This window comes from Desmodus rotundus, chromosome 1 (genome assembly GCF_022682495.2).
Source record: "Desmodus rotundus isolate HL8 chromosome 1, HLdesRot8A.1, whole genome shotgun sequence".
Classification (NCBI taxonomy): domain Eukaryota; kingdom Metazoa; phylum Chordata; class Mammalia; order Chiroptera; family Phyllostomidae; genus Desmodus; species Desmodus rotundus.
This window is the reverse complement of record NC_071387.1, coordinates 85,868,405-86,445,120: the sequence shown is the minus strand read 5'-3', so window position 1 is coordinate 86,445,120 and position 576,716 is coordinate 85,868,405. Positions and strand designations below refer to the sequence as shown.

Sequence of the window (576,716 nt, the reverse complement as noted above, 5' to 3'; positions counted from 1 at the left end):
CCTTGTACCCTATCACACAACCTCTTCAGAACTTATGATCAGCTATTTTGCTCTCTTATCATTTCCCTTGCTGTGTTTGAGTCCAACGATCTACAGAATCACTTTCTCGTCATCAAGGGACTCAAAGAGAGGACAGGACTATGACTGCTATGAAGTGCACTATCTTCTATGACACACTTTCCTCGACCGGCGGCCGTCATCTACCTATAGCCCTAGCCCTAAGCCTACATGTAACATTAGCCCAAACCATCATCCTAACCCTAACCCTACTCTTATCCCTAACCCTACCCCTCACCCTAACCCGAACCCAATCCCCAAACCGAACCCTAACCCTATCCCTAACCCTAATAATAAAGCTAATCCTAACCATATCCCGTATGCTAGCCCTAACCCTAACTCTATCTTGAAACAGAAGTCGTCTCATATATCGGAGCTGTGGGTGTTGTTCTAACCAAAATGCTCCTGAAATCATTTTCCATCAGGAGTGAATGAGCTGGGGCATAGCAGTATCTGAACGTTTCAGGACAGTGAGCTGCGAGTGTGGGGTTTTCGCCCCTCTATTTTCTCCTTGAAAAACTCACAGTCCGACGATTTCCTGCAAGAACTGACTAGTATGTCTTGTGGATAAAACTGTTACTCGAACGTACATATGCACATGAAGCTCACAGTCCATAGAGTCTATGCGGCTGAATTTCCTTCTCAGAGAACAGCAAGGATTTCATGGAAAGCTGCCACACGACTAGGGAATCAGGATGTTTCACACAAGTGCCTTATTGGAAAAATTCATGTCCAGCGGGAAACACTAGGTCAATGGACTCGTTTCTGTAGAGTGCGAAATGTATGGGGTGCCGATATAACAGACCGATTTGGCCAATCATTCCAATTTGTTTTCCGTATGATCACCTAGGCGGTAACTTTGCTAGGCAAAGAGTTCAGGGATCACGTTCCCCCAGACAAAGGAATGAACAGGAGCACAGGCCTGTGCCAACTAGGAACTAGAGTAAGCCTGGCTACCACTGTTTTCGCCAAATTGTGCGTGCTGGGAGGAAAGCGTATGCGGACGTTGGAAGGCCGCTAGGCCATGCTACGTGACTTGGACTCCAAGTCTCTGAAGATCTAAGGGAATATGAATCTCAGAGTAGCCTGTGGGGCTCCCAGGGGAAGATAATTCGTCCGTAAAGATTTGTTTGCGCCTCAAAATCACTCGGGAATCAACGAATTTCGTAGGAAGCGGGTTTTTTTCCAAAGCCGTCTCAGTGTTCAACGTCTTCTCAATGGTCTCATCTCAGTCGTAGATGTGATGGGAGAAGAAGACTGTAGCCTAAGAAACCATGGAGACTATACTACGTCCCTCGGACTCCACCCGTTCGTGAAGCGTTCAAGGAGGAAGGAGCGAAAAGTACCGCATGGGCCTACCAGGGCATTCATTCCACTCTGACAATACAAAAGTGCAGAGTTTGCGCTCCCCTGCATCATCCAGGGATTATATCAAGTCGTGCGAAAAGTGTTCTCAACAAAAGCCATCCACACTATTTGACGTGTTATCAACGTTCTCATTGCAGTAGGAGATGAAAGCAGTGGTGTCTCACACAGTACGTACTCTTGTCAGCATCCTGTCCAAGTACCTTGCTGCAATATAGGATCTCTGGCTCGTGTCATAGCCCAAGAGCTCCGGAAATGATTTCCCGTCAGCAAAGGAGGGAATGCTGGCATAGCACTTTGTGATCCTTGCAGGGGAAGGAGCTTCCACAGTCGAGTTTTCTCCTAGGTACTTTTTCCATCAGAAAAGCGTAGCCCCAGGAAGAAGAGAAGCAACAGCCTACTACCTCACTTTGACCACACAGTGTTTTCAACGTAGCAACGCATGTGCAGCTAGCAGTCCCCTTACTCTACTCGAGTGACTTTCTCTCACACAGCACAGGAGTGAACGGTTTGAAAGCTGCCAAGTTACTCGGGAATGAACATGTTCCTGGGAAGTGTGGCTTTAAGCAAAAACGCAGCACTAGATCAATGTGCTCATATCAGTTGAATTGGAAATGAGCGCCTTCTACCATATCTCATACCCTCTTCAGAACTTATGATCAGCTATTTTGCTCTGTTATCAATTACCTTGCTGGGTTTGAGTGCAAGGATCTACAGAATCGCTTTCTCGTCATCAACGGACTCAATGAAAGCACAGGACTATGACAGCTATGAAATACACTATCTTCTAGGACACACTTTCCTCTAACTGCGGCCCTCATCGAGCTTTAGCCCTAGACCTACCCTACCTGTAACATTAACCCACACCAGAACCCTAACCCTATCGCTAACCCAATTCCTAAACCTAACCCTAACCATAACCCTATCCCTAAACCTAAGCGTAACCCTAACCCTAACCCTAACCCTATCCCTAACACTAACCCTAACCCTAACCCTAACCCTAACCCTATCCCTATCCCTAACCCTAAACCTAACCCTAACCCTATCCCTATCCTTCACCTTAACGCTAACCCTAATAAGAAAGCTATTCCTTACCATAATCCTAATGCTAGCCCTAACCCTAACACTATCTTTAAACAGAACGTGTCTGATATATCAGAGCTGTGGGTTGTGTCCTAACCAAAATGCTACTGAAATCATTTTCCATCAGTAGTGAATGAACAGGAGCATAGCAGCATCTGAACTTTGCAGGACAATGAGCTGCGAGTGTGGGCTTTTCGCCGCTCTATTTATTCCAGCAAAATAGCAGAGTCCGAAGATTTCCTGCAGCTACTGACTACTATGTCTTGTGGACAGAACTGTTTCTTGAACATAGATATGCACATGAAGCTCACAGTCCACTGACTGTTTTCGACTGAATTTCCTTGTGCTCGAACAGCGAGGAATTCATGCAAAGCTTCCAAACAACTGGGGAATCAGGCTGTTTCATACAAGGGCCTTATTAGCGAATTTCATCTCCAGCGGGTAACACTAGGTCGATGGACTCGTTTCAGTAGAGTGCGAAATGTATGGGGTGCTGAGAGAACCCACCGATTTAGAACGTCATTTCACAGGGTTTTCTGTATGGCCATCCTGGCTGTAACTTTGCTAGCCAGAGAGTTCCGGAATCACGTTCCCCAAAACCATGGAGTGAACGGAAGCACAGGCCTGTGCCAACTAGGAACTAGAGTAAGCCTGGCTACCACTGTTTTCGCCAAATTGTGCGTGCTGGGAGGAAAGCGTATCCGGACGTTGGAAGGCCGCTAGGCCATGCTACGTGACTTGGACTCCAAGTCTCTGAAGATCTAAGGGAATATGAATCTCAGAGTAGCCTGTGGGGCTCCCAGGGGAAGATAATTCGTCCGTGAAGATTTGTTTGCGCCTCAAAATCACTCGGGAATCAACGAATTTCGTAGGAAGCGGGTTTTTTTCCAAAGCCGTCTCAGTGTTCAACGTCTTCTCAATGGTCTCATCTCAGTCGTAGATGTGATGGGGAAGAAGACTGTAGCCTAAGAAACCATGGAGACTATACTACGTCCCTCGGACTCCACCCGTTCGTGAAGCGTTCAAGGAGGAAGGAGCGAAAAGTACCGCATGGGCCTACCAGGGCATTCATTCCACTCTGACAATACAGCAGTGAAGAGTTTGCGCTCCCCTGCATCATCCAGGGATTATATCAAGTCGTGCGAAAAGTGTTCTCAACAAAAGCCATCCACACTATTTGACGTGTTATCAACGTTCTCATTGCAGTAGGAGATGAAAGCAGTGGTGTCTCACACAGTACGTACTCTTGTCAGCATCCTGTCCAAGTACCTTGCTGCAATATAGGATCTCTGGCTCGTGTCATAGCCCAAGAGCTCCGGAAATGATTTCCTGTCAGCAAAGGAGGGAATGCTGGCATAGCACTTTGTGATCCTTGCAGGGGAAGGAGCTTCCACAGTCGAGTTTTCTCCTAGGTACTTTTTCCATCAGAAAAGCGTAGCCCCAGGAAGAAGAGAAGCAACAGCCTACTACCTCACTTTGACCACACAGTGTTTTCAACGTAGCAACGCATGTGCAGCTAGCAGTCCCCTTACTCTACTCGAGTGACTTTCTCTCACACAGCACAGGAGTGAACGGTTTGAAAGCTGCCAAGTTACTCGGGAATGAACATGTTCCTGGGAAGTGTGGCTTTAAGCAAAAACGCAGCACTAGATCAATGTGCTCATATCAGTTGAATTGGAAATGAGCGCCTTCTACCATATCTCATACCCTCTTCAGAACTTATCATCAGCTATTTTGCTCTGTTATCAATTACCTTGCTGGGTTTGAGTGCAAGGATCTACAGAATCGCTTTCTCGTCCTCAACGGACTCAATGAAAGCACAGGACTATGACAGCTATGAAATACACTATCTTCTAGGACACACTTTCCTCTAACTGCGGCCCTCATCGAGCTTTAGCCCTAGACCTACCCTACCTGTAACATTAACCCACACCCGAACCCTAACCCTATCGCTAACCCAATTCCTAAACCTAACCCTAACCATAACCCTATCCCTAAACCTAAGCCTAACCCTAACCCTAACCCTAACCCTATCCCTAACACTAACCCTAACCCTAACCCTAACCCTAACCCTATCCCTATCCCTAACCCTAAACCTAACCCTAACCCTATCCCTATCCTTAACCTTAACGCTAACCCTAATAAGAAAGCTATTCCTTACCATAATCCTAATGCTAGCCCTAACCCTAACACTATCTTTAAACAGAACGTGTCTGATATATCAGAGCTGTGGGTTGTGTCCTAACCAAAATGCTACTGAAATCATTTTCCATCAGTAGTGAATGAACAGGAGCATAGCAGCATCTGAACTTTTCAGGACAATGAGCTGCGAGTGTGGGCTTTTCGCCGCTCTATTTATTCCAGCAAAATAGCAGAGTCCGAAGATTTCCTGCAGCTACTGACTACTATGTCTTGTGGACAGAACTGTTTCTCGAACATAGATATGCACATGAAGCTCACAGTCCACTGACTCTTTTCGACTGAATTTCCTTCTGCTCGAACATCGAGGAATTCATGCAAAGCTTCCAAACAACTGGGGAATCAGGCTGTTTCATACAAGGGCCTTATTAGCGAATTTCATCTCCAGCGGGTAACACTAGGTCGATGGACTCGTTTCAGTAGAGTGCGAAATGTATGGGGTGCTGAGAGAACCCACCGATTTAGAACGTCATTTCACAGGGTTTTCTGTATGGCCATCCTGGCTGTAACTTTGCTAGCCAGAGAGTTCCGGAATCACGTTCCCCAAAACCAATGAGTGAACGGAAGCACAGGCCTGTGCCAACTAGGAACTAGAGTAAGCCTGGCTACCACTGTTTTCGCCAAATTGTGCGTGCTGGGAGGAAAGCGTATCCGGACGTTGGAAGGCCGCTAGGCCATGCTACGTGACTTGGACTCCAAGTCTCTGAAGATCTAAGGGAATATGAATCTCAGAGTAGCCTGTGGGGCTCCCAGGGGAAGATAATTCGTCCGTGAAGATTTGTTTGCGCCTCAAAATCACTCGGGAATCAACGAATTTCGTAGGAAGCGGGTTTTTTTCCAAAGCCGTCTCAGTGTTCAACGTCTTCTCAATGTTCTCATCTCAGTCGTAGATGTGATGGGAGAAGAAGACTGTAGCCTAAGAAACCATGGAGACTATACTACGTCCCTCGGACTCCACCCGTTCGTGAAGCGTTCAAGGAGGAAGGAGCGAAAAGTACCGCATGGGCCTACCAGGGCATTCATTCCACTCTGACAATACAGCAGTGAAGAGTTTGCGCTCCCCTGCATCATCCAGGGATTATATCAAGTCGTGCGAAAAGTGTTCTCAACAAAAGCCATCCACACTATTTGACGTGTTATCAACGTTCTCATTGCAGTAGGAGATGAAAGCAGTGGTGTCTCACACAGTACGTACTCTTGTCAGCATCCTGTCCAAGTACCTTGCTGCAATATAGGATCTCTGGCTCGTGTCATAGCCCAAGAGCTCCGGAAATGATTTCCCGTCAGCAAAGGAGGGAATGCTGGCATAGCACTTTGTGATCCTTGCAGGGGAAGGAGCTTCCACAGTCGAGTTTTCTCCTAGGTACTTTTTCCATCAGAAAAGCGTAGCCCCAGGAAGAAGAGAAGCAACAGCCTACTACCTCACTTTGACCACACAGTGTTTTCAACGTAGCAACGCATGTGCAGCTAGCAGTCCCCTTACTCGACTCGAGTGACTTTCTCTCACACAGCACAGGAGTGAACGGTTTGAAAGCTGCCAAGTTACTCGGGAATGAACATGTTCCTGGGAAGTGTGGCTTTAAGCAAAAACGCAGCACTAGATCAATGTGCTCATATCAGTTGAATTGGAAATGAGCGCCTTCTACCATATCTCATACCCTCTTCAGAACTTATCATCAGCTATTTTGCTCTGTTATCAATTACCTTGCTGGGTTTGAGTGCAAGGATCTACAGAATCGCTTTCTCGTCATCAACGGACTCAATGAAAGCACAGGACTATGACAGCTATGAAATACACTATCTTCTAGGACACACTTTCCTCTAACTGCGGCCCTCATCGAGCTTTAGCCCTAGACCTACCCTACCTGTAACATTAACCCACACCCGAACCCTAACCCTATCGCTAACCCAATTCCTAAACCTAACCCTAACCATAACCCTATCCCTAAACCTAAGCGTAACCCTAACCCTAACCCTAACCCTATCCCTAACACTAACCCTAACCCTAACCCTAACCCTAACCCTATCCCTATCCCTAACCCTAAACCTAACCCTAACCCTATCCCTATCCTTAACCTTAACGCTAACCCTAATAAGAAAGCTATTCCTTACCATAATCCTAATGCTAGCCCTAACCCTAACACTATCTTTAAACAGAACGTGTCTGATATATCAGAGCTGTGGGTTGTGTCCTAACCAAAATGCTACTGAAATCATTTTCCATCAGTAGTGAATGAACAGGAGCATAGCAGCATCTGAACTTTGCAGGACAATGAGCTGCGAGTGTGGGCTTTTCGCCGCTCTATTTATTCCAGCAAAATAGCAGAGTCCGAAGATTTCCTGCAGCTACGGACTACTATGTCTTGTGGACAGAACTGTTTCTCGAACATAGATATGCACATGAAGCTCACAGTCCACTGACTCTTTTCGACTGAATTTCCTTGTGCTCGAACATCGAGGAATTCATGCAAAGCTTCCAAACAACTGGGGAATCAGGCTGTTTCATACAAGGGCCTTATTAGCGAATTTCATCTCCAGCGGGTAACACTAGGTCGATGGACTCGTTTCAGTAGAGTGCGAAATGTATGGGGTGCTGAGAGAACCCACCGATTTAGAACGTCATTTCACAGGGTTTTCTGTATGGCCATCCTGGCTGTAACTTTGCTAGCCAGAGAGTTCCGGAATCACGTTCCCCAAAACCATGGAATGAACGGAAGCACAGGCCTGTGCCAACTAGGAACTAGAGTAAGCCTGGCTACCACTGTTTTCGCCAAATTGTGCGTGCTGGGAGGAAAGCGTATCCGGACGTTGGAAGGCCGCTAGGCCATGCTACGTGACTTGGACTCCAAGTCTCTGAAGATCTAAGGGAATATGAATCTCAGAGTAGCCTGTGGGGCTCCCAGGGGAAGATAATTCGTCCGTGAAGATTTGTTTGCGCCTCAAAATCACTCGGGAATCAACGAATTTCGTAGGAAGCGGGTTTTTTTCCAAAGCCGTCTCAGTGTTCAACGTCTTCTCAATGGTCTCATCTCAGTCGTAGATGTGATGGGAGAAGAAGACTGTAGCCTAAGAAACCATGGAGACTATACTACGTCCCTCGGACTCCACCCGTTCGTGAAGCGTTCAAGGAGGAAGGAGCGAAAAGTACCGCATGGGCCTACCAGGGCATTCATTCCACTCTGACAATACAGCAGTGAAGAGTTTGCGCTCCCCTGCATCATCCAGGGATTATATCAAGTCGTGCGAAAAGTGTTCTCAACAAAAGCCATCCACACTATTTGACGTGTTATCAACGTTCTCATTGCAGTAGGAGATGAAAGCAGTGGTGTCTCACACAGTACGTACTCTTGTCAGCATCCTGTCCAAGTACCTTGCTGCAATATAGGATCTCTGGCTCGTGTCATAGCCCAAGAGCTCCGGAAATGATTTCCTGTCAGCAAAGGAGGGAATGCTGGCATAGCACTTTGTGATCCTTGCAGGGGAAGGAGCTTCCACAGTCGAGTTTTCTCCTAGGTACTTTTTCCATCAGAAAAGCGTAGCCCCAGGAAGAAGAGAAGCAACAGCCTACTACCTCACTTTGACCACACAGTGTTTTCAACGTAGCAACGCATGTGCAGCTAGCAGTCCCCTTACTCTACTCGAGTGACTTTCTCTCACACAGCACAGGAGTGAACGGTTTGAAAGCTGCCAAGTTACTCGGGAATGAACATGTTCCTGGGAAGTGTGGCTTTAAGCAAAAACGCAGCACTAGATCAATGTGCTCATATCAGTTGAATTGGAAATGAGCGCCTTCTACCATATCTCATACCCTCTTCAGAACTTATGATTGCTATTTTGCTCTGTTATCAATTACCTTGCTGGGTTTGAGTGCAAGGATCTACAGAATCGCTTTCTCGTCATCAACGGACTCAATGAAAGCACAGGACTATGACAGCTACTATGAAATACACTATCTTCTAGGACACACTTTCCTCTAACTGCGGCCCTCATCGAGCTTTAGCCCTAGACCTACCCTACCTGTAACATTAACCCACACCCGAACCCTAACCCTATCGCTAACCCTATTCCTAAACCTAACCCTAACCATAACCCTATCCCTAAACCTAAGCGTAACCCTAACCCTAACCCTAACCCTATCCCTAACACTAACCCTAACCCTAACCCTAACCCTATCCCTATCCCTATCCCTAACCCTAAACCTAACCCTAACCCTATCCCTATCCTTAACCCTAACGCTAACCCTAATAAGAAAGCTATTCCTTACCATAATCCTAATGCTAGCCCTAACCCTAACACTATCTTTAAACAGAACGTGTCTGATATATCAGAGCTGTGGGTTGTGTCCTAACCAAAATGCTACTGATATCATTTTGCATCAGTAGTGAATGAACAGGAGCATAGCAGCATCTGAACTTTGCAGGACAATGAGTTGCGAGTGTGGCCTTTTCGCCGCTCTATTTATTCCAGCAAAATAGCAGAGTCCGAAGATTTCCTGCAGCTACTGACTACTATGTCTTGTGGACAGAACTGTTTCTTGAACATAGATATGCACATGAAGCTCACAGTCCACTGACTCTTTTCGACTGAATTTCCTTGTGCTCGAACATCGAGGAATTCATGCAAAGCTTCCAAACAACTGGGGAATCAGGCTGTTTCATACAAGGGCCTTATTAGCGAATTTCATCTCCAGCGGGTAACACTAGGTCGATGGACTCGTTTCAGTAGAGTGCAAAATGTATGGGGTGCCGATAGAACCCACCGATTTAGAACGTCATTTCACAGGGTTTTCTGTATGGCCATCCTGGCTGTAACTTTGCTAGCCAGAGAGTTCCGGAATCACGTTCCCCAAAACCAATGAGTGAACGGAAGCACAGGCCTGTGCCAACTAGGAACTAGAGTAAGCCTGGCTACCACTGTTTTCGCCAAATTGTGCGTGCTGGGAGGAAAGCGTATCCGGACGTTGGAAGGCCGCTAGGCCATGCTACGTGACTTGGACTCCAAGTGTCTGAAGATCTAAGGGAATATGAATCTCAGAGTAGCCTGTGGGGCTCCCAGGGGAAGATAATACGTCCGTGAAGATTTGTTTGCGCCTCAGAATCACTCGGGAATCAACGAATTTCATAGGAAGCGGGTTTTTTTCCAAAGCCGTCTCAGTGTTCAACGTCTTCTCAATGTTCTCATCTCAGTCGTAGATGTGATGGGAGAAGAAGACTGTAGCCTAAGAAACCATGGAGACTATACTACGTCCCTCGGACTCCACCCGTTCGTGAAGCGTTCGAGGAGGAAGGAGCGAAAAGTACCGCATGGGCCTACCAGGGCATTCATTCCACTCTGACAATACAGCAGTGAAGAGTTTGCGCTCCCCTGCATCATCCAGGGACTATATCAAGTCGTGCGAAAAGTGTTCTCAACAAAAGCCATCCACACTATTTGACGTGTTATCAACGTTCTCATTGCAGTAGGAGATGAAAGCAGTGGTGTCTCACACAGTACGTACTCTTGTCAGCATCCTGTCCAAGTACCTTGCTGCAATATAGGATCTCTGGCTCGTGTCATAGCCCAAGAGCTCCGGAAATGATTTCCCGTCAGCAAAGGAGGGAATGCTGGCATAGCACTTTGTGATCCTTGCAGGGGAAGGAGCTTCCACAGTCGAGTTTTCTCCTAGGTATTTTTTCGATCAGAAAAGCGTAGCCCCAGGAAGAAGAGAAGCAACAGCCTACTACCTCACTTTGACCACACAGTGTTTTCAACGTAGCAACGCATGTGCAGCTAGCAGTCCCCTTACTCTACTCCAGTGACTTTCTCTCACACAGCACAGGAGTGAACGGTTTGAAAGCTGCCAAGTTACTCGGGAATGAACATGTTCCTGGGAAGTGTGGCTTTAAGCAAAAACGCAGCACTAGATCAATGTGCTCTTATCAGTTGAATTGGAAATGAGTGCCTTCTACCATATCTCATACCCTCTTCAGAACTTATCATCAGCTATTTTGCTCTGTTATCAATTACCTTGCTGGGTTTGAGTGCAAGGATCTACAGAATCGCTTTCTCGTCATCAACGGACTCAATGAAAGCACAGGACTATGACAGCTATGAAATACACTATCTTCTAGGACACACTTTCCTCTAACTGCGGCCCTCATCGAGCTTTAGCCCTAGACCTACCCTACCTGTAACATTAACCCACACCCGAACCCTAACCCTATCGCTAACCCTATTCCTAAACCTAACCCTAACCATAACCCTATCCCTAAACCTAAGCGTAACCCTAACCCTAACCCTAACCCTATCTCTAACCCTAACCCTAACCCTAACCCTAACCCTACCCCTATCCCTATCCCTAACCCTAAACCTAACCCTAACCCTATCCCTATCCTTAACCTTAACGCTAACCCTAATAAGAAAGCTATTCCTTACCATAATCCTAATGCTAGCCCTAACCCTAACACTATCTTTAAACAGAACGTGTCTGATATATCAGAGCTGTGGGTTGTGTCCTAACCAAAATGCTACTGAAATCATTTTCCATCAGTAGTGAATGAACAGGAGCAGAGCAGCATCTGAACTTTGCAGGACAATGAGCTGCGAGTGTGGGTTTTTCGCCGCTCTATTTATTCCAGCAAAATAGCAGAGTCCGAAGATTTCCTGCAGCTACTGACTACCATGTCTTGTGGACAGAACTGTTTCTCGAACATAGATATGCACATGAAGCTCACAGTCCACTGACTCTTTTCGACTGAATTTCCTTGTGCTCGAACAGCGAGGAATTCATGCAAAGCTTCCAAACAACTGGGGAATCAGGCTGTTTCATACAAGGGCCTTATTAGCGAATTTCATCTCCAGCGGGTAACACTAGGTCGATGGACTCGTTTCAGTAGAGTGCGAAATGTATGGGGTGCCGATAGAACCCACCGATTTAGAACGTCATTTCACAGGGTTTTCTGTATGGCCATCCTGGCTGTAACTTTGCTAGCCAGAGAGTTCCGGAATCAAGTTCCCCAAAACCATGGAGTGAACGGAAGCACAGGCCTGTGCCAACTAGGAACTAGAGTAAGCCTGGCTACCACTGTTTTCGCCCAATTGTGCGTGCTGGGAGGAAAGCGTATCCGGACGTTGGAAGGCCGCTAGGCCATGCTACGTGACTTGGACTCCAAGTCTCTGAAGATCTAAGGGAATATGAATCTCAGAGTAGCCTGTGGGGCTCCCAGGGGAAGATAATACGTCCGTGAAGATTTGTTTGCGCCTCAAAATCACTCGGGAATCAACGAATTTCGTAGGAAGCGGGTTTTTTTCCAAAGCCGTCTCAGTGTTCAACGTCTTCTCAATGGTCTCATCTCAGTCGTAGATGTGATGGGAGAAGAAGACTGTAGCCTAAGAAACCATGGAGACTATACTACGTCCCTCGGACTCCACCCGTTCGTGAAGCGTTCAAGGAGGAAGGAGCGAAAAGTACCGCATGGGCCTACCAGGGCATTCATTCCACTCTGACAATACAGCAGTGAAGAGTTTGCGCTCCCCTGCATCATCCAGGGATTATATCAAGTCGTGCGAAAAGTGTTCTCAACAAAAGCCATCCACACTATTTGACGTGTTATCAACGTTCTCATTGCAGTAGGAGATGAAAGCAGTGGTGTCTCACACAGTACGTACTCTTGTCAGCATCCTGTCCAAGTACCTTGCTGCAATATAGGATCTCTGGCTCGTGTCATAGCCCAAGAGCTCCGGAAATGATTTCCCGTCAGCAAAGGAGGGAATGCTGGCATAGCACTTTGTGATCCTTGCAGGGGAAGGAGCTTCCACAGTCGAGTTTTCTCCTAGGTACTTTTTCCATCAGAAAAGCGTAGCCCCAGGAAGAAGAGAAGCAACAGCCTACTACCTCACTTTGACCACACAGTGTTTTCAACGTAGCAACGCATGTGCAGCTAGCAGTCCCCTTACTCTACTCGAGTGACTTTCTCTCACACAGCACAGGAGTGAACGGTTTGAAAGCTGCCAAGTTACTCGGGAATGAACATGTTCCTGGGAAGTGTGGCTTTAAGCAAAAACGCAGCACTAGATCAATGTGCTCATATCAGTTGAATTGGAAATGAGCGCCTTCTACCATATCTCATACCCTCTTCAGAACTTATGATTGCTATTTTGCTCTGTTATCAATTACCTTGCTGGGTTTGAGTGCAAGGATCTACAGAATCGCTTTCTCGTCATCAACGGACTCAATGAAAGCACAGGACTATGACAGCTACTATGAAATACACTATCTTCTAGGACACACTTTCCTCTAACTGCGGCCCTCATCGAGCTTTAGCCCTAGACCTACCCTACCTGTAACATTAACCCACACCCGAACCCTAACCCTATCGCTAACCCTATTCCTAAACCTAACCCTAACCATAACCCTATCCCTAAACCTAAGCGTAACCCTAACCCTAACCCTAACCCTATCCCTAACACTAACCCTAACCCTAACCCTAACCCTAACCCTATCCCTATCCCTATCCCTAACCCTAAACCTAACCCTAACCCTATCCCTATCCTTAACCCTAACGCTAACCCTAATAAGAAAGCTATTCCTTACCATAATCCTAATGCTAGCCCTAACCCTAACACTATCTTTAAACAGAACGTGTCTGATATATCAGAGCTGTGGGTTGTGTCCTAACCAAAATGCTACTGATATCATTTTGCATCAGTAGTGAATGAACAGGAGCATAGCAGCATCTGAACTTTGCAGGACAATGAGTTGCGAGTGTGGCCTTTTCGCCGCTCTATTTATTCCAGCAAAATAGCAGAGTCCGAAGATTTCCTGCAGCTACTGACTACTATGTCTTGTGGACAGAACTGTTTCTCGAACATAGATATGCACATGAAGCTCACAGTCCACTGACTCTTTTCGACTGAATTTCCTTCTGCTAGAATAGCGAGGAATTCATGCAAAGCTTCCAAACAACTGGGGAATCAGGCTGTTTCATACAAGGGCCTTATTAGCGAATTTCATCTCCAGCGGGTAACACTAGGTCGATGGACTCGTTTCAGTAGAGTGCAAAATGTATGGGGTGCCGATAGAACCCACCGATTTAGAACGTCATTTCACAGGGTTTTCTGTATGGCCATCCTGGCTGTAACTTTGCTAGCCAGAGAGTTCCGGAATCACGTTCCCCAAAACCAATGAGTGAACGGAAGCACAGGCCTGTGCCAACTAGGAAGTAGAGTAAGCCTGGCTACCACTGTTTTCGCCCAATTGTGCGTGCTGGGAGGAAAGCGTATCCGGACGTTGGAAGGCCGCTAGGCCATGCTACGTGACTTGGACTCCAAGTGTCTGAAGATCTAAGGGAATATGAATCTCAGAGTAGCCTGTGGGGCTCCCAGGGGAAGATAATACGTCCGTGAAGATTTGTTTGCGCCTCAGAATCACTCGGGAATCAACGAATTTCATAGGAAGCGGGTTTTTTTCCAAAGCCGTCTCAGTGTTCAACGTCTTCTCAATGTTCTCATCTCAGTCGTAGATGTGATGGGAGAAGAAGACTGTAGCCTAAGAAACCATGGAGACTATACTACGTCCCTCGGACTCCACCCGTTCGTGAAGCGTTCAAGGAGGAAGGAGCGAAAAGTACCGCATGGGCCTACCAGGGCATTCATTCCACTCTGACAATACAGCAGTGAAGAGTTTGCGCTCCCTGCATCATCCAGGGACTATATCAAGTCGTGCGAAAAGTGTTCTCAACAAAAGCCATCCACACTATTTGACGTGTTATCAACGTTCTCATTGCAGTAGGAGATGAAAGCAGTGGTGTCTCACACAGTACGTACTCTTGTCAGCATCCTGTCCAAGTACCTTGCTGCAATATAGGATCTCTGGCTCGTGTCATAGCCCAAGAGCTCCGGAAATGATTTCCCGTCAGCAAAGGAGGGAATGCTGGCATAGCACTTTGTGATCCTTGCAGGGGAAGGAGCTTCCACAGTCGAGTTTTCTCCTAGGTACTTTTTCCATCAGAAAAGCGTAGCCCCAGGAAGAAGAGAAGCAACAGCCTACTACCTCACTTTGACCACACAGTGTTTTCAACGTAGCAACGCATGTGCAGCTAGCAGTCCCCTTACTCTACTCCAGTGACTTTCTCTCACACAGCACAGGAGTGAACGGTTTGAAAGCTGCCAAGTTACTCGGGAATGAACATGTTCCTGGGAAGTGTGGCTTTAAGCAAAAACGCAGCACTAGATCAATGTGCTCATATCAGTTGAATTGGAAATGAGTGCCTTCTACCATATCTCATACCCTCTTCAGAACTTATCATCAGCTATTTTGCTCTGTTATCAATTACCTTGCTGGGTTTGAGTGCAAGGATCTACAGAATCGCTTTCTCGTCATCAACGGACTCAATGAAAGCACAGGACTATGACAGCTATGAAATACACTATCTTCTAGGACACACTTTCCTCTAACTGCGGCCCTCATCGAGCTTTAGCCCTAGACCTACCCTACCTGTAACATTAACCCACACCCGAACCCTAACCCTATCGCTAACCCTATTCCTAAACCTAACCCTAACCATAACCCTATCCCTAAACCTAAGCCTAACCCTAACCCTAACCCTAACCCTATCCCTAACCCTAACCCTAACCCTAACCCTAACCCTACCCCTATCCCTATCCCTAACCCTAACCCTAACCCTAACCCTATCCCTATCCTTAACCTTAACGCTAACCCTAATAAGAAAGCTATTCCTTACCATAATCCTAATGCTAGCCCTAACCCTAACACTATCTTTAAACAGAACGTGTCTGATATATCAGAGCTGTGGGTTGTGTCCTAACCAAAATGCTACTGAAATCATTTTCCATCAGTAGTGAATGAACAGGAGCAGAGCAGCATCTGAACTTTGCAGGACAATGAGCTGCGAGTGTGGGCTTTTCGCCGCTCTATTTATTCCAGCAAAATAGCAGAGTCCGAAGATTTCCTGCAGCTACTGACTACCATGTCTTGTGGACAGAACTGTTTCTCGAACATAGATATGCACATGAAGCTCACAGTCCACTGACTCTTTTCGACTGAATTTCCTTCTGCTCGAACAGCGAGGAATTCATGCAAAGCTTCCAAACAACTGGGGAATCAGGCTGTTTCATACAAGGGCCTTATTAGCGAATTTCATCTCCAGCGGGTAACACTAGGTCGATGGACTCGTTTCAGTAGAGTGCGAAATGTATGGGGTGCCGATAGAACCCACCGATTTAGAACGTCATTTCACAGGGTTTTCTGTATGGCCATCCTGGCTGTAACTTTGCTAGCCAGAGAGTTCCGGAATCACGTTCCCCAAAACCATGGAGTGAACGGAAGCACAGGCCTGTGCCAACTAGGAACTAGAGTAAGCCTGGCTACCACTGTTTTCGCCCAATTGTGCGTGCTGGGAGGAAAGCGTATCCGGACGTTGGAAGGCCGCTAGGCCATGCTACGTGACTTGGACTCCAAGTCTCTGAAGATCTAAGGGAATATGAATCTCAGAGTAGCCTGTGGGGCTCCCAGGGGAAGATAATACGTCCGTGAAGATTTGTTTGCGCCTCAAAATCACTCGGGAATCAACGAATTTCGTAGGAAGCGGGTTTTTTTCCAAAGCCGTCTCAGTGTTCAACGTCTTCTCAATGGTCTCATCTCAGTCGTAGATGTGATGGGAGAAGAAGACTGTAGCCTAAGAAACCATGGAGACTATACTACGTCCCTCGGACTCCACCCGTTCGTGAAGCATTCAAGGAGGAAGGAGCGAAAAGTACCGCATGGGCCTACCAGGGCATTCATTCCACTCTGACAATACAGCAGTGAAGAGTTTGCGCTCCCCTGCATCATCCAGGGATTATATCAAGTCGTGCGAAAAGTGTTCTCAACAAAAGCCATCCACACTATTTGACGTGTTATCAACGTTCTCATTGCAGTAGGAGATGAAAGCAGTGGTGTCTCACACAGTACGTACTCTTGTCAGCATCCTGTCCAAGTACCTTGCTGCAATATAGGATCTCTGGCTCGTGTCATAGCCCAAGAGCTCCGGAAATGATTTCCCGTCAGCAAAGGAGGGAATGCTGGCATAGCACTTTGTGATCCTTGCAGGGGAAGGAGCTTCCACAGTCGAGTTTTCTCCTAGGTACTTTTTCCATCAGAAAAGCGTAGCCCCAGGAAGAAGAGAAGCAACAGCCTACTACCTCACTTTGACCACACAGTGTTTTCAACGTAGCAACGCATGTGCAGCTAGCAGTCCCCTTACTCTACTCCAGTGACTTTCTCTCACACAGCACAGGAGTGAACGGTTTGAAAGCTGCCAAGTTACTCGGGAATGAACATGTTCCTGGGAAGTCTGGCTTTAAGCAAAAACGCAGCACTAGATCAATGTGCTCATATCAGTTGATTTGGAAATGAGTGCCTTCTACCATATCTCATACCCTCTTCAGAACTTATCATCAGCTATTTTGCTCTGTTATCAATTACCTTGCTGGGTTTGAGTGCAAGGATCTACAGAATCGCTTTCTCGTCATCAACGGACTCAATGAAAGCACAGGACTATGACAGCTATGAAATACACTATCTTCTAGGACACACTTTCCTCTAACTGCGGCCCTCATCGAGCTTTAGCCCTAAACCTACCCTACCTGTAACATTAACCCACACGCGAACCCTAACCCTATCGCTAACCCTATTCCTAAACCTAACCCTAACCATAACCCTATCCCTAAACCTAAGCCTAATCCTAACCCTAACCCGAACCCTATCCCTAACCCTAACCCTAACCCAAACCCTAACCCTATCCCTATCCCTAACCCTAACCCTAACCCTAACCCTAACCCTATCCCTATCCTTAACCCTAACGCTAACCCTAATAAGAAAGCTATTCCTTACCATAATCCTAATGCTAGCCCTAACCCTAACCCTATCTTTAAACAGAACGTGTCTGATATATCAGAGCTGTGGGTTGTGTCCTAACCAAAATGCTACTGAAATCATTTTCCATCAGTAGTGAATGAACAGGAGCATAGCAGCATCTGAACTTTGCAGGACAATGAGCTGCGAGTGTGGGCTTTTCGCCGTTCTATTTATTCCAGCAAAATAGCAGAGTCCGAAGATTTCCTGCAGCTACTGACTACTATGTCTTGTGGACAGAACTGTTTCTCGAACATAGATATGCACATGAAGCTGACAGTCCACTGACTCTTTTCGACTGAATTTCCTTCTGCTCGAACAGCGAGGAATTCATGCAAAGCTTCCAAACAACTGGGGAATCAGGCTGTTTCATACAAGGGCCTTATTAGCGAATTTCATCTCCAGCGGGTAACACTAGGTCGATGGACTCGTTTCAGTAGAGTGCGAAATGTATGGGGTGCCGATAGAACCCACCGATTTAGAACGTCATTTCACAGGGTTTTCTGTATGGCCATCCTGGCGGTAACTTTGCTAGCCAGAGAGTTCGGAATCACGTTCCCCAAAACCATGGAGTGAACGGAAGCACAGGCCTGTGCCAACTAGGAACTAGAGTAAGCCTGGCTACCACTGTTTTCGCCAAATTGTGCGTGCTGGGAGGAAAGCGTATCCGGACGTTGGAAGGACGCTAGGCCATGCTACGTGACTTGGACTCCAAGTCTCTGAAGATCTAAGGGAATATGAATCTCAGAGTAGCCTGTGGGGCTCACAGGGGAAGATAATACGTCCGTGAAGATTTGTTTGCTCCTCAAAATCACTCGGGAATCAACGAATTTCGTAGGAAGCTGGTTTTTTTTCCAAAGCCGTGTCAGTGTTCAACGTCTTCTCAATGTTCTCATCTCAGTCGTAGATGTGATGGGAGAAGAAGACTGTAGCCTAAGAAACCATGGAGACTATACTACGTCCCTCGGACTCCACCCGTTCGTGAAGCGTTCAAGGAGGAAGGAGCGAAAAGTACCGCATGGGCCTACCAGGGCATTCATTCCACTCTGACAATACAGCAGTGAAGAGTTTGCGCTCCCCTGCATCATCCAGGGATTATATCAAGTCGTGCGAAAAGTGTTCTCAACAAAAGCCATCCACACTATTTGACGTGTTATCAACGTTCTCATTGCAGTAGGAGATGAAAGCAGTGGTGTCTCACACAGTACGTACTCTTGTCAGCATCCTGTCCAAGTACCTTGCTGCAATATAGGATCTCTGGCTCCTGTCATAGCCCAAGATCTCCGGAAATGATTTTCCGTCAGCAAAGGAGGGAATGCTGGCATAGCACTTTGTGATCCTTGCAGGGGAAGGAGCTTCCACAGTCGAGTTTTCTCCTAGGTACTTTTTCCATCAGAAAAGCGTAGCCCCAGGAAGAAGAGAAGCAACAGCCTACTACCTCACTTTGACCACACAGTGTTTTCAACGTAGCAACGCATGTGCAGCTAGCAGTCCCCTTACTCTACTCGAGTGACTTTCTCTCACACAGCACAGGAGTGAACGGTTTGAAAGCTGCCAAGTTACTCGGGAATGAACATGTTCCTGGGAAGTGTGGCTTTAAGCAAAAACGCAGCACTAGATCAATGTGCTCATATCAGTTGAATTGGAAATGAGTGCCTTCTACCATATCTCATACCCTCTTCAGAACTTATCACCAGCTATTTTGCTCTGTTATCAATTACCTTGCTGGGTTTGAGTGCAAGGATCTACAGAATCGCTTTCTCGTCATCAACGGACTCAGTGAAAGCACGGGACTATGACAGCTATGAAATACACTATCTTCTAGAACACACTTTCCTCTAACTGCGGCCCTCATCGAGCTTTAGCCCTAGACCTACCCTACCTGTAACATTAACCCACACCCGAACCCTAACCCTATCGCTAACCCTATTCCTAAACCTAACCCTAACCATAACCCTATCCCTAAACCTAAGCCTAACCCTAACCCTAACCCTAACCCTATCCCTAACCCTAACCCTAGTCCAAACCCTAACCCTATCCCTATCCCTAACCCTAACCCTAACCCTAACCCTATCCTTATCCTTAACCCTAACGCTAACCCTAATAAGAAAGCTATTCCTTACCATAATCCTAATGCTAGCCCTAACCCTAACACCATCTTTAAACAGAACGTGTCTGATATATCAGAGCTGTGGGTTGTGTCCTAACCAAAATGCTACTGAAATCATTTTCCATCAGTAGTGAATGAACAGGAGCATAGCAGCATCTGAACTTTGCAGGACAATGAGCTGCGAGTGTGGGCTTTTCGCCGCTCTATTTATTCCAGCAAAATAGCAGAGTCCGAAGATTTGCTGCAGCTACTGACTACTATGTCTTGTGGACAGAACTGTTTCTCGAACATAGATATGCACATGAAGCTCACAGTCCACTGACTCTTTTCGACTGAATTTCCATCTGCTAGAACAGCGAGGAATTCATGCAAAGCTTCCAAACAACTGGGGAATCAGGCTGTTTCATACAAGGTCCTTAGTAGCGAATTTCATCTCCAGCGGGTAACACTAGGTCGATGGACTCGTTTCAGTAGAGTGCGAAATGTATGGGGTGCCGATAGAACCCACCGATTTAGAACGTCATTTCACAGGGTTTTCTGTATGGCCATCCTGGCGGTAACTTTGCTAGCCAGAGAGTTCCGGAATCACGTTCCCCAAAACCAATGAGTGAACGGAAGCACAGGCCTGTGCCAACTAGGAACTAGAGTAAGCCTGGCTACCACTGTTTTCGCCAAATTGTGCGTGCTGGGAGGAAAGCGTATCCGGACGTTGGAAGGCCGCTAGGCCATGCTACGTGACTTGGACTCCAAGTCTCTGAAGATCTAAGGGAATATGAATCTCAGAGTAGCCTGTGGGGCTCCCAGGGGAAGATAATACGTCCGTGAAGATTTGTTTGCGCCTCAAAATCACTCGGGAATCAACGAATTTCGTAGGAAGCTGGTTTTTTTTCCAAAGCCGTCTCAGTGTTCAACGTCTTCTCCATGTTCTCATCTCAGTCGTAGATGTGATGGGAGAAGAAGACTGTAGCCTAAGAAACCATGGAGACTATACTACATCCCTCAGACTCCACCCGTTCGTGAAGCGTTCAAGGAGGAAGGAGTGAAAAGTACCGCATGGGCCTACCAGGGCATTCATTCCACTCTGACAATACAGCAGTGAAGAGTTTGCGCTCCCCTGCATCATCCAGGGATTATATCAAGTCGTGCGAAAAGTGTTCTCAACAAAAGCCATCCACACTATTTGACGTGTTATCAACGTTCTCATTGCAGTAGGAGATGAAAGCAGTGGTGTCTCACACAGTACGTACTCTTGTCAGCATCCTGTCCAAGTACCTTGCTGCAATATAGGATCTCTGGCTCGTGTCATAGCCCAAGAGCTCCGGAAATGATTTCCCGTCAGCAAAGGAGGGAATGCTGGCATAGCACTTTGTGATCCTTGCAGGGGAAGGAGCTTCCACAGTCGAGTTTTCTCCTAGGTACTTTTTCCATCAGAAAAGCGTAGCCCCAGGAAGAAGAGAAGCAACAGCCTACTACCTCACTTTGACCACACAGTGTTTTCAACGTAGCAACGCATGTGCAGCTAGCAGTCCCCTTACTCTACTCGAGTGACTTTCTCTCACACAGCACAGGAGTGAACGGTTTGAAAGCTGCCAAGTTACTCGGGAATGAACATGTTCCTGGGAAGTGTGGCTTTAAGCAAAAACGCAGCACTAGATCAATGTGCTCATATCAGTTGAATTGGAAATGAGTGCCTTCTACCATATCTCATACCCTCTTCAGAACTTATGATCAGCTATTTTGCTCTGTTATCAATTACCTTGCTGGGTTTGAGTGCAAGGATCTACAGAATCGCTTTCTCGTCATCAACGGACTCAATGAAAGCACAGGACTATGACAGCTATGAAATACACTATCTTCTAGGACACACTTTCCTCTAACTGCGGCCCTCATCGAGCTTTAGCCCTAGACCTACCCTACCTGTAACATTAACCCACACCCGAACCCTAACCCTACCGCTAACCCTATTCCTAAACCTAACCCTAACCATAACCCTATCCCTAAACCTAAGCCTAACCCTAACCCTAACCCTAACCCTATACCTATCCCTAACCCTAACCCTAACCCAAACCCTAACCCTATCCCTATCCCTAACCCTAACCCTATCCCTAACCCTAACCCTAACCCTAACCCTAACCCTATCCCTATCCCTAACCCACACCCGAACCCTAACCCTATCGCTAACCCTATTCCTAAACCTAACCCTAACCCTAACCCTATCCCTCTACCTAAGCCTAATCCTAACCCTAACCCTAAACCTATCCCTAACCCTAACCCTAACCCTAACCCTAGCCCTATCCCTATCCCTAACCCTAACCCTAACCCTAACCCTATCCCTATCCTTAACCCTAACCCTAACCCTATCCCTAAACCTAAGCCTAACCCTAACCCTAAGCCTAACCCTATCCCTAACCCTAACCTTAACTCTAACCCTAACCCTATCCCTATCCCTAACCCTAACCCTAACCCTAACTCTATCCCTAAACCTAAGCCTAACCCTAATCCTAACCCTATCCCTAAACCTAACCCTAACCCTATCCCTAACCCTATCCCTAACCCTAACCCTAACCCTAACCCTATCCCTAACCCTAACCCTAACCCTAACCGTAACCCTATCCCTAACCCTATCCCTAACCCTAACCCTAACCCTAACCCTATCCCTATCCCTAACCCTATTCCTAACCCTATCCCTAACCCTAACCCTAATCCTAACCCTATCCCTGTCCCTAACCCTAACCCTAACCCTATCCTTAACCCTAACGCTAACCCTAATAAGAAAGCTAATCCTTACCATAATCCTAATGCTAGCCCTAACCCTAACACTATGTTTAAAAAGAAGGTGTCTGATATATCAGAGCTGTGGTTTGTGTCCTAACCAAAATGCTACTGAAATCATTTTCCATCAGTAGTGAATGAACAGGAGCATAGCAGCATCTGAACTTTGCAGGACAATGAGCTGCGAGTGTGGGCTTTTTGCCGCTGTATTTATTCCAGCAAAATAGCAGAGTCCGAAGATTTCCTGCAGCTACTGACACTATGTCTTGTGGACAGAACTGTTTCTCGAACATAGATATGCACATGAAGCTCACAGTCCACTGACTCTTTTCAACTGAAAGTGCTGATTGGTTTACAGGTAAGTCTTTTAAAGGAAAAGCCCCATGGAATAGAATGTTGAAGATGTTACTTCATTTCTTTGGTGACCAAACAATATGTTAGAATTCTGGTAACCCGGCACCATATTTCTGAGACTGGCCCCTCTTAACTTACTTGAGTGAAGAGAGTTGAGAGAGCTGTATGTTTTCCCATCATCTCCAGAATTTGTTACTTTGGCATTTGGAAATCCTATACTAAAACCATTTCACTTACTATAGACATTGGCTCTATCCTCTTCTTTAAGGTCTGAGGTCAGCCAGCAGTGTGGAGCCTGGGGTCAGTTATGGCAGCCGAGGGCAGACCAACCGAGGTAACACCATGGCTGTGATCCCACGTGGGAATCTTACCACTCCCTGCCACTTTTCCTGCTCCTGTGTGTGTTGGAGTGGATGAAACTGCAAACAATTGTTCACACCATTCGTTAATGATTCTTATCTGTGGTTTCAGTTAAAAACTATTTTTAAGAACTTTTGTTTATATACTTGTTTTTTTCTGCTTGACAAGTTTCAAGAAGCTTATAAAATTTAAACCTTTGCCCAAAGAATTAATAATTAGTTTCATTAGCCTTTTCTACGTATCCCAATTGTATTTATTTGTGCTCTGATATATATTCTATTTATTCTTCTACATGAATTGTTTGTTATTTTCTCTGGTTTCTTCGAGAATAATTTGAAATGGGTTTTTCATATTTTCTCCCGTTGAGGTAGTCCTGAAATGTATAAATTTTCTTCTATAAATGTTTTTTCTGTGTCTGAGATTTAGTTCAGTTGTTTTTCTGTGTTCATGTGTTTCAAAGTAGATTCTGTGTTTTTTGTTAGTATCTTTAATTTATTGCTTTAAAAATGTTGGTTAATCTTCAATTACTTGTGTTGTTTCTATTTTATTTTCTTGATACTTGATATCAAGTTCTTACAATTGGGGTCAGATAATATGGTAGATATAATTTTATATTTTTAAATTTATTGGGACTTGATTTGACGCCAAGTACAAGATTTGTCTTAGAAAATGTTCCACATAGTCAAAAATATGAATAAAATGTAGTTTTTCTTTAAATGGTCTATAAAGTTATTCAATATCAATCTGGTACAATGTTGGAGATAAGGTCATTAGTATCACTTTAAATATTTTTTATCCTCAACTGAAAATATATTTTTCACTGATTTTAGAGAGTAATGAAGTGAAACAGAGGAAGGTGCAGAAAGTGAGAGACAGAGACACAGAAAGAGAAAAAGAGAGAGAGTTGAAGAGAAATATTGATATGACAGAGAAACATTAATCAGTTGTCGTTCCTGTGTACCTTGAGTGGGGATCAAACCTGCAACATAGGTAGGTATATGCCCGGAACAATTGAACTCACAATCTTTTAGTGTAACACTTAAACCAATCAGGCCACCAGGCCAAGGAAAATTCTAAAATGGCTAACAATACAGAATTTAAAAAATAAGAACTGTACTTGAACAGCAATAAAAAAAAGTGAAAAAAGTAAAAACAAAATAACATTACTTTAAATAAACAACTCATGGAGCTTCCGGCCAAGATGGAGGCGTAGCTAGACATACTATGCCTCCTCCCACAACCAAAAGAAGGACAACAACAATTTAAAAATGAAAAACAACCAGAACTGACAGAAAATTGAACTGTTTGGAAGTCCTACAACCAAGGAGGTAAAGAAGAAACATTCATCCAGATCTGTAGGAGGGGTGGAGACAGGCAGCCGGGGCAGAGATGACTCGCAGCAAGGTGGGGGCTGGTGGACCCAGCGAGGTGGCAGATTGTGGAATGGGGCAAACCAGGCTGCACCTGGCAGACCCCACAAGGTGGTGGCTGGCAGACCTTGCAGCCCCACATTCACACATAGATAAACTGGGAGGAACAGCAGGGGAGCGAAGCAGACGGCACAACCCAGGGCTCCAGCTCCAGGAAATAAGGCCTCAAACCTCTGATTGAGAACACCCATGGGGGTTAAGGTGGCATCAGGAGAGACTCCCAGCCTCACAGGGGAGTTCGTTGGAGAGACCCACAGGGGCTTAGAGCATGCACAGGCCCACCAACTCAGGAATCAGCAACAGAGGGGCCCAATTTGATTGTGGGTGGTGGAGGAAGTGACTGGAGTCCAGCAGAGAGTGGAGTGGGTGCCATTGCTCCCTCTCGGCCCCTCCCCCACATACAGCATCACAGCCCAGCTACCAGCATTACCCTGCCCCAAGGAACACCTAATGCTCCACCCCTTTACGTAACGGGCGTGTCAAGCCAAAAAAAAAAAAAATGGCCAAAATGACAGAACACTTCAAAGCTCCAGAAACAATTCAACTAAGCAACGAACAGATAGCCAACCTATCAGATGCACAGTTCAAAACACTGGTAATCAGGAAGCTCAAAGAATTGGTTGAATTTGATCACAAATTAGATGAAAAAATGAAGGCTATGCTAAGAGAAACAAAGGAAAATGTACAGGGAACCAATAGTGATGCGAAGAAAACTGGGACTCAAATCAACGGTGTGGACCAGAAGGAAGAAAGAAACATCCAACCAGAAAAGAATGAAGAAACAAGAATTCGGAAAAATGAGGAGAGGCTTAGGAACCTCCAGGACATCTTGAAACATTCCAACATCCGAATTATAGAGGTGCCAGAAGGAGAAGAGGAAGAACAAAAAATTGAAAACTTATTTGAACAAATAATGAAGGAGAACTTCCCCAGTCTGGCAAAGGAAATAGACTTCCAGGAAGTCCAGGAAGCTCAGAGAGTCCCAAAGAAGCTGGACCCAAGGAGGAACACACCAGAGCACATCATAATTACATTACCCAAGATTACACAGAAGGAGAGAATCTTAGAAGCAGCAAGAGAAAAGGAGACAGTTACCTATGAAGGAGTTCCCATAAGACTGTTAGCTGATCTCTCCAAAGAGACCTTACAGGCAAGAAGGGGCTGGCAAGAAGTATTCCAAGTCATGAAAGGCAAGGACCTACATCCAAGATTACTATATCCAGCAAAGCTATCATTTAGAATGGAAGGGCAGATAAATGCTTCAGAGATAAGGTCAGGTTAAAAGGCGTTCATCATCACCAAGCCCTTATAATATGAAATGTTAAAGGGATTTATCTTAGAAAAGGAAGATAAAAAATATGAACAGTAAAAATGACAGCAAACTCACAGTTATTAATGACCACACCTAAAACAAAAACAAAAGCAAACTAGGCAAACAACTAGAACAGGAACAGAACCATAGAGATGGAGATGACATGGAGGGTTATCAATAGAGGAGTGGGAGGGGTAGAGGGGAGGGAAAGGTACAGAGAATAAGTAGCATAAATGGTAGGTAGAAAATAGGGGGAGGGGCTGAATGGATAGAAAACATGACCCACACATATGCTACCTACAAGAGACCCATCTTAGGACAAAAGACTTAAACAGACTGAAAGTGAAGGGCTGGAAACAAATTTTCCAAGCAAACGGACAGGAAAAAAAAGCAGGGGTAGCAATACTCATATCAGACAAAATAGACTTCCAAAGAAGGGACATAAAGAGAGACCCAAAAGGTCACTTCATAATACTCAAAGGAAGAATCCAACAAGAAGACATAAACATTGTAAATATATATGCACCCAACATAGGAGCACCCAAATACATATGAAAATCTTGGAGGACTTCAAGAAAGATATTGACAGCAACACAATTATAGTAGGGGACTTTAACACCCCACTATCAAAAATGGACAGGTCTTCCAAACAAAATATCAACAAAGATATTGTGTCACTTAACAATACCCTAGAGGAAATGGACTTAACTGATTTATACAGAGCTTTTCATCCCAAAGAAGCAAAATTCACATTCTTTTCAAGTGTCCATGGAACTTTTTCAAACATAGACCACACGATAGGACATAAAGCAAGCCTCAACAAATTCAAGAAAATTGAAATCATATCAAGCATTTTCTCTGACCACAAGGGTCTGAAACTAGAAACCAACCCCAAGGGTAAAAACCCAAAACACTCAAAATCATGGAGACTGAGTAGCATGCTATTAAACAATGAATGGGTCAAGAACGAGATTAGGGAAGAAATCAAAAACTTCCTGGAAACAAATGAAAACGAACTCACAACAACCCAAAACCTATGGGACACAGCAAAGGCAGTCCTGAGAGGGAAGTTCATAGTGATACAGGTCTACCTTAAGAAGATAGAAACAGTTCAAACAAACAACCTAACCCTACGCCTACAAGAACTGGAGGAACAACAACAGAGACAGCCCAGAGCAAGCAGAAGGAAGGAAATAACCAAGATCAGAGCAGAGTTAAATGACATAGAGACTAAAAGCACAATTCTAAGGATCAATGAATCCAGGAGCTGGTTCTTTGAAAAGATAAACAAAATCGACAAGCCTTTAAGTAGGCTCATCAAGAAGAAAAGAGAGAGGATCCAAATAAACAGAATTAGAAATGAAAGAGGAGAGATTACAACTGATACCACAGAAATACAAAGGATCGTAAGAAATTACTATGAAGAACTGTATGCTAAGAAATTTGAAAACCTAGATGAAATGGACACATTTCTAGAAAAATATAATCTTCCAAAACTGAATGAAGAAGAAGCAGAAAACCTGAACAGACCAATAACAGCAGACGAAATTGAAGCAGTCATCAAAAAACTCCCATCACACAAAAGCCCTGGACCAGATGGTTTCACAGGAGATTTCTACAAAGCATTTAAGGAAAAGCTAACCCCTATCCTTCACAGACTATTCGAAAAAAATCCAAACTGATGGAAGACTCTCAAACTCTTTTTATGAAGCCAGCATCATCCTAATCACAAAACCAGATAAAGACACAACGAAGAAAGAAAACTTCAGGCCAATATCGCTGATGAACATAGACGCTAAAATTCTCAACAAAATATTAGCAAACCGCATCCAGCAATAAATTAAAAAGATCATCCACCATGACCAAGTGGGATTCATCCCAGGGATGCAAGGATGGTACAATATTCGAAAATCAATAAACATAATACATCACATCAACAACAGCAAAGACAAAAATCACATGACCATATTAAAGATGCGGAAAAAGCGTTCGATAAGATACAGCACCCATTTCTGATAAAAACACTCAGCAAAGTGGGAATAAAGGGAGCAGTCCTCCACATAATTAAGGCCATATATGAGAGACCTACAGCCAACATCACACTCAATGGACAAAAACTTAGAGCTTTCCCACTAAGATCAGGAACAAGACAAGGATGCCCTCTCTCACCACTCCTATTCAACATAGTATTGGAAGTCCTAGCCACAGCAATCAGACAAGAAAAGGAAATAAAAAACATCCAAATTGGAAAGGAGGAAATGAAACTGTCACTGTTTGCAGATGACATGATAGTGTACATGGAAAACCCTATAGACTCCACCAAAAAACTACTCGACCTAATAAATGAATTTGGCAAAACAGCTGGATACAGAGTCAATACCCAGAAATCAAAGGCATTCCTGTACACCAGCAACGAAACTGCAGAAACAGAAATCAGAAAAAAAATCCCATTTGATATAGCAACAAGAAAAATCAAGTACCTAGCAATAAACCTAGCCAAGGAGGTAAAAGACCTGTACTCAGAAAACTACACAACACTGAAGAAAGAAATTAAGGAAGACACAAACAAATGGAAGCATGTACCATGTTCATGGATTGGAAGAATTAACATCATCAAAATGGCCATACCACCCAAAGCAATTTATAGATTCAATGCAATCCCTATTAGAGTACCCATGACATATTTCACAGATATAGAACAAACATTTCAGAAATTCATATGGAACCATAAACGACCCCGAATAGCTGCAGCAATTTTGAGAAAGAAGAACAAAGCAGGAGGGATCACAATACCTGATATCAAACTGTATTACAAGGCCACGGTAATCAAAACAGCCTGGTAGTGGCATAAAAACAGGCACATAGGCCAATGGAACAGAACAGAGAGCCCAGAAATAAACTCAAGTCTATATGGTCAATTAATATTTGACAAAGGAGGCAGGAGCATAAAATGGAGCAAAACCAGCCTCTTCAACAGATGGTGTTGGGAGATCTGGACAGCTACGTGCAAAAATATGAAACTCGATCACCAACTTACGCCATACACAAAAATAAACTCAAGATGGATAAAAGACTTAAATATAAGTTGTAACACCATAAAAGTCCTCGAGGAAAACATTGTCAGGAAAATCTCAGACATTCCACGCAGCAACATCCTCACAGACACATCCCCTAAAGCAAGGGACATAAAGGAAGGAATAAACAAATGGGACCTCATCAAAACAAAAAGCTTCTTCATGGCTAAAGAAAACAGCACCAAATTACAAAGAGAACCAACAGTATGGGAAAACCTATTTGCCAGTGATACCTCAGACAAGGGCCTGATCTCCAAAATATATAAAGAACTCACATGACTCCACTCCAGGAAGACAAAGAACCCAATTAAAAAATGGGCAAAGGACTTGAACAGACACTTCTGCAAGGAAGACATACAGAGGGCCCAGACACATATGAAAAGATGCTCAGCATCACTAGCCATCACAGAGATGCAAATTAAAACCACAATGAGGTATCATCTCACACCAGTCAGAGTGGCCAACATAAACAAATCCACAAACAAATGTTGGAGAGGATGCGGAGAAAAGGGAACCCTCGTGCACTGTTGGTGGGAATGCAGACTGGTGAGGCCACTGTGGAAAATAATATGGAATTTCCTCAGAAAACTAAAAATGGAACTACCCTTTGACCCAGCAATTCCGCTGCTAGGATTATACCCTAAGAACACTGAAACACCAATCCAAAAGAACCTGTGCACCCCAATGTTCATAGCAGCACAATTTAGTATAGCCAAGTACTGGAAGCAACCTAAGTGCCCATCAGCAAATGAGTGGATCCAAATACTATGGTATATTTACACAATGGAATTCTATGTAGCAGAGAGAAAGAAGGAGCTTATACCCTTTGCAACAGCATGGATGAAACTGGAGAGCATTATGCTAAGTGAAATAAGCCAGGCGGTGAGGGACAAATACCATATGATCTCACCTTTAACTGGAACATAATCAATAGAAGAAAAAAGCAAACAAAATATAACCAGAGACATTTAAGAACAATCTAACAATAGCTGGGGGGTGGGGGCGGGGACAGTGGGTAGAGGGGATTACAGGAACTACTATAAAGGACACATGGACAAAACCAATGGGGAGGGTGGAGGTGGGGGAGGGAGGTGGGTTCACCTGGGGTGGGGTGGAGGGATGGGGAGAAAAGGCATACAACTGTAATTGAATAACAATAAAAATTAAAAAAAAAAAGATTTTGAATCTAATAAAATAAAGATTAAACAATCTGAAAAAAAAAAAGAAAACAGGGGGAGGGTAAGAATAGTGTAGGAAATATAGAAGCCAAAGAACTTATAAGTATGACCCATGGACATGAACTATAGGGGGGGAATGTGGTAGGGAGGGGGTGGGCAGGATGGAGTGGAGTGAAGGGGAGGAAATGGGACAACTGTAATAGCATAATCAATAAATATATTTTAAAAAGTTAAATAAACAACTCATACCACATTTAAGTTTGATGGGAAACATTAGGTGATTTCACTTGATGTGGTGGGCACAACACAATATACATATGCGTTATTATAGCATCATACAATATTTCTAACTTTAATAACTAATGACACACTAATACATTTCATTAAAAATGTTAAACAATTATCTTTTGAGATAAGTGTTTCTTAATCACGTTCTTTTTTAAAATTTTCATTGTCTTATTTATCATTATTCATTTTTTAAAGGCTTGGGAATAAGTTTAATAAGTAACACAGTTCACTTTTGTTTACAGGCATACATATTTTCATAGAAAAATTATACTCCAAAGGCTATGGATACTTTATTTCTATCAACTTTTTTTATTATTGTTCAAGCACAGTTTTCTGACTTCCCCCCCATGACTCCCCAATACCCCAGACCTCTTCACCTCCTTCCCCTGTTTCCATACCCCTTTACGAATGAGAATATAATCAACAAGTCCTCCATTTTAACTTTTCATCCCTTATCAGTGGACGGTTCAAGTTTGAATGTGAAATTCTCTGCCTCACCAGTGCTTCACATCTCCCAATGGTATATCAGTTAAGCACAAGGAGAGTAAAAAAAAGTACCCTGATAATAGGAAATAGGGTGTTCTCATCAGGGTGCTCTCATCAGTCTTTTCACACCTAACTGTGTGGAGCTCACTTCATAAATTCTGGCCATAAGTTCTCTGTATGGCACAGGTCAGTGATGGTAAATGTGAGGGTGAAGGGCAGCATGGTTAGCCCAACTGCTTCAGTGGGAAAGAAAAGAAGAGATCACACCTTCAGAGTGGCTCAGACTAAGTGCAGGGTTATGCCAGGCCCTTCTCACATACACTTATATGCTCTTTGCAAAGACATCTTCTGTAGACATGTGATGAGTTTATTATGGATACAAAATCAATTAATCTTGTAGATGGTCGTGTGACCCATCTTTCGGGTCACCATTTGTAAATGCATTCAGATGCACAGAAGACTATGAGGATACCATCTGTGATGTATAAAAAAGAGACCTCAATGATGTCTAAGGTGACTGACCCTTTGACTAAAACAAAAGCCCAGGATTGTGTCCACTTGTTTCACTGAGTTATGCTAAGTGAATCACTGCATGCCTGGAGGTAGCAGGTGTATCATATGCACTCTTGAAAGAGGAATTAACCCAAATTTATCCCAAATATTTGAGTTGGCCTAGAGCTCCATTGCCACTTTCAGAGATCCCTAATTTGGCCACACATATAGGACAAGAAACAGGACCCCATGGATGACATCTGAGAATACATGACAGGTTGCTTTCAATGTGCATTTCCAGACTCAGAATGTCAACAGGCCTGTGAAGAAATAGACTGACGGCTTTCCAAGTGTGAGTAGAAATACATGGACTTGCACAGCGACAGCAGGTCCAATTGGATCTTCTGGAGAACTAGACACCAGAGAAGTAACCTGCCATGGCTGGTGTTATGCTAGGTTAATTTCCTAATATCTCCTTTTCATATAAGCACATTAAAGTCCATGGCAATGAGGGGATATTCCCAACACACAATCTGGAGGTGGGCCGAGTCACTTGTTGTTGAGAAGGTGCCCGGTGTTCACACAGTAAAATGTTGCAACTGAAATCTTGAATGGTATTGAGTGCCATATAGGTGATTAGATAGCTAGTCATGTAAACAATAGTTCCACACAGAAACTCACTACTATAGACAATTCTGGTGGACCCTGGAGGTGAGAACCCTCCTTAGAGACAAGCGATTGTCATTTTCACACTCAGTGAACTAGGGAGGGATCTATTGTAAACAACATCACCATGAACCACTAAAGAATTAGCACCTTGAGCTCAACCCCAAAACTGACAGGCTTTCAGAACATGTGTGGAGGGGCAGATGGACACAAGGTTAAAAAGATTGAGTTTTAAATATATAATTTGAGTTTAATGGCTGGGGGAGAATTATGCAATAACGGTTGTCAAGGAATTTTTTAGATGTATTGATAGTTTGTAATAAAAGCATTGCACCAAAAATCCACAACAAAACCAGCGTTTTCTAAGCTGTTTTTTCCTTGTTTTGTCCACATCCTGGAAATTACCTAGCAACACAATCATTGTTAACAGCATGAGGAATTCATGTTTGTCATGAGAAATTTGTTTTGTTATTCAGAACTTAGAGAGGGCACCTACTGTTTGGGGCTTATAGTGCTATGAGACAACCTGTGTGGCTTGGGGCTTGGCAACAATTATTGAGGAAATAAAGGACAACACACCACATGGAGATGAAAAAGTTTTGCTGAAAAAATTTTCATGTGATAGGAACACCTACCAGCTTTGGTCTTGCTTTAACACAAGATGTGTATTCCAGCATCCTACAGCTTTGCAGTCACTATGGACTTGCACCCCCTTTCCCATCACACAAACTCAACTACATGTAGGTGGAAATGAGGATGCCTTTCTCATTGTTAATCTCAGCTTTTGGTAACTTCACATCATGTCCACTAGAGCCTAAAATGTCTTCTTATTGATGGATAATATTTGTAGTGTTAAAGTCTCATTTTCCTTTGTGTATATTTTCAGAAACGCTTTTCTCTAGTCCGGTAGAAAGGTGGATGAGGAGAATTTTTCTAGGATCATCACAGTTTCTGCATAATGTCACTGTATGGGAAGGCAGCTGAATTGTCTTGTACCCTGTCTTCACATTGACAGTTCGGAGGCTCTTGTAGCACCATTGCACGCAGAGTACAGAGTCTTTGAAAACCAGAACTATGGTGCCAGAGGGCTGCTTCTGTGCAAGGATGTTTGAATTCCAGAATAAGAACCAGAGAAATATGTGGAGGAGTTTTTATTTACTGTGTATTGAATTTCTTCCCCCGAGTGACAGAAAAAAATGTAAGTAAGAACTTCCTTCAAACGCCGCTCCAGTTGACACAAGAAAAAAGCAAACAAAATATAACCAGAGACATTGAAATTAAGAACAATATAACAATAGCCAGAGGGGAGTGGGGAGGGGATAGTGGGGAGAGGGGTCTATAGGAGCTACTATAAAGGACACGTGGACAAAATCAAGGGGGAGGGTAGAGATGGGGGAGGGAGGTGGGACTGGCTGGGGTGGGGTGGAGGGATGGGAAGAAAATGCAGACAATTGTAACTGAATAAAAAATTTTTTTTAAATGTTTTATCGTCTCACTGCATAGCCTGTGTATCCTGGACAGAATTCTTGACCATGTCATGTCCTAAAGAACCCCCAAAACAAGAACAATAAAGAAGAAAAAGGGAAATGTTGCTGCTAAAAACGATTGTATCCTATAGGAAAAATAAAAGGGAAGAAAATGACGAAAGCTGCAGAGAAACATCATTTCTTTGGTTTCTTTTGTTTAACAGAAATGACAAAAGGATCTGAAACTTGTGCCAAAAACATCTGTATTGCCCCGTCTGCTCTGCTCTGCTCTGCACCTTGGGTGCTGTCTTCCTGCAATCACGTGTGAAATAAATACCAAAAGACACAACTATCAGAAGAAATAAGAATCCAGCTCTATATCCTTTACCCCATGCTGCCACACAGATGGAAATATTTCAAAAGTCTATCTAGAGATTGTTCTACATGCAGCTTTGACACAGTCTTTTGCAACTTGTAGCAAACTCTAGAGCAACTGTGATCAACTAGCTACAAGTGGATTCAACATTGTTTAATTAGAATGATAGCCACTCACACTCCCCATTATCTCTCTTGCCCAGGTCTTCCCTCATAATTGTAGTTTTAATAACATCTCCTTTATTTATTCTATGGCACATAATTTAAGATACTTTTTCTTTTCTATCTCAAATACTTTACTTCAAGATACAGGCAGCTATCCAAACATTTTCTCTGTCTGCTGATGGCTGTTATCTAAACACAAAAAATTAACTACTGTGGCACACATTCTGTTTCTAATTCAGCAATTTCATAGAGTGAAGTTCCCTCCCTAGGGTTTATTTTACTTCCCAGAAGCATATCACACATAGTGGAAGTTATACTCACATTCAGTTAAGGAATACAGATAAGAATCATATAGATTAAAAATTTCCCCTCTATATTTGAGGCTGAAAGAGAAGAGGTCTTGATCCTGTTGATGTTACCCTTCTTAAATATGGAGACACAAAAAACAGTGACAGTATTTCACCTTCCAAGCAAAGCACTGTTTACATTTTGGATCCAAATGAGAGAGCTCAGAGAAACTGCCTCAATATAAGTATAAACTAGCCTCATAATAATAAAATATAAATCAGTATATAAATAAACACTATATATAAATCGCTATATATGAAAAACAATTAAAAATAAACTTTGCAACCTGGGGACATTTTCTCACTACAAACACAAAATATGGCCAATAAGTGAGGTAGTAGGGTTAACAGAATAGACAATATGGAGGGGTGGATTCAGGACGGTGTCTACCCTGTACCAAGGATGATTCCTAGTTTGCTGATAAGCACACGCCAAAATATTGCACAGTGCCCCACTATAATACAGATTTCTATCTCCAAGTGGCAGATGAGTGATCATTCTCAACACACACTTGAGAAATACAAATGCATGTTTCTATTACCCAAAGGAGGTAATAAACTCTGAGGGGACTGGAAGACCTCCATGAGTCCACAATACCTGGGTTTCTGCGAGGATTTGTACTGCTCTCACTTAGGGGTAGCTGTGGCTGATCAGAAGTGATTAGCCTGAGAAGCCCAGTGTGGGATACAAGGGAAATGCCTCCTCTTCTCAAAGGTGGCAGAATTGTAGGAATTGACCTTGGAGATTTCTGACTTCAAGTCACTGATGACAATTAATCTCAAGAGTTCCAGGGTTAGGTTTTTTTATTTTGAAAGACAATATATTTTGGGGTATAGATATTTTACCTCAGGTTTTGGTGTTTGAATTCCAGAACAAGAACCAGAGAAACATGTGGAGGAGTTTTTATTTATTGTGTATTGAATTTATAGAAATGATATGGCACAATGAATCAATAAATGTTTCAAGTGTACAATATTATTACACATTATTGATCTACTTTATTGTGTTTTCATTATCCAAAGTCAAGTCTTTCTATCAATACTTATTTTTCCCTATTCTACCCTTCCCTTCTTTGATCATCGTACATTTCTCTTTGTCTATGAGGATTTTTCTTTCTTTTTTTTTTTTGTTATTTCTGAAGAGCTTTCAAACTCATCTCTTCTGACATCTGTCAGTCTCAATTTAGTTTCCATGATTCTGTTGTATTTTGTTTGTTTGTCTATTTTGTTCATTATATTATACTTATAAATGAATCCATGTGGTCTTTTTCTTTTGCTGTCTTATTTCAATTAACATAATACACCCTACACCCATCAATGCCACTACAAAAGATATCTTTTTTTTTATGGTCAAGGAGTACCGAGTTGTGTAAATTTCTTCATGAACTGATTTTTAAAAAGACTTTTAGTTACTTATTTTTAGAAAGGGAGAAGGGAAAGAAAAAGAGAAAGGGAGAAACATCAATGTGTGGCTGCCTCTCACGAGTTCCCCATCAGTGTCGTGGTCAGCAACCCAGGCATGTGTCCTGACTGGGAATTGAGCCAGCAACCCTTTGGTTCCCAGGGTGGTGCTCAAACCACTGAACCTCACCAGCCAAGGCCTCATACACTATTTTTGGCAATGTTAATTACTGCAAGAACCATAGAAAACTCTAGGTAGTTTCTTCAAAATATTAAAAATTAAATTGCTTAATGACCCAGCATTCCCACTTCTGAAATTGTATCTGAAGAAACTGGAAACATTAATTAGAAAAAATATATTCACCCCTGATACATATATATCTGATTACAATAACTAAGATCATTGGGGAAGTAAAGAGGGCCAATAGGATAAGTTTGCAAGATAATGTTGTGCAGTCTAGGACTAGATTGTCCAAGAAGCTGAGAGCTTCTAGAGCCAGTGGGGAAAAAAGAGCACTGCTTCTCTCTAACTGGGAGGTTCTGGGGCTTGCTGGAATTCTCTGGCTCCTGTGGTGGGGCTCTGTCTTGTGCTTTCAGGCTGTTTTTCCAGAAGGAGGCCTGAATGATTGTTCTGAAGCTGCCTGAATTTCCCAATGGATCGCATTTTTTAAGGGTAGAAACTCAGGGCAAAGCTGATGGTCAGGCTGACCTGGCAGACAGTAATAGGTTTATTATTTCGGTATTCTGCAGGGAACAGGCTCTGAGGCAGAAGGCTGCCATTCTTCCAGAATTTGTAGTTTTTGTATATTATGTTGTTTTTATTTTGTAAGCTAACCCTGTAGAAACAAGACAACTATTGAAACAAACAGGGAAAAGATTGGACAACACAGGTATTAGAGTTTAGCCTTAATTGATGGGTTAAGTGATTAAACCTGTGACTCAAAGGGCTTCAGTATCAGCTTTTGAAAAGAGACCTTTGCCTCTAAAGTTTTTGCCTCTGGAGAGTGGCAGTGGGCAGCAGAATGCAAAATATTGTTCAGTAACATCCCTCTTTATTGCAATGAGATTTACATTAGCCAAGATTTGTAGGCAGGCTTAGAAACCATCAATATATGAATGGGAAAAAAAGCCTGAAAAATTATTTTTAAGCTATGCTCCTTCAATTATTTGCCTTACAATTTTGGGGTTTCCCAGAAAACACAGTTTGTGGTAATAGCAATTATGTAAGAATTTTCCTTTTTTATGTAGGTGATTTTAGTTCCCTATAATTCTGGCCATTATTATCTTAGTAATATTTCTAAAACTCAGTACTTTAAAATAAAACTATTGTTATTTAACCATTTTATTCCACATTTAACTCTCAAAACAGCCCTCTGAGATAAGTGCTTTTTAAAATCACATTATTAGAGAAGAAAGGGGCAAAATGCAACTTCTGTATTCTGTGGCAGTTTCAAGATTCTAACGTGAAATTTTACACCACGTTATCCCTCAATATCTTTTTTAAACTGTAGCAGAAAAACTCAGAGTGCAGAAAATGTGGGTGAAATAGGGGTGTTCCTCTCAGGGATCTCATAATGTTTTGTATAACTGTCTTTGTAGAACTGAACTTTAGAGACTCTGGCCTCCCAAACTGGGTGGCAAAGGCTGGTAATGAGGAATTTGTGTGTGAAGGGCACAAGAACAAAGCCATCAGCTGCACTGAAAAGGATAAAAACAGTCCATGCCATTAGATAGGCTTGGACAGATTCCAGACTTTGACTAAGACATCCTCAATCACAATGCAAGGCTTTTCTTTCCAGCACATGGTCTGTGGTAACATGAGGCCATTTCCTAAAGTCAAAACTTAATCACATTGTTAAATATTCCTGTGATCCACCGTTCTGGGCAGTGTTGGGAAAAACCCTCCAGATGCATAGAAGGCTCCAAAAATACCACTTGTGCTACATGGAGAGCAAAACCATATGATGCCTATTTACTCTACATTTCTACTAAAACTGAAGCTCCAGAATTGTGTGCAATTTTTCCATGACTTACTCTGTGTCACAGAAAGTGCCTGCAGCTAGCATAAAGAATTATATATATAATAATTATACATAAAGAATTATATATAATCCTATATGTAGAATTATATATAAAGAGTTATATATAATTCTACATATAGGATTATATATAAAAAGAATTGTATATATTTGAATAAATAAACTCCATGAAACATTGAACCAAATACCTTAGTTAGTCTGGGGCTTCTCTACAGGCCCCAGAGATTTTAATCTGGCCACAATAGGGACAAATTAATGACAATATCATATATAATTTCTTAACAGACTGCTTTCCAGGTGCTTTTCCAAAGTCAGAATAGCCACAGGCAAGTGAGGAAAAAGGCAGATAACTTCTCATGAGAAATTATAAAGTTATAAATTTGAAGAACCACAGTATTTCCATCAGTATATTATACACAACAAAGCACCAGATATGCACTTGTCATGGCTGATACTGTTAATCCCACTAAAAATTATACAAATTTTATTTAACTACTCACTATCAGAGAGGCAAATTGAGGCTCAAAGGGATGATGAATGTTCCCAGGATAGAAGCCAAAGGTAGACAGGGTCATCTTGAGCTGTGGAGAAAGCCAGTAATCACCTCGTGTAAAGTTGGTCCACAATATACTACATGGTATTAAATGCCACACCGTTGAACAGCTAGGTAATCATGTACATGGCTGTTCAACATTGAATGGTTACTGCCACAGATACATGGGACACCTGTTTCTAATGCCTCCTGGATGGCCCTTAAGGTGCAAGTTTCATTCACAGATAAGCTGGTGTTATCTTCACACTAAGTAAGTAGAAAACAGACATAATGCAGGCAACATCCTAAGAACCATCAAAAAGATCATGGTATGAAGATCACCCAGGAACTTTGAGTTCTTATGGACATGGGTGGAGGAATGGAGATTTTTAACATAAAAATATTCTGAGCTATAAACGTACAATTTCTGTTTTTTGGTTTGAAAAAATGCATACAGTTATTTCCTTCAGGGCATTCTGTTAGGTGAGGAACAACAGATCTTCATGTAGTAATACTCTGTCTTAAGAGCATTGACCCAGTGAGTCTGCAAGAAACACCCTGAGTATAAAGACTAGAATACAGAAGCTTATGGATTTGAATAGCTGCTCAATCTCCTTCAAGTCATAACTGACAAACCTCTAAAACACATCTCTCCACATTCCCTCTAAGCTACTAAGGTGTAATCTGCCCCTGACATGAAGCAAAATGATCTGCAACATGTCATCATTTTCCAATTTGGAGACTGTGCAAAAAAAAAAAAGAAAGAAAGAAAGAAAACTCATTATAATAACTTTTAAAATTATTTTTTTCATTTTTAACATTTTTATTTATTTTTTAAACATTTTTATTGCTCAAATGCACTTTTCTGCCTTCCCACTCACAACTCCCCACCTCCTTCCCCTGTTTCCAACCCCCATTGTTATTGTCCATGTGTCCTTTATAAATGCTCCTGTAAACCCTTCACCCTTTTCCTCCATTATCCCCTCCCCTCACCCCACTGGCCCCTGTCTGCCTGTTCTCAATTTCAATGTCTTTGGTTATCTTTTGCTTCCTTGTTCATTTTGTTAATTAGGTTCCTATTAAAGGTGAGATCATATGATATTTTTCTTTCACTGCCTGGCTCATTTCACTTAGCATAATGCTCTCCGGTTCCACCCATGCTCTCGTTATTTCTTTCTGCTACATAGAATTCCATTGTGTCATGTACCATAGCTTTTGATCCACTCATTTACTGATGGGCACTTAGGTTGCTTCCAGAACTTGGCTATTGTAAATTGTGCTGCTATGAACATTGGGCTGCGTGGGTTCTTTTGGACTGGTGTTAAGGATTGTGATTGTTTTTCCTTTGGCAGTAAGTTTTCATACCCTCATTATGAACATTATAGATTTAGCAAAGGGGTAATTTCTAAATTACAAATTGTCCAATGAATTGATAATTCATTTGGTGAGATAGTCCACTACAGGGAAATAATTTGGGCCAATAACACAGGAATAGACAACCTTTATGTGGCCAATTAATATCTGGTAAATCCTTATAGTATCAATGAAACAAAGGGATATGAAGGAGCACTGAGAGAGCATGAACAATCTGACATGAGGTAGGTTTAAAACTAAAAGAATAATTATGCCTGCTTTTCAGGTCAAGTCCCCATCAGGGGGTGTGTGAGAGGCCACCACACATTGATGTTTCTCTCCCTCTCTTCCTCCCTTCCCCTCTAAAATAAAAGAAATAAAACCTTAAAAAAAAACAACTCAGGACCAGATGCACATTCTGGCCAGACGGTGGTGTAGGTAGAAACCCTTCACTTCTGCACACAAGCAAAAGTAGGATAACAACCAATCTAACATCAATAAACAACCAGAAGTACCAGAAAATCAAACTGCATGGAAATCCAACAACCAGTAAATTAAAGAAACAGTCAACCAGGCCAACCAGACCTGTAAGATGGATGGACAGAGACAACACAAAGTGAGGCTTTGGATTGCATGGGCATGGCTGGCTGAGACAAACCATGGTGAGGTGAAGGACGATGTGAGAGGGACTGGCTAATATGAAACTGAGACTCAGAGCTGACTGGAGTATTTTGGGGTTTGCCATGGTAGGAGAAACTCTCAGGCTCACAGGAGGGTTTGTTGGAAAGTGGGCTACAGCTGAGCAGGTGACTCATAGTTCCTCTCAGGCGCCTCCCCCACAGGGAGGAGGGGCAGAAACATGCAGCCTCAGTGGGTGGTAGTCACAGGAAAGCTTTGGCTGCACTACCGGGGCAAGTGGGGTGGCAGCAGGAGGAGCAGGTGAAGCGGCGACTGGTGGAGCTGGTGGTCCCACCTTTGTGTGTGGATAAACTGGGAGGAAAACCTGGGGAGCAAGACAGTCCGCGCAAACTGGGGTTCCAAAGTGGGGAAATAAATGCTCAAAACCTCTGACTGAAAAAACCTGTGCATGTTGTGTTGGCAGGAAAACTCCCAGACTCACAGGAGGGTCCATTGGAGAGACGCACAGGGTCCTAGAGAGTACACAAAACCACCCACACAGGAATCAGCATCAGAAGGGCGAAATTTGCTTGTGGGTAGAGAAGGAAGTGACTGAAAGCACCTGAGTCAGGCAAGCAGCATTGGTCCCTCTTGGACTCCTCCCCAACATACAGGCCCACCGTGGCAAATAACTAAGGCTTCACCCCTTAGTACATAACAGATGTGCAGAGGCAAAAACAATATGACACAAATGAAAGAACAGATCAAAGCTCCAGAAGAAGTACAACTAAGCGATGACGAGATAAGCCAACCTATCAGATGCACAGATCAGAACAGTGGTAGTCAGGATGCTCACACAAATGGTTGAGTATGGTCACAAAATAGAAGAAGTGAAGTCTATGAAAAGCAAAATAAAGGAAAATGTACAGGGAACCAACAGTGACAGGAAGGAATCCAGGACTCATATCCATGATTTGGAACAAAAGGGAGAAATAAACATTCAACCAGAACAGAATGAAGAAACAAGAATTCAAAAAAATGAGGAGAGACTTACCAACCTCCAGGAGAATTTTAAACATTCCAACATCATAGGGGTACCAGAAGGAGAAGAAGAAGAGCAAGACATTGAACACTTATCTGGAAACATAATGAAGACCTTCCCTAATCTGGCAAAGGAAATATTCTTCCAGGAAGTCCAGGAAGCTCAGAGAGTCCCAAGGAAGCTGGACCCAAGGAAGCACACACCAAGGCACATCATAATTACGCTAACCAAGACGAAATATAAGGAGAAAATCTTAAAACCAGCAAGAGAAAAGGAGACAGTTTCCTATGAAGCAGTTCCCATAAAACTATCAAGCTGATTTCTCAAAAGAAACCACATGGGCAAGAAGCGGCTGGAAAGAAGTATTCCAAGTCATGAAAGTCAAGGACCTACATCCAAGATTACTCTATCCAGCAAAGCTATCATTTAGAAAGGAAGGGCAGATAAAGTGCTTCCCAGACAAGGTCAAGTTAAAGCAGTCCATCATCACCAACCTTATTATATGAAATGTTAAAGGGACTTATCTAAGAAAAAGAAGAAGATCAAAAATATGCACAGTAAAATGATGAACTTACAACTAGCAACAACCAAATCTAAAAAAAAAAAAAAAAAGCAACAAAAATAACTAGGGAAACATCTAGAACAGGAATAGGTTCACAGAAATGGAAATCATATTGAAGGTTATCAGTAGGGAGTGTGTGGGGGGCAGGATGGGGGGAAATTTACAGGGAAGAAGAAGCATAAATGATAGGTACAAAATAGACAGGGGGAGGTTAAGAATAGTATAGGAAAAGGAGAAGCCAAAGAACTTATATGTATGACCCATGGACATGAACTATAGGGGGGGAATGTGGTAGGGAGGGGGTGGGCAGGATGGAGTGGAGTGAAGGGGAGGAAATGGGACAACTATAATAACATAATCAATAAAATATATATAAAAACTGAAAAGGAAAATCTCAAAGGATGCCACAGGTTTAAAAATTCATGAAAGAACATTATAAACGATTACATGCGAACACATTTGACAATCTCGATAAAATGGAGTTTCCTCGATAGCATAGAACCTCCCAAGTCTCATCCAGAAAGAAAGAGCAAAAGTCTGTAGAACAATTCCCAGCAGTGAAAGTGAATCTGGAATGAAAACTCTGAAAAAAAAAAAAAACCCAACCCAGAACCAGATGGCTTCTAGGTGAAGTCTGCTAAATATTTAAATAGTAATTAGTATGTTTTCTCTTCAAAATGTTTTAAAAATCATAGAATAACACTGGAGAGAGTGTATGAGGGCATTTTCACAGTGGCTTTGGGTATAAAGTAGTGAGAAGGTACTAGGACTTGTTTTGGGGGAATCCTTCCATAAATCTTCTCTATCACTGTGCTTTAATCCCCAATATCCCATGTTCTCTCTGTACCCTGGGATCACTTCCTTGCATGGCATGTGCGTGTGGACCAAGTTAATAGCCAGATGGCAATTTGATCCTATTCTCATCCTGTCTGGGCAAAGAATTCACACACAAAAAAATGGGAACAGGTGAATGTGTAAGTGATCACCAGAGGCTTTGATGAGAAATAATTTAGAGTCTCTCAGAGAAATGTGATGCCTCTGGGGGAGGTAGGAAGGCCAGCCAACTTTGCCATCCCTCACGCTTTATCCTCTATTCCCTCAGTGACAGTGTGTCCATAAGTTGACTATTCAGAGTGGCCCATGATCACATCCACATGGTTGGAAAAGGAAAATAATGAAATTTGCCAATATATCTGATAAGGGTTTGATATTCAAAATTTATAAAGAATGTAGAATATCAACACCAAAACACAAGCAATCTAATTTAAAAAGTAGAAAAAGAACCTGAATAGACACTTCTGCAAAGAGTGCATAAAAGGTTAATAGGCTTATGAAAAGATTCTCAGTGTCATTAATCATTAGAGAAATGCAAACTAAAGCTGTTATATTAAAAGTCAAATGCCTGGAGTTTTGAAGTGTTTTTTTTGTTTTGGGGTTTTTTTTTAGGCAATAAATCTTACACAGTGATTCACGTAGAAAACCGTTAACAAAAGCCTTTTTAAAAAATGTTGTGTTTATTTACTTTTAGAAAGAGGGGAAGGGAGGGAGAGAGAAAGGGAGAGCAACATAAATGTGAGACTAACATTGATGATTCGCCTCTTAGGTGCTCCCAAAATCGGACATTGCATGCAACCCAGGCATGTGCTAGTGACATTTCAGATCACAGGCTGATGCTCAATCCACTGAGCAACATTGGCTAGGGCAATAAAAACCTTTATAAATATTTATGACATCAAGAGTTTTAAAATAATGGCAGTTAAGGCCATTATTTATAATTAATTCATTAATGTATAGTATTATACATGAAAATTACTGCTCTTTAAAAATTTCAGTCCACATTTATTATCACAAGGACATTTTAAGTCCATTTTAATCTCAGTCTTTCAGATAAAAACACAAAAGGGAAGTTTTGTACATTAAAAGGACCACCTACCTATCTTTGGCAGTTCCAAAATTTTAGACTTGGAACTATGTACATTTTTAGCTCTTTGTGTCCTCTATTATTGTAGAAAAAAATATAAGGAGAGTTTGGATAAGCCTGGAAAAAGAAATGGGCTTTCTTGCCAGTGGTTCTGACCAGGTTTTATACAAGTGACTCCATGGAACTTGACTTTACAGGGTCTGGGCACCTGTCCTTTTATGAAACAAACCAATGATGGTGAAGGTAATGGTGATGGACACCAGAGCAGGGCCAGCACCTGAAGTGAGATCAAAGAGAAGAAGACACAAGTTAAAATGGACTTGGAGCAAATCTCAGATTCTGCCATGCCTTCCTTACCCACAAAGTAAGGCTTTCGAATTAAACTTATGTTCTGTAGAAACATAATATTTTCCTTCTGAACACAAAAGTCAGTCCCTTTGTATATGGTCCTGTGATCCATCCTGATCCATTCTTCTAGTCACCATTTGAAAAATGCAACCAGATTCAACAAAGGCTATGAAAATACCATAGGTAACCTATGGCAGAGATTTCAAGTAATGTCTTCTACAACTCTCCTACTAAAACTAGTTAATAGATTTTTGTCTGCATCCTTCACTAGTGTTGCAAGTTGTCTCAGAATGTGTCTGCATTCGCAAGAGTAGAATATAAAGTTTTCTGAATGAAGTGTATTCAAAATCATGTACAGAACCTGAGTGGGCATTGGGATTTTGGCTGCCTGCATGAATGCGTAATCCGGCTATCCCAAAACACAAACCAGGACCCCATAAATGGCATCACAAGCTCTTTCAAGTTTGCTTTTCATGTACTTTTTAAACTCTTAATGGCCACAGATAAATGAGAAAATAAGTAAGTGGAAATTTTTATGGAAAGTAGAAATTCATGAACTATAACAACCACAGCTGGGCCAGCTGCATTTTCTGCAGGAAGAAACATCTGGAGAAAACCTGCCATGACTCATCCATTTAAGCCATCTAAAATTACACAAGATTTATTTTATACCACCCCCTTTTCAGAGATGCAAACCGCATCTCATACATTTGAGGGGTTAATCCCATGACATAAACTAAATGTTAGCAGAGTCACCTTGAGGCAAGGGGATCACCAGTGCCCACTTTCTGAAAAGCAGGTCTGGAATGTATTGTTTGTTGTTATGTCAGGAAAGTGAGCAGGTCATGTAAATGATGGTTGGACATAGGAAGCCTGGTATCATACAACACATTGTCTCAATAAGTTCACTCAGAAATGGGGCTGTGGATAGAGAGCCATATGAAATATTTATATATATTATAGCTATAGCTGATTCCAAACTGAATAGGCTGTAGCTGTCACAATGTCACTATCTCTCTCTGATTTTAGCTACTTTATTGCTAACAGTCTGACTGTGAATTTATCATTCTTTTAAATGGAAATCACTCCTGTGTTCTAGTCTTCAAATATCTTTTTCTATTGGTCATTGATGAGCACTTGTTTTAATGAAACTTTGAGGCACATATAAAGTGGTTTTCCAGCAAAACAGATTTCTGCCAACTGAGTCATCATACAGATTCTTTGTTGGAATGTGTTACTTATTTTTGTGAAATCATTAAGTATTTGCCACTTTTAAAATTTGGAATCTTAAGAAATTCCAGAGATGATGGTGGGGAGGTAGTTGGGAGCAGAGCCCTGTTCTCTCTATACGCAGCTCAAACATCTAGCCAATCTTCTGATGAACAGAGTGAGCAGCTAACAGAATCCCAGCGTTTATGAAGTTTGAGGCCAAAAATTGTGGAGGACACTGAAATCAGATGGTGAGGAGATTGCACTGGGATGGTATGATCCCTGGGATATGCACAGGGATGTAGCCCACAGAGCCCACCCAGTGGGGCACCTGCCCACAGGATACAGGGAGGAGAAATAGATCACCAGCTCCCTCCCCTATCAGAGCAGAGAGGGTAACCCAGCAGCAGGACAGACTTGGATGCGGGAACTCACTGGGGGTGGGGGGGGGGGGATAGAGACAAAGTGGAAGACACACAAAGGCGGTATACATCTGCTGGGACTGTGGACGCCAGCACCAGAGAAATTCAGGTGACATCTGGAGAAGGGAGGAGTTGGTCTGTGTCAGACCCTGACTCAGATAGTCTCCGGAATGGTTGGAAAGTTGGGCTGTGTGAAAAGCCAAGCACTTGTTAAGAACAGTGGGCAGCTGCTTGTAAAGAACTCTCGAGCAGCAACTGGCTTGCCCCGAGAGTGATTTTCAGTGCATGCACCCAGAGACTGAGTGGCTAAGTGGAACTATGTGCCCGAGATTGTCCCGCTTCGTATACTCTGAGGCTGAGTGGCTGAATGGAACAGCATGCCCAAGATTGACTCACGCTATGAGCCCATAAATTGAGTCGCTGATTTGAGCCTGGAAGCTCACAGATGACCAGGGCTGGAGGCTGGGCAACTCTGAATATAGTGGCCCAGACCTGGTCCCCACCCTCACAAAACAATAGGAAGGGAGTAAAGGGAAGTGGCCAGCCCCCCTCTTCCTGTGGCATCTATGAAGACCAGCAGAACTCACTGAAGAGGTTTAAAGTCAGCAGGAGGCTTATTTTTTTTCATTCCTTTCTTTTTCTCTCCGCTTTTTTTCCTTTTATCCATTTTTTCCCTTTTTTCTTCCCCCAATGGAGACAATAAAATGTGAAGTTACAAAGGGTCCAGAGACAGATCCAAAGGGAGAGCACAAGGCTAACCCCCAAAATTGAGAAACTGAGACAAATGTTACTTTACCATCCCATGGAGCTGGCCTTTTATTGTTTATGTGTATTATTCCATAATGCCAGAGAGATTACCTAAATTATAGAAACACTTAAAATAAACAACCTAACCCTATACCTATAAGAGCTTGAGGAACAACAAAAAACACAGTCTGGAACAAGTAGAGGGAATGAAATAACCAAGATCACAGCACAGTTAAATGACATAGAGAATAAAAGCCCAATTCTAAGGATCAATAAATCCAGGAGCTGGTTCTTTGAAAAGATAAGCAAAATCAATAAGCCTTTAAGCAGGCTCATTGAGAAAAAAAGAGAGAGCACCCAGATAAACACAATCAGAAATGAAGGAGCAGAGATTACAACAGATACCACATAAGTACAAAGGATTGTAAGAAGTCACTATGAAGAGCTGTATGCCAAGAAAACTGAAAACCTGGTGGAAATGGACAAATTTCTAGAAAATTATAATCTTCTAAAACTGAATGAAGAAGAAGCAGAGTCTGAACAGACCAATAACAGCTGAATGAATTGAAGCAGTAATCAAAACACTCCCAACAAATAAAAGCACTGGACCAGATGGTGTCACAGGGGAATTCTACAAAGCATTTAAGGAAGAGCTAACCCCTATACTTCACAGATTATTCCAAAAAATCCAGGAAAATGGAAGATTCCCAAACTCATTTTATGAAGCCAGAATCATCCTAAACCCAAAGCCAGATAAAGACACAACAAAGAAAGAAAACTTCAGGCCAATATCACTGATGAACATAGATGCTAAAATCCTCAACAAAATATTGGCAAACCACATCCAGCAATACATTAAAAAGATCATACACCATAACCAAGTGGGATTCATCCCAGGGATGCAAGGATGATACAATATTGGCAAATCAATAAACATAATACACCACATAAACAAAACAAAAGACAAAAATCACATAATCATATCAATAGATGCTGAAAAGCATCTGTTAAGGTACAGCACCCATTTCTGATAAAAACACTCAGCAAAGTGGGAATGGAGGGAGCAGTCCTCAACATAATAAAGGCCATATATGAGAGACCTACAGCCAACATCATACTCAATGGACAAAAACTTAGAGCTTTCCCACCAAGATCAGGAACAAAACAAGGATGCCCATTCTCACCACCCTATTCAACATATTATTGGAAGTCCTAGCCACAGCAGTCAGACAAGAAAAAGAAATAAAAGACATCCAAATTGGAAAGGAGGAAATGAAACTGTCACTGTTTGCAGATGACATGATAGTGTACATAGAAAATCCTATAGATTCCACCAAAAAACTACTCAACCTAATAAATGAATTTGGCAAAACAGCCAGATAAAAAGTCAATACTCAGAAATCAAAGGCATTCTCTGTATACCAACAATGAAACATCAGAAACAGAAATCAGGGGAAAAATCCCATTTGATATAGCAACAAGAAAAATAAAGTACCTAGGAATAAACCTAACCAAGGAGTTAAAGATTGTTACTCAGAAAATTACGCAACACTGAGGAAAGAAATTAAGGAAGACACAAACAAATGAAAGCATGTGCTATGCTCATGGATTGGAAGAATTAACATCATCAAAATGGCCACATACTACCCAAAGCGTTTTATAGATTCAATGCAATCTCTATCAAAGTAACCATGACATATTTCACAGATACAGAACAAACATTTCAGAAATTTATATGGAACTATAAACAACCCTGAATAGCTGCAGCAATTTTGAGAAAGAAGAACAAAGCAGGAGGGATCACAATACCTGATATCAAACTGTATTACAAGGCCAGTGTAATCAAAACAGCCTGGTACTGGCAAAAAAAAAAAAAACAGGCATATAGACCAATGGAACAAATCAGGGAGCCCAGAAATAAACCCAAGTCTTTATGGTCAATTAATATTTGGCAAAGGGGGCAGAAACATAAAATGGAGCAAAAATAGCCTCTTCAACAAATGGCGTTGGGAGGTCTGGACAGCTACATGCAAAAAAATGAAATTCGATTACCAACTTACACCATACACAAGGTGGATAAAAGACTGAAATATAAGTCATAGCACCATAAACGTCCTAGAGGAAAACATTGGCAGGAAAATCTCAGATATTCCACGCAGCAACATGTTCAGAGATATGTCCCCTAAAGCACGGGACATAAAGGAAAGAATAAATAAATGGGACCTCATCAAATTAAAAAGCTTCTGCATGCCTAAAGAAAGCAGCATTAAAATAAAAAGAGAACCAACTGTACTGGAAAACATGTTTGCCAATAATACATTGGACAAGGGTTTGATCTGCAAAATATAAAGAACTTACATGACTCCAATCCAGGAAGACAAACAACCCAATTAAAAAATGGGCAAAAGACTGGAACAGACACTTCTCCAAGGAGGACATGCAGAGAGGGCCCAGGGGCATATGAAAAGATACTCAGTTTCACTAGCCATCAGAGAGATGCAAATTAAAACCACAATGAGATACCACCTCACACTGGTCAGAATGGTCATCATAAAGAAATCAACAAGTGATGGCGAGGATGCAGAGAAAAGGGAACCTTAGTGCACTGTTGGTGGGAATGCAGACTGGTGAGGCCACTGTGGAAAACAGTATGGAATTGTCTCACAAAACGAAAAAAGGCCTTTTGATCAAGCAATTCCACTGTTGGGATTATACCTTAAGAGCCCTGAAACAACATCCAAAAGAACCTATGCATCCCAATGTTCATAGCAGCACAATTTACAATAGTCAAGTACTGGAAGCAACCTAAGTGCCCATCAGCAAATGAGTGGATCAAGAAACTATGCTACATTTACACAATGGAATTCTACACAGCAGGGAGAAAGAAGGAGCTCCTACCCTTTAGGACAGCATGGATGGAACTGGAGAGCATTATGCTAAGTGAAATAAGCCAGGCAGTGAGGGAAAAATACCATATGATCTCACCTTTAACTGGAACATAATCAACAAAAGAAAAAAGCAAATAAAATAGAACCAGAGACATTGAAATTAAGAACAATCTATAATAGCCAGAGGGGAGGGAGGAGGGAACTGTGGGGATAAGGGTTTTCAGGAACTACTATAAAGGACACATGGAGAAAACTAAAGGGGAGGGTGGAAGCAAGAGAGGGAGGTTGGTTTGGCTGGGGTGGGGGGACAGCCGGGGAGAAAATGCAGACAACTGTAACTGAACAAAAATAAAGTAATTTTTAAAAAAGTAAATAAAATGCATCTAAATAAAAAGAAAGAAAACTATCAGCTTTTGTAGATGACATGATACTCCATACAGAATTTCCTTTTTTCTTCTTTTTTTCTTTTTTTAATTGTTCAAGTACAGTTGTCTCCATTTCCCCCTACCACTCCCCCAAACCCAGGCATCCACACCTCCTGCCCTCAATCCTACACCACTACAGTTTTGTCCATGTGTACTTTTTATACGTTCCTGATAACATTTCCCCAATTCGCTCCAATTACCTCCTCCCACCTCCCCTCTGGTTACTGTCAGTTCATTCTTAATTTCAATGTCTCTGGTTATATTTTGCTTCTTTGTTGGTTTTCGTGATAGGTTCTACTTATAGGTGAGATCATATCATATTTGTTTTTCACCACCTGGCTTATTTCACTTAGCATTATTCACTCCATTTCCATCTATGCTGTTTCAAAGGGTAAGAGCTCTTTATTTCTTTCTGCTGCATAGTATTCCGTCATGTAAATGTACCTTAGTTTTTTAATCCATTCATTTACTGATGGGCACTTAGTTTACTTCCGGCACTTGGCTTTGTTAATTGTGCTGTTATGAACATTGGGTGCATAGGTTCTTTAGAAATCATGTTTCAGTTTTCTTAGGGTATAATCCCATCAGTGGAATTGCTGGGTCAAAAGGCAGTTCCATTTATAGTTTTCTGAGGAAATTCCATACTGTTTTCCACAGAGGCTGAACCAGTCTGCATTCCCAACAGTGCACCTGGGTTTCCTTTTCTCCACATCCTCTCCAACACGTGTTTGTTGATTCATTTGTGATGTCCATTCTCAGTGGTGAGAAGAGGTATCTCATTGTGGTTTTCATTTGCATCTCTCTGATGGCTAGTGATGCTGAGCATTTTTTTCATATGTTCTGGGACCTCTGTAGGTCTTCCTTGGAGAAGTGTCTGTTCAAGTCATTTGCCCATTTTTTAATTGGGTTGTTTGTCTTCCTATAGTGGAGTCATGAGAGTTCCTCATATATTTTGCAGGTCAAACCCTTGTCCATTGTATCATTGGCAATATGTTTTCCTATACAGTTGGTTCTCTTTTCATTTTAATGCTCTTCTCTTTATAGTGCAGAAACTTTTTACTTTGATGAGATCCCATTTGTTTATTCTTTCCTTTATGTCCCTTGCTCTAGAGGACATATCGGTGAAAATATTGCTGCATGGAATATCTGAGATTTTCTGGCCTATGTTTTCCTCTAGGACTTTCATGGTGTCAGGACTTACATTTCAGTCTTTTATCCACCTTGAATTTATTTTTTGTATGGTGTAAGTAGTTGATCGAGGGTTTTTTCTTTTTTTTTTCATGTAGCTTTCTAGCTCTCTGGCCAGTGGGGTGTTAGTTCTGTCCATGCATGGTTGTCCCATGAAGGAGGAGCTGCTGTTACTCTACTTCACAGCTAATGAAACTGAGGCTCAAAGAGGTGGTCACTTCCTTGTTCCTGCCTCAGAGTCCCTGTGAACAGAACATGCTGGTGCCTTGGGGTCTGAGCAGGCCTAGGCATGGCTACCCCATACTGCAGCTGGTTACTGTTATACTCACATAACCCACACCTGACTGTTCACAAGCAACTGGAAATCCAGATTGTTGAATGTTGGCATCATTCACCCAAAAAGCACTTGCCCATCACCAGGCATATGGGACTAACTCCCGCCCTGGGGTCAGTGATGGCTCCTAGAAAGGCCAGGGAAAGGGCCCTGAGAGTGATCGGGAGGCCCCTGGTGAGCAAGAGGGGAGTTGGCGGGTGAGAAGAGGGGCTGAGGAGCTTTTGTGTCCCTGTATGTCCTGTGCTGAGAGTGTCTCTGTGGGCTTTGGCGGGAAAGTTCTTGGGCACCCAATCTCTTATTCTGAGGACATCTGTCCTGTGAGCCTCATGACAGTTCCAGTCTGAGGTTCATTATTTCCTGCATTCAGGAGAATGCCAGCAAAGGTCGTGGTGGAATAACTGAGCATTTAGATTTGGGGTGTCACCCTGCTCTGTACTGACTATAGGGACCTGGCGGGCACTCCACCTTCCCAGGGTCCAGGTGAGATCAGCCCTTGGCAGGGTCTCATCCTCCAGGCCTGCCAGCCCTGACATGTGTCCTCAGGCAGGGTCTGTCCCTGCCTTTGTTGTCCTGATTTGCCTATGAAGTGTCTGCTTCTCAGCTTGTTTCCAGTGTAGCCTGAACCATGTGTCCTCACATTTCAAACTGTCCTGGACAGACTGGCATTTGCATCCAAGGTTCCCCGTTCCCAAATACTGAAATTAAGTGAGGGTCCATGGGAAAGTAACCACTGGGGAGTGTCCCAGGCTGGGTGTGGGCCAGCCAGCTGTGTTCCAGCAGAAGGACACAGAGACTGGTGGAGGACACATGTGCATCTAGTGCACACATGCAGATACACAAAAATTAGCATGCACGTGCAGTGTTGTGTCAAGGTCACTTGCCCCTTATGAGCTGTGTGACTAAGGATGTCCTTCCTGTCTGTAAAATTGGGGTGCCATGAAGATGAAGGCACCCAGCCTATGTGAGGGTGACAGAGACCTCAACCCAGCCCCCTCCTCACATGGTCACTTTGAGCAGGCAGCTTCATCCCGTGGTATGTCTGGAACAGGCTCCAGAGGTGTAGCATCACTCCTGGTCAGGAGGGACACAGCCCCATTGCCCGCCACCCTCCCCCCATTGGCCTCAGCAGCTGGGGATAAACATTACCTTGGGGGAAAGCATGAATGTGGTATCTTGGGCCCGGGAGGATGTGCATTTAGACAGCCCATATTTGTAAACAGGAGCCTTTGAAAGTGGCCTGGCTCCTGCCCCTCTCCATCTCTGAGAGGTGGAAATGGAGCAGGGATGAGAGCAAGGCTGGAAGATGTCAAGGGCTCCTCCTGGCACCCTGAGCTGAGGGAGGCAGGCCTGTGCAAGGTCCTGGCCCAGGAGGCGGGCTCCGAAGCTGCAGCTCTGCCATTCCTAGGCTCAGGACAGCCCAAACATGCCTACTGCCAGGGAGCTCAGCCTGCCTGGGGCAATGGGTTCTCTCTGGGAGCTGGTGGCTGCCCACCAGCCACCCCTACCAGAGGACCATTACACAGCAGTGGGGTGGGCCCAGGGCTCTTCACTTCTGTCAGGTACTTTCAGGAACCACAGCTCCCACCAGGTAGGTGCACATAGTGGGAATTAAAGGAAGGCTGCCACCCCAGAAGAAAGAGGCCTGTCCTAAGTGGAGGTATTGTGCCATCACCCCTATTTAAAGACAGGAGATGAGATGCTGCTAGTGTCACACAGGACTGCCAGATCAAGTATGGTAACAGGCCAAGTACCATGAGGTGGGTACCTGTGTAGGTATGTGTACCACCTTACGCAGTCCCCCAACAAGACTTGACATGGCCAAGGCCTCATGGCAAGGAGCATCTGGCCCTTGAAGGCCCTGAATCCCAGGAACAAAGTAGATGCCCCCATGAGGGAGTCACTGAGTTATGCCCATAGCATTCTGAAATGTCTTGCAATCATCAGCAGAAAAGGTGAGGCAGCCAGCTGGCTTGGAGGAACCACCTTTTACCATGGGGAAAGAAAAGTAAGGCGTCCTGTGAATAACAATAAAAAATTAAAATAAAAAAAAAAGTAAGGCGTCCTGATTCACTGGTGTCCTGCTTGTTTGTACATCCATCTCTCCCTGGGGTGTGGTGTGGCTGACTCTACTTGTCATCTACAGACCTCTATGCCCAGCAAAGCCCTTGTCTCCAACAGAGATGGCTGCAAACCCAAAGGTCACCAGTTCGGTTCCAGGTCAGGGCACATGCTTGGGTTACAGCTGGGTCGCTCATTAGGGGTGTGTAAGAAACAACTGATTGATATTTCTCTGTCACACTTATGTGTCTCTCCTTCTCTTTCTCCTTCCCTTCCCCTCTCTCTAAAAGTAAATAAATAAAATCTAAAGAAAAAAGCTCTTTTGTTTTGAGGGTACTGTAATTTTTTTCTGATACCCACAGCTGATCTCAGTCCTATTTTTCATGTGTTACAATTGTCATTAATAAATAGGTTTTTTTTAAGTACAGAAATACAGCAGATTTAAACATTTCCCTTTGTCCTCTCAATCCTATTTTGAAAAAAGTAAGCCCAATGTTTCACTGGCCAGCTTAAGTCCCTCGGAAGTCTTCTTTAGAAATCCTCACTCCTGATGCCACTTCCTCCTCTCTCCTCACCCTCCCCATTGCCCTTCTCTTTGTTTCTTGGACTTCTGTTTACCTCAGGGCCTTTGTATTTTGCCCACCTGCCCTCAGGCCTTCTTGTGGCAAGCTCCTTCTTGTTACCTGACTGCAGACCACCTGTCTGCAGTGGCCCCAGGCACCCTATACCATGTGCCCTGGGTCAGCATCTGAAAGCACAGTTCTTGGTTGTGTGGAAATGATGGATGCCTGAAACCTTAGTGGGCAAGTGGTTTGTGGTATGGTGAAGAGCAGTTTCTGGCAGTCTAGTTTGGGTATTTCCTTCCTCTTCCAAAGGTCACCTGCTAGCTAAGGCCTGTTCAGGGAGCCAGCTGGGCCAATGGCCCAACCCCAGGCTCTGTGGAAGCCCTGTGGGCAGGCCATAGCTTCTCCTTAGTGAATCAGGTCTGAAAGCTTCACACCTACCCCAGGTGCTCAGCAAACAGTTGTTGAGTGACAAGTAGGAACTATGCACACCCAGCCATCTCTGCCTGTCTGCCTCCCCTGTCCAGGGCCAAAGCCTCTTTTTTCTCCAAGTCTGGGGGCTGCCTTCTCTAGGAGGCCCTAGATGCCCCTGAAGGTTTTGGCTTTCTCTCTGTAACCCAAGGTCTTTTCCTGCCCCCACCTTGGGACTCATCCCCCACTGAGGCTCACTGAGGCTCAAGGGGCTATCTACTTTGGGATCCACAGCTTCCAGGGTGCTTTCTATCCCTGTTGTCAGGGTCTATCTGAAGGCCGTAAGTTATGACCATGATCCCATGGGTTATGACCAAATGGCCCAGGCTGGGGCCTTGATGCATCCTATCTCAGTATGGGGTGTTGTGCCCATTCTACAGGTGGAGAAACAGAAGATCCCAGAGCTGAGGTTGAACACAGGTCTCCTGAGTCACCCACTCTCCCAAGATGAGTGCTGAGAGCCACCTTGAGGTCATGGTGAGGCCCATAGGAGCACTTGGCTACCTGAGGACTTTCCTTTTTTCCCTGGAGAAGTGTGGTGCACCTCAGACCCCAGGAAAACAGCGCTCCAGGGACCTGCGGTGGGTAGGGGCTTCAGGCACAGGTGTGGATCCTGAGGCAGGAAGGGGACAGCAGTAGGCACTCAGGCCTACAGGACACCATAGGGTCCTATCCAAAGGGGCGTCCTTGTCTCCCTTCTGGTTGGGCCAGCATCAGAACCACTGAGTGGCATGGCTTGCAAGCCCACCCCTTGCATTTCTGCCCAGGTCCCAGGGAGGCTGGTGAGGCTGGTCTGGGGACCTCACTATAAGCCCTGAGGTGGGAATTTGGGTCAAATCCTGGATTTGATTGAGGGACCCCACCTCTGAGCAGATTCAGCCTACAGCATGTGTGCCCTCTGCTGCAAGAAGTTGGGACTGTACCACAAAGACACCATGCTCAATTGTTTTACTGGCATAAACCCATGAGGGGAAGAATCCTGAAAAGAGATACTGTCTAGGGTCAGCTGACATCGTTTTCATGTTGGTTGGGTTCCTGATGACCTGATGATTAATGAGCAAATTCAGTCCAGCAGATGGGCAAGCACTGCTCTCACCCAGTAAAGGCTGTGTTATGGAAAAACAGGGCCCTGGAGGACCTTATTTGCTCAGAACACTGCAGGGCGGCCAGGTAGGTGATCAGGGCAGTTCCATTCTCACTGACCCTGTGCTCTGGCTGCTGCCACAGGTTGTATTGCCTGGTTTCTGCTTCTCAGTCTGAAAACACTGGTTTCAACAGCCTCTTCTTTCAAGTTCCCTAATATTCTGCATGATGGAATGACCTCTGGTTTCCGTCCTTGCTTTTAGCTAAGGCCAATGGAAAGAATTTGGGAGCTGAGATATTCTATCTGTTTCCACAGCTGCTAACTCCAGTTTCAGGGAGTGGGTGTAGGCTGACCCCAGGGGCTCAGGGGCTGAGCCACTAGGCCTCTGGCCACATATTCAAGGCAGGTCCAAGAGCAAGAACCTGTGTGTGACACTCTGGTCTGTCAATGGGACCCGCTGCTTGTAGAGCTCATGGAGGTTGCAGAAGCTGCAGGCTCAGGAGCAGCTCCCCCAAATGCCACTTACCCTGTCCTTAGCTCCAATAGTACCTGGGCTGGCAGACCTGGTGCTGGGCAGAGCCCAGGGCTCTGCAGTCAGGGCTCATTAAAGGCATCTCACCAGTTGATGAAAACCCATCCAGTGCAAAGGGGCACTTGTCAAATGGATGGCAGGTCTGCCTGTGAGCACAGGAAGGACAGAAAGTATTTCACACAGTACCAGCAAGTCTGGGCTCTTTTGCTCTGGAGGGTGTCAATTTTCCAGCTCCTTTTCCAAGCTATGCACCTTGTCTGTATTCATGGTGAGTTATTTCCTCTGTCCTGGCAGGAGACTTCCTGATCCCTCTCCTGCAGAAAGTATTAGAGAGAGAGGGAGTTAGAGTGAGATGGAGGGAGAGTGGGAGGAGGTGGGGGGACAAACAGGGGGAAAGGGATGGGGGCAGGGAGAGACAGAGTGAGGGGGAGGAATAGAGAGAGAGACAGAGACAGAGAGAAAGAGTGAGGGGATAGAAACATGGAAACACAGGTTAAGTCTCTGTTGGAATGCTCTGACTCAGTAGTTCCCCATGATGTGAAGATGTGAATTTATGTCTCACCTGACACCTTCTCAGTAAGATGCGAGCAGATGGCTTCACACTCCAGGAAGTGAATTCTGTGTCCCTGAAAATGCCTGTCATTCCCAGTTTGTACAGCTTTGCCTGTGCTACTCCCTCTGCCTACAATGTCCCTCCAAAATGTACAGTTAAGCAACAATTAAGTCCTACTTGACACCTATAAAATAATTAAAATTTTAATGTGCTAAAACCAATGTTACTAATATTTTGGAAAGGTTAAGAAGTAGTTCAGTTGCTAGTCATACAGGTCTTCAATTTCACTTTCATACTCTTGTCTAGACTCCCTCACAGTAAATCAGGGCCTGTCTTTGTGCACAATAAATTACAGCAAGGTGATAGTGTGGGACTTCTGAAGCTGAGTCATGTACCACATTGCAGCTTCTGCATTTTTTTGCTCTGGGAAGCCAGCCACCATGTCATGAGGAGAGTCCTGTGTGGGGAGGAGCTAAGGTCTCCAGCCAGTGGCTGGTGCCAGCTGATCCCCAGCCCCAGTCAGGTTTTCAGATGAGACTACAGCCCCAGATGATGTCTGACCTTATCTTTATAAGAGACCTCCCACCCAGAGCCACCCTGCAGAGTCACTATTCAATTCTTGGCCCACAGAAACTGTTAGAGACATTAAATGATTTCCTTTTAAAGCCACTAAGTTTTAGGGTAAGTTGTTTCACAGTGATAGATAACTGAAACAGTGAATATACTGTTCAAGAGGCCAAACTCTGCTGTGGTATCAGAAAAACCCCAGCATCTTGGTGGCTATCACACTAAGGTTTATTTCTCTCCCATGCATGTCTGATGTGGGCACGGGGTGCTCCCTGCTTGTTATCCAAGTGGTATCCTGGGACCCAGAGTATTTCAATCCAGTAGCAGGTCACTTCCTGTCACATTCAGGGGATGAGAAATGGTCATGTACTCATACACAGACATACGGAGCCAAGAAAGTAACTGGGTAAACTTTGAGTATTTTTTTCTGCCATAGAAATCAAAAGAAGTATAAATGGGTACTAGTTATTTCTTAAAAAATAACTCCAGATCTAAAGACATTCATTTTGAAGTATGATTCACAATGTTCACTTCCTGTGGAATAAACAAATACCTTCTTTTGTTTTAAACCTGAGAGTATCCAAACTTCTACACTTGCTACAAGACAGACACTTGCAAACAAAGCAACTCTTCTTCACAAACATTTGATAATATGTATCAAAAGCCTAAATTATCTATTTTTTTCTGACCCAAATAAATGTGCTTGTGAGAATCTAAAGACACATTCTCTAATATGATAAACCTTTACATATATTTCACCATAGTGTTATATGAAGTTATGAAATACTCTAGGCAACTTACATATAGACTATGGCACCTCCATGACAGAATATCACATGACCAATATAAGCAGTGCTTGCAGCAGAGCACCTCACAGCTGATGCTACAGTGTCATGGGGAAAAGGTTGCAAAATTAAATGAATGCAATGATGAAAACCACTTGCATAGAAAAGAAACACTGAAGTCCTAACCATGATCTCCTCTGGGTGATGGGATGAAGTTGTCCTCCTTTATACCTTTGCTGACTTGACAAGCTTTCTCCAGTGGGCACAAGTCACATTTGTAAGCCTGCTGGCTTCTTCATCCATTTATTTTTTAAATAATAAAATAAAATGCTTTCTTTAGAAAACTTGCCTCAGTCAAGTACAGTTCTGTGTGTATAACTTCATACATTATTTTACACCAATACACAGGAGGAAAAAGAAGAGTCTTAAAAAGAGATGCTGGTGTTTTTGATCCTTAATCATAGGCAAATATACTGACTTCACTGTCCTTTCTAAGTTGACAGGTCCCCAGTACTAATGGAATCTTCCCCAGGAGTGGAGGTGGGTGGGGTTGCAGCCTGGTAAGGAAAGAGGATGCTTTGGAGAGCGCCCAGATGCTGGTCTTGTGTTCACAGGACTGAGTGGGACCAAGGGCTCCTGGGTGTTGCCATTCAGGTCTGAATGGCAGTCAGGACTAAGGCTGGGGTCATTTCCCACCTCATTGTCCCGTGATGCCACCCAACTCACCCCACATGATACCAATGACCCTTCAGGTGACCACATCCCCCTTGACACTCACATTCCCCAAGGCGTTCACATCCTCCATGATTGCCACATCCCCCATGATCCCACAACCCTCAGGATACCCACATCTCTTATGATGCCAAACTCTCCCATGATACTCACATCCCCCATGATGCCTACATTTCCCATGAACCTCACAGCCCCCATGATCCCCATTGTCTCTCATGATGCCCACATTCCACATGATGCCCATATCTCCCCTGATCTCTACATCACCCATGAAGTTCCCATTTCTTATGATGCTCACATCCTTCTTGATGACCAGATCCCCCATGATGCCCACATTCCCCATAATGCCCACATCCCTCACAATGCCCATAGCCCATATATGTACACAGCACTTAGGATGCCAAATTCCCCATAATGACCACATCCTTTATGATGCTCACATCCCTCATGATGTCCATATCCCATGATGCACATATCTTTCATCATGATAAACTCCCCCATAATGTCCATATCCACCATAATGTCACAGCTCCTACATGCTGTTGGCACGATGGTGATACTGAGAATGCTCCCAATGGTGGCTCCTACTCTCATCTCCTACTGTGTACCCTACTCTGTCAGGCACCCCACAGAGAAGTCCTACCCAGCAGGGAAGCCCCAAGTATTGAGGCCTACGGAGTGATAAAACCGACTGGATCTTTTTTTTTTTTAATTAAACATTTTCTTTTATTGTTCTTCAATTACACTTGCCCGCATTTTCTCCCCACCCCTCCACCCCACCCCCTTGGTTTTGTCCATGTGTCCTTCATAGTAGTTCCTGAAAACCCCTCTCCCCACTATTACCTCCCCACTCCCCTCTTGTTATTGTTACATTGCTCTTAACTTCAATGTCTCTGGTTATATCTTGTTTGCTTTTTTCTTTTGTTGATTATGTTCCAGTTAAAGGTGAGATCATATGGTATTTGTCCCTCACTGCCTGGTTTATTTCACTTAGCACAATGCTCTCCAGTTCCATACATGCTGTTGCAAAGGGTATAAGCTCCTTCTTTCTCTCTGCTGCGTAGAATTCCACTGTGTAAATGTACCACAGTTTTTTGATCCACTCATTTGCTGATGGGCACTTAGGTTGCTGCCAGCACTTGGCTATTGAAAATTGTGCTGCTATGAACATTGGGGTGCATAGGTTCCTTTCAATTGGTGATTCAGGGTACTTAGAGTATAATCCCAGCAGCGGAATTGCTGAGTCAAAGGGCAGTTCCATTTTTAGTTTTCTGAGGAAATTCCATACTGTTTTCCACAGTGGCCTCACCAGTCTGCATTCCCACCAACAATGTACTAGGGTTCCCTTTTCCCCACATCCTCTCCAACATTTGTTTGTGGATTTGTTTATCTTGGCCACTCTGACCGATATAACATGGTACCTCGTTGTGGTTTTAATTGGCATCTCTCTGAGTGCTAGTGATGCTGAGCATCTTTTCACATATGTCTGGGCCCTCTGTATGTCTTCCTTGGAGAAGTGTCTGTTCAAGTCCTTTGCCCATTTTTTAATTGGGTTGTTTGTCTTCCTGGAGTGTAGTCATGTGAGTTCTTTATATATTTTGGGGATCAGACCCTTGTCTGAGGTATCATTGGCAAATATGTTTTCCCATACAGTTGGTTCTCTTTGCATTTTAATGCTGTTTTCTTTAGCCATGCAGAAGCTTTTTAATTTGATGAGGTCCCATTTATTTATTCTTTCCTTTATGTCCCTTGCTTTAGTTTGATATAGCAACAAGAAAAATAAAGTACCTAGGAATAAACCTAACCAAGGAAGTAAAAGACCTGTTCTCAGAAAACTACACAACACTGAAGAAAGAAATTAAGGAAGACACAAACAAATGGAAGCATGTACTGTGCTCATGGATTGGAAGAATTAACATCATCAAAATGGCCATATAACCCAAAGCGATTTATACATTCAATGCAATCCCTATTCAAGTACCAAAGACATATTTCACAGATGTAGGACAAACACTTCAGAAATTTTTATGGAACCATAAATGACCCCGAATAGCTGCAGCAATTTTGAGAAAGAAGAACAAAGCAGGAGAGATCACAATACCTGATATCAAACTGTATTACAAGGCCACTGTAATCAAAACAGCCTGGTACTGGCATAAAAACAGGCACATAGACCAATGGAACACAACAGAGAGCCCAGAAAGAAACCCAAGTCTCTATGGTCAATTAATATTTGACAAAGGAAGCAGGAGCACAAAATGGAACAAAAATAGCCTCTTCAACAAATGGTGTTGGGAGATCTGGACAGCTATATGCAAAAAAAATGAAACTTGATCGCCAACTTACAACATCCACAAAAATAAATTTGTGGATGGTGTAAGGTGGATAAAAGACTTAATATAAGTCATAACACCTTAAAAGTCCTAGAGGAAAACATTGGCAGGAATGTCTCAGACATTCCACACAGCACCATCCTGACTGGATCTTTAAAATGAATATGATCACCTGGGTGGCGTAGCTCAGTGGATTGAGCACAAGCTCTGAACCAAATGATCACTGGTTTGATTCCCAGTCAGGGCACATGCCTGCATTGCAGCGAGGACACCAGTAGGGGATAACACAGTAGGGGAGGCAACCACACATTATGTTTCCCTCCCTCTTTTTCTCCTTCCCTTCCCCTCTCTCTAAAAATAAATAATAAAATCTTCTTTAAAAAATGAACATAATCGGTTGGCAAGTCTATGTGAGGAAATATGGCTTATAGGTGGAGTTTTCCCACTCTCCCCAATTGAGGGAACCCTATGGAAAACTTCTATGGTTATAATAAAACTCTATGGTTCTAACTTCCCCTTCCCTTAACTTCTTTTTCTCTTTTATAAATACCCCTCCATGTTGGCATGCAGGCCAGCATGTGCAAGCTTGTCCTGTCTCCATGCACTAAGTTTCATACCTTTCTTTTTCTCCCAAATAAATCCTTTTTGTTGATGAAACACCTAGTTGAAAATATTTTTCAGTCATCAGGAGCACCCTGGATCCAGAGTGGGGTTGGAACTGGGTAGAGGGTGCCAGGACCCATTCACACCAATGCTGGTCTCTGCTTTGTGGCTGCATGGCCTTAGGTATGGTCTCATTTTCTGAACCCCATGGAAAGAACCTGTGTCAGAGCCACCTCCCCAGGACTGGGTGCTGAGGACGGAACACCTGTAGTCCTGTGGGGGGTATTAGCCTCCATGTATCCCTTACAACAAGCCAATCAATCATTGCTGTTATCTTATTTATATATGAGGAAACTGAGGCCCAGAGGGTGATTGAGCTCAGGTGTTGAGGGCCTCCCAATGCTCTCACCTGATGACTGTGAGGGGGTCATTCCTGTTGTTGTGGGTGGTCCCCAGCTCCATGCTGGACAAGCCAGGCTCATGAAGACAGGAACACAAGACTGGGCTCAGCCTTGACCACAATCAATGCCATCATCAGACCTCAGAGTGCAGAGAGGTTTGGTATGGACCATTGGCAGCCAGAGTCACTGTGCCAGGCTGTGGGTGGTGGCTATTGCCTCCCAGGGAGGAGGAGGAGGGGGTGGTGTTGGAGGAGGTGGAGGTGGTGGCTGAGGTAGTGGCTGATTTCCCAGAAAAAAGAGTGAGGACCATTGCATTAGTAGTGGGAGCTGTGGAAGCCTGAGTAGGAGGAGAAGAGGGTGATGGCCATAGTGTGCTCAATGTCCCCTGAAACATTGGGCCTTGGCTCAGGGCCTGGGGGAAACCAGGGCCTGCAAGACTGAGAGACAAATTACTCATGATGTAATGTGACTACTAAGAGTAGAGGAACCCAGCCCTGCAGGCACCACGTGATTTCCCATCTAGTTCCATTGCACAGATGAAACCTGAGAGTGGAGGCAGGCTTCCCTCAGGATCACACAGCCAGGAAGGAGGTCCTTGTAACACAGAACACAGCTCTCAGCCTATCACTTCATTACCCCACTGATGGGAGAGAGAAAAAGCAAGAGATGGAGGGAGAGAAGGAGGAAGGAAGGCAAGAGAGAGGGAAAGGGAGAAAGAGAGAGAAGGAAAGAGAGGGTGGGAGAGAGAGGAGGAAAAAACTCAGGGAGTGAGGGGATGAGACTCCCTCATTGCCTGCCTCAGTCTCACATGCATCATCTAGTTACCCCTTAAAGTTGCTGCCCAACATCTTCCAACTTTTCTGAGGTACATGGAGGTCCCAAGCTCCTCCAGAGAGCATAGCCTTACAATAACTGCTTGAGGGTGCGTGTGCAATGTGCTTCTGACCCCAGTGATATGAGGGACTCCTGCAGGTGGTCCTATGACTAGATTTGTTTTCTTGACCTAGGTTCCACCCCCTGGCTCCACCTCACAAGGTTAGGCATGGATCCTAACAGCTACCCTCACTCCTTTGGGCTCCCTGCTACCCTGGCTGTGGTGAGGGACAGGAAGCAATTACAGACTCTTGGTCTGCTTGTGGTATCACCCTTGGCCCCAGGTACCCAAAAGACATTAGGACTGAGGACTGAGAATTTCTTTTCTCTTAAAAATTCCAGCCTTATTTGAAAATGGCAGCATTTCTTTTCTGCCTTGTTTCTTATGTTTTCCAGAAATTGCTTAAAAAAACATTAGATGACCTTTTTTCCTCCTTCCCTCCACCCTGGGCTTAGGCCCAGTCCAGCCAGAGTGGGGAAAGGCAACTCACTCAGCTGGAGATGGCTTCCAGGAGCAATGCAAGCCTGTGATCATGGAAACATAAGGCAAATGAGATGTTCACCTTCCCACTGATGTCAGGGCCTCAGAAAAAACAATTAAGGAAGCAGGAATGGGGTTTTAAGGCAACATGGCAAGTGTAGCACCACATATGTGTCTCTTTCTGTGGTCTGGCAGCCTGACCAAGGAGATGGTGACCAGAGCAATGGCAGCACTCACCAAATCCTCAGAAGTCATCCTTGGGGACAGCTGTCAGAGCTGGTTTATAATTTAAATGCATCCACTCATTAAGAATGGATGGGAGAGGGGTTTACAGGAGCTACTATAAAGGACACATGGACAAAATCAAGGGGGAGGATAGAGGTTGGGGAGGGAGGTGGGATTGGCTGGGGTGGGGTGGAAGGACGGGGAGAAAATGCAGACAACTGTAATTGAATAACAATAAATTTTTTTTAAAAAAGAATGGATGGGGTTTCACATAACAGAAACAGGGTTTTTCCCTCCCTCCCATCACTAGATTAGACCTGAGCAGCTGCTGACTTGCTTAGAAGCTTGACATTATCTAAGTAGTATCTTAGGGATGCTATCTCCTCAGGGTTGCTGCCTCTTCATCACGATGATACATTTGCCACAGCTCCAGACATATTGTCTGTGCAAGCCAGGAGAAATAAGGAGGAGCCCACTAGCCATATCAGCTCCTCTTTATCTTGGAAGCAAAGTCTAGAGTTTTCTCAGCAGTTCCAGTCAAGATGGTGGCATAGCTAAACACAGATTGCCTCCTTGCACAACCACATCAAAATTATAACTAAAATATAAAACAACCATCATTCAGGACCATCTGACAACTATCGAATTACGGAAACCACATCCACCCAGACTGGTAGGAGGGGCAGAGATGCAGAATAGGCTGGTCCCACATCCACGTGTGTTGGATAAAAATTCAGGACAGATATCTGAGGAGCAAGGAATCCCAGCTTCACACCAGGCCCCCCAGCCCAGGGTTCCAATGCCAGGAAGATGAGTCCCCATAACTTATGGCTGCAAAAACCAGTGGGAACTGAGTTGGTGGAAAAAACTTCTGGACTTCCAAGCAGTTCTTAAAGAACCCACACAAGGACTTAATCAGGCTCATTCTCTCTGAGCTCCAGCACCAGGGAAGCAGTTCAAAAGTCAGCAGTCACATACAGGGGGGAACTGAAGTGTCTGGCACCAAGGTGGGAGCTGCGGAACAGTTTTCTCCCACACAGAAAGGTGGGCAGAAGCCAATGTCCTTTTTCTGAACCCTCTTCCCATACAGCCACAGAGCCGAAAAGCAGAAGTCATATCTGAGACTCTATCAACTTGGCTCACACTGTTTGTCCTGCCCTGGAGATTGCCTGAGACTCTTTCCCACTTAACTTATGGGCCTATCCAAGCTGTTAACAGACTTTTCCATATGAATGGCTGGTTTTGGCTCATGCTTACAACTTCCTAAGTCCTATCAAACAAGCAACAGCCAGCCTCAGTGAGCCCCCAACCACTGTACCTCTTGCTAAGTAGCCCCAGGCCCGGCAATAGCAGCAACAGCTTAAATTCACAGCTTAGCTCCTCCTGGGAATCTCCAAACCCATAATAAGCAGCAGTCATCTCAAGATTGTTTTATAGCACATGCAGGGTGGCCCCAGGCAGAACACAGATGTGGGCTGACCTTGGCCTGCACCACCCAGGAAACCCCAGAGCCTGAGCACCCAGTGGACAGCTACAGATCACATTGGAACACCACCACCCTGCCCCTGCACAGCTTATCCTCCACAGAGGGTGGACATTGGTGGTCAGTGTGCACAGCTAGTCCTTGCAGCTGATTGGCCTGGGTAAATTCCTCCACTGACCTGCCAACAGAAATCAAAGCCCAACTATAAAAGTATGTTGTGTACACAGCCCACACAAAGGGCAGACCTTGAGTACCCAGCTTGGGTAATAGGGGAGACTGGGCCACTGGACCATATAGGACACCTACTACATTAGGCCACACGACCAAGACAGGGAATCATAGTAGCTCTACCTAATACATAGAAACAAATGCAGGGAAGCTGCCAAAACAAGGAGACAAAGAAACATGGCCCAAATGAAAGAACAGATCAAAACTCCAGAAAAAAGAACTAAACAAAATAGAGATAAGCAATCTATCAGATGTGCAGTTCAAAACATTTGTTTTAAGGAGGCTCAAGGAACTTAGTGAGGACCTCTACAACATAAAAAGGGTCCAGTCAGAAATGAACGATACAACTAATTGAAATAAAGAACAATTTACAGGGAAACAGTAGAGTGGATGAAGCTGAGAATCAGATCAATGATTTGGAACATAAGGAAGCAAAAAACAACCAATCAGAATAGCAAGAAGAAAAAAGAAGCCAAAAAATGAAGATAGTGTAAGCAGCCTCTGGGACAGTTTCAAGCATTCCATCATTTGGCATCATAGGGGATCCAGAAAGAGAAGAGAAAGAGCAAGAAATTGGAAATCTATTTGAAAAAATAATGAAATAAAACTTCCCTAATTTGGTAACGGAAATAGACATGCAAGTCCAGGAAGCATAGAAAGTCCCAAACAAGATGGATGCAAAGTGGCCCACTCCAAGACACATAATAATTAAAATGCCAAAGCTTAAAGATGAAGAGAGAATCTTAAAAGCAGCAAGAGAAAAGCAGTTAGTTACCTCCAGGAGTATTCCATAAGACTGTCAGCTGATTTCTCAAAAGAAACTTTGCAGGCTAGAAGAGATTGACAAGAAATATTCAAAGTCATGAAAAGCAGAGTCCTACAGCCAAGATTGCTCTACCCAGCAAAGCTATCATTTAGAATCAAAGGGCAGATAAAGAGCTTCCCAGACAAAACAAACAAACAAACAAACACACACAAAAAACCCACTAAAGGAGTTCATTATCACCCATCCATTATTATATGAAACATAAAAGGAACTTATTTTTTTAAAAGATCACAACCAAGAACAATAAAACAGCAATAAATGCATAGCTATCAACAAATAAATATTTTTAAATGAACTAAGAAAACAAGAAGAACAGAGACAGAATCGTGGATACAGAGAGCATTTTGATGGTTGCCAGATGGGAGGGGTTGTGGGAGAATGGGTGAAGAAACGAGGGGATTAAGAAGCACACATTGGTAGTCACAGAATAGCCAGTGGGATGTAAAATATGGTGTAGGAAATGGAGTAACCAAAGAACTTATATGTATGGCCCATGAACATGAACTATGGTGTGGGGATCGCCTGAGGGAACAAGGGGTGTTAGGTGGAGGGGTGTAAAGGTGAAAAAGTTGGGACAATTATTTTAGCATAGTCAATAAAATAAAATGAATGAGGTTGACAATGCAGAATTTTCTCAGCAGCCTTTGGGTCTTTGGGTCTTTGGGTCTTAGGGCCACACCTAGCTGTGAGGGAGGCTAAGAAATATGGAACAGAATTGGCCAATCTTGACCTGTGACTTGTTCTGACTATGTTGTCCCCTAGGCCAGAAATTGCCACCCAATATCCATTCTTTCCTTCTTGATTTTTAATAACTGGACCACCAAGTTTTATCTGCATTACCTGCCTCCCCCCCCCCCAAAGACTACATCTCCCTCTTCCTTCTATAGCCAGGTGTGCCCACAAGAACTGGATTCTGTCCAGTGGGATGTAAATGAAATGACGTGAATAGCAATTGTGTCAAGGAGCATGAAATGCCATCTAATGACAAGGTGGAAACTGCATGTGGAGGAAGCAGAGCCACAGGAGGCAAGGACATGGACTCAGAAGCTCTGGTGGAGGGCAGGCCCCACACTAGTTGAACAACTTTTCTGTTGTTTAAGTTATCTCACTTGGGGACCTTGAAACTGACATTTGTCAACTTAAAAGTAAAAAGGTCCTTTAAAGTGAGAGGCAAACAAGTATTTGAGATTAATAAGAATTGCTATTTGAGAATCACTAATTCAGGCAGAAGCACAAATAGGTTAGGTTCAAAGGCTAGGGGTATTTATGAGAAGGGGAAGGAGAACAATTACATCAACAGAAGGAAGGCATTTCTATTGGCGCAAATAACATAACATAGTAATGTTTTTAATTTTTAGTCTAGCAGCCATAATAACCACTCTCTTGTTATATTTGCACACACACAACCCATCCAAAGATTATTTTGCCCTTCTTTAACATTCTTAAGGAGTAAGACATGCAGATCAGGGTCCATTTTGAAAAAATATTTGTTTATTTTTAATTATAATTTTAAGGATGTTTTATTGATTATGCTATTAAATTTGTCCCATTTTTCTCCCCTTTATACCCCTCTGCCCTGCACTGCCCCTCCCACCAACACTCTCCAACTCCCCTATATTCATGTCCATGGGTCGTACATATAACTTCTTTGGCTTCTCCATTTTCCATACTATTCTCCCCCTATTTGGTATTTACCATTTATGCTTCTTATTTCCTGTACCTTTCCCCTTATATGCCCCTCCCCTTCCCTGCTAATAACCCTCCATGTGATCTCCATTTCTGTGATTCTGTTCCTGTTCTAGTTGTTTCCTTAGTTTGTTTTTGTTTTTGTTTGAGTTCAGTTGTTGATAGTTGTGAGTTTGTTATCATTTTACTGTTTACAGTTTTGATCATCTTCTTTGTCTTAGACAATTCCCGTTAATATTTCATATAATACAAACTTGGTCATGATGAACTCTTTTAACTTGACCTTATCTGGGAAGCACTTTATCTGCCCTTCCATTCTAAATGATAGCTTTCCTGGATAGAGTAATCTTGGATGTAGGTCCTTGCCTTTCATGACCTTGGATACTTCCTTCCAGCCTCTTCTTGCCTGCAAGGTTTCTTTTGAGAAATAAGTTGATAGTCTTATGGGAACTCCTTTGTAGGTAACTGTCTCCTTTTCTCTTGCTCCTTTTAAGATTCTCTCCTTATTTTTAATCCTGGGTGATGTAATTACGATGTCCCTTGGTATGTGCTTCATTGGGTCCAATTCCTTTTGGACTCTCTGAGCTTCCTGGACTTCCTGGAAGTCTATTTGTTTTGCCAGATTGGGGAAGTGCTGTATTATTTTTCTTTAACTGAGTTTTCCGTTTCCTACTCTTCCTCTTCTCTTTCTGGCACCCATATGATGCAGATGTTGGAACGTTTACAGTTGTCCTGGAGGTTCCCAAGCCTCTCTTTATTGTTTTGAATTCTTGTTTCTTCATTCTGTTCTGGTTGAATGTTTATTACTTCCTTCTGCTCCAAATTGTTGATTTGAGTCGCGGTCTCCTTCCCCTCATTGTTTGTTCCCTTTATATCACTGTTCATAGCCATTACTTTTTCCTCCATTTTGTGACCATACTCAAATATTTCTGTGAGCAATCTAATTACCAGTGTTTTGAACTCTGTATCTGATAGGTTGGCTATCTCTTCATCACTTAGTTCTATTTTTGGAGCTGTGATCTGTTCTTTTATTGATTGATTGATTTTGTTATTGTTGTTCAATTACATTTGTCTGCATTTTCTCTGCACCCCTCCACCCAACCCCAGCCAAACCCACCTGCCCATCCCGCTTCCACCCTCCCCCTTGGTTTTGTCCATGTGTCCTTTATAGTAGTTCCTGAAAACCCCTCTCCCCACTATTACCTCCCCATTCCTCTCTGGCTACAGTTATATTGTTCTTAACTTCAATGTCTCTGGTTCTATCTTGTTTGCTTTTTTCTTTTGATGATTATGTTCCAGTTAAAGGTGAAATCATGTGGTATTTGTCCTACACTGCCTGGCTTATTTCACTTAGCATAATGCTCTTCAGTTCCATCCATGCCGTTGCAAAGGGTATAAGCTCCTTCTTTCTCTCTGCTGTGTAGAATTCCACTGTGTAAATGTAGCATAGTTTCTTGATCCACTCATTTGCTGATGGGCACTTAGGTTGCTGCCAGCACTTGGCTATTGAAAATTGTGCTGCTATGAACATTGGGGTGCATAGGTTCCTTTCGATTGGTGATTCGGGGTACTTAGGGTATAATCCCAGCAGTGTAATTGCTGCGTCAAAAGGCAGTTCCATTTTTAGTTTTCTGAGGAAATTCCATACTGTTTTCCAGAGTGGACGCCTCAGTCTGCATTCTCACCAACATTGTACTAGGGTTCCCTTTTCTCCCCGTCCTCTCCAACATTTGTTTGTTGATTTGTTTGTTGGCCACTCTGACTGGTGTGAGATGGTAACTCATTGTGGTTTTCATTTGCATCTCTCTGATGGCTAGTGATGCTGAGCATCTTTTCATATGTGTCTGGGCCCTCTGTATGTCTTCCTTGGAGAAGTGTCTGTTCAAGTCCTTTGCCCACTTTTTAATTGGGTTGTTTGTCTTCCTGGAGTGGAGTCGTGTGAGTTCTGAATATATTTTGGAGATCAGACACTTGTCTGAGGTATCATTGGCAAATATGTTTTCCCATACTGTTGGTTCTCTTTTTACTTTAATGCTGTTTTCTTTAGCCATGTAGAAGCTTTTTATTTTGATGAGGTCCCACTTGTTTACTCTTTCCTTTATGTCCCTTGCTTTAGGGGATGTGTCTGTGAGGATGTTGCTGCGTGAAATGTCTGAGATTTTCCTGCCAATGTTTTCCTCTAGCACTTTTATGGTGTTACAACTTATATTTAAGTCATTTATCCACCTTGAATTTATTTTTGTGTATGGTGTAAGTTGGTGATCAAGTTTCATTTTTCTGCACGTAGCTGTCCAGATCTCCCAACACCATTTGTTGAAGAGGCTATTTTTGTTCCATTTTATGCTCCTGCCTCCTTCGTCAAATATTAACTGACCATAGAGACTTCAGTTTATTTCTGGGCTCTCTGTTCTGTTCCATTGGTCTATGTGCCTGTTTTTATGCCAGTACCAGGCTGTTTTGATTACCGTGGCCTCGTAATACAGTTTGATATCAGGTATTGTGATCCCTCCTGCTTTGTTCTTCTTTCTCAAAATTGCTGCAGCTATTCGGGGTCGTTTATTGTTCCATATAAATTTCTGAAATGTTTGTTCTATATCTGTGAAATATGTCATGGGTATTTTAATAAGGATTGCATTGAATCTAGAAATCACTTTGGGTAGTATGGCCATTTTGGTGATGTTAATTCTTCCAATCCATGAGCACGGTACATGCTTCCATTTGTTTCTGTCTTCCTTCATTTCTTTCTTCAATGTTGTGTAGTTGTCTGAGTACAGGTCTTTTACCTCCTTGGTTAGGTTTATTCCTGGGTACTTTATTTTCCTTGTTGCTATATCAAATGGGATTTTTTCCCCTGATTTCTGTTTCTGATGTTTCATTGTTGGTATACAGAAATGCCTTTGATTTCTGAGTATTGACTTTATATCCAGCTGTTTTGCCAAATTCATTTATTAGGTCGAGTAGTTTTTTGGTGGAGACTATAGGATTTTCCATGTACACTATGAAACTGTCATCTGCAAAAAATGACAGTTTGGTTTCCTCCTTTCTAATTTGGATGTCTTTTATTTCTTTTTCTTGTCTGATTGCTGTGTCTGGGACTTCCAATACTATGTTGAATAGGAGTGGTGAGAGAGGGCATCCTTGTCTTGTTCCTGATCTTAGTGGGAAAGCTCTAAGTTTTTGTCCATTGAGTGTGATGTTGTCTGTAGGTCTCTCATATATAGCCTTTACTGTGTTGAGGAATGCTCCCTCCATTCCCACTTTGCTGAGTGTTTTTTATCATAAATGCATGCTGTACCTTAACAAATGCTTTTTCTGCATCTATTGATATGTTCATGTGGTTTTTGTCTTTGCTTTTGTTTATGTGGTGTATTATGTTTATTGATTTGCGAACAATGTACCATCCTTGCATCCCTGGGATGAATCCCACTTGGTCATGGTGTATGATCTTTTTAACGTATTGCTGGATGCGGTTTGCCAATATTTTGTTGAGGATTTTAGCGTCTATGTTCATCAGCGATATTGGCCTGAAGTTTTCTTTCTTCTTTGTGTCTTTATCTGTTTTTGTGATTAGGATGATGTTGGCTTCATAAAAGGAGTTTAGGAGTCTTCCTTCCATCTTCTTGAATTTTTTGAAATAATCTGTGGAGGATGGGGGTTGGCTCTTTCTTAAATGCTCTGTAGAATTATCCTGTGAAACCACCTGGTCCAGGGCTTTCCTGTGTTGGAAGCTTATTGATTACTGTTTCAAGTTCATCAGGTGTTATTGGTCTCTTCAGGCTTTCTGCTTCTTCTTCATTGAGTTTTGGAAGGTTATATTTTTCTAGAAATTTGTCCATTCTATCTAGGTTTTCACATTTCTTGGCATATAGTTCTTCATAGTAATTTCTTAAAATCCTTTGTATTTCAGTGGTATCCATTGCAGTCTCTCCTCTTTCATTTCTGATTGTGTCTATTTGGGTCCTGACTCTTTTTCTTGATGGGCCTGCTTAAGGGCTTATTGATTTTGTTTATCCTTTCAAAGAACCAGTTCCTGGTTCATTGATCTTTAAAATTGTGCTTTTAGTCTCTACATCATTTAATTCTGCTCTGCTCTTGGTTACCTCCTTCCTCGTACTTGCTCTGGGTTGTTTTTGCTGTTGTTCCTTGAGTTCTTGTAGGTGTACTGTTAGGTTGTTTATTTGAGCTGTTTCTATTCTTTTTAGGTAGGCCTGTATCACTATGAACTTCCCTTTCAGGACTGCCTTTCCTGTGTCCCATAAGTTTTGGATTGTTGTGAGTTCATTTTCGTTTCTTTCCAGAAACTTTTTGATTTCTTCCCTAATCTCATTCTTTTTTAAAAAATATATTTATCGATTATGCTATTACAGTTGTCCCATTTCCGCCCCTTCACTCCACTCCATCCTGCACACCCCCTCCCTCCCACATTCCTGCTCCTATAGTTCATGTCCATTGGTCATACATATATGTTCTTCGGCTTCTGCGTTTCCTATACTATTCTTAATCTCCCCCTGTCTGTTTTCTACCTACCATTTATGCTACCTATTCTCTGTACCTTTCCCCCCTCTCTCTCCCTCCCACTCCCCCTTCCCTTCCATTCTAAATGATAGCTTTGCTGGATACAGTAATCTTGGATGTAGGTCCTTGCCTTTCATGACGTGGAATACTTCTTGCCAGCCCCTTCTTGCCTGTAAGGTCTCTTTTGAGAAATCAGCTAACAGTCTTATGGGAACTCCTTTGTAGGTAACTGTCTCCTTTTCTCTTGCTGCTTCTAAGATTCTCTTCTTCTATTTCATCTTATGTAATGTAATTATGATGTGCCTTGGTGTGTTCCTCCTGGGGTCCAGCTTCTTTGGGACTCTCTGAGCTTCCTGGACTTCCTGGAAGTCTATTTCCTTTGCCAGACTGGGGAAGTTCTCCTTCATTATTTGTTCAAATAAGTTTTCAATTTTTTGTTCTTCCTCTTCTCCTTCTGGCACCCCTATAATTCGGATGTTGGAACGTTTCAGGATGTCCTGGAGGTTCCTAAGCCTCTCCTCATTTTTCCAAATTCTTGTTTCTTCATTCTTTTCTGGTTGGATGTTTCTTTCTTCCTTCTGGTCCACACCGTTAATTTGAGTCCCAGTATCCTTCGCATCACATTGGTTCCCTGTAGATTTTCCTTTGTTTCTCTTAGCATAGCCTCCATATTTTCATCTAAAATGTCCTGTCTGCCCCAGCTGCCTGTCTCCACCCATCCTACCAGTCTGGATGAATGTTTCTTCTTCATTCTGTGCGGTTCGATTTTCTGTCAGTTCTGGTTGTTTTTTGTTTTAAACTGTTGTTGTCCTTCTTTTGGTTGTGCCAGGAGGTGCAGTCTGTCTGGCTACGCCTCCATCTTGGCCAGAAGCCCGACTAAAATCACCATGCCTTTTTTATTACTATAGTTTTGCAGCATAGTTTGAGTTTGAGGAGCATGATACCTCTCACTTTGCTCTTTCTCAAGACTGTTTTGTCTATTTGAGGTCTTTGTGGTTCCATGTAGATTTTAGAATTATTTGTTCTAGTTCTAAGAAGAATACCATTGGTATTGTGATAGGGGTTGCATTGAATTTGTAAATTGCTTTGGGTAGTATGAATATTTTAACAACATTAATCCTTCTAATCTATGAGCCAGGTACTTTATATACTGTGTCACATATGGCAAGTATGACTACAAGTGACACAAACTTCAAAGTACCAGTTGTCTAAGCAAGAAAGATGTTTCTTTCTTACCACACAGAGGACACCTGAGCCAAGCATAACAGGGCTGTTGTAGCAGTTCTATGCAGTCAGAAGCCCAGGTTCCTCCTATCCTTCTGCTCTGCCATACTCAGCACATAGCCTTCACCTAGTGGTCTAAGATAGCTGCATTATTTCCAGCATCACACTTGCATCCCACAGTGGAAGGAGGAAGAGAAAAAGAAGGGTGTATCCTATACTCTTAAGACCCTTCTTAGAAGTTCCTGGACATATTCACTCACATCTATGGCCAGAACTTATCCACATGGCCATATCTAGATGTGAGGGAAGTAGGGAGATGGACTTCCTAGTTCAGGCACCCATGTTCCCAACTAAAGTTCAGGGTGATGGAGGAAGAAGAGAATGGACAGTGGAGGGGCACTTAGCCATCTCTGTTACACATGACTAATTCTAATAAGTTCTATAATTTAAATCTTATTTATATATTTTTGTTAAGTAACCTGATCACACAATGTAAAATTCAAAATGACATGTGGTGAAACCTGTATCCCCCTCTCCTGCCCCCACGGGGGAGCAAAGATCTCCAGGTCTGGAGTTCTCAAAGTAGGTCCTTGGACTAGCCTAGCATCATAGGGAATTTTCAAAAAAGCAGATTTCTAGGCCCTTGCCTCTGTGTGGGGATGAAGCCAGGAATCATGTTTCAGCCATCCCATCATGGGGTTTCTAAGTCAGCTCAAGTCTCAAGGCACCAGGCCCCCTGCTTCAGTCGAAGCACTACTGACAGCTCATTCTTTTTTGCTGCTGCTTCACTGAGTGACACTCAGGACCACAGACAACTCCCCTCTTAACAGATTTATTGGGACATAATCACACCATCATATCTCACCACATAAAATGGATACCACTTAAGTATACTCACACTTGTGCGTCTGTCCCCATAATCAGTTCTGGGACACTTTGATCATTCTTTTTTATTTTAATTTAATTTTCGAATAGTCATATTTAAGGGCCTCAAACATTTTATGAAGGCCTTCTCCATGCCTGCCCCCAGCCACTTAGTGGTCCTCACATCCGGGCCACCACTGCATTTCTTTCTCTAACCTCTTGTTGGTAAGCAGTGAGTTGGGCACAGATGTGCTCTCTACCCACACACATGGGTGAGGGCAGGCTGCACTCTCACAGTCTTGTACTTTGCACATTTTCCCTACCTCTTCTGTGTGGTGATAGGGCCCATCCGGCCAGCCCCTAGAGGTCTCAGGGGCTCTGTGGGTGACAGACTCACACACAGCAGAAGCAGGACCAGTGAGGCTTTGGACATCCCCCTCCCAGAGTTTCTTCAGTCAGTGGTCAGCTCTGGACTGCCAGCTAGGTGGGGGATAATGACATCCCCTCTCCCATGCTTCCATTCCCCAAATCCAGAAGCCAGGCTGGGCTCCTGGGAGCCCTGACCTGCACTCCACAATGGCACTGATCTGTTAACTCTGTCCCACTGTGAGACTGTGAGCTCTCTGGGGCTCAGGAGGGGTCTGTGTGAGACATGTCCTCATAAATGTTTGTCCCTGCAGCCATACCAATAACTCTGGACCTCAGGCACTTACTGCACTTTCTGGAGCCTCAGTTTCCTCTTATGTAGGATGTGGGCAGTAATATTCACCTCACATTGAGCAGGACACATTGAGAGACAGCCATGGCATTAGGGAAGCAGAAATGTTTTCCTCTCCTCCCTTCTCAGAAGAGGAAAAGTAGCTTTGAACACAATTTAACAATCCAAGCTCTCAGAACCAGATTAAGCCTCACAGCCCATTTTTCTCCCATGCTGTGATAGCTGCCAGCAGGGGGCGCAGCACACCGGGGCTGAAAAAAGCCCTGCCCTCCAAGGCACTGAGCCAGGACAGGGCTCAGGACTTGGCCAGAGGAGTGCAGAAAATTTAGTTAAAGATTTTCTTGGGCACAGGCAACCAGGAGAAAAAGAGACTTCATCAAAATTAAACATTTTTATGCAATGAAGGGCACTACCAAGGGAGTGCAAAGACCACCATAAAATAGGAGAAAATATTTGCAAATCATAGTTCTGACCAGGGTCTATTAACTAGAATATATAGAGAACCCCTGAAACTCAATACCAAATGGAAAACAACTTGATTAAAAAATGGGCAAAGGACTTGAATAGATATTTCTCTCAAAAAGATATGCAAAAGACCAATAAACACATAAACGTAATGCAAATCAAAACCACCTCACACCCATTAAGGTGGTTAGAATTGCAAACATTGAAAATAAATGCTGGCAAGCATGTGGAGAAACGGGACTCCTCCTGCACTGCTGTTGGTGTATAAAATGCTGCAGCTGCTGTGAGAGACAGTTTAGTTGTTCCTCAAATGGTTAACAGAGACCTTGGGGCCCACCAATGCCACATATATACAAAAATGTGCACATGAATGTTCATAGCAGCCAAAAAGTGGAAACAACTCAAATGTCCATCAACAGGGGATGGATAAAGAAATTATGGGCTATCTATACAATAGAGTGGTATTCAGCCATAGAAGGAATGAAGCTCTGACACACTCTACAGAGTGTATGAACTGGAAAACATTATGTGAGTGAAAGAAGCCAGACACAAAAGCCACATAGTGTATGATTCTATTTATATGAAATGTCCTGAATAGACAATTACAGAGACAAAAGAAGGACTAGTGGTTGTCAGGATCTGGGGGAGGTGGTAGGAAGTGGAGAGTGACTGCTTGATAAGGCCTTCCCCTGCCCCACTTCCCCAAACTGTATTAAATCAAGAAGCAATGATGGTAAATCTCTAGGAGATAGTCAGTTTGGGGTATTCTGCCCTTGAAAACATGGCATTTGATTTCCAGACACATGCCAGAGTGTACTAAACAAGTGAGAGGCTAAAACCCTAAACTGGCCTTCTTCTGCCTTTCCCCAGCCTGTGGTCTGTCTTTGTGTCCACTGTGGCATCATTCACTTTTGCCTGTCACTCTCTGAGCCCTTCTGTAGACAGCAATTGCAAAATTCGAGTAACTCCATTAGGAGCTGCCAGTCCTGTGTCAGATCCAAGAACATGCTTGTCTAAAGCAGCAGGCAAGCCCTCTTATGTTGAGTTTTGTTAGCACCTGTGTCCTGTGCCGGGTCTTCTGACTAATAATGAGAACTGGGCCAAGGATGGAGTGGAGCAAGAGCAACACCACCAGCCTCAAATAGGTTCATTTACACCCAAACTGTCCAGGGCCCTGTGTTTGTAGTTGTAGTTGTAGTTGTCAGTTTTATGTTGTTAGGTACAAGTCCTTGTATTTTCAGCATTATGTCTGTATTCTAGTCCAACGGCTAAAGCTTCTTGAATCTTCAAAGGATGGCCGAGATCGCTCAGATACTTTTCAAGGAACTTGGGCAAGTCACTGCTGTGGATATTTCTTAAATAACCTCTGTCTTCCATATGGTAGTGCCTGTTTTTCTGGTCTTCAAGCTGAACCATAAAGTTTCTAAATTCTGTTTCATCTTTGAAGTTGAAGCAGCAGGTTGTGGTAGTTGAGGGCCATTAGCTCCATGGGAATATGGTCTCTAGACTTCAGCCAGGAAAGCCAGGTTTTCTTTTGAAAAGATGAGAACGTGCTGGACTTAGTGGAGGTGCCTGCAAAAGTCTGTGACTATACTAACAACCACTGGATTGTATGCTTTTAAAATGGGAATTTTATGGTATGTGAATTATGTCTCAACTTTTAAAAAAGACTTTGTTGGTTAGTGTGAAAACATTGTGCTCATGTTCTTGAAGTGTTGGCCCTGCAGCACCCCTTTCACCTAGCTTCCCGCCACCAGAACATTGTTAAACATTTCTGCCCTGTTTCCAGACATTTTCAGCTTTCTGTTGAATTCATGTTCTTGTTCATTTCTCCCTGTGACTCTTTCTCTGGTCAGGGGTACAGAATGGACAGGGTAGGAAACTGCAATGTAGCAGTCAGGAGAGTGTCTGCAAGGAGGCAGCACAGCTGGGGGACTGGGCTGTGCAACCTAGGGCTGGCAGTATTCACTGTCCATTGGACCCTGCTGTGTGATCCCAGGGCAGTGACACCAGAGGAGAGTTGGGTCTTCAGCAGGACCAGTCTGGGCATCTTGAAGGCTTTGTGCTCACAGAAGGCAGCCCTCAGGCCCTGGAGCAGGGCTAACTCTAAACAACTCCCAAGTTGCCCTTGGAGTAGATTAATTTATTCAGGTAATAAGTAAACACTTTCCCTGGCCCTGATCTTAAGGCTAAGACTTGTAAGACTTCGCTTGATGGGGTGGGTCCCTGAAAGGAGGAGGTAGGTTCATTGCCCAGCCCATTCAGCTCAGACCAGCTCAGGCCCCGGAAGAGTGCAGGAGTGCTGGAACTAGAGGGGCAGGGTCCCTTAGCTAAGACCTGATTGTTGAGCAGGGAAGAGGCAGATACGTTGAGGAGGAGGAGAAGGAGGAGGAAGAGGATGACAACAATGATGATGGTGATTTCAGGTGACAGGCCGCTGTGGGCTGGGAAATGTACTGGTTAAGGGCTTGCACAAGCCACTGGTACCTCAAGCCTCACCTTGACCCATGATAAACAAGGGTAATGCTGACAACACAGAACCTTTTGCAGCCAGCCTGTCTGACTTGAACCTTCTCAAAGTCCTGAGGGTGGGCACATTTTGTTCCTGATTTACACAGAAAATAGCTGACCCCGGGTTTGAGCCTCATCATGGACATGGCTGGCCCATCTGCTCTATGGGGAGGTATCATCTACGCTGTGTCCTGTGTGAGAGTGAGAGCAGTGCTTGGTCACATTATCAGAGGCTGGGAGCTGGAGGTCCTGCACTACATCCCAGACCAAGGACTCACAGCTGGGCAGGGAGGGTTGAGAGGCTGAACTCACACATAATAAGAGACATGGAAATTAAACCCTGGCTGGGGTAGCACTGTTATCCTAATGCAAACTCAAGGAACAGCAAGTGCTCTGTGGGCAAGGCTGCATGGCTGGTGGGGGTAAATTGGTAGAACCTCTCAGGAGGACCATTTGGCAAAATCTACCACAGTTACAGCTGCATAAACTTCTGCCCCAGCAGCTGGTTCAGGACTGGCCACGTGTGGACAATGCACAGCACAGCTGTGGCACAGCTGTGGCTACCATTTGAAAATACCAGAAAAGCACAAAGAAAAAATGGAATTCATCAAAACAGATATAAGCACTGCTGATATCCAGTGTCTTTTTTTTTTTTTTTTGCAGTTCTTTTTTTCTGAGATCATTCTTTTATTTGCTGTTTTAACCATTGTTCATTGAGCTTCCATGATACGCTAAGTCTCTTGTGCCTAGAACCCACTGCTGTTTGTATGAGCCCACCTTTGTTGTTGTGGTAAGAGCCAATCTCAAAGCCAATGGATAAATGAGGGGTTATCCAGGTCCTCTTGCTGGAACTTGATTATTCCCAATTTTTGCACTTTGAGTAACTCTGAGGTAAACAACTTAGGCCTAAATCTTTGCTTTCTTTGGAGTAGATTCCAATAAGCGGTCCAAGAGTTGGAGTAAGTGTGAGAGTTTGCCAAGTGACTCTCCTGAAAGGCTGATGGGCTGTCCCACAGCCTGCCACTGCACCCCTCTGCCAGCTCCAGGCCTTATTGGTAGAACAAGGACCGCTAATCTCTACATGAAGATGCCCTCTGATAGTTCCTGGTGTGACCAAACCTGGCTCTATGCATTCTGTGACCTTTTATCTGAGCATGTCCTTTGCTCTCTTTTCTTTTGGGGATTTGGGCTTTTCCATCTACACTGAACCTGCATTTACCCCCATGAGCTTTTTGCATACTAGTGATGAGCCCCTCTCACCTTCCATATCTGCTTCAAATATTTTTTTCTCAAATAAATGCCTGCTTTTCAATCGGGTTTCTGAATATTTTTAATTCAGTCAGTTTTATCTTTCCTTTCTAAAGCCCAGAACCCCCCTGTCTGACCTCCCCCTACCACCACCACCCAGCTCTTGTTCAGAAGCTGACACACACACACATCTATGAATGTTCACAGAAAGCTCCCTCAGGGCTGGGACCAGCCCTTCTTAGGACCTGGAACCCTCATTCTGCAGCCTTCCCACTGTGTACCCTCATGTGGCATCCTTTCTCACTCTAGGACTTGGTTTCTCTATTGGTGTAAAGACCTGTTTTGCTCTCATCTGCAAGCTTCCACCTGTCAGCTTCAGGCACAAGGCCCCCCTGCCACCTCATCCCAGCCCCACACCCTCAGAGATCCAGACCAGAGCCACCTCTCACCCTGTGCAGTAGATGTGCCCTCCTCCTCAATGTTCCCCACCACTCCCTGTCCTTATCTTGTGGATACCAGGGCCTGGCTCTTGTCCAGCTGTCACTGCCATGCTAATTGGACAATGACCCAAGCCCAAGGCTGCCTAAAGTACCCTGATGGTGCTCTGTGGGGGCCAGTCATATTTTAGGTCTTTGCTTAAAGTAGAGGGCACTTTTGGTTATTGGTGCCCAATTATCTTGTAAAATGGCAATTCCAGTCTGTTTATCAAATGGTCACTGCTGTGGTTTATTGATAAATGACTTGATTCCTGGATATGGAATCAAGTTTACATAAAACCTTGACAAACAGAAGTTGCAGCCTGAAAGCTTCAAGAGGGTACCACCTGCTCCCTTGGCAGGTATGTGTGGAGTGCGGAGACTGGGAGGGTGGCATTAGCTTTTAAGGAGCACCCACTGTGTGCCAGGTTGTCTTGGACATTCCCATCCTGCCTTGCACAGCGTGATAATGCAAGCCAATTGAGAGATACACCATCTGAGGCCACAAGGATGAAGCGTGCCCGGGCCCCCAGGAGTTGGTGCACACCTGCAAGGGGAGCCAGCCTGCATTCCCAAGGTCAAGGTCAGGGAACAATTTCCTATTGGTTTGGAGAAGCCATTCTCCCACACCCAGTCCTTCAGTCCATAGGAGGCATGTGCTATATGTCCGGCCCTTGGAGTATTCCAGCCTTGTTCACAGGGATAGTTCAGGGATGGGCACATGGCCTGTTAGTTAATGAGATTCTTCCATGGATTTTTCCTAGGGCCACCAAGGGAGAAGCAGGGAATGTCAGATTGGAGCTGCTGGAGGCTGTGGGTTCCATCTTTAGGAAGGGTCAGACTGTGCATGAAGAAACCACAGAAGGAAATGGAGCTGAGAGATGGGAGAGGGAGAGCCCTGGACACATCACTGGAGTGCCTGCATCTAGCCACATTTGAAATTGTAGCTGCTCACCAGATCTTCCACTAAATGACACAATAAGCTCCCCTTTTGGTTTAAACCAGTTTGAGCTACAGTTCTGTCACTTGCAAGAAAATTGTCCTGAGTAATGTGCACTGTTAGAAGGGGGACACACAGAGAATCAGAAGACTTCCCACTTCTATGCCCAGAGTCAATGAGCAAGAAAGAGGAACCAGAGCTTGTCTGGTCCTATCAGACAACTAGTCCAGAAGACAGGCAGGAGGCAGAAGGGGCAGAAGCAGAAGCACCTGAAAGGGACATAAGAGTGATCAGTGTATGCAGAAAGAATAAAATGCAGTCATGGAAAAGTCTCACAACTTGTGAGTTTCAAATTTTTCAAAATATAGTTGAGAAAAACAAAAACAAACCTGTGCCAACCCCATGTGAGTCATGGTGGGGTTGTGGAGGACATGCTATATTGGGCACCAGGGGCAGGAGTTGTTGCTGTGTCTGCCCTGGAGCCCATGTGGCAACTGGTAGGGTAGCTGGGCCTCTGGCCCAGTTTGTATCTGCCCACTAGAGACCTGCCATGTGCCTGTAACCTTGGGCAGGTGATTGGCAGTGTCCCAGAGCTTGGCTTCCCCAGTTATAAATGCAGAGTTGTTACAATTCCTACTTCATGAAGGGGTCTTGGGACCTAAAATCATAATCTGTGTGCTGGGCTTGAACCAACCCAGTCCAGTGAGTGACAGTCAGTGCTTGCAGGGTGTTAGGGGACATGCCTTGTGATGGCACGGAAGGCTATGAGTGTTGTGTCAGGAGGCCTCCTCTGTATACATGGCACGGGGTGTCCCCAGGCTGCTGGCCCTGTGTAGGAGGGGTCTTTGCCCTGCTGGGGGTGGGGCAGTGGGTAGTGGCCTCTGTGGGAATGAGCTGAGAAACCTCAAATCTGTGCCTGGCCCCTCCACAGCACCTTGGTCCATAGGCCAGGACTCTCCCCCCAACACTGCCCTCAGGGGGATGCCTGAGGCTGGCACATTGATCTGTGACAGGCTACAATCTGGCACAGGAAGGGCCTCACTCTCAGGCATTGGAGGAAGTAAGATGTGGAGACAATGCAACCTTTACACACATAACTAAAGGAGTCCAGGTGAGCCCTGCTACAATACATCAAAAAATAAAGTCACTTAGCCTGGGCTGAGTGGATTGAGTGCCAGCCTGAGAACCAAAGGGTCACTGGTTCGATTCCTAGTCAGGGCACATGCCTGGGTTGCAGGCCAGGTCCCCAGTAGGGGGCGCTTGAAAGGCAACCACACCCTGATGTTTCTTGATATTTCTCTCCCTCTCTTTCTCCCTCCTTTCCCCTCTCTCTAAAAAGAAATAAATAAAATCTTAAAAAAACAATAGAGTCACTTACAACCAATTGCTCGGTCTTTGCACATCAGTGTGAAATGCCCAGGTAAACCCCTGTGTCCTGTGTCCTGGGTCCTGTGTTCATCAAGGTTAGGAAAGAGTGAAGAAAGGAGATATATAAAATGGAAGCATTTTAACCAAGCTGTTAAAATTATTCACATTATGAAGGTTGAGATGAGAGGAAAGAATTCATTCTTGTTCCAACTAGCCTGGGAACTTAAACTTCTTTGAATTTCCAGTCCCAGTCAATGACTGAATATACCTCTAGACCTCCAGGTAATCCTCTGATCATCCCCTGAAGCACTCATGTGTGCCTCCACCTGACATCTATTATCCAGACCACCAGAAGTGACCGGACCTTGTGATGCCCACCTGCTGGACCACCTGGTACCCATCATTCTGAGTGTCTGCCATCTGATTGATAATCGTTCTGGTGGATGCTACGACTGATCATTCTCAAGAATATACTTTCTACCATAAGATCTTTTAACTTTTTTCTTTGAGATATTTCATCCATCTGTGGATTCTGTATTTGTGAATTTATGTACTCGCTAAAGTTTATTTGTGACCCTATAATCCATAGTTGCTGCACTTTCAAGGCCTTTGGTGGACATGTACAGAGGAAGGAATGATCTGAGCTGCCTGAAGTGCATGTTCGCAGCCAGGGTGAATGAGACGACGCTCATGGCCTTCTGGTTCCAGCTCTCAGACCATACATAAAAGAGTATCCTCTTCACAATCTCTTTGCATCACAGTTTTTGCCTCTTTTTGCCTTTTGTTTGTGATTTTACAGTGTTTTTTTTAATTTTTACAGAAATCTTTTTTTGATATATTTATTGATTATGCTATTACAGTTGTCCCATTTCTGCCCCTTCACTCAACTCCATCCTGCCCACCCCCTCCCTCCCACATTCCCCCCCTATAGTTCATGTCCATGGGTCATACTTATAAGTTCTTCGGCTTCTACACTTCCTACACTATTCTTACCCTCCCCCTGTCTATTTTACACCTATCATTTATGCTATTTATTCTCTGTACCTTTCCCCCCTCTCCCCCCCTCCCAATCCCCTATTGATAACCCTCCATGTGATCTCCATTTCTGTGGTTCTGTTTCTGTTCTAGTTGTTTGCTTAGTTTTCTTTTGTTTTGGTTTTAGGTGTGGTTGTTAATAACTGTCAGTTTGCTGTCATTTTTACTGTTCATATTTTTTATCTTCTTTTTCTTAGGTAAATCCCTTTAACATTTCATATAATAAGGACTTGGTGATGATGAACTCCTTTAACTTGACCTTATCTGAGAAGCACTTTATCTTCCCTTCCATTCTAAATGAAAGCTTTGCTCAATACACTAACTTTGGATGTAGGCCCTTGCCTTTCATGACTTGGAATACTTCTTGCCAGCCCCTTCTTGCCTGTAAGGTCTCTTTTGAGAAATCAGCTGACAGTCTTATGGGAACCCCTTTGTAGGTAACTGTGTCCTTATCTCTTGCTGCTTCTAAGATTCTCTCCTTCTGTGTAATCTTGGGTAATGTAATTATGATGTGCCTTGGTGTGTTCCTCCTTGGGTCCAGCTTCTTTGGGACTCTCTGAGCTTCCTGGACTTCCTGGAAGTCTATTTCCTTTGCCAGACTGGGGAAGTTCTCCTTCATTATTTGTTCAAATAAGTTTTCAATTTTTTGTTCTTCCTCTTCTCCTTCTGGCACCCCTATAATTCGGATGTTGGAACATTTCAGGATGTCCTGGAGGTTCCTAAGCCTCTCCTCATTTTTCCGAATTCTTATTTCTTCATTCTTTTCTGGTTGGATGTTTCTTTCTTCCTTCCGGTCCACACCATTGATTTGAGTCCCTGTTTCCTTCGCATCACTATTGGTTCCCTGTACATTTTCCTTTGTTTCTCTTAGCATAGGCTTCATTTTTTCATCTGGTTTTCGAACAAATTCAACCAATTCTGTGAGCGTCTTAATAACCAGTGTTTTGAACTGTGCATCTGATAGGTTGGCTATCTCTTCCTCGACTAGTTGTATTTTTTCTGGAGCTTTGAAGTGTTCTGTCATTTGGCCCTTTTTTTTTTTTTTTTTTTTTGTCTTTGTGCATCTGTTACTTAAAGGGGCAGAGCCTTAGGTGTTCCCGGGGGCAGGGTAATGCTGGTCGCTGCACTGTGATGCTGTACGTGGCGGAGGGGCCGAGAGGGATCAATGGCGCCCACTCCCCTCTCCTCCGGATTTCAGTCTTTCACTCCGCTACCCAGAATCAAATTGGGCCCCTCTGGTGCTGGTTCCCAAGTGGGTGGGCTTGTGCACGCTCTAGGCCCCTGTGGGTCTCTCTAACGAACTCTCCTGTGAGGCTGGGAGTCTCCCCTGCTGCTGCCCTAACCCCCACGGGCACTTTCAATCAGAGGTCTGAGGCTTTATTTCCCCGCGCTGGAGCCGTGGGTTACTTGGTCTGCTTCGCTCCCCACCATTCATCCAGGTTTATCTGTGCAGATAAACCCGCCACTCTGCCTGCCCCATTCTCCGCCTCTCTGAGTCTGGCCCTCTCGGTTTATCTGTGCGCGAATGTGGGGCCGCAGGGTCTGCTAGTGCTTGGACTGCCTGCCCCGTTTGTCCCACACTCTGCCAGTCTCAGTCCCGCCACTGCCACGCGAGTCCTCTCCACCCTGGTGCCCATCTCCGCCCCTCCTACCGGTCTGGATGAATGTTTATTTTTTATCTCCTTGGTGTCGGACTTCCTTGTCCTTCGATTTTCTGTCAGTTCTGGTTGTGCGAGGAGGTGCAGTGTGTCTACCTACGCTGCCATCTTGGTCTAAAATGGTTTTAATTGCAGACCTGAAGTTCTTAATGTCTAGAGTTCCAGAGCCCCAGAGAACCATGGTGAGCCTCATGGAGAAAATACAGGTTTGGTTCACTGAGGCAGGAGCCATGAGTTCAATGTTAATGAATTAACAAAATATATTAACTAAGGCGCCCTTAAATAGAAACACACATGAACAGGTTATGTTGACCAACTGGTTGAGGAAAAACATTGTAACCAGAGGCTTACAGGCACCAGACCTTGTGTTTATCCAGATGTAGTGGTTCAGAGCTCACAAACCCAGCATTTGCAGTCACTTTACAGAGAGCACTACCATGAGTAATAAGAATTGACCTACAGTAGACCTAGCTTCTGGACTATGTGTCTCCCTTTAGAAATAAACCTTTTTGTCTTCCTCCTCCCATGTCTTTCCTTCCCTGGGGCCTTTCTTGCTGCCCTGGATGGGCAGTATCTCCCTGTGCGACATGGTTATTTTCCAGTGCTCGCTGGGACAGCCCACAGTAGGCCTGGCAGGTGTTTGATGATGTGTTATGTCATGAGGGCATTTCTTCAACCTGAACAAGTAGGTGCTCCCACAGACTGGCACTGCAGTTCAGACTGAGCCTGCTAGAAAACCTGAAAGTCAGGCAGGAGAGTTCTGGGCCAGTGGAAAAAGCCTATTCTGATGACTATGACTCAGAGAGTGATGTGGAACCCCTGGGGTTCTCAAGGGGCAGTTGGATCATGGGGACCCTGCTTGTTCCCATCAGTAGGCTGCACGTAGTCCACTGAGTACAAAGTGGAAACTGTGGTGAGGAGAGGCCCCTGCAAGCTCCAGGCCCCAAGCTGAGAGAAAAACACATCTTGGCTCCTTGTCGGAACCTACCCTGCATTGTGATATGGGCTCTGGTCCAAGGACCCCCAGCCAAGTTCATTAGTTGGATGCCAAGATTTGTGGCCACCCAGCTCCCCATGCTCCTCCTGTCTGCTCTATCCACAAGAACCCATTAGGCCCCCACTACCCATCAGCTCTGTGGTCCTAAACACATTACCAAGACCCCAAAGCTCTGTGTCCCTGTGGAAATTGGGATTGGACAGCTTTCCTGAATCAGGGGCCATTTCTCTCTTATGGTGGCTTCCACCAGGAAGGAGGTAGACCTTAGAGTAGGCCAAAGTCCAGGACAGACACTATCCTTCAGTCCTTCTGGGCTGTTGGAACCCTGGGATCCTTCAGAGATTCCCTTACAGCCCTTGGGAGGTGGGCGCCACAGCTGCCCAATGACTAATTAGAAACTGAAGTTCAGAAAAAGTAACTAACAGGTAAACAATCATGGCCAGTGGGCAGCACTAGGACTTGAATTAGACCTGTGCCTCTAGACACACTACTTTCTGCTGATTCCTCTTTTAGCTCATTGCCAGTGTCTGTCAGCATACCCTTTTTCCCAAAGATGTTGGCCTCAAGTTAGGTATAGCTGCCTCTTGACCAAAGTGCAGAAAAGTGCACAAAAACAGAAACATTCACTCTAACATTTTGGTATATCTCCTTCTGTTTTATTTCTCCTGTGCACTGTCACTTCCCATTGTCTCCAATTGTTCCCTGTGTCATTATACAACTCCATGAATAATATTTGAAGGGCTTCACCATGTTTGATTATATAGGAATAACATAGTTTACTGAACCATTTTCCAATTGCTGAACATTTACATCATTCATGATGCTTATTATAAACAACCCTTCAGTGAACATCTGTGTGCACCACTGGCTGCAGAGCTGGTCACTTCACTGTGTAAGGTCTCCAAAAGGGAATTGCTGACTTCAAGGGTAAGAACATTTTTAGACTATTGCTCTAACCTTGAACTGCTTTCCAGGAAGCCAGTGCCAGCCTGCCCAGTGAACTGTTTGAAGGCAACAGGACAAGATAGTGGTGGGAGCATGAGCTCTCAGGGCCAAGAAAAGAACATAGTCCAGAATTCAGGGTGTCACAGGTGGTGGCCGCCTTGGAGAGCAATGGATGGACATGTTGGCCCTGAGGTCAAACTAGAATAAAGGGAGGGTCCTGCCCCTATGGCCTGTCCATTAATATGGATCCCCAAAGAGGAAGGAGTTTAGAATCAAAGAGAGTCAAAGCTGAGATTGGGCAGGTCATCCATTCAGCGAAGAGAACCCACTCTAGCACTTTCAATAGAGGGCTTCCGCACCAGGGACAGCTGCCAGGTGCTGGTAGGCTGAGTGAGAACAAAGGAGCTCTGTGGGGCCCAGACAGAAGCTTGCTTTGGGGTTGGGGGGTAGAAGGAAGCCTGAAGCTTAAATCAGTGGCCACCTGAGGCATTGCTCGGGCCTAATGGTTGGAGGTTGTGACCAGCTGTGGGCCCAAAGAATGCTGGATGTTCTTTTCCTCCCCATCCAGTGGATGTTGATGGTAATCAGAAACAGGCAAAGACATTTTCCCAGTCAATCTCCTTCTAACATCTGCACTGCCACCACTGGCTGCTTGGATGGAGATGTTGACAGAGCTGGTGCTGGGGATTGTGTACCAGCTTGGCCTAGGACCAGCCACTGAGGTTAATGAGGATCAAAGGCAGGGACTGGCCACAGAGACCTGAAGAAGGTTGGACAGCAGTGGCTGCAGGCTGAGTGGCAACTCACAGTGGGCTGTGGGCGATCTGGCCAGATCACCTCCAGGCCCACTGTCTGTGGGTGTCAAGCTCAGGCAGATCTGGTGGAACTCTGCTACTTCCCATCTGATAACAGGGCTACCTCTAAGACAGTGTGGGATGAGCGAGAGAATTCCCACACGGATGTCACTCAGTTCTGGGCACATGCCGCACATACCGCACATACCACATACCGTACTGGCATCATCATCATTATCTTTATTTCAGCAGCTCGACTTATTTGGGAATCCATCATCCACTGGGTTCAGTGAACTGGCCCCATTTTGGAAGGCTAGCAGTTTCTCAAGGTCCCTAGGCCAAATTTCTGGGGCTTTAAGTGATGGGGGAACTCTAGAGTTGAAAATTTTTTAGTTTTAAGTTATAGTTAATAAATTTAGTAATTAATGCATGTAAAAAGCTATTGTTACAAGAACTGGATTGTATAACCAGACCCACCCTGACTCCAGGAGACTCATAAACAATTCAACCTTTGTGCCCCAGGAGGGCTGCAAGCAATCAAGATAGCATCTGAGCCATTGTACTCCATAGAAAGACATCCTTGGCCCAGGACACAGATAAAGAATCACTGGTCAAGAGATGAAAGGATGCTAGGAAAATTGCCAGGCTGCAGCTTTTATCTGATTAATCTTTTTGCTGAATTCCAGACCCCTTACCTACACTTTTCTTCTCCTTATAAAAAAGGTCAGCTTGAGATGAAATGTAAGACAGTCTGTAGTAGGGTACATACCCCACCATCTTCTCAGATTGCCGGCCATCTGAATAAAGTGCCCATGGAGATTCAATCCTTGTCTCTACTTATTGTTTCTGGTAGTGACAGGCAGCATGAATGCTGACTTTTGCAGTTTCATAAGGAGAAATGAAAATATGAAAAATGGCCAGTGTTTTCTTTTGCTCATCCCCATATTTCATGATCTATGCAGGCTGCTTGGGCTATGTGGCCCCTTTATATGCAGACCAACTTGAATCTGGCTTTGGGATGCTGAAATGGGGCTTGCCCAGGGGGTCTCAGATGGTGGATGCCGGCGCCTTATCCTATGAGCACCTGAGAGGTCAAGCCTGATTACCTCTACCAAGTGCAGAAGGGATTGAGAAGCCAGGGTAAATGAACTGCTCCAGCTCCCGAACTGACTCTGACTGCCCCAAGGTCTCAGGCTGGTATGAAGGCATGCAGGTAACCTTGGTGCCCACCTAGCGATTCCCCATGGAGGCTGGTCTGCAGCCCCCACTACTCAGGCCACTGAGTAGTCTGGTTGGCATGAACACTGAGTAGTCTTAGTTCTTCCTAAAACTCTTAAACAGAAAACAAAAGTAAACAGTTACTAAGAGTGGTGTGTCCATTAAAAAAAAAATTCCTAGGGCTTAGAACTGAGCCTCAGGGAAGGCTGGGGGCTGATGGGACCCTCCCCTCTGCCTGGCCCTTGCTGCTTCAGCAGGATGGTGGGAGAGGATATCAAACATCTGCACATCCCAAGACATCTGAGGACTAAAGCTGTGTTCTCTGGACCATACCAAACAGAACATATGGCTTTGCATCTGTTTTGAACCTAATTGAGTAAAATTAAATAATAGCCATAGGTAAGAGAAAAAGATTCGAAGTGCAATTTGCTTATTTGATGCGAGCCTGCTGAGAACAGACCTGTGCTGGCTGCAGTGGGTGCCTTGGGAGTCACACTTTGGTACCAACACAAGCACCACTTTAAAAAGTTTTATTTCCACTTTTTCTATCTTATTAATTTTCTATAATGAGAATATGCTTTTAAAAAATCAATATGTGTATCCATACAATGAATATATTTCAGCCACAAAAAGGAATGAAGTACTGATACCTGCTGCAACATGGATGAAACTTTCAATCATGTTGAGTGGAAGAAGCCAGGCACAAAAGACCACATACTCTTAGAGTCCACTTATAAAAAGTCCAGAACAGGTGAATCCATAGAGGAAGCAAGTAGATTACTGGTTGCCTGGACCTGAGAGAGGAGGAGGGGTATTCTTCTCCTCCTTCTCCTTCTCCTTCTTCTTCTTTTTAATATCCTCACCCAAGGACATGGTTATTGATTTTAGAGATAGGAGAAGGGTGGGAGAGAGAGAGGGAGAGAAACATCTATCAGTTGCCTCTTATATGCAGCCTGACCAGGGACCGAACCCACAACCTAGGTGTGTGCCCTGACTGCGAAAAGAACAGGTGACCTTTTGGTTTACAGAATGACGCTCCAACCAACTGAGCCACACCAGCCAGGGCTGGAGAGGATTCCTTCTGGAGTGATGAAAATATTCTGGAATTAGAGAGTGGTGATGGTCATACAACTCTGTGAAGACGCTAAAAACTACTGAATTGTTCAGTTTAAAAGAGTGAATTCTATGGTGTGGGAATTATGCCTCAATAAAGCTGGTATTTAAAAAATGAACACATTTTTGAATTGGGGAGTAAAGGAAATGTTATATCAACTTATTAATTAATTATAAAGAAGAATAAAATAAAGACTGTGTTATAGAACACTGTGGCCCCAATTAGGTGGGGAGCCCCACTGGGTGGGGTCAGAGTACAGGGGCCCAGCATTCACCTTCCCAGCCACACATGACCCCCTTCAGAGGCCCACGAAATGTGCCTGTCCCCCTTACCCCCACCAGCACCCTTCCTTTGGGTGCAGGTCCCTGAGGTGCCATCTCTGACCCATCTCTGTCCACCACTGTCCAGTGAGCCAGTGGCTCCTTATCACAGGTGTGGGGCTGCCTCCCTATGCTGTGGCCTGCAGGAGGGCTCAAGGAGGTGGCCTGGCTGCACTGGGTCTGATCGCTAGACTGTCCTGGGCTGCCTGAGCTCACACAGGGACAGTACCTGGCAGTTGGGCTCCCTCAGGCAAGACTAAACCTCACCCTTCCTACTGCTGAGCCTTATGGGGCCTGATGTGAGCAGAGGTAGAGTGTGCATTCTCTGCTTCCATGAGTGAGCTTTTGTTGAACACCAACTATACCTCAACACTGTTGATCATGACCATTATATCCATCTCACAGATGAGCAAACTGATGACCTAGTTCTGTTGCCTGCTGGGTTCTGGCCCCAGAAGTGCATCTGCATGGGCAGGTGTGTGCCTGTAGGTGACCATCTCACTGAGCAGGCTGGGCATTGGGCAGACTAGACTTGGGGCTCCCTGGCACAGGAGTCTCAGGTAGCCAGGGTGACAGTGGAAGGGGCACAGTGGTTAGCTCTGTAGCCTTGAGCAAGCTACTTAAAGTTGGAAAGTCTCTGGGCTGGGCCTCAATGCACTCATCTGTGCCATGAAGGTAATCAACCCACTTGGCCTGATAGCCATTAAGATGGCTGGCTGTTCCAGGCAGCAGAGAGAGGTGCTGCCATCATCAGCCTGGAGCAGGCAGTTTGCAGAGGGCCTTCTGCAGTCTTGGCTCATGTCATCCTTAGGATGACCAGTAAAGCAGACAGGCAGTGCTTGTTCTCCCCATCAGAGTCAGGGAGATGCAGGCTCAGAGATGTCAAGTGTTTTGGCTAAGGACACACAGTGATCCTGGCAAAGTTCTGGTCCCAGGGTCTGTCCAAGGATACCTCAGGCTTCCCCTCCTCAGATCCCAGGACCTGCACCAGAGCCCAGCCCGAGGTTCCTTGCAAAGAGAACTGTGATCTCTCCACTAGCTGCTTGGCCGTGGACTCCTGTGATCATGGGTCAGCAGAGGAAGTAAGCTCCCTGTCATAGGAGGCATGGAAGCAGGGTACCTGAAACCATGCTGAAGGGCTGAGAGTGCATGTAGTACTCAGTCAGGGCAGGTTCTCCCTGCTTTCCTAGGTCCTGAGCTGCCCCTGTAATGTGTGGGAATACTGCTGCCATACTAGTCATATCAGCCAGCTGTGGATGGGCAGTGGCCCACAGGCAATAATGTGAACGACCAGCCATCTTTTCCATCATAAGGCAGGCACAATGTCCACACACCACCTGTTTGGCCTTTTAAGAGCTGAGAGGAGGCCAGATTGAAATGTATCTCTCTGGAACATGCATAGCTCCATCCCTTCTCGTTTTTTCCATGGACAGGCCTGGGCATGCCTGTCACAGGCTTGGGACTCACAGTGCCCTCCAAGACTTACTGAGTCTTGGAGAAATTGGCAGTCTTTCAATGGGGACAAACCAGAATGGTCAGGCCTGTTCTTCAGGGGGGATACTGAGGCTTGGCAAGGGTGGGACTGGCCCAAGGCCATGCAAATGGCAGGGCAAGGTTGGGGTCTTTAGTCTCCACAGGAAAGACAGTAAGGTCTTCACCCACCCACCTCTGCCTGGAAGGCCCACTCTGGGGGCAGGACTCACTCAGATCCCCACATTGAAGGGTTTCTTCAGGCTGGCAGAGCTCTTGTCTGCTTCTGTCCCTTCCTCATGTGGACTCTGAGTTTGATGCCTATCCCACAAGTGGACGTGAGGACTGCAGTCTGCATTTCACAGGTGTGTGCCAAATGCTCAGTCCAGTGCCAGCACTTTGTGGAACTATGGCTCTCTGACCATGGAAGGAAGGGAGTCCTTACCTGTGTCATCTCCCCATTTCCATGGTGTAAATTCTCCCAGCTTTGCCAGGTGTCACTGAACAGAGTTGGAAAGAGATGCCAGCTCTCACAAGTCAGTCTGCTGGCTTCAGCACCCGCCAGCACCCTCCAGTATCCTGCAGGATCTTGGAACATCCTGCCGCTCTTTTAAATCAGCTTGACACTCCCCACCCCACTCTAATTGTGAGGGTATGATGTCACTTGAATCCCTTTGTGCCAAGGGCTCCAGGTCCAGCAGCCCACAGGCACACCATGTGTCTGAAAGTTTCTGTGTGCTTGACAGTGTGCCATGCCAAGGGGTGGGGCCAACATGAGAACAGCCTGTTGTCTCCCTTGGACCAGCTGCCTTCCCTTGCCTCCGTTTCCTGCTCTGGAAGTGGGCCAGGGACTACATATCACAGGCTTAGGGAGGACAGAGTGAGAGCCTTGCATGGAGCAGGGCTAGGAAACTAGTAGTGTAGTCTTTGCCATATGCCATTTCCCCACAATACGGTTCAAGATTCCCAAGAGAAGAGCATGCCTGTGGGGAGTCCAGAGGAGTCAGGGAGAGGGGGAGATCTGGTAAAAGGGGGTGGTACCATTTAGCAGAGGTAGGTGAGGAAGAACACTGTGGGCCAAGGGGCCTCTGCAAGGTTCTCCTGCTCCTATCCACTTACATGCTAGTCAGCCTGGCTTAGGAGCTCTGGGATTTAGGGCAGATAATTTTTACCTTTGGAGTCTCAGTTTGCTTAACTGAAAAATGAGAATAATGATTACAGCGCTTGCCCTCCTGGTGAGGTGGTGAGATCCTGATGGATCCTGGTGGAGAGAGGGCATGCCACCGTTCAAGGAGGCTTGGCCCCTGTAGGGGTGGGGGTGGGGCTTAGGCTTCTTTCTGAGGTCTTCCTGAGGACCGGGGAACCACTGGCCCTGGTCCTTCGCCCTCTAGCCTGCCCATTCTACCCTGGTACAGGGTTCAAAGGTCTGGCACACCTGCTGTGCTAGGTTAGGCAAAGAGCCTGTGCCTCTTCTCTGGTACACAGGGGGCTCTCAGCAGACAACAGCCCTGCGAGGCAGTCCAAAGCGCCTCGGGGGCCAGGAGTGCAGCCTGGAGTGGGAGCTAAGGGAACACTGAGGGCTTTTGCTTCTGTGGAGGCCGAGCAGAGGTCTGTAGAGGGCCTTGGGAACTTGCCCGCAGGTGGCCGCACGCAGTTGGAGGCCGGGTGGGCGTGCCAGGCCCCGCCCCACCGCGCTGGCCCAAGGGCTGGCAGCATAGGCCCCGCCCCCTAGCGCGCCTGGTCGGAGCCGGTGCAGAACGCAGCGTCGCTGAGCCGGAGCAGCACGCGGGAGCGCGGCCCCACAGCTGGCGGCTCGAGGGAGCACCTCACCACTCGACCCGGAGAGCATCCTGGGCCCGGAGCGTGTTTTCCTGGCCTGAAGCGCGCCCTTGCTTGTCCGGGCTGCCAGGCCTCGGGCATGGACTGCGCCCGCTCCTGTGAGTGCTGAGCACCCCCACCCGCCTTCTTTGTGCGCGCGCCGCCGCTGCCCCCTCCTCACGCGCCCCTGCTGCGCCCTGGGCTGCGTCCTTTGTGAAGCCGCCGCCCGGCCCGTTCCTCCCCCTCCCACAACCTCCCAGTCCCCTCTGCAGCCTGCCCCTGCCCCCTAGGGACAGCCCAGCTGAGCAGGGCTGGGCTGATTAGGGCACGGCCTCCTCCCCCCAATGGTCTCCGGGTCACGTAAGCAGCCCCTTCCCCAGGGAAAGCCCAGAAGGACCCTCAGTGGCTTGGGCGGGACAGGAGGGCAGGGCGCGGGTGCTGCGGCAGCGCTGTCTCATCCTACAGCTGGGACAGGTGCGGCGGGGCCCGCGCTCACGCGGGCCTGTGTGTCCTTGCCCGCAGAGGTGGACGGCGATGGCGGCCGCCTAGACTGCCCCGGAGCACTGATGGAGGCCGGGCGCGGCACGGGGCCCGCGGGCATGGCGGAGCCGCCGGCAGTGCCGCGAGCGCGGGTGGCACGGCCCGGGCCACAGCGCTTCCTGCGGCGCAGCGTGGTGGAGTCGGATCAGGAGGAACCTCTGGGCCTGGAGGCTGCCGAGGCGCCAGGCGCAGAGCCCCCGCAGCCCCTGCAGCGCCGGGTGCTGCTGCTCTGCAAGACCCGCCGCCTCATTGCGGAGCGCGCACGCAACCGCCCAGCCACCCCAGTGCCCACCGCGTCCGCGGCGTCGCCGGGTGCCCCCAGCGATCCTGGCTCAGAGCCTGCGGGTGCGCAGGAGTCGGGCCTGGACCCGCTGCCGGCGCCAGCCCCAGACGGCGGGCCGGGAGAGGAGGCAGCGTCAGCGAGAAAGGAGGACACAGGGACGCCCGTGGAAAGGCCGGAGCCGGGGCGCGCACGCCGGGACGAGCCCGAGGAGGAGGAGGAGGAGGAGGACGACGATGAGGATGACCTCAAGGCCGTGGCCACCTCCCTGGATGGCCGCTTCCTTAAGTTCGATATCGAGCTGGGCCGTGGCTCCTTCAAGACGGTGTACAAGGGTCTGGACACGGAGACCTGGGTGGAGGTGGCCTGGTGCGAGCTGCAGGTGAGGAGTGCTCGGGCTGTAGGTAGGGGGTGGGTGAGTGTGTCCTCGCACATGTCCTTGTTCCTGTGGTGTCCTACCTGGCCGTAGGTAGCCCTTGGGTAGCAGCGTGTCATCCTCTGTGTGGGGGTGGGTGAAGGGTGGCTCTGTGTGATGCAGATTGGGTGATGGAGGAGGAATCTCCTGGTGTGTGGCATCCAAGTGTGTCACAATGTGGCCCACACTGGAGAGTGGGCAGAGAGTGGGCATTTGAAGGTGTGTTTATCAGTGTTGTTCCTTCTGGACTCCTAATTCCAGGGCTGTGAGGACCCAGGTTGTATGGATCCTGGTGTCTTTACAGAAGGAATGTGAGGGCTGCAGGACCCTGTGTCCTGGGCTTGGGAACTCTGAACTGCTCTTAAATGTGCACCTTCCCAGGTCTTGCAAGGTGTAGGTGCCCTGGCCTGGGCTTTCTAAGGCGCTTCTTCTGATCCAGAGTCTGTTTAAGGTGGGGCCTGGTGGGCCCTGGGCCTGTAGGGCAATGCCTGGAAGTGCCTGCATAGCCTCTTGGCGCTCCCAAAGCCCATTTGTTCACAAAGTGGGTGCATGAGGTCTTAAAACCAAGTCATGCACAATGCAAGTGGGTGTTTTTTTTTTTTTCTTTTAACACAAACGCTCTGGGCATGCATTTTTCATAACTTTGCCCTCATGTTGGCTGTGTCAGCCCCAGCCCTGGAAGATTATATAAACCGTAACCCGAGCTGCTCTGGGCTATGCCTGTAACAGTGGGTGTTTACTGGCCCTCTGTCTTTGGGGTGAGGGGGGGCTGCTGTCCAGCATGGAGCTGGTCTCAGGGGCGTAAGCATATGCCAGCACCCTGTAAGGTTAGCCGGGCCTTCCAAGCTTGATGCAGGGCCGCTGGCCACACTGCAGGCCGCCTGCCTTTTTGGCTCAAAAAAAGGGTTTGGTTGGTCTGTCCTCTAGGTTCTGGCTGGGGGTGTGCACGTGTATGTTTGTGTGCGTGTATGTGCATGTGAGAATGAGAGAGAGAGAGAGAGAGAACTGGGCTAATTTGTGGTGCTGACCTGTCCTTAACCCTTTCTCCTGAGACAAAGAACTCCAGAGGTCACCCTTCTCTGAAGCCCCTTTTCTGCCATGGAAATGTAGGTGTCCCAGGGAGTCCTTCATGAGCAGCTGACAGCTCCTCTCCTTCATGGCCCTGCTGAGAGGTGCCCTGGGGTTCCTGGGGTGTGCTGGCGATGGCTTGGGAGTGAGTGGGCATCACTGCTGCATAAAAATGTAGAGTGGAGGGAAGATCTGGAGAGGGAAGATCAGCAGGGGAAAGAGGATTTTTGCTTGAGAGTAACCATGCCTCCCCACCTTCTTGCCATTGCCAAGTGACCCAGCATGGCAGCCTGAGTACCCACTGGTGCTCCCTCGTGGAATGTGTGTGCCGGGGAGGACAGGAGTGGGGTTGCTGCAGCGGGCACCATTCTGGGTTGGACTTCAGCAGCAGAACCTTGATGATCTGGTTGAGGCATTGCAGGTGCTGTGACCTTTGAAGGAGGAGGTTGTTACCTCCCATTTCCTTTAAGGGAAGGCAAGTGTTTTTGCCTCCTGGTTCCTGAGCAGAGCTCACAGAGGTACGCCTGCTGCTGTCCAGGAGTCATTTATCCTGGACTTTGGGTGGTGGTGGAAAGACTGGAGATGGTTTCCAATTTGGTGACATTCTTTGACCGGGAGTTACTGGGAGCCCTAAGCCAGTAGGGAAACCGTCCCTGTATCTGCCCTAACAAGAGATTAGTGTAACATTTGTCTTTGGCCAGTGTGAAGCATTTGGGGTCAGCTGCCTGCCTTTCGCTTGGCAGGGCTGAGAGGGACTAGCTTAGGACAGCCAAGAACCTGCTGTGTGTTTAGCTTCCTCCTCACCAACGAGGAGGCTGCTATTTCCCCTACCTTATTGTTGAGGACCCCCCATCCAAGGACCTACATGGCAGGAGGACTTACATGGCAGAAGGAGGTTGTAGCATCATAGGAGGAGGCCCTAGCCTGGTGTGGCAATCCGTTTAGGATTGGAGGTGAGTGTGAAGGGTAGGACACTAGGTTAGGCCTCTCAACCACTGCATTGGGAGAGTACGATGAATGGCCTGCTGGCTTTGTGCTTGGGGAGGAGTTTACAGTGTGGAGATGTTCTTCCACCCCACCCCCGCCCCCCTTCAGGATTCCTGGGTGTCAAGGCTCCCTCCCAGTGGAGGACAGGTCACTTGGAATGTTGCCCTCAGCCAGGGAGCTTTATATGGAAGGATTCCTCCCTCCCATGAACTCTCTTCTGTATCCCCAGAAGTACCTTGGCCAGCAGGTTTGAAATACCCCAAAAACTCACCTTCCAAAGTCTGTTTAATTCTCTTACCCTCTGGATGCAGGGAGGTATTCATATTCGTACCTGCTGGCTTCCCCAGAACTGAGACAGTATCACCTGCTCACTTTTTCTGGGGTTTCCTGTCAAGGGAAGGTCAGGATGCATTCCTGGATCTAATAAGTCTAGCTTGGAGGCCATCAGGTCCCCATGACTCCTAATTTCCTTCCGTGTTAGTATTGCAGAGAGAGCAGTATATATTCACCTCATAGTGAAGGGCAACGAGGTATGTCACCTCCTGGATTTTCCAGCTGTCCAGAGGTGACACTGATTTTTGGGGAGCCACTTTAAAGCATTACCTCCCTGTCTCTTTTCTTCCTAATGAACTTTCATTCCTGGCATCAGACCATGTCATGATAACAATGGAGGAAGTACAGATGCACCTAGAATCACCACCCTCACTCTGTCTCATGTTTCCCACATACCCAGGTCCTTCTTTGCCCAGCTCTGGCCCCGCACAGACCCCATCCTATCAGACAGTGCTTAGGTCCATAGGGTTTGTTCTTGACTCTGGGCTGCCTGGAAGGAACAAGTCTGGACCAACAACGCTGTTCCAGGCAGCTCGGGTCACTCTCTCACTTGTGTGCTGGTATGAGACCTGAATAGAGAAAACAAAGCCAGCCCGGATCCAGCCAGCTTCTGGAAGCCTAGTTGGAGGTGGCCTGGACCACCTTGGAGAGAAACATGTTTCCAGTGCGCCTGCCAATGCTACCCCTCCTGTCACTGGCCCCTGCCTTCAGGGCCTTAGCCCTCTGTGCTGCCTCCTCCCCATGGTAGGCTGCTGTGAGCTGCTGTTGCAGGGCTGAGCACCTCCTAGGGAATCCCACCAAGAGTCTTTGCTTCCCATGGTGATGTCTGGCATGTGGGGTCCTCTTACCTCACGGGGTTGTGAGTCCTTGACCCTGCACCCAAGCACTCTTGGGCCCTCTCAGGGTATCCTGGGTGCTGGGCTCCACTACTGAGGCCCTGGATCTCCCAAGTGCTATCATGAAGCCATCCTGCTGTTCTGTGCTGCCTAGGGGCAGCGGGGCTTCCATAGGGGTGGCGGTGGCCTGGGCTCCAGGCTGGGGAGTGGCTTGTGGATGTGGGGACCATAGGACCTGATATTTTGTGACCTGCTGGTTTTCCTTTGGTGTGACCACAGAGGCACTGTGTTCCCCACCTTCCTGTCCCTGCCAGTGTCTGTGTCCTGTTCATCCTCTGTGCCTCGGATGTGGATGACACACCTGGGGGCTTGCTGAATATGGCCATGCTGACTGCACTGGTCCACTCTCTATCCTCAGAGGATGACCAGGTCTGCCTGTTGTCGGTGTGGCCCAATTGCCTCTTCTGTGGCTGTGGATACCCCACCTGTGCTGGCAGTGAGCTCATACACGTGCTCATGCAGGTGCATAATTGCCTTTCATACACAGGCCAGGCATACACCCTACGGTACCAAGCAGCCTCTGCCCAGGGTTGAGAGGTGCCCCCAGTGGCCTCATCTGCTGTCAGAGGAGCCCTGAGCAACTGATGTGCTCAGGAAACAGTACTCACGCATTGTAGCAGGACACTTAGAGAGGGCTCGAGTCAATTTGGCAGGTGGTTACCCTGCTTTGTTTTTTTTGGTTTTTTTTTGAGGTGGTACAAGCAGATTTTTAAAAATATATTTATTGATTATGCTATTACAGTTGTCCCATTTCCTCCACCTCACTCCACTCCATCCTGCCCACCCCCTCCCTACCACATTCCCCCCTTATAGTTCATGTCCATGGGTCATACTTATAAGTTCTTTGGCTTCTACATTTCCTACACTATTCTTACCCTCCCCCTGTATTTTCCACCTATCATTTATGCTACTTATTCTCTGTACCTTTCCCCCCACTCTCCCCCTCCCACTCCCCTGTTGATAACCCTCCATGTGAGCTCCATTTCTGTGGTTCTGTTTCTGTTCTAGTTGTTGGCTTAGTTTGCTCTTGTTTTTGTTTTAGGTGTGGTCGTTAATGTGTTCCTATTTTTTAATCTTCTTTTTCTTAGATAAGTCCCTTTACATTCCATATAATAATGGCTTGGTGATGATGAACTCCTTGAACTTGACCTTATCTGAGAAGCACTTTATCTGCCCTTCCCTTCCAAATGAAAGCTTTGCTGGATAGAGCAATCTTGGATGTAGGTCCTTGCCTTTCATGACTTGGAATACTTCTTGCCAGTTCCTTCTTGCCTGTAAGGTCTCTTTTGAGAAATCAGCTGACAGTCTTATGGGAACCCCTTTGTAGGTAACTGTGTCCTTTTCTCTTGCTGCTTCTAAGATTCTCTCCTTCTCTGTAATCTTAGGTAATGTAATTATGATGTGCCTTGGTGTGTTCCTCCTTGGGTCCAGCTTCTTTGGGACTCTCTGAGCTTCCTGGACTTCTTGGAAGTCTGTTTCCTTTGCCAGATTAGGGAAGTTCTCCTTCATTATTTGTTCAAATAAGTTTTCAATTTTTTGTTCTTCCTCTTCTCCTGGCACCCCTATAATTCAGATGTTGGAACGTTTTAAGATGTCCTGGAGGTTCCTAAGCCTCTCCTCATTTTTCTGAATTCTTGTTTCTTCCTTCTTTTCTGGTTGGATGTTTCTTTCTTCCTTCTGGTCCACACCGTTGATCTGAGTCCCAGTTTCCTTCGCATCACCATTGGTTCCCTGTACATTTTCCTTTGTTTCTCTTAGCATAGCCTTCATTTTTTCATCTAGTTTTCGACTAAATTCAACCAATTCTGTGAGCCTCCTTATTACCAGCGTTTTGAACTGTGTATCTGATAAGTCAGCTGTCTGTTCGCTGCTTAGTTGAATTATTTCTGGAGCTTTGAAGTGTTCTGTCATTTGGGCCTTTTTTTTTTTTTCTTTCTTTTTTTTTTTTTTGCTTTGCGTGTCTGTTACTTAAAGGTGCGGAGCTTTAGGTGTTCCCCTGGGCAGGGTAACGCTGCTTGCTGGGCTGTGATGCTGTGTGTCGGGGAGGGGCCAAGAGGGAGCAATGGCGCCCGCTCCACTCTCTTCTGGATTTCATCACTCCCTCCGCTACCCACAATCAAATTGGGCCCCTCTGGTGCTGGTTCCTGAGTGGGTGGGCTTGTGCACGCTCTAGGCCCCTGTGGGTCTCTCCAACAACCTCTCCTGTGAGGCTGGGAGTTTCTCCTGCTGCCGCCCCTACCCCCACAGGTGTTTTCAATCAGAGGTCTGAGGCTTTATTTCCCTGTGCTGGAGCCCTGGGCTGCATGGTCTGCTTCGTTCCTCGCTATTTGCTCTGGTTTATCTGTGCCCAAATGTGGGGCCGCAGGGTCTGCTAGTGGTCGAACTGCCTGCCCTGTTCGTCCCACACTCCGCCAGTCTCGGTCCCGCCAATGTGAGTCCTCTCCTCCTGGGCTGCCCGTCTCCGCCCCTCCTACTGGTCTGGATGAATGTTTATTTTTTATTTCCTTGGTGTCGGACTTCCTTGCCCTTCGATTTTCTGTCAGTTCTGGTTGTGCGAGGAGGCGCAGTGTGTCTACCTATGCCGCCATCTTGGTTCTTGTCCTGCTTTGTTTTTTTAATTACTCTTTGAAGAGCTCAGTTTTTTGGGGAGATCTGTATTTTGAAATTAGTTGGATGCCAACACTGAGCTTGTTTTCCCAAGTGACATCATGTATCACACCAACCATGATTCTGGTTTGGCTGGTGAGAAAGGTTGGCACCAGGTACCTAGAGGCTATAAAGATGGCATTCCTGCTCCCCCTGCTAGTACAGAAATGTGGGTGCCCAGCACTCAAAGGCCCCACCCCTGCCTAAGTGGTGTTGGTGAGATGGACATGGTCAATGACAGTGGACAAGCAGCCTGAGCTGTGGGTTTCCATCATGGGCACATCAGGCATTCTTGGCTCCCTTCCTGTTGGAAACAGGTGCTCCTGAGGCTGAGTGTGTGCCTCTGTGGGCACCCTGGGAGGCCCTGATGTATGGGGCATCAGCTGAGCCTGAATCAGGGCCGGATCACTAAGTGACTTGGGCCCAGACAGTCTTACTCCCTGAGAGGGTTAGTGGGCATCTCCCTACCCCCATGCCATTTCTAGGCAATGGGTAGGGGCTTACTCTGAGGTAGGTGAGCTTTGCTGGTAGGTTTGGGGCCAGAACATGATGGTGGTGAGAAAAAGAATTGCTAAGAGGAGGAGAGGGAGTATGTGGTCCAGAAGGTTCTGGATGCCAGGTCCAATGCCCAGAGCTCAACAGTGTAGGGTGCTGTGGTTCGTTAACTCAGCCAGCATTTGTTGGGTGTGTGCTCTCGTTCCATCCAGTGAACAGGACCACCTCCTGGAGGGGTGTTTGTGAGAAGCTTGCAGGAGAGAGGGCAGGGGGAAGCGTGCTGGTGAGCTTGCCATTTACCTTGTATAGCAGCTCACACTTGCGTCCCTCTGTGTGACTGGGCATCTCTTGGGGCCTGTGGCTTGGACCAGCTTCAGGCCAGAGCTGGATGAAGCCCAAGGTGACAACACAGAGCTCCAGGACGCTTCTTTGGTGAAAGAAAACTTGACCTGGTCCAGCAGAAGTTTGAGTCACCTGCCTGGGTCTCCTTTGTGGTCCACCCTGGCTGAGAGGTGAGGTGGGTGCTGGCATCTGCCTGTGGTGATTGTAAGGGGTGTTCAGGAGCCCTGCAGCCAGGCACACAAACATCCCAGAAGCAGGAGGCCTGCTACATTAAGACCCCAGCCCCACAGCTTCCCGGCAAGGAGGCCCTTGGAAGGTACTTGCCTTTGTGGGCCTCAGTTTACCCTTCTGTGCATTGAGGATAGTGTTAGCCAGCTTTCAAAGGACTATGGAGGCTGTTGAGAAGTGTGTCCAGCATTAAGCATAGAGCATGCACTGACAGTGATGCTTTTCTCATGCCATGCTTGCTCCACCTCCGGTAAACAGTTTTAAGAAGCAGAGATTGAAGTAGAGAGCAAGGGAACCTAGGGAAGTAGGGAGGCCTACCTACAGGCAAGAGAAAGCACCCTGGGTAGTGTGGGACCTCTGTGCAGGCAGGCTGAGCACCTAGCCCAGTCCTTCTAGCTGCAGATAAGGCAAAAACTTTTCAAATCTGGCTCTTTTTCTGCGAGGGTTGAATTCTGAGATTAACTTGAAGACTTGATTACTACATCTAATTTATGTCAGCTTTTTAATAATATATTAAGTTGTTTTGGATAAGAGTCAAAGGAAAGAGATTAAGACAGTGTGCATTGGTGAGAGAATAGACAAATAGATCACTGGAACATACTAGAGAGCCCAGAAACAGACCTGCATAATATGGTCAACAGTCCTTTGACAAAGGAGCAAAGGCAGTACAGTGGAGAGAGATGGTAATTTTAACAAATGGTGCTGGAACAGCTGGACATACACATGCAGAACAATGAATCTGGATGCAGAACTTAACTTCCTTCACAAAAGTTAACTCGTAATGGATCACATGCCTAACTGTAAAATGCAAAACTATAACACTCTTAGATAATAACATAGGAGAAAACCTAAGTGACCTTGGTTGTGGAGGTAACTTTTTAGATACAACACCAAATAAAAAAACTGTTAAGTTGACCTTTATTAAAATGAAAAACTTCTGCTCAGTAAGGCACTAATAGGAGAAAGCAAAGACGAAACACAGACTGGAAGAAAATCTTTGCCAGACACATACCTGATAATGGACTGTTTCCCAGAACATACAAAGAATTCTTAAAAAACTCAACAATAAGAAAACAGAGTTTGATTAAGAAATGGGCCAAAGACCTTAACATGTAACTTGTTAAAGAAGATATTCAGATGGCAAATAAACATTTGAAAAGATGCTCCACATTGTATGTCGTCAGAGAAATGCAAATTAAGAAAATAATGACACTCCACTGCATACCTGTTAGAATGGTGACAATCCAAAACAGACAACACCCAGTGCTGAGGAGGATGTGGAGCCACAGGAACTCTTATTGCTGGTGGGAGTACAGAACGGTGCAGTCACTTTGGAAGGCAACTTGGAAGTTTCTTTTTATATAATAAGACAAACACCAGATGATCCAGCAGTCATGTTCCTTGGCATCTACCCAAAGGACGTGGAAATTTATGTCCACACAAAAACCTGCACACAGATGTTTGTAGCAGCTTTATTCACATTTGCCAAAACTTGGAAGCAACCAAGATGTCCTTCAGTAGGTGACTGGATCAACAGACTGTAGTACATGTAGACAATGAAATACTTTTCTGTGATTTAAAAAAAACTACCAAACCACAAAAAGGCATGGATAAATCTTAAATGCATATTGCTAAGCGAAAGAAGCCAACCTGAAAAGGCTACATACTGTGACATTTTGGAAAAGGCAAAACTAGGGAGACAGTAAAAAAATCAGTGGTTATTAGAGGCTGGTGGGAGGTGCCGAAAATACTCTGGGTTATAAAATAATGGTGGATACATGTCCTTATGTAGTCAAAACCCTAGAATATACAGCACCAAGAGTAAACCATAATGTAAGCTATGGATTTAAGTTAATAATAATGTATCAATATTGGCATATCAGTTATAACAAATGTACCATATTAATGCAAGATGTTAGGAAAGGCTGTATGTGTGTGTGAGGGAATTCATGGAAACTATTTTCTCTTCAATCTCTCCATAAACCTGAAACTTCTCTGAAAAATAATCTATTAATTTTAAAAAGTGTAACAGCTACATTAAAGAAGTTTGCAGAAATGAAAAAATTTACCCATAATCCAAGTGAATACAGCTTACTATTTTTGCATATTACCTTGAAGTTCATCCAGACACGTATCTTTTTTATAAATACAGCTGCAATCACAAGGCATCACAGCTTTTATATTCTTCTTTTTGGTTCTAGAATGTCTACTTCCAGGGGTCTTGGTGCTGGGTGGGCATGGGAAAGGTGGTCCCCCTCATGCCCACCTTGCCTTGAGCTGGGAGTACATCCCAGAATGTTCAGGAGTGAGTTCTCCACAGTGGCTCCATAAATGGAAGACATGCCATGAGCCCTGCCAAGACACATGGGCAGAGGAGCCAGTGGGATGATTGGGGGGGGGGTGCTCGGACGAGTGGCTTGGGCAAGTCATGGTTGTTTGCAAAGGGCTATTTTGGCTGGGCTTCAGGGCACCTCCTCGGCAGGTTGGTCCAAGCCTGGCCATCCACTGGCTTGTGGGCAGGACATAGGTGGGGAGGGCAGGAGGGAGCTCTGAGTTCATCAGGTCCTTAGAACCACCTTTAGAGATTTTAGGACTCTTCACAGATGAGAAGGAGGCTCAGGTGAGGTGGGTCATATTTAAGCTCACAGAGGAAAACAGCCACTAGTAGCATGCCCCACACCTGTCCCTGGATTGTCATCTTTTAGGTGTGTTCAAAGAGTTGGTACAGAAGAACTTGGAGAGTGCTGGGTCAGACAGGCATGGCTGTTGTGGGACTTCTCAGAGCCTATAAAGCGCCTGCTGTGTTGTGAAGCTGTTGAAGGGATGGGTGTGGGAGGCACCCCCTCCACTTTTTCTTTCATTTTCCCAGTGTCTCATGGGACCAGGATGGGCTCTGGGGAGTGATGTGTTGGGCCGACTGTTGGTAGAGGTACAGATGTTCCCAGGGCATGTCTTGGCTCTTTTGCAAAGAGTGTTAGAGTTGGCAGTGCTAGAGAGCTCGACATGGAAAGCTGGCCCTGCCCTCAAGACTCCATGCTTTGCTCAGGTAGGAAGCTGCCCTGGAAGGATCCATCCTCCCTCCAATGTCCACTCTTACCCAAGGCCCTGGCTTTTCTGGCTCTGTGTGTGCTTGCTCAGGACCCAAAGTGCTGGGAAACTCTCAGCTATAAGCCAAATGTGAGTAAGTGATGCAGAATTTTGATCATCCTCAGTATCTGAAACTTTGAGATGTCCAGTTGAGAGCCACAGTGTTGGCAGGGACAGATATCTCTCCACTTCTCAGCCATGTTTGATTTGTCCCCAGTCTTACTGCCTCACAGCGGCAGACAGGCTGTCACACCTCCAGGAATCACAACCACATTTGAAAGTGGGAAGTAAGTGGGTGGTTAGGTAGAGGTTAGGTTTAGGTGTCCACATTTTCATCTGTGAAGGAAAATGTTTACTGTTAATCCTCTTTGGTCTCCTGGTTAGAACTGGATTGAAAGGGGCTCTGGGAAAGACTTGATGGCACAGATAGTTACGGTCTGTTCCCTGGAGCTGGGCATAGTGCATTTTGTAGGTAGGGAGGTGTAGTAGCTGCCTTGGTTTCTTCATCTCTCCAGGGTCTTCCTGGTGCCATTGTTCCATGAGGCTCTTCTCTGCCTAGGCTTCTGGTGCCTCCAGGGGCCACTGCTGCCCCTGTCCTGTCCTTCCCATTTCTAGGCTGTGAAGGGGATCCCCACCCCATCTGGTCTCCCCACCCTCTCCTCTTTCCTCATTGAAGCTTTCTCCTCTGCCATCAGTTTCATTTCTCAATGAACTTTTTGTTTTGAAATACTTAGGAAAGTTGGCATTACCAGTCTTTAACATTTTGCCACATTTGCTTTATCTCTTTCTCTGCATGTGCTTTATTCTGGCCCATTTACACCTCACCCTGAACACTCCAGCAGCACCTCCTAGAGGAATGAGGACATTTTCTCACAAAACCACAGCTGTGTCACAATTAAAGCCAACTGGATGCTGTCAGCCACGAGTCTGATGTGGGCTGTGCCCCCAGTGGTGCTCAGCACAGTTTCCCATCTGGATCCAGGACCCAGTCAAGAGTGGTGCATTGAATCTCGTTGTCATGTCAATTTTAATATAGGACAGTCCCTACCTTTTCTTATCATTATTTTTGAAATTTTTGTGGCCTTGCCTTTTTTTCCCTCTGACAGAGACCACGTTCTGGACTGTCTGGCACTCCTGCCTGAGTGCACTCAGGCCACATTCTGCAAGGGTGCTGCGGGTGGTACTGGTTAGGATTGCAGATGCCAGTCAGGTCAGCCCCCTGCAGGCACTGCTGACTGGTGTCTCTTGGCCAAGGCGAGTCCATCTCAGCTGATGAGAAGGCTGCAGCTCCCACAACCTTTGACATGGGCCTCAGCATCTGAGGATGGTCCTTTTGTAATCATCTGGACTTTTTGGAAACACAGATTTGATCCTGTTGGTCCCCCGCTCCCCCCGTTGGGCAGTCAGTGGCAGAGCCAGGACCTAATGTGGGCCACTTGAGCGTGCTGCTAGGAGACTGGACTGCAGATGTGGTCCTCCTGGGACTCACGGCTGCTTAGCCTCCTGCTTTCCTCAGCCAGAGCCCTTGCACAGAATAGTCCTGCCTACTTTAAGTTGCAACACTGATGCTGAACTTCTGAACCCCTGGTGCCTGGCTACATGGATATCTGTAGGAGAAGGAGGTCCTTCAGAGGGACTTGCTGTTAGGAGATCCCTGACGTCCAGGGGTCCACCCTCAGGCCTTGCTGCCTTTAAGGGGTTGGTGTCTACTGGGTGCCACTGTTCATCCTAGAAGTGGGGGTGGTGGTGGAGGAGAGGGCTAGTCCTTACATGCCAGCACTGAACCCCCTCCAGTGAGCCATGTCGGTGAGGATGGAGTAGGTGGTGGGTGATGGGTGGGGAGGCCACTTCATGGGGGATGTTTCCAGCTGCATAAGTTTCTAGGAACATGATGGATATGACAGATGCTGAAACCTGAAAAGGAGAAAATGGCCCCAAATTTCCTTCCTGAGACACAACAGTTTTCACTTTGGCACCAGCCCTTCTTGTCTATCTTTTATGTTCTTGGGTATTCTTGCAAAGTATACTGTGGCTCCATCTGCCCCAGCTTTGTTGTGAGCCCACTTTGGGATGAGGGGCCCACCAGCCTCTTCTGTTCCCTGGGGTATGAATTCAGAGTGGGCTCAGCAGTAGCCCTGCCCCTGCCGCTGGGCTCAGGCTCCAGCATGTCCCTCTTGCCTCTGGTCTGCAACCTCACATGTGGACTAGAGGTGTGGGGTGTGTCTTCTCAATCTGGCTGCTTCCAGGGCTCCAGGGCCTCCCAGAGGAAGGACGGTTGCCCAGCTGTTTCTTCAGGCTAGGAAGGCATCTTGCCGAATTGGCCAGCATTAAACCATTGTCACCTGTCCAGGCAGGTTTGAGGAATTTTTTTAATTAAGAGGTTCAAGCAGGAGAGCAAATTCATCAATGATAGGACGTCTTTCTGGGTATGTTGGGGTTCGTGTGTGCTTGGATTTGGGGAAAAACTGTCATCCTGAAGCCTTTTTACACAGTGCTAGTGACTGACCTGATGGAACTACAGGGTCATCAGTTACCAGCACAGAGTTCCCCTGCTGCTGTTGAAAGACCCTCAGAAAGGGCCCCTTTCCCTTATCCTCTCCAGGGCGTCAAGGATTATTCTGGTCAGGGAGCAGGCACCTGGGGGTCTGGGGTGGGGCAGCCATAGCCACAGGCAGAGTGTGGAATGGTCTAGATGGCTACATGTTCTTGGGCCCTGGGCACATGCAGCATCCAGCCTAGACCAGCCTGGCCCTACCTGGCTGCGCACTATATGTGACCTGCTTGCGAGCTATGCCAGCATTTGTTTTGAAACTGTTTGACCCCTGACATGATGTAGGGGTTTGGCTTGTCACATGGACCATTGGGAGCCATGGGGGACAAAGGCTGCCCTTGTCGGTGGCTGGCTGTCCTTTGTCAGGCTTCCAGACATTTCTGAGTAGAGTTGGTCTTCCGTAAGACAGGTGCCTGAGTTGGTATTTGAGGGGTTCAGGTGAGGACTCTTGACAAAGTCATGGGAGCCAGACTGTGGGTCTCATGTGGGCACCTGAGCAGACCCAAGCCTGGAGCCCCACTTGGGGGAGGGACTGTTCTTGCTGGGAGGGGTTTGTCCCCTGGGGAAGGGCAGGGGCTGTGCTGTGTGAGGAGGGTAGCTGGCTTATGGTATCTTTGGTGGGTGGACTGGGCAGCTGAGGGTTCTGAAGGATCACAGGGTGATAGAGAACCTCATGATTTCTGTTTGTGCATGGGTACTGACATGAATGATCTGGAATCACATGGAATTGGGCACAGCCCCCTGAGAGGGGGTGGGAGTGGCATGAGCCTGTGGGTGTCCCAGGCCCTGCTTCTGCAGTTTTCTGGCTGACTATGGGTGAGATTCTCTATGTCTAGACGCCAGTGGACGCACTGACCCCTGGGTGTGGGGGCCTTAAGGGGCTTGTCTGCTCCTCCCATTTTGTCAGCTGGCAGCCTTCGTTAATGTGGGATTAATGTCTGCAGGATGGCATTCCTTGGTACCGGCAGGGTCAGTGTGCATTTTGGGTGCTACGTGAGGTGAAGTCTGCACAGATGATCTCATTTGCTGTTTGTGAAAAGAAGTTAAAAAGGAGGCCAGAAAGTGCATAAACGCAGCTGGGCGTACTTAAGAGGGACAGCATAGACTCATTTGAGGGAAAGTGGCAAACCACATTAAAAGCAGTCAGCTGGAAATAAAATGGAGTAAAAGCAGATGAAAAGAAATAGTAAAAGTCTTTTAAAAAAGAAATGGATAGACAGTATTTTATAAAATAAGACACTGAAGGATAGACACTGTTGCCTTATTGTTTTAGAGGCAGAACTGCTGGAGCCTAGCTGGTGGGTCAGTTGCTGAGAGCCCATGCCAAGGAGGTGGAGCTTCCCCCAACCTCTGGCCTCAGGCACCTCTGCCCTTTCATGTCCTATGGACGCCTGGAGTTTCTTGCACGTGGGTCTCAGTGTGGGCTCAGCGTTTCCTGCTGCCCTTACACATCATTGTGGTCTTTGGGACTCAACTCTGGGCTGCCCCAATTAGCAGTTGGTCCCTTGTCTACCATGTGGGCCTCCAGAGTCTGTTGTCCACCCACCTGCTGTTGGATTCTTGGGTAGTTTCCACTCTGATGTCCCTGGATGAGGGGGAGGGGTGTCTGAGGTGACATGGGGGTCTGGGATTGCTCTTTCCCTGATTCTCTGCAGCATGAGACCCCTGCTCATGGCTTCCCAGAGACATTTATCTGCTCCTGCTCCCCTCTTATAGTGAGTTGGTGTGGTGGCAGCCTGCATGGGGCTCAGCGCCAGATGATAAGGAGGCACACTATCGCCCCTCACTGCCCCACCTGCCCCCCTATGGTCCCAGGCAGCGTGGTGGTTGGCTGGCACTGCGCTCACATCTGGTTGGCCTGAAGTGGTGTGTCAGCCTCTGTAAATGTATGATGACAGTGATGATAAAATACAAAAGCCAGCTCTGTTCCCACAGGGAGTGAGATGGTGACTCTGGAGCGTTCTGGCCCTGCTGGCCACTTCCCGGAGCAGTTGACGTGTGCATTTTTGAGGCAGGCCCTTTGTGTCTGCCAGCAGAGCAGGGCCCTTTGAGACCTGGCGGGTGGAACTGAATCAGCTTGCCGGCTTTCTGCCTGTTACTGGGCTGGGCCAGAGGTCACAGGAGGGTCTCACCCTTCAGACTTGGATTGGGACAAACTCTTGTCCCTGGGAGGGGCTCAGAGGCGCCAGGGGGTCTAGGGTTTGACAAGGGTGCCTGACAGTACAGTAGATGGGTCAGCGCCCAGGTTGGACTGTTGGGCCCTGGTGGGCCCATTGGCCGCCACAGAAACATTGCATGGTCTTGCTCCTGTGGCCTGTGTTTGGCAGCAGTGGTGCCTGCCGCCAGCTTCCCTGGCCCCAGGATGCTGCACGTAAAAGCTGTGTGTGTCCCATGAGGCCTTGCTGGCCTGTGTGAGCACATGTTCTGTCTTGGGTTTGCTTGCTAGGGAATAGGCCTGCCTGCCCCATGGTACCTCCATGGGAGTGATGAGCCCTTTGAGGCCCAGGGTCCTGGCCGTGGGGCCAGAGCCCTGCCAGGCAGCAAAGACTTTCTTCTCGGACAGGGCAGGAACTGGGATGGATGTTCTATGGTTGATGGCCTTTCAACAAAAGGTTTCTGTTGTGTTTTCTCTTTGGGGAAAGGAAAATACCCTGGGCAGGGCAAGGTAAGTACAGGTTGGAGGAGGTTGAATCAGGCTGGTTTCGAAAGCCCTTTGACTCTGAGTATAATTACTGATGGTCATGATGACAGCCATATAATTTCCTGAAAGCTCATTGAGGCCCTTGCTGCAATGTGCTGGTGTTCTCTCATTGAATTCTGCTGCAGCCCTGGGCAGTGGGGACCTGAGGTCCACAAAGGCCATGCTTGGTGGTGTCAGCCTGCGCTATCCGGAGCTGCCTTTGCTGGTTCCCTTGGAGCTCAGAGTCCCGGTGGTGATGCACATGCTGGCGGGCTGGCTTGGTGGAGGTGCTGTTTGGAGCCTTGAGTGTGCTTTGTGAACTTGGCAGCTGGTATGTGAAGCTGGGGCTGGGACACCAGCTGGTGGTGAGGATGTGGCCTAGGGGAAGGTGTGGCAACCAGGAGGGGATGCACTCATGGCCCAGTGGACAAGGGGCCTAAGTGGGCAGCAGCAGAGGGTGGACATGCAGATGATATTTGGCCTGCCAGGGTCTTCCTTTATTTACAGAAGGAAAAAGCAAAATAAAAGAGATGGCAGCGCTGCCTTGACATATAGAGTGAATCCTGGTGAGGTCTGGCCACAGGGAAGGTTGGCAGGGAGCCAGCAAGGACAGCTGTTGTGTCCAGGCCCAGGGTCAGGTGGGTAGTCACTGTGAGGGGCTGGGTGATGGGGGTGCCCACAGCCATATGCCCCAGCCTGGGAATGAGCCAGCCTACGTGCTGGAGGGCCTTTGCAGATGCAGTTGACTTGAGGACCTTGACATGGAAGATGATCCTGATTACACTGTGGGCTTTGTGTCTTCATCTGGGTCTTTATAAGAGGGGGCAGGAGGGCTTTGGGTTGATGCAGTGATGGAAGATGCCAAGGAGCTTGGTGGTCTCTAGAAGCTGGACATGGGGCCAGTTCCCCACAAAGCTCTAGGAGGAGGCAGCTGTGCTCATGTGACACCACCTTCTTCTGCTGTTTGGGCTGCAGTGGGGGCTTGTTACTTGAGTGACAGGAAGCCACCCTGTCTCCCAGGGCAGTAATGGGGACTCATGGGCAAGGCTTGCTTTGAACAGGGCAGGAGCCATTGGTGGCATCCTGAGTTGGCAACCCTCCAGGTCAGGTTTCAGGGCCAGCTGGCTGGGGTGTATCTGGAGTAAGTGCTGGAGAGGAGGGCCTCACCTGAGGCCACTTAGGAGTATATTAACCTCCTTGAGTGGTCAGTGGGTACAGGGGCTGTCGAAGGCCCTTGGAGGATGATATGAAAACAGCATTCAGGGACCTGATGGCTGTGTGGGAGGTGCCAGGAGCAGTAACCCAGAGGGTGGTCATGGTCCCTCTCCAGACACCCATCCATGCAGGCAGCCTCCTGGCTTCTGGCTCATGCCTGCATGAAGAATGGCGGCCTCTGAAGGCTGCATGTGATGAATACCTCACGGCCCCTGAGGAGGGTGGCTTCTGAGGGGGAGGGAAGCCTCCGGAGAGCTCCAAAGAAGCCTAAGCACCCTGGGCAGAACCTTTGGGCAGGGGTGGCTGGGCTGGGACTGGGGTACAGGACTTACGGTTCTGTCCTCAAAGCTCCTGCCTGGGGCCTAGCCCCTCGGGATAGGGGTGGAGGGGGCACATGTGCTCTCTCCACCCATCACGTGTGCTGGGGCTGGCATCTGAGTGGACCTCACCTGCCAGGACTGGGGTCTTCATGGCACAGAGTGAGAAGATGGGGCCTGCATCCTCATGACTCTTCCCTCAGGCACTGTTGCCCTTCTTGGTGGTATCTCAGGGGTGGGCAGGGCTGGAGTGCTGTCCCGCTGCTCCCCACAGGCTGAGCATAAACCCAGTTTGCAGGTGGTGACAATTTTAGGTGGGAGGAGTCAGCGAGTGTTAGAATATGTTCAACCCATGGTGCTCAAATCAGAAATGTGTTCACGTTTGTGTGAGATTCTGTTTCCTTGTGGTACAAATGTTATTGTTTAGCACCTCCCTCTCCCCAAAGTCTTTATTTGCAAGTCAGCTTTACTGGTGAGCTGGGGTATGAGGGCCAGGGCTGGCTGGGTGCTTCAGTGGCACCTTCTCTTTCCCACTGACAGTCAGTCTCTCTTGCCCCTGGCCAGCACTCTGTGTCTCACCCCCATCTCTGTCCCCCTTCCCCATCACTGCTTTGTCCCCTCCCCCATCTGCGTCCCTCCTCATCTGTATCCCCTCCCCCACCATCTATATACATATCTGCCCACATTTCAGCCCACCTCTCAGCCATCCTCCCCATCTCTTGTTCTCCTTTCCTCAAATCTGCCCCCCATCCCTGTCCTCCTCCCCAGTCTCTGCTTCAATCTCTGTCCCCCATCACTATATCTCTGTTGCTTCTCCCCTATTTCTGCCACTGTCCCTCAATCTCTGGTCTATACATCTCTGTCTTTCCTCCCCCATTTCTGTCCCCTCTCCCTCACTTGTCTCCCATCTCCATCCCCCCCTCCCCCCCGCTGGCTGGAGCCCCATATCCATAGCAACCATTGCTGCTGTGGAAGCTGGCACCTGCTCCCTCATCCCATGGGGTGGTATTTTTGGCATAGATTTTATTTTATCTTTGGTGTTGACTTTTACTCTTTGAGTGAGCACTACACAGAAGGAGCCGAGGGCAGCATGCAAGGGGGCCTTTGCTCTGGGGGTACCTTGCCTGAGGGCCTCCCTGGGGGATCTGTAGACATGGATCCTTTCCCATGAGGCCTTGAAGAAATGGACCTTCCCATGGGGTCCAGTAGATGTGACCCTTCTCTGTGAGGTCATTAGATGCGGCTCTTCCCTGATGGGTCCAGTAGACACAGCCCTTCCTCGTGGGGTCCTATGGGCGGGACAGAGACACTGACTACTTTGTGCAGCATGTGGGGCAGAGGATAATGGGGGTCATGCATTGTATTGGGGCTTTTGGTCAGTGACTCTGGATGACAGGAGGATTCCAGGGCAGGTGAGTCTGGACACGGGGTGGCCCGATTAACATTGCCAAGCCCCAGCTGTGGTCAGAGTGACAGTTCACCTGCATCTCCCAGGCCCAGTGCCTTTTGGCACCAAGGTCAACCAAGACCCCATGTGGAACTTCACAGAATATATTAGACAGCCATGCCCCAGTCTGTTATGTAAATCAGGACACTGACACTGCCAGGGTGGTCTCGGCAGTCTCATCTTGGTGTTTTCTGCTCGGCATCTTGCTTTTTCAAGGCCACCTGAATGGCACGGTGCCTGGGCTTCTTCCCCTACCACGTGGGCCTCCCATTTCTTTGGCTGTCAGGGCTACTTTCCCCCTCATTCTTATCCTGGTGTCTGTGAGCACATGTTATCCCAGTGTTTGGCACCTACTGTGACCTGGCTTCACCCCTTGTCAGGGGTCCCACGAGGATGCCCAGGAGACCCTGTTTGATTTGGCACACTTCGGCGTTGTGGCTGGGAAGGGGTGACACTTTCTAGGTGTCCTTAAATTAGGAGACCAGGAAGGGTGGCAGCTGCTTGGCAGGGGGTGGACTGTTCTGTGGGCCAGTGTTGGGGCTGATGTGTCCCCTGCTGCCCTCAAGGACTGAGTGCTGAGGGTGGTCCATGGTACACCTGCAGCCATCAGGGCAGACGCTCAGGCTGGTGTAGCTCTGCCTCATCACACCCTTCTGTTCAGTTTTCTTGGGAAATGCTATGAAAGCAACTTGGAGTTCAGTCCCTAGGGGCCACCAAGAACCACCCCCCTGCTCTTTTGTCTCTTCATCTTCTGAGGGTAGAGAGATGGCAGCTTGTAGGAGTCCACAGGGCTGACCACAGTGCCTGTGCCTGGCGAGGGCGTCCTGATAAGGTCATGCCTGGTGTGTCCAAATCAGGGGTAAGGCCAGCAGCATTGGAAGGTTACTGAGGACCAGAACATCCCAGTGTTGTTATTTCTAATTTGTCAGCATGGCCATTCCAAATAGGCTGGGAGGTAGAGATAATGACTAATGAACCATGCTGTACTCCCAGTTACCATCAGGGGCCTCCTATGCTTATATTCCTTTCAAACCCTCAGACCTGGATGAGCCCCCATATGCACACCTGGGGATCTCCTGCACAGCTCTCAGGCCCTGGGCTGCCAGCCCACAGGCAACCTAAGAGGGATGGCTTCACCACTCAGCATAGTCCAGGTATCAGTCAACCCCTCCTCTTTGCCTCTCAAGGAGATGGAGCCCAACAAGGGGATGTGGTCAGAGGTTTGTGGGTTTTACAGAATTGGAATTCTGTGTGCAGTGACTGTGTTCGGTGCAAACCCTGAAGTCACTTATAGAACAGACACCAAAGAGGGGCACTTGAGGAAATCGGTGCCACTGTCATCCACTCTGGGGAGGAGAGCCTTGTGTAACATAGCTGCTGCCTAAAGCGGGGCCCAGGGACATGGCTGGGTGCTGTCTGCTTTTAGTCTCATGATAATCAGATTACAGAGAACTGGAGACACTGGGAAGGAAGAGAAGGTCCTTGCACACTCCCACTCTGCCCTGACCACATCCCCATTCTCGCCATTTTGCTCTGGTGAGGGTGACTTTCATTAAATCCCAGCCTGGTGACTGTCACCCTCACCTGTCCCCTAACTCCCTCTGAGGTCCGCACAGCCCTCATCACCACCAAACAGGCTGTCTCAGGATGTTGGCGTTTCTTGTGACTATAAATGACTGTCCAGTGAGCAATTCCAGACACATATAGCCAGCAAGGTTTTGGATGACTCCCTGTGGGAGCCTGAGGGTGCTGGATGGCATGTTCTGAGTGAGAATAGAGTTCTGCCTTTACTTTGTATCTGGAGAAATATTTTTATTTTTTTATTTTACTTTTTTCCCCTCACCTGAGGACATTTTTTCATTGCTTTTAGAGAGAGGGAAGGGGTGGAGAGAGAGAGAGGGAAAGAGAGAGAGAAACATTGATTGACTGTCTTCTTGTACACACCTGGACTGGGTGGGGTATGCACTGTGACTAGGAATCGAACCCTCAGCCTGCTTACATGCCCTAACTGGGAATCAAATCCATGATCTCTTGATCTATAAGACAACACTTGCACCAACTGAGCCACACTGGCCAGGGCTCTCCTGAGAAATATTTTGAAGACAGTAGAGGGAATACATTTTTACAGAGCAGAAGTGCCCCATCCTGTCACCAGACCATCAGCACATGCTCCCTCGTGTGTCCTGTGAGTGCCTGTGCATACATGTGCAGTTGCCAAGCCTATGGCTACCCATAGGCCTGGGGTCTACAGGGCCTGTGGGGTGTGGCTCAGGAGGAGCAGCTCTCAGGACAGAGTTGTTCCTGGCAGAGGGAACAAAGCCTGTGTTACACAGTGACTGTGCAGGGCGCCCTCCTCAAACTCCTGTCTGTGTGCCTGAGGGTGTGACTGCTGTCTCCGAGCAGCTCTGCTGAGGGTGAACTAGGAGGTGGGTACTTTCCTCCTGTGTAAGGGTCCCAGAGTGATGTGTGTACTCCACTGTGAGACATGCTTGCCGTCTATAGTGCTGCTCACCTGTGCCAGCCATGCTCCTGGGATTCTGCTGACCTCTCACAGGCCCATGTCCCTGGGCAGCTGAGTGGGAGGCAGGCCCTCTGCTTGGGAGAACCCCTGCGTCTCAAGGATACTAAATCAGGGTCAGACCCTATACCTGGAAGGGTCCATATGTGTCAGGGGTATTGAGTCAGGGGCAGTCCCTGTGCCTGGGAGGAACCCCTCACCTTGGGGGTGCTGGCTGGGGAGCAGGCCCTATGCCTGGGAGAACCCCCTCATTTTGGGGATGCTGAGTGGGGGGCAGGCCCTATGCCTGGGAGCCTAGGACACCATGTGTTCCTTTTCTGTACGGGGACAGGACAGACGTCTCCTACCCTTCTGTGGTGATGGGTTTAGGGGGACAACATGGATGCATGAGAGGTGTAATGAGGGCTGATGGGGCCCACTGGGTCCCCAGTAGCTCCCTGGGGGACAGATTCCAGGAGGACATCTTCCAGGGTAGTGGGGGTTCTCTTTAGCCCACACAGCACTCAATAGGTGCCTCCCCATCAGACAGTGCTAGCCTGGTCATCCTCACTTGTCACATGGACATGAGACGAGTGCTTTACTCTGCCACTTGAAGGCTTTCCTTGGTTGTGTTACATACTTCTGTGCCTCTTTAGGATGTAATGTTTAGAAGATGTAGATAGGCAAAAATAAAATAAAAATCACCCCGATCTTACAGAAAAAAGGGAGCAGCACAACCATAGTTAAGGTCATGCGATGTGTGATGTGGTATGTGACATGATATGTGCCTTAATGTGTGATGTGATATGTGTGGTGTGACATGGCGATATGTGATGTAATGTGTGGTTGTGGCACATGACATGGTACACAGTACTGTGTACTGTGTGATGTGGTAGGCTTTTTTAGGTAGGGTCTTTGTGATGCGGTTGGTTTGTCCCTGGCCATTATGCAGGTTTGGGTCCGTCTTCAGTCCCTCACTCATCATTCAATTATTTATCCCACTCTTCATTCTTTCAGCCACTTGTTCCTTCATTTATTCACTCACTCTTTGTTCATTCATTCACTCCTTCATTCACTCAATATTCTTATCCTTTGGTTGTGGAGCTTCCTCATACCCTGCAGGGAACTATAATCCCTACAGGGTTTCCTGCCCTTTCTTATGGGGCTGCTGGGTTTCAGCAAAGCCAGCGCTTTGAAGGTGAGATAAGGGGATGTTGGCTTCAGGTGTTAGAACTGATCCCATTGCTATGTTTGGTGTAGTTTATCTGCCAGGTGTGGTCACAGCGTGCTTGCTGCGCGTGAGCAGTGCAGTGTCCCAGCAGGGCTGACCCCCCTCTGTCACTCTGTCTGATAGAGGCCCGCTTGTTTCTGTCAGGCCCCCACACTGCTTCCTTCTTTGTTGTACCCTAAGGCTTTAGGATGCTCAGATCTCCACATTTGGAGGCAGTAAGAGCCGGCCTGGCTGGGGGTCATGTCTGACCTGTCACTTGCAGAGGTGTTGAGCCTCGCTGAGCCTCAGCTTCCTCTCTGTAAATGGGCAGCATGCACCTGTTGGCTCATAAGGATGAGCACCAGGGGCAGAGGTCTTGCCTCAGGGTCATCTTTGTGGGATTGGCAAGTGGCTGTCCAGTAGGTCATGGCCATCAGTAAATGTTTGCCTGAGGGAAAGACAGATGTGGGTATGGAGGGGTTGGTTCCTCACCCACCAGGGTGTGAGCAACAAGGAGGGACTCCCCACTGCAGCTCTCCTCACATGGTATCAGACCTCAGAGTTGCTCTTGGGCCTCTGGTTGTTCCCATGTGTTGGAGGTGACACATCACAGGTACAGGTGGAGAAGTCCTTGTGGGATGCCAGACATATAATGCTTCTCTAGATCTTAGTGATGAGATGGGGAGGTGGCTTTACCATTACTTGGGGAATGAATGCACCTGCAGGGAGAGAGCTCCACTGAGCACTGGCTCTGTGCTGAATTTGGAATTCTGTTCCATTCCTAGAGAAGGACAAACATACTATCTTCTCATACGTGATCAGGGCAAACAGGGATGGTTGTGCTTCTGCATAGGCACACCTGGGGATACCTGCATTTTAAAGCTAGACGGTTGGAGAGGGCAGAGTGGAGGGTGACAGAGAGCAGGGTAACTGGGCTGGCTTCCTCATTTCACTCTGTATTTGTGATTTTTGGTCATTATTTCATCGCATACTTGCGTATCCATGTGGTGGTAATATTAACAACTGAGATGTGGTCTCAGATGTGTCTGCTCTGTAATTGGACAAACCATTCTTGGAGCTCTAAGCTTTGGGCATTTGAGAGTTTGTACGTAGAAAGCCTTTTATGCATCCCTTTATGGTTTTTTTTAGTGGTTCACTACAGATTACAGCATGTATCCTTAATTATTAAAGTCTGATATAAGCATGTAAGTCGTAGAATGTTGAACTCCATGTACCCCTACCCTGTCTTCTGTGATATTGCTTCTAAGATTTTCTTTGCACATTCAATTTTCAGGAAATGTTTTTGTTTATTTTTTTACTGTAATGTTCCTTGGTGTGGGTTTGTTTGCTTTAACTTGCTTGGGGTTTATAGACTTCTTAAATCTATGTCTGAATTTCTTGCTTCAGCTTTGTAAAACTTTGGGGCATTATTTTTAAATATTGCATTTGTTCCATTCTTTATGCCTTCTTCTTCCCAAACTCCATTTGCACATAGGTTGAATCTTTTCATTGTGTTCTATAAATTTTTTTAAGGTATACTTTATTGATTATGCTATTACAGTTGTCCCACTTTTTACCCCTTTGCCCCCCTCTGCCTGGTACCCCCCCTTCCCTGTAGCAGTCCCCCCTTAGTTCATATCTGTGGAACATGCATATAAGGTCCTTGGCTTCTCCATTTCCTGTACTATTCTTAATATCCCCCTGTCTATTCTGTACCTAGCAATTATGCTTCTTATTCCCTGTACCTTATCCTGCATTCTCCTCCTTCCTCCTCCCTAGTGATAACCCTCCAAATGATCTTCATTTTATTTCTGTGATTCTGTTCCTGTTCTAGTTGTTTGCTTAGTTTGTTTTCATTTTTGTTTTTTAGATTCACCTGTTGATAGTTGTGAGTTTGTTGTCATTTTACTGTTCATAGTTTTTTATCTTCTTTTTCTTAGATAAGTCCCTTTAACATTTCATATAATCAGGGCTCAGTGATGATGAACTCCTTTAACTTGACCTTATCTGGGAAGCACTTCATTTGCCCTTCCATTCTGAATGATAGCTTTGCTGGATAGAGTAATCTTGGTTGTAGGGCCTTTCTTTTCTTTTCTTTTTTTATAAAAGATTTTATTTATGTATTTTTAGAGAGAGGGGAAGGGAGGAATAAGAAGAGGGAGAGAAACATCAGTGTGTGGTTGCCTCTCATGTGCCCCCTGCCTGGGACCTTGCCTGCAACCCAGTCATGTGCCCTGACTGGGAATGAAACTGGTCAGGGAATGACCACTGACTGGGAATGAACCACCCTTTGGTTCACAGGCCTGCACTCAATCTACTGAGCCATACCAGCTGGGGCATAGGTCCTTTCTTTTCATCATTTTGTATACTTCTTTTTTGCCTGCAAAGTTGCTTTTGAGAAATTAGCTGATAGTCTTATGGAAACTGCTTTGTAGCTAACTCTGTGCTTTTCTCTTGCTGCCTTTAAGTGGTTCAGTGGATTGAGCACCACCTTGCAAACCAAAGGTCACTGGTTCGATTCCCAGTCAGGGCACATGCCTGGGTTGCAGGCCAGGTCCTTCCAATTGGCGGCATACTAGAGGCAACCACACATTGATGTTTTTCTCCCTCTCTTTGTCCTTCCCTTCCCCTCTCTCTAAAAATAAATAAACAAAAAATCTTTTAAAAAATGATTCCGTCTTTATCTTTAACCTTTAGTATTTTGATTATGATGTGTCCTCTTTGAGTCTAACTTGTTTGGGACTCCGTGCTTCCTGGACTTGTATGTCTATTTCCTTCACCAAATTAGGGAAATTTTCTTTCACTATATTTTCAAATAAGTTTTCAATTTATCGCTCTTCCTCTTCTTCTGCTGGCTCCCCTGTGATTTGGATGTTTGCATGTTTGGAAATGTCCCAGAGTCTTCTTATTCTCTCCTCATTTTTGTTTTTGTTTTTTTGAATGCTTGTTTCTTCATTCTGTTCTGGTTGATTGTTTATTTCTTCCTTATGTTCCAAATTGTTGATTTGAACCCTGGCTTTCTTCCCTTCACCATTGGTTCCCTATGGATTTTTCTTTATTTCACTCATTGTAGCCTTCATTTCTTCCCTTATGCTTTTGCTATATTCAGTGATTTCTCTGAGTCTACTTACCACCAGTGTTTCAAACTCTGCATCTAATAGTTGGTTATCTCTGTTTTGCTTAGTTCTTTTTCTGGGGTTTCATTCTCTTTTTTCATTTGGACAGTATTTCTTTATTTCCTCGATGGCAGCCTCCCTGTGGGGTTTTTTTTTTTTCTGTGTGTTAGCTAGAATTGCTTTGACTCCCTATCTTAGTGCACCTGTTAAGTTGTATGGGGCGGAGCCCTATGTAATCACCAGAGCAAGACAACTCGCTTCCCTGCTTTGTGGCTCTGTATTTGAAGGAGGGGGGGAAAAAGCTGTTGAGCTTGCTCAGCAGTCCCTGTTTCCAGTCACTTCACTTCCTTCCTGTATGTGACTTGTGCCCCTCTACCTGCTGCCCTGGTGGTGGTTCCCAGAGTGGGTGGGTTTGCATTTGTTCTAGGACCATGAGGACCCTTTAAATGGGCTCTCCTGAGAGATCATCAGTTTCTCCCACCTCCTCAATTCCCACTGGTTTTTACAACTAGAAATTATGAGGTTTTATTTTTCTGGCGGTGGAACCCTGGGCTGCGCCATCTGACCTGGGGCTGGGATCGCCTGCTCCCAAGATATCCCTCCCGATTTTGTCCACCACATGTGAATGTGGCACAGCCCGTTCCAGCCACACTGTGTCCTTGCTGACATGGTTCCCTGTCTCCGCCCCTCCTATCTGTCTGGATAAGTGTGGCTTCTTTAAATCCTTGGTGGTTGGACCTCCATACAGTTTGATTTTCTGGCAGTTCTTGGTGTTTTTTGTTTTGAGGTTAGTTGTGATCCTTATGGTTATGTGAGGAGGCAACCCTATGCCTCCATCTTGACTGGAAGTGTTCTATAAATTTTTTGTCCTCTTTCCTATCCATTTGTTTCTGCATGTCTCACTCCATGTATTTCTACTGATGTGTTTTCCAGTTTGCCGATCCTGTCTTCAGCTATGTCTAATCTACTGTTAAACCCATATATTGAATTCCCAATTTCATTTCTTAGTTCTAGCTTTCATTATTTTTATTTCACAGATTTTGGTTCTGGTGAAATTATCCATCTTATTATCTTTTTTCTTGACCACACTAATCACAGTAATTTAAAGTCTGTGTGTGATAACTATGATATTTGGATCCTCTGGGGGGTTTGTTACTATTGTCTGGGTTTTTTTCCCTCTTGATTTTCTACTGGTTGCTTTTGTATCCTGGTCTAGAGTAGAAGTCTGGGCATTGCCCAATGCCTCTCTTCCTCAGCAGGCCCTGTCTGACTGTGGAAGCTCTGTCCAGCATCTCAGCTTCTAATCTAATGCATAGCACTGGCAATCTGAGACAGCACTGTCCTGTAGAAATGTGACGTGAGCCACATGTGTAATACTCAGTTTAATAGCCACACTGAAAGTGTAAAAGAACTGGTGGAATTAATTTTTTTAAAGATTATATTTATTTATTTTTAGAGAGGGGGAAGGAGGGAGAGAGGCAGAGAAACATCAATGTGTGATTGCCTCTTGTGTGCCCCCTACTGGGGACCTGGCCCGAAACCCAAGCATGTGCCCTCACTGGAAACCAAACCAGTGACCCTTTGGTTCATAGGCCGGCACTCAATCCACTGAGCCACACCAGCCAGGGCTAATTTTAATGATGTATTTTCTTTAATCAATATATCCTGAATATAATCTTTTAAACATGTAATTAATATTATTCATGAAATTTTTAAAAGTTACTGTTAAAATTACTACATCTTAGAAATCTAGTGTGTATCTGACACTCAGTTTGGACTAGGCACATGTCAAATGATCAAAGCTGTTGTCTTGGACTACGCAACTCTAGGGGAGAATGTGCTAAATGTGGGGCTCCCAGCTGGTGGCCCATCGCCTGCGTGTGCACTGCGTGCTTGCTGTCTAGTCTGGATGGTGGCCCCACGGCTCTCACTGCCAATTTGGGGAAGAGCCAAGAAATTAATTCAGAGGATTGGGGCAGACATGAACTGCAGGGACTTCCTTCATCCCAGTCTGCCCTGGGCCTTTTTGGTCCTTTGTGGCACTGATCATGTGGGCTGGTTTATCTGTCGATGGCCCTCGCCCTCTGCCGTGCACCCTGGCCCAGAGAGACAGTCCCCTGTCCTGTACCCTAGTGCAGTACCTGTCCCAGAGGGACATCCATGGATGTTCAGTCCAGGCAGCATCTTCACTCAGGCAGACAGCGGCCTGAGACCATCAGTAGCCAAAGCCCCTGCTGCCTGGCCTGTGAGGTCATCTTAGATCTATTGGTGGGATTGTTCAGGCTTTCCAGGCCTCTGAACATAAGAGTGAGGTCTAGGCAGCTTTTGCATGAGCGTGGAGCTTAGAGGACTTGGCCAGATAGGGCCTTCTGCAGCAGGAGGCATCAGGGTCCCTCTCTGTTCCTGAGCATCCACAGCTGCAGGTCTGGGCTTTCACTGGGGTGGGAAGTGTATGGGTAAGGGAAGTTTGCTTTTTGGGTCCACGGAATTTAGCAGATTGTCCCAAGGACTTTGCTCCCCTGGGGTGCCCCAGTCTTTGGACCCCTGTAGGAGCAGGGCAGATGCTTGGCAAAGGAGGGCCTTTTGACTGGCCCCACTCCAAAGGGGTTGACCTGTCAGCAGCCTGGCCCTGGGGGTGTGGGGTATTGGCTGTCCTGTTCCACTTCTCCCCATAGGCATGGATGATCCTTGGTTGCAGTGTTTGTCTTTGCTGACCGTGTCCATGGTGTGTCCATATCAATCTTTAGGTGACCCTTTGGGGCAGTGGCCTGGGATGGGGTGGCCCTTTCTAGAAACCAGACATGTGGTGTCATCACAGGGGTGGCTGCTGACCAGGCTCTGTATGCTGGACTTTGAGGCCACCCTAGGTGAGTGCTGATGCTCTTGCTTGGGGAGGTTGTAGGTGTCCTCTTGGTTGTCTGTGGAGGGAGTGGCCGGTGGGCATGCTCTTGCCTGCTGTTCTTTGCATTTCACACTTTGATGACATGCTGCTCTGGACCACCAGAGGTTACAGCAGATGTGTCCTTGAGAAAAGCCAGGCCTCCTTGACGCCACCATCCTGTGTTGCCCTGGCCTTGGCAGTTTCTCTTGTGTCAACTGAGATGGCTTGAGTCAGGAGGAAACCTGTCTCCTCCATGACTGTCTGTCCCTGTCCCAGAGTGTCTTTGGAGTTGGTTCAGGTCTGGACATGCCTGTATGGGACCTGAGGTGTTGGGGGAGGTTTCGTGGGGTGGAGGGCCTGGGGGTGAGTAAGAGGGAAAAACTTGGGCCTGCCCAGCTTCCTCCTGCCCCTAGGGATGCTAGTGGCCTGTGGCTGTGTCTCTGAGCAAATGCTCTCTCAACCCCCCAATCTGCCTGCTCCTGTACAAGTGGTGCCCTCCCTGCTCTACCCAAGTCCTCTGCCTTTTCTTGGGCTCCTCCTTGGTCCGTTCCTGCTGTGTGGTAACGGCTTCTGTTGGCTTCCAACAATGGTCCTGTCTGCACCCCATGAAGAGGGTGGTGAGCTCTGCCCTTAGCCCATGGCTTGGGTGGGGGTGGGGCAGAGGCATTCATCCCAGGGGTGTCTAGCACAGAGGGCCTATCCCTACACTGACCCTCAGCACTCATGTCAGGGACAGGATCTCCCTGACAGGCAGGCAGGGGGCACACCCTGAATTTCACTTCATGGTCGACCCCACCCAGGCCCCAGTGAAAGCCTGGGGATGGGGGTCACCATGGACAGGGTGACAGACTACACTGTGTTCATAGAACCTGAGGAGGCCCTGCTGGTGCTGCCAGTGGGTCCTGAAGGATCACTTGGGGTTGGGGCCACACTCAGTTGAGTCTAGAGGGCTCTGCGATGTGGAGTAACTGGCTCCCTTCCCCCATCTGCCAGCTGAAGAGCCCAAGGTTAAGAGGAGTGATGCTGGCCAGCTTCATTCTGGCGATCATTAAGGTTCACTGTGGAGGACGTGTGAAGCAGTTGGGAGAGATGTGTGTTTAGTCACATTGGTGCTCTGGTCAACTGCAAACTCCTGATTTGTCAAGGTAACTTGTTCCAGCAAAAACTGACTCTCGGAGCTGTGCAACCATAGGAAATAAAGTGGAATTCCAATAAGCACTGTCTTATGGCAGAGAAGTGTGCTCAGGGGTCGATAACAGACTTTCAGGAAAAGTGGAACATTAGATCTGTGGGAGAGGAAGTACTGATCTGGGATGCAGTCTCCTTCACGTGTTTGTAAAACGGCCAGAGAGACTATCAAATTCCATGGGAACTGTTTCAGAACGTTAAAATAATGTCAGTATTTACAAAATGCTGGAGGTGATGACCTTTGTAACTACGTAAACTTATGACAAAATAGTACAAACCCCAGCGTGCCCCTGCAGAGGGCACCTAGTTTTCCAGTCCCTGTGTGTTGCAGTCAGGGCTGGCCTGCCCGCTGGATGCCGGTGGCTTTGCCTTTGGAGGGAAGAGAAGGGTTCCCAGTATGGCCTTAAAAAAGAGCAAAGTCCCCTTAAAGACACTAGTTTTGAGTGGTTTGTGCCCCTTCCCTCTTTAAAGATAGTATTTGTAAAAGCTGTAAGGGGCCAGATGGCAATGTTCAACTCTCCTCCTCTCAGAATTTCAACCTTGTTGGCTCCTGTGACAGGGCAGATGTGAGTGTTGGAGTGCCTTACCCTCCCTGAGCCACCTGTCCACGGAGATTTACCCTTATCCCCTGCCCATCGGGATCTTCCTCAGATGCACCACCTCAGACCAGGTTGTGGGGTGGGGGTCTTGTCTTATGTGGGAGCAGTAGCTGGAGGACTACTTGTTTTAATACTGATGCCTCTATATTAAATGTGAACTAGAAAAAGCATATACCACTCACCTGTGATATCACATGTTTTATGGTTCAGATGAGGTTAAGGAAAGCATTTGGGTTTAAAAGAAGTGACTTTATCTTTAGAACTGCAGTAAATATTGGAGCAGGTCACAGCCCAAAAGTGTGAGACATCATACTCTGTTGAAGTCTCTCTGTTGGTGGCCTTTAGTGGGAGCTCAGTCCTGAGAGGGGTCAGGACAGCCCCTTAGACCTGTCAGCCTGCTTGCTGTCCCTGTGATGCTGGTACCTGAGTGACCTAAACCACACTTGGCCTGCTCTCTCCCGATCTCACACCTGCATACAGGATACTTCCTTCCAGGATTCCTGCCCTGCCCTTCTCCCAGGCCACAGCAACTTTTTCTCTGGCCCAGGGGTGTTGCTGGCTGGCATCGCCCACCTATTCCTCAATTGCTTGTTTATATGTTTTCTAGGCTGGCTATTCCCCATTCCTGCAACCCAGAGCCTCAGAGAACATCTGGTAACTGAATTGTGCCTGTGGATGCCCACTAGAGGCAGGGGTCTGGAGGGAGGGAGTTGTGCCCTCTCAACCGGGCCAACCTGTCCCTAGACTCCCATTCTTGGGCCAACTCCTGTCCATGGAGCCCCTGTCCTGGGCCGACTCTGTCCTTCAATCCCTTGTATTGGGCCAACTCTGTCCCTGGAGCTGCTTGTTCTGAGCTGACTTAGTACCTGGAGTCTTCTTATCCTGGGCTGATTTCCCTGTAGAAGTGACAGGTCTCTTGAAGCTTTTTTGGTTTTGATTTATGACCTAATGGGGCTGGTAAGAGATCCCAGGCCAGCTTGTCACCCCAGATTCTATGCTAATTCTGGACATTCTCCTTCTGGCTGCTTATTATCCCTCTGCCCTGTGTGTGTGGATCCCCTAGTTGGACTTGGCGTCCCTGGGCAGTCCTGTCCTCCTGTGTTGGTTGGGGTTTGCCCTGCTGAAAGGAGATGACTGCAGAACCCCACTGAGAGCAAGAGGAGGACTCTAGCCATCACTGGTGGGGCTGTTAGAGCAGAGCCGGTGACTCCTGGGCCATTCGGGAGAAGCCCTTCAAGTCCAGGGCCGTCGTCCTCTGACCGACCACTCTGGCTACCTGAGGGTACCTTTTGGGACTGGGTGACGTTTACAATGGGCTAGGCTTTTTTCCTGTACGAGATGAGTGCCTACGATGTCTAGAATGCTTTCTCCTTTATAATCTGACTGACTCTCACTATCTTTGGGGAATAGAAGCCACTAATTCAGGTAGCAGCAGAGCTTGTTGGCAGGGAGGCTGGTCTAAGTGACTTGCCCACCTTTTCTGGGTGCCTGAACCATCCCATAGCAAGGTCCTGTGAGCAGCCAGGGTCCCCCTTGTCACTGCTGCACCTCTAGAACAGCCTGATTCTGGCAGGATTGAAGGGTCCTGCAAGGGTCAGGAGCTGTCCTCCTGTCCTGATTTGTGACCTCTAGCCACCTCAGCACATCAAGTAATCAGTTTATCCCACAAGCCTTGGCCACGGCCAGTCGCCAAGGTGGCTCTGCCCTGTGGAGTTACTGATCTCATGGGGCCAACAGTGATCCATAGGCAGTGAGAAGGACTTGGGCCAGCCCTGTGAGGGGAGTGCTCTGAAGACACACCAACTAACCTTTTAAATTATCATTGGTGTGTCACACGGTTAAAAATAGCCTGGTGGCTTAGAACATAAAATGAGGTCTGTTTCCTCCCATCTTCACTGCTGCCGCCCCCATCCCCCTGGGCCGAGCTCTAAGAGGCATTGTCTAAAGATACGCCTTTGTATTATACCCACATCTTTGTCACTATTAGCCTGTATCTGTCACAGAAAACGAGACTATATAGCATATTCAGGGCATTTTCCTCCCGTTAGTTGTCAGTTACGTTATTTATATAGCATGAACCTTTTGTTCTGAAACTACAGTGAAATCTTTTACTTTGCTCTTGATTGGTGCTGAAATACTGGCAAAAACAATTTATACTATAAGTGATTCTCTGAGTTTCCTCTAGAATCAGTGTCCAGACCTTTGGAAGGGAATTGGAACTGAAATGTCACCGTCCAAAGCCAGCTGTCCTGCTGGGAGTGATGCAGGGAACACCCTGCATCCTGACTTCCTTTACTGGTTTCTGCCAAGTTCAGCTTCAGGCACCCCTTGCCGCACTCCCTCTGCTGTGTTATGTGGAAACACTCCTTCCAGTGAGTGTTTTACCTGTGGTGCCAGATAATCAGCTTTGAGTTCTCTAGTATCTGAGAATCAGTCCTAGGGCTGTGGGTTTGACATCTGTTTGGCTGGATATAGGGTTCTAGGTCAGAGTCGGCACTTTGAGGAGGCTGCCTCATTGGCTGTGCGCCCATGATTGTCAATGAGACCTGACCCCCAGCCCCTCCTCCTAGGTGGGCAGGGTTTGTTCTCAGCCCTCAGGAATTTGAATTTTGCTGGAACTGGTCTAGTGGTGGATCATTTTTCATTTGCTCTTACCTGGCTGGGGCACACACTTTTATTTTAAATAGTTGTGCTCTCAGCTCAAGGAAATACTATTCTACTCTTTCCTTTTCCTTCCTGATCCCTCTCCGTTCCTATGAACTCCTGTTATATATTGTCAGGACTTTCAGCAGGTTTGCTGTGTCTTGATGTTTCTCTTCTGTTTCTCACATTTGGTTTTTGGATGTTTTCACTTTATTATTACTTTTTTTTACATTTGAAAAATCAAGCACTGATATACAATAAAACACATCTTAAGTGTACAAGTAGTTGTATATATGGATGTGACTGCATCCTCTGTTATCTGTGCCTCCCCCACCACAGAGTCAAGCACTGTTCTGGTTTCAACCCCACTGTTATCTCCGCCTCTTCTAGAGTTTGGCGCTATTGTGAGTGGAACTGCTCTGAATGCCATGTACCTGTCTTCTGTGGCCTCCTGTTTCTTTGTCTTGGGTGGGTGACTAGTGGGGTATGGCTGGGCCTAGAGCTAGATGTGGACTTGCCAAGGCTTTTTTGAGGCTTGTGCCATCTGCACTTCCAACAGCCTCATGCCAGGAGGGCTCAGCTTCCCCACTATCCAGCGGTTGGAATGACCCTTTTTATTTTATTTAGCTGGTGGGTGTGACGTGGGATCTTGTGATTGTAATTGGCATTTTGGTGACTCAGGATGCTGAGCACCTTTTTATATGTTTATTGGCCATTTCTGCATCTTGTTTTATGACACATATCCATTCCTCCTTTGTTATTATTGAGTTATAGGAGTTCATCTCTATTCTGGATCCAAGTCCAATGTCAAATACATGTATTGGGAATAGTTTCTCCCAGTCAGTGGCTTGACTTTATTTTCTTGAGTTGAATGTGTTCCCATGTTATTATGTAGATTAAACATTAACTTTTTGTACTTAATGTTTCATTGGATACAGAGTATCTTATTTTTAAAATATTGAGCTTTAATTTGCAAGCGCTCTTGATTGTTCCTTTTTAAGTTTGATCTTATGTGTTTCAGCCTCTTAGATGCGTATGAGGACTTGAACTACATGTTTTTGAAGTTGTCTTTGTCCCAGAATTATATTTTGGCTGGTTGGGGGGGGGGTGGATCAGCCGTGCCAAGGTTTTCTCCTGGTATTCCTTTGCCCTGTTGGTGATCATGCTGTCTGGTCCCACTTGTGCATGGAGAGGCTGATGAAGGTTTGTGGTGGGTGGGGCTGGTGGGAGGCAGAGAGTCCATAAATGGTTACAGTGCCACTTCGGATAGAATTCCTTAACCAGATGACCTCGTCATATCCTAGGGTCCCCCTTTCCTCTTTGGATTGGTTGGGATCTGGCTTGATATCCTTTGGGGTCTTCCGCAAGGACCCCAGGGGTCTTGGCCTCTGTTTCTTTTTAGCTCTGATTTCTCCTTCCATGTGCCCAGATGTATCTTCTGTCTTCCTGCAGTTCCTCAGAACTCCCCAGTCCATGTTCAGTTGTGTCTTTGTTTTCCCTGGTGGGGGTCTTTCTGGTGGGAGAGCCAGGCATGTGCTGCATGGGCTCTGTGGGCCTCTTGGACCAAGAGAGGCAAGACTGGGGGGTCACATGCTCAGGATGGGGAAAATGCTGTGCTAGGGCATTTAGGAAATGAGGTTCACCTGTGAGATGAAGTTGGAAGCAGCAGGCTGCTTGGACAGATGAGGTGGAGGCCTGGGTGGTGGTAAATGTGCGTCAGGGTGCTGGAACATGTTCAGGTTGTGCTAAAGGTGTTAGGTGCAGATGGCCCCAGGCCCTGGAAATGTATGTCATGTGCTTAGTGCTAAGGTGGGCTTGGCTGGGACTCTAGTCTTTCTTCTTCGCTCTTGGCTCTGATCTCTCTCCTAGTCTTCTGGTTGTTAGCCATGGTGTCATGCTCATGTGTTCATGAAGGTGTCCTTAAAGTCACGTGTAAATCCTTTCTTCTGACCTTACTCCATCAGCAGGTGTGTCGTGAGCGAGGCCGCAGACATTTTAGGGAGGAAGCATATTGGCATTGCAGTGGGTTTCAGGATGGCTTTGGGTTCTGGAAGTCTTTTTGATGAGCTACCTGTGTAGGGTGGGGCCCCTTAGGGTTGGCCTCTCCCCTGTCCCCCGCCCAGGGTCACCAGGCTCTGTGAAAGGCTCTGCAGGTGTTCCTGTCAGCTGTGTGTGTGTGTGTGTGTGTGTGTGTCTCTAGGACCGGAAGCTCACCAAGCTAGAGCGACAGCGATTCAAGGAGGAGGCTGAGATGCTAAAGGGCCTGCAGCATCCCAACATTGTGCGCTTCTATGACTTCTGGGAGTCCAGTGCCAAGGGGAAGCGGTGCATCGTGCTGGTGACTGAACTGATGACTTCGGGGACACTGAAGACGTGAGTGCATTGCCTGCCTGGCCAGCCAGGGCGTCAGAGTGGGCTTGGCCCAGGTTATGCGGCCCATAATAGCTGGGTGGTCCTCCCTGACTTGGGGTCAGCACTCCTCTCTCACACAGTGTCCCTTAGTGCATGACGAGTACGTGGCCCACAGCAGTGGGAAGCCCTTCCTTACTTGAGTAGCTGGTGAGCCATGCCCCTACCCCCAGGTACCTGAAGCGGTTCAAGGTGATGAAGCCCAAGGTGCTGCGTAGCTGGTGCCGGCAGATACTGAAGGGGCTGCTGTTCCTGCACACCAGGACACCCCCCATCATCCACCGGGACCTCAAGTGTGATAATATCTTCATCACTGGGCCCACTGGCTCTGTAAAGATTGGCGACCTGGGCCTGGCCACCCTCAAGAGAGCGTCCTTTGCCAAGAGTGTGATAGGTAAGCTCACCTCTCTGAGGCCCTACCAGCCCTTTCAGCCCTCTCATTCCCCTCAGCCAGGCTGTGGCCCTGCATGGCCTATGTAGGTCCCTGACTGTGGGCCAGATAGTGAGGCTGGCTGGCACCTGTGGGGCTGTGGCACTCAGGAGTAGGAAGGAGGCCTGAATGACAGAGGGATTCTGGGACTCTGGCTGGTGATGTTGGAGCTGGCCTCAGCCGGTGGGGAGGTGTCCCCAGGATGTGAGGCTGGCAGAAGAAGCCCCCGAGGTGTTTGGGGCCTGGAGTGATCAAGTGTTTGGGTGGGTAGGGCCTGGGGTCTTCCGTGTGGATGCCAGTTTACTGGCTATTTTTGCCTCTGCATTTTTTTTCCTCTGTAAAGCCACTCTGCAGCCTTCCTGGGTGGGGCCTTTGGCCCGTGGCTGAAGTTAGGAGTGGAGACAGGGTGCATCTGGTATTTGTGTGCTGGCCCCAGTGGGGTCCTAGCACATAGTGGGCACTCTTTGTCCATGGGGTTCAGGCCCCAGGTAGTAGGCCCTCCCAGCTTTTTCAAGACAGCACTTGGAGGGGTTTTGGGGCAGCTATTTATGGAGTTCAGGACATCTGAAAAATGCCAGTGTGCTGCCGGGCATGAAGGCTCCAGTGTGGCACTAAAAGACATCCTAGAGACAGCTGTGTAAACATTTTGATATTTATATATATTTTAAAAGTTTTGTTTATTTTATTTTTAGAGAGAGGGGAAGGGAGGGAAAAAGAGAGGGAGAGAAACATCGATGTGAGACAGAAATGTCGATCAGTTGTCTCTCGTGCATACCCTGACCGGGGAATGAACCCACAACCCAGGCCTGTGCCCTGACTGGGAATCGAGCCAGCGACCTTTTGCTTTGCAGTTTGATGCCCAACCAACTGAGCCACACTGGCCAGGGCTCCATGTACTATTTTGCATCTGTTTTTTTTTTTTTTAACTGAGGGTCTGAAAATCTTCCAAAATCAACAGAGAAGTTAAAAGCAGCCTCGTTGGAATGGATTCTCCTCTTTGCAGTTAGCGTGACAGATGCTCAGTTGGCCTGTTTTCATAAAAGGATTGTGTGGTTATTAAAGCAAAAGTTTGTTACAGAAAAATTTAAAAACCTAGACCAGTGTAACTGAAGGCAAATCAGCTGTAATCCACCTGCCAGATGAGTCATTTTGGTCTGTGCTTGTGGTTTTATACAGGTGAGGTCAGTGTGTATACACATTGTATATTTTGTTTATTTTACTCAGCCTATCACAAGTCTTCATGTCCTTAAAAATTCCAAGTGAACATTATTTTAACTTTTTGCTCTTAGAGAGCACAAACAGTTTCCACCTTAGCCTCTCCCTGGTGCCTGCCAGGTGAATGGCACCTGTCCAGCTGCCCCCAGATCATCATCTGTGCTGCCTGACACTCTGCCATGTGGTGTGCATGTTGGGATATTTGGGACCTTTCTGGGTTTTTGCAATTTAAACAGCCCTGTGGTGACTACGAGTTTTTGTCTGTTCCGGGTTGTGGAGGGAGGGTATACTGGCTGTGTTGTGCCTCCTTGATGAGAGGCACCTTCAGCATTTCAGACATAGACCCTGTTCCTGGGAAGTAATAGTCCCCCAGCTCTGTGAGCTGTTCCAACCCAGAATCAAGAAGGTCTAGGGGGAATTTTTGAGAACTTCTGTCTGAAGAACACTCCTGTTTGAAGCAGGATTCCAGGACTGATGGCATGGCATGTGGATGGGGGAGGAGGGAAAAGGCTTTGGGCTGGGAGGAGCAGAGGAGGCTTCTGGATTGATGACCACTGACCCTGCATCTGTTGTTCCTGGGCACAGGCACCCCTGAGTTCATGGCACCCGAGATGTACGAAGAACACTATGACGAGTCTGTAGATGTCTACGCCTTTGGGATGTGCATGTTGGAGATGGCCACCTCCGAGTACCCCTACTCAGAGTGCCAGAATGCTGCCCAGATCTACCGGAAGGTCACCTGTGTGAGTCCCTGGCCACTGAACTGGTTCTGTCTTTGTGAAATCACAGCAGCTGTGTGAGGAAGGGGACAAGGCCATTTCACAGATGGTGAAACAATGGTGGTCACTCAAGTCTCTGAGCTTAACGTAGAAGCCACACAGCAGTAATAGTAATATGGGTTTCAGGGCAGTAGCTAGAGGCTATAATTGGGGCCCCTGCCAGGAGCCCAGGCTACCTGTCTCTGGAACCCCTCCTCCGGGCCGTTCCGGGGGCTGCTGGCTTCTCCATCTTCTGGTGTGTCCCCAGAATATAGTTGGCCCTATTCTGTCCTCCCTGTGCACTTGTTCTGCTTGGTGGGGAGCACAGAGGGAATGTCCAAGTCAGGAGAGCTGGACTGTGGCTTTTCTGGTCCCTAGTCTGTCACTGTCTGTCTGTGCCCCTAGCTGTAGGTTCCGTGGCCCCCAGGTCTTGGCTGTTTGAGCCCAGACCTCTGTGTACCCACATTGCTTCTGTACTGTCCCCCTCCCTGAAGGTCACAGCTTGTCTCTCTTCTTCGAATCTTAATTCTGAGTTAGTGGTCATTTGTTTGCTCTGAGCACCTCCTATGTGCTGCTGAGGTTTTGAGGCAGGAGGGCAGGGTCCTTGGTTGGAGGCATAGTGGGTGTGGGTCAGAGACCCACAGATAGGTATGCAGCTCCCAGTGGTGCTGGCAGGAGAGGGCACTGTCCTCCAGAGGGGTGGGGAATCTGAGGGATGTCAGGGCTCCACTGGCAGGCCTTGGAGGTGTTGGTGCTGGCATGTGGGAACAACAGCCTGAAGACCCTCCTTCTGGTCTATCTGCTGGCCTGGGGAGACAGGGACTGAGCCCCTGAACGCATGCTCCTTAGCCACCCTGGCTCTCCTAGCAGCTCCACTGCCCCTGTTAAGGCCCCCAGAAGCAAGACACGGCCAGGGGCTTGAAGCTCCTGTGTTGCCCATGTTGGTTTGGGCAAAGCAAGGCACAGTTAAACCCTTCCTCCTTGAGGAAACCAGATGGGGAGCATGTTTCCTGATCCTCAGTGTGTCTGTCTCCTGTTCAGAGACACCCTTGTGCTCTTGCCAGCAGCTCACTCACTATGTACCCACAGCTGGTCCAGCCTCCAGCACATGCCCCTAACCCAGGGGGCTTTGGTTTTCCAGAGATTTCAATGACAGTGCATGCACACACTTGTCTGTGCTTATAGTTCCTCAGACCACCTGCCGCTGTAGGGACGCTGGCCCTTCTTCCTGGCATATTTAAGCCTATTTTTCTGTTGGCTTTAATGGAAAAGCACAGGGGTCTCACCTCCAAGGTTTCCGTGTCTGCTGCAGATTCCCTCCCATGTCGGACACAATACAACCCCCGTTGGTTACAGATGTGGATCCTGGGGATCAGGGGTTTAGTGGGTACAGTGGGGCCATACCTGGGCCATGGGAGTTGCTGGGGATCCTACACTTTCGGGTCTGCCCCTGGGCTGCCCTCCCTCATTGTGCAAAAATGTGTGCTTCCCATTAAAAAAGAAATCAGGACAAGCCTTCAAAGGTGGAGTTTTGCTGAAGGAGGAAGAACATGATGGTTTAGCCCTCATTATGTTTAAAATGCTTAAAAACCAGGTGCCACTCAGGCAAACCCTCTCTCCTAGCAGATGACAAATAAACACTGGTCTAGCCCCTGCTTCTGGAATCCCTTCTCTCTGCCAGTCCTCCTCCCCTTATGCCATCTCTGGTCAGTGTGGATGCTTGGCCACACCCTGGCACCCTGTGCCACAAAGTAGTCTGGCCTGGTCGCTGGCCAAGGACCTGAATGGTGGAACTGTACAGCAGAGTTGTTTGCAAAAGTCTTGAGCTACCAGGCCTTGGAAATCAATCTTGCTGTGGCCACAGTGGGGCTAGAGTCTCTGGTGGCCCTTTGTCAGTAGCAGTGACTATAAATCACATCCTCAGCACCATTGAGCAAGGGTGTGGTAAGAAGGCTGGCCATTTTCTCCTCCAGCCTCCAAGACTGTCTGGGTGGCACTAGAGGCCCTAGCCTCCGGCACACCCACCCTGCCTCACCCCACCTCCTCCAAGCATCAAAGTGAGCGAATGTCCCCAGTCTTTCTTCTCCAGACTTCACTACAACAGTCCCTCCACCCTGTAAGCCTCCACCTTCCTGTCATTTCTTCTTTAGGGGCTAGTGGGAAGTGAGTATAAGAAATCCCTTGTAGAGGCCAGTTCTGTGTCAGGTGACCCTGCTCATCTCATCTTCAGGGCATCAAGCCGGCCAGCTTTGAAAAAGTACATGATCCAGAAATCAAGGAGATTATTGGGGAGTGTATCTGCAAAAACAAGGAAGAGAGGTGAGTTCCAAGCATTACTGTGTCTGGAGTGTTTCTCCCGCTGAAATCTTTCCAGCTGGCCTGCAGGGAACTTTGGGAGACAGGCTGCTTCAGGCCCAGGTGCCTACAAGCCAGCTGAGCAGTCAATGGGAAGCCCCTGCAAGAAGCAAAGTCAAAGCCTCCTTGACTTTGGGGACTGCCCTGAGCCCCCTTCTTTCCTTTGCTGGCTGCTTCTCACCTACCCCAGCCTGGAGTGAGGAGTTCATGGGCCCTGACTCTACCCCTTCTTGCTTTTTCTCTGTGTTGTCCCTGGTGGACCCATCCATTCTCCTGGCCAACAGGATACCCCATGCCCAGGCTTCCCAGTGTGTCTCGTCCTGCCCTCTCTCCTTAACTCCAGGCTGCATATTCTGTGCATCTCTGTCTTACCCATCCCAAACCCTTCTTCAGGTTTTCATGTTCACGTCTGATGCCACCAAAACCAGCTCTTACTTCCTCTGGTGGTCACTGGGAATCTAGGCGTGTATTTTGAGCTTTCTTCTCTCCTCCTTACCCCTGCTTCTCCTCTCCTGCCCATCCTCCACCCTCATTTCTCTTCACCTTCCACCACCTCTTCCTACCCCGTCATGTGCCCTCCCAGTCCCTGCATACCCAGCACATGGCCACCCTGGTCACTGTCTCCAGCACTGATCACTGTCCTTTTCCATAGCCATCATCTCTCAGGCAGGGACCCTGTCCTAATCTCTGTGCATTTTCTCCTACCCCCCTGCAGGTTACCATGTTTTATTTTTTAAGGAAAAATGCTAAAAAATTGTGAAATGTAACCCATATCAGAAAAATACTAGAACAACCATGTGGGGTCAAAGAATCCTCACAGCTGTCCCTGTGAGACCACCTCCTAGCTCAGGACCTACAGAGTCCAGGGCCATGACCTTGGCCCCTCCCTAGGGACCTCACAACATTTGTCGGCCTCACTGAGGGTGGCCTCACCCAGTGTCCACCTTCCATGGTGGCAGTCATCCCCCGGTGCGGGCCTTTGGACCTTGCAGCTCATGGTGACTACAGATTTGATCCTGGAGGGAGCCATTTGTGCCAGAGACAGGAACTAGTGTTTAGGATGCTGGTTTGGGGGCAAAGTGGTTACTGTGGCAACACCCAGCAGCACACCTGCCCTGTCCTGAAGAGCTTCCAGAGAATCCCCTGAATGTGGGCTTCTGGACTCTTGTGGATCCAGTTCAGTCTTAACAGAGCCAGGTACCTTTGTGACAGCTGAGTTCACCAGCCCCTCAGCAGGCCTATGTCTCTACAGCATAGCCTGGTTTATAACCCTTCTCTAGATTCCCTGAGTCTGTCACCGTGGGCATGTTTTTATAATCAGGGAAAAAAGTCTTAAATACTAAGGAGCAAGATGTGTTCAGGAGTAATTTTTTCTCCTCCCCCAGGAATGCGCATGTAAACTGTTGTGTGCCCCCTGGAGGGGCAGAGCATGACCAGCCGGTGGTGCAGTCATAACTTTGTGGAAAGAGCTGGGTGGGTCTTAGCCCTAGCACCCATGTCCAGGGCCCCCTAGCAGGTATGCCCTTCAGCTGCTCCCTCCCCAGGTACCAGATCAAGGACCTGCTCAGCCACGCCTTCTTCGCGGAGGACACAGGCGTGAGGGTGGAGCTGGCTGAGGAGGACCATGGCAGGAAGTCCACCATTGCCTTGCGGCTCTGGGTCGAGGATCCCAAGAAACTGAAGGGCAAGCCCAAGGACAATGGGGCCATAGAGTTTACCTTCGATCTGGAGAGAGAGACGCCGGACGATGTGGCACAGGAGATGGTAATGTGGTACTTGCTGGTGGTGGGTGGTGGGTGGGCTATGCAAATCGTGGTACGTGCCTTGAATGCTTGTGGTGTCCAAAGATTAGAACAAAGTCAGAAAGGGTGTGTGGTCTCCAGTAAGAGGGCAGTTGGAATGAGGACTGTTTGTTGAGTGTATCTGTGAAGGACAATGTAGTTGGGAAATCCCCTGCTGCATAGATGCAGGAACCATGGGAGCACAGACCTCCTCAGGCCTGGAGGGGGCCAAGGGACTTTGGTATATCAGAAAGACCCTGTTTTGACTAGATTCTTGCTGAATTTGCATAAAAGTGGGCTTTTGAGTTTTATTTTATTTTCAAGTGGAATTCTGGCCTAGAAGGCCCAGAAGGAGCAAAAGTATAGGGGGTGTTCAGTGTCACTGAGAGAGGAAATGGATCCATGAGAAATTAACAGGATTGATTCTGTTGGAAAAACTGAGCAGAAGTAAAAACCAGCATGGTTACTGTCAGGAACGTGTGCTTGGCTGCTCTGTCATGGCCATAGGAAGTGTATGTCTCTCTTCTTCTTTTTGTAGACGTATGTTTTACCGAATACAGCACATCTGCCAAAAGTATACATAAGTCACAAGGGTATCACCAACAGATTCTTCAAAACTGGATTCCCTGGCCTTGGATGGGTTTTAAGAGTAGGAAGTAGGCCAGGTGCTGGAGGGTGGTCTGGAAGAGGTGCGGCAAGGGCACCTGTGGGCAGCAGGTCTTCCTGCTGTTTCTTCAGGCCCTGATCAGATGAAAAAACAGAGGCTTGCCATGCCATGTAAGGTGTGGGAGCCACAGACCAAGGGTGGGTTGATGGGCCTATTGGGGCCCAGGCATATGGTGGGGTGAGGATCCATGGGGCTTGGTAGTATGGTAGGTCAGTGTGGGATGGAGTGGGTGCTGCACGGCCAGTCAGGGCCTCAACTTCCACCAGACAGCTGCCTGTGCTCCTACCGTGTCTGGTATTCGCAGTGTACATGACATCCCACTGATATCCTAGAGCCCAGGTCAGAACCACCCTGCACCTTCCCAGCTGTTGGTCCCATCCCTGCGCCCAGAAATAGACACATGCTGTAAGTGAATTAAATGGGTCTTTTAGCTCTGTGTTTCCTAGAGGATTTTCTGTGACTTTGCTTGGTGTGCTGTTGAATTGCTACATGTTTACTGAGAGTTGCCATAAGGTAATTACTGGCACAGCCATCCTATGAATGTAGCACCACAGTTTCTCCTTGTGCTGCACCATGATCCCTTCCCACTCTCTCCTGGAATTTAAAGCACAAACAAAAGTGACAAACAAGGAGCTGTGTAGGCCAGTAGCCTGTGAGCCGAGGTTCAGGAGTATGGGTCAAGTGCAGTGTCCTGGAGGGACTTTGGGCTGGGAGGCCTGGCCAGTAGTGCACACTGAGCAGGTGGCAGGAGGAGGGGGAGCGCCCCCTGTGGAGATGAGGTGGGTTCTTGGGATGGCCTTGAGGGGTATGTCTCACTGGGCTTCTGAGGTTGGGGACAGTGCCAGCAGCTCAAGAGACACAGGTGGCAAGCAGCCCTCCCATTCCCTGAGAGCATTGTGCCTGTTCTGCCTCTGTGCAGCCACCAGAGGAGCCTTTCTGTCCCAGGATGGGTTTGAGATTCAGTGGGAGCCAAGCTGAGTCAACTGTGCAGTAACAGGAGGACAGCAGGGGTGTTGGCACAGAGGTCTTCCACGTGGTAGCGCTTCCCAGTGCTGTCTGTGCCTCACCCTACCAGTCATCTTCTCCTGCTCAGGTTTCTCTGATCCAGCTCTTCTTCCTGGGACCTGCCCACCCTCCCTAGAGGACTCTTTCCAACCTAGAATGCTGGCCCCTCCTGCAGCACAGCTGCCCACCCCCAGGCCCATCCTCACCAGTCCTTGGCACTTGACTGACCTGGTGGGTCTGTGGTGTCTCCGCCTGTTCACAGTGGAGGCCTCTGGGCCCAGTGTTTCTCCTTCCTTCCTTCTGCTCCCTGCCCACTTCACTCTTCTTGGGAGACAGAGGAGCCCAGTGCCTTAGGTGGAGCTGAGTTGAAAGCATTGCATTCTCGCAGGTCTTATCCTACGTGAGTGTGCCAGCCCTACCTGACCACTGCTCCTGGCTGGGCCATGTGGTGGTTGATGCTGGGACCTATGGCTGGTTGTTGGCCTGTTTCTGACCTTCCTGCCCATACGTAAACACTAGAGTTGACACTAGGGTCTGGGGCCTCCTGGAGCTGTCCCTGGGCCAGTGCCAGGACCCTGAGGAGGCTCACCGCCCCTGGCTGCTGTGTTTGGCGGCAGTCACTTACTCATAGCTTTAACTCAACATGCATTCTTCTTCATAACTTAAAGTAACAGAGATGACCATGAGTGAAACATAGTGTCAGTTGTCATAAAGTGAAGGTAACTTCACAAGGAAACTCAGTGAGAGCACAGAGGCGTCATCACACCATGGGTTTGGGGACATGGAATGGTGTTTGGGCTACCTTGGTCTTAAGAGCCAATGTCAGTGAGTGCTGAGGGCGGAAGATTTTCCTGAACCTGGTGTTCATTCTGATGAGGCTGCCTCTGGGTAGAGGGAGGCAGGTGGGACCACTTTCTCCCCTCCCTCTAAATTCACACCTAAAGTCACCTCCCAGCAGGCCCTCAGGCAGCGACTGGGATGGAGGAGTGGATCAGAACGATGATGCCTGGAGGTCTGAGAAAAGGGCAGGACTCTGGGGCCTGGGCTGGCTCTGATCCGGAGGTGTCCTCTCAGTATGGACCCCTGGGAGTGGGGGAGGGGGAGGGTTGTAGCCTAGCCCAGGGGGTTTTTGAGGTCAGGGTACCAGCCCTTACTTCTGCTTTCACAGCCTCCAGATAATGGGACATTCAGGGTGACATACAATGTGGCTAAATTCTTTCCTGATTGGGAAAAAATAGAAGAAATCACTTGGGGTGGAGGTGGGGGCAGAGGGGCATCAATAAAGATGGAGCTGGAAGGGAAAATGGGTCATAGGCAGAAAATAGAAGTGTCAGGCAGGAGCGTCTGTGGGGCACCTTTTTTTCAGTTGCTGTGTGGGCACCCTGGGTGATGAACAGGGCTGACCCAAGGTTCAGCCCCTTGTTCTCACCCTGGTGCCAGCATGGTTCATTTTGTCTGTCATTTTCTGCAATATTTTTGAAGTAATTGCAAACTGACAGAAAATTTGCAAACGTGGATCAAGAACTGTTCACAGCCTGATGCCTTGCGACCCGGAGTTCGCCATGTTAGCTTCCCGCAGACAAGGTTTCTCCCACATAGCTGCTTGGGCAATCAGAACTGGAGTGCAGCTCAGCCCCACTCAGGGTCCTCAGTGGTTCAGCGACACCTTCACGGCTGGTGCTCGTCAGGGTTGTGTCTGTCTTCAGGAGTCTAGCCATGAAGGGCTCCTGCCACATCTCTCAGCTCCCTCTCAGCCCGTCAGTGCGCCTGCAGGAACACTGGGCGCAGACCAGCCCACTAAGGACTCTCCCTGGGATCATGTGGTTGAGGAGTGTCTGCCAGGGAGCAGTTATCATTAATAACTGTTTTGTGGGAAGGTACTTTGGAACTCTGCGAATGTCCCAGTTTCATAAAATTTCCCATTTATTTCTATCTCTGTGGACTCATGGCTTGGTTTTACTCAGTAGGTTATATGCTCCATTGGTGAGTTACCTCTTAATTGTGAAACAAGTGACCCAACTTCACACTGTGCACATACAGTCCCCCCACAGGCTCCAGCGTCAGGAGTACAGGAGTAGCTTAGCAAGGTGGGTGGGATCAGGATCCCTCATGAGATGTGGCTGGGGTGTTGGTCAGGGCCAATGGGGCTAACGAGGGCTGGGGGTCGGCGTCTCAGCTCACTCACCTGACTGCTGTGGGGAGGCTCAGTTTCCAGCCAGGTAGGTTGTTCCTCAGGGCCATTCATGATATGGCTTCATGTGAGCCAGTGACTCACAGGAGAGAGAGAGAGACAGAGACATAGAGACTGAAACAAAGAGAGCAAGAGAGAGAAGTAGAGACAGACAGACTGACACAGAATGAGACACAGGCACAGAGAGAGACCGAGACAGACCGAGACAGAGAGAGACAGAGGCAGAGAGATAGAGAAACAAGCAGAATGCACATCTACAGACCCCTTTGTGTAACCTCACACCGACAGTGACCTGTCACTTCTGCCATCACAGACCATTTGTGTTCCTCAGGTGTGTATTTGTAGACATGTCCTTCAAATCATCATGGTGTCGCTGTGTATTTTGATGCTCAGAGTGTCCCAGGTTCGGCCAGTGGGTAGCCCTGAGTGCTGGCCTCTGTGCGTTCCTACATGTCCTTCATTCTCTACACATGTCTTCACTTTCTGGCAGAAGGAAATCCCCAGGCCCCCTGTCCTCTCCCTACTGAAATGTCAGTGGCAAAGTTCTGGCATTCATGTGCTATCGCTCGTATACACACACACTGCTGTCGACATTTGTGTGTTTGTCTGTGGTACATTGAAAACTGTGGGTAGACTGGTGCAGGCAAGCGTTCTTCCAGGGAAGGCATTGGGAGTATCCCTGGTGTTGCACAGATCCCTGACCAGCACCGCAAGGTTTATTCTCTGGTTTTCTCCCTTCCACATGGGGATCCCATGGCGATGACAAAGAGCCTGGCTTCCCTTCTCTTGTGGTTTGGTCATGAATCTCCTTGGGGAGAGCCGTGATGTTTCCTGGGGAAGCGTGGCTTCTTTACAAACACTCCCCGACTCTCTGTTGGCTAAATCAGGTTCATAATGTTGCTAGGCATGGTGCGCACTTTCCTGGTCTTAAGCTACAGAATGTGCCTCTGTCCCCAGTCTCCTTGACTTCACAGAGAATGCTGAGAACAGTGTTGTTCCCGCTTTGTTGTCCCTGTCCACAAGCATGTATATTTAGCCAGGACCACATTCCCACCCTTGGGCAGCCCAAGTGTTGGGCTCCAGGAAGCCTCAGGGCTCAGATGATGGGCTGTTCCAGGGTGGGAGGCAGATCAGGGTTCCCCTTTCCCATCACTCATCCAGCCCACGTTATCGCTGGTTCTGATGCTCACTCTCCCTGCGGACTTACTGTCGATGGCTGGAGGTTATGTCCTTATGGAATGACAAGAGTGTCCTTGAAAGAAGGGGGTGAGGGGCCCTGAGGAGGGGACTTTGGGCAAAGACTCCATAATTTGGGGGCGGGGGGTACAGGTGGCCGGACAGGCCCAGCAGTGGGATATGTGGATGGGGATGTCCCAATAATGATAGGTGACTTCCTTTGCAGATTGATTCGGGTTTCTTCCATGAGAGCGATATGAAGATTGTGGCCAAGTCCATCCGTGACCGCGTGGCATTGATCCAGTGGCGGCGGGAGAGGATCTGGCCAGTGCTGCAGCCCCAGGAGCAGCAGGACCCAGGCAGCCCTGACAAGGCCAAGGGCCTGCATGTGCCCCTTCAGGTCCAGGTGACTTATCACACACAGACTGGGCCACTGGAGCCCGAGGAGCTTGAGGCTGACCAGCACCTCCTCCCCACCATGCTGCCGGCTAGCGCTACCTCCCTGGCCTGTGAGTGCTGCTTTCCCCACATGCCCACCACCTCACTCTGTGGGTGTGGTAGATTGGTGCGTGCGAGCGTTCTTCCAGGGAGGGCATTGGGAGTATCCATGATGTTGCACAAAAATCTGTGACCAGGGAGATTTAAGGCTCGCTGAAGTCTAGCTTCTTAGGACAGGTGGGGACAGATGTTCAGGCAGACCCAGACCACCTGTGCTCAAAGCCAGTAGGGATTGGAGCAGCTCAATCGGCTACTTCCCCACCTGAAGGATACCAGTCTCAGCAACATGGGGCACCTCAGGGCTGTTTTTCACACTGGACTCAGCACCTGGTAGGGGCATCTGTGCCAGGACACTGTCATCCTGGGGGACCAAAAGTTGAGTAGTCATGCTGCTGTGACCTTTGTCTTTAGGAGCATCCATCCGCAAGACTATCTCTATTCTAGTGTCGAACCTGAGACCCTTTGTTCATTTCTCAGGGAGGTTACTGGTGGGTAGTGGGATGGATCACTTTGTACCTGTCTTCATCTCAGACTACTGGACGAGTCTCAACAGAAATGTGTCCGGCCTTTGCCCTCAAGGGTCCCAAAAATACAGCTGTGAACTGAGTGTGGAGGCTGTGGCCTTTTCTGTCTCTGAGAAAGCACAGGGAGTTTGAGAGCCGTTCAACCTGCCCAGGCCACTGTTTCAGGTAGTTCACATGAAAGACTGAACAGTCTGTTTGATTTATTTAACAGGCACATCTTCATTTGCCATTAACATAGCTATATATTTTTCAAAGTAGGCTATTGAAACCAAGACCAGTGGCTGCCCGTCACTTCGAGACAGTTTGCTTACTGTTTACTTCTTTCCAACCTACTCATGCTTGTTTTGGAGAACAAAACTGCTACTTCGTCATGTTCCATTTTATGATTAACCAAAAAAATTCATTGAAGAGCATAAACTTTTTGTAGGAAAAAGCATTATATACTTTAAAAATGTAATTGTTGGTTGAACAATTTCTAGGATAGTAATTAAGAAATTGCCTTTCGTTGCACTTTGAAGAGACACAGTCTAGGACCTAAAATCTACTCCACTGTGGTAAGATGTCAGGTTTGACCCACTGTGTAAACAGACAAGTTCAACAGATGAGTTCAGGGTGGTCATTTTGCCTGCAAACAGACTCTTTCCTGTCCACCTCAGAGGATTCTGTGTGCTTTATGCAGCAGCCATGCTTCTCTGCCATGAGAAATAAATGTTTAGGTACAAAATGGTTTTACCCATTTATTGTAATTTCTTTATAGTAGGCAATCTATTCATATAATATACAATTCAAAAAATCCAAGAGCAAAATCCAGTTAATTTTCTTCCTTGGAGGCCGCTGGTGTTACCTGTGTTTTAATTAACTTCCAGAGATAACCTACACAGGTAATTATTCACATGCGTGCACATGTACACTCCCGCGCTCACACACCTGCGTCTCCCTGTTTCTCAACTCAGAGCACCCTGCGTACTCTCAGCACTTGCTCTAGGTCGGAATAGAAAGCCTGTGCACAGTCGTGCCTCTGGTCACAGTGCCTGTGGATGGCTAGAATGTGCTGTGCTTCATAAAGGTGAACTGATAGGGACACCAGGCAGCTTACATGTCACTAGAGAAAGGACCTGATCATAGGTAATACAGTGGGCAGACACATTGGCAGGTAGAGCAAACATATTTTATGAGTCTTCGTTATGTGTTCTGTTAGTTGCCCGCTACGGTGCAGAACAAGCTCAATGAGAGGGCTTGGTCCGGCACCCAATGACTATGAGAAGGTAATTTGTCAATAGGTTTCAAAACTATTTTTAAATTTTAATTTTAATTATACAAATAACACTTTAAAAAATTAAAGGTTACATAATATGGCTAGAGTTTGCTATATGTGAAATTTTTTTAGTAATTAAAAACAATTTTTTTAAAGAATTTATTTTATTTACATGTTTTTAGAAAGGGGAGGGGAGGGAGTAAGAGGGAGAGAAACATCAATGTGTGGTTGCCTCTTGTGCGCCCCCTACTGGGGACCTGGCCCTTGACCCAGGCATGTGCACTGACTGGGAATCAACCAGCGACCCTTTGGTTCATGGGCCCACGCTCAATGCACTGAGCTGCACCAGCCACAGCACCTTAAGTGAAATTTGTCAGGTCTTCTCACATTCTGTCGTGCAACTCTTTCTCTCTCTGTCTCTTTCTGTCTCTATCTTTCTCTGTCTTTTCCTCACTTACTCTTTCTCTGTCTCAGTCTTTCTTTGTCTGTCTCTTTCTGGTGACAGACCCTGCTTCTCCCTCTCTTCTCTTTGTATAAGTGGAAATGACTACTAGACACCTTATTAAAAATCAGAGCTACTTGTCTGGTTTTGTATAATCAAACCTCCACATTATTATGTCTTCTAGGTTAAAGAAAGTTCTTATCAGCCCTGGGAAAAATTATTTTTATACAAAACTGACAAGATTTTCCTTTTACTTTATTTGTTCAAATTGCAAGTGGACATAGTGTTGACAATCTGAAAGGTGTCCCCCTGTAGAAATAGCTTGGTGTTCATAGGTGACAAATTGTAATGTTTGTGTAGCTTTTGGAACCTGCAAGCAATAAACTGGAAGTGCCATTTTAAATAGGTTTTTGTTTTTCACTTTTTACTGGCACAGCCACACAGGTGACCTGCCCTCCTAGGTACGTTTGGTCAGAGGAACCTGTGGGCCATATGGGTCCTGTCTGCTCCCTCCTCAGCTGCCCCCCCACTCCACACCCAGGTGTGGGTGGCTGCATCCACTGGCCAGTTACACTGGCTGTGCTTGGCTGACTGCATGTGAGGGCGTGGAGCATCCAGGTCTCCTCTTATGGCCTCTCTGTGGGGTGGGAGCCTTGTCAGCCCTGTTTTCCAATCTAGTTGGACCCGGCCCATGACTTGAGGAGATGTATTTGGATTCAGATCTCCCGCTTCGGACTCTTTGCCACTGTGACAGTCAGAGTCTTGAGACCCCCTCCCCCCATCATAAAACACAGGTGATAATTGATTGGAACTTTTCCTAAACATTCCAGACTCCCAAGACCCCTTGCATCTTTGAAAAGCTGAAGGTTCACTTTCAAGGCCAAGTTTGGTTCTGTGTCCTCCCTGTCGAGCCATGATGGAAGCAGCTGGCTTGCCTTTGAGGATAGTGTGAGGTGCCCCCCTGGGATCCGTGGTGGACCACGGCACCCTCTCCAGGTTTCAGGCAGTGTGGTGGACTGCCAGGGCCATCTCCAGGTGGTGCTTTTTAGCCACTGTACTGCTCTGTAGTTGATTGTGTAAAATGATGCACATTCATTACTTACTTGATCTGGAAACACAATCAAGTGTTTGTTTTACAGAAAAAAAAAAACATGGATGAGCTGATCGTTCATGTGTGAGTCCACATTTGCATTCCCTGAGCCTTGTGTGGAATGCCATGGGGGTGATGTTTGGGGTCCCCACTCTGAGCCGTGCCTTTGTCCTCCCCAGCGGACAGCACGTTCGACAGCGGCCAGGGCTCTACAGTGTACTCGGACTCGCAGAGCAGCCAGCAGAGCGTGATGCTGGGCTCACTGGCAGATGCAGCACCGCTCACCGCCCAGAGTGTGTGCAGTCCCCCCATAAGCATGAGTGAGGGGCCTGTCCTACCGCACAGCCTGCCCTCGGTGGGGGCCTACCAGCAGCTGGCCACGGTGAGTCAGAGACCCCCATCCACACGGCCTGGAGTCTGTGAGGGGCCATCTAGGCTGTGCTGGCCTGTTCTCAGCCATACAAAAGTAGGTGCACAGGAGGTCCATCCTTGTCGTTAGCTGGAGCAGTCTGTGACCTACCCTGAGAGACCTGCCTGGTGAGAAAATACAAAAAACAGAGCCCAGTGACACCTAGTGTTTGCAAAGCTGTGATAAGCTGGCAGGGTCCCATCCTCAAAGACTGGTGCAAAGGTGACAGAAAGGCATCATTTACAAGAATGAAAACTTTGATTTTGTCTGTCCAGCTTCACTGGTAGGGGCTGCATAAGACCTATCTACTGGGTATTATGCAGCCATTAAAAGTTAGAGGTGTGGAAGGGGCTGAATCATGAGAAATGTTTTCAGTGATGTTTAATAAGCAAAATTGAAAGGGCCTCATGCTTATGTCTGTGGAATGATTTGTAACCCTGATAAATGAGATGGAAATTGCTAGGTGAAAGGTCATATTTGGCATTTATTTTTCAACTTTGATTTATTTTTAATGCCAAAGAAGGCATAGCAATTGCTTGTTTTTGCAGTCCTAAGCAATCAGAGAGGTTGCCTTTGAAGCAGGTGGTGGAATGGGGCCCAGAGGGAGATTTAGACCTCCTAGGCCCAGAAGCGGGTCAGAGCCCGTGCCCCTTCCTGTGGGAGCTACTCCTGCCTAGTGCTCTGGTTCCCCGGGCTCTCACTCAAGCTTCCACCCACATACTCCCTCCCTATGGCCACTTTCTGGGTACTGCAGCCTCTCTGACTACCCATCTCTCTTCCCTGCCATTGTCCACTCGGGCTCAGAGAGTCCCTTTGGAAAAGCATTGGAAGCATTTGCCTCTGCTGATCAGAGTCCAGGACTCATTGGCAGTTAACATTGGCAGTTTTGCTTGTCTCATGAAATGAAGTGAAATACAGTTGTAAGTGGCATGAGCAGCTCCTTTAGGAAAAGGCTCCTTCTTGCTCAGAGCTTTGTTTCTTGGCTTTGGGTTTGCTTGTGCTAGAGCTGAGCAGGTCTTCAGCCTTTCCAGGCACAGGATCAGGGAACCGCTGACCCACAGTGGGCTCTTGGCCCACCTGTCCAGCAGCCTTCTGCCTGTCCCGCTCTGCTTGCAGGCTGGGAAGGCCAAGCACAGGGAGGTCAAAGGCTGGCCAGCCAGGATGTACCCCCAAGACTTGGCCAGAGTGCTTTCTCCCATTTCTTGCCTGTTTATGCAAACAATAGCTTGGATAGAAGGGTGGGGACTGCAGGGAGTCCCCAGGGTGCACCCAGGTCTCCTGGGGAGGGTTGTCATCATGATGCGCTCTCAGAACCCAGTGAAGAAGGAGAATAGGGCAAAGGGATTGGGAGCAGAGCCACTCTTCTGGGGCCTCCTCTGCCTGTGTCTCACTGGGCCGGGGCTGTGGCTCGAGGAGCAGGTGCACTTGGCCACTCATTCCTCAACCTTGCTTCTGGTTAATGCATGGACAAGTTTTGTCCACCCTGTGCTGTTTTTCATAATGTTTTTACTGTGAAACATGGAAGTGGCCAATAAGTTTTCAGATGACAAATTACTATCTCCTGATTCATCCAGAAAACCTCCAGTGAGAGACCTTTCCCTGTCACTGGAGAGCCAGGTCCTTCCCTCAGGCTTCTCTGTGTTCAAGCCTGTTTCCTCCACTTCCCCACCTGCTCCTCACTTCCCCATTATTTTGAAGTAAATCTCAGAGAGAAAGACATTTTGCCCATAAATATTACAGTCTGTATCTTTGGGTTTTGAAAACAAAACCCAGTACCATTACTGCACCTAAAAAAATGAATAAGTTAGCAGCAGTTTTGAATAGCATCAAACACCTAGTGCTCAGATTTCTGACTCTGTGCCATTCATTGTCTCTGCCGCAGCCCCATATCTCTGACCAAGTCACTGGAGACCCCAGCTCTGCGGAATGCCTCTCTGTCTGGTGCAGGCCCGCCATCTGTTTCCACGTTTCTGTATTCTGTGAACGTATATATACGTATACATGTTACACAGTCTATAGAGAGGAAGCATATGTGTCTTGCCCTACTGGTATCATAACAGGCATTTCTCCACAATTCCACAAGCCCTTATAATGGTCTTTTCTCACTGTTGCATAATATACGGCAGTGCTAATGTTCCAGAACGTTGGCCTTGGTTAGGAGTTGTGGCCGTTCTTGGTGTAGGGACCTCCACACCTTGCTTCCACAAGTCACGTTCCTAGGAAAGCCATCTCTGGCAGAACAGTGGGCACAGGGAGTAAGAGATGGGTCCCTGTGGCTGTCAAACTTGTGGCTGGGTGGGGGTCCTCAGGGCAGCCACTGAGTATGGCACCTGATGCTCTCTGCAGCCTGGCTTGTCGATGGGCTCTGTCCCGCCTCCCACTCTTGCTCCGCTCCCACCACAGCATTTCCCGGAGCCAGCCATGAGCTTTGCCCCTGTGCCTACCGGCCCAGGCCAGCCCCTGCCCTCGGGCCACCAGGTGAGTGCAGACTGCCCCTCCTTATGACCACCATTAGTGCCTTAATCTCCCCTGACAATCTTGGCTGGCCTGGTCCCAGGGTACAGATGGGAGTGGGGGTGGGTTGGTCTGTTGTGTCTGAAGAATTCATGACCCAATTCACTAGGAGGGCCCTCATTCACACATAGCAGTTCTTACAGATATGCATGTCCTGGAGTCCCTGCTGGGTATGCACATGTGTGGGATTGTGTGTATAAGTGTGTGTTGGTGGGTATGCGTACATGTATGTACATGCGCACGTGTGCGTACACACTCGTTCGTTGACTTTCTCTGTCATGTCTGAGCACCTGGGGCATCTCTCAGCAGGATGCTGGTCTAAGAGAAATCCCTTCTCCCTCCAGACTCCTCTACTGGCCCAGCCAGCACCCCTGCCACAGGTCCTGGGCCCGAAGCCTGTGGGTCCTCTCCAGTCGGTGCCCCCCCATCTGCCTCCGTACCTGGCTCCGACCTCCCAGGTGGCCCCCGCTCAGCTGAAGCCCCTCCAGATGCCACCAGTGCCCCTGCAACCACTCACTCAAGTCCCTCCACAGGTACCTTACCCTTCCTGTTCTCTGCCCTCCACCCTCAGTGGAGCTTTGGTGCCTGCTGCCCTCTGTGTCTGTATCAGGTACATCTAGGATGGGGAGAAGCCAGGAAAGAGCTGTGAATACACAGCTATGGTCACTGCCTATCCTTGGAGCCATTTGAGGCCATACTGACCATGGCTCCTTAGGGGCGGGGGTGGGGGGTGTCATATTACTAGTGACTTGATAACACGTGGTTGGTGCTCAGGTGCCATCGCCCAGGCTAATGCCATTGATGGTCATGCGGACAGCTTTCACCTCATGGTATGTCACATGTGTCACAGGCCTGTGATGGGAAGTGCCGCTTTATATGGAAAGCGTGAGTGTCTGTGAGGTTCACCCCACCACCCAGAAGGTTCTTACCTGTCTGTTGTCACCTGTCACCTGACCTAGTCCTTGTCATGTCGTGTTACAGTTGCTTTCACTGTCTAGTTAAATCACCACCTTGCTTGTTGGTGGTCATGGCATTTTGTTGCTTTTCAAGTACACAAAAGTCAATCTGCACATTTTCACTGCCTTGAAATCACACACGGTCATTGATCATGTGATGCTTGTGTTCCTGCCACCAGAAAGGCTTTATTTTAATTTTTTTTGAAATCTTTTCCTGAGGATATTTTTTTCACTGCTTTTAAAGAGAGAGAGAGGAAGGGTGGGGGTGTGGGGGGGGGGGAGAGAGAGAAGGAGTGGGGGAGGGGGGGAGGGTAGAGAGAGAGAAATATTGACTGGTTGCCTCTCATGGGCCCCCTGACTGGGGATCGAACCTGCAACCCAGATATGTGCCCTTACTGGGAATTGAACCCACAAAGTTTTGGTGCATGGAGCGACGCTCCAACAAACAGCCACACCGGCCAGGGTGAAGGGCTTTATTTCAGAGCAACAGTTTTCAATCTTTTTTATCTCATGGCACACATCAACTAATTACTAAAATTCTGTGGCACACCAAAAGGTACATTTTTTTTTGCTGATCTGACAAAAAAAATAGGTATAATTTTGATCCATTTATACCAGGTGGCTATTGTGTTATTTTTTTTTTATTTAACAATGTGAAGAAAAAGAGGTCAGTACCTCTGACTAAATAGTTGGGTGTTGCATGTTTTAAAAATTCTTGCAGGACACTAGTTGAAAATCACTGTTTTAGAGAAAGAATTGTCAGAGAATCTGTTGAAGTGTTTAAAGTGCAGAGCCCATGAGATTAGATAATCGGGTGTCTTCCACTGTGTGGAGATGCCATCCTCCGCCAGTCCTCATGGCACACACAGCCAATGTGGGGCCTCAGAGATCTGCTTTCCCCAAGAGAAGCTGACAAAGAATTTGGTCTGTGTGAATTTATGCAGATTGGGGAGAATCGGGCAAAGTGATTTCAGATATCTGGGGCCTGTGTGGTGACTCTGACCGTCCTAGCCTTTTTGAAAGAAAACTGAAGCTGGTGGTCACTGCTGTGACCCCTTGGATCTGAGCTGCGCCACCCATCCTTGGGACCTCCATGGTGGTACCTAAGGGGGCTCTCCCACAGGTTCTTCCCTCACCCTTCTGCCTTTCCTTCTCTGGTCGAACGTGTCATGTACTTGGTTTCATTTAAATTGGGTTTACCTTTGGGTTCCCTCGGCAGCAGCTGTATGGAAGTGTCTCAGGCAGAACCTGCAGGGGTTGTGGCTCTTCATGTCTGGGGCAAGCATGCTTCTAGTGGTGCTGAGCCCCAGGGAGCTGACAGACTCATGTTTCTTTCAGATGCCTCCACTTCCTGTCATCCCACCAGTCGCTCCACTGACCACAATCGACAGCCACCCCACAGCCCTCTCAGACCTGCCGGCTGCGAGTGGGCCTGCTGTGCCTCCCCCATCTCAATATTTCTCACCTACCATGATCTTGCCAAGCCTCCCGCTCAGTGCTGCTACCCCCTTGCCCATGTCACCAGCCATGCCTCTGCAGGCAGTGAAGCTGCCCCACACTGTCGGAGCCCCACTGGCCATGCCATGCCGGACCCTTGTGCCAAATGTGGCGGCCGCCACCACTGCCATCCCTCTGCTGGCTGTGGCCCCACAGGGTGCGGCTGCCCTGCCCATCCATCCTGCCGTGGCCCAGCTCCCAGGCCAGCCTGTGTACCAGGCAACCTTTCCACAGATGGTGCCCAGTGACATTCCCCCTTCTCCCCTACACACGGCACAGACTGTGAGGGCCACCCCTCTGCAGCCAACGACCCCCATGCTGTCGCAGCCCCACCAGCCAACCATCGCCCACCTTCCTGAGCAGACTGCTTCGGCCCCCAGGGTGGGGAGCCAGGTAATCCACCTGCTGGGAAGGCCTGTTCTCCAGGCACTGGGAAGACCCCTTAGTATCAAGAGATGTGAAGATCTGTGGGCTTGTGCTCCTCAGCACCTTGACTGGAGGGCCCGGGTAGAGGGGGGGTCAGGTGAGCAGATAGTGCTGTCCTGCTGGCTTGGCTTCTCCCCGTTGTTGGGATGTCTGCTGCCTCCTCCCACTCCCAGCACGTGTCAGGAGCCAAAGGTTCCACCAAGGTCCCTTCCCAAGGGTTAGTAGCATTTGCTTATGGGGGGTTTCCCAGCCTTGCCGGATGTTGTGGCACCTGCCCTTGCCTAGGTGGGGCCTGGCAGCCTCCATGCAGCGGTCAGCCCATCTGTGGGAACTGGGGAGGCTCACATGGCCCACCTTGTCACCTGTCAAAATGAGGTAGGTGGATAACCCCCATGTCAGCAGTGAAATGGGGCACCAGGGTTCTGGGAGGGGTGGTCTATCAGTTGTGGTCCGGGCAGGGCTTGGGGCACATGGCTTCTGGTTCCAAGGAGGTCATGGTAGGCAAGGATGATATCCCAGAGTCAGGAGAGAAACTCAGGTAGCTCATCCTGCTGACAGTGAAGGGACACAAGGAGATGCGCCCGGCTGGTGGGTGAGCCTCCCAGTGGCTCCACATACCTGGGGGCAGCCCCAGCATGTTTTAGTGTGTCAGGGCTATTATCCAACCTTGTATTGAGGAGAGGAGAGGAGAGGTGTGGGACACCTCTTACCTGGACACCTCCTCACATGGGTACTCTCCCACATGGCCCTGAACCTGAGTAGCCCTGTGCCTGTGGGCACCATTCTTGCCTTTTAAAGCTTAGGCTTTTCCCCTATAAGGTGGGGTGGATGCCCCCGCCCTCCTTCCCCATCCCTTTTTTAAAAAGATTTTATTTATTTATTTTTAGAGAGGGGAAAGGAGGGAAAAGAGAAGGAGAGAACAATCAATGTGTGGTTGCCTCTCGCGCACCCCCAGCTGGGGACCTGGCCTGCAACCCAGGCATGTGCCCTAGACTGGGAATCGAACCAATGACCCTTTGGTTCTCAGGCTGGCACTCAATCCACTGAGCCACACCAGCCAGGGCGGATGCCCCCTTTTGATTCTGTCAGGAAGATTCACCCCAAAGCTTGGGAGGGTGCCAGATACCCCAACTCACGGCCACTTACTCCTGTCTGAACTAAGACTCCACATCCTGAGTGAACGCAGATGGTCTTGGATGTGCTTCTTGCTGTTTGAATCCCAGCAGGAATTTGTACTTGGAGAAGGAAGGGGTGGTTTCTGTTGACTACTATGTTGGTGTTTGTTTAAACACGAGTGTGAGGAGGCAGAGCAGTCCAGTACCCTGACTGAGCAAGCACCTGGACAGCTCATCAGAGTAATGTCCACTCATGGGTCAGGGCCATTTGGTTAATCACAGGTCCATTTGGAGGTTTGGGGTCTGAGGTCTCAGGGCCTGGACAGGCACCTTGCTGCCTGTGCTGGCCTGGAACACTATTGTCACCGGGTTGTTTGCACAGTGGCCGGAGAAGGCATCATACACTCAGAGGTCACCCTCCAGGCTGGTGGCCTCCCATTGCCGACTGAAAGGGGGTCTGGATTTTATTGATGGGCTGGGCCAGCCATCCCACAGGCTTCTCTGCAGCTGATCAGTCTTTTGCCAGCGGGCCCAGCAGGCCCAGCAGGAGTCATTCTATTTCTAACCACATCCCCAAACTGGGGCAGGATGGAGTCTCCACCCTTTCTAGTTGGGGCCCTCCTTTCAGCTATTAGCATTTCCACCAAGAGCTCATAAAAAGGGAACAGCAGGAAGTTGGGCCCTGTTCCCAGGTTGCCCCAGGGAAGGCTAAGAGATCCAGGGCCCATCCCTGAGGAATCAGGGGTTGGGGAAGTGTTTGATCCACTTAAGGCTTCTCAGCCAGACTCAGCTAGATGTGCGCAAGTGAAGTGTGGTTTTAGATTAGAATTTATACAAGTGGTGACTCAAGAATGCCTTTTTTGTTGTTTCTTCTAAGACTGTGTAAAACATTCTCTGAGGCTATGACTTGCCTGTGGCAGGTATGGGTATGTCAGAGAGGGACCCTCCAATGCCCACACCCCAGGTGTGCTCACCTGCCTCAACAGGGAATCACCTGCTGTGCCCCAGGATGCTCAGGGCCCCTCAGGGATGGCGATAGCACCCCGATTTGCATCCCTGTCTTATGTGTTTGTAGATCCTGCTTGGCCGCCCACCTCCGTATGCGGTGGACATCACTGCCCAGGTCCCCACAGTGCCCACTCCTGCTGCTGTCCTCTCCCCACCTCTGCCAGAAGTGCTGCCACCTGCCACCCCTGAGCTCCTGTCTCAGCTTCCCAGCTCCCTGGCTCCCACAATGGTGGCTGCTGCTCAGAGCTTGCCCATCCAGACCTCTGCGCTGCTGCCACCTGCTAACCTGCCGCTGACCAGTGGACCTGGGATCTCCAGCCTCTGCCCAGCCATCCAGTTGGCTGTGGAGTTGGCTCCAGAGGTATGTGCCCTACCCTTGGGGCTAGGCCTCCAGCATGTCACCTTGATACCTGGCCCCTGGGCTTGGTCTCAGCCCTAGAGTGGGGAAGGTGGAAGTATGTGCCTTGGGACAGCCATGGGTGCCCTTCTTATCTTCCTCCACTGTCCGTAGGTATCACATTTTCTTTAAATGCACATCCAGGTGGAAGGTATGATCTTTTACACATAGATTTAGGAAACTTTCCCTTGGCGGTGATGGGAAGGCCTGTGACAAGCCTTCCTGGGCTTGTGTGCTTCTTCGTAGGGATGATCAAAGAGGGTTACCATGTTTGGAAAAGGGAGGGCCTCAACTTTTAGGAATCTGCTTGGCTCCCACAAGATGAAAACCCTCAAACCAGCTGCCTTGTATGGTCTGCTTGCTAAAGTCAGAAGGATCAGGCAGTGAGCTGGGCTGGACTGGGCTAGCTACGGCTGTGCTGTGGGGGAGCAAATGTGACCCATCTTCCTTTCCATGGTTTCATTTCAGGAGCAGGCCTCACAGGACAAGCAGCCTGGCCTCCTGCAGAGCTGTGAGAGGTAACGGCACAGCTGGGATGGGGATGACGTGCCCATGGACCCGCTCAGCCTGCCCACTGCTGTGTCACAGGGTTCCTGACTCACTTTCCCTCTTATGTCAGGGCTTCTAATGACATCAGCAGTTCCCAGCCTGACCTGTTAGAGCCTCAGGTTGTTCCTCTGGGACCTGTTAGCACTTGCTGAAACGGTTGTGCAATGCTCCAGGATGTGTTCTGGGTCTTAGCACTGGTCTGTGTGCTGAGGGTGGTTTAGGTCAGAGGCTGGGGACCAGGATAGAGTCCATCTCACACCCCTGGTCTCGCAGTGCCTCACCTGTAGTCGCCCAGTCATGGGGCATGTTGAGTTTGGGAGGGAATTGGTCAGGAAGTGACCCTGTGTCACATCCTCTCAGTATGTAAACACCAAGCTCATGGCTTTGCAAGCTGTCCTCACATATTGCAAAAGCCCCATGCAGTTGGCATGTTCTAGTTACTGCTGCAGATAGGGGAACTGAGGTATTGGAGAGGATTGTTTCTTAATTTTTATTTTTACCATGAGCAGGTCAGGAAGCTGGGTCAGAAAACCCATGCGACCCCCACAGCCTTGGCGCTACCCAGGATGGGGAGGAGGTGCTCTGGGTTGGGGGTTTCTTTCCTAGTCATAACTGGCTTCAGACCCTCTGGGTTTTCCTGCTGAGCACACTCATGTTAAATCTTCTGGCGTTTCCCGAAAAGCTAAGCTTCCCAAATGAGGCCAGATTGCAGTTTGTTTTCGTGGACACATTAACATTCTTAGTTTTCCAGCAGCTATGGAGGATCCGACGTCACTTCTGGAAGAGAGCTGAGTGACAGCTGTGAAGGCACGTTTGGTGGGGGGAAGCTGGAAGGCAAGCCTGCCCGGAAACACCACCGCAGGTCCACACGCATGCGCTCCCGCCAGGAGAGGGCCAGCCGGCCCCGGCTGACCATCCTGAATGTGAGGAGACAGGTGTGGTGGGCTGGCGGGTACAGGGTTGGCTGGGTGCAGTCTCCTACCTGGTCTCATTTCCCTGGTGTCCTGTAGGTATGCAACACGGGTGACAAGATGGTGGAGTGCCAGCTGGAGACGCACAACCACAAAATGGTGACATTCAAATTTGACCTGGATGGGGATGCACCCGACGAGATCGCTACCTACATGGTAAGTGGGTGTCCTGCCAGGCTGACTCAACAGCCGCACATCTGGGTTGGTAAGGCTGTCTCCTCCATGTCCTTTGGGCACTCAGCTGCCTGCCCTGCTTGTTATCAGTCTTCCCTATCTTCCTTCTTCTGCAGGTAGCTACCTGCTGCTCAGACCATGGCTACTCTGGCTGAGCTGCACAGCTCTGGGCTCGGGGCCTAGGGCCCTGGCTGTGTCTCCCCACTGGAGTTTAATGCAGAGCAGAAATCAAGCAAATCGATCAGTGAAGATCTGACAGACCAGTGGCGTGTTCCCACCAGCAGGGTTGTGTGTCTGTTGCAGGTAGAGCACGACTTCATCCTGCAGGCCGAGCGGGAGACGTTCATCGAGCAGATGAAGGATGTCATGGACAAGGCGGAGGACATGCTTAGTGAAGACACAGATGTGGACCATGGCTCTGACCCTGGGGCAAGCCCACCACCTCTCAGCACCGGCAACCCGGGTGCTGGAGAGGTGAGTCGGGATGCCAGGTTTCGGGAGGGCCAGGCCCTGCCTATGCCCCAGCTCCAGGCTCTGAGAACAACGCTGGGACATTGTCTGGTGACTGGAAGAGCCTGCAGGGTGTGCAGCGTTGGGTGAGGTGGCCGGGCACGGGGTGCCCTCAGCTCAGTTGGAAATGCCCAAGCTCCAAGGCCCTCGGATGTTTGGAGGCCATGTTGTGCTCCCATTTCTTGGTCCATGCAATCTGCTGATATCTGACCCTTTACCTCCCTCAGGAGAGTCGCCAATCCCAAGCAAACGCCCTGGTGTATCAGCAGAATGGTACGTCTGCCTCCAGGGCCATACCCCTCCCAGGCTCACCTTATAGGAGGCATTTCTGTCATTGTCCCTTCTGTCTCCCAGCAGGCATTTGATAAGAGACCCATTGACCATATTGTCAGAAGTTAGGCCATCGCACTGAGGGGCTGTTGGAGTGTGTATACAGTGTCCTCGCCTTGCCCCTGCCTCCAGATGTCTGCCCAGTCTATCCCAGGTGTTGACTGAGCATGGCATGGACTTGCCATTGCCTGCTAGTCCCTAGCCAGCATTAACTCTTTAGTGATAGTTCCTTGGGTGTCCCGGAAACTGGGGCCATGTTAGAGGTACTTTTAGGGCCTCTGGCTGCCAGCAAGGAGCCCATGAGTGTGCTGCATACCCCCTCACTGGTGTGAGATAAGTTCCCTAAAGTGTCATATGTCAAGTCTGGTGCCAGTGGTGAGGGTCCTGCTGGGAGAAATGTGCTTGCTCTCAGCAGCTGTTTTTGTCCTGCCCTTTAGTCCTGCACACTGGGAAGAGATGGTTTATCATCTGTCCAGTGGCTGAACACCCAGCTGTGGAGGCCCCCGAATCTTCACCCCCACTTCCTCTGAGCTCCCTGCAGCCAGAAGCCAGCCCAGGTAGGAGCAACCAGAACTACCAGGTAGTCCTCCTGTCTGGTAACTCAGCATTCCTCTCCTGTGTATCTCTCTGCATCACTGGCTTTACTCATGCACACACAGCTCGCCAGCCAGTGCTGTGTGCCCAGCTAAGTGCAAGGGACTGGTCCTGCACTGTCATTCCAAAGCCCAGAGCAGCCTGCAGGGCTGTATTCCTCTCCAGGCTTTCTGCCCAATGAGCGAAGTCAAGGCAGCACTCAGGCTTGGGGCTGCTGGTCACCTTTGCTGTGGAGGTGACACACATGGGCTGCACACGTGTGTGCTGAAAGGACTCTGCCCTTACTCTTTCTTACCAGTCTCATCTTGCAACTCTTAACTCCCTGCCCCTTCCCTCCATGTGGCTCACCTACAGGGGTGCCCTGCATGTTCTTGTTTTGGGGAGAGATGGGAAAGTCCCTTGTATTGCCAAGACTCTGATTTGAAATTGTCACCAAGGAAAATGACAGGGATATTGATCTTCACTTGTGTGGACAGATGCCAGCAAGCTTGCCCTTGGGGCTGTTGCTTAAGTCTTGAATTTTGTGGTCCTTTACGGGATGAAAATAATCACTTAAAGAGATTTAAGCTTTAACTCCCTAAAAGGGGACATGGAAAAGTTGCTGATTATATAACTTGAGCTAACTTTATGGTACAGTGGTCCTCTTTATCTGTGTTTTTACTTTCTGTGTTTTGAGTTACCTGCAGTTAACTGTGGTCCAAAAATATTAGATGGAAAAATTCAAGAAATAACAACCTATGAGTTATTTGTTTATGTTTATGTTTTTAATTTTTATTGAATTTATTGGGGTGACGTTGGTTAATAACATTATATAGGTTTCAAGTGTACAATTTTATAATATGTCATCTGTATGTCATATTGTATTTTCACCAAACCAAGTCAAGTCTCTGTCCATCACCATTTATCCCCCTTTACCTTATTCTGCCTCCCCTTACCCCTTTCCTTCTGGTGATCACCATACTGTTGTTGGTGTCTGATGTATGTTTGTTTGTTTGTTTATTTATTTAAAATGCATTTTTATTATATTATTTCCATTACCATTTATCCCCTTATATCTTCTTCCACCTCCACCCACCCCCTTCCACCAGTTACCTAACTGCTGTCCATGTCCATGAGTCCTTTTTCTTTTTTGCTCAATTCCTGCACCCCCCTAAACCGCCCCACCCTAGAACTGTAAGCTTGCTCTCTGTGAGTCTGTGTTTTGCTTGTTACTTCAGTTTGTTCATTAGATTCCACATATGAGTAAAATGATGTGGTACCTGTCTTTCTATGACTGGTTTATTTCACTTAACATGATGTTCTCCAGGTCAATCCATGCTGTCACAAAGGGTAACATTTTCTTCTTTTTTATGACTGAGTAGTATTCTATTGTGTAAATGTACCACAGTTGTTTTATCCACTCATCTACTGAGGACACTTGGGCTGCTTCCAGATCTTGGCTATTATAAATAATGCTGCAATGACCATAGTGTGCATATATTTTTTCCAATTAGGGTTTCAGGTTTCTTTGGATAAATTCCCAAAAGTAGAATTGCTGGGACATGAGGCAGTTACATTTTTAATTTTTTTGTGGTCTCTCCACAGTGCTTTCCACAGTGGCTGCACCAGTCTGTATCCCCACCAGCATTGTAGAAGGGTTCCCCTTTCTCTACATCCTCATCAGCACTTGTTGTCTGTTGTTTATTAATGATGGCCATTCTGACAGGTGTGAGGTGATTCTCACTGTGGTTTTAATTTGCATTTCTCTGATGCTTAGTGAAGTTGAGCATCTTTTCATAGTTCCTTGGCCCATATGTATGTCCTCTTTGGAGAAGTGGCTATTCAGGTCCTTGGTCCATTTTTTAATTGTTTTTTTTTTCTGTTGAGTTTTATAAGTTCTTTATAAATTTTGGATATTAACCCCTAATCAGATATATCGATGAGTATGTTCTCTCATTCTGTGGGTTGTCCTTTTATTTTGTTGATGGTTCCTTTGCTATTCAAAAACTTTTTAGTTTGATGTAGTCCCATTTGTTTGTTTATGTTTTTGGTCACCTTGCCTGAGGAGATATATTAGAAAAAATATTGCTATGAGCAGTGTCTGAGGTTTTATTGCCTATGTTTTCTCCTAGGATTTTTATGGTTTCAGGTTTAAGTCTTTAATCCATTTTGAATTTATTCTTTTGTGTGGCATAAGAAGGTGGTCTAGTTTCACTTTTCTGCATAAATCTGTCCAATTTTCCCAACACCGTTTATTGAATAAACCATCTTTAGCCCATTGCATTTGCTTACATCATGTGACGAATATTAATTGACTATAAAGGTGTGAGTTGATTTCTGGGCACTCTGTTCTGTTCCATTGTTCTGTGTGTCTTGTTTTTATGCCAGTACCATGCCGTTTTGATTACTATGGCCTTACAGTATAGTGTCATAGTAGGTAGCTAGATTCCTCCAACTTTGTTTTTCTTTCTCAAAGTCGCTTTTGCTAGTTGGGGCCTTTTTAGGTTCCACATAAATTTCTGAAATATTTGTTCCAGTTCTGTAAAATACATCATTGGTATCTTAATAGGAATTGCATTGAATCAGTAGATTGCTTTGGGTAGTATGGACATTTTAATGATGTTAATTCTTCCTATCCGTGAACACAGTATGTGCTTCCAAATATTTATATCTTCTTCAATTTCTTTCCTCAGTTTGTTGTAATTTTCCAAGTACATGTCTTTTACATCCTTGGTTAGATTTATTCCTAGGTATTTTATTCTTTTTGGAGCAATTGTGAATGGGATTGTTTTCTTAATTTCTCTTTCAGATAGTTCATTATTGGCATATAAAAATGCAACTGATTTCTGGATATTAAATTTGTATCCTGATATTTTACCGAATTCATGTATCAGTTCTAGTATCAGTTTGTGGTTGTCTATGTACAGTATCATGTCATCAGCAAATAATGGCAGTTTTCCTTCTTCCTTTCCAGTTTGGATGCTTTTTATTTCTTATTGTGAGATCGCTGTGGCTAGGACTTCCAGCACTACTTTGAATAAGAATGGTAAAAGTGGACATCCCTGTCTTGTTCCTGATCTTAAGGGGAACACTGGTAGTTTTTGCCCATTGAGTATGATGCTGGCTGTAGGTTTGTCATATATGGTCTTTATTATGTTGAGGTATGTTCCCTCTATTCCCACTTTGCTGAGAGTTTTCATCATTAATGGGAGCTGGATTTTATCAAATGCTCTCTCAGCATCTATTGATAGGATCATGTGGTTTTATTCTTCATTTTGTTTATGTAGTGTATCACATTTATTGATTTGTGAATCTTGTTCCAACCTTGTATCCCCAGAATAAATCCCACTTGATCATGATGTATGATTTTTTAAAATGTATTGTTGGATCCAGTTTGCTAATATTTTGTTGAGGATTTTAGCATCTATGTTCATCAGGGATATTAGCCTATAATTTTCTTTTTTTCTTAGTGTCTTTATCTGGTTTTGGAATTAGGATAATGCTGGCCTCATAAAATGAGCTTTGGGAGCCTTCCCTCCTCTTGAAATTTTTGGAATTGTTTGAAGAGGAATGGTGTTAGTTCTTACCAGAATCTTTCATAAAAGTCACTTGTGAAGTTATCCCGTCCAGAGTTTTCATTTGTTGGCAGTTTTGTGATTAGTGCTTCAATTTCACTAGGTGTTATCTCTCTATTCAGATTCTTTGGTTCTTCCTGATTTAATTTTGGAAGATTGTATGTTTCTAGGAATTTATCCATTTTATCCAGCTTGTCCAGTTTGTTGACATTTAGTGGTTCATAATATTTTCTTATAATCCTTTGTATTTCTTTGGTGTTAGTTGTTACTTCTCTTTTATTTCTGATTTCATTTATTTTGGTCCTCCCCCTGCCCTTTTTTTTTTTTTTTTTTTTTTTTGACGAGTCTGGTTAAAGTTTTGTTAATCTTGTTTATCTTTTCAAAGAACCAGCTCTAGGTTTCATTGATATTTTGTACTGCTTTTTGAGACTCCATTTGGTTTATTTCTGCTTTGATCTTTATTATTTCCTTTTTTACTCACTTTGGGCTTTGTTTGTTCTTTTTTAGTTACTTTAAATGTAGAGCTAGATTGTTTATTTGAGATTTTTCTTCTTTCTTGAGGTAGGCCTGTAATGCTATGAATTTCCCTCTTAAGACTGCTTTCTCTTTGTCTCATAGGTTTTGGGTTGTTGTGTTCTCAGTTTCATTTGTTGCAAGGTATTTTTGATTTCTTCCTTGATGTTGTTGTTAACTTTTTCATTGTTTAGTAACATGTTATTTCACCTTCATAACTTTTTTTAGTTTTTTTTCTTATGATTGATTTCTAATTTCATATCGTTATTATTTGATAAGATGCTTGATATGATTTCAGTCATCTTAAATTTATTGAGAACTTGCTTTATGTCCCAACATGATGAGGTCTATCCTAATTTGAAAAGAATATATATTCTGCTGCTTTGGGATGAAATGCTCTGATAATACCAATTAAATTCATGTGATCTAGTGTGTTATTTAAGACCACTGTTTCCTTGTTGATTTTCTCTCTGGAAGATCTATTCATTGTTATCAATGGGGTGTTAAAATCCCCTAGTATGACTGTGTTACTGTCAATCTTTCCCTTTATGTCCATCATGATTTGCTGTATATTGTATATTTAGGTGCTCCTGTATTGAATGGATAAATGTTTACAAGAGTTATATGCTGTTGTTCGATTGATTCCTTTACCATTATGTACAGTCTTTCAGTCTTTCTTTGTCACTTAACTATAGCCTTTGTTTTAAAGTCTATTTTGTCTGATTAAGTATTGCCACCCAGTTTTCTTTCATTTTCATTTTCATGAAGTATCTTTTTCTATCCATTTACTTTTAGTCTGTGTGCATCTTTCATTCTGAGGTGAGTATTTTGTAGACAGCCTATATATGGGTCTTGTTTTCTTATCCATTCAGTTACCCCTTGTCTTTTGATTTAATCCATTTACATTTAAAGTAATTATTGATAGGTACGTATTTATTGCTATTTTTTTAAAGATTTTATTAGGAGGAGAGTGGGGGTTGGGAATGGAGACAACTGTACTTGACCAACAATAAAGAAAGATTTTATTTATTTATTTTTAGTGAGAGGGGAAAGGAGGCAGAAGGAGAGGGAGAGAATCATCAATGTGTGAGAGAAACATCAGTGGGTTGCCTCTTGCACACCTCTACCCAGGGACCTGGCTTGCAACCTGGGCTTATGCCCTGACTGGGAATCAAGCTGGATATCTGTTGGTTTGTGAGACAATGCTCAACCCACTGAGCCACACCCATCAGGGCACCATTTTGTTCTTTTAATTATGGTCCTTTTTTAAAAAATTATCTTCTTTTTTTTTTTTTTAATTGTTATTCAATTACAGTTGTATGCCTTTTCTCCCCATCCCTCCACCCCACCCCAGGTGAACCCACCTCCCTCCCCCACCTCCACCCTCCCCCTTGGTTTTGTCCATGTGTCCTTTATAGTAGTTCCTGTAATCCCCTCTACCCACTGTCCCCGCCCCCACCCCCCACCCCCGCCCTGGCGATTGTTCTTAACTTCAATGTCTCTGGTTATATTTTGTTTGCTTTTTTCTTCTATTGCTTATGTTCCAGTTAAAGGTGAGATCATATGGTATTTGTCCCTCACTTCCTGGCTTATTTCACTTAGCATAATGCTCTCCAGTTTCATCCATGCTGTTGCAAAGGGTATAAGCTCCTTCTTTCTCTCTGCTGCGTAGAATTCCATTGTGTAAATATACCATAGTTTTTGGATCCACTCGTTTGCTGATGGGCACTTAGGTTGCTTCCAGCACTTGGCTATTGTAAATTGTGCTCCTATGAACATTGGGGTGCAGAGATTCTTTTGGATTGGTGTTTCAGTGTTCTTAGGGTATAATCCCAGCAGCAGAATTACTGGGTCAAAGGGCAGTTCCATTTTTAGTTTTCTGAGGAAATTCCATATTGTTTTCCACAGTGGCCTCACCAGTCTGCATTCCCACCAACAGTGCACGAGGGTTCCCTTTTCTCCACATCCTCTCCAACATTTGTTTGTGGATTTGTTTATGTTGGCCATTCTGACTGGTGTGAGATGATACCTCATTGTGGTTTTAATTTGCATCTCTGTGATGGCTAGTGATGCTGAGCATCTTTTCATATGTGTCTGGGCCCTCTGTATGTCTTCCTTGCAGAAGTGTCTGTTCAAGTCCTTTGCCCATTTTTTAATTGGGTTGTTTGTCTTCCTGGAGTGGAGTCATGTTAGTTCTTTATATATTTTGGAGATCAGGCCCTTGTCTGAGGTATCATTGGCAAATATGTTTTCCCATACTGTTGGTTCTCCTTGTAATTTGGTGCTGTCTTCTTTAGCCATGCAGAAGCTTTTTATTTTGATGAGGTCCCATTTGTTTATTCTTTCCTTTATGTCCCTTGCTTTAGGGGATGTGTCTGTGAGGATGTTGCTGCGTGGAATGTCTGAGATTTTCCTGCCAATGTTTTCCTCAAGGACTTTTATGGTGTTATGGCTTATATTTGAGTCTTTTATCCATCTTGAGTTTATTTTTGTGTGTGGCGTAAGTTGGTGATCGAGTTTCGTTTTTTTGCACGTAGCTGTCCAGATCTCCCAACACCATCTGTGGAAGAGGCTGTTTTTGCTCCATTTTATGCTCCTGCCTCCTTTGTCAAATATTAATTGTCTGTAGAGACTTGGGTTTGTTTCTGGGCTCTCTGTTCTGTTCCAATGGTCTATGTGCCTGTTTTTATGCCAGTACCAGGCTGTTTTGATTACCGTGGCCTTGTAATACAGTTTGATATCAGGTATTGTGATCCCTCCTGCTTTGTTCTTCTTCCTCAAAATTGCTGCAGCTATTTGGGGTCGTTTATGGTTCCATATAAATTTCTGAAATGTTTGTTGTATATCTGTGAAATATATCATGGGTACTCTAATAGGGATTTCATTGAATCTATAAATTGCTTTGGGTAGTATGGCCATTTTGATAATGTTAATTCTTCCACTCCATGAGCATGGTACATGCTTCCATTTGTGTGTATCTTCCTTAATTTCTTTCTTCAGTGTTGTGTAGTTTTCTGAGTACAGGTCTTTTACCTCCTTGGTTAGGTTTATTCCTAGGTACTTTATTTTTCTTGTTGCTATATCGAATGGGATTTTTTCCCTGATTTCTGTTTCTGCAGTTTCGTTGCTGGTGTACAGGAATGCCTTTGATTTCTGGGTGTTGACTTTGTATCCAGCTGTTTTGCCAAATTCATTTGATAGGTTGAGTGGTTTTTTGGTGGAGTCTATAGGATTTTCCATGTACACTATGAAACTGTCACCTGCAAACAGTGACAGTTTCATTTCCTCCTTTCCAATTTGGATGCCTTTTATTGCTTTTTCTTGTCTGATTGCTGTGTCTGGGACTTCCAATACTATGTTGAATAGGAGTGGTGAGAGAGGGCATCCTTGTCTTGTTCCTCATCTTAGTGGGAAAGCTCTTAAGTTTTTGTCCATTGAGTATGATGTTGGCTGTAGGTCTTTCATATATGACCTTTATTATGTTGAGGACTGCTCCCTCCATTCCCACTTTGCTGAGTGTTTTTATCAGAAATGGGTGCTGTATCTTATCGAACACTTTTTCCGCATCTATTGATATGATCATGTGATTTTTGTCTTTGCTGTTGTCGATGTGATGTATTATGTTTATTGATTTTCGAATATTGTACCATCCTTGCATCCCTGGGATGAATCCCACTTGGTCATGGTGGATGATCTTTTTAATATATTGCTGGATGCGGTTTGCTAATATTTTGTTGAGAATTTTAGCATCTATGTTCATCAGCGATATTGGCCTGAAGTTTTCTTTCTTCGTTGTGTCTTTATCTGGTTTTGGGATTAGGATGATGTTGGCTTCATAAAAAGAGTTTGGGAGTCTTCCATCAGTTTGGATTTTTTCGAATAGTCTGTGAAGGATAGGGGTTAGCTCTTCCTTAAATGCTTTGTAGAAATCTCCTGTGAAACCATCTGGTCCAGGGCTTTTGTGTGATGGGAGTTTTTTGATGACTGCTTCAATTTCCTTTGCTGATATTGGTCTGTTCAGGTTTTCTGCTTCTTCTTCATTCAGTTTTGGAAGATTATATTTTTCTAGAAATGTGTCCATTTCATCTAGGTTTTCAAATTTCTTAGCATACAGTTCTTCATAGTAATTTCTTACGATCCTTTGTATTTCTGTGGTATCAGTTGTAATCTCTCCACTTTCATTTCTAATTCTGTATATTTGGATCCTCTCTCTTTTCTTCTTGATGAGCCTACTTAAAGGCTTGTCGATTTTGTTTATCTTTTCAAAGAACCAGCTCCTGGATTCATTGATCCTTACAATTGTGCTTTTAGTCTCTATGTCATTTAGTTCTGCTCTGATCTTGGTTATTTCCTTCCTTCTGCTTGCTCTGGGCTGTCTTTGTTGTTGTTCCTCCAGTTCTTGTAGGCATAGGGTTAGTTTGTTTGTTTGAACTGTTTCTAACTTCTTAAGGTAGGCCTGTATTGCTATGAACTTCCCTCTCAGGACTGCCTTTGCTGTGTCCCATAGGTTTTGGGTTGTTGTGAGTTCATTTTCATTTGTTTCCAGGAAGTTTTTGATTTCTTCCCTAATCTCGTTCTTGACCCATTGATTGTTTAATAGCATGCTATTCAGTCTCCATGATTTTGAGTGTTTTGGGTTTTTACCCTTGGGGTTGGTTTCTAGTTTCAGACCCTTGTGGTCAGAGAAGATGCTTGATATGATTTCAATTTTCTTGAACTTGTTGAGGCTTGCTTTGTGTCCTATCATGTGGTCTATCTTTGAAAAAGTTCCATGGACACTTGAAAAGAATGTGTATTTTGCTTCTTTGGGATGAAAAGCTCTGTATATATCAGTTAAGTCCATTTCCTCTAGGGTATTGTTAAGTGACACAATATCTTTGTTGATCTTTTGTTTGGAAGACCTGTCCATTTTTGATAGTGGGGTGTTAAAATCCCCTACTATAATTGTGTTGCTGTCAATATCTTTCTTGAAATCCTCCAAGATTTTCTTTATGTATTTGGGTGCTCCTATGTTGGGTGCATATATATTTACAACGTTTATGTCTTCTTGGTGGATTCTTCCTTTGAGTATTATGAAGTGACCTTCTGGGTCTCTCTTTATGGCCCTTCTTTGGAAGTCTATTTTGTCTGATATGAGTATTGCTACCCCTGCTTTTTTTTCCTGTCCGTTTGCTTGGAAAATTTGTTTCCAGCCCTTCACTTTCAGTCTGTGTAAGTCTTTTGTCCTGAGATGGGTCTCTTGTAGGCAGCATATGTGTGGGTCATGTTTTCTTATCCATTCAGCTGTTCTATGTCTTTTGATTGGAGCATTTAATCCATTTACGTTTAAGGTTATTATTGATAGGTAGTTATTCATTGCCATTATTTCCTACCTGTGTTCCTCTAAAATTATCTTCTTAAAGCAGACCCTTTAACATTTTTTTTGTAATACTGATTTGGTGGTAATCAACTGCTTTAGTGTTTTCTTATCTTGTCTGGGAAGCTCTTTCTTTCTCTTTCAATTTTAAATGATGGCCTTGTTGGGTAAAGTATTCTTGATTTTAGGTCCTTGCTTTTCATCACTTTTGAATATTTCATGACAATCCCTTCTGGCCTAAAATGTTTCTGTTGAGAAATGAGCTGACAGTCTTATGGGAACTCCCTTGTAGATAACTAACTTTCTTTCTCTTGTAGTTTTTAAGATGCTCTCTTTGTCCTTAACCTTTGCCATTTTAATTATAATATGTCTTGGTGTGGGACTCTTTGTATTCAACTTGTTTGGGATTCACTGTGCTTCCTAGAATTGTGTGTCTTTTTCTTCACCAGGTTAGGGAAGTTTTCAGTCATTATTTCTTCAAAGAGGTTCTCAATCCCTCATTGTCTCTCTTCTCCTTGTGGTACCTCCCAATGTGGATGTTGTTATGCTTTATTTTGTCCCAGAGGTTACTTAAACTGCCCTCCTTTCCTTAATTATTTTTTCCTTTTTGCTGCTCTGATTGGGTGTACCTTGTCTTCCAAATTGCTGAATCTGTCCTCTGCTTAATCTAAGCTACTGTTTATTTCTTCTAGTGTATTCTTCATACAGATACTGTATTCTTCATTTCTGACCGCATTTTTTTTTTTTGGTTTCTCTGTCCTTTTTCATCCTCTTGTAGTTCTCACTAAGTTCCTTGTAGTTCTAAGTTTCTTTTTATTTTTAAAGATTTTATTTATTTAATTACTCTTAGAGAGGGAAAGGGAGGGAGAGAGAGGGTGAGAACCATCAATGTGTGGTCACCTCTCAAGTGCCCCCCACCAGGGACCTGGCCCGCAACCTAGGCACATGCCCTAGACTGGGAATCGAACCGGCAACCCTTTGGTTCACAGTCTGGCACTCAATCCATTGAGCCACACTAGCCAGGACCTCACTGAGTTTCTTGATCATCCTTATAACCCTTTTTTTTAAAAAAACTCTGGTAAATTGCTTGCCTCTGTTTCATTTAGCTTTTTTCTGGAGATTTCTCCTGTTCTTTCATTTGGGGCATGTTCTTTGTCTCCTCATTTTGGCTACTTTTTTTGTTGTTATTGTTTCTATGTATTAGAACAAACTGCTATGACTCCCAGTCTTTGTGGGGTGGCCTTACATAATAGGTGTCTTGTTGGGATCCAGTGACACAGTCTCTTTGATTATCTGATCTGGGTGTCCAGGGATGTCCTTTGTGTGGGTTATGTGAGCCGTCCTGTTATAATTGAATCTTGATTGCTGTTCGTCTGTTTGTGTATGGGTTTGCCCCTCAGGCTGGCTGACTGAGATCCCACCTCAACCACAGTGTAATGAGCTGCTGTGTAGGTGGTGACAAGACTAAGCAGAATTCACCTCAGCAGGGTCTGGTGCCTGCTGAAATCTGTTAGGATATGCCGCTTGTGAAACTAATTGGGTCTTGCTCTAATGTTGTGTGAAGCTGGCCACTAGGTGTGTTGGGTCTGGTGCTACTTGGGATGGACTGTGGTGCAGATCAATGTCAGATGCTACCTCAGACTGGCTCTGGGTACCTGTTTGGAGCTCAGAGTAATCCACAGTTTATGGCTGCCTTTCTTGGGCCCAGATGTGCATAGGAAGGACCAAGCTGTGCACCAAGGGCAGTTTCCATCAGCAATAAGTCCGGGGGTAGGTCAGCAGAAGTCTCAAGGCACCTCGAGTTCTGCCTTTGCCTGCCTCCACCTGCCGGCTGCTTGTTAGGCTCAGTCCCTGAAAGAGACTCTGGCTGTACTCAAATTGCAAGAGGAAAGTTCTCAGTGAGTCACTAGGTAGTGGTGAGTGGTGTTCCCCAGATTCATACAAGTTCAATCTCGATGCCAGTGCTGGGTCTGAGGCCACTCAACAAAAGTTTCAGTATATATCAAGTCTAGCTACCACCCACCAGGTGCCCGCAGACCTCTGTGGTGGGATAGGGTCTCAGGAAATTGTCAGGGTGAGACCAGCAGTTTCTCAGGCCCAAACAGACCAAAATTTGGCCCTATGAAGGAGGAGTTCTGCACCATTCAGGTGTGTGATGGAAAAATGACATTGTCTCAGAGCCACACAATTCAGTCTATCCCAGATTTTCCCAGAAGCCTGAGCTTACCAGGGCCAGGCTGCTGGGAATTTGGTGGAAGCTGCTAGTGGATCTTCTGTAAAGAGGAGTGCTGGTCAGACTTGGGGGAACAAGGTAGGAGTGGTCCCAGCCCAAGAGCCACACAACTCAGTCACTGCCACTCTCTAATTCTGTCCTGACCTCTATACCCCTGCCCAGGCAGCTGACTCCTCAGCAGGGTTTGAGCCCCACAGGGTGGTATGGCAGGGATTCCTGCAGGTGGGGCTACTCTGTTTCCCCAGACTGATACTATAAGGAGGGTAGTCTTCCACCCAAGAAAGATGGCATCAGTGATGTGGGAGGGAGACTCAGCACAGGGATCCTGGCCCTTATCCCTTCAGCTCTCCTTAAAGCCACAAACCCCAATCTCTCCTTACATGTATCTAGTCCACTTACCCTCCCTCTGCCAGAGCTCAGGATGAGTGCTGCAAATGAGATTTTGTGAGTTAGCCCTTTAAGAAGGCTTCTGTGTCTTTAGCAGACTCCTGTCTCTCTCTCACTGGCAGAATTCATGCTGATTTTCACAACCAGGTATTATGTGGGTGCCTCTGCCTGGCTCTGCTGCTCTGGGCTGGGGAGCTTGGCGGGAATGGGTCTTGCTCCTCAAGGGGAAATTTTGAAGGTGAGATACCCCTCCAGATTCTCAATCACCACACGTGGCTGCAGGGCCAGCTCTTTTTGGTGTTTCTGCTCATCCTACCAGTCTGGATGTGTCTTCTGTAAATCCTTGGATGTAAAACTTCTCTGCTCAGTTAATCTTCTGTTGGTTATTCAAGTTGATCTTTCTATATTTTAGTTGTAATTCCAGTTTGGTTCTGGGAGCAGGTGAATGTAGCACTCAACTACTCCACTGCCATCTTGAATCTCCCCTAAATTCCTTAAGTTTTAAGTTGTGCAATGTTCTTAGTAGCACGATGAAAGCTTACACTGTCCTCCATTTTGCCCTGGACACGAATCATCCCTTTGTCCAGTGTCTCCATGCTTTATGTGCTCCCACTGCTTAGTCACTTAGCTGTGTAGGTTATCAGGTTGATGGTTGAGGTGTTGTAGTGTTTGTGTTCAAGTAGCCCTTATTTTAATGTTGAGGACATTATTTAATAATGTCCTCAAAGTGCAAGCATGATGATGCTAGTGATTCAGATGTGCCAAAGAGAAGCTGTAAGTTGCTTTCTTTAAGTGAAAAGGTGAAAGTTCTTGACTTAATAAGGAAGGAATAAAAATCATATGATTAGGTTGCTAAGAAGATTTGGTAAGAACAAACCTACCTGTGAAATTGTGAAAAAGGAAAAAAATTAGTACAAGTTTGCCGAGTACATTCACATATGTTTTATTACAATATGTAGTTGTAATTGTTCTGTTTTATTATGCTATGTTAATCTCTTGCTGTACCTAACTTATAAATTAAACTTTATCATAGGTATATTATGTATAGGATGAACATAGTATTTCTGGGGTTGGTTCCGTCTACAGTTTCAGGCATCCCCTGGGGGTCTGGCAGTGTATCCCATGTGGAGGAACTACTGTACATTTATGAAAAAAACAGTTAATCATTTAAAATTCTGTATCATATGTTTCCAGTGACTTCCATTATATTTATTTGGAGATTTATTCAGATAGTATAACTGTCAGCCTAATAAACCCTTAATGGAGCCACGGATAGACCTGGTAAAGGACTTGACCCAACCTGGACTGAGGGATCAAGGGAGAAGCAGCATTGTCTATAGTGGTTCTTTATATTATTTTATTTCATTTTATATTATTTCATTCCATGTCATGTCAATTTATTTAATTTTAATACTATTTTATTTTATTTTTTAACTTTTAGAAATTATTTTGTTTATGCTTTTACAGTTGTTCCAATTTTTCCCCATACCCCCCTCCACTGAGCCCTCCCCACTCCTGCAGGCAATCCCCACATTGCTGTCCATGTCCATGGGTCACACACATATGTTCTTTGCCTAATCCTTTCCCCTTCTTTCATCAGTCCCCACCTCCCCTTTTCCATGTTTCTGTGCTTCTGATTCTAATCTGCTCATAGGTTTATTTTGTTTATTGGATTCCACTTATGAGTGAGATCGTATGGTATTTCACTGACTGACTTTTTTCAATTAGCATAATAGTCTCCAGTAAGTCGCCAAAGGTAAGAATTCCTTCTTTTTTACTGTTACCATTGTGTAAATGTACCACAGCTTTTTTATCCACTCACCTACTGATGGGCACTTAGGCTGTTTCCAAATCTTGGATATTGTAAAAAATGCTGCTATGAACATAGGAGTGCATATATTCTTTTGAATTAGTGTTTTGGGATTATTAGGATATATTCTCAGCAGTGGAATTGCTGGGTCAGAAGGAGTTCCATTTTTAATTTTTTGAGGAAACTCCAGACCCTTTTCCACAGTGGCTGCACCAGTCTGCATTCCCACCAATAGTGCACTAGGATTCCCTTTTCTCCACATCCTCACCAGCACTTGTTGCTTGTTGATTTATTCATAATAGCCATTTTGTCAGGTGTGAGGTGATATCTCATTGTAGTTTTACTTTGCATTTTTCTGATGATTAGTGATGTTGAGCATTTTTTCATGTATCTATGGGCCACCATCTGTATGTCCTCCTTGGAGAAGTATCTGTTCAGGTCCTTTGCCTATTTTTTAATTGGATTGTCTTCCTGGTGTTCAATCATGTAAGTTCTTTTTATATTTTGGAGATTAAACTCTTTTCTGATGTATAATTGGAAATATATTTTCCCATACAGTGGATTCCCTTTTCATATTTATGGTCATTCTTTAGCTGTACAGAAGCTTTTTAATTTGATGCAGTTCCATTTGTTTATTTTTTCCTTTGTTTCCTTTGTCCTAGGAGATATATCATTAAAAATATTGTTATGTGAGATATCTGAAATTTTACTGCCAGTGTTTCCTCCATGATATTTATTGTGTTGTGGCTTACATTTAAATTTTTTGTCCATGTTGAGTTTATCCTGGTGTATGATTTAAGTTGATGGTCCCGTTTCAATTTTTTGGCATGCACCAGTGCAGTTTTCCCAACACCATTTATTGAAGACACTGTCTTTACTCCATTGTATGCTCTTGCCTTCTTTGTCAAATATTAGTTGGCCATAAAGATACTGGTTCATTTCTGGGCTCTCTTTTCTCTTCTATTGATCTATGTGTCTGTTCTTTTGCCAGTGCCAAACTATCTTTATTACAGTGACCTTGTAGTATAGTTTCATATCAGATATTGTGTTCCCTCCTACTTGGTCCTTCTTTCTCAAGATTGCTGAAGCTATTCAGGGTCTTTATTGGCTCCATATAAATTTTTGGAGTATTTGTTCTATCTCTGTGAAATATGCCATCGGTGTCTTAACAGGAATTATGTTGAATCTGTAGATTGCTTTGGGTAGTGTGGACATTTTAATTATGTTAATTCTTCCAGTCCGTGAACATGGTATATGCTTCCACTTGCTTGTATTTTTCTCAGTTTCTTTCTTTATTATCCTGTACTTTTCCAAGTGCAGGTCTTTTACCTCAATGGTTAAATTTATTCCTATGTACCTAATTTCTTTTATTATAGTAAATGGGATTTTTTTCTTACTTTCTCTTTCTGATAGTTCATTATTGGTGTATAAAAATGCCATTGATGTCTGCATATTTTGTATCCCACTGCTTTGCCGAATTCCTTTATTAGGTCTAGTAGTTTTGGCGGGGAGCCTGTAGGGTTTTCTTTGTACAATATCATGTACCTGTGAATAATGACAATTTTGCTTCCTCCTTTCCAATTTGGATGCCTGTTATTTCTTCTGCTTGTATGCTTGCTGTGGCTATGACTTCTAGTACTATTTTGAGTAAGAGTGGTGAAAGCAGACATCCCTGTCCTGTTTCTGATCTTAAGGGAAACACTTTTAGTGTTTACCCATTGAATTTAATGCTGGCTGCAGGTTTTTCATATATGGCCTTTATTATGTTGAGGTATGATTCCTCTATTCCCACTTTGCTGAGAGTTCTTATCCTAAATGTGTGTTTGATTTTAACATAGGCTTTTTCTGCATCTGTTGATATGGTCATGTGATTTTTATCTTATATTTTGTTTATGTGGTGTATCACATTTATTGATTTATAAATACCTTGCATCCCTAGGATAAACCCCTCTTGATCATGGAGTACAACCTTTTTAATGTACTGCTGGATCCAGTTTGCTAATATTTTGTTGAGGATTTAAGCATCATGTTCATTAGGGATATTAGCCTATAACTTTCTTTCTTTGTTTTGTTTTACCTGGTCTTGGAATTAGTATACTATTAGCTTTGTAAAGAGTTGGACAACTTTCCTCCTCTTGAATTTTTTGGAATAGTTTGAGATGGATAGGTATTAGTCCTTCCTTGAATGATTGGTAAAATTGGCCTGTAAAGACATCTGATATAGGACTTTTGTTTGCTTTGAGTTTTTTGATGACTGCTTCAATTTCATTAGCTGTTATCAGTCTATTCAGGTTTTCTGCTTCTTCCTGACTCAGTTTTGGAAGATTGTGTGTTTCTAGAAATTTATCCATTTCACCCAGGTTGTCCATTTTCTTGGTATATAGTTGTTCATAGTATTTTCTTACAGTCCTTGTTATTTCTGTTATGTCAGTTATTAATTCCCCACTTCCATTTCTGATTTCATTTATTTTGGTCCTCTCTGTTTTTTTCTTGATGAGTCTGCTTAAAGGTTTGTCAGTTTTGTTTCTCTTTTCAAAGAACCAGCTCCTGGATTCATTGATCTTTTGACTTGTTGTTTTAGTCTCTGTGTCATTTTTTTCTGTTCTTATCTTGATTATTCCCTTCCTTCTACTCACTCTGGGTATTGTTTGCTGTTGTTTTTCTAGTTCTTTTAGGTGTATAGTTAGATTGTTATCCTCTTGAGGTAAAACTGTAATGCTCTGAACTTCCCTCCCTCTCAGGACTACTTTTGTTGTGTCTCATAGATTTGGGGTGGTTATGTATTCATTTGCATTAGTTTCCAGTATTTCTTCCTTTATTTTACCTGTTTCCCATTCACTGTTTAATAACATGCTCTTTAGCGTCCAGGTGTTTGAATGTTATTGGGGGGGGTGGGTTGTGGTTGATACCTAGTTTCATGCCATTGTAATCTGAGTAAGTACTTACTATGATACTGATTTTCTTGAATTTGTTAAAACTTATTTTGTGTCCTAACATGTGGTCTGTCTTTGAGAACGATCTACGTTGCACTTGAGAAGAATGTGTATTCTGGTTCTTTTTGATGAAATGTTCTGTACGTATCCATTAAATCATTTTGATCTCCTGTGTTGTTTAAGGTAGCTGTTTTTGTTGTTTTTTGCTTGAAGATCTATCCATTTGTGATAGGGGGTGTAAAAACCTCTACTGTGACTAAATACCTGTCGATATCTTTCTTAAAGTCCACCAGGATTTTCTTTATATTGTTTAGGTGCTACTATATTGGGTGCATATGTATTTACCAGGGTTATATCCTCTTGTTGGATTGATCTCTTTAGTATTATGTAGAGACCTTTGTCTCTTGTTATGGCCTTTCTTTTGAAGTCTATTTTGTCAGTTATAAATATTGCTACCCCAGCTTTTCTTTTGTCTCCCATTTGCATGGAATGTTTTTTCCATTCCTTTACTTTCAGCCTGTGTTAATCTTCTATTCGGAGTTGGTTCTCTTGTAGACAGCATAATGTAATGTGGGTCATGTTTCCTTATCCATTAATCATTTACATATATACTTAATGGATTTACTTAATCCATGAATCATTTAATTCATTTACATATAAGGTCATTGTCAATACTTATTCACCGTCATTTTTCCCCCTCTATACCCATGTTCTTCTGTTTATCTTCTCTTTCTTAAAGCATTCCTTTTAACATCTGTTGCAATGCTGGTTGGTTATAATTGACTCCTTTAGCCTTTTTTTGTGTATGTCTGGGAAGCTCTTAATTCACCTTGGATTTTAAGTTTAAATGGATAGAGTAGTCCTTGTTGCAGGGCCTTGCTTTTTATTACTTTGAATCTTCATGCCAATCCCTTCTGGCCTATAATGTTTCTGTTGACAAATCCGCTGACATTTTTATGGCAACTCCTTTGTATGTAATTAACTGTTTCTTGGTGCTTTTAAAATTCTCTCTCTTTCTTGGAAGTTTGCTATTTTAATTATTATGTGTCTTGGTGTGAGTCTCTTAGGGTTCATCTTGATTGTGACTCTCTTTGCTTCCTGAAGTTGTGTGACTTTTTCCTGCTCACCAGGTTCTAGACATTTTCTGTCATTATTTCCTCAAACAGGTTTTCTGTCCCTTGCTCACTTTCTTCTTCTGGTATGCCTATGATGCAGACATTGTTACATTTCATGTTGCCCCTAAGTTCTCTTAAACTATCCTTGTTCTGTTTAAGCTTTTATCTTTCTGTTGCTCTGAATGGATATTTTTTTCTACCTTGTCTTTCAAATCACTGATTCAATCCTGTGCTTCATCTAGCCTGCTTTTAATTCTTTCTAGTTATTTCAGGTATTGCATTCATTTCTAACTAGTTCTTTTTTAGTTTCTATATCCTTTTTCACACTGATGGTAGTTCCCACTAAGTTTTTTGTAGTTCTCATGAAGTTCCTTGAGCATCACTATAACCATAACTTTGAACTCTATGTCTGCTAAATTGCTTGCCTCAATTTCATTTAGCTCTTCTGGGGATTCCTCCTTTTCTTTTGCTTAGCGGTTGTTTCTTTTTCTCCCCAGTTTATCTGACTGTTCGTTTCTATGTATTAGATAGATCTTCTTTGACTCCCTTTCTTGTGGGGTCCCCTTATGTGGTAGGAGTTGTGGGGATACAGTGGTGCAGTCTTTTGGATCTCCTGAACTGGATGCTCTAGGAATGTCCGTTTTGTGGGTTATGTGGATCCTTTTGTATTTCCATCTTGATTGTTATTGGACTGTTCATTGTGGTATTTCCACACTGGCTGACTAAATGAGATGTTGAACCCCAACCATGTCTTGTACATTGTTGTACAGGTGCTGACAGAACAAAAGGAGAAAACTAAGCAAGACAAAAACACAACAAAAACAAGCAAAAAAAAAAAAAAACACACCTAACAACAGCAAAATCAACACCAAAAGAGTAAAGAATAAGAAAAGAGGAACAGGAAATAGAACAGTGAAAGAAAAAAAAAGAATATGAGAAGACCAAAGGAAAGAAAATGATTATGAGAGGAGAGATGAAAGAGAAACAATAAGAGAAAGGAATAGAAAGAGGAAAACAGCATAAAGAACAAAGAAAGAGGAAGAATTAAAAAATAAGGAAAGAAGGAAAACTATGGAGTAAGAAAAGGAAGGAGTACAATACAATATATGAAATAAAAAATAGAGAAAAAGAAAAATAATAAAAAGGCTATGAAAAAGAAAAATAACAAAGAAAAACTGAAGTGGTTTTGTCTCAGCAGAGTTTAGTGCATGCCTGCTGGGTTCTCCCTTTGGATACGCTCTAATGTTTTGAGGCTGATGTAAGCCAATGTCAGTTCCTGTCTGTGTCTAGCCCTTGGCTGCCCCTGGGGTGGGCCAAGCTGTGCTGCAAGGCAGGCTTTTGTTAGCAAAGGGCCCATGGGTGGGTCAGCAAACATCCCAAGGCACCACTGGATCAGCCTCTGCCTGCCTCTTGCTTGCTGGCCTGCTGTCAGCCCTAGTCACTGGCCTGTTACACAGAGGGCTTCTGGCAGAATCAGGCTACCTCCTGGCCCTCTGGATCTCCTGTGGGGGCGAGGTGCTGTTTAGAGTTCAGGGAAGATGGTGGGTGTTTCCTCTGCCCCTGAGCCACTTGTCTGAGTCAGTCCCAGATTATTTCTCTGAACTCAGCAGGGCAGAGCCTCCAGAGTCCAGAGTTTGGGCATGCTGGAAATGAGGAGGGTGTTTCTCTGGCTCTCCTGTAAGGGGGAAGTGCCAGTCTGCTTCCCGAGAAAGTGTATGGAATGGCTGCACCCTTAAGCCAGTCTCTGACACCCCCTGAGTCTGCCTATGTTACTCTCTCCTCAGTAGGAGTTATGATGCAGGCTGGGAAGAAAAGAAAGGAAAAAAAGTTACAGGGTGAGGTGAGAGGGATGCCAGAGGATGGTACAAGCAGCATTTCAGAGGGTGGGATGAGTGGTATCCCACAGGACGGGGTAATAGTTTTTTCCCTGGGAGGAGCTTGCTCTTCTCAAAAAAAAAAAAAAAAAAAAAAAAAGGCAGCTGTGGTATTGGGGGATGTTCCCTCATGTCTCTCCCCAGTGCCTCCCACTCCAGACTCTATTTAGGCAATTCCAGCCCATATTGCCCTCCCTTTGCTGGAGCCCAAGGTGAGTGGTTGCAGATGAAAACCTGTGCTTTGGCCCCTTGAATAAAATAGTGGCTTTCTCTCCAGTGGGCTCCGTCACTCCCCAGCAGATAGAAATCCCGTGGCCTTCCACCACTGGATGCTATGTGGGCAGTTAATCTTGGCTCTGGCACTGCTACACGCTTAGGAACGCAGTCTGGGATCCAGGCTTCATTCCTCTCAGGGGGAAGCTCCCACGGTCATGCAGTAACCTTCGCCTGCCACCTGTTGGAGCACAGCTAGTCCCTTTTGCTTCCCTGCCTTTCCTGCCGGTCTCAAGCTTAAAAGTCTACTCTTCAGATGTCTTTGGTTGGTTATTTTGGGTGTCTGTTCCCCACTTTAGAGGAGGTGCGAGAAAAATTCTCCTACTCCACGTGGACATCTTGCAACCCCCTTAAATAACTTTTAATATCTATAGTGCCTGTTTTAAAATAAGAATGTGTTCCTGTTTTTAATACAGCCAATTAACTGGGGGAGAAAAACCCTTACAAAATAAAGCTAATTTTCATTATGGTTTAGTGGTTAGAAGGACATGCCTGGAGTTAAACTCTAGTCCTTCATCTGTGCACCAACTTCAAGAAACCTTTCAGAGCCAGTCTCTTTATCTATAAAAAAGAAAAAGGAGGCGGCTACTTCCAGGGATGGCACATCTGTTATTTTGGTTTAATTGTTCCCTGAGGATGATAAAAAAAGTTGGATGCATTATAAAGATCATTTGCTTGAAGATACTGGGAAATCTGAAGACTGTGGGGAATTATCAGGTGGGGATCCAGAAGAGGATGGAGACCCAGGATGTGAGCCCAGTATTGGTCTGTTTTTCTGGGGGCATTTTCCATTTCTGCAGGATGGCTGAGATGCTGAGCATTGATGTTTCAACAGGTCGCTAGGCTATGGAAAAGGGGGCTCAGAATTCCCAGCCAGGAGGCTGGCCTTGCTGAAGTACTAAAGACCACCGTTACTAGGCCATACAGAGAGAGGATCTATTTCAGAGCATGGTACCCTCATGAAGGCAATCTTAGAGTGCTGTGTGCTCAGGCAGAGGTACAGAGGTTCTTTTTACATAAAGGTGACACCAATCTGGACCCCACATTACTTGTACAATCAATTTTGTGAACAGATACTTGGCACATAATAAAAAATAACTGGGCAGGTTCAGGGTAAGATGATGTATGCATATCCTGTCACCCCTTTTCTCCCCAGAACCTAACTATACACCTGGATCAGTCAATGCAGGGCATAGGACTTTGAGTACTCAGGAAATAAGTATCAGCAGGAGAATGAGGAAGCACACCAGAATTCCAGGTACCACTGAGCTAGTGGTGAGCTTAGTGTTTTTCCTCTGGTATCTCTTAATCTTAGCTCAGGGTAATATGATGACTATGAGTGAGCTCTCAGTGCAGACAGAAGCTCCAGGAGACACCACCTGGTTTCATCTTACAGAGCAAGAAAGGGAACTTTTCAAGCTGAGAGAGAAGGGGGTGGATCCTTCCTGTTTCTCTTTCTCTCTCTTCTTGTCTCCCAGCCCACAGAAAGTTCTGAGGGGCATCAACAGGTAACAGGAGATAAAAATGTGAGCGAGGAGAGCCTTTTTCTCTATTGTGTGGAACCGGGGCTCCAAGAATTCATAACTAAAGCCCATTACATTTTTTCTCTCTCTGAACCCCTGCCATTTAGCCATGCTTCTTACGAATGTACAAGTGTGTGGTTTCTCTCCAGAGATCTGTAAGGGAAGTCCCAGGGAACCAGGAAGTCCCAGGGAAATTACGGAAAGAGAGGAACTTAGAAAAGCATCCTGATAAAGTTGTTTTTACCTGTGCATGCATGTATCCTATCCTAATTAGCACACACAAAACTTTTGAGAACTGGGTTGGTAGATGGCCGGACTCCCACCTACGTTCCAAACTAGTCCTTGGTGGTATACACGTGTATCAGATCAGATTAGTATACCAAAGACACAGATAATTGAACTGATAGTGTAGTCACAGTTCATAAAAGGCTGGCTGCAACTTGCAACTTGAGCCTAACCAGGTCAATTGCCTGCTAAAGCAAAAATAACAACATTCCTCATAGGATTTAAACAGACTTAGAATTTCTTTTTTTTTTTTTTTTTTGTTTTATAAATCTTTTTTTTTCTTTTTTTTTTTTTAAATTTTTTTTTTAATTTATTTATTGTTATTTAATTACAGTTGTATGCCTTTTCCCCCATCCCTTCACCCCACCCCAGGTGAACCCACTTCCCTCCCCCCTCTCCACCCTCCCCCTTGGATTTGTTCATGTGTCCTTTATAGTAGTTCCTGTAATCCCCTCTACCCACTGTCCCCGCCCCCACCCCCCACCCCCGCCCTTGCTATTGTTACATTGTTCTTAACTTCAATGTCTCTGGTTATATTTTGTTTGCTTTTTCCTTCTATTGCTTATGTTCCAGTTAAAGGTGAGATCATATGGTATTTGTCCCTCACTTCCTGGCTTATTTCACTTAGCATAATGCTCTCCAGTTTCATCCATGCTGTTGCAAAGGGTATAAGCTCCTTCTTTCTCTCTGCTGCGTAGAATTCCATTGTGTAAATATACCATAGTTTTTGGATCCACTCGTTTGCTGATGGGCACTTCGGTTGCTTCCAGTATTTGGCTATTGTAAATTGTGCTGCTATGAACATTGGGGTGCACAGATTCTTTTGGATTGGTGTTTCAGTGTTCTTAGGGTATAATCCCAGCAGCGGAATTGCTGGGTCAAAGGGCAGTTCCATTTTTAGTTTTCTGAGGAAATTCCATATTGTTTTCCACAGTGGCCTCACCAGTCTGCATTCCCACCAACAGTGCACTAGGGTTCCCTTTTCTCCGCATCCTCTCCAACATTTGTTTGTGGATTTGTTTATGTTGGCCATTCTGACTGGTGTGAGATGATACCTCATTGTGGTTTTAATTTGCATCTCTCTGATGGCTAGTGATGCTGAGCATCTTTTCATATGTCTCTGGGCCTTCTGTATGTCTTCCTTGGAGAAGTGTCTGTTCAAGTCCTTTGCCCATTTTTTAATTGGGTTGTTTGTCTTCCTGGAGTGGAGTCGTGTGAGTTCTTTATATATTTTGGAGATCAGGCCCTTGTCTGAGGTATCATTGGCAAATATGCTTTCCCATATTGTTGGTTCTCTTTGTAATTTGGTGCTGTTTTCTTTAGCCATGCAGAAGCTTTTTATTTTGATGAGGTCCCATTTGTTTATTCTTTCCTTTATGTCCCTTGCTTTAGGGGATGTGTCTGTGAGGATGTTGCTGCGTGGAATGTCTGAGATTTTCCTGCCAATGTTTTCTTCAAGGACTTTTATGGTGTTACGGCTTATATTTAAGTCTTTTATCCATCTTGAGTTTATTTTCGTGTATGGCGTAAGTTGGTGATCGAGTTTCATTTTTTTGCACGTAGCTGTCCAGATCTCCCAACACCATCTGTTGAAGAGACTGTTTTTGCTCCATTTTATGCTCCTGCCTCCTTTGTCAAATATTAATTGATCGTATAGATTTGAGTTTATTTCTGGGCTCTCTATTCTGTTCCATTGGTCTATGAGCCTGTTTTTATGCCAGTACCAGGCTGTTTTGATTACCGTTGCCTTGTAATACAGTTTGATATCAGGTATTGTGATACCTCCTGCTTTGTCCTTCTTTCTCAAAATTGCTGCTGCTATTCGAGGTCGTTTATGGTTCCATATGAATTTCTGCAATGTTTGTTCTATATCTGTGAAATATGTCATGGGTACTCTAATAGGGATTGCATTGAATCTATAAATTGCTTTGGGTAGTATGGCCATTTTGATGATGTTAATTCTTCCAATCCATGAACATGGTACATGCTTCCATTTGTTTGTATCTTCCTTAATTTCTTTCTTCAGTGTTGTGTAGTTTTCTGAGTACAGGTCTTTTACCTCCTTGGTTAGGTTTATTCCTAGGTACTTTATTTTTCTTGTTGCTATATCGAATGGGATTTTTTTCCTGATTTGTGTTTCTGCAGTTTCGTTGTTGGTGTACAGGAATGCCTTTGATTTCTGGGTATTGACTCTGTATCCAGCTATTTTGCCAAATTCATTTATTAGGTCGAGTAGTTTTTGAGTGGAGTCTATAGGGTTTTCCATGTACACTATCATGTCGTCTGCAAACAGTGACAGTTTCATTTCCTCCTTTCCAATTTGGATGCCTTTTATTGCTTTTTCTTGTCTGATTGCTGTGGCTAGGACTTCCAATACTATGTTGAATAGGAGTGGTGAGAGAGGGCATCCTTGTCTTGTTCCTGATCTTAGTGGGAAAGCTCTAAGTTTTTGTCCATTGAATGTGATGCTGGCTGTAGGTCTCTCATATATGGCCTTAATTATGTTGAGGACTGCTCCCTTTATTCCCACTTGGCTGAGTGTTTTTATCAGAAATGGGTGCTGTATCTTATCGAATGCTTTTTCCGCATCTATTGATATGATCATGTGATTTTTGTCTTTGCTGTTGTTGATGTGATGTATTATGTTTATTGATTTGCGAATATTGTACCATCCTTGCATCCCTGGGATGAATCCCACTTGGTCATGGTGGATGATCTTTTTAATATATTGCTGGATGCGGTTTGCTAATATTTTGTTGAGAATTTTAGCGTCTATGTTCATCAGCGATATTGGCCTGAAGTTTTCTTTCTTCGTTGTGTCTTTATCTGGTTTTGGGATTAGGATGATGTTGGCTTCATAAAAAGAGTTTGGGAGTCTTCCATCAGTTTGGATTTTTTCGAATAGTCTGTGAAGGATAGGGGTTAGTTCTTCCTTAAATGCTTTGTAGAAATCTCCTGTGAAACCATCTGGTCCAGGGCTTTTGTGTGATGGGAGTTTCTTGATGACTGCTTCAATTTCCTTTGCTGATATTGGTCTGTTCAGGTTTTCTGCTTCTTCTTCAGTCAGTTTTGGAAGATTATATTTTTCTAGAAATGTGTCCATTTCATCTAGGTTTTCAAATTTCTTAGCATATAGGTCTTCATAGTAATTTCTTACGATCCTTTGTATTTCTGTGGTATCAGTTGTAATCTCTCCACTTTCATTTCTAATTCTGTTTATTTGGATCCTCTCTCTTTTCTTCTTGATAAGCCTACTTAAAGGCTTGTCGATTTTGTTTATCTTTTCAAAGAACCAGCTTCTGGATTCATTGATCCTTACAATTGTGCTTTTAGTCTCTATGTCATTTAGTTCTTCTCTGATCTTGGTTATTTCCTTCCTTCTGCTTGCTCTGGGCTGTCTTTGTTGTTGTTCCTCCAGTTCTTGTAGGCGTAGGGTTAGGTTGTTTGTGTGAACTGTTTCTAACTTCTTAAGGTAGGCCTGTATTGCTATGAACTTCCCTCTCAGGACTGCCTTAGCTGTGTCCCATAGGTTTTGGGTTGTTGTGAGTTCGTTTTCATTTGTTTCCAGGAAGTTTTTGATTTCTTCCCTAATCTCGTTCTTGACCCATTCATTGTTTAATAGCATGCTATTCAGTCTCCATGATTTTGAGTGTTTTGGGTTTTTACCCTTGGGGTTGGTTTCTAGTTTCAGACCCTTGTGGTCAGAGAAGATGCTTGATATGATTTCAATTTTCTTGAATTTGTTGAGGGTTGCTTTGTGTCCTATCATGTGGTCTATCTTTGAAAAAGATCCATGGACACTTGAAAAGAATGTGTATTTTGCTTCTTTGGGATGAAAAGCTCTGTATATATCAGTTAAGTCCATTTCCTCTAGGGTATTGTTAAGTGACACAATATCTTTGTTAATCTTTTGTTTGGAAGACCTGTCCATTTTTGATAGTGGGGTGTTAAAATCCCCTACTATAATTGTGTTGCTGTCAATATCTTTCTTGATATCCTCCAAGATTTTCTTTATGTATTTGGGTGCTCCTATGTTGGGTGCATATATATTTATAATGTTTATGTCTTCTTGGTGGATTCTTCCTTTGAGTATTATGAAGTGACCTTCTGGGTCTCTCTTTATGGCCCTTCTTTGGAAGTCTATTTTGTCTGATATGAGTATTGCTACCCCTGCTTTTTTTTCCTGTCCGTTTGCTTGGAAAATTTGTTTCCAGCCCTTCACTTTCAGTCTGTGTAAGTCTTTTGTCCTGAGATGGGTTTCTTGTAGGCAGCATATGTGTGGGTCATGTTTTCTTATCCATTCAGCTGTTCTATGTCTTTTGATTGGAGCATTTAATCCATTTACATTTAAGGTTATTATCGATAGGTAGTTATTCATTGCCATTATTTCCTACCTGTGTTCCTCTGTCTTTCTCTTTTCCTTCCTTTCCTTAAAGCAGTCCCTTTAGCATCTCTTGCAGAGCTGGTTTGGTGGAGCTGTATTCTTTTAGACTTCTTTTGTCTGGGAAGCTCTTTATTTGGTCTTCTATCTTGATTGAGAGCCTTGCTGGGTAAAGTAGTCTTGGTTGCAGGCCTCTGGTTCTCAGTACTTGGAATATTTTTTGCCATTCTCTTCTGGCTTGGAGCGTTTCCATTGAGAAGTCAGTTGCTAACCTTATTGGGGCTCCCTTGTATGTTACTTCCTTTTTCTCCCTTGCTGCCTTTAAGATCTTCTCTTTGTCTTGGAAATTTGCCATTTTAATTATGATGTGTCTTGCAGTGGGTCTCTTTGGGTTCCTCTTGTTTGGGACTCTCTGTGATTCCTGGATTTGGGTGACTTTTTCTCTCCTCAGATTAGGGAAATTTTCCATCATTACTTTTTCAAACAGGTTTTCTATCCCTTGCTCTTCTTCTTCTCCTTCTGGTATTCCTATTATACGGATGTTGTTACGTTTCATGTTGTCCTGCATTTCCCTTATTGCCTCTTCATTCTTTCTGAGCCTCTTTTCCTTTTCTTGCTCCTTCTGGGTGTTTTTTTCTACTTTATCCTCCAGCTCGCTGATCCGATCCTCTGCTTCATCAAGTCTGCTTTTAATTCCTTCTACTGTGTTCTTCAATTCAGAAATTGTATTCTTCATTTCCTCTTGGCTCTTGTTGATATTTTCTATTTCCTTTTTCATGTTGATATAGTTTGCAGTGAGTTCATTGTAGTTTCCTTGTAGTTTGTGGTAGTTCTCTTTGAGCTCAGAGAGCTCAGTGAGCTTCCTGATGACCATTGCTTTGAACTCAGTATCTGATAGTTGAGTTGCCTCTTTTTCGGTTAGTATTCTTTCTGAGACTTCCTCCTTTCCTTTCATTTGGGAATTGTTTCTTTGTCTTCCCATTGTTTGTGAGGCTCTTCTTGTTGGCCTCTGCTTCTTAAATTGCTTTGTTCTGAATCCCTGGGTTTATGATATGAACTTCTATGGTAGAATGCCAATGGGATTCGGTGGTGCTGTCTCCTTACTCTCCTGTGCTCACTGGTCTTGAGCTGACGTTGATGTGTTTAACACGGTCTAACTCTAGTCTTTTCAGCACTCCAGGTTTTGTTGTCGCACCTGTGGGAAAAATAGAAAGGGGGGGAGAAAGAAAAGGAAAAAACAAACAAACAAACAAACAAACAAAAAAAACCAAAGATGGGAAGGAGGGAAAAAGGAAATAGGAAAGGAGGAAAGGGAGGAAGGAGGGAAGAAGGATTAAAGAAAGATCGGAGGCAAGATAAGAAGGAATTTTAACAAAAATTAAAACATAGAAATAGATAAAAGAAGGGAGGAAGAAGACATAAAAATGGTAAAGGATGGGAGGAAGAAGGAATGAAAGAAAAAAAAAGAGAGAGAGAGGAAGAAGGAGTTCAGGGGGAAAGGAAAAGGGGAAAAAAAAAAAAAAAAAAGGGAAAAAAAAAAATCTTCTGTTGGCTTTAAACCGTTCAGGTTATTTCTGCTGTTGTCCTGTCTGTGCAACGGGAGGGGGTGGTTGGAAGGATTGGTTTCACTTTTCTTCCTTCCTGGGTCACACTCTTCACTGTTTTGTAGGTGTGGTCCCTGGCAGGCAATCAGGCCGTTGATCAGCCAATCCAGCAGCTTTGTTCTTGGGACTCTCGAGTGGCCGCTCCAGCCGCTTTGGCTCCGGACGCGTGCGTGCGCAGCAGGGGAATCCAGCCGCTTAGGGTTTGTGACGTTATTTGGGCTCTGAGCGCGCAGCCGGCCGACCGATCGAGCCGCCCAGGCTAGGGAGGCTGGCGCGCGGCAAACTGCTGGTTCAGCCGCCTTGGTGTTACGACTCTCGCCAGCCCCTTTGTGCTTGGGAAGTGCGCATCCAGCCGGCCCTACGCTTGGTGAGCGCGCAGCCCGCCGCCAAGCCAGAGGCTCTACGCTTGGGGGCCCGATCCAGCTGCCCGGGGCTTGAGACTCTCGGGTGGGCGGGGCCGCCCTGGGACCGAATCACGCGGTCCTCGGTTCCGAGGTTTTGGGTCTGTGGGTGGAGCAGCTAGTCTCTGCTCCAAAAGATCTCGGAGGTTTCAGGTGTGGGCGCCCCTCCGGGGTTTCATGTACGGGCCCGTTCGCTAATCTGCGCGCGCTACCGCGCGCAACCGGACCTCAGGTGAGCGCCGGTGCTGCTTATCCCGCGTTCCCCGTTCGCAGTCCAGGGGCGGAGGGGGGAGGGGCGCCAGGGGCCTCGGCCACCACCGAGAGTTCTCTAACTAGCCCCTGAGTGTCTCTATTTTCTTTTTCTTTTTGAGAAATTCCTCCTTTTCAAGCCCCCCTGGTCCAATCAAGCACCTGGCTGCTCACAGCGCAGCCTGGCCCTCTCTCAGGACTCCTGCAGCAGCCCCTGCGCCAGGGCTGGCGCCTCTGCAGCCCTTGTACCGCGCGGTCCCGGGTCCCGGGGACCTTATTGTCCTTGAGCACTCTTCTTACCGTCAGATCTTTCAATGTCCTCTATCTTTGGTCTCTAATCTTCGTATATGCTGGAGTACTGTTGGCTGTTCGCTCTGCTCCTCAGATCAGCTAGGTATTTCCCTGGCACTGAGGGGAAGTGGATTCTGCTCCCACCTATGTTGCCGCCATCTTCCCCGGATCCCAGACTTAGAATTTCATAAAATTATGCCAAATTGGTCTAATCAAGTCCAACCAATGCAATCCAAAATTACTTGTCAAATGAGGAACCATAAAAATCTCAACTTGGATGGAAAAAGATATCCAGCACATGATAATGACATGATAGCATAGATGCTCGAATGATCTGATAATGACTTTAAAGCAACTATTATAAATACGCTTGATGAAACTTTGAGTCACAAAAATTCTTGAAACAAAGGTGAAATAGAAAGCATTAGCAAAGAAATAAAAGATACAAAGAAGAGACAAATGGAAATTTTAAAACTGGAAACTAAAATACTTAAAACTGTCCAATCAGAACTCAGAAAAAAAAAATACAAAAAATGAAAAAGAAGAACATAACTTGTGGAACAAGAACAAAGGTCTAACATTTGTGTCATTAAAGTCCCAGAAGAAGAGGAGAAAAAGTGCAGTGCCAAAAACTTCCTAAGTTTGCTGAAAGACAAAAATGTAGAGATTCAAGAAATTGAGTGAATTTTAATAGGATAAAGCTAAAGAAACCCATACCTGGACACTAATCTTCAGGACAGCTGGAATTTATCTGTGGAGTGGAGAACTCTGCCCAGATTGAAAAGACAGAGAGAGAAAGAGACCTCTGAGAAGATTATGGGGAGGAGTGAATTAGTAAGATGGCTGAGTAGAAGACACCAGCTTTCATTCCCCCATAAAAACAACAATTAGACATCTATCCATAAATGGAAGCATCCCTGTAAGGCACAGATGGCAAACACAAAGCCCATGGGCTGAATCCGGCCCTCCACCTTGTTTTTTTCTGGCCTGGCATCTTGTTTCTACCCAACGGCAGCACCGAGCTCTCCCTTAACTGTTAAGGAGTACTTACATTTATACAGTCCTAAAATTAGATTTGGCCCTTTAAAGGCAACCACAAGGCTGTGTGTCCCCTGGTGAAAATGAGTTTGACACCCCTGCTAAGGGATGAGAGTCCACTTAGAAACCTGTGGGAACATAGTAGAGCAGTATCAGACAATAACAACACAGAAAGGAGTGCGGGGGAGATGGCCCCAGGTGTGATATCAGGAGACAGGAACAAAGAACAACAGGTATGTGTATCAGTCACATGGCAGGTGCCATCATGGTTTCTACTGGTCTCCTCTTAGAGGACTCATCATTCTCTGCTGCTGAGGCCCTGAGGCCCTGTATAATCCCAACAGCCATGGGCTCCCCACAGCATTCATAGTGGAGGACTCCACAGTGTTAATGGGCACCAGAGCCCAGTGGCCTACTTTGCAGAAGACATAAGCAGCTTTTGCCATCAAGGTAAGCAACAGCCATTGCTACCATCGATCCTCCAGAGTGGAGATGCTATTGCACCTTTCCCCCAAAAGGAGCTGCTATTGTGCCACCCTGGGACTAGGACTGCCAGCTGCCTACCCCAACCCTGTGCATACCTCATTCCCCAGAACTCTGGCTGCTTTGGGTGCACCCATGCGCCATACCCTGCCCAGCTCCACGTCAGCTCCACGCTCCTATACCTCAGGCACTGGAGCCACCGCTGCTAGGGGCTAGCCAGCACCCCAGAATTTGGAGTTACCATCACTCTGTGAGCACCTGCACTTTTAGACCTCTGTTCTGTCTATGCACCATGGGTACTTGTACATCAGACACCAGTGCTACCACTACCATTGGAGTGCCCACAGCTGAACCTGGTGCCTAGAGGTTTCCCCTTAGCCACAGCATCCCCATGGGACAAAAAGAGGTTGGGAGTTGACAAGCAATCTTCAACACTGAAGATCCCACCATCTCCCACAGCCACTTTAGCCACCTGTAGTTGAGGACACCTGCAGTCTATGCCAGTCCTGATCCCAGCTGATGGAACCGCACAACAGGGCCTCCTTGCCCAGCTGATAAAGACTGCACTACTGGGCCTCCCTGTAGCTGGGAACAACAACACACCACATGCAGCTGTGTCTCTGCATCCACTCACAAGTGAAGGTCTTTTCCTTAAAAAAACGCTCTGTAATAACCAGAGGAGATGACTGCTCCATCAAATGCACAGATATCAGCACAGGGCTACAAGAAACACAAAAAAGAAAGGAAACATGAACCCACCAAATAAGCAATAATTTTTCAGTAAGTGATGCCCAAAGAAGTGAAGATCCATGGATTGCCAAATAATTCAAAATAATTGCTTTAAGTTTAGTGGCTTCAAGAGAACACATGTAGACAATTCAACAAAATTAGGAAAAATAGTATATGAACAAAATGAGAAGTTCAAAAGAGAAATATTAGGTTGGCCGAAAAGTTCTTTTTTTTTTTTCTGTAAGATGGCTCTAGCAGCACTTTGTTGTCTTTAACTTTATTCAAAACAATTTTGTTAGATTGTATTGTGACAGCTGTTATATCAGCATGAATTTTTTTTAAAAAATTGATGAATTTTTGCATCACCATTTTAATATTGAAGATGGAAGAAAAAAGATTTGTGCAGTGTGTGGAGAAGGTACTGTGAGTGATTGAATGTGTCAGAAGTGGTTTACGAAGTTTTGTGCTGCAGATTCCTTCCTAGACAATGCTCCAAGGTCGGGGAGACCAGTTGAAGTTGATAGTGGTCAAACCCAGACATTGATTGAGAACAATCAACATTATGCTACGTGGGAGAGAGCTGACATGCTCAGAATATCCAAATCAATAATGTTATTGGTAAAAATGAAAAATTTGTATTTTATTTTACGGACTATTTGGCCAACCCAATAGAAATAATAAGGACTAAATGGAAATTCTGGAGCTGAAGATACAATAAATGAAAGAAAACAAAAATGCAATAGAGAGCATCAGCATCAGACTTGATTGAGCAGAAGATAGAATCTGTGAGCTTGAATACCAGTCATTTGAAATTATTCTGTCATAGGAGAAAAAAGAAAGAAGAATGAAAAAAAATGTGAAGAAAGCCTATGTGAATTGTGGAGTACCATTAAGCAAGTAATACTTGTATAATGGGAGTGTCAGAAGGAGAAGACAGAGAGAAAGGGTAGAAAGCTTATTTAAGAAATTCCCAAATCTAGGAAGAGATACGTACTTCCAGGTACACAAATCTCATTGGTTCCCATACTATTCAACCCAAAGAAGACTTGATCAAGACACATTGTAATGAAACTATCAAAAATCAAAGACAGAATTTTGAAAGCAGCAGGAGAAAAAAAAACTCACTCATTTTTTACTAGGGAATGTTCAAAAGGCTTTTAGAAAATTTTTCATCAGAAATCTTGTAGGCCAGCAGAGAGTGGAAATAATACAATCGAATTGCTGAAAGAATAAAACTGACATCCAAGGATATTTTAACTGACAAAGTTGTTCTATAGAAATGGAGAAGTAAAACTTTCCCAGACAGACAAAAGCTGAGGCAGTTCCTTACCATATACTTGCTTTACAAGAAATGCTAAAGGAAGTTCTTTAGGCTGAAGTGAAAGGACACCAATTAGTAACATGAAAACACATGAAAGTATAAAATTCACTGGTAAGTACATAGTAATTCAGAATAATATTATAATGGTAGTGTGTAAATCACTTAACAAAATATAAAGAGAAAAAATACATACCACTATGGAAAAAATCATCAAATTGCAAAGGGCAACTAAGCAAGAGAGAAAGAAGGGAACAAGTGAACTATAAGTCAGCCAGAAAATAACAAAATGGTAATAGTAAGTTCTTACTTTTCAGTAATTACATTAAATGTGAATGGATTAAGTTCTCCAATGAAAAGATAGGGAGTGGCTGAATGAATTAAAAACATAAGACAAAGCTATATACTCTACAAGAGACTCACTTCAACTTTAATGACACACATATGAAAATGAAGGATGGAAAAATACATTCCTGGCTGATGTAAACCAAAAGACCAGGGTAGCTTTACTTATATCATACAAAAATAGACTTTAAATCAAAATCTGTAAGAAGAGACAAAGAAGGTCATTGTATAAAGATAAAGGAATCAATTCACCAAGAAGATATGACAATTGTAAATATATATGCATCCAACATCAGAGCACTGACATATATTAAGCAAACATTAATAGATTTGCAGGCAGAAATAAACAGGGATGCACTAATAGTAGGGGACTTAAATACCTCACTTTCAGCAATGGATAGATCATTCAGACAGAAAATAAGTAAGGAAATATTGGACCTGAATAATATTTAGAACAAATGGACCTGAGAAGTGTACATGGAACATTTCCAGGTGGATCATTTATGAGATCACAAAACAAGGCTTAACAACTTAAAGAAGATTGAAGTCATACCAGGTTGTCTTTTCCAACCACAGTGGAAATCAATAACAGGAGGAAAGCTGGAAAATGGACAAATATGTGGAAATGGAACAACACGCTTAGGAATAGCCAATGGGCCAAACAAGAAATCAAAAAGGGAATAAAAATATATCTCGAGACAAGTGAAGATGGAAATACAACATACTGAAACTGATGGAATGCAGCAGAAACATTTTTAAGAGGGAAGTTTATACTACATTAAGAAACAAGAAAGATCTCTCTTTTTTTTGCCTTAAAATAATGTACATTTATTTTCTGTTTCTTTTTTTAAAATTATTTTATAGTTGTTCAGTTACACTTGTCTGCATTTTCTCCCTACCCCTCTACCCTACCCCAGCCAAACCCACCTCCCTCCCCTGCTTGCACCCTCCCCTTTTGTTTTGTCCATGGGTCCTTTATAGTACTTCCGGAAAACCCCTCTCCCCACTATCCCTTCCCCCACCCCTCTGGCTATTGTTAGATTGTTCTTAACTTCAATGTCTCTGGTTATATTTTGTTTGCATTTTTCTTCTGATGATTATGTTCCAGTTAAAGGTGAGATCTTTATCTGTATTTGTCTTTCACCTCCTGGCTTATTTCACTTAGCATAATGCTCTCCAGTTCCGTCCATGCTGTTGCAAAGGGTATAAGCTCCTTCTTTCTCTCTGCTGCGTAGAATTCCATTCGGTAAATAAATGTACCATACTTTTTGGATCCACTCATTTGCTGATGGGCACTTAGGTTGCTTCCAGTACATGGCTATTGAAAATTGTGCTGCTATGAACATTGGGGTGCATAGGGTCTTTTGGACTGGTGTTTCAGGGTTCTTAGGGTATAATCCCAGCAGTGGAATGGCTAGGTCAAAGGGCAGTTCCATTTTTAGTTTTCTGAGGAAATTCCATACTGTTTTCCACAGTGGCCGCATCAGTCTCCATTCTCAACAACAATGTACTAGGGTTCCCTCTTCTCCACATCCTTTCCAACATTTGTTTGTTGATTTGTTCATGTTGGCCACTCTGACCGGTGTGAGATGGTACCTCATTGTGGTTTTAATTTGCATCTCTGTGATGGCTAGTGATGCTGAGCATCTTTTCATATGTGTCTGGGCCCTCTGTATGTCTTCCTTGGAGAAGTGTCTGTTCAAGTCCTTTGCCCATTTTTTAATTGGGTTCTTTTGTCTTCCTGGAGGGGAGTTGTGTGAGTTCTTTATATATTTTGGAGATGAGACGCTTATCTGAGGTATCATTGACAAATATTTTTTCCCATACTGTTGGTTCTCTTTTCATTTTAATGCTGTTTTCTTTAGCCATGCAGAAGCTTTTTATTTTGATGAGGTCCCATTTGTTTACTCTTTCCTTTATGTCACTTGCTTTAAGGGACGTGTCTGTGAGGATGTTGCTGCGTGGAATGTCTGAGATTTTCCTGCCGAAGTTTTCCTCTAGGACTTTTATGATGTTACGACTTACATTTAAGTCTTTTATCCACCTTGAATTCATTTTTGTGTATGGTGTAAGTTGGTGATCGAGTTTCAATTTTTTGCTCCCAACACCATTTGTTGAAGAGGCTATTTTTGCTCCATTTAATGCTCCTGCCTCCTTTGTCAAATATTAATTGACCATAGAGACTTGTGTTTATTTCTAGGCTCTCTTTTCTATTCCATTGGTCTATGTGCCTGCTTTTATGCCATTACTAGGCTATTTTGATTACACTGGCCTTGTAATACAGTTTGATATCCGGTATTGTGATCCCTCCTGCTTTGTTCTTCTTTCTCAAAATTGCTGCAGCTATTCGGGGTCGTTTATGGTTCCATATAAATTTCTGAAATGTTTGTTCTATATCTGTGAAATATGTCATGGGTATTTTAATAGGGATTTTATTGAATCTATAAATCGCTTTGGGTAGTATGGCCATTTTGATGATATTAATTCTTCCAATCCATGAACATGGTACATGCTTCCATTTGTTTCTGTCTTCCTTAATTTCTTTCTTCAGTGTTGTGTAGTTTTCTGAGTACAGGTCTTTTACCTCCTTGGTTAGGTTTATTCCTAGGTACTTTATTTTTCTTGTTGCTATATCAAATGGGATTTTTTTTCCTGATTTCTGTTTTTGCAGTTTCATTGTTGGTATACAGAAATGCCTTTGATTTCGGAGTATTGACTTTGTATCCAGCTGTTTTGCCAAATTCATTTGATAGGTTGAGTGGTTTTTTGGTGGAGTCTATAGGATTTTCCATGTACACTATGAAACTGTCACCTGCAAACAGTGACAGTTTCATTTTCTCCTTTCCAATTTGGATGCCTTTTATTTCTTTTTCTTGTCTGATTGCTGTGTCTGGGACTTCCAATACTATGTTGAATAGGAGTGGTGAGAGAGGGCATCCTTGTCTTGTTCCTCATCTTAGTGGGAAAGCTCTTAAGTTTTTGTCCATTGAGTATGATGTTGGCTGTAGGTCTCTCATATATGGCCTTTATTATGTTTTGGAATGCTCCCTCTATTCCCACTTTGCTGAGTGTTTTTGTCACAAATGGGTGCTGTACCTTATAAAATGCTTTTTCCGCATCTATTGATATGACCAAGTGGTTTTTGTCTTTGCTTTTGTTTATGTGGTGTATATGTTTATTGATTTGCGAATACTGTACCATCCTTGCATCCCTTGAATGAATCCCACTTGATCGTGGTGTATGATCTTTTTAACATATTGCTGGATGCCTTTTGCCAATATTTTGTTGAGGATTTTAGCATCTATCTTTAGCGATATTGGCCTGAAGTTTTCTTTCTTTGTTATGTCTTTTATCTGGTTTTGGGATTAGGATGATGTTGGCTTTATAAAACGAGTTTGGGAGTCTTCCTTCTTCTTGAATATTTTGAAATAATCTGGGGGGAGTGGGCGTTAGCTCTACCTTAAATGCTCTGTAGAATTATCCTGTGAACCGTCTGGTCCAGGGCTTTTGTGTTTCGGAAGCATTTTGATTAGTGTTTCAATTTCATCTGCTGTTATTGGTCTGTTCAGGCTTCTGCTTCTTCTTCATTGAGTTTTGGGAAGTTATATTTTTCTAGAAATTTGTCCATTTCATCCAGGTTTTCACATTTCTTGGCATGTAGTTCTTCGTAACAATTTCTTACACTCCTTTGTATTTCGGTGCTATCAGTTGTAGTCTCTCCTCTTTCATTTCTGATTGTGTTTATTTGGGTCCTGTTTTTCTGTTGAACCTGCTTAAGGGCTTGTCAATTTTGTTTATCTTTTCAAAGAACCAGTTCCCGGATGTATTGATCCTTACAAGTGTGCTTTTAGTCTTTATGTCATTTAATTCTGCTCTGATCTTTCTTATTCCTTCCTTGTACTTGCTCTGGGTTGTCTTTGTTGTTGTTCCTTGAGTTCTTGTAGGTGTAGGGTCAGGATGTTTTTTGAAATGTTTCTATTCTTTTTAGGTAGGCCTGTATTGCTATGAACTTCCCTCTCAGGACTGCCTTTGCTGTTTCCCCGTAGGTTTTGGATTGTTGTGAGTTCATTTTCGTTTGCTTCCAGTAACTTTTTGATTTCTTCCCTAATCTCATTCTTTACCCATTCATTGTTTAAGAGCATGCTATTCAATCTCCATGTTTTTGAGTGTTCTGAGGTTTTTTTCCTTGAGATTTGTTTCTAGTTTCACTCCCTTGTGGTCCAAGAAAATGCTTGATATGATTTCAGTTTTCTTGAACTTTTTGAGGTTTGTTTTGTGTCCTATCATGTGGTCTGTCTTGGAAAATGTTGCATGTGCTTTTGAAAAGAATGTGTATTTTCCTTCTTTGGGATGAAAGGCTCTATATATATCAGTTAAGTCCATTTCATCTAGGGCGTTGTTCAATGCCACAGTATCTTTGTTGATATTTTCTTTGGAAGATCTCTCCATCTTTGACAGTGGGGTGTTAAAATCCCCTACTATTATTGTGTAATAATCCCCTACTAAAATCCCCTACTAATATCTTTCTTGAAGTCCTCCAAGATTTTCATATGTATTTGGGTGCTCCTATGTTGGGAGCATATATAATTACAAGGTTTATGTCTTCTTGGTGGATTCTTCCTTTGAGTATTATGAAGTGACCTTCTTGGTCTCTTTATGGCCCTTTTTTTGGAGTCTATTTTGTTTGATATGAGTGTTGCTACCCTGCTTTTTTTTTCCTGTCCGTTTGCTTGGAAAATTTGTGTTCAGTCCTTCACTTTCAGTCTGTGTAGGTCTTCTGAAGTGGGCCTCTTGTAGGCACCATATGTGTGGGTCATGCTTTCTTATCCATTCAGCTATTCTATGTCTTTTGATTGGAGCACTTAATCCATTTACATTTAAGGTTATTATTGATAGGTACTTATTCATTGCCGGTTTTTTGTTCCTGTGTTCTTCTCTCTGTCTCTCTCTTCTCCTTCCTAGCTTAAAGCAGTCCATTTAGCATTTCTTGCAGAGCTGGTTTGGTGGAGGTGTTTACTTTTAGACTTGTTTTCTCTGGGAAACTCCTTCTATCTTGATTGAGAGCCTTTCTGGATTAAGTAGTCTTGGTTGCAGGCCTCTGGTTCTCATTACTTGGAATATTTTTTGCCATTCTCTTCTGGCTTGGAGCGTTTCCATTGAGAAGTCAGTAGCTAACCTTATTGGGGCTCCCTTGTATATTACTTCCTGTTTCTCCCTTGCTGCCTTTAAGATTTTCTCTTTGGTATGTAGCCTGCTATGAGACTTGCTTTTGCTAAAACTCCCTCATCCTGGATTGAGGCAGCAAATCTTTACTGAGTATCTTTAACTTCCTAAAGTCGGTGCTAAACCTCCCAAGTATGGAGTGTAAACAGTTCAACCACTTTCCCCCTTGAGCTGTAACATCCTTCTCTTTGAAGTAATTAGCAGCATTCTTTCCTTTGTTGTCTGTAAAAGGTAATCATCTTCAGTGAACCTGTGCATAGGAAATGAGGACCATCCTCAATGTAATGTGCCCAGAAAAGTAATAAAAGCCTGTCCAGGCAGGGGTCGGGCTCTCTCTTGGGCTCTCTCTTGGGGTCTCTCTGGCTCTCTAGCTCTATCTCTCACTTAGAAAGTGGCCATGCCATCCCTTTTTCTCCACAGGAAAAAAAAAAAAAGGTTCTCTCTTTGTCTTGGAATTTTTTTTAAATATATTTATTGATTATGCTATTACAGTTTTCCCATTTCCCCGCCCCTCACTCCACTCCATCCTGCCCACCCCCTTCCTCCCACATTCCCCCCCCTATAGTTCATGTCCATGGGTCATACATATAAGTTCTTTGGCTTCTACATTTCCTACACTATTCTTACCCTCCCCCTGTCTATTTTCCACTTATCATCTATGCTACTTATTCTCTGTACCGTTCCCCCCCTCTCCCCCTCCCATTCCCCTATTGACAACACTCCATGTGATCTCCATCTCTATGGTTCTGTTCCTGTTCTAGTTGTTTGCCTAGTTTGCTCTTGTTTTTGTTTTAGGTGTGGTCATTAATAACTGTGAGTTTGCTGTCATTTTTACTGTTCACATTTTTGATCTTTTTTTCTTAGGTAACTCCCTTTAACATTTCATATAATAAGGTCTTGGTGATGATGAACTCCTTTAATTTGACCTTATCTGAGGAGCACTTTATCTTCCCTTCCATTCTAAATGATACCTTTGCTGGATAGAGTAATCTTGGATGTAGGTCCTTGCCTTTCATGACTTGGAATACTTCTTGCCAGCCCCTTCTTGCCTGTAAGGTCTCTTTGGAGAAATCAGCTGACAGTCTTATGGGAACCCCTTTGTAGGTAACTGTGTCCTTATCTCTTGCTGCTTCTAAGATTCTCTCCTTCTGTGTAATCTTGGGGAATGTAATTATGATGTGCCTTGGTGTGTTCCTCCTTGGATCCAGCTTCTTTGGGACTCTGAGCTTCCTGGACTTCCTGGAAGTCTGTTTCCTTTGCCCGATTAGGGAAGTTCTCCTTCCTTATTTGCTCAAATAAGTTTTCAATTTTTTGTTCTTCCTCTTCTTCTGGCACCCCTATAATTCGGATGTTGGAACGTTTCAAGATGTCCTGGAGGTTCCTAAGCCTCTCCTCGCTTTTCTGAATTCTTGTTTCTTCATTCTTTTCTGGTTGGATGTTTCTTTCTTCCTTCTGGTCCATACCATTGATTTGAGTCCCAGTTTCCTTCTCATCACTACTGGTTCCCTGTACATTTTCCTTTGTTTCTCTTAGCATAGGCTTCATTTTTTCATCTGGTTTTCGAACAGATTCAACCAATTCTGTGAGCGTCTTGATAACCAGTGTTTTGAATTGTCCATCCGATAGGTTGGCTATCTCTTCCTCTCAGTTGTATTTTTTCTGGAGCTTTGAAGTGTTCTGTCATTTGGGCCATTTTTTTTCATTTTTTGTCTTTGTGCGTCTGTTACTTTAAAGGGGCGGAGCCTTAGGTGTTCACCGGGGCGGGGCCGGGTAATGCTGGTTGCTGCGCTGTGAAGCTGTACGTGGGGGAGGGGCCGAGAGGGGGCAATGGCGCCTGCTCCACTCTCCAGTGGACTCCAATCTTTCACTCCGCTACCCAAATCAAACTGGGCCCCTCTGGTGCTGGTTCCTGAGTGGGTGGGCTTGTGCACGCCCTAGGCCCCTGTGGGTCTCTCTAAGGACCTCTCCTGTGAGGCTGGGAGTGTCTCCTGCTGCCGCCCCTACCCCCACAGGTGTTTTCAATCAGAGGTTTGAGGCTTTATTTACCTCCGCACTGGAGCCTTGGGTTGCTCGGTCTGCTTTGCTCCCCACCCCACCGTTTGTCTGGTTTGTGCGAATGTGGGGCTGCGGGGTGCTACCCGCCTCTCTGCCTGCCCAGTTCTCCGCCGCTCTGAGTCCGGCCCTCTCGGTTTATCTGCGCAAATGTGGGGCCGCAGGGTGTGCTAGTTGGTCAGACTGCCTGCCCCGTTCTTCCCACACTCCGCCAGTCTGGGTCCCACCATGGCAACACAAGTCCTCTCTGCCCCAGCTGCCCGTCTCCGCCCCTCCTGGCTGCCCGTCTCTGCCCCTCCTGCCGGTCTGGATGAATGTTTATTTTTTATTTCCTTGGTGTCGGACTTCCTTGCCGTTCGATTTTCTGTCAGTTCTGGTTGTGCCAGGAAGCGCAGTGTGTCCACCTACGCTGCCATCGTGGTTTTGAAAGATGGTTTAGGTTTGACTTTAGGTGGTGCGCACACTAGTATCATAGAAATGTGTACTTGCAACCTGTATGATCTTAATAACCAATGTCACCGCAATAAATTTAATTTAAAAAATAAAAAATAAAAAAAATGGCCAGAGGACATGAAGAGACATTTCTCCAAGAAGACATATAAATTGCCATCAGTTATTTGGATAGGTGCTCAATATCACTCATCATCAGGGAAAGGCAGTTCAAAACCATAATGTGGTATCACCTGACAGTTGTGAGGATGGCTATTTTTAAAAAGACAGTAGATCAGTTCTGGTGAGGATGTGGAGAAAAGGAAACCCTGTACACTGTTGGTGAGAATGTAAATTGGTTCAGGCACTATGGAAAACAATATGGACTTTCTTTGAAAAATAGAAAGAATAGAAAGAGAAAGAAAAAGAAAGTAGAACTACCTTAATGACCCAGCAATTCACTTCTGGCTATATAGGCAATGGAAATGAAATCACCATCTTGAAAAGATACCTGCACCCATATGTTCCTTGAAGCATTATTCCAATAGCCAAGACATGGATAAAGAAAAAGTGGTAAATATACACAATGGATTATTATTCAGCCTTAAAAAAAGGAAATCCTGCCATTTGTGACAGCATGGATGAACATGGAGGTCATTATCTAAGTGAAATAAGCCATAGAAAGACAAACACTGTATGATCTTAATTATATGTGGAATCTGAAGGGAAAAAAAAGTTGAACTCAGAACCAAAGAGTAGATGGGTGGTTGTCAGAGACACAGATTGAAGGAGAAGCATTTGACCATCTCAGTAGGTGGAGGAAAGCATTTGATAAAATTAAATATTCATTAATGACTTTATTTTTATATAATATAACATGACTTTATTTAAATATCAAAATAAGCAGCAAGTTATTTGTTTCTGTGTAGCTGTAGTAATGTCAAAGGAGAAAGATGAGATTGGAGGATTAGAGAATTAGTGTGGAGTTCCATTTTATTTGTTTTACTATTTTGCAATGAGAATATCTTCATGTATCATTTGTGTGTTTACATTTTTTTGGAGTGGGAACTTTCAGAGTGATAATGGCTGCAGGAGACAACAACATCTGCACTCTAAATTTCTGGGCTATCGTGTTGAAGCGTAACCAGACTCCTACTGTTCTTACCCAAAGTTCACCAATTTTTACTAAATGAATACTCCTCAATTTGCTGCATGCTTTTGAGCTATTCCAAAGCCCTGAAATAAATGTTGTTTTGCAATAAGTATTTTGTCCAGTTTTATAAGTTGTTTTTGGGGGGAGAGGATCTGCCAGTCTTTTCACCACCATCACTGAAACTCAGTCATTTAATTTTTACTTGAGTTGATTTTTTTTCTGAGACAGTGTTTTCATATTTATGGAGTCTGTATATTATATTACCAGGGTTGCTATAACAAGGTAGCCCAAACTGGGTGACTTACAACAACAGAAGTGTGTTTTCTCATAGTTACAGAAGTTAGAAGACTGAATCAAGGTGTCAACGATGCCGTGCACTCTCTCAAGGTTCTAGGGGAGGGCCTGTTCCGTGCCTTTCTCTTAGCCTCTGCTGTTGGCAATCCTAGGCATCCCTTGGCTTGTATATGCATCACTCCAGTCTCTGCCTCATGGTCACGTGGGGTTCTCCCTGTGTGTCTTCACATCGCCTTCCCTGTGTTTGTCCATTAATGCCTTTAAATAATAGGAGCATAGGTGTAAAAGTGAATTTGTTTAACCTGAGAAAGGATTTTTATTTAAAAAACAATAGCAAATTATTCTTAATTGGTGATGTGTTGAATGCTTTCTTTTTGAAGTGGAGACCAATATAAGGATATACATCATCACCACTTATTTTCAGTATCTTACTGGAGGCCCTGGATAGTGCAGTGTGGGGGTAAGACATAAAGAATGAGGGGAAGGAGAGAAGCAAGAAGGGAGGGAGAGGAGAAAAGGAGAAAGAAATAATAAAAAGAAAGAAAACAAACAGGATTAAAGAAGCCTGGGCCCTACCTCACATGCTGAAATCTGAATTTTTGTGGATGGGACCCACCATCATCCTCCTGTGCCTTCCAGGTGATTCCATTTTGCAGCCAAGTTTGAGAGTGTTTTTGTAAATATTTAAGTAGGTGTCATGGTAGTCTCACAAAAACTTTATTTTTCATTTGAAGAAAATGTTCATTTCAAAACAAATTTATACTCGTTTAAGTTGGTACCAACTTAAGGTATGCATTCTTTTATTATTTGTTTCAACATTAACCACTCTTTAAGTGGAAATAAGTACATAATTCATACCATGTAGTAAGATGCTCAGAGCTGAATGATTATCATGATTTCTCAATGTAATTCTATATTGGTGTTATATAAAAAGTAGCCAGAGGAGTGGTGGGAGGGGATATGGAGAGGAAGGGGAGAAGGGTTTTCAGGAATAACTATAAAGGACACATGGACAAAACCAAGGGGGAGGGTGGAATCAGGGGAGGGAGGGAGGTTTGGCTGGGGTGGTGGGGAGCGGTGGGGGGAAAATGCAGACAACTGTACTTGCACAACAATAAAGTAAAAAACAATAATAAAAGGTAATGTTCCTTTTAACATTACTACTTTTTATTAAGAATTTGGACAGAGTAAGACAACTATTTCTTCTATTCCTAGAAGCCCTTGCTATAAAATTTATTGTATTGAGCCAAATTATAATTCTTTCTAAGGACTATGTTAAAACTTTCCCTATTTTGAAGGTGATGCATCAGAGAAAAGAAGAGACCAGTGTTGAGGGTGCTGCCACCCCACAGAGGGCATGTTTGGCCAGTGAAGCACCAGGTCAGTAGGACCAGAGAAGGCTGGTACAGAGGCATTTTTTCCTATTTCTTCTAGATTCAGCAGCCTGTAAAGACCAGTTGTCCTTGATGGAAAAACCTGTCATTCCAGCCGGTCTGCATCTTCTGAACCAAGCAGGCTCCAGGGACACCCCTGGGGGCACACCAGCCCCTTTGGTGCCATCCTCCCCTTCTGTGAATGTGATGCCCCAAGATATGGCTGCACCAGCTGCCAGCCCCAAGCTAGAACCAGCAAGGGGGGTGGCCATGCAGGCAGGGGGCCCAGTGACCTCTCAGGGGATGGCCAGTGAGTGTGAGACCTCCCAGCCATTGGCAGAGACTCATGATGATGCCCAGCTTGCTGCAAGGCTCCCAGACATACCCCGAGGGCCTTGCACTTCCCCCCCAGAGGCCCCCCACCATCCCACAGGTCTCAGGGAGCCTGCCGTAGCCAGGGAGGCCAGCACCCAGGTAGAGTCCTTGCCAGCTCCAACCCCTGCACCCAGTGCCTCCAGCAGGACCCCTCAGCCTGCCCTGGGCCAGTCCCTACCTCCACACTCTATTGTGGTTGGGGCCGTCAACCTGGCTACCTCCCAGCTTCCAAGCCCCCCACTAGGGCCCACCACCCTCCCCCAACCATTGGAGTCAGATGGGGAAGGGCCACCTCCCAGAGTGGGCTTCGTGGACAGCACCATCAAGAGCCTCGATGAGAAGCTACGGAATCTGCTCTACCAGGAGCATGTGCCCACCTCCTCAGCCTCAGCTGAGACCCCTGTGGAGATGGGTGATCGAGACTTCATCCTGGAGCCCCCGAAAGGGGATCAGCCCTACACAGAGGCATCCAGGGACCCAGCCCTGCCTTCCCAGTTTGTGGTGAGTACTAGCCTTGCTGAAAGGTGCTGTCCTGGGTCAGGGGTCTGGACAGAGGTAGGGGCCAAGTAGAGTCTGGTTGTGCAGAGCTCACCCCAGCCCGCCTGTCCTGCTTTCCAAGTCCCATCTCTGAGCCTGACCTGCCAGTGTGTTTTGCAACAAGTGGCCTGTTTGGGAACATGGGGTGTGCGGGTGCAGGTTCAGGACCTGGCTGGTGCCAAGTGGTATGTGTGGAGCACCTGGGATGGGGCCCTGCTCCAGCCTCGGCAGGGGGAGCCCAGCCCCGGGATGTCAGCAGATGATCTGCAGTTTAGTTGCAGAGATGTCAGTGAGACTCCTGGCTCTTTCCTCTGTGTTTCTTCCTCCAGTTGGACAAGTCAGAACTGACCCCTGAGCTAGAGGTGGCGTTGGAGCAGGCTGCATCCCCACCAGTGACAGGTGATGAGCCCCAGGTCTATTGGCTCTGCCCCCACTGTGCACGAGATGCCCCATACTTCTTGCTTCAGAGCACTCTGCATCCCTCCCCTTCATCATGCAGCATCTTGGGTGGGAACCAAACATGGCAGAGCCCTTCATGATGCCTCAGTGTGTGTTCACGTGCCAAGAAGAGAAAGCCCACCGTGGAAATGGGTGACAGCCCCCTCCCCTTAGCTTGGCTGAAGGCTCTGTTAGCCCCTGTCACCACCCCACTGTAGCATGTTAGTCCTGCTTGGGCTGACACACAGCTCTGGCCTGCCATGTCTTTCTTTTGTCATGTGTGGGTCTCAGCTCAGGCCAGTCTCCCACACATCCGCTCCTGCTCTATCATTCACTTTCCACAGCAGTTCTGGGAAAGCGGGTCAGAAATATGCTGTGTTCCCATTCTGTAGACAGGGAAACTGAGACAGACTTGGATAACTTGGACCTTCCCTAGACACAAGCAGCAGGCCTAGGAATCACCCCTATTGATCTGCTCCTTCCAGGACCTCATCAAACCTGTTTATCATCAGAACATATCAGGGAGAGATAGGGTGATGCCATCAGGTGACAGAGATGGCAGGTAAGACAGGGTGACACTGTCAGGTCTGTAGAGGGCCTGACTGCCCAAGGGTCTGGAGCATGTGCCTGCAAGGACCTGAGTGGTAGTGGGCTTACAGTTTCTCCCTTCCTCAGGTTCTAGGGCATCTCCTGTGAAATTAGGGGACTGGAGGTTAGGACAGTTTCTCACTGTGGCTCCTTTTCCCTCCCATCGGCTTTCCTCCCACCATGATTCAGCTGGCCTTAAGCCATTCCTGCCTTTGTCCTCGGTACAAGCCCAAGTAATGACTTTAATGTTCCTACAGCAGCAACATCTTTGAGCAACATACTGGGCTCTGATGGAGGATGGGTAGCCTCAGGTTCACCTGCAGCACCCAGTGCCCCTCAGGTAGGTAGTTTTCTGCAATGAGACGTTGAGATGCTCAGCTGGTTGGTGGAGTTTGCTCTCTGCTGGTGTTCGCGTGGAATCTTTTCCTTTCCTCTATTTCCCAAGGATGCCCCTGCTTCTGCCATCCCTGCACATCTGGAGCTCACAGACCAGAGCGGTGGGGTCCCTGGGGAAACTGCGGCCAAGCCCATGCAACGCTGCCCCAGGATGTTGACCGAGGGCAGCCAGGCCAGCCACCCCCAGACTCATGGTGCTCTGGCCTCAGGGTCCCCTCGGAAACAGCCAGGGCAGCAAGATGGCAGTTCACCAGCCAAAACTGTGGGCCGGTTCTCCGTAGTCAGCACCCAGGATGAGTGGACCTTGGCCTCCCCGCACAGCCTGCGGTACTCAGCCCCACCTGATGTGTACTTGGAGGAGGGGCCCCACAGCCCTGACGTGAAGCTGGCCCTGCGGCGTGTGCAGACGGCTTCCTCCATCGAGGTCTGTCCTGGCGAGCCCGTGTCCAGTGACTCTGGGGATGAATGCCCACGTAGGAGGCGCCCTGTGCTGAAGCATGGCTCCTTGCCTGGCAGCGGTGGCAGTGTGGCTAGTGACCTTGTGAAGAAGGCCACTGCCTTTCTGCACAGGTCCTCAAGGGCTGGCTCTCCAGGTCCAGAGACACCCAGCAGAATGGGTGTGAAGGTCCCCACCATCAGTGTGACCTCCTTCCACTCCCAGTCATCCTACATAAGCAGTGACAACGACTCAGAGATTGAGGATGCCGACATCAGGAAGGAGCTGCAGAGTCTACGAGAGAAGTAGGTCCTGTGGGATGGGTAGCCTGTCAGTGCGGTGCTCCAGGCCACGGTGTTAGGGTGCAGTGGGCAGTTGAGGTTCAGGTCCCACCATGTACACATGGAGCTTGAACCAGGTGACAGGGCAGTGGTGATTGTTACTGCTGCCTGTTGGCCTGGTCCCTAGTCTTGGGGCTGTGCCTCTCCATTTCCTGTGGCCGTCCCCTTCTGTGGCCCTTGACAGCTCTGGTGTTGCTCAGACCCAGGCCCTCCTCACACTCTGCAGGTGGTCAAGGTCCCTGAGATGCAGCTGCACCCTGAAGTCTTCTGGGCAGGAGACGCCACAGTGTAGTAATTGAGGTGGGGAGAGGTTGGTGTTCTGAAGAAGGAATGGCTGTGGGCTGAGAGTTCTTGGAGTGAACCCTGAAACTGCCCACTCCAAGCAGAAGCAGCCTCCTCTCTCCTATTCTTCCCTCTCGGTGGATGGGCCAGGGCTGTGCCTGCTGGGAGGGCTTGGGAGAACTTGTCAGGCACTGCCCACTGGCTCCCCTGCCCCCTGCCCTTTGAGGAGCCAGCTGCCCCTCCCTGTCCCTTTATCCCAGCTGTGGGAGGTCAGGACCAGCCCTGGGGCACCTGATACCTGTAGCTCCCTCCGCTGGTACATTGTGACAGCTGAAGGCTAGACATGGAGCGGCCATTGAGGCGTCCAGTTCCATCCAGGGATGTGGTGTCCAAGGAGGCATGGAGAAAGGGGCTCATCTGTGCTCTCTCAGGGGTGTCGCCCTGGAAGCTCTCGGTCAGCAGAAACAAAATGGGACAAGGGGAGCCCAGAGGCAGGCGCCCTCTGCTGTGAGGGGAGCTGTAGAAGATTGTGAGTGGTGTGGGGGGGGGGGTCTTGGTGCAAGAAAATCAGGGAGAAGCACCCTGACTGGTATGGCTCAGTTGGTTGGCACCAGTTCGATATTGGTCAGGGCATGTGCCCAGCTTGTGGGTTTGGTCCCTCTTCTGGGCACGAATGAGAGCTAAGCAATTGATGTTTCTCTCTCACATCAATATTTCTCTCCCTCCCTTCCTCTCTCTCTCTAAATAAATAAAATCTTTTTAAAAAATGAGGGAGAAGCTGCTGTGCACTCTTGAGGGGGCAGGGCCTGGAGGTGAAGGGGTGGGCTACAGGGATGGGAAGGGAGAGAGGAATAAATTCCACAAAGGAAAGGATTCCAGGAGCCTGAGAAATGGGGAAATAGAGGATACTAAGTCCTGGCTGTCTGGCCTGATGGGACAGTGATGGACCCCAGTAGAAAGAGGGAACCCTTTAGAAGGGGGTGGGGTTTGGATCTGAATTGAGGGGATCAGTGGCTGCCAGATAGGAGGTAGCCTTGTGTCAGAACCCCTGGGCACTGTGGAAACACAGGTGCCTGCCCCCACCCCCAGCATTTGCAGTTTTTAGAACCCCCAGGAGCCCCATGATTTGAGAGACCTGCCACAGCCCCTGTGGCTGTGTGGAAGGGAGGAAAGAGGGGGCTTTGGGAAGGAGTTTCAGAGTGAGGGTCTCCCCCAAGTCTTAAATCAAATGCTCCCCGGCTGACCAGGCATCCCTCCCCCTACTCCACCAGCCAGCTTTCACCTAGAAACATCACAGCCTGTGAGAAGCTAGGCTGATGCAATAGTAGTTTGCTGTTTAGAGAATTGTTTTTCTAAAACAAACCTGGTAGATGTTGAAGACATAAGAGGAAAAATTAGAACTTGGCTCCTCCTGTCCAACCATGAAAAACACCTGTTTCACAGCCGCACACAAAGGAAATGGGCCTGGAGTGAGGCTGAGGGGCTGAGCCCCCTGGCCAGGGTGGCTGGGACACAAGATACTGCTGAGGGAATAGTGTCTGGCCCAGTACTGCCCAAGTTGGTAGGAGGGTGGACAAGGGAGGTAGCCAGGGGCTCGGCCACTGACTCCTGAGGGAGGTTGGCAGGGATCTTTGGCTCGTCTCTGGCTTATCCTAGAAACTGCCCTTGCCCGAAGCCAGTACTTCCATCCAGGCCTTAATGAGGCTTCCCACCTATGTGACCTGTCAATTGAGCTCTGTGCCCCACGGGTGGTGTTGCCTGAGCTGGGAGTCCCCCTGGCAGGGAGGAGCTGGAGCCTCAGGTCCCTGGCTGACCACGTGTGTCTCAATTCACACCTGCTGGCATTCCCTCATCTGAGATGCCTCCATTGTGAAGGAAATAACACCTGATGAACCCAAGCAGGCTCTTAATTCTGTGAACTGATTATTTTACTTTTCACCTGTGTTTATGCACAGGGTTTGTATAGCAAGCATAAATGTGTGAAGTTGTTCATACCACCACCCCCCACCCCCAAAGAAAAACCCTAAAACACAGCAGTATTATGAGCCTGGATGGGAAACAGGCCTCCCTAGGCTGGCGGTCTGCAGTTCTGTGTCATTGGATGCTGATTCCAGGCCCTCAGTGATACCCACTTGGTTTAGAAGTAGACAGAAAGATATTTAAGTAAATGCTGCTGAGTCCCCTCTGAGTGGCCCCATTTGCCTAGGGTGACCTGCAGGCTGCCTGCCCCGTCCTCATATTTGCCTTGGGCTCTCAGGAGGCCTACCTAACCCTTCCCTTCTTTCCCCTCCTGCAGACACCTGAAGGAGATCTCAGAACTGCAGAGCCAGCAGAAGCAAGAGATCGAAGCCCTATACCGCCGCCTGGGCAAGACCCTGCCCCCCAACCTGGGGCTTTTTCATACGGCTCCCCCAGCCAGCCGCCGGAGAAAGACCAGCAGGAGCAAGCTGAAGGCTGGGAAGTTGCTGAACCCGTTGGTGCAGCAGCTCAAGGTTGTGGCCTCCAGTACAGGTCAGCCCTGTGTGCTACTGGCTACCCTAGGGAGGGGGCTGGGCTGGTAGTTGGGCAGACCCCCTGAGGCCTGGAAGAGTGCTTCATGACTCTCCTTCATGGGAGTGGGGAAGCCACTATGAGCTGTGGAGGGCAAGGGCCTCTGCCCCCATGCTGTGGCAAGAGGAAAGGGCTGTGAGTGGGCAGGTCTGCTCAGAGCACTCAACTACCTGTGAGCTGCAGTGTATGAGGGATGAGGAAGCCCAGAGTCTCTAAAACTGGGGCCTGCCCTTTCCCAACCTGCTCCTTACTGCAGGTTGCTACCTGGGACAGGGCTGTTCCCTCTGGCCCAGTTTCTCAGACATATATCACCTGATGACGGTGGGGGTTGAGCCTTTGGGGAGAAGGGTGGTGAGGACCCCAGCCCTTAACCACAAACCCTGGGCACTCAGAGTGCACATGGGCCCCTGACTCTACACTCTGGGGTGGAGACCCAGTGAGTTGAAGCCTTAGTTGCACCAGGCAGGAAGCTGGTGGTGAGCTGACCACAAACCCTTGGTACCATATATAACCCGCAGGGCAGAGGCCCACGAATTTTGAGAAGTACACAAATTCCATGCCAATTCTTAATGTTAACAAGAGACTAATTAGAGTGAGGAGGAAGTTTATAGGCCCCCCCTTTAAGCTCAGGTGCACATCTCCAGATGTACCACAGTCCTTTCACTGCATCTGCACAAGTCAAGCCCAACACAGTGTTGTCAACTGGTAGAGACTGTGGTTACTTTTTTTAATCTTCCTAGAGCTCCCATGTGGGTAACCCAGCCACATGCCCATTGCCTGCAGGGACTCAGCTTCTCCAAGGTCACCCAGCAAAGATCAGGGAGGACAGATGCACCCTGTGCTGGCTGGTCTGTCCTGCGGCACCTTATAGTGCCTGTACCCCCTTCTCCCCACCCAGGTCATTTGTCAGACTGCAACAGAGCCCCTCCTGCTAAGGACCCCACCAAAGCCGGGGCGGGGCCTGCAGCAGCTTCAGACCCGTGTGGAAAGGCAGTTCAGACCCAGCAGCCTTGCTCTGTTCGGGCCTCCTTGTCTGCAGACATCTGCTCCGGCTTAGCCAGTGACGGAGGCGGAGCACATGGCCCAGGTGATTCTCAGCTTGCCCGTCTCTGAGCATGTGCTAGTGAAGTAGGGCCCGTGTGGTGTAGAGGGGACATGAGCTGTGGCCAAGGCTGCCAACAGCTTCTTAAAGAAGTAATTGTAGAGGTAGCCTTTCAATGAAAAGATGGATGGCCCAGCCATCAGAGTCTTGCTGTAAGTGGCTCAGAGGGAGGTGTGCTTGGCTAGTGTGACCTGGGAAAGGCACCAGGACCACTGAGAGGTCAGACGTGGCATCTGCTGTGTGGTCTGTGCCAGGTCCCAGGCACTGCCCACTCTGTCCTGCCCTGTTCCCCACTAAACATGGGTCCAGAAGGGCTGTTGGGCGAACAAGGGCATAACTCTTGAGCTAGGAGTTTGGCCTTGAGGAGGAATTGCCGTGGACACAGCAGCTGTGCGATGAGGTGCTTCACCTGCACCATCTCTGTCCAGAGAGGTGGTGACCACTGCCACGTCTGATTCCCCCGCCCCCACCCCGCACGCTCTCCTGGGGTCCACTTCTCTTGCGCTCCAATGCTTCCTCCTTTCCATTATGTGGTCGGTGGCTGTGGTCCTCTGGGCTGGGCTAGGTGCAGCCGTGGATGCTAAGTGACTGAGGCGGATGTGGCTGGTGGTGTAGGAGGAAGCCCAGAGACTGTACTTGATGCCTGTCTCTCTGTTCTCTTCCCTCTATATTCATTTGCAGGCTGGACGGTTTGCCACCCAACGTCTGAGAGAGTGACCCATAAGTCTAGTAGCAAACCTCGCGCTCGATTCCTCAGTGGACCCGTGTCTGTGTCCATCTGTCTGTATTTGTTCTTCTGTATTTTATCACCGCCTGGCCCTTGGTTTCTCCCCACCCTCTTCCTGTCTTCATTACCTTCCACACTTTTTGTAGGATGCCTCCCCCACCCCACTGAACTCATTTAATATCGAAAATGGAGTCCCATCCATACCCGCCCGTCTAGCCCCAGAAAGCACACTAGTGCATGCTCTCTGCTCCTGCCTGGGCACCGAAAGCATGTGTAGCAGCCTGCCCACTCCCAGCCTCGGTGCCCTGCCCACTCCCAGCCTGAGCACTATGCCTACTCCCAGCCTCGGCTCCACCCCCAGGCCCCAAGGTGCCCTACACTTCTTTGATCACTTGTTTTTGTTTTTGTTTTTTCTGGTTATAAAAGTTGGATGTACTTTTATTTCAGTTGCGATTGTGGCAAATATACACATCCACTGTCCCCCGTTCCAGCAACAACAAAAAGACAACTCTGGCCTTCTCTACATGCATGATGTGTTTCACATGTGTCTGGACTTTGAAGACATGCATGTAGTGAGCTGGGACAGTGCTAGAATGTCATTGGAGGGTGTAACTTCTATACAAGGGCTGGATCACCACATCTAGTACTGTCCACCTACTGCCCACTCCCTGCATGTGGGAGTGCTGAAAACATGCTCCAGCTAGGACACCCCAGCCCCTCTCTCCACTCTGCTCATCTCAGAATCTTCCAGCTCTGGGGGAGGTGACTCCCAGCCTCCCACCACACTCCACATCTGGGCCAGCCCCTCCTTATTTTCTTTCTAGTTCCTGCACTTTACTTGGTGTGTGTCCCTCTCATCTCAAGGACCTTAGAGATGAAGTCAATTATGCAGGTCTGCAAAACCCTGTGAAACCAAACCTCAGTCCCAGCTGTCTTCAGAGTCCCTGGAATGTCCTCCTAGTGCCCAGGACTCATGCCCAGGAATGGCATACCTGCTCGGGGCCATCCAAAGTTGTTTTTACCCCTCAGATGGATTGGCAAATGAATCTCAAGCTGTGGGCTTTTCAGGTTTTTGTTTTTTTAACAGAAAAATTAAGCTTTTTACCAATTGGATTGGATATGCTGATTTGGAGCATGTGGTTTTTGTACAATAAAGATACATTGTACTTGTTGGAACCTGAAGCCACTTCCACAGTAAGCATCCGTCCCCATAAGGGGGCCCATGGCATCCCCCCGAGGTGGGCGGGCCAGGTTGAAAGCCTGCGATCAGGTAGAAAATGCCCTGGGGACTGCCCAGCTCTCCTCATCCACTGACGGATGCCTGGTTCAGCTTGGGGATCCCTGGGCTGCTGGTTAGTTGCAGAGTTAGATGGGGGCACTGGGAAGTGGGGAGTCCTGAGTGCATCCCAGCTCCCTGTTCACTTAGTGTTCCCCTTCTGCCCGTATCTGCATGGCTCTTGCCCTGGAGGCTGTGGTGTGAGATCATCTGGATCCTGAGGTATCTCGTGCTCAGATGGGCAACTGTGTCCCTGCTGGGAGGGCCACTGGCCATATGTAGGAAGCACATTAGAGCAGGTGGTGGTTTTCCCAGGGTAGTTAGAGTAAAAACCTGTGAGTAAGCAGCACCACACATGAGTTTCAGGTCATCACCATTTTACCTTTCTATGTACCTGGTTCTGCTTGTTTTTAAGGGTTTTTTTTTTTTTTTTTTCACGATTACTTACTGTTCCAACATAAGAGAAAAATTTAAGGCAAAGCAGGGACAAAGAGATTAGGTTTTGCTTCTGTCCTGGCCCAGAGGAAAGGAACATGTGAAGCGCAGCTTGGTGGCAGACAGTGGGGACTGGCCTAGGCAGGGTGATTTTATGTACCGGCTCCTACTGGCCTGGTAGTCCTTGTTTCCTGTGATGCTGTAAGCATGAGGATACTGCCCTTTGCATAGCCCAGTTATATTTAGGCATGTCTGGGCTGAGTTCCTAGTCTTCTTAGGCCGTGATGTGGCCCCACGCTCTGAGGTTGGCCTGCTTTGGGCCCTCTTGCCCATGGCCATGAGGCCCAGTGGTATGAAGACTTGAGCTCCCCTGCTCCTCTACTAATTGGGCCAGAGGAGCCAGGACACCCCCCACTTTGGTCCCAGTATCCACCTTGCTGGCCCTCTGGGCTCCTGGAGCCACTGTGTGCTGCTTCCTGGGTGAGAGACTGGAGGGAAGTGCAGAGCTGGTCTGGGAGGGCTGAAAGGATGGCCACAGGGGAGAAGGAAGCTAGAGCTTGAGGTGCAGGATAGCTGGCCCAGCCCAAGCTGAAGATAAAGCTGAGAAAGAGAAAGGTTTTCAGTTCCCCATCCTGAAATGAGCAGGAAACAAGGCTCTGGGACGATTAAATCTGCATAAAGTTTGGAAGTATAGGAAGTTGCAGCTTCTCTAGAACTCAGAGAATATGAGAGATGTCAGAAATGGGTGCCTACAGCTTCAGGGGGCCAGGAGGCGACCCCAAGTAGGAGAGGTAGCCAGCCTAGGGACTTAGAGCATGGGGAGATCACAGCCTCTGCACCCCCTTGGGATTGGCACCAGATCAGGCCTGCCATTAGGTGGGCAGGCCCCTGGGGATGCCTGACCCCTAAGGCAGGGCAAATCCTGGATGTAGTCTCAGAGGCTTCTCCCCACCTTACAGAACCCTCCAGCTTGGGTTATGTCACAGAAGTGATTGTAATATGGTATCCTGTTGGTCAGAAGTTGTTGTTAGGCACGTTGTCCTTCCCTGCCTCTGGCTCCTCCTGACCAGAGGCAGGGCCCATATTCTCCAGGACCTCTCTACACATGAAGCCCTTGTGTTTTTCTCCTGTGTCCAACAATGTGCCTGACATTCATGCTACAGCAAATCTGTGCCCTGCTGCCACTGTGTAGCTCCTTTAGGCCGGTCCCTCACCCAGGTGTGTTCTCTCTGCCTCCTTCCCTCCCTGTGGGGACCCACTGCAGTGGGTTTGGGAGAGGGTCCAGGGGAAGGTACATAGGGAGGACACCCAGGGCAATTTGGTGAGTGGTCTAAGGGGCTGGCCCCTCTGCTTCGAGGCCTGTGCAACCCAGGTAGTGACACCAAGGGTGAAGTCACCCTAGGGCAGAGCCAACAGGCATCTACTTCCCAGTTCCTGCTTCAGGGACAAGTTTTGTCACTTCTCAGCTTGAGAAGTTAGTGGCTTACTACGTAGACACCTACAGCAACACTTTGGTGCTCTCCACCCACTTTCTTCTCTGTGCCAGAACCAAGTGCCTTGTGCCACTGTTGGGATAAGGCCGACCTGTCAGAGATGTGCCTGTCGTCATGGGGATGGGGAACCCTGGCTGGTCTGCACTGAGGCTGTGGCCCTGCAGTTTTATGTGGTCTTTGTCATTATTTGAACACCATGGTAAATGGCAACTGTGGGGATGGCTGTAGGGCCTGGTCCATTTTTTAAGCAATCTGTCCCCATCAGACACCCTCGACTTTGAGGCATCCTGCTGGCAGCCAGCCAACGGGGGTGGGGGTGGGAAAGTATTGTCCATGCCAGGAGCAGACTCTGTTCCTGTGCCAGAGTGAATGTAGGGGAAAGTAGCATGGGCCCTTGCCCCACTGTGGGCTTGAGTGCTGCCTGGTCTGGCTGTGAGGGCAGAAGGCTGATTACTTTAAAAAAACACTCCTACAGACGTATGCTGTACAAGGACAGGACGCCAGGTCATCCTGTGTGCTTCCCTGTTACAGTCTGGGAGGAAGAGATTTCCTGCCCCACATGGACACTTCCCTGAGTAGTTCTGAGGTCTGGAAGCTGGCTTTTCTCTTCTCAAGGCCTTGGCCAACAGCAAAGTCCTGCAGGGGAAACCTCCATTCTCCACAGGAAACCAGGGGTGGGGCTGGTTTAAACCGTCATGCCCTGTGTGGACCCTCTGAGGGTCCTGGCACCCTTTCATTACTGCCTGGTAGCTTTATGAACAGAAACCAGGGGGTGTATGCCCCATTGTGGTGTGTGTGGAGTGAGCATGCCAGGATGGGGCTTGTCCATCCAATGCCATATATTTGGTGAGCACAAAGGGTAAGCTCCAGGCCAGGACAGATACTGTGGGAAGGTTGAAGGGGGCAGGGCTCTGCTGGAGTGAGGCTGGTCACCAGCCACATGATGGCCACTAGGCTGTAGTTCTGCACACAGCTGAACAGCATGATCTCAGAGTATAGGGCCCGACTCTGGTTGACTTGTGTTTAAAGTTCAGCTGGGAGGGCTAGGAGCTGTCTGTGCTCTGGTCACCTTGACCCTGTGTTGAGCATGGGCATGGAGGCCTCCCTGGACCCGTATGGCTTTCCAGCTCCAAGCACTGTGTTCTGGTGGCCCATGGCACCCACTCTGTCTTCCCACTGAGGTCTGCCTGGGGCCCCGGCTCCCTCTGGTGGTTTTGGGCAGGCAGCTGGCTATGGGTGGCCCTCCCACAGGCTGATGGGAATCAGCCTTGAACTTAAGACATCTAGCCTGGCAGGCCCAGAGCAGCCTTTTGAAAGAACCTGCTGCTATTAAGCTGTGGGGTCCCACCTAGGCATTTAGTCCCATGTTCTCGCTCATCAGTAGGGACCTGCTATGGTCTAGAAACTAAGGCTACCACCACATAAACTCAATGGGGAAATGTGCATTCCTTGGTACCCTACACAGTCACCAAGCCAGAACCCTCCTACCTGCCCCATGCAGTTCCCAAAGGGCCCTGTGTTCCCAGTAGGGCTCCATCTGGAACACAGACCAGCAAAGGCCCTTCAACGCTCCCTCTGAGATTTGGCTGAGCTGACTGCTTCTGCCTGGCTCTTTCCTTTCTATTTGCACATTAAAGATCCCAGCAGAATATCACCTGCCTTTCCCCAAGTCAGCCTCAGAATAGACAGGATGAACTAAAATAAGAACAACTGAACTTGAGGCCAGTACACTCAGCTGTTCTTCACGTTGCCTGGTCGACCTTTGCCCTCTGTCCTCAAACACAGGAGGCAGCACTGTTTGTCTTCCATGGCTAGAGTGTTGGGAATGGTGCTGCTGCTTGCTGTCAACACCTTCCAAGGAGCAGCATGGTTGTGTGCAGGGCGTCCTGCTCCTGGTGAGGGGCATGAGTGAGAACACAGAGCCTCCACGTTATTGCAGCCTTGCTGAGTGACCTTAGGGATGCCTGGGCCATCCTTGCCTGCCCCACTTCTGCCTGCCTGACTCTGGAAGGCAGGGTAAGTGGGGTGCAGCAGTCCCTCCTGGCCAGCTCATCTGCTCTCCAATTGGGCACTGAATGTTAAGGCATGCCAGACACTAAAGTCAGCGTGTCAGTCAGCACAGACAGGCTCTTGTGGATCACAGACTCCAGCAGCCCTTAGTGGTAGTCCAGTGACAAGGAGACCTTGACATGGCTTGGTGGATAGGGAGTACCAGATGAAGCTGCCAAGTATAACATAGTACAGAATGAGGGTCAGCCCTGCCTCCCACCTTTCTATAGGACTTCTTGCATTTCCTTAATGCCCTCTGCTGGCCTGGGCAGGGCAGCTATCTGAGATCCAGAACTGGCCTCAAACCTGCAAAACAATGTATCTTTTTGCACTTGGAAAACCTCCCATGGGCCTTGTGGCCAGGTTCTAGTGAGCCAGCACTCTCCTGGCTGACATTAGTGGGGTTTCCTGCCTCAATCAGTGGGGTTCCCAAAAGCCCTAGGTTTAAAAGCCCAGCTTTGTGCTTTGCCTTTTTTGTTTTGGTTTTGTTTTGTTTTCTTCTTTTCCTTTCTTCTTTTTTTTTTTTTTTTTTTTTTTTGAATATGTTTCCAGAGATACGCACTTTTCTATCAAGCTTGGGGCTTGGCCCTGCACCTCCGCCCTTCGGCGAAGCACATGTGAACTGCACACTGATTCAGGGACACCCAGTGAACCCAGGAGGCTGGTCTTTTTTCTCTGAACTTCTGGCCTCTGCTACTCCTCGCACTGATTACTTTTGCTTAAAGTGTGGTGGCTTGACCCCGTGTGTACTGTCTTCCCTAATTCTGTGGTCTTGTGTCGTTTCTTTCTCCCTTGCAGGGTCTGCCTTGAAGCGTCTCTGTCTAGGCAAAGAGCACAGCAGTCGTAATTATCAGGGTTTTTTTTCATCCCTTGTCCGCTCTCCATCGCATGGGCTTTATTGTGGCTAGTTCACATCAGGGTTTCCACGGCTGGGCCTGGAACCATGGGGCTGGCAGACAGGGAGGCGTGGGCCTGCTCTGCGCCAACCCTCTGTGGGCACTGCTCCACCTGCATTTGGTGGAACAGCCATCTGAGTGCCCCTTTGCATCTCCATGGCTCTTAGAATTTGTGCATTCTCGCCAGGACACAACTAATAGGCTGTCCTGCTCCAGAACATGCACACGTTCTCAATTGCTAATTGGCTCCTGGTCCGAAATCGTAGGAATGGGTATTTCCTTGCAGCGCTAACGATGGTGCCAGAGGAGAGTTCCTGGGGCAAAATGGGTATCAGGCTACCTGGGCTGCCCACTGCTCTCATCTCGTGCCTTTTTCTTTTTCTTTTTTTCTTTTCTGGCTGAAATGGTCATGTAGAGATAGCTCTCTGTGTGTAGAATCTCGTTACTAATGTTTAACTGTTTGTGTCTGTGCTTTTTTTGTTGCTAGCCACTAAAGTAGAGTACATTTTGCAATGGCTTGTTTGAAGAGATGGTCTTTAGGTTATTTTTAATTTTAAATGCAGAACTTTTAAAAAGTGGCTCATTCAAAATTGCCAACCAGAAATTATATGTAGGAAGAAGGGAGGGGTTGCAATTTTTTTTTTAAGTAAAAAATCCTGTTTTGGTCATTTAAAACAAATCTCTCAGTGAAGTAGCAAGTGCACTTGACTTTGCCCCACCTCTCCTGGAGCACACGGCCCAGGCCTCCCCTCCTCTGGTCACCGCTCTGCTGGTACCCAGATTGCAGGCACATTACGGATGGAAGGCTCTAGGTTTGTGCCCTTTATTAGTACCTTCCCCAGCGCTCTGGCGAGGAGAGGGGCAGTTTCTGTGTCTTATATTCCAAAACACCAAGCCATGTATATTCACAGGAATGTCAGTGACCCAGCCTATCACAGGATTTTCCCTTTGCTACAAGTATAACAGCAGCTGCTGTGTCCCCAAAGCATCCCCTCTGAGTCCTAATGTTAGATCTAAGAGTGCAGAGGCCTGAATGGTTTGCCCCCAGTCTGTGCCAGGAGTTTCCTGAGCTCTCTCACTCTGGGGCCTGGCAGGCCCAAGGTGTGTATGCATAAAGTGAATATGGAGTCAGCCTGCTAGCAGCTGGTGTCCTTTCCCCTGGCCTGGCTGATATGATGGGCGACATAGCCCACTCCCCTGTGGCCTGTGGAAATGCTTTACCATGTCTAAAAATGGCACTTGGCCCCAAAATGCAGACCATCTCCTGAAGCAAGATGTTGCCTAGCCTGTGCGAGACCATTGTATGAATGACTACAGCCAGCCCCTGGTACTGGTGGACAGTGTCACCAACCCTGGCCTGTGTGTGCCTCCCCAGGGTCCTCCACCAGCAGCCTGGTCCCAGGCCCTGAGCCAGGCCCTCCACCTGCCCTGCCTGTCCAGGCTCAGGTGAACAACAGCAACAACAAGAAAGGCACTTTCACGGATGACCTGCACAAGCTGGTGGACGAGTGGACCAGCAAGACAGTGGGGGCTTCACAGCTGAAGCCATCACTCAACCAGCTGAAGCAGACACAGAAGCTGTATGACATGGAGGCGATGGCTGGCTGGCTCCCAACCCCTGGCGAGGTGCGGGATGTAAGTGAGGTGTGGCCAGGTCAAAGGGACAGGGTGGGAGTGGGGCTGTGACCACAGGCATCAGCAGAGCAGCAGCTCTCAGCTGGATGTCAGGTGGCATCTAGGTGGGACTGTCCCAGATCTGGTGGGTGCAGCCTGGTCCTCACAGGCCCAGCTCCACCTATCCTCACTGTGATCTTAGGCTAAAGATGTGGGTGGGGTCTGCACACTGCACCCTGGGCCACCCCTTGTTAGGCTCAGGTACTCCTGGACCAGGTGGGGCAGAAGCCAGGAGCTGCTGTCTTAGATTTTGTCATGTGATGCATTCCTGTGTCAGGACTGTGCTGACATCAAACCTACTTGGAGGAGTATTCCCTCTTTTTCAATATCGTAAAGGAGTTTGTGCAAGATTGTGTTACTTCTTTTTAGCAAATATTTAGCAAAGTTCACTGATGAGACCATCTCAGCTGGCAGTTCTTTTTCTGAGTGTGGGAAGGTTCCCCTAAGGCCTTCTATTTTGAAAAATTGCAAACACACAGAAAAGTTGAAAAATCCAAAGGGAACTCTCGTGTACCTCCTATCTGCATGCTGTGATGGACATTTTGCTGCTTTTACTATCCCTTGAGGGTAAGGTTTTTGTTACGGGTTCAGTTTCTTTTATAGTTTCAGTACCGTGTGGAGTTTCTCTTCCTGTTAAGCTCTTCTTTTCTAGCAATTATTACATTCTAGATTTATTAAATTTATCTCTAAATTTAGAAATTTATCAAAGTTCTAAATTTATCTATTTTCAAATTAATTGGCATTAAAATTCCTAATATCTTCTCTTCACCATTAGCAAGATTTGCAGTGATATCTTGTTCTTCATTAGTGATATTGGTGATTTCTGGATGTGCGCTCAGTCTGTTTCTTGAGGGATTTATGAGTTTTGTTGGCCTTTTCAAGGAATTCTTCTTGGCTTTGATGATATAATTGTGTTTCATTAGTTTCTTCCTTAATTATTTCTTTTCATCTTACATTTTTTGTTCTAGAAAGTTTGTAGAGATGTGCAGTTATTGATTACCAGCTGTTCTTCTTTTATAATACAGGCTTCAGGCTACAAAATTCCCTCTAAATGGTTTTAGCTGTAAAGGTTTTGTTATGGAGCATTTTCTTTGACTTTCAGTTCCAAATATTTTGCAGTTTCCACTATGATTTTAAATGCTATAGCTATTAATCTCCTTGTGATCTATTTATTTACTGTTTTTAAGCCTAATTCTACTAATAACAGAACAAAATTTGGGTGTTTTCAGTTTACTAAAATTTGCTGGTACTGGCTTTTTGACCCAAGTCAGTCTTGGCTGCTCGAAGGATAATTGAGGCCAACCTCTTTCATTTCCTCTCACATCCACCTTCCTAGTTTGAAGCTCCCTTATTTCTCTTTTGAATGACGGCAGCACTCTCCTGACAGCTACATCTCCATCAATCTGACTCCTCAAGTTTATTCTCTGTTATTCTGCAACAAAGTTGAGAATCCTTAACATGTTCCCAAGGCCCTGCAGGGTCTTGCTGTGAACCCTGGGCAAGCTTGTGTCAGTTCTGCCACTTGGACCCCCACACTGGCTCTTAGAGCCTGTTCTGGGCTATCCCCCAGCCATCAGCCCTGCTGATTCTGTTGTTCAGATGGTTGGGATTCTTGCTAAGGTTGTTTGTTTGTTTATTTTTATTTCTTTACTATTTTTTTTTGTAAATCTAAATAACTGAAAATTTACCATTTTAATCATTTTTAAGTATATAATTCAATTAACATTAAGTATATTCACAGTGTTATACAGCCATCACTGCTATCCATGTCTAGAACATTTTCATCATCGAAAACAGAAACTTCTCACTAAGGAATACCTCATCAGTGTTCCTCCTCTGGCACCTCTGGTTACCCAGCCACTGTTAACTTTTATTTTACTTTCTGTTTCTATGGATCTGATGACTCTAGTTACTTTTTATAAGTGGAATCATACCATATTTGTCCTTTCCTGTTTTGCTTTCTTCACTTAATGTTTTCAAAGTACATTAGTATTGTAGCATGTTTTAGATCTTCATTCTTTTTTTCCCATTTTTTTTTATTTTGGTAAAATACACATAACATAAAATTTGCCACCGTAATCATTTCTAAGTACCAGTTCAGTGGCATTATGTACATTACTACTGTTGTTCGCCCATCCCCACCACCCGTTCCCAGAGTTTCTCGCACTGTTATACCGGAACTCTGTGCTCACTGAGAACAACTCCCCATGTGTGCGCCTTGCCTCGCCTGGCCCGGCCCCTGGCACCCACCGTTTTACCTTCTATTTGTATAAGGCTGACTGCTCTAGTTCCTCATGTATATGGAATCACACAGTAATTGTATTTTTATAATTGGCTTACTATGTCTAGCATAATGTCATCGGTGGTCATCTGTATTGTAGCATGTGTCAGAATTTCCCTTCTTTACAAGGCTGAACGATATTCCATGTGTATATGCCACATTTCATTTATTCATTCATCCATGGATACTTGGGTTACTTCTACCTTTTAGCAACTGTGAATAATGCCACTAGAAACATGGACGGGCAGATATCTCTTGGGGACAGTGCTTTCAGTTCTTTGAGGTATATCCCTTTCTTTGGGATTCTTTGGGATCATATGGTAATTCTACTTTTAATTTTTTGAGAAATTGTCATTTGTCATTTGTCAGTTGTCACTGAACATTTTTACAATCCTACCAACAATACAGAGTTTCCAGTTTCTCCTCATTTTTACCAAAATTTCTATTTTGTGATTTTTTTAAGAGTAGCCATCCTAATGGGTGTGAGGTGTGATTTATACTTCCATGATGATTAGTGATGTTGACATATTTTCATGTTTGTTGGCCATTTGTATATCTTCTTTGGAAAAATAACAATTTAAGTCCTTTCCCCATTTTTGTATTTATTTATTTTATTAGTACAGAGGTCTTTTATATTTTTTACACTTACTATGCCATGAATTCATAGGGAATGGGTTCCAGCAGCCCAGAGTCCTTTCAAGTGGTTCTCATACAGTGTGCATCTCTGGGTGGAGCAGGCTTCCTTGTTTTTCTGATCATTTTCCTTCACATTTTTCAGGAAGCTATCTCAGCTCTTAGAGTGCTTAATATGCTCAGTACATACTTTAATTTTAATTCTCTTGGCAAGAATCTTGCCCTTAATTTGTTTGTTCACAACAACGCCCACTGCATGCTGGGTGACACTGTAGACTCCTCCAGTTTTGCTATGGAAACATTTGTGGGACATTCGTTTTTGAACAGTGCCCTTCCCTTGATGTCTGCAATGTCACCTTTCTTGTAGATTAGCATGTAGGTGGATGGCCAAAGGGAACAACTCCATGTTTTCTAACAGGCCTAGAGAACATACAGCAGGTGCCTCTCCTCTTTCCCTTTGTGTTAGTCATTTTGGCAAATTACTGGAAGATGGTGGTCCTGGCCGAAAGGAAGGCCTTTACCCATTTTTAAATAGTATTGTGGGGGTTTTTTGTTTGTTTTTTAATCCTCACTTGAGGATATGTTTATTGATTTTAGAGAGTTAGGAAGAAGCAGGGGAGAAAGAGAGAGAGAGAAAAAACATTGACGTGGGAGAGAAACATCGGTTGCCTCCCGTATGCACCCCAGGCGGGGATTCAACTGCAACTTAGGTATGTGCCCTGACCAGGGATTGAACCGGCACCCTTTTGGTGTGGAGGATGATGCGCCAACTGAGCCACCAAGCCAGAGCTAAATAGCATCATTTTTGTTGTCGTTGAGTTTTAGCAGTTGTCTATTCTGGATACATTAATGCCTTATCAGATACATAATTTGCAAATATTTTGTGTTATTCTATGGGTTGCCTTTTTACTTTGTAGATAGTGCCTTTTGATGTACAAAAGTCTTTACTTTTCATGAAGACCAATTTCTCTCCTTTTTTCTTCTGTTGCCTGTCTGGGTTGTTGTATCCAAGAAATCATTGCCAAATCCAATGTTGCAAAACTTCGCCTATAATTCCTTCTAAGACTTTAGTAATTTTAGCTCTTATGTTCATCCCTTTAATTCATTTTGAATTAATTTTTATATATGGTGTTAAGTAAGGGTTCAACTTCATTCTTTTGTGTGTATGCCCAGTTTCCCTAGCAGTATTTGTTGAAAAGACTGTCTGTTCTTTCCCCATTGAATGGATTTGGCACCTGAATTGGAAATCATTTGACCATATGTGCAAAGGTTTATTTCTGTATTCTCTGTTCTATTCCATTGCTCTGTATGTCTGTCCTTTTGCCAGTATCATACTATTTTGATTCCTGTAGCTTTATTGTAAGTTTTGAAACCAGGAAGTGAGAGTTCCCCAACTTTGTTTTTCTCTTTCAAGATAATTTTGATTATTGGCCATCCCTTGAGACTTCTAATGCTAGTTCTTTTTCTTTTTCTTTTTTTTTGGGGGGGGAAGGATTTTTTATTTCTTGAAAAAAATGCCATTGAGACTTTAACAGTGTTTGCATTGAATCTGTATATCACTTTTGGTAGTATTAGCATATTAACAATACTAAGTCTTTCAATTCATGAACATTTATTTGCCTTTGCATTTATTTATCTCTTCCTTAATTTTTTTTTGGCAATGGTTTGTAGTTTTCACTGTGTTAGTATTTCAACTTTTAAAATTTATTCCTAAGTATTTTATTCTTTTGTATACTATTGTAAATGTAATTGTTTTCTTAATTTTCTTTTCAGATCATTCATCATTAATGTATGAAAATGCAACTGATTTTGTACTCTGCAGCTTTGCTGAATTTATGAATTAACTATTAACAGGTTTTTATTTGTTTGGTGGATTTTTTAAAGGTTATCTACATATAAGATCATGTCACCTCTGAACAGAGATAATTTTACTTTTTCCTCTCCAATATGGTTGCCTTTTGTTATTTTTTTTTCTTGCCTAATTTCTCTGGCTAGAATTTACAATACTATATTGAATAGAAGTGACAAAAGCAAGGAGCCTTACTTACCTTGTTCCTGATTTTAGAAGAGAAGCTATCACTCTTTTACCATTGAGTGTGATGTTCATTATGGGTTTTTAAATAAATAAATGTATATATATATACGTGTGTATACATATATACATGTATATATATTTTGTGTGTGTATATATATATATTTGGCCTTTATCATATTGAGGAAGTTCCATTCTATTTTTAGTTTGCTTGGTGCTTTTATCATGAAAGAATGTCAGATTTTGTCAAATGCTTTTTCTGCATTATTAATGGTATATTATATTGATTATTATATGTTAAATTGTCTTTGCATTCCTTGGATAAATTCCACTTAGTTATGGTGTATACTCCTTCTAATACATTACTAAATTTGTTCTGCTAATATTTTGTTGAGGATTTTGGCACCATTATTCATCAGGTGTATAAGTCTGTAATTTTCTTGTGATGTGTTTATCTGGCTTTGGTATCAGAATAATGCTCGCCATATAGAGTGAGTTAGGAAGTGTTCCCACTCTTCAACTTTTTGAACAGTTTGAGAAACATTGGTGAACTTTCTTTTTTAAATGTTGGTAAAATTCACTAGTGAAGTAAATTGGTACTGGGTTTCTCTCTGTTGAGAGGTTTTTGATTACTGATTCAATTTCACTGTTGTTATAAGTCTCTTCAGATTTTCTGTTTCTTCTTGAGTCAGTTCTTCTAGTAGGTATGTTTCAAGAAATTTTTCTATTTCATGAAAGTTCTCTAGTTTGGCAGCTAAAACTTTGTCAATTTGTTCATCTTTTTAAGGAACTAATTTGGTTTCATTGATTTTTTCCTAATAGTTTTCTATCCTTTATTTTATTTTTGTTATGGTATACACCTAGGGTTATTGATTTAAGATCTTTCTTTTTTTTATTCATTTTTATTCTTTTAATATATTTTATTGATTATGCTATTACAGCTGTCCATATTTTTCTTCCCATTATTCCCCTCTGCCATGCACCCCCCTCCCACCAGCATTTGCCACTTTAGTTCATGTCCATGGGTCATACATACAAGTTCTTTGGCTTCTCCATTTCCCATACTATTCTTAACATCCCCCTGTCTATTTTTGTGCTTACCATTTATGCTTCTTATTCCCTCTACCTTTTCCCCCATTCTCCCCTGCCCCACTGCATGCTGATAACCTTCCATGTGATCTCCATTTCTGTGATTCTGTTCCTGTTCTAGTTGTTTCCTTAGTTTGTTTTTGTTTTATGTTCAGTTGTTGATAGTTGTGAGTTTGTTGTCATTTTACTGTTCATAGTTTTTTATCTTCTTTTTCTTAGATAAGTCCCTTTAACATTTATATGATAAGGGCTTGGTAATGATGAACTGCTTTAACTTGACCTTATCAGGGAAGCACTTTATCTGCCCTTCCATTCTAAATGGTAGCTTTGCTGGATAATCTTGGATGTAGGCCCTTGCCTTTCATGACTTTGAATACTTCCTTCCATCCCCTTCTTGCCTGGAAGACTTCTTTTGAGAAATCAGCTGATAGGCTAACAGGAACTCCTTTGTAGGTAACTGTCTCCTTTTCTCTTAAGAGAATCTTGCTTTTAAGATTCTCTCCTTCTCTTGAATCTTGGGTGATGTGATTATGATGTGCCTTGGTGTGTGCTTCCTTGTGTCCAATTTCTTCGGGACTCTCTGAGCTTCTTGTACCTCCTCGAAGTCTATTTCCTTTGCCAGACTGGGGAAGTTCTCCTTCATTATTGTTTTCAACAAAGTTTTCAATTTCTTGATCTTCCCCTTCTCCTTCTGGCACCCCTCTGATTGGGGTGTAGGAACATTTAAAGTTGTCCCAGAGGTTCCTAAGCTTCTCCTCATTTTTTGGAATTCTTGTTTCTTCATTCTGTTCTTGTTGAATGTTTCCTTCTTTTTTCTGCTCCAAACCATTGATTTGAGTCCTGGTTTCCTTCCCATAACTGTTGGTTCCCTGTACATATTCCTTTATTTTGCTTTGCATAGCCTTCACTTTTTCCTCCATTTTGTGACCATAGTCAACCATTTCTGTGAGCATCCTGATTACCAGTGTTTTGAACTCTACATCTGATAGGTTGGCTATCTCCTCATTGCTTAGTTCTGTTTTTGGAGTTTTGATCTGTTCTTTCATTTGGGCCATACTTTTTTGTCTGGGCATGCCTGTTACGTAGTAAGGAGTGGAGCCTTTACTATTTGCCAGGGCAGGACAACCCAGGTCTCTGCATTGTGGTGCTATATGTGGGAGAGGGATCAGAGAGGGAACAATGCCCCTTGCTCAGCTTTGGGCCGACTTTCACTCACTTCCCCTGCTACACACAAGCAAATTGGGCCCTTCTGGTGCTGATTCCATGGTGGGTGGGTTTGTGTATATTCTAGGATCCTTGGGTCTCTCCAATGAACTCTCCTGTGAGGCTGGGAGTTTCTCCCATTGATAAAACCCTCACAGGTTTTTTCAGTCAGAGGTTTTGAGGCTTTATTCTAACCCCGCACTGGAACCCTGGGTTGTGTGGTCTGTCTTGCTTTCCAGTTGTTTCTCACGGTTTATCGGCTCACAATGTGGGACCACTGGCGCCACCAGTCACCTCCTGCCCGAGTCCTCCAGCTGCCAGGGCCTCCAACCACTGCCTTGCCGTGAGTCCTCTCTGCCCTGGCCGCCCGTCTCCACCCCTCCTACCAGTCTGGATGAATGTTTCTTTATCCCCTTGGTTGTCAGACTTCCATGCAGTTCGATTTTCTGGCAGTTTTGGTTATTGTTTGTTTTAAATTTGTTATCATCCTTCTTTTGGTTATGCGAGGAGGCAAAGTGTATCTACCTACACCTCCTTCTTGGCCAGAAGTCTAACTTTCTCCATATTTCCTCTTTTTCAAGATAGGCATTTACAGCTATAAATTTTCCTCTAAGAACTCGCTTTTCTTTATCTCATAAATATAGATATGTTATCTTTCCCTTTTCATTTGTCCCATAGTATTTTCTAATTTCCTTGTAATTACTTCTTTGACCCTTTGGTTAAAGTATGTTGTTTCATTTTGCATGTATGTAAATCTTGTACTTTTCTTTTTTTTACTTATTTCTAATTTCATTCATTGTGTTAGAAATGATACTTTGTATGATTTTAAACTTTTAAAATGTACTGTGACTTGTTTTATGACCTAACATATGGCCTATTCTGGAGACTGTTCCATGTGGTCTTGAAAAGAAAGTAAATTTTGCTGTTGTAGGGTGGAATATTCTATAAAAGTTCATTAGGGTTAATTGGCTTATGGTGATATTCAGGCCCTCTCTTTCCTTATTGATTTGTCTAGTTGGCTGTTTTATTCTTAACTGAGAGTGATGTATTGAAGTCTGCAACTGTTAGTGTAGAATTGTCTAGTTTTCTCTTTAGTTTTCTCTCTGTATCACATCAGTTGGAGCTCTGTTGTTAGCTGCATATAAATTTATGTATCTTGATGGATCAAACCTTTTATCAGTATATACTGTCCTTCTTTGTCTCTTGTAACCTTTTTTGACTCAAAATCTATTTTGTCTGATAATAAAATAGCCACCCAGCTCTCTTTTTCTATCCTTTTACTTTCCACCTGTTTGTGTCTTTGTATCTAAAAGGAGTATCGTACAGATAAGTGTATAGATCAACCAAACTTTATGCATTCTGCCAATCTCTGTTTATTAATGAGAGAGTTTAACCCACTTATATTTGAAGTAATTATAGATAGGAGAGGATTTCTGCCATCTAACTATTTTTTTTTCTATGTCTTATAGATTTTTACTCCTCAATTCTCCATTATTGTTTTTAAAAATATTTGAATTTTTTTTCTAGTGTATAATTTTGATTCCTTTTTCTTCACTTTTCTATGTGGGTTACCTTGGAGATTAGAATTAAGATCTTAAATTTGTGACAACCTGGTTTGAATAATAACTGTTTCCAATAGTATGTAAACCCTTTGCTCCTAATCATCTGCATCCTGCTGCCTTTGTATTGTTTTGTCATAGATTGAATTTTTGAATATGTACTCAGTAACATAGATTTATAATTATTATTTACCTTTACCTTTTAAATTATATATGAGGAACAAAGAATTAAAACCAAAAGTACAATATATTTACCCTATTCAGTTATCTTCTTTATTTCTTCATGTGGCTCTGAGTTACTGCTTATTATCTTTTCATTTTAGCCTGAGGACTCCCTTTAGCATTTCTTGAGGGCCTATCTTTTACTAAAAACCTCTCTTAGTTTTTGTTTATCCAAGAGCCTTAATTTCTTATTCTTCTTAAAAATTTTTGTTGCAATTATCCAATACCATTTTAAATGGTAATTTTTCATTACCATTTATTCACCTTATACCCTCTTCCACATCCACCCACGCCCCTTCCCTAGAATCACCACATTGTTGACCATGTCCAAGAGTCCTTTTCCCCTTTGCTTGATCCCTCCACCCTCTAACTGTGTTCCACCCAGAGGTGTCATCTTGCTCTCTATCTACAAGTCTGTCTCTGTTTTTGCTAGTTAGTTCAGTTCATTTTTAGATTCCACATATGAGTGAAATAATATGCTGTTTGTCTTTCTCTGATTCACATATTTCATTTAGCATAATGTTCTCCAGGTCCACCCATGCTGTCACAAATGGTAAGATTTTCTTCTTTTTGATGGGTGAGTAGTATTCTATTGTGTAAATGTACCATGGTTGTTTTATTCACTCATCTACTAAGGACACTTGGGGTGCTTCCAAATCTTGGATATTGTAAATAATGCTGCAATGAACATAGGGGTGGTTATATTCTTTTAAATTACTGTTTCAGGTTACTTCAAATAAATTCCCAGAAGTGGAATTGCTCAGTCATAAAGAAGTTCCATTTTTAATTTTCTGAGGAAACTCCATACTGCTTTCCACAGTGGCTGCACCAGTTTGCATTCCCACCAACAGTGCAAAAGTATTCTTTCTCCACATCCTTGCCAGCACTTGTTTTTGTAGATTCATTGATGACAGCCATTCTGATAGGTATGAGGTGATATCTCATTGTGGTTTCCTGAGAAGATATATCAGAAAAAATATTGCTATGAACAGTGTCCAAGATTTTACTGCCTATGTTTTCTGCTAGGATTTTTATGATTTGGGGTTTAACATTTAAGATTTTAATCCCTTTTTAATTTATTATCGAGTGTGGCATAAAAGGGTGTATAGTTTCACTTTTTTTGTACGAATCTGTCCAATTTTCCCAACACCATTTATTGAATAAATTATCTTTAGCCCATTGTATGTGCTTTCTTCCTCTGTCAAATATTAATTGACTATAAGTGTGTAGATTTATTTCTGGGTTGTCTCTTCTGTTCCATTGATCTATGTCTCTGTTTTTATGCCAGTACCATTTTTAAAAATATTTTATTTATTTATTTTTAGAGAGGGGAAGGTAGGGAGAAAGAAAGGGAGAGAAACACATCAATGTGTGGTTGCCTCTCACATGTCCCCCACGGGGGACCTGGCCTGCAACCCAGGCAAGTTCCCCAGACTGGGAATCGAACTGGTGACCCTTTAGTTCACAGGCTGGAGCTCAATCCACTAAGCCGTATCAGTCAGGGCCCATGATGTTTTGATTATTATGGCCTTATAATATAGTTTGATATTAGGTAGCATGATTCTGTCAACTTTGTTCTTCTTTCTCAAAATCACTGTTTCTGTTTAGGGTCTTTTGTGATTCCTTATAAATATTTGAAATATTGGTCTAGTTCTGTGAAACATATCATTGGTATCTTGATAGGAATTGCATTGAATCTATAGATTGCGTTGGGTAGTGTGGACGTTTTAATTATGTAAATTATTCCTATCCATGAACATGGTATGTGCTTCCACTTATTTGTATCTTCTTCAATTCCTTTCTTCAGTATCTCATAATTTTCCAAGTACAAGTTTTTACATCATTGGTTAGATTTATTCCTAGGTATTTTATTCTTTTTGGAGCAATTGTGAATGGGATTGTTTTCTTAATTTCCCTTTCTGATAGTTAATTATTGGCATATAAAAATACAATTGATTTCTAGATACTAATTTTGTATCCTGCTACTTGTACCGAATTCATTGATCAGGTCTAGTAATTTCTGATAACCGTTTCGGGGTTCTCTTTGTATAGTATCATGTCATCTGCAAACAATGACAGTTTTGCTTCTCCTTTCCAATTTGGATGCCTTTTATTTCTTCTTCGTGTCTGATTGCTGTGGCTAGGACCTCCAGCCCTACATTTGATAAGAGAGTAAAAGCAAGACCACTTGTAGTTTTTGCCCACTGAGTTCGATGTTCACAGTGGGTTTGTTATACATGGCCCTTACTATATTTTGGTATGTTCCCTTTATTCACACTTTGTGGAGAGTTTTTATCATTAACAGATGTTGGATTTTATCAAATGCTTTTCTGCTTTTATTGATATCATCGTGGTTTTTCTTCATTTTGTTTATGTGGTATATCACATTTATTGATTTGTGGATCTTGTATCAACCTTGCATCTCTGAAATAAATCCCATTTGATCATGTTGTATGATCTTTTTGATGTAATGTAATATTTATTTTTACTAACATTTTGTTGAGGATTTTAGCATCTATGTTCATCAGGTATATTGGCATATAATTTCCTTTTTCTGTAATCTCCCTTTTTTTAAAAATTATTTTATTATTGTTCAAGTACAGTTGTCTACGTTTACCCCCCACCAGTACCTTCCATACCTCAGCCATCCTCATCTCCCTCCCTTGCTTCTACCCACCCCACCCCACCCCCGATTTTGTTCATGTGTCCGTTATAATTGTTCCTGAAAATGCTTACCCCTTTCCCCTCCCTTATCCCCTCCCACATACCCTCTGGTTACTGTCACATTTTTCTTAATTTCAATGTCTCTGGTTATATTTTGCTTGCTTGTTTGTTTCATTGATTAGGTTCCACTTAAAGGTGAGATAATATGGTATTTGTCCCTCATTGTCTGGCTTATTTTACTTAGCATAATACTCTCCAGTTCCATCCATGCTGTCGAAAAGGGTAGGAGCTCCTTCTTTCTTTCCTTCTGCTGCGTAATATTCCATAATGTACATGTACCATAGTTTTTTAATCCATTTATTTACTGATGGGCACCTAGGTTGCTTCCAGCACTTCACTATTGTAAATTGTGCTGCTGTGAACATTGGGGTGCATAGGTTCTTCTGGATTGATGTTTCAGGGGTCTTAGGGTATAATCCCAGCAGCGGAATTGCCAGATTAAAGGCAGTTCCATTTTCAGTTTTCTGAGGCTATTCCATACTGTTTTCCACAGTGGTTGCACCAGTCTACATTCCAACCAACAATGCACTAGGGTTCCCTTTTCCCACAACCTCTCCAACACTTGTTGATTTGTCTATGATGACCGTTCTCACCGAGGTGAAGTGGTATCTCATTACGGTTTCAGTTTGCATCTCTCTGATGGCTAGTGATGCTGAGCATCTTTTCATATGCCCCTGGGCCCTCTCTGTATGTCCTCCTTGGAGAAGTGTCTGTACAAGTCTTTTGCCCATTTTTTAATTGGGTTCTTTGTCTTCACATAGTGGAGTCCTGTGAGTTCTTTATATATTTTGGAGATCAAACCCTTGTCCAAGGTATCATTGGCAAATATGTTTTCCCATACTGTTGGTTCTCTTTGTAATTTGGTGCTGTTTTCTTTAGCCATGCAGAAGCTTGTTATTTTGATGAGGTCCCATTTGTTTATTCTTTCCTTTATCTCCCTTGCTTTTGGGGACATGTCTGTGAGGATGTTGCCGCTTGGAATGTCTGAGATCTTCCTGCCAATTATACTTCTAGCATTTTTATGATGTTACAACTTATATTTAAGTCTTTTATCCACCTTGAATTTATTTTTGTGTATGGTGTAAGTTGGAGATCGAGTTTCCCTTTTTTGCACGTAGCTGTCCAGATCTCCCAACACCATTTGTTGAAGAGACTATTTTTGCTCCATTTTATGCTCCTACCTCCTTTGTCAAATATTAATTGTCCATAGAGACTTGGGTTTATTTCTGGGCTCTCTATTCTGTTCCATTGATCTATGTGTCTGTTCTTGTGCTACTACCAGGCTGTTTTGATTACAGTGGCCTTATAATATAGCTTGATATCAGGTATTGTGATCCCTCCTGCTTTGTTCTTCTTTCTCAAAATTGCTGCAGCTATACAGGGTCATTTGTGGTTCCATGTAAATTTTTGAAATATTTGTTCTGTATCTGTGAAATATGTCAATGGTACTTTAAAAGGGATTGAGTTGAATATATAAATCGCTTTGGAAATATGGCCATTTTGATGATGTTAATTCTTCCAATCCATGAGCATGGTTTGTTTATGTCTTCCTTGATTTGTTTCTTCAATGTTGTGTAGTTTTCTGAGTGCAGGTCTTTTGCCTCCTTGGTTAGGTTTATTCCTAGGTACTTTATTTTTCTTGTTGCTATAGCAGTGGGATTTTTTCCTGATTTCTGTGTCTGATATTTCATTGTTGATATACAAAAATGCCTTTGATTTCTGAATGTTGACTTTGTATCCTGCTCTTTTACCAAATTCACATATTGGGCCGAACAGTTTTTTTGGTGGAGTCTGTAAGGATTTTCTATGTACACTATCATGTCATCTGCTACCTATGACAGTCTTGTTTCCTCCTTTCTAATTTGGATGCCTTTTATTTCTGTTTCTTGTCTGATTGCTGTGGCTAGGACTTCCAATACTATGTTGAATAAGAGTGGTGAAAGTGGACATCCTTGTCTTGTTCCTAATCTTAGTGGGAAAACTTTTATTTTTTGTCCATTCAGTATGATGTTGGCTGTAGGTCTCTCGTATATGGCCTTTATTATGTTGAGGAATGCTCCCTCTATTCCTTCTTTGGTGAGTGCTTTAATCATAAATGGGTCCTGTATCTTATCAAATGCTTTTTCCACATCTATTGATATGATCATGTGATTTTTGTCTTTCCTCCTATTTATTTGATGTATTACATTTATTGATTTTTGAATATTGTACCATCCTTGCATCCCTGGGATGAATCCCAATTGATCATGGTGTATGATCTTTTTAATGTAGTGCTGGATGCAGTTTGCCAATATTTTGTTGAGAATTTTAGCATCTATGTTCATCAGCAATATTGGCCTGAAGTTTTCTTTATTTGTTATGTCTTTTTCTGGTTTTGGGATTTGGATGATGCTGACTTCATAAAAAGAGTTCGGGAGTCTTCCATCTTCTTGGATTTTTTGGAATAGTCTGTGAAGGATAGGGGTTAGCTCATCTTTAAATGCTTTGTAAAATTCTGTGAAACCTCTGGTCCAGGGCTTTTGTGTCAGGAGTTTTTTGATGACTGCTTAAATTTCGTCAGCTGTTATTGGTCTGTTCAGGCTTTCTGCTTCTTCATTCAGTTTTGGAAGATTATGTTTTTCTAGAAGTTTGTCCATTTCACCTAGGTTTTCAAATTTCCTGGCATACAGTTCTTCGTAGTAATTTCTTACAATCCTTTGTAGTTTTGTCATACCAGTTGTAATCTCTCCTCTTTCATTTCTGATTTTCTTTGGGTCTTCTCTTTCTTTCTTGATGAGTCTGCTTAAAGGCTTGTCAATTTTGTTTATCTTTTCAAAGAACCAGGTCCTGGATTTATTGATCCTTAGAATTGTGCTTTTAGTCTCTATGTCATTTAACTCTGTTCTGATCTTGGTTATTTCCTTCATTCTACTTTCCCTGGGCTGTCTTCGTTGTTGTTCCTTGAGTTCTTATTTGAAATGTTTCTATCGTTTTTAGGTAGGCCTGAATGGCAATGAACTTCCCTCTCAGGACAGCCTTCACTGTGTCGCATAGGTTTCGGTTTGTTGTGAGTTCATTTTCATTTGTTTCCAGAAGCTTTTCATTTCTTCCTTAATCTCATTCTTGATCCACTCATTGTTTAATAGCATGCTATTCAATCTCCATGAGTTTGAGTGGTTTTGAGTTTTATTCCTTGGATTTGGTTTCTAGTTTCAGTCCCTTGTGGTCACAGGAAATGCTTGATATGATTTCAATTTTCTTGAATTTGTTGAGGCTTGCTTTGTGTCCTATCATGTGGTCTATCTTTGAGAAAGTTCCATGTACACTTGAAAAGAATGTGTATTTTGCTTCTTTGGGATGAAAGGCTCTAAATATATCAGTTAAGTGCATTTGATCTAGCATATTTGTTCAATGTCACAATATCTTTGTTGATACTTTGTTTGGAAGATCTACCCATCTTTGACAGTGAGCTGTTAAAATCCCCTACTATTATTGTGTTACTGTCAATGTCTTTCTTGAAGTCCTGCAAGATTTTCTTTATGTATTTGGGTGCTCTTATGTTGGGTGCATATATATTTACAATTTTTATGTCTTCATGATGGATTCTTCCCTTGAGTATTATGAAGTGACCTTCTGGGTCTCTTTTCATGGCCCTCTTTTTGAAGTCTATTTTGTCTGATATGAGTATTCCTATCCCGGCTTTTTTTCCCTGTTCATTTGCTTGGAGAATTTGTTTCCAGCCCTTTACTTTCGGTCTGTGTAGGTCTTTTGTTCTGAGGCAGCATATGTGTGGGTCATGACTTCTTATCCTTTCAGTTGTTCTATGTCTTTTGATTGGAGCATTTACTCCATTTACTTTTAACGTTATTATTGGTAGGTCCTTAATCATTGCCAGTTATTTCGTACCTGTGTTCCTCTCTCTCTCTCACTCTTTTTTTTCCCTTTTGTTAAAGCCAACCGTTTAGTATCTCTTGCAGAGCTGATTTGGTGGAGGTGTATTCTTTGAGGCTTCTTTTGTCTGGGATACTCCTTATTTGGCCTTCCATTTTAATTGGGAGCCTTGCTGGATAGAGTAGTCTTAGTTGCATGCCTTTGGTTTTCATTGGTTTTGGCTTGGAATATTTCTTGCCAATCTCTTGGCGTGGAGTGTTTCCATTGAGAAGTCAGCTGCTAGTTTTATCTGGGCTCCCTTGTAAGATTCTCTGTTTGTCTTGGAATGTTACCATATTAATTATGATATGTATTAGAATGGGCCTCTTTGGGTTCCTCTTGATTTGGACTCTGTTTCCTGGATTTGTGTGACTTTTTCTTTTGTCAAATTAGGGAAGTTTTCCATCCTTACTTTTTCAAACAGGTTTTCTATCCCTAGCTTCTCTTCTCCTTCTGGTATCCCTAATATACAAATATTATTACATTTTATGTTGTCCTGCATTTCCCTTAACACCTCTTCATTCTTTCTGAGTCTTTTTTCCTTTTCTTGCTCTTTCTGGGTGTTTTTTCCTCTGCTTCATCTATCTTTTGATTCATTCTACTGTGTTCTTCAGTTCAGAAATTGTATTTTCATTTCCTCTTGGCCCTTGTTGATGGTTTCTGTTTCCTTTTACATGTTGATAGATTGCAGTTAGTTTTCTGGTAATTCTCTGGGAGCTCATTGAGCTTCCTGTTAAACATTGCGTTGAACTCCGTATCTGATGGTTGAATTGCCTCTAGTTCGTTTAGCATTCTTTCTGAGGCTTCCTCTTTCCCTTTCCTTTGGGATTTATTTGTCTTCCCATTATTTGTGAGACTCTTCTTGTTAGCCTCTGCTTCTTGAATTGATCTGTTCTGCCTTCCTATGTTTGTGGTGTCAACTTCTATGGTAGGATAGCTGTGATATTTAATGGTGCCATCTCCTGAGAGGGGAACGCCAGGAGAAAGAAAGGCAGAGAAACATCAGTGTATGTTTGCCTCTTACACACCCCCTACTGGAGACCTGGCCTGCAACCCAGGCATGTGCCCCCCAGGCATGTGCCCTGACTGGGAATCGAACCAGTGGCCCTTTGATTCACAGACCAGCACTCAATCACTGAGCAACACCAGCTAGGGCAAGGTTTTGAGGCTTCTCTCTCGCTATTGTTGTTTGTCCTGGGTAATTTCTCCACCATTAGTTGTACTTCCTGGTTGGAGGTTAGTGTGGCTTCCACTCACTCCTTCACCATCTTCCTTAATAAAGGAAGGTCTGTTGGTAGTTCCTTTGTTAGGAGGTTCTCTCTTCCAGCAGGTATACTGGTGTTTACAGCTCCCACCTAGTCTTATGTGATCGGTTGGAGGGGGAAGGCAAAATGGATTAAGACAACAGGAGTGTATTCTACCAGATTTAAACTACCAACACATAAAGAAGAGATTGGAGATCCTTTGGATACATATAGTATTAACTGATATTTCACACAACTAGCCAGTTTTTAGAACGGTTGGAAAAAAAATAAGAAGAGTCTTGTTCGAAGGAGGAAGGATTGTGAGTTGAATCCAGAAAACAGTTAGCTTGTGCAAGATCAGATTATGAGATACAGTGAGAGTAAAGGATAGAACATAGGCGTAGTGTGCAAGAGAATAGAGTTAACCACAACAGTAATAAAGTTCCGGAAGATGGTAAGCTGGGCTAAGATCCAGGAGGGGTGCTGTGTGGTATTTGTAATTGTATGGAACAACAATTATTTACAATAATACTGGAACCACAATCACATGACAGAATCTATGTGATCTGAATAACAAGAATAGGAAGTACATGACCTAGAGTAATATGGTATTGGAACACAAGTGAAATGAAATACAGAAAATTAAAAATATACTGTGAAAGAGAGAACAAGGAAAACCAGTCAAATAATGCAATTAAACAATCTAAACGAAGAAAACTAAACAGAAGTGAAATTAAAAAAATACTCATAAAATAAAAGAAGTAAAAATAATGAAAAACTAATAATAATACAAATAAACAATAACTTGCACATTCTTTAGAATAGCAAAGTGAAGTTTGTCTCAGTTTCTCAGTTGTTGGGATTAGCCCTCGTTGGGTCTGACTCAGATCCTTTCTCAGTTCCAGGTCTTAATTGTCTCACTTGTAGGGGGAGGAAAAAAGGGAAAGGAAAAAAAAGCCTCCTGCTGACTTTAAACTGTCCAAGCGAATTCTGCTGGTCTTCCTGGCTGCAGCAGGCTGAAGGAGGTTGGGTTTCGCTTTTCTTTCTTCCTGTTGTTTTGCACAGGTTGGGGCCAGGTCTGGGCTGCACTCTTCACAGTTGCCCAGCCTGCAGCCCAGTTCCTCAGTTCACTGCTGGGCCCCCAGTGCCCTACTGCACCAGGCGTACACATTCAGTCCACCAGTTGTGCTGTCCTTGAGGTGCACCAATTAGGGGCAACTCACACACCACCTTCCTGTTCTTTGCTGTCCTAGGTGCTAGGCACTCTCAAAGTCTCTTCAGGGTAGTTCAGCTTCCCCAATGAGTTCAGTCTTTCTGGAGACTGCTGACTCCCTGAGCCCTGCAGCTCTCCTCTGTGGGTGAGGGGCGCCCTCCTTCCTCTTGGTGCGTCAGTCTCCTCCTTCCTTTTAGCGTGTCAATGTGTAATGTCTTTAATCTGGTTTTGGAATTAGTACAATGCTGGCCTTGTAAAGTGAGCTTGAGTGTCTTCCCTCCTTTTCAATTTTTTTGGACTCATTTGACAAGGACAGGTGTTAGTTCTCCTCAGAATGTTTGGTAAAATTCACCTGCGAAGCCATCTGGTCTAGGGCATTTGTTTGTTGGGAGTTTTGTGATTACTGCTTCAATTTCACTAGGTGTAATCTGCCTATTCAGATTATCTGATTCTTCCTGATTTAGTTTTGGAAGATTGTTTGTAGGAATTTATCCAGTTTGTCCGATTTGTTGCCATATAGGAGTTTATGATATCTTCTTACAGTCCTTTGTATTTTTTGGTGTCAGTTGGTATACCTCCTCTTTCATTTCTAATTTTATTTATTTGGGTCCCCTCTCTCTTTTTTCCTTGATGGGTCTGGTTAAAGGTTTGTCAATCTTGTTTCTCTTTTCAAAGTACTAGCTCTAGGTTTCATTGATATTTTGTATTGTTTTTTAAGACAATACAAAAATATTGTTTATTTCTACTCTGATCTTATTATTTCCCTTCTTCTATTCACTTCTTTGTTTTTTGTTCTTTTTCAAATTTTTTAAATGTGATGTTAGATTTTTTTAATCTAAGGTTTTTCTTCTTTCTTGAGGTGGTCCTGTAATGCTATGAATTTCCCTCTTAAGACGGCTTTCTCTGTGCCCCATAAGTTTCGGGTGTTTTGTTCTCATTTTCTTTGTTGCAAGATATCTTGATCTCTTTTTTGATATTGTCATTAATTCACTCCTTGTTTAATATGTTATTTAGCTTACACATCATTGTGTATTTTTCAGTTTTCTCGTGATTGATTTCTAGTTTCATAGCATTAAGGTCAGAGAGGATGCTTGTTATGATTTCAGTCGCTTTAAGTTTATTAAGATTTGTTTTGTGTCCTAACATGAGGTCTATCCTATAAAATGTTCCACATGCACTTGAAAAGAATGTGTATTCTGCTGCTTTGGGGTGAAATGCTCTGTAAATATCAATTACATCCATTTGATCTTGTGTGTCATTTAAGGCAACTGCCCCTGTTGATTTTTTGTCAGGAATATTTATCCACTGAAGTCAGTGGGGTGTTAAAATTCCCTACTCTTACTGTATTTCTGTCAATCTCTCCTTTTATATCCCTCAAGATTTGCTTTACGTATATATTTAGGTGCTCCTGTGTTGGTTGTGTAAATGTTTACTAGGGTTATATCCTCTTGTTGGATTGTTCCCTTTATCATTATTTAGTGTCTTTCTTTGTCATTTACTATAGCCTTGGTTTTTAAGTCTCTTTTGTCAGATACAGGTATTGCTACACCAGCTTTTTTATTCCTCTTTCCGTTTGCATGGAATATCTTTTTCCATCTCTGTACTTTCGGTCTGTGTATTTTTCATCCTGAGGTTGATCTCTTAGAAACAGCATATACATGGGTCTTTTTTTTTTCTTCTTAAAGCAAGCCCTTTTACCTTTGTTGCATTACTGGTTTGGTCGTAACAGACTCCTTTTTGGGGGGTGGGGGAAGCTCGCTATTTGTCCTCAATTTTAAATGATAGCCTTGGTTGTAGGTCCTTGGTTTTCATCATCTTGAATATTTCATGCCAGTCCATTCTGGTCTGAAATGTTACTATTGAGAAATCAGATAACAGTTTAATGGGAGCTCCCTTGTATGTAACCATGTAACTAACTGCTTTTTTCTTGCAGCTTTTAAGATTCTCTCCTTGTCTTTAAGCTTTGCTATTTTTATGATGATGTGTTTTGGTATGGGCCTCTTTGGGTCCATCTTGTTTGGGATCTCTGCACTTCCTGGAATTGTATGTCTTTTTCCTTCACCAAGTTAGGGAAGTTTTCAGTCATTATTTCTTCAAATAAGTTCTCAATCCCTTGCTCATTCTCTTCTCCTTCTGGTATTTCTATGATGTGCATGTTGTTATGCTTCATGTTGCCCCAAAGTTTCTTAAACTCTCCTCATCTTTTAAAATTCTTTTTTCTTTTTGCTGCTCTGTCTGGGTGTTCTTTTCTCCCTTGTCATCTGAATCTCAGATTCAATCCTGTGCTTCATCTAACCTGCTGTTTGTTCCTCGCTGTGTATTATTTATTTCAGTTGTTGCATTCTTTATTTCTGACTGCTCCTTTCTTTTGGTTTCTTTTTTTTTTATGCTGTTGAGAATCCTTACAATCATTACTCTAAGCTCTCTATCTGATAAATTATCTGCCTTCATTTCATTTAGTTCTTCACCTGGAAAATTCTCTTGTTCTTTTGTTTGGGGCCTGTTTTTCTTTGTCTTCCCATTTTGGCTGCCTCTTTGTGTTCTATGTATTAGTTAGATCTGGAAAGACTGGTGCAGCCCTATGTTGATACTGCCTGTGATTGGCTCTGAACAGCCTGTTTGGAGCTATAAGTGAAATACAGCTTGTGACTCCCTCTGCTGGGCTTTGGTGTGTGCAGAAAGAAACAAGTTGCACACCAAGACCGGCTTTTACCAGCACCAGTTCCAGGGGAGGGTCAGCTAAAGTCTCAGAGCCCCCAGAGGTCCGCCTTCCTCTACAGGCTTTCTGTTAGGCTTAATCACTGAAATAGTCTCCAGCTGTGCTCCTCAGCAGCCCAGCTAAGCACCACAGGGTGGGGCCAGAGGGATTCCTGTGTGTGGAGCTATTGCTTCCCCCCAGCTGATGCCGCATGGGGAAGAGTGCTCTGCCTGAGAAAGATGGCATCTGCAGTATGGGGAATGAACAAGCACAGGAATGCTGGTGGCTGACGCTCAGCTCTCTCCACAGTACCACCATCCACAGACTTTTCTGTCATGGCTTTATTCCACTCTGCCCTCCCTCTGCAGGAGCCCAGGGTAAGTGGCTGCAAATAAGATTTGTGTTTTGGCCCTTGGAGAGGCTCTCTGCATTTGCAGCCATCTCCCTAGTAAACAGAAACTCCACTGCTTTTCACAGGAGATGTTATTTGGCTTCCTTTCCCAGTTCTGGTGCTCCTGGCTGAGGAGCCCAGGTTTGGGTTTAGGCCTCGCACTTCTCAGGGGGACTCCCCTCGCTGCTGAAATGTCCTTCTGGAACTTCAGCTGCCAGCTCTCACACCTCCACACTTCCTACCAATCTCATTGTGGTGACATGGTTTCTTCTGTAAGTCCTTAGAAATAAGGCTTCCCTGTAGCTAGTGTTCAGTTGGTTATTCAGGATGATTTTTCTATAATTAATTGTAATCCCGGCTACTATCTGTTGTGCTGCCATCCTGGATCTTCATTCTTGAATGATTATTTCATTAGATGTAGAATGCTTGATTGAGAGCCTTTTTCTTCTGTACTTCAAGTATTTCTTCTGCCCTGTCTCTTTCTTTTCTCCCTCTTAGATGTCCATAATGCATAAATTGGACCGCTTAACAGTATCCTATAGAGCCCTTAGGCTCTGTACACTTTTTTCATTCTTTTTTTTCTGCTCCCCAGACTTGGTAATTTCAATTGTATGATTTTAAGTTTGCTGATTATTTACTCTTCCTGCTCATATCTGCTGTTGATCCCCTGTAGTGGAGCTTTAAATTTCAGCTTTTATGTTTTAGCTCTAATATTTCCATTTTGTTCCTTTTCTAATTTCTGTCTCTTTATTGATATTCTCATGTTGTTCATCTATCATTTTCCAGGTTTCCTGTTTGCCCATTGTCTCCTTTTGCTCTTTGAACATATTTTAAGACAGCTGGTTTGAAGTCTTTATTTAGTAAGTCCAAAGTTTAGACTTCATCAGGGATGATTTCAGTTCGTTATTTTTTGTGTGTGGGGGGTCATCCTTTCCTTATTGTTTGTATGATTTGTGATTTTTTTTTTGAAAACTGGACATTTGAATATTATAAATGGCTTTGGAAATCAAATTCTCTTTTTCCTTAGTATTTGATGGTTTTGTTTGTTGAAGGCTTAGTTTGTGTTCAGCCATTGTTTTGACTGAGATTTTCTTGAACACCAGGCACTTACTTTGCCTAGCCTGTACTTCTTGCTTACACCAAGACTAGTAGTGAATACTTAGGATCTTCTCAGGTCTTTTCTGAATATGTATCCTGCTCTGGGCATGCACATGGCTTTCTAAATTAAATCCCTCCAGTACATAGCACTTTTGAATGCCCTAATAGCCCAAAGAAACTGTTCTTGCACGCTTTTCTATCTTGGCTTTAGGCAATTTATGTACATCTCAACCGTAATCTTTGGCCCAGGGCAACTGGATTTTTTGATTGCCTTACAAGGTGTTTTAGCAATACAAGACACTTTTCTTCCTTTAGAGAGTTCCAAGTTTGGTCAGGCAGTCATAACTTGTGAACCCTTGTCAGTCCTTCAAGTGGCTTCCAGACAGATTAGGACAGACATACAAAGTAATTTGTGTATAAGATCTCTGCTCTCTTTAGAACGTGGGCCAGGGTACCACACTGGGAATGTAGGTGGCCCTCTTGAAGACATCTGTAAAGTCAGGGAAGGGGTGGGCCAATGGCCAGTGAAAATACCACAGTGCTTTTTAAAATTTTTTAAATTTGCCTTTTTCTTTATTTGCCTTTTGCTTCTACTTGATTGCTATAAACCATTAGTTTTCTAGAGTTGTGATAAAGTTAGTCTGACAGTTTCTAGTTGTTTTTTCAAAGTTTCTTGCCTACTCTTAATGGGTTTGCTTATGTTTGTACATATTTTGTCAGTTATAAAGAAGAATTTTTAAATTTTATCATTATGCTTGTGGATTTGAGTATTTCTTATTATAGTTCTGTTGATTTTTGCCTTATACATTTTGAATCTATGTTATTAGTTATATTCAAATTTAGATTTACCATGTCTGACTTGTCAGTTGAACTTTTAACATTTTCGAGTATCTCTGTAATAAATTTTTCCCTTAAATCCATTTTGTCTAAAATTGCTATAACTATATTAGCTTATAATTGGATTATCATTTGCATGGTATATGCTTTCCCATTATTTACTTTCAGCCTTTCTATTTCCTTATGTTTTAGATGTATCTCATGTAAACAGCACATAATTTGAGTCTGTTTCATTTTTTCTGGTTTTTAAGTGATTTTGTTCACTTACATTTAATGTAAATTATTAAAGTCTGTTTTTTCTTGCCCATTTTCTAGACACTACAAAGACCATAAAACACTTTACCTGCATTTTCTTTCCTCATGGCACTTATTTTTTAAATTATAAATGGACTTCCAATCCCACAACACATTTTTTATACAGTCAATATTCATTCATTTGCATATTTACCAATTGTGTCATTTCATTCTTTCTTACCTCTGATCTTCCATTTGGAATCATTCAGAATGTCCTTTAATTGTGTACCAGTGACTACTTTTTCAGGTTTGGTCTAAAAGTGTTACTGTTTTATCACCATTCTTGGAGGATGTTTTAAATTGGTATAGGATTCTAGGTTAGCAGTTATTTACATGTGTTGGCATTTTCATTCCATTGTTATTTAGCCGCCCTTCTTTTTGTTGGAAGTAAGCTGCCAATCTGTTTGTTGTTTCTTTAAAGATAATACATCCTTTTGTTCTTGCTTCCCGTAGTTTCATTTTCAGAAGATTTATTATGTGGTACCTAAGAATATAAATAAATTTTTGTCTTGCTTAGACTTCATAGGGCTTCATGACTCCAGGGTTGACTTTTTTTTTCTTTATCAAATTTGGATTTTTTTGTCTTTGTCTCTTCCCATACTGCTCCTGCTTCACTCTCCTTCCCTCCTCTCCTCCTGAGACTTCAGTCCACATCTGAGGTCTCTTACCCTCTCCTTGGTCTCGTACATATTTTTCTCATCTTTTCTCTCTTGATATTTTATTCCAGATATTTTCTTTAAATCTTATTTCACAGAACTTTTCCTTTGTGTCTAAACTGCTATTAAATCTATGCATTAAATTTTAATTTCAGGTATTATATTTTTCAATTGGAGACTTCATATTTGTTGTCCTCACCCCCACACACACACATCTGCTATATCCTTTTTTATAGTTTCCAGCTCTGCCCAAATTCTCAATCTTATCTCTCCTTCACACAGTATTTTGTAGTCTCCATTTTCTGTTTCACCTCGTATTGCCTTGTCTGTTGTCTGTTCAAAATTGCAAGAACAAAGTGTGTGTGGGAAGTTGATAAATTTTTAAAGAGTATTTGTAAAGAGAATTTGAAACCTAGAAGGTTTCTTGCTGTTTTTGTTTGCTTTTGGGCACTTTACACATTTTTAGCCATCTCGTGTAACCTCTCTGGTCAGGGATCTTTACTGTTTAAAAGTTGAAATATCTCTTTTTTTTTTTTTTTTTTTTTTTTTTGCTGGCTTTTTTTTATTTTTTATTTTTTTTATTTTTTAATATATTTATTGATTATGCTATTACAGTTGTCCCATTTCCCCCCCCACTCCACTCCATCCTGCCCACCCTCCTCCCTCCCACATTCCCCCCCTATAGTTCATGTCCATAGGTCATACTTATAAGTTCTTTGGCTTCTACATTTCCTACACTATTTTTACCTTCCCCCTGTCTATTTTCCACCTATCATCTATGCTACTTATTCTCTGTACCTTTCCCCCTCTCTCCCCCTCCCACTCCCTTAATGACAACCCTCATGTTCTAGTTGTTTGCCAAAAGTTGAAATATCTCTTTATTACCGATTTATTGAAGTTCGCTACATGTTCTTCACCACATGTAGCTGGTCCTTGAGCAAGCCCAGGGCCAGGGTGCTGACCCCATGCAGTGGAAAACCCACACTAGTCAGCCCTCTGCACACTTGGGCTCCCAACTGCAGATCGGAACCACAGTTGACCCCTAAACTACATGGGTTAGAGCTGCTCGGGTCTGCTTGTACGTGCATTTTTTTCTATCAGTCTGTGGCTTGAGTTTTTATTCTCTTAATGGTGAAAGTAAAATGGCAGAGATTTTCATCTTGTTGAGGTCCAGTTTATCAAATTTTGTTTGTTTGGTAATATTTTAGTTTTATTTAAGGACCATTTGCCTCTTCCAAGACCAGGGATATTGCAGTCAGACCTGTAAGCCACCTCAAATTAACTTTTGTGTATGTTTTCATGTAGAGGTAGTTTTTTTCCCCCCATATGTGTATTTCTGGTCATTACCAGCACGTTCCTTTCCTCAGACGTTCATCAAGTGGCTATTCATGTGTAGGTCCATTTCTGAAGCCACTGTTTTGTTCCATTGAGCCATTCTTTTATCCTATGATAGTACAACATCCTCTTAATTACTGTGGCTTTATAGAAAGTTTAATATCTGATTGTGTAAGATGTCCAACATTGATCTTCTTCAAGAATTTCTAGATTTTTTTAGGTTCTTAATATTTCTATATACATTTTAGAAACAGCCTGTTAATTTCTACAGAATGCCCTGCTGGCATTTTGATTGGGATTATATCTGGGTTTTTGATCAACTGGGTAAGATTTGACATATTAACAGTATTGAATGCTCTTATGAACTTGATTTTTTTTTTCTCTCGGCAAAGTTTTGTAGTGTTCAGAGTAAAGGCGTTACACATATTTCATTAAATGTATCCCTAGGTAGTGGATGTTTTGGAATGCAGTTGTAAATTATACCGTTCAAAAATTTTATTCTCCAGTTGTATGTTAGTATATAGAAGTACAATTGAGTTCTGTACCTTGTATCCTGCAATCTTGCTAAATTTGCTTGTTAGATCTAGAAATTGATTTGTCCACTCTTTGGGATTTTCTCCATATACAATCTTGTCATCTGTAAATAAAGATGGTTTTACTTTTTTTCCCGGTCTGTGCCTCTATTCCTTGCCTTGCCTTGGCTTCTGATCCATGGATTTTGACTGGGAGCAGGAGGGCCTTTGGGGGCATGCATTTGGCACTTCACATTAGCACAGGGTGAACTGCAGGTTCTGCAGAGTCCCTTCACAGGGACTTAGCTACTATGCTGTCCTTGAAGGAATGTGGGATTCCTTCGATGCCCTACCTGCATCTGTGGAGAGCATCATGTCAGATTCACCTTCATGTTACAGCTACAGGAAGTGCAGTGATTTCCACTGGGACAGCAGGATTGCATCCTGGGGCAAGCCTCACCAGGTTGTGATGTTTTATCATTTTTAGTTGTTGGATTAGATCTACCAACATTTTCTCTAGGGGTTTTGAAGTTTGTCGGTCTCCTTTCTTGCAGTAGCCTACTCAGGTTTCTGCATCACGAGCATGCTGGTCTCACCAGCTATTACTGTTCACTACCCCACCTTTGTGCTACTTCTCTGGGTTATGGACAGCAGAGGGGCTACCCTGCCATTGACTCATAGGCCCTGGGTGCATGCTCCTCACAGCTCCCCACTGCTCTGGTCCTCCCATAATGGCACTGACCAGTGAAGCAGCAGGCCTTTGGGTTGGGGTGTGTGGTCTCTCGTGATGACCTCAGTGGTCAGGCCCTGATAAGGCCATCTCTGGCCTGTGGACACCTGTGGTGTTGAGCTCACACTTGGCTGGGCTGCAGATTTGGAGAGTGAGGAAAGGTGGGCCTCTGCTTCCTGGTCCCACACTATCACTCTGGTGTCAGCTGTTAGAAGGTGACCCATGGAAGGTCTTGGGACACTCTTTCTTGAGGATGGAGAAACTGCACGGACCCTCAGAGCCATTGGGGGAGGTCAGATTATTACAGCCACATGTGCCCTCGCCTTCTTGTCTTATAGGTGAACACACCTCGAGCAGCAGTGGGGACACCATGTCTGGCCCTGGCACCTGGCCCTGTACCTACCACAGTCATTCCTGGAACTGCCCTGGCCCTGCCTTTGCCCATGCCAGGTACTGCCCTCTCTGGCCTCTCATCCCTACCCTGTGCACTGCCTCTGGGCCAGTACAGAAACCTGCTTTCAGCTCCAGTTTTCTGGAGTCCCTGGGCAGCCTAAACAAGCAGCTAAAGCCCTGCCTGGGAACCACACTAGGGCACACCTAGTGGTCCTGTGCTCCCTGAGTTCTCATGGCCGTCTGTGGTCAGCATGCCAGGCCCCAGACTGTGGATTGTGTAGTTCTGTCTAACCACTTGCCAGATGGAAGGAGCTGAATTGAGTAGCCCAGAGTAGCCAGGCTGTGGTTTGGCCTCCTAGTCCTGCCCCGCCTGCCTGAGGGTGCCCAGTAAAGGGTCCTGTGTGAAGGCTGCCCTTGCTTCCTTTATTGCTGCAGACCCCATTTCCTCCTAGGTTCCCATGGCTTACACTTGGTCTTTGCATCCACTTCCTGTACTTGAATCAATGTTTAGGACATTGTAATCACCCTGTAGAATTACAGTGCCTTGAATTTCAGCTTTTCTGTTTCCCAATGGACAGAAATGTTTAAAAATTCATGTTTTGGAAAAGGTATATTTCATTTACAATTGGTTTGCACATTGATATCTTTATTTCCCTTTTTAAGTTGCAGAGAGATATAAATGGCTTATAAATCTGAAGCTACAGTCTGCTCTTTAGTTTGCTGTAAGTGGTACTTTAAAAAACTGAACTAGTGACCTTGAGTATTGAAGAATTACAAATGGCAGGGGAGCTCTGCTTCTTGTTCATAAAAGGAGGTTTCTCTGGGCTTCTTCGTCACTAGTAGCAAACAGATAGACATACACCCTCAACTGCAGCACTGTGGGAACTGTCATCGGGATGCTTAGGGCTGCATGGTTGCTGGGGCCGTGCATTGATAGCGGCATTGGTTTCTTAATAAGGAACATCAGCAACTGTGTTTGGCTGTATGGAACCTGCTGGAAAGTGCTAGGTAAGCAGACATGCCCTTAGGACCCAAAGCAAGCCAGGGCTGCTGTGAAGTGGGAAAGTTAAGGGTGTGTGTCTGCGGTCTCAGGAGCATAGGCTAGCCACCATCCTCCAGAGACAGCATCACCCCTTTGGCTCTGGGGTCCCACCCACACTCCTGCTGGTCCTCCTTCCTTTTCCATTATCTGCACTGAGGTCTATGGCCACCTGCACCTCACTCTGTGGCATGCCCACAGGCTGCTCAACCCACCTCTGGCCCCCTGACTGCTCTCTAGGAACTATGGCTACCCAGCTAAGGGCGGGGTGTTCCTCCCCTCAAGATGTCAGTGGGACTTCTCCTATGCTGGCACCAAACAGCCCCAGAGGGAACTAAAGGCCCTGCTCCTCATTGGCCAGGATATTGCTCACTCCCTTCAGGGAGGCAGCTGGTTGGGCTGACCAGATGTGAATTGTAGAATTCTGATATATTTTGGAACCTTGCTAGAACTGGCTACCTTACTCTGGTTTAAATTTATTATTCCATCAATTCCATTAGAATTGAATTTTCTGGGTGATTATCTTTTTCCAGGACACGATGCTGTATTCAGAGATTTCTTTGTGATGTGCCCCTTGGTCCTTTGTTGAGTTTAGTGTTCCTGGTTCCTGAGGGCAGTGGAAGCCACCCTCCCCTCCAACACTCATCCCACCCACACTGCACCAATGTAAGGGTTGGAGTTCTGGCCTTGTACACAAATGGTCAGTGGTACAAAATCCCCAAGAGATTGTATATATAAAGGAGAAAAATAAACATTTTTGCTTGAAAATAGTGTGGACAACATTTTTTTCTCTGTCCACATAAAAGCCAAACCAGCTAGCTTCATAGGGAGGATTGGGGAGGAGAGCTGGCTGGGTGGGCAGGCAGTGGGTGCCATCTCCCTGGTGGGAGCCAGGTGTGATGAACTCAACTGTCAGGATCAGGGGATGAGTGTGGGGTGTCAGGTGGGACCCAGTCTGCTGCACACAGTGCCCACCATGTGTGCCCTGGGTCCCAACGATGGCCAGCCTCTGCAGGCTCCAGGCCAGAGTTGGTCTGTTCACTCTGCTTTCAACCTCTTTGAACCCGAGCTGCATATAGATGTGGGGTGGGCTCTGCCCTATGAACAAAGTGAGCCTTGTGGTTAGCTAAACAGGGCCCTTGACCCCTGTCCATGTTGGCTATTTCCAAGAAAGCTAAGTTTGCATGACTCTGTGGATGAAGTGCAGAGGGAGGTGTCAGGCTCTAGGCCCCATGAGAGGAGGACATGGAACGGACTCTGCTATCCTGTAGGCACAGGGCAATGGTGCAGGTGTGGGTTTGGGAAAGGTTTCCCTCCTGACTCCCTCTTCTGCAACCCCCACCCCATGGAGCTCAGTATGTGTTCCTGGCCATACGCCCTTAATGGCTTCATGCTCAGGGGCCTGTGCGCCTGCATTCACTCAGGCTAGGACTCACAGTGCCTCCTGTTCCACTCAGCTAGGGTGGCTGCCAAGGTCTACAAGTCCTACACTCCTACTGAGATGCAGTCAGGCTTTGTGCCTCTGCTCACAGAACGTTGAGAACATCCAGCCACGTTTGGTACCTCATCTCAGGGCTGGCTTTGGGCAGAGGCCAAGGCATCTTGGGGTTGCTGTGCTCAAGGATCCAGAGGTAGCTTGCTCCTTGTCCACTCAGGCTGGATGTGCTTGCTGGGAGGCGCTATCTGGTTTGGAGCACTTGCTCAGTGCAGAGGTGGCCAGCGGGCTGGGGCTGCCTGGTCCATCTGCACAGGGACAGTCAGGGCTTCTAGCCCCCTGAGGAACACATCTGCTTTGGGGTCACTGCTCCACCTTCCAGGGCCTGGTGTGACCATGTAGGGCCTATAATGAGCTATGGTGGTTTTGTTTTCTAGATTCCGAGAGTGAGAAGCCCAACTGAGCCCAGGCTGGCTGACCTGACCCAGACGCCAGGCCCTGTGTCATCAGGCAGAGAAGGCGAGTCTGCGCCTCGTGTCAGTTCACACAGTTTTGTAACCACTTTCTAAGCATTTTTTAAATTCACAATTGGAAACACAAATGTAACACAACAATAAAAAGTATTTTGGGGGAAAAAGGACTTTGGTTTTTCAAACTCTTCCTTTTCAGTGGCCCTAGACAGGCCGTTGGCCAGAGATGGCAGTGAGTGGGTGCAAGTGCTGAAGCAACTCTGAGGACCACAGAGCAGTACAGTCTGGGGCACCCTTAGCCAAGGGTTCTGGTTATGATGAACCCTTTGCAGTTTGCCACAGTGCCCCTCTTATTTCGGGGTCCTTGCATCTGATGGCAGCCAGGACACATCAGATGGGTGACAAAGTCACACCTCTTGGAGAAGCAGTGTAGGCCCTGGATGGCAGGTGGCCTCTTTGGGCCCAGGGCACGCCCATTCTTTGCACGCCCAGGAGGCTGAGCAGCAATGCTCATCTCAGGTGATGGCTCCTGGCCTCCCCAGACTTGGGCCTTTGCACACACAGTTCCTTCCATTCATTCCACTGACCTGCTGGCTGTCCTGCTCCAAGGCACTTGGAAGCATGTCACCCCTCCCCACAACACATACACCCTGGCACAGGGCACCCCACTGGCCTGGAACGGCTTTTTATCCAGAATCCACATGCACTGTCAAGAGGGTTTGGCCTGGATCTGAGACTCCTGGCTACAGAAGGTGTCAGGACAGGCTTGCTGGTCCTTGTAGGCTGTCTCCCATGGTAGGGTCCTGGAGCACCATGTGAAAAGTGTAGCTTCACAGGGAGACGTGGATGGTGGAATTGCAGCTTTGCCTGTGAGACTCACTTATTCTGGGGCTGGGGCCTGCAGTAGAACTCTGGGGCCCCCATACTGAGATGGGGAATTGCATTTTTGTTTTCATTGATTTCCAGTTGTAACAGTGCTTCCTTGTTAATGTATGCGAGGTGGGGATAGCAGCACCCGGGGCAAGTCACTGCTGGAGCCCACAAATGCTGTGTCTGATATTGCAGTTGTTACAGGTATCTCCAGATGTCATTTACCTCCATCAAAAAAGCCAGCCCCTGTGATTCACTCCTGTCCAACTGGCTGATGAAAGCAGATCAGTGTGAATTTCCTGTCTCCCACTTCCCAGGGGACTTACCAGTGCAATTTGAGAACATGCAGGCCTGGTGTGGCAGTCTACGTGGTGGCTGCCCACACCATCTCTCACCAGTGGACATGTCCCATGTGTGTCAGGGCCTCAGGTCTGCTCTATCAGAGGGGCAAATGTGCAGCCTGATGGGACGCTGGCCAGTGTTTTCACTCTTTTCAGTTTGTTACTCCCATTTTGCGGCTCCTGTTACTGGGTTCTCACAGTTAACCTTTTTGGACAACAGATTTATTTAAATCATTCCTTTTAAGCAAGTAATAGTACAGGTGCTAATGGTAAACACTGGTAAGATAATTACTGGTAAAAGGTAAGAATAGCACAGGAGCTAATGGTAAAAATTGTGTGGGCAGCGGAACCCTTATTCCTATCACACCACAACTGAGCACGTACTCCCCGTAGCAGGCCCTCAGAACAGAGCCAGTCTGCACTCCTTCCATCCTGTGGCCCCGAGTAGCAGAGTCTCTCCTACCCCACTCTGGGGGCATCAGCTTGGGTCCCCCATGCACACAGACACAGCCCTCTGGAAGCTATTGCAGTGTTGATCAGCACAGGAGGAGGGACAGGCCAATGACAGTGATGATCAAGCAACCGCCCTAGGGGCAAAAAGTTGCTGCATGTCCAGCCTCCAAAGCCCTCAGGGTAAACCCCAATCCCTGATGGTTTTTAATCAAGGATTTCTAAAGACAGAGATTGAGACTTAGGGTTTGAGTGTCGTGGGTGCAGCTTATTAGTTAGTTTTTATGCAAATCTCAGTAGTTTTCCTTAGTCTGATTAGTTCAGTTTCTGATATCATCTTTTCTGGTGCCTTCCTCACTGCGGTTAGGTGATCTAACCAGGTTGAAGAACCAAGATTCTGCAAAAGATCTCATAGTTGTGTATCACTGATACTATCTTTATAGCACATGCAGAAACTAAATATCTTCTTAGCTCCCTGGCTGGTGTAGCTCAGTGGATTGAGTGCCAGCCTATGAACCAAAGGGTCGCTGGTTTGATTCCCAGTTAGGGCACATGTCTGGGTTGCAGGCCAGGTCCCCAGTGGGGGCCACATGAGAGGCAACTACACATTGATATTTCTCTCCCTCTCTTTCTCCCTCCCTTCCCCCTCTCTAAAAATTAAATAAATATCTTCTTATTATCACTATTGTTTAAGCCATCATTGTTTTATGCTTAACTAGCTACATTTTTCTAATATCTCAAGCAAAGTGTACTTTTCAACATTTTTCCTGGAACTTGCTTTACAGGCAGGCCTTCAGGATATGACTGACATACTTCATAGTCTTTGACTATAAATTACTAACTTACTTTCTTAATCTTTAGCTATAAGCCCTGTAACAGCCAAAGCAATTAAAACATTTAGGTCAGCCTATACCTACCTATCTGTAATTGAAGATCTAATACCTAAATATGTTTAGTGTTAACTGCTGGCTTCAGTCTCTAGCCAGGAAGCCAAGCCTTGACTTACTATGTCGAGGCTTTGGGAAACAAAAACACATAGTGTCTTGGGCCACCATAATAATACCAGCTACTGGGCAGCTTAAACAATGGACATTTATTTCTCACAGTTCTGAAGGCTGGAAGTCCAGGATCAAGGTGCAGGCAGATAGGTTAGAGGCATGTAGGTGGCTGTCATCTCTGTGTGCTCTCACACCCCCTTCTTTGTGCACCTGTGGAGGGAGACTGAATGAGCTCTGTTCTTTTGCTTCTCTTCTTAGAAGAACACTAATCCTATCAGATCAGGGCCCCACACTTATGATCTCATTTAATCTTAATTATTTCCACAAGGCCTTATCTCCAGAGGTTAGGGCTTCAGCATATATATTTGGGGAAATCCAAACATTCAGTCCATCAAACATGGCTTAATAAATAATTTTGGTACACAGTCCATTTGTAAGATGGAAACTATACTTGTCTTTATTTGCATACACATATGTTCAAACTAAGTGAATACCAAATATATACACACACACACAGAAGGGAGGAGGGGGTCAAGAAACATTATGGCAGAAAACTGAAAGGAATCACCCATGCTGTCTTTGCTGGGTCCCACATGAGCTCATCCTTTCCAACCCTAAAGCATCAGAACCATGAACTGGAGGACAAGGACCAGTGATGAACACACCAGGCTGGCTACACAGGGTTGGTCCAAGTGCACTGACACAGAGGGCCAGAACTCTTGGTTTAGAACTCAAGTGCACAGAACTTCAGAAAAGAGAAAAGGAGGAGCAAGTAACAGGTGAAACAGATAAAAATCAAGTTGCAAGATCACAGACTGAATCCTATGTCAATAACCACATTTGTCATGGTATGTAAATGGTTTGATCACTTTCATTAAAAATTTTCAGATTGGATTAAAAGAAGACCCAACTATATATTGTATACAATGAACATTTTAAATATAAATACAGATAGGTAAGGTAAAAGAGTGGACCAAAATATACCATACTAACATTAATCAAAAGGAAGCCAGAGTGACTACTAATATCAAACAATGCAAATTTCAGAGCAAAGCTTATTCTGAGGTCAAAGATATCCTTTCATAAAGAAAAGGGGTTAACTCATCAAGGAAGCAATACTAAAATATTTTATGCCCCCAGTAACAGAGCTTAAAAGTTCATGGGGAAAATGGAAAGAACTGCAAAGAGAAATAGACAAATCCACAATTATAGTCAGATATTTCAATTTTCTCAGTAACTGACAGAACAAGTAGACAAAAATCCCAGCATAATAGAGTCTGACTCCATTTGTTTAAAAATCTGACAGCACTTAAGCCTCCTCCTCCCTCTTCCCCTCCATTCCACATCTGGAAAACATAAGAAGCCATGGTGCCTCCTCACTGGGCACCATGGGAAATTCATGCCATGAATGGAAGCTCTCATCCTGACCCTACCCACTAACTACCATAAAGACCCTAAGCCAGCCTCCCTTCCCTCCTCCCTCAACCCATTTTGGACTGAAAGCTTCATTATGTGATTAACAAACCTTTTCATCCTCTCCTGATACTTGTGTGTAATGGCATCATCAATCTCAATATCAGAACCAAATTTTGGGTTGAGGTAGCTACTGTTTCTGAGGAGTGATAGCAATAATCACTAAGAACATATGAGACTTTAACAATACTATCAACCAGCTTGGCCTGATTGACATTTCTCTAACATTCCACCCACAGTAGAATACATGCTTATTTTTTTCATGTGTACATGGTCCATGTTCCAAGATAGGTCATTTGCTGGGCCATAAAAATGAGTAACAAATTCTAAAGGATTCAAGTCAGACAAATAATGTTCTCTGACCACAGTGGAATTAAATTAGAAATCAAGAACAGAGCTCTGGAAAATACCCATATATTTTGGGAATGAAATTACATGTCTAAATAATCTATAAATCAAAGGAGAAATTAGAAGAAAATTTAACTGAATGCAAATGAAAACACAACAGCAACATTGGTAGGATACAGCTAAAGCAGTACTTAGGAGAAACTTGATAACACCAAGCCTGTATTAGAAAAGATCAAACCAATGACTTCATCTTCAACCTTAAGAAACTAGCAAAAGATGGATGGAACTGGAGAGCATTATGCTAAGTGAAATAAGCCAGGTGGTGAGGGACAAATACCATATGATCTCACCTTTAACTGGAACATAATCAATAGAAGAAAAAAGCAAACAAAATACAACCAGAGACATTGAGGTTGGGAACAGTCTAGCAGTGTCCAGGGGGGAGTGGGGTAGGGACAGTGGGAAGAGGGGATTGCAGGAACTATTATAAAGGACACATGGACAAAATCGGGGGGGAGGGTGGAGGTGGGGGAGGGAGGGGGTTTCAGCTGGGGTGGGGTGGAGGGATGGGGAGAAAAGGCATACAACTGTAATTGAATAACAATAAAAATTAAAAAAAGAAACTAGCAAAAGGAGAAATTAAATCCAAAGGGAGCATAAGAAATTGAATAATATAAATCAATAAAATAGAAAATGAGAATATCAATATAACCAAATGCTGATGCCTGAGAAACTCAATAAAACTGCAAAACCACTAGCTAGACTGATCAGGCAGGAAGAAAGGACACAAACTCCCAATATTACAAATGAGAGAGGTGACATCAAAGTTGGTTCCATAGGTACTAAAAGGATTTTTAATCCTTTAAGGTCTGTGAAAATATGCCAATAACTGACCATTTGGGTGAAATGAACAAATTACTTGAAAAATACAAATTACCAAAGGTTCCTTAAGAAAAAATAGAATCTTAGCTCTATATCTATGAAGTAAATTTATTTTGTAGTTAAAACTCTTCTCACAAAGAAAACCTAAGGTGCAGATGACTTCACTGGTAAATTCCTTTAGATATTTGTTGGGGGGGGTTGTTTGTTTTTTGTTTTGTTTTGTTTTTTACTTGACCATATTTCTTTTAAATTAACCATTTTTTTTATTGTTGTTCAATTACAGTTGTCTGCATTTTCTCCCCACCCCCCCACCCCACCCCAGCCAAACCCACCTCCCTCCCTCCCCCTTGGTTTTGTCCATGTGTCCGTTATAGTAGTTGCTGAAAATTCCTCTCCCCACTATCCCCTCCCCACTCCCCTCTGGTTATTGTTAGATTGCTCTTAACTTCAATGTCTCTGGTTATATTTTGTTTGCTTTTTCCTTTTGTTCATTAGGTTCCAGTTAAAGGTGAGATCATATGGTATTTGTCCTGGTCACTGTTGGCCTTTTCTCAATTTCTGTGTCTTTGGTTATACTTTGCTTGCTTGTTTGTTTTGTTGATTATGTTCCTGTTAAAGGTGAGCTCTTTTTCAAAGATGCTCTGGCTATTCTATGTCCCTCACAGCCTGGCTTATTTCACTTAGCATAATGCTCTCCAGTTCCATCCATGCTGTTGCAAAGGGTTTAAGCTCCTTCTTTCTTTCTGTTGCGTAGAATTCCATTGTGTAAATGTACCATAGTTTTTGGATCCACTCATTTGCTGATCGGCACTTAGGTTGCTTCCAGTACTTGGCTATTGTAAATTGTGCTGCTATGAACATTGGGGTGCATAGGTTCTTTTGGATTGGTGTTTCAGCGTTCTTAAGGTATAATCCCAGCAGTGGAATTGCTGGGTCAAAGGGCAGTTCCATTTTTAGTTTTCTGAGGAAATTCCATACTGTTTTCCACAGTGGCCTCACCAGTCTGCATTCCCCCCAACAATGTACTAGGGTTCCCTTTTCTCCGCATCCTCTCCAACATTTGTTTGTGGATTTGTTTATCTTGGCCACTCTGACCGATATAAGATGGTACCTTGTTGTGGTTTTAATTGGCATCTCTCTGAGGGCTAGTGATGCTGAGCATCCTTTCATGTCTCTGGGCCCTCTGTATGTCTTCCTTGGAGAATTGTCTATTCAAGTCCTTTGCCCATTTTTTAATTGGGTTGTTTGTCTTCCTGGAGTGGAGTCGTGTGAGTTCTTTATGTATTTTGAAGATCAGACCCTTGTCTGAGGTATCATTGGCAAATATGTTTTCCCATACTGTTGGTTCTCTTTTCATTTTAATGCTGTTTTCTTCCTTTAGATATTTGAAGGAGAAATGCCTGTCCTACACACTTTCCAGATAATTCTGCTGCCCCCCATCCTATGAAAAAACATGAAATACATTTTAAAAACACACAAATTTAGAGACCAATACTTTTCACAAGCAAAGAAAAAGTTCTAAGTAAAATATTAGCAATTTGAATGCAGCAACATATGAAAAGGATAATACTTTATAACTAGGATTTGTTTTAGGAATCCATGAATGTCTCAACTTTCAAAAATTAGTATAAGATTATTGGTTATAATAACACCAAAAAGTATGAAATACTTAGGTATAAATCTGACAAAAGATGTGGAAGACCTATGTAACATTGCAGAAAGAAATTAAAGAAGATTCTAGTAAGTGAAGAGACAGTGTTCACAGGTTGGAAGACTCACTAGCTGATTGTAAAATTCATGTGGGAATGCAAAGGACCTAGAATAGCCAGAGCATCTTTGAAAAAGAGCTCACCTTTAACAGGAACCTAATCAACAAAACAAACAAGCAAGCAAAGTATAACCAGAGACACAGAAATTGAGAAAAGGCCAACAGTGACCAGAGGGGAGAGGGGAGGGAATTTCAGGGGAAAAGGGTGAAGGGTTTGTAGGAACAATTATAAAGGACCCATGGACAATAATGGGGGGATAGAATGGGGGGGTGGAAATGGGAGGGAGGTGGGGAGGGCTGGGGGTTAGGCTGGGGTGGGGGGAAAAGGCAGAGAACTATACTTGAATAACAATAAAATTAGAGAAGAAAAAAAAAATTTTTTTTAAAGAAAAAGAGCAAGTTTGGAGGACTAACACTACCTGATTATAATATAAAATGTATTCATAAAACTACAGTGACCAAGATTGTGTGCTAATGATATTAAGATATATTAGTAAATCAATGTACACAATAAAGAGTTCAGAAACATATATGGACACCTGATTTTCAACAAAAGCACAAAGGCAATTCAGTGAAGAGAGGATAATCATTTCAGCAGATGGTGTTTGAACAATTGCTATCCATGTGTAAAGAAATAGAACTTTGATCCCTGCCCTGGCTGGTGTGACTCAGTGGATTGAGTGCTGGCCTGCGAACCAAAGAGTTGCCAGTTTGGTTCCCAGTCAGGGTTCATGCCTGGGTTGTGGGCCGTGTCCCCAGTGGGAGACGTGTGAGAGGCAACCACATGTTGATATTTCTCTCCCTCTCTTTCTCCCTCCCTTCCCATTTCGAAAAATAAATAAAATCTTTATTAAAAAAAACAGCTTTGATCCCTACTTCTCCATTTACAAAGATGAAGTAAAAATGAACCATAGACCCAAATACAAAACCTGAAAGTGTAAAAATTTTGGAAAAAATCAAGAAAACATCTTTATGATCTTGAGCTAGGCAAAGATCTAGATATAACACCATAAACACAATACATTTAAAAATCTCATGTACTATAATTCATCAAATTTAAAAATTTCACTTCAAAAGATACTGTTAATGGAATAAGAAGCCACAGGCTCATAAAGGACTTGTATGCTGACATCAGCAATTCTAAAACTGCAACTACAAGTACATAAACCAATTTTCAAAAATGAGCAAAGGGTTTAAAGAGATATTTCACCAAAGAAAAGATATGGACGGTAAAGAAAGTTATGAATACTTTCTTAATATCATTAGTTATTACAAAAACAGGTTTAAACCAGTGAGATACCACTACACACTTTCTGAAAAGGCTAAAATTGAAAACTTCAAAGTGCTAGGAAGCGTGTGGAGGAACCAGGACTCTCACACTGCTGGTGGAAATGCAAAATGTTCCAGTCCTTCGGGAAACCATTTGGCAGTTTCTTAAAGAGTTAAATGTGTATTTACTCTATGACCCCCTGTTCCACTCCTGCATTTTCACCTAAAAAAATGAAAGTCGAAGTCCACACAGAGGCGTGCATACAAATGTTCACACCAGCTTAGAATAGTCATGAACTGGAACACCACACTCTCCATCCGCAGGTGACTAGGTAGACACATTGTGCTCTGTCCTTACATTTGATACTCAGCAACAGGGAAGAATCAACCAGGTATGAATCAACCACATATGTGTCCATGTATGCCAACAACACGGATAAATCTCAACCAAAAAGGAGCACCTGACTATATACGAGGTCTGTCCAGAAAAAGTCCAGCCATTGATTAATATAAAGAGAACAGTTTGTGTGACATTGATGTAACTTGGCAGCCAAGGAGAGTGCACTGGAATGCACATGCATGAACAGTGATAACTTCATTGTACTGGTCAGTGGGGGCAGAAGATGCCGTTGAGTGAGTGTGTGTAGTGTGTTGCCATCACATTCGAAATGACTGAGCCAGTAAAGAAACGAATCTGCATCAAGTTTTGTGTTGAGCTTGAACATTCCTCCACAGAAACTTTGAGTGATTTAGAAGGCCACACCTATGGGCAACTGGTGATTGGCAGCTTCATCACAACAACACACCCACTCATGTATCGATGTTCTCCTACAGAGTTTCTTTGAGAAACATCAAATCACCCAGGCCCCCTACAGCCCAGAATTGGCACCCTGCAACTTCTGGCTTTTCCCAAAACTAAAATCACCTTTGAAAGGGAAGAGAACTGTCAATGAGATTCAGGAAAATACGACAGGGCGGCTGATGGCTATTGGGAGAACTGTGCGAGGCCCCAAGGTGCCTACTTTGAAGGGGACTGAAGCGTCATTGTCCTATGTGCAATGTTTCTTGTATCTTGCATCTTCTTCAATAAATGTCTCAGTTTTTCATATTACATGGCTGGATACCATCTGGACAGACCTGGTATGATCATATATGATTATAGAAATTGTTAATGGCTGTAGAGTGTGTAGTGCTGGGAAGGCAACCAGAGGTTGCCTAGAGATGGTTTGGGAGATTGCAGAGGAACTGAAGGAAACCCTGCAGGTGAATGATGAGCCTGCTCTCCTAGTCATGATATCACCATAGTGGTGATGTCACCAGTGTATGTGCACAGTTGACCCTTGAACATCACGGGGGTGAGGGAGTGCTGATCCTTGAGAAGTCACAACTCTGTATAACCCCTTGGGGTTGCTCAGTGGCTCCTAGTTGGGTGAATGAATCATTCAGGTTGTTGGTGGACAGAGGAATGAGCTTGCTAGAGCAGGGGCAGGCCCCACAGTGTACTGTGGTCCTGGGCAATGGCTATTCCAGCCCTGTTCAGAGGTCAGGAAGGAAACCACACCCTTATAGGGAACTGTTCCACACATGGGAAATGTAGCCCAGCTCCCACTTGGAAAAGCCAGTGGGAGTGAGGTCCGGCAGGCAGGACCCACGCCCACACACAGGTTCTCCCATGGGGAATCAGGCCTGCGTTGTACCTAGGCTGCTATGAGACTTGCTTTTGCTAAAACTCCCTCACCCTGAATTGAGGCAGCAAATGTTTACTGAGTATCTTTAAATTCCTAGAGTCTGTGCTAAACCACCCAAGTATGGAGTGTAACCAGTTCAACCACTTTCCCCCTTGAGCTGTAACATCCTTCTTTTTGAAGTAATTAGCAGCATTCTTTCCCTTTGTTGTCTGTAAAAGGTAATCACCTACAGTGAACCTGTGCATAGTAAATGAGGACCATCCTCGATGTAATGTGCCCAGAAAAGCAATAAAAGCCTGTCCAGGCCAGGGTCGGGCTCTCTCTTGGGCTCTCTCTGGCTCTCTCACCCTCTCTCTCACTTATAGAGTGGCCATGCAGTCCCTTTTTCTCCACAGGATTTCTGTAGTCCGTGTGAATTTGTCCATTGCTGCCACAACACAGGATCCTGCTGGCCAGGATCCGCATCACACCCTGGCAGAGGGGTGGGGGTCACAGAGGCTACCATCTGCTAGGTGATGGCTCCATGCCAGCCCTTCACTCAGATTACTTTGCTCAGTCTCCATTATATGGGGAAACTGTGGCATGGCACATAATGTGGCAAGGGATGGGATGGAGATTTGAGCCCTGACCCCCTGCTGCATGGCCTTCCCTTTTCTTGGTCTGAATCAGAGTTAAATTTTCAAAGCATCTATCTCACATACGCCTTCTAGCAAATTACAGTTTTTTTACCACCCACTTTTCAAGGTCATGGCAGGGCATGGTGCGACGGTGTCAAGGCTGGTGTCTGTGCCCCAGTATCTCACTAAGCTCTAGCAGGGGAACACCACTCCCAGTAGGCCAGTACTGCCAGCCGGAGAAGCCTCAATGGCTGTGTGGGGCACATGGTCTGAACCAGCAAATATGAAATCAAGGCTGGCTTGGAGTTTCTAGAGCCAACGTTTTCTTTCTACACATCTGGTCAGCTGGGCAAAGGGAAGTGACAAATCCCAGGAGACTGCGATCGTGCCCAGGGGAGCAGGAAGGTGGCCACCCAATCTAGGCACCTCCTCTGAGGCCATGCACATCCACTGCCTTCACTATTAACTTTACCTGAGCCTAATGCTCCCAGAATTAGCAACAGCTATAAATCTTGTCCCCCATTGTGTCCCACCCTGCCCCTTGCCAAAGGTGAGGTTTGGTGTCTCCAGGCCGCAAGATTCCTGGTAACACCTGTGTACCTGGGACAAAGCCACAACAATTTGGCTGAACATGCTGACAAGAAGACATGGATCCCCCTAGTAACCCCCCTCTCAGGACATACACAGACCTCCCCCTTCCTCCTGCCAGTCTTAAAAATAAGACATCAGTTATTTTACCAGCAAAAATGAGTTTATCTGTGAATAGCAGAGGAGTCCTTACAATTCAGGACATGCAAGCTATGGCAAACCATAATCCAAGTCCTTGTTTTCCTAGGAGAACAAAGGAAAGGAACATTACAGAGAAAAAGGGGGAGTCTGGAGGGGCTGTTATAAACACGATGTCCTCTGGAAGAAACTGGGAGTTCCAAGTGTAGTGGCTTCCCATTAAATCATGATAGATTCTCACTGGCTGAGTCTTTTGCTGGGCAAAGAGAAAATCCTCCTCCAGCTGCAGTAGTAAACTAGGCAGTTGAGAAATTTAATGGTAGTTTTTCCTGTTGGAATCTGAAAGGTGTGGTGAATGGTAGTATGTGAGAGCTTCCCCTTCAGGGCTTCCTGACTCAATTTTAAATGAGGTTTCTTTTAATCATTTCACATTCCTCTCAAGACACGCACAGACTTTCCCTTTCCTCCCTCCTCTAAGGACATACACAGATTCCCCTGTCCTTCCTCTTCTCATGGTTCGTTAGCTAAGATTAGATAGAGCTGAAACCAGCTAAACACAGAGAAAAATGTTTCCTATGATTTGGACTGAGACTTCCCTAGAGTGAAAACCACCCACCTGTCAATCACTTCACTTCTTATCCCCACCTGTAAATCAATTACCTGTAAGTCAGTCATGTGTACATCACCTACCTGAAAATCAACCATCTGTAGCCACCTCCCTATAACTTGTCTACTCCTTCTTCTTCAACAACCTAACATACCCTTCCTCACTCATTTGGGGTTTGTCTTTGGCAAGTTCAAGTCTTACAGAAAGGAGCAGAGCTGAGGGGCTGAGATGGAGCTAACCAATGGTCTGCTGGAGGGGGTCAGGTGAGCTGCCCCCACCCCAGAAGGACAGTGTGACAGGGGAAGAGTTATGGGTGCATAGACAAACACACTATGCATGCGGGCAGGTGGGCACCTTGCTGAGCCTTGGTGATGCTGGAGCACCTGGGTTTCTGAGACCAGCTCTTTGACTCCAAATAGCTGCATTTGACATATATAAGTCCTGGTTGAAGAGGCTAAATTTTTGTTCATGTAGTTTTCTCCACTGTAGTCTGCTCCATTATGCTAAGCTGACAATGCTGTTTCATTAATTAAGCCACTGCCAACCCATGAGGTTCAGGACAATGACCAGAATCCCAGAGAGAGGGACTGGAAAACCAAGTGCTAGTAGACAGGTTCTGCTTCTGTCATTGGGCCCAGGAGATGGATGGTAAGAATGGCAGCGTGGCAACCATCAAGAGCACCTGCAGAGATTGTTCCTTTTATCTGAGCTCCAGCACTGAGGCCTCCAGACCCCACAACACCCCATTTAGAACATAGGTTTCAAAGGGAAACCTGTTACTGTGTAAACTCACATTAGGGAGATGCTGGTGAGGCCAGAGTGGATCCTGGATTTGGCACAGACTCAGCCATGGAACAGAGCAGGGACTGGCCATTCACCAAGAGCTGTGTGCCTGACATCTCAGGCCAGCAGGGAGAGCACCATGGAGGATAGCCAGGTATAAGCCAGGCTTTCTAAGTTTCATACAACAAGCACGCGTAGTGACTGAGCACTCCTGTGAAGTCTTGGGCCAGCAGCCAGCAACTGAATAAGTCTGACCTACCTGGCCTCCATCCCTCAGAGGGTCCACAAAGGGGACAGACAGCTTTACTAAATGTTTTCTGTAGCACATATTAACTTTGGTGCAAAATTGTCTCTCAACAGCAGGCTGAGTACATGCTGCAGTCCCTCACCTATCTCCAAATTCATGCAAAAGCATCAAGTGTCATAATTAAAACAAAGTCATATTCAGAGGCAAAGCAGGTATATGAAAACTGGGTTGTGAGGAGCTCCCAAAAGAGAGAGTATAAACTTCATGTCCCTGACAGATACTGAAGGAGGTGGGTCACTACCAAAATGCCCATTGCTTAGAGGTGGAGGGGCCTGGAGATTAGCTGGGGTAAAGGGACCACAGGAGGGACATGAGGGATGATCCCTTCCCATCTCCTGTTTCCTTCAGGCCAAGTGACAATGCAGGAATGTATGCCATCCCATGGCAAGTGATGGGATGAGGGTAGGTGGGGCAGACTGCTCAACAAATCAATGGCATAGGGAGCACTTATCCCACAAAGCACACTGTGGAAGATGCTGCTATCGCCTTGCTTCTCTCACTCTCTGTGAGAAGAGTGAGGATGATGACAGCAGATCCCACCCATCACCAAGCAGGCTTTCATGAGAGGTGACAGGCAGCAGATGGGGACTCCCAACCACAAGTCTCAGCACATGGGAAAATGTCACCATGCATTTAAGGATATCACCTTGAGAGAGGGAGAGAGAGAGCAATACAAGAACTTACATCAGAGAAAATGCAGATACATGAGCAAGACCAGGATTTAAAACCGATATGATTAAAATTCCCAGTGAGACAGAGAAAGGGTTTTTGTCTGTGAAATATAGACAGAAAATAAAAATAGCAGATATGAGAACACATCAAGTCAGAAGTGTTAGAAATAAAAATATATGACTGTTGCAATTTAAAAATAACTATGAGAAAAATGCAAGGAAACAAAAGAAAAAAGTTAAAAATTACAATTCTCTTACAAAAAGATACATATTTTATCATATTGCTGAATTTTCTCACAGACATACCTTTTCTAACCAAAAATCAAGATTAGACAGATATATTTTACCCACATGTATAATTTTGTAAGCTATTTATAGTTTACAATATATTTTATCTTTTTTGACCTAAGACTTAATTTTGACCTATGAGAAAAAAAAGCTGGTGAGTTAGAAGTGATAAGAGTTGGGAAGGAGGAAGACGGTGGTGAGGTAGGTGGGAGCTGAACCCACTTGCTCATGCACCAAACTGGAACAGCTAGCTGATCTTCTGAGAACAAAGTGAACAGCCAACAGAATCTCAGCTTATATGAAGTTTGGAAGCCAAAGATTGCAAAGGATGTTGAAAACAGATGCTCATACATTTCTTTTCATATTATTGTTTCAATTCCCACACAGCACCCTTCCCTGGTCTTCATCCATTTTACCATGTTCTTGAGCTTTGTTACTGTTGTGGTTAAATACATTCTCTCACACAATATGCCAAGTTTCTATCTCTTACTCTCACTGTATCTGACCGTCTAACCCAGCATAAGCACTCTGCTTTCTGGAGTCATCTCACATTCTTTTTCCCTTCTAAAAAGAGTCTTATCTCTTTTTCACCTTTAAAAAAAAAGTGGCTAGCTGGATGAAATATCACGGTTATTGCTCTACTTCTCCAGAGGATTTCCTATCTGGTCTTGACTTGTTGGTACTTTAAATCCCATATAATAATCTACTGCCATCATAATCCACTCTGCCTTTCCCCTACCCCAGATCACTTACAAGATAAGGTGGGAATTGTGAATACCAGTAACCTGCTGGAGGAGAGAACCCACCAACAAAGGAGCCACCAACCAGTTAAACCCAAGTAAACAAGAGAGCCCACTCAAATGGAAAAAAAAGGGCAACACCAGAGCATCCAGACAAGGAGATCAAAGAGACCACACCACTGAGTCCCACAGCACTCCTACCACAGAATTTCACCCCACGAAAACAGCTAGCAAAGCAAAGCATTAGGATGCACAGAAGCAAACAAATAAGAGTCACCTAAAATGGGGAGACAATGAAAAAAACCTTCAATTAAAAGCAATGGAAAACTCCTTACTAAACAGCTAAATGAAATGGAGGCAAGCAAACTGTCAGGTATGGAATTCTTTTTTTTTTTTTTTTTTTTTTTGCCATTTAATCATTTTTTATAATTCAATTACAGTTGACATACAATGTTATATTAGTTTCAGGTGCACACCTCAGTGATTAGACATTATATAACTTACTCAGTGATCATTGCAATAAATCAGATATGGAATTCAAAAGGATGGTTATAAGGGTGCTCAAGGAACTCACAGACAAGTACAAAGAACTGAGTGGGAACTACAACAGTACAAAAAAAGGAAATAGAACCTATAAATAAGAACTAGGAATAAATGAAGAATACAATTTATGAAGTAAAAAACATACTAGAAGGAATTATAAGCAGGCTGGTTGCAGTAGAGGGCCAAATTAGTGAACTGGAAGTCAAAGTAGAAAGAAATATTCAGGTAGAGCAGCAGAATGAAAAAAGACAAAAGAATTTGAAGATAGCTTCAGGGAACTGCAAGATAACATGAAAAGCAACAACATTTGAATCATAGGAATACTAGAAGGAGACAAAAAGGAGCAAGGGATAGAAACCCTGTTTGAAAAAATAATGGCAGAAAACTCTCCAAACTTGGAGAGGGGAAAAACCAACTTCAGGAATCACAGATGGTCCCAATCAAGATGAACCCAAAGAGGTGTTCTGCAAGACACATCATAATTAAAATCCAAGTTTTAAAGACAAAGAGAAAAATCTTAAAAGCAACAAGGGAGAAATAAGAAATAACTTTTAAAAGGAGCTCCAATAAGGCTAGCAGCTGATTTTTCAACAGAAACACTGCAGGTGGGGAGAGAGGGGCAAGAAATATTCCAAGTAATGAAAAGCAAAGGCCTGCAGCCAAGACTACTCTACCCAGCAAGGCTCTCAATTAAAATAGGAGGTGAAATAAGGAGTTTCCCAGAAAAAGAAGGCTGGAAGAATACACCTCCACCAAAGCAGCACTGCAAGAGATGCTAAAAGGACTACTATAAGAAGAGGAAGGAAAAGAGGGAGAGAGAGGGACACAGGAACAAAAGGAGAAAAACAAATAAGTACCTATCAATAATAACCTTGAATGTGAGTGGATTAAATGCTCCAATCAAAAGACATAGGGTACTTGAATGGATAAGAAAACATGACTCACACATATACTGCCTACAAGAGACCAACCTCAGAATAAAAGACGCACACAGAATGAAAGTGAAGGGCTGGAAACAAATATTCCAAACAAATGCAGAGGGAAAAAAAGGCTGGAGTAGCAATACAAATCAGACAAAATAGACTTCAAAACAAAAGCCATAAAAGGAAACCCAGAAGTACACTTAATAATACTCAAGGGAAGAATCCATCAAGAAGACACAAACATTGTAAATATATATGCACCCAACATAGGAGCACTCAAATATATAAGCAAAATCTTGGAGGATTTCAACAAAGATACATACAGCAACACAATTATACTAGGGGATTTTAACACCTCACTGTCAAAAATGAATACATCTTCCAAACGAAATATCAGCAAGATATTACAGCATTGAACAATGTCTTAGATCAAAAGAACTTAACAGATATATACAAAACCTGTCATCCCAAAGAAGCAAAATACACATTCTTTTCAAATGCACATGCAACATTTTCAAAGATAGACCACATGATAGGACACAAAGCAAGCCTCAACAAATTCAATAAAATTGAAATCATATCAAGAATTTTCTTGGACTACGAGGGCTTTAAACTAGAAATCAACCTCAAGGAAAAAACTCAAAAACACGCAAATTCATGGAGATTGAATAGCATGCTATTAAACAATGGGTGGGTCAAGAATCATATCAAGGAAGGAATCAAAAAGTTTTTTCAAACAAATAAAAATGAACACAACAGTCCAAAACCCGTGGTACACAGCGAAGGAAGTCCTGTGAGGGAAGTTCATTGTGATACAGTACTACCTAAAAAAGATAGAAACATTTCAAATAAGCAACCTAACCCAACATCTACAAAAACTAGAGGAACAACAACAAACAAAACCCAGAGCAAGTAGAAGGAAGGAAATAACTAAGATCAGAGCAGAATTGAATGACATAGAGACTAAAAGAACAATCCAAAGGATCAATAAATCCAGGAGCTGGTTCTTTGAAAAGACAAACAAAATTGACAATCCTGTAAGCAGACTAATCAAGAAAAAAAGAGAGAGGACCCAAATAAACACAATCAGAAATGAAAGAGGGGAGATTACAACTGATACCATGTAAATACAAAGGATTGTAAGAAATTACTATGAAGAACTATATGCCAAGAAATTTGAAAACCTAGGTGAAATGAACAAATTTCTAGAAAAACATAATCTCTCAAAACTGAATGAAGAAGAAGCAGAAAGCCTGAACAGATTGATAACAGCTGGTGAAATCAAAGCAGTAATCAAAACACTCCTGGTACACAAAAGCCCGGGACCAGACAGTGTCACGGGAGAATTTTACAAAACATTTAAGAAGTAGTTAATCCCTTTCATCCTCAGACTATTCAAAAAAATCCAAGAAGCTGGAGGACACCCAAACTTTTTTTTACAAACCCAGAATCATAATTTCAAAACCAGATAAAGACATAACGAAGAAAGAAAACTACAGGCCAACATCGCTGATGAACATAGATGCTAAAAATCCTCAACAAAATATTGGCAAACCACACCAAGCAATACATTAAAAAGATCATACACCATGACAAAGTGGGATTCATCCCAGGGATGCAAGGATGGTACAATATTCGCAAATCAATAAACGTAATGCATCACATAAACAGAAGGAAAGACAAAAATCACATGATCATAGCAATAGATGCCGAAAAACATTTGATAAGATGCAGCACCTATTTATGATAAAAACACTCAGCAAAGTGAGAGTAGAGGGAGTATACCCCAACATTATAAAGGCCATGTATGAGAGACCTACAGCCAACATCATACTCAATGGGCAAAAAATAAAAGCTTCCCCACTAACATTGGGAAGAAGGCAAGGATGTCTGCTTTGACTACTTCTATTCAACATAGAGTTGGAAGTCCTAGCTACAGCAATCAGATATGAAAAAGAAGTAAAAGGCACCCAATTGGAAAGAAGGGATTAAAACTGTCTATATTTGCAGATGACATGATAGTGAACATAGCAAATCCTATAGACTCCACCAAAAAACTACCCGACCTAATAAGTGATTTTGGCAAAACAGAAGGATACAAAGTCAATATTCAGAAAACAAAGGCATTTTTGTAAACTAACAATGAAATGTCAGAAACAGAAATTAGGAAAAAAAAAGTCCCATTTGACCATTTGATATGGCAAGAAGAAAAATAAAGTGCCTCAGAATAAACCTAATGAAGGAGGTAAAAGAACTTGTACTCAAAAAACTACACTACATTGAAAAATGAAGTTAAGACACAATGGAAGTATATACTATGTTCATTGATTGGAATAATTAACATCATCAAAATGTTCATACTACCCAAAGCAATTTATAGATTCAACTCCATCCCTATTAAAATACCAATGATGTATTTCACAGATATAGAAAAATATTTCAAAAATTTACATGGAACCACAAATGACGCCAAATATCTGCAGCAATTTTTAAAAGAACAAAGTAGTAGGAATCACAATACCTGAAATCAAACTAATTACAAGGCCACAGTAATCAAAAAAGCCTGGTACTGGTATAAGAACAGACACATAGATCAATGGAGCACAATAGAGGGCCTAGAAGTAAACTCAAGTCTCTATGGTCAACTGATATTTTTTTAAAAACGGGGGACAGAAGTATAAAATGGAGTAAAAATAGCCTCTTCAACAAATGGTGTTGGGACATCTGGACAGCTACATGCAAACAAACAAACAAACAAAAGCCCAACCCCAATCACCAACTTACACCATACACAAAAATAAATTGAAGGTGGATAAAAGATTTAAATATAAATCGAGACACAATTAAAGTCCTAGAGGAGAACATAGTCAGAAAAATCTCAGATATTCCATGGAGCAATATTTTCACTGATATATCCCTAATGGCAAGGGACATACAAGAAAGAATAAACAAATGGGACCTCATCAAAATAAAAAGCATGCTTCATCTGCATGGCTAAAAAAACAGCAGTAAAAGGAAAAGTGAGCCAACTGTATGGGGAAATATATTTGCCATTGATACCTCAGACAAGGTTTTCATCTCCAAAATATATAAAAAACTCACATGACCCCACTCCAGGAATACAAACAACCCAATTAAAAAATGGGCAAAGGACCTAAATAGACACTTCTCCAAGGAAGACATACAGAGGGCCCAGAGACATATGAAAAGATGCTCAGCATCACTAGTCATCAGAGAGATGCAAATTAAAACCACAATGAGGTACCATCTCACACCAGTCAGAGTGGCCAACATAAACAAATCCACAAACAAATGTTGGAGAGGATGCAGAGAAAAGGAAACCCTAGTACACTGTTGGTGGGACTGCAGACTGGTGTGACCACTATGGAAAACAGTATGGAATTTCCTCAGAAAACTAAAAATGGAACTGCCTTTTGACCCAGCAATTCTACTGCTGGGATTACATCCTAAGAACCCTGAAACACCAATTCAAAAGAACCTATGCACCCAATGTTCATAGCAGCACAATTTACAATAGCCAAGTGCTGGAAGCAACCTAAGTGCCCATCAGCAAACGAGTGGATCCAAAAACTATGGTATATTTACACAATGGAATTCTACGCAGCAGAGAGAAAGAAGGAGCTCCTACAGTTTACAACAGCATGGATGGAACTGGAGGTCATTATGCTAAGTGAAATAAGCCAGGCACTGAGGGACATACCATATGATCTTACCTTTAAATGGAACATAATCAACAAAAGAAAAAAGCAAGCAAGGAGACTATAACCAGAAACACTGAATTAAAGAACTGATACTAACAAGAGGGGGAGAGGGGGAGAGGGTAATGCTGAAAAATAGGGAAAGGTCCATCAAGGAACATGTATAAAGGACACATGAACAAAGACAAAAGGGGTAGGTTTTAGGGTGGGAGGCGTGGATGGGTGGGGTGGGGGGCTGAGGTGGGGTGAAAATGGAAACAACTGTAGTTGCACAACAATTATTAAAAAGGAAGTGATAACAATTGCCAAAAGATGTGCCATGCGTGTATGTGACAGAGAATGAGGACACTGGGTGTCATTAGATACTCTCTAGATTTAGAAAAATTAATTTGAAAAATTTCACAGAGAGTGAGAATGTCCTTTAAAAATAAATTCTGACCCTACTCACTGACTATTTTAGTGAAGAATAAACCTACATGGCTATACAGAAACTGTCTCTTTCTCTCTGTCTCTCTCTCTCTCTGTCTCTCTGTCTCTCGTCTTTAAATCCTCAGTTGAGGGCATTTTTATTCATTGCTTTTAGAGAGAAGAAAGGAGCAAGGGAGGGAGGAAAGGACAAGGGGGGAGGGGGAGAGAGAGAGAGAGAAACATTGATTAGCTGCCTCCCATACATGCTCTGACTGAGGATCAAATATTTAACTCCTCTGTGCCCTGACTGGAAATCGAACCTGCAACCTTTTAGTGTAAGGGACAATGCTCCAACTCAGTTAGCCACCTGATTAGGTCTGTTTACTTTTCAATTTATTATTTTTTTATATGCATCTCCTAACTCATTATTTAAATTTTAGTCAATTTTACTATTTTTTAAGTTTTATATTAGAATATAGTTGGCATACAATATTATATTAGTCTCAGGTGTGCAATATAATGATTTGACATTTATGTACCTTATGTTATGTACCCAGTAACAGTTTGTCACTGTGCAGAGTTATCACAATATATTGACTATATATCCCTTCATCTTATTTGAAATCTGCTTCTAGCCCTCCCCTCTGGCAACCATGAACTTGTTCCCAGTTTCCATAGTCCATCTTTGTTTTATTTTATTTATTTTTATTTATTTTTATTTTTTGATATATTTATTGATTATGCTATTACAGTTGTCCCATTTCCCCCCCTTCACTCCACTCCATCCTTCCAACCCCCTCCCTCCCACATTGCCCCCCTATAGTTCATACTTATAACTTCTTTGGCTTCTACATTTCCTACACTATTCTTAACCTCCCACTGTCTATTTTCCACCTATCATTTATGCTACTTATTCTCTGTACCTTTCCCCCCTCTCTCCCCCTCCCAATCCCCTATTGATAATCCTCCATGTGATCTCCATTTCTATGGTTCTGTTTCTGTTCTAGTTGTTTGCTTAGATTTCTTTTTGTTTTAGGTGTGGTTGTTAATAACTATGAGTTTGCTGTCATTTTTACTGTTCACATTTTTTATCTTCTTTTTCTTAGATAAGTGCCTTTAACATTTCATATAATAATGGCTTGGTGATGATGAACTCCTTTAACTTGACCTTATCTGAGAAGCACTTTATCTGCCCTTCCATTCTAAATGATAGCTTTGTTGGATACAGTAATCTTGGATGTAGGCCCCTGCCTTTCATGACTTGGAATACTTCTTGCCAGCCCCTTCTTGCCTGCAAGGTCTCTTTTGAGAAATCAGCAGACAGTCTTATAGGAAGTCCTTTGTAGGTAACTGTGTTCTTTTCTCTTGCTGCTTCTAAGATTCTCTCCTTCTCTGTAATCTTAGGTAATGTAATTATGATGTGCCTTGGTGTGTTCCTCCTTGGGTCCAGCTTCTTTGGGACTCTCTGAGCTTCCTGGACTTCTTGGAAGTCTATTTCCTTTGCCAGATTAGGGAAGTTCTCCTTCATTATTTGTTCAAATAAGTTTTCAATTTTTTGTTCTTCCTCTTCTCCTTCTGTCACACCTATAATTCGGATGTTGGAACGTTTCAAGATGTCCTGGAGGTTCCTAAGCCTCTCGTCATTTTTCCAAATTCTTGTTTCTTCATTCTTTTCTGGTTGGATGTTTCTTTCTTCCTTCTGGTCCACACCATTGATCTGAGTCCCAGTTTCCTTGGCATCACTATTGGTTCCCTGTACATTTTCCTTTGTTTCTCTTAGCATAGGCTTCATTTTTTCATCTAGTTTTTGAACAAATTCAACCAATTCTGTGAGCGTCTTGATAACCAGTGTTTTGAACTGTGTATCCGATAGGTTGGCTATCTCTTCCTCGCTTAGTTGTATTTTTTCAGAAGCTTTGAAGTGTTCTGTCATTTGGGCCATTTTTTTTTTTGTCTTGGTGCCTTTGTTACTTAAAGGGGTGGATCCTTAGGTGTTCCCGGGGCGGGGTAATGCTGGTCGCTGTGCTGTGATGCTGTACTGTGATGCTGTATGTGGGGGAGGGGCCAAGAGGGAGCAATGGCGCCTGATCCACTCTCCACCGGATTTCGGTCTTTCACTCCGCTACCCACAATCAAATTGGGTCCCTCTGGTGCTGGTTCCCAAGTGGGTGGGATTGTGCATGCTCTAGGCCCCTGTGGGTTTCTCCAAGGACCTCTCCTGTGAGGCTGGGAGTCTCTCCTGCTGCCACCGCAACCCCCATGGGTGTTTTCAATCAGAGGTCTGAGGCTTTATTTCCCTGCGCTGGAGCCCTGGGTTTCGAGGTCTGCTTCGCTGCCCGCCGTTTGTCCCGGTTTATCTGTGTGCGAATGTGGGGCCTCCGGGTCTGCTAGTGGTTAGACTGCCTGCCCCGTTAGTCCCACACTCCGCCAGTCTCGGTCCGCCACGGCCCCTCGAGTCCTCTCTGCCCTGGTGCCCGTCTCCGCCCCTCCTACCGGTCTGGAGGTATGTTTCTTTTTTATCTACTTGGTGTCGGACTTCCTTGCCGTTCAATTTTCTGACAGTTCTGGTTGTGTGAGGAGGCGCAGTGTGTCTACCTACGCCACCATCTTGGTTCTCCCTGTCTTTTATTTTCTTTGTTTGCTGTTTTAAGATTCCACATATAAGTGAAATCCTACAGCATTTGTCTTTTTCTGACTTATTTTTCCTTACCATAATACCTTCTAAATCCATCCATGTTGTCACAAATGGCAAGATTTCATTCTTTTTGTGGCTGAATGAAAGAACAGATCAAAACTCCGGAAAAAGAACTAAACAAAATGGATGTAAGCAATCAAATTTAGAGTTCAAAACACTGATTATAAGGATGCTTGAGGAACTTAGCGAGTACCTCAACAGCATAAAAAAGATTCAGTCAGAATCAAGAATACACTAATTGAAATAAAGAACAATTTACAAGGAATTAACAGTAGAGTGAATGCAGCTGAGAAACCAAATCAATGATTTGGAACTCAAGGAAGCAAAAACAACCAATTAGAAAACCAAGAAGAAAAAGGAATCTAAAAAGTGAGGGCAGTGTAAGCAGCCTCTGGAACAGCTTCAAGGTACCAACATGTGCATTGCATGGTGACGAGAAAGAGAAGAGAAAGATCAAGAAATTGGAAATCTATTTGAAAAAATAAAGGGAAAAAAACTTCCCTAAATAGGTGAAGAAAATAGACATGCAAGTCCAGGGAGCAAAGACTCCCACACCGAAACATGTCCTAATTAAAACACCAAATGTCAAAATAGAGAATTGTAAAAGCAGCAAAAGAAAAGCTGTTAGTTACCTACAGGGGAGTTCCCATAAGACTGTTAGCTGATTTCTCCAAAGAAACCTTTAGGCTAGAAGGGATTGCCAAAAAATATTCAAAGTCAGAGAACCAAGATGGCGGCGTAGGTAGACACACTGCGTCTCCTCGCACAACCAGAACTGACGGATAATCAAACGGCAAGGAAGTCCGACACCAAGGAAATAAAAAATAAACATTCGTCCAGACTGGTAGGAGGGGCGGAGACGGGCACCAGGGCAGAGAGGACTCGAGGGGCCGTGGCAGGACTGAGACTGGTGGAGTATGGGACTAACGGGGCAGGCAGTCTGACCACTAGCAGACCCTGCGGGCGTACATTTGCACACAGAGAAACCGAGAGGGCCGGACTCAGAGGGGCGGGTAGCGCCCCGCGACCCCACACTCGCGCACAGATAAACCAGGACGAACGGCAGGGAGCTAAGCAGACCACGTAACCCAGGGATCCAGCGTGGGAAAATAAAGCCTCAGACCTCTGATTGAAAGCGCCCATGGGGGTTCGGGCGGCAGCAGGAGAGACTCCCAGCCTCACAGGAGAGGTCCTTGGAGAAACCCACAGGGGCCTAGAGCATGCACAAGCCCACCCACTCGGGAACCAGCACCAGAGGGGCCCAATTTGATTGTGGGTAGCGGAGTGAAAGACCGAAATCCGGTGGAGAGTGGATCAGGCGCCATTGCTCCCTCTTGGCCCCTCCCCCACATACAGCATCACAGTACAGCATCACAGCACAGCGACCAGCATTACCCCGCCCCGGGAACACCTAAGGATCCACCCCTTTAAGTAACAAAGGCACCAAGACAAAAAAAAAAAATGGCCCAAATGACAGAACACTTCAAAGCTCCTGAAAAAATACAACTAAGCGAGGAAGAGATAGCCAACCTATCGGATACACAGTTCAAAACACTGGTTATCATCAAGACACTCACAGAATTGGTTGAATTTGTTCAAAAACTAGATGAAAAAATGAAGCCTATGCTAAGAGAAACAAAGGAAAATGTACAGGGAACCAATAGTGATGCCAAGGAAACTGGGACTCAGATCAATGGTGTGGACCAGAAGGAAGAAAGAAACATCCAACCAGAAAAGAATGAAGAAACAAGAATTTGGAAAAATGACGAGAGGCTTAGGAACCTCCAGGACATCTTGAAACGTTCCAACATCCGAATTATAGGTGTGACAGAAGGAGAAGAGGAAGAACAAAAAATTGAAAACTTATTTGAACAAATAATGAAGGAGAACTTCCCTAATCTGGCAAAGGAAATAGACTTCCAAGAAGTCCAGGAAGCTCAGAGAGTCCCAAAGAAGCTGGACCCAAGGAGGAACACACCAAGGCACATCATAATTACATTACCTAAGATTACAGAGAAGGAGAGAATCTTAGAAGCAGCAAGAGAAAAGGACACAGTTACCTACAAAGGACTTCCTATAAGACTGTCTGCTGATTTCTCAAAAGAGACCTTGCAGGCAAGAAGGGGCTGGCAAGAAGTATTCCAAGTCATGAAAGGCAGGGGCCTACATCCAAGATTACTGTATCCAACAAAGCTATCATTTAGAATGGAAGGGCAGATAAAGTGCTTCTCAGATAAGGTCAAGTTAAAGGAGTTCATCATCACCAAGCCATTATTATATGAAATGTTAAAGGCACTTATCTAAGAAAAAGAAGATAAAAAATGTGAACAGTAAAAATGACAGCAAACTCATAGTTATTAACAACCACACCTAAAACAAAAACAAAATTAAACTAAGCTAACAACTAGAACAGGAACAGAACCACAGAAATGGAGATCACATGGAGGGTTATCAACAGGGGAGTGGGAGGGGGAGAGAGGGGGGAAAGGTACAGAGAATAAGTAGCATAAATGATAGGTGGAAAATAGACAGGGGGAGAGTATCAATAGTGTAGGAAATGTAGAAGCCAAAGAACTTATAAGTATGACCCATGGACATGAACTATAGGGGGGGAATGTGGGAGAGAGGGGGTTGGAGTGGATGGAGTGGAGTGGATGGAGTGGAGAGGATGGAGTGGAGTGAGGGGGTGGAATGGGACAACTGTAATAGCATAATCAATAAATCTATTTAAAAATTTTTGTTAAAAGTAATATTCAAAGTCATGAAAAGCAAGGACCTACAGCCAAGATTGCTCCACCCAGCAAAGCTATCATTTAGAAATAAGGGCAGATAAGGAGACTTTCAGACAAGGAGATTTTCAGACAAAAAAAAACTAAAGGAGTTCATCATTACCACACCATTATTATATTGAAATGTTAACGGGACTTATTTAACAAAAACAAGAAGATCAAAACCATGAACATTAACGAGGCAGTAAATACACATCTATCAATAATTGAATCTAAAAAACAAACTAAGCAAAAAGGAACACAGAGAGAATCCTGGATGCAAAGAGCATTATGATGGTTACAGAACAGAGAGGGGATTGGGGATATGGGTACAAATGTGAGGGGATTAAGAAGTACAAATTTGGGAAGATGGCAGCGAAATAGGTGGGAGCGGAGTCCACTTCCCCGCAACACCAGTGAAACACCTAGCTGATCTGAGGAGCAGAGCGAACAGCCAACAGTATTCCAGCATATATGAAGATCGGAGACCAAAGATAGAGGACATTGAAAGATCTGACGGTAAGAAGAGTGCTTAAGGACAATAAGGTCCCTGGGACCTGCAGGGGGACCAGGGTGGCTGAAGCCCCAGCCTGGGCGCAGGGTCTGCTGCAGGATTCTTGGGAGAGAGCCAGGCTGGGTTGTGTGAGAGGCCAGGTACATGTTTGGACCAAGGGGGCTTGAATAGGAAGAATTTCTCAAAAAGAAAAAGAAAATAAGAGGCACCCAGAGGCTAATTAGAGAACTCTCCACAGCAGCTGCGGCCTCTGGCGCCCCTCCCCCCTCAGCCCCTGGACGGTAAACTCCGGACATGCAGCCCAGGCGCTCACCTGAAGCCCGTTGCGCGCACCCAGATTAGCGGAGTGGGGGCCCACACCTGAAACCCCCGGCTGGGCGCCCACACCTGAAACCTTGGGTGGGTGCGCACTGGGAGCTGAGGCTACCTGCCCCACCCACAGGCCCAAAGCAGCGGACCGAGGGCTGTGGGACTCAGGCCCAAAGCAGCTGGATTGGCCGGCTGCGAGACTCAGTCCCAAAGCGGTCCCCCAGGCCCTCGCCACTCAGGACCAAAGCAGCTGGATAGGCCAGCCAAGCAACTCAGGCCCAGAGCTGGGGACCACCCAGCCGCACGCGACCCAGGCCCAAAGCAGCAGATTGGCAGATTAGCGGCCTGGCTGCCTGCGAGGGACCACACTTACAACTCCTACCTAACCCCTGCGCATAGAAACCCTGCAGGGCCTACTGGCTCTCTAGGACTAAGACAGAACACCCAGCAGAGGGGAGCTGCAGGGCTAGGGGAGACTGCAGTCCCTGGAAAGACTTGACCCAGTAAGGGGCTGGACTACCCTGCGTGAGCACTGAGAGCCCCTAGCATCTAAGACAGCAAAGAGCAAGAAGGTGGAGTGTGAGTTGCTGCTAATTGGTGCACCTCAAGGACAGCACATCTGGTGAACTAAAGGCCAAGGCGGGAGCAGAAGGACCCTGAGGAACTGGACTGGAGGCTGAACTACAGCGAAGAGTGTGGCTCAGGAAGGGAGAAAAGTGAAACCAATCCTTCCAAACACCCCTTCCCGTTCCACAGACAGGAAGACCAGCAGAACTAACCTGACTGGTTTAAAGCCAGCAGAAGACTTTTTTTTTCTTTCCTTTACTACTTTCCCCCTGAATTCCTTCTTCCTTTCTGTCCTTCTTTCTTTTTTTTATATGCCTTCTTCCTGCCTTCTTTTATTTATTCTTTTGTTTTAATTTTTGTTAAAATTCCTTCTTATCTTGCCTCTGATCTTTCTTTATTCCTTCTTCCTTCCTTTCCTTTTCTATTCCCTTTTTCCCTCCTTCCCTTCTTTTTTTTTCCTCTCCCCCGTCCCCCCTCTTTTTCTCTTTTTCCCACAGGTGAGACAACAAAACCTGGAGAGCTGAAAAGATCAGAGTTAGACCGTGTTACACCCATAAACGTCAGCTCAAGACCAGGGAGCACAGGAGATTAAGGAGACAGCACCACTGAATCCCATTGGCATTCTATCATAGAAGTTCATACCATAAACCCAGGGAGTCAGAATAGATCAATTTAAGAAGCAGAGGCTAACAAGAAGAGTCTCACAAACAATGGGAAGACAAAGAAACAATCCCCAAATGAAATGAAAGGAGGAAGCCTCAGAAAGAATGCTAACTGAAAAATAGGCAAGTCAACTATCAGATACTGAGTTCAAACCAACGGTTATCAGGAAGCTCACTGAGCTCTCTGAGCTCACAGAGAACTACGAGAAACTACAGGGAAACTACAATGAACTCACTGCAAACTATATCAACATGAAAAAGGAAATAGAAACTATCAACAAGGGCCGAGGGGAAATGAAGAATACAATTTCTGAATTGAAGAACACAGTAGAAGGAATGAAAAGCAGACTTGATGAAGCAGAGGATCAGATCAGCGAGCTGAAGGACAAAGTAGAAAAAAACACCTAGAACGAGCAAGAAAAGGAAAAGAGGCTCAGAAAGAATGAAGAGGGATTAAGGAAAATGCAGAACAACATGAAATGTAACAATATCCGTATAATAGGGATACCAGAAGGAGAAGAAGAGCAAGGGATAGAAAACCTGTATCAAAAAGTAATGATGGAAAATTTCCTTAATCTGATGAGAGAAAAAGTCACCCAAATCCAGGAAACACAGAGAGTCCCAAGCAAGAGGAACCCAAAGAGGCCCACTGCAAGACACATCATAATTAAAATGGCAAAATTCCAACACAAAGAGAGAATCTTAAAGGCAGCAAGGGAGAAACAGGAAGTAACATACAAGGGAACCCCAATGAGGATGGCAACTGACTTCTCAATGGAAACGCTCCAAGCCAGAAGAGAAGGGCAAAAAATATTCCAAGTAATGAGTACCAGAGGCCTGCAACCAAGACTACTTTACCCAGCAAGGCTCTCAATCAAGATAGAAGGCAAAATAAAGAGTTTCCCAGACAAAAGAAGTCTAAAAGAATACACTTCCACCAAAGCAGCTCTGCAAGAGATGCTAAAGGGACTGCTTTAAGGAAAGGAAGGAAAAGAGAAAGACAGAGGAACACGGGTAGGAAAAAGTGGCAATGAATAACTACCTATTGATAATAACCTTAATCATAAATGGATTAAATGCTCCAATCCAAAGACATAGAATAGCTGAATGGATAAGAAAACATGACCCACACATATGCTGCCTAGAAGACACCCATCTCAGGACAAAAGACTTACGCAGACTGAAAGTGAAGGGCTGGAAACAAATTTTCCAGGCAAACGGACAGGAAAAAAAAACAGGGGTAGCAATACTCATATCAGACAAAATAGACTTCCAAAGAGGGCCATATAGAAAGACCCAGAAGGTCACTTCATAATACTCAAAGGAAGAATCCAACAAGAAGACATAAACATTGTAAATATATATGCACCCAACATAGGAGCACCCAAATACATAAAGAAAATCTTGGAGGATTTCAAGAAAGATATTGACAGCAACACAATTATTGTAGAGGACTTTAATACCCCACTGTCAAAAATGGACAGGTCTTCCAAATAAAATATCAAGAAGGATATTGTGTCACTGAACAATACCCTAGAGGAAATGGACTTAACTGATATATATACAGAGCTTTTCATCCAAAAGAAGCAAAATACACATTGTTTTCAAGTGTACATGGAACTTTTTCAAAGATAGACCACATGATAGGACACAAAGCAAGCCTCAAAAAATTCAAGAAAATTGAAATCATACCAAGCATTTTCTGTGACAACAAGGGACTGAAACTAGAAACCAACCCCAAAGGAAAAAACCCTAAACACTGAAAATCATGGAGACTGAATAGCATGCTATTAAACAATTAATGGATCAAGAACAAGATTAGGGAGGAAATCAAAAACTTTCTGGAAACAAATGAAAATGAACTCAAAAAAAACCAAAAGCTATGGGACACAGCAAAGGCAGTCCTGAGAGGGAAGTTCATTGTGATACAGTACTACCTAAAAACGATAGAAACATTTCAAACAAACAATCTAACACTACGCCTACAAGAACTCGAGGAACAACAACAAAGACAGCCCAGAGCAAGCAGAAGGAAGGAAATAACCAAGATCAGAACAGAGTTAAATGACATAGAGACTAAAAGCACAATTCTAAGGATCAATGAGTTCAGGAGCTGGTTCTTTGAAAAGATAAACAAAATCGACAAGCCTTTAAGTAGGCTCATCAAGAAAAAAAGAGAGAGGATCCAAATAAACACAATTAGAAATGAAAGAGGAGAGATTACAACAGATACCACAGAAATACAAAGGATTGTAAGAAATCACTATGAAGAACTCTATGCCAAGAAATTTGAAAACCAAGGTGAAATGGACACATTTCTAGAAAAACATAATTTTCCAACACTGAATGAAGAAGAAGCAGAAAACCTGAACAACCAATAACAGCAGACAAAATTGAAGCAGTCATCAAAAAACTCCCAACACACAAAAGCCCTGGACCAGATGGTTTCACAGGAGAATTCTACAAAGCACTTGAGGAAGAGCTAACCCCTATCCTTCACAGACTATTCGAAAAAATCCAAACTCTTTTTATGAAGCCAGCACCATCCAAATCCCAAAACCATATAAAGACACAACGAAGAAAGAAAACTTCAGGTCAATATAGCTGATGAACATAGATGCTAAAAATTCTCAACAAAATATTGGCAAACCACATCCAGAAATACATTAAAAAGATCATCCACCATGACCAAGTGGGATTCATCCCAGGGATGCAAGGATGGTACAATATTCGCAAATCAATAAACATAATACATCACAACAACAACAGCAAAGACAAAAATTACATGATAATATCAATAGATGCGGAAAAAGTATTTGATAAGATGCAGCAACCATTTCTGATAAAAACACTCAGCAAAGTGGGAATATAAGGAGCATTCCTCAACATAATAAAGGCCAATATGAGAGACCTACAGCCAACATCATACTCAATGGACAAAATCTTAGAACTTTCCCACTAAGGTCAGGAACAAGACAAGGATGCCCTCTCTCACCACTCCTATTCAACATAGTACTGGAAGTCCTAGCTACAGCAATCAGACAAGAAAAAGCAATAAAAGGCATCCAAATTGGAAAGGAGGAAATGAAACTGTCACTGTTTGCAGATGACATGATAGTGTACATGGAAAATCCTATAGACTGCACCAAAAAACTACTCGACCTAATAAATGAATTTGGCAAAACAGCCAGATAAAAAGTCAATACTCAGAAATCAAAGGCATTCCTGTACACCAACAACGAAACTGCAGAAACAGAAATCAGGAAAAAAATCCCATTTGATATAGCAACAAGAAAAATAAAGTACCTAGGAATAAACCTAACCAAGGAGGTAAAAGACCTGTACTCAGAAAACTACACAACACTGAAGAAAGAAATTAAGGAAGATACACACAAATGGAAGCATGTACCATGCTCATGGAGTGGAAGAATTAACATCATCAAAATGGCCATACTACCCAAAGCAATTTATAGATTCAATGAAATCCCTATTAGAGTACCCATGATATATTTCACAGATATACAACAAATATTTCAGAAATTTATATAGAACCATAAACGACCCCAAATAGCTGCAGCAATTTTGAGGAAGAAGAACAAAGCAGGAGGGATCACAATACCTGATATCAAACTGTATTACAAGGCCACGGTAATCAAAACAGCCTGGTACTGGCATAAAAACAGGCACATAGACCATTGGAACAGAACAGAGAGCCCAGAAACAAACCCAAGTCTCCACAGACAATTAATATTTGACAAAGGAGGCAGGAGTATAAAATGGAGCAAAAACAACCTCTTCAACAGATGGTGTTGGGAGATCTGGACAGCTACGTGCAAAAAAATGAAACTGGATCACCAACTTACGCCATACACAAAAATAAACTCAAGATGAATAAAAGACTTAAATATAAGTCATAACAGCATAAAACTCCTCGAGGAAAACATTGCCAGGAAAATCTCAGACATTCCACGCAGCAACATCCTCACAGACATGTGCCCTAAAGCAAGGGACATAAAGGAAAGAATAAACAAATGGGACTTCATCAAAATAAAAAGCTTCTGCATGGCTAAAGAAAACAGCACCAAATTACAATGAGAACCAACAGTATGGGAAAAACATATTTTCCCATGATACCTCAGACAAGGGCCTGATCTCCAATATATATCATGAACTCTCACGACTCCACTCCAGGAAGACAAACAACCCAATTAAAAAATGGGCAAAGGACTTGAACAGACACTTCTCCAAGAAAGACATACAGAGGGCCCAGACACATATGAAAAGATGCTCAACATCACTATCCATCAGAGAGATGCAAATGATAACCACAATGAGGTACCACCTCACACCAGTCAGAGTGGCCAATATAAACAAATCAACAAACAAATGTTGGAGAGGATGCGGAGGAAAGGGAACCCTAGTGCACTGTTGGGGGGAATGCAGACTGGTGAGGCCACTGTGGAAAACAGTATGGAATTTCCTCAGAAAACTAAAAATGGAACTGCCCTTTGACCCAGCAATTCCGCTGCTGGGATTATACCCTAAGAACCCTGAAACACCAATCCAAAAGAACCTGTGCACCCCAATGTTCATAGCAGCACAATTTACAATAGCCAAGTGCTGGAAGCAACCTAAGTGCCCATCAGCAAACGAGTGGATCCAAAAACTATGGTATATTTACACAATGGAATTCTACGCAGCAGAGAGAAAGAAGGAGCTTATACCCTTTGCAACAGCATGGTTGTAACTGGAGAGCATTATGTTAAGTGAAATAAGCCAGATGGTGAGGGACAAATACCATATGATCTCACCTTTAACTGGAACATAATAAATAGAAAGAAAAGGAAACAAAATATAACCAGAGACGTTGAAGTTAAGAACAATCTAACAATGGACAGGGGGGAGTGGGGAGGGGACAGTGAGGAGAGGGGATTGCAGGAACTACTATAAAGGACACATGGACAAAATCAAGGGGGAGGGTGGAAGTGGGGGAGGTACAGGGGTTTGGCTGGGGTGGGGTGGAGGGATGGGGCGAAAAGCCACACAACTGTAATTGAATAACAATAAATAATTAAAATTTTTCTTTTTAAGTACAAATTTGTAGTTACAGAATAGCCATGGGAATGTAAAGTACAGTATAGGACATGGAATAGCCATAGTACTTATACTCAGGACCCATGGACATGAACAAAGCTGTGTGGAATGCCTGAGGGAGTGAGGTGAGGTTTTTTCGTTTCTTCTTTTTTAAAAAATATATTATATTGATTATACTATTACAGTTGTCCCATTTTTTTCTCCCCTTTATTCCCTCCACCCAGCACCCCCCATCTCACCAGCATTCCCCCACCTTAGTTCATGCCAATGGGTTATACATATACATTCTTTGGCTTCTCCATTTCCCATACTATTCTTAACCTCCCCCTGCCTATTTTGTGCCTAGCATTTATGCTTCTTATTCCCTGTAACTTTCCTCTACTTGCCCCCCTCCCCCTCCCCACTGATAACCCTTCATGTGATCTCCATTTCTGTGATTCTGTTTCTGTTCTACTTGTTTGCTTAGTTTGTGATTGGTGTTTAGGTTCTGTTGTTGATAGTTGTGAGTTTGTTGTGATTTTACTAGTTTGATCTTATTTTTCTTAGGTAAGTCCCTTTAACATTTCATATCATAAGGGCTTGATAATGTTGAACTCTCTCAATATGACCTTATCTGGGAAGGACTTTATCTGACCTTCCATTCTGAATGATAGCTTTGCTGGATAGAGTCATCTTGGATGTAGGTCCTTGCTTTTCGTGACTTTGAATACTTCTTTCCAGCCCCTTCTTGCCTGTAAGGTTTCTTTTGAGAAATCAGCTGATAGTCTTATGGGAACTTCTTTGTAGGTAACTGTCTCCTTTTCTCTTGCTGCTTTTAAGATTCTGTCTTTATGTTTAATCTTGGGTAACTTAGTTATGATGTGCCTTGGTGTGTGCTTCCATGGGTCCATTTTTGGAGAACTCTCTGAGCTTCCTGGACTTCCTGGAAGTGTATTTCTTTTGCCAGACTAGGGAAGTTCTCCGTTATTTTTTCAAATAAGTTTTCCATTTCTTGCTTTTTCTCTTCTCCTTCTGGCACCCCTATGATTGGGACATTTCTAAGCCCCAGAGGTTTCTAGGCCTCTCTTCATTTTTTTGGATTCTTGTTTCTTCATTCTGTTCTGGTTAAATGTTTATTTCTTTCTTCTGCTCCAAATTGTTTATTTGAATCTCAGTTTCCTTCCCATCACTATTGGTTCCCTGTACATTTTCCTTTACTTCACTTTGTGTAGCCTTCACTTCTTCCTCTATTTTGCAACCATACTAAACCATTTCTGTGAGCATCCTGATTACCAGTGTTTTGAACTCTGCCCTTGATAGGTTGGCTGTCTCTTCATCTTTTGGTTCTATTTTCGGAGTTTTGATCTGTCCTTTCATTTGGGCTATATTTTTTTGTCTTGGCACTCCTGTGATGTAGTGAGGGGTGGAGCCTTAAGTGTTTGCCAGGGCAGGGCAACCCACGTTGCTTCGTTGTGGCACTGTATGTGGGGGAGGGGTCAGAGAGAGAACAGTGCTGCTTTCTTGGCTCTCCACCAGCTTTCAGTCACTTCCCCCACTACCCACAAGCAAATTGGGCCCCTCTGGTGTTGATTCCAGGGTGGGTTGTTTTGTGTACATTTTAGGACTCTGTGGGTCTCTCCAGTGACTTCTTCTGTGAGGCTAGGAGTTTTTCCTGCCACCGCACCACCCACAGTATTTTACTCTCACAGGTTTTGAGGCTTTATTTCCCCATGCAGAACCCTGGGTTGCATGGTCTATCTAGCTCCCCACTTGTTATTCCCAGTTATCCAAATGCAAGTATGGGGCAGCCCGGTCCACCAGCCACTGCCTCACCCACCCAGTCCTTCAGCCACTGCCTTGCTGTGTGTCCTCTCCGCCCCAGTTCCCCGTCACAGCCACTCCCACCAGTCTGAATGAATGTTTCTTCTTTAACTCCTTGGTTGTCGGACTTCCATACAATTTGATTTTCTGGCAGTTCTGGTTATTTTTTGTTTTTAAATTTGTTGTTGTCCTTTTCTTGGTTGTGTGAAGATGCAAAGTGTATCTATGTACATCTCCATCTTGGCTGGAACTACCTAAAACTCCAGGTGTACAATTGTATATTATCTGTATATTGTAGTGTGAGTTCATCACCCCAAGTCAAGTTTCCTTCCATCATCATGTATCCCCGCTTTACCCTCTCCTACCTTCCATCACCACCTTCCCTCTGGTAATCACCATACTGTTAATTGTGTCTATGAGGTGTTTTTTTTTTTCTTAATCCCTTCACCTTTTTCACCCATCCCCCCTCCCCACTCCTCTCTGCCATCTCTCAGTCTAGTCCATATTTTGCCTAAAACATTTGGTCATCCTGTTCCCAGATTTTATGAAAGCAAATTACAGCTGTAAAACAGATTGTCCAGAAGAGAAAGCTATGGACTCAAAAGATGATCCAGCAACGATGGAGGTGCTGCTTTACTATCTCATACAACCAAAAGATGGACAACCGCCAATTTAAAAACAAAAAACCAGAACTGCCAGAAAATTGAACTGTTATGGAAGTCCACCAATCAACCAGTTAAAGAAGAAACATTCATCCAGACTGGTATGAGGGGCAGAGATGGTGCAGCCAAGGTGGAGAGATGTGCAGCAAGGTGGTGGCTGGCAGACCAGGCAGTTCCACATTCAAGTGTGGATGAACCAGGAGGAACATCTGGGGAGCGAGACAGACTGCAAATCCCAGGGTTCCAATGCAGAGAAATACAGACTCAAAACTTCTGGCTGTTAAAATCTCTGGGGAATGCGGTGGTGAGAGAAACTTCCAGTCTCACAGGAGAGTTTGTTGGAGAGACCCACAGTGTCCTACAATGTACACAAGCCCACCCACTTTAGAATCAGCACCAGAAGGGCTCAATTCCCTTGTGGGTAGAGGGAAAGTGACTGAAAGTGGGATGAGAGTCAAACAAGCAGCATTGTTCCCTCTCTGACCCATCCCCCACATACAGTGCCACAACGCAGCCAAGTGGGTGCCAACCCTTTTGAATACCTAAGCTCCACCCTTATAATATAACATGTGGGGCAAGACAAAGAAAAATGGCCCAAATCAAAGAACAGATCAAAGCTTAAGAAAAGAACTAAGTGACAAGGAGATAGACAACCCATCGGATGCAGAGTTCAAAACACTGGTAATCAGGATGCTCACAGAAATTACTGAGTACATCTGCAAAATAGAGGAAGAAGTGAAGGCTATACAAAGTGAAATAAAGAAAAATATATAAGGAACCAAGAGTGAAGGGAAGGAAAATGGGACTCAAATCAACAGTTTGGAGCAGAAGGAAGAAATTAACCTTTAACCAGAACAGAATGAATAAACAAGAAGTCAAAAAAATGAGGAGAGGCTTAGGAACCTGTAGGGAAAATTAAGTAAGTCAGGCTCCCTCACCCAGATGTCTGGGTGACTGTGGCTTGACAGTGTTCATGTGGCCTTGAGTAAGGTCCCGCATGTATAGAATGATGCTCTGTGGGTTTTTTAAACACATTTTTATTGTTGTTCAAGTACAGTTTTCTGCCTTTTCCCCCCACCCCTTCCTACCTCTCCAGCCTTCCTCACCTCCCTCCCCTGTTTCCACCCCCACCCCTTGTTATTGTCCATGTGTCCTTTATAATTGTTCCTGCAAACCCTTCACCCTTTTCCCCTATAATCCCCTCCCCTCTTCCCTCTGGTCACTGTCAGCCTGTTCTCAATTTCAGTGTCTTTGGTTATGTTTTGCTTGCTTGTTTGCTTTGTTGAATAGATTCCTGTTAAAGGTGAGACCATATGGTATTTGTCTTTCATCACCTGGCTTATTTCACTTAGCATAATGTTCTCCAGATCCATCCATGCTGTTGCAAAGGGTAGGAGCTCCTTCTTTCTTTCTGCTGCATAGAATTCCATTGTGTAAATGTACCATTGTTTTATGATCCACTCATTTACTGATGGGCACTTCGGTTGCTTCCAGCACTTGGCTATTGTAAATTGTGCTGCTATGAACATTGGGTGCATAGGTTCTTTTGAATTGGTGTTTCAGGGTTCTTAGGGTATAATCCCAGCAGCGGAATTCCTGGGTCAAAAGGCAGTTCCATTTTTAGTTTTCTGAGGAAATTCCATACTGTTTTCCATAGTGGTCACACCAGTCTGCAGTCCCACCAACAGTGTACTAGGGTTTCCTTTTCTCCATAACCTCTTCAAAACTTGTCGTTTATTGATTTGTTTATGATGGCCATTCTGACTGGTGTGAAGTTGTATCTCATTGTGGTTTTAATTTACATCTCTCTGATAGCTAGTAATACTGAGCAACCTTTCATATGTCTCTGGGCCTTCTGTATGTCCTTGGAGAAGTGTCTATTCAGGTCCTTTGCCCATTTTTTAATTGGGTTGTTTGTCTTCTTAGAGTGGATTCATGTGAGCTCTTTATATACTTTGGAGATCAAACCCTTGTGTGAGGTATCATCGGTAAATATGTTTTCCCATACTGTTGGTTCTCTTTTCATTTTAATGCTGTTTTCTTTATCCATGCAGAAGCTTTTTATTTTTATGAGATCCCATTTGTTTATTCTTTCCTTTATGTCCCTTGCCCTAGGGGACATATCTATAAAATATTGCTGCGTGGAATATCTGAGATTTCCTGCCTATGTTATTCTCTAAGACTTTAATGGCGTCATAACTTATATTTAAGTCTTTTATCCACCTTGAATTTATTTTTGTGTATGGTGTAATTTGGTGCTCAAGTTTCAGTTTTTTGCATGTAGCTGTTCAGCTCTCCCAACACCATTTGTTGAAGAGGCTATTTTACTCCATTTTATGCTGCTGCCCCCTTTGTCGAATATTAATTGACCATAGAGACTTGGGTGTGTTTCTGGACTCTCTGTTCTGTTCCATTGGTCTATGTGTCTGTTCTCATGCCAGTACCAGGCTGTTTTGATTACAGTGGCCTTGTAATACGGTTTGATATCAAGTATTGTGATCCCTCCTACTTTGCTCTTCTTTCTCAAAATTGCTGCAGGTATTCAGGGTTTTATAGTTCCATATAAATTTTTGAAGTGTTTTTTCTATATCTATGAAATATGCCATTGGTACTTTAATAGGGATGGAGTTGAATCTGTAAATTGCTATATATAGTATGGACATTTTGATGATATTAATTCTTCCGATCCATGAACACGGTATATGTTTCCATTTGTTTGTGTCTTCCTTAATTTCTTTCTTCAGTGTTGTGTAGTTTTCTGAGTACAGGTCTTTTTACCTCCTTGGTTAGGTTTATTCCTAGGTATTGTATTTTACTGGTTGCTATATCAAATAGGTTTTTTTTTTCCTGATTTCTATTTCTGATGTTTCATTGTTGATGTACAAAACTACCACTGATTTCTGAATATTGACTTTGTATCCTGCTGTTTTGCCAAATTCATTTATTAGGTAGAGCAGTTTTTTGGTGGATTCTATAGGATTTTCTATGTACACTATCATGTCATCTGCAAAAAATGACAGTTTTGTTTCCTCTTTTCCAATTTGGATGCCTTTTATTTCCTTTTCTTGTCTGATTACTGTGGCTAGGACCTCCCATACTATGTTGAATAGAAGTGGTGAAAGTGGGCAACCTTGTCTTGTTCCTGATCTTAGCAGGAAAGTTTTAGTTTTTACCCATTGAATATGATGTAGGTCTCTCATATATGGCCTTTATTATGTTGAGGAATGCTCCCTCTATTCCCACTTTGCTGAGTGTTTTTATCATAAATGGGTGCTGTACCTTATCAAATGCTTTTTTTGCATCCATTGATATGATCATGTGATTTTTGTCTTTGCTTTTGTTTATGTGATGTATTACGTTTATTGATTTTCAAATATTGTACCATCCTTGCATCCCTGGGATGAATCCCACTTGGTCATGGTGTATGATTTTTTAACATATTGCTGGATGTCGTTTGCCAATATTTTGTTGAGGATTTTAGTGTCTATGTTCATCTGCGATATTAGCCTGAAGTTTTCTTTCTTCGTTGTGTCTTTATCTGGTTTTGGGATTAAGATAATGCTAGCTTCATAAAAAGAGTTTGAGAGTCTTCCGTTTTCTTGGATTTTTTGGGATAGTCTGTGAAGGATAGGGGTTAGCTCTTCCTTAAATGCTTTGTAGAATTCTCCTGTGTAACCATCTGGTCCAGGGCTTTTGTGTGTCAGAAGTTTTTCTGATTACTGTGAAGCTCTATTATGTAACTAGAAGATCAGTATTGTGACCTTGCTGACTTTGTGTGCACTTAGTATATAAGGGAGCCCTGACTTCCCGTGGTTCGACTGCAGTGCACATGGATTTCCCCACCCTGGAATAAAGGCAAATCAGATATCCCAATGACTCTGTGAATTTTCTTCCATCTGCCCGAATGCTGTGTGAACTTGCCTGGCCTTGAATGACTGCAGGACAATTGACGTAGTTGGCAGGATTCATCGCAGTGTGGTATGGAGTCCTCGGGACCCCTTGAGGGGGTTTTGAGGGGTGGCCCACCACCCATATGTGGTATTCGGTGGCAGAGCTCCTTGAAACTTGGGCTCCCTACCAGGACTGGCCCAATGTTAGTGGTGCACTTGACATGGTAGTAAAGGCCCTGCAGGTGGTAGGGGAGACCCTGGAGAAGCCAAGTACCTGGGTTACGGGGCTCTGGGCTCAGTTTTCTTACAGCTTTGTGAGCTGTGACAGAGACTGCATTGAGCCTCGTGGTGGAGAAACTACAAGAACTCCAAGAGGGAGCAGAAGCATTGCACATTCACATCCCTGCCCTGGAGGGAGACCTCTGAACAAGGGTGCCACAACGATCCCCTTCCCTGATTGTAGTGGATGATTTAGAGAGGGTAGAGGAATAGAGTTCTCTGTGGGCCTGCCCAGTAGTGATACAGAAGACTAAGTCACAACAGCATTGGAACCTGGGGGGATTCTGGCTGGCCCTGCCCAGATAGTTGAGCACACTACATAGCGTCCATATACGCAGGCTGAATGAACTAGTTGATCTCTCCAAGCAGTTTCAGCAGCATCCCTCGGAGCCTTTGGCAGCATGGCTCCTCTGCCTTTGGGATTTAGGGGTAGATAGTATAATGTGCACTGATAATGAGATGGAAAAGTTGGCTTCCATCATGACTCGCCCCTCCCTGCACCAATGGCTGCAAAATAGCCCACACAATGGGAGGGAGCACGGGTCTCATTCTTTGTCAGAATGGGTCATGGCTGTGATTGGTACAGTCTGGGCAGATGGAGAAGACATGCCAGACACTGTGAGTAAATGACAGTCTTATGCAGACTTAGAGCAGATACTAGGGGAGTTGAGCATGCACCAGGCCACATTTCATCTTAATACTTGTGACCCTGATGATGAATGCTTTATGGAAGGGATGAGGGATCCAGTGTTGCAGCATGCCCCTTCTGCCTCTTTTGGGTCCCTCGTGGCTTTTTGGCCCGGTACATTGGATACCATATTAACGACGTCACCATAGTGGTGACGGGTCTGGGGGCTGCAGAGCATCTGCAGCAGCAGAAAGGAGTTTGGGCGGTGTCTCAAACCCCCTCTGCCCCTCAGTCAAGCAACCCCGTGGCGGTGACCATGACCCAGATGTGGGTGGATCTTTTGGGGTCTGGAGTAAATCAAAATAACATTGATGGGAAACTGAATGCTTAATTATTAGAACTGTGGAAATGGTTGCAAGCTGGCCAATGTTTCCTGCAGCCCCAGAAGAAGAAGGAGGTGAATGGAAAACCTGGGGACGTGACCCAAGAGGCATGTTCTGTCCAGCTGGGAGACCACCTGGCTGTGCCAACCTCCCAAGAAGAGAGAGGAGATATCCTTTGAAAATTTGAATAGGGGAGGACCACGGAACCCATCTATAGGGGATGGGCAGGGACCAGAGGCTGCATGTGGAATTGGCTACCCACTGGTCTCCTATAAATGTCCAGCAGGTCCTGGCTCTAGTGGACACAGAAGCAGAATGTACTCTCCTGTGTGGAAACCCTGACAAATTTTCAGTGCCTGAGGCCTGTATTGATGGTTATGGGGGGCACAGTGTAAAGGAGAATGCCATGCAGCTTCCCCTGAGTATTGGGCGATTGCTCCCCCACCATGAATGTACTGTGTATGTGTCCCCCACTCCTGAGTACATCCTGGGCATTAATGTGCTCCAAGGATTGTGGCTGCAAACCACTGTGGGAGAGTTCCATCTGAGAGTGTGAGTGGTAAAAACCATTCTATGGGGACATGCTTAGCATCCCCCCTTCAGTTGCCGTTCCCATGATGGGTGATGGCAGTTAAGCAGTACTGGCTATGATCTGGTTTGACACTGGAGTTGGTCAGAGTAACCAGTGGGCAGCACTGTGATCTGTGTGGCTTGCAGACAGATGGCCACTTAGATGTGGCCTTGGGAGATAAAAGACCCCCACATGTGTTGAGTGGCTCTTGTTGCCCCTTGGGGTAGAGAAAAACTTGCAAATAGTGCATTGGGTAATTGGGACATGGCCCCCAATTTTGAAGGTGACATACCTAGGGCCAGAAGACCATGAAACACTGCTCCGTGGCTCCTTTGTGATATCCCTATGGCCCATTATGAGTTCCCCACTCTTTCTGCAAGCGGATGTGGAACCCAGTTGAAGTATGAAAGGTATGGTATTTGTGCCCAGGAAGGCCCCTTCTGCCAGCCAATGTCTTGTCAACTGATCAGAAACTTGCTTGCTGGGTCGTGAATTACCATTATTAGTTCCAGTAATTGCTTTGTCTTTTCACCTCTAGGGTACAGACTAACACCCTAGTTGACTGGGTACATACCTGTGCCTCAGTGGCTAAACAATCAGCATGCTGTATCTGCACTGATATCATCCTTAGCATGGCTGCTGGTCTCCCATGGCGCATCTTTCTGGCCTCCATTTCCAACTGGACTTGGTTACAATACCAGTGGAACAGTGCACAGTCCTTGTGGAATGCAACCTGGGCTGACATCTATGCTGGGCAGAGCAGCTACTCCATACAGGATGACTCAGGCTGGCTCATGGATGAGGCCATGGAGTTGACTGGACCAGCCCTGCTCTATATTGAGAACCTCAATGGAAAAGCCCAAGTGGGCTGGACTCTGATAGGTCCATGTCAGAAGCATACTCTTAAGCATTACTGGGAGGCATGGAATAACACATGGGCTGCAGTTCTCACAGGAATCCTTTGGGTGTATGGCTCTCATGGGTGGCCTTACTTGCCCAGAAATTGGACTGGCCATTGTACCTGGGGATGGCTTTATTTGCCTGTTCAAGTTCAGAAAACTCTCATGATCCAGCTAGTTAATTGGGAAGCTTTTAAGGCGAGACACCAGGTAAAGCACACCCCCTAGTGATACTACCCCTTAGCCATTTTTTCTCCTCATGCTGCTTCTATAGTCACTGAGGCTGAGATAACTGTTTTGGCCTTGCACACTGCTCATATGTTGAATGCAACATATGATTCCTTGTGCCTCTTAAATGAGGAAGTGTATCAATTGAGAAAAGTTGCCCTACAAAATTTCATGGGCTTAGATATGCTCACTGCATCACAAGGCAGGGTCTGTGCCCTAGTTTGGGCCAAATGCTGTGTGTACATTTCAGATGTCCATCACAATGTTAGCTAAGTTCTACGGGCATTAGCATCAGAGACCCATGCTATCGAATGCCTAACAATGATCCCCTGTAGGGATCATTGGGCATCCCTAACTTCTGAGTGGTGGTGGGCCCTTGCAATTTTGGGGGCAGTGCCTGTCTCCTAGTCACTTACTGCTGTAGTCTACACTGATGTTGTGGTATTCGGGTGCAGGGCTCTGCCCTCCTCACCAATGTACCCTTGCAGAAGACATCCTCATGTAGATTGTATGGTGAGGAACCTGAAGGGGTGCAATGTAGGGAAAATGGATTCAGTCAGGCTCCCTCACCCGGATGTCCAGGTGACTGTGGCTTGGCAGGGTTCATGTGGCCTTGAGTAACAGCCTGCATGCATAGAATGAAGCTCTGTTACATAGCTAGAAGTTCAATATAGGCACCTTGCTGGCTTGTGTGCATTTAGTATATAAGGGAGTTGGGACTTCCCGTGGTGCAACTTGCAGCTTGCAGTGCATGTGGATCTCCCCACCCCAGAATAAAGGTGTGTCAGACATCCTGACAGCTCTGTGAATTTTCTTCCATCTGTCTGAATCCTGTGTGAACCTGCCTAGCCTTGAACACCTGCAGAAGAGAACCTCTGGGACAACTTTAAACTTTCCAACATCCCAATCATAGAGGTGCCAGAAGGAGAAGAGGAAAAGCAAGAAATGGAAAACTTATTTGAAAACATAATAAAGGAAAACTGCTCAAATCTGGTGAAGGAGCTAGACATGCAAGTCCAGGAAGCTCAGAGAATCCCAAAGAAGTTGGACCCAATGAAGCACACACCAAGGTATATTGTAATTACATTACCCAAGGTTAAAAATAAGGAGAGAATCTTAAAAGCAGCAAGATAAAAGGAGACAGTTACCTACAAAGGAGTTCCCATTAGACTATTAGCTGATTTCTCAAAAGAAAACTAACAGGCAAGAAGGGGCTGGAAAGAAGTATTCAAAATTATGAAAGACAAGGACCTACATTCAAGTTGACTCTCTCCAGCAAAGCTATCATTTAGAATGAAAGGGCAGATGAAGTGTTTCCCTGATAAGGTCAAGTTAAGAGAGTTCAACATCACTAAGCCCTTATGATATGAAATGTTAAAGGGATTTACCTAAGAAAAAGAAGATCAAACTATGAACAGTAAAATGACAACAAACTCACTACTATCAACAACTGAATCTAAAACAACAACAAAACACTAAGCAAACAATGAGAATAGAAACAGAATCACAGAAATGGAGATCACATGAAGGGTTATCAGTAGGGAAGGGGGGTGGTTAATGGTTAATGGGGGAAAATGTACAGGGAATAAGAAGCTTAAATGGTAGGCACAAAATAGACAGGGGGAGGTTAAGAATAGTATGGGGAATAGAGAAGCCAAAGAACTTATATATACAACCCATGGATATGAACTAAGAGGGGGTGGGAATGCTGGAGGGAGGAGTGTGCAGGGTGGAGGGGGATAAAAGGGAGAAAAAATGGGACAATTGTAATAGCATAATCAATAAAATATGCTTAAAAATAAATTAAAATATAAATAAATTAAGGATTTTCAAAGGAGGAGATTATTCTGGATTATTTAGGTAGGCCCAATGTAATCATAAGAGTCTTTAAAAGTGAAAGAGAGAAGAAGGAGAGTCAAGTATCAGAGTCAGAAAGAAATTTGGAGATACTGCATTGCTGACTTTGAGGCTGGAGAAATAGACCACAACCAAGGAAGTGAGTCAACTTTAGGACTTGTAAAAGGCAGCTCAGCCCTGCCACCATCTTGATTTTAATCTAATAACACTCATTTTGAATTTCTGACCTCAAGAACTGAAAATAATAAATTTGTATAGTCTTAAGCCACTGTCTGCAATAATTTGTTACAACAGCAAATAGGAACTGGATATACCCAGCAAGTACAAAGGAAGAGTCACATTTTCAGCAGGAACAATAGTGCTAAGTTTATTGGAGGAAGAATGAGTGTTTACCTTGTGTAGAACTGTAAAAAACAGAGAAGGGGATTCAGGGAGAAGCAATGCCAGGGCCAATGGACAGAGCAGGACCCACATGGCATATGCAGGGGTTCCTGTAGGTAGTCCTGTTTGGCCCATGAAGAGGTGTGAGAGGGCAGGGCAGGTACAGCAGGACCAGGAAATTGGGGACTGGGCTCCAAATTTGGAGCAACTCTAGAGTGACCTGAGGCAGTTGTGTTTCAGAAGAGCTCATCTGCCAGCAAAATCTAGGAATGTCTGGGCAATGAGAGGATGCAGAAAGGAAGAGCAGTTTATGAGGAGAAAGAAAATGAGGGAATTGGCCTCAGGATTTGAAATAGGAGATGGGTGCCCAAGCAGGAGGCCTGACAATGTGTAGTTGATTCACTTATTCACTGCAGAAAAATATTTCTGAAGTATTTTCAAACACCAGGCACTGACCAGTAGCTGACATGTTAGAGCACAGTGGGGAGACTGATATCAGCCAAATATCCCCACACTTGTGCTTAAATCACAATAGAGAGAGATGTCAGGAGGAGGGTCTGTGCTGCATGTGACAATGGTGACAAGGCCAGCTGACTCTCACTGAGAGTGAAACCAGTTGGAGGATGTCTGAAAAACCATAATCAAGGGTAGATGAATCCATGTTGAAGAATTCAGATTTATCCCTGTTACATGTGTCTGAGGACTGCTGAACGTTACCATCGCTTCTTTCTGGAGGTGAGAGTCTTGCTGTGGAGTGTGAAGCTCTAGCCAGAGACTCACTCTGGGAGCAGGAGTGAGGTCCATGCTCTTCCTGCCTCGCTACCAGTCTGGGCATATGAAGACCATGCTTTCTTCATTCAAACCCTTCCTTAATATGACATCTATGAAACAGTTCTTCCAAAATTATTTAGAAGTGACTAGGGAGTTAACCAAATTAATCCCTGGGCCTGCCCTTGCCTCAGAGTATTTATTTACCTTTTTGGCATTCTCCTTTCCTAGGCTGAAATTAAGTCCAACTGACTAAGCACACTCAAGAGGAAGAAAAGTAAGTGTCTCAAAGAAACATCGAGAAACAAACAATTTAAAAATGTTTTCTTGATATTTACCAAGCTGCTTTGATGATCATTTTATGTTGTTCAGTTCTACATAAACCCTTCCTTTAAAATTTAATATAAGGAAAAATCTTATCTCAATTAATATTCTTCCCGGTTTTCATTTCCAAAATGTGTACTTTAAAGAAGTTAGGGGAAAAATCTTATGATAAAGCATAATTACCATCTTAAGCACATTTTATTCCATGTATTACAGGACCTGAACTTCCGCTTTGTTCAGTTTGTGTGCACGTCCTGTTCTGTCCATTAAGGAGGCATTTCTGTCAGATAGAAGGAGGGTTTCAAGGTCTGGACAATTTTAAATATCATTACTAAATTTTATTTTTGCTAAAGGTTAAAATGTAGCACAATATTTTTCAGACCAGCTGTAAACAGGATGAGTTTGACAGGAACTCAATGGGACAAATGTAGCCAACTGCAAAGAAGAAATCAACATGTAATTAACCAAATAGTGTATATAAGTAATGGCTAAACCTCCCTTTCAGGAGACAGAACTTTTTATATGACTCTCCTGTCTCCTTAACTTGCTGCAGGTAAATAAAACTACCTTGCAAAAACTATGTCTTGTTCTTGCATAGAGCACCCCAAGCTTCAGAACCATTGAGTTCCATAATGCTTTGGCTGCAATGTCTTACTGATTTAGCATCCTGGTTAATCGGTGTTTACATCATGCTCTGGATCTGACCCATTCTAAGGTAACCTAAGTAGTCTACACTTCTCTATCTTATAGCTTAAAGGTATGACACCCAATCACAACACAAACTCTTAGCTATGTTCTGGATGCTCTCATTAATTGTTAAAATAATGAATGTCTTCTAGAAATAATCAATTTAGAAAAAGAGTTTTTAGAGATTACTACCACAGTTAAAAATGAGTAGGTAAACCTGCTACCAGAAGAGACCTGAGTCAGGGCTCCCTTCCCCTGAGCTTGTTCTTCGGTTCTTATCTTGCTCACAAAAGATGAATTCAATCGACAGACAAACATGTATAGGGAAAATGAGATAGCAAGTTTATTTATGCAACACAGGCCCAAAGCTGCAAGCCAGCACCCAGCTAGTCTTAAATGTCCCACAAACAGAGGAAATAAAGTTGTTAGTAAGTTTGTTTTATGCACTTGAGCTGAGGCTATAAGTGGACACTCAGCTAAACTGGATGTGCCGGCTCTTGGGGTTCAAGGATTATATACTTTAATCGGCTTCTAGGTACCCCTTATTCTTCCCCTTCTAAACTTTAGGAATAATGTACAGCTACAAAAGGTTTCTTTCTCAGCTTTGTCTTGTTAGTGAAACTGCTACAGAGGCTCCCTTTCCCAGCACAGAGTCTCAAGGACTCCCCTCCTCCTGTGCTATCCTTGCTTGTGATGTTTGGAGAACCAAGCAATCATATCTGACCAGGCTCAGGACTGCTAAGTCAACCGGTTAGACATGTATCCTTCCTCCTCCTTGCCTTAGTTGGCTACCTATCCTATGCAACAAACCTACCTTTCACTATGAATGACTAGCTTTCACAGCTAACAAGGAGTTCAGAATGAAATAAGCGCCTTTAACTTTCTGACTTAAATGACTCCATGGAATACAATATTTTGTGGGAAATCCTCTAGAAAATTATAAAACTTGTAGAGGAAGTTTTTGTTAATGTGAATAAACAGGATTTCTAGGTTCTTTTGTTGAGAGCTAGGAAAGAGGGCTAGACAATTATAAGCATTGCTAAGCAGAAAACCTCTTGAAGATCACTAGAATGGATAAGGAAGAGAAACAAATCGTCATCCGAAATAAGCTTATCAACAGGAGACGGACAGATAGTTCCTCCTGAACCCAGAGCAAAACTCCTCCAGAGCTCAGAGCTATGCAGAGATAACAGCAACTCCCGCTTTTGTAACTTGCTTGCTTGCTTCTCACGGTATAAAAGAGCTAGCCTGTGAGCGTTCGGGGCGGCTCTCATCTGCAGCTCTTCAGAGCACTGTGTCTCCGGGACACATCGAGAGTCCGCCCCTGCGCAGGTTAAAAGAATTGGCCATTAAAGTAACATCTCTGAAAACGTCCTGAAAGTCTCCGAACATCTGTTTCTTGTGTCAGTGGCTGCAACATTTTGGAGGCCCCAGCGAGATTCTCCCTAGGCGGAGGTCTGGTTCGGAAACTGAGAGGAGGACGCTGGCTTGAGCCAAGTAAGTATCTGGGAGGATCCTCTGTCTGTCTGGGCTCCGGAGCGAAGTATTGCCTGAGGTGGTAGGCTGGACGCCGCTGGTAGCCCACCCAGGCCACCCCGGCCGGGACGCCGCCCGGGGCCTGGTTTCTGTTCAGGTTGTGACCGGTCACGTCAGGGCTCGCAGCGAAGCGCAGCGGTGTGTCTGAGTCTGAGTGCGGCCGCTTTGTTTGAGTGTGTGAAGGCAGAGTGTGTGGCTCCACCGGCGACAGCCTACGGAGCGTGCGTGGGCCCCAACCTGCGGTTCCTTAGTCTGTCATATGGCATAACGGCTGGGAGTTTAACCTGGACTCTACGCGGGCAGCCTTAGCTAAGACAGACCCAAGTCCTCGCGAGAGGAGAGGCCAGGCGGGCGAAGCGAATTGTCATTTCTGTTTGTTTTGTTTTGTTTGTTTGTCTCAGTTATATGAAACTAACCCTTATGAAAATGGGCCAGCGGGAGTCCACCCCAAACTCCCCGCTTGATTGAATCTTGAATAACTTTTCTGATTTCCAGCGCCGTGCACGCGGCTACGGGAGCTTGCAGCTCGATCCGGAGTTCCTGCAGACTCTTTGCCAGCTAGAGTGGCCAACTTTTGGTGTCGGATGGCCTGCAGAGGGGACTTACGACCTCCCGGTATTGTTTGCAGTTCGGGCCACTCACCCCGATCAGATAGTTTACATCGATGTGTGGGTAGACATAGCCCCAGACAAGCCAGGCTATATTCAGAAATGTCTAAGAAGGAGTGCCTCCCGCGGAAGAACGGTTCTGTTAGCCGCGGGAAGAGGAAACAAAAGAAATTCCCGGAGCCCTCCGCGCCGAGAGGGCGGAGGGTGCCTAAACTCTACCCCCCCACTACCAGGACCTGGGGAGGACATGTTAGACCCCTTGAATGCGCTCCCTCCCTACCCTAGGAGGGAAGTGCCGCATTCTACCCAGCCGGAGGAGGGAGGGACACTCTCGAGCCCTCCTCACACCCGAGGGGGGAACTAGAGAAGGGGAGGAGGCTCCAGTATCCCCAGCACCTCCGGCACTTCTGCCACTCCGTGAGGCACCGCCCGGACCGGATGCCCCTGCCGGAGCACCCCCTCGGTTGATATATGTTCCTTTCTCCACTAGTGATCTGTATAATTGGAAACACCAGAATCCCCCATTTTCTGAGAAACCGCAGGAATTAATTTCCCTACTAGAAACTATATTTAGGACTCACCAGCCAACCTGGGATGGTTGTCAGACTCTATTTACCTCAGGGAAAGGGAAAGAATCTATAGGGAGGTTGCAAAGATTGTGTTGGGAGAAGGGGAGGGAAATATAACTTGAACTGAAAAAGAGAACCAAGCCTTTGAGGCGCTTAAGGCAGCTTTGGTATCTGCACCTGCACTGGCCTTGCCAAATTTAGAAAAGCCATTCCAGCTGTTCGTGGCAGAAAACGGAGGCATTGCAAAGGGAGTGCTGAGCCAGGCCTTAGGACCCTGGAGAAGGCCTGTGGCCTGTTTGTCCAAGAGATTGGACCCAGTAGCCTCAGGGTGGCCAGCCTGCTTGGGAGCTCTGGCTGCCACAGCCATGCTAGTGAAAGAGGCCAGCAAGCTCACCCTTGGACAGAATTTGCAGATACTTAGGGAGCATCATATAGAGAGAATTCTGAAATCCTCTCCTGATCGCTGGTTGTCTAATGCACGGCTAACTCAGTACCAGGTGCAGTTGCTGAATTCCCCAGCAGTTCAGTTCCTGAAAAGCGCAGCCCTGAGTCCAGCCACCCTGCTGCCAGCCCCTGATCCAACCATCATGCATAGCTGCCATGAAATATTAGAGCGGGTCACAGGCGTGCGCCCAGACTCACGGGATGAGGCATACGAAAAAACCAGAGCTCACTCTGTTCTCGGATAGCAGTAGTTTTCTTAGGGAAGGGCAGCGGTACGCGGGGCTGCGGTAACCACAGAAACTGAAGTCATTTGGCAGCAAGCCCTGCCAAAAGGAACTTCAGCCCAGAGGGCGGAGTTGATAGGGCGTTTGCAAGGTCTAATCTTCAGAAAGCTGCAGGATGTCCCTGCATATCTAGGGACTTTGAGTAGAAGATGCCTGTACTGGTAGGGACTTTTGGCTACCACGGACTGAGTTTAACTACTGAGTTTAAGTACAGTCCTTCCCAGGGTGGGAAAGGAGCAGGGATTAAAGGTAAACTGTAGTTAAATCTAGATAGGCAAAAATATGTAGAAAGGTTGTGAAAGTTTTAAACCTGGAGGAAAGGAAACCTCAACTACTTGTTTTCTGGTTTTATAGGAATGTGGTTTCATTTTGCTTCCGTTTCTGATCAGAAACCTCCTGTATCTGAAGACCTAGTTAGGGTCACCTGAAGACCTAGCGAAGGTCGCCTGTAACCGGTTAGAGAGAATGCCTTTGCCACTCGGGACCCAGGAAGGGTCATTTGGGCCTGATGTGTGTTTCAGCCTGAGGCAAAGGAGCATGTCTCTGCCAAGAGACCGGACCTGAATGGCATGTCTCTGCGGAGGCCCCAGTAGACGCACTGGTGCAAGAGGATGCCTCTACCTGTGTACTGTTCTTATAGAACTCTGTCTGTGTTTTGGATTTTGTTCTGTATCTTCTCTGAAAAGAAAATTGAGGATTCCAGGGAAGGTTAAAACTTCACGCTCTGTAGGAAAGTGAACAAGGAAAAGTGCAAGATATGTAAATGAAGAAGGTGTATGAAAGGATATCAGAAGGAAAAGGATTTTCCTTTGCACTTGGTATTTTTCTCCCTATCTGATCCCTCCAGAATTTGGCATTCTGAAGGAGTGAGTAATGACATAAGGTTTCTCTGCATAAATCCATTAAGACCAGTCATTAATGGAGGTTTGTTAACCGATACCTTGACTGGAATGTCACGCCTGAAGGAGGCATGTCTGGGTTCTGGTCGTCACCAGGAAGCCCTGAGGAACTGGGATTGACTTGCGAAGCTAGCAAAAGCCCACGAGAAGAAGCCTGGTACCTTGGTTAATTGTGCGGTTCATGGCAGTCTTTCCAGGGAAGGAACGAAGGTTGCTTTCCTGAAAGATGGCTAAAAAGGAACCTGTAGGCACAACAGAAGCCTCAAGGATTTAAGTAAAACAACTGGTACAGGCGAAGCCAGGTGGCAGATGTGTGGCTCTGCTTCTGTGCCCTGAGGGGCAGACTAAAGTCAGTCTAAAGGTTCCCTGAGTGAGTTCCAGCAGAGAGAACTTAAAGATCATAGGCAATCCAGGCTGCTCTTGGTATGTTTATGCAAATAAACAGGCAGAATTAAAAGTTAGACTCAAAGTAGTCTCTTTAATAATGATGAGGGTGATCTTAAGGAGAAAAATCATGGTCTAAGGAAAATCACAATGCTCAGTATTAGATATTAGAATCATGCAGCTAACTGTCTTAAAAGTCTGTTTTCATTTGAAAGTTAAAACTGGGTTTGTAATACCACCAAAGATGTTCAATTTACAGGCACGAAGGACCTGTCAAATTGCCATTGTTAGATGTCATTGCAGCAAGGGTCTTGCAACTGAATGTCTTCCCAAAAGACAGTCTCACCAGCATAGAGACTGGCTTAGGAGTGGTTGTGTAAATTAACCTGTGTATTCCTCCTTCTGTTTTCATTGGGCGTAGGACTATGGCCTCATTACCTGAGCGATTGGTTGCAGTATAGGCCTCACTTAAAGAGCCCACCTTCATCATCTCCCCCTGAGACTCAACTAGTTTAGTTAAACTAGGTAGTTTGGTTAGTGAAGGGTTCGGGCGGTCTGTAGGCTTCACTTCAGAGCTTATCTTCCCTTTTCTGTCCTAATAGCCAAAACAGAAAGGGCCCAGAGATCTGAAAGGAGGGAAATCCTGATATATTCCCCTCAGCCCGAGCGAAGTGTAGTGAGCCACAGGGTTTTGGATAGGTGTAGCATGTCTCATACACCTTCCTCCAGATGAGCCATTCTTTACCTAGGTGCCTGCCTTTGTTATTCAGTAATTATGATTTAATTGTGCCTTCCAACTCTCTTGCCAAGTCTGTTTTCACCTCCAGAATACGACGAGGATGTCAACTGTCCAGTAAGGCCAGCCTTTAGACACCGAGCCTGCAACTTCGCAGTGACAGCCAACTGACTTGGATTCTGTAAGGTCCTTCCCCTTACAGGAAAGGACTCCCTCCGTGCTGCACCCCCTTTCAGGGCACCCCTGACCCGAGGTTAGGTAGGATAACGTCCATGTCCAGCCGGAAGCAGTTACAAGAAGATGAGACCTTCGTCCATTGTCCTTTATATAATTATAAAGGGGTTATATATCTGAAAGGAAGGATTGAAGCAGGGTGCAGCCAAGAGGAGGGCCCCAAGAAGGGATTTGTAATAGGATCCAGAACTCAAGGTGTACCATTGTTTGCCACCAATTTCTTATCCAGAGTTTTGTGTAACTGGGTACATAATTCCCCAAGTGTATCTATGCAGGAAACCCAGATTTTGTTCTCCCCTCCAGGACTAGGGAGAAGAGAGCTCCCCTTCTTATACCCATAGTAGCCACTGTTAGGATCTTAGGGTCTCCCGCACTCAGTGCCGCAGCCCTCATTCAGGGAGAATTAGAGTTAGTATTAAGGTCTTAACCCAGAGACTGAGAGAACAAGAAAAGCTGGAAGAACCAACGTGGTACGCAGGAATCTATAAGATGTCCCCATAGCTGAATACCCTGATTTCCCCTATTAGTGGGCTTTCATTAATTATACTCCTCTGTTTAACTTGTAGCCCCATCGTCATTAGTATGATTCAAGGATTTGACTCATAAGTGCCAACAAGGAAATGGGGGAATGTTGAGAGCTAGGAAAGAGGGCTAGACAATTATAAGCATTGCTAAGCAGAAAACCTCTTGAAGATCACTAGAATGGATAAGGAAGAGAAACAAATCGTCATCCGAAATAAGCTTATCAACAGGAGACGGACAGATAGTTCCTCCTGAACCCAGAGCAAAACTCCTCCAGAGCTCAGAGCTATGCAGAGATAACAGCAACTCCCGCTTTTGTAACTTGCTTGCTTGCTTCTCACGGTATAAAAGAGCTAGCCTGTGAGCGTTCGGGGCGGCTCTCATCTGCAGCTCTTCAGAGCACTGTGTCTCCGGGACACATCGAGAGTCCGCCCCTGCGCAGGTTAAAAGAATTGGCCATTAAAGTAACATCTCTGAAAACGTCCTGAAAGTCTCCGAACATCTGTTTCTTGTGTCAGTGGCTGCAACACTTTCTCTTAGAGGACTGCCTAATATGCTGAGCATACAAGATGGGTCCTGCCTGCAACTGTGGCTGCCAGACAAATAGGCAATGCTGACTCTACAACTGATGCACGGCGACCACTGCCAGCACTGGCCAAACAGAGACATCAGTGAAGCATCTACCTGGATGGAGGATCAGCTCCAGCTCTATGATGTGGCTGGGAGAAGCATGATCACCAGGAAGAATGAGGGACTTCAGGAGCCATGTGCTGATACTGGGCTTCTCCTGTCATGGCACATGACTCTGGATTGCTGCTGCACCAGCTGAGCCAAACTGTGCCAAGTTGTTAGAATTTATTGTTCTTGGTGCTGCCTGGGGAGAGTGCCTCCGTCCTTTTCTCCTTCCCCTCCATATCTCCTTCTTAACCACTTTCCTCCCCAAAAACTAGAAATAAAAAACTGGCCAGATCGGGTAGCTCCTGCTCTATGTTCCTCCCCCTTTTGGTATTTTTCCCCTGTCACAATGATCCTGGTTGGCCACTGTGCACTCAAGTAGCTGTCTGGTTACTCTATGCTTCTCTCCCGAGACTAAGCCCTTTGGAGGGCAGATAGGAGGTGGGTCTACTCTGCTTGCCTTGTGTGCCCAACATTTAATACACTGTCTTGCACAGATTAAGTGTTCAGTAAATATTGGACAGATTAAAGAATAAGTGAGTAATGAGTAGTACCATTGAGAAGAGTCTGTAGCAGGGGAAATATCAATTAAACAAAAAAAAAATGTAAGTGCAGAATGACTAGAGGAGCTCCTTCTCACCGTCCAACCCAACAGAGAGCAGAACTGTGGTGGGGGCAGGTGAGGCTCTGACAGCAGCCACAGAAGAGAGACCCCCAAGAGACCCGGCAAAGAAAATTGAGAAGCCAAATCTTCCCAGACCACCCTAAATTCCCATCTGACTTCAATAAGCATTGAGTATGGAAGCTTCAGGCTGTGGAATTTTGGAATTCAAATGTCACAAACTAATGTTAGAAGATTCAATGCACGATAGATTTCATTTTGTTTCTGTGCAAAACCATGGTTACAGATAGAATTGCCATATGAACTTATTTTACCTTGTAAATTAATAAATGAGATGTTATAAGAAGGGTACCTGCAACAGGGAAAGAAGAGAAAAGGAGGCACTTTGAAATTTAATAAGACTCGTAACACAGTTATAAGATTTCCAGCTCACCCAGAGGGTGAATGAATAGACATGACAGTATCAGCACTGGTCTTCACTCAAAAGAAGAGTTTCTATTAAGAATATCATAATGGAGTCATCAAATATAATGACTCATTGATATTTTAATTATCCAATTAAAATGATTTATTGGACCTAGAAAGTGTACTTATACATATGTCTGAAAACAACATTTTGAAGTATTTTTATTGTTTTATTGAGATATAATTGACATACAACACTGTATAAATTTAAGGTGTGCAACATAATGACTTCATTTACATATATTGTGAAATGATTACAACACTATTTAGTTAACATCTACCAACTCATATAGATACCAAAAAAAGAGAGAAAAGAGAAAAAAATTAGAGAAAAAGATTTTTTCCTTGTAATGAGAACTTTTAGAATCTACTCTCTTAGCAACTTTCAAATATACTATACAGCAGTAATGACAGTAGTCAAGTTGTACATTAAATCCTCAGTACTTATTTATCTTACAGCTAGAAGTTTGCACTTTTTGACCACTTTTATACAATTCTCCCACCCCACAACTGCCATCTCTGGTAACCATCTCTTTTTCAATGAGGTTTTTGTTTGTTAGATTCCACAAACAAGTGAGATCATGCAGTATTTGTCTTTCTCTCTCTGACTTATTTTACTTAGCATAATGCCCTCAAGTTTGCCGCAAATGGCTTTTTAAAATGGCTGAATAGCATTCCATTATTATTTATTTATTTATTTTTTAGCCTCACTCAAGGATATGTTTATTGATTTTTAGAGAGAGAGGAAGAGAGAGTGAGAAAGATGTGAGAAACATCAATCGGTTGCCTCTGCACATGCCATGACTGAGATTGAACCCACAACCTATAGCTGTGCTCTGACTGGGGATGGAACCCACAACTTTTTTGTGTATGGGACATCACTAACCCAACTGAACTACTCAGCCAGGGCAATAACATTCCATTTTATATATAAAAATATACAACATACCAAATGTGGTGTGTGTGTGCTTACGACATCTTCTTTATCCTTTTATCCACTTGTCCATTAATGGACAATTAGGTCGTTTTCAAGTCTTGGCTATTGTGAATGATGCTACAGTGAACACAAGGTTACAGATAGCTCTTCATTGAAGTGATTTTGTTTCCTTTGAATATATACCTAGAAATAGAATCACTAGGTCATATGGTAGTGTTATTCTTAATTTTTGAGGAACCTCCATACTGTTTTTCATAATGACTATAACAATTTACATTCCCACCAACAGTGAACAAGTGTTCCCTTTACTCCACAACTCTCCAACACTTCTAGTGGTTGTGAATTTATATCTTATTGTGGTTCTGATTTGTATTTCCCTAATGACTAGTGTTGTTTCAGTTTCTTGTTTTGGGGGGTTTTTTTAAATATATTTATTGATTATGTTATTACAGTTGTCCCATTTCCCCCCCTTCACTCCACTCCATCCTGGCCACCCCCTCCCTCCCACATTTCCCCCTATAGTTCATGTCCATGGGTCATACATATAAGTTCTTTGGCTTCTACATTTCTTATACTATTCTTAACCTCCCTGTCTATTTTCTACCTACCATTTATGCTACTTATTCTCTGTACCTTTCCCCCCTTTCTCTCCCTCCCACTCCCCTGTTGATAACCCTCCAAGTGGTCTCCATTTCTGTGGTTCTGTTCCTGTTCTAGCTGTTTGCTTAGTATGCTTTTGTTTTTGTTTTAGGTGTGGTTGTTAATAACTGTGAGTTTGCTGTCACTTTTACTATTCATATTTTTAATCTTCTTTTTATTAGATAAGTCCCTTTGACATTTCATATAATAAGGGCTTGGTGATGATGAACTCCTTTAACTTTACCTGATCTGGGAAGCACTTTATCTACCTTTTCATTCTAAATGATAGCTTTGCTGGACACAGTAATCTTGGATGTAGGTCTTTGCCTTTCATGACTTTGAATACTTCTTGCCAGTCCCTTCTTGCCTGTAAGGTCTCTATGGAGAAATCAGCTGACAGTCTTATGGGAAGTTCTTTGTAGGTACCTGTGTCCTTTTCTCTTGTTTCCCTGCTGCTTCTAAGATTCTCTCCTTCTCTGTAATCTTAGGTAATGTAATTATGATGTGCCTTGGTGTGTTCCTCCTTGAGTCCAGCTTCTTTGGGACTCTCTGAGCTTCCTGGACTTCCTGGAAGTCTATTTCCTTTGCCAGATTAGGGAAGTTCTCCTTCATTATTTGTTCAAATAAGTTTTCAATGTTTTGTTCTTCCTCTTCTCCTTCTGGCACCCCTATAATTCGGATGTTGGAACGTTTCAGGATGTCCTGGAGGTTCCTAAGCCTCCCCTCATTTTTTAAAATTCTTGTTTCTTCATTCTTTTCTGGTTGGATGTTTCTTTTTTCCTTCTGGTCCATACCATTGATTTGAGTCCCAGTTTCCTTGCCATCAGTATTGGTTCCCTGTACATTTTCCTTTGTTTCTCTTAGTATAGCTTTCATTTTTTCATTGAATTTGCGACCAAATTCAACCAGTTCTGTGAGCTTCCTGATTACCAGTATTTTGAACTGTGCATCTGATAGGTTGGCTATCTGTTTGTTGCTTAGTTGTATTTTCTGGAGCTTTAATCTGTTCTTTCATTTGGGCCATATTTTTTTGTCTTGGCGCGCCAGTTATGTAAAGGGACTGTGACTTAGGGGTCCACCTGTGCAGGGTAACGCTCGTAGCTGCACCGTGATACTGTATGTGGGGTAGGGGTTTAATAGGGAGCAATGGCACCTGCTCCACTCTCTGCCGGTTTTCAGTCACTCCCTCCACTACCCACAATCAAATTGGGCGCTTCTGGTGCTGATTCCCGAGTGGGTGGGTTTGTGTATGTTCTAGGCCCCTGTGGGTCTCTCCAATGAACTCTCCTGTGATGCTGGGAGTTTCTCCTGCTGCCGCATCAACCCCCACAGGTGTTTTCAATCAGTGGTTTGAGGCTTTATTTCCCCTCGCTGGAGCCCTGGGTTGCGAGGTCTGTTTTGCTCCCCCGTCGTTCCTCCTGGTTTATCTATGTGTGAATGTGGGGCCACAGGGTCTGCCAGCCACCGCCAGCTGCAGCCTGGTCTTCCTCGTTCCACAATCTGCCACCTCATTGGGTCCACCAGCTGCTGGCTTGCAGCGAATCCTATCCACCTGGCTGCCTGTCTCCACCCCTTCTACAGGTCTGGATGAATGTTTCTTCTTTATTTCCTTGATTGTAGGACTTCCATACAGTTCGATTTTCTGTCAGTTCTGGTTGTTTTTTGTTTTGAAATTGTTGTTGTACTTCTTTTGCTTGTGCTTGGAAGCACAGTGTATCTACCTATGCCTCCATCTTGGCCGGAAGTCTCTCTGATGTTTAAGCTTTAAAAAATTCAGCTTGGAACAAGTAGAGAACCAAGATGGCGGTGTAGGTAGACACACTGCTCCTCCTCGCACAACCAAAACTGACAGAAAATCGAACAGCAAGGAAGTCCGACACCAAGGAAATAAAAAATAAATATTCATCCAGACTGGTAGGAGGGGCGGAGATGGGCAGCCGGGGTGGACAGGACTCGCATGGCCGTGGCGGGACCGAGACTGGCGAAGTGTGGGACAAATGGGGCAGGCAGTCTGACCACTAGTAGACCCTGCGGCCCCACATTCGCGCAGATAGGCCGAGAGGGCCAGACTCAGAGCGGCGGAGAACAGGGCAGGCAGAGCAGCGGGTAGCACCCTGTGGCCCCACATTCACGCACAGATAAACCGGACAAACGGCAGGGAGTGAAGCAGACCGCAGAACCCAGGGCTCCAGCGCAGGGAAATAAAGCCTCAAACCTCTGATTGAAAACACCCGTGGGGGTTGGGGCGGCAGCAGGAGAGACTCTCAGCCTCACAGGAGAGGTCGTTGGAGAGACCCTCAGGGGCCTGGGGCATGCACAGGCCCACCCATTCGGGAACCAGCACCAGAGGGGCCCAGTTTGATTGTGGGTAGCAGAGTGACAGACTAAAATCTGGTGGAGAGGGCAGAGGGCGCCACTGCTCCCTCTCAGCCCCTCCCCCATGTACAGCGTCACAGTGCAGCAACCAGCGTTACCCCGCATGGGTGAACACAAAGGCTCCACCCCTTAAAGTAACAGACGCACAAAGACAAAAAAAAAAAATGGGCCAAATGACAGAACACTTCAAAGCTCCAGAAAAAAATACAACTAAGCAACGAACAGATAGCCAACCTATCAGATACACAGTTCAAAACACTGGTTATCAAGATGCTCACAGAATTGGTTGAATCTGTTTGAAAACCAGATGAAAAAATGAAGCCTATGCTAGGAGAAACAAAGGAAAATGTACAGGGAACCAATACTGATGGCAAGGAAACTGGGACTCAAATCAACGGTGTGGACCAGAAGGAAGAAAGAAACATCCAACCAGAAAAGAATGAAGAAACAAGAATTCGGAAAAATGAGGAGAGGCTTAGGAACCTCCAGGACATCTTGGAACGTTCCAACATCCGAATTATAGGGATGCCAGAAGGAGAAGAGGAAGAACAAAAAATTGAAAACTTATTTGAACAAATAATGAAGGAGAACTTCCCTAATCTGGCAAAGGAAATAGACTTCCAGGAAGTCCAGGAAGCTCAGAGAGTCCCAAAGAAGCTGGACCCAAGGAGGAACACACCAAGGCACATCATAATTACATTACCTAAGATTACAGAGAAGGAGAGAATCTTAGAAGCAGCAAGAGAAAAGGACACAGTTACCTACAAAGGACTTCCTATAAGACTGTCTGCTGATTTCTCAAAAGAGACCTTGCAGGCAAGAAGGGGCTGGCAAGAAGTATTCCAAGTCATGAAAGGCAAAGACCTACATCCAAGATTACTGTATCCAGCAAAGCTATCATTTAGAATGGAAGGGAAGATAAAGAGCTTCTCAGAGAAGGTCAAGTTAAAGAAGTTCATCATCACCAAGCCCTTATTATATGAAATTTTAAAGGGACTTATCTAAGAAAAAGAAGATTAAAAAATAGGAACAGTAAAAATGACAGCAAACTCACAGTTATTAACGACCACACCTAAAACAAAAACAAGAGCAAACTAGGCAAACAACTAGAACACGAACAGAACCATAGAGATGGAGATCACATGGAGGGGTGTCAACAGGGGAGTGGGAAGGGGAGAGGGGGGGAAAGGTACAGAGAATAAGTGGCATAGATGATAGGTGGAAAATAGACAGGGGGAGAGTATCAATAGTGTAGGAAATGTAGAAGCCAAAGAACTTATAAGTATGACCCATGGACATGAACTACAGGGGGGGAATGTGGGAGGGAGGGGGTGGGCAGGATGGAGTCGCGTGAGGGGGGCGGGAAATGGGACAACTCTAATAGCATAATCAATAAATATATTTTTAAAAAATTCAGCTTGGATATTGTAAAAGTGTCTAAATAAAACAAGTGGAACACTATTTTTCTTTTTTAATTTATTTTTATTTTTTTATTGTTGTTCAATTACAATTGTCTACATTTTCTCCCGACCCCTCCACCGCACCCAAGTCAAACCCACCTCCCTCCCTTAAAGCGGATGCGCCAGATGGCACAGGTCCCGGCCCACAGGATCTGCTGTTGTGGCTGCAATATACACATACACACGTACTACAGAAATCCTGTGGACGAAAAGGGACGGCACGGCCACTCTGAAGAGGAGAGCGCCTGTGAGCGCCTCGGCCACTCCCTCAACAGGAGAGCATGCCAACCCTTGCCTTAACAGGCTTTTATTGTTTTTCTAGGGCTCTTACATCAAAGATGGTCCTCTTTTACTATGCAAAGGTTTGTTTTGGGAGGTTATCTTTTGCAGAGAAAGGAGAGGGTGTCGCTGAATACATCAAAGGAGGATATTTGCAATGTAAAGGGAGAAGTGGTCCATACAGGCTATGCCCCATACCTGGAAGGTCTAGTCCAGATTATAGGAAGATAAAGATACTCAGTAAACATTTGTTTGCCTCAGGGTGAGGGAGTTTTAGCAAGACCAACTCTCATAGCAGGCAAGGTACAATGCAGGCCTGATTTCCAAAAGGAGAACCTCTCCATGGACGGGAGTCCTGCCTGCGTACCTCGCTAGCCACTGCCTTTTCTGAGTGGGGCCTGAGCCACATTTCCCACGCTTGGCACAGTTCCCCACACTCCCTCACCTCCACCCTCCCCCTTGGTTTGTCCAAGTGTCCTTCATAGTAGTTCCTGAAAACCCCTCTCCCCAGTAGACCCTCCCTACTCCCCTCCGGCTATTGTTAGATTGTTATTAACTTCAATGTCCCTGGTTACATTTTGTTTGCTTTCTTCTATTTTTAAAATTTTTTTTTTAATTTTAATTTTGTATTGTTATTCAATTACAGTTGTGTGCCTTTTCTCCCCATCCCTCCACCCCACCAAAGCTGAACCACCCTCCCTCCCAAACTTCCACCCTGCCCCTTGATTTTGTCCATGTGTCCTTTATATTAGTTCCTGTAATCCCCACTCCTCACTGTCCTCTCTCCACTCCCCCCGGCCATTGTTCGATTGTTCATAACTTCAGTGTCCCTGGTTATATTTTGTTTCCTTTTTTCTTCTATTTATTAAGTTCCAGTTAAAGGTGAGATCGTATGATATTTGTCCATCACTGTCTCGCCTATTTCACTTAGCATAAAGCTCTCCAGTTCCATCCATGCTGTTGCAAAGGGTATAAGCTCCTTCTTTCTCTCTGCTGCATAGAATTCCATTGTGTAAATATACCATAGATTTTGGATACACTCATTTGCTGATGGGCACTTAGGTTGCGTCCAGTACTTGGCTATTGTATTGTGCTGCAATGAACATTGGGGTGCACAGGTTCTTTTGGATTGGTGTTTCAGGGTTTTTAGGGTATAATCTCAGCAGCAGAATTGCTGGATCAAAGGGCAGTTCCTTTTTTAGTATTCTGAGGAAATTCCATACTGTTTTCCACAGTGGCCTTACCGGTCTCCATTCCCCCCAACAGTGCATTAGGGTTCCCTATTCTCCGCATCCTCTCCAATATTTGTTTGTTGATTTGTTTATATTGGCCACTCTGACTGGTGTGAGATGGTACTTCATTGTGGTTTTAATTTGCATCTCTCTGATGGCTAGTGATGCTGAGCATCTTTTCATATGTGTCTGGGCCCTCTGTATGTCTTTCTTGGAGAAGTGTCTGTTCAAGTCCTTTGCACATTTTTTAATTGGGTTCTTTGTCTTCCTGGAATGGAGTCCTGTGAATTCTTTATATATTTTGGAGATCAGGCCCTTGTCTGAGGTATCATTGGCAAATATGTTTTCCCAAAGTGTTGGTTCTCCTTGTAATTTGGTGCTATTTTCTTTAGCCTTGCAGAAGCTTTTTATTTTGATGAGGTCCCATTTGTTTATTCTTTCCTTTATGTCCCTTGCTTTAGGGGACATGTCTGTGAGGATGTTGCCACTTGGAATGTCTGAGATTTTCCTGCCAATGTTTTCCTCAAGGACTTTTATGGTGTTACGACTTATATTTAAGTCTTTTATCCATCTTGAGTTTATTTTTGTGTGTGGCGTAAGTTGGTAATCAAGTTTCATTTTTTTGCACGTAGCTGTCCAGATCTCCCAACACCATCTGTTGAAGAGGCTGTTTTTGCTCCATTTTATGCTCCTGCCTCCTTTGTCAAATATTAATTGACCGTAAAGACTTGAGTTTATTTCTGGGCTCTCTGTTTTGTTCCATTGGTCTATGTGCCTGTTTTTATGCCAGTACCAGGCTGTTTTGATTACAGTGGCCTCATAATGCACTTTGATATCAGGTATTGTGATCCCTCCTGCTGTGTTCTTTTTTCTCAAAATTGCTGCAGCTATTTGGGGTCGTTTATGGTTCCATATAAATTTCTGAAATGTTCGTTCTATATCTGTGAAATATGTCATGGGTACTCTAATAGGGATTGCATTGAATCTATAAATTGCTTTGGGTAGTATGGCCATTTTGATGATGTTACTTCTTCCAATCCATGAGCATGGTACATGCTTCCATTTGTTTGTGTCTTCCTTAATTTCTTTCTTCAATGTTGTGCAGTTTTCCGAGTACAAGTCTTTTACCTCCTTGGTTAGGTTTCTTCCTAGGTACTTTATTTTTCTTGTTGCTATATCAAATGGGATTTTTTTTCCTGATTTCTGTTTCTGCAGTTTCGTTGTTGGTGTACAGGAATGCCTTTGATTTCTGAGTATTGACTTTGTATCCAGCTGTTTTGCCAAATTCATTTATTAGGTCGAGTAGTTTTTTGGTGGAGTCTATAGGATTTTCCATGTACACTATCATGTCATCTGCAAACAGTAACAGTTTCATTTCCTCCTTTCCAATTTGGATGCCTTTTATTGCTTTTTCTTGTCTGATTGCTGTGGCTAGGACTTCCAATACTATGTTGAATAGGAGTGGTGAGAGAGGGCATCCTTGTCTTGTTCCTGACCTTAGTGGAAAGCTCTAAGTTTTTGTCTATTGAGTATGATGTTGGCTGTAGATCTCTCATATATGGCCTTTATTATGTTGAGGAATGCTCCCTCTATTCCCACTTTGCTGAGTATTTTTATCAGAAATGGGTGCTGTACCTTATCAAATGCTTTTTCTGCATCTATTGATATGATCATGTGATTTTTGTCTTTGCTGTTGTTGATGTGATGTATTATGTTTATTGATTTGCGAATATTGTATCATCCTTGCATCCCTGGGATGAATCCCACTTGGTCATGGTGGATGATCTTTTTAATGTATTGCTGGATGCGGTTTGCCAATATTTTGTTGAGAATTTTAGCGTCTATGTTCATCAGCTATATTGACCTGAAGTTTGCTTTCTTCGTTATGTCTTTCTCTGGTTTTGGGATTAGGATGATGCTGGCTTCATAAAAAGAGTTTGGGGGTCTTCCATCTGTTTAGATTTTTTCGAACAGTCTGTGAAGGATAGGGGTTAGCTCTTCCTTAAATTCTTTGTAGAATTCTCCTGTGAAACCATCTGGTCCAGGGCTTTTGTGTGTTGGGAGTTTTTGGATGACTGCTTCAATTTCCTCTGCTCTTATTGGTTTGTTCAGGTTTTCTGCTTCTTCTTCATTCAGTTTTAGAAGATTGTATTTTTCTAGAAATGTGTCCATTTCACCTAGTTTTTCAAATTTCTGGCATACAGTTCTTCGTAGTAATTTCCTACAGTCCTTTGTATTTCTGTGGTATCAGTTGTAATCTCTCCTCTTTCATTTCTAATTGTGTTTATTTGGATCCTCTCTTTTTTTCTTGATGAGCCTATTTAAAGGCTTGTTGATTTTGTTTATCTTTTCAAAGAACCTGTCCTGGATTCATTGATCCTTAGAATTGTGCTTTTAGTCTCTATGTCATTTAACTCTGTTTTGATCTTGGTTATTTCCTTCCTTTTGCTTGCTCTGGGCTGTCTTTGTTGATGTTCCTCGAGTTCTTGTAGGCATAGAGTTAGGTTGTTTGTTTGACATGTTTCTATCTTTTAAAGGTAGGCCTGTATTGTTATGAACTTCCCTCTCAGGACTGCCTTTGCTGTGTCCCATAGCTTTTCGTTTTTTTTCAGTTCCTTTTCTTTTGTTTCCAGAAAGTTTTTGATTTCCTCCCTAATCTCGTTCTTGATCCATTCATTGTTTAATAGCATGCTATTCAGTCTCCATGATTTGCAGTGTTTGGAGTTTTTTCCCTTGGGGTTGGTTTCTAGTTTCAGTCCCTTGTGGTCACAGGAAATGCTTTATATGATTTCAATTTTCTTGAATTTGTTGGGGCTTGCTTTGTGTCCTATCATGTGGTCTATCTTTGAAAAAGTTCCATGTACACTTCAAAACAATGTGTATTTTGCTTCTTTGGGATGAAAAGCTCTGTATATATATCAGTTAAGTCCATTTCATCTAGGATATTGTTTTTTTTTTTATTGTTATTCAATCACAGTTGTATGCCTTTTCTCCCCATCCCTCCACCCCACCCCAGCTGAACCCACCTCCCTCCCCCCTCTCCACCCTCCCCCTTGGTTTTGTCCATGTGTCCTTTATAGTAGTTCCTGTAATCCCCTCTACCCACTGTCCCCGCCCCCACCCCCACCCCCGCCCTGGCTATTGTTAGATTGTTCTTAACTTCAATGACTCTGGTTATATTTTGTTTGCTTTTTCCTTCTATTGCTTATGTTCCAGTTAAAGGTGAGATCATATGGTATTTGTCCCTCACTTCCTGGCTTATTTCACTTAACATAATGCTCTCCAGTTTCATCCATGCTGTTGCAAAGGGTATAAGCTCCTTCTTTCTCTCTGCTGCGTAGAATTCCATTGTGTAAATATACCATAGTTTTTGGATCCACTCGTTTGCTGATGGGCACTTAGGTTGCTTCCAGTACTTGGCTATTGTAAATTGTGCTGCTATGAACATTGGGGTGCAGAGATTCTTTTGGATTGGTGTTTCAGTGTTCTTAGGGTATAATCCCAGCAGCAGAATTACTGGGTCAAAGGGCAGTTCCATTTTTAGTTTTCTGAGGAAATTCCATACTGTTTTCCACAGTGGCCTCACCAGTCTGCATTCCCACCAACAGTGCACGAGGGTTCCCTTTTCTCCACATCCTCTCCAACATTTGTTTGTGGATTTGTTTATGTTGGCCATTCTGACTGGTGTGAGATGATACCTCATTGTGGTTTTAATTTGCATCTCTCTGATGGCTAGTGATGCTGAGCATCTTTTCATATGTCTCTGGGCCCTCTGTATGTCTTTCTTGGAGAAGTGTCTGTTCAAGTCCTTTGCCCATTTTTTAATTGGGTTGTTTGTCTTCCTGGAGTGGAGTCGTGTGAGTTCTTTATATATTTTGGAGATCAGGCCCTTGTCTGAGGTATCATTGGCAAATATGTTTTCCCATACTGTTGGTTCTCTTTGTAATTTGGTGCTGTTTTCTTTAGCCCTGCAGAAGCTTTTTATTTTGATGAGGTCCCATTTGTTTATTCTTTCCTTTATGTCCCTTGCTTTAGGGGATGTGTCTGTGAGGATGTTGCTGCGTGGAATGTCTGAGATTTTCCTGCCAATGTTTTCCTCAAGGACTTTTATGGTGTTACGACTTATATTTAAGTCTTTTATCCATCTTGAGTTTATTTTCGTGTATGGCCTAAGTTGGTGATCGGGTTTCATTTTTTTGCACGTAGCTGTCCAGATCTCCCAACACCATCTGTTGAAGAGACTGTTTTTGCTCCATTTTATGCTCCTGCCTCCTTTGTCAAATATTAATTGATCGTATAGGTTTGAGTTTATTTCTGGGCTCTCTATTCTGTTCCATTGGTCTATGTGCCTGTTTTTATGCCAGTACCAGGCTGTTTTGATTACCGTGGCCTTGTAATACAGTTTGATATCAGGTATTGTGATCCCTCCTGCTTTGTTCTTCTTTCTCAAAATTGCTGCTGCTATTCGAGGTCGTTTATGGTTCCATATGAATTTCTGCAATGTTTGTTCTATATCTGTGAAATACGTCATGGGTACTCTAATAGGGATTGCATTGAATCTATAAATTGCTTTGGGTAGTATGGCCATTTTGATGATGTCAATCTTCCAATCCATGAACATGGTACATGCTTCCATTTGTTTGTATCTTCCTTAATTTCTTTCTTCAGTGTTGTTTAGTTTTCTGAGTACAGGTCTTTTACCTCCTTGGTTAGGTTTATTCCTAGGTACTTTATTTTTCTTGTTGCTATATCGAATGGGATTTTTTTCCTGATTTCTGTTTCTGCAGTTTCGTTGTTGGTGTACAGGAATGCCTTTGATTTCTGGGTATTGACTCTGTATCCAGCTATTTTGCCAAATTCATTTATTAGGTCGAGTAGTTTTTGAGTGGAGTCTATAGGGTTTTCCATGTACACTATCATGTCGTCTGCAAACAGTGACAGTTTCATTTCCTCCTTTCCAATTTGGATGCCTTTTATTGCTTTTTCTTGTCTGATTGCTGTGGCTAGGACTTCCAATACTATGTTGAATAGGAGTGGTGAGAGAGGGCATCCTTGTCTAGTTCCTGATCTTAGTGGGAAAGCTCTAAGTTTTTGTCCATTGAGTGTGATGTTGGCTGTAGGTCTCTCATATATGGCCTTAATTATGTTGAGGACTGCTCCCTTTATTCCCACTTTGCTGAGTGTTTTTATCAGAAAAGGATGCTGAATCTTATCGAACGCTTATTCCGCATCTATTGATATGATCATGTGATTTTTGTCTTTGCTGTTGTTGATGTGATGTATTATGTTTATTGATTTGCGAATATTGTACCATCCTTGCATCCCTGGGATGCATCCCACTTGGTCATGGTGGATGATCTTTTTAATATATTGCTGGATGCGGTTTGCCAATATTTTGTTGAGAAATTTAGCGTCTATGTTCATCAGCGATATTGGCCTGAAGTTTTCTTTCTTAGTTGTGTCTTTATCTGGTTTTGGGATTAGGATGATGTTGGCTTCATAAAAAGAGTTTGGGAGTCTTCCCTCAGTTTGGATTTTTTCGAATAGTCTGTGAAGGATAGGGGTTAGTTCTTCCTTAAATGCTTTGTAGAAATCTCCTGTGAAACCATCTGGTCCAGGGCTTTTGTGTGATGGAAGTTTCTTGATGACTGCTTCAATTTCCTTTGCTGATATTGGTCTGTTCAGGTTTTCTGCTTCTTCTTCAGTCAGTTTCGGAAGATGATATTTTTCTAGAAATGTGTCCATTTCATCTAGGTTTTCAAATTTCTTAGCATACAGTTCTTCATAGTAATTTCTTACGATCCTTTGTATTTCTGTGGTATCAGTTGTAATCTCTCCACTTTCATTTCTAATTCTGTTTATTTGGATCCTCTCTCTTTTCTTCTTGATAAGCCTACTTAAAGGCTTGTCGATTTTGTTTATCTTTTCAAAGAACCAGCTTCTGGATTCATTGATCCTTGCAATTGTGTTTTTAGTCTCTATGTCATTTAGTTCTGCTCTGATCTTGGTTATTTCCTTCCTTCTGCTTGCTCTGGGCTGTCTTTGTTGTTGTTCCTCCAGTTCTTGTAGGCATAGGGTTAGGTTGTTTGTTTGAACTGTTTCTAACTTCTTAAGGTAGGCCTGTATTGCTATGAACTTCCCTCTCAGGACTGCCTTTGCTGTGTCCCATAGGTTTTGGGTTGTTGTGAGTTCGTTTTCATTTGTTTCCAGGAAGTTTTTGATTTCTTCCCTAATCTCGTTCTTGACCCATTCATTGTTTAATAGCATGCTATTCAGTCTCCATGTTTTTGAGTGTTTTGGGTTTTTACCCTTGGGGTTGGTTTCTAGTTTCAGACCCTTGTGGTCAGAGAAGATGCTTGATATGATTTCAATTTTCTTGAATTTGTTGGGGCTTGCTTTGTGTCCTATCATGTGGTCTATCTTTGAAAAAGTTCCATGGACACTTGAAAAGAATGTGTATTTTGCTTCTTTGGGATGAAAAGCTCTGTATATATCAGTTAAGTCCATTTCCTCTAGGGTATTGTTAAGTGACACAATATCTTTGTTGATCTTTTGTTTGGAAGACCTGTCCATTTTTGATAGTGGGGTGTTAAAGTCCCCTACTATAATTGTGTTGCTGTCAATATCTTTCTTGAAATCCTCCAAGATTTTCTTTATGTATTTGGGTGCTCCTATGTTGGGTGCATATACATTTATAATGTTTATGTCTTCTTGGTGGATTCTTCCTTTGAGTATTATGAAGTGACCTTCTGGGTCTCTCTTTATGGCCCTTCTTTGGAAGTCTATTTTGTCTGATATGAGTATTGCTACCCCTGCTTTTTTTTCCTGTCCGTTTGCTTGGAAAATTTGTGTCCAGCCCTTCACTTTCAGTCTGTGTAAGTCTTTTGTCCTGAGATGGGTTTCTTGTAGGCAGCATATGTGTGGGTCATGTTTTCTTATCCATTCAGCTGTTCTATGTCTTTTGATTGGAGCATTTAATCCATTTACGTTTAAGGTTATTATCGATAGGTAGTTATTCATTGCCATTATTTCCTACCTGTGTTCCTCTGTCTTTCTCTTTTCCTTCCTTTCCTTAAAGCAGTCCCTTTAGCATCTCTTGCAGAACTGGTTTGGTGGAGCTGTATTCTTTTAGACTTCTTTTGTCTGGGAAACTCTTTATTTGGTGTTCTATCTTGATTGAGAGCCTTGCTGGGTACAGTAGTCTTGGTTGCAGGCCTCTGGTTCTCAGTACTTGGAATTTTTTTTGCCATTCTCTTCTGGCTTGGAGCGTTTCCATTGAGAAATCAGTTGCTAACCTTATTGGGGCTTCCTTGTATGTTACTTCCTTTTTCTCCCTTGCTGCCTTTAAGATCCTCTCTTTGTCTTGGAAATTTGCCATTTTAATTATGATGTGTCTTGCAGTGGGTCTCTTTGGGTTCCTCTTGCTTGGGACTCTCTGTGATTCCTGGATTTGGGTGACTTTTTCTCTCCTCAGATTAGGGAAATTTTCCATCATTACTTTTTCAAACAGGTTTTCTATCCCTTGCTCTTCTTCTTCTCCTTCTGGTATTCCTATTATACAGATATTGTTATGTTTCATGTTGTTCTGCATTTCCCTTATTGCCTCTTCATTCTTTCTGAGCCTCTTTTCCTTTTCTTGCTCCTTCTGGGTGTTTTTTTCTACTTTATCCTCCAGCTCGCTGATCCGATCCTCTGCTTCATCAAGTCTGCTTTTCATTCCTTGTACTGTGTTCTTCAATTCAGAAATTGTATTCTTCATTTCCTCTTGGCTCTTGTTGATATTTTCTATTTCCTTTTTCATGTTGATATAGTTTGCAGTGAGTTCATTGTAGTTTCCTTGTAGTTTGTGGTAGTTCTCTTTGAGCTCAGAGAGCTCAGTGAGCTTCCTGATGACCATTGCTTTCAACTCAGTATCTGATAGTTGACTTGCCTCTTTTTCGGTTAGTATTCTTTCTGAGACTTCCTCCTTTCCTTTCATTTGGGAATTGTTTCTTTGTCTTCCCATTGTTTGTGAGGCTCTTTTTGTTGGCCTCTGCTTCATAAATTGCTTTGTTCTGACTCCCTGGATTTATGATATGAACTTCTATGGTAGAATGCCAATGGGATTCGGTGGTGCTGTCTCCTTACTCTCCTGTGCTCACTGGTCTTGAGCTGACGTTTATGTGTTTAACACGGTCTAACTCTAGTCTTTTCAGCACTCCAGGTTTTGTTGTCTCACCTGTGGGAAAAAGAGAAAGGGGGGGAGTAAGAAAAGGAAAAAAAAAACCCCAAAAAAACAAAAAAAACAAACAAACAAAACCACACACACACAAAAAAAAAAAACCAAAACAAAGATGGGAAGGAGGGAACAAGGAAATAGGAAAGGAGGAAAGGAAGGAAGGAGGGAAGAAGGAATAAAGAAAGATCGGAGGCAAGATAAGAAGGAATTTTAACAAAAATTAAAACATAGAAATAGATAAAAGAAGGCAGGAAGAAGACATACAAATGGTAAAGGATGGGAGGAAGAAGGAATGAAAAAAAGGAAAAAAAGGAGAGAGGAAGAAGGAATTCAGGGGGAAAGGAAAAAAAAGAAAAAGGATAAAAAACAAAAATCTTCTGTTGGCTTTAAACCGGTCAGGTTATATCTGCTGGTGTCCTGTCTGTGCAACGGGAGGGGGTGGTTGGAAGGATTGGTTTCACTTTTCTCCCTTCCTGGGTCACACTCTTAGCTGTTTTGTAGGTGTGGTCCCTGGCAGTCAATCAGGCCGTTGATCAGCCAATCCAGCAGCTTTGTTCTTGGGACACGCAAGCTGCGGCTCTAGCCGCTTTGTCTTGGGACGCGTGCGAGCGCAGCAGGGGAATCCAGCCACTTTGGGTTTGTGACGGTATTTTGTGCCCTGAGCGCGCAGCCGGCCGACCAATCGAGCCGCCCCGGCTTTCTGTTTGGAAAACGCGCACCCAGCCGGCCATGCGCTTGGTGAGCGCGCAACCTGCCGAGCCTGAGGCTCTTTGCTTGGGGGCCGATCCAGCCGCCCTGGGCTTGAGTCTCTCGGGCGGGAGGGGCCGCCCTGGGACTGAATCACGCGGCACTCGGTTCCGAGGTTTTTGGCTTGTGGGTGGAGCAGCTAGCCTCAGCTCCAAATGATCTCGGAAGTTTCAGGTGTGGGCGCCCCTCTGGGGTTTCATGTAGGGGCCCCGTTCGCTAATCTGCGCGCGGGACCGGACCTCAGGTGAGCGCCGTCAGCGCCGTCACTCCGGTGCTGTTTATCCCTCCCCCCCCCCCCCCCCCCCCCCCCCCCCCCCCCGCTCGCAGTCCAGGGGCGGAGGGGGGAGGGACGCCAGGGGCCTCGGTTACTACCGAGAGTTCTCTAACTAGCCCCTGAGTGTCTCTATTTTCTTTTTCTTTTTGAGAAATTCCTCCTTTTCAAGCTCCCCTGGTCCAATCAAGCACCTGGCTGCTCACAGCGCAGCCTGGCCCTCTCCCAAGACTCCTGCAGCAGCCCCTGCGCCAGGGCTGGCGCTTCTGCCGCCCTTGTACCGCGCGTTCCCGGGTCCCGGGGACCTTATTGTCCTTGAGCACTCTTCTTACCGTCAGATCTTTCAATGTCCTCTATCTTTGGTCTCTGGTCTTCATATATGCTGGAATGCTGTTGGCTGTTCGCTCTGCTCCTCAGATCAGCTAGGTATTTCCCTGGCGCTGAGGGGAAGTGGATTCCGCTCCCACCTATGTTGTCGCCATCTTCCGCAGACCTCATCTAGGGTATTGTTAAGTGACACAATATCCTTCTTGATATTTTGTTTGGAAGACCTGTCCATTTTTGACAGTGGAGTGTTAAAGACCCCTGCTATAATTGTGTTGCTGTCAATATCTTTCTTGAAGTCCTCCAAGATTTTCTTTATGTATTTGGGTGCTCTTATGTTGGGTGCATATACATTTATAATGTTTATGTCTTCTTGGTGGATTCTTCCTTTGAGTATTATGAAGTGATCTTCTGGGTCTCTCTTTATGGCCCTTGTTTGGAAGTCTATTTTGTCTGATATGAGTATTGCAACCCCTGCTTTTTTTTTCCTGTCCGTTTGCTTGGAAAATTTGCTTGGAAAACATACAGTCTGTGGAAGTCTTTTGTCCTGAGGTGAGTCTCTTGTAGCCAGCATATGTGTGGGTCATGCTTTCTTATCCATTCAGCTATTCTATGTCTTTGGATTGGAGCATTTAATCCATTTACATTTAAGGTTATTATCGATAGGTAGTTATTCATTGCCATTTTTTCCTACCTGTGTTCCTCTGTCTTTCTCTTTTCCTTCCTTTCCTTAAAGCAGTCCCTTTAGCATGTCTTGCAGAGCTGGTTTGGTGGAAGTGTATTCTTTTAGACTTCTTTTGTCTGGGAAACTCTTTATTTGCCCTTCTATCTTGATTGAGAGCCTTCCTGCATGAAGTAGTCTTGGTTGCAGGCCTCTGGTTCTCTTTACTTGGAATATTTTTTGCTCTTCTCTTCTTGCGTGGAGCGTTTCCATTGACCAGTCAGTTGCCAACCTTATTGAGGCTCCCTTGTATGTTACTTCCTGTTTCTCCCTTGCTGTCTTTAAGATCCTCTCTTTGTCTTGGAATTTTGCCATTTATTTATGACGTGTCTTGCAGTGGGTCTCTTCGGGCTCCTCTTGCTTGGGATGCTCTAAGTTTTCTGGGTGACTTTTTCTCTCATGATATTACGAAAATTTTCCATCATTACTTTTTGAAACAGGTTTTCTATCCCTTCCTCTTCTTCTTCTCCTTCTGGTATCCCTATTATACGGATATTGTTACATTTCATGTTGTCCTGCATTTCCCTTAATCCCTCTTCATTCTTTCTGAGCCTCTTTTCCTTTTCTTGCTCGTTCTGGGTGTTTTGTTCTAGTTTGTCCTCCAGCTTGCTGATCCAATCCTGTGCTTCATCAAGTCTGCTTTTCATTCCTTCTACTGTGTTCTTCAATTCAGAAATTGTATTCTCCATTTCCTCTTGGCCCTTGTTGATAGTTTCTATTTCCTTTTTCATGTTGATATAGTTTGCAGTGAGTTCATTGTAGTTTTCCTGTAGTTTCTGTTAGTTCTCTGTGATCTCAGTGAGCTCAGTGTGCTTCCTGATAACCATTGCTTTGAACTCAGTATCTGATAGTTGACTTGCCTCTTTTTCAGTTAGCATTCTTTCTGAGGCTTCCTCCTTTCCTTTCATCTGGGGATTGTTTCTTTGTCTTCCCATTGTTTGTGAGACTCTTCTTGTTAGCCTCTGCTTCTTAAATTGATCTATTCTGACTCCCTGGGTTTATGGTATGAACTTCTATGATAGAATGCCAATGGGATTCAGTGGTGCTGTCTCCTTAATCTCCTGTGCTCCCTGGTCTTGAGCTGACATTTATGGGTGTAACACGGTCTAACTCTGGTCTTTTCAGCACTCCCCGTTTTATTGTCTCACCTGTGGGGGAAAGGGAAACGGGTAGGGGGAAAGAAGGAAAAAAAAAAGGGAAGGTGGGAAAAAGGAATAGAAAAGGAAAGGAAGGAAGGAAGAAGGAATAAAGAAAGATCGGAGGCAAGAGAAGAAAGAATTTTAAGAAAAATTAAAACAAAAGAATAAATAAAAGAAGGCAGGAAGAAGGAATAAAAAAGGTAAAGGATGGAAGGGAGAAGGGATAAACAAAGAAAGAAGAACAGAGAGGAAGAAGGAATTCAGGGGTAGGAGGAAAGAAAAAAAAAAGTCTTCTGCTGGCTTTAAACCAGTCAGGTTAGTTCTGCTGGTCTTCCTGTCTGTGGAACGGGAGGGGGTGGTTGGAAGGATTGGTTTCACTTTTCTCCCTTCCTGAGCCACACTCTTCGCTGTAGTTCAGCCTCCAGTCCAGTTCCTCAGGGTCCTTCTGCTCCCGCCTTGGCCTTTAGTTCACCAGATGTGCTGTCCTTGAGGTGCACCAATTAGCGGCAACTCACACTCCACCTTCTTGCTCTTTGCTGTCTTAGATGCTAGGGGCTCTCAGTGCTCATGCAGGGTAGTTCAGCCCCTTACTGGGTCAAGTCTTTCCAGGGACTGCAGTCTCCCCTAGCCCTGCACCTCCCCTCTGCTGGGTGCTCTGCCTTAGTCCTAGAGAGCCAGTAGGCCCTGTGTGCAGGGGCTAGGTAGGAGTTGTTCAGAACCGGTGCTTTTAGGTGTGGTCCCTCTCAGGCAGCCAGGCTGTTGATCAGCTGGTGGGCCTCTTTGGGCCTGTGTGTGGGGCAGTTAGCCTCTGTTCCCGGTGCGCACCCACCCGTGGTTTCAGGTGTGGGCGCCCCGCTGGGGTTTCAGGTTGTGGACCCCCAGTCCGCTAGTCCAGGTGCGCGAAACCCGGCTTCAGGTGAGCACCGGGGCTGCTTGTACCGGGTTCACAGTGCAGGGGCTGAGGGGGTGGGGGGTGCCAGAGGCCATGGCTGCTGCAGAGAGTTCTCTAACTAGCCGCTGAGTGCCTCTATTTATTTTTCTTTTGGAGAAATTCTTCCTATTCAAGCCCCCCTGGTCAAAACAAGCACCTGGCTGCTCACAATGCTCAGCCTGGCTCTCTCCCAAGAATCCTGCACCAGTCCCTGCGCCCAGGCCAGGGCTTCAGCCGCACTGTACGTCACGCTGATCCCAGGGACCTTATTGTCCTTAAGCACTCTTCTTACCGTCAGATCTTTCAATGTCCTCTATCTTTGGTCTCCGATCTTCATAAATGCTGGAATACGTTGGCTGTTCACTCTGCTCCTCAGATCAGCTAGGTGTTTCCCTGGTGTTGAGGGAAAGTGGACTCCGCTCCAACCGATCTCGCCGCCATCTTCCTGACCTGCTTTCTTCTTTTGTTGATAATGTTCCAGTTAAAGGTGACATCATATGGTATTTTTCCCTCACTGCCAGGCTTATTTCACTTAGCATAATGCTCTCCAATTCCATCCATGCCGTTGCAAAGGGTATAAGCTCCTTCTTTCTCTCTGCTGCATAGAATTCCATTGTGTAAATATACCATAGTTTTTGGATCCACTCATTTGCTGATGGGCACTTAGGTTGCTTCCAGGACTTGGCTATTGTAAATTGTGCTGCTATGAACATTGGGGTGATAGGTTCTTTTGGATTGGTGTTTCAGGGCTCGTAGGGTATAATCCCAGCAGTGGAATGGCTAGGTCAAAGGGCAGTTCCATTTTTAGTTTTCTGAGGAAATTTCATACTGTTTTCCCCGGTGGATGCACCATTCTGCATTCCCTCCAACAATGTACTAGGGTTCCCTTTTCTCCACATCCTCTCCAACATTTGTTTGTGGATTTGTTTATGTTGGCCACTCTGAATGGTGTGAGGTGGTACCTCATTGTGGTTTTAATTTGCATCTCTCTGATGGCTAGTGATGTTGAGCATCTTTTCATATGTCTCTGGGCCCTCTGTATGTCTTCCTTGGAGAAGTGTCTGTTCAAGTCCTTTGCCCATTTTTTAATTGGGTTCTTTGTCTTCCTGGAGTGGAGTCCTGTGAGTTCTTTATATATTTTGGAGATCAGACCCTTTTCTGAGGTATCATTGGCAAATATGTTTTCCCATACTGTTGGTTCTCTTTGTAATTTGGTGTTGTTTTCTTTAGCCATGCAGAAGCTTTTTTTTTGATGACCTCCCATTTGTTTATTCTTTCCTTTATGTCCCTTGCTTTTGGGGACATGTCTGTGAGGATGTTGCCACTTGGAATGCCTGAGATCTTCCTGCCAATTATACTTCTAGCATTTTTATGTTGTTGCAACTTATATTTAAGTCTTTTATCCACCTTGAATTTATTTTTGTGTATCGTGTCAGTTGGAGATCGATTTTCCATTTTTTGCATGTAGCTGTACAGATCTGCCAACACCATTTGTTTTTGGTCCATTTTATGCTCTTGCCTCCTTTGTCAAATATTAATTGTCCATAGAGACTTGGGTTTATTTCTGGGCTCTCTGTTCTGTTCCATAGGTCTATGTGCCTGCTTTTATGCCAATACCAGTCTATTTTGATGACAGTGGCCTTGTAATACGGTTTGATATCAGGTATTGTGATCCCTCCTGCTTTGTTCTTCTTTCTCAAAATTGCTGCAGCTATTCATGGTCATTTGTGGTTCCATATGAATTTCTGAAATATTCGTTCTATATCTGTGAGATATGTCATGGGTACTTTAATAGGGATTGCATTGAATCTGTAGATCACTTTGGGTAGTATGGCCATTTTGATGATGTGAATTCTTCCAATCCATGAGCATGGTACATGCTTCCATTTGTTTGTGTCTTCCTTCATTTCTTTCTTCAATGTTGTGTAGTTGTCTGAGTACAGGTCCTGTACCTCCTTGGTTAGGTTCATTCCTAGGTACTTTATTTTTCTTGTTGCTATATCAAATGGGATTTTTTTTTCCTTATTTCTGTTTCTGCAGTTTCGTTGTTGGTGTATAGGAATGCCTTTGATTTCTGAGTATTGACTTTGTATCCAGCTGTTTTGTCAAATTCATTTATTAGGTCGAGTAGTTTTTGAGTGGAGTCTATAGGGTTTTCCATGTACACTATCATGTCATCTGCAGACAATGACAGTTATGTTTCCTCCTTTCCAATTTGGATGCCTTTTATTGCTTTTTCTTGTCTGATTGCTGTGGCTAGGACTTCCAATACTATGTTGAATAGGAGTGGTGAGAGAGGGCATCCTTGTCTTGTTCCTGATCTTAGTGGGAAAGCTCTAAGTTTTTGCCCATTGAGTATGATGTTGGCTGTAGGTCTCTCATATATGGCCTTTATTATGTTGAGGAATGCTCCCTCTATTCCCACTTTGCTGAGTGTTTTTATCAGAAATGGGTGCTGTACCTTATCAAATGCTTTTTCCGCATCTATTGATATGATCATGTGATTTTTGTCTTTGCTGTTGTTGATGTATTATGTTTATTGATTTGCGAATATTGTATCATCCTTGCATCCCTGGGATGAATCCCACTTGGTCATGGTGTATGATCTTTTTAACATATTGCTGGTTGGAGTTTGCCAACATTTGTTGAGGATTGTAGCGTATATGTTTGTCAGCGATATTGGCCTGAATTTTTCTTTCTTTGTTATGTCTTTATCTGGTTTTGCGATTAGGATGATGTTGGCTTCATAACATGAGTTTGGGAGTCTTCCATCTTCTTGAATTGTTTGAAATTATCTGTGGAGGATGGGGGTTATCAGTCTTTAAATGCTCTGTAGAATTCTCCTGTGATACCATGTGGTCCAGGGCTTTTGCGTGTCAGAGGCTTTTTGATTACTGTTTCAATTTCATCAGGTGTTGTTGGTCTGTTCAGGTTTTCTACTTCTTCTACATTGAGTTTTGGAAGGTTATTTTTTCTAGAAATTTGTCCATTTCATCTAGGTTTTCACTTTTGTTGACATATAGTTCTTCATAATAATTTCTTATAATGCTTTGTATTTCAGTGCTATCAGTTGTAGTCTCTCCTCTTTCATTTCTGATTGTGTTTATTTGGGTCCTCTCTCTTTTTTTCTTGATGAGCCTGCTTAAGGGCTTGTCAGTTTTCTTTACCTTTTCAAAGAATCAGCTCCTAGATTCATTGATCCTTAGAATTGTGCTTTTATTCTCTATGTCATTTAACTCTGCTCTGAACTTGGTTATTTCCTTCCTGTACTTGCTCTGGGTTGTCTTTGTTGTTGTTCCTCCAGTTCTTTTAGGTGTAAGGTTAGGTTGTTTGTTTGAAATGTTTCTATCTTTTTAAGGTAGGCCTGTAGCGCTATGAATTTCCCTCTCAGTACTGCCTTTGCTGTGTCTCAAGGTTTTGCATTGTTGTGAGTTCATTGTTGTTTGTTTCCAGAAACTTTGATTTCTTCCGTAATGTCATTCTTCACCCATTCATTTCTTAATAGCATGCTATTCAGTCTCTATTTTTTTTTTTTTTTAGTGTTTTGGGTTTTTTCCTTTGTTTTGGTTCTTAGTTTCAGTCCCTTGCGGTCACTGGAAATTTCAATTTTATTGAATTTCTTGAGGATTGTTTTGTGTCCTATCTAGTGGTCTATCTTTGGAAATGTTCCGTGTGTATTTGAGAAGAATGTGTATTTTACTTCTTTAGGATGAAAGACTCTATACATATCAATTAAGTCCATTTCATCCAGGGTGTTTTTCAATGCCACAATATCCTTGTTGATATTTTGTTTGGAAGATCTGTCCATTTTTGTCAGTGGTGTATTAAAATCCCCTACTATAATTGTGTTGCTGTCAACATCTTTCTTGAAGTCCTCCAAGATTTTCTTTATGTATGTGGGTGCTCCTATGTTGGGTGCATATATATTTACAATGTTTATGTCTTCCTGGTGGATTCCTCCTTTGAGTATTATGAAGTGACCTTCTTTATCTCTTTATGGCCTTTTTTTTTGAAGTCTATTTTGTCTCATATGAGTATTGCTACACCTGCTTTTTTCCCCCTGTCCATTTGCTTGGAAAGTTTGTTTCCAGCCCTTCACTTTCAGTCTGTGGAAGTCTTTTGTCCTGAGGTGGGACTCTTGTAGACAGCATATGTGTGGGTCATGCTTTCTTATCCATTCAGCTACTCTATGTCTCTTGATTGGAGCATTTAATCCATTTACATTTAAGGTTATTATTTATAGGCACTTATTCATTGCCATTTTTTTGTACCTGTGTTTCTCTTTCTCTCTCTCTCTCTCTCTCTTCCTTCCATTCCTTACGGCAGTCCCTTTAGCATCTCTTGCAGAGCTGTTTTGGTGGAGGTGTATTCTTTTAGACTTCTTTTGTCTGGGAAACTCCTTATTTGGCCTTCTATCTTGATTGAGAGCCTTGCTGGGTAATGTAGTCTTGGTTGCAGTCCTCTGGTTCTCATTACGTGGAATATTTTTTGCCATTCTCTTCTGGGTTGGAGTCTTTTAGTTGAGAAGTCAGTTGCTAGCCTTATCGGGTATCCCTTGTATGTTACTTCCTTTTTCTCCTTTGCTGCCTTTAAGATTCTCTCTTTGTCTTGGAATTTTCCCCTTTTAATTATGATGTCTCTTGAAGTGGGCCTCTTTGGGTTCCTCTTCATTGGAACTCTCTGTGTTTCCTGGATTTGGGTGACTTTTTCTCTCATCAAATTAGGGAAGTTTTCTATCATTACTTTTTGAAACAGGTTTTCTATCCCTTGCTCTTCCTCTTCTTCTGGTATCCCTATTATACGGATATTATTACGTTTCATGTTGTCCTGCATTTCCCTGAACCCCTCTTCATTTTTTTCTGAGCCTCTTTTCCTTTTCTTGCTCATTCTAGGTGATTTTTTTCTACCTTGTCCTCCCATTCGTTGATCCAATCCTCTGCTTCATTGAGCCTGCTTTTGATTCCTTCTACTGAGTTCTTCAGTTCCGAAATTGTATTCTTCATTTCCTCTTGGGCCTTGTTGATAGTTTCTATTTCCTTTTTCATGTTGATATAGTTTGCAGTGAGTTCATTGTAGTTTCTCTGTAGTTTTTGGTAATTCTGTGTGAGCTCATTAAGCTTCCTTATAACCAATTCTTTGAACTCAATATCTGATAGTTTACTTGCCTCTTTTTCATTTAGCATTTTTTCTGAGGCTTCCTCCTTTCCTTTCATTTGGGGGTTGTTTCTTTGTCTTCCTGTTGTTTGTTAGACTCTTCCTGTTAGCCTCTGCTTCTTACATTGCTCTGTTCTGACCCCCTGGGTTTATGGTGTAAAATTCTGTGGTAGAATACCTGTGAGATTCAGTGGTACAGTCTCCTTGATCTCCAGATCTTACTGATCTTGTGCTGTAGTTTATGTTGGCTCTGTGTGTCTTTGGTTTTTGGTTGTTGTTGGGTCTTTCTTTGGTGGGTGTTTCCCACCAGCTGGTTATCTGAGGGTCAGTCTGTCCTGCACTTCTTGTTTTCTGTTGTGCAGGTGTGGGCAGGTTGTGTTGGAGCTGGTTCTTCTGTGTGTACAAGTTTTGAGGCTTTCTCTTGCTCTTGTTCAATTGTTTTTTCTTAGTAATTTCTTCACTATTTAGTTGTATTTTCAGGAAGGTCCTGGGTTGAGTTAGTGTTACTTCTGCTCCCTCCTTCACCTTCTTCTGTTCTTATCTGTTGGTGTTTCCTTTGTTGGTGGGTTTCCTCTTCCAGAAGGTATTCTGGTGTTCACGGCTTCTACCTACTCTTTTTTTTATGGTAGCTTGTAGGAGGGAAGGCAAAATGGTTTAAGAGAGCCAGAGTATATTATATGATACTTAAAGTACCAGCCCTTAGAGAAGAGATAGGAGATCCTTTGGATATGTATAGTGTTAACCATGATATTTCACCCACCTAGCCACATTTTAGAAAAGGTGAAAAAAAGATAAGTCTCTTCTTGAGGGGGGGGAAGGATTGTGAGTTGGATCTAGAAAGCTGTGAGCCTGTGGGAGGTATAGGGAGTATAGGTCCTAGAGTAGTGTGCTAATGAAACCCAAGTGAAGTGAAATAGTTAATTAACAATACACTATGAAAGAGAGAACAAGGGGAAACCAGTCAAACAATGCAAATTAACCAGTCAAGAGAAGAAGACTGAACAGAAAGAAGAGAATTACAAAAATACTAATAAAATGAGTGATGTAAGAATAATGAAAAAATAATAATACAAATATACAATAACTTGCAAGGTCTCTGGACCTTGCAACGAGAAACAGAAATTTCTTTCACTGTCTCAGCTGTTGGGATGCCCCCTCTTTGGGTCCAACTCTGGTCTTTTCACAGTTCCAGGTTTTATTGTGTCACTTGTGGGGATTAAAAAAAAAAATAGATGGAAGGAAGAAGAGATATAAAGGAGAGAAAGAAGGAGTAGAATAAGAAAAAAGGAAAGAGGGGAACAAGGTGTTAAAAGAAAGAAAATAAATAATAATAAGGAATTTAAGAAAAAATTAAAAACAACAAAACAACAACAAGCCTGCTGGCTTCAAACTGGCCAAGCCAGTTTTTTTGGTCTTTTTGACTGCAGTCAACTCAGGGGGCCTAGCTCAGCTCTTCTCCATTCCCAACTAGCACTTGGGCAGCCTCTGACCCAGCTCTCCAGCGGCCTCCAGACCCACAGGTTCAGGCAATCACCCTGCTCTGGGCTGTGGGTGTGCACGCAGGGCCTTCCTTGATTTGCACTCTCCCCAGTGCCTGTTGTCTCAGGTCTCTCTGAGTTGCCCTCTCCCTGGTCAGTACCTGTGGTTTAGGGTCCCCCAGAGGTATGGTGCCGGGTGGGTGTCCTGGTGGAGAGGATACTGGAGATGTTGCTCCAGGTAAATTCCCCAAAGTGTTCCTGAGGGTCTATTTCTTTTTGGAAAAATCCTCCTGCTCAATCCTGCCACTCCCACTGTACAAGGAAGAGCCCATCCTCTCACACAGCCCACCTCTCCAGCTAGACCAGGGACTGTCCAGGTCAGGGCCCCACACGGCCCAACTCTCAACTCTCCCCAGCCTGGCGCCCATGGTCTCTGTGGGTTTACCACTTCATCCTTATTCCCCTCCCTGTGACTTCAAGCAACCAGGTCTTTCTCAGCGCTGCTCAAGCCTTGTTTGGCAGGGGAGGGTGCTATTAACCGGGCTCTCTCCCAGGAGTCCTGCGGCAGGCCCGGTGGGCGCGGGCCTGGAGCTGCAGTTGCCCTGGTCCCCGAGCTGGTCCCAGGGACCTTTTTGTCCTGAAGCAATCCCCTTACCGTCTGTTTTTTCAGTGTCCTCTATACTTTTTGGTCTCCTATCTTCATGAACGCTGGGGTACTGTTGGCTGTTTGCTTTGTTCCTCAGTAGATCGGGTAGGTGTTTCACCCATATGCATGGGGAAGTGGACTACGCTTCCACCTATCTCCTGGAACATTATTTTTCTTTGTATGCAGTTCATATGGCTATTCAGGATGAATAGTTTGGTGACATAAGGTTAGTGAATTCCTTTGTATAGGACCTCATCTAATCAATCACAGTGTCCTGCAGCTGATGGTTCAGTATCTGCTTTTATGCATCTCTCTCATGTCCCCCTAATCTTACAGACACACTGGAAAATTATCAAAAGGAATTAAACATAGTTTAAGGTCCCAGCTCAGAGCTGATGATGATGATGATGATATACCATCCTTTTCAGACTATAAGATGCAGTCCCCCCCCCAAATTTGGGAGGAAAATTGGGGTGCATCTTACAGTCCAAATGTAGCTTACCTGGCTGACTTGGGGTGGGAGGCAGCAGCACAGCAAAATTTTTTTCCTATTTTCCTCCTCTAAAACCTATCTGCATCTTATGGTCCCGTGCGTCTTATAGTCCGAAAATATGGTACATGTTTTTGAGATTCTTCTTGCTCTTTCTGAGGTAAAGCCAATGCAGCACTGACAAAAATGCCATTAAGTCCCATTTTTGGTGATTTCATGGGTTAAATTTCATGGGTCAAAGGAGTCATTTCTGTGCCAAGAAGTCCTCCACTCTAATGTACTTAACGGACACTAAGAAGAGCCCCATGTCACATATGTTCCCCATGTCACTAGTTCATTGAAACATACATTCCACCCAAATGCATTTGTGAAAATAACAATATGAGAATTAAGATCACCTTTGTCAACACAAATTCACATTTTCTCTGGGAAATACTTGTTCAGAAATATAAAACTCCAAACCAATTCCTGTTTTCTTCACGAAAATTTTACAAAGCAATTTAACTAGACAAATAACTCTTGTTTTACAGCAATAATTTGCTCAACTCCCAAACAGCTTGCCAATCAGAGAAGAGTCTGCTTATGGAGACTCACTTCAAAATCTTCACCTCTCTTTGTCCACAAATCCTAATCTCAGTGAATGCCCAGTCTTGACAAAGCTTGTGAACATACTCAAGTCCAGGCAGTGTAAGCTGTAAGCAACCTGTGAGATCTACTAAGGCTTTCAAAGTGGGATGTTTCCTCACTGCAGCTGACTTTGTTGGTCCACAGGTTTTCTGGTGTTCCATGTTGGGGCGAGAGTTGACAAATCACAGCATTAAACATGTTTCACTGAAACTTTTGTTATAGAAGTGGTTCTCAGAAGGACATTTTCTGTAAATCTCCACAAATAGCAAAATTATTCTAAATACATTACAAAGGAGGAGCTCTGTGACAATCAGACAGCAGGACAAGTCAGTTGTTTAGGCCTCTATCAAACCAAAATAAGGACATCAAGCCATTGCATTTAAAGGTAAAAAAAAAAGGAGAGAGGAGACATAGATGGGCAAAAAAGAAGAAAGTAAAATATGAGACCAGGTTGTGACACACTTTTCCAAATTAAGTGGCTGTAGAAGTATACATTCTTTCAGGGTTTTCAGGAACTACTATAAAGGACCCATGGACAAAGCCAAGGGGAAGCAGGGGAGGGAGGTGGGTTTGGCTGGGGTTGGGTAGAGAGGTGGGGAGAAAATGCAGACAACTGTAATTGAACAACAATAAAATAATTTAGAAATTGAAAAAAGAAAGTATATTCTCTCTATTCTCTCTAGATTCTAGAACAATTCTCTCTAGATTGTTCTTTTTTTTTTAATTTTTATTGTTATTCAATTACAGTTGTATGCCTTTTCTCCCATATGATCTCACCTTTAACTGGAACCTAATCAACAGAAGAAAAAAGCAAACAAAATATAACCAGAGTCATTGAAGTTAAGAACAATCTAACAATAGCCAGGGGGGAGTGGAGAGGGGACAGTGAGGCTAGGGCATTACAGGAACTACTATAAAGGACACATGGACAAAATCAAGGGGGAGGGTGGAGGTGGGGGAGGGAGGTGGGTTCAGCTGGGGTGGGGTAGAGGGATGGGGAGAACACGGATTATTTTTTGATTCAAATTTATTACTTTTCTTGAAAAATCAAGTAAAAATTTACCATGAACCCACTATTCTTTTTCTTAAAGCAAAAATCCATTTTTCTTACTCATTGGTGTCTTGATTCCCCTCAGGCTTCAATGAACTTGAGTATCTCTTAAAAAATCTTGCCAGTGCCAATTTTAATACAGAAAGAATGTGTATACATAAGAGTTGAGTAAGCAAAGTTCATTTTATTTTTATTAAGTATTTTATTGTTGTTTTATTACAGTCATCCCAATTTTTCCCCCTTTGCTCTCCTCTGCCCAGCCCTGCCCCCTGCAAAGTTCTTTTTAAAATCAAAGTCAATAGTAGCAGGGAAGTTTATGGAAGGGCTCATTTATACTTATCTGTACCAACATCACTTTTTACTTTTTGACCTCTTTTTCTTTGAGCCCCTTTAAATAGTGTATGGCTGTACCTAATTATATAAACCAATTTCAGAATTATATTTTACTAGACTATGCCACAACAAAATACTTAAAGTGTCTGGATGTACTCTGTCATCTTTTACATAAATATTCATAACAGCTTTATTTATAATTGTTAAATATTTTAAAAAAAACAAATGTCTTTCAGTTAGTGCGTAGATAAACCAATATGGTACATCCATATAATAGACTACTACTTAGCCACAAAAAGGAACAGATCACCTACAAGCAACATGGTTGAAACTTGAAAGTATTTGCTAAATGAAAGAAGGCAAACCAAAAAAATTATGTGCCATAGAATTCCATTTATATGATATTTTGAAAAAAGGTGAAAACTAAAGGGTTGGAGAGGTCAGTGGTTAACAATGGTTGGGAGTGGGAAAGGGTGGAAATTTGGGGATAATGGAACTATTCTCTGATAATTTTGATGGTGAATATAAGCCTCAAGTTTTTTTGTCAAGTTGCTTAGAACTCAACACCACATTGTGTGTCTGCTTCTTTTCTGCATCTCTTTGCTAGCAGGCTGGATTCTTGGCAGTAATATTAATCAGCAAAGTAGTATGATTCTTTGAAAGGAAGTTTCTTTTAATATTTCCTGGGTGTTAAGCATTTCACTTGTTGCATTACTATAAAATTAATATTTTTAAAATCTTTTCTTTAAAGATTTTATTTACTTATTTTTAGAGAGAGGGGAAAGGAAGAGAAAGAGAGGGAAAAAAACATCAATGTGTGGTTGCCTCTCACATGCCCCCCACACTGGGGACCTGGCCCACAACCCAGGCATGTACCCTGACTGGGAATTGAACCAGTGACCCTTTGGTTCGCAGGCCCATGCTCAATCCACTGAGCTACACCAGCCAGAGCAAAATTAATATTTTGACAAAGGTGTACATATTGTCATGTCTCATTTAAGAAAAATAATTTTTCTGGGGTAGATATTTAGAAATCAATTCCTGGAGAGTAAGATAAGTACATTTTCAATTTTAATATATTGTTTAATTGACTTCCAAAGGGGCAGTGTGTGAAAGTTTCTCTAACATCAGGCCAAATCCTACTGTTTTCAGGCTTTTAAAATCTGGCTCACTTTCTGAATAAAAAATTATATCACATGGTTTTAGTTTAAATATTCTTTATTATTAAGATAGCATATATATAACTTGCTGATTGACACTATTTTCTGCTTTCATTATGGCTATTTTTGTTTTTGCTGTCATGATGACATACTTATATATATGTTGGATATTTTCGTAAATTTTCTAGAGGAAGTAAATAAAACTGAGTGTGTTTTTAATTATCATGCCCAAAGTTACATGACTGATAATTTCTGAGGTATTGCTTCCAACCAAGTGTTTCTGCATGTAAGGATTAACCATAACAAAAGTCATCTCTTTAAATAGCTATTTAATTTATTTTTTATTTACCATTTTAAATTTATTTATTTTAAAAATTTTCAATAGAGTTTACTCTCAGTATTATTTTATATTGGTTTCAGGCATACAGCATAGTGATTAGACTATCATATACCGGTACTTTACAACGTGTTCCCTCTGATATTTCCAGTATCCACTGGGCACCATCCATAGTTATTGTAATATTATTGACTATATTCCCTATGCTGTACTTTACATCCCTGCAACTACCAATTTGTACTTCTTCATCTGTTCACATCTTTCACCCCATGCCCCCAACCCCCTCCCCCATGGTGATTACCAGTGCAGTATCTATGTCAATGAGTCTGTTTCTATTTTGTTTGTTCACTTACTTTATTCCTTTCCACATATAAATGAAATGCATGGTATTTGTCTTTCTCTGACTGACTTATTTCATGAGCACAATACCCTCTAGGTCCATCCATGCTATCTCAAATGGTAAGATTTTATTCTTTTTTATGGACAAGTAATATTCCATTGTATATATGTATCACAGCTTTTTTATCCACTTGTCTATTGATGGGCACTTGGGTTGCTTCCATATTTTGGCCATTGTAAATAATGCTGCAATGAACATATGGATGCATGTATTCTTTTGAATTAGTGTTTTTGATTTCTTTGGATGAATATCCAGAAATAAAAAGTTGATGGGTCATAAGGCAGTAACATTTTAATTTTTTTGAGGCCCCCACATACTGTTTTTCCATAGTGGCTACACAGCCTGCATTCTCACCAAGACTGCACAAGACTTCCCTTTTCCCCACATCCTTAACTTATTGATGATGGCCATTCCAACAGGTGTGAAGTGATATTTCATTGTGGTTTTAACTTGCAGTTCTCTTATGATTAGTGATGTTGAGCCTCTTTTCATATGTCTATTGGCCACGTATATATTGTTGAAGAAGTATCTATTCAGGTCCTCTACCCATTTTTTAAAATTGGATTGTTTATTTTCTTGGTGTTGAGTCGTATGAGTTCCCCTCCCCACCTTGGTTGTCAAATGATTTTTTTTAATCCCCAAATGATCTTTAATTAAAATATTTAATATTTTCCTTTGTAGTTCTTAACTAGTTGGGCATTCCACTGCACCACTGCTGATGTCATCCATTATGTTATGAGGGTGGCAGTAAGTTTGAGAAGGATAGGTTTTAATTCTTCATTTAATGTTTGGTAAAATTCATCTGTGAAGCCACCCAGTCCCTGATGTTGCTGGTTGGAAGTTTTTTGATTACTGTTTCAGTATCATTAGTTGGAATCAGTGTGTTCAGATTTTTTGTTTCTTTTTAATTCAGTTTTGGAAAATTGTATGTTTCTAGGAATTTATATTTGTTCCAGATTGTCCAATTTGTTGGCATATAGTTGTTTAAAATATTTTCTTACAATCCTTTGTATTTCTGTGGTGTCAGTTTTTACTTCTCCTCTTCCATTTCTGATTTTATTAATTTGGGTCTTCTTCCTTTTTTTCTTGATGAGCTTGCTTATCAGTTCATCAATCTTTTTTTTGTAATCTTTCAAAGAACCAGCCCTTGGTTCCATTGATCATTTGTATTGTTTATTTACATTCTATTGTTTATTTCCTCTTTGAACTTTATTATTTTCCTTCTCACTTTGGGCTTTTTTTAATGGTAATTTTTTAAGTTCTTTTAGGTATAAGGTTTAAATGTTTGAGATTTTTTGTTTGTTTTTTGAGTTACTTGTAATGTTATGAATTCTCTTCCTGTTAAGATAGCTTTGTGTCCTATAGATTATCAGTTGCTGTGTTTTCATTTTCATTTGTCTCAAGGTAGTTTTTGATTTCTTCCTGGATCTTACTGTTGATCCATTCATTGTTTAGTAACATGTTAACCTCTACTTCTCCATGTGTTTTTCGGTTTTTTCTTGTAATTAATTTCCAGTTTCATTACAATGTGGTCAGCAAGATCTTGACACGATTTCAATCTTCATAAATGTATTGGGACTTTCTCGAGTCCTAACATGTGGTCTATCCTAGAATTTGTTCCATGTGCACTTGAAAAGAATGTATATTCTGCTTTGGGGTGAAATTCTCTGAAAATACCAATTATACAAATCCATCTGATCTAGTGCATCATTTAAGGATGCCATTTCCTTGTTGTTGTTTTGTTTTGTTTTGTTTTTGTCTGAAAGATGTATCCATTGATCTCAATGGGGTGTTAAAATCTGCTATGACTGTATTACTGTTGATCTCTCCTTTTATGTCCATCAAGATTGGCTGCATATATTTAGGTGCTCCTATGTTGGATGAAAAAAATGTTTACAAAGATTATATTATGAAGTTATGTAATGTCCTAATTTGTCTCTTATAGCCATTGTTTTAAAGTCTATTTTTTGCACATAAGTATTATTACCCCAGCTCTATTGTTTCCATTTGCATAAACTATCTTTTTCTATTCCTTTACTTTTTAGTCTGTGTGTGTATTTTGTTCTGAGGTTGATCTAAACAAATATGGGTCTTTTCTTTCTCCATTCAGTGTTCCTATGTCTTTTTATTGACACTTTTGGTCTATTCACATTTTAAGTGATTATTTATAGTTATGAAGTTATTTCCATTTTATTCTTTGTAACTATGTTCCCACAACCCCCCTCCTCATTTTTTCTTTTTCTTAAAGAGTCCCTTTGACATTTCTTATATTACTGATTTGGTGATAATGAACTCCTTTTGGCTTTTTTCTGGTCTGAGAAACTCTTAAGTTCTTCTTCAATTTTAAACGAGCTTCGCTGGGTAAAGTAGTCTTGGTTTAGGTCCTTGCTTTTGATCACTTTAAATATATTGTGCCAATCCTTTCTGGCCTAAAATGTTTCTGTTAAAACTATGGTATATTTACACAATGGAATCCTATGCAGCAGAAAGAAAGAAGGAGCTTCTACCCTTTGCAACGGCATGGATGGAACTGGAGAGCACTATGCTAAGTGAAATAAGCCAGGCAGTGAAAGACAAATACCATATGATCTCACCTTTAACAGGAACCTAATCAACAAAACAAACAAACAAACAAAATATAACCAGAGACATTGAAATTAAGAACAAACTGACAGTAACCAGAGGGGAGATGGGAGGGGAAGATGGGGGGGAAAGGGTGAAAGGTTTACAGGAACAACTATAAAGGACAGATGGACAAAAACAAGGGTGGGTGGAAACAGGGGAGAGAGGTGGGGGAAAAGGGCAGAAAACTGTACTTGAACAACAATAAAATTCAAAAGTATTTAATTAAAAAATTAAATAAATAAATAAAAAGAAATCAGCTTACAGTCTTATGTAGACTCCCTTGAGGTAACTGTCTTTCTCTTGCTGCTTTTAAGATTTTCTCTTTGTCCTTAACCTTTGCCATTTTAGTTATGATGTGGTTTGGTGTGGGCGTCTTTGGGTCCATCCTTTTCGAGATTCTCTGCACTTCCGGTACTTGTGCTTTGTTGTTGTTTTTTCTTTTTGTCCACCAGGTTTGGGAATTTTTCAGCCATTATTTCTTCAAATAGGTTCTCAATACTTTGTTCTCTGTTTCTCCTTCTGGTACTCCTATGATGTGGATGTTGTTATGCTTCATTTTGTCCCAAAATTTCCTTAAAGTGTTCTAATTTTTTAAATTCTGTTTTCTATTTCTAGCACCCCTGTGAGCAGATGTTTTTATGCTATATTTTGTCCCAGAGGTCCCTTAGACTATCCTCATTTAAGAACACACACACACTTTTTTCTTTCTGGTGTTTTGATTATCTTCTGCTATCTTGTTTTCCAAGTCCTTGCTTCAATTCTCTGATTCATCGAATCTAATATTGATTGTTTCTAGTGTATTCTTCATTTCAGATATTGTAGTATTCATTTCTAACTGGTTCCTTTTTAATGAGTTCTATGTACTCTTTTATGCTTACTATCTCTGTTTATATTATCACTAAGGTCATTAATTTTTTTCCTTAAGATCCTTGAGCATCTTTATAACTATTTTTTTGAACTCTCTTCCTTGTAGATTGCTTGTTTCCTTTTCACTTAATTCTTGTTATGGGCATTTATCTTTTTTTTTTTTTTAAATTTGGGGCCTATTTCTTGTTCTCCTTGTTTTGGCTAATTCTCTGTATTTGTTTCTGTGTATTAGCTAGATTTGCTGTGTTTTGCAGTCTTGATACAGTAGGTTTATGTAGTAGGTGTTTTCTGGGGCTCAGCAGTACAGTCTCCTTTATCACCTGAGCATAGTACTACAAGAATGTCCCTTGTGTGGGTTTTGTTAGCCCTCCTGTTATATTTGAGTCTTTATAGATGTTAGCCCCTTTGTGTGTGGGATTAATTCCCAGGCTTGTTGACTGTGAGATGAGCTGCTATTGTGGGTACTGACCACAAGAAATGGAATTCTCCCCAGCAGGGACTGATGCCTGCTGAGTTTCCTTTGTGTATTACTTGTGCAGCTAATTAGATCCTGGTCTGAAGTTTCTGCAGCCTGCCACCAGGTGTGTTGGTTCTGGGGCCTCTCAGGAAGGACTCGGGTGTAGGTTTCTGATAGATGCTGCCTGTGATTGGCCCTGGGCTACTTGTTTGGAGCTACAAAGAAATCCAGTTTGTGGCTGTCTCTGCTAGGCCTGGGTGTGTGTGGGAGGGGCTAAGGTATACAGCAAGGCTAACTTTCATTTGCAGCAAGCTTGGGAGCAGGTCACCAAAGGGTCCAATGCACCCCGAGATCCACCTCCACCTGCTTTCCCCTGCTGGCTGCCTATTAGGCTTAGTCACTGGAAGAGCCTCTGGTGGTACCCGAGTTGTATCAGGTAGATTTTCAGTGAGTCACCACGTGGTGGAGAGTAGTGTTCAGAAGAATGATGCAGATTCAAAGTCAGTCCCAGTGCTGGGTCTGAGGCTACTTAGCAAAAGCCAGGGTACACCAAGGCCAGCCGCCACCTGTGAGGTGCCCATGGATCTTTGTGTTGTGGTAGGGTCCCAGGGAGATACAGGGTGAGGCCAGCGGAATTCATCAGGCCCAAACAGACTAAGATTTGACCATGTGAAGGGAGGGTTCTGCACAGAAAAGGTGGCGTCATTGTGTTGTCCAATTGAAGGAAAAATGGCCTCCACCCAACTGAGAGCCACACAACTCAGTCTGTCCCAAATTCTGACCAGACCTCCTCAAGGGTCATATCTTGGCAGGGTAGGCCTCCAGGAGTCAGGAAGGTGAAACTAATGGGTCTATTATGGGGTGGCAGCACCATGCAGGCTCATTGGAAGAGGGGAATGGTTCCCACATCAAAGCCCAACAACTCAGTCTCTGATACTCCCTGAGTCTGCCTGTACCTCTACACCAGAGTCCCATGTAGCTGACTTCTCTGCAGGGTGTGAGCTCCACAGGGTGGGGTGACAGGGAGTTGGGAGGGTGGAGCTATTTCATTTTCCCAGGCTGATGCCCCATGGAAAAGACAGCTTGACTCAAAAAAGATGGCATCTGTGGGAAGTGTGGGACAGGGACTCAGCACAGGGACCCTGAAGCTGTCCCTTCAGTTCTCTCCTCAGGAGGCAAGCAACCCAGTGTTTCATCATATACTCCAAGCCACCCTCCCTCCATCTGCTGGGGCTCAGGGTAAGTGGCTATGAATGAGATTTTGTGTGCTGACCCTTTAAGAGGATGTTTGGATTTCTTGCAGAACCCCTTCTCTCCTTGGATGACAGAATCCCCACTGTCTTCCACAGCCAAATGTTAATGTGGGCATTTCTTCCCCACTCTGGTATGCTGGGTTGGGGATCCCTGAGTGAGGCTGAGATTCCACGCTCCTTAGGGGAGATCTTTGATGCTGATACAACTTTCAGATTCTCAGCTGCTTCTGTGGGATCAAGGACAGCCCTTTTTGCATCTCTGCACTTCCTACAGTCTCAATGTTGCTTCTTCTGTTAAGACTTTGGTTATAAGACTTCTCTTCAGCTAGCCTTCAGTTGGTTATTCAGGTTGATTATTCTATAATTTAGCTGTAATTTCAGTTTGGCTCTGGGAAGACATGAGTCTTAACTTTCCCCTAGTTTGCACCATCTTGGACTGTCCTGAAGAGCTCTGTATAAAACAAACTCAGCTTCATTTATTTTATATACCATCAATATGATTACATTACAGTGTGATGATCTTTCCTTCCTAACCTTAGCTTTGGTTATGACAATTGTGCATTTCTATGTTATATTAATGCCACAAGTCATGTGTTATCTGATTCTGTGTATTCCACTATCAAAGGGATTTATGTCTTCCCAGAATCTGAGTAACAAATTTTAATTACCAAGTATTTTACCAATGATAAATCACTCATATGCTTAATAAGTAAAAATATAGTTATACTAATAAAACCATGTAATCCAAATAACCAATAGTCTGTTCTTCAAAACAGAATCTTTTACAAAACCATTAGGTGACAATTTATCAGGCTTTTAATTCAGTCTTTCTGACCATCCATTGTTTGCTAATGGACCCATGAAGCTAGTACCTTGGCCTAATATAATTTTTTATTTGTGACGACTGACCATATCTCTGAGAGCAAGTTGCAAGGTTTTTACACTTTCACCAAGTCTTTTCCTGATAAGCAGCTCCACCCTGACAGGTTTATGTGATACCCCTTCCCCCCACTCTGTTAGTGATCACAGAGCACATGAAATACTGACATGTCTACTGCAAAAGAATAGTGTGTGTTATGGGCAGTATGCACTAGATCAAATGGTGCAGACTCTTAGTTCAAACCATCATCTATGTTCTGAAGAGACTGATTTTAGCATTAAAATTAAGTTAGTTAGTCTTCTGTCTTAACTATTTCTTCACATATCATCCTTCATTTGGGCATGCACTGCCAGCTGAAGATTCTGCTTTCACCAGTAACTTGTTTGTTGACTGAACACTTCTCTCCTGGGTGTCTCACAGCCTTACCCCATCCATGGTAGTATCATGGCAGAAAAGGTATTTTAGCTCTATCAATGTTTCAGTAGTTAATGAGAGCTATTTTGCCTGCCAGCTATGTCTCTTTTTCAATAAAGGCAGAGTATTCATTTGCTGGGGCTGCTGTAACAAAGCATTAGAGTTTGGGTGACTTAAGCAAAGGAAATTCACTGTCTCACAACTCTGGAGGCTGTAAGACCAAGATTAAAGTGTTGGTGGGGTTAACTCATTTTAAAGGCTGTAAGAAAGAGTGTGTTCCATCCTCTCTCTCAACTCTTGTGGTTTGCTGGGGATCTGTGGAATTCCTTTGCTTGTAGACATATCAGCCTGATCTTTGTCTTCATATTCAGATCGCATCCCTATGTGGGTGTCTGTCTCTGTGTCCACATTTCATATTTTTATAAGGACACAGTCATATTGAATTAGGGCTCACCTTAATGACTTCATTTTAACTTGATCATCTGTAACAACATGAAACCGGAAAAGGCACCAGCATTTGTGCTGCCTGTCACATACCGAACCCAATAAGCAGAGACAGGGATTGAACCTTTATAGGCACTTTATTCAGATGGCCAGCGATCTGAGAAGACAGTGGGTTCATACTCTAACAGACCATCTTACATTTTCTTTCCAAGTCAGCCTTTTAAAAAAATAACAGAAAACAAAGTGGGGGGGCGGATTTTGAAATACAGGGAAAATTAGATTAAAAACAGCAATACTGTCACCCTGGGCAGTTAGCTGTTCCCAGGGGCAGGTAGTGGGTGGTCATCTGTCTCTCCCTGGAATGTCCCAGATGCCTCCACTTGTTCCCAGGCGGTAATCTTTAGCAGTGTCCCAGAAGGTCGACTGTCTCTCCCAGGACTGGGAGAGGGTGGGCCTTATCTGTAGTCCCTGAAACAATACCTTTAATATATGCATTCCTTACAATAGACTTGCAACTATTTACCGTAAACTAAAATTTTCCAACTCTTGAGTCCCCTATTAGACCCTGTTTCTAAATAAAGTCACATTCTTAAGTACTGGATTAGGATTTCAACATCTTTTTGTGGAAGACACAATCCCACCCATAACAAGCAGTTTATTGAGCTAATATCTAATTTTGTCAAACATGTACTATAAAGCCCTTGTTCTGTTTTAGTTACTATATCCTGTGAATTTGTCAATAAAAATCTGTTTTTCTTTTCTTCCTTTTCCTTTTTCCTTTCTTATTGCTTTTAAAAATTCTCTTCAAAGACTTTGTTAAAAACCAATTCCTCATTTAATTTTTTTTTATATGCTATACAGCCATTTTCTTTTCTTACCTTTAATTCACACCTGAGGGTATGTTTATTGATTTTAGAGAGAAAGGAAAGAGATGGGGAGAGAGAGAGAAACATCGATATGAAAGAGATATATCAGTTGCTTCCTGTATGCTCACTGACCAAGGATCAAACTTTCAACCTAGGTGTATATGTGCCTTGACTGGAGATCAAACCCACAACCTTTTGGTATATGGGATGACACTACAACCAACAGAATCACCTGCCCAGGGCAGACAATTGCTTTCTTTTGATGCATAATTTTCTTGTTTCTTTTTATGACATTTCATTTTTGTGAACTTTTCATGTCTCTACGTCAGATGCTGCCTTTTCTCCTTTGTGTTTTGTTTTATTTTGCTTCAATTGAATGTATTGGGGTGACATTGGTTAATAAAACCATATAGGTTTTAAGTGTACAGTTCTATAACACATCAACTGTATACTACATTGTGCACTTACTACCCAAAGTCAAGTCTCTTTGCACCACCATTTATCTCCCTTTTGTCCTCACACATCTCCCCCAACCCCCTTTCCCTCTGGCAATGGCCATACTGTTGTCTATGTCTATGAGTTTTGTTTTGTTTTTTTTGCTTAATCTTTTTACCTTTTTCACCCAGCTCCCCAACTCCCCTCCCCTCTAATAGCTGTCAGTCTGTTCCATGTATCCATGCCTCTGTTTCTATCTTGTTCCTTAGTTTATTTTGTTGTTTAGATTCCACATGTAAGTGAGATCATATGGTATTTGTCTTTCTCTGACTGGCTTATTTCTCTTAGCATAATAATCTCCAGGTCCATCCATGCTGTCACAAAAGGTAAGATTTCCTTCTTTTTTACTGCTGCTTAGTATTCCATTGTGTAAATGTACCACAGCTTTTTAAATTCACTCATCTACTGATGGGCATTTGGGCTACTTTCAAATCTTAACTATTGTAAATATGCTGCAATGAACATAGAAGTGCATATTTTCTTTCATATTAGTGTTTTGGGTTTTTTTCAGATGTATTCCTAGAAGTGGAATCTCTGGGTCTTGTTTTGTTTTTCTTCTCACTAATTCTCAGCCATTATTTAAACTTGATAATGACCTAAACACAGAAAAGCACTATAAATGGGGGAAAACTGTCAAAGCTTTGTATTAAGGGATGGGACCACACTGGAGTCATTAAGCCACCTTCCTTACTGATACACACTATAATTTTATTGGTTAAGTGGGAAGCATTTTAAAGTAACCAGAAGATTAACATACAAGCGTGTATGGCATTCAGTACTCTGTGTTATTTCTCTAGGAAGTTTGACCAGTTATTCTCTTCTCTCCTCCCCTCAGCCCTCCAATATCCATTCCACCTCAGCCAGTGGGAGATGCTGTTGGGAAACAGGAGGACAGGAGCAGAGACAGCCCAGGGCACTTTCTCCCCATCCTCTCCTGCCTTTTTGAATGCAGCCTTGCAGCCTGGCAGTGGCTGGATTTTTTATGGCCCCAACTATGGTGGGGTTGGGATTCTAACACAGCAAGCTCTGGTAGAGCTCCAGGAACATATGCCCTCCCTGGCCATTCAGACCTGGAGCTGGAGCTGTCTTTTTTGTTGTTGCTGGTGCCCTGGTCTCCAACACCTACTTTACTCAGTGGTCCCCTTAACCCTGCCCCTGCCCCCATGAGCAGTGCCTTTGTTAAAGACTCTTTAATAACCACTTATGTACGCCATCTATGTCCAGACAAATGAAATAATGATTAAATTTTGAATTTCAATCAACATTTAATCAACAGTCCTCCTCCTTTTTCTATGAACCTTGGAAAGTCAACAAATAACAGTCTCTGAGAAAACAATGGTCTTTCTTTCAGACCTGCAGCCATTGTATACTTTACTAGAACTTTTAAGTTTAATCATAAACTTTTCTTAACAAAGAGTGAAGAAAGTAAGGCTTGGGCCCAGCATTTTTATTATATCCTCCAATCCAATTACATTTGTGGTAATATTTCCATTCATAACAATGTTATCTTTATCAGCTAACAAAATGCCTCAGGAATTTATGTATTTGAAATATTAATGCAATTTCTTCTGACTTTGTAAGAAAAAGAAATCACTATTCTTTGAAGTGGTACCAACACCAGCATTAGTTATATCCCTGGCGAGTGGTTCAACAAAGAGGTCCATTTTTCAGAAATTATACCTTATGTGTAACAAAGTAAGGTAGATTTTTGACTATGTTATCATTCTATTATTATTTATTATTGATGCATTCAGATGATTCTAAACAATTCAGTTCTATATTTTTGGCAATCCAAAAGAAATCTCAAAAAAGTTCAATCTTAGTCTAATTGTTTAAAGGTGTTTCCAAACATTAATCATTTTTATTTTAAAGATTTTATATAATTACTTTTATAGAGGAAGGGAGAGAGGGAGAAAAACATCAAATGTGTGGTTGCCTCTCAGATGCCCCCTACTGGGGACCTGGTCCACAACCCAAGCATGTGCCCTGACTGGAATTGAACCAGAAACCCCTTGCTTCTCAGGCTAGCATTCAAACCATGGAGCCACACCGGCCAGGGCACAACATTGATCATTTTGATCACTCTGATATGCTACTATAGACCTATAGGTCTATTCTGGATCTGGCTCACCTCAAGAAAATTAAAAATGGTGACATTTGGATATTTGGAGGAAAAAGCTGTAGTGGGAAATAAAGAGGGCAGTGAGTGTACACAGTGGTGTTCAATCCATGCTAATTGTTGCTATATCTAGGACTGTTGCTCCACCCACTGCTGGGTCCCTGCGGCCCAGTGTACCACCTGGGACTGCCCTATCTTCCTAGTCCACACAGGTCATTCTGGTCCACACTTCTCAAGCATACTGCTTTCATGAATCACTGCTGATTCCTCCCTACATCCCAGGGTCCTTTACTCCTCCATCAGCTATCAAATGCCTTCTGAGGACCCTGAAGGGGCATCTGGGAGGAGTAAACAAGGAACGTGACATAGGACACACTGACAGCCAGCTTCTAGACATGATGGCTGCACAATCTACCCAGAGCCTTCCATATGCCAGTCCAAGGGCAGTAAGGGTCCGGGTCCTCAGGCAAATGAGAAAAGAAGGATGATGTAATAGATTTCTCACAAAATCAAATTTGTTCAATTAAAAAGGCCTGTCCTTAATTCTGACATTATGTCCTTCTTAAGCTTTGCATTAAAATTCACTTTCTTTTAAGAAATCAAATTTATAAAAACAGCTTACTATTTTGTTTTTAGTTTAAAAATGTTTATGTATTTCTCTGGGGAGGGGGAACAAAGCATTGCTACTTAATTTTGCAGCACCATGGTTTTTGCTTATCCTGACCAGATAAATAGAAAGGTTGTGATAATTTCTGTGAGGCCCTTGAAACCCAGGAGATGATAATGACTCAGAACTAGGAGTGGGCAGTGTCAGCACTTGTCTCTAGGCTCTAAACAGAAGAGGCATCCCTGGTTGCAGCAGTGTCAGTTGGCAAAACACAGGGGGCTCCTCCCTGGCCCTGACAGATGGGTTCCACATGGCTCACAAGAGTTGTGAGAGAAGGGGAGTGTTTTCATACAGAGGGGCTATCAACGGGGTCTTCTCCGACAGCCCCTCCGCATGTGTAGAAGAGTCTCTGGTTCTCCTCCACGTACTCTTAAAGATAGCCACCAACAGGTCCAGAGGCCAGGGCCCTATGGAAGGCTCTATGTTCTATCCTGGTCTCAAGGTGTGGGCACAGCAATCTCCAAGGTCCCAGAGATGGGAAAGAGTTGAGGAAGACAGGGAAGCTCTGTGACTGGTGGGGTGTCAGTCAGAGTGCCTGGGCTTCCTGAGGAAAGGCACACCAACAACAAACAAATACCGTGTGTGCCCAGGCAGGAAGTCATGCTAGCACGAACAAGAGTGACTCTGTTTTAGATGGGCACTCAGAAGATTCCACTGAGGGGTGACGGAGGAACATGCTGTGGGTGGGAGAACATTCCAAGTGCAGAGTTTCAGGGTGAGAGTATCTGGAGAGTTTGAAGAGAAGCAGAGCCCAGCATGGCACCAGTGCTGTGAGTGACGGCAGGAAGGTGAGAATGAGGTCAAAGAGGCCTGGGGTCACACCATGAAGGTCTCTGAGACACTGGAAAGAACTTTGCACTTATTATAAATAGATGAGATACTAATAGACATTTTGGGGCTGGAGAGTAGGACTGGCACAGTTAGCCAAACATTTGAAGGGATCACTTTGGCAGCTCTGTGAACAGGCCAGAGGGAAATGGTGTGGACACAGGACAATAGATTAGGAGGTTATTGCAACAATGCAGTGGGGGTGGGGTGGGAACGGGGCAGAGAGAGAGACTGCTGAGTGAGTTTCTAGATTGACTGTTTCTCAATTTTGTTCTTGACGTTTTTAACAGCACAACTTCAGATGTGGGAGACTGAGTGAATAGAGGGAGCATTCCTCAACATAATAAAGACCATGTATGAGAGACCTACAGCCAACATCATACTCAATGAACAAAAACTTAGAGCTTTTCCACTAAGATCAGGAAGAAGACAAGGATGCCCTCTCTCACCACTCCTATTCAACATAGTATTGGAAGTCCTAGCCACAGCAATCAGACAACAAAAAGAAATAAAAGGCATCCAAATTGGAAAGGAGGAAATGAAACTGTCACTGCTTGCAGATGACATGATAGTGTACATGGAAAATCCTATAGACTCCACCAAAAAACTACTCGACCTAATAAATGAATTTGGCAAATCAGCTGGATACAAAGTCAGTACTCAGAAATCAAAGGCATTCCTGTACACCAACAACGAAACTGCAGAAACAGAAATCAAGAAAAAAATCCCATTTGATGTAGCAACAAGAAAAATAAAGTACCTAGGAAGAAACCTAACCAAGGAGGTAAAAGACTTGTACTCGGAAAACTGCACAACATTGAAGAAAGAAATGAAGGAAGACACAAACAAATGGAAGCATGTACCGTGCTCATGGATTGGAAGAATTCACATCATCAAAATGGCCATACTACCCAAAGCAATGTGTACATTCAATGCAATCCCTATTAGAGTACCCATGATATATTTCACAGATATAGAACAAACATTTCAGAAATTCATATGGAACCATAAATGACCATGAATAGCTGCAGCAATTTTGAGAAAGAACAAAGCAGGAGGGATCACAATACCTGATATCAAACTGTATTACAAGGCCACTGTAATCAAAACAGCCTGGTACTGGCATAAAAACAGGCACATAGACCAATGGAACAGAACAGAGAGCCCAGAAATAAACCGAAGTCTCCATGGTCAGTTAATATTTGACAAAGGAGGCAGGAGCATAAAATGGAGCAAAAATAGCCTCTTCAACAAATGGTGTTGGGAGAGCTGAAGAGCTACGTGCAAAAAAGGGAAACTCGATCACCAACTTACACCATACACAAAAATAAATTCAAGGTGGATAAAAGACTTAAATATAAGTCGTAACATCATATAAGTCCTTGAGGAAAACATTGGCAGGAAAATCTCAGATATTCCACACAGCAACATCCTCACAGACATGTCCCCTAAAGCCAGGGACATAAAGGAAAGAATAAACAAATGGGACCTCATTAAAATAAAAAGCTTCTGCATGGCTAAAGAGAACAGTGTTAAAATAAAAAGAGAACCAACAGTATGAGAAAACATATTTGCCAACGATACCTCAGACAAGGGCCTGATCTCCAAAATATATCATGAACTCTCACAACTCCACTCCAGGAAGACAAACAACCCAATTAGAAAATGGGCAAAGGACTTGAACAGACACTTCTCCAAGGAAGACATACAGAGGGCCCAGAGGCACATGAAAAGATGCTCAGCATCACTAGCCATCAGAGACATGCAAATTATAACCACAATGAGGTACCATCTCACACCAGTCAGAGTGGCCAACAAACAAATCAACAAACAAATGTTGGAGAGGATGGGGAGAAAAGGGAACCCTAGTGCACTGTTGGTGGGAATACAGACTGGTGAGGCCACTGTGGAAAACAGTATGGAATTTCCTCAGAAAACTAAAAATGGAACTGCCCTTTGACCTAGCCATTCCACTGCTGGGATTATACCCTAAGAACCCTGAAACACCAATCCAAAAGAACCTGTGCACCTCAATGTTTATAGCAGAACAATTTACAATAGCCAAATCCTGGAAGCAACCTAAGTGCCCATCAGCAAATGAGTGGGTACAAAAACCATGGTACATTTACACAATGGAATTCTATGCAGCAAGGAGAAAGAAGGAGCTTAAACCCTTTGCAACAGCATGGATGGAACTGGAGAGCTTTATGGTAAGTGAAATAGGCGAGACAGTGATGGACAAATACCACATGATCTCACCTTTAACTGGAACCTAATCAACAGAAGGAAAAAGCAAACAAAATATAACCAGAGACATTGAAGTTAAGAACAATCTAACAATAGCCAGAGGGGAGGGCTGAAGGGATACTGGGGAGAAGGGTTTTTACTATAAAGGACACATGGACAAAACCCAGGGGGAGGGTGGAAGCAGGGGAGGGAGTTGGGTTTGTCTGCAGGGCAAGGGGGTAGAGAGGTGGGTAGAAAATGCAGACAACTGTAATTGAACAATAATAATTTAAAAATTGAAAAAAAAAGTCCTATGAAACCTACTTTGCTAATACCCTCAATTTAAATGGTAAGGGTGAAAACATCAAATGAGTTTATTCCCCAAAGTTTTATGGCTCTTTAAGTATCTCACTCTGACTTGAAATAAGCCTTTAGAGTTCTTTGAATGTTATCTATTGTTTGATCATTATTGCCTGACAATGATTGATGAGCTTTGTGTATACACCCTGTAGTCCTATGCAAATTAAACCCAATAAAAGCCCATTGAGGAATGGGCTCCTGGTCCTGCTCCTATGAGAAATTGGGCACCTTTCCTCCCCAAGCAGATCATGTCTTGGTAGACTTATTCTCATCTGTGGTGGATGGAGGGCTCTGCAGGCAAAGTTCCCCCACAATTTCTGTTTGTATATATAAGCAGTAAAATATTTATAAGATTTGAAGTATGTAAATCTTGTTAAAAATAAAATACAAGTGACTGTGAAGTCTGGAAATGTTGGCAATGTTTTAAAAATAGATTTAACCCCATTGATTGTTTTTTGGAGGCATGGGTGCATGTTTATGATGTGGAACTGGACACACAAATTACGTGAGGCAATGTATGAAATACATGTGCAATGACTGATGGGAACGCTGCTTATTGAAGCAGCACATTATTCATTCAATTCAATAATGAAGCACATTATTCAATTTTGCAATGCTTATTGAATTATTAATCGCTAGTGAGGAACAACACATTCACATGTTATAGTAAGAAACTATTTATTATGGATGTTTGTTTATGTTTTCAAAGTTTATGGCAACCCTGACCAACTTTAATTTAAAAGTCTGAATAATAATCACTCAGTTTAATCCTGTGAAAATAGTCAACATTAAAAGGACATATTAGTTTTTGTAAAGGATTTTTAGTATAAATTTTTCCTAATTTGATCTCATTTTGTTCTGATCATTAAACTTATCTTCATAAGCTACCTTACAAAAGAAATGTAATTCAATATGGACATCTGTATATATTCCAACATTTTGCAATTCAATCACATTGTAAGGGGCTAAGGTAGAAAGTTATAAATCTGTAAATTATGAAGAAGAGAAGGAAATTTCTTGTTGAAGTAAATAGGCCAAAAGAGCCTATCGTCAGCTCTGCTTCTCTAAGACAAAGGACTGTGTGGCTTTTATTCTGGTCAGTAAGCTGTGAGATTTAACCAGTGACACGAGCTTGGCAGCTCTCATCAAACAGATTTTAACAAGGCAACGGCAATGAGTTCCTTTTGACCAACAAGAAATATGTGTGCTCACTAGGGTGCACCATTTGGAAAGTGAGAATTTTGATGATTAACATACACTTTATTTCAATTCAGATGTTATGATGGCCCTTCTGGTATTTTATTAGGCCATGTGTATTTATCAACATAGATTAAACGATAGATTTTGTAAGATTCTTAACTATTTGAAGTAGTATGTCCATTTTAGCCTTACATTGAATATACTATCCAGCCTGACTGTCTGAATCTTGGAAAATGTGCATGTTTAAATAATTATTTGATAGATATATCCTCCAAAATAGTCTATTAGTTTGTTAGCTTGACATTAGAACCTTGTCATATACTGGAAACATGTGCAATATCACTTGAGGGCATTACCATGTTTTAAGAAAAAATAATTAAGAAGTTTAATTTTGCCAGAGGATAAAATAGGAATATTACCAGGTATTGTACTCATTTGTAAAAGTCTTCACACAGTGTTAGCCTGTTTCATTTAAGAATAAAACGAAACCCACACACCTGACACAAACTGTTATGTGCAAAATTATGTATCAGTTGCTTAGCACTGGAAGGTGAGGGAGAATCCAGAGATTGTTTTGCTGGTTTATTTTTTTTCCTAGAGCAGCAGGCCTTTACCATGTTTCCAAAGTAAGGAAGTCAATCCTATGTTAATTGCAGCATTATTTCCAATAGACAGGATTTGGAAGCAGCCCAAGTGTCCATCTGTAGACGAGTGGATAAAACATTTATAAGATGGAATACTACTACTCAGCTGTAAAAAAAAAAGAAAAGAAAAGAAAAGAAAAGAAAAATTGACCCTTTGAGTGGGTAAAGGGTAAAGCATGGATGGATCTGGAAAACACTATGCTAAGTGAAATAAGCCAGCCAGAGAGACAGGTACCATGCCATTTTACTAATATGTGGGATCTAATGAACAAACTGAACTAACAAGCAAAACAGAGACAGACTCATAGAGAGCAGATGACAAGTCTGGGGGGACTTGTGAGGTGGAAGGATTGAGCAAAAATGAAAAAAAGAGAAAGAACTCAGATATGTGGTAATTGTTGGGGAAAGGGGGTGGACTGAGGTGGAATAGGGTATGGGGGATAAATGGTGATGGAAAAAATAAAAAGAAAACAAACAAACAAAAAAATCCAACAAAAAAAAGGAGTTCAGAGCTTATACCCAATGATATAAAATATGTGACACTGAGAGGGACTTCCGGCCAAGACGGAGCCATAAGTAGACACACTGTGCTTCCTCACACAACCAAAAGGACAACAAATTTAAAAACAAAAAACAACCAGAACTGACAGAAAATTGAACTGTATGGAAGAACAACAACAAAGGAGTTAAAGAAGAAACATCCAGACTGCTAGGAGGGGCGGAGATGGGCAGCCTGGTGGAGAGGACTCATGGCAAGGCAGTGGCTTGCAGACTGGACAGTCCCACACTGGCATGTGGATAAACTGTGAGGAACAACTGGGAATGGAAATAGACCAAGCAACCCAGGATTCCAGTTCAGGGAAATAAAGCCTCAAAGCCTCTGACTGAAAACTCCTGTGGGGGTTGAGGCGGCAGCAGGAGAAACTCCCAGCCTCACAGGAGAGTTTGTTGGAGAGACCCACAGGGGCCTAGAACATAAACAAACCCAGCCACCTGGGAATCAGCACCAGAAGGGCACAATTTGCTTGTGGGTAGCCATGGAAGTGACTGAAAACTAGCAGAGAGAGAAGTAAGTAGCACTGTTCCCTCTTGGACCCTTCCCCCACATACAGTGTCACAACACAACCACACAGGTTGCCCAGCCCTAGTGAACACCTAAGCTCACCTCCCTACTACGTTACAGGTGCTCCGAGATCAAAAAAAAAAAAAAAAGCACCCCAATGAAAGAACAGTTCAAACTTGCAGAAAAAATACAACTAAGCAACAAAGAGATAGCCAAACTATTAGATGCACAGTTCAAAACTAGGTTATCAAGATGCCACAGGAACTCATTGGGTACTACAATAGCATAAAAAAGACCAAGGCAGCAAGGAAGGCAGCACTATGTGAAATAAACAAAAATCTGACCATTAAATAGCCAGAAGAGGTAGAGGGAAGATGGCGACGAGATAGGTGGGAGCAGAATCCACTTCCCCTCGGCACCAGTGAAACGCCTAGCTGATCTGAGGAACAGAGCGAACAGCCAACAGTATTCCAGCATATATGAAGATCAGACACCAAAGATAGAGGACATTGAAAGATCAGACGGTAAGAAGAGTGCTTAAGGACAGTAAGGTCCCTGGGACCAGTGCGGGGACCAGGGCAGCTGAAGCCCCCAGCCGGGGTGCAGGGTCTGCTGCAGGATTCTTGGGAGAGAGCCAGGCTGGGCTGTGTGAGAGGCCAGGTGCTTGTTTGGACCAGGGGGGCTTGAATACGAAGAATTTCTTGAAAAGAAAAAGAGAATATAGAGGCACTCAGCGGACAGTTAGAGAACTCTCTGCAGCAGCTGTGGCCTCTTGCGCCCCTAGCCCTGCAGCCGCTGGACCCTGAACACAGGATAAGCAGCCGCAGCACACACCTGAAGCCTGGTTGCGTGCACCCAGATCAGCAGACTGAGCGCCCACAACTGAAACCCCGGGTGGGCGCACACCTGCTCAGTGGCCCGGCTGCCTGGGTGCCCAGGCCCAAAGTGCCCCAGTGGGCGCGTACCCCAATCAGTGGCCTGGGGACCACACCTGAAACCCCAGGTGGGCGCACACCTGGATCAGCAGCCGGGGCGCCCAACCTGAAACCCCAAGTGGGGCCAACACCTGAAACCTTGGGTGGGTGTGCACCTGGATCAGCTGCTGGCTGACCCGGAGCACAGGCCCAAAGCCAGGATCAGCCTCGCAACTTGATCAACGGCCTGGCTGCCCATGGGCAACCACAACTGAAGCACCAGTTCTAAACAACTCCCACCTAGCCCCTGTGCACAGAGCCCTGCAGGGCCTACTGGCTCTCTAGGAGAAACACAGAATGCCCAGGAGAAGGGAGCTGCAGGGCTAGGGGAGACTTCAGTCCCCAGAAAGACTTGACCCAGTAGGGGGCTGAACTACCCTGAAGGAGCACTGAGAGCCCCTAGCATCTAAGACAGCAAAGAGCAGGAAGGTGGAGTATGAGTTGCCCCTGATTGGTGCACCTCAGTGATAGCACAACCGGTGAACTAAAGGCCTAGCGGGGAGCAAAAGGACCCCGAGGAACTGGACTACAGGCTAAACAGCAGCAAAAAGAGTGCGGCTCAGGTAGGGAGAAAAGAAACAAATCCCTACAACCACCCCCTCCCGTTTCACAGACAGGAAGACCAGCAGAACTAACCTGACCGGTTTAAAGCAGCAGAAGACTTTTTTTTTTTTTTCTCTTCTCCTTTCCCCATAAATTTCTTCTTCCTTTCTGTCCTTCTTTCTTTTTGTATTCCTTCTTCCTTCCATCCTTTACTTTTTTTCCCTTTTATTCCTTCTTCCTGCCTTGTTTTATTTTTTTATTTTAATTTTTGTTAAAATTCCTTCCTCTTATCTTTCCTCTGATCTGTTTTCTATTCCTTCTTCCTTCCTTCCATATCTATTCCCTTTTTCCTTCCTTCACTTCCCCACCTTTTTTTTCCTTCTTTCTCCTTTTTCCCATAAGTGAGACAATAAAACCTAGATATCTGAAAAGACCAGAGTTACACGCTGTTAGACCCATGAACATCAGCTCAAGACCAGTCAGTGCAGGAGGTTAAGCAGACGGCACCACTGAATCCCACTGGCATTCTACCATAGAAGTTCATACCATAAACCCAGGGAGTCAGAATAGATCAATTTAAGAAGCAGAGGCTAACAAGAAGAGTCTCACAAACAATGGGAAGACAAAGAAACAACCCTGAAATAAAAGGAAAGGGGGAAGCCTCAGAAAGAATGCTAACTGAAAAAGAGGCAAGTCAACTATCAGATACTGAGTTCAAAGCAATGGTTATCAGGAAGCTCACTGAGCACTCTGAGCTCACAGAGAACTACGAGAAACTACAGGGAAACTACAATGAACTCACTGCAAACTATATCAACATGAAAAAGGAAATAGAAACTATCAACAAGGGCCGAGAGGAAATGAAGAATACAATTTCTGAATTGAAGAACACAGTAGAAGGAATGAAAAGCAGACTTGATGAAGCAGAGGATCAGATCAGCGAGCTGGAGGACAAACTAGAACAAAACACCCAGAACGAGCAAGAAAAGGAAAAGAGGCTCAGAAAGAATGAAGAGGGATTAAGGGAAATGCAGGACAACATGAAATGTAACAATATCCGTATAATAGGGATACCAGAAGAAGAGGAAGAGCAAGGGATAGAAAACCTGTTTCAAAAAGTAATGATAGAAAACTTCCCTTTATTGATGAGAGAAAAAGTCACCCAAATCCAGGAAACACAGAGAGTTCCAATGAAGAGGAACCCAAAGAGGCCCACTGCAAGACACATCATAATTAAAATGGCAAAATTCCAAGACAAAGAGAGACTCTTAAAGGCAGCAAGGGAGAAACAGGAAGTAACATACAAGGGAGCCCCAATAAGGTTAGCAACTGACTTCTCAATGGAAACACTCCAAGCCAGAAGAGAGGGCAAAAAAAAATTCCAAGTAATGAGAACCAGAGGCCTGCAACCAAGACTACTTTACCCAGCAAGGCTCTCAATCAAGATAGAAGGCAAAATAAAGAGCTTCCCAGACAAAAGAAGTCTAAAAGAATACACCTCCACCAAAGCAGCTCTGCAAGAGATGCTAAAGGGACTGCTTTAAGGAAAGGAAGGAAAAGAGAAAGAGAGAGAAACACAGGTAGGAAAAAATGGCAATGAATAAACAACCTATCGATAACAACCTTAAACGTAAATGGATTAAATTCCCCAATCAAAAGACATAGAATAGCTGAAAGGATAAGAAAACATGACCCACACATATGCTGCCTACAAGAGACCCACCTCAGGACAAAAGACCTACAGAGACTAAAAGTGAAAGGCTGGAAATAAATTTTCCAAGCAAATGGGCAGGAAAAAAAAGCAAGGGTAGCCATACTCATATCAGACAAAATAGACTTCAACAGAAGGGCCATTAAAGACATACCCAGAAGGTCACTTCATAATACTCAAGGAAGAATCCACCAAGAAGACATAAACATTGTACACATACATGCACCCAACACAGGAGCACCCAAACACATAAAGAAAATCTTGGAGGACTTCTAGAAAGATATTGACAGCAACACAATTATAGTAGGGGACTTTAACACCCCACTGTCAAAAATGGACAGATATTCCAAACAAAATATCAACAAGGACATTGTGTCACTGAATAATACCCCAGATGAAATGGAATTAACTGAAATATATAGAGCTTTTCATCCCAAAGAATCAAAATACACATTGTTTTGATGTGTACACGGAAAAGTTTCAAAGACAGACCACATGATAGGACAAAGAGCAAGCCTCCACAAATTCAAGAAAATTGAAATCATATCAAGCATTTTCTCTGACCACAAGGGACTGAAACTAGAAACTAACCCCAAATAAAACACTCAAAACACTCAAAATCATGAAGATTGAATATCATGCTATTAAACAATGAATGGGTCAAGAACGAGATTAGGGAAGAAATCAAAAACTTTCTGGAAACAAATGAAAATGAACTCACAACAACCCAAAAGCTATGGAACACAGCAAAGGCAGTCCTGAGAGGGAAGTTCATAGCAATACAGGCCTACCTTAAAAAGATAGAAACATTTCAAACACACAACCTAACACTACGCCTACAAGAACTTGAGGAACAACAACAAAGACAGCCCAGAGCAAGCAGAACGAAGGAAATAACCAAGATCAGAGCAGAGTTAAATGACATAGAGACGAAAAGCACAATTCTAAGGATCAATGAATCCAGCAGCAGGTTCTTTGAAAACATAAACAAAATCAACAAGCCTTTAAGCAGGGTCATCATAAAAAAAGAGAGAGGATCCAAATAAACAGAATTAGAAATGAAAGAGGAGAGAGTACAACTGATACCACAGAAATACAAAGGATTGTAAGAAATCACTATGAAGAACTCTATGCCAAGAAATTTGAAAACCTAGGTGAAATGGACATATTTCTAGAAAAATATAATGTTCCAAAACTGAAGGAAGAAGAAGCAAAACACCTGAACACACCAATAACAGCAGACGAAATTGAAGCAGTCATCAAAAAACTCCCAAAACACAAAAGCCCTGGACCAGATGATTTCACACGAGAAATCTACAAAGCATTTAAGGAAAAGCTAACCCCTATCCTTCACAGACTATTCAATAAAATCCAAACTGATGGAAGACTCCCAAACTCTTTTTATGAAGCCAGCATCATCCTCATCCCAAAATCAGATAAAGACACAACTAAGAAAGAAAACTTCAGGCCAATATCACTGATGAACATAGACGCTAAAATCCTCAACTTAATATTGGGAAACCACATCCAGCAATACATTAAAAAGATCATACACCATGACTAAGTGGGATTCGTCGCAGGGATGCAAGGATGGTACAATATTCACAAATCAATAAACACAATACATCACATAAACAGGAGCAAAGACAAAAATCACATAAAAATATCAATAGATGCGGAAAAAGCATTTGATGAGATACAGCACCCATTTATGACAAAAACACTCAGCAAAGTGGGAATAGAGGGAGCATTCTTCAACATAATAAAGGCCATATCTGACAGACATACAGCCAGCATCATACTCAATGGACAAAATCTTAGAGCTTTCCCTCTAAGATCAGGAACAAGAAAAGAATGCCCTCTCTCACCACTCCTATTCAACATAGTATTGGAAGTCCTAGACACAGAAATCAGACAACAAAAAGAAATAAAAGGCATCCAAATTGGAAAGGAGGAAATGAAACTGTCACTGTTTGCAGATGACATGATAGTGTACATGGAAAATCCTATAGACTCCACCAAAAAACTACTTGACCTAATAAATGAATTTGGCAAAAGAGCTGGATACAAAGTCAATACTCAGAAATCAAAGACATTCCTGTACACCAACAACAAAACTGCAGAAACAGAAATCAGGAAAAAAAATCCCATTTGATACAGCAACAAGAAAAATAAAAGTACCTAGGAATAAACTTAGCCAAGGACGAAAAGACCTGTACTCAGAAAACTACACAACACTGAAGAAAGAAATTAAGGAAGACACAAACAAATGGAAGCATGTACCATGCTCATGGATTGGAAGAAGTAACATCATCAAAATGGCCATGCTACCCAAAGCGACTTATAGATTCAAAGCAATCCTTATTAAAGTACCCATGACATATTTCACAGATATAGAACAAACATTTCAGAAATTTATATGGAACCATAAACGACCCCAAATAGCTGCAGCAATTTTGAGAAAAAAGAACACAGCAGGAGGGATCACAATACCTGATATCAAAGTGCATTATGAGGCCACTGTAATCAAAACAGCCTGGTACTGGCATAAAAACGGGCACATAGACCAATGGAACAGAACAGTGAACCCAGAAATAAACCGAAGTCTCTATGGTCAGTTAATATTTGAGAAAGGAGGCAGGAGCATAAAATGGAACAAAAATAGCTTCTTCAACAGATGGTGTTGGGAGATCTGGACAGCTACGTGCAAAAAAATGAAACTTGATCACCAACTTACGCCATTCACAAAAATAAATTCAAGGTCGGTAAAAGACTTAAATATAAGTTGTAACACCATAAAAGTCCTAGAGGAGAACATTGGCAGGAAAATCTCAGACATTCCACGCAGCAACATCCTCACATACACATCCCCTGAAGCAAGGAACATAAAGGAAAGAATAAACAAATGGGACCTCATCAAAATAAAAAGCTTCTGCATGGGCTATAGAAAACAGCATTAAAATACAAAGAGAACCAACAGTATGGGAAAATATATTTGCCAATGATACCGCAGACAAGGGCCTGATCTCCAAAATATATAAAGAACTCACATGACTCCACTCCAGGAAGACAAACAACCCAATTAGAAAATGGGCAAAGGACTTGAACAGACACTTCTGCATGGAAGAAATACAGAGGGCCCAGTCACATATGAAAAGATGCTCAGCTTCACTAGCCATCAGAGAGATGCAAATGAAAACCACAATGAGGTACCACCTCACACTAGTCAGAGTGGCCAATAAAAACAAATCAACAAACAAATGTTGGAGAGGATGTGGAGAAAAGGGAACCCTAGTACATTGTTGGTGGGAATGCAGACTGGTGAGGCCACTGTGGAAAACAGTATGGAATTTCCTCAGAAAAGTAAAAATGGAACTGCCCTTTGACCCAGCAAGTCCACTGCTTGGATTATACCCTAAGAACCCTGAAACACCAATCCAAAGGAACCTATGCACCCCAATGTTCATAGCAGCACAATTTACAATAGCCAAGTCCTGGAAGAAATCTAAGTGTCCATCAGCAAATGAGTGGATTCAAAAACTATGGTACATTTACACAATGGAATTCTATGCAGCAGAGAGAAAGAAGGAGCTTATACCCTTTGCAATTGCATGGATGGAACTGGAGAACTTTATGCTGAGTGAAATAGGCCAGACGGTGATGGACAAATACCATATGATGTCACCTTTAACTGGAACCTAATCAACAGATGAAAAAAGCAAACAAAATATAACCAGATACATCCAACTTAAGGATAATGTAACAATAGCCAGAGGGGAGTGGGGAGGGGACAGTGAGGAGAGGGGATTACAGGATTATAGTAATAAGGGATACATGGACAACATGAAAGGGAAGGGTGGAGGTGGGGGAGGGAGGTGGGTTTGGCTGGGGTGGGGTAGAGGGATGGGGAGAAAAGGCATACAACTGCAATTGAATAACAATTAAAAATTTTTTTAATAAAATAAATAGCCAGAAGAATATTCAAAAAGAAAGAAAGAAAAGAAAAATCTACAGGGAACCAACAGTGATGGTAAGAAAACCAGGATTCAAATCAACTGTTTGGAGCAGAAGGAACAAATAAACATTCAGGCAGAACAGAATGAAAAAACAAGAATTCAAAAAAATGAGGAGAGGCTTAGGAACCTCCTGGATATCTTTTAAACGTTCCAACATCCGAATCATAGGGGTGCCAGAGGGAGAAGAGGAAGAACAAATAATTGAAAACTTATTTGAAAACAATGAAGGAGAACTTCCTCAATCTGGCAAAGGAAACAGACTTTCAGGAAGTCTAGGAAGCTCAGAGAGTACCAAAGAATTTGGACCCAAGGAGGAACACACCAAAGCACATCATAATTACATTAGTCAAGATTAAAGATAAGGAGAGAATCTTAAAAGCAGCAAGAGAGAAGGAGAGAGTTACCTACAAAGGAGTTCCCAGAAGACTCTCAGCTGATTTTTCAAAAGAGACCTTACAGGAAAGAAGGGGCTGGAGATAAGTATTCAAAATCATGAATGACAAGGACCTACATCCAAGATTACTCTATCCAGCCAAGCTATCATTTAAAATGGAAGGGCAGATAAAGTGCTTTCCAGATAAGGTTAGATTAAAGGAGTTCATCATCACCCAGCCCTTATTATATGAAATGTTAAAGGCACTTATCTAAGAAAAAGAAGATAAAAAATATGGACAGTAAAATGAAAACATACTCACAGCTATTAACAAGTGAACCTAAAAAAAAGAAAAAAACTAAGCAAACAACTAGAACAGTAACAGAAATTTCCTAGAACAGAAATGGAGATAACATGAAGGGTAATCAGCAGGTGTGGGGGAAGAGGAGGGGGGGAAGATACAGGGAATATGAATCATAAATGGTAGGTATAAAATAGACAGAGGGAGGTTAAGAATAGTATAGGAAATGTAGAAGCCAAAGAACTTTTATGTACAACCCATGGACATTAACTAAAGGGGCGAAATGTGTGTGGGAGTGGGTGTGCAGAGTGGGGGGGAATAAAGGGGGAAAATGTGACAAATTTAAGAGCATAATCAATAAAATATATTTTTTAAAAATATGGTCATATATTTTTAAATATATGATACTGACACCTGAATAACTAAATACTGACAGTAACTGAAAATGACCAAATAAGATATTATCTGTCATTGCAAGATGACAGAAATTAATTTTTTAAATTTGTAATTATCTAAAATGGGTCAAACTTTTGGAGGAAAGAATTTTGGAGGTCTACCTATATCTGTAAGTCTTCTGTTCAGAGGCAACGACATTACAAAAGAACAAAAATTCACCAATATTTCTCCAAGTAGAGAGCTCCATTTGCCCATGCTGGCAATTTCTGAGTATCAGGATTCTCAGTGGGGCAGAGTCACAGATTCTCCTCTTGTGCGTTGTTTGCTAAGTGACTTCATTGTGTAGTCATAAAAAATCATTTTGGGGCCCACACATTGGAGGATGAGATGTAGTAGTAAGATTTATTGGAATGAAAATGAAGGAGTGTCCACAGGTGCCCAGTTTCTCATTCATAAACAGGTGGCTTAGCTCCATCTGGCTGTGGAATAAGTCCTTGGCCTGATGAGCATAAATGCCCACCAGGAGGGTCAGGATCCAGAACTGCAATACCATCACCTTGGGTTCCAGTAGCCCAGCATACAAGGGAGGAACCAAAAAACCCCGGAATTATGTTTTGGAGGGCAGGATCCCTTGTAATAGAGGTTTCCCCCACTAGGTGAGTATTCTAGGAACACACCTGTACCAGTGTACCAGCTGGCATTATTGTGAGAGTCTACATTTGGCTTCAGTGAATTTTTTTGGAAGACTCTTTCAACGTTTTTGCCCATTTCATGATGGGTGATTTATGAGCGCACCTGCCAACACCATGCTGAGTGTTAAGCAGTTTTTGACCAAAAGTGGCATGACTCCCACCCTCCCTATTCACCCAATCTCACCCCATGTGACTTTCTTTTTGGGTTTTCCCAGATAAAAAAGTCCTGAAAGGGAAACATTTTGCTGATGTGGAAGAGGTGAAACAAAAATGGCAGAAGCACTAAAAGGTATCAAAGTCAATGAGCTCAAAAACTGTTTTGAGTAATGGAAAAAAATGTCTTGATCGGTGTATTGCATCAAATGCAGAATACTTTGAAGATGACTGAAGTTTAAATATGTAAGAATAAAGGCACAATTTTTCATAAATACCATTGTTGTTGGGTGTTTTTTTGTGGGGGTCCCCCCTCATAGTCTCTGCTCTTGGCTGCCCTCTGGCTGGTGTTGAGCTGCTCCAGCGAGGCCTGTGCTTGCAGCCGGATGGCTGCTATGGAGAGAGAATGCATGTTACCCAGAGGCCTTTGATAAGCTTTGATTATATTACCTCAGACTTGGGAGAGAGCAGGTTTTCTTTCAAACTGACTAATCTCTTCTAATTCTTCACAGACTGTGTTGGGCCTGCCCCCAACCATTGCATTTCCTGGATCTTCTGGGGTTTTGTGCCCTTATCCTATCTGATCCTTTTCCCAGATTTTTCCAGGCTAGACCCCTCCCCTTTGTGGTCACCATTTTGGCTTCTATAGTACATGCCCAAAAGTTCTGCTGCATCATCTGGTTTCTACTGTGCATGTGCCTGGCAGAGGAATTTCATCTGCAGTTTTACCCCTCCCTCAGTAATCCCAGTTAATGACTGTTTGCCCCCTGGGGAGATTGGACACCTGATTCCTCCTCTCTCAGGGATCAAGTTCCCTCAGTGGAGAATGCAGCAGTCCCCTCTGAATGCTGTGGCTTCCTAGTGAATCAGGCTTAATGTTTGACTCAGCTCTCTAGTAGATTAGGCTTAATGTCTAATTCCCTTTACTCCCTTCCTTTGTTAATAACTAGCTAGCTACTTATTCTAACAGCACAGGCTCCTACAGAGCGCCTGAAGTGTCTGTGAGTTTGTGTGGAGGGTCTCAAAAGAGAGGTCTTTTGTTGGGAACCGCCCTGCCTGGTTTCAGAAGCTGTAACCCCCCTTGGTTAAGGCTGAGTCAGAGTTGGGACCATAAGCCACTAAGGAGACAAAGCTTATCTCCCTGGCAGGGGTGCCATCTCTGCCCACTTTTCCCTGCTTGGCTCTGAGCTTGACCGGTTAGCCAATGATGGCTAAGATTCCTCAAGGGAGGAACAACCTAAGACAGGCATGGTCACGAAAAAGGCCGACAGGGAAGGACTCGGGGGGCTATAGGAAAAGGGGGTGATGGACCCTCGCCCCTCGGCTTTGACATAGCCTGAGTCCTTATTCTGTCTGCAAGAAGCTTCCTAATCTCTTGGCTGCCTTACTTCCCCTGCCTGACTTAAGCCTGAAACAATGACAGAGGGCAGTGCAGTCCTGTGCTGGGAGGGGTGGATTCCCTGGGGAATCAGGACTAAGAAAGAATGCATACAATCCTGTGAAACTTGCTTTGTTTATACCCTCAGCTTAAATGACATGAGTCCAGGCCTGAAATGAGTTTGTTTCCCAAAGTTTTATAGCCCTTTAACTAACTAACTGTAACTCAGAATAAGCCCTCAAAGTTCTCTATGTGTTATCTATTGTTTGACCCTTACTGCCTGACAATGATTGATGAACTTTATCTGTATTCCTGTGCAAAATGAACCTAATAAAAGCCCATGGAGGAAAAGGCTCTTGGCCCTTCTCTTTTGAGAGATTGGCCACCTCTCCTCCCCAAGCAGATCATGTCTTGGTAGACTTACTCTCATCCGTGGCGGACACGGGGCTCAGAGGTAAAGCTCGACAGTCTTTGTGTGAGATTTCTCAATGTGGGTCTCTGTCAGAGAACTCTCTACATAGGTCTCTATGTGAGGTGTCTCTATGTAAATCATTGTGTGAGGGGTCTGTGTGTCTGTCACAGGTCTCTGTCACAAGGCTCTGTGTGGGTCTCTCTGTGAGGTCTCTCCGTGGGTGTCTCTGTGCATCCTCTCTGTCACAGGTCCCTGTGAGCAGTCTCTGTGTCATCTCTGTGCAGGGCTCTCGGTGTGGGGCTCTCCATGGCTGCCCCTACCTCACCTTATGGGAGGGGAGGGGCAAAGGGACTTGCTCCTTCCTGTTTCTTGCTGTTCCATCAGCATACCCATCTATCTGTGGCACTTGTCCTGACAAGATCATGGAGTCCACTCAGTTCTGCCCACTCCCAGAACTCACCTCATCGTCCCCTATGAGGACCCAGTAGCAGCCAGGCTCAGGGTCCCCACCCTGTGCCATACCCTCCTGAACTCCTGAGGGCCCATAACACTCTCTGCCCCGGTTCCCACCTCTCCCACAGGTCCTGGCTGCACTGTCAATGCTGTGTCCACCCTGGAGGCAGCTCTAGATCAGGGCCCAAAGGCAGGACCTGGCTCCAGGGAGAACTTGAAGTATGAGGAGGCCTGTGCCCACTCAGCCCCTTTACCCCAGTTCTGGTCCCCTATGGGCCACACCTGTAAGTTAAGGTCACAAATTGGGTCCCATGGTCCCCAGTCCTGTACATGATGAAATATATTGTGGAGAGGTCAACCTTCCCTGCTTGAATGCTCTGCTGCCTCTGTGAGCCTGGTCTTCTGAGTAGTAACCACAGGTGGCTTCTCTCACCTTGACTCTGGGAGCTGAAAAGGGGTGGACACCCTCAGCCAATGGTACCCCTAAGTTGTCCTCCCTCTAGGTTTGTAGGTGGCAGTGGGATGCCAAGGGCTCCTCGGTCACTGCACAATTTATGGGCACACTGTGTCACTTTACTTCCTTCCCTTTCATATCATCTTGGGTGCACAGAGTCCCATTGTCACATGGTGACTGCATGCACAATCACATCCTGTTCCCCTCCCTAAACGGGGGCTATGGGTGCCCTTGGGCAGGCCATCCTCTCTCCCTGGTGGGCAGGCATGGGGTCCTTAGCAGCCTTTGTGCCCCCCACCTACATACCCTCAGAGCTGCGAGTGTTGCCCTAACCCTTGCTGCTGCTCCTGAGAGTGAGAAAGGCAGAGGGAGGGGACACTGAGCATGGAGTTCACAGGGGTTGGCTGATCCATGTCCACCTCAGCTTCAGGAGGGAGAGAAGGGCTCCCAGGGCAGGTCCCAGCCATTCCCACCAGAAGATCCAGGGCAAGATCTCTCCCACCTTTGGACTCAGGGCCAGCACTGCTGTCAAAGCCCCCTCCCCACTCTATGAAACTTCCTAGAAACTAAGGGATTCAGCCTCTGCAAACCCCTCCACTATAGCCCACAAGTTCAAGGTAGAGAGAAAGCAGAAGAGGAGGGGCTGAGCCAGATGAGTTTTGCTCATCTCAAAATCTCCTAAATGCTTTTGTTTGTCTATATAATTATGAATTATGGAAAAAGGTACATTTAGGAAATGGCAGTGAGGGTGGGTATGCCTCACTGTGGTAAACCTCCCTCTATGGCACCGTTCCTCCTGGAAGCCAAAGTAGGCTCTTCGGACAGTGAACCCCAATCCCTTCTCTTCTACCTGGAAGGCACAGACAGAGGCCACCAACTCTCATGAGAAAAAACTGTATATTTTGTGAAACAATAAACTTTGTAATAGGAAGAACCTTGGGGATGCTGGTTCCCTGGGTGGAAAGGCCCATTTGCCATCCCTGCCTCTGGTCTATCCCCTCTTATTAGAGTAGTTGTGGCCCTTGTGGGTGGCTTGGTGACTGTAGGCCATATCTTCCCTCACTCTTCTCTGCTTTGAAGAGGAGAGAACCTTGAGGTAGCAGGAACACTCACCTACTGGGGCCTGAGATTGTTGTTTGTGTTGATTTAATTCCTTGGCATGAAGTCCTTGGTGAAGTCCTAATTTCTCCACCAGTATTTGTCCAACTGCCCTCACAATCACCTGAGCTTCGACAGGTGCACTGTCCAGAACTGATCTTCTTTTGACTGGTTCTTGGCTCTGGGCATTGGTTGAGACCTTGGTTCTGGGCAAAGGTTGGTCTTTTTGAAGAGATTCTTTGGGTCCTTTGCCCTTTTTATTGGGGTTAAGATACTGTGGAGAGTGCCTTTTTCTGAAGTGGCTTTCCAGAAAAACCTGTGCTTTCTCTGGCAGGAGTTGGAGGTATTTGCTCCCAAGGGTGTCTCCTGTTCCCCTGACCTGGGGTGGGTTGCTCATCCCACCGGCTTGTGAGTTACTCAGTTCCGCCAACCCTTCATTTTGCTCTCCTTGGTTGGGCCTCCTATCATTTTCCCTCACATCAGTGGGGACAAACATTTTGCTTTGACTTAGAAATGGGTCCTTAAGTTTTGGTATCCTGGGCTCTTGCTGTCCCTGGCCATTCTGTCCACTCAATATGAGGTCATATGGCACCTGTGCAGCCAACAGGTCCCCACTGGTATTTTCCCTCAGTGACCTGTGAGAAGCTGCAATGTCTGCAGCGAGGAGTACATCATTGTGAGAATCTTGGAGGAGCACATTGGTGGCACTATCTTGGGGGCACGTGCCAGTTGCATTGTCTTGAAAGATGACATCAGTGTGACAGTCTTGAAGGAGTAAGCTGGTGGCAAGGGCTTGAAGCTGGTTCTCTGACTCTACCTTTCCTTGAAGCTCAAACTTACTAGCAATGCTTTTTTTAAGGCATGGCTCTTCTTGGGCAACTGACTTTGTAGGTAGTGAGGAACTTTTATCAGGCACCAGAGACTCTGATCTCCTCATACCCATATTAATGGTTTGGGAATTGGCAAACACACTGGGTCCCACAATGACTTTCCGCGCAGGGGTCTCCTCAGCCTCCACTGCCTCCCTGGCCTCTTCAGCCCTTGAATATTGGGACCCTAAGTTCATCTCCAGTATTGCCCTTCTCCCCTCCCTTGGCTCATTCCTGGCTACTGCTGAACTTGGATTTGGCATCAGGCTTCTTTTCTCAATGCCTGTGACAGTCCCAATTTGCCAGATTTTTCCCATGAGGCTGAGTGTGAGGGAGTGAGGAGGTGGCCTGCCTTCCTGACTATTCAGAGGGACCTTTGACAGCCCATGGCCATAACCAGAGGGCCTCTCTTCCAAGGTCTTCTGAATTTCCTCAGGCACAGGTGAGGTGGTGGAAAGGGGACCTACTGGGGTGAGCAATGACTTTTTTATCACCTTTGCTCCTAAAAAGGGCTGAGGAGGTTTTCCCAAGACCTTGGTGTACTTGTCTTCTGAGTGAACCCCAAATACATAGACAGCTGAAGTGGGGGAGCAGGCCTGTGGAAGGGGTAAATATTGTGTCTCGTGTAACTTCAGATTTATGGGCTCAAAGACCTGGAGGGGCTGGCCCCACCTATGTCTTTCCTGAAACCTTATCATATGTGTTTCCAGCACCTGTCGAGTGAGTGGACTGAGGAAGGAAAGCTCACAGGAGGTGTTTAGGTAATGTTCCCAACCCTTTAAAGATACTTGATTTCTGGTTTCCAAGTGAGTGTGGCACTTGGGAAAAACATGGTTGGCAGCAAGCCAGGATCGACCCACACTCACAGGGATCGAACCTTTGTTGATCTGTTCTAACTTCCTGTCCAAATGTGCTTTTAAGATGTTTTCTACCTGTTTCTTTTCTGGGCCTGTGCATAAGCAAGTTCCTAAACTGCTCTTTTGTGGCTTCAAGTTCCTTTCTGATTTCTTCTTAGAATTTACTTTCAGAAACTTCACTATGAAAGTGTTTGAGTCTCTGAAGAGAACTTCTGGGATCCTCCTCATACATTGCCGTAGATCCCTGCGAAAGTCCTTCCCTAGTTGGTCCTTCCTATGGGACCTTCTATGGTACCTAGACTCCATCTTCTGTGAGTCCTGCAAGGGCCCCTTCTTGTCTTGTGCATGACACATCCCTGGAAATTGGCTCTGAGCCTGCATCATTTCAAGAGACAACTGGACCCTGAAGTGCAGGCCACCCTGCTGTTTTTTTGTGGTGAGCCTCTTTTGAAGATGTTGCTTCTGGAGATTTTTGCTGGTAAAGTCCCTGTGAGGAGTGAAAACTCTCCTGTGGCCATGGGAGGCCCTACTATTCTGGGGAAGGTTGGGAGTAGGTTGGATAAAGACTTCCTGAGATGTTCTGGTCAGAGAGAGTAAAGCTCTCTGCCTTTTTAATTCCAGATATTGAATGTCAGGTGAGATGAAATATTGTACCTTATTCTGGGCTGTAGGGCAAGATACCCCAGAAGTGCTCATCTGGGGCAGAGAAGAAGGCGGTCGGATTGGGAGGGAGGGTATGAGATGGGTCTGGGACTGGATTTGAGCCAGAGGTGGGGTCTGGGACTGGGGCAAGTTTCCACTCAAAGGCTGTGGTTGGACCACAGAGAGAGGCACAAGTACGGCCTGTGAAAGCCCTGAAGATGTTCTAGGCTGAATTGGAGCTCGACAGTGTTTACGCACGCCATTGAATAAAACTGAAAGAGGCTGTGGGTAGGAAGAGCTCCTAGCAACCCAGGCAACAGCCACCAGGGACTCGCTGTGCAGAGAAGGGAGACCCCAGAAGAGCTGGCTGCATTTCTGCTGTCGATGGTCCCCCAAGAGCTGGTGATGTGAGAACTGCTGAGGACTGGGCACCTGCTCTTTTATGTCCTTCATGCTCCATAAGGGTTGGGGGGTTGTAGAGTCCTGCTTAGCACCCAGTGATATCCATATATTCCCCAAAGACTTCAGGTGATAGTCTAAGCCCTTTTGTTTTGATAATGACACATCCAGTTCTCTCTCTTTCCACACCTTCAGTTCTGTCTTCTTGGTGATCACTATCTCCAGCAGCTTCTGGACATCGGGGTTGACAAATGAGGGGCTACCAGTCTCTATCTGCTTGTCTGTGTGGTCTCCCCAGAACAAGGCCTCAGGTGGGTGGTGGGACAGGTGCTCTTGCTGAGACTCACGCTGTGATGAGGTGGGGAAGAACAAGGCCTTGGTAGTCACCCACCACCAGGACAAGAACTTCATGGGATAGCTTGAGCAGCCAAGGCCTGAAATGGCTGGGATGGAAGATGCCAAAAAGGAGTTACCTGGAGGTGAGCTCTTTACAATGGTACCCAGAGGGATTTTCATCAAGTCAGGTTGGTCTTGATGTTCTGCTGACAGGGGGGAGGCCAGAGGTAGAGTACACACAGTCAGGAGAGATGGGGAAGTTGACATAGCAGGAGCAGCATTTTCCACAGGCACACAGCAGGACTTGTGGGCTCCAGTGCGTGCTGCTTTGCACACCTCCCCAGGAGGGTTTTGACAAGAATGCCGATTGTCCGAGAGCTTCCCCAGGTGGCTGCAGAATATGAAGGCATAAGCTGCAGCCAGGAACTGATGGGTAGGCTGGAGGTGGGGGGTTAGGCACCTGAGGCTCAAAGGTCCTCCATGGCCCCCACACTGACCTCCCAGTGCTCCTGCTGTCCCTCACCCCAGGGCTATAGCTACACCCTGATTCCATGGCTCCCCACCACTAATACCCAGGCCAGTCCAAGGTGGCCTGCAGCTCTGGGGTTACACCATGGGTTTGGGAATGAGGAGTACCCAGGAGAAAAGGGAAGATTCTTTACCTTTGCAGAAGAGAAATCAGGCACCGAGCCTCTTCTATTTCTTGCAGGCAATCTCTGCAGGCTGGAAATCAGGAGATGGGGTCACATGGTGAAGCAGTGTCTGAGGGCCTTAAAGGAGGCTGAGTACAATGGCCCTGTAGGGGAGATACCTGGGAGAATGTACTCGAGCCCAAGCATCAGGGTCAAGACCACATGATCCCTGACAGTAATGGCAAGACTGGTGACAGGCAGCACTCTGTAATTTACAAAGTGCTTCTACATCCACTACCCGCTGAGGCCTTCACAACTTCCCTGTGGGGGAGAAAGGAAATGGGGCACCTCACAGAAGAATCTGAGAGAAGGTAAACAATGTGCCCACAGTTGGACATCTAGGTCCCACTTCCCAGTCAGGCACTATTGGTCAGTGGTTACACATGCCGTTGAATAAAACTGAAAGAGGCTGTGGGCAAGAAGAGCTCTGAGGACAGCCAAAATGCCCCTGCTGAGACACCCCTGCCAGGGAAACACCCATTTCCTGGCCTTCAAGGCTTCATCCCAAGCAGATTCTAAGAAATATCCGGGATCTGACTTCCTTCCTAGGAGCCTCCCAGAGCTCTGTTTCCTGACATACAGGCTCTGCCCTGGCATCCTTGGGAAACAGGCCCTGGGCTCTCAGGGACAAGACAGATGGAGGCAAACTCTCAGGTGCAGGACTGTGGGGCAGAAGCTCACCTTTCAAAGCTCCACTTTTCTTCCTGCTCCTCCATCTTGGCTCCACTGGATGCTGAGAGATAAGACAAAACTCTCCTCTCTTAGACAAGCTGCAGACACGCAGTGTTTGTGCACAATATGACTTTCTACATTTAACTAATGGGGCTCTCTGGTTCTTCCCCTTTTACTTTTGCAGTAGATAAAAATATTTCTGGTTTTTCGTCTTTGGAAAATGTAAAAAAGTTTTTCCCTATGACGCTGACCTTGGGTTTCTTCTGTCACATTTCCTCTGCTCAAGAAAGACACATTTTCTCAGACCTACAGACCCACCTGAGCTCCCTCAGGTAGGACTCTGCTTTCCTGAGACCGTAACACCACCCCAACTCAGAGGCTCTCAGGGTCTCCTCACTGCCCTGGATCAGCCTCAAAAGAGGAGAGGCTCACCTGAGACATCTGCCATGGAAGGTGGCTGATGAAGCAGGTCTCTGGGCTCATCCCCACACAGAGATCCAGCTTTTAGTGTCCAGTGCTTGGCCACTGCTCACTGCTTTTGGGGCTATGCCCTAGAGACTCCACCACAACTTGACTGCTGGTTGGAGATCTTTGGATGGAAATCCTCCTGTCTGCTCTAACCCCTGCCCAGCTTGGCTTATTCCTGGAAGGGTGATGTTCTATTCTTCCCTGAGAATGGTAGTCCTATTGTTTCCCATCTTAGGAGTCTCTCTAGGTGATTCAGAAAAGTGGAAATAAGAATAGAAGACAGATAATCTCTTTTGGGTCTAGGCCTAGGCTTCCTTACCTTCCTGATGTTTCTGTGTTTCCTAGGTGGTGGTAAGGGTGGATCACTCTCCAAGCAGGTGAGTAATAGGAGGAACAGCAATAGTCCACACGAAATAGCGAAGATGATATCAATCACCAAGGAAGGGCTGGAGCTCTGCCATGTAGCAAGAATGCTTTTCAGAGAAAAGAGAGGGTTCTCCATCATCTGAATCGCACAGCTGCCTTCAGGCAACTGAGCACTGGGCGTGGCTTATAGACCAGAAGACCAGGCCAACATCACAGATTGTGGTCTTGTCACAAAGGGCTTCTGAGAACAGAGAAGGGGCAATAGAGGAGGATGAACCACTACCCCTCCCCCCACCCAGCCTAGCAGGCTCTACCCCTCTACTCTCCTTGGCCCTTGTAGACCTTCATCAATTCTCTGTTTATTCTACTTAGAAGCCAGGTATTACCTGGTTCCTGTATCTCTTGGAGATCTTTGCTTGAATCCACCAATTTCCAATTGTGTAGCTTTTGATAGTGTAGTCCTCTCAGGAATATTAGCAATTTCACAAGGATTGATACTCTCAGAATACCTTCTGTCTTCAACTGCATTTTTTAACCTCACGTATTTACTTTCATTTATTTTTTTTGTGAGAACACTTAAGTTCTACTCTCAGAAAATTTCAGATATCATAAATCACCATGATATACATTAGATCCTCAGGCCTTTATCTTGTAACTGAAAGACTGTACCCTGTTACCAGCCTCTCCCCACTACTTCCACCAATCTCAGCCCCTGGCAGTCACTTTTAACTCTATTAGTTCACGTTTATTTTAGATTTCCCATATAAGTGACAATATGTAGTATTTGTCTTTTTCTGTCTGGTTTATTTACCTTAGTATAATGCCCTTCAGATTCATCCATGTTGTTGCACATCTCAACTTACTTTTCCCCAACATACTAAGTTTTTTATTTTCATCAATGGAGAGGTATAACTTTGTTTTGTACTTACTAAATTTTGACTCTTTAATTTGTTATTGTTTTCATCTACCTTCATCTACTGTTTTCACCTACTCAGAATGACTAACACAAAAGTTTAAATGAGGAGAACCAAGATGGCGGTGTAGGTAGACACACTGCGCCTCCTTGTACAACCAGAACTGACAGAAAATCGAACAGCAAGGAAGTCCGACACCAAGGAAATAAAAAATAAACATTCATCCAGACTGGTAGGAGGGGCGGAGACGGGCAGCCGGGGCGGAGAGGACTCACGTGGCCGTGGCAGGACCGAGACTGGCGGAGTGTGGGACAAACGGGGCAGGCAGTCTGACCACTAGCAGACCCTGCGGCCCCACATTCACACAGATAGGCCAAGAGGGCCGGACTCAGAGTGGTGGAGAACAGGGCAGGCAGAGCGGCGGGTAGCACCCCACGGCCCCACATTTGCGCACAGATAAACCGGACAAACGACGGTGAGCGAAGCAGACCGCACAACCCAGGGCTCCAGCGCAGGGAAATAAAGCCTCAAACCTCTGATTGAAAACGCCCGTGGGGGTTGGGACGGCAGCAGGAGAGACTCACAGCCTCACAGGAGAGGTTGTTGGAGAGACACACCGGGGCCTAGGACATGCACAAGCCCACCCACTTGGGAACCAGCACCAGAGGGGCCCAGTTTGATTGTGGGTAGCGGAGTGAAAGATTGAAATCCGGTGGAGAGTGGAGCAGGCGCCATTGCTCCCTCTCGGCCCCTTCCCCACATACAGCATCACAGTACAGCATCACAGCACAGCGACCAGCATTACCCCGCCCCGGGAACACCTAAGGCTCCACCCCTTTAAGTAACAGACGCAAAAAGACAAAAAAAAAAAAAAAAGGCCCAAATGACAGAACACTTCAAAGCTCCAGAAAAAATACAATTAAGCGAGGAAGAGATAGCCAACCTATCGGATGGACAATTCAAAACACTGGTTATGAAGACGCTCACAGAATTTGTTGAATTTGGTCAAAAACTAGACGAAAAAATGAAGCCTATGCTAAGAGAAACAAAGGAAAATGTACAGGGAACCAATAGTGATGCGAAGGAAACAGGGACTCAAATCAACGGTGTGGACCAGAAGGAAGAAACATCCAACCAGAAGAATGAAGAAATAAGAATTCGGAAAAATGAGGAGAAGCTTAGGAACCTCCAGGACATCTTGAAACGTTCCAACATCCGAATTATAGGGGTGCCAGAAGGAGAAGAGGAAGAACAAAAAATTGAAAACTTATTTGAAAACAATGAAGGAGAACTTCCCTAATCTGGCAAAGGAAACAGACTTCCAGGAAGTCCAGGAAGCTCAGAGAGTCCCAAAGAAGCTGGGCCCAAGGAGGAACACACCAAGGTACATCATAATTACATTACCTAAGATTACACAGGAGAGAATCTTAGAAGCAGCAAGAGAAAAGAACACAGTCACCTACAAAGGACTTTCCATAAGACTGTCAGCTGATTTCTCAAAAGAGACCTTACAGGCAAGAAGGGGCTGGCAAGAAGTATTCCAAGTCATGAAAGGCAAAGACCTACATCCAAGATTACTGTATCCAGCAAAGCTATCATTTAGAATGAAAGGGAAGATAAAGTGCTTCTCAGATAAGGTCAAGTTAAAGAAGTTCATCATCACCAAGCCCTTATTATATGAAATGTTAAAGAGACTTATCTAAGAAAAAGAAAATAAAAAATAGGAACAGTAAAAATGACAGCAAACTCACAGTTATTAATGACCACACCTAAAACAAAAACAAGAGCAAACTAGGCAAACAACTAGAACAGGAACAGAACCATAGAGATGGAGATCACATGGAAGGTTGTCAATAGGGGAGTGGGAGGGGGAGAGGGGGGGAAAGGTACAGAGAATAAGTAGCACAGATGATAGGTGGAAAATAGACAGGGGGAGGGTAAGAATAGTGTAGGAAATGTAGAAGCCAAAGAACTTAAAAGTATGACCCATGGACATGAACTATAGGGGGGTAATGTGGGAGGGAGGGGGTGGGCAGGATGGAGTGGAGTGAGGGGGTGGGAAATGGGACAACTGTAATAGCATAATCAATAAATATATTTTAAAAAGTTTAAATTATTTATTATTTAGAATTCCCCAAAATATGTATAATAAAAATTTGTCATATGTATCTTATTATATACATTACAAAATATGTATAATAAAAATATAAAAACAAAACCTGCAAATTATGTTTTATGTTAGTAGCACTTATACTTCTGAGGTTAGAAAAAGCTTCACTGAGACTTATGCTCTCCGTGAAGACTTCACAGGACATGCTCTACACACACACACACGCACACAAGCAAGCTCCTATGCACATTCTGACAGACCAATTCAGTATTTTCAAATCCAAGAATTAAGCATTTCATCATTTTCCTTAAATCTTTTGTTTTTTCTTGACCCTGTCTTTTCTTACTCTGCCCCTAATGGACATTCTCCATTCTCCAGAGGTTAGAAACCTGTGTGTTACTCCCAGAAGCCAGGAATCTGTTGGTGGAGCTAAGATTCTGATCTTTGGAGTGGACCTTGGGACTGGGGGACTATGGCTTGGGTTTGAGTCTAGTCAAGCAGCTTTTGTTATTCCTAGTGCATTCTATGCCTATTCACTTTTTCAGAGTATGTTCTGCTTTCTCTCTCCTGCCCTATGCAGACCCTTGAACCTCCAGTCTTGCCTGTACCTTACAGAGAGAGACTTTTTGTTAAAGAACAGGACCCTGTAGGGCGGGGGGCGGTGAACGATATACTATTACCAAAAGGACCACCCCCTTTCCCCCCCAACCTACTAGGTTCACTTTGCCCACTGCCAGAGGAAGGATATCTCTCAATGCCAGAGATTGGTGAAAAGGAAAGGAATTATTCCTTTAAAGGTTATACAGACTTAGAGTAATGACTTAATGTCTTCATTAGAATACTAAAGTTCTTTAGAATACCCACAAACGCACAGTCCTTCCTTCTCCCCTTTGCCCAGTCCGTGGTACCATATCTCAGGAAAAGAAGTAGCATTCCGTGGTTCAGGCAGCGGGTACCATCCACTGTGTCACCGCCGCGATCTCCAGTTAATCCAGAGCCATGTGGCACCTTCTCATGGCCCACCAGCAAGGGTCCTTTCTCCCCTTTTCTTCCAGGTGAAGTCTGTCCTGCTGCCTAAGCCACGTGGCAAAAGGGAGCACCCCAAAGCCACGAATGTTGTCCTAACTCTCACCCAACCCACACAGTCCCAACCTCTGCCAAAGCCCCGTGGTCCCAACCTACTCCGCCAAAGCTGCGTGGTCCTCCTTCTTTGGTATGGCTGCCATGCCTGGGTTTAAATCCCCGTGCCAGTCTTCCTCTGCAGCCCCATTTCTGACTCCTCTTACGATCATTTACACCTGCCAGCATCCCCTTATTCTTCCAGCTTTACTGGGCTGCCACAGTAAGCCCAGGCAGGTGTGGCCCCATGGTGTGGAGCCAATCATCTCCAAGCTCTCATTCAGGCGCTGTAACCAGGGGGAGTTGGTTCCCAGTTACATCCTGGGTTGAAGTCACTCCTATCCCCCTGGCTCAAAGCAGGGCCACAGCTATTTTAACATATCTATGAAACCAGTTAAAGGTTATAGATATGTTAAATGACCATTCTAGAGGTTATCTGCACAGCTGTTGCTATACAAAACAGCTCTCACTGGCCCTGCTCCATGTGTCCCATCCCCCAGCTCAGACTGGTGGGGGTGAGGACATCATATTTTTCTCTAATATTACCTGAACACCCTGAGTTCTGGACTCCATTATAAATCCCTATTTGGGCCCCCCCTTTGGCTGCACCCTGTTTCATTTTGAGTCCTACAGGCAATTCCCTTGTGACATCACTGAATATCCCTTTGGACAACAGGAACTGGGATTTACTTAGGGATTACACTTTTTAATCACTACATGGTTCATTTTTCTTAATAATTAGAATATAGTCTTGAAAATAATGTATATTCTCTGTTGGTCATAAATGTTTATATAGCTTTAAGGAGAATGAGAGAATTTATTTGGCTGACTATTGTGAATGTGCAGTTCAAGAGCACATCTTCAGCATCGATTGCTGTTTTTGTCTGCACTCTTCTCCTTTTACGAAATTGTCAATGGGGCATGACAACCCCTAGTCAGGACAACATAGGCACCTAGGGAGCATGGAAGGTCCCAATCTGGACAACTAGGATCAATAGGGAGCAGGGTGGGCCCTGATTTCTGCTTCATTTTCAGGCCGCCTTGTGACTGGAATGTGGGTCTCACCTTTACCTAGAAAATCAAGCTTGGGTATGCAAGGAATTACCTTCCAATATGATTCTGTGAGATAACAGAAAACATATACCCCTGGTTCTTGGCACAGAGCTCCTGAAACCTTTATAATTTCTTAAGCGATAAGAGCACCGGGAACATCTTTAGTTCTAATAATTGGTTTTGGACACCAGTTCCTGACACAGAGCTCCTAAAACTCATCTAATCTCCTGGGTGACAGGAGTGTCCTTTCTTTTAATCAGGTGACTCTGTGTGGACTCCTGGATGGGGGCTGGTCACCTGAAAGACCAAGCCATGAAAACTTGAAATTTTCAGCCCTGTCCCCATCCTCCTGAGAGTGGAGAAGGGGTGAAATTATCACTAATGATCAATCATGCCTTCCTGATGAAATCTCCAAAGTATGGAGTTTTGGGGGTTCCCAGGTTGATGGACACATCTACATACTGGGAGGGTGAGCACCCCAACTCCACAGGACAGATGCTCCTGCTCACAGGACCCTCTTGGACCTCTTCCTATGTGTATGTCTTCATCTGACTGTTCATTTGTATCCTTTAATAAATGTTTCTCCAAGTTCCATGAGCCTCTCTAGCAAATTAATTGAACACAAAGAGGGGCTCATGGAAAATTCGGGTTTTAGCCAAGTTGGACAGAGGTTGTGGGTAATCTGGAGACCTTCTACTTGCCACTGGTGTCTGAAGTGGGGGAGTAGCAATCTTGTAGGATTGAGCCCCCAACCTGCAGGATCTGAGGCTAACTCCAGGCAGATAGTATCAGAATTGAATTAAGTTGTAGGACATCCAGCTGGTGTTGTAGAGAATTGCTTGGTGTGGGAAAAATATCGCACACATTTGGTGACCTAGTGTCAGAAATGAAGTGTTCTGTGTAAAAGTAAAGGAGAAACACAGAAGAGAGAAAGAACTACTTTTTCCCTACTTGGGAGGGAAAGAGTGTTTGTTTTTTTCTAACATAGACAGGCTCTCATCAGGCCATGGCTATGTCAGTGGGTGAGTTCTGTACGAGAGAATAGGAAGTGCATAGCAGAGGGAGCTGGCCGCCACATTAGCTCCATATTTAGATTTATTTTGGGACCTGTTCCTCCTCAAAACCTATGCTCCCTTTTCTGGGTAAACAAGAGAATTGTGTGGTTCTGGCGGGGTTCTCTTGAGACACTGGTTTTCTGTATGTTTTCATTAATGTCTTCTTCACAGACTTTGCTGCAACAAATCTGTGCTGCTGTCCATCCAACTGCTCAACCAGTATGCCTACTACAAAGACCATAAGTCTTCCCTGCTTTAGCCTTTCCTGTATTGCTACTGCAGATGCAGTGTACCCAAGGAACCTCCTGAACACCCACACTTCTCCACACTGTTACACCACAATAGATCCCTGGAGGGTGTTGTAGGCTGTGCACCCTCTTTGGGAGAACTCTGCATCTCACCCTAGGTTGTCAGATGTGAGTGCCTTCTTTTGGCTACATTCCTTCTCTTCAGTCCAGATTTCCAGATAAAGTTGCTAACCCTCATAGTTCCTATAAAAGCCTCCTTCCTGAATTGAACAGGCTGCTGACCCTTGGGCATCTCTGTGGTCTTAGGAATTTTCCCAGACTCTGGTGTTGGCTTCAGTCACTGCTTTGCTCTCCCACATATTTCCATTGCTGGGATGGAGTAGAAGGAAAAGTGGCCTCAGAAAATGATTGAATTATTTGGCTGTATGATTTTTAAAAAATTCTTTGACCACCCTTTAGTATATACAACAAGTATGCTCACACAGATATCTCACATTATGAAGTTTAAGTTCTTGCAAATAAACCTCACATTGCATGCATAAGAAATTCACAGAACTTCAGTAGCAAAGCTTCTCATAGTGCATGTGTCTGTCCCATGAGAGACCCTGAGTTACATTTCATGGCACACATTGCTTACAGCCTTTATGAACCCCATGCCCATCCACCTTTTCTAATCTCATTGTAAGGAAGGGAAGTGGGGGGCTGTGGTCTACTAGGAGAGTTCTGGGAGCATGAGTTCAGTAGGCAAGAAAAGAGCCATTAACATGCATGGCTCCTCCTTTGGACTTACCAACCTAAAAAGCCACTGGAAGAGCAAAGGCATCATTTCCTGGCTGCAAATGCTTGACTCTACAAACTCTTTGGTACATGGGAGTGCTCAGAGTGGTGATTTTGTCATTATTATAAAATTATACATACACACCCTTAGAGCTTATAAGAAGAAAATCTTTTACTCGATAAAAAGATAATAGTGGTTATACCATAAGAGGTCTGGTTAAGTTGTTCTTATTACACTAAGTTGGTAAATTTACTTCCAACTTATGCATGTTTTTGATCTCAGAATAATTTGATGCATCGTTACCTCTCTTGGTAATTACTAAAGTAATGTTTAATGTCTTCCTCAACAGATAAAAGAATTTTATACTTACTTAATACATCAAACAGAGATCTTTTTCAGGAGCTGGGACTGAAATTCAAGTGTGCTACTTTATTGACTCATATCACCAAATGCTGCGGAGACAAATTAAGAAATACATAGAAGCATATCAAGAAAGGTGATGGGTACTGAGAAGTTATTTACTTTATATTTAAAAACCCTTACATGGCAATTATGAAGTGTAAGAAATGGTTCCAAATACTTATAAAATATTCTGTTCAATATTTTAATAGTTCCAATGTGGCAAAAACTATGTATGTCTATGAGACCTGAAGCAAAAGAGAGCACCATAAGCAGGTCCAGAGTTCCCACCAGCAATAAATCAAACAGAACTATGCATCTTGTCTGGGTATCTTACTAGCACATTCCCAGGGCATCATAGGGAAATGCAAATGGACACAAAAATCATAACAGAGTTTTATTGTATGAAGGAAAGGTTGTTTCCATATTGAAAAAAAATGTTACATTATCATTTTAACAGATTAAAGGAAAAAATCCAACGATCACCTTAGTAGATGCAGAAAAAGAATTTGGTACCATTCAATATCTTAAGTGACATATTTTCCCACTGTATCATTCTTCAAAATCCTAATTTGGCTTTCTCATATATAACAAACTCTTATCTAAAATCTAATCCTGTTCAGTACTTATTCTAGGCTTATAGGCTCACTTCTTATGAAGCCCTTAGGACTTTTTTTATTTTTTAAATTTTTTACAAATATATATTATTGATTATGCTATTACAGCTGTCCCATTGTTTTCTCCTTTATTTCCCTCCACCCTGCACCCGCCAAATGTATTCACGCCCCACTTAGTTCATGTGCATGGGTTGTACATATAATTTCTTTGGCTTCTCCATTTCCTATACTATTCTTAACCTCCCTCTATTTTGTACCTACCATTTATTCTTCATATTCCCTATACCTTTCTCCCTAATTCTCCCTCCTCCCCACTGATAACCCTCCATGTGATCTCCATTTCTGAGGTTCTATTCCTGGTCTAGTTGTTTGCTTAGTTTGCTTTTCTTTTTGTTTTAGGTGTGGTTGTTAATAACTGTGAGTTTGCTGTCATTTTGACTGTTCCTATTTTTGATCTTCTTTTTCTTAGGTAACTCCCTTGAACATTTCATATAATAAGGGCTTGGTCATGATGAACTCCTTTAACTTGGCCTTATCTGGGAAGCACTTTATCTGCCCTTTCATTTTAAATGATAGCTTTGCTAGATAGAGTAATCTTGGATGTAGGTCCTTGCTTTTCATGACTTGGAATACTTCTTGCCAGCCCCTTCTTGCCTGTAAGGTTTCTTTTGAGAAATCAGCTAACAGTCTTCTGGGAACTCCTTTGTAGGTAACTATCTCCTTTTCTCTTGCTTCTTTTAAGATTGTCTCCTTATCTTTAATCTTGGGTAACTAAATTATGACATGCCTTGGTGTGTGTTTCCTTGGATCCAACTTCTTTGGGACTCTCTGAGCTTCCTGGAAGTCTATTTGCTTTGCCAAATTGGGGAAGTTCTCCTTCATTATTTGTTCAAATAAGTTTTCCATTTCTTGCTCTTCTTCTCCTCCTTCTGGCATCCCTATGATTAAGATGTTGGAACTTTAAAGTTATCCCTGGGGTCCCTAAGCCTCTCCTGATTTTTCTGAATTCTTGTTTATTCATTATGTTCTGGTTGAATGTTTATTTCTTCCTTCTAATCCAAATCATTGATTTGAGTCCCAGTTTCCTTCCCTTCACTGTTGGTTCCCTATATATTTTCCTTTATTTCATTTTGCCTACCTAGCCTTCACTTTTTCCTGTTTTGATACCATACTCAACCATTTCTGTGAGCATTCTGATTACCAGTGTTTTGAACTCTGCATCTGATAGGTTGGCTTTCTCCTCATTGCTTAGTTCTATTTTTGGAGCTTTGATCTGTTCTTTCATTTGGGCCATAGTTTTTTGTCTCAATGCTCCTGTTATGCTGTAATGGGCAGAGAGCCTTAGGTGTTTGCCAGTGTGGGGCAACCCACTTTGCTGCATTGTGGTGCTGTATGTGGGGGAGGGGTGCAAGAGGGAACACTGCAGCTTGCTTAGCTCTTGGCCAGCTTTCAGTCACTTCCCCTGCTACCCACAAGCAATTGGGCCATTCTGGTGCTGATTCCCAGGTAGGTGGGTTTGTGTACATTCTAGGACCCTGTGGGTCTCTCCAATCATCTCTCCCTGGAGGCTGGGAGTTTCTCCTGCTGCTTCAACCACCACAGGTTTTTACAGCCAGAGGTTTCGAGGCTTTATTTCTCCGTAATGGAACCCTGGGTTGCACAGTCTGTTTCGCTCCCCAGTTGTTCCTCCCCGTTTATCTGCACGTGAATGTGGGTTCACTTGTTGTCACCTTGCCCTCCCAGTCCTGCAGCCACTGCCTTGCCAGACATCATCTCCACCCTGGCTGCCTGTCTCTACCCTTCTTACCAGTCTGAATGAATATTTCTTCTTTAACTCCTTCAGACTTCCATACAGTTCGATTTTCTGGCACTTCTGGTTACTTTTTGTTTTTAAATTTGTTACTGTCCTTCTTTCAGTTGTGTGAGGAGGCAAAGGATATCTACCTATGCATCAATCTTGGCTGGAAGTTCCAGAATAACTTACTTTCAATCCTTGTTTTTTAAAATTACATTTCCACGCCTATTCCTTCTATTACTAAAATCATACACTTTCTTTCAAACTTAATCTGAACTTTTAACTCTTAAAAACCTCAATTTCCAATGATAAACAAAAAGTAAGCAGCCAGCATTCCTTAGGTTGAATTTTATGAACACATTTCATGACCAATTAAAAACATAGGTTCCTCTACTGGTAAACACACTTTCACTTTAATTGAAGGTCTTTTCTAAGTAGTGCGGTCAGGCACTCGGGGACTCATGAGAAAAGAATGAATGAAATAAGTTTTTGTAAAGATTTTAGTGGTGGGCTTTCCTGCCATACCTAGGACAGTGCAAGTTTGGGAGGAGAGGGGTCCAGAGAAGGAGACCAGGACAGAGTAGGCGGCCCTAGTATCCAACAAGAAGGTTATTGTCTTAACTGCCATACCCATGCATACCATAGACTCCAGTCCAGTGATGATGACCTCTTGAGGTGGGGATGACTGAGGCAGGCAGCTTCAGTCCTGAGTACCATCTCAGAGCAGTGGCAGCCTCAGGCTTGAGGGCCCTTTGGCCCAAGGGACAGAGAGCTACCAAATGGCCTGCAGCCTTGCATTGGTAGCAGGGCATTTGAGGAAGCGTATTATGATTAGGACACTTCTTTGCCCAATGCCCCACACTTAGGCACATGTCAGTCACATTTAGTGTCTTTTGCAGCAAGCCATTCAGGGCCTCCAAGATGTGACTGTGAATGTTCTGCAAGCACACTTGGGTATGCCTAGTCTCCTTCTGTTTTTCCCACTCCTGAGCCCTTGCCTCCCGTTCATGGTCATGACTGTAAAAGACCGCATTGGCTGTGGTCACCATTTCATCCAAGGAAACACCAGGTCCCCGAAGAAGGTTTTGCAATTTTTCCTGATGTCAGAAGCTGACTGGGTTAAAAATTTATTCTTCAATATAATTTGTCCCTCATAAGACTCTAGATCTAGATTAGTGTGTTTAATAAGAGCTTCCCTCAGCCATTTTAGGAAAGTAGGCCTTGGCTAATGGCAGACACCTTGGAGTAATTAATGGCCTTTTGGTGGCCCATCTTGAGTCCCTAAGAAATGGTGTCTCTCCTACTTTTGTGAATTGCTATTATAATCCCACTCAGGGTCCATGGGTGGGACTGCTGGTTTTCCTAACGTGTATTTGTTGTCAAACAGTTGTTAATTTTTAGCAAACTTTCTGGCCTCTGTAATTACTTTTTGTCATTCAATATCTGATAAAATTTGTCCCAGAACTACCATCACATCTTTCCAAGGCAGTTCATATACTAAAGTGATGTGCTGGAGAGCATCTGTATATTTGTCCAGCTTGTCCAAATAGTTCCCAAGGCCAGCTTTGATTTGCCTGAGCTCAATGAATGAGAAAGGTTGGTATACTACATGGGGGTCAAATTCTCCTGCCATTTCTATCATGGGCAAGAGCTTAGTTGTCAGAGCAGTTTTAGGGACAGGAGAAGCAGGGACCTGGTTTTGCTGGTCCGTCCCCCCAGGTATGGGGTAGTGAAGAAGGCAGTGAAAGGGATCTTTGGGGCTGTGGTTGATTCTGTGAGTGTTTGGGGATTGGAGGATGAATCAGTAAGCACTGCGCTATTAAGGCTAAGTTTACACTTTTTACACAAATGTCCAAGGCCTCTCAAATTAAAAAATGCTTGTGTCTAAGGAATTTTTGACCATTTTCTAAAACATTTACAAAAAAGGTTGGGTTACAGAATTGTGTTATAATTTAGGGTCACATTAAGTGGCCAAACCTCCCCGGTCACCTAGTTGATATTGGGGCTAAGCTGTGTTATAAAAAGGGATTAGTTGGTTTTTCTTTAAATTTTAAGGATCAAACTGTGACCAATTAGAAAGGATACTTCTTAAGAGGGTACCAGCAGGTATGGACTCTAGAGTTCCCATCCAGAAAAGGGGAAAACACCATAAGATTAGAGAGCTTGGTATCCCGGGATCTAATACTGCCAGTTCTCATGTCCCAAAACCTGGAGTACAGGGGCAAAGGCAAATCTTTCTCTGGGGGGGTGGGGGATGGGTACTGGCAAGACTGGTCCTCTAGGGAGTTATCAGAGACAGTGGCAACACTACTCCTCCCTCTTTCTGAGGGTTGCTCAGAAAGAGTAGGAAAAGTCTTGGTAGTTCCCACATTATTCTGGAAGCCAAAAAGTCTTGATCAGAAGAAGGAGCCAAAAAGGCTCAACCAGGAGCTGGGAGGAAATTATAGAAAGCTAAAAGGGAAAATAGGAAGAGTGCAATCATACACAGCCTAGATACAAACAGCATAGTGGAGGTGAAAACTCCGGTCCCACTGAATCCAGACTGCAGCAAGCTGGATTCCTACTAGAATCTGTAATGCTGGGACCAAGTGAGTCATTCACAGCATGTCCTGATAAGACTGCAGGCCTAGATTAAATTGACTAATCCAATAATAATGAGTGAAGAACTAGAGGGGCAGGTTGCAAACCTGACTTTGTCCCCTCTGTCTCTCAGAGGCACACAAAGGATAACCTGTCTGCCCTTTCAAGATACTTTATAAAGTGGATATGATTTGAAAAAGTGTGCAGGAGGCCCCTGAGGAAAACAACTTTATGAGATTTTTGAAGTTAATTACTACCATTTTATTGACAGATTTTGTAATAGAGGTAAATAAATGAAACTATTCCTTTTACAGAATGGACCCACGGGGGAATCTGCACTGATTATTTACCTGCCACCCTTAGGAATTGTGGCTTTCAATGTCAGAGTTTGACGAAAAGGGAAGGAAGTATTTATTCAAAAGTTATACAAAATTAGGGTAATGACAGAATGTTGCCATTAATCCCAAAGTCCCTTGAAACATCCACAAACACACAGTCCTTCCTTCCCTCCTTTGCCCTGACAGGCCAGTCTCAGAGCATGCCAATCAGAAGTACCACCCTCCAGAAGAAAAAGAACAGAAGGCCACAGCTCGCTTCTCTGGGTTCCTCTCAGTCATCTATGCTCAACTGGGCCAATTCCCCACAGTCCCCAGCACCATCAGCGGTGTCACTGCAATCTCCAGTTCTTAATCCAAAACCACGTGGCACCTTCTCATGGCTCACCAGTGAGAGTCCTTCCACTCCTTTCCTTCCCTGCAGGATCTCACATTGTCCTCCCTCATTGTGCTGCATTGTCTCTACTCCCTTGTGGGGGCCCGCCTTTACTTTAAATCCCAGCCTGGAACATCCTCTGTAACCCCATTTCCAAGTCCTCCCACAATTAGCTACACCTGCCAGCATTTCCGCAGTTTTCAGCCTTTCTGGGCTGCCATAGTAAGTATGGGCAAGCATGGACCCAAGGTGTGGAGTGAACCATCTCTAAGCTCTCACACAGGTGCTGTAAGCAGGGGGAGCTGCCTCCCAGTTATGTTATGAGTCAAAGTTATGCATACCTTCTGGCTCCATTCTGGCTGTAAGACTAGTCTGCTGTTATTGATACACAAAATAACAGTTTTTGCACATCAGGTATGAAGTTGGCCTGCAAAATATCTCTCAATGGCCCTGCTCCATATGTCCCTTCCCCCAGTTATAGAAATATCCTATATTTCTATATTTCCTGTACACCTGAGTTCTGGACCCCATTATGAACCCCTCTTTGGGGGGCCTTGGCTGAACCCCGTTACATTTCTGCAAACACAGGCAAGACAAACATATTCTATGTTAATAACTTTAAAAGATTATAGGGAACCGGTCCACGTGGCAATGGCATATATAGCTCATCCCCAATTCGGAAAACCAACAGGTATGAGGCAGTACACAGGAGCCAGGCCCACAGATCCGCTTTCCCATGGGGGACCAGGCCTGCATTATATCTAGGCTACTTTGAGGCTTGCTTTTGCTAAGACTCCCTCACCCTGAGTTAAGACAGCAGATGTTTAATGTATATCTTTGAAGTAACTCCTTAAAGCCTATGCTAAGCCATTCGAGGAAGGAATGTAACCAGATCAACCACTTTTATCTTTCCCTTGCATTTGCAACATTCTTTTCTTTGTTATGTGTAAGAAGTAATCACTTAAAGCAAACCTGAGCATAATGAATGAGGACCTTCCTTGATGTAATGCTCCCAGAAAGCAATAAAAGCCTGTCCAGGCAAGGGTCGGGGTGCTCTCTCACTCAGAGAGTGGCCATGCCGTCCCTTTTCTCCACAGGACTTCTGCAGTCTGTGTGAATTTGTTCGCTGCATCCACAACACCGCAGACACCACTAGCCAGAGTCTGCATCAAAAGATATTAAACCAGCTTTAATTAATATCAAATATTTTTCCAGAACACATGATCCTAAAAAAACATTTCAGATAATTCTTATCTTTGCCCTTGACAACTTTAAGGAGGCTAAAGGTCAGGCAGCAGAGATATCAGGCTTGGGAAGAAAAGCAGCTTGAGTTTGTAAGTGCCATTTTTATTTTTCCTCCACTTTGAGGAGAGGCAGAAACCCCTGCTGCTTCCACAACCTGCAGAGTTTCAGAGTCTCCTTAATTGTCCTATCGTTCCTAGGACTTCAGTGGCTCCCAGGCCTCCAGTGGGTAATAGTTATCTCCTCACTTTTTTCTGACTTTTACGGTCAGGGAGGGGAGGGCATGCAAAAGGTCTCTTGTTCCCACCTAACATGCTCACAGTGGGGTGAACCCAATTCAAAATGGGAGTTGAGTGCAGGGCTTGGATTAGGCAGGTAAAATGCCTAAGAACCTTAGATTCAATATAATGAAACAACGTTTGGTGGGGCCATAACTAGCCACAGAGTATGAGGAGTCATCTATTCATAGCTTCTGGCCAGTGGTGATGCAAGCAATGTTTGTAGAGACAAGAGGGGAGAAATAATGGCACCCATTGCTGGGTAATTATGGTTAAAAGAGCAAGGCCTTAGGAGATTAGAGTGCTGCCCAGCTGTAAAACAAACACAATTACCCTTTCTGCAGGATAGAGGACCCTTTATACAAGATAGACTGTGTGTGTGGGGGGGGGGGGGAGGTGGACAGTGAAGAGATGTCAATTAAGCAGACAGTAAACTGCTTGAGGAGCTACATGTAAAAAGGAAAGTTGAAGACTTAAGCAAGGCAATTTGAAAGAGAAGCCATGGTTAGAATAAAGAGCCTAGAAAGGCCAGGATTTTCTGCTAAAGCCAGGTTAAAATCTTGCCTCCTTTTCTCAAGGAATAAACCTATTCCTTGGCGGGGGATGCATGCAGACATGACTGGTTTTACAATGTGCCTCATTGAATGGATTTTTGCTTGTGGCTGGCAGGGGGCCTAATGTCTCTTCCCCTGTTCCTCCATGACCAGCTTACCCTGTCACAGGTTTATTCTAGTCGTGAGTGCCTAGTGGCTTTTAAATGCTTGAACCATGCCTGCAGAAAGCAAGATATTCACCTGGTATACACAGCATTGCTCCTCTTTACAGCTTCTGCAGCTAGGGGTATTCAGATGCAGAATGAGTTGCCAGGGGTGGAGAGATACAGCAGACTTACAACAGGCCAATGATTTAAACTTATTGTTCCATTAGCCATGTTTTAGAGGCAGAAAAACAAAAAACGTAGGGAATTTGTGTAGTGGGTACGACTGTGCTGCTTGTGAGTGCAGCTCCTAAAGGTTGTTATACCTTTTGTCATTCCCAACTCTCTTATGTGTTTTGGTTTCTCCCCTGACTGTCTAAAACAGCCAGGGGGGCTCGGAGTGCTGGGTGACCAACCCTTATGTTGCAAGTCCCTGGATGAGCCAAATTTATATTACAGTGATGGGAGTTGCCTATAAGGCCCCCATGTGTCCTAGAGATTAAACCACAGACACCTCTCCCCACTCACAAAGGGAGGCCCTAGAACTTAACTTGAGGGAAGAAATGCCATTTCAATCTTCAGAGCCCCAGGAACTCAAGCAGTCATTTTAGATTTTATCCTTTTTTGGCCTCCGAACACAGGCCTAACATGCTTGAATAACCCTTACTCACAGTGCTGTGTCTCCCATTTAACCCCAAAGGTGAAAAAGGCAAGAAAACATTGCCAATTGAGACCATACTCACTGCGTTCCAAATGGCTGGAGACAAAGGGTTCAATCTGGGTCACGGCACCAGAAAGGATGTCAGAAAACTTGGCTCTTCTTGCTGACGCAGTAAAGATTTGCAGTTCAGGAAGTTGATTAATACGCAAGCAGAATTTATTGGTAATATGTTTTCAAGGAAGAGAATGGGCCTTGCCAGGGTGGCAAGAGAGGCATAAACATACACAAAGGTAAAGGCATCAGGTCCCTTGTCCTGAGGATTAAAGATAGTTTGTGGGGTGGGGTGAGGGTGAGTATGATATTAGGAAATGGGAGTTACATACTGATTGGCAGATAAAGGTGGTGCTGACTAAGCATGCTTTCCCACAGAGGACATGACCACCTAAACAAAGGCACATGTAGGGGTGTGTTCCCAGGGTCCTTTTGCTCCAGACCACACCTGATTATCTGTTGCAAAACAGCTATGTGATTAGAGCAGTTAATTAACATTATTAATGGGCTTTTTCTTTCAGGACTATGGACCCTCTCCTATCCTTATTCCACATTTTATAACTTCTACCTAACAATACCAATGTAATTTCTTAGTATTAAGAGATGTACCATAGTTATATAAGATGGTAAGATTAAGGGAAGAGTCTTCCAGAAGTCATCACTCCTATACTTAAACAGGACATCAACAGCTTTTCTTGGACTCATCATAGAACTAAGGTTGCAAGGCTATTACTCTAAAATTTGGAGAGACAGGCACATCCAGAGACATATAGGACATATAGCAACTGAGATCTGCTTACCTATTGTAGGAGCCATAGAACAGTACGAAGACTTAAATGGCAATTTTGACAAACTGCTGGAGACTGAGTGTGACTAGTTGAGTGAGGACATCCACGGGGCCACAGACGAACCATGGAAGGTTCTCATGTGAGGATAAAGAAAGGTGTCCTGGTGACTGGAGGGGTTGAGGGAGGGGCCATCGGTGGATATGAACCATTTTGAAACATATCCACAGCTTTCTAATGACAAAAGGTTACTCTCTAGGAAAAAGGACTGAACCAGAGTGCAATTCTAAACTCTTATCCCAGCTAAGAGAAATAAGTCCCCTACATCCTTGGTTTCTTATGTAAGAGGGTGAGTGGGGGGAACATATATATCAACAGGGAATAGGGCTTCGAGGAACTGTGTTGGCAATGCTGCAGCCAGGGAAAGGAATAAGAAGAGCTGAGACAAGCATACCCCTGCAGGAGAGTCAGAAACACTTGTGAAGGCCACATCCCCCGAGGCCCACCAAAGACTAAGACTTCCTGAGCGATTACAGAATGCTATCTCTCTCCCACATTTTACCATCACATCAACAGGTGTCTAGTACCGTAAGTGTGGGTCACAGTCCAAAGAAATGCAAGACACGGACTCTCTCTGAGGAATACTTAAGAAAGACCCAAAGTGAAGAGTAGAGACTAAGAGGAACACTAAAAATATTTGAACCTTATGGCATCTTTGATACCACACACATTAAACAGGGCACTATTGATAAAGATCAGAAAATTGGATCTAAATAAAAGAGTAGCTTTCAAGAAGGAATCAATGATAAAACCACATGCTGGGTTCTAAATCACACATTAAAACAATAAAACGAGGGGGTGGGGAAACTTTTCATTATGCAGTCCTTAGAAGACTATCATAAGAACTGTTAGTTCTACCAGCCAGGCCTTCAGGAGACAAGAGAACATTTAGCCTAAGAAACTAGATGAATTTTGATTCAAGCATTGCTTGATTTTGTTTTCCTGTATCAATTACCTAATCCCATCTAATAGTTACTGTGAAATAAAGAGAGAGAATAATCAGAAACGCTGATGAAAGAGCTAAAAGAATATTTCCATCTTTGAAAACAGACACTCGAATGTGAGACTTCAAGGAAAAAAGAAAAGACAAAATTCAAGGCAACATTCTGGGGATCCAGGAAAAGAGACCCCTAGACATCACAAATACACAAGCAACTACAAAGAAGAGGAAAGAGGTCGCCAAGTTTGCTTTATTGGTCAGTGCAAAGGGCAAATGTACCCTAAATACTCAGAGTAAGTTCATTGTATAGGGTTTTTAGACTTTTAAAACTTACCGTTCCTGACCTCAAGTAGCTTCTCTGATCTTATCTAACACTGAAATTTCAAGGCAATTTAACACAACTACAATAATTTCAGTGATTACTTCTAAAACAAGAAAGACACAGAAACTACCCGGTTGGAAAACAAAAAAGGGAGAAATATAGACAATAGGCATCTGAAGAAAGAAAAAAGACGACAAGCAAACATGAGCACCTACTAAGAGACGAGTCACGTTTATGGAAAAACATTACCTTTTACTCCAAGCTATGGGTTTAGTGTCTTGTCACAAAAACCACTGCAAATTAATCAGAATCTTCTGCCAGATGATGTTGGGAACCGTCCTGCCTGGTTTCAGGAGCTGTAAGCCTGCTGACAGGCTTTCAGGCCCCACTGCTAGGGGACCTTGGGACCATAAGCCACTAAGGAGACAAAACTTATCCTCCCCGCAGGAGCACAGCCCCTGCTGCCTTCACTTCACCCTGCTTGGCTCTGGAGGATGGCTGGATAGTCAATGACGGGTAAGATTCCTCAAGGAAGGAACAACCTAAGACAGGCACAGCTGCAAAGGGGCCACCAGGGAAGGACTCAGGGGATCATGGAGCAGGACCAAAAGACCCTCACCCCTCGGCTTTATCATAGCCTGAGTCCTCATTCTATCTGTAAAAAGTCTCCTAATCTCTTGGCCGCTTTGCTTCTCTTGCCTGACCCAAGCCTGGAACAGTGCCGAGGTGGGTGCAGCCCTGTGTCAGAACTGGCAGTCCCCAGCAGGTTTCTTAGGCGATCAGGCCTAAGAAAGAATGCATTAAATCCTGTGAAACCTGCTTTGGCTAAGAATGTCCTCAATTTAAATGTTAGGGTCCGAGCACGAAATAAGTCTGTTTCCCAAGGTTTTATAGCCAACTGGCCTCACCATGTCTACCAGACCCTGACCCAAAGGACCCACGTCATCCCAGAAATGTTATCTGTAAACCATACCTCCTTTCTTTGATATGCATCCCTATTCAAGCTAAACCCAATAAAAGCCCACTGAGAGAGAGGCTTGACACCTTTCTCCTCTGAGAGACTGGTCAGCCTTTCCTCCCCAAGCAGATCATGTCTTGGTAGGCTTATTCTCATCCGTGGTGGCTGGGGGAGCTCTGTGGGACGAAGCTCCCCCACAAGATGACACGGTCTGTTTGAAGCTTCAGCTACACTTAGGATAAAGATGACTCTGTGACAGAGGAGTTGATACACAATGTGTTAAGAATGCTCGTACTGCCTCTGGTGGCACATTCACACACACCTGGAAAATCGAATCCAATTTAAAACACTCTCTCCAACAACAAGGTAAAGACCGTGTGTGTGGTATGCTACCATTTTTGCAAAAATCGGGGCAAATATGTATGTATGGAAGTGGTTTATGAGTGCTAAAAAATAGTCTCTGGAAGAAATGACAAGGAACTACTGATAGAAGCTGTCTTTTTCTGGGAGGTAGGATGGCAATGGGAAAGGGAAGACTTTTCACTCTCTCTGTCTAGAAACCTACTGAAGTGTACACCATGGACTGAATTATTCAGTCAAGAGAAGTAATTTAAAAGCCATTCATCTAAAGAACCCCTGTTTAGAAGCACGTAACATTCTACTACGCACATTAAATTTTAGGTGATACAAATGGCAAGGTGACTGGGCTGTTATAACAATATATTTCCATAGCTTTGGGAAAACTGGTCTTGAAGATTTAAAACATTTGTTTTTCCTGACTTGATTTAGCAATAAATCTCCTATCTGTCACCTCAGTTTTAACTCCCAAGCAGAGGCCAAGGCCACACACGCAAATAAAATCCACTAGACAGCGAGGCTTTTGGGAAAGCAACTGCTCTACCCCAATAAGTAGCTCATAGAAAGAAAGTCTCGATCAGATTACAACAAACAACCCCATGAAAGATGCCTTTCCAGTTTTCTAATACTTACCAAGGAAATCATTCCCAACCCAACCGATCAGAACCAAGCAAACAACCCATGGTTACAGGAGGCTTAGAACAAGGAGGGAGTCTGACGGGAGCTCATTTAACTTTCATCCTGCCATTAACACTGGAGTCAGCACTGGTCAAGATGGCAGAGTAGATAAACCTCCTCCCACTACCACATCAAAATTACAACTAAACTGCAGAAGAACATCCATCATTGAGAACTGCCTGAAGACTAGCTGAACAGAAGTCCTATAACTATGAAATATGCAGAAGAAGCCATGCTGAGAATGGCAGGAGAGGCAGAGACCAAAACAAGCCAGTCCCATACCCTTACATGGTGGATAAAAATGAGGAGGGATATCTCGGCTGCAGAGATCCCCACTGAGGAGTGCAAGGTCCCAGACCAGCACCAGGCTACCCATCTCAAGGTTCCAGTGCTGGGAAGAGAAGTAACTTCTGGCTGTGAAATAACCCATAACTTCTGGCTGCGAAAACCAGTGAAGACTATGGCTGAGATAAAGCACTTCTGGAGTCCCAGGCGTTCCTCTTCAAGAGCCAGAGCATGGACTTACTCTGATGGAGACTCTCTGAACTCCAGCTCAAAAAGCACCAGGGAGGAATTGAATGGTCTGGCTTTGGGTGAGGGGAGGAGGGGAGGCTTTTTCCCCACACATAAGTGCTGGCAGAGGCCATTGTTCCTTTGCTGAACCCTCTCCCCACAGAGCCAGCAGGTACCATACCTGAGGCTCCATCACCTGGCTAACACTGTAATTCCCTGAGATCCCACCCCACCGAATTTGCTGTCCACCCCAGTTGCTTCTAGTGGCCTTTCCATACGAACGGCAGGTCTTGGTCCATGCTAGGGACTTTCCTAAAATCTCTCAAGGGTTTACGAACACCTAACAAGCAGCATCTGGGCTCAGTGACTCCCATACCTCTTGCTAAGGAGCTCTAAGTCAGGCGTTAATTGCAGCCAGCCTCATTTAGAAGTTTAGACTCTTTTAGCTGCCTCCAAGCCCAGCACTAGTGGCAACCATCTGCAGATCAGTTTGTAGCTTTTGTCTGGTGGCCCAGGGCAATGACTGACCTTGCCATGCATGCACCAGAGTGCTTTCCAGGAGGCTCGTCAACCAAAACACCAGGTGGCCAGCTTCAGACCACACCAGAGCACTGCCCCTCTCCCCCGCCACAAACAGCACACATAAAGGGCAGACTCGGCAGGCACCAGAGCCCTGCCAAAGCAAATCCTGCAGTGTAGGGGTCAGCCCCTGCAAAACAGCTCCTTCACTGGAGTCAAGCCATTCCTCACAGGCAATCAGCCTGAGGGTCAATCCTTCTAGCCGACCTGATAACAAAAATCAAAGCTCAACTACAACAGGAGGTCACACAGAGCCTATACAAGAGACAAACCAGGAGCACCTGGCTCAGGTTACCAAGAAGATAGAACCATTGAACCCCACAGGACACCTACTACACAATGCCATTGCCAAGACCAAGACACATAGAAACAAGCACAGAAAGGCAGCCAAAATGAGGAGACAAAGAAACATGACCCAAATAAAAGAACAGAACAAAATTCCAGAATAAGAACTAAACAAAATGGAGACAATTTACCAGATGCAGAGTTCAAAACAATGGTTATAAAGATGCTCAATGAACTCAGTGAGAACTCTAACAAAAAGACAGAAACCATAGAAATGGAGGGAGAAAACATAAAAAATAACCCATCAGAAATGAAGACTACAATAACTGAAATGAAGAACACATAAGAGAAAATCAACAGGAGATGAGATGGAGCAGAGGAGCAAATCAGAGATTTGTAAGAGAAAGTAGCAGAAAACACCCAATCAAAACAACAGAAAGAAAAAGGAATCCCCCCCCCCCACCCCCGCAACTCCGTCAAATAAATGAGGATAGTTTAAGGGGCCTCTGGGACAGCATCAAGCATACCAACATTCACATCATAGGAGTATGAGAAGAAGAAGAGAAACAACAAGAGACTGAAAACCAATTTGAAGAAATAATGATGGAAAACTTCTCTAACCTGGTGAAGGAGACAGACATACAAGTCCAGGAAATACAGAGTCCCAAACAAGATGAACCCAAAGAAGCCCACACTAAGACACCTCATAATTAAAATGCCAAAGAGAGAATCTTAAAAGCAGCAAGAGAAAAGCACCTACTTACCTACAAAGGAAGCTCCCATAAGACTGTCACTGATTTCTCAACGGAAACTTTGCAGGCAGGAGGGATTGACACGACATATTCAAACTGATGAAAAGCAAAAACCTATAACCAAGATTACTCTACCCAGCAAGGCTCTCTTTTAGAATCGAAGGACAGATAAAGAGCTCCCCAGACAAAAAATAATCTAAAGGAGTTATCACCTCCACACCATTATTACAAGAAATGTTAGAGAAATAAGAAGAAAAAGAGGAGAAGAGAAAAAAGGAGGAGGAAGAGAAGAAAAAGAAGAAAAAGGAAGGAGAAGTAGAAAACGGAGAAGGAGGAAAAGGTAGAAGGAAGAGGGAGAAGAAAGAAGAACAAGAGGAAAAATGAAAAATATAATAAAATGGCAATAATTCATACACACCAATAATTACTTTAAATGTAAATGGATTAAATGCACCAATCAAATGACTTAGGGTGGCTGAATGGATTTAAAAAAGACGTTTACACGTGATGTCTACAAGAGACCAACTTCCAACTGAAAGACACACAGACTGAATATAAAGGAATGGAAAAACATATTTAATGCAACTGAAAATGTGAACAAAAAGTTGGGCTCTCAATGCTTATATCAGACAAAAATAGACTTTATTTTATTTCACTTTTATTTTTTTTTTAGTCCTCACCCAAGGATATACTTACAGAGAGAGAGAGGGAGGGAGGGCGAGAGAAAAACATCAACGTGAGAGAGAAACATCCATCAGTTGCCTTCTGTAAGTGCCTAGACTGTAAAACCGAACCCGCAACCTAGATATTTGCCCTAACCGGGAATCAAAACTGCAACATTTCAGTGTATGAGATGACACTCAAACCAACTGAGCTACACCAGACAGGGCCAGAAAAAATAGACTTTAAAACAAAGGCTATAACAAAAGACAGAGAAGGACCCAATAATTCTTCTTCTGGGTATTTATCCAAAGAAACCAAAAACACAAATTCAAAGACATACACATCTCTATGTTCTTGGCAGCATTATTTACAATAGCCAAGATATGGAAGCAACCTCAGTGCCCATCAATAGACAAATGGCTAAAGAAGATGCGGTACATATATACAATAGAATATAACTTAACCATAAAAAAGAATGAATCTTGCCATTTGCACAGCCTGAATGGACTTAAGAGTACATAAAGCTAAGTGAAGTAAGTCAGATAAAGAAAAGCAAGTATCATATTTCACTTATATGTGAAATGTAAAAAGAAACAAAACAAAATAAATGAGCAAATAAAACAAATGAAAACTCATAGATATTGAGAACAAATTGATGGTTGCCAGATGGGAGGGGGTTTTGGGGGAGATGGGTGAAAAAGGTGAAGGGATTATGAACTATAAATTGGCAGTTATAAAGTAAGTCACAGGGACGTAAGGAAGTACAGAATAAGGAGTAAAGTCAATAATATTATAGTAAGTATGTATGGAGTCAGATGAGCACTGGACTTATCAGGGTGCTCATAAGTTACACAAACCAATGTTGTAAACCTAAAACTAGTATGATATTGTATGACAACTATAAATGAAGTATAAAAAATATATATTTAAGAAAAGAATTATTCAATGAAAAAAAATAAGACCACGAGTCAGCATCACTAGGTTTCTAGTTTTAGGGTTGAAGTTAATGAGCTGTGTGACTGTGAGGAAGTCACACAACCTCTCTCGGCTTATGAATAGTTTGGATGCTGGCATACAAGATTTTTAAAATCCTTTCCAGCTCTAGGATTCTTAAACACTAACCCTTGTCACCTGTATCCAACATAAACAATTTAAGTGCTAAACGTGCTCAGGAATAAAGATGCTTTGTTAAATAAAAATGCCTTAACTGAAAGGGGGGTGGGGGGGGAACAACAACAACAAAGGAAGAAAAAATAAAACCACACAAAGACCCAGAAGTGGGAATGAGGGCAGAAGAGACTTCCTCCAGCTCTACTTTCCCCACACTCTGGCATTTTGTAAGCCAGAATGTTATTTCCAGGAATTCATTCAGTGGAACAATCATTCAACGTTTTCAAAATTTTCAGAAGAAAAAACAACCAATATACATTCAATACACACAACCAGAAAATGCCACGGTTGTCTTTGACAAGTCTCAGTTAGGGAGTTCATAGTGTTTGAAACCATACACAGTCATCCTAATATTTAGTTAGCCTTTCCCACAGCCACCCACACGCAAAACAATGACCCTTCATCTTCATTCCAGAAGGAAAAGAGCTACAGAGTCTATCACACCCCCATCTGTTCTTGCCTTTCTCCCTGTAATGTGCTGGCTGTCCAGCTAGAGCTACTTCCCCGACCCCTTTGCAGCAAGGCCTGACCTGGGTTAGGGTCTCACCAAGGCAATGTGGACAAAGTGATGTGCAGTGCCACCTGCCTGCCTAAAAGTGTACTGCTGCCCTGCACTCCCCTAAATGTGCCACCTGGATGCATGCAGACAAGGACAGTGCTCTCCACACTGGAGAAACAAACAGGAGATTCTGGTTCTTGCACAACTTCGAAGAGCAGAGCCACCCACACGGGACCCTTCCCTGTACAGCCGTCACATCCCACAGACACAAACTGTCTCCTCACATCACCGCCTCTAGGGGGACGTGGAACAGCAGCTCAGGCTTTGAACTAAGACCTCTACACACCTAATGTAACTATGGGTCTTCTCCACAAATGACATCCGATGCCCCATCACACGTTCCAAACATACAATGTTCTAGAAAGTCACGTCAGCAATAGCACCACCTTAATGCTACAACTAATTAAGGATATCATTTCCAAGGAATTTGGAAGTCAAATGGCATCTTAATTCTTGAAAGCGGTAGTCTGAAAAATGCAACAGAAACGTACCAAATGTGCCATAAAATCCTCTAGGTCCGCACGTCCCCACACCATACTTCTTCAGAGATGCCAAAGCTGCCGCCTTTCAGGAAGAAAAGAAAGTAGGAGTTCAAAACTGGCCATTCCCATTCTTTAACCCGTGTAACTCCTCCCTCCATTTTCTTTCCTTTTTTGGAACTATGACATCCTAACAACAGGATATAAGGAAAAGACTGACATAGAGATTTAGGGATATAACTTAAAACATGGAGATGCTCTACTAACTCAATTTATCAAATCCTGGTTAATGTAATGCTTTTATACTTTTTGGCATTTGTGGACATAAGTCTGTTCTCAAAAATATTTACTGGCCAACAATCCCAATAGGAAATGAAGCAATTTCCCACACACATCTCTGACGGTCACCAGGTCTGGCTCCTACCACAGTAGCCACTCCTGCCACCCTTTGTGGAAATCCTGGTCACAGCTCTTCCAGAAAGGAGCAATGGCAGACACTCACAGAGCCCTTTCTCACGTTCTGCATTTGTCTTTGATTTTATGCCCCGTTTCTTAAGTCGGCCATGCTATCTTTCCACTTCAGCACAGGTGCTACTTACCTTGACCCTAGGGTTATCCAACAAGCCAAGAAAATTAAATGAGGCAAAGTTGATACATTCTTTTCCATTCACCACGATGTTGTGGCTTGGAGGGCTGGGGAAAAGAGACGAGTGGTTTACTTCAGCTGACATTTATGTTTCAGCACACATGCTACCACATTACCCCCTGGCAGCAGACAGGACATGAAAGTGTGGTTATTCTACCCAATCAGCACACTGGTCTCCTAGCTTTTACTTCTTACTTTTTAAAAAGTAAAATTAGACAATGGCATATTAAAAATCAAATACTCAGCCAGTAATCCTATTCCTAATAGGCTACCCTCTCCACTTAAATTAAGTGAGCTAGAATCCCAAAATGGATGGAGGGCAAATCTTTGCTTTGATTTTAAAATTCACTTAAGAAAGAATAGCTAAATAAAGTACCTCAGAAAAATTCTGGGGTAAGGTAAATATGGAGAAAATACAAAAAGACCAAGATCAAAGGCAGGAATAGGCAGGGCAAGTTACAATCTTCCAGTGAAGTGGTTTAAAAAGAGATGTTATCTGTAGGGAGCCACTAAAAGAATAAGTGGGACATGTTACCCAACTGCTAAAGTTAATGCTGAAATACTATTCACCAAAAATTCCTCCCTGCACCCGAAAAAAAAATTTTTTTTTTTTACAGGAAATAGAGTGGCCAACTCCACAGGCGCATGCACCAGAGTATGGCTGGAACAGGAGGCGGCATCCCAACAGACAGCCCATGTCCTTGGCTGACGAACACTAGCTGTGGCCATGCTTCAGAAACACAGGGCCAAGCTACGGGTCACAAGCAATGACAGGACTGTAAGACCAGTTGAATCTGACACAACCAGCATATTTTAACTAAAGGCAACCAGAAGAATAGGATGGACTGGGCTTATCAGAGAGCATAGCGCAGAGCAAGGAAAAGGATTGTGCCCGCAACTTATTTCAGTTACTCATTTGCACTGGTCTGGAAGCTGGGCTGTTCTCGAAAATGCACTGTGGCCAGAAAAGACTGAGAAACTGCTCTCATCGGTATGTTTAAAAAGAACTGGTTTTCCCTGAGGGGGAAAAAAAAAAAAAGATGCTGAAAAACCAGCGAAGGAAATGAATGACAAGTTCAAGTCAAGTCAGAAAAGCAGATACAAGTTCACAAAAGGCAAGATGACTTGGTGAAAAGAACATGGGTTGTAGAATCAGTCAGGCATCCCATCGGCATTGAGGCTACTGACGGTTTCAGAAACTTGTGTATGTTACCTGAGCCTTGTGAGCTTCAGTTTCTTCATCTATAAAGTGGGGAGAGAACTTTTTCTCAAGGTAATTGCCATTATAAATGGGCCTGGCCCAAAGAAAGGCTCTCTAAATATTTTCTTCCCTCTCCCCTGTTGGGAACCACCCTGCCTGGTTTCAGAAACCGTAACCCCTCATGGATAAGGTTGAGTAAAAAAGACCTTGGGACCATAAGCCACTTAGGAGACAAGTTGTATAACCAAGAACAACGGTAAATTCCAGACCTGTTACAAACCGGAGAGATATTTTCCTGCTAGGGGCACTGCCTCTGCCCCCTTTCACTTCACCCTGCTTGGCCCCAGGCGCATGACTGGTTAGCCAATGACGGGTAAGATTCCTCAAAGGAGGGACAACCTGAGACAGGCATGGTCGTGAAGGGGCCCTCAGGGAAGGACTTGGGGGGCTATAGAAAAAGGGGGTGATGGACCCTTGGGCCTCGGCTTTGACATAGCCTGAGTCCTCATTCGGTCTGCAAGAAGTCTCCTAATCTCTTGGCTGCCTTACTCCCCCTGCCTGGCTTAAGCCTGAAACCATGCCAGAGGTGGGTGCGGCCCTGTGCTAGAAAGGGTGGGTTCCCCGGGGTGATCAGGCCTAAGAAAGAATGCATAAAGTCCTATGAAACCTACTTTGCTAATACCCTCAATTTAAATGATAAGGGTCCAAGCATGAAATGAGTTTGTTCCCCAAAGTTTTATGGCCCTTTAGCTATCTGACCCTGACTCAAAATAAGCCCCTCAGAGTCCTCTGAGTGCTATCTATTATTCGATCATTTCTGCCTGACAATAATGGATGAGCTTTATGTATACACCCTGTATTCCCATGCAAATTAAACCCAGTAAAAGCCTGTCCAGGCAAGGGACAGGGCCGGGCCTCTCTTTCACTGAGAGAGCGGCCGTGCCCTCCCTTTTCCTCCACCGGATTTCTATAGTCTGTGTGAGTTTGTCTCGTCTCATCCATAATGCCGCGGACACTGTGGGCCAGTGTCCATGTCACTCCCCTACAGCTTTAAGGGCTTCTTCTCTTTTCACCCACTGTGATTCATCCTTCTCAGGGCTTCTTAAAGTTTCCCCAGTCCTCCCTGGTGTGGAGGTTCTGGCACTCACAGAAAGATTAAGAAACAAAACACCTGCCCTGACCGGTATAGCTCAGTGGATTGCGTGCGGGCTGCGAACCAAGGGGTTGCCGGTTCAATTCCCAGTCAGGGCACATGCCTAGGTTGCAGGCCAGGTCCCCAGTAGGGGGTGCGTGAGAGGTAACCACAAACTGACGTTTCTCTCCCTCTCTTTCTCCTTCCCTTCCCCTCTCTCTAAAAATAAATAATGAAATCTTCTTTAAAGAAAGGAAACAGAACACCTATATAGACAAACCTGTAGTAATGGTTGCTGCTGTGCAAGTTGAGGCCATTCACCAAAAACTGCAACACAGAGAGAAATCAAACTATCCGTGAATACACACACCCAGAAGTCTCTGACCACAGTCAAGAGGCAGCATGACACAGGGAGGGATGCCAGGATCTGATTTTTGTCCAGCACTTGGGACAAGGAAGGAAAACAGTTTCCAGTGAGAAACGGAAGGCTCAGACCTGTGTTCCATGTAGGTATGTACCCGACACAGGAATCCTGGAGCATAACACCCTTCAAGGTCACCCTGCACAAGCAAATAAAACCAATCTAGAAAGACACCTCCACAATAAAAGCCTCAGAGAATGGGAAGGAGCAAAAATATTATAAAACCCTTCCCAAGCAAAACAACCACCTCACTAGTGACAGCCAGAAATTACATGGATGAACAAAGCTTCCCAAATGGCTATGTGACCTTAGAAAGAATGGTGCTTTACCAGAAAAGAAACAAATTATTACCGACAATATTAGTATCGTTTGGTGCTGGTGTGAGAATAGACAACTAGACCAAAGAGAGAATCTAGAATTCAAGAGAATGGTGTATATACCCAGGGAACTGGCAGATAACAGCATCTGTCTCACAAACAACTAAGTTACACATAGATATTTCTTGATGGAGAAAAATAAAGTTGTATAACCATGAACAAAGGTAAATTCCAGACATGTTACAAACTGGAGAGGTATTTTGGAAAAGGCAATTAAACAAAATATAGGAAAATGTTTTTGTGACCTTGGGAGTAGGAAATGTTCTCTTAAGCAAGTCTGAAAACACACAAACCACGAGGCCAAGATGAATGAATCTGATCATGTCAAAATTAAGAATTTTGGTTTAATGAAGACACCAAAGACATAGTAAACAGATGGGTAATAAAGAGATTTATTGTATTGTATTTCACTGAATCTAAGAAAGCACCAGCTGCATATTACCTACCACTAAGGAAGAAAACGCTATCGACCAAAAGGTCACAATGTTTTCTCGTCATCTAGAATTTCATAGATTATATTGAATGAAAAGACCCGCTGGGCATTCTTAGGGAGAGGTTTTTGTTATAATCTTTTGTACTCATAAGGAGAACAATACAAAGCAATAAAATCAGCCAAGACACTCCTAACCTCTTTACCCAAGTTCCAACGGTGTGCTCTCCTCTGCTAAGTCACAGACACCATGGACAGTCACACAACGTTCTGCTCCCTGCCACCTAACACCCAGGCCTGGCTCAGCAGGATGCTCCCCTACCAGCTCCAAGATTACCTGACAAGGCGGTCTCACCCATTCTCTACTGGAACTTTCCTATTGGACTAAACTCCTAGTTTCATCTTTTGCCATTTGAACCATGTTTGCTAGAAAACAGGCTGGTATTATCCCAAGGCAGCAGAAGTCTGACAAAGGGATGTTCAAAGCCTTAGTCACAGCAGCCTCTGTTCATCTGCTCAGAGTCGTTTGGCCCTGTCTCCTGCCATCAGCTGACTTCCTTACGAGCAGGGCACACAACTCAGTCAGCTGAAGTGCTGGCAGTAAACACAGTCATGACCAAGTTCACTGGTACACAGGCGAGGTCAACCCCCAACCACCGTGGCCCCTGGCTGACAATGATTTACAGCAGCTGTAAGACTCACCTCCAATTCAGAGATCTTACAACAGAGGGAAAAAGAACATCGGAGAATAAATGCATTGGAGTGTTACATCAAAGACTGACCAAGGATTAGAATCTACACGGTTTGAGGGTTCCTTGCTAATCAATAGACAAGTTAGTGACAAGAGAAAGATATAAAAGACATGAAGAGGCATTTTGCAGAAAGGCAAAACCCCAATGGCTAATAAGGAGATGAAATAATATTCACAGGCTCACATAATCAGAGAAATGCAAAATAAAACAATGTAACCAACCCAGGCAGTGAGGGGACTGGAACCCCAATAAACGAACTCAGGGGAGCACCCACAGGGCAATCACGATGAAGGAAAATCCCACAGGGAAATCAGATGGCCACATATCAATACCCCATTGCTGGCTGTATGAACCCAGAAGGACTCAAACAGGTGTGCAAGGGGCTATTAACTGCAGGAGTAGTTATAGCATCTTTCTCCTCCAGATGGCATTTTTCCATGTGGAGGAAAATAGCTAGGTAAAACTCAGTGACTATGCACAAGAAAATAGGCAGCAATGAGAAGAAATGACAAGAAGTCCATCTAGCACTCCCATCCCTCTATATGCCCTGCTCAGTATTTCCTCATACCACCCAACACCAGCTCATGTTATATTTATTTCATTGTTGGTCTGTCTGCCCCAAGAAAACTAAGATTTTTATTTACTGCTATTAAAAACCAATGTACTCAGTACATCCCTTAAACATAGTAGGTGCTCAAATATTTGTTGAAAAAAATGTGTTGAGTAAAAATCTTGTAAAAATCAGAAAGAAGTCTAGAACACAAAATTAAAAATATCCATTCATAAAACATTAAAATTATGTGGTTTCGATCATACAATATAAAAATGAAATATATCATTTTAATAACATAAAAATACGTAACACGCAAAACGGTGACGGAAAGCATAAAGAAACATTACAGTGAGACGAGAGTGGATGCGGGCACCAGTGAAGAAAATAAAGAACAAAGCAAACGGGCACTGCCTCATGTGGGTGCTGACAAGAGTGAAGCTGAACGCCTGTGTCTCCAAAGGCTCAAAACGGACAAAATAAACCAGAGAATCAACTAAACCAGAAGTCAAGCCTCTGGAGAATCTGAGCAAGAAAGCAGGAGACACAAATGATGCACGCAAAGGAGACACAAACCCCGCAGGTCTGTCATTATATCCATCAGTATACTAAAGTTTTATGCATATATTTTATAAATGCATTCCCAGGGGAAACCTATAAATTACTCATGCCAGTACATTTGAAAACAGAAGAAATGGACAATGACTAAACAATGGTAAGCAAACCTTAAGAAGGAAAACTGATTAGCTTTACAAACTCATTGAAGGCAATGAATTCATGATTAAAAATCTATGCTCAACAGAATACCACAGGAAATATACACTGTTGCTAAGAAAATGGTAAGACTAATATATGTTTGTTACCTAAACTGGACCAGCACAGAAAGTGAAAAGAAGAGACTAAATTCAGCTTTCAACACAGATGTTAAAACTCCCAAATATTAGCAAAACGAATCCCGCAATGTATAAAAAAAACAAATAGTCATGCTTAAGCAGGGTTTATTCTAGGAATGTAAGGATTATTTACTAATAGAAAAACCTACCAGTGACTCCTGGTAAACAAGACAGAATGAAATAAAAAACAAACAAACAAACAAAAAAAACCCACTTCAACCTCTGGTCCCTTCTGATAGCTCACAAAGAGGCCTATAAAGTCTAAAACGCCTGACCTTACCAGAAGCAGGACACAGGAGGAGACGACAATAGCAAAAGGTTGGAAACTGGACAGTAACTGAAGAAGCTGTAGTTGGTAAGGCAAAGAGATCAGCGAGAAAGCTGAATGTAGGCTGGCAGGGAAAAGCCCAGCAGCAAACCCAAAAATGCTCTCAGGCTAGGGGCAAAGCTCCCTGTGAGAGTGGGGAACAGGCAGGGTGGGCTCAAGAAGGAGGGCTTCAAAATCTTCAACAGGAGTCACTTCCTCAGATCCCCTTCCGGCCCCACAGAAAGGTGGGAGATTCACTCTGGAAAGGCTGGATATAAACTGAAAGTCCTAAGGGCCAGTGATGGGACCTGTGCCACTCTGGAAACAGAAATCAAGTATAAATCTGCAAAATGAAAATGGAACACTGAGCCCTTGTCTGTCCTCCAACTCAGCTCCCAAAGGCTGGAAACCAGGTTTATTAAGGGCACCCCCAAGACTGCCCCACCCCTACCCCAACATACTGAAGGATTTCTTTTAGGTAAAACTCAAAATCAAGAGAAGGAAAACAGAAAATACTGAGTTGGGGGTCCCCTCAAACAAACGGGCAGGTCCTTGTCCAATGATGCCACTACCAGTGGGGAAGCCCAGCCCATTTACACAGGGCTTCCAATTAGCATTTCAGTGTCTCATTCTTAAAAAATAGATTTTCAACAGACAGCCAAGGCAATTCAACAGGGCAAGCATAGTCCTTTCAACAAATGGTGCTGGACTGGGTATACCCATGTAAAAGAATGAAGATGAATCTCTGCCTCACAGCATTATAAAAATTAAAGTGAATCAGGGTTAAATTTGAGAGTAAAAATGATAAACTCTTAAAAGAAAACAAAAGAGTAAATCTTCATTATCTTGGATGAGGCAAAGATTTTTAGATATAATACAAAAACACAGCAACCAAAGTAAAAATAGATAAATTGGACTTCATTAGAATTAAAAAGATTTGGCCCCGGCCAGGTTGCTCAGTCGGTTAGAGCATCATCCCGACACGTGAAGGTTGCAGGTTCAAAACCCGGTCACAGGGCACATACAAGAATCAACCAATGAATGCAAAATAAGTGGAACAACAAATTGATGTTTCTCTCCCTTTCCTCTTTTCTCTCTCAAATCAATCAATAAAAAAATATTTACGTCTTAAATAAATTTAAAACATTTGTGTTTCGAAGTACACTGTGAGAAAAACTCACACAATGGGAGAAAACATTTACAAGCCATATATTTGACAAGGGCCTAGTATCCAAAATATATAAAGAAATCTTACCACTCAATTAAAAGACGAATAACCAAATTAAAAAATAAGCAAATTCCTTAAGTGTTGACTGTTCACCAAAGAAGATATATAAATGGCCAATAAGCACATAAAAAGATGCTTAATTCACCAGCCATTTGGGAAGTGAAATCAAAGCCACAATGAGATGCCACTTCCCACCTACTAGGACGGCTATAATCAAAAAGACAGACCAGTAAGTGCTAGCCAGGACATGGAGATATTAGAGTTCTCATTCATTGCCTGTAGGGTGGAAAATGATTCAGCCAGTTTGGAAAACAGTTTGGTGATTCCTCAAAGTGAGTTACTGTAGGACTCACAATTCCACTACTCTTAGGTACACTCCCAAGAGAAATGAAAATGTGTCCATACAATAATGTGAACACAAATATTCACAGGAGTGATATATATGTAAATGCATTTTTTCCTTTTTCACGTACTCCCAAGTGGAAACAACACAAATGTCCATCAGCTGATGAAATGTGCAAAGAGCATGTGATCCACCCAGAGCGGAATACCATCCATCCGTCAGGACAAAGGAAACACTGACACATGTGGGACACAAGGTCCAACATGGAAGGACCTTGAAAATATTAGGCTAAGGGAAAGAAGGCAGACACAAAAGGCCTAGTACTGTATATATGATTCCTTTTACACGAAACATCCAAAATAGGCAAACCCACAGAGGAAGTAAATGAGTAGCTGCCATGAGGGCTGGGGAGTGGGCAGAAGGGAGAGTGACTGCTAATGGGTGTGAGGTTTCTTTTGAGGTTGATGAAAGCATTCTGGAATTGGACGGTGGCAGTGGTTGTACAGCTCTGTGAATGTACTAAAACTCACTTAACTGGGTGCCTTAACAGGGTCAGTATTATGGTATATGGGTTATATTTCAGTAAGGCTGTTATTTAAAGGGGAAAAAATCCATCCGAGTTAAGTAAATTCACTTACTCTTGTGTTAACTCGGTATTGAACGTTAAGAGGTACTTCATACCTTGAAGAGTAACTCCAAGTTTATCAATATCAACAAAACATCATTTTTTCTGGTTTTTTGCACACTATTTACATTATGCTGTTGAGTATAATGAAACTATTCTGCATATTGGAAAAAATGTGTGTAAGTTCACCAGGCATTTAGAGTGTGTCTAAGAGAGTGATAAGAACAGATAAAGCAATCACTCTACTATAAAAGGTTAAATGAAAAGCAATCTTAAGATGTATAAGGCTTCAAAAAATTTACCTTCCATAGCCTTCCTCAGGAGTCCATCTTTACTCTACGCGTACACAGGAGTAAACTCAGACAGAGGACACTACCAACACAGGAAAGAGACAAAGGGACTCCTGAGCTAAAGCGGAGGTTGAGATCCCAGGGCCACCCTGGGCAGCAGCTCTATTTAGCAACCAGTCAGGACTGGAGCAAGAAGACAATGTTTCCAGGAAGAAAAATGAAAATGGACCCAAGAAATAGCTCTGGAGGAAGACAACGGCATGAAGTAGGCTCATATGTAAAACCAAGCAAGCAAGTGAGCAAACAGAAATGAAAACAGGAAAGAAAATGTGATTAAAATATTCTGCATATTGAAAAAAAAGGACGCTAACCCTAACTAATGAATGGTATTAATGCAGCCATAAAAATGTAAGCACAAAATAATCTAAGAACACAGGATGCAAAAACAGAACTCTGCTGGGAGAAGGGATGAACAGGGTGGCTGCAGGCGGCTGTGCAGCCAAGGTCCACAGCAGGCTGCTGTGTTTGCCAGAGGAAGAGGGGCTTTTCTAGTCCACACTAAGGAACTAACTAGAGGGGCTATCATGGGCCTGAGGACAGCAAGTGTGCATGTGTTTTCAGACAGCCAATCTTTCTGTCCTACCGCTAATGAGTATAATTACAGCTGGGAAATAAATAAAAAAAATTCAAGAAATAACAGCGTAAGCAAGTTCCTTAGAAAAACAGAAGCAAATATGGGGGTGGGGGGGGGGGAAGCTAAAGAAACAGAAAGGAATTACTTCCACAGAGTGGGAATCTGGGGTGAGGATGGGAGGCACCGGGGACTGCAGTTTCTCTAATAAAAATTTATGTATAGGCATAACCAACTTAAAAACCAATCCGTATAATTTAACATGGTAACTGATTAGAGGAGGAAAGTTGTGAGTATTTCAATAGACACAGAAACAAATTTGATAAATTTTAATATTCTGATTTGAAAACCGAAACGTTCCCTTTGCAAACCAGGAAGAGAATGGCAGGCCCATAACTTGATACAGGTTATCTCTTACAAGCCACCAGGGACACTGAGGCCCTTGTTACCTCTCTTATTCAACACTGCATGGGAGGTGCCCCGGCCAGTGAAATAATACAGGAACAGAAGGAAAAGACGCTTCTCATGACAGAAAGTAAAACTCTGGAACCTCCATTAAAACTCTGGGACGAGTCCATTAGAAGATACAACGTCAGTTTCCTGGTTGTGATATTGTACTATGGTTGCGCAAAACGTTACCCTTGGGGAAAACTTACGAAGGATCTCTGTACTATTTCTTACAACTGCATGTGAATCCACAATTATTTCAAAATAAAAGTAGAAACAGAAAAGCCAAGCCAAGCCTTTATGAAGAAAGTCATGTAACTTTACTGTGCGACATAATCGACCTCAGTATACAGGCGACAGACAACCCAGGTACAGAGTGATGAGATTCATTACTGGCAAGACTCCAACGCTCTCCAAATCAATCTATAAATTCAACGCACTGCTAGTCACAAACCTAAACCCATTTTTTGGTCCTGTTTGATCAACTGAACCTAAACTCTCAGTGAAGAACAGAGTCAAGACTGAGTCTAGACTATTCTCAAGAACAGAAGGACTCACTCTTGTCAAGGCCTATTCTCAAGCTGTGTTATTTATAAGAGTGAGGTTCTGGAACAGGGAGAGACAAGGGCACCTAAAGAACAGAAACAAAGCGAGAAGCAGACCTTCTATAAGGGTTCTTGGTACACGAAAGAAGGGGAATTTCTAATCAGTAGGTAAAAAAATGAACCTTTCAACTAATAATGATGGGACAACTGACCATCACATGGAAAACAGGCAAATTAGACCTTTGGGGTAGGGAAGGATTTCTTCCACAAGATTAATGGTTGGTAAGTCTGATTTCAGAACATGCAAAATTTTTGTAAGATCAAAGAATCCACAGAAGTGAAGAAAACAAGCCTCTCTTAGATCAAAGCAGAAGGACACAATCAGGAGCATATCGTGCATCACAATTTTAAACAAAATATTAAATATTTTCATGATGACAGGCATATGTAGCAAAAGTATAAACATAAGCAAAGGAAAAGACCCACCAACTTCAAGACAGTGGTGATCTTGTGTGGGAGGCAAGAGTAAGTGATACGGGTTTCTTTGGCTATATTTGTAATGTTTTCTTTCTTTTAAAAACCGTATTTCAAGTAAAGATAACAAAGTGTCACTGCCTATGAATTCTAGACAGTCGATACACACGTGTCTGGTATTTTCTGTATTTTTAAAATATTTCTTAGTTAATAAAGGCACACACAATGCCCTGATGGGCGTGGCTCAGTGGGTTGCGCATCATCATGCAAACAGAAAGGTTGCTGGCTGTAGGCCAGGTCCCTGGGTGAGGTCATATGGCAAGCAAGCGACCGATGTTTCTCTTCCTCTCCTCCTCCCTCCCTTACCCTCTCTTTAAAAACACTAAGTAAAATCTTCAAGAAATAAAAGCACACACAAAATGCAAAGATAACCAATAGGAGAACTAAAAACAGAAACAGATCAGACCCTGGAAACAAGAAGAAAGGTAGGACAACTGAGCTGAAGTTTCATAATTCATACCGTGGGAGTCATTAGGTGTTTCCTATCACTAATCAATCAAGTAGTAGTGGTGTCAGCATACTGTTAATATCTAATTATGAAGGCAACCTGCAACAGATCTAGCAGGCATAAAAAAAAAACCAGGTGGGAAAAAGCAGGAGTGTTGCTTTTAACCATTTTAAGTGCTTCTAACCATCTGACATATTATATATAGTGTGTGTGTATTACCTTGAAAAAGATATTTTTGAGGAAAAAGGTACAAACTGTTATGCCTAAATTAGAAACTATAAAAAAAAAAAAAATGCCCAGCCCTAGCTGGTGTGGCTCAGTGGATTGAGTGCTGGCCTGCGAACCAAAGGGTTGCTGGTTGGATTCCCTGTCAGGGCACATGCCTGGGTAGTAGGCCAGGTCCCCAGTGGGCGGTGCGCGAGAGGCAACCACACACTGATGTGTCTCTCCCTCTCTTTCTCTCTAAAAATAAATACATAAAATCTTTTTTAAAAATGCCCATACAATTCCTCAAGGAAATTTTTATACTGGAAACTAAAGCAGATAGTTTCTGACCTGCAGAAATATCTAAAGCTTTTATTTCAAGTAAAAAAGGAACACCATTAAACCACTGTTCACTTTGGCAATTTTACCCACAGGAAACTGAGTACAAGTCCTTTGAGTAGCGAAGTGATTTACCCTGAAACGATGTTGTAGTTGAGAGCAGGATGGTCTTTTGATATAGGAGGAACAAGAGGTTCTGGTTGCCACTCTTCAATCAATTCTTCCTTTTCCTACAGGAGAACAGGTGTTAAAACACAGCACAATGCTAGTCACTGGACAGTGACTCCAGCAGCATCTAAATTGTTGTAGTGCAACCATCATAATGAACACACTGCGAGAAACAGGTCTAGTTGTGGCTAGAAATGAAACAGAATCACTTCTGAGTTTTGGGCGTTTACCCTCCTCACCCCTTACCACAGGCTAAAGGCTCTTTTCCATGTAGTTTTGCGGGTGACTGGAAAAATTAAGAAAGTTTTATTTCTAGGTCACAATTTTTTCACTGTGAGAAGTATGAAGCATGCCTTATAAATTGTAAAACAAAAAGAAAGTCTACAACACAAAGGTGAGAAGCATGATTTCTGGTAAGTCAGCTCAGCCTCTATTCCAAGACAACACAGGAAGCCACACCCGAAGTGCTTATGGACGTGACCACTATGAGAAGGGATCAACCAGGTCACGAAGCACTGTTTCTACAAGCCATCAGCAGAGATTCAGGTGTAGCTGAAATACAGGGGGAAAAAAAAGCTCTCATAATTCCTGCAATGGGATTTGGCTTGGAAATTGTCATAAAAAGCTACTTCATTCCTTTTATCTGTTACAACTATGTTGACTATTTTCAGTTTCTTATCCGGTCTTGTATCAGAAAAACAGGTAATTTTGAAAATGTAGTCTGGAGGTACACCATGAGATGAGGCACCTAAATTAACATGATGGCCACAGCAATTCTTGCCTCGCAAATAGACCGTCTCTTAATAGTTCTAGTCTCGTACTTCTTTTTTCTTTAAAACTTTTTTTTTTTTATTGTTGTTCAAGTACAGTTGTCTCCATTTTACCACCCCTACTCTCCCCCACTCCAGCCATCCCCACTTCCCACCCTTGATCTTGCCCCTTTTTGGTTTTGTCCATGTGTCCTCTATAGATGTTCCTGAAAACCCTTCCACCCTTCCCTCCTTCCCTCGCCATTTTGTCCATGTGTCCTCTATAGATGTTCCTGAAAACCCTTCCACCCTTCCCTCCTTCCCTCGCCATTATCCCTTCCCACCTCCCCTCTGGTTACTGTCAGTTTGTTCTTAATTACAAATACGCTATGACCTCACCTCTAAGTGGAACCTAATCAACGAAACAAACAAGCAAGCAAAATATAACCAGAGACACTGAAATCTGTCCTCATACTTCTGATAAGTGCTTTTGTGCATTCTTCTCCTGATGGGCAACTCCAGAGCAGGACCAACGGCACATTCACCTGATTTTCAGGCACTCAAAAACGCTGGCCGAATAAACCAACCACCAAATTTCTCATGTGTTTCAGCCAATGACCTCATGGAGGAGTACAGCAGCCCAAACAAGCCTGGAGTACACGTCATGCACACTGTGCACTGCTACCATGCAGACACACTTTAGAATCCACTCGAGATGCCCTGCTGGTGAAGAGCTTCTGTAGACCTCTCTAACTGAGAAGGGCACTTCCACTCACAACACCCACAGTTCCTTTTCCTTCCACTGAGGTTAAGGCAAGGTGTCAGTGATTACTAAATCCTGTTCTAGCAAAGTTTCCTTTCAGAGGATCATTCTGAAGTAGGTTTACATATCAGTCTTTGGAGAATGTATATATGTGCAGATCGATATGCTTACATGAAAACTAAGAATATTTGGACTAATTTGTGTCATGGCCACATAATTATCCACAAGAAGTTCCTAAACACCAAGGAAAAAGTATAGGCAGGATTTCTGACTTGGAGGGCTCAGCCTTACTACAATGCTATAGAAATAGTATTTGTTCAGTATTTACGGGCAAGATAATCCCGTAAAGTATTCGTTAAAAGGAGCAGGGGGCGAGGGAGAGATCTGTGGTCAAGTCTAGGACATTCTTCCAAACAGAGGACAAATATGCACCAGCATACTAAAGGTTATAAGAAATCACGCAATGAGACGTCTCTTTCTTCTGCTTTACCCGGGTTGCCAAAACTTTCTGCCCTCAGAACCACACACTGCATGTTCTCTAGGAGACGGTGCCTGCCGGTTTCATGATTAACATTAATGATCAGGACAGCAGCAGCAGAAGAGAAATCAGAGAAGCAATCGTACATGGCTGTGGTGATTCCACTTGCATTTCCTTCTGTGAATGCTCCAGGAAATAAAGAAAAGCCCAGTGCTTCATCTTTCTGCTGTACCCAATACTGCCCCGTGAACCAACGTTTTAGAGAATTTTGCAGGAAAACAATCTCTCACAATCCCTGCCTCCCTAAGTACCTGGCACAACAACCTGAGCGACAGAAACTATGCTGCAGTCAAAACTGTTCTTCCTCTCTCCCACTGAGGTGGTCACTAAGTGCTCCTGCGTCATCCTGCATACTAATGGATGGCAGTGGGCAGTGCCATTGATGCTCTAGGCACTTCTAATTCCTAAGGTTCACCTGGCTTGGGGTGGGAGGTGGGGGCTGGGGGCTGGGAAGGAGTCTTACTACAGGGAAAACTTTCACTCAGACTTCAGAAAGAGTGGGGCTTTTCTCAAGCAACTCATATAATCTTGCACTTGGACACTGGAAATCCAGTAGCTGCCCATGCTTCTCTTTTATCACCTACTTGTGAGACTGCTGTTTGCCCCTAGCAAAGCAGAGAAGTTGCAGCATGGTACTCCTCTGGGTAGGTACTTCATCCTGGCGTGCCCCTATTTTTCCTACACTGTATTTCATTCCCCTTGATTTCCTTACATTCCAGAAAATATTTTAGCATATAGTTGGCCACTACAAGTCCTTTTTTGAAGATGTAGCAACTATCATCACACACCAAATAATAACATTGGGCTTTAATTTCTTACCTTGACTGTAAGATCAGATCGTTCTTGCAATTTGTAAGTTTTAGAGAAAAGAAGTCTGATTATCCAGAGTATCAGAATTCCTTCCAAGATAAGATGGTAAGCAGGAGCCTAAGAGTGAGTTGAAAACAAAACAAAGTGAAATAAACCCTTCTAAAACCAGCATGTGAAATTTAATGCACATTTCAATACCGTTTCCGATTACTGTTAGCCTATTACTTCTTATAATTTATTTTCAAAGTTCCTTTCATTTCTCCTGATTCCTTTTCCCATTTCTAACAGTGGGCAATTTCTTCTACACATTAAAAAATCTCTAATATTGCAGACTTAACACATCTTTAGAAAAAAAAATCTTTAAAATGAAATCTCAAACAAAATCCCAACATGTCAAACAACATCAACTATGAGATCCTATTGGTAATTTAAATTTTTACTGCTGGGAGATGACTGTAACAAAGACTTCACAGCTTCACAAGCCTTCTATAACCCAATCTACCATGGATGAGTTAAGGAAGTTATTTGGAAACCAGTTTCCACAATTCTTAAGAGTTTTGCATGTCTTACACATTATCTGTGTTTTTCTAGTAAACCTTTTAAAATCCTTCTCGTAATGTGGCTGAGGAAAAAGACTTTATACACGCTTAAAGGGATAGCGGGTCTGTTTTTCTACTGTAGTTCCCCAAAAGTGTGTAGTGTTTTCCATGTCAACAGCCATAAAGATACCTTAATTAAATTATCCATGTCACATCTTCTTTTCAGCTGTACATTTCCAGGATAAAGACCAAGGTGGCTTCTAATTTTTGTCCAACTGGACATACAAAGAGCATGTGGAAGATCCCACATCGTCAACTAAACACCAGTCAGTTACAGGGTGCTCTAGTCCCAACAGTTTGTCATTAGAAAATTTAAAAGAGGTACTTAGAAATGTAAACACAAATTATTTTTAAACACTATACAGAAAGAAAGTGATAATGATTCACCACAGTTGAAAAAAAAATCAGAATGTGGAGACAGACAGACAAACTGCTGAAAAATTTGTATGCAAACTTTCAGGTCAATGTACAAATAACTTTCAAGCTATACACATATGGTACATACACACACTATCACATATTTCTTTTCTGGGTATACAACACAAGACTCCCCAAGTTCTACACACCAAGTACATAGAAATTAGGAGCAAGAACAAAATCTTTCTTTAAGATGACTTTTTAAATTTGCTGATCCCCCCCTGGACATAACTCATTAAAGAATAAGGACTCCAGCCCTGCCTGCTGTGTCTCAGTGGATTGAGCTCCAGTCTGTGAAGCAAAGGGTCAGTGGTATGATCCCCAGTAAGGGCACATGCCTGGGTTGCGTGCCAGGTCCTTGGTGGGGGGCATGAGAGAGGCAACCATACGTTGATGTTTCTCTCTCTCTCTTTCTCCCTCCCTTCCCCTCTATCTAAAAATTTAAAAAAAAAAAAAGAAAAAGAAAAAAAGAATAAGAACTCTAGTCTTAAAATCTGTCTGGTTTTCTCAATAACTGCCCAAGTCACTAAACATCCCCACTACACAAAGAACGCATCTTAAGGAAAACTGAGATATTAATTGTGTAGTAAATTAACGAATATCACAAATGCAGCTTCTTTTCCTGGAAATGTTACAACCAGGAGTACTTCTCCCAGGAGTAATTCTTCATCAATTATGCAGTTTTCAAGATGGGAACATCAACATAAACCAGAAAATTATTATTCATTTATGAAAAAAATCACATTTTAGTGGCTTCTCTTTTTAAACTATAATTAACTAATGTTGGACATCACTTAGGCCACATCTGCTGTCAACTGTTTTTCAGCAAGTCCTGATAAGTCTTGCAATGGCAGACACCATCATCAGCCATGCGCCATGGCAGTATTACCAAACTAAAGTGGAAGTTCAGCTGCCCGCTGCCACCAATGGGCAAATTCTAGAGGCAGATGCTACTGAGAAAAGGAAGAGACTTTTATTGAAATGTTTCATAATCCAGAAGAATGGCAGACTCTTGTCTCAAAGCCCATCCCCTCAGAGAAACCCAGAGAAAAAACCCAGCTGTCCAGCCAGTCCAAAACCAAAGGCAGTGTCCAGAGTTCCTTCTCTCATTTAAAGTACCTCCTTTGGGAACCGCAGGCGGCCACTGAGGTGTCATCCAGGCAGCTCAGCTTTTCTCCCAGCTACTTTCCAGCTTCAGGTTCCCTCCTAGAACCCACATGTGATCTCTGTGCTGCCACTGGTCATGTGGCTTCCAGGGCCAGAAGTTCCCGTGAACACACCAGCCAGCAGTTTGCCAGGTGGGTCAGAGCACTTCCCTTCCTTCCCATGCCAGCCACCATTCTGCCCTCCCTGATGTGTGTGCCTGCCTCCCTTTTGGTCCCACCTCCAATCAGGTACCAGAAGTGGGTAGGAGGGCTTTTCCCCCTATCCAATGATCTTCCTAGCCTTACCAGCGTTCAGTGCCATACTTCTTTCTGCCACCGTCTTGCCTGGGGGAAGGGGATATACAGCCAGGAGCAGAACATTCCGCAAAGGGGCCCAGCGTTGGCAAGGCAAGAGCTGTTACCTGGACACCACCGCTACCGACTGCTTGGGTGCTTCATGATCTCCTCAAGCAGCCCCTCCTGTTCACCCCCTGCTCCCCGTGGTCCAGCGAGGCTATTGGTATCACCAGTAAACAGCAATGTTAAGTTTAAAAAAAATTGTCAATAGAAAACTGAGATTCACTCTAAAGGACTGTGAGCTCTATAAGCACAGGGACCTTTTCCTGTTTGTTCACCACACTAATCCCTGTGTCTTGATCTGTGCTGTCCAATACCGTAGCTACAGGCACCAGGTGATTATTTAAATCTACATCTAAACTAAATTAAATAAAAAATGTAGTCCCTCAGTCGCATTAGACACATTCCAAGTGCCTAACTGCCACATGTGATTAGTGGATAATATTTATACTGAATAGCTCAAACAGAGAATAGAAAGTTCTACTGGACATTGTGGTGAAGCTCAGTTAAATACATGAACAAACATTCTCTATGACTGACATTTGCTTCCATGTTATCTAACATACATGACATAGCTAGACTTTCAAAACACTCTTGACCACCCTTCCTTTAAAGCTCTACCAAAAGAGTTGTCTATTTACAAGGTAGAAAGTGGGGCATATGCAAAAGAATGACAAACGACTGTATTTCATATACCTAAATTCTAAATAACTCAGCTTCTTTTCTAACCTCACGTCTCGACAAAAACAGACAAACTCCAGTTTCTCACAATTCCTCCCCCTGTCTCCTGCTCCACAGTTCCCAGGACCCGACTTCCCTTGCACCTCCCCAGACTGGTTCTTCCACTGTATCTTCACCACCGGTTTTACCATCAGTCCCAACTCTGGTTTTTGAGGACCAACCTCTCTCCTGTGCCCCCTCCCACATGTTCCTCTCCAGCGCCACAACAGGACCCACAGCGGGCTCCACGCCAGGCGGAGCTCAAAGCTAGACCTTCGGTTCCCGCTCCTGCCGGTCCCTCCCTGCCCTCCACCGCTCGGATGGCGTGCTCCGCGAGCCCTTCCAGTCAGGGACGCGGAGGACCTGGGCGTGACCGAGGCAATCCCGCCCAGGCCCCGGGACCACAAATCCGCACGAGTCGTCCCCCTTCCCCAGGGTCGGGTGTGGTCGTGGGCCGCTGGGCTGCCGAGCTCACCTCGTACAGCGCCTGTACCATCTCTACCAGCACCCACTGCTCCACGGCGGTCGCCATAAGTCCGTACACGGGCTTCCTTCCGGAAGTCGAGTTTCCACGTGAGGCGCTGCCCACTGACGTATTAGCGCCGGGGGCGGGGCAACGGAGCGCGAGGCTTCGCCTCCTCGAGCTCGTGCACTCGGCGGCCTCGACTGCTGTGGAAGGGGAAGATCTAAGTCTCCGACGGGTGGGTTAAGTATCTACATGGTGAGGGTATTGCAGTCTGGCGAGAAGCGTTAGAAACAACCCGCTGCGTCTTGGGATGCGTTCCTACGCGACCAAGACGTGCCAGCCACTGTTCTGGGCTTTTGAGATGGAGAAATTAAGTAAGTGGCCCTTGTTCTGTGCCTGCATTTGAGTGGAGGGAGAGTTTTTAATGTCATTGAAAAGCATAATCTTTACTTTTACATTACATAAGTAAACCCAGAATGTATTATCATTAAAAATACAGAAATATGAATAAAACTAGCCAACTCTTACGCAGTACTATTGTCATGCATGAACTAAGGCTTTGCAGGTATTGTCATAGTGCAGGTAGGTGTGGAACCTTCCAGTGTCTTCATAGTGTCAGATGAAAGAATGTCCAACCTAATGAAAAGTTTTTTTTTTAATATGAGTTTATTTGAGCCAAAATTTCGAGGACATGCCTGGAACAATTTCCCAGATTGAGAAAATGCTCTGTAGGATGGCAGTTTTGTGCTCATTTTATATATTGGAATCAAAAGAGATATGGTAAGGAGGGTTAGGTGAAATCCATTGAGATGAGAGACAGCTGTGGGGGTGTAGCTGTGAATCTCTAGGACTTGATTAAAAGTGAATTGGAGACACACTTATCTCTTTTCCATTGGTAGGTAGTAGGTAGTTAACATTTAACATGACCAATAAATAGAGATGTTATCCAGGCAACAAGATAATAATGAGAAGTGTCTTTTGCTCTGATGCCCACAGTTGGGCCTTCTAGGAGTCTGGAAAAAAAATTACTCCGACATTTCAAAGGTACTTGTCCTAGGTGTCCCAAGACGATAGACAGTCCTTAGTTAAGGTAAAAATTGATGTTTATCATGAAAACTACAGGCCTGGGACTTGACTAATCACCATGACCCGCCTAGGAATTATTTTCATGTTGATAATGTAATGGGGTGCAGCCAAGATCCCCCAAATGAAGGATTTGTAACTGGGTCCAGAACTTGGGGTGTCCAGGAAATATAAAAATATAGGATGTCCCCACACCCAGAAATCTGGGCCAGGGGATGGGACACCTGGAGCAGGAACATTGAGAGTTATTTTGCTTATCAACAGTTGGCCAGCTTCATACCTCGTATGCAAAACCGGTTATTTTACATATCTATAACAGCTGGCTAGCTTCATAGATATGTTAAGTTGCTGTGGTCCTGTTTTGAGCCAGGGAGAGGGGCGTGACTTTGATTCACAGAGGAACTGGGAGGCAGCTCCCGCTGGTTACAGTGCCTGCATGAGAGCTTGGAGATGGTTCACTCCATGCCATGGGGCCATGCCTGCCTTACTATGGTAGCCAAGGAAGGCTGAAAACTGCTGGAGTGCTGGCAGGTGTAGCCAATTGTGGGAGGAGTTGGAAATGGGGTTGCAGAGGAAGATTCACACTGGGATTTGCCATGCAGGGGGCTAACCACACGGTCTTGGGGAGGTTAAGGGGGCTCCCTTAACCATGTGACCTAGGAAGGAGAAAAGCAAGATGTAGCATCCATGCAGAGCTCTCTCTTAACAGTTTGGAAGAACGCAGGAGAGATAATGCAGGACTAGGGGTGGGGACAATGGGAGACCTTACAGGGAGGGAAAGGGGTGAAAGGACTCTTGCTGGTGAGCCATGAGAAGGTGCCACGTGGTTTTGGATTAAGAACTGGAGATTTCGGGGACACAGCTGATGGTGCTGGGGACAGTGGAAAACCAGTCGATCATGGATGACTGAGAGGAACTGGGAGAAGTGAGCTGCAGACTTCTTTTTCTTCTGGAGGGTGGTACTTCTGATTGGCACGTTCTGGGACTGGCCTGCCATGGCAAAGGGGGAAGGAAGGAATGTGTGTGTTTGTGGGTGTTTTAAGGGACTTTGGGATTTTAATGAAGACATTAAGTCATTACTCTAAGTCTGTATAACTTTTGAGTAAATAGTTCCTTTTCTCTTCACCAAACTCTGGCCTTGAGAGCCATAATTCCAATTCCCTGGTGGCGGGCAAAGAATCCACAGTGACAGAGGGACCCCGTAATCTCCAGATAGTAGTCTGTAACAATACTATCCTGTGTGGTTACTTTGGGTCACTGAGTTTGTAAGGCCTGTCATGTGTCATCCCCCACCCCCCCCCCCCCCCCCCCCCCCCCCCCCCCCCCCCCCTCCCCCCCCCCCCCCCGGCCCCCAACTTGTCAGGGTTAGTGTACAGCACCTTTTTCACAGTAGGTCCCATGCAGACATGGTGTGCACATACCCTTACATTCGATTTCTTAAATGCAGCGGAGCTCATAGGGACAGCACTGTTTTACAAGTTGTTTTTTTCCATTATTATTTTTTCTTGTAGTTTTTTGTCTATAAATCTTGTATTTTTTTAATGGCTGAAGAAGACTATTTGGAATAATTGGTTATATGTATTTCTTGTTCCATTTTATTTAAACATTTTCCCACTGTTGAACACTTAGGTTTTTTCCACTTTTCCCCTATTACAAATAATGCTGTAGTAAGCATCTACATGTGTATTCTGGGCATTTCTGATGAGCTTCCTCAAAGTAGAATTTTAGTCAAAGAATGTGCATGTTATTAATGTGGATAAATACTGCCATACTGTTCTCCAGGAAGGCTCAACCAATTTTAAATGTGTGGAAGTATAGCCATAGTCTAGCTCATGAAGATAATTAATCTTTTTAAAGTTTTTGCCAATTTATGATAAAATGATACTGTACTGAGTTTTATTTTCCATGCTGCTGGTTTAGCAAATTCTTATATGTTTATTGGCATGCCTAGTTCTTCTGTGAATCACCAGTTTATATTCTTTGGCCATTTTTCTACTTCATTTATTGGTTATTTTTGGTTTTCTTATTGGTTATTTTTCATTTTCTTATGGATTTATAGGATATCTTTATACATTCTGAATATCTTATGTTTTCCTATATCCTATGTGTTAGTTATTTTTGCCCAGTTTCTGTCCAGTTGTTTATGTTGTCTCCTGTCACAGCTACATTTTAAATTTTATGTAAAGTGTCAATGCGTTCCTTATTACCTCTAGGTTTGCATCTTGCTTAGAAAGACCATCTTCACCACACATATATTTTTCCTCTCGTAGTTGCATCAGTTTGTTGTTGTTTACAATTCGCTATGTAATTACTCAGGAAATTATATCTTTGTATGACGAGAGGCATAGGCCTTAATATTACTTTTTTCTAAAGGAATAACAAATTTTCCCAGTGCCATTTATTTGCATAATCCTGATTTTCCCTAGTCCTGGGAAATGGCATCAGCATGATGCACTACATTTCCACATGGAGTTGGGACTATGTCCCAGATGATCTCTACCAACATCCCCAGGAATCCAGTACGGTACATGAGCACACTGCCTCCCCCCACGCGTTTTCATTCCCAACAGTCATCATCTGCATTTTTCCGAGGTTTACCTTCAGCCTGCCAGAACCCATGTTTCCTGCTCTCATGGAGAATTGGATGGATCTGAGAATGTTTGTTTTTCCCAAGCAGACTATAACTTGGTGGATGACTGATGGTTCCTGGGATATAAATATTGCAGCTTCCTTGCCCCACAAAGCAAGAAAACTCTGAGGGGAGAACTTTATCATCTCCCCTGACTTGAGTCATTGGTGCTACCTGCAGATTCCTTTATATGCCCATCAAGAGGTAGAGTATATGTTCTCTTCATTTGTGTCTGGGCATATATTTGTGACAGCTTCTAGAACGCAGCTGCCATGTAGAAAGATCATGTGGGGACCATGTCGGAGGAGAAAGAGATGGCCAAGGGGCCCCAGCTCCAGCCCCTAGCTGTTTGAGCCTTACTAGTCCAAGCGTTAGACATGAGGGAAAGTGCCTTCGAGGTGGTCCAGCTCTAGCCAGCCTCTGGTTACAACCATCTGAGAGACCCTGAGTGAGAAAGGCCTAGCGAAACCCAGACATCCCCCAAACTCATGAACAAAATAGATGATTATTATTATTTTAAGACAGTGCTTTGGGATATTTTTTGTTATGTAGCAATTTTATTTTCTCTATTATTTTCCTAGGACTGCTGTGACAAATTATCAACAATTGGATGGCTTAGAACAACAGAAATCCATTCTCTTACAGTTCTGGAGGCTAGAAATCCAAAACCAAGGTGTTGACAGGGCTGCACTGCCTCCAAAGGTTCTGGAGGAGAATCCTTCCTGTGTCTTCCAACTGCTGGTGGCTCCAGGCATTCCTTAGCTTGTGGCTACATAATTATAATGTCTGCTTCTGTCTTCACATGGCCTTCTCCTCTTTGTTTTCCTCTGAGCCTCTCTACAGACACTTGTCATTGGATTTAGGGCCCATCCTGATAATCCAGGAAGATCTCATCTCAGGAGCCTTAACTTAGTTACATCTGCAAAGAAACTTCATCTACATATGACCATATTCACAGGTTTTAGAGATTAGGACATGAGCATGTCTTTTGGTGGCCACGGTTCAACCCACCACCATCGAACCTCTGGCCCCACAAATTTACATCTGCCCCATGTGCAAAATACATTAATTCCATCCCAACATCTCCAAAAGTCTCAACCCTCATCTAAATATTATGAGCTCAAAAAGTCCCAAGTTTTCATCTAAGTCATCTAAATCAGGTATGAGTGAGCCTCGATATAATCCATCCAGAGGCAAAATTCTTCTGCATCTATTGACCTATGAAACTACAAGGTTACTTACGAAATGCAGTAATGAGGCAAGTACCAGACATTCCCATTGCAAAGGGGAGAAAATGGAAGGAATAAAGAAGTCATCAGTTCCAAGCAAGTAAGAAATACAGCCGGGCAAGTTTTATTAGATTTCAAGGCCTGAGAATAATCCTCTGTGGCTCAAACTTAACATCATCTGGGCCTACAGCTCCATAGGCCTCTGTCCCCATGGCAGCTCGATAGGCCTTTTCTCTCGCACATCCAGCCTCTACCTCTGCATCCGTGATTCTGCCCTTGCAGTTATTTTTGCTGAAGGGCATCATATGCTTACAGCTCAGTAGCTCTGTATCAGCCCATTTCCGATCTGTAGAATTTCTGAAAATCTGATAGTTCTCTTTCATTTATCCTGTCTCTGTCCTTTCAGGCCAACCTAGAAGTGTTTGTGCTAATAGAATATTCTGAAAAACCTTGTGGGTCTACCATGTATGTACATCATGACGATTCGTGCCATTAGACGGGAGGGTGCCCCACAGATCTTTCCTGAATAGCCCCATTTCTATTCCTGGCTCTGCTGAGAGATTGAGTGGATCCATGAGTCATATGGCTTATCTCTTCAACAAAAGTTTGTCCAGCTGCCCTTGGACCTCTTTCCATAGCACACTTTCCCAAAAGTGCGTCTACTAATTTTCTTCATCCTTTGTAGTATGGATAAGCCAGAACCTTCCAAATCCTTAAGTGCTGGTTTGTTTTTGCTAAGTTTACCTCTTTCCTCATACTTTATTATAAATAACAATCCTCACCTTCATCATTTTGCTTAGAAATTTCCTCAGCTAATTATCCAAGTTCATCACTTACAAGTTCTGCTTTCCACATAAGTATGGGACAAAATTCAGCCAGGTTCTTTGCCACCATATCACAAGGATTGTCTTTCCTGCAATTTCCAACATGTTCCTCGTTTTCTTCTGAGCCCTCAACAGAAATGCCTTAAATACCCATATTCTAGTCATGCCTAGGGTGCATTTTCTAAGATAACAGAAACTTTATCGTGCTCTTTACTTTTCCTTCTATGCTCTCACCAGTACTGCCTTTAAGGTCCCTATTTCTATTAATACTCTCTTCAAGGAAGTCCAGGCTTTTTCTCTCATGCATCTCAAAATGCTTCTACCTCTTACTCATTACCTAATTCCAATGCCACGGCCACAGTTTTAGGTGTTTGTTACAGCAACACTCCACTTCCAAGTACCAAAGTATGTATTAATTTTGGGGGGCTTCTGTAACAAATGACCACAAATTCAGTGGCCTAAAATAAGAGGAATTTATTCTCTGATCAGTAGGTCAGATGTCCAAAATCAAATTGTCTGAAGGGGTGCACTCCTTCTCAAGGCTTTAGGGGAGAATCTTTTCTTAATCCTTTCAGGTTCTGGTGGCTCCAGGCATTCCTTGGCTTATGGATACATACTAATTTCTATCTCAATCTTTTAAAAAAAAATTTAGAGAGAGGGCAGAAGGGGTGTCTTTTGATTCTTTTCTAATTGGATTGGTTATTATTTACTGTTTAGTTTTGAGAGTTCTTTGTATATTCTAGATAATATTTGTTGGTGACTAAGTGGCTTGTACCATATTGTTTAAATACATTGTGGCTTTGTTGTATTTTGTCCTTGGTGAATGTGGCAATTCAGTTGGCTTGTTGGACACACACTCAAATCACCATTCCTTCCATCTTCCTCTACTATTGGGTTGGCCAAAAAGTTTGCTTGTTTTTTTTCCACAAAATGTCTCTAGTAGTGCTTAGTTGTCTTTAACTTCACTTGAAACAATTTTGTTAGGTTGTACTGTGACAGATGTCGTATCAGTATACATTTAAAAAAGCATCCAAATTGGTGAATTTTTGTGTAGTCATTTTAATATTGAAGATGGAAGAAAATATGCAACATTTTCAGCATATCATGCTTTATTATTTCAAGAAAGGTAAAAACACAAGTGAAATGCAAAAAATATATATATATTGTGCTGTGTATGGAGAAGATTCTGTGACTGATTGCATGTGTCAAAAGTCCAGTTCAAGGAAGTTGCGAAATTTTGTGCTGGAGGTTCCTCACTGGACAATGCCCCATGGTTGGGTAGACCAGTTGAAGTTAATAGCAATCAAATCAAGACATTAACTGAGAACAATCAACATTATATCTTACATTCCTCCTAGCAATGTGTGTTAGCTCCAATTTCTCCACATCCTCACCAATATTTGTTACCATCTCTCTTTTTGGTTGTACCCGTTTTATTTGGGTGTAAAATGACACCTCATTGTAGTTTTGGTTTGTGTTTCTCTTATGACCTATGATATTAATAATACTTTCATGTGCTTGTTAGCCATTTTTACATTTTCTTTGAAGAAATGTCTATTTAAATTATTGGCTCAGTTTTTAATTGTATTATTTCTATTATTATTGTGTTGTATCTGCTTTGTACTTACAATGGGTAGTTATATAACTTCCTTCAGTTCTGTTGAATTGCTTTTTTTATTTTAAAAATAATTTTTAAAAATATGTTTATTGATTTTAGAGAGAGAGAAAGGGAGAGAGAAGCATCAATCAGCTGTCTCCCATACACTCACCGCCCAGGGAATGAACCTGCAACCTAGGTATGTGCCCTGACCAGGAATCGAACCCATGATATTTTTTTAAATTATATTTTATTGATTACGCTATTACAGTTGTCGTAGTTTTACCCTCTTGGCTCCCCTCCACCCAGCAGTCCCCTGTCCCTTAGGCAATCCCCACACCTCTGTTCATGTCCATTTGTCATGCATATGTAAGTTCTTTGGCCACTACATTTCCTATACTGAACTTTACATCCTCATGGCTATTCTTTATCTATTTTTACTTCTTAATCCCCTCACCTCTTCACCTATTCCGCCATACAGCCCTCCCGTTTGGCAGCCATCAAAATGCTCTCTGTATCCATGATTCCTTCTCTGTTCTTCTTTGCTTAATTTGTTTTTTAGATTCAATTGTTGATAGATACATATTTATTGCCATTTTATTGTTCATAGTTTTCTTTTTATTAAACTATATTTTATTGATTATGCTATTACAGTTGTGCCAACTTTTTTCTCCCCTTTATCCCCTCCTCCTGTACACCCCCACCCTCCTGCATTCTGCCCCTCTTAGTTCATGTCCATGGGTCATACATATAAGGTCTTTGGCTTCTCCATTTCCTATACTATTCTTAACCTCCCCCTGTCTATTTTGTGCAAGAAATTGTTTTTCTTATTCCCTGTACCTTTTCCCCCCATTCTCCCCTGCTCCCTCCCCACTGATAATCCTCCATGTGATCTCCATTTCTGTGATTTTGTTCCTTTTCTAGTTGTTTGGTTAGTGTTAGTTTTTGATTTTTAGGTTCAGTTGTTGATAGTTGTGAGTTTGTTGTCATTTTACCGTTCGTAGTTTTGATCCTCTTTTCTTAGATAAGTCCCTTTAACATTTCATATAATAAGGGCTTGATGATGATGAACTCCTTTAACTTGACCTTATCTAGGAAGCACTTCATCTGGCCTTTCATTCTAAATGGTTTCTTTTGAGAAATCAGCTGCTGGGCTTATGGGCACTCCTTTGTAGGTAACTGTCTCCTTTTCTCTTGCTGCTTTTAAGATTCTCTCCTTATCTGTAATCTTGGGTAATGTAATTATGATGTGCCTTGGTGTGTGTGCTTCCTTGGGTCCAACTTTTTGGGGACTCTCTGAGCTTCCTGTACTTCTTGGAAGTCTATTTCCTTTGCCACATTGGGGAAGTTTTCCTTCATTATTTGTTCAAAAAAGTTTTCAATTTCTTGCTCTTCCTCTTCTCTTTCTGGCATCTTTACGATTCAGATGTTGGAATGTTTAAAGTTGTACCAGAGGTTCTTCAGCCTCTCCTCATTTTTTTGAATTCTTGTTCATTCTGTTCCAAATCACTGATTTGAGTCCCAGATTCGTTCCCTTAACTGTTGGTTCCCTGTATATTTTCCTTTATTTCACTTTGAAGAGCCTTTATTTCTTCCTTCATTTTGTGACCTACCTCAATCATTTCTGTGAGCATCCTGATTACCTGTGTTTTGAACTCTGCATCTGGTAAGTTCTCTATCTCCTTGTCACTTAGTTCTTTTTCTGGGGTTTTGACCTGTCCTTTCATTTGAGCTATATTTCTTTGTCTTGGTGCACCTGTTATGTTGTAAGGGGCAGAACCTTAGGTATTCACCAGGGTGAGGCAACTCTCTTTGCTACATTGTGGCACCATAAGTTGGGGAGTGGTCCAAGAGGAAACAATGCCACTTGCTTGGCGCTCACCCCACTTTCCATCACTTGCCTCACTTCCCACAAGTGTATTGGGTCCTTTCAGGTGCTGATACCCAGGTGGGTATATTTGTGCACATTCTAGGACCCCATGGGCCTTGCCAATGGACTCACCTGGCCTCTCCTGTGAGACTGGGAGTTTCTCCCACCACTGCAACCTCCACAGATTTTTACAGCCAGAGGTTTTGAGTCTTTAGTTTCCTGTGCTGAAACCCTGGTTTTACGGTCTGTCTCGCTCCCCTTTTGTTCCTCCCAGCTTATCCACGCACAGATGTGGGACCCCCCACTCATCCAGCCCACACCTCGTCTGCGAGGTCCAATGCCTTGCCGCACATCCTCCCTGCCTGGTTGCTTGTCTCCACCCCTCCTACAAGTCTGGATGAATGTTTCTTTAATTCCTTCATTGTTGGACTTCCGTGCAGTTTGATTTTCTGGCAGTTCTGGTTGTTTTTTGTTTGTCTTTTTAAAGATTATTTATTTATTTATTTTTAGAGAGAGGGGAAGTGAGGGAAAAGAGAGGGAGAGAAACATCGATGTGTGGTTGCCTCTCACACGTCCCATACTGGGGACCTGGCCCACAACATAGGCATGTGCCCTGACTGGGAATTGAACTCGTGACCCTTTGGTTTGTAGTTCAGTGCTCAATCCACTCAGCCATACCAGCCAGGTTTGTTTTGTTTTGTTTTGTTTTGAAATGGGTTGTTATACTTCTTTTGGTTGTGTGAAGAATCGGAGCATTTCTACCTATGCCTCCATCTTGGTTGGCCTTTTATTGTGGTTTTATTATTGTTTATAGTTTTCTTCTTCTCTTTCTTAAATAAGTCCCTTTAACATTTCATATAATAATGGTTTGGTGATGATGAACTCCTTTACTATTTTTCTTGTCTGGAAATCTCTCTATCTGCCCTTGGATTCTAAGTGATAGCTTTGCTGGGTAGAGCAATTTTGGCCATAGGTCCCTGATTTTCATGACTTTGAATATTTCTTGCCAACCCCTTCTAGCCTGCAAAGTTTCTTTTGAGAAATCGGCTGACAGTCTTATGGGAACTCCACTGTAGGGAACCAACTGCTTTTCTCTTGCTGCTTTTAAGATTCTCTCTTCACTTTAACCTTTGGTATTTTAATTATGATGTGTCTTGGAGCCAGCCTCCTTGCATCCATCTTGTTTTGGACTCTCTGTGTTTCCTGGACTTGCATGTCTATTTTCTTCACCAAATTAGGGAATTTTTCTTTCATTATTTTTTTTCAAATAGATTTCCAATTTCCTGCTCTTTCTCTTCTCCTTCTGGCGCCCATATGGTGTAAATGTTGGACCTGTTGAAGTTGTCCCAGAGGCTCCTCACACCACCCTCATTTTTTTGAATTCTTTTTTTCTTTTTGTTGTTCTGATTGGTTGTTTTTTGCTTCCTTATGTTCCAAATCATTTATTTCATTCTTGGCTTCTTCCACTCTACTGTCGTTTCCCTATAAATTGTTCTTTATTTCAATTAGTGTATCCTTCATTTCGGACTGGATCTTTATTATGCTGCTGAGGTCCTCACTAAGTTCCTTGAGCATCCTTATAACCAGTGTTTTGAACTCTGCATCTGATAGATTGCTTATCTCCATTTCATTTAGCTCTTTTTCTGGAGTTTTGACCTGTTCTTTCATTGGGCCGTGTTTCTTTGTCTCCTCATTTTGGCAGCCTCCCTGTGTTTGTTTCTGTGTATTGGGTATAGCTGCTATGATTCCCTTTCTTGGTAGCGTGACCTAATGTAGTTGTCCTGTAGGATCCAGGGGCACAGCCTCTGCTTTCACCAAGCTGGGTACTTCAGGTGTGTTCTTTGTGTACACCCTCCTCTTATAGTTGAGTGTTGATTTCTGTTGGCAGGTCAGTGGGATGAATTTACCCAGGCCAGTCAACTGCAAGGACTGGTTGTGACCACTGACTGCCAACATCTGCCCTCTGTGGAGGATCAGCTTACAGGGGCAAGGTGGTGGTGTTCCAACATGGTCTGTAGCTGTCCACTAGGTGCACAATCTCTGGGGTTTCCTAGGTGGTGCTGGCCAAGGTCAGCCCCCACCTGTGTTCTGCCTGGGGCCACACTGCATGACCTATAAAGCAATCTGCAGATGGCTCCTGCTTAGTGCTGGGCCTGGGGCACTTAGCAAGATTTAGGGGTGCTGGGGGCTCACCGAGGCCAGCTGTTGCTTGTTTGATAGGATTTAGGAAGTTGTGAAGCATGAGCCAAGACCAGCCATTCATTTGGAAAAGCCGCTGGTTAACAGCTTGGGTGGGAAAAACAGTGTTAGCCAGGTTGATGGAATCTCAGATATGGCACCTGCCTGCCAGTTCTGTGGCTCTGTGGGGAAAGGATTCAGAAAAGGGACAATGGCCTCTGCCCACATTTCTCTCTAGGAGGAAGCTGTCCCCCAGCTCTCCCCTTGATGTCAGACACTTCAGTGTCTCCCTATATACCACTGGTGCCTTTCAAGTTGCTACCCTGGTGTTGGAGCTCAGAGGGAGTGAGTCTGAGTAAGTCTTTGTGTGGGTTCTTTAAGAGGAACTGCTTGGGACTCCAAAAGTTCCTTCCGCCAACTCAATCCCTGCTGGATTTTGCAGCCAGAAGTTATGAGGACTTATCTTCCTGGTCCTGGAACCCTGGGGTGGGAGCCTGGTGTGGGGCTGGGACTCCTCACTCCTGAGGTATCCCTTCCAAATTTTTACCCACCACCTGTGGATGTGGGACCAGCCTGTTCCATGTGTCTGCCCCTCCTACCAGTCTGGATGTATGCGGTTTCTTTAATTCTTTAGTTGTCAGACTTCCTTTCAACTCGGTTTTTGTTGGTTCTGAGTGATGGTTGTTTTACAGTGTAGTTGTAATTTTGTTGTTGTTGTGAGGTGTATGTTTCCCTACACCTCCATCTTGACTGTAAGTCCTCAAACCCGCAATATTTTGGTGTATGGATGATGCTCCAACCAACTGAGCCACACTGGCCAGGGCTCTGTTGAATTACTTTTAATGATACCTTTGAATATTTCCTCTATTCAGTATTTTTGTTTCTTCCCTTGCATAAATACCAGAGCTCCCAAATCTCTCTTACATGTTTCTCAGTTTGACTTTATTCCCTTCACTTACCTTCTTCTTTCCTTTCGTACCACACACTGAGAGAGTATCCAGATGGATGTTCCAGCTCAATAATTCACATTGTAGATGTGAATATTCTGTCACGCAACCTTGTATTGACTTTTAAAACTTGTAATATATTTTTGTTATTAAAATATCTCGTTTCTTATTCATAACAGCCAGTTCTTCTTTCATGGGGCTACATTTTCTCTTGATTTACTCGTGACTGATATTTAATGAGTACCCACTGAAGTCTAAGGAGATAAGGACAAAGAAGTGAACAAAACAATCAAAAATCTCTTCTTTCCAAAGCTTATATTCTAAGGGAACCAGACAGAAACAAAATAAAGACAAGTAAGATATATGGTACCCCAGGGGGTGATAAATGCTAGAGAAAAAATTAAGAGAGATATAAATTGTTGAAAGGGTGAAAATTTTAGATAGTGTGACTAAGGAGGCTTTCTGTGAAGCTTTTGCTTAAATACTAGTCAGTAATGAGAGAGGTAGCCATGCAGGTGTCTAGTGGATATCTTTGTCCCTTTGTATTCCACACCACAAGAATTTCCCAGCTTCTATGAACTTTGTAAGTAGAGGATGCAAAGACCCTGAGGTTGACACAGAGGGAGTGGAGCAGGAGGTAAGGTTAGGAACGAGTAGGGAACTGGGTTCTATGGGACTGTGGGTCCCTCTGAGTACTCTGCCCTTTCACAGATGACATGGAGCTGTTGGAGAATTCTGAACAGAGGAGTGATGGACTCGGACTCGCATTTGCCAAGACTGTTTGGCCTGCTGTGTTAGGAATTGAATGTTAGAAGCAGTGTATCAGCCAGTGCCTGACCAGGAAAAATCAACCACTCCAGAGTTGGGAAAAGCAAACCTGACACCTGCTCTGAGCCTATCCCTGCTACACATCAAATTTGCTTTGCCCCAGGTTCTTCAGGTACCTTTTAATGGTAGCTGCTGCCTAGCAAGCACTTCTGCTCAGGTGCAATCGGCCAGCACCTAGTTTAGTTGCATCCTGCATCTTCCTTTGTGACATATGACCCATGTATAGACTTTTCTGTGCACATACTGCTGAAAGGCCAAGTAAGATAAAAATGCCAATGGCATTTTCAAAAATGCCATTTACTCTGACTATGTAAGATCATCAGTGACCTTGACGAGAGCAGTTGTGATGTGTGCAGTGGTGTAGATGGAAGCTGATGGGAGTGGGTTGTAGAAATGGCAGAGGGAGTATAGACAAGTCCATTGGCTCCTCTGAGCATACAATTATCCTCAATTCTGTGTTTACAAGTATTTGATTTATTAACTGTTTTCAGGAGCATCAGATCTCTTTCACATGCTGCTTTTTTCTCAAAGCCTTGGTGGATTTTTGATTATGTGCCTGATGTTTACAATTCTGTTTGTTTTTCTTCAAATGCTGAATATTTTATTTCAGTCTTTTCACCAGATGATTGTTGCTTTCATTGGTGTTAAACAATCCTCTTTGCCTCATTTAGTGCTTTGTGTCTACATTCTATTTTGTTTGCTGTTTATAGTTCTTTACCTCCTTTGTAGTTCTGTGGCTAGATCTGTACCCTTGTAACTATTTTATGATGCAAAATGTATACATCCAGTTTATTTTTACTAATACTTAGGTGTATCAATATGGGTATGATATATTTATGATGTAGTCATGTAAAAATTTTAAGTGCATAGAGCTATACGATATAATATAGTGTGTGCCTATGTATAGTATCATGTAAGTGCTTGACATTAAGCTTTTGATAGTGGAGGTATTGATTTCAAAAACATCCATCTGGACTAAACATACTGCCAGCTACATGATGCAGCTACTATAGAGTGACAACCAGATAAGGAAGTGGGCTGCTCCCAACCATGAAGGTCCCTCCTTCCGAAAGTCCTGGGTGACAGATAACTCATCGCTTGAGTAATTCTACCTCTGTCTTCCTGCACCCTAATTTCTGCTCTCATGCTTCAAGTTTGTCAGTAAGAGTGAACTCAAGAAACTAGAAAACCCACCCTTGAACCCTCATAAAGATGGAGCCCCAGGTTCTCTCACTTCTTCTCCCTCACCCCATGACTTCACTGTGTCAGGCTCTTGGGCATGCTGGGTACCGTTCACACCCTGGTGTTGATAAATCTTGTTCCACAAAATTCCCTGATGGTTTTGCTGAGGTGCATCCTAAAATCATAATAAGAACCACAAGCCCCAACTGGTGTGGTTCAGTGGATTGAGCGCCACACTGAGAAGCAAAGGGTTGTGGTTCGATTCCCAGTGTGTGTGTGGGGGTGTGTGAGAGGCAACCACACATTCATGTTTCTCTTCCTCTCTTTCTTCTTCCCTTCCCCTCTCTAAAAAAAAAAAAAAAAAAAAAAAATCCCACAAAAACAAAAAACAAAGAAGGAGAACCACAAGGGCTGGTGCAGCCACAACATTGGCCCCGGGGGAAGAAATGGCTATGGTGGCTGCCACAAAAAATAAAGCCCAGATGAGTGCTCCAGACATTCCTACTTGAGAACATCACTGTCAATAGGCTGGGACCCACACAACATGCACACACAGGTATTATATGTAGTAAGGTTAAACATTTTTCATTTATACTTTTGGTTACTAGATGGCACCTTTCAAACTGAAGAATTGTGTCTTTCTTCAGTTCTAAAACAACTTCTCTGAGTATTTCTTTGACTATTTCCTCCTCATTAATTATGTTATCTCTTTAAATAGTTCCTACTTCTGAAAGAAAATAATTGCAGACTATGTGTCTGAGAAGAAATTAACACCCAGAATATGTAAAGAACTCCTATAAGTCAATAACAAAAAAGCAAACAACCCATTTAAAAAATGGGCAAAGGTTTGAGTAGACATTTCTCCAAAGAAGATATACAAATAGTCACTAAGCACATAACTACTTAACTACTTAATTATACAGTTAAAAGGGGTTAAAATGTTAAAGTTTGTTACTTATATATTTTACTACAATAAAATCTCCATATTTCTTTATATGTGTATATGTATCTTTTATATAAATTAACTTTTTTCCAAAATTTCAATTTTGTCCTTTTTTCATTCTGGTAAAATTCTTGATGTCAGTATTCTAGTCCAGTAATTTTATAGTTTTGTCTATTTAGGCCATCATACCATTGATTTAAAATTTGATTTCAGTGATCATTTTTAATTTGTAGGAATGCTAATTATTTAAAATTCTAGATGTGGAATTTACTTCATTTATTCATCAACATATATTTATTGAGCACTTTCTTGGGCACTGGGATATAGAAATGCACAAAATAAGAGCATGGTACCCTTTTTGAACCTACATAAATATCTAACCATGTGTTTAATGTTATGAAATGCTACAAAGAAAAGGAAAGTGCATTTAGAGACAAAGGATTACAGAGAGTAGAAAGTGAAGGCCTCTCTCAAGAGATACTGTTTGAATAGAACTTTTCATGAAGTGAAGGAAGGACCCTTATGAATGTTTGGTGAATGAGTGATACAGGCACAGGAAAGTGCTTGGACAGTTCAAGAAACATGAAAGATATGTGTGGCTGGTGTGTGGTGAGTGAAAGTTCTGATTTAATTAAACCCAGGTGTAAGAGATGGATGAGGTGAGAAGTTGTCGCCTGAGGTGCCACTTGAAGATAGTGCCAGTAGGACTTGCTGCTGTGGGGTGGGAGAGAGAGGGGTCAATGATGCTCCGAGGTCTTTAGCCTAAAACCCTGAGAGCATAGCATTCCCTCATTCGGGGAAGACTGAAGGAGAACAAGTTTGGGAGTGGATATTAGACGTCAGCACAGAGATATCCCATAGGCGGGTGGGTGTTTGGATCTGAAGTTCAGAGAAGAGGTCAGGAAAGAAGTATAAAAAATTGGTAGTCTAGTGACAAGATGGCATTGTAAATCACAAGGAAGGGTGTGTCGGTACAGATGACAAGCAGCACAGAGGCTCTGACTGGACCCTCCTCTCTGGATATATGAAGTACATTTACTTTACAACTGTCTCTCACTTTTTCTATTAACCATATTTCTTGATATTCTATTTGATCATATTAGATATTAATTTATAGTATATATTTAAAAATATTTCTAAACTTTTAATTTTTTTCCTACCTTGGATGGCTCCTCCCTTACAGAAACTGAATAAGGTAGATGTTGATAATAGTGACACACCTTACTATAATCTTTGGAAAAGACTTTTCATGATTTTCCTAACTCTTAAATATGAATGGTCATCTGAGTCACCACTGAGTTGAGAAAAGCCTCATGAAAGAAAAGAGAGAAACATGAAAGAAAAAAACAAAGAATAAAAGGAACTTGGCACAACTGGCTTGTTAGTTGTGACAACTGTGCTTTACTAGTGGAAGCTGTTAATAACAGGGATCTGGTTGTGGGTTGTACAGGAACTCTGGATTATCCTCACAATTTTTTCTGTACACTTATTTAATTTATTTATTTTTATTTTATATTATTTATGTATTTAAATAACTAATTTATTTTTATCCTCATTTGAGGACATTCTTTGAGGATTAAAATTTTTTCTTTCCATTTTTTGAAATTTTATTGCTGTTCAAGTACAGTTGTCTGCCTTTACCTCCCACCTCTCCCCCCCACACCAGCCATTCTCATGTCCCTCCCCAGATTCCATGCCTGCTTGGTTTTGTCCGTGTTTCCTTTATAGTTGTTCCTGAAAACTCTTCACGCTTTTCTGCCATTATGCCCTCCCACCTCCCCTTTGGTTGTTGTCAGCTTGTTCTTAATTTCAATGTCTTTGTTATATTTTGCTTACTTGTTTGTTTTGTTGATTAAGTTCCAGTTAAAGGAGAGATCATATGGTATTTGTCCCTTACCACCTGGCTTATTTCACTTAGCATAATGCTTTCCGGTTCCATCCATGCTGTCACAAAGGGTAGGAGCTCCTTCTTTCTTTATCCATTGTGTAAGTGTACCATGGTTTTTTGATCCATTCATTTACTGATGGACACTTAGGTTGCTTCCAGCATTTGGCTATTGTTAATTGTGTTGCTATGAACATTGGGATGCATAGGTTCTTTTGGATTGGTGTTTCAGGGTTCTTAGGTTACAATCCTAGCACTGGAATTGCCAGGTCAAAAGCCGGTTCCATTTTTACGTTTTCTGAAAATATTCCATACTGTTTTCCACAGTGGCTATACCAGTCTGCAATTCCACCAACAGTGCAATAGGGTTCCCTTTTCTCCACATCCTCTCCAACACTTGTTGATTTGTTTATGATGTCCATTCTCACTGGTGTGAAGTGGTATCTCATTGTGGTTTTAATTTGCATCTCTCTGGTGGCCAGTGATGCTGAGCATCTTTTCATATGTCTCTGGACCCTTCGTATGTCCTCCTTGGAGAAGTGTCTGTTCAAGTCCTTTGCCCATTTTTTAATTGGGTGGTTTGTCTTCCTGGAGTGGAGTCATGTGAGTTCCTTATATATTTTGGAGATCAAACCCTTGTCTGAGGTATCATTGGCAAATAGTGCTAATGAGGAGTCTGATGCAATCCTTACACCTGGTACTTTTTTATGTTACCTGTCCTTTTGTCCCTTCTTTTGGAAGTTTCAGGAGCTTTCTGCATTCTCATTTTTTTTTCACCTTATAATGGTGTAACTAGGACTTCTTATACTCACTGTGTTGGGCACTTAAGGGAGCCTTGAATCTGGGAACTCTTTTCTTGGGAATTTTCTCACATTATACCTGAGATTGCTTCCTCCCACATTTTCATATGTGCTCTCTTTCTGGAACTTAAGTATTTGACTCTTTAAATTCTTAAACTGATTGTCTTATCTTTGCATCTTTGGTTTCTCTTACATCTTTTTGCTTTTTTGTTCTACTTTCTGAGAGGTCCCTTTAACCTTTCAAAACTTCTAATACATTCTTTCATTTCTGCTCCAATGTTTTTAACTCCCAAGAGCTCTTAACTGTTTCGCCAATTTCTTTTTTTTAAGTAAGCTTTGTGTTTGTTTTAGCATGGTTTTAAACTTACATGAGTAAGTTTTTTATCCCTTACAGGAGTAAAGGATAAAAGGACAGGTAATATAAATAAGTATCAGATGCAAGGATGGCATCAGACTTCTCATTAGCACTATTAGAAGCAAAGCAATGCCTTCAAACTTCTGAAGGAAATGATTTCCAACAAAGGAGTCTATTACTAAGCTATCAAATAATAAAAGCAGGATGAAGACATACAGTGTATATCAATGAGAATAAGCTGGGTGATGCTGCAGTAACAACCACCCCCCAAATCTGTGTGGCTTATAACAACAAAAATTTATTTCTTGCTCACTTTTTAAATTTAGAAGATTCTGCAATATGTCTCCACTTTTCATAACTCAGGCCACCAAAATAGTCACCTATCATTGTCTTACTGCCAGTTGCACACTGGCAATGAAATGCTCTCGCATGATGGTGACATGCCACTTCCAGTCATGTGGCCAGAAGGAGTGATCTTACCCCATGTCTGGAAAACAGCCAGAAATATTTTGTGAACAGCACTGATGGCTAACTCATAAGTGCTTAATAACTTATCTATCATGATACCCTTCTCTCCAGAAACTCCTGGGTGATATGCTGCTCCCAAATGACTCAGCAAAACAAGAGGGAAGATGGCGTGGGCCACCTCACATAGAAAGGAAGGGGAGGATCCAAGGATGACAGCTGTAGGGCAGGCCTGAAGTGTGACCAGGTCAAATTGGATTATGGAGACGGGGAGTAGAAGGAATGGATGTAGGGGTCCAACACCAAGCAATTTAAGTTGAGGAGAAAAATATTACAGAGGAGGATCACTGTTTGGCTTAACAGTGAACAACATTTAAAGTCATTTAAAAATGAAAACACTCTGAATGAACTTAACCAAAAAGTGGGTTAACACTCCATCGAGAAGGTGGAAGTTAGTGAAATGTGTGTGGGGAATAATTTAAGATGCCTAAATCTTCATCATCTCCAGTAAGTTGAGATGAAATGAAATGAAAACATAAATAACAGAATAGCAAGCTGTGTAAAAATGTGAGGACATTTCAAAGGAAGCAACTAAAAGAAGTGGTTGCCTTTTGGAAATGGTGGAGAGAATGGGCCAGGACTAGTGTTTTTTATAAAAGCCTTGTGCTTTTATTCGAATTCTTAAGCTATAATACATGCACTACGTGGAGAAAAATAAAAATTAAACCAAAATTCTGTCTCTAATTGTCCTTTATCACATTTCCCCTAACATATTTAGCATTATATGTCAGTTACTGTTATTAGTGATTTCTGTGTATTAAACAATGGAATAATATGTGGGATGTGGAGAGATTTCTGTTTAGACTAAAACCAAATGCATTTGTTGTCATAACAAAATTAACTGAAAATCCCTTAAATCTCCCGTAACTCCACAAGCAAATAAAACGTGTAGGGTTTTTTTTTTTTTTTTAAGATTTTATTTATTTATTTTTAGACAGAGGGGAAGTGAGGGAGAGAGAGAGGGAGAGAAACATCAATGTGTGTTTGTCTCTCGTGTGCCCACTACGACCTGGCCTGAAACCCAGGCATGTGCCCTGATTGGGAATCTACCTAGCAACAGTTTGGTTCACAGGCCAGCATTAAATCCACTGAGCCATACTAGCCAGGGCAAAACATGTAGTTTTGTATACACACCCTTGGACCCATTTCTGCATCTCTAACTTGGATGTTTCTTAAGTGTTCTCAATTAATTATTGTAATTATTTTTATCGTAGGGATAGAAAGTTGAGTTATTTAGACTGTTAAGGTTATTAATCACTCGTAGTCTATTTATTCATCCATTCATTTATTTCCACCTTTGTCCAAGGTCCCAGTCCATATCCTTCTGAATACCCACTCTAATGTTTTTAAGTATACTTGTAGCCTTGCAAAATGTATAGTGACACTTATCATACAAATCATTCATGAATAATATAAAAAGTGAGTTTCATGTCATCCCTGGATAGCTTCAGTCCTATGGCTCAACAAAGCTATTGAAAACTTTCTTCTGGGACCTTTGTTCAACTACCCAGACTGTTAACTTCTTTTTAAAGACCAATATCAAGGTAATTTTAATACCAGTACTCATCACTGGCTGTAAGGCAGCAGCCAATGGTAATCAGTTTTGCGTGATTCCACGTTCATATCCAGGCCAAGAAAGAGATTGGTTTCTTGAGGTGTTTTTGTTAAGAGCAAGGAACCAACTTTCTCAGAGCTCTGCTCAAGTCTCCTGAGCCCAGATTGGCTTGGATCTGCCTATTCTTGAGCCAGTCAGTGTACAGGAGAAAAGGGATGATTGGTTGCTACACACTGGGAGGGACAGCATGGATATGGGGAATCACAACCCTCTAAAGCCACCTCATTGGCCTCTCATTTTATCTTGCTTTCCTCTAGTTCATTCAACACAGCAACCATCTGACAATGTCACTCGTCACTTAAACCCCTTCAATGGTATGGAAGCTAGTCTTCAAGATTGTACTCTCACTGAATTACACCTCCCTGTATTTTCCCCTAGAATCTAGATTGGCTCTGTTACTTGCTTTTGATGAGCAATAGGTCATCAAAACTTTATTTCTGCCCAAGCCTCTTTTTTGGGGGGTGGGAGGAATACTCCCTCTAGGAAGCCACATGAAGGGACCATGTGTGTAGGCACAGGGGTTGACAGCCCCAGCTGAGCTCCCAACCAACAGCCAGCATCAGCCACAGGCCATGTCAGTGAGTGACCTGGGGCAACCAGCCCACTAGAGCCTTCAGATGACTGCAGCCCCAGTTTTGCTATGATCTCAGCTGTGAGCCCTCCAGTGAGACCTGCCTATTGGACTCTGAGAGGTAATAACAGCAATAGATGGCTGAAGGAAATCCTTTGCACATAGATCATTTGAGGTTGCATTTGGCTACAAAAAAGAGGACATCTGAACAACAATGACTTAAAGGCCTTTAATGATCCTACACACTAAGAATCCTTGGGGAGGTAGTTCCAGAATTTGATTGATCAGAGTGGCTCAGCAATGTCAAGGAGGCAGACTCTTTCTGGGTTCCCATTCTGCAATCCTCGGCATGATGGCTTGCTGTTGTTAGGATTGTCACCGATTCCAGATTGCCACAGTGCCATATATTCACAGGAATAGGAAAAGGGACTTTTCTTCTTGAGCTCTAAGGGCTTGTCCGGAAGTCTGATTTTCCCGGGAGCTCTCCAGCAATTGTATTTTATATGCCCACCCCTGACCAGTCACTGAGAAAGGGGTGAGGGGCAATTAGCCAACCAATTATGATTCGTCTTCTGGGTCTGGGGGCTGGGCCCACCGTCACTGAGACCAAGAGGTCTTTGCCTATTGCCAGAATAAAATAGGGTTCAGTTTTCAGGAAAGGGAGTGGAATTGGATGTGCCCAATTCTTCTCCATCCCTTTGTTCTGTGTCTTGGCATATGTACCTGGAATTTATGTTCTGTACCCAGAATGCTCTCTTCTCCCAGTCCAGATCTAAGATCCATACTGTTCAGATCTCAGCTCAAACCCTGCTTTCTCAGGGAGCACTCTCCTCCCTGAGTTACATGCTATTTCAAGAATCTGCACTTCTTGGTTTTGCATAATAAAACCTAAGTATGTAGTTGTACATGTATGTCTGCTTTCTCCATAGACCAAAGATAGAAGCTGCGTCAATATTTTCATCACTATATTCACAAGCCTCTAATAGATAATAAGTAAATTTTTAAGTTTCAGTTCATGATATTATAAATAAGTAATTTATAATAATAAAGAATATTATTTCCCTGGCTGGTGTAGCTCAGTGGATTGAGCACCGGCCTGTGAACCAAAGAGTCATGGATTCGATTCCCAGTCATGGTGCATGCCTGGGTTGCAGGCCAGGTCCTCATTTGGGGGTGCGATCGAGGCAACCACAAACTGATGTTTCCCTCTCTTTCTCCCTTCCTCTATCTCTAAAATAAATAAAAAAAAATATTTTTTAAAGGAATATTTTTTATCTTTCAAGTTTATAATAACTATGTTGCATAGTTTTTAAAGTTCAGATTAACATGATAAGGAGAGTCCCCTTCAAGAGAGACTAAGTAAAATTTCTAGAAAGAAATGTATTAACAAACTGAACTTTTGGTGCTTAGAGGTGCCATTTTGAAGGTAAACCTTCTGGCCCTAGAAGAAGAACAAGGGGTACCAAGTGGTGAGAAGGCTGGGTGAAACCCCACACCCCCTTCCCAGCTATGTGAACTTGGGCAAGTTTTCCTCCTCTATCTAGCAGGGATGACAGTAGGGTTCACCTCCTAGGGTGACTGTGGCAGATAAATGAGATGGTATATACTGTGTTCAGAACCTCATCTGGCACAGCCAGCATTCATAGGCCTTTACTATCATTATGTCTGAAAAAAACCCTGATGTTTTAAAATAAAAAAATTTCTACAACAACTTACATTTTTATTTATCTTCCTGTTCTCTGTTATTTTCAGCACAGTCACAATAGACTTCATTTTGGAGTACATACCTATCACGTTTCAGACTTGCTGCTGGGAGCTCTTATGTAGCTCATCTCATAACTACCTCAGCAGTACTGGGAGGGAGTCACGTAGGGTGTCAGACAAGAAGACTAAAACTGTGAGCTTGTGTGGGTCAGGGAAAACCTCCCGGGATTGGAAAACTTACATGGGGCCATTTAAGGAGGTGAAGGAGAAATGAGAGGCGGGCAAAGGCACAGAGGCAGGGATGGATGGAATACTTTCTACCCAGCACAGTCAGTGACCTTCCCTAGTGACAGGGAAGACAAGAAGTCAGAGCTGCTCCGATCCTGCCAGGTGGTCTTGGTATGCTCATGTGTTCCTCTTCCTGCTCCTTTAGTTGAGATGCATGACTTGCATTTGTCATTCAGGAAGGAGCTTTCAATTGCCTTTACCATTTCAATTTCAAAATGACTCACAATCATGTACAGCAGAGTCTTTCCGGTTTTATACATTAGAGTGAAATTATATGCATTACATATCTCTTTGTATGTGTACAAACCCCTGCATACATGCATGGTTTTGCTTGTGTGGATTGACACACTACTATTAATTCCTCTCAAGAGATACAGGAAGTATACAGGAAGTGTTTACTCTAGTGTGTTCTTTCTCCTCTCCCCTCCTCCTTTTTCTCTCTCCTTTTCCACCTGTTACATGTCTTTGTTAGATGAAAATCCTGAAACAAAATAATCAAGTCAATCCTACCTATTAGATAGTCAAGGAACTGGAAGCTGTGGGTCTTGCTTTGGCTCCAGGTATGACATGAGCATGGAATAATAATAAAAAAGTTTAAGTTGAATTATTTCAGGAGGGCTTGTAGGGACCACGTCTGGGACCTGGAGTGGGGACTGGAAGCCACAGCCCACTGAGTGAAGCTCAGTTGGAAGAATCTGGCCTCCAGTCTTAGCTTTGAGGTTCTCAGCATAGTTTTTAAAATCCCTCTTCCTTTTGGGATCTCTCTCTCTCTCTATCTCTCTCCCCACCCCCCATCACAGATGGAGAAAATCAATGTACTATTAATTAATGGTACATTAATATTAGTTAATGTACTATTCTTGGTACTTCAGAAATGGTGATGCCCTTCTGGGTTATTATGAAGATAAAATGGTTTAATAATTATGAAGCACCTAGCACAGTAGCAGAGAGCAATAACTGGAAGTTGTCATTAGAAAAGTCCTAGTTTCAGTGGGGACAGATGTGTAGGGAGTCTTTATCAGAACATTGGAGGGTTTGTCCAGAGCCAGTTCAGGGAGTGACTAGCTGACCTGATGGGATCCCCAGCTGAGATGGGACCAGACAGGTCTGCCAGAAGCTTTTAGGGTGAAGAAAACATGCGTATGTATCCTGAACAAAAATATGTCTAGGGCATAATGTAGAAGGACTGCAGGATATGCTTATAATTTTGTCTCCCTTCTTCCTAAGGTTTCAAGGAAGGAGTCAGACACTTGGCCTAGTTCACTTCGGCACAGTGAATAAACGTAACCCTTTGGTGACTGACCACCCTCTTTGGGTGGTGCTCATTCGCTGAGTGCTTTCAGGTGAGTCACTCCATCTCTCTTGACTTAGTCTTCTTCTAAGTCTTAGGGAACCCCCTGGGTGTTCCCTAAGACTCCCTGACACTGACTCACCTTTGTGGCCATCACAGTAGCCTTTGTCCCCCTGGGTGAGCCTCAGGATTGGTTGAAATGAATTGAATCTGCCTGGGAGACAAGGTATGAAATGGGTAGAGGGTAACCAAGGAGGCCAGCCTGAGTCGCCATATTGGTCCATTCAGTAGGTGCTCAGAGAGGAGCTCAAAGAGGTTGTGGAACCCAGTCAGAGCCCAGGGAAGCCTGAGGGGACTCTCAACTGCTCATAGTCCCTATCAGTCCCTCTCTCCTCACCTCACATTTACTCTTTTGGGAAGTTGACTTGTTCTTCAACTTGTACAAAGTGCCCTATGTACAAGGTCCAGCCCCGTCCCAGGTGGAGCCCTAAAGTCCTTTCTTCACCCAAAGTCTGGACTGAGTTGGATTCAATTAGATTTTTTAACATGAACCTCTATCATGTTTTAACATCAAGGTCTCAAACAGAGTGAATTTTATTTTTACATCACAGATGAAGAAATTAACAACTACTCTTTCTCCATTCCAAACAGATGAGTGTTCAGGTGTGTTACAGTGCTAATCCTGAACCCAGAGTGCATTTTGTTTGGAAAGTGGTGATGGAGCCAAGGAAAGTAGGAGTGTCCTGTGTTTTCTTGAATAACTTGATTGGTTAGAACTAAGTGCAGGTTTCTGGAGGTGAACATTCAGGATCCACAGGGAGCAGGACAGGTTTGACAACGTCCTGACCTCCTCTGCTGGGTTCCTGTGAGCAGGATTTCTCAATAGCAGGTTTGCATATTAGAGTCTAAGAGGCTTGCAAGGCTATCCGTCTTAACACTGTGTTCCCTTCTTATTCCTGTGGATTAAATGTGGATTTAAATCCTGGAGCCGCATTTCTAGGGAGAGTAAATGGTTTTCCCAATCCAAAGCATTGTTCAACAACACATGAGTTCTAAAATCTTTTAGAATTCTGGAAGGAATGAGGAGGTGGTTAGAAATTTAGTAACATACCCTAAACACTTTCTCACTCCCTGCAAGGAAAATCAGCAATGTAATCACCATAAAAATAATCACAGAACAATTTTGCTCATGTCTCTGTTACTTGTGGCTTGTAAAAGACCAAAAAACAAAAAAAATATTTAGAGGAGTTTTAGGTTCACAGCAAAATTGAGCAGAAAGTACAAAGATTTCCCATATACCCCTTCCCCCACATAGACACAGCCTCCCCCACCGTCAATATCCCTGCCACTGGGGAACACTTGTTACAACTGAGGAACCTACATTGACACATCATCATCACACAGAGTCCATAGTTTACCTTAGATTCACTCTTGGTGTTGGAAATTCTGTGGGTTTGGACAAATGTATGCCAGTATATTTCCACCATTGTAATATCATACTGAATAGTATCTCTGACCTAAAAAAATCTTCTGTGTCTGCCTATTTATTCCTCCCCCTTCCCCTTGACAACCCCTGATCTTTGTATTGTCTCCATAGTTGTGCCTTTTTCAGAATGTCATAGAATTGGAATTATATGGTATATAGCCCTTTCAAATTGGCTTCTTTTCGTTATTAGATAGTTCATTTTGTTTTAGCACGGAATAATAGTCCATTATCTGGATGTACCAGTTTTCAATCCATTTACCTACTTAGTTGCTTCCAAGTTTTGGTAATAATGAATGAAGCTGCTACAAACACCTGAATGCAGATTTTTGTGTGGTCATAGATTTTCAATTGATTTGAGTAAAAATCAAGGAACTCTACTCTGGGATTGTATTGTAAGAGTACCTTTAGTATATACCCATACAAAAGCATACATAATCAAATACATTGTTGCTATTAATATTATTAACAAATACTTGTTAGGTTAATAAGAATAATAAATGAGGCATATAGATGATGTACTATAGAATCATACACTGAAACTTATATCATGTTATTAACCAATGCCACCCCAGTAAAATAATAAAAAAAACGAATAAGAAATATACAGTTGTCACTTGAACAACATGGGTCTGAACTGCATGGTTTGAACTTATATATGGATTAAAAAAACAAATACCTATACTCTTTTTGAACTGCATTTGGGAGTCCATGGATGTGGAGTGCTGACTGGATGCTTTAATTAATGCCATTTTATACCATATGATCTCATCTTTAACTGGAATATAATCAACAAAAGCAAAAAACAAACAATATATAACCAGAGACATTGAATTTAAGAACAATCTAACAATAGCTAGAGGGGAGGGTGGAGGGGACAGTGGGGAGAAGGGTTTTCAGGAACTACTATAAAGGACACATGGACAAAACCAAGGGGGAGGGTGGAATCAGGGGAGGGAGGGAGGTTTGGCTGGGGTGCAGGGGAGCGGTGGGGAGAAAATGCAGACAACTGTAATTGAACAACAATAAAGTAATTTATGAAAGAAAAAAAGGGAAAAAAATTATGCCATTTTATATAGGGGACTTGGGGCATTCACAGATTTTGTTATCTGTGTGTGTTCAAAGATCCAGTCCCTGCAGATACTTAAGTTTTGGGGGAGTCAAAAATTATACATGGACTTTCAACCACATGAGATGGGGATATCAGTAGATTTTACTTTACCTTCAATTTATTCACTCTCTGATGCTGTTCCTTTCTTTATGTAGATTCAAGTTTCTGAACTGTATCAATTTCCTTCTTCCTGAAGAATTTCTTTAACACTTCTTGCAAAGCCGGTCTACTTGCAACGAATTCCTTCAATTTTTGTTTGTCTTAGAAACTTTATTTTTACCTTCACTTTTGAATGATAATTTTTCAGGGTAAGAATTCTAGGTTGGTTTCTTCAAAATATTTTAAATACAGGTTGGAGCAAAAGTATGTTTATAGCTGTTCATATGGAAAATAATTAATAATAATACAAGAATAAACTGTGTTTCATGTACTCACAACTGTAAATCTACTTTTGCTCACCCTGTGTTTCCCTCCACTGTCTTCTTGCTTGCATAGTTTTTGAAAAGTTCAATGTAATTCTTATCTTTGTTCCTCTATAAATAAGGTGTTTATCTGATTTTCTGAAATTTGGATATAACATGCCAAATATAGTTTATTTTGGACATTTATCCTGCTTGGTGGTCTCTGAACTGTCTGAATCTGTGGTTTGGTGGCTGACATTAATTTGGAGAAAATTTCAGTTATTACTGCCTCAAATATTGCTCTTGTTCCTTTCTCTCTCTCTCTTCTCCTTCTGGTGGTCCCATCACATGTATGCTATACCATTTGTAGTTGTCCCATAGTTTGTGAATATTCTTTTCTATTTTTTTTTCAGTCTTCTTTTCTCTTTGATTTTCAGTTTTGGAAGTTTCTATTGATATATCCTCAATTTCAGAGATTTTTTTCTTTATCAATGTCCAGTCTACTATGGAGCCCATCAAAGGCATTATTCATTTATGTTAAATGTTTTTTATCCCTTGCATTTCTTTTTATTCTTAGAATTTCCATCTCTTTGCTTACAATGCCAGTCTGTTCTTGTATATTGTCTACTTTTCCCATTAAATCTCTTAGCATACTAATCGCAGTTGCTTCAAATTCCCTGGTTGGATAATTCCAACATCTCCACTGTATAGGAGATATATATGCTTCTGATGTTTGTTCTGTCTCTTCAAAGTGTGTGTGTGTGTGTTATGTTTTGTTTTTGCCTTTTAGCATGGGTTATAACTTTTTCTTTTCAAAAATATTTTATTTGTTACGCTATTACAGTTGTCCCACTTTTTCCCCCTTCGCCCCTCCCTCTGCCCAGCCTGGTCCCCACTTCCATAATCAGTCCCCAACCACTGTTCATGTCCATGGGTCCTTCTTATATGTTTTTTGACTAATCCCTTCACATTCATTCAATCAGCACCCACGTCCCTACTCCCCTCTTACAGCTAGCTCTCAGTTGGTTCCATGTTTCTATACCTCTGGTTCTATTTTGCTCTTTTGTTTATTTTGTTCATTAGATTCTCCTTAGAAGTGAGATTATGATATTTGTCTTTCATTGACTGGCTTATTTCACTTAGCATAATAGTCTCCTGTTCCATCCATGCTGTGGCAAAAGGTAGGAATTCCTTCTTTCTTTCTGCTGCATAGTATTCCATTGTGTACATGTCCACCTTTTTTTTTATCCACTCATCTACTGATGGGCACATGGGCTGTTTCCAAATTTTAGCTATTGTAAATAGTGCTGCTATGAACATGGGGGTGCATAAGTTCTTTGAATTGGTGATTCAGGATTCTTAAGGTACATCCCCAGCAGTGGAATCACTGCATCAAAAGGCAGTACCATTTTTAATTTTTTGAGGAAATTCCATACTGTTTTCTACAGTGGCTACACCAGTGTGCATTCCCACCAATAGTGTACAAGGGTTCCCTTTTCTCCACATCCTTGTGGTACTTGTTGTTTGTTGGTTTATTAGTGGTGGCCATTTTGACAACTGTGAGGTAGTATCTCATTGTGGTTTAACTTGCATCTCTCTGATGGCTAGTGATGTTGAGCATTTTTTCATATGTCTCTGGACCATCTGTATGTTCTTCTTGAAGAAGTGTCTATTCAAGTCCTTTGCCCATTTTTTTTTTAAGGAAAGAATTTATTTATCATAAACCAATGACAGATCCAATAGCACATTTAGTGTTTTCATGTTTACATTTATACGGTTTCACCCTGGCTGGTGTGGCTCAATGGATTGAGCTTTAGCCTACAAACCAAAGGGTCACAGGTTCAATTCCCAGTCAGGGCACATGCTGGGGTTGTGGGCCAGATCCCCAGTAGAGGTGTGCAAGAGGCAACCACACATTCATGTTTCTCTCCCTCTCTCCCTCCTTTCTCCTCTCTCTAAAAGTCAATAAATAAATAAAGTCTTTTAAAAATAAAAATTAAAAAAGGGTTTTTTAAAAATTAATGTATTATTATTGAACATCTTCCATGATATATAAGCTGTAAAATATTTTAATCCTTGACTCATTTGTTTACCAAGCTATTCACTTAATGCTATGTAATATGCAGCACTTGAGATCATCTGTTAGGAATATTTGAATAATATGTACACTGTGAAGACATGTACAGCAAATAAAGCTCAAAACACATGAAATATTCACAAAGAGTTTGTGAAGACAGTCCATGCATTTTAATTAAAGAAAAAAGATGTGGTCTGAAATCCAGCAGTAAGTCTTCCCCACAAAAAACAAAGCTCTGTTCTTATTCCAGGCAAATTGCTGTGCTGAGATGGCATTAGGATGTCATTTTGACTTTAAGTGACTAGACTTTACATAAAATTATTGGAATTAATACTAATTAGAGCTGTGCTTATTAGAGCTCTTCAGTGAGCATGGGAAGTTAACTGTAGGGAGCTGTTGAGGTGGCATGGGAGCTGAGAGCAGCACAGCGTTTTGCAAAGCAGACCAGAGAAGAGGGCTGGGCCTAGGGGGCCTTGGGGTCATCCCTGGAAGAAGGGTTTGGTGGAGCCTCAGGTTTAATATGGCAGTCTAGAAAAACACTGAGCTGGGTGCCGTGATTCTACTGTGGAATCCTAGGCCTTGAAGGATACTTCGATCCTATTGGAGCATGAGAGTTTTTGTTTATTTTTTCCCTTGGCATTAGTGGAGGGTGGGGTGAGGTTGGCACCATGTGTGAATCCCCCACAGCAAAGGACTTTGTTGTAAAAGACAGAAAACTGATGTTTTCTAAGTCACTCAGTCTTATGTAGACACCTGGACGCTTAGACCTTTTAGCCAGGAGTGATTCTAAGGAGCCTGGCTCACTCCAGGCAGCTTGCTGTTAACCTCAAGGTCACACCACTTGATGAGCTATAGCCTAGCCAACTATTATAGTTTCTTCTTGAAGAATGTCCTAGAATGGTTTATGCATGGGACAAAATTTAGTTCCCACTGCAATGAGGGGTTGTCCGACAGACTGTCAGTCTTTTTATTAATTGTTGTTCAGTTCCAGTTGTTCATATTATTCCCCTTGTTGCTCTCCTCTGCCCAATACCATTTATTGAAGAGACTGTCTTTACTCCATTGTATACTTTTGCCTCCTTTGTCAAATATTAATTGATCATAAAGACATAGGTTTATTTCTGGGGCCTTTATTCTGTCCCATTGATCTATGTGTCTGTTCTTATGCCAGTACCAGCCTGTTTTGATTACAGTGACCTTGTAGTATAGTTTGATATCAGATATTATGATCCCTCCAGCTTGTTCTTCTTTCTTAAGATAGCTGATGCATGTGGGGTCATTTTTTGTTCCATATAAAGTTTTAGAATTTTTGTCCTAGATCTGTGAAATATGTCATTGGTATTTTAATAAGAATTGCATTGAATCTACAGATTCCTTTGGGTAGTATGGACATTTTAATGATGCTAATTCTTCCAATCCATGAACATGGTATATGCTTCCGCTTATTTGCATTTCTCTCAATTTCTTACTTCAGTATCCTATAGTTTTCCAAGTGCAGGTCTTTCACCTGTTTGGTTAAATTTATTCCTAGGTACTTTATTTATTTATTTTTGTTGCAGTAGTAAATGGGATTGTTTTCTTAGTTTCTCTTTGGTGTATGAAAATGCCATTGATTTCTGAACACTGAATTTGTATCCTGCTACTGTGTTTAATTCATTTCTTAGGTTGAGGTGTTTTTTGGTGGAGTCTATAGGGTTCTCTATGTATAATATCATGTCGCCTGTGAATAATGATTGCTTTACTTCTTCTTTTCCAATTTGGATTCCTTTTATTTCTTTTTCTTGTCTGATTGCTGTGGCTAGGACTTCCAGAACTATATTGAATAAGAGTGATGGTAGCAGACACCCCTGTCTTGTTCCCCTTCTTAAAGGAAATTAGTTTAGTTTTTGCCCGTTGAGTATGATGTTAGCAGTAGGCTTTTGTATAAGGTCTTTATTATGTTAAGGAATGCTCCCTCTATTCTCACCTCGCTGAGTGTTTTTCATTGGGTTTCATCAAATACTTTTTCTGTTTCTATTGATATGATCATGTGGTTTTGTCTTTCATTTTGTTTATGTGATGTGTCATGTTTATTGATTTGTGGATGTTGTATCATACATGCATGCCCTGGGAAAAAGCATGCTTGATCATGGTGTATGATTTTTTTAATGTATTGCTGGATCTGGTTTGCTAATATTTTGTTGAGGGTTTTAACATCATGTTCATCAGAGATATTGGCCTGTAATTTTATTTTTTTGTTGTATCTTTACATGGTTTTACAATTAGGATAAACTGGCTTCATAAAAGGAGTTTGGAAGTCTTCCCTCTTCTTGAATTTTGGAATAGTTTTAAAAGGATAGGAGTTAGTTCTTTTTTGAATGATTGGTAAACTTTGCCTGTAGCCCAGGGCTTTTGTCTGTTGGGAGTTTTCTGATTACTGTTTCAGTTTAACTAGTTGTTATCAATCCTTTCAGATTATCTGCTACTTCCTGATTCAGTTTTGAAAGATGATGTTTTGAGGAAAAACAACAAAGACAGCCCAGAGCAAGTAGAAGGAAGGAAATAACCAAGATCAGAGCAGAGTTAAATGACATAGAGAATAAAAGCACAATTCTAAGGATCAATGAATCCAGGAGCTGGTTCTTTGAAAAGATAAACAAAATTGACAATCCTTTAAGTAGGCTCATCAAGAAATAAAGAGAGAGGATCCAAATAAACACAATGAGAAATGAAAGAGGAGAGATTACAACTGATACCACAGAAATACAAAGGACTGTAAGAAATTACTACAAAGAACTGTATGCCAAGAAATTTGAAAACCAAGGTGAAATGGACACATTTCTAGAAAAATATAATCTTCCAAAACTGAATGAAGAAGAAGCAGAAAACCTGAACAGACCAATAACAGCAGATGAAATTGAAGCAGTCATCAAAAAACTCCCAACAACCAAAAGCCCTAGACCAGATGGTTTCATAGGGGAACTCTACAAAGCATTTAAGGAAGAGCTAACCCCTATTCTTCACTGACTATTCGAAAAAATCCAAACTGATGGAAGACTTCCAAACTCTTTTTATGAAGCCAGCATCATCCTAATCCCAAAACCAGATAAAGGCACAATGAAGAAAGAAATATTCAGGCCAATATCACTGATGAACATAGACGCTAAAATTCTCAACAAAATATTGGCAAACCACATCCAGCAATACATCAAAAAGATCATACACCACGACCAAGTGGGATTCATCCCAGGGATGCAAGGATGGTACAATATCCGCAAATCAATAAATGTAATACATCACAGAAACAAAAGGAAAGACAAAAATCACATGATCATATCAATAGATGCGGAAAAAGCATTTGATAAGATACAGCACCCATTTCTGATAAAAACACTCAGCAAAGTGAGAATAGAGGGAGCATTCCTCAACATAATAAAGGCCATGTATGAGAGACCTACACCCAGCATCATACTCAATGGACAAAATCTTAGAGCTTTCCCACTAAGATCAGGAACAAGACAAGAATGCCAACTCTCACCACAACTATTCAACATAGTATTGGAAGTCCTAGCCACAGCAATCAGAGAGGAAAAAGAAATAAAAGGCATCCAAATTGGAAAGGAAGAAATGAAACTGTCACTGTTTGCAGATGACATGATAGTGTACATGGAAAATCCTATAGACTCCACCAAAAAACTACTCGATCTAGTAAATGAATTTGGCAAAACAGCTGGATACAAATTCAATACTCAGAAATCAAAGGCATTCCTGTACACCAACAACGAAACTGCAGAAACAGAAATCAAGAAAAAAATCCCATTTGAAAGTACCTAGGAATAAACCTAACCAAGGAGGTAAAAGACCTATACTCAGAAAACTACACAACACTGAAGAAAGAAATTAAGGAAGACACAAACAAATGGAAGCATGTACCATGCTCATGGATTGGAAGAATTAACATTATCAAAATGGCCATACTACCCAAAGACATCTATAGATTCAATGTAATCCCTATTACAGTACCCATGACATATTTCACAGATATAGAACAAACATGTCAGAAATTCATATGGAACCATAATTGACCCCGAATAGCTGCAGCAATTTTGAGAAAGAAGAACAAAGCAGGAGGGAGCACAATACCTGATATCAAACTGTATTACAAGGCCTCTGTAATCAAAAGAGCGTGGTACTGACATAAAAACAGGCACATAGACCAATGGAACAGAACAGAGAGCCCAGAAATAAACCCACGTCTCTATGGACAATTAATATTTGACAAAGGAGGCAGGAGAATAAAATGGAGAAAAAACAGCCTCTTCAACAAATGGTGGTGGGAGATCTGGACAGCTACGTGCAAAAAAATGAAACTCGATCACCAACTTACGCCATATACAAAAATAAACGCAAGGTGGATAAAAGACTTAAATATAAGTCGTGACACCATAAAAGTCCTAGAGGAAAACATTGTCAGGAAAATCTCAGATATTCCACACAGCAACATCCTCACAGACACATCCCCTAAAGCAAGGGACATAAAGGAAAGAATAAACAAATGGGACCTCATCAAAATAACAAGCTTCTGCATGTCTAAAGAAAACAGCATTAAAATACAAAGAGAACCAACACTAGGGTAAACATATTTACCAATGATACCTCAGACAAGGGCTGATCCCCAAAATATATAAAGAACTGACACGACTCCACTCCAGGAAAACAAACAACCTAATTAAGAAATGGCCAAAGGACTTGAACAGACACTTCTCCAAGGAAGACATACAGAGGGCCCACAGACATTTGAAAAGATGCTCAGCATCACTAGCCATCAGAGAGATGCAAATTAAAACCACAATGAGGTACCATCTGGTTAGAGTGGCCAACATAAACAAATCCACAAACAAATGTTGGAGAGGATGCGGAGAAAAGAGAACCCTAATGCACTGTTGGTGGAATGCAGACTGGTGAGGCCACTGTGGAAAACAATATGGAATTTCCTCAGAAAACTAAAAATGGAATAGACACTTCTTCAAGAAGAACATACAGATGGTCCAGAGACATATGAAAAAATGCTCAACATCACTAGCCATCAGAGAGATGCAAGTTAAACCACAATGAGATACTACCTCACAGTTGTCAAAATGGCCACCACTAATAAACCAACAAACAACAAGTACCACAAGGATGTGGAGAAAAGGGAACCCTTGTACACTATTGGTGGGAATGCACACTGGTGTAGCCACTGTAGAAAACAGTATGGAATTTCCTCAAAAAATTAAAAATGGTACTGCCTTTTGATGCAGTGATTCCACTGCTGGGGATGTACCTTAAGAATCCTGAATCACCAATTCAAAGAACTTATGCACCCCCATGTTCATAGCAGCACTATTTACAATAGCTAAAATTTGGAAACAGCCCATGTGCCCATCAGTAGATGAGTGGATAAAAAAAAAGGTGGACATGTACACAATGGAATACTATGCAGCAGAAAGAAAGAAGGAATTCCTACCTTTTGCCACAGCATGGATGGAACAGGAGACTATTATGCTAAGTGAAATAAGCCAGTCAATGAAAGACAAATATCATAATCTCACTTCTAAGGAGAATCTAATGAACAAAATAAACAAAAGAGCAAAATAGAACCAGAGGTATAGAAACATGGAACCAACTGAGAGCTAGCTGTAAGAGGGGAGTAGGGACGTGGGTGCTGATTGAATGAATGTGAAGGGATTAGTCAAAAAACATATAAGAAGGACCCATGGACATGAACAGTGGTTGGGGACTGATTATGGAAGTGGGGACCAGGCTGGGCAGAGGGAGGGGCGAAGGGGGAAAAAGTGGGACAACTGTAATAGCGTAACAAATAAAATATTTTTGAAAAGAAAAAGTTATAACCCATGCTAAAAGGCAAAAACAAAACATAACACACACACACACACTTTGAAGAGACAGAACAAACATCAGAAGCATATATATCTCCTATACAGTGGAGATGTTGGAATTATCCAACCAGGGAATTTGAAGCAACTGCGATTAGTATGCTAAGAGATTTAATGGGAAAAGTAGACAATATACAAGAACAGACTGGCATTGTAAGCAAAGAGATGGAAATTCTAAGAATAAAAAGAAATGCAAGGGATAAAAAACATTTAACATAAATGAATAATGCCTTTGATGGGCTCCATAGTAGACTGGACATTGATAAAGAAAAAAATCTCTGAAATTGAGGATATATCAATAGAAACTTCCAAAACTGAAAATCAAAGAGAAAAGAAGACTGAAAAAAAAATAGAAAAGAATATTCACAAACTATGGGACAACTACAAATGGTATAGCATACATGTGATGGGACCACCAGAAGGAGAAGAGAGAGAGAGAAAGGAACAAGAGCAATATTTGAGGCAGTAATAACTGAAATTTTCTCCAAATTAATGTCAGCCACCAAACCACAGATTCAGACAGTTCAGAGACCACCAAGCAGGATAAATGTCCAAAATAAACTATATTTGGCATGTTATATCCAAATTTCAGAAAATCAGATAAACACCTTATTTATAGAGGAACAAAGATAAGAATTACATTGAACTTTTCAAAAACTATGCAAGCAAGAAGACAGTGGAGGGAAACACAGGGTGAGCAAAAGTAGATTTACAGTTGTGAGTACATGAAACACAGTTTATTCTTGTATTATTATTAATTATTTTCCATATGAACAGCTATAAACATACTTTTGCTCCAACCTGTATTTAAAATATTTTGAAGAAACCAACCTAGAATTCTTACCCTGAAAAATTATCATTCAAAAGTGAAGGTAAAAATAAAGTTTCTAAGACAAACAAAAATTGAAGGAATTCGTTGCAAGTAGACCGGCTTTGCAAGAAGTGTTAAAGAAATTCTTCAGGAAGAAGGAAATTGATACAGTTCAGAAACTTGAATCTACATAAAGAAAGGAACAGCATCAGAGAGTGAATAAATTGAAGGTAAAGTAAAATCTACTGATATCCCCATCTCATGTGGTTGAAAGTCCATGTATAATTTTTGACTCCCCCAAAACTTAAGTATCTGCAGGGACTGGATCTTTGAACACACACAGATAACAAAATCTGTGAATGCCCCAAGTCCCCTATATAAAATGGCATAATTTTTTTCCCTTTTTTTCTTTCATAAATTACTTTATTGTTGTTCAATTACAGTTGTCTGCATTTTCTCCCCACCGCTCCCCTGCACCCCAGCCAAACCTCCCTCCCTCCCCTGATTCCACCCTCCCCCTTGGTTTTGTCCATGTGTCCTTTATAGTAGTTCCTGAAAACCCTTCTCCCCACTGTCCCCTCCACCCTCCCCTCTAGCTATTGTTAGATTGTTCTTAAATTCAATGTCTCTGGTTATATATTGTTTGTTTTTTGCTTTTGTTGATTATATTCCAGTTAAAGATGAGATCATATGGTATAAAATGGCATTAATTAAAGCATCCAGTCAGCACTCCACATCCATGGACTCCCAAATGCAGTTCAAAAAGAGTATAGGTATTTGTTTTTTTAATCCATATATAAGTTCAAACCATGCAGTTCAGACCCATGTTGTTCAAGTGACAACTGTATATTTCTTATTCGTTTTTTTTATTATTTTACTGGGGTGGCATTGGTTAATAACATGATATAAGTTTCAGTGTATGATTCTATAGTACATCATCTATATGCCTCATTTATTATTCTTATTAACCTAACAAGTATTTGTTAATAATATTAATAGCAACAATGTATTTGATTATGTATGCTTTTGTATGGGTATATACTAAAGGTACTCTTACAATACAATCCCAGAGTAGAGTTCCTTGATTTTTACTCAAATCAATTGAAAATCTATGACCACACAAAAATCTGCATTCAGGTGTTTGTAGCAGCTTCATTCATTATTACCAAAACTTGGAAGCAACTAAGTAGGTAAATGGATTGAAAACTGGTACATCCAGATAATGGACTATTATTCCGTGCTAAAACAAAATGAACTATCTAATAACGAAAAGAAGCCAATTTGAAAGGGCTATATACCATATAATTCCAATTCTATGACATTCTGAAAAAGGCACAACTATGGAGACAATACAAAGATCAGGGGTTGTCAAGGGGAAGGGGGAGGAATAAATAGGCAGACACAGAAGATTTTTTTAGGTCAGAGATACTATTCAGTATGATATTACAATGGTGGAAATATACTGGCATACATTTGTCCAAACCCACAGAATTTCCAACACCAAGAGTGAATCTAAGGTAAACTATGGACTCTGTGTGATGATGATGTGTCAATGTAGGTTCCTCAGTTGTAACAAGTGTTCCCCAGTGGCAGGGATATTGACGGTGGGGGAGGCTGTGTCTATGTGGGGGAAGGGGTATATGGGAAATCTTTGTACTTTCTGCTCAATTTTGCTGTGAACCTAAAACTCCTCTAAATATTTTTTTTGTTTTTTGGTCTTTTACAAGCCACAAGTAACAGAGACATGAGCAAAATTGTTCTGTGATTATTTTTATGGTGATTACATTGCTGATTTTCCTTGCAGGGAGTGAGAAAGTGTTTAGGGTATGTTACTAAATTTCTAACCACCTCCTCATTCCTTCCAGAATTCTAAAAGATTTTAGAACTCATGTGTTGTTGAACAATGCTTTGGATTGGGAAAACCATTTACTCTCCCTAGAAATGCGGCTCCAGGATTTAAATCCACATTTAATCCACAGGAATAAGAAGGGAACACAGTGTTAAGACGGATAGCCTTGCAAGCCTCTTAGACTCTAATATGCAAACCTGCTATTGAGAAATCCTGCTCACAGGAACCCAGCAGAGGAGGTCAGGACGTTGTCAAACCTGTCCTGCTCCCTGTGGATCCTGAATGTTCACCTCCAGAAACCTGCACTTAGTTCTAACCAATCAAGTTATTCAAGAAAACACAGGACACTCCTACTTTCCTTGGCTCCATCACCACTTTCCAAACAAAATGCACTCTGGGTTCAGGATTAGCACTGTAACACACCTGAACACTCATCTGTTTGGAATGGAGAAAGAGTAGTTGTTAATTTCTTCATCTGTGATGTAAAAATAAAATTCACTCTGTTTGAGACCTTGATGTTAAAACATGATAGAGGTTCATGTTAAAAAATCTAATTGAATCCAACTCAGTCCAGACTTTGGGTGAAGAAAGGACTTTAGGGCTCCACCTGGGACGGGGCTGGACCTTGTACATAGGGCACTTTGTACAAGTTGAAGAACAAGTCAACTTCCCAAAAGAGTAAATGTGAGGTGAGGAGAGAGGGACTGATAGGGACTATGAGCAGTTGAGAGTCCCCTCAGGCTTCCCTGGGCTCTGACTGGGTTCCACAACCTCTTTGAGCTCCTCTCTGAGCACCTACTGAATGGACCAATATGGCGACTCAGGCTGGCCTCCTTGGTTACCCTCTACCCATTTCATACCTTGTCTCCCAGGCAGATTCAATTCATTTCAACCAATCCTGAGGCTCACCCAGGGGGACAAAGGCTACTGTGATGGCCACAAAGGTGAGTCAGTGTCAGGGAGTCTTAGGGAACACCCAGGGGGTTCCCTAAGACTTAGAAGAAGACTAAGTCAAGAGAGATGGAGTGACTCACCTGAAAGCACTCAGCGAATGAGCACCACCCAAAGAGGGTGGTCAGTCACCAAAGGGTTACGTTTATTCACTGTGCCGAAGTGAACTAGGCCAAGTGTCTGACTCCTTCCTTGAAACCTTAGGAAGAAGGGAGACAAAATTATAAGCATATCCTGCAGTCCTTCTACATTATGCCCTAGACATATTTTTGTTCAGGATACATACGCATGTTTTCTTCACCCTAAAAGCTTCTGGCAGACCTGTCTGGTCCCATCTCAGCTGGGGATCCCATCAGGTCAGCTAGTCACTCCCTGAACTGGCTCTGGACAAACCCTCCAATGTTCTGATAAAGACTCCCTACACATCTGTCCCCACTGAAACTAGGACTTTTCTAATGACAACTTCCAGTTATTGCTCTCTGCTACTGTGCTAGGTGCTTCATAATTATTAAACCATTTTATCTTCATAATAACCCAGAAGGGCATCACCATTTCTGAAGTACCAAGAATAGTACATTAACTAATATTAATGTACCATTAATTAATAGTACATTGATTTTCTCCATCTGTGATGGGGGGTGGGGAGAGAGATAGAGAGAGAGAGAGATCCCAAAAGGAAGAGGGATTTTAAAAACTATGCTGAGAACCTCAAAGCTAAGACTGGAGGCCAGATTCTTCCAACTGAGCTTCACTCAGTGGGCTGTGGCTTCCAGTCCCCACTCCAGGTCCCAGACGTGGTCCCTACAAGCCCTCCTGAAATAATTCAACTTAAACTTTTTTATTATTATTCCATGCTCATGTCATACCTGGAGCCAAAGCAAGACCCACAGCTTCCAGTTCCTTGACTATCTAATAGGTAGGATTGACTTGATTATTTTGTTTCAGGATTTTCATCTAACAAAGACATGTAACAGGTGGAAAAGGAGAGAGAAAAAGGAGGAGGGGAGAGGAGAAAGAACACACTAGAGTAAACACTTCCTGTATACTTCCTGTATCTCTTGAGAGGAATTAATAGTAGTGTGTCAATCCACACAAGCAAAACCATGCATGTATGCAGGGGTTTGTACACATACAAAGAGATATGTAATGCATATAATTTCACTCTAATGTATAAAACCGGAAAGACTCTGCTGTACATGATTGTGAGTCATTTTGAAATTGAAATGGTAAAGGCAATTGAAAGCTCCTTCCTGAATGACAAATGCAAGTCATGCATCTCAACTAAAGGAGCAGGAAGAGGAACACATGAGCATACCAAGACCACCTGGCAGGATCGGAGCAGCTCTGACTTCTTGTCTTCCCTGTCACTAGGGAAGGTCACTGACTGTGCTGGGTAGAAAGTATTCCATCCATCCCTGCCTCTGTGCCTTTGCCCGCCTCTCATTTCTCCTTCACCTCCTTAAATGGCCCCATGTAAGTTTTCCAATCCCGGGAGGTTTTCCCTGACCCACACAAGCTCACAGTTTTAGTCTTCTTGTCTGACACCCTACGTGACTCCCTCCCAGTACTGCTGAGGTAGTTATGAGATGAGCTACATAAGAGCTCCCAGCAGCAAGTCTGAAACGTGATAGGTATGTACTCCAAAATGAAGTCTATTGTGACTGTGCTGAAAATAACAGAGAACAGGAAGATAAATAAAAATGTAAGTTGTTGTAGAAATTTTTTTATTTTAAAACATCAGGGTTTTTTTCAGACATAATGATAGTAAAGGCCTATGAATGCTGGCTGTGCCAGATGAGGTTCTGAACACAGTATATACCATCTCATTTATCTGCCACAGTCACCCTAGGAGGTGAACCCTACTGTCATCCCTGCTAGATAGAGGAGGAAAACTTGCCCAAGTTCACATAGCTGGGAAGGGGGTGTGGGGTTTCACCCAGCCTTCTCACCACTTGGTACCCCTTGTTCTTCTTCTAGGGCCAGAAGGTTTACCTTCAAAATGGCACCTCTAAGCACCAAAAGTTCAGTTTGTTAATACATTTCTTTCTAGAAATTTTACTTAGTCTCTCTTGAAGGGGACTCTCCTTATCATGTTAATCTGAACTTTAAAAACTATGCAACATAGTTATTATAAACTTGAAAGATAAAAAATATTCCTTTAAAAAATATTTTTTTTTATTTATTTTAGAGATAGAGGAAGGGAGAAAGAGAGGGAAACATCAGTTTGTGGTTGCCTCGATCGCACCCCCAAATGAGGACCTGGCCTGCAACCCAGGCATGCACCATGACTGGGAATCGAATCCATGACTCTTTGGTTCACAGGCCGGTGCTCAATCCACTGAGCTACACCAGCCAGGGAAATAATATTCTTTATTATTATAAATTACTTATTTATAATATCATGAACTGAAACTTAAAAATTTACTTATTATCTATTAGAGGCTTGTGAATATAGTGATGAAAATATTGACGCAGCTTCTATCTTTGGTCTATGGAGAAAGCAGACATACATGTACAACTACATACTTAGGTTTTATTATGCAAAACCAAGAAGTGCAGATTCTTGAAATAGCATGTAACTCAGGGAGGAGAGTGCTCCCTGAGAAAGCAGGGTTTGAGCTGAGATCTGAACAGTATGGATCTTAGATCTGGACTGGGAGAAGAGAGCATTCTGGGTACAGAACATAAATTCCAGGTACATATGCCAAGACACAGAACAAAGGGATGGAGAAGAATTGGGCACATCCAATTCCACTCCCTTTCCTGAAAACTGAACCCTATTTTATTCTGGCAATAGGCAAAGACCTCTTGGTCTCAGTGACGGTGGGCCCAGCCCCCAGACCCAGAAGACGAATCATAATTGGTTGGCTAATTGCCCCTCACCCCTTTCTCAGTGACTGGTCAGGGGTGGGCATATAAAATACAATTGCTGGAGAGCTCCCGGGAAAATCAGACTTCCGGACAAGCCCTTAGAGCTCAAGAAGAAAAGTCCCTTTTCCTATTCCTGTGAATATATGGCACTGTGGCAATCTGGAATCGGTGACAATCCTAACAACAGCAAGCCATCATGCCGAGGATTGCAGAATGGGAACCCAGAAAGAGTCTGCCTCCTTGACATTGCTGAGCCACTCTGATCAATCAAATTCTGGAACTACCTCCCCAAGGATTCTTAGTGTGTAGGATCATTAAAGGCCTTTAAGTCATTGTTGTTCAGATGTCCTCTTTTTTGTAGCCAAATGCAACCTCAAATGATCTATGTGCAAAGGATTTCCTTCAGCCATCTATTGCTGTTATTACCTCTCAGAGTCCAATAGGCAGGTCTCACTGGAGGGCTCACAGCTGAGATCATAGCAAAACTGGGGCTGCAGTCATCTGAAGGCTCTAGTGGGCTGGTTGCCCCAGGTCACTCACTGACATGGCCTGTGGCTGATGCTGGCTGTTGGTTGGGAGCTCAGCTGGGGCTGTCAACCCCTGTGCCTACACACATGGTCCCTTCATGTGGCTTCCTAGAGGGAGTATTCCTCCCACCCCCCAAAAAAGAGGCTTGGGCAGAAATAAAGTTTTGATGACCTATTGCTCATCAAAAGCAAGTAACAGAGCCAATCTAGATTCTAGGGGAAAATACAGGGAGGTGTAATTCAGTGAGAGTACAATCTTGAAGACTAGCTTCCATACCATTGAAGGGGTTTAAGTGACGAGTGACATTGTCAGATGGTTGCTGTGTTGAATGAACTAGAGGAAAGCAAGATAAAATGAGAGGCCAATGAGGTGGCTTTAGAGGGTTGTGATTCCCCATATCCATGCTGTCCCTCCCAGTGTGTAGCAACCAATCATCCCTTTTCTCCTGTACACTGACTGGCTCAAGAATAGGCAGATCCAAGCCAATCTGGGCTCAGGAGACTTGAGCAGAGCTCTGAGAAAGTTGGTTCCTTGCTCTTAACAAAAACACCTCAAGAAACCAATCTCTTTCTTGGCCTGGATATGAACGTGGAATCACGCAAAACTGATTACCATTGGCTGCTGCCTTACAGCCAGTGATGAGTACTGGTATTAAAATTACCTTGATATTGGTCTTTAAAAAGAAGTTAACAGTCTGGGTAGTTGAACAAAGGTCCCAGAAGAAAGTTTTCAATAGCTTTGTTGAGCCATAGGACTGAAGCTATCCAGGGATGACATGAAACTCACTTTTTATATTATTCATGAATGATTTGTATGATAAGTGTCACTATACATTTTGCAAGGCTACAAGTATACTTAAAAACATTAGAGTGGGTATTCAGAAGGATATGGACTGGGACCTTGGACAAAGGTGGAAATAAATGAATGGATGAATAAATAGACTACGAGTGATTAATAACCTTAACAGTCTAAATAACTCAACTTTCTATCCCTACGATAAAAATAATTACAATAATTAATTGAGAACACTTAAGAAACATCCAAGTTAGAGATGCAGAAATGGGTCCAAGGGTGTGTATACAAAACTACATGTTTTGCCCTGGCTAGTATGGCTCAGTGGATTTAATGCTGGCCTGTGAACCAAACTGTTGCTAGGTAGATTCCCAATCAGGGCACATGCCTGGGTTTCAGGCCAGGTCGTAGTGGGCACACGAGAGACAAACACACATTGATGTTTCTCTCCCTCTCTCTCTCCCTCACTTCCCCTCTGTCTAAAAATAAATAAATAAAATCTTAAAAAAAAAAAAAAAACCCTACACGTTTTATTTGCTTGTGGAGTTACGGGAGATTTAAGGGATTTTCAGTTAATTTTGTTATGACAACAAATGCATTTGGTTTTAGTCTAAACAGAAATCTCTCCACATCCCACATATTATTCCATTGTTTAATACACAGAAATCACTAATAACAGTAACTGACATATAATGCTAAATATGTTAGGGGAAATGTGATAAAGGACAATTAGAGACAGAATTTTGGTTTAATTTTTATTTTTCTCCACGTAGTGCATGTATTATAGCTTAAGAATTCGAATAAAAGCACAAGGCTTTTATAAAAAACACTAGTCCTGGCCCATTCTCTCCACCATTTCCAAAAGGCAACCACTTCTTTTAGTTGCTTCCTTTGAAATGTCCTCACATTTTTACACAGCTTGCTATTCTGTTATTTATGTTTTCATTTCATTTCATCTCAACTTACTGGAGATGATGAAGATTTAGGCATCTTAAATTATTCCCCACACACATTTCACTAACTTCCACCTTCTCGATGGAGTGTTAACCCACTTTTTGGTTAAGTTCATTCAGAGTGTTTTCATTTTTAAATGACTTTAAATGTTGTTCACTGTTAAGCCAAACAGTGATCCTCCTCTGTAATATTTTTCTCCTCAACTTAAATTGCTTGGTGTTGGACCCCTACATCCATTCCTTCTACTCCCCGTCTCCATAATCCAATTTGACCTGGTCACACTTCAGGCCTGCCCTACAGCTGTCATCCTTGGATCCTCCCCTTCCTTTCTATGTGAGGTGGCCCACGCCATCTTCCCTCTTGTTTTGCTGAGTCATTTGGGAGCAGCATATCACCCAGGAGTTTCTGGAGAGAAGGGTATCATGATAGATAAGTTATTAAGCACTTATGAGTTAGCCATCAGTGCTGTTCACAAAATATTTCTGGCTGTTTTCCAGACATGGGGTAAGATCACTCCTTCTGGCCACATGACTGGAAGTGGCATGTCACCATCATGCGAGAGCATTTCATTGCCAGTGTGCAACTGGCAGTAAGACAATGATAGGTGACTATTTTGGTGGCCTGAGTTATGAAAAGTGGAGACATATTGCAGAATCTTCTAAATTTAAAAAGTGAGCAAGAAATAAATTTTTGTTGTTATAAGCCACACAGATTTGGGGGGTGGTTGTTACTGCAGCATCACCCAGCTTATTCTCATTGATATACACTGTATGTCTTCATCCTGCTTTTATTATTTGATAGCTTAGTAATAGACTCCTTTGTTGGAAATCATTTCCTTCAGAAGTTTGAAGGCATTGCTTTGCTTCTAATAGTGCTAATGAGAAGTCTGATGCCATCCTTGCATCTGATACTTATTTATATTACCTGTCCTTTTATCCTTTACTCCTGTAAGGGATAAAAAACTTACTCATGTAAGTTTAAAACCATGCTAAAACAAACACAAAGCTTACTTAAAAAAAAGAAATTGGCGAAACAGTTAAGAGCTCTTGGGAGTTAAAAACATTGGAGCAGAAATGAAAGAATGTATTAGAAGTTTTGAAAGGTTAAAGGGACCTCTCAGAAAGTAGAACAAAAAAGCAAAAAGATGTAAGAGAAACCAAAGATGCAAAGATAAGACAATCAGTTTAAGAATTTAAAGAGTCAAATACTTAAGTTCCAGAAAGAGAGCACATATGAAAATGTGGGAGGAAGCAATCTCAGGTATAATGTGAGAAAATTCCCAAGAAAAGAGTTCCCAGATTCAAGGCTCCCTTAAGTGCCCAACACAGTGAGTATAAGAAGTCCTAGTTACACCATTATAAGGTGAAAAAAAAATGAGAATGCAGAAAGCTCCTGAAACTTCCAAAAGAAGGGACAAAAGGACAGGTAACATAAAAAAGTACCAGGTGTAAGGATTGCATCAGACTCCTCATTAGCACTATTTGCCAATGATACCTCAGACAAGGGTTTGATCTCCAAAATATATAAGGAACTCACATGACTCCACTCCAGGAAGACAAACCACCCAATTAAAAAATGGGCAAAGGACTTGAACAGACACTTCTCCAAGGAGGACATACGAAGGGTCCAGAGACATATGAAAAGATGCTCAGCATCACTGGCCACCAGAGAGATGCAAATTAAAACCACAATGAGATACCACTTCACACCAGTGAGAATGGACATCATAAACAAATCAACAAGTGTTGGAGAGGATGTGGAGAAAAGGGAACCCTATTGCACTGTTGGTGGAATTGCAGACTGGTATAGCCACTGTGGAAAACAGTATGGAATATTTTCAGAAAACGTAAAAATGGAACCGGCTTTTGACCTGGCAATTCCAGTGCTAGGATTGTAACCTAAGAACCCTGAAACACCAATCCAAAAGAACCTATGCATCCCAATGTTCATAGCAACACAATTAACAATAGCCAAATGCTGGAAGCAACCTAAGTGTCCATCAGTAAATGAATGGATCAAAAAACCATGGTACACTTACACAATGGATAAAGAAAGAAGGAGCTCCTACCCTTTGTGACAGCATGGATGGAACCGGAAAGCATTATGCTAAGTGAAATAAGCCAGGTGGTAAGGGACAAATACCATATGATCTCTCCTTTAACTGGAACTTAATCAACAAAACAAACAAGTAAGCAAAATATAACAAAGACATTGAAATTAAGAACAAGCTGACAACAACCAAAGGGGAGGTGGGAGGGCATAATGGCAGAAAAGCGTGAAGAGTTTTCAGGAACAACTATAAAGGAAACACGGACAAAACCAAGCAGGCATGGAATCTGGGGAGGGACATGAGAATGGCTGGTGTGGGGGGGAGAGGTGGGAGGTAAAGGCAGACAACTGTACTTGAACAGCAATAAAATTTCAAAAAATGGAAAGAAAAAATTTTAATCCTCAAAGAATGTCCTCAAATGAGGATAAAAATAAATTAGTTATTTAAATACATAAATAATATAAAATAAAAATAAATAAATTAAATAAGTGTACAGAAAAAATTGTGAGGATAATCCAGAGTTCCTGTACAACCCACAACCAGATCCCTGTTATTAACAGCTTCCACTAGTAAAGCACAGTTGTCACAACTAACAAGCCAGTTGTGCCAAGTTCCTTTTATTCTTTGTTTTTTTCTTTCATGTTTCTCTCTTTTCTTTCATGAGGCTTTTCTCAACTCAGTGGTGACTCAGATGACCATTCATATTTAAGAGTTAGGAAAATCATGAAAAGTCTTTTCCAAAGATTATAGTAAGGTGTGTCACTATTATCAACATCTACCTTATTCAGTTTCTGTAAGGGAGGAGCCATCCAAGGTAGGAAAAAAATTAAAAGTTTAGAAATATTTTTAAATATATACTATAAATTAATATCTAATATGATCAAATAGAATATCAAGAAATATGGTTAATAGAAAAAGTGAGAGACAGTTGTAAAGTAAATGTACTTCATATATCCAGAGAGGAGGGTCCAGTCAGAGCCTCTGTGCTGCTTGTCATCTGTACCGACACACCCTTCCTTGTGATTTACAATGCCATCTTGTCACTAGACTACCAATTTTTTATACTTCTTTCCTGACCTCTTCTCTGAACTTCAGATCCAAACACCCACCCGCCTATGGGATATCTCTGTGCTGACGTCTAATATCCACTCCCAAACTTGTTCTCCTTCAGTCTTCCCCGAATGAGGGAATGCTATGCTCTCAGGGTTTTAGGCTAAAGACCTCGGAGCATCATTGACCCCTCTCTCTCCCACCCCACAGCAGCAAGTCCTACTGGCACTATCTTCAAGTGGCACCTCAGGCGACAACTTCTCACCTCATCCATCTCTTACACCTGGGTTTAATTAAATCAGAACTTTCACTCACCACACACCAGCCACACATATCTTTCATGTTTCTTGAACTGTCCAAGCACTTTCCTGTGCCTGTATCACTCATTCACCAAACATTCATAAGGGTCCTTCCTTCACTTCATGAAAAGTTCTATTCAAACAGTATCTCTTGAGAGAGGCCTTCACTTTCTACTCTCTGTAATCCTTTGTCTCTAAATGCACTTTCCTTTTCTTTGTAGCATTTCATAACATTAAACACATGGTTAGATATTTATGTAGGTTCAAAAAGGGTACCATGCTCTTATTTTGTGCATTTCTATATCCCAGTGCCCAAGAAAGTGCTCAATAAATATATGTTGATGAATAAATGAAGTAAATTCCACATCTAGAATTTTAAATAATTAGCATTCCTACAAATTAAAAATGATCACTGAAATCAAATTTTAAATCAATGGTATGATGGCCTAAATAGACAAAACTATAAAATTACTGGACTAGAATACTGACATCAAGAATTTTACCAGAATGAAAAAAGGACAAAATTGAAATTTTGGAAAAAAGTTAATTTATATAAAAGATACATATACACATATAAAGAAATATGGAGATTTTATTGTAGTAAAATATATAAGTAACAAACTTTAACATTTTAACCCCTTTTAACTGTATAATTAAGTAGTTAAGTAGTTATGTGCTTAGTGACTATTTGTATATCTTCTTTGGAGAAATGTCTACTCAAACCTTTGCCCATTTTTTAAATGGGTTGTTTGCTTTTTTGTTATTGACTTATAGGAGTTCTTTACATATTCTGGGTGTTAATTTCTTCTCAGACACATAGTCTGCAATTATTTTCTTTCAGAAGTAGGAACTATTTAAAGAGATAACATAATTAATGAGGAGGAAATAGTCAAAGAAATACTCAGAGAAGTTGTTTTAGAACTGAAGAAAGACACAATTCTTCAGTTTGAAAGGTGCCATCTAGTAACCAAAAGTATAAATGAAAAATGTTTAACCTTACTACATATAATACCTGTGTGTGCATGTTGTGTGGGTCCCAGCCTATTGACAGTGATGTTCTCAAGTAGGAATGTCTGGAGCACTCATCTGGGCTTTATTTTTTGTGGCAGCCACCATAGCCATTTCTTCCCCCGGGGCCAATGTTGTGGCTGCACCAGCCCTTGTGGTTCTCCTTCTTTGTTTTTTGTTTTTGTGGGATTTTTTTTTTTTTTTTTTTTTTTTAGAGAGGGGAAGGGAAGAAGAAAGAGAGGAAGAGAAACATGAATGTGTGGTTGCCTCTCACACACCCCCACACACACACTGGGAATCGAACCACAACCCTTTGCTTCTCAGTGTGGCGCTCAATCCACTGAACCACACCAGTTGGGGCTTGTGGTTCTTATTATGATTTTAGGATGCACCTCAGCAAAACCATCAGGGAATTTTGTGGAACAAGATTTATCAACACCAGGGTGTGAACGGTACCCAGCATGCCCAAGAGCCTGACACAGTGAAGTCATGGGGTGAGGGAGAAGAAGTGAGAGAACCTGGGGCTCCATCTTTATGAGGGTTCAAGGGTGGGTTTTCTAGTTTCTTGAGTTCACTCTTACTGACAAACTTGAAGCATGAGAGCAGAAATTAGGGTGCAGGAAGACAGAGGTAGAATTACTCAAGCGATGAGTTATCTGTCACCCAGGACTTTCGGAAGGAGGGACCTTCATGGTTGGGAGCAGCCCACTTCCTTATCTGGTTGTCACTCTATAGTAGCTGCATCATGTAGCTGGCAGTATGTTTAGTCCAGATGGATGTTTTTGAAATCAATACCTCCACTATCAAAAGCTTAATGTCAAGCACTTACATGATACTATACATAGGCACACACTATATTATATCGTATAGCTCTATGCACTTAAAATTTTTACATGACTACATCATAAATATATCATACCCATATTGATACACCTAAGTATTAGTAAAAATAAACTGGATGTATACATTTTGCATCATAAAATAGTTACAAGGGTACAGATCTAGCCACAGAACTACAAAGGAGGTAAAGAACTATAAACAGCAAACAAAATAGAATGTAGACACAAAGCACTAAATGAGGCAAAGAGGATTGTTTAACACCAATGAAAGCAACAATCATCTGGTGAAAAGACTGAAATAAAATATTCAGCATTTGAAGAAAAACAAACAGAATTGTAAACATCAGGCACATAATCAAAAATCCACCAAGGCTTTGAGAAAAAAGCAGCATGTGAAAGAGATCTGATGCTCCTGAAAACAGTTAATAAATCAAATACTTGTAAACACAGAATTGAGGATAATTGTATGCTCAGAGGAGCCAATGGACTTGTCTATACTCCCTCTGCCATTTCTACAACCCACTCCCATCAGCTTCCATCTACACCACTGCACACATCACAACTGCTCTCGTCAAGGTCACTGATGATCTTACATAGTCAGAGTAAATGGCATTTTTGAAAATGCCATTGGCATTTTTATCTTACTTGGCCTTTCAGCAGTATGTGCACAGAAAAGTCTATACATGGGTCATATGTCACAAAGGAAGATGCAGGATGCAACTAAACTAGGTGCTGGCCGATTGCACCTGAGCAGAAGTGCTTGCTAGGCAGCAGCTACCATTAAAAGGTACCTGAAGAACCTGGGGCAAAGCAAATTTGATGTGTAGCAGGGATAGGCTCAGAGCAGGTGTCAGGTTTGCTTTTCCCAACTCTGGAGTGGTTGATTTTTCCTGGTCAGGCACTGGCTGATACACTGCTTCTAACATTCAATTCCTAACACAGCAGGCCAAACAGTCTTGGCAAATGCGAGTCCGAGTCCATCACTCCTCTGTTCAGAATTCTCCAACAGCTCCATGTCATCTGTGAAAGGGCAGAGTACTCAGAGGGACCCACAGTCCCATAGAACCCAGTTCCCTACTCGTTCCTAACCTTACCTCCTGCTCCACTCCCTCTGTGTCAACCTCAGGGTCTTTGCATCCTCTACTTACAAAGTTCATAGAAGCTGGGAAATTCTTGTGGTGTGGAATACAAAGGGACAAAGATATCCACTAGACACCTGCATGGCTACCTCTCTCATTACTGACTAGTATTTAAGCAAAAGCTTCACAGAAAGCCTCCTTAGTCACACTATCTAAAATTTTCACCCTTTCAACAATTTATATCTCTCTTAATTTTTTCTCTAGCATTTATCACCCCCTGGGGTACCATATATCTTACTTGTCTTTATTTTGTTTCTGTCTGGTTCCCTTAGAATATAAGCTTTGGAAAGAAGAGATTTTTGATTGTTTTGTTCACTTCTTTGTCCTTATCTCCTTAGACTTCAGTGGGTACTCATTAAATATCAGTCACGAGTAAATCAAGAGAAAATGTAGCCCCATGAAAGAAGAACTGGCTGTTATGAATAAGAAACGAGATATTTTAATAACAAAAATATATTACAAGTTTTAAAAGTCAATACAAGGTTGCGTGACAGAATATTCACATCTACAATGTGAATTATTGAGCTGGAACATCCATCTGGATACTCTCTCAGTGTGTGGTACGAAAGGAAAGAAGAAGGTAAGTGAAGGGAATAAAGTCAAACTGAGAAACATGTAAGAGAGATTTGGGAGCTCTGGTATTTATGCAAGGGAAGAAACAAAAATACTGAATAGAGGAAATATTCAAAGGTATCATTAAAAGTAATTCAACAGAGCCCTGGCCAGTGTGGCTCAGTTGGTTGGAGCATCATCCATACACCAAAATATTGCGGGTTTGAGGACTTACAGTCAAGATGGAGGTGTAGGGAAACATACACCTCACAACAACAACAAAATTACAACTACACTGTAAAACAACCATCACTCAGAACCAACAAAAACCGAGTTGAAAGGAAGTCTGACAACTAAAGAATTAAAGAAACCGCATACATCCAGACTGGTAGGAGGGGCAGACACATGGAACAGGCTGGTCCCACATCCACAGGTGGTGGGTAAAAATTTGGAAGGGATACCTCAGGAGTGAGGAGTCCCAGCCCCACACCAGGCTCCCACCCCAGGGTTCCAGGACCAGGAAGATAAGTCCTCATAACTTCTGGCTGCAAAATCCAGCAGGGATTGAGTTGGCGGAAGGAACTTTTGGAGTCCCAAGCAGTTCCTCTTAAAGAACCCACACAAAGACTTACTCAGACTCACTCCCTCTGAGCTCCAACACCAGGGTAGCAACTTGAAAGGCACCAGTGGTATATAGGGAGACACTGAAGTGTCTGACATCAAGGGGAGAGCTGGGGGACAGCTTCCTCCTAGAGAGAAATGTGGGCAGAGGCCATTGTCCCTTTTCTGAATCCTTTCCCCACAGAGCCACAGAACTGGCAGGCAGGTGCCATATCTGAGATTCCATCAACCTGGCTAACACTGTTTTTCCCACCCAAGCTGTTAACCAGCGGCTTTTCCAAATGAATGGCTGGTCTTGGCTCATGCTTCACAACTTCCTAAATCCTATCAAACAAGCAACAGCTGGCCTCGGTGAGCCCCCAGCACCCCTAAATCTTGCTAAGTGCCCCAGGCCCAGCACTAAGCAGGAGCCATCTGCAGATTGCTTTATAGGTCATGCAGTGTGGCCCCAGGCAGAACACAGGTGGGGGCTGACCTTGGCCAGCACCACCTAGGAAACCCCAGAGATTGTGCACCTAGTGGACAGCTACAGACCATGTTGGAACACCACCACCTTGCCCCTGTAAGCTGATCCTCCACAGAGGGCAGATGTTGGCAGTCAGTGGTCACAACCAGTCCTTGCAGTTGACTGGCCTGGGTAAATTCATCCCACTGACCTGCCAACAGAAATCAACACTCAACTATAAGAGGAGGGTGTACACAAAGAACACACCTGAAGTACCCAGCTTGGTGAAAGCAGAGGCTGTGCCCCTGGATCCTACAGGACAACTACATTAGGTCACGCTACCAAGAAAGGGAATCATAGCAGCTATACCCAATACACAGAAACAAACACAGGGAGGCTGCCAAAATGAGGAGACAAAGAAACACGGCCCAATGAAAGAACAGGTCAAAACTCCAGAAAAAGAGCTAAATGAAATGGAGATAAGCAATCTATCAGATGCAGAGTTCAAAACACTGGTTATAAGGATGCTCAAGGAACTTAGTGAGGACCTCAGCAGCATAATAAAGATCCAGTCCGAAATGAAGGATACACTAATTGAAATAAAGAACAATTTATAGGGAAACGACAGTAGAGTGGAAGAAGCCAAGAATGAAATAAATGATTTGGAACATAAGGAAGCAAAAAACAACCAATCAGAACAACAAAAAGAAAAAAAGAATTCAAAAAAATGAGGGTGGTGTGAGGAGCCTCTGGGACAACTTCAACAGGTCCAACATTTACACCATATGGGCGCCAGAAGGAGAAGAGAAAGAGCAGGAAATTGGAAATCTATTTGAAAAAAAATAATGAAAGAAAAATTCCCTAATTTGGTGAAGAAAATAGACATGCAAGTCCAGGAAACACAGAGAGTCCAAAACAAGATGGATGCAAGGAGGCTGGCTCCAAGACACATCATAATTAAAATACCAAAGGTTAAAGTGAAGAGAGAATCTTAAAAGCAGCAAGAGAAAAGCAGTTGGTTCCCTACAGTGGAGTTCCCATAAGACTGTCAGCCGATTTCTCAAAAGAAACTTTGCAGGCTAGAAGGGGTTGGCAAGAAATATTCAAAGTCATGAAAATCAGGGACCTATGGCCAAAATTGCTCTACCCAGCAAAGCTATCACTTAGAATCCAAGGGCAGATAGAGAGATTTCCAGACAAGAAAAATAGTAAAGGAGTTCATCATCACCAAACCATTATTATATGAAATGTTAAAGGGACTTATTTAAGAAAGAGAAGAAGAAAACTATAAACAATAATAAAACCACAATAAAAGGCCAACCAAGATGGAGGCATAGGTAGAAATGCTCCGATTCTTCACACAACCAAAAGAAGTATAACAACCCATTTCAAAACAAAACAAAACAAAACAAACCTGGCTGGTATGGCTGAGTGGATTGAGCACTGAACTACAAACCAAAGGGTCACGAGTTCAATTCCCAGTCAGGGCACATGCCTATGTTGTGGGCCAGGTCCCCAGTATGGGACGTGTGAGAGGCAACCACACATCGATGTTTCTCTCCCTCTCTTTTCCCTCACTTCCCCTCTCTCTAAAAATAAATAAATAAATAATCTTTAAAAAGACAAACAAAAAACAACCAGAACTGCCAGAAAATCAAACTGCACGGAAGTCCAACAATGAAGGAATTAAAGAAACATTCATCCAGACTTGTAGGAGGGGTGGAGACAAGCAACCAGGCAGGGAGGATGTGCGGCAAGGCATTGGACCTCGCAGACGAGGTGTGGGCTGGATGAGTGGGGGGTCCCACATCTGTGCGTGGATAAGCTGGGAGGAACAAAAGGGGAGCGAGACAGACCGTAAAACCAGGGTTTCAGCACAGGAAACTAAAGACTCAAAACCTCTGGCTGTAAAAATCTGTGGAGGTTGCAGTGGTGGGAGAAACTCCCAGTCTCACAGGAGAGGCCAGGTGAGTCCATTGGCAAGGCCCATGGGGTCCTAGAATGTGCACAAATATACCCACCTGGGTATCAGCACCTGAAAGGACCCAATACACTTGTGGGAAGTGAGGCAAGTGATGGAAAGTGGGGTGAGCGCCAAGCAAGTGGCATTGTTTCCTCTTGGACCACTCCCCAACTTATGGTGCCACAATGTAGCAAAGAGAGTTGCCTCACCCTGGTGAATACCTAAGGTTCTGCCCCTTACAACATAACAGGTGCACCAAGACAAAGAAATATAGCTCAAATGAAAGGACAGGTCAAAACCCCAGAAAAAGAACTAAGTGACAAGGAGATAGAGAACTTACCAGATGCAGAGTTCAAAACACAGGTAATCAGGATGCTCACAGAAATGATTGAGGTAGGTCACAAAATGAAGGAAGAAATAAAGGCTCTTCAAAGTGAAATAAAGGAAAATATACAGGGAACCAACAGTTAAGGGAACGAATCTGGGACTCAAATCAGTGATTTGGAACAGAATGAACAAGAATTCAAAAAAATGAGGAGAGGCTGAAGAACCTCTGGTACAACTTTAAACATTCCAACATCTGAATCGTAAAGATGCCAGAAAGAGAAGAGGAAGAGCAAGAAATTGAAAACTTTTTTGAACAAATAATGAAGGAAAACTTCCCCAATGTGGCAAAGGAAATAGACTTCCAAGAAGTACAGGAAGCTCAGAGAGTCCCCAAAAAGTTGGACCCAAGGAAGCACACACACCAAGGCACATCATAATTACATTACCCAAGATTACAGATAAGGAGAGAATCTTAAAAGCAGCAAGAGAAAAGGAGACAGTTACCTACAAAGGAGTGCCCATAAGCCCAGCAGCTGATTTCTCAAAAGAAACCATTTAGAATGAAAGGCCAGATGAAGTGCTTCCTAGATAAGGTCAAGTTAAAGGAGTTCATCATCATCAAGCCCTTATTATATGAAATGTTAAAGGGACTTATCTAAGAAAAGAGGATCAAAACTACGAACGGTAAAATGACAACAAACTCACAACTATCAACAACTGAACCTAAAAATCAAAAACTAACACTAACCAAACAACTAGAAAAGGAACAAAATCACAGAAATGGAGATCACATGGAGGATTATCAGTGGGGAGGGAGCAGGGGAGAATGGGGGGAAAAGGTACAGGGAATAAGAAAAACAATTTCTTGCACAAAATAGACAGGGGGAGGTTAAGAATAGTATAGGAAATGGAGAAGCCAAAGACCTTATATGTATGACCCATGGACATGAACTAAGAGGGGCAGAATGCAGGAGGGTGGGGGTGTACAGGAGGAGGGGATAAAGGGGAGAAAAAAGTTGGCACAACTGTAATAGCATAATCAATAAAATATAGTTTAATAAAAAGAAAACTATGAACAATAAAATGGCAATAAATATGTATCTATCAACAATTGAATCTAAAAAACAAATTAAGCAAAGAAGAACAGAGAAGGAATCATGGATACAGAGAGCATTTTGATGGCTGCCAAACGGGAGGGCTGTATGGCGGAATAGGTGAAGAGGTGAGGGGATTAAGAAGTAAAAATAGATAAAGAATAGCCATGAGGATGTAAAGTTCAGTATAGGAAATGTAGTGGCCAAAGAACTTACATATGCATGACAAATGGACATGAACAGAGGTGTGGGGATTGCCTAAGGGACAGGGGACTGCTGGGTGGAGGGGAGCCAAGAGGGTAAAACTACGACAACTGTAATAGCGTAATCAATAAAATATAATTTAAAAAAATATCATGGGTTCGATTCCTGGTCAGGGCACATACCTAGGTTGCAGGTTCATTCCCTGGGCGGTGAGTGTATGGGAGACAGCTGATTGATGCTTCTCTCTCCCTTTCTCTCTCTCTAAAATCAATAAACATATTTTTAAAAATTATTTTTAAAATAAAAAAAGCAATTCAACAGAACTGAAGGAAGTTATATAACTACCCATTGTAAGTACAAAGCAGATACAACACAATAATAATAGAAATAATACAATTAAAAACTGAGCCAATAATTTAAATAGACATTTCTTCAAAGAAAATGTAAAAATGGCTAACAAGCACATGAAAGTATTATTAATATCATAGGTCATAAGAGAAACACAAACCAAAACTACAATGAGGTGTCATTTTACACCCAAATAAAACGGGTACAACCAAAAAGAGAGATGGTAACAAATATTGGTGAGGATGTGGAGAAATTGGAGCTAACACACATTGCTAGGAGGAATGTAAGATATAATGTTGATTGTTCTCAGTTAATGTCTTGATTTGATTGCTATTAACTTCAACTGGTCTACCCAACCATGGGGCATTGTCCAGTGAGGAACCTCCAGCACAAAATTTCGCAACTTCCTTGAACTGGACTTTTGACACATGCAATCAGTCACAGAATCTTCTCCATACACAGCACAATATATATATATTTTTTGCATTTCACTTGTGTTTTTACCTTTCTTGAAATAATAAAGCATGATATGCTGAAAATGTTGCATATTTTCTTCCATCTTCAATATTAAAATGACTACACAAAAATTCACCAATTTGGATGCTTTTTTAAATGTATACTGATACGACATCTGTCACAGTACAACCTAACAAAATTGTTTCAAGTGAAGTTAAAGACAACTAAGCACTACTAGAGACATTTTGTGGAAAAAAAACAAGCAAACTTTTTGGCCAACCCAATAGTAGAGGAAGATGGAAGGAATGGTGATTTGAGTGTGTGTCCAACAAGCCAACTGAATTGCCACATTCACCAAGGACAAAATACAACAAAGCCACAATGTATTTAAACAATATGGTACAAGCCACTTAGTCACCAACAAATATTATCTAGAATATACAAAGAACTCTCAAAACTAAACAGTAAATAATAACCAATCCAATTAGAAAAGAATCAAAAGACACCCCTTCTGCCCTCTCTCTAAATTTTTTTTTAAAAGATTGAGATAGAAATTAGTATGTATCCATAAGCCAAGGAATGCCTGGAGCCACCAGAACCTGAAAGGATTAAGAAAAGATTCTCCCCTAAAGCCTTGAGAAGGAGTGCACCCCTTCAGACAATTTGATTTTGGACATCTGACCTACTGATCAGAGAATAAATTCCTCTTATTTTAGGCCACTGAATTTGTGGTCATTTGTTACAGAAGCCCCCCAAAATTAATACATACTTTGGTACTTGGAAGTGGAGTGTTGCTGTAACAAACACCTAAAACTGTGGCCGTGGCATTGGAATTAGGTAATGAGTAAGAGGTAGAAGCATTTTGAGATGCATGAGAGAAAAAGCCTGGACTTCCTTGAAGAGAGTATTAATAGAAATAGGGACCTTAAAGGCAGTACTGGTGAGAGCATAGAAGGAAAAGTAAAGAGCACGATAAAGTTTCTGTTATCTTAGAAAATGCACCCTAGGCATGACTAGAATATGGGTATTTAAGGCATTTCTGTTGAGGGCTCAGAAGAAAACGAGGAACATGTTGGAAATTGCAGGAAAGACAATCCTTGTGATATGGTGGCAAAGAACCTGGCTGAATTTTGTCCCATACTTATGTGGAAAGCAGAACTTGTAAGTGATGAACTTGGATAATTAGCTGAGGAAATTTCTAAGCAAAATGATGAAGGTGAGGATTGTTATTTATAATAAAGTATGAGGAAAGAGGTAAACTTAGCAAAAACAAACCAGCACTTAAGGATTTGGAAGGTTCTGGCTTATCCATACTACAAAGGATGAAGAAAATTAGTAGACGCACTTTTGGGAAAGTGTGCTATGGAAAGAGGTCCAAGGGCAGCTGGACAAACTTTTGTTGAAGAGATAAGCCATATGACTCATGGATCCACTCAATCTCTCAGCAGAGCCAGGAATAGAAATGGGGCTATTCAGGAAAGATCTGTGGGGCACCCTCCCGTCTAATGGCACGAATCGTCATGATGTACATACATGGTAGACCCACAAGGTTTTTCAGAATATTCTATTAGCACAAACACTTCTAGGTTGGCCTGAAAGGACAGAGACAGGATAAATGAAAGAGAACTATCAGATTTTCAGAAATTCTACAGATCGGAAATGGGCTGATACAGAGCTACTGAGCTGTAAGCATATGATGCCCTTCAGCAAAAATAACTGCAAGGGCAGAATCACGGATGCAGAGGTAGAGGCTGGATGTGCGAGAGAAAAGGCCTATCGAGCTGCCATGGGGACAGAGGCCTATGGAGCTGTAGGCCCAGATGATGTTAAGTTTGAGCCACAGAGGATTATTCTCAGGCCTTGAAATCTAATAAAACTTGCCCGGCTGTATTTCTTACTTGCTTGGAACTGATGACTTCTTTATTCCTTCCATTTTCTCCCCTTTGCAATGGGAATGTCTGGTACTTGCCTCATTACTGCATTTCGTAAGTAACCTTGTAGTTTCATAGGTCAATAGATGCAGAAGAATTTTGCCTCTGGATGGATTATATCGAGGCTCACTCATACCTGATTTAGATGACTTAGATGAAAACTTGGGACTTTTTGAGCTCATAATATTTAGATGAGGGTTGAGACTTTTGGAGATGTTGGGATGGAATTAATGTATTTTGCACATGGGGCAGATGTAAATTTGTGGGGCCAGAGGTTCGATGGTGGTGGGTTGAACCGTGGCCACCAAAAGACATGCTCATGTCCTAATCTCTAAAACCTGTGAATATGGTCATATGTAGATGAAGTTTCTTTGCAGATGTAACTAAGTTAAGGCTCCTGAGATGAGATCTTCCTGGATTATCAGGATGGGCCCTAAATCCAATGACAAGTGTCTGTAGAGAGGCTCAGAGGAAAACAAAGAGGAGAAGGCCATGTGAAGACAGAAGCAGACATTATAATTATGTAGCCACAAGCTAAGGAATGCCTGGAGCCACCAGCAGTTGGAAGACACAGGAAGGATTCTCCTCCAGAACCTTTGGAGGCAGTGCAGCCCTGTCAACACCTTGGTTTTGGATTTCTAGCCTCCAGAACTGTAAGAGAATGGATTTCTGTTGTTCTAAGCCATCCAATTGTTGATAATTTGTCACAGCAGTCCTAGGAAAATAATAGAGAAAATAAAATTGCTACATAACAAAAAATATCCCAAAGCACTGTCTTAAAATAATAATAATCATCTATTTTGTTCATGAGTTTGGGGGATGTCTGGGTTTCGCTAGGCCTTTCTCACTCAGGGTCTCTCAGATGGTTGTAACCAGAGGCTGGCTAGAGCTGGACCACCTCGAAGGCACTTTCCCTCATGTCTAACGCTTGGACTAGTAAGGCTCAAACAGCTAGGGGCTGGAGCTGGGGCCCCTTGGCCATCTCTTTCTCCTCCGACATGGTCCCCACATGATCTTTCTACATGGCAGCTGCGTTCTAGAAGCTGTCACAAATATATGCCCAGACACAAATGAAGAGAACATATACTCTACCTCTTGATGGGCATATAAAGGAATCTGCAGGTAGCACCAATGACTCAAGTCAGGGGAGATGATAAAGTTCTCCCCTCAGAGTTTTCTTGCTTTGTGGGGCAAGGAAGCTGCAATATTTATATCCCAGGAACCATCAGTCATCCACCAAGTTATAGTCTGCTTGGGAAAAACAAACATTCTCAGATCCATCCAATTCTCCATGAGAGCAGGAAACATGGGTTCTGGCAGGCTGAAGGTAAACCTCGGAAAAATGCAGATGATGACTGTTGGGAATGAAAACGCGTGGGGGGAGGCAGTGTGCTCATGTACCGTACTGGATTCCTGGGGATGTTGGTAGAGATCATCTGGGACATAGTCCCAACTCCATGTGGAAATGTAGTGCATCATGCTGATGCCATTTCCCAGGACTAGGGAAAATCAGGATTATGCAAATAAATGGCACTGGGAAAATTTGTTATTCCTTTAGAAAAAAGTAATATTAAGGCCTATGCCTCTCGTCATACAAAGATATAATTTCCTGAGTAATTACATAGCGAATTGTAAACAACAACAAACTGATGCAACTACGAGAGGAAAAATATATGTGTGGTGAAGATGGTCTTTCTAAGCAAGATGCAAACCTAGAGGTAATAAGGAACGCATTGACACTTTACATAAAATTTAAAATGTAGCTGTGACAGGAGACAACATAAACAACTGGACAGAAACTGGGCAAAAATAACTAACACATAGGATATAGGAAAACATAAGATATTCAGAATGTATAAAGATATCCTATAAATCCATAAGAAAATGAAAAATAACCAATAAGAAAACCAAAAATAACCAATAAATGAAGTAGAAAAATGGCCAAAGAATATAAACTGGTGATTCACAGAAGAACTAGGCATGCCAATAAACATATAAGAATTTGCTAAACCAGCAGCATGGAAAATAAAACTCAGTACAGTATCATTTTATCATAAATTGGCAAAAACTTTAAAAAGATTAATTATCTTCATGAGCTAGACTATGGCTATACTTCCACACATTTAAAATTGGTTGAGCCTTCCTGGAGAACAGTATGGCAGTATTTATCCACATTAATAACATGCACATTCTTTGACTAAAATTCTACTTTGAGGAAGCTCATCAGAAATGCCCAGAATACACATGTAGATGCTTACTACAGCATTATTTGTAATAGGGGAAAAGTGGAAAAAACCTAAGTGTTCAACAGTGGGAAAATGTTTAAATAAAATGGAACAAGAAATACATATAACCAATTATTCCAAATAGTCTTCTTCAGCCATTAAAAAAATACAAGATTTATAGACAAAAAACTACAAGAAAAAATAATAATGGAAAAAAACAACTTGTAAAACAGTGCTGTCCCTATGAGCTCCGCTGCATTTAAGAAATCGAATGTAAGGGTATGTGCACACCATGTCTGCATGGACCTACTGTGAAAAAGGTGCTGTACACTAACCCTGACAAGTTGGGGGCCGGGGGGGGGGGGGGGGGGGGGGAGACACATGACAGGCCTTACAAACTCAGTGACCCAAAGTAACCACACAGGATAGTATTGTTACAGACTACTATCTGGAGATTACGGGGTCCCTCTGTCACTGTGGATTCTTTGCCCGCCACCAGGGAATTGGAATTATGGCTCTCAAGGCCAGAGTTTGGTGAAGAGAAAAGGAACTATTTACTCAAAAGTTATACAGACTTAGAGTAATGACTTAATGTCTTCATTAAAATCCCAAAGTCCCTTAAAACACCCACAAACACACACATTCCTTCCTTCCCCCTTTGCCATGGCAGGCCAGTCCCAGAACGTGCCAATCAGAAGTACCACCCTCCAGAAGAAAAAGAAGTCTGCAGCTCACTTCTCCCAGTTCCTCTCAGTCATCCATGATCGACTGGTTTTCCACTGTCCCCAGCACCATCAGCTGTGTCCCCGAAATCTCCAGTTCTTAATCCAAAACCACGTGGCACCTTCTCATGGCTCACCAGCAAGAGTCCTTTCACCCCTTTCCCTCCCTGTAAGGTCTCCCATTGTCCCCACCCCTAGTCCTGCATTATCTCTCCTGCGTTCTTCCAAACTGTTAAGAGAGAGCTCTGCATGGATGCTACATCTTGCTTTTCTCCTTCCTAGGTCACATGGTTAAGGGAGCCCCCTTAACCTCCCCAAGACCGTGTGGTTAGCCCCCTGCATGGCAAATCCCAGTGTGAATCTTCCTCTGCAACCCCATTTCCAACTCCTCCCACAATTGGCTACACCTGCCAGCACTCCAGCAGTTTTCAGCCTTCCTTGGCTACCATAGTAAGGCAGGCATGGCCCCATGGCATGGAGTGAACCATCTCCAAGCTCTCATGCAGGCACTGTAACCAGCGGGAGCTGCCTCCCAGTTCCTCTGTGAATCAAAGTCACGCCCCTCTCCCTGGCTCAAAACAGGACCACAGCAACTTAACATATCTATGAAGCTAGCCAGCTGTTATAGATATGTAAAATAACCGGTTTTGCATACGAGGTATGAAGCTGGCCAACTGTTGATAAGCAAAATAACTCTCAATGTTCCTGCTCCAGGTGTCCCATCCCCTGGCCCAGATTTCTGGGTGTGGGGACATCCTATATTTTTATATTTCCTGGACACCCCAAGTTCTGGACCCAGTTACAAATCCTTCATTTGGGGGATCTTGGCTGCACCCCATTACATTATCAACATGAAAATAATTCCTAGGCGGGTCATGGTGATTAGTCAAGTCCCAGGCCTGTAGTTTTCATGATAAACATCAATTTTTACCTTAACTAAGGACTGTCTATCGTCTTGGGACACCTAGGACAAGTACCTTTGAAATGTCGGAGTAATTTTTTTTCCAGACTCCTAGAAGGCCCAACTGTGGGCATCAGAGCAAAAGACACTTCTCATTATTATCTTGTTGCCTGGATAACATCTCTATTTATTGGTCATGTTAAATGTTAACTACCTACTACCTACCAATGGAAAAGAGATAAGTGTGTCTCCAATTCACTTTTAATCAAGTCCTAGAGATTCACAGCTACACCCCCACAGCTGTCTCTCATCTCAATGGATTTCACCTAACCCTCCTTACCATATCTCTTTTGATTCCAATATATAAAATGAGCACAAAACTGCCATCCTACAGAGCATTTTCTCAATCTGGGAAATTGTTCCAGGCATGTCCTCGAAATTTTGGCTCAAATAAACTCATATTAAAAAAAAAACTTTTCATTAGGTTGGACATTCTTTCATCTGACACTATGAAGACACTGGAAGGTTCCACACCTACCTGCACTATGACAATACCTGCAAAGCCTTAGTTCATGCATGACAATAGTACTGCGTAAGAGTTGGCTAGTTTTATTCATATTTCTGTATTTTTAATGATAATACATTCTGGGTTTACTTATGTAATGTAAAAGTAAAGATTATGCTTTTCAATGACATTAAAAACTCTCCCTCCACTCAAATGCAGGCACAGAACAAGGGCCACTTACTTAATTTCTCCATCTCAAAAGCCCAGAACAGTGGCTGGCACGTCTTGGTCGCGTAGGAACGCATCCCAAGACGCAGCGGGTTGTTTCTAACGCTTCTCGCCAGACTGCAATACCCTCACCATGTAGATACTTAACCCACCCGTCGGAGACTTAGATCTTCCCCTTCCACAGCAGTCGAGGCCGCCGAGTGCACGAGCTCGAGGAGGCGAAGCCTCGCGCTCCGTTGCCCCGCCCCCGGCGCTAATACGTCAGTGGGCAGCGCCTCACGTGGAAACTCGACTTCCGGAAGGAAGCCCGTGTACGGACTTATGGCGACCGCCGTGGAGCAGTGGGTGCTGGTAGAGATGGTACAGGCGCTGTACGAGGTGAGCTCGGCAGCCCAGCGGCCCACGACCACACCCGACCCTGGGGAAGGGGGACGACTCGTGCAGATTTGTGGTCCCGGGGCCTGGGCGGGATTGCCTCGGTCACGCCCAGGTCCTCCGCGTCCCTGACTGGAAGGGCTCGCGGAGCACGCCATCCGAGCGGTGGAGGGCAGGGAGGGACCGGCAGGAGCGGGAACCGAAGGTCTAGCTTTGAGCTCCGCCTGGCGTGGAGCCCGCTGTGGGTCCTGTTGTGGCGCTGGAGAGGAACATGTGGGAGGGGGCACAGGAGAGAGGTTGGTCCTCAAAAACCAGAGTTGGGACTGATGGTAAAACCGGTGGTGAAGATACAGTGGAAGAACCAGTCTGGGGAGGTGCAAGGGAAGTCGGGTCCTGGGAACTGTGGAGCAGGAGACAGGGGGAGGAATTGTGAGAAACTGGAGTTTGTCTGTTTTTGTCGAGACGTGAGGTTAGAAAAGAAGCTGAGTTATTTAGAATTTAGGTATATGAAATACAGTCGTTTGTCATTCTTTTGCATATGCCCCACTTTCTACCTTGTAAATAGACAACTCTTTTGGTAGAGCTTTAAAGGAAGGGTGGTCAAGAGTGTTTTGAAAGTCTAGCTATGTCATGTATGTTAGATAACATGGAAGCAAATGTCAGTCATAGAGAATGTTTGTTCATGTATTTAACTGAGCTTCACCACAATGTCCAGTAGAACTTTCTATTCTCTGTTTGAGCTATTCAGTATAAATATTATCCACTAATCACATGTGGCAGTTAGGCACTTGGAATGTGTCTAATGCGACTGAGGGACTACATTTTTTATTTAATTTAGTTTAGATGTAGATTTAAATAATCACCTGGTGCCTGTAGCTACGGTATTGGACAGCACAGATCAAGACACAGGGATTAGTGTGGTGAACAAACAGGAAAAGGTCCCTGTGCTTATAGAGCTCACAGTCCTTTAGAGTGAATCTCAGTTTTCTATTGACAATTTTTTTTAAACTTAACATTGCTGTTTACTGGTGATACCAATAGCCTCGCTGGACCACGGGGAGCAGGGGGTGAACAGGAGGGGCTGCTTGAGGAGATCATGAAGCACCCAAGCAGTCGGTAGCGGTGGTGTCCAGGTAACAGCTCTTGCCTTGCCAACGCTGGGCCCCTTTGCGGAATGTTCTGCTCCTGGCTGTATATCCCCTTCCCCCAGGCAAGACGGTGGCAGAAAGAAGTATGGCACTGAACGCTGGTAAGGCTAGGAAGATCATTGGATAGGGGGAAAAGCCCTCCTACCCACTTCTGGTACCTGATTGGAGGTGGGACCAAAAGGGAGGCAGGCACACACATCAGGGAGGGCAGAATGGTGGCTGGCATGGGAAGGAAGGGAAGTGCTCTGACCCACCTGGCAAACTGCTGGCTGGTGTGTTCACGGGAACTTCTGGCCCTGGAAGCCACATGACCAGTGGCAGCACAGAGATCACATGTGGGTTCTAGGAGGGAACCTGAAGCTGGAAAGTAGCTGGGAGAAAAGCTGAGCTGCCTGGATGACACCTCAGTGGCCGCCTGCGGTTCCCAAAGGAGGTACTTTAAATGAGAGAAGGAACTCTGGACACTGCCTTTGGTTTTGGACTGGCTGGACAGCTGGGTTTTTTCTCTGGGTTTCTCTGAGGGGATGGGCTTTGAGACAAGAGTCTGCCATTCTTCTGGATTATGAAACATTTCAATAAAAGTCTCTTCCTTTTCTCAGTAGCATCTGCCTCTAGAATTTGCCCATTGGTGGCAGCGGGCAGCTGAACTTCCACTTTAGTTTGGTAATACTGCCATGGCGCATGGCTGATGATGGTGTCTGCCATTGCAAGACTTATCAGGACTTGCTGAAAAACAGTTGACAGCAGATGTGGCCTAAGTGATGTCCAACATTAGTTAATTATAGTTTAAAAAGAGAAGCCACTAAAATGTGATTTTTTTCATAAATGAATAATAATTTTCTGGTTTATGTTGATGTTCCCATCTTGAAAACTGCATAATTGATGAAGAATTACTCCTGGGAGAAGTACTCCTGGTTGTAACATTTCCAGGAAAAGAAGCTGCATTTGTGATATTCGTTAATTTACTACACAATTAATATCTCAGTTTTCCTTAAGATGCGTTCTTTGTGTAGTGGGGATGTTTAGTGACTTGGGCAGTTATTGAGAAAACCAGACAGATTTTAAGACTAGAGTTCTTATTCTTTTTTTCTTTTTCTTTTTTTTTTTTTAAATTTTTAGATAGAGGGGAAGGGAGGGAGAAAGAGAGAGAGAGAAACATCAACGTATGGTTGCCTCTCTCATGCCCCCCACCAAGGACCTGGCACGCAACCCAGGCATGTGCCCTTACTGGGGATCATACCACTGACCCTTTGCTTCACAGACTGGAGCTCAATCCACTGAGACACAGCAGGCAGGGCTGGAGTCCTTATTCTTTAATGAGTTATGTCCAGGGGGGGATCAGCAAATTTAAAAAGTCATCTTAAAGAAAGATTTTGTTCTTGCTCCTAATTTCTATGTACTTGGTGTGTAGAACTTGGGGAGTCTTGTGTTGTATACCCAGAAAAGAAATATGTGATAGTGTGTGTATGTACCATATGTGTATAGCTTGAAAGTTATTTGTACATTGACCTGAAAGTTTGCATACAAATTTTTCAGCAGTTTGTCTGTCTGTCTCCACATTCTGATTTTTTTTTCAACTGTGGTGAATCATTATCACTTTCTTTCTGTATAGTGTTTAAAAATAATTTGTGTTTACATTTCTAAGTACCTCTTTTAAATTTTCTAATGACAAACTGTTGGGACTAGAGCACCCTGTAACTGACTGGTGTTTAGTTGACGATGTGGGATCTTCCACATGCTCTTTGTATGTCCAGTTGGACAAAAATTAGAAGCCACCTTGGTCTTTATCCTGGAAATGTACAGCTGAAAAGAAGATGTGACATGGATAATTTAATTAAGGTATCTTTATGGCTGTTGACATGGAAAACACTACACACTTTTGGGGAACTACAGTAGAAAAACAGACCCGCTATCCCTTTAAGCGTGTATAAAGTCTTTTTCCTCAGCCACATTACGAGAAGGATTTTAAAAGGTTTACTAGAAAAACACAGATAATGTGTAAGACATGCAAAACTCTTAAGAATTGTGGAAACTGGTTTCCAAATAACTTCCTTAACTCATCCATGGTAGATTGGGTTATAGAAGGCTTGTGAAGCTGTGAAGTCTTTGTTACAGTCATCTCCCAGCAGTAAAAATTTAAATTACCAATAGGATCTCATAGTTGATGTTGTTTGACATGTTGGGATTTTGTTTGAGATTTCATTTTAAAGATTTTTTTTTCTAAAGATGTGTTAAGTCTGCAATATTAGAGATTTTTTAATGTGTAGAAGAAATTGCCCACTGTTAGAAATGGGAAAAGGAATCAGGAGAAATGAAAGGAACTTTGAAAATAAATTATAAGAAGTAATAGGCTAACAGTAATCGGAAATGGTATTGAAATGTGCATTAAATTTCACATGCTGGTTTTAGAAGGGTTTATTTCACTTTGTTTTGTTTTCAACTCACTCTTAGGCTCCTGCTTACCATCTTATCTTGGAAGGAATTCTGATACTCTGGATAATCAGACTTCTTTTCTCTAAAACTTACAAATTGCAAGAACGATCTGATCTTACAGTCAAGGTAAGAAATTAAAGCCCAATGTTATTATTTGGTGTGTGATGATAGTTGCTACATCTTCAAAAAAGGACTTGTAGTGGCCAACTATATGCTAAAATATTTTCTGGAATGTAAGGAAATCAAGGGGAATGAAATACAGTGTAGGAAAAATAGGGGCACGCCAGGATGAAGTACCTACCCAGAGGAGTACCATGCTGCAACTTCTCTGCTTTGCTAGGGGCAAACAGCAGTCTCACAAGTAGGTGATAAAAGAGAAGCATGGGCAGCTACTGGATTTCCAGTGTCCAAGTGCAAGATTATATGAGTTGCTTGAGAAAAGCCCCACTCTTTCTGAAGTCTGAGTGAAAGTTTTCCCTGTAGTAAGACTCCTTCCCAGCCCCCAGCCCCCACCTCCCACCCCAAGCCAGGTGAACCTTAGGAATTAGAAGTGCCTAGAGCATCAATGGCACTGCCCACTGCCATCCATTAGTATGCAGGATGACGCAGGAGCACTTAGTGACCCCCTCAGTGGGAGAGAGGAAGAACAGTTTTGACTGCAGCATAGTTTCTGTCGCTCAGGTTGTTGTGCCAGGTACTTAGGGAGGCAGGGATTGTGAGAGATTGTTTTCCTGCAAAATTCTCTAAAACGTTGGTTCACGGGGCAGTATTGGGTACAGCAGAAAGATGAAGCACTGGGCTTTTCTTTATTTCCTGGAGCATTCACAGAAGGAAATGCAAGTGGAATCACCACAGCCATGTACGATTGCTTCTCTGATTTCTCTTCTGCTGCTGCTGTCCTGATCATTAATGTTAATCATGAAACCGGCAGGCACCGTCTCCTAGAGAACATGCAATGTGTGGTTCTGAGGGCAGAAAGTTTTGGCAACCCGGGTAAAGCAGAAGAAAGAGACGTCTCATTGCGTGATTTCTTATAACCTTTAGTATGCTGGTGCATATTTGTCCTCTGTTTGGAAGAATGTCCTAGACTTGACCACAGATCTCTCCCTCGCCCCCTGCTCCTTTTAACGAATACTTTACGGGATTATCTTGCCCGTAAATACTGAACAAATACTATTTCTATAGCATTGTAGTAAGGCTGAGCCCTCCAAGTCAGAAATCCTGCCTATACTTTTTCCTTGGTGTTTAGGAACTTCTTGTGGATAATTATGTGGCCATGACACAAATTAGTCCAAATATTCTTAGTTTTCATGTAAGCATATCGATCTGCACATATATACATTCTCCAAAGACTGATATGTAAACCTACTTCAGAATGATCCTCTGAAAGGAAACTTTGCTAGAACAGGATTTAGTAATCACTGACACCTTGCCTTAACCTCAGTGGAAGGAAAAGGAACTGTGGGTGTTGTGAGTGGAAGTGCCCTTCTCAGTTAGAGAGGTCTACAGAAGCTCTTCACCAGCAGGGCATCTCGAGTGGATTCTAAAGTGTGTCTGCATGGTAGCAGTGCACAGTGTGCATGACGTGTACTCCAGGCTTGTTTGGGCTGCTGTACTCCTCCATGAGGTCATTGGCTGAAACACATGAGAAATTTGGTGGTTGGTTTATTCGGCCAGCGTTTTTGAGTGCCTGAAAATCAGGTGAATGTGCCGTTGGTCCTGCTCTGGAGTTGCCCATCAGGAGAAGAATGCACAAAAGCACTTATCAGAAGTATGAGGACAGATTTCAGTGTCTCTGGTTATATTTTGCTTGCTTGTTTGTTTCGTTGATTAGGTTCCACTTAGAGGTGAGGTCATAGCGTATTTGTAATTAAGAACAAACTGACAGTAACCAGAGGGGAGGTGGGAAGGGATAATGGCGAGGGAAGGAGGGAAGGGTGGAAGGGTTTTCAGGAACATCTATAGAGGACACATGGACAAAATGGCGAGGGAAGGAGGGAAGGGTGGAAGGGTTTTCAGGAACATCTATAGAGGACACATGGACAAAACCAAAAAGGGGCAAGATCAAGGGTGGGAAGTGGGGATGGCTGGAGTGGGGGAGAGTAGGGGTGGTAAAATGGAGACAACTGTACTTGAACAACAATAAAAAAAAAAAAGTTTTAAAGAAAAAAGAAGTACGAGACTAGAACTATTAAGAGACGGTCTATTTGCGAGGCAAGAATTGCTGTGGCCATCATGTTAATTTAGGTGCCTCATCTCATGGTGTACCTCCAGACTACATTTTCAAAATTACCTGTTTTTCTGATACAAGACCGGATAAGAAACTGAAAATAGTCAACATAGTTGTAACAGATAAAAGGAATGAAGTAGCTTTTTATGACAATTTCCAAGCCAAATCCCATTGCAGGAATTATGAGAGCTTTTTTTTCCCCCTGTATTTCAGCTACACCTGAATCTCTGCTGATGGCTTGTAGAAACAGTGCTTCGTGACCTGGTTGATCCCTTCTCATAGTGGTCACGTCCATAAGCACTTCGGGTGTGGCTTCCTGTGTTGTCTTGGAATAGAGGCTGAGCTGACTTACCAGAAATCATGCTTCTCACCTTTGTGTTGTAGACTTTCTTTTTGTTTTACAATTTATAAGGCATGCTTCATACTTCTCACAGTGAAAAAATTGTGACCTAGAAATAAAACTTTCTTAATTTTTCCAGTCACCCGCAAAACTACATGGAAAAGAGCCTTTAGCCTGTGGTAAGGGGTGAGGAGGGTAAACGCCCAAAACTCAGAAGTGATTCTGTTTCATTTCTAGCCACAACTAGACCTGTTTCTCGCAGTGTGTTCATTATGATGGTTGCACTACAACAATTTAGATGCTGCTGGAGTCACTGTCCAGTGACTAGCATTGTGCTGTGTTTTAACACCTGTTCTCCTGTAGGAAAAGGAAGAATTGATTGAAGAGTGGCAACCAGAACCTCTTGTTCCTCCTATATCAAAAGACCATCCTGCTCTCAACTACAACATCGTTTCAGGGTAAATCACTTCGCTACTCAAAGGACTTGTACTCAGTTTCCTGTGGGTAAAATTGCCAAAGTGAACAGTGGTTTAATGGTGTTCCTTTTTTACTTGAAATAAAAGCTTTAGATATTTCTGCAGGTCAGAAACTATCTGCTTTAGTTTCCAGTATAAAAATTTCCTTGAGGAATTGTATGGGCATTTTTAAAAAAGATTTTATGTATTTATTTTTAGAGAGAAAGAGAGGGAGAGACACATCAGTGTGTGGTTGCCTCTCGCGCACCGCCCACTGGGGACCTGGCCTACTACCCAGGCATGTGCCCTGACAGGGAATCCAACCAGCAACCCTTTGGTTCGCAGGCCAGCACTCAATCCACTGAGCCACACCAGCTAGGGCTGGGCATTTTTTTTTTTTTTATAGTTTCTAATTTAGGCATAACAGTTTGTACCTTTTTCCTCAAAAATATCTTTTTCAAGGTAATACACACACACTATATATAATATGTCAGATGGTTAGAAGCACTTAAAATGGTTAAAAGCAACACTCCTGCTTTTTCCCACCTGGTTTTTTTTTTATGCCTGCTAGATCTGTTGCAGGTTGCCTTCATAATTAGATATTAACAGTATGCTGACACCACTACTACTTGATTGATTAGTGATAGGAAACACCTAATGACTCCCACGGTATGAATTATGAAACTTCAGCTCAGTTGTCCTACCTTTCTTCTTGTTTCCAGGGTCTGATCTGTTTCTGTTTTTAGTTCTCCTATTGGTTATCTTTGCATTTTGTGTGTGCTTTTATTTCTTGAAGATTTTACTTAGTGTTTTTAAAGAGAGGGTAAGGGAGGGAGGAGGAGAGGAAGAGAAACATCGGTCGCTTGCTTGCCATATGACCTCACCCAGGGACCTGGCCTACAGCCAGCAACCTTTCTGTTTGCATGATGATGCGCAACCCACTGAGCCACGCCCATCAGGGCATTGTGTGTGCCTTTATTAACTAAGAAATATTTTAAAAATACAGAAAATACCAGACACGTGTGTATCGACTGTCTAGAATTCATAGGCAGTGACACTTTGTTATCTTTACTTGAAATACGGTTTTTAAAAGAAAGAAAACATTACAAATATAGCCAAAGAAACCCGTATCACTTACTCTTGCCTCCCACACAAGATCACCACTGTCTTGAAGTTGGTGGGTCTTTTCCTTTGCTTATGTTTATACTTTTGCTACATATGCCTGTCATCATGAAAATATTTAATATTTTGTTTAAAATTGTGATGCACGATATGCTCCTGATTGTGTCCTTCTGCTTTGATCTAAGAGAGGCTTGTTTTCTTCACTTCTGTGGATTCTTTGATCTTACAAAAATTTTGCATGTTCTGAAATCAGACTTACCAACCATTAATCTTGTGGAAGAAATCCTTCCCTACCCCAAAGGTCTAATTTGCCTGTTTTCCATGTGATGGTCAGTTGTCCCATCATTATTAGTTGAAAGGTTCATTTTTTTACCTACTGATTAGAAATTCCCCTTCTTTCGTGTACCAAGAACCCTTATAGAAGGTCTGCTTCTCGCTTTGTTTCTGTTCTTTAGGTGCCCTTGTCTCTCCCTGTTCCAGAACCTCACTCTTATAAATAACACAGCTTGAGAATAGGCCTTGACAAGAGTGAGTCCTTCTGTTCTTGAGAATAGTCTAGACTCAGTCTTGACTCTGTTCTTCACTGAGAGTTTAGGTTCAGTTGATCAAACAGGACCAAAAAATGGGTTTAGGTTTGTGACTAGCAGTGCGTTGAATTTATAGATTGATTTGGAGAGCGTTGGAGTCTTGCCAGTAATGAATCTCATCACTCTGTACCTGGGTTGTCTGTCGCCTGTATACTGAGGTCGATTATGTCGCACAGTAAAGTTACATGACTTTCTTCATAAAGGCTTGGCTTGGCTTTTCTGTTTCTACTTTTATTTTGAAATAATTGTGGATTCACATGCAGTTGTAAGAAATAGTACAGAGATCCTTCGTAAGTTTTCCCCAAGGGTAACGTTTTGCGCAACCATAGTACAATATCACAACCAGGAAACTGACGTTGTATCTTCTAATGGACTCGTCCCAGAGTTTTAATGGAGGTTCCAGAGTTTTACTTTCTGTCATGAGAAGCGTCTTTTCCTTCTGTTCCTGTATTATTTCACTGGCCGGGGCACCTCCCATGCAGTGTTGAATAAGAGAGGTAACAAGGGCCTCAGTGTCCCTGGTGGCTTGTAAGAGATAACCTGTATCAAGTTATGGGCCTGCCATTCTCTTCCTGGTTTGCAAAGGGAACGTTTCGGTTTTCAAATCAGAATATTAAAATTTATCAAATTTGTTTCTGTGTCTATTGAAATACTCACAACTTTCCTCCTCTAATCAGTTACCATGTTAAATTATACGGATTGGTTTTTAAGTTGGTTATGCCTATACATAAATTTTTATTAGAGAAACTGCAGTCCCCGGTGCCTCCCATCCTCACCCCAGATTCCCACTCTGTGGAAGTAATTCCTTTCTGTTTCTTTAGCTTCCCCCCCCCCACCCCCATATTTGCTTCTGTTTTTCTAAGGAACTTGCTTACGCTGTTATTTCTTGAATTTTTTTTATTTATTTCCCAGCTGTAATTATACTCATTAGCGGTAGGACAGAAAGATTGGCTGTCTGAAAACACATGCACACTTGCTGTCCTCAGGCCCATGATAGCCCCTCTAGTTAGTTCCTTAGTGTGGACTAGAAAAGCCCCTCTTCCTCTGGCAAACACAGCAGCCTGCTGTGGACCTTGGCTGCACAGCCGCCTGCAGCCACCCTGTTCATCCCTTCTCCCAGCAGAGTTCTGTTTTTGCATCCTGTGTTCTTAGATTATTTTGTGCTTACATTTTTATGGCTGCATTAATACCATTCATTAGTTAGGGTTAGCGTCCTTTTTTTTCAATATGCAGAATATTTTAATCACATTTTCTTTCCTGTTTTCATTTCTGTTTGCTCACTTGCTTGCTTGGTTTTACATATGAGCCTACTTCATGCCGTTGTCTTCCTCCAGAGCTATTTCTTGGGTCCATTTTCATTTTTCTTCCTGGAAACATTGTCTTCTTGCTCCAGTCCTGACTGGTTGCTAAATAGAGCTGCTGCCCAGGGTGGCCCTGGGATCTCAACCTCCGCTTTAGCTCAGGAGTCCCTTTGTCTCTTTCCTGTGTTGGTAGTGTCCTCTGTCTGAGTTTACTCCTGTGTACGCGTAGAGTAAAGATGGACTCCTGAGGAAGGCTATGGAAGGTAAATTTTTTGAAGCCTTATACATCTTAAGATTGCTTTTCATTTAACCTTTTATAGTAGAGTGATTGCTTTATCTGTTCTTATCACTCTCTTAGACACACTCTAAATGCCTGGTGAACTTACACACATTTTTTCCAATATGCAGAATAGTTTCATTATACTCAACAGCATAATGTAAATAGTGTGCAAAAAACCAGAAAAAATGATGTTTTGTTGATATTGATAAACTTGGAGTTACTCTTCAAGGTATGAAGTACCTCTTAACGTTCAATACCGAGTTAACACAAGAGTAAGTGAATTTACTTAACTCGGATGGATTTTTTCCCCTTTAAATAACAGCCTTACTGAAATATAACCCATATACCATAATACTGACCCTGTTAAGGCACCCAGTTAAGTGAGTTTTAGTACATTCACAGAGCTGTACAACCACTGCCACCGTCCAATTCCAGAATGCTTTCATCAACCTCAAAAGAAACCTCACACCCATTAGCAGTCACTCTCCCTTCTGCCCACTCCCCAGCCCTCATGGCAGCTACTCATTTACTTCCTCTGTGGGTTTGCCTATTTTGGATGTTTCGTGTAAAAGGAATCATATATACAGTACTAGGCCTTTTGTGTCTGCCTTCTTTCCCTTAGCCTAATATTTTCAAGGTCCTTCCATGTTGGACCTTGTGTCCCACATGTGTCAGTGTTTCCTTTGTCCTGACGGATGGATGGTATTCCGCTCTGGGTGGATCACATGCTCTTTGCACATTTCATCAGCTGATGGACATTTGTGTTGTTTCCACTTGGGAGTACGTGAAAAAGGAAAAAATGCATTTACATATATATCACTCCTGTGAATATTTGTGTTCACATTATTGTATGGACACATTTTCATTTCTCTTGGGAGTGTACCTAAGAGTAGTGGAATTGTGAGTCCTACAGTAACTCACTTTGAGGAATCACCAAACTGTTTTCCAAACTGGCTGAATCATTTTCCACCCTACAGGCAATGAATGAGAACTCTAATATCTCCATGTCCTGGCTAGCACTTACTGGTCTGTCTTTTTGATTATAGCCGTCCTAGTAGGTGGGAAGTGGCATCTCATTGTGGCTTTGATTTCACTTCCCAAATGGCTGGTGAATTAAGCATCTTTTTATGTGCTTATTGGCCATTTATATATCTTCTTTGGTGAACAGTCAACACTTAAGGAATTTGCTTATTTTTTAATTTGGTTATTCGTCTTTTAATTGAGTGGTAAGATTTCTTTATATATTTTGGATACTAGGCCCTTGTCAAATATATGGCTTGTAAATGTTTTCTCCCATTGTGTGAGTTTTTCTCACAGTGTACTTCGAAACACAAATGTTTTAAATTTATTTAAGACGTAAATATTTTTTTATTGATTGATTTGAGAGAGAAAAGAGGAAAGGGAGAGAAACATCAATTTGTTGTTCCACTTATTTTGCATTCATTGGTTGATTCTTGTATGTGCCCTGTGACCGGGTTTTGAACCTGCAACCTTCACGTGTCGGGATGATGCTCTAACCGACTGAGCAACCTGGCCGGGGCCAAATCTTTTTAATTCTAATGAAGTCCAATTTATCTATTTTTACTTTGGTTGCTGTGTTTTTGTATTATATCTAAAAATCTTTGCCTCATCCAAGATAATGAAGATTTACTCTTTTGTTTTCTTTTAAGAGTTTATCATTTTTACTCTCAAATTTAACCCTGATTCACTTTAATTTTTATAATGCTGTGAGGCAGAGATTCATCTTCATTCTTTTACATGGGTATACCCAGTCCAGCACCATTTGTTGAAAGGACTATGCTTGCCCTGTTGAATTGCCTTGGCTGTCTGTTGAAAATCTATTTTTTAAGAATGAGACACTGAAATGCTAATTGGAAGCCCTGTGTAAATGGGCTGGGCTTCCCCACTGGTAGTGGCATCATTGGACAAGGACCTGCCCGTTTGTTTGAGGGGACCCCCAACTCAGTATTTTCTGTTTTCCTTCTCTTGATTTTGAGTTTTACCTAAAAGAAATCCTTCAGTATGTTGGGGTAGGGGTGGGGCAGTCTTGGGGGTGCCCTTAATAAACCTGGTTTCCAGCCTTTGGGAGCTGAGTTGGAGGACAGACAAGGGCTCAGTGTTCCATTTTCATTTTGCAGATTTATACTTGATTTCTGTTTCCAGAGTGGCACAGGTCCCATCACTGGCCCTTAGGACTTTCAGTTTATATCCAGCCTTTCCAGAGTGAATCTCCCACCTTTCTGTGGGGCCGGAAGGGGATCTGAGGAAGTGACTCCTGTTGAAGATTTTGAAGCCCTCCTTCTTGAGCCCACCCTGCCTGTTCCCCACTCTCACAGGGAGCTTTGCCCCTAGCCTGAGAGCATTTTTGGGTTTGCTGCTGGGCTTTTCCCTGCCAGCCTACATTCAGCTTTCTCGCTGATCTCTTTGCCTTACCAACTACAGCTTCTTCAGTTACTGTCCAGTTTCCAACCTTTTGCTATTGTCGTCTCCTCCTGTGTCCTGCTTCTGGTAAGGTCAGGCGTTTTAGACTTTATAGGCCTCTTTGTGAGCTATCAGAAGGGACCAGAGGTTGAAGTGGGTTTTTTTTGTTTGTTTGTTTGTTTTTTATTTCATTCTGTCTTGTTTACCAGGAGTCACTGGTAGGTTTTTCTATTAGTAAATAATCCTTACATTCCTAGAATAAACCCTGCTTAAGCATGACTATTTGTTTTTTTTATACATTGCGGGATTCGTTTTGCTAATATTTGGGAGTTTTAACATCTGTGTTGAAAGCTGAATTTAGTCTCTTCTTTTCACTTTCTGTGCTGGTCCAGTTTAGGTAACAAACATATATTAGTCTTACCATTTTCTTAGCAACAGTGTATATTTCCTGTGGTATTCTGTTGAGCATAGATTTTTAATCATGAATTCATTGCCTTCAATGAGTTTGTAAAGCTAATCAGTTTTCCTTCTTAAGGTTTGCTTACCATTGTTTAGTCATTGTCCATTTCTTCTGTTTTCAAATGTACTGGCATGAGTAATTTATAGGTTTCCCCTGGGAATGCATTTATAAAATATATGCATAAAACTTTAGTATACTGATGGATATAATGACAGACCTGCGGGGTTTGTGTCTCCTTTGCGTGCATCATTTGTGTCTCCTGCTTTCTTGCTCAGATTCTCCAGAGGCTTGACTTCTGGTTTAGTTGATTCTCTGGTTTATTTTGTCCGTTTTGAGCCTTTGGAGACACAGGCGTTCAGCTTCACTCTTGTCAGCACCCACATGAGGCAGTGCCCGTTTGCTTTGTTCTTTATTTTCTTCACTGGTGCCCGCATCCACTCTCGTCTCACTGTAATGTTTCTTTATGCTTTCCGTCACCGTTTTGCGTGTTACGTATTTTTATGTTATTAAAATGATATATTTCATTTTTATATTGTATGATCGAAACCACATAATTTTAATGTTTTATGAATGGATATTTTTAATTTTGTGTTCTAGACTTCTTTCTGATTTTTACAAGATTTTTACTCAACACATTTTTTTCAACAAATATTTGAGCACCTACTATGTTTAAGGGATGTACTGAGTACATTGGTTTTTAATAGCAGTAAATAAAAATCTTAGTTTTCTTGGGGCAGACAGACCAACAATGAAATAAATATAACATGAGCTGGTGTTGGGTGGTATGAGGAAATACTGAGCAGGGCATATAGAGGGATGGGAGTGCTAGATGGACTTCTTGTCATTTCTTCTCATTGCTGCCTATTTTCTTGTGCATAGTCACTGAGTTTTACCTAGCTATTTTCCTCCACATGGAAAAATGCCATCTGGAGGAGAAAGATGCTATAACTACTCCTGCAGTTAATAGCCCCTTGCACACCTGTTTGAGTCCTTCTGGGTTCATACAGCCAGCAATGGGGTATTGATATGTGGCCATCTGATTTCCCTGTGGGATTTTCCTTCATCGTGATTGCCCTGTGGGTGCTCCCCTGAGTTCGTTTATTGGGGTTCCAGTCCCCTCACTGCCTGGGTTGGTTACATTGTTTTATTTTGCATTTCTCTGATTATGTGAGCCTGTGAATATTATTTCATCTCCTTATTAGCCATTGGGGTTTTGCCTTTCTGCAAAATGCCTCTTCATGTCTTTTATATCTTTCTCTTGTCACTAACTTGTCTATTGATTAGCAAGGAACCCTCAAACCGTGTAGATTCTAATCCTTGGTCAGTCTTTGATGTAACACTCCAATGCATTTATTCTCCGATGTTCTTTTTCCCTCTGTTGTAAGATCTCTGAATTGGAGGTGAGTCTTACAGCTGCTGTAAATCATTGTCAGCCAGGGGCCACGGTGGTTGGGGGTTGACCTCGCCTGTGTACCAGTGAACTTGGTCATGACTGTGTTTACTGCCAGCACTTCAGCTGACTGAGTTGTGTGCCCTGCTCGTAAGGAAGTCAGCTGATGGCAGGAGACAGGGCCAAACGACTCTGAGCAGATGAACAGAGGCTGCTGTGACTAAGGCTTTGAACATCCCTTTGTCAGACTTCTGCTGCCTTGGGATAATACCAGCCTGTTTTCTAGCAAACATGGTTCAAATGGCAAAAGATGAAACTAGGAGTTTAGTCCAATAGGAAAGTTCCAGTAGAGAATGGGTGAGACCGCCTTGTCAGGTAATCTTGGAGCTGGTAGGGGAGCATCCTGCTGAGCCAGGCCTGGGTGTTAGGTGGCAGGGAGCAGAACGTTGTGTGACTGTCCATGGTGTCTGTGACTTAGCAGAGGAGAGCACACCGTTGGAACTTGGGTAAAGAGGTTAGGAGTGTCTTGGCTGATTTTATTGCTTTGTATTGTTCTCCTTATGAGTACAAAAGATTATAACAAAAACCTCTCCCTAAGAATGCCCAGCGGGTCTTTTCATTCAATATAATCTATGAAATTCTAGATGACGAGAAAACATTGTGACCTTTTGGTCGATAGCGTTTTCTTCCTTAGTGGTAGGTAATATGCAGCTGGTGCTTTCTTAGATTCAGTGAAATACAATACAATAAATCTCTTTATTACCCATCTGTTTACTATGTCTTTGGTGTCTTCATTAAACCAAAATTCTTAATTTTGACATGATCAGATTCATTCATCTTGGCCTCGTGGTTTGTGTGTTTTCAGACTTGCTTAAGAGAACATTTCCTACTCCCAAGGTCACAAAAACATTTTCCTATATTTTGTTTAATTGCCTTTTCCAAAATACCTCTCCAGTTTGTAACATGTCTGGAATTTACCTTTGTTCATGGTTATACAACTTTATTTTTCTCCATCAAGAAATATCTATGTGTAACTTAGTTGTTTGTGAGACAGATGCTGTTATCTGCCAGTTCCCTGGGTATATACACCATTCTCTTGAATTCTAGATTCTCTCTTTGGTCTAGTTGTCTATTCTCACACCAGCACCAAACGATACTAATATTGTCGGTAATAATTTGTTTCTTTTCTGGTAAAGCACCATTCTTTCTAAGGTCACATAGCCATTTGGGAAGCTTTGTTCATCCATGTAATTTCTGGCTGTCACTAGTGAGGTGGTTGTTTTGCTTGGGAAGGGTTTTATAATATTTTTGCTCCTTCCCATTCTCTGAGGCTTTTATTGTGGAGGTGTCTTTCTAGATTGGTTTTATTTGCTTGTGCAGGGTGACCTTGAAGGGTGTTATGCTCCAGGATTCCTGTGTCGGGTACATACCTACATGGAACACAGGTCTGAGCCTTCCGTTTCTCACTGGAAACTGTTTTCCTTCCTTGTCCCAAGTGCTGGACAAAAATCAGATCCTGGCATCCCTCCCTGTGTCATGCTGCCTCTTGACTGTGGTCAGAGACTTCTGGGTGTGTGTATTCACGGATAGTTTGATTTCTCTCTGTGTTGCAGTTTTTGGTGAATGGCCTCAACTTGCACAGCAGCAACCATTACTACAGGTTTGTCTATATAGGTGTTCTGTTTCCTTTCTTTAAAGAAGATTTCATTATTTATTTTTAGAGAGAGGGGAAGGGAAGGAGAAAGAGAGGGAGAGAAACGTCAGTTTGTGGTTACCTCTCACGCACCCCCTACTGGGGACCTGGCCTGCAACCTAGGCATGTGCCCTGACTGGGAATTGAACCGGCAACCCCTTGGTTCGCAGCCCGCACGCAATCCACTGAGCTATACCGGTCAGGGCAGGTGTTTTGTTTCTTAATCTTTCTGTGAGTGCCAGAACCTCCACACCAGGGAGGACTGGGGAAACTTTAAGAAGCCCTGAGAAGGATGAATCACAGTGGGTGAAAAGAGAAGAAGCCCTTAAAGCTGTAGGGGAGTGACATGGACACTGGCCCACAGTGTCCGCGGCATTATGGATGAGACGAGACAAACTCACACAGACTATAGAAATCCGGTGGAGGAAAAGGGAGGGCACGGCCGCTCTCTCAGTGAAAGAGAGGCCCGGCCCTGTCCCTTGCCTGGACAGGCTTTTACTGGGTTTAATTTGCATGGGAATACAGGGTGTATACATAAAGCTCATCCATTATTGTCAGGCAGAAATGATCGAATAATAGATAGCACTCAGAGGACTCTGAGGGGCTTATTTTGAGTCAGGGTCAGATAGCTAAAGGGCCATAAAACTTTGGGGAACAAACTCATTTCATGCTTGGACCCTTATCATTTAAATTGAGGGTATTAGCAAAGTAGGTTTCATAGGACTTTATGCATTCTTTCTTAGGCCTGATCACCCCGGGGAACCCACCCTTTCTAGCACAGGGCCGCACCCACCTCTGGCATGGTTTCAGGCTTAAGCCAGGCAGGGGGAGTAAGGCAGCCAAGAGATTAGGAGACTTCTTGCAGACCGAATGAGGACTCAGGCTATGTCAAAGCCGAGGCCCAAGGGTCCATCACCCCCTTTTTCTATAGCCCCCCAAGTCCTTCCCTGAGGGCCCCTTCACGACCATGCCTGTCTCAGGTTGTCCCTCCTTTGAGGAATCTTACCCGTCATTGGCTAACCAGTCATGCGCCTGGGGCCAAGCAGGGTGAAGTGAAAGGGGGCAGAGGCAGTGCCCCTAGCAGGAAAATATCTCTCCGGTTTGTAACAGGTCTGGAATTTACCGTTGTTCTTGGTTATACAACTTGTCTCCTAAGTGGCTTATGGTCCCAAGGTCTTTTTTACTCAACCTTATCCATGAGGGGTTACGGTTTCTGAAACCAGGCAGGGTGGTTCCCAACAGGGGAGAGGGAAGAAAATATTTAGAGAGCCTTTCTTTGGGCCAGGCCCATTTATAATGGCAATTACCTTGAGAAAAAGTTCTCTCCCCACTTTATAGATGAAGAAACTGAAGCTCACAAGGCTCAGGTAACATACACAAGTTTCTGAAACCGTCAGTAGCCTCAATGCCGATGGGATGCCTGACTGATTCTACAACCCATGTTCTTTTCACCAAGTCATCTTGCCTTTTGTGAACTTGTATCTGCTTTTCTGACTTGACTTGAACTTGTCATTCATTTCCTTCGCTGGTTTTTCAGCATCTTTTTTTTTTTTTCCCCCTCAGGGAAAACCAGTTCTTTTTAAACATACCGATGAGAGCAGTTTCTCAGTCTTTTCTGGCCACAGTGCATTTTCGAGAACAGCCCAGCTTCCAGACCAGTGCAAATGAGTAACTGAAATAAGTTGCGGGCACAATCCTTTTCCTTGCTCTGCGCTATGCTCTCTGATAAGCCCAGTCCATCCTATTCTTCTGGTTGCCTTTAGTTAAAATATGCTGGTTGTGTCAGATTCAACTGGTCTTACAGTCCTGTCATTGCTTGTGACCCGTAGCTTGGCCCTGTGTTTCTGAAGCATGGCCACAGCTAGTGTTCGTCAGCCAAGGACATGGGCTGTCTGTTGGGATGCCGCCTCCTGTTCCAGCCATACTCTGGTGCATGCGCCTGTGGAGTTGGCCACTCTATTTCCTGTAAAAAAAAAAAATTTTTTTTTCGGGTGCAGGGAGGAATTTTTGGTGAATAGTATTTCAGCATTAACTTTAGCAGTTGGGTAACATGTCCCACTTATTCTTTTAGTGGCTCCCTACAGATAACATCTCTTTTTAAACCACTTCACTGGAAGATTGTAACTTGCCCTGCCTATTCCTGCCTTTGATCTTGGTCTTTTTGTATTTTCTCCATATTTACCTTACCCCAGAATTTTTCTGAGGTACTTTATTTAGCTATTCTTTCTTAAGTGAATTTTAAAATCAAAGCAAAGATTTGCCCTCCATCCATTTTGGGATTCTAGCTCACTTAATTTAAGTGGAGAGGGTAGCCTATTAGGAATAGGATTACTGGCTGAGTATTTGATTTTTAATATGCCATTGTCTAATTTTACTTTTTAAAAAGTAAGAAGTAAAAGCTAGGAGACCAGTGTGCTGATTGGGTAGAATAACCACACTTTCATGTCCTGTCTGCTGCCAGGGGGTAATGTGGTAGCATGTGTGCTGAAACATAAATGTCAGCTGAAGTAAACCACTCGTCTCTTTTCCCCAGCCCTCCAAGCCACAACATCGTGGTGAATGGAAAAGAATGTATCAACTTTGCCTCATTTAATTTTCTTGGCTTGTTGGATAACCCTAGGGTCAAGGTAAGTAGCACCTGTGCTGAAGTGGAAAGATAGCATGGCCGACTTAAGAAACGGGGCATAAAATCAAAGACAAATGCAGAACGTGAGAAAGGGCTCTGTGAGTGTCTGCCATTGCTCCTTTCTGGAAGAGCTGTGACCAGGATTTCCACAAAGGGTGGCAGGAGTGGCTACTGTGGTAGGAGCCAGACCTGGTGACCGTCAGAGATGTGTGTGGGAAATTGCTTCATTTCCTATTGGGATTGTTGGCCAGTAAATATTTTTGAGAACAGACTTATGTCCACAAATGCCAAAAAGTATAAAAGCATTACATTAACCAGGATTTGATAAATTGAGTTAGTAGAGCATCTCCATGTTTTAAGTTATATCCCTAAATCTCTATGTCAGTCTTTTCCTTATATCCTGTTGTTAGGATGTCATAGTTCCAAAAAAGGAAAGAAAATGGAGGGAGGAGTTACACGGGTTAAAGAATGGGAATGGCCAGTTTTGAACTCCTACTTTCTTTTCTTCCTGAAAGGCGGCAGCTTTGGCATCTCTGAAGAAGTATGGTGTGGGGACGTGCGGACCTAGAGGATTTTATGGCACATTTGGTACGTTTCTGTTGCATTTTTCAGACTACCGCTTTCAAGAATTAAGATGCCATTTGACTTCCAAATTCCTTGGAAATGATATCCTTAATTAGTTGTAGCATTAAGGTGGTGCTATTGCTGACGTGACTTTCTAGAACATTGTATGTTTGGAACGTGTGATGGGGCATCGGATGTCATTTGTGGAGAAGACCCATAGTTACATTAGGTGTGTAGAGGTCTTAGTTCAAAGCCTGAGCTGCTGTTCCACGTCCCCCTAGAGGCGGTGATGTGAGGAGACAGTTTGTGTCTGTGGGATGTGACGGCTGTACAGGGAAGGGTCCCGTGTGGGTGGCTCTGCTCTTCGAAGTTGTGCAAGAACCAGAATCTCCTGTTTGTTTCTCCAGTGTGGAGAGCACTGTCCTTGTCTGCATGCATCCAGGTGGCACATTTAGGGGAGTGCAGGGCAGCAGTACACTTTTAGGCAGGCAGGTGGCACTGCACATCACTTTGTCCACATTGCCTTGGTGAGACCCTAACCCAGGTCAGGCCTTGCTGCAAAGGGGTCGGGGAAGTAGCTCTAGCTGGACAGCCAGCACATTACAGGGAGAAAGGCAAGAACAGATGGGGGTGTGATAGACTCTGTAGCTCTTTTCCTTCTGGAATGAAGATGAAGGGTCATTGTTTTGCGTGTGGGTGGCTGTGGGAAAGGCTAACTAAATATTAGGATGACTGTGTATGGTTTCAAACACTATGAACTCCCTAACTGAGACTTGTCAAAGACAACCGTGGCATTTTCTGGTTGTGTGTATTGAATGTATATTGGTTGTTTTTTCTTCTGAAAATTTTGAAAACGTTGAATGATTGTTCCACTGAATGAATTCCTGGAAATAACATTCTGGCTTACAAAATGCCAGAGTGTGGGGAAAGTAGAGCTGGAGGAAGTCTCTTCTGCCCTCATTCCCACTTCTGGGTCTTTGTGTGGTTTTATTTTTTCTTCCTTTGTTGTTGTTGTTCCCCCCCCACCCCCCTTTCAGTTAAGGCATTTTTATTTAACAAAGCATCTTTATTCCTGAGCACGTTTAGCACTTAAATTGTTTATGTTGGATACAGGTGACAAGGGTTAGTGTTTAAGAATCCTAGAGCTGGAAAGGATTTTAAAAATCTTGTATGCCAGCATCCAAACTATTCATAAGCCGAGAGAGGTTGTGTGACTTCCTCACAGTCACACAGCTCATTAACTTCAACCCTAAAACTAGAAACCTAGTGATGCTGACTCGTGGTCTTATTTTTTTTCATTGAATAATTCTTTTCTTAAATATATATTTTTTATACTTCATTTATAGTTGTCATACAATATCATACTAGTTTTAGGTTTACAACATTGGTTTGTGTAACTTATGAGCACCCTGATAAGTCCAGTGCTCATCTGACTCCATACATACTTACTATAATATTATTGACTTTACTCCTTATTCTGTACTTCCTTACGTCCCTGTGACTTACTTTATAACTGCCAATTTATAGTTCATAATCCCTTCACCTTTTTCACCCATCTCCCCCAAAACCCCCTCCCATCTGGCAACCATCAATTTGTTCTCAATATCTATGAGTTTTCATTTGTTTTATTTGCTCATTTATTTTGTTTTGTTTCTTTTTACATTTCACATATAAGTGAAATATGATACTTGCTTTTCTTTATCTGACTTACTTCACTTAGCTTTATGTACTCTTAAGTCCATTCAGGCTGTGCAAATGGCAAGATTCATTCTTTTTTATGGTTAAGTTATATTCTATTGTATATATGTACCGCATCTTCTTTAGCCATTTGTCTATTGATGGGCACTGAGGTTGCTTCCATATCTTGGCTATTGTAAATAATGCTGCCAAGAACATAGAGATGTGTATGTCTTTGAATTTGTGTTTTTGGTTTCTTTGGATAAATACCCAGAAGAAGAATTATTGGGTCCTTCTCTGTCTTTTGTTATAGCCTTTGTTTTAAAGTCTATTTTTTCTGGCCCTGTCTGGTGTAGCTCAGTTGGTTTGAGTGTCATCTCATACACTGAAATGTTGCAGTTTTGATTCCCGGTTAGGGCAAATATCTAGGTTGCGGGTTCGGTTTTACAGTCTAGGCACTTACAGAAGGCAACTGATGGATGTTTCTCTCTCACGTTGATGTTTTTCTCTCGCCCTCCCTCCCTCTCTCTCTCTGTAAGTATATCCTTGGGTGAGGACTAAAAAAAAAATAAAAGTGAAATAAAATAAAGTCTATTTTTGTCTGATATAAGCATTGAGAGCCCAACTTTTTGTTCACATTTTCAGTTGCATTAAATATGTTTTTCCATTCCTTTATATTCAGTCTGTGTGTCTTTCAGTTGGAAGTTGGTCTCTTGTAGACATCACGTGTAAACGTCTTTTTTAAATCCATTCAGCCACCCTAAGTCATTTGATTGGTGCATTTAATCCATTTACATTTAAAGTAATTATTGGTGTGTATGAATTATTGCCATTTTATTATATTTTTCATTTTTCCTCTTGTTCTTCTTTCTTCTCCCTCTTCCTTCTACCTTTTCCTCCTTCTCCGTTTTCTACTTCTCCTTCCTTTTTCTTCTTTTTCTTCTCTTCCTCCTCCTTTTTTCTCTTCTCCTCTTTTTCTTCTTATTTCTCTAACATTTCTTGTAATAATGGTGTGGAGGTGATAACTCCTTTAGATTATTTTTTGTCTGGGGAGCTCTTTATCTGTCCTTCGATTCTAAAAGAGAGCCTTGCTGGGTAGAGTAATCTTGGTTATAGGTTTTTGCTTTTCATCAGTTTGAATATGTCGTGTCAATCCCTCCTGCCTGCAAAGTTTCCGTTGAGAAATCAGTGACAGTCTTATGGGAGCTTCCTTTGTAGGTAAGTAGGTGCTTTTCTCTTGCTGCTTTTAAGATTCTCTCTTTGGCATTTTAATTATGAGGTGTCTTAGTGTGGGCTTCTTTGGGTTCATCTTGTTTGGGACTCTGTATTTCCTGGACTTGTATGTCTGTCTCCTTCACCAGGTTAGAGAAGTTTTCCATCATTATTTCTTCAAATTGGTTTTCAGTCTCTTGTTGTTTCTCTTCTTCTTCTCATACTCCTATGATGTGAATGTTGGTATGCTTGATGCTGTCCCAGAGGCCCCTTAAACTATCCTCATTTATTTGACGGAGTTGCGGGGGTGGGGGGGGGGGATTCCTTTTTCTTTCTGTTGTTTTGATTGGGTGTTTTCTGCTACTTTCTCTTACAAATCTCTGATTTGCTCCTCTGCTCCATCTCATCTCCTGTTGATTTTCTCTTATGTGTTCTTCATTTCAGTTATTGTAGTCTTCATTTCTGATGGGTTATTTTTTATGTTTTCTCCCTCCATTTCTATGGTTTCTGTCTTTTTGTTAGAGTTCTCACTGAGTTCATTGAGCATCTTTATAACCATTGTTTTGAACTCTGCATCTGGTAAATTGTCTCCATTTTGTTTAGTTCTTATTCTGGAATTTTGTTCTGTTCTTTTATTTGGGTCATGTTTCTTTGTCTCCTCATTTTGGCTGCCTTTCTGTGCTTGTTTCTATGTGTCTTGGTCTTGGCAATGGCATTGTGTAGTAGGTGTCCTGTGGGGTTCAATGGTTCTATCTTCTTGGTAACCTGAGCCAGGTGCTCCTGGTTTGTCTCTTGTATAGGCTCTGTGTGACCTCCTGTTGTAGTTGAGCTTTGATTTTTGTTATCAGGTCGGCTAGAAGGATTGACCCTCAGGCTGATTGCCTGTGAGGAATGGCTTGACTCCAGTGAAGGAGCTGTTTTGCAGGGGCTGACCCCTACACTGCAGGATTTGCTTTGGCAGGGCTCTGGTGCCTGCCGAGTCTGCCCTTTATGTGTGCTGTTTGTGGCGGGGGAGAGGGGCAGTGCTCTGGTGTGGTCTGAAGCTGGCCACCTGGTGTTTTGGTTGACGAGCCTCCTGGAAAGCACTCTGGTGCATGCATGGCAAGGTCAGTCATTGCCCTGGGCCACCAGACAAAAGCTACAAACTGATCTGCAGATGGTTGCCACTAGTGCTGGGCTTGGAGGCAGCTAAAAGAGTCTAAACTTCTAAATGAGGCTGGCTGCAATTAACGCCTGACTTAGAGCTCCTTAGCAAGAGGTATGGGAGTCACTGAGCCCAGATGCTGCTTGTTAGGTGTTCGTAAACCCTTGAGAGATTTTAGGAAAGTCCCTAGCATGGACCAAGACCTGCCGTTCGTATGGAAAGGCCACTAGAAGCAACTGGGGTGGACAGCAAATTCGGTGGGGTGGGATCTCAGGGAATTACAGTGTTAGCCAGGTGATGGAGCCTCAGGTATGGTACCTGCTGGCTCTGTGGGGAGAGGGTTCAGCAAAGGAACAATGGCCTCTGCCAGCACTTATGTGTGGGGAAAAAGCCTCCCCTCCTCCCCTCACCCAAAGCCAGACCATTCAATTCCTCCCTGGTGCTTTTTGAGCTGGAGTTCAGAGAGTCTCCATCAGAGTAAGTCCATGCTCTGGCTCTTGAAGAGGAACGCCTGGGACTCCAGAAGTGCTTTATCTCAGCCATAGTCTTCACTGGTTTTCGCAGCCAGAAGTTATGGGTTATTTCACAGCCAGAAGTTACTTCTCTTCCCAGCACTGGAACCTTGAGATGGGTAGCCTGGTGCTGGTCTGGGACCTTGCACTCCTCAGTGGGGATCTCTGCAGCCGAGATATCCCTCCTCATTTTTATCCACCATGTAAGGGTATGGGACTGGCTTGTTTTGGTCTCTGCCTCTCCTGCCATTCTCAGCATGGCTTCTTCTGCATATTTCATAGTTATAGGACTTCTGTTCAGCTAGTCTTCAGGCAGTTCTCAATGATGGATGTTCTTCTGCAGTTTAGTTGTAATTTTGATGTGGTAGTGGGAGGAGGTTTATCTACTCTGCCATCTTGACCAGTGCTGACTCCAGTGTTAATGGCAGGATGAAAGTTAAATGAGCTCCCGTCAGACTCCCTCCTTGTTCTAAGCCTCCTGTAACCATGGGTTGTTTGCTTGGTTCTGATCGGTTGGGTTGGGAATGATTTCCTTGGTAAGTATTAGAAAACTGGAAAGGCATCTTTCATGGGGTTGTTTGTTGTAATCTGATCGAGACTTTCTTTCTATGAGCTACTTATTGGGGTAGAGCAGTTGCTTTCCCAAAAGCCTCGCTGTCTAGTGGATTTTATTTGCGTGTGTGGCCTTGGCCTCTGCTTGGGAGTTAAAACTGAGGTGACAGATAGGAGATTTATTGCTAAATCAAGTCAGGAAAAACAAATGTTTTAAATCTTCAAGACCAGTTTTCCCAAAGCTATGGAAATATATTGTTATAACAGCCCAGTCACCTTGCCATTTGTATCACCTAAAATTTAATGTGCGTAGTAGAATGTTACGTGCTTCTAAACAGGGGTTCTTTAGATGAATGGCTTTTAAATTACTTCTCTTGACTGAATAATTCAGTCCATGGTGTACACTTCAGTAGGTTTCTAGACAGAGAGAGTGAAAAGTCTTCCCTTTCCCATTGCCATCCTACCTCCCAGAAAAAGACAGCTTCTATCAGTAGTTCCTTGTCATTTCTTCCAGAGACTATTTTTTAGCACTCATAAACCACTTCCATACATACATATTTGCCCCGATTTTTGCAAAAATGGTAGCATACCACACACACGGTCTTTACCTTGTTGTTGGAGAGAGTGTTTTAAATTGGATTCGATTTTCCAGGTGTGTGTGAATGTGCCACCAGAGGCAGTACGAGCATTCTTAACACATTGTGTATCAACTCCTCTGTCACAGAGTCATCTTTATCCTAAGTGTAGCTGAAGCTTCAAACAGACCGTGTCATCTTGTGGGGGAGCTTCGTCCCACAGAGCTCCCCCAGCCACCACGGATGAGAATAAGCCTACCAAGACATGATCTGCTTGGGGAGGAAAGGCTGACCAGTCTCTCAGAGGAGAAAGGTGTCAAGCCTCTCTCTCAGTGGGCTTTTATTGGGTTTAGCTTGAATAGGGATGCATATCAAAGAAAGGAGGTATGGTTTACAGATAACATTTCTGGGATGACGTGGGTCCTTTGGGTCAGGGTCTGGTAGACATGGTGAGGCCAGTTGGCTATAAAACCTTGGGAAACAGACTTATTTCGTGCTCGGACCCTAACATTTAAATTGAGGACATTCTTAGCCAAAGCAGGTTTCACAGGATTTAATGCATTCTTTCTTAGGCCTGATCGCCTAAGAAACCTGCTGGGGACTGCCAGTTCTGACACAGGGCTGCACCCACCTCGGCACTGTTCCAGGCTTGGGTCAGGCAAGAGAAGCAAAGCGGCCAAGAGATTAGGAGACTTTTTACAGATAGAATGAGGACTCAGGCTATGATAAAGCCGAGGGGTGAGGGTCTTTTGGTCCTGCTCCATGATCCCCTGAGTCCTTCCCTGGTGGCCCCTTTGCAGCTGTGCCTGTCTTAGGTTGTTCCTTCCTTGAGGAATCTTACCCGTCATTGACTATCCAGCCATCCTCCAGAGCCAAGCAGGGTGAAGTGAAGGCAGCAGGGGCTGTGCTCCTGCGGGGAGGATAAGTTTTGTCTCCTTAGTGGCTTATGGTCCCAAGGTCCCCTAGCAGTGGGGCCTGAAAGCCTGTCAGCAGGCTTACAGCTCCTGAAACCAGGCAGGACGGTTCCCAACATCATCTGGCAGAAGATTCTGATTAATTTGCAGTGGTTTTTGTGACAAGACACTAAACCCATAGCTTGGAGTAAAAGGTAATGTTTTTCCATAAACGTGACTCGTCTCTTAGTAGGTGCTCATGTTTGCTTGTCGTCTTTTTTCTTTCTTCAGATGCCTATTGTCTATATTTCTCCCTTTTTTGTTTTCCAACCGGGTAGTTTCTGTGTCTTTCTTGTTTTAGAAGTAATCACTGAAATTATTGTAGTTGTGTTAAATTGCCTTGAAATTTCAGTGTTAGATAAGATCAGAGAAGCTACTTGAGGTCAGGAACGGTAAGTTTTAAAAGTCTAAAAACCCTATACAATGAACTTACTCTGAGTATTTAGGGTACATTTGCCCTTTGCACTGACCAATAAAGCAAACTTGGCGACCTCTTTCCTCTTCTTTGTAGTTGCTTGTGTATTTGTGATGTCTAGGGGTCTCTTTTCCTGGATCCCCAGAATGTTGCCTTGAATTTTGTCTTTTCTTTTTTCCTTGAAGTCTCACATTCGAGTGTCTGTTTTCAAAGATGGAAATATTCTTTTAGCTCTTTCATCAGCGTTTCTGATTATTCTCTCTCTTTATTTCACAGTAACTATTAGATGGGATTAGGTAATTGATACAGGAAAACAAAATCAAGCAATGCTTGAATCAAAATTCATCTAGTTTCTTAGGCTAAATGTTCTCTTGTCTCCTGAAGGCCTGGCTGGTAGAACTAACAGTTCTTATGATAGTCTTCTAAGGACTGCATAATGAAAAGTTTCCCCACCCCCTCGTTTTATTGTTTTAATGTGTGATTTAGAAACGAGCAAATGGTTTCATTCAGGCTGATGTGGCCCCAATGTGCTCCATAGTTAACTGTTGTTGAGTACTTCTTTTTTTTTTTTTTTTTTTAAATTATAATACATACATGTCTTATTTACCTGTGGTTTCTTGCGCAGTATCTGCTTTGTATATATAATGCCTACTTGGCTCTTTGGTCTCAAACTAGTTCAAAAGGCAATTAGTGGCAGGATTTCATGGTGGGAGAGAGGGGGGCATTTAATTGTGTTCTAAAGCCAACAGTAAACAGTTCTTTTGTTTATTTTTAAAAATATTTTCTTTCTGTGTTTTGCAATAGTCAACTGAACCATGACTCCATGTTTTAGTAGGAAGAGCATAGGGTCATAATATCCCTAGATCTGCCACTTTTTCCTACTTGTCATGAGAGTACACTTTCCCAGAGTAGGAGATAAATAGTCCTTGTTTGCACAGCTAAGAACGTTTTGGTGAGAATCACGTAAGATTCTATGAAAACATTTTTTTATAATTCCTTTTAGATTTTATTGATTTTTTTGAGGGAGGGAAAAGAAGGAAGAAGGACAGGGAGAGAAAACATCTGTGTGCAAGAGAAATATTGATTGGTTGCCTCTCGCACAACCCCAACTGAGGACCCGGCCTGCAACCTAGGCATTTTCCCCCCACCAAGAATCAAACTGGCAACCTTTCAGTTTACAGGCCTGAACTCTTTCCACTGAGCCACACCAGCCAGGGCATATTCTGTGAAAACATTTTGAGAAACATTTTGCACTTTATTTATGTTCTAATGAGTACATAAGTAAGTTATTTTTACTTTTTAAGACAAACTGTCCAAGTCTCAAGATTAAAAAATGACAGTATGTATCACAAAAATCTGGAAACCTAAAGAGAAAATATAGTTGATAAATTGTATTTTAAACTGTTCTAATGTTGGTATATGCTCTTATCAGAGTAAGAGGAGATATTACATGAATGGGAAATTAAATAAGTGACTTTAATATAAAATAGTCCTTAAATATTCTGGATTTGGATAAATTAATTAGAAAACAGTGTAACTTTTTACCTTTTAAAAGAAAACCTTATTTTTTTTTTAATTCTAGGAATGTTAGTCTAATTGAACAAACACATAGCTTATTGCCTTTCCCCTGCCAGGCATTGTTCTGAGTCTTATAAACTGCAGAGATTCCCTATAAAGCAGGCTCAACTGTTACCATTTGACAGAAGAAGGACCTGAGAGGCACAGGGCAGGGTCCCGCCTGTCCAGGGTGCACACCTGGTAATGAAGGGAGCCCAGATCTGAACTCCCTGACACTTGCGATGACCAGACCCTGTGCTGGGTGCAAGGCATCCTGTACTGACCCTACCTCCCAGCTCTTCCTTTCTGGTGAGGGAGCAGGTGCAAAGGGCAGCCAGCGCTGGGAGAGACAGAGGCTTTTTGGCCACCTACTCCTGTGGCCTCTTACCTACCATGCTGGTTCCTAGTAGTGAGTGAGTCAGAATATAGTGCATGCAAATCTATGGCATCAATCAATGAAGTGGATCATACACTCGGAAGACAGACATCAGACAGTGCAGAGAGGCTCTGGCAGTTTTCCTGTTTGCTGCCTTCCTGTCCTTGGGTCAAGAGTTCCTTTGTTGAGCAGAGTAACTATCACATATCAGGAGAAATTATATAGGTTATTCATATTTACCTATGACAAAACCCACTTCACAAAGCTGACATCACCTAAAACCCAGTGTCTTTAGATAGGAGCAGGACAAGGGCAGTTTTTTTTAAACTTTTAGGACTGGGCAAAACCAATAGAGATTCTTCTTACCACTTTATGGCAAGGACATAAAACCGGTTTTGAGTATATATAATGATGACAGTATTCCTAACATACAATTTTCATCAGCTGGGTAAAAACTCTGAAGCTCTGAAACAAAGCCAGATTTGTTTTACTGTCTCATTGCTAATCAAGGAAAATAGTTCTTTTGAGCTAAGTGTATAGAATGATTTAAAGTCACTTTTGCAGTTAGCAAAAGTAGCTTGCATCCATAGCATGTTTTTTCTTTATAGTGATGAAATGAAAGCAAAGCTCTGCAGCTTGCATTGTCCACCTGCTAGCTAAATTGTGATGATTTGGGGTAGGTAGGCAGCTTTGTAATTTGAAGGAGGCCTTCCACAGGGGACCTACCTTCATGTCTGATTGGAAGTGAGAGGTGGCAGGTGGTGGGTACCTACCTGTAGGGAGGCATCCAGAGAGCACAAAGGAGGAGGAGAAGGAAGACACACCTGAGCTCAGCTGTGTGGCCAGTGGCTGGTTCTCTAGTGCTTTGCTGCTTCCTTGTTCCTGCCAGGTTTTGCCTGAAACTTTTCATTGGCAGCATCTGTCATAGAAGGGCGAGTAGTTAGTTGAAGGGTCACATCCTTGGATTTGGTGGTGTTGATGTTGCACATCTGATGCTTGAAGAGCCAGACACCCTTTTGGTACCATTTTGATCAAATGGGATACATTCTTTGTTATAAAAATCCCAGATTTATTTAATGCTGATGTAATGACAGTGTCAGTTCTATAAAGTGACTATAACTGATTAGTAATAAAAGTCATGTTTCTTTTCTGTAATACACTATGTTGGTATATATATTTTTTAACTTACAAATGGGATGAAGCACGCTTAGTTTTTTGTCATTACTTGATTGGAATAAGATAAATAGTTCATTTTTACAATTTTGTAACCTACTATTAAAAAACTATAAATAGGGCAACTTCTGGCTTTTGCTATTGAATTTTCTCGTGTGTGTGTGTGTGTGTGTGTGTGTGAGAATATCATTGAGGATGTGACTTAGACTTATTTTGAAACTAAATCTTTACAGAGTCAGCTTTATTAGACTCATATCTATGCTCTGTGGGCTGCTTTGTGATTCTGTTCTTTCCTACTGTATTTGAGAAACCAATCATGATTCATCTTTATTTTTAAATTTTTTTTTACTTATTGATTTTAGAAAGAAGGGAAAAGAGAAAGAGTAATAGAGAGAGTAATAGAGATTTATTGCTCCACTTATGCATTAATTGGTTGCTTCTGTGTGCCCTGAGCGGGGATCAAACCCACAACCTTGGCGTATCAGGACAACACTCTAACCAGCTGAACTACCGGTAGGCCAGGGCTGCTGCTGAGTTTTCTAATTCCTTGCCGTATGTCTTTTGCTATCCAATTGAAGTTTAGTTTAGACCACCTGTGTCTTTCTGGTTTCCACCACCACCTTTGGTTCGCTGTTGAGTGTTCTTTGTCGTTAGCCAGAAATCACTGTGGATATGCTGTATTTGTAAGTATGGAAGATACCCAAGTGTTTAAAACAAGTTGGTTGAAGGCATAACTTCACCCTCTGGCCCACAGTTCTCTGATGACAGCTGCAGATGGCTCTCTTAGTGTGATAGAAACCCTGATCCAGTGCTTATCAGAGTATCTGTCTTTATGTGATATTCACTAAATGTTTGATCAGTAAATTAATTAACTGAGAAGATTATTGGATCCCCCTCATTTGACTACTTTTTAAAATGAAGGCCTTTGTGAAGTTACAGTTTTCATAATTAAAAAGTATCACACTTGCCTCATAAATCAGAGTGTGTTCCCAGATTTTCGATGCTTTATTCAAATGTGCTAAGTAAGTTGTTTCTTTATTTTGTAGCTGAACTTGCCCTTACTTGTCCCTCCATTGAAGGTGGTAAACCCCTTGACCCTGACAGTTTATCTTGTCCCTTAACAGTGGACATACCTACTCCACTAAGTCAAGCTTTGTACTCAGCTGGGTTAAGTCATCTCTTGTGTATCTCAGTTCTTCAGGTATTGTCCCTTTCCCCCTTCTCACCAAGAAGGCCTCTGAGGAGGAGGTGGCATACCTGTCCCCCTGGAATGAGGAAGTGCAGGGCCCTGCCTCCTCCCTAGTCTCCGGAGTGAGATGCCAGTGCTCCCTGGAAGGAAGGCTGATGCTGAAGGTGGTGAAGTTCACCCATCTCCTGGAGTGATGTTCCCACCCACAGAGCCTCAGCATCTGGCCTAGAGGACTGGCCTAGAGGGCTGTGCTCAGCATCAGCCCTCCTTACCATCCCTCATTGGGGACTGTCTAGGTCCTTGCTGCTGCTGGGACTTCTGAGTTCCCCTCAGTGGCTGTGTTGTAGTAGCTCCCTCTTCCACAGTCTCAAAGTCTGCCTTTACCACCTCTGACCTTTCTCTTTTCCCATGAAGCTCCAAGTCATCTTTCCTTATCAGCTTCTGAATTCTTCTTGCGTAAGGCCTGTGTTTAAACTCTGATTCACTTCTCCAGGCTTGGGTCCTGGCGTAGTTATAAGATCTAAAGGAAGTTTAAGATTTTTTTTTTCCTCTCCTGAATAATACATATTTTAAGACCACTTTGGAGTTTTCAGGTTCAAAGCCAGTCTATGCACTGTTTATTCTAGACATTGCTAGTTCTTCCATCCCAGGGTGTAAAGGCTCATGGCTCAGCCTGGGAAGGTGAAATGAAAGGCTCTAAGGAATCATGATATGAGAGGGAAAAAACAGTTTAATAATTTCAGTTTGTTTCCATTATTATATCCACATTCTTCTTAAGCTTTTACTATAAAAGTACCATATTTCTCTTGGTACTTTAAATTTGAATTCCCCAGTATACTTGAAAAGGAATTGAGGCAGAAACTCAGTCCTGCAGAGTGACGGCAAGTACTGCAACTAGGTACTGAAACCAGCTGCAGAGGAGTGAGCACCACTGCTCAAAGTCACTGTCTGGATGCAGAATGTGGGTTTTTTATTTTTTTAATGAACTACTTTTCTTGTTTTTTCCATTTAAGAGCTTGTTGACAGTTGTCTTGGTGCCTGGTTTGGTGCCTTCTACTGAAATGCAAAAAGTCATTAATAATTAATACTGTACATTAGTAAAGTACTATTACCCTTGGTTGAGGGACACTAAGCTGGTAAAGTCACTGGGCCTTGAATTCTTAAGCTAGAGTTATCAAAGCAAAACCTCAGATTAGAGCTGATGAGTAGCTGATTCACTTCACAGGTTTTAGAAGTAGTATTGGCTCAGAATTATCTTAATAGATCTGATATAATTTATAACTTAAAAACAATTACAGTTTGGCCATAAGGTGACAGTATTAATAACCAAACTTTATTTTTATTCTTTAGTTAGTAGAAAAGTTATATGAGAGTTTAACCATTTAATTTTTTATTATTGAAATAGATGTGCACTTGGATTTGGAAGATCGTCTAGCAAAATTTATGAAGACAGAAGAAGCCATTATCTATTCATACGGATTTGCTACCATAGCCAGTGCTATTCCTGCTTACTCGAAGAGAGGGGACATTGTGTTTGTGTAAGTAACCTTTACCTACATTTCTAGTGAAAATTCCTTTGGAAATAATATTGACCCTTCTAGAGAATTCCTTTCTTAGAGGTTACCTGCCTAAAATAATAATTGGTATTTTGTTTGTAAAGAAATACATATCACCCCAGTCAAGTAATTCTATAGAATATGTGAGACTATCATTAGAAAGATAAGTACATAAGGTATTGGTACTCAGTTATCTTTCATTATGATTTTATTTATTGATGTCGAGAAGCCAAACCTGTACAGGGTGAGACCAGCCATCTGCCTTCCATATGCAGCTCTGTGACAGTGTGGTATCCTTGTGAATGTGTGGTCACAACCCACTCATACTGCCTGGCAGAATCACTCCACTTACCAGCAGCCCCACCCCAATTCCTGGTCTCTGCTGGTCTTGCTTTATGGCATGTTGAAAACATAAAAGCCATGAGTTGAGGACTTCCTTCACTTCCCATGAGCAGGTCCACATACTCAGACATGTATGCACTGGATGGGTTGCCATTTATATGGAGCGGAAGGGCAGAAAGAAGCGGGTCATGGCTGCGGTAGGCCAGGCAGGTGCTTGTACCTGTCAGAAGCACCTGCCTGTAGCCCAAGTCATCTTTTGAGTGGTCTATTAAATAACTTGTTTAATTTTAAAAAACAATTTGCTTTTGCTTCCTCTTTTTTTTTTTTTTAACACCATAGTCAGGATAATCTTTTTTAAAAAAATGGAAATCTGGTTGTGTCACACTCTTTTAAGAGCTTCCATTGTTCCTAAAATAATATCCAACTTTTTATTTTGATGTTGCAAGTTCTAGACTACTCTTCAGGCTCATTTCATACTGTTTCCCCTCAGGTCATCGTCCTGTAGTATCACCACCCTTATATACTAGTTTCCTCTCACCTCAGGGTTTTTGCACGTGCTAAGAATATTGTTTCTCATCTCCTGTTTAGTTCATGCTTACACTGCACGCAATATCAACCTCTGCAGGAAAGTCTTCCCCAACCTCTCAGACTAGGTCAACACCCCCTGCTACATGTGGAGAAGATCTTACAGAAAGAGGAGTCTGGTGCCTTGTGAATCCAAGACCACATGGGCACTCACTGCCTGTCAGAGTCCCTCTGCTCCTCAGGCCTTCCTCATGTACACATGCACGTGCACCTGCATACCCTCTGCTCTTTGCCCATCTTGCCTTTGACTCACTGGAATCCTCTTTTATAACACTGTCAACAGTTTATATTAGTTCATTGCCTATGATAGCATTTGCCTTTTAATAGTGCTCAGTAAATACCAGTTCAGTGAATGAGTGAATGGAGTCTAGCTCTCCAAAGAGGAGCTAGTGACTTGGCTTCCCAGCCCCAGTTACCTGGGCCCCTGCAGCCTCCTGCTGCTTTTCACTCACTGTTGGAATTCCTTCTAGTGCAGCAAGCCCCACATGGGCTGCAGCACTGCCTGCCTGGGGTTTCAGGACCCCAGTGTTTTCCATGTGATCACGGAAATGAATGTTTTTATTAACTTTTTGCACAGTTAAAAAACCAAATAAGAAAGGCTCATCACAAACTTGAGAGCTGCTTATTTAAATAACATTTCTAGTTTTTAGTAAAAACATAGTTACAGACAACTGTAATACCATCCAGTACCACTTCATACAAGCACCCCACAATAAATTTCATTTTGAGTTTGAAGTCCAGAAAAAGTGTAGTTACAACTGAATTTGTATTCTTCCTTTGTCAGATAATAAGCACTGTGTCATCTTTGGTTTTAACTGCTAGGAAACCTAGGCTAAATTCACATTCAGATATTATGCCCACTGTCTTTGAACGTCAGTTTCTGGTGAGTCATTAGATAATTTATTCTCTTATACAGACTTTTAAATATTTTGCTTCAAATTCAGTAGAAGCGTTAGAGGTAAAATGGTGTTTAGTAAACCTAATTCATTAGGCAGAGACAATATTTCCAGTGCTTCCTTTTCTTCCTTTTTAAGTAAACAGTGATAATGGTAGGTCTCAGCACAGTGATTGTTCATATACTTGTCTTCCCTAGTCATTCTAATATCACTTCATATACCTTTTTTTATGAGATGTTTTATATCAAGATACTTGTAGATGTGCATTCACTTCTAAGAAATACTAACAGAGATTCTTTGTGTCCTTTACCTAGTCTCCCCCAATGGTCATCTCTTGCAAAACTATAATACAGTTTCACAGCTGGGATATTGACATTGATAAAGTAAAGCTACAGAACATTTCCATCACCAGAAGAATCTCTAGTGTTGCCACTCCCATGTCCCTCTCACCCTACCGACTTTTTTTTTTTTTTATGTTTTAAGGTGAAGTTTGTTTTATAGTATACTTGATTTAGTTAAGTCTATCAAAATAGTGTCATCTAACATATAATCAATGTAAAAGTTTTTAGTGAGTTAATTTTACATTGTGTTTTTTAGTTTTTAATTTTTCAGTTATAGTTGATACACATTATTATATTAGTTTCAGGTATACACCCCACAGAGCTTACTTAGTAAGCTTACGTAGCTTACTAAGTAATCATCCTGATAAATCTCACACCCATCTGACACTGTATGTAGTTATTAGAATATTATTGGCTATATCTCTATGCTGTACTTTATATTCCCATGACTATTCTGTAACAACCTATTTGTACTTCTTAACCCTTTCACCTTTTTTACCAATTCCCTCAAACCTCACTCCCATCTGGCAGCTATCAAAATGTTCTCTGCTTGTTTATTTTGTTTTTTCAATTCCATTGTTTATAGATATATATTAGCTTTTTTTTTTTTTTCATTTTTATTGCAGGTTTTCATTATCATTTACCCCCCCTTATAGTCCCCTCCCCCCTACAATCTCCACACTGTTGTCCATGTCTGTGAGCCATTTTTCCTTTTATCTTTTGTTTTTCTTCTTATTCTTGAAGAAGGCCCTTTAATATTTCATGTACTACTGGTTTGGTGGCGATGAACTCCTTTAGCTTTTTCTTGTCCGGGAAGCTCTGTACTTGTTCTTTGTTTGATTCTAAATGATAGCTTTGCTGGGTAGAGTAACCTTGGTTGTATGTAGGTCCTTGCTTTTCATCACTTTGAATATTTCTTGCAAATCCCTCTGGCCTGCAAAGTTTTTATTGAGAAATTAGCTGATAGTCTTATGTGAACTCCCTTGTAGGTAACTATTTTTCACTTGATGGTTTTAAGATTCTTTGTTTTTAACCTATTGCATTCTAATTATGATGTGTCTTGGCTGGGCTTCTTTGGGTTCATCTTTGGGAGTTTTTGAGCTTTCTGGACTTGTATATCTATTTCCTTCAGCACGTTGAGGAAGGTTTCTGTCATTATTTTTCCAAATAGGTTTTTGATTTGTTGGTTTTTTTCTCTCCTCCTAGCATGCCCGTGATTCGAATGTTGGTATAGTTGAAGTTGTCCCAGAGGCTCCTTAGACTACCCTTATTTGGGGAGATTCTTTTTTCTTTTTGTTGTTCTGATTGGGTGTTTTTTGCTTGCTTATATTCCAAATTGTTGATTTGATTCTCAGCTTCTTTTCCTCTACTGTTGATGCCCTCTAAATTATTCTTCATTTCAGTTCGTATATCCTTCATTTCTGACTGGACTTATATTACGCTGTTGAAGTTCTCACTAAGTTGAGCATCCTTATAACCAATGTTTTGAGCTGTGCGTCTCCTAGATTGCTTGTCTTCATTTTGTTTAGTTGTTTATCTAGAGTTTTGGTCTGTTCTTTCATTTGGGACATGTTTCTTTGTCTCCACATTTTGACAGCCTCCCTGTGTTTGTTTTTCTTTGTATTAGGTAGAGCTGCTATGATTCCCTGGCTTGGTAGAGTGGCCTAATGTGGTAGGTGTCCTGTAGGGTCCAGTGGCACAGCCTCCTGATCACAAGCTAAGCACTTCATGTGCCCCCCAACCATATGGACTGTGTACACCCTCCTGTTACAGTTGAGCTTTGATTGCTGTTGGCACTTTAGTGGGAGGGATTTACCACAAGACCAATTAGCTGCACAGACTGTCTGTGACCACCAACCACCATGGAGGATCAGTAGTGCAGGGCCAATACCATAGAGCAGGACTTAACTTCAGCAGGGCTCTGATGCCCATTGAGTCCACTCCTTGAGTGTGTGTCTTACGGAGGTGATTAAGTGGTAGTGCTTCTACATGGTCTGAAGCTGTCTGCTCAGTGTGCTGGCCCTGGGGCCTCCTGAAAGGGGTAGGCCAAAGTCAGCTGCCACCTGTGTTCTGCTCAGGGCCACCTGGCATGAGCTACAAAGCTCTCTGCATAGGGCTGCTACGTGGGCTGGGCTGGGAGGTGCCCAGGTGAGACCATGCTGTAATGCAAGGTCAACTGATACCAGTGCTAGGCCTGGGGCCACTTAGTGAGACATACGAGGGCATTCTGAGACCATATGCTGCTTGTTTGAAAGATTTTAGGAAAATCTGAAGGATAAGCCAAGATAGGCTATTCTGTGGAAAAGTGACTGGTAACAGCTTGGGGGGTAGCCTGAAAGTTGGGTAGGGCAGGGCCTTGGGGAGTCACCTGGCCAGGACAAACTGTGAGCCAGGTTGATGGAGACTCGGATGTGGCACTTGCCACTGTCTCTGTGTGGAGAAGGCTCATCAAAGTAACACTGGCCTCTACCAGCACTTCTATGAGAAAGCTGTCTTCTAGCTCTTGTGCTGATGCCAAACACTTCACTTCCTACCCATATGTCCCTGGTGCCTTTTGAGCTGCTGTCCCAGCACTGGAGCTCAGAGAGAGTGAATCCAAGTAAATCTGTGTGTGGGCCCTTTAAGAGGAACTGCTGGAGACTCCAGAAGCCTCTGTCTCCCTCAGCCTCAATCCCCGCTGGTTTTTGTAGCCAGAAGTTATGGGGACTTATCTTCTTCGCACTGGAGACTAGGGCTGGGGAACCAGGTGTGGAGTTGGGACCCCTTGCTCTTCACGGGGAACCTCCACAACTGAGATATCCCTCCTAAATTTATTGACTACATGTGGGTGTGGGATCAGCCATCTTCTATGTCTCTGCCCCTCTACAGGTTTTGATGTGGCTTCTTCTTTTTGATTCTCCAGTTTAAGGACTTTTTTCCAGCCAGATTTCAAGTGGTTCTGAATGTTTGTCCTGTAGTTTGGTTGTAATTCTGATGTTGTATTGAGAGGAGGCAAGTATTGCATTAACCTATGCTTGTACCAACTTTTTAATCCCTGGCAAACCACCCATCTGTTCTCCATTTCTGTAATTCTGTTCATTTCAATTTTGTTGTATAAGTGCAGTCATGCAGTAGGAAACATTTTGGGATTGCTTTCTTCAATCTCTGAAAATTTCTTCAAGTTCTTATGTGGATCAAGAGTTCATTCTTTGGAGGGCAGAGTCATAATTCCATGGTATGGCTGCACCACAATTTGTTGGACCGTTTACTTCTTCAGGACATCTGAGTTATTTCCAGTTTAGGGCTATTACAAATAAACGTTCACATACAGGTTTTTCTGTGAACATAAGTTCTCATTTCTCTGGGATAAATGCCAAGGAGTATAGTTGCTGGGTCATATGATACTGTATATTTAATGTTTTAAGAAATTAGCAAACTATTTTTCAGAGTGGCTGTATCATTCTTTATTGGCATCAACAGTGAATAAGTAATCTAGTTTGTCCACATCCTCAGGAGCTTTTGGTATTATCAGTATCTTTTTATTTTGACCATTCTGATAGATGTGTAGAGATATTGTGGTTTTAATTTACATTTCACTGATGGTTAATAATGTTTACTTTCTTTGGACTTTGGTCTCGGCATCAGAATAATACTGCATAAAATCAATTGGAAAGTATTCCCTTTTCTTCTATTTTCTGGAGAAATTGTATAAAATTGTTAATTCTTTAAACAATTTAAGTTTTACAGGTAGAGTTCTCCTGTAAAACCAACTGAAACTGGAGATGGAAGTGTTTTAATTATGAATTCAATTTCCTTAGTACTTATAAGGCTGTTCAAATTATTTACATCATATTGAAATAGTTTGTGTTTTTCAAGGAATTCATCTTAAGTTGTCAGAATTTTATGTGTAGCTTTCTTTGACCCTTGTTATCCTTCTAACGTCTGCAGAGCCTGCAGTGATAACCCTGTCTGCGTGTCTGCTGTCCTTTTTGTCAGTCTTGCTAAGGGCTTGTCAATTTTATTGATCTTTGCATGGAGTCAGCTTTTGTTTTACTGATTTTTTTCATTCTATTTTTGTTTTCAGTTTTGTTTAGCTTTTGTGTTATTTCCTGTCTTCTCATTACTGGTTTACTTTGCTGTTTTTCTAGGTTCTTGAGATGTGAACTTAAATTATTGATTTGAGACTTTTCCACTTTTCTAATGAATGAGTGCTATGAATTTCCCCCTCAACATTGCTTTAGTTGTGTCCCACAAATTTTGATGTGTTTATTTTCATTGTATTCTATTTCCCTTTAACCTTCCCTTTGACCCCTGGGTTAGTTATATAAAAGTTCATTGTTTAGTTTCCAGGTGTTTTGAGATTTTAAATTTGTTGCAGTTTGTTTTGTGGCTCATGATATGGTCTATCCTAAAATATGTTCTGTGGTCACTTTTAAAATGAATGTTTTCTGCAACTGAGAATGTCTTGGTTTTCTCCTTATTCCTAAGGGATATTTGTAGGGTTTGGAATAACCTCTTCTTAATTTGTTTCACCATTTACAATGAATTGTTGTGCTTTTTTCTGGTCTCCATGGTTTCTGATGAGATATCTGCTGTCACTCAAATTGTCTTTCTCTTCTATGTAAACTGTTACTTTTCTTGGGCTGCTTTCAAGATTTTTTTCTTTTGTCATTTTCAAAAGTTTGACTCAAATTGTCTTGACATTTATTTATCTAGGTTTATGTGTATGAATTTTGCTCAGCAAATTTGAGATATTTTCAGCCATTATTTCTTTGAGTACCGTTATAGCCCCACCCTCTCTCTTCCTTGGGACCCCACTGATGAGAATGTTCCATCCTTTAAGTCCCACAGGTTCCTGTTTCTAGTCAATTTTGATCTCTGTGGTTTACATTGAGTAATTTCTAGTATTACAGTCTTTTAGTACACTGATTGTTTCCTCTCTCTTTTCCATTCTGCAGCTGAGCCCATATCCACCAAGCTTTTTCTTAAGGTTATTTTGTTTTTCAGTTCTAACATCTCCATAGGGTTCTTCTTTGTATCTTTTGGTTCTTTCCTGGGCTTTCTGGGTTTTAGATTTGTTTCAAGATTGTTCATAATTGCTCATTGAAACTTTTAAATAGTTTTACTTGAGGGTAACTATGTTATTAGCCTTTGAAACAGAAGGGAGAAAAATAGAATATCTTTCTAAATAAAAGCTCACAATACAATATGATCCCAATTAAAAATATAAATTGCAGAATTTTTCATGATTTCTGTTATTTTTTTTCAGTTACAGTTTACATTCAAAATTATTTTGGATTAGTTTCAAGTGTACAACATAGTGGCTGGAAACCATATATACTTTACAAAGTGTTTGCCTTGTTATTTCCAGTACCCACCTGGCACCATACATTGTTATTACAATATTATTGACTACATTTCTGTGCTGTACTTTACATCCCATGACTCTTAATTAACTTTTGCTCTTTAGATACCACATACAGGGGTGGGCAAAAGTACGTTTACAGTTTTGGGTACACAAAACACAGAGTTTATTCTTGTATTGTTATTTATTAATTATTATATTATTTATTATATTACAACTATAAGCCTACTTATGCCCACCTCTGTATAGGTGAAATCATATATTGTTGTCTTTCTTTGAGTGACTTATTTTACTTAGCATAATTCCCTTTAGGTTTATCCATGCTGTTGCAAATGGTAAGATTTCATTCTTTTTATGCCTAAGTAATATTCCATTGTATATATGTACTACAGCTTTTTGTCCACTTCTCTATCGATGGGCACTTGGGTTGCTTCTGTATGTTGGTTATTGTAAATAACTGCAATGAACACAGTGATGCATATGTTCTTTTGAATTAGTCTTGAGTTTCTTCATATATATACCTAGGAGTGGAATCACTGCATGCTAAAGCAGTTTTCTTTTTAATTTTTTGAGAAACCTGTACACTGTTTTCCACAGTGGCTGCACCAGTCTGCATTCCTGCCAACAGTGTACTAGGGTTCCCTTTTCTCCACATCCTCATTAACACTTGTTTGTTGGTTTATTGTTGATGGTCATTCGGACAGGTGTGAGGTGATACCGCACTGTGGTTTCAGTTTGCATTTCTCTGATGATTAGTGATGATGTTGAGCATCTTTTCATATGTCTGTTGGCCCTCTGTGTGTCCTCTTTGGAGAAGTGTATGTATGTCCTTTGCCCATTTTTTTAAATTGAATTTATTGGCATGATACTGGTTAACAAAACCATACAGGTTTCATGTGTACACCTCAACAAAACATTATCTGCATACTGCATTATGCACCCATTGCCCAAAGTAAAAAGTCTCTTTCCATCCTGATTTTGCCCCTTCCACCTTCCCCTCACTTTTGTTCCCTATGGTTATCACCATAATGTTGTCTTTGTCTATGTGGGTTTTTAAATTAATTTAATTTAATTATTATTTTTTAACCATCACCTGAGAACGTTTTTATTAATTTGTGAGAGAGAGAGAAAGAGTCAAAGAAACATGAGTGTGAAAGAGAAACATCGATTAATTGCCTCTCATATGCTCCCCAACTGGGAATCAAACCTACAGCCTAGGTATATGCCCTGACCAGGAATTGAACCCACCACATTTTGGTGCATGAGACAACACTCCAACCAACTGAGCCACCTGGCCAGGGCTGGTTTGCATATATACTTATACATACGTATGTATGTATGTATGTGTATATATATATTTTTTTCCTAATCCCTTCACCTTAATCCCTTCACACAGCCCCCTGGGACCCCTCCCGACAGCTGTCAGTCTAGTCTGTTCTATATATCTATGCTTCCGTATCTAATTTGCTTGTTAAGTTATTTTGTGCATTAGATTCAACATATAAGTGAGATCACATGGTATTTGTCTTTCTTTGACTGGCTTATTTCACTTAGCATAATATTCTCCAGGTCCATCCATGGTGTTGCAAAAGGTAAGATTTTCTTCATTTATACAGCCAAGTAGTATTCCATTGTCTAAATGTGCCACAGCTTTTTTATCCATTTATCTACTGATGGGGAGTTAGGCAGTTTCCAGATTTTGGCTGTTGTAAAGAATGCTGCAGTGCACATAGGGGTGCATATATTCTTTTGAATCAAGTGTTTTGGGATTCTTGAGAAATATTCCCAGAAATTGAATTGCTAGGTCAAAAAGCAATAGACCGAATTCCCATCAAGAATGCATAAGCTTTGCCTTTTCTCCACATCCCTGCCACCACTTGTTATTTATTAATTTATTGATGCTAGCCAATTTGATAGACATGAGGTAATATCTCATTGTGGTTTTTATTTGCATTTCTCTGATGACTAGTAACATTGAACATCTTTTCATATATCTATTGGCTACCTGTATGTCCTCTCTGGAGAAGTTTCTATTCACATCCTTAGCCCATGTTTTTTTTTATTTTTTTTATTTTATTTTTTAATATATTTATTGATTATGCTGTTACAGTTCTCCCATTCCCCCCCCCACTCCACTCCATCCTGCCCACCCGTTCCCTCCCACATTCCCCCCTATAGTTTATGTCCATGGGTCATACTTATAAGTTCTTTGGCTTCTACATTTCCTACACTGTTTTTACCCTCCCCCTGTCTATTTTCCACCTACCATCTATGCTACTTATTCTCTGTACCTTCCCCCCCCCTCCCCCTCCCACTCCCCTATTGATACCCCTCCATGTGATCTCCATCTCTATGGTTCTGTTCCTGTTCTAGTTGTTTGCCTAGTTTGCTCTTGTTTTTGTTTTAGGTGTGGTCGTTAATAACTGTGAGTTTACTGTCATTTTTACTATTCCTATTTTTGATCTTCTTTTTCTTAGGTAACTCCCTTTAACATTTCATATAATAAGGGCTTGGTGATGATGAACTTCTTTAACTTGACCTTATCGGAGAAGCACTTTATCTGCCCTTCCAGTCTAAATGATAGCTTTGCTGGATACAGTAATCTTGGATGCAGGTCCTTGCGTTTAATCTTGGGTAATGGAATTATGATGTGCCTTGGTGTGTTCCTCCTCGGGTCCAGCTTCTTTGGGACTCTCTGAGCTTCCTGGACTTCCTGGAAGTCTATTTCCTTTGCCAGATTGGGGAAGTTCTCCTTCATTATTTGTTCAAATAAGTTTTCAATTTTTTGTTCTTCCTCTTCTCCTTCTGGCACCCCTAGAATTCGGATGTTGGAATGTTTCAAGATGTCCTGGAGGTTCCTAAGCCTCTCCTCATTTTTTCCGAGTTGTTGTTTCTTCATTCTTTTCTGGTTGGATGTTTCTTTCTTCCTTCTGGTCCACACCGTTGATTTGAGTCCCAGTTTCCTTCGTATCACTGTTGGTTCCCTGTACATTTTCCTTTGTTTCTCTTAGCATAGGGTTCATTTTTTCATCTACTTTTCGAACAGATTCAACCAATTCTGTGAGCATCTTGATAACCAGTGCTTTGAACTGTGCATGTGAAAGAGATAGGTTGGCTATCTCTTTGTTGCTTAGTTGTATTTTTTCTGGAGCTTTGATCTGTTCTTTAATTTGGGCCTTTTTTTTTTTTTGTCTTGGAGCTTCTGTTACTTTAAGGGGGGGAGCCTTAGGTGTTCACCGGGGCAGGGTAACGCTGGTTGCTGTGCTGTGATGCAGTATGTGGGGGAGGGGCCGAGAGGGAGCAATGGTGCCGCCTCACTCTGCCCCGGATTTCAGTCTTTCACTCCGATACCCACAATCAAACTGGGCCCCTCTGGTGCTGGTTCCCCAGTGGGTGGGCTTGTGCACACTCTAGGCCCCTGTGGGTCTTTCCAACGACCTCTCCCGTGAGGCTGGGAGTCTCTCCTGCTGCCGCCCCAACCCCCACGGGCGCTTTCAATCAGAGGTTTGAGGCTTTATTTCCAGGAGCTGGAGCCCTGGGTTGCGCAGTCTGCTTCGCTCCCCGCCATTCGCCCGGTTTCTCTGTGCGCGAATGTGGGGTCCCGGGGTGCTACCCACTGCTCTGCCTGCCCCGCTCTCCGCCACTCTGAGTCCGGCCCTCTCGGTTTATCTGCGCAAATGTAGGGTTGCAGGGTCTGCTAGTGCTCGGACTGCCTGCCCCGTTCGTCCCACACTCTGCCAGTCTCAGTCCCACCAAGGCCACATGAGTCCTCTCCACCCTGGTGCCCATCTCTGCCCCTCCTGCCGGTCTGGATGAATGTTTATTTTGTATTTCCTTGGTGTCGGACCCCCTTGCCCTTCGATTTTCTGCCAGTTATGGTTGTGCAAGGAGGCGCAGTGTGTCTACCTACGCCGCCATCTTGGTTCTCAAAAAAAAAAAACCCTTAGCCCATGTTTTAACTGGATTGTTTATTTTGTTGATGTTGAATTACAGTAAGTACTTTATATATTTTGGACTTCTAATCAAATGTATCATTGGTGAATATATTTTCCTGTTAAATGCCTTATCCCATTTTTTAATTGGATATTTTTATGTTGAGTTGTATGTGTCGTTTATAAATTTTTGATATTAATCCCTTATAGATATAACATTGGCAAATATTCTCTCCTATTCAGTGGTTGTCTTTTCATTTTGTTGATGGTTTCCTTTGCTGTGCAAAAAATTTAGTTTAATGTAGTTCCATTTGTTTGTTTTTTCTTTCATTTATTTTGCCAAGGAGATATGTCAGAAAAAAATACTAAGAGAAATGTTGAGATTTTACTGCCTATGTTTTGGGGGGTTTTTGTAAGATTTTATTTATTTATTTTTAGAGAGAGTGGAAAGGAGGGAGAAAGAGAAGGAGAGAAACATTAATGTGTGGTTGCCTCTTGTGCATCCCCCAACTGGGGACGTGGCCTGCAACCCAGGCAGGTGCCCTGACTGGGAATTGAACTGGCAACCCTTTGGTTCACAGGCTGGCACTCAATCCACTGAGCTACACCATCCAGGGCTACTGCCTATTTTTTCCTCTACGATTTTTGTGGTATCAAGTCTTACACTTAAGTCTTTAATCCATTTTATTATATTCTTGTATATGGTGTAAGAAGGTAGTCCAGTTCATTTTTTGGAACATATGTGTTCAATTTTCTCAACATCATTTTTGAATAGACTATCTTTAGTCCATTGTATGTGCTTGCCTCCATTGTCAAATATTAATTGACCATATAGGAGTGGGTTTATTTCTGGATTCTATTCTGTTTCATTGATCTATATTTTTTTATGTCAGTACCATAATGCTTTTTTGTTTTTAAGATTTTATTTATTTTTCAAGAGAAAGGAAGTGAGGGAGACAAAGAGGGAGAGAAACATCAATGTGTGGTTGCCTCTCGCACACCCCCTACTGGGGACTTGGTCCGCAACCCAGGCATGTGCTGAGTAGGAATTGAACCAGTGACCCTTTGCTCTGCAGTCTGGCTCTCAGTCCAGTAAGCCACACCAGCCAGGGCCCATATATTGTTTTGATTACTTGCTGCTTTTAAGATTCTCTCTGTATCTTATACTATAGTTGGATATCAGATAGTATGATTTGTTAAATTTGTTGTTCTTTCTCAAGATTGCTGTGGCTATTTGAGGTTTTTTTATGGTTCCATATAAATTTTTGGATTATTTGTCCTAATCCTGTGAAATATGCCATTAATATTTCAATAGGAATTGAGTTGAATGTATAGATTGCTTAAGATATTATGGAAATTTTAACAATGTTACTTCTTATTCATGGGCTTGCTATATGTTTCCATTTGTTTGTATCTTCTTCAGTATTTTTCTTCAGTGTCTTAAAATTTTACAAATACATGTCTTTTACCTCCTTGGTTTTATCAATCCTTAGGGTTCACTGTTTACAATATCTTGTCATTTGGAAATAATGACAGTTTTTCTTCTTCCTTTACAAAATGGATACCTTTTATCTCACTGGTATGGCTGGCATTTTTAGTACTGTGTTGAGTAACTGGTGAAAGTGGATTTTCTCACCTGTCCGTGAACTTTTTTTTTTTTCCAATTATTTTATTGTTCAGTTACACTTGTCTGCATTTTCTCCCCACCCCTCTACCCCTCCCAAGCCAAACCAACCTCCCTCCCCTGCTTTCCACCCTCCCCCTTGGTTTTGTCCATGTGTCCTTTATAGTAGTTCCTGAAAACCCTTCTCCCCACTGTCCCTTCACCCCTCCACTCTGACTATTGTTAAATTGTTCTTAACTTCAATGTCTTTGGTTACATTTTACTTTTTTGTTTTTAAGATTTTATTTATTTTTCAAGAGAGAGGAAGTGAGGGAGACAAAGAGGGAGAGAAACATCAATGTATGATTGCCTCTCGCACGCCCCCTACTGGGGACCTGGTCCGCAACCCAGGCATGTGCTCTGAGTGGGAATTGAACCAGTGACCCTTTGCTTTTTTCTTCTGTTGATAATGTTCCAGTTAAAGGTGAGATCATATGGTATTTGTACCTCAAAACCTGGCTTATTTCACTTAGCATAATGCTTTCCAGTTTCATCCATTCTGTTGGAAAGGATATGAGCTCCTTCTTTCTCTCTGCTGCATAGTATTCCACTGTGTAAAAGTATCATGGTTTTTTGATCCACTCATTTGCTCATGGCACTTCGGTTGCTTCCAACTCATGGCTATTGTACATTGTGCTGCTATGAACATTGGGGTGCATAGGTTTTTTTGGATTGGTGTTTCAGGGCTCTTAGGGTATAATCCTAGCAGCGGAATTACTGGGTCAAAAGGCAGTTCCATTTTTAGTTTTCTGAGGAAATTCCATACCGTTTTCCACAGAGGCTTCACCAATCTGCATTCCCACCAACAATGTACTAGGGTTCCCTTTTTTACACATCCTCTCCAACATTGATTTGTTGATTTGTTTATGTTGGCCACTCTGACCAATATGAAATGGTACCTTGTTGTGGTTTTAATTTGCATCTCTCTGATGGCTAGTGATGCTGAGCATCTTTTCATATGTGTCTGGGCCCTCCGTATGTCTTCCTTGAGGAAGTGTCTGTTCAAGTCCTTTGCCCATTTTTTAATTGGGTTGTTTGTCTTCCTGGAGTGGAGTCGTGAGAGTTCATGATATATTTTGGAGATCAGGCCCTTGTCTGAGGTATCATTGGCAAATATGTTTACCCATACTTTTGGTTCTATTTTCATTTTAATGCTATTTTCGTTAGCCATGCAGAAGCTTTTTATTTTGATGAGGTCCCATTTGCTTATTCTTTCTTTTATGTCCCTTGCTTTCAGGGACATGTCTGTGAAGATGTTGCTGTGTGGAATGTCTGAGATTTTCCTGCCAATGTTTTCCTCTAGGACTTTTATGGTGTTATGACTTATATTTAAATCTTTTATCCATCTTGAATTTATTTTTGTGTATGGTGTAAGTTGGTGATCGAGTTTCCAGGTCTCCCAACACCATTTGTTGAAGAGGCTATTTTTGCTCCATTTTATGCTCCTGCCTCCTTTGTCAAATATTAATTGACCGTAGAGACTTGGGTTTGTTTCTGGGCTCTCTGTTGTGTTCCATTGGTCTATATGCCTGTTTTTATGCCAGTACCAGGCTGTTTTGATTACAGTGGCCTTGTAATACAGTTTGGTATCAGGTATTGTGATCCCTCCTGCTTTGTTCTTCTTTCTCAAAATTGCTGCAGCTATTTGGGGTTGTTTATGGTTCCATATAAATTTCTGAAATGTTTGTTCTATATCTGTAAAATCTGTCATTGGTACTTTAATAAGGATTGCATTGAATCTGTAAATTGCTTTGGTAGTGTGGCCATTTTGATGATGTTAATTTTTCCAATCCATGGGACATGGCCCATGGTACATGTTTCCATTTGTTTGTGTCTTGTCTGATTGCTGTGGCTAGGACTTCCAATACTATGTTGAATAGGAGTGGTGAGAGAGGGCATCCTTGTCTTGTTCCTGACCTTAGTGGAAAGCTCTAAGTTTTTGTCCATTGAGTATGATGTTGGCTGTAGGTCTCTCATATATGGCCTTTATTATGTTGAGGAATGCTCCCTCTATTCCCACTTTGCTGAGTGTTTTTATCATAAATGAGTGCGGTACCTTATCAAATGCTTTTTCCGCATCTATTGATATGATCATGTGGTTTTTGTCTGTGCCTTTGTTTATCAGGATGAATTACGTTTCTTGTTTTGCGAATATTTTACCATCCTTGCATCCCTGGGATGAATCCCACTTGATAATGGTGTATGATCTTTTAAACATATTGCTGGATGCGGTTTGCCAATATTTTTTTGAGGATTTTAGCATATATGTGTGGTACTTCATCAGTGATACTGGCCTGAAGTTTTCTTGCTTTGTTATGTCTTAATCTGTTTTGGGGACTAGGATGATGTTGGCTTCATAAAACGAGTTTGGGAGTTTTCCATCTTCTTGAATTTTTTGAAATAATCTCTGGAGGGTGGGGCTTAGCTCTCCCTTAAATGCTTTGTAGAATTCTCATGTGAAACCATCTGGTCCAGGGCTTTTGTGTATTGGGAGTTTTTTGATGACTGCTTCAATTTCATCTGCTGTTATTGGTCTGTTCAGGTTTTCTGCTTCTTCATTCAGTTTTGGAAGATTATATTTTTCTAGAAATGTGTTCATTTCACCTAGGTTTTCAAATTTCTTGGCATACAGTTCTTTGTAGTAATTTCTTACATTCCTTTATATTTCTGTGGTATCAGTTGTAATCTCTCCTTTTCATTTCTAAGTGTGTTTATTTGGATCCTCTCTTTTTCTTTCTTGATGAGCCTGCTTAAAGGCTTGTCCATTTTGTTTATGTTTTCAGACAACCAGTTCTTGGATTCATCATCCTTAAAATTGTGCTTTTATTCTCTATGTCATTTAATTCTGCTGTGATCTTGGTTATTTCCTTCCTTGTACTTGCTCTGGGTTGTCTTTGTTGTTGTTCCTCCAGTTCTTGTACAGGTAGGTTAGTTTGTTTATTTGAAATGTTTCTGTTCTTTTTAGGTAGGCCTGTACCTCTATGAACTTCCCTCTCAGGACTGCCTTTGCTGTGTCCCATAGGTTTTGGATTTTTGTGAGTTTATTTTCGTTTGTTTCCAGAAACTTTTTGATGCCTTCCCTAATCTCATTCTTTACCCATTCATTGTTCAATAGCATGCTATTCAATCTCCATGTTTTTGAGTGTTTGGTGGCTTTTTCTTTGAGATTTCTTTCTATTTTCAGTCCCTTGTGGTCAGAGAAAATGCTTGATATGATTTCAATTTTCTTGAATTTGTTGAGGCTTGCTTTGTGCCCTATTGTGTGTTCTATCTTTGAAAATATTCCATGTACACTTGAAAAGAATGTTTATTTTCCTTCTTTGGGATGAAGAGCTCTATACATATCAGTTAAGTCCATTTCATCTAGGGCATTGTTCAATGCCACAATATCTTTGTTGATATTTTCTTTGGAAGATCTGTCTATCTTTGACAGTGGTGTGTTAAAGTCCCCTACTATGATTGTGTTGCTGTCAATATCTTTCTTGAAGTCCTTCAAGATTTTCTTTATGTATGTGGGTGCTCCTATGTTGGGTGCATATATATTTACAATGCTTATGTCTTCTTGTTGGATTCTTCCTTTGAGTATTATGAAGTGACCTTCTGAGTCTCTCTTTATGGCCCTTCTTTGGAAGTCTATTTTGTCTGATATGAGTATTGCTACCCCTGCTTTTTTTTCCTGTCCATTTGCTTGGACCATTTGTTTCCTGCCCTTCACTGTCAGTCTGTGTAGGTCTCTGATAGGCAGCATATGTGTGGGTCATGCTTTCTTATCCATTCAGCTATTCCATGTCTTTTGATTGGAGCATTTAATCCATTTACATTTAAGGTTATTATTGATAGGTACTTATTCATTGCTGATTTTTTTGTACGTATGTTCCTCCCTCTTTCTCTGTTTTCCTTCCTTTCCTTACAGCAGCCCCTGTAGGATGTCTTGCAGAGCTGGTTTGGTGGAGGTGTATTCTTTTAGACTTCTTTTGTCTGGGATACTCCTTATTTGGGCTTCTATCTTGATTGATAGTCTTGCTTTGTAAAATAGTCTTGGTTGCAAGCCTCTGGTTCTCATGAGTTGGAATATTTTTTGCCATTCTCTTCTGGCTTGGAGCGTTTCCATTGCAAAGTTAGTTGCTAACCTTATTGGGGCTCCCTGGTATGTTACTTCCTGTTTCTCCCTTGGTGCCTTTAAGATTCTCTCTTTGTCTTGGAATTTTGCCATTTTAATTATGATGTGTCTTGCAGTGGGTCTCTTTGCGTTCCTCTTGCTTGGGACTCTCTGTGTTTCCTGGATTTGGGTGACTTTTTCTCTCATCAGATTAGGGAAATTTTCCAACAACAACAACGAGAGGAGGAGGAAAAGAGAGAGATCTCTCTCAACAACAACAACGGAGAAGGAGGAAAAAGAGAGAGATCTCTTCTCAACAACAACAACGGAAGGAGGAGAAAAGAGAGAGATCTCTCTCTCAACAACAACAACGGAGGAGGAGGAAAAGAGACACCTACCTTGTCCTTTATTTCACTAATCTGATCTTCTGCTTCATCGAGCCTGCTTTTGATTCCTTCAACTGTGTTCTTCAGTTCAAAAATGGTATTCTTCATTTCCTCTTGGCCCTTGTTGATAGTTTTTATTTCCTTTTTCATGTTGATATAGTTTGCAGTGAGTTCATTGTAGTTTCCCTGCAGTTTTTGTTAATTCTCTGTGAGCTCGTTAAGCTTCCTTGTAACCAAGGCTTTGAACTCATTATCTGATAGTTGACTTGCCTCTTTTTCATTTAGCGTTGTTTCTGAGACTTCCTCCTTTCTTTTCATTGGGGATTGTTTCTTTGTCTTCCCATTGTTTGTGAGACTCTTCTTGTTAGCCTCCTCTTCTTAAGTTTCTCTGTTCTGTGACCCCCTGAATTTATGGTATAAACTTCTGTGGTAGAATACCTGTGAGATTCAGTGGTACAGTCTCCTTGATCTCCCGATCTCACTGATCTTCTGCTATGGTTTATTTTGGCTCTGTGTGTGTGTTAGGGTTTTGGTTGTTGTTGGGTCTTTCTTTCCTTGGGTCTTCCCACCAGCTGGTTATCTGAGCGTCAGTCTGTCCCCCACCTCTTATCTTCTGTTGTGCAGGTGTGGACAGGTTGTGTTGGAGCTGGTTCTTCCGTGTGTACAAGGTTTTGAGGCTTTTTTTTTGCTCTTGTTCAGTTATTTGTTCACGTAATTTGTCCACTATTTAGTTGTATTTTCAGATAGGTCGACTTCTACTCCCTCTTTCACCTTCTTCTGTTCTTAGCTGTTGTTGATTCCTTTGTTGTCAGGTTTCCTCTTCCAGGAGGTATCCTGGTGTTCACAGCTTCTACCTACTCTTTTTTTTATGGTAGGCTGTTGAGGGGAAGGCAAAATGGTTTAAGACAGCAGGAGTGTATTCTATGATATTTAAAGTACCAGCCCTTAGAGAAGAGATACGAGATCTTTTGCATATACATAGTGTTATCCGTGATAATTCACCCTCCTAGCCACTTTTTAGAACGGGTGGAAAGAAATAAGGCTCTTGTTGCAGGGGCCGGGAGGGTGATTGTGAGTTGGATCTAGAAAGCTTGTGGGAGGTCAGATTATGATGTAAAGTGAGAATAAAGGGTAGAAAGTAGTTGTAATGTGTGAGAGAATAGCGTTAACCACACCAGGAATAAAGTTCAGGAAACAGTGAAGTGGCTGAGATCTGGGAGGGGTGCTGTGTAGTATTTACAAATGTATGGAACAGCTATTATTTACAATAGTAATGGAGCAACAATCATATGACAGAATGTATGTGATCTGGATAACTAGAATAGGGAGTATAGGTCCTGGAGTGGTGTGCTAATGGAACCCAAGTCGAGTGAAAGACAGTTAATTAACAACACACTATGAAAGAGAGAACAAGGGGAAACCAGTCAAACTATGCAAATTAACCAGTCAAGTCATGAAGACTGAACAGAAAGAAGTACAAAAATACTAATGAAATGAGGGATGTAAGAATAATGAAAAAATAATAATACAAATATAGAATAACTTGCAAGTTCTCTGGAGTAGCAAAGTGAAATTTGTCTCACTGTGTCAGCTGCTGGGGTGCCCCCTCTTTGGATCCAACTCTGGTGTTTTCAGAGTTCCAGGTTTTACTGTCTCACTTGTGGGAATTAAAAAAAAGAAAGAAGGAGGGAAGAAGAGCTGTAAAGGGAAAGGAAGAAGGAATAGAACAATAAAGAAGGACAGAGAGGAAGAAGGTGTTAAAAGAAAAATAATAATAATAAAATAATAATAAAGAATTATTTTTTTTAACAAAAGCCTCCTGCTGATTTCAAACTGGTGAAGCCAGTTTTGCTGGTATCTTTCGCTGCAGCCAACTCAGGGCGCCTAGCCTGACCAGTACTGGGGCAGCCTCCAGCCCAGCTCTCCAGCACTGCCCCCCCCTGCCCTGCCCGCCCCCCGGCCTTCCCTACCCCATCCCCACAGGTTCAGGTACTCACCCTCCTTGTGGCTATGGGTGCTTGCTCACACAGGGCCCTCTGAGGTGCACACTCTCCCCGGTGCTTAAGATTTGGGCTGGATGCCCCCTGCACACCTCCTCATGAGTGCTGGGGGACACCTGGTAGGGAGGAGGCTAGAGCTGCTGCTGCAGGAGAATTCCCCAAACTGACCCCAGGTGTCTTTTTCTTTTTGAGAAAATCCTCCTGCTCAATCCTGTTGCTCCATACAAAGAAGGGCCTGTCCTCTCACACAGCCCACCTCTCTAGCTAAACCGGGAACTGTCTAGGTCAGGGCCCCACACGCCCCAACTCTCAACTCTTCCCCAGCCAGCCAGGGACTCTGCGGGTTTACCACTTCATCCTTATTCCCCTCCCTGCGACTTCACTCAAGCAGGTCTGTCTCAGCGCTGCTCAAACCTTGTTTGGCAGGGGAGGTAGCTATTAACCCAGCTCTCTCCCAGGAGTCCTGCAGCAGGCCCAGCAAGTGCTGGGCCTGGGGCTACAGTTGCCCTGGTCCCCAAGCTGGTCCCAGGGACCTTACTGTCCTGAAGCAGTCTCCTTACCATCTGGGTTTTCAGTTTCCTCTATACCTTTTGGTCTCCTATCTTCATATATGCTGGGGTACTGTTGGCTGTTCGCTTTGTTCCTCAGTAGATTGGCTAGGTGTTTCACCTGTATGCAGGGGGCAGTCGACTCAGCTCCCACCTATCTCGCCGCCATCTTCCCAGCCTCTTGTCCCTGATCTAAGGGAAATGAGATACAAGTTTTCCCCACTGAGTATATTAGCTGTGGTTTTGTGATATGTGGCCTTTATTATGTTGTTATAGTCCTCTACTTTGCTGAGAGTTTTTATCATACAGGGCTGCTGGATTTTGTCAAATGCTTTTTCTGCCTCTAGTGATATTGTCATGTGATTTTTATCCTTCATTTTGTTTATGTGGTATATCACGTTACTTGACTTGTGGATATTGTACCAGTGTTGCATCTCGGGATTAAATCCCATTTGATCATAGTATATGATCTTTTTAACAGATTGCTGGATTTGATTTGCTAATATTTTATAGAGGATTTTTGCATTTATGTTCATCATCAGGCCTATAAATTTTTTTCTGTGTGATTTCTTTATCTGGTTTTGGAATTAAGATAATCCTGGCCTGGTAAAGTGAGCTTCAGAGTCTTCTCTCGTCTTGAGTTTTTTGGGATAGTTTGAGAAGGATAGGTATTAATCTTTGAATGTTTGGTAAATTCACCTGTGAAGCCTTTGGTCCAATAGTTATTTGTTGGAAGTTTCTTTGATTACTACTTCAATTTCATTAGTTGTAATTGGTCTGTTCAGATTTTCTGTTTCTTCTTGATTCAGTTTTGGGAGATTGTATGGTTCTAGAAATTTCTTTATTTCTTCCACATTGTCCAATTTGTTGACATAAATAGTTCACAATATTTTCTTACAAGGTGTTCTATTTTTGTGATGTCAGTTGTTACTTCGCTTTTGCTTATGATTTTATTATTTTGGGTCCTCCTTTTAAATTTTTTTAAGAGTCTGGTTAAAGATTTATCAGTCTTGTTTATCTTTTCAAAGAACCAGCCTTTGATTTCATTGGAAACTTTTTTAATATAGTGTACTGATTATGCTATTACAGTTGTCCCAGTTTTTTCATTCTTTGCCCCCGGCCACCCGGTGCCCCCTTCCCTCCAGCAATCAGCCCCCCTTAGTTCATGTCCGTGGGTCATACATATAAGTTCTTTGGCTTCTCCATTTCCTGTACTATTCTTGACACCCTCCTTTTTGTTCCTACCAATTATGCTTCTTAATCCCTGCACCTTCCCCCCATTCTCCCCTCCCCCCGCCCCCTCCCAGCTGATAATACTGCAAATGATCTCCATAACTAAGATTCTATTCCTGCTCTGGTTGTTTGGTTAGTTGTTGTTGTTTTTTTAATTCAGTTGTTGAAAGTTGTGCATTTTTTGCCCTTTTAATGTTCATAGTTTTGATCTTCTTTTTCTTAAATAAGGCCCTTTAACGTTTCGTGTAATAATGGCTTGGTGATGATGAACTCCTTTAGCTTTACCTTGTCTTGGAAGCACTTTATCTGCCTTTCCATTCTAAATGATAGCTTTGCTCGATAGAGTAATCTTGGATGTAGGTCCTTGCCTTTCATGACTTTGAATACTTTCTAGCCCCTTCTCGCCTGTAAGGTTTCTTTTGAGAAATCAGCTAATAGTCTAATGGGAACTCCTTTTGTTGGTAACTGTCTCCTTTTCTCTTGCTGCTTTTAAGATTCTCTCTGTATCTTTAATCTTGAGTAACTTAATTATGATGTGCCTTGGTGTGGTCCATTTTGGGTTGTTTGGGAATGTCCATGCTTCCCGGACTTGCATATCTACATCCTTTATCCCAAATTAAGGAAGTTTTCCAGAATTATTTTCTCAACTAATTTTTTCCATTTCTTGCTCCTACTCTTCTCCTTCTGGCACCCCTATGATTAGGATGTTGGTATTTTTAAAGTTGTTCCAGAGGTTCCTAAGCCTATCCTTGTTTTTTGTTTTGTTTTCTTTTTAATTCTTTTTTCTTGCTGCTGTTCTGATTGGAAGCTTTTCCTTTCTTGTGTTCCAAATTGTGGATTTGATTCCCAGTTTCATTGTCTCCACTGTTGGTTCCCTGTATATTTTTCTTTATTTCACTTAGTGTAATCTTTATTTCTTCCCTTGTGTTATTGCCAAATGTTCTTTGAGCATCCTGGTCACCAGTATTTTGAACTCTTATGTCTAATAGTTTAATTATCTCCATTTCATTTAGTTCTTTTTCTGGGGTTTTGTTCTGTTCTTTCATTTGGGCCATATTTCTTTGTTACCTCATTTTGGTAGCCCAGGGAGGGCTGTTTGTTTCTGTGTATTAGGGAGAGCTGCTTTGACTCCCTGTTTAGAAAAATTGTGTGGGGCAGAACCTTAGATAATTACTAGGGTGGGAGGGAGTCAAAAACTTGCTTCTCCGCTTTGTGGGTCTAGTTGGGGAGTGCTCAGAGAGGGGACAGTGTGGCTGCCTGGCTCCTGGAGGTTTGCTTAGCACTTGCCCCATTTCTACTCACTTCACTCATGTCCCATATGTGATTGATATCCTTCCAACTGTTGCCCTGGTGGTGAATCCTAGAGTGGGTAGGTTTGTGTATGTTCTAACTCTGTGCAGGACCTTTAAATAGACCGTCCTGAAAATCCGACAATTTCTTCCACTGGCCCAACTCCCACTTGTTTTTACAGCCAGAAGTTATGGGGATGTATCTTCCGGGCACTGGAACCCTGGGCTCTGTGGTCAGGCCTGTGGCTGTGACCACTCACTCCCAAGGTATTCCTCCTGATTTTTATCCACCACATGTGAATGTGGGGACTGCCTGATCTGCTGCTGTGGCCTCTCTGTGTCACACATCATGTCCACACCTCTCTGCCCTACTCCATGACTCCACCCCTCCTCCTCATCTGGATGCATGTGACTTCTTTAAATCCTTGGTTATCAGACTTCCATACAGCTCAAGTTTCTGACAGTTCTGGCTGTTGTTTGTTTTGAGATATATTTGTAATTCACTCTGTCATTGTGCAAGGAGGCAAAGCGTGTCTACCTACACCTCCATCTTGACCAGGAGTCTCCCATTGGAAACATTTTTTATTGGTGTGTAATTGACATACAATAGCCTATTTGTTTCAGATGCACATTATAGTGATTTGATACTTAATGTATACATATGAAATGATCCCCACCTAAGTCTGATTACGATCTGTCACCCTACAAAGTTATTACAACATTATTGCTATATTCTTATGCTGTGCATCACACCCCATGAGTCATTTAAAATTTTATAACTGGAAATTTGTACTTCTTAATCCCCTTCACCTATTTTATCCAGCCACTGAATGCCTCCCCACTCTTGTAAGCACTAGTTTGTTTCCTCTGTATATGAGTTTATTTCTGCTTTTATTTGGAGTTTGAGGTTTGTTTGGTTTTTTTAGTTCCACATATAAGTGAAATTATATGGTACAAGGTGTTTATCTTTCTCTGTCTTATTTCACTGAGTATAATACCCTCTAGATCCATACATGTTGTTACAACTGGCAAGATTACATTCTTCTTTATAGCCAAGTAATATTCCATTGTGGTATGTGTGTACATACCAGAATGTTTTTATCCACTTGACTATAGGTAGGCACCTAGGTTGCTTCCATATTTGGCTACTATAAATAATGCTACATTGAACGTAGGAACACATACTCATTTGAATTAGTGTTTTCATTTTCTTTGGATAAATACCCAGAAATGGAATTGCTGGAACGTATGATAGTTCTGTTTTCAGTATTTTTGAGGAAACTTTTTTATCATGACTGCTCTAAAATGATCAGAAGTCCTGACATCTCTTTCACCTCAGTATTAATATTTGTTGGTTGTTTTCTTTTTATTGTATTTGATATCTTCTGGTTCTTGATATGACATGTAATAGTTGTTGAAACCTTGACACTTTCATGTTATGCTGTTATAGTTCATGCTTTATTTCAACCTACTATTTTAATTGCCTTTCTCTGACACTCTTTCAACAGCTGTACGGGGGCACTGCTTCCTCATTACTGCCAAGTGGAGGTTCCCACTCAGCCTCTGTTGGCACCAGGGTGGTGGTGTTTTTTCCTGCCTCCTACTCTCCCCTTAGCCTCCTCTGATACAGCACACACTGACAAAGGAAGGATGCCCCTACCTGCAGGGTGGGTGGAAGTGTAGGGGGTCTCCACGTGGTCTCACTGATACCACAGTTAGGGCCACATAGTATTGTCAGGCACAGATAAAAGTCTTAGTTCCCTTATCTGACACCATCTTGGGGTTATAACCTCACAAGTGTCAGAGTCTAGGCCCCTCATTAGCCGTTGCTGGTGCAGAGGGGGTGGGCCCAGGTTTTTCCACGGTGTGGCTGCAGTAGAGCCATCAGTGTTTGCTAGGCGGCCCTCTTTCTTCTCCCTTTGACTACAGAGCAGAAGCTTCTGTTAGACCTTTATGGTCTTTGTGGTGTTTCAAGGTAGCCAACTTTATCAGCTCCAAGTCTGGAAAATCCAGGAAACTCATTTCATGTAATTTCTCAGGCCCCTTGGTGGTCTGACTTTTATCTCCACATTTCAATCTTCTTATGTTTATTTTATATAAAGTCCAGGGGTTTTGGTTATACGTAGTAATAAAGATACAGAATATATGTCTACTCCATCTTCCCAGAAGTAGAAAACTTGCATATACTTTGATTATACAACTTAATTTAAAAATATTTGAGATCTGTCCAGAAAGTATCCAGCCATAGACTATGAAAAATAGACACATTTAACAAGATACAAGAAACATTGTACCTAGGACAATGACGCCTCCATCCCCTTCAAAGTAGGCACCTTGGGACCTCACGCAGTTCTCCCAGTTGCCATCACCTACCTACCCTATCATATTTTCCTGAATCTCATCAATGGTCTGAAATCTCTTACTCTTCCAAGGTGATTTTAGTTTTGGGAAAAGCCAGCAGTCGCAGGACACCGAATCTAGGCAGCAGCAGGGCTGAGTCACCTGGGTGATTTGATGTTTCACCAAAATCTGCACAAGACGTGATGCATGATTGGGTATGTTGTCGTGATGAAGCTGCCAATCACCAGTGGCCCGTAGCTGCGGCCTTCTGAATCATCTGAATAGTCTCCACAGAAGAATGTTCAAGGTTAACACAAAATTTGATGCACATTCGTTGTTCTATTGGCTAAGTCATTTTTAATGCAGTGGCCACGCAGTACACAAGCTCACTCAGTGGCGTCTGCTGCCCCCACTGACCAGTACAGTGAGTGGTCATTGCTCACATATGCGCATCCCAGCCCACCTCCTTGGCTGCCAGGTTACATTGATGTCACGCATACCGTTCTTGTTATATTAACAATGGTTAGACTTTTTCTGTACCGGCTTTGTATTTCCTCCTAACTAACCCAGTTTAGAGGATCTCATGGAAGTTTAATGTGCAAGATTCAGGGTTCTGCCCTATGTTATACAGATAGAATAAACTACCCAGTATTGCTTCTCATGGCCAAGTGTAACAGCACAGGAGTGTGGCCTTCAAATCGGAGATGCCACTGATGGTGAAATGCACAGCGTTTTGTATATTTCTCAGAAAGAAAACTACTGTGAGTAAACTTAAGATGCCATCCATAGTAAATGAATGCTAACTTCTGAGAGATGAAAATATGGCATGAGTGTGCTTCTTAGAATAGAATCAATATGCTAGTTTTGTGAAAAGAACTTGCAGAGGGAGCGCAAACAATGACATGTAAATGTTGAGCCCAGGCTGATGTGATTCAGTGTATTGATTGCCGGCCTGCGAACTAAAAGGTCACTAGTTTGATTCCCAGTCAGGGCACATGCCTGAATGGACAGGTCCCTGGTTGGGGGCATACGAGAGGCAACTGATCACACATTGATGTTTCTCTCCCTCTCTTTCTCCCTCCCTCCCCCTCTCTCTCAAAATAAATAAATTTTTAAAATAAATGTTTAGATGTGCTTTATGTATTTGTCATGTTCCTGTTAAATATATGCTGCTCATCCTTCCAAAGCAAGCATTCCTTTTTTAAGAATGTCGACAAGGCCCTTTAAACCCCAATTTGATTGTTCTCTCTTCCTTACAGAGATAGAGCTGCCTGCTTTGCTATTCAGAAAGGATTACAGGCATCACGTAGTGACATTAAGTTATTTGAGCATAATGATATGGCTGACCTGGAGCGACTGCTAAAAGAACAAGAGATGGAAGATCAAAAGGTATAATTCTTTTGAAGAAAATAATGTAGTTCTTTTGTACTTTCTAACCAAATGAATTATATATAAAATGGTAATTTGTCATGAAAACTTGCCTGCGGATCACATTTGGATACTAAGGACATTCCTGCTTATTAGATGTACTTCGTGTTGCAGAGGGCCGAGTCTGATTGCCAGTTGCCTCGTCACTGCCATGGTTATATATGGCAAATTTGGAGGAAGTTAATCAGGCAGATGTCTAAAAGGAAGAGAGGAAAACAGCCTGCACTTTGTGGGTAGCAGATGTACAATTTCAACTCTATAGAAATAGCACCAGAACTCATTAGCATGTTAATGAACTATATGTATTGAATTCAAAATAGATTAATTTATATCAGAATAAATTATATAGCAAGTAAGTGGAAGAAACAATGACAGCAGATCTGAATTTATGAACAAAGTGACACTTATTTCTCCCTACCCCACCTTCATGCTGCAGTTTTGAGTGGCAGCTACCTGTGAGAAGCAACACCCAGACTTGGTTTCCTGCCATCTTGCAGCCACTTACACTTTTTCTTCCCATTGGGGAGTGGCGCTCAGTCCTCCATGTTCAGTTGGAGTGTAGCAGAGGAAATGTGTTGAGAGCATCTGTTAGAATTATCAGTTGTTTTCTTGTGATGACATGGCCGAAAAAAGTCATTCTAGTCTGTGCTTCTGCAGGAACCATTGTGTGGCAACTGTACTAGGAAGCTGTTCAGCATAGCCTTTGTCTCAATACTTTGAAGCAGGCTTTTCCAGTACAGTTCATCATTACTAGGGGAACTGATAAAAATGTATGTTCCTTAATTTTATGCTGATTTTTGTTTTTCCAGATAATTTGCATTATTCCTTTAGGATTTTGTTATCTTTGTTTAGATGACAGCCTAAAAGCAGCTCTTAATGAATGTATGCATTCTGTGATGAATTTTCATCTATGATGGATATGCATAGACTCTCACTATTTAATGTTACATGTGCCACAGGCCACTGTTTATAGTTAAACAGTTTAGGAAGGTCTTAAAATTGAAACGGTCCCATCGATGACTTTTTTTCTACATGTTATAAAAAGATGTCCTTTATACTGACAGTAATAGAATGATACCAGGAAACTGCCTTGGGCAGTGTCACCAATGGCCAGTCCGCTGTAGAGTTTATTTTGTCAAGTTAGTACTGTACAGATTTGGAAACCATGATATTCAAGTTTCTTGTGTGTTTTACCAGATTTATTATTCATGGAACTTTTTTTATGGATAACAACAAGAAATAAAATTATCTTGAAATTTATTTCCATTTTACAGTTTTTAGTTTTTTACTAATTAATTTATAATACACTTTCCCAATAAGAGTAGGCTTTCTAAATAACTCTACGTTTTGGATTTTAAAAACATTTTTTTCCATTTTATTTTCACATAAATATAAATGTTAAATTTTTGAATATTTTCTACTGAGATATACTTATCTTTCCTTTGAAACTGAATTAAAATGTTGCAGTTTAATCCAGGTTTGGATCAACTTTTTGTTGTTAATTTCTCAAGATGTTTCTCATTCCTTTTCCTGTGGGGTTATCTTGTCCCATATTCTTCTAAAAATAAAGGACAGTAGATATAAAACTGCATTTTATAGTAAGAAATAAAATAACTGAGCAATTGAAACATAGAATGGCTTCACTAACAATTAGAGAAATTAGGAGTTTTTGCCTATACAATGAGGGAACTAATAGTATTAATCAGTGTCAACACTGATATGTGTGATGAGAAAGAGGGCCCTCCTGTAATTCTGGGAAGAGTTTCAATTGAAACAGCCTTTCTGGAGTGTAAGTGGGCAAGTATATTCCAGTATTCTTAAATATCCATATCCTTCAGACTTGTATCTAGAGGTGCTGTCTTTAGAAGGTACTCAGAAGTGGTGTTAGACTTCCAGCCAAGATGGAGGCACAGGTAGACACTGCCTCCTCACACAAGCAAAGGAAGGACAACAAATTTAAAAACAAAAACCAACCAGAACTGACAAAATCAAACCGTATGGAAGTCTGACGACCAAGGAGTTGAAGAAACATTCATCCAGACCAGTAGGAGGGGTGGAGACAGGCAGCCGGGTAGAGAGGACTCTCAGCAAAGTGGCAGCTGGTGGACCAGGTGAGCCTGTGGCTGGTGGTCTGGGCGGTCCCACATTCGTGTGCAGATAAACTGGGAAGAACAACTGGGGAGCGAGTGAGATGTTATAACAACCCAGGTGCCAGTAAGGGGAAATAAAGCCTCAAAGCCTCTGACTGGAAACACCTGTGGGGGTTGAGGTGGCAGTGGGAGAAACTCCCAGCTTCACAGGAGAGTTCGTTGGAGAGACCCATAGGGTCCTAGAATGTACACACACCCACCCACCCAGGAATCAGCACCACAAGGGCCCAATTTGATTGTAGGTAGTGAGAGAAGTGACCAAAAAGCAGCAGAGAGCTGAGCAAGCAGCACTGTTCCCTGTCAGATCCCTCCCCCACATACAGCATCACAGCACAGCGACGTGGGTTACCCATCCCTGGTGAACACCTAAGGTTCCGCCCCTTACTATGTAACAGGCCCGCTGAGACCAAAAAAAAAAAAAGGCCCAAATTAAAGAACAGATCAAAGCTCCAGAAAAAATACAACTAAGTAACAAAGAGATAGCGAGCCTATCAGATGCAGAGTTCAAAACACTGGTAATCTGGATGCTCACAGAATTGGTTGAATGTGGTCACAAATTAGAGGAAAATATGAAGGCTATGAAAAGTGAAATAAAGGAAAATGTACGGGGAACCATCAGTGACAGATGTAAACTGGGACTCAAATCAATGGTTCGGAGCAGAAGGAGGAAAGAAATATTCAACCAGAACAGAATAAAGAAACAAGAATTCAGAAAAATGAACAGAGGCTAGGAACCTTTGGGATGACTTTAAACTTTCCAGTATCTGAATCATAGGGGTGCCAGAAGAAGAACAGCAGCAAGAAATTGAAAACTTATTTGAACAAATAATGAGGGAGAACTTCCCCAGTCTGACAAAGGAAATAGATTTCCAGGAAGTCCAGGAAGCTCAGAGAGTCCCGAAGAAGTTGTATCCAAGGAAGCACACACCAAGGCACATCATAATTACATTAGCCAAGATTAAAGATAAGGAGAGAATCATAAAAGAAGCAAGAAAAAAGGAGACAGTTACCTACAAAGTAGTTGCCAGAAGACTCTCGGCTGATTTCTCAAAAAAAAAACGTTGCAAGCAAGAAGGGGATGGAAAGAAGTATTCAAAGTCATGAAAGGCAAGGACCTACATCCAGGATGACTATCCAGCAAAGCTATCCTTTAAAATGGAAGAGCAGATAAAGTGCTTCCCAGATAAGGCCAAGTTAAAGGAGTTCATCATGACCAAGCCCTTATTATATGAAATGTTAAAGGCAATTATCTAAGAAAAAGATCAAAAATAGGAACAGTAAAATGACAAACTCACAGCTATTAACAACCGAACCTAAAAAAAAAAACAAACAAGCAACTAGGACAGGAATAGAATCACAGAAATGGAGATCACATGGAGGGTTATCAGCGGGGAAGGGGAGTGGGGAGAATAGGGGAAAAGGTACAGAGAATAAGTAGCATAAATGGTAGGTGGCAAATAGACGGGGAGGGTGAGAATAGTACAGGAAATGGAGAAGCCAAATAACTTATATGTATGACCCATGGATATGAATTGTAAGGGGGGAATGCGGGTGGGAGGGGATGTGCAGGATGGAGTGGAGGGAAGGGGGGGAAATGGGACAACTGTAATAGCATAATCAATAAAATATATCTTTTTAAAGTGTGAAAGATTGAAAGATACTTATTTACAGTACAATGTAAAAAAGCAAAATGAGGGGAACAACCTAAATCCAACATTGGGAAAATCATTAATTTGTGGTAAACCCACAAGGTGGAATATTGTTTCTCCCCTGAAATGTTTTAAATAATAAGGAAATGCTCATAATACAATGTTTTTAAAATTCTGTTCCTAAAACTATTACAGTAAAATCCTGATTTGAACAAAGTAATTTTTAAAGATGTTTTTTACAAGAAAGACAAAAGTTATCCATGTGTGGTGTGACAAGCTAATTTGTTAATTTATTTTTGTACTTTTCCATTTCTGAAGAGTTCTACATTGAATATTTTAAAATCCTAAATAAAATACTTCATTTTTAAAAGGCAGGGAGGGACAGGATGCCCCATGTGCTCAGACCCCCAGCAGACCCGTGGCCTTTGGTATGTGTGGAGAGTGGAGATGACCAAGCACACTCAGGCGTGGATACTTCTGCATGCTTAAACAGACAACTTTCTGAGTGTTCTGGCCATGGGTTTTAAAATACCTCTTAAAGCATAGCTCTGATATTTGAGATTCTAGTTGTCTATCCGACAGAAGGTTAGAAGCAAGAAACTTTAGGAAGGTGGTGATAAACTCTGTGCAGATCTCAGTTTTTTACAGCCCAGCATGCCCAAAGCATCTACACATTCAGCAGTGGGACTTGGAATCATTGGGGTGTGGGGAAGGTGTGTGTTGTCTGAAAAAGTCCCTCTATACCACTGACTTCCAGTATCACCAGATGAAGTCATTGTCAAGTTTTACTTGGCCCCGTAGTCAGGAGTAAGGAAGGAAAAAGGTTTCATCTTTCTTTTCTTTTCTTTTCTTTTTTTTGGGGGGGGGGTAAATGAAGTAAATAAAGCAGGGTTTGTCTGTTCTTAAACTTTTTATTATAAAAATTCCAGGCACATTCAAAGGAAACATAGTATAATGAAGTCACTGTACTCTTCTAGCTTGTTATCAACATTCTGCCATTCTTGTATTATCTGAACCTCCACCTAACTCAGCATTGTATCTTGATGATGATAGTGATAATGACGAAGATTTATTTTAGGTACAATAAATTACACTAAATGCATAAATCCTAGCCATACAGTTTGGACCAATGGTTAGAACCACGTAACTCAGGTATCATGGCCCCAAGCATTCTGTCATCCCTGAAAGTCCCATGGGCCCCTTCCCACTCACTCTGGGTTCAGAGGGTTTTGTTTGTATTGTAATTTTCTCAGAATGCTTAAGCTCTGTGTGTGTGTGTGTGTGTGTGTGTGTGTGTGTGTGTGTAAGGTCTCCTAGTTGATGTATGAGCTAAAAAACATGTCTGAGAGGAGAAAGTACAACTCTTTCTTTCATAATAGCACAATCTCAAACCTGGGCTTGAAATTCATCCAGACTATCTAGTTATTTATTTTGATGAATAAATCTTGTAACAGATTTTATATTTGGAGTCACTAAAATTTAAAATGTCCTTTTTTGTTTTTCTTTTAAAGAATCCTCGCAAGGCTCGTGTAACTCGACGTTTCATTGTAGTCGAAGGGTTGTATATGAATACTGGAACTATTTGTCCTCTCCCTGAGTTGGTAAGCAACCATGATTATTTATTATTTTAGTATTCAGACTATTTGGCAGTTTGCCTTTTGTTTATAACTACTTTTAATGTATATTGTCTACATTACTTTACACAGTAGGTATCATAAGCACATTCTCATCATACCAGGGAAGTAGATTAACATTAAATGTCTGCTCTGATCTTTAAAGAGTAATCAACACTCAACTTTTTAAAACCAACTTCATTGAGAGAAAGTTCCTTCATGCCCCTTTGTAGTCAATACCCCGAAACCTGGCCCAAGGCCACCATTGATCTACTTTTTGTTTCAATAGTTTGGCTTTTGTAGAATTTTATATAAAATTATACAATATGTATTTGTGAAACTTAGATTTTTACAGAGAAAAGCAACATACTCTTTTTAGAAACAATGACTTGAAATTTTTTTAATTGAGGTGAAATTTATATAACATAAAATTAGCTATTTTAAACTATACAGTTTAGTGGCATTTAGTACATGCACCGTACTGTACAACTATCTAGTTCTAAAACCTTTTCATCACTTCAGAGAAGATCCCTGTACCCAGTAAGCAGTCACTCCCCATTTTCTCTCTCCCTTAGTCCTTTCTCTCTATGTGGATTTACCTATTCAGGTTATTTCTGTAAATGGAATCATTCTAATAAGTATCATATACAGTAGTCCCTCCTTATCCATGGGAGACACATTCCAAGACCCCAGTGGATGCCCAAAACTGCAGGTAGTATCAAACTCTATATTACACCATTGTTTTTCCTATAAATACATACATAAAATAAAAATTAATTTGTAAGTTAGGTACAGTGAAAGATTAACAGTAACTAATAGTAGCACCCTTATAGCAATACACTCTAATAAAAGTTACATGATTGTGATCCCTTGTTTCAGGGGGTCCCTTGCTTAAGTCTTCATATACATTCAGTGCTTTCTGGTACAACATGTTGCCATCAACTGGAGTGCCACTTCTCTTCATGTCTCCTACTCACAAATTTAATGTCTTTTCCATCCTAACAATGCACTTATGCACTGTGACTGGAATGTCTGTAGTTTGAGGTACAACTGCAGAACTAGGACAAATTTATTTTTCCTTCACAGTTTCACAGATAGAAGATTCGTTCTTGCTGTAGATCTTAGCAACCTCAGCACAATTTTGTTTTTTTCTCAACTCAAGAACTTTCACCTTTTGATTTAAAGGAAGCACTGAAAGGCTTCTCTTTGGCTTATCTAAATTCTACATTGCCACTCTTGCACTTTGGGGTCATTACTAACTAAAGTAACAGTTACTTGAACACAGTCACTTGCAATACCTCAACAGTGCATCTGATAACCGACATGGCTACTATGTGTTTGTAGACTGCGTGGATGCGCTGAAGAAAGGACGAGTCACGTCCTAGGCAGGGCAGAGGGAAGAGCATGCTATTATATATCACACTACTCAGAAGAGCACACCGTTTAAAGCTAATTGAATTGCTTACTGAGTTGTTTATTTCTGGGATTTTCCAGTTAATATACTGAGACCAAATTTGACTGTGGGTAAGTGAAACTACAGAATGCGAACTAAGGCTAAGGGGAGACTACTGCAACGCATGACCTTTTGCGTCTGGCTTTACTCACTTAGCTCATAGTTTTTCTAGTTCTCCCAGCTTATAGCATGGGTCAGTACTTTATTCCCTTTGAATGTTAAGGTAAGACTACATTTTGTTCATGTGCTGATGAATATTTGGGTTGTTTCCACCTTTTGGCTATTGTGAATGGTGCTGCTATGAACATTTGTGTACGAATATTTATTTGAATCTCTGTTTTCAGTTTCTCTGTGTATATATCTAGCAGTGTAATTGCTAGATCATATGGTAGTTTTATGTTTAACTTACTGAGGAAGGCCATACTGTTTTCCACAGTGGCTGTGCCATTCTGTTAATATGTTATATTACATTGGTTGCTTTTCCTCTTCAACCACCCTTGTATTTGACCATTGAAATTTGAATCTATAAGTCCATCAATCAAATAAGGATTTAAAATAAGGGTTTTATATCTTATTTTTAAAGTTTTTCACTATGTGTTGAGAAAATATGTATACATCCTAAATATCAGTGAAAGAGATGTATTTATTTTTCTCTCCTTGTTTTCATGAGTGTCAAAGACTGATAGAAAAATGAGGGCAGGTAGTGGGTCAAAAGATGGTAGAACAGCGTTTTATAGGGATATGACAGTAGGGCAGTACCGTTGGGCAAAGGTACCATCAAGCAATGAAACAGCACCTTAAGTGTAGGAACAGATCAGGTATATGGAAGTGTTGAGTATGGAGGGTTTACAGGGTACAAAATACGGTTTGATTGTGGGGTTCCTCTTTTCTTTCATTGATCTGTCTATTTACGTACCAGTTCTGTCATAATATTATTAAATATATTCTAAAACCTGATTTTTAGAAACTATTTCATTCATATTGATGAAAAAGAGTCAGTGTTGAAAGATATGATGTTCCCTAAATGAGTTTATTCATTTTTAATTAAAATCCAGCAAAAAGTTCTGTGCCACCACGCCACCCCCTCCCAGATTTGATACTGATTAGCAAGATTAGCCAATAAAATCTAGATGATTAAAAAATAAATTACCTGAAACTTGTGATACCAGACATCAAACCATCTGAAATTTTTTGTGCATTATTTCTACAGTTTCAGCGGGAAAATATCTTAAAATTAAATCTTTAGTGATTAAGGTGCTGACACAAGAAAAGATACATGAGTCATGGGAATATTTGTGAGGTCAACTTTTTGTATCATATGTATAAAATTTAAAGGTTTGATAATCACTGTGTTTTAATTCAGTTGTGAAATTGATCACATGCATATCATATGGGGTAATTAAACATTAGGAGGCAAAACCTATATGGTCACGTGTATGTTCAATTCCCAGTGTATAAACAAAAATATAAATTACATGAAATACTTAGAAAAACATATAGATAAATATACATCTGAACCTATCTTTGATGGGAAAGGACTTTCTTGTAAACCTGACAAGGTAAAGGGAAAAACACACAGTGAAATGCATTTTTTCTGCATTAAAAAAAAATGCCATAGGGCCAAATTAAAACACAGTGCCACTGAGGAAAGAGCATGCACATTTCCCAGGAGTTTTTGTATGATCAGACCAGTATTTAACAGATACATTACATGTCTGTACTCATAATGTCTTACCACTTACTTCAAAAATTGGCATTGTGCTCTATGTATTATTGAGTTAGGTTGAACACTTTAGAGCTACTAAAGTACCATCAGTTTTCATTACTCATGGTATTTATGTTTTATGAACATACTGCAAATACTGAATTACAGAATTTTGAACTATTACTCCTGGAGTTAGTTTTCTGCAAGCCTCCAGTCATAACATTTTCATCAGTCATTCAGTACATGACCTCATTTTTTATGTGTTTCTCTTAAAGACACCCTATTTAATTGATATTGTTGATTCATTCACTTCGAACTCACAGCCCAAAGTGCTGTAATTCCTGCCTGAATGAAGCTTACCTTACACACATTTTCTCTGTGAGGCACATCACAGCCTTCTCACGCTTAGGAACACCAGACAGCAGCACTTTGGCACTATGCTTGAGATCATTTTAAACAAGATCACCAGCAAAAATTATAAAATGCAAAAAAGTGGCAATAAATAGACTGTGAGAAGGACACTTGCTTAATGTATGAGCTGAAGCAATCTCTTGTTCAACTCAGCTGGAATGTGCAGATCAGGGAACTCAAGAGTTTTCACTCCTCTGCCCTTTTGCCCTGAGTATTGATTTAGGGGTCACAGATAAATTTCAGCAAGTAGACAGATCCACAGGTAAGAATCTACCTATCCTGAGGAACAACTGGACATGGTGTTTTGTCCTTTTCATTTAAGGTTAATTTTGTTCTTACCGGGGTGTTCTGTTTGCTGTCGCTAATCATTAGAGTTGTAAAGTTACATTTTGTAAAGTTATGTTTTATTAACACATAGGTTAAATTAAAATACAAATATAAAGCCAGGATCTTTCTGGAAGAAAGTCTTTCATTTGGAGTACTGGGGGAGCATGGCCGAGGAGTCACTGAACACTTTGGAATCAATGTAAGTTCTCCTTTTTTAGAACATTCTCTCATATAGGGAGTATGCTATTCCATCCTGCTGTGTAGGTTCATGGGCACAGACAGTGCCCCTCGTGGAGGTGCAGGGCCGTGCCACTCTGGTGTCTGTCACTTCATAAGCCCAGGGAGGCCATACTGGGTCAGCCAAACCAGAAGGCCTATCTTCCCTCAGAACTGTCAACTCAGAGTGGCTTATCATAGAATTTGTGTTGTGTTTACACAGTAGAATTGGACCCTGGATTTTAGTGTCTCTTCTCTAGAAACAGTAACAATTCCCTAAGTGGTCCTTTAGAAAGTACTGCCCTGGCTGGTGTAGCTCAGTGGATTGAGCATGGGCCCGCGAGCCAAAGGGTTGCTGGTTCGATTCCCAGTCAGGGCACATGCCTGGGTTGCAGGCCAGACCCACAGTAGGGGGTGAGCAAGAGGTAACCACATATTGATGTTTCTCTCCCTGTGTTTCTCCTTACTTTCCCCTCTCTCTAAAAAAAATAAACAAAATCTTTAAAAAAAAAAAAAGAAAATCTCTCATAGCAGTGAAATGATGTTCTTTTAATATTTAAAGTTCTGACACATAAACATACATATATTTGTTGGAAACACCACTGGCATGGATTCAGCCAAGCCCTTCAAAGTCTCAGACAACTAAAGTCAGTTTGTCATGTTTTCTTTTACTAAAGGAAAGTGAGCGCCAGCTGCCCCTAGTCCTAGTGGCTTGTGCTCCTGGAGCTTCAAGGAGCAGCTAGTTAGCCCATTGTAGAACCTGTCTTCACCCCCGCACTGTGTATAGGCAAGTTGAAGGAAGCTTTTCTCCAAGTCTTGTGTGTAAAAGTTTTGCAACATGTGGTAACAAGTTGAACTATAAAACATAAAATCACCTTAGATTAGAGAAGTTAGATTGATATAGGCTCCTCAAAGACAAACCAACATTTGACAGTTATGTGCACTGAGGAATCAAAGATAAAATGGAAACTTAATTCAAGTAAACTTTTAAGGAATGAAAATTTTAAAGAAGAAAAAAAAGCACTATCTAATGTCAGGGTTTGAGTAAGAGTACAGATTATATGGGCCGTATTTGGATCCTTAGTCAAACAAATACTGTTTAAAAAAAAGCTTTATGAGACAAATACTTAAACACTGAATATTTGATGTTAAGGAATTTTTCATTTTTTAGGTGTGATAATAGTTTTATGATTATGTTTTCGAAAGAGTCCATATCTTTGAGAAATGTACACTGAAATATTTAGAGATGAAACCATATGAAGTCTGAGATTTACTCCAATGAAATAATGAGGGTAGTAGGGGCTATACATGAAATGAGATTGTCCATGAGTTGCTAAATGAATCTGGGTGATAGGGTACTTTCTTCTATTCTACTTTTATGTATGTTTAAATTTTTTTATAATAAAAGGATTTTTTAAAAAAGAATGAGAGTATATAGATTTTCTTGTTAGATCTGTGGAACATCTAAAAAACCAACAGAGGTGATCTGACCAGTCATTATCATGGCCACTGGTGAGTAATTATTGAATGGTCACTGTATAGCCAGAATCAAACTTGATTTGGGGGGCTGGAGCAGAAGGTGAGGATCCAGGGAACACTTAAGTTGTTGAGAAGGTAGAACTCAGAAGCCCATGGGATGAACATGAGATTTATCCACTGCACAATTCATCCATTTTGGTCACAGAGTCGATTACCATGTATGATTTAGTTTTTGGAAAGGTGAAAGTTAAATGGAATGTAGGAACAAAGTGCTTAAAACTCTGGTTTTTATTTACCTCGATGACCTTTTGTGGGGAAAGCCAGGAAATGATTTTATTTTGTACCTCTGAATATTTTTAGTATCAAACAGCTTTGGGTTTCATATTCTTTTAACTTATCTCTCTCTTCCCTGTTGTGTATAAATTGTTAATGCATGATGAAATGGGAAAAAGATGGGCTTTGAAACATCAGCCCTTTAAACAACAGGTTTTGTGTGGGTCATCCTCTGTTTTCATGTAAATAATTCATAGAACCCGGATGTTGATATGCTTAGTGTAAGTCTCCAGACTTGACATTGTTTTGTTTTTAATTGAGGAATAATTGATACCCTCTGTCTTTTCTGACAGATCGATGATATTGATCTTATCAGTGCCAACATGGAGAATTCACTTGCTTCTATTGGGGGTTTCTGCTGTGGCAGGTCTTTCGTAATTGACCACCAGGTAGGTTGTTTTTAAAAGCAAAAGTGGCAGCCGAAACTCATTGCTCCTTTTGTCATCTCAAAATGTAACTTAAAATTAACAAAATTTCATTCACAATCACACAGTTTTTAAAAAAACTTTTTTATTGATTGATTTGAGAGAGAGAGAAGGAGAGAGAGAGAGAGAGAGAAATATCCATTTATTGTTCCATTTATTTATGCATCCATTGGTTGCTCCTTGTGTGCGCCCTGAGCACGGGTCAGACACAAGCTTGGTGCATCAGGACAATGCTGTAACGAACTGAGTTACCTGGCCAGAGCCTAATCACCAATTTTTATTTAAAAGAATCAAAATACTTACATTTAGAAATTATCTCCCTTTAAAAAAATTTTTTTTAATTCTCACCCAAGGATATGTTTATTGATTTGGAGAGCAGAAGGGAGAAAGAGAGAAACAAACATTGATGTGAAAACATTGAACGGTTGTCTCCCATACACACCCTGACTAGGGAAGGAACCTGCCTCCGAGGAATGGAGCTCACAGTCTTTTGGTGTACGGGATGACACTCTAACCAGCTGAGCCACCTGGCCAGGACAAAACTAGCTCCTTTTTTTAAAAAAAAAGTCTTGTATTACATGCCTGGATCTTGCTGCCTCACTATTTTTATATACTGTTAGGTAGGTGAGGGCAGAAATTTGCTGCCTTTAGACTTTTTAGCCAAAAAAATACATTTTTAACTTGTTTGCTTCTTCTCAGAGACTTTCTGGCCAGGGGTACTGCTTTTCAGCTTCGTTGCCTCCCCTTTTAGCTGCTGCTGCAATCGAGGCCCTCAACATCATGGAAGAGAATCCAGGTATAACCTTCAGACCCAGGAAGTCAGACTTTGCAAGTTATGTGAGCCATTCTCCTGGTATATATTTTTGGAGGAATTAGCTAAAGGAAATGCTTTATCAGACAGAACTCTAGCTCTGAATTTCATTACCAGGCATTTATAGGGAGAACAGCAGTGAAGCAGTTGTTGCTGCGTCAGGGATTGCGCATAGACATTCTCTCCTGGTCCCGCATCTAGAGCCGGAGTGCTTGTTCCCTTGGTGGGTAGAGACACCAAGAGGAGGAAGGGTCAGCTCTGGGCCAATTGTCCTTTGGGGTTTTTTGGAGAAATTATTTGAAGTGTGCTACTAATTTTTGTTATATAGTTTTATAACTGTTGTCTAATTTTTCCTTCAGCCTTTGAATTATCAGTTGGTATGTAGTTTACCAACCACTAAAGCTTACTTAAATGGCAAAGTCAACTAAATTTCAAATGTGGCTTTGGCTGTGATCATGCCTCCTCACCAAAGCATAGAACAGAATTTGAAAAACAGGCATTACCTGATATCTCTGAATTTTAAATCTAAATTTCTAAATTTTCAACTCTGGTTTTAACTCGGAGAATCAGGAAATACGGGTATTTCTCTGTGTCTCTGTGAGTGCATGCAAATGCCTGCGCAGCAGATGGCCTGGCCCTCCCACCTCCTGCTCAGACAATTTAGTTCTTGAGTTTTTCTGGAGGAAAGGGAAAATATATATGAAAAAAATCAGAAACATTACTTGATTACATACAGTCTCTATTTTTTACAAAGTCGTTTAGGGTCCAGAAATAAAATATAGTTATGCCCTTTTATTCTTAGCCAGGTTATTTAATAGAATTTTGATAAGAACAGCAGTCATTGTTTTGCTGCAGAAAACGTCATCCCAGAGTTTTGCTGCAGGTGCGGCGAAAAGGTATCAGTATAAGCTAGGGATGAAAGCTTGGGCTTCCAGAGGAGTGTCTAGCTATCGGTGTACTATTAGTATGTGGAAGGAATTTTTAGCATTTTAAATTGATGAAATTGAACTGGATCTTTAAAAATATTTTTAGATTAGTAATATCAACGTTTCCAAATATGTAGTTGATCCTTGGACAACACAGGTTTGAACTCCACAGGTCCACTTACATACTGTTTTCAATCTGTGGTTGGAAATTCACTGATCTGTGTCATTTTGTGTAGGTGACTTGAGCATCTGCAGATTTTGGTATTCCCACCAAAGGCCAAGGGACAACTTAAGTTTCTGAGAAGTCAAAAGTTATACGTGGATTCTCCACGCACAAAAGTTCTGTGTGCGTGGAGAGGGGGTTAGCACCCTTAACCCTAGCATTGTTCAAGGGTTAACTGTACTATCGACTCTATTTTTTTCACTCAGGTATTTTTGCGGTGTTGAAGGAAAAGTGCAAACGAATTCATAAAGCTTTGCAAGGGTAAGTTTTATATGTTTTCAACCAACTTAATGTTCACCTGCACCACATTTAAACAATTAATGAAAAATTTTGAATGTTGTCTCTTTGGTGCTGGGTACATTTGATAGGCTCGGGTCAGTTTGATGATTGCAACTAAGAAATCAAAAACTCAGTTCACTCAGATTTGTGTGTGTGTGTGAAACCAGAGTATCCATTGTGTCGTTATTTTAAGAAATCATCATTGCTTTTCTAAAAATGATATAAGTTCATTAATGAAGTACTATAGCAGTATACAAGATAAAAATAACAGCTCAACATGCTACTACCAGAAATAACCAGCATAAACATTGGAGAATCTCCCCACATATGTACAGATAAAAGGATATAACTATGTGCTATGTAATTAGATTACAGTGTGTTCATACTATCCACATTCCTTTTTAGAAAATTACTAAGCTTTAAAGTTAATATAAGAAAAAGAAACAAGTGAAATTGAAGAGAACCTTATGAGTGGTTTATTTGTTTTAACAACACAAGAAGAGTACTTTACATATTCTTCTAGAGTTGAGACAAAAATAGAGTTTGATGTGATTTTCAGGCAGATTTCTGTTCTAATAGAAAATATCTCACATTGCCCAGGGTGTTTCTTTTTGCCTTTTTTAAGGTGAAACATGCCTTTTGGGCAATGAAAGGCATATCTCTATTGCCAGATATGGAAACAAGAAACTTTTCTAAAAGACAAGGACAGTGTAAAAATGAGCAGATCACAGCTGTTCCCGATAAAGTGGGGGCAGGAATAATTAAAGTTCTGGGTGTGTCTACCTTACAATAACAAAAGTTCTTGCATGATTTATGGTGGAGAGATATTATTTATATTGGTTCCAGTTACATTGGTTGATGAAATATTAATACCAACACAGCCAGCACATTGGAGTCACTGTAAATTCAGGAACAGATACCCTTCATTCTGTCTGGCAGTGTTAGGGTGTTTATTTTGTAAGTCTAGTCTTCCACTTTTCCTAGCTCTTTCATGCCTTTTCATCTCTCCAATATCCTTAACCCTCTGTTTCACTGCATCTGCGTTTAGCTGACAACCATGCCTGATCCTGTCACTTGGTAACTCCTTCATTTTTCCTAACAAACCTGTATACTTAATGGGTGTCTGAACCTGTCTGGTGTTGTGTTACAGCCAAAGAAATGTTCCTCCAGCCATCACACCTCTTCTTTCTAAAGACCAAGTACCTTTGCTATCCCTCTTCTTTGTCATCGGTCTTTCCCCTTCCTGAGTCATGTGACTAGCATTCAAGTACACTCTGCCTATACATTCCTTTCCCTGACCCTACCTTTACCTCTAGCACTAGCTCGTATTCTGCTTCTCTTGTAGCTCATCTTCCCCAGAGTTGTTAGAGCTTTCTCCACATCTTTACTTCTCATTTACACTTGAAACTCCTGAATCTTCCTCTACTCTTGCACTTTACCCAGACTGTTCCTGTGGAGGTCACCAGTGAAAGCCTTGTTGCTAAATCCAGCAGACCGTTTTCAGAGCTCGTCTTACTTACTTTATAGCCTTCAGCACAGTTGATCAATGTCCTCCTTGCAGCACTCTCTTTCCTTGGATTCTCTTACTCCACACTGTGGTTTTCTTCTGCCTTTCTGAATCGCTTCATCTTGGTCTCCTTCAAAGCCTTTTTTTTTTAGCACCCCCCTCTTCAGGGCTTAGTCCATGGCCCTTTTCTCTGTTACCTTCTTGGAAAATTGCATTCTTCCACCTCTGGAGCTTCAGATCATGGCACCTGCATGCGGCAGCTCACAAATTTGTATCTCCAGTGTATCCTTCTCTGTAGTGTTCCAGGTCTCACGACCAGATGCTTACTTTTAGCATCTCTTCTTAGAGGCCTGTGCAAGCATCTCATACCAAACACACAGGCAAATGTGGGAGCACATCGCACAGGTATCTAGATATTTAAAGGGAACAGGAAACAAAACATCAAGGATGTCAGTGTGACAAGAAGGAAGAACAGGCCAGGGCATGCCTTGAAGGCCGTGACAAGAACCTGGCTCAAGTAGGAAGCCATGGCCTGGTTCTGAGCAAGAGTGGCATGACATGACTGAACTTACCTCTTAGCAAAAGCACTCTTACGTTGTGTGAAAAAATACATAATATATGTGGTGTCAAGTACAGAAGCAGGGAGACCAGTGAGGATATTGTGCAATGCTGCCTGTGAAAGACTTCAACCTTCATAGTAGCAGAGGGTTTTAGATATAATTTGAAGGTGGTACTGCCCAAAGTTCATATTCAGGGTGAGTGAGAAAGAGAAGACTCAAGCTTGATCTTAAGGGTTTTGATCTGAGTAACTATCTAGAGTTGCTAGTAAGTGAAATGGTTAGAACTGTTTGGGGAAATTTGTTTGTTGGGGAAGTTCAGTGTTGGATATGTTAAGCTTGAAATGCCATCAGACACCCAGGAGAATGTAGCAGTTGGACATACAGTTTGAAGTTTAAGGGAGAAGACTGAGCTAGAGATAAATTTGGGGTCCATTGCATATAAATAGTATTTCAAACATTTCAATGTGAAAAGGTCAGAGACCAGCCAACGAGATAGAGAGGAAGAGGCAAACCAGAAGAGTCTAGTGCCAAACGTATATAAGTAGGTCCATGTGTCCTGTGCTGCTGCCAATAGATCAGATAAGAGCACTGAGCTTGTTTCCTTTGGTTTCATAACGTGGAGGCTATTGTACTTGATGAGCAGTTGCAGGGAAGCGGTGGGTGCAAAAAGCCTGATAGAAGCAGGTTCAGGAGAAACCAGGAAGGGAGGCAATGGACACAGTTACGTAATTGTTTTGAGAATTTTTGCTGTTAAGAGGAACAGGGAAATAGGATGCTGGCTGGAGAAATAAATGAGGTTAAGAGAGGGAGATCTTGTTTATTTTAATACTAGTACTGTCAGTTTCTGAATATCCAGACACCGCATCCTTTCTTCACTGGTTGGTCTCTCTCATACACCAGTTTCCTTCTTATTCCTGATGGTGGTTTTTAGCTCTCTTCTCTTTCATTGGATATTTGTTCACTCCTCTGACTTTTTATTACTGTCTCTGTTTTTATCACTGTATAACCTTGGGCACATGTGCTGCCAAAGTGAGCCCAGTCACTGTGTAAGTTTTGGAATAAGTTCAAGTTCACCAAAAATATTACTAGAATTTTAATTGTAATTGCGTTTAATTTTCTGATTAGTGTGGAAAGGATTTGTATTCATGTATTTGAATTTTCCTTTGTGTCCATTTATTCCTCCAGCCAGCATCCCATTTCTCTGTTCCTCTTAACAGCAAAACGCTTCAAAAACAGTTATGTAACTGTGTCCAATCCCTCCCTTCCTGGTTCCTCCTGAACCTGTTCCTCATCAGGGCAATTTAAATTTTTCCCTAAGCTCTTGTATCTCTATGGGACCTTTAAGGGTATTTGTAGATATCCTGTAGATGCTGTTGCTATTATGAATGGGGTTGTTTTTTTCTCTTACATTTTCTAATCATTGCTGATTTATAAGAATGTTATTGTTTTCTCTAAACTGATCTTACACTCAACAGTCTTAAGATCTTATTAATTCTAGTAGTTTGTTTCATTCTGTTACAATGAAGTACACAGAAATCGTGTAATCTGTAATAATACTTTTCTCTTCTTAATTCTTAAACATTTTAGTAGTTCTTTTTCTTCTTTTATTACATTGGTCTTGGTCTCTAATACTCTATTGAACGGTGGCAGTGATACCAGACATCCTTCTCTCATTCCCAATATAAAAGTGTTCATTAAGTATAAAACATCAGCCCTGGCCTGTGTGGCTCAGTGGTTTGAACACTGGCCTGTGAACCAAAGGGTCGTTGGTTCGATTCCCAGTCAGGGCACGTGCCTGGGTTATAGGCCAGGTTGTGGAGGTGTGAGAGGCAACCAGTTGATGTATCTCTCATACATCAATGTTTCCCTCCCTCTCTTCCCATCTCTCTAAAAATAAATAAATAACATACTTTTTTTTTTTAAGTGTAAAATATCATATGATAGGTTTTGGGTGGGTGACCTTTATCAAATGATTACTAGATTGGGAGACTTTTTTTAAATTACAGATTGGTTTCATGCTGAATTGCATTGGTATATTTTCTGATGTTAAGCCATCTTTGCATTTCTGACTAAACTACTCGATTACAATATAATTTTCTACACTATTAAATGCAGTTAGCTTATGTTTGAAACATCAATGTATGGCTGACTCCCACATGCCCCGTACTGGGGACCCGGCCCACAACTCAGATATGTGCCCTGCCTGGGAATTGAACTAGTGACCCTTTGGTTTGCAGGCCAGCGCTCAGTCCACTGAACCACACCAGCCAGGGCTCCATACTTATAATTTAAGTGGTCCTATAATTCTTTTTATACCAACCTTATGTAACCTAGGAATCAGCATTCTGATAGCCTCAGTCAATGATTGAGCAGTTTTTCCACACTTTCTGCTTTTCTGGAGCCATTGTGTGTGACAAGGCTTGATCATTGTCTCTTCAGAATTGGGCAGGATGCCCAGCCCTTTAAAGTTTTCTAGGTTCAGGGCCTTCCACTGGGTGTACTTTGTGATTATATATTATATTATATACTCTTTGTATATATTATTTCCCTTTTAAATTTTGTGTTCCTTCCTTTTGCATTTTTATGATAATCTTCCCAGAATTTTGTCAAGCTCATTATTTTTAATTTAATTCTGTTTTTTTAATCATATTTTTTTCTTTTATTTCTCTCATTTTTCTACTCGTTTGAATTTGTTCTTACTCTTTTTAACTTCTTACATTTAGGTTATTGGTTTTATTTCTTATTTTCCAATAAATATCTTAAAAACAATATCAAAGGCAGTGTTTTCAATGTTTACTTCTAAGTAATTTTTTTTAGTATCTTCTAATCAGTGATTTTCTTCTCTCTTCTCTGAGGTTGTGTTTGGGAGAAGTCAGCAGCCTGTGCTAGTTTGATTCCTTGCTGGAAACTTGACGAGTCCCTCGATTCTAGCAGATTGGTATTTGTGTCCAGCTTCCTCCCTGCCTGTCAGCACATGCTGGAGGCCACTTCTGAACTGTTGATTGCTCTGTGCCTGGGACCTAGCCCAGTACTTATTTAGTATTTCCCTATTTGGATAAAATAATACGCCTTTCAAAATTTTTACTTAAAAAGTATCATAGGCCCTGTAACACAGCTTTTGAGTTTCTGAACTCAAGCTATAATTCTGTATTCATTTGGCTTTAATTACACTTTCATCTGACATTCAGTCATGGCAGCCAGAGAAAGGGCGTTTGGTTTCCTTCCTTCTCCCACAAGCCTGCCTCACCCACGGTGTGAGAGCGGCCCATTTGATCGAAGCACAGGCTCAGTTGGGCTAGAGGTGCCTTGTATGTGTTACAAAAAATCCAGGCCATTTAATTGATAGGAAATGCTGTTTGAAAAGCAATTTTTTTAATTCTCCCCTGAGAATTTGTGTACAAGTTTAGCACATTCAAAGTTCACATAGGATATGGGTTTTAAAAAAGCATGTTGTTTTGCTTCTACATAAGTAAAGAAAACTAATCTAGAAGGTTCTCCCACATTTCAGAAGCCCTGATTCTAAGATTCCATGATTCAAATTTGCATTTTAATTTATTGAGAGATCACAGCATGGTGTGTGGCATTTAAAGAAAGGAGACACACCCTGACCACTGTGGCTCAGTTGCTTGGGTGTTGTCCCACAAAGCAAGGGGTGGCAGGTTCAATTCCCCACCAGGGCATATGCCCACACCTCAGTTCTGTCCCTGTCAGGACGTGGTTGGGGCACATGCATGAAGCAACCAATCTGTTTCTCGTGTTGCCGTTTCTCTCCCTCTCTTTCTCCCTCCCTTCCCTTCTCTCTAAAAACAAATAAATAAAATTTTAAAAAAAGAAAGAAAGGAGACACAATTTAATAATGTGCAAGGGTTGATTGAAAGCCAGGTGATGTTTGCTTCCAGCACCTCCCATGCTACTTGGCATGTGGCAGACATTCAGTAAAAGCTTGTGGACCCCTAAACATATGTGAGGAATCATGTATGCTCCCACATGCTTTATTTTGAGGAAAGAACAGAGCTTTCCCAGAGAAACAACCTAAATGAAAGCAATCCAAAATGTTTAGCTTAATTTCAAGAAGCATGTATTACCATTTGTGTTCTAGGAGATAGGTCAAACATCCTTAAATATCTTTCTCCCTGAGAAGCAGCAATTTCTGTGCTATTGATCCTAAGAAAGAAGAAAATGCATTAACTCAAGTAAAATTTAAAACTAAACATACAAATAAGAAGGAAACTTCAATTTAAACATATTGCTGGTAGTTGAATTAAAACATTTTCAATGTCAGTTTACTTGTATAATTTATAAGACAAGGTACAGACCAAAGACTTAGATAACAAGCAAGGTAACTGCTGTAATAAGTAGTCTGTAAAGTGAAGGAAACAAACAGAGCAAGTACAGAAAATGATGGTACAGACCCTTCCCTAGAGTGGGTGATGAGGGAGCCCCCAGGAGTGACACTGGGGCTGAGACCAGATGTGTCTGGTGCTAGCAGCAATGGGAGGACGGGAGAGAGATCATGGGGAGAGGAAACAACAAGGTGGAGGCCTGGGGACTGATGGCCTGCAAGGAGCCCCAGGAGGAGAGGCCTCCCAAGCCCAGGTCGGTGAAGGAGCCAGGCTTTCAGACTTGGTGGGAGACTGGAGGTGATTCCTGTGCTTTCTGTGACGTGTGATCCACAGGTGTCCACCAGATGGGCACCTTCCTCCCAGCCCTGCTCACAGAAACAGCATGAGGGGTCCTGGACTGGGAGCATTGCTGAGAGCATACATCTTTTATCAGAATCAGAATCCCGCCACAGGATGGTTTCCTGTAAAAGTCACAGGTTTCTGTTACATTCTTTAATGCAGACTGTGTAAAACTGTATTTGTGTGGAGGTACCTGAGCCTGGAAGGGGCTGGGTTATGATGTGTGTGTTTTCCCTTCTCCAGTATGTCTGGGTTAAAAGTGGTCGGGGAGGCACTGTCTCCAGCTTTTCACCTGCAGCTACAAGAGAGCACTGGGTCACGAGAAAGGGATGTTAAACTACTTCAGGAAATTGTAAATCAAGTAAGTATCCAGTTATTCGAGTGATTCTCCTTTATCACCCCTCCCCTAAACCCAAGCAATTTTTTTATGTCATTTGTAAGAAAGCCATCTTTGCCCCGGGGATGGTGTATAGTGGAAATTGCAGGTCACTCCTGTCACAGAATTGCTTCAATACCCAGTTGAATCTGTAGCACATGTTGACAGAAACAGTTCTTCCTGTTGGGTCCATTTTCAACTTGCATTGAAAGTGTAGAGTTCCATACCACATTTCATTAAAATATAAAGTACACTTAGCTTCTTCTCTGAATAATCTTCCAGAAAGCCCTTTGCTTACCATTTACAAAGCCAGGATTTCTTACATGTACATGGGGACAGCATTGTGTGTAATGACCACACACAACACTGGACAGCTACCTATCAGGGTGAACCCCTGACATAGCTCAGAAACAGACCATAATAATCTTATAACCAAAAAGGAAGGAAGGAAGACCACTTTGCAGTCATGCCTAATTTGGGAGGTTGGTTTTAATATCTTTATCATCTGAAAGTCAGTTTACTACCAATTGTAACTCAGTTCTTAGCCAAGAAATGCTCACTGGGGAAGACCACTTGCCCTTTTCTGTTCAGCAGAGCTGTGTCTCCTGGAGTCCTCCCTCCTCGTTTCCATGCTGCTGCTGCTGTTCCTCCTAAGAAATGTCCAGTGGCCCTGCAGCTCCATGAGAGTTCGTGCCTTGTACTTAAATCTGAAATACATCTCTTGTGTATTTGAGAATGAAAATGGGCTATACTCTGCTTCCTTGACCTGATTGTTCCCGTTGATGTTTTCTTCTGGAGCTCCTCTCTGAGTGCCCACCGCTCAGCGGCAGGGTAATTGTGAGGGCTGCTATCTTTTGTGTGCCTTTGCCTAGTTGTGGCTCATGGAGGTCAAGTCCTCACCCATAGTCACATGGCTGCTTGGTATGGAGACCACAGTATGAAGCCAGCCTCTGGCTTCACAGCTTGTTTCAAGTGTCCTTTGTCCTACAATGTTTGAACCACATAGTCTGGACTAACAGATTCCTTACATCTTCATGTAATTTGTAGCCTCTGGAATCAGTACTCTTAAAAAACCAAAATATTACCAAACCCAGAATGTGAAATTCCTAATTAAGGCAACATGCCAGACAGATTATGAATGATTGGGCTGGAATGACTCTCACCTTGCTGAGTGAAGAAGTGTCACAGATGTCCCCTCACGTCCAGCTCTGCAAATGTGAAAAAAGACTAGCTCTTTTATAGGGACAGACATCCCACCAACTATATTTACTGCCTTAGTGTTTTCACTGTAATGTGTCTTAAATGTGTACAGACAAAAGGTAGTACATCATCCTTGAGATTAGATTTCTTATACAAATGTGATTCTGAAACAGTTTATAAATGAAACATGAGCTGAAGGGAGAAGTCAGGAAGTCATTGTAATCACATTGCCTTTCTGAACAGTGAGTTTGTTTCCTGGATGGCCTAGTGATATGACTGATGTGGCAGCTGCAGAGCAGACCCCTGAAACTGTGTTTCCTATCTTGGAATTTGCGTTGACCCCATCATTCTCTGAGTCTCCCCAAACCCCCTCAGATGGTTCTCTGCACATGTTCGTGTGCAGGACATGGGCCTCTCTAGATGTCGGGGTGTCAAATCCTTGTTAAATCCACCTTTGTGCTTTGCTTACTGGACAGCAACAGTTTAGGTCTCACTACTAATTTGTGCAGAAGAAAAACACAGAAGAGGGCAAGTGAGTGAGATGACTCAATACTAATATTATTCACTTGGCCCCAGCTAAGCATGAGTTGTGTTCAGGAAATCACCTTGAGAGCTCAGTGAGAAGAGAACAGGTCCTATGGGGAGGGAACAGAACCCTGTCTGGAAAGTGCATTATGGGAAGGAAAAAGGAAGCTCTTAGCACTTCTGTGTAGTATCACAGCTTCCATCTACAAAGTCTTCTATGCACTCCTCTCCATTTTTTCTTTTCAGTATTTGAGGGAAATAAAAGATCATGGAACTGCACCTCTTGTCTAAGCTCTGTAGAATGGAGAGGTTTTGTCAGCTTGTTGAGTTGCTTGGCAAAACACTGTTTTTGCATACTGTGTGAAGGTTTATCATGTTCCTTAACTAGCCAAGGCTAGAGACAGGCAGTGCACGTGTCTTCAGGAGGAGTGAGCTTTTGTGGGCGCACCTCCAGGCTGCAGACACAGCACAAACGTGGCCGCGCGGCCCAGCTTCCACCCTTGCCCTGCCTGGCAGCTGACACAGGGTCCCACTCCCAGTATAGGGAATGACTACCCTCTTTTCTTGTAAGTTGGTTTTTTTGTAAAAATATGATTCATATACCACAAAAGTCACCCTTTTAAATTATACAGTTGAGTGCTTTTCATATATTCACAAGGTTGTGCAACCATCACTAACTCCAAAACGTATTCATCACCCCCAAAAGAAACCACTATAACTACCTTAATCTGATTTTTATACTTTCTTTATTTTGATAGAGAACATTTTAAGTTTTTAAAAATGTCAGCAGGTGATTAAGGCACGGGAGAGCTGCCCACAAATGTGTGGCAGCAGACCCTTCTGTGCCTGGTTGCAGCTGGCCGAGTGCAGCAGACGTGGGAGCCAGAGGCATCACTAGTGTTTGGAGTAGGAGCAGTTTCTGTCTGAAACACTCTGCTGCCATTATTAAGTCCAGCTCTTGGTTAGTATATGGGGCTTTGGTGGTACTGTTCCCCCATGTCGTAACTCAGCTGTGTCTAAAATAACTACTAGCTACCTGTGGCTGTTTAAATTACATTGAACTAAAGCTCAGTCTCCTAGTGGCTCTAGCCATATCTTAAAGTGCCTGATAGGTACATGGGCTCAGTGCTGCTATAGTGGATAATTCAACAGTGCTGCCCTCAATTGCATTATGCTGTGTTAATTACAGCAGTTATTATTGGACAAACGAATTAAAATTACTGTTTAGAATAGCATTTAAGGGTACCTTCCTATTTTAATTACCACAGTGTCCCAAGTCCTGGTTTGAATGTATTCCTTTTCTTCCTGCAGTGCATGAACAGAAGCATTGCATTAACTCAGGCACGCTACTTGGAGAAAGAAGAGAAGTGCCTCCCTCCTCCAAGGTTGGTGCGTTAAAGTATGAACTTTTGTTTTCCTACCCTAAAACCTGTATGAAATGTATCCTGTCTTGAAGTTTTTTAAAAGGCTATTACAGGGCAAGGAAGAATGTTTATCATTAAAATATAAGCTCTTGTCTGTTCTTAAACTAGATGTTTTCCAATTTTAACTGAAAAGCCCCAAAAGACTCATAGTACCCTCTTAGTTGACTGAAAGAAATATCTGAGATTCTAAGAACGAACTGAAACAGTGGTAGTTTCCATCAGCAAATACCTTCCACACCCCTCAGAGCACACACTGTGCCAGCGTTTTCTACCATGAGGACACTACCTCTGGCTGGAGTACCGTGGGGCACTTGATCCCCCAAACCCTTACATAACACCCAGGAAATCATAAGGATCAGGAAGCCCTGCGTGGGGGTGCACCTGGACTCATGATTTAACAGAACATCTGATCCTGCCCTCCACACACTAACAGTGTAGTTTAAGGAGGGAGACACCTGAGGCATGTCATGGCAGGAGTCACTGAGGTCACAGAGAAGTAGGCCATGGTTTGTCTGGCCGGGGAGGGACTGAGATTTCTGAGAGAGACTGTTGAGTAAGCTGAGCCCAGAAAATTGAATACATAAGGCACCTGGTGGGCATTATGGCCTTCCAGTATGGAGTAGGGTATGCCGTGGCATGGCCACCTATAGGTGCGTGTGGGAGCCAGAGCACAAACTTGAAAGACAGCAGTGAGAGGGAGCCTGGAGAAGGCCCAGGTTGACCTGGGAGTGAATGGGAGTCAGCGCTGTGCAGACACAGGGGCCAGGCCGGGGTTCTGGAAGACCGCTCTGGCATCAGCTCAGAAGCACCCTACAGATCCTGCTCTCTCATTTGTCACTGTACCCAGGCAGGGTGTGATTTAGTGTGTTGAGGACAGGGGCCATCTTGGCTTTATGCCCTGGGCTCCATGCCCAGCACTGCAGCTCAATAGATGTGTCCAGAGGATGAAGCAGATGTTTGCAGACAGACAGAGGTAGAATTGATTGAGGAGTTGGCATTTGTCTTCACTTTTCTGCAGACTTGAAAATGTCTGCCTTGCCTCAAAGTATTGTAGAACTTCCACATGACTTACTGAATTACACACATGAGCAAGCAGACAGTTCACTAATTTGAGAAATTAGAATTCTCGCCTCAGGCCTGGTGCTGCTTGAGGCAGTAGGTTATTTGAAGAGCCAATTTGCTGGAGTACCTGGGCCGAGCTCTACTGCAGGTGACTTCAAGTAGATACACACACAATTCAGGCAGGGTGACAAGCTTCTGTGAATGGCCTGATAGGAAATGTCTTCATTCTGCAGGACATAGGGTCCTATTGCCACCCCTTACCCTGCATCATAGCGAGAAAGCAGCTGTGACAGCAGGTCAGCTGCTGGGCGGGTTGTGCTCCAAGAGAGCTTTTTCACAAAACAGATGTCTGTTGTTACCTCTCAGCATTAGGGTTGTGGTCACAGTGGAACAAACAGAGGAGGAACTGGAGAAGGCGGCATCCACAATCAAGGAGGTGGCCCAGGCTGTGCTGCTGTAGTCTGTCTCAGGGCCTGGTGGCCACCACACGACACACAGAGGCCCCGGTGCTGCTGGGAGGGAGCTTCAAAAGGTCCTTCCCATACCTGACACTGCTATTGCAGCTGCAGTGAGTGTGGGCTCAGTGTGTGACCATGAGCCAGATGCTGGTTATTTCTACAAAGAAAACATCTTGAAGCCCAGGAACTGATTTTTTTAAAAGGAAAACTATTGACAGTATATAACTGGTATTCAAATTGTACTGTGTATTTAGTACTATTTAAATGTTTTATTATAGTAGTAGTTTATATTCTTTTTTGTTGTCATTAAACTGTTCAAAAATGGAGCTTCAGTTTATCTTCTCTCCCTTCTACTGGTGAAGACTCTCTAAGCACTCTTTAAGACTTCATAGAAAAATATCTGTGGCATGTATGTATTCTTAAAGATCTATTTCAACTCTGTCTTTTCCAGTCTTCACCCTGTGAAGCTCAATGGTGGCTAACATATAAAGGAACACTTCTTGTGCAGTTATCATAAACTTTTCGTTCTATTTGAATCCTAGAATTTTTGTAAACACTTAATACTGCTGCTGTTAGGCCATTTTGGACAGCTAATTTGAGCATCTCTAACCAGAAAATAGTCATACTACTTCCTAAGTGGGCAGTAACTTAAATCAGATATTATTTTATTTTAATAGAATATACCTTTCCATTTATTATATGTAGGCCTAATCTGTTTTAGGAGGAGAGTTTTTATGATCATGCTAAAATATAAATTATGTCCTCACTATTTTAGAAAACCTTGAATGTATTCCTTTTTTGTATAGTGGGTTTGCCTAGGGACATGTAACTACAGGCTTGTTATAAGCTAAGGGAAATGAGAAGTTTTTTTCTTTTCAGCTTATTAATTCCAAATATTCAAAAGTGATGTAAAGTACTAAAAATAAAATATTTAAGCTGTACTTCAGCTGTTTTTTTCCTTAGCAAACCAAGTTAGGTATAAATGTTAGTGATGTTCCACATGTGTTGCATAAATATTACACCAGTATTTTTTTCTCTTATTAAAGGTAAAGGAATGAAATTATAAAAATGTCATTTTTATAATTTATGTTCACAATCTTTTTAAATAACACATTTTTTAATATTTGGTTTCGGCTTTGCTTGAGGTATTACATACATATGTGCCTTGTGATTGCTGCTACTGCTTAAATGATGAATCTGTTTTGTTTGTTTTTAATGAAAATAAATCAACATTCCTGGTAATGACTCTGTTTGCATGTGTAATGTATTCAACAGACTAGCCCCTTGATTTTTTTTTTTTTTTAAGATTTTGTTTACTTTTAGAGAGAGGGGAAGAGAGAGAGAAAGGGAGACAATACCAATGTGTGGTTGCCTCTAGCACGCCCCCTACTGGGAACTTGGCCCCACAACTCAGGCATGTGCCCAGACTGGGAACCAACCCAGTAACCCTTTGGTTTGCAGGCCTGTGCGCAGTCCACTGAGCCACACCAGCCAGGGCTTGATTTTACTTTTTTATAAATCTAGGATGGCATTTGAGGGGGGGGGGGAGTTGGAGGGTTAGAAAATACTAATATCTGAATACTTTATTTCACTGTATAGTACAATATCTGAAACTTCCTAGGTTCCTACTAATTTTAAGCCTTGGCCACATAGAACTACAAAAATACCTGAACGGTGATTTTATAAAGGATGAGGATATGAGGATTGTAACTTTTCAACTACTTTATACTTTCTAACTCAAAGTTGCCGCATCTAGATTTTATTGCTATTTTTGAAAAGTGACTGTAAAAGAACTTCTTTTACAGTCACTTTTCAAAGGATGGCAGGAGAACACATTATTTAACTCCAGTTCTTCAAAAACACCAACATTTTAAACAAAAATAACATCTATTAAAACTATAAAGTAACCACAATGCAATGATGTACAACACCAAAAATATCAGCTAAGCAAAATGCTAGGAAGAAACAGTCCTCTCAGATCTGACGCAGATTACAAATTTCTCTTAGAAACATAAGGTTCTGCAGTGCTCTGTAATGATCCTCTGTTGAGAAAGGCAGTGGCTACGGCGAACAGCATTTGTAGCATCGGGAGCCCAATTCCACTCTGCACAGTTGCCCAAAGGGGATGAAGGATCATGTGACTGCTCCCTTTGTATTGTCTACAGTAAGAGTCCAACTTCAGAAAAAGTGGGCTTTGAAGCAAGTTAAGACACTAACTGGACCATGTGTGTTTATTTCATGTACTCTACTATCTGTAATATGCCATTAGTTGTAAAATGCATTTCAATATCACGGAGGTAATGTGGGTGGGAAAAGTACATCCTAAAATCTGTGAATTAAGACAATAATAATCTGATATGTGGGCCTGATGCCATCTTTCCTTGTGGACATAAAACCTTAGTCCCAGAAATAACCTTAGTCCCAGAGATGTTTGAGGATATTTTCATCTGATATTATGATGACATTAAAATGTATGTTACAGGAATGTAGATTTAGTTCCATAATATCAGATGGAAATCGGTATACCATAGGTTACTATCCATAACCTATACCTACAATATGGATTATGTTGACAGAATACTTAAAACTATTTCCCTACTTACTGTCTGGTAAAGAGAATGGACTGGGAGACTGAAGGATGATGGAACACAGAAAAAATAATAATTTATCTCAACAGCAATATACAAAGCAAAAAAAAAGTGAAGCAGCATTTTAAAGAGATGCAAGGCAAAAATGAATGTAAGTCAAGGACTTTATAACCAGAAAAGCTGTGTTTCAAGTAACAAGTTTAGAAAAACAATTTAAAGTTAGAGCTCAATACTGTGTTCATGAGCAAAGTTCCATCAAATCAAGAAATAACGGGAAACTTCAAAAGGACAAATATGAGTGATGTATATATTTAATTACATATAAGACTAAAGTAAAGATGAGACAAGTAGAAGAATAATACATAAATGTTAACATACTCTTGACAAGTGATACTAATAAAATATGGGAGGAAAGGGAACAGGGAAAACTGCAGAATAAGCTTGCTGTGTAGATACAAGAGACAAACCTATACTCAGTGGCTCAAAAAGGCTAAACAAAGAAAAGTGGAAACAGAAATCCGGGACAGTATTCCTGATATCACAAGGTAGAATTCAAGCCAATAGACTTTAAGCATGTAGTGCTAAAGGGCACAATTTAAAATGATAAAACAATTACAGATAATCTTGCACTAAATATCACCACTCAAACTCTGCATATACTATATACTGTATCAAGGGAAACTAGAAATACACTACAGAGTGGGAGGTTTGAACTTTTAGTCCCAAGAAAAGTCAAGTGGGAAAACACTAAGGACTGTAGATGACCTAAGCAATATAATAATATAGGTTGTATAGCAATGTCAAACTTTATATCTGGATGCTAGAGAATAAGCTTATTCCCAAACATACATGGAATTTCAGATACTAATCATACACATTAGAAATCCATGAATTTCATGGATTACAAGGTTTGCAGAGAAATGAAGTATGGCTCACACTCAGGGCAAGAAGCAGCCACTAGAAACTCTTGTTCATCCCCACGTGATGCATTTAGCAAAGATTTTAAGGCAGTTGCTACAGATATATCAAAGTACAAGAAACCATGTTTATAAAAATTAAATTATGACAATAACGAATCAATAGGTAACTTCAAAGAGAAATTACTTTAAAACCGTAACATGGAAATCCTGGAGTTGAAAAATAAAACAAAAAACTCACTATCGGGGCCACCACAGAGGATCAGTAACTTCAAGATAGATGAGTAGCAAACAACCAACCTGAAGAAGAGAGAACATAATGATTGAAGAAAAGTAACTAGAGAAGAGAGAGCCTCAGACACCTGTGTGGCAATATCAAGCATCCCGGTGTATTTGTATGGGAGGGGCAGAAAAAGAAGAAGAAAAAAGAAAGGGGCAAAAAATATATTGGAAGAAATAATGTCCAAAAACTTAACAAATTTTATTTTAAAAATGAATTTACACATTCAAAAATTTCAGAGTTTTTAAAGATTGTGGCAAGGTAGGTAGGAGTGGAGCCTACTTCTCCCAGCTGTAACTCCTACCCGATCTTCTGAGGAACAGAGTGAACAGCCAATGGAATCCCAGCTAATATGAAGTTTGGAGGCGAAAAACCGTAGAGGACATTGAGAAACTGACGGGGAGGAGATTGCACTGGGAGGCTAAGGTCCCTGGGATCTATGTAGGGACCTAGGCTGTTGTGGCCCCCCACCAGGTACCTGCCGCAGGATCCTTGGAGAAGAGTTAGATCACCAGCTTCCCTTCCCTACCAGAGCAGGGAGGGCAGCCCAGCACTAGGAGGGGCCTGGATGCTTGAAGTCACTGCAGGGAATAAAGATGAAGTGGGAGGCACACAGAGGTGGTGTTCACCCACTGGGACTGTGGGGCAAAGTCATTGCCAGAGAAATTGGAGAGCCAGGTGACACCTAGAGAAAGAAGAGCCGTGGCCTAGGGCCGTGTCAGGCCCTGACCCAGATAGTCTCCAGTCTGGTTGGAAAGTTGGACTATATGAAAAGCCAGGCACTTGTTAAGAACCACGGGCTTAAACAACAGGATTTTACTCAAAAAAGGGCTCTCAGTTGCTGTTTAAGGAACTCTTAAGCACTTCAGCTGGCTTGCACTGCTCCCCTGGAGGCTGTCGCTGCTTTCCCAGCAGTGGGCTGAAGCCATGGTGGGCTTGTAAAGAGGAAGGAGGATGCGCACTGCACAGACCGCAGCACAACTGATGAAATAAAGGCACCAGCCTGGCCAGATGGACAGTGGGGGTCTGGCAGCTGATGGAGGAACTGGGCTGGAGGCCGGTCAGTTATGAATATTGCAGCCCAGACCTGGTCCCCATCCTCTCAAAACCATAGGAAGGGAGAAAAATGAAGCCCAGTCCCCCTCTGCCTGTGGCATACAGGAAGACCAGATTAACTCGCTTGGTGGGTTTAAAGTCAGCAGGAGGCTTTTTTTCCCCCTCTCTTTTTTTCTCTCCCCGCCCCCCAAAGTGAGACAATAAGACCTGGAACTGTGAAAGGTCGAGACAGATCCAAACAGGGAGCACAAGGCTAACCCCAACAACTGAGAAACTGAGACAAATTTCACTTTGTTATCCTATAGAACTTACATTTTATTGTTTGTTTGTATTTTTCATTATTTTTACTTATTAGTATTTTTTTTAATTTCTCTTCTTCCTGTTTAGTTTTCTTCACTTTATTTTATTATTTAATTGCATTGTTTGACTGGTTTTCCTTATTCTTTCATATTGTATTTTAATTTTCCTTCTTTCACTTCACTCAAATTCCAATAACACACTACTCTTGATTGTATACTTTCTATTCTTTTTATTCAAATCATATATTTCTTGTGATATTGTCGCAGTACTATTGTAAATAATTGTTGTTCCATATAATTGTAAATTATACTACACAGCACCCCTCCCTGATCGTAGCCCATTTCAATATCTCCCTGAGCTTTATTACTGTTGTGGTTAACTCTATTCTCTCTCACACTACACTTACTTTCTATCCTTTACTCTCACTATAGCTCAAAATCTAACCTTGCACAAGCACCCTGTTTTCTGGATTCAGCTCATAATCCTTCTCCCCTTTAACAAGAGTCTTATCTATTTTTCACCTTTTATAAAAAGTGACCAGTTGGGTAAAATATCATGGTTAACACTACACTTACATAAAGAATCTCCTACCTTTGTCTCCTTGTTGGAATTTTAAATCCCAGAGAATACTCTCCCACTGTGTTAATCCATTTTGCCTTCCCCCTGCCACTGATGACATACAAGATTAGGTGGGAGCTGTGAACATAGGTGTATCTGCTGGAGGAGAGAATCTACCAACAAAGGAACCACCAATAGGTAAAAACACAAGTACAACAGAAGACCCCACATAAATGGAAGAAGGGACAAAACTCAAACATCCAGACAAGGAGATCAAAGAGACCACACCACTGAATCCCATAGAATTCCTACCATACAAATTCACCCTACAAAGACAACTAGCAAAGCAGAACATCAGGAATTGCAGAAATAAGAAGAGTCACCTAAAATGGGGAGACAAAAAAAGAACCTGCAATCAAAGGAATGGAAGACTCCCCGCTAAAAGAGCTAAATGAAATGGAGGTAATCAAACTATCAGAAATAGAATTCAAAATAATTGTTATAGGAAGCTCAAGGTACTCACAGACAACTACAGGGAACTGAGTGAGAACTACACCAGTATGAAAAAGGAAATAGTAACTATAAACAAAAAACAGGAAGAAATGAACAATAAAATCTTGGAAATAAAAAACACACCAGAAGGAATTACAAGCAGGCTGGATGAAACATAATTAATGAGCTGGAAGACAAGATGGAAAGAAACACCCAGGTAGAGAGACCAGCTGCATGAAAAAAAGACTGAAAAAATACAAAGATAGCTTAATGGAACTCCAAGATAAAATGAAATGCAACAACATTTGAATCTAGGAATACCAGAAGGAGAATAGAAGGATCAAGGAATGGAAGCCCTGTTTGAAAAAATGACAGAAAACTTTCTGACCCTGGAGGGGGAAACAAAACAAAACAAAACAAAAATACAAGTTCAGGAAGCACAGAGTCCCAATCAAGATTAACCCAAAGAGGCCTACTCCAAGACATACCATAATTAAAATGCCAAGTTTTAAAGACAAAGAATTATAAAAGCAGCAAGGGAGAAACAAGAAGTAACATACAAAGGGGCTCCAATAAGGCTAGCAGTTGATTTCTCAGCACAAACACTCCAATCCAGGCAAGAGATATTCCAAGTAATGAAAAACAAAGCCCTGCAATCAAGACGACTATACCCAACGAGGCTCTCAATTAAAATGAAAGGCAAAATAAGGACATTCCCAGACAGAAAAAGGCTGAAAGAATATACATCCACCAAACCAGCGCTACAAGATATATTAAAGGGACTATCATAAGAAGACAAAGGAAAAGAGTGAGAGAGGAACACAGGGACAAAGGGGGGAGGTGGGAAATGAATAAATATCAATAATAGCCTTAAATGTTAATGGATCAAATGTTCCAATCAAAAGACACAGAGTAGCTGAATGGATAAGAAAACATGACCCAAGATTTCCTGACAAGATGGAGGCATAGGTAGAAATACTTCGCTGCCTCCCACAACCAAAAGGAGGATAACAACCAATCTAAAATCAATAAACAACCAGAAATTCCAGAAGATCACACAGCATGGAACTCCAACAACCAAGGAATTATAGAAACAGTCAACCAAACCAGTATGACCGTGCTGGTGAGACTGACAGAGAACCCGCGGCAAGGCAGTGGACCCCAAGGGTGCGGCCAGCTGAGAAAAACATGGAGAGGCAATGGACGGTGAGAGAGGGGCTGACTGAGCGTGAAACTGAGACTCAGAGCTGACTGTGGACTAAGGCGATGGCCACAGTGTGAGAAACTCCCAGTCTCACAGGAGAGTTCTTTGGAAAGTGGGCTGGAGCCAAGTAGGTGAGCTGCATTGTTCCTTCTCTGGCCCCTCTCCCACAGGCAGCGGTACCCAAGGAGGCTTGCCCTGCCCTGGTGAATACCTAAGGCCACGCCCCCTTACAACTTAATGGGTTCCTTGAGACAAAGAAATAGGGCCCAAATGAAAGAACAGAGCAAAACTCCAGAAAGAGAACTAGGCGATGAGGAGATAGCCAAACTACCTGATGGAGAATTTAAAAGCCCTGGCAATCAAAATGCTCACAGAACTGATTGAGCTTGGTCTAAAAATGAAAGATACCCAAAATGAAATAAAGCAAAATATTCAGGGAACCAACAGTGAAGGGAAGGAAACCAGGAATCAATTATTTGGAACAAAAGGAAGAAATAAACATCCAGCTGGAAAAGAATGAAGAAACAAGAATTCAAAAAAAATGAAGAGAGGCTGAGGAATCTCTGGGACATCTTGAAACGTTCCAATATCTGAATTACAGGGGTGTCAGAAAGAGAAGAACAAGATCAAGAAATTGAAAACTTATTGGAAGAAATAGTGAAGGAAAACTGCTCCAGTCTAGTGAAGGAAATAGACTTCCAGGAAGTTCAGGAAGCTCAGAGAGTCCCAAAGAAATTGGACCCAAAGAGGAACACATCAAGTCACATCATCATTAAGTTATCCAAGAATAAAGATAAAGAGAGAATCCTAAAGGCAGCAAGAGGAAAGGAGAGACAGTTACCTACAAAGGAGTGCCCATAAGACTACCTACCAGCTGATTTCTCAAAAGAAACCTTGCAGGCGAGAAGGGGCTGTAAAAAAGTATTTGAGGTCATGAAAGGCAAGGACCTACATCCAAGATTACTCTACCATCAATGCTATCATTTAGAATTGAAGGACAGATAAAGAGCTTCCCAGATAAGGTCAAGTTAAAAGAGTTCATCATCACCAAGCCATTATTATATGAAATGTTAAAGGGACTTATCTAAGAAAAAGGAGATCAAAAATATGAACAGTAAAATGACAACAAACTCACAACTATCAACAAATGAACTTAAAGAAAAGCAATAAAAACAAAAACAGCAAACAACTAGAACAGGAACAGAATCAGAGAAATTAACATCACATAGGGGGATTTCAGTAGGGAGGAGGAAGGGAGGAATAGGAAAAAAGGTAGAGGGAAGGAGAAGCATAATTGGTAAGTATAAAGTAGATGGGGAGAGGTCAAAAATGGTATAGGAAACAGAACTCAAAGAACTTATATGTATAACCCATGGATATGAACTAAGGGGGTGGGGGGTGAAGGTCAGAGAGGGGATAATGAGGGGGGTTGGGAAAACTGTAATAGCATAATCAATAAAATATACTTTAAAAAAGAAAAGAAAACATGACCCACACATATGCTGCCTACAAGAGACACACCTCAGAACAAAAGACCTATAAAGACTGAAAGTGAACGGTTGGAAAAAATTATTCAAAGCGAATAGACAGGAAAATAAGCCAGAATAGTAATAGTTTATTCAGACTTCAAAACAAGGGCTATAAACACAGACCCAGAAGGACACTTCATAATACTCAAGGGAAGAATTCATCAAGAAGACATAAATATTATAAACATATGCACCCAACATAGAGCACCCAAATATATAAGGAAAATCATGGAGGACTTCAAGAAAGATATTGACAGCACCACTATTAGGGGATTTTAATGCCCCACTGTCAAAAATGGACAGATCGTCCTAATAAAATATTAACAAAGCTATTGTGGCATTGAAAAATGCTCTAGATCAAATGGACTTAATTGATATATGTATATAACCTTTCATTCCAAAGAAGCAAAAAACACATTCTTTTCAAATGCACATGGAATATTTTCAAAATAGACCACATGATAGTACAAAAAACAAGGCTCAATAAATTCAAAAAAATTGAAATCATATCAACCATTTTCTCTGAACACAAGGGACTGAAACTGACAACCACACCAAGGAAAAAACTCAAAAACATTCAAACTCATGGAGATTGAATGGCATGCTATTAAACAACAAATGGATTAAGAATGGGATCAAGGAAGAAATCAAAAAGTTTCTGGAAACAAATGAAAATGAACTCACAACAATCCAAAACTTATGGGAAACAGCAAAGGCAGTTCTGAGAGGGAACTTCATAGCAATACAGGCCTACATAAAAAAGATAGAAACATTTCAAATAAATAACCTAACCCAACACCTACAAGAACTTGAGGAACAACAACAAAAACAGAACAACTAGAAGAAAGGAAGTAACCAAGATCAGAGCAAAATTAAATGACATAGAGACTAAAAGAACAATTGTAAGGATCAATAAATCCAGGAGCTCGCTCTTTGAAAAGATAAACAAAATAAGCATTTAAGCAGACTCACGAAGAAAACAAGAGAGAGGACCCAAATAAACACAATGAGAAATGAAAGAGGTGGGATCACAACTGATAACCACAGAAATACAAAGGCTTAAAAGAAATTACTGTGAATAACTGTGTGCCAACAAATTTGAAATCCTAGGTAAAAGGAACAAATTCCAAGAAAAATATAATCTTCCAAAACTGAATGAAGAAACAGAAAACTGGAACACACCAGTAACACCTCATACCATAAAAGCAGTAATCAAAAAACTCCTGACACACAAAAGCCCTGGGCCAGACGGTTTCCCAGAAGAATTTTTGAAAACATTTAAGGAAGAGCTAAGCCCTATCCTTCACAGACTATTGCAAAAAAAAATCAAGAAAATGGAAGACACCCAAACTCGTTTTATGAAGCCAACATCATCCTAATCCCCAAAACAGAAAAAGACACAACGAAGAAAGAAAACTTCAGGCCAATAACACTGATGAACATAGACGCTAAAATTCTCAACAAAAGATTGGCAAAACACATGCAGCAATACGTTAAAAAGATCATACACCATGATCAAGTAGGATTCATCCCAGGGATGCAAGGATGGTACAATATTTGCAAATCAATAAACATAATACATCACATAAACAACAGAAAAGACAAAAGTCACATAATCATATCAATAGATGCAGAAAAAGCAATTGATGAGGTACAGCACCCATTTATGATAAAACACTCAGCAAATTGGGAATAGAGGGAGCATTCCTCAACATAATAAAGGCCATATATGAGAGACCTACAGCCACCATAATACTCAATGGACAAAAACTTAGAGCTTTCCCACTAAGATCAGGAGCAAGACAAGGATGCCCTCTCTCACCAGTCCTATTCAACATAGTATTGGAAGTCCTAGCCACAGCAATCAGACAAGAAAAAGAAATAAAAGGCATCTAAATTGGAACGAAAGAAGCAAAACTGTCACTGTTTGCAGGTGACATGATAGTGTACATAGAAAATCTTATAGACTCCACCAAAAAACTACTCGACCTAATAAATGAATTTGGCAAAACCATGGGATACAATGTCAGTATTCTGAAATCAAAGGCATTCTTGTACACTAACAATGAAATATCAAAAAGAGAAATCAGGGAAAAAAATCCCGTTTGCTATAGCAACAAGAAAAATAAAATATCTAGGAATAAACCTAACCAAGGAGGTAAAAGACCTGTACTCAGAAAACTACACAACACTGAAGAAAGAAATTAAGGAAGACACAAACAAATGGAAGCATGTACCATGTTCATGGATTGGAAGAATTAACATCATCAAAATGGCCATACTACCCAAAGCGATTTATACATTCAACACAATCCTTGTTAAAGTACCAATGGCATCTTTCACAGATATACAACAAACATTTCAAAAATTTTTGTGGAACCATAAACAACCCTGAAAGCTGCAGCATATTTGAAAAAGAAGAACAAAGTTGGAGGGATCAGAATACCTGATATCAAACTTTATTATAAGTCCACTGTAATCAAAACAGCCTGGTACTGGCATAAGAACAGACACATAGACCAATGGAACAGAACAGAGAGCCCAGAAATAAACCCAAGTCTCTACAGTCAATATTCGACAAAGGGGGCAGAAGAATAAAATGGAGTAAAATGGCCTCTTCAACAAATGGTGTTGGGAGATCTGGACAGCTACATGCAAAAAACTGAATCTCGATCACCAACTCACACCATACACAAAAATATATTCAAGGTGGATAAAAGACTTAGATATAAATCGTGACACCATAAAAGTCCTTCAGGAGAACATAGGCAGGAAAATCTGAGATATTCCATGCAGCAATATTTTCACTGATATGTCCCCTAAAGCAAGGGACATAAAGGAAAGAATAAACAAATGGGATTTCATCAAAAAAGAAAGAAAAAGGTTCTGCACAGCTAAGGAAAACATTAAAATTAAAAGAGAACCAACTATATGCAAAAATATATTTGCCAGTGATACCTCAAACAAGGGTTTGATCTCCAAAATGTATAAAGAACTCAGATGACTCCACTCTAGGAAAAAAAAAAAACAACCCAATTTTACAAATGGGCAAAAGACTTAAACAGACACTTCTCCAAGGAGGACATACAAAGGGTCCAGAGACATACGAAAGGATGTTCAGCATCACTAGCCATCAGATATGCAGATTAAAACCACAGTGAGATACCATCTCACACCAGTGAGAATGGGCATTATAAACAAAGCAACAAACAGCAAGTGTTGGAGAGGTTGTGGAGAAAAGGGAACCCTAGTACACTATTGGTGGGAATGCAGACTGCTCCTGCCACTCCCGAAAACTGTATGGAATTCCCTCAGAATACTGAAAATGGAATTACCTTTTGACCCAATAATTCCACTGCTGGGATTATATCCTAAGAATCCTGGAACACCTATCCAAAAGTACTTATGCACCCCAATGTTCATAGCAGCACAATTTACAATAGCCAAATGCTGGAAGTAACCTAAGTTCCCATCAGTAAATGAATGGATTAAAAAACAATGGTACATTATATGATGGAATACTACACAGCAGAAAGAAAGAAGGAGCTCCTACCCTTTGTGACAGCATGGATGAAACTGGAGAGCATTATGCTAAGTGAAATAAGCCAGACAGTGAAAGACAAATATCATATGATCTCACCTATAAGTGGAACATAATTAACAAAACAAACAAACAAGCAAAATATAACCAGAGACATTGAAATTAGGAACAAACTGACAGTAACCAGAGGGGAGGTGGGAGGGGACAATGGGGAGAAAAGGGGGACGGGTTTTCAGGAACATGTACAAAGGACACTTAGACAAAACCAAAGAGGGGTAGGATCAAGGTTGGGGAGTGAGGATGGCTGGGGTAGGCGGGAGTAGTAGGGGTAAAATGGAGACAAGTGTACTTGAACAATTACACAAAAATTTTTTTAAAAAAGCCAGAGTCAAGATAAAAGTAATAAATAAATAGATAGATAAATAAATAAATACCAGTGTTTTTATTAAGAAAATTTCACAAATATAAGGTGGGATAAACACAGAGATTCACAACCAGACACATCCTAGACAGAATGTTGAAAGAGAAGTTTGAAAGCAGCAAAGGAAAAGCGACTCATCATGTAAAAGGGAGTAACGTGGTTACCACTGACTTCTTATGGGATAACAGAAGCCAGGTGCATAGAAAGACATTTGAGGAGAAAAATCCTGTCAAACAAGAATTTGGTCCCAACAAAATAATCCTTCAGAAATAAAAGTGAATAAAGACATTCCTAGGAGAACTAAGAGAATTCATTGCTAGCACAGATGCCTCACAAGAACTACTAAAGGAAGTTCTTCAGGCCATGAAGAAGTGACACCAAACAGAAACTCAGACCTGCAGGTAGAAATGAAGATGTCCAAATATGGTAAATATGCAGGTAAATTTTTTAGACTGTAAATATATTTCCCATTTCTTCCCTTTACTCTTTTAAAAGATATGATTGTGTACAGTAATATCTATAATACTGCTTTGGGGAGTTTATAACATACACATGGAATATGTATGCTAATAATAGCACAAAGAAATAGGCAATAAAAAGAGAAAAGCTATATATTTTACCAAAATTAGATAACTGTTATTCTGAAGTAGATTATGATGAACTAAAATGCACATTGAATCAATAGAGCAAATAAGAAAATAACTCACACAAAAAAAGAAAATAACTCACAAAGTATAATACAAATTAGAGGAATTAAAATAGCAAACTAAAAAATATTTAACAAAAAGCAGGAAAGGAGCAATAGAGGTACAAAAATGATATAAAACTAATAGTAAAAACCCAACTATATCAATATTTCCATTAGAATATGAATGGGCTAAACATTTCATTCAAAAGGCTGAGTTCGGTAGGCTGAATTTAAAAAAACCTGATGTGTATAAAAGGCAAACTTTACAGTCAAAGGCACAAGTGGGTAGTGGGTAGAAAGTAGAGATGAAAGGTAACGTGTCATGCAAACAGAAACCATAAGAGAGCAGGAGCGGTCTAATGTTAGAAAAATAATGGACTTCAAGACAAGAATTCTTACTAGAAATGGAGATATTTCATAATGATAGAAGGGTCAATACATAAAGAAACTGTAACAATTATAACTATATATGTTCCTAAAAACAGAATCCTAAAATATATGAAACAAAACTAACAAAATAGAAAGGAGAAATAGATAATTTAACAATAATCACTGCAGATTTGAATAGCCCATCCTAATTAATGATATAGCAACCAGAAAGAAAATTAGTAATTATATAGAAGATGTGAACAACACCATAACCAACTTGAACAAACATTTATTGAACATTCCATAGAGTTCAAAATACATAGTATTTTCAACTGCACATGAAACAGCCTCCACGATAAACCACATGCTGGGCCATAAAACAAGTCTCAATAAATTTAAAAAGATTGAAATCATAAAAAATATGTTCTCTGTCCAAAACATAAATGAGAGATCCACAATAGAAAGAAAAGTGGAAAAACCCCAAATATCTGTTAATTAGTCAACATAGTGCTAAATAATTTATTGATCAAAGAAGAATTACAATGGAAAATTTGAATGTTTTGAACTGAATGAATTAAATACAACACATCAAAATTTATGTGACACAGCTAATGCAGTGCCAAGCAGGATTATAGCCTGAAATGCCTATATCAGAAAAAAAGAAAGATTTCCAATCAATATCCTAAGTTTCCACCTTAAAAACTAGGGGGAAAAAAAAAACAAGCTAACCCCAAAACAAGCCAGAGGAAGGCAATAATGTTTAGAGAGGAAATCAATGAAATAGAAAACAAAAACAACAGGGAAAATGACTGAAGCAAAAGCTTCCCTCTTTGAAAAGATCAACTAATTTGGGAAATTCTTAGCTGGACTGGCCAAGAAAATAACAGAGAAAACACAGATTACCAACATCAGAACCTAGAGAGGCAACATCTGTACCAATTCTACAGATATTAAGAGGATTATAAGGGAACATCACAAACAAATTTGTGCCAATAAATTAGACAATCTAAATGACAAATTCCAAGAAAGACAAAAGTTATCAAAACAAACTAAAAGAAATATAAAATCTGAATAGAATTATGTAACAAGTAAGGAAATTTAATAATTTTAAATCTTCCCATAAAAATGTCCAAATCATAATGACTTCACTAGTAAATTCTGTCAAATATTTGAAGACAAAGTAATACAAATCATAGTTTTCTTTCAGAAAAACAGAGAAGATAGGAACATCTTTCAATTATTTCTATAAGGTTAATATTACTATAATACCAAAGTCAGACTATTACAAGAAAAGTACATACTAAACTACAAATGGAACTGCCTTTTCCCCCCTCATGATCAGGGACACAAGAGCCTTAAAACTTTACTGGCGAATCGAGCCTGTGCAGTGGGCCAAAAAAGAAAAAAGGAAGGATGGAAGGAAGGGAGGGAGGGAGGGAGGGAGGGAGGGAGGAAATGAAAGACATCCAAATTGGAAAAAAAGAAGTAGAAAGTACACTTATTTGCAGATGACATGACACTATTTAGAAAATCCTAGGGAAATAAATGTGTTTAGCATTATCAGAAGGTAATAAATGAATTGTATTTCTGTATATTCCCAACAAATAATCTGAAATGAAATTAAGAAAACAATTCCAATCATAATAGCATTTAAAAGAATAAAATAATAAGTAAAATTACCAAATGTAAGACTTGTGCGCTGAGAACTGTACAATATTGCTATGAGAAATTAAGATCTAAATAAGTAGAGAGACATTCCATGTCTATGGATTGGAAAAATTCCCCAAATTGATTTATAGATTCAATGTAATTCTCATCAAAATTCCAGCAGATTTCATGCAGAAATCAATAAGCAGATCCTAACATGCATGTGAAAATACAAAGGCCTATAGTAGCCAAAGCAATTTTTTAAAAAGAGAACAAAGTTGGATGACTCATAGTACCTTCTTTTGAAATTATTATAATACTGCAGTTAGCAAGACAGTATGGTACCAATTCATGGATATATCAATAAAACAGCTAAGAGTTCAGAAATAAACCCTTAGATTTTGGTCAGTTACTTTTCAACAAAGTGCCAAGACAATTCAATGGGGAGCGGATAGTCTTTTCCACAAATGTTGCTGAGAATTGGATATTCTAGTAGATTGAATAATGGCCGCCCAAAGAATCAAGTCCTACTCCCTGGCCCATGTAAGCGTTACCTTATCTGGGAAAAAGGATCTGTGTGGCTGTGGTTAAGTTAAGGGTTCGAAGATGAAATTACCCTGATTTCTAACTGAGGGCCCTAAATGCCATCACTAGTGTCCTTATAAGAAAGAGGCAGAAAGAGATGATGCTCAGATGCACAGAGAAGGTGATACCAGAGAAGAAGGCAGTGTAAAGACTGGCAGAGGTTAGAGTGATACAGCTGCAAGCCCAGAATGCCAGCAGCCTCCAGACGCTAGAAGAGGAGGAACTGAGAACAGAAGGCAGCTTAAGGCAAATTTGGAAACACAAAACCCTAGAGAGCAGGCAGATTCTGGTCCAGCTTTTTTACTCAGTCACTGTGAGACTTTGGATGAGCCCCTGCTCCTCGCTGGACAAGTTCTTACCTGTTAAATAGAGTGTTGGGTTGAAGGACTGTATTTAACTGAATTATCCAAATCCTCCTGCTCTCACCGTGTTCTCCCAGTCCCACTTAGAAAATTCTATTTGACTCCAGACAGACCTCCCTTTCAGAGAAAGAACTAGCATACACACCTTTCTCAAGGGAAGTGCAGAGCCCCTTTTATTTTCTCTCACACTGGTCCAAGTCCAGTTTTGGTGATAATGCATCAGCCAGAAAGCTTCAAATACTGGGCTCCACTCCCACAACTGTCACCACTTACCAGCAGAGTGTCTCTTCCCTCACCCCTCTTCCCTCTGGCCATCACCACACTGTTGTCTGTGTCTATGGGTTATGCATATATGTTCTTTGGCTAATCCCTTCACCTTCTTATATCCAGTCCCTGCTCCTCTATGACAGCAGTCAGTCTGTTCCATATGTCTGTGCATCTGTTTCTATTCAAATGGATTTTTAAAAACGTAAATAGTACAAGTTGAGCCCCCATTGCCCTATACCATCCTTACCCCCACTTAACAGCCTCCATGTACTTTCTTTGAGGCACCCTCCCTGTTGTGTGTGACTGCAAGGACCCTTTGTCCTTTAACCCTCCCTTGTTCCACAGACCCTGCAATGTGCAAAGAGGCCACCTAGGGCTCCATGCACGGCACATCAGAGTTCAAGCCCCAGGGACAGGTCACCCAGAGCTGGACCCACATCGCCACCTACCATCCCTGTGAACTTCAACAGTGGCTTAAATCTTCTCATCTGCAAATTAAGAATGATCATGTTCAAGCCCACGAAGCCATTGTGAGGATTAGATGAGATGATATTATTAAAATTGTACTTAATGTTTCACAAGTGCATATTATATGTTATTACTTTGAATGATAATAACATGACAGACAAATTGGCAAAAGGAAGTCCATACAGAAGTGCAGGTCTCTTACCTCCTATAGGCTCTGGGAGGAAGTCACTCCAGCACTATGACATCCATGACACCCAGCTACATGATTCTCCTGCAGTGCTTCACAGAGGACTTCCAGGAAAAAGAGTATTTCTGTCCTCTTTCACTCACATGTATGCCTGAGTGGTCTTCGTTGGGGCCAGGGCTGAAGTCACTGAGTGAGAGAGGCCTCTGTCCAAATCCCTGGCATGTCTTCGGCACCAGTGCACCGTCAGCGAAGGAAAGGGAAGGGGACAAGTGTGCTGTGTTAACTGGTCCCCCAGCTCTTTCCAGCAACTTCACACTTCCTCAGTTTACCAGTCCTGAGCAGGAAGTGAGCTCTAGAGGCCAGGAGTCTCTGGAGGCTGCCTCTACACGGGTGGGTCTGGGTCCCCATCACAGTTGGCTCTGTCTGAGCTACCTGCCACTGAGCAATGTTGATCCAGAACAGGACCAAGCTGCCATTCCCACAGCCTCGAACCTGTGGGTGATAACTCATTTTATGACTGTCAATCTGCCACTTCCAATTTTGTGGTTATTGTTGTTGTTAAAATGAAGAAGAAACTGTCTTCTGTCCTCATGCAGATGACTCACAATCTCTGCTTGGAGCTAGGCATGAAAGGGGCTTGTGAGTGTGTGCCCCACACCAACCTGGTCCCTTCATATCTATTTCCTGTCCTCTAAGTCCTCAGTGGTGTCAGCTTCTTTCACTCTGAGTTCAACATGGATGTGCAAGGTTCTTATTCATCCCCAGTGACAAGGGGCCTTGATTTCCTGTTGTTTACATTTTTCAAATTACATGGCGACATGCGTTCATATTAAACATCTAAACAATAAGGAGGCGTGAAGAATAAAAG

The 576,716-nt window shown here is 43.0% G+C and overlaps 3 protein-coding genes and 2 long non-coding RNA genes across 36 annotated transcripts; 3 read left to right on the top strand and 2 right to left on the bottom strand.

Moving 5' to 3' along the window:
• The first annotated feature begins 93,610 nt into the window (after nucleotides 1–93,610).
• WNK2 (WNK lysine deficient protein kinase 2) lies at nucleotides 93,611–245,570 on the top strand. 17 transcript variants are annotated; one of them, XM_053925734.1, is made up of 30 exons: nucleotides 93,611–93,801; nucleotides 94,205–94,884; nucleotides 129,544–129,716; nucleotides 129,926–130,146; nucleotides 131,983–132,140; nucleotides 134,386–134,474; nucleotides 136,055–136,274; nucleotides 141,557–141,839; nucleotides 145,319–145,521; nucleotides 147,952–148,026; nucleotides 148,407–148,595; nucleotides 150,357–150,908; nucleotides 153,132–153,425; nucleotides 153,930–153,979; nucleotides 154,762–154,945; nucleotides 155,021–155,137; nucleotides 155,459–155,629; nucleotides 155,893–155,938; nucleotides 156,433–156,552; nucleotides 199,870–200,684; nucleotides 201,050–201,119; nucleotides 202,004–202,086; nucleotides 202,192–202,883; nucleotides 205,498–205,712; nucleotides 206,650–206,838; nucleotides 207,535–207,633; nucleotides 213,632–213,676; nucleotides 215,105–215,373; nucleotides 242,402–242,513; nucleotides 245,368–245,570. In XM_053925734.1, exons 2-30 carry the CDS (start codon nucleotides 94,249–94,251, stop codon nucleotides 245,391–245,393), a joined length of 6,396 nt encoding a protein of 2,131 aa, XP_053781709.1. In that variant the 5' UTR covers nucleotides 93,611–93,801; nucleotides 94,205–94,248; the 3' UTR covers nucleotides 245,394–245,570. The 17 variants fall into 17 exon arrangements, with proteins under 17 accessions (XP_053781709.1, XP_053781704.1, XP_053781691.1 ...); XM_053925729.1 differs by having other exon boundaries at nucleotides 147,895–148,026; nucleotides 154,765–154,933; XM_053925716.1 differs by having other exon boundaries at nucleotides 147,895–148,026; nucleotides 154,765–154,945.
• Nucleotides 245,571–248,216: 2,646 nt separating this feature from the next.
• On the bottom strand, nucleotides 248,217–410,967 carry LOC112323094 (serine palmitoyltransferase 1). 15 transcript variants are annotated; one of them, XM_045188042.2, is made up of 9 exons: nucleotides 382,716–382,936; nucleotides 380,728–380,918; nucleotides 374,024–374,105; nucleotides 366,330–366,617; nucleotides 365,552–365,603; nucleotides 364,841–364,901; nucleotides 361,091–364,569; nucleotides 357,559–357,673; nucleotides 330,621–338,121 (listed from the first exon to the last, which is right to left on the bottom strand). In XM_045188042.2, exons 4-9 carry the CDS (start codon nucleotides 366,513–366,515, stop codon nucleotides 338,109–338,111), a joined length of 3,906 nt encoding a protein of 1,301 aa, XP_045043977.2. In that variant the 5' UTR covers nucleotides 366,516–366,617; nucleotides 374,024–374,105; nucleotides 380,728–380,918; nucleotides 382,716–382,936; the 3' UTR covers nucleotides 330,621–338,108. The 15 variants fall into 15 exon arrangements, with proteins under 15 accessions (XP_053781654.1, XP_045043977.2, XP_045043980.2 ...); XM_045188045.2 differs by having other exon boundaries at nucleotides 357,559–357,670; XM_045188046.2 differs by lacking the exon at nucleotides 357,559–357,673.
• Nucleotides 410,968–411,023: 56 nt separating this feature from the next.
• On the top strand, nucleotides 411,024–443,152 carry LOC123478748 (uncharacterized). Of its 2 annotated transcripts, XR_006654057.3 has the most exons (4): nucleotides 411,024–411,233; nucleotides 418,342–418,420; nucleotides 435,140–435,255; nucleotides 442,729–443,152. It is a non-coding gene; the product is annotated as an uncharacterized lncRNA (long non-coding RNA). The 2 variants fall into 2 exon arrangements; XR_006654056.2 differs by lacking the exons at nucleotides 435,140–435,255; nucleotides 442,729–443,152 and adding an exon at nucleotides 423,928–425,480.
• A 16,507-nt stretch (nucleotides 443,153–459,659) lies between these two features.
• Nucleotides 459,660–474,076, bottom strand: LOC128781116 (uncharacterized). The gene is made up of 3 exons (XR_008427003.1): nucleotides 473,867–474,076; nucleotides 466,720–466,798; nucleotides 459,660–461,212 (listed from the first exon to the last, which is right to left on the bottom strand). It is a non-coding gene; the product is annotated as an uncharacterized lncRNA (long non-coding RNA).
• A 56-nt stretch (nucleotides 474,077–474,132) lies between these two features.
• Nucleotides 474,133–559,634, top strand: SPTLC1 (serine palmitoyltransferase long chain base subunit 1). The gene is made up of 15 exons (XM_053925702.2): nucleotides 474,133–474,231; nucleotides 477,828–477,935; nucleotides 480,743–480,837; nucleotides 492,622–492,715; nucleotides 493,230–493,302; nucleotides 506,019–506,151; nucleotides 532,427–532,556; nucleotides 537,906–537,995; nucleotides 541,995–542,102; nucleotides 544,225–544,320; nucleotides 545,056–545,152; nucleotides 546,523–546,577; nucleotides 553,588–553,705; nucleotides 556,757–556,830; nucleotides 558,298–559,634. The coding sequence occupies exons 1-15, from the start codon at nucleotides 474,175–474,177 to the stop codon at nucleotides 558,389–558,391; spliced, it is 1,422 nt and encodes a 473-aa protein (XP_053781677.1). The 5' UTR covers nucleotides 474,133–474,174; the 3' UTR covers nucleotides 558,392–559,634.
• The last annotated feature ends 17,082 nt before the right edge of the window (nucleotides 559,635–576,716 follow it).

Bases quoted from the DNA above. Each gene is read 5' to 3' on its own strand.
- WNK2 (XM_053925711.1), top strand. From the start codon at position 94,249: ATGGAGGCCGGGCGCGGCACGGGGCCCGCGGGCATGGCGGAGCCGCCG. The intron at 150,909-153,131 runs GTAATCCACCTG...ATGTGTTTGTAG, and splicing joins CCCCCAGGGTGGGGAGCCAG to ATCCTGCTTGGCCGCCCACC. The intron at 155,138-155,458 runs GTAAGTGGGTGT...TGTCTGTTGCAG, and splicing joins ACGAGATCGCTACCTACATG to GTAGAGCACGACTTCATCCT.
- LOC112323094 (XM_045188042.2), bottom strand. From the start codon at position 366,515: ATGATGGAGAACCCTCTCTTTTCTCTGAAAAGCATTCTTGCTACATGG. The intron at 365,604-366,329 runs GTAAGGAAGCCT...CTTATCTCTCAG, and splicing joins AACACAGAAACATCAGGAAG to CATCCAGTGGAGCCAAGATG. The intron at 364,570-364,840 runs GTAAAGAATCTT...CATATTCTGCAG, and splicing joins CTGATTTCTCTTCTGCAAAG to CCACCTGGGGAAGCTCTCGG.
- SPTLC1 (XM_053925702.2), top strand. From the start codon at position 474,175: ATGGCGACCGCCGTGGAGCAGTGGGTGCTGGTAGAGATGGTACAGGCG. The intron at 492,716-493,229 runs GTAAGTAGCACC...TCTTCCTGAAAG, and splicing joins TGGATAACCCTAGGGTCAAG to GCGGCAGCTTTGGCATCTCT. The intron at 545,153-546,522 runs GTATAACCTTCA...TTTTTCACTCAG, and splicing joins CATCATGGAAGAGAATCCAG to GTATTTTTGCGGTGTTGAAG.